This window comes from Cryphonectria parasitica, assembly GCF_011745365.1.
Source record: "Cryphonectria parasitica EP155 unplaced genomic scaffold M406scaffold_2, whole genome shotgun sequence".
In the NCBI taxonomy this organism is placed as follows: Eukaryota; Fungi; Ascomycota; class Sordariomycetes; order Diaporthales; family Cryphonectriaceae; genus Cryphonectria; species Cryphonectria parasitica.
This window is the reverse complement of record NW_024468910.1, coordinates 3,519,332-3,998,417: the sequence shown is the minus strand read 5'-3', so window position 1 is coordinate 3,998,417 and position 479,086 is coordinate 3,519,332. Positions and strand designations below refer to the sequence as shown.

At 53.9% G+C, this 479,086-nt stretch overlaps 133 protein-coding genes across 133 annotated transcripts; 69 read left to right on the top strand and 64 right to left on the bottom strand.

Moving 5' to 3' along the window:
* Positions 1–11,858: 11,858 nt before the first annotated feature.
* M406DRAFT_98856 (uncharacterized protein) lies at positions 11,859–14,302 on the bottom strand (the record flags this gene model as incomplete). Its single annotated transcript, XM_040926429.1, has 8 exons — positions 14,088–14,302; positions 13,638–13,723; positions 13,140–13,504; positions 12,939–13,005; positions 12,589–12,735; positions 12,469–12,534; positions 12,205–12,294; positions 11,859–12,165 (listed from the first exon to the last, which is right to left on the bottom strand). Exons 1-8 carry the CDS (start codon positions 14,145–14,147, stop codon positions 11,859–11,861), a joined length of 1,188 nt encoding a protein of 395 aa, XP_040779989.1. The 5' UTR covers positions 14,148–14,302.
* A 574-nt stretch (positions 14,303–14,876) lies between these two features.
* On the bottom strand, positions 14,877–16,812 carry M406DRAFT_107680 (uncharacterized protein; the record flags this gene model as incomplete). The annotated part of the gene is made up of 2 exons (XM_040915259.1): positions 14,877–16,541; positions 16,631–16,812. 2 exons carry the CDS (start codon positions 16,810–16,812, stop codon positions 15,017–15,019), a joined length of 1,707 nt encoding a protein of 568 aa, XP_040779988.1. The 3' UTR covers positions 14,877–15,016.
* A 1,065-nt stretch (positions 16,813–17,877) lies between these two features.
* On the top strand, positions 17,878–19,832 carry M406DRAFT_327433 (cytochrome P450; the record flags this gene model as incomplete). Its single annotated transcript, XM_040920207.1, has 3 exons — positions 17,878–17,917; positions 18,065–18,174; positions 18,282–19,832. The coding sequence occupies 3 exons, from the start codon at positions 17,878–17,880 to the stop codon at positions 19,830–19,832; spliced, it is 1,701 nt and encodes a 566-aa protein (XP_040779987.1).
* Positions 19,833–20,355: 523 nt separating this feature from the next.
* On the top strand, positions 20,356–24,413 carry M406DRAFT_273584 (DNA repair protein). Its single transcript, XM_040918191.1, has 3 exons — positions 20,356–21,175; positions 21,383–22,918; positions 22,970–24,413. The coding sequence occupies exons 1-3, from the start codon at positions 20,500–20,502 to the stop codon at positions 24,112–24,114; spliced, it is 3,357 nt and encodes a 1,118-aa protein (XP_040779986.1). The 5' UTR covers positions 20,356–20,499; the 3' UTR covers positions 24,115–24,413.
* A 222-nt stretch (positions 24,414–24,635) lies between these two features.
* On the top strand, positions 24,636–26,227 carry M406DRAFT_71980 (uncharacterized protein; the record flags this gene model as incomplete). Its single annotated transcript, XM_040925512.1, has 2 exons — positions 24,636–25,250; positions 25,712–26,227. 2 exons carry the CDS (start codon positions 24,636–24,638, stop codon positions 26,225–26,227), a joined length of 1,131 nt encoding a protein of 376 aa, XP_040779985.1.
* Positions 26,228–28,038: 1,811 nt separating this feature from the next.
* M406DRAFT_228315 (uncharacterized protein) lies at positions 28,039–30,382 on the bottom strand (the record flags this gene model as incomplete). The annotated part of the gene is made up of 4 exons (XM_040915790.1): positions 28,039–28,213; positions 28,312–28,781; positions 28,860–29,706; positions 30,261–30,382. Coding segments are annotated over 4 exons (1,614 nt in total), but the record flags the coding sequence as incomplete, so codon positions are not given.
* Positions 30,383–34,630: 4,248 nt separating this feature from the next.
* Positions 34,631–35,686, top strand: M406DRAFT_45191 (uncharacterized protein; the record flags this gene model as incomplete). The annotated part of the gene is made up of 1 exon (XM_040924267.1): positions 34,631–35,686. The coding sequence occupies one exon, from the start codon at positions 34,631–34,633 to the stop codon at positions 35,684–35,686; it is 1,056 nt and encodes a 351-aa protein (XP_040779983.1).
* A 107-nt stretch (positions 35,687–35,793) lies between these two features.
* M406DRAFT_344916 (cytochrome P450) lies at positions 35,794–38,536 on the bottom strand (the record flags this gene model as incomplete). The annotated part of the gene is made up of 8 exons (XM_040922021.1): positions 35,794–36,226; positions 36,387–36,488; positions 36,568–36,884; positions 37,042–37,166; positions 37,301–37,384; positions 37,464–37,590; positions 37,660–37,744; positions 37,954–38,536. The coding sequence occupies 8 exons, from the start codon at positions 38,534–38,536 to the stop codon at positions 36,039–36,041; spliced, it is 1,611 nt and encodes a 536-aa protein (XP_040779982.1). The 3' UTR covers positions 35,794–36,038.
* A 4,648-nt stretch (positions 38,537–43,184) lies between these two features.
* Positions 43,185–45,109, top strand: M406DRAFT_327427 (uncharacterized protein; the record flags this gene model as incomplete). The annotated part of the gene is made up of 6 exons (XM_040920206.1): positions 43,185–43,334; positions 43,457–43,601; positions 43,715–43,936; positions 44,042–44,109; positions 44,179–44,495; positions 44,608–45,109. 6 exons carry the CDS (start codon positions 43,185–43,187, stop codon positions 45,107–45,109), a joined length of 1,404 nt encoding a protein of 467 aa, XP_040779981.1.
* A 1,329-nt stretch (positions 45,110–46,438) lies between these two features.
* M406DRAFT_327426 (uncharacterized protein) lies at positions 46,439–47,028 on the top strand (the record flags this gene model as incomplete). The annotated part of the gene is made up of 2 exons (XM_040920205.1): positions 46,439–46,596; positions 46,680–47,028. 2 exons carry the CDS (start codon positions 46,439–46,441, stop codon positions 47,026–47,028), a joined length of 507 nt encoding a protein of 168 aa, XP_040779980.1.
* A 253-nt stretch (positions 47,029–47,281) lies between these two features.
* M406DRAFT_273578 (uncharacterized protein) lies at positions 47,282–49,821 on the bottom strand. The gene is made up of 2 exons (XM_040918190.1): positions 49,063–49,821; positions 47,282–48,957 (listed from the first exon to the last, which is right to left on the bottom strand). Exons 1-2 carry the CDS (start codon positions 49,726–49,728, stop codon positions 47,860–47,862), a joined length of 1,764 nt encoding a protein of 587 aa, XP_040779979.1. The 5' UTR covers positions 49,729–49,821; the 3' UTR covers positions 47,282–47,859.
* Positions 49,822–57,853: 8,032 nt separating this feature from the next.
* M406DRAFT_337322 (uncharacterized protein) lies at positions 57,854–62,145 on the bottom strand (the record flags this gene model as incomplete). The annotated part of the gene is made up of 3 exons (XM_040921242.1): positions 57,854–58,116; positions 58,150–61,710; positions 61,779–62,145. 3 exons carry the CDS (start codon positions 62,143–62,145, stop codon positions 57,854–57,856), a joined length of 4,191 nt encoding a protein of 1,396 aa, XP_040779978.1.
* Positions 62,146–63,609: 1,464 nt separating this feature from the next.
* On the top strand, positions 63,610–63,831 carry M406DRAFT_62998 (uncharacterized protein; the record flags this gene model as incomplete). The annotated part of the gene is made up of 1 exon (XM_040924811.1): positions 63,610–63,831. One exon carries the CDS (start codon positions 63,610–63,612, stop codon positions 63,829–63,831), a length of 222 nt encoding a protein of 73 aa, XP_040779977.1.
* A 452-nt stretch (positions 63,832–64,283) lies between these two features.
* On the bottom strand, positions 64,284–64,914 carry M406DRAFT_222985 (DUF862-domain-containing protein; the record flags this gene model as incomplete). Its single annotated transcript, XM_040915635.1, has 2 exons — positions 64,284–64,769; positions 64,831–64,914. Coding segments are annotated over 2 exons (570 nt in total), but the record flags the coding sequence as incomplete, so codon positions are not given.
* Positions 64,915–66,106: 1,192 nt separating this feature from the next.
* Positions 66,107–68,010, top strand: M406DRAFT_344913 (putative GTP-binding protein). Its single transcript, XM_040922020.1, has 4 exons — positions 66,107–66,355; positions 66,436–66,993; positions 67,254–67,771; positions 67,841–68,010. The coding sequence occupies exons 1-4, from the start codon at positions 66,281–66,283 to the stop codon at positions 67,872–67,874; spliced, it is 1,185 nt and encodes a 394-aa protein (XP_040779975.1). The 5' UTR covers positions 66,107–66,280; the 3' UTR covers positions 67,875–68,010.
* Positions 68,011–68,886: 876 nt separating this feature from the next.
* On the top strand, positions 68,887–71,093 carry M406DRAFT_250309 (uncharacterized protein; the record flags this gene model as incomplete). Its single annotated transcript, XM_040916687.1, has 5 exons — positions 68,887–69,075; positions 69,130–69,198; positions 69,271–70,221; positions 70,301–70,572; positions 70,655–71,093. 5 exons carry the CDS (start codon positions 68,887–68,889, stop codon positions 71,091–71,093), a joined length of 1,920 nt encoding a protein of 639 aa, XP_040779974.1.
* Positions 71,094–71,862: 769 nt separating this feature from the next.
* M406DRAFT_287078 (alpha/beta-hydrolase) lies at positions 71,863–73,971 on the top strand (the record flags this gene model as incomplete). Its single annotated transcript, XM_040918711.1, has 2 exons — positions 71,863–73,747; positions 73,799–73,971. 2 exons carry the CDS (start codon positions 71,863–71,865, stop codon positions 73,864–73,866), a joined length of 1,953 nt encoding a protein of 650 aa, XP_040779973.1. The 3' UTR covers positions 73,867–73,971.
* A 742-nt stretch (positions 73,972–74,713) lies between these two features.
* M406DRAFT_321113 (uncharacterized protein) lies at positions 74,714–75,404 on the top strand. Its single transcript, XM_040919475.1, has 2 exons — positions 74,714–74,893; positions 75,056–75,404. Exons 1-2 carry the CDS (start codon positions 74,816–74,818, stop codon positions 75,158–75,160), a joined length of 183 nt encoding a protein of 60 aa, XP_040779972.1. The 5' UTR covers positions 74,714–74,815; the 3' UTR covers positions 75,161–75,404.
* A 1,458-nt stretch (positions 75,405–76,862) lies between these two features.
* On the bottom strand, positions 76,863–78,172 carry M406DRAFT_62995 (family 105 glycoside hydrolase; the record flags this gene model as incomplete). Its single annotated transcript, XM_040924810.1, has 3 exons — positions 76,863–76,949; positions 77,043–77,842; positions 77,995–78,172. The coding sequence occupies 3 exons, from the start codon at positions 78,170–78,172 to the stop codon at positions 76,863–76,865; spliced, it is 1,065 nt and encodes a 354-aa protein (XP_040779971.1).
* Positions 78,173–80,287: 2,115 nt separating this feature from the next.
* M406DRAFT_241252 (uncharacterized protein) lies at positions 80,288–80,815 on the top strand (the record flags this gene model as incomplete). Its single annotated transcript, XM_040916143.1, has 1 exon — positions 80,288–80,815. A coding segment is annotated over one exon (528 nt), but the record flags the coding sequence as incomplete, so codon positions are not given.
* A 12,457-nt stretch (positions 80,816–93,272) lies between these two features.
* M406DRAFT_287077 (uncharacterized protein) lies at positions 93,273–94,103 on the bottom strand (the record flags this gene model as incomplete). The annotated part of the gene is made up of 2 exons (XM_040918710.1): positions 93,428–94,103; positions 93,273–93,314 (listed from the first exon to the last, which is right to left on the bottom strand). Coding segments are annotated over exons 1-2 (543 nt in total), but the record flags the coding sequence as incomplete, so codon positions are not given.
* A 764-nt stretch (positions 94,104–94,867) lies between these two features.
* M406DRAFT_44515 (uncharacterized protein) lies at positions 94,868–96,127 on the bottom strand (the record flags this gene model as incomplete). The annotated part of the gene is made up of 1 exon (XM_040924253.1): positions 94,868–96,127. The coding sequence occupies one exon, from the start codon at positions 96,125–96,127 to the stop codon at positions 94,868–94,870; it is 1,260 nt and encodes a 419-aa protein (XP_040779968.1).
* Positions 96,128–97,111: 984 nt separating this feature from the next.
* M406DRAFT_321111 (uncharacterized protein) lies at positions 97,112–97,685 on the bottom strand. Its single transcript, XM_040919474.1, has 2 exons — positions 97,324–97,685; positions 97,112–97,221 (listed from the first exon to the last, which is right to left on the bottom strand). Exon 1 carries the CDS (start codon positions 97,617–97,619, stop codon positions 97,461–97,463), a length of 159 nt encoding a protein of 52 aa, XP_040779967.1. The 5' UTR covers positions 97,620–97,685; the 3' UTR covers positions 97,112–97,221; positions 97,324–97,460.
* Positions 97,686–98,128: 443 nt separating this feature from the next.
* M406DRAFT_327414 (uncharacterized protein) lies at positions 98,129–98,556 on the bottom strand (the record flags this gene model as incomplete). The annotated part of the gene is made up of 2 exons (XM_040920204.1): positions 98,129–98,240; positions 98,339–98,556. The coding sequence occupies 2 exons, from the start codon at positions 98,554–98,556 to the stop codon at positions 98,129–98,131; spliced, it is 330 nt and encodes a 109-aa protein (XP_040779966.1).
* A 3,116-nt stretch (positions 98,557–101,672) lies between these two features.
* Positions 101,673–102,804, top strand: M406DRAFT_327413 (mitochondrial thiamine pyrophosphate carrier 1; the record flags this gene model as incomplete). The annotated part of the gene is made up of 3 exons (XM_040920203.1): positions 101,673–101,705; positions 101,763–101,815; positions 101,901–102,804. 3 exons carry the CDS (start codon positions 101,673–101,675, stop codon positions 102,802–102,804), a joined length of 990 nt encoding a protein of 329 aa, XP_040779965.1.
* Positions 102,805–103,192: 388 nt separating this feature from the next.
* On the bottom strand, positions 103,193–103,879 carry M406DRAFT_355123 (acyl-CoA N-acyltransferase; the record flags this gene model as incomplete). The annotated part of the gene is made up of 1 exon (XM_040923087.1): positions 103,193–103,879. A coding segment is annotated over exon 1 (516 nt), but the record flags the coding sequence as incomplete, so codon positions are not given.
* Positions 103,880–104,805: 926 nt separating this feature from the next.
* M406DRAFT_287070 (DUF1692-domain-containing protein) lies at positions 104,806–106,758 on the top strand. Its single transcript, XM_040918709.1, has 3 exons — positions 104,806–105,198; positions 105,298–106,247; positions 106,320–106,758. The coding sequence occupies exons 1-3, from the start codon at positions 105,006–105,008 to the stop codon at positions 106,491–106,493; spliced, it is 1,317 nt and encodes a 438-aa protein (XP_040779963.1). The 5' UTR covers positions 104,806–105,005; the 3' UTR covers positions 106,494–106,758.
* A 3,859-nt stretch (positions 106,759–110,617) lies between these two features.
* On the top strand, positions 110,618–112,957 carry M406DRAFT_337308 (uncharacterized protein; the record flags this gene model as incomplete). The annotated part of the gene is made up of 4 exons (XM_040921240.1): positions 110,618–111,801; positions 111,847–112,517; positions 112,603–112,741; positions 112,816–112,957. 4 exons carry the CDS (start codon positions 110,618–110,620, stop codon positions 112,955–112,957), a joined length of 2,136 nt encoding a protein of 711 aa, XP_040779962.1.
* Positions 112,958–116,027: 3,070 nt separating this feature from the next.
* On the top strand, positions 116,028–117,201 carry M406DRAFT_219311 (diacylglycerol acyltransferase; the record flags this gene model as incomplete). Its single annotated transcript, XM_040915541.1, has 2 exons — positions 116,028–116,250; positions 116,330–117,201. Coding segments are annotated over 2 exons (1,095 nt in total), but the record flags the coding sequence as incomplete, so codon positions are not given.
* Positions 117,202–117,874: 673 nt separating this feature from the next.
* Positions 117,875–119,311, bottom strand: M406DRAFT_273553 (uncharacterized protein). Its single transcript, XM_040918189.1, has 3 exons — positions 119,203–119,311; positions 118,860–119,118; positions 117,875–118,757 (listed from the first exon to the last, which is right to left on the bottom strand). Exons 1-3 carry the CDS (start codon positions 119,264–119,266, stop codon positions 117,932–117,934), a joined length of 1,149 nt encoding a protein of 382 aa, XP_040779960.1. The 5' UTR covers positions 119,267–119,311; the 3' UTR covers positions 117,875–117,931.
* Positions 119,312–120,937: 1,626 nt separating this feature from the next.
* On the top strand, positions 120,938–122,005 carry M406DRAFT_44072 (family 17 glycosyltransferase; the record flags this gene model as incomplete). Its single annotated transcript, XM_040924237.1, has 1 exon — positions 120,938–122,005. The coding sequence occupies one exon, from the start codon at positions 120,938–120,940 to the stop codon at positions 122,003–122,005; it is 1,068 nt and encodes a 355-aa protein (XP_040780354.1).
* Positions 122,006–122,170: 165 nt separating this feature from the next.
* On the bottom strand, positions 122,171–122,907 carry M406DRAFT_355121 (uncharacterized protein). The gene has a single exon (XM_040923086.1). It carries the CDS (start codon positions 122,858–122,860, stop codon positions 122,501–122,503), a length of 360 nt encoding a protein of 119 aa, XP_040779959.1. The 5' UTR covers positions 122,861–122,907; the 3' UTR covers positions 122,171–122,500.
* A 359-nt stretch (positions 122,908–123,266) lies between these two features.
* M406DRAFT_98846 (uncharacterized protein) lies at positions 123,267–124,529 on the bottom strand. Its single transcript, XM_040926428.1, has 2 exons — positions 124,412–124,529; positions 123,267–123,956 (listed from the first exon to the last, which is right to left on the bottom strand). The coding sequence occupies exon 2, from the start codon at positions 123,854–123,856 to the stop codon at positions 123,662–123,664; it is 195 nt and encodes a 64-aa protein (XP_040779958.1). The 5' UTR covers positions 123,857–123,956; positions 124,412–124,529; the 3' UTR covers positions 123,267–123,661.
* Positions 124,530–125,605: 1,076 nt separating this feature from the next.
* Positions 125,606–126,547, top strand: M406DRAFT_43866 (uncharacterized protein; the record flags this gene model as incomplete). Its single annotated transcript, XM_040924234.1, has 3 exons — positions 125,606–125,662; positions 125,769–126,215; positions 126,308–126,547. 3 exons carry the CDS (start codon positions 125,606–125,608, stop codon positions 126,545–126,547), a joined length of 744 nt encoding a protein of 247 aa, XP_040779957.1.
* An 814-nt stretch (positions 126,548–127,361) lies between these two features.
* Positions 127,362–128,606, bottom strand: M406DRAFT_327404 (uncharacterized protein; the record flags this gene model as incomplete). Its single annotated transcript, XM_040920202.1, has 2 exons — positions 127,362–127,716; positions 127,783–128,606. The coding sequence occupies 2 exons, from the start codon at positions 128,604–128,606 to the stop codon at positions 127,362–127,364; spliced, it is 1,179 nt and encodes a 392-aa protein (XP_040779956.1).
* A 2,177-nt stretch (positions 128,607–130,783) lies between these two features.
* On the bottom strand, positions 130,784–133,279 carry M406DRAFT_250287 (uncharacterized protein; the record flags this gene model as incomplete). Its single annotated transcript, XM_040916685.1, has 2 exons — positions 130,784–132,703; positions 132,812–133,279. 2 exons carry the CDS (start codon positions 133,277–133,279, stop codon positions 130,784–130,786), a joined length of 2,388 nt encoding a protein of 795 aa, XP_040779955.1.
* Positions 133,280–137,624: 4,345 nt separating this feature from the next.
* Positions 137,625–138,198, bottom strand: M406DRAFT_321106 (uncharacterized protein). The gene has a single exon (XM_040919473.1). It carries the CDS (start codon positions 138,022–138,024, stop codon positions 137,692–137,694), a length of 333 nt encoding a protein of 110 aa, XP_040779954.1. The 5' UTR covers positions 138,025–138,198; the 3' UTR covers positions 137,625–137,691.
* Positions 138,199–138,318: 120 nt separating this feature from the next.
* Positions 138,319–140,531, bottom strand: M406DRAFT_287060 (uncharacterized protein; the record flags this gene model as incomplete). The annotated part of the gene is made up of 2 exons (XM_040918708.1): positions 138,319–140,007; positions 140,073–140,531. Coding segments are annotated over 2 exons (2,148 nt in total), but the record flags the coding sequence as incomplete, so codon positions are not given.
* Positions 140,532–146,235: 5,704 nt separating this feature from the next.
* On the top strand, positions 146,236–149,606 carry M406DRAFT_349996 (uncharacterized protein). Its single transcript, XM_040922519.1, has 5 exons — positions 146,236–147,033; positions 147,265–147,315; positions 147,389–148,294; positions 148,452–148,649; positions 148,966–149,606. Exons 1-5 carry the CDS (start codon positions 146,487–146,489, stop codon positions 149,097–149,099), a joined length of 1,836 nt encoding a protein of 611 aa, XP_040779952.1. The 5' UTR covers positions 146,236–146,486; the 3' UTR covers positions 149,100–149,606.
* Positions 149,607–149,643: 37 nt separating this feature from the next.
* On the bottom strand, positions 149,644–150,921 carry M406DRAFT_62983 (uncharacterized protein; the record flags this gene model as incomplete). The annotated part of the gene is made up of 4 exons (XM_040924809.1): positions 149,644–149,704; positions 149,798–150,560; positions 150,665–150,713; positions 150,793–150,921. 4 exons carry the CDS (start codon positions 150,919–150,921, stop codon positions 149,644–149,646), a joined length of 1,002 nt encoding a protein of 333 aa, XP_040779951.1.
* Positions 150,922–157,154: 6,233 nt separating this feature from the next.
* M406DRAFT_327398 (uncharacterized protein) lies at positions 157,155–158,480 on the top strand (the record flags this gene model as incomplete). Its single annotated transcript, XM_040920201.1, has 6 exons — positions 157,155–157,166; positions 157,468–157,500; positions 157,791–157,797; positions 157,926–158,001; positions 158,205–158,278; positions 158,314–158,480. The coding sequence occupies 6 exons, from the start codon at positions 157,155–157,157 to the stop codon at positions 158,478–158,480; spliced, it is 369 nt and encodes a 122-aa protein (XP_040779950.1).
* A 1,714-nt stretch (positions 158,481–160,194) lies between these two features.
* Positions 160,195–161,701, top strand: M406DRAFT_239083 (uncharacterized protein; the record flags this gene model as incomplete). Its single annotated transcript, XM_040916084.1, has 3 exons — positions 160,195–160,421; positions 160,494–160,866; positions 161,030–161,701. Coding segments are annotated over 3 exons (1,272 nt in total), but the record flags the coding sequence as incomplete, so codon positions are not given.
* A 5,789-nt stretch (positions 161,702–167,490) lies between these two features.
* On the top strand, positions 167,491–168,792 carry M406DRAFT_355117 (N-terminal nucleophile aminohydrolase). The gene is made up of 2 exons (XM_040923085.1): positions 167,491–167,776; positions 167,934–168,792. Exons 1-2 carry the CDS (start codon positions 167,651–167,653, stop codon positions 168,621–168,623), a joined length of 816 nt encoding a protein of 271 aa, XP_040779948.1. The 5' UTR covers positions 167,491–167,650; the 3' UTR covers positions 168,624–168,792.
* A 339-nt stretch (positions 168,793–169,131) lies between these two features.
* On the bottom strand, positions 169,132–171,660 carry M406DRAFT_327394 (HET-domain-containing protein; the record flags this gene model as incomplete). The annotated part of the gene is made up of 6 exons (XM_040920200.1): positions 169,132–169,163; positions 169,309–170,590; positions 170,687–170,801; positions 170,852–170,918; positions 171,014–171,334; positions 171,621–171,660. The coding sequence occupies 6 exons, from the start codon at positions 171,658–171,660 to the stop codon at positions 169,132–169,134; spliced, it is 1,857 nt and encodes a 618-aa protein (XP_040779947.1).
* A 414-nt stretch (positions 171,661–172,074) lies between these two features.
* Positions 172,075–173,743, bottom strand: M406DRAFT_355116 (uncharacterized protein). Its single transcript, XM_040923084.1, has 3 exons — positions 173,472–173,743; positions 173,167–173,355; positions 172,075–173,106 (listed from the first exon to the last, which is right to left on the bottom strand). Exons 1-3 carry the CDS (start codon positions 173,704–173,706, stop codon positions 172,754–172,756), a joined length of 777 nt encoding a protein of 258 aa, XP_040779946.1. The 5' UTR covers positions 173,707–173,743; the 3' UTR covers positions 172,075–172,753.
* Positions 173,744–176,894: 3,151 nt separating this feature from the next.
* On the top strand, positions 176,895–178,034 carry M406DRAFT_327392 (uncharacterized protein; the record flags this gene model as incomplete). The annotated part of the gene is made up of 6 exons (XM_040920199.1): positions 176,895–177,019; positions 177,268–177,288; positions 177,443–177,448; positions 177,640–177,685; positions 177,782–177,795; positions 177,911–178,034. 6 exons carry the CDS (start codon positions 176,895–176,897, stop codon positions 178,032–178,034), a joined length of 336 nt encoding a protein of 111 aa, XP_040779945.1.
* Positions 178,035–179,026: 992 nt separating this feature from the next.
* M406DRAFT_45201 (family 53 glycoside hydrolase) lies at positions 179,027–180,171 on the bottom strand (the record flags this gene model as incomplete). Its single annotated transcript, XM_040924269.1, has 2 exons — positions 179,027–179,712; positions 179,799–180,171. 2 exons carry the CDS (start codon positions 180,169–180,171, stop codon positions 179,027–179,029), a joined length of 1,059 nt encoding a protein of 352 aa, XP_040780356.1.
* Positions 180,172–181,878: 1,707 nt separating this feature from the next.
* On the bottom strand, positions 181,879–183,150 carry M406DRAFT_71941 (uncharacterized protein; the record flags this gene model as incomplete). Its single annotated transcript, XM_040925511.1, has 2 exons — positions 181,879–182,916; positions 183,049–183,150. 2 exons carry the CDS (start codon positions 183,148–183,150, stop codon positions 181,879–181,881), a joined length of 1,140 nt encoding a protein of 379 aa, XP_040779944.1.
* Positions 183,151–184,005: 855 nt separating this feature from the next.
* M406DRAFT_321100 (glutaredoxin) lies at positions 184,006–185,469 on the bottom strand. The gene is made up of 3 exons (XM_040919472.1): positions 184,656–185,469; positions 184,285–184,602; positions 184,006–184,221 (listed from the first exon to the last, which is right to left on the bottom strand). Exons 1-2 carry the CDS (start codon positions 185,134–185,136, stop codon positions 184,286–184,288), a joined length of 798 nt encoding a protein of 265 aa, XP_040779943.1. The 5' UTR covers positions 185,137–185,469; the 3' UTR covers positions 184,006–184,221; position 184,285.
* A 1,233-nt stretch (positions 185,470–186,702) lies between these two features.
* Positions 186,703–188,538, bottom strand: M406DRAFT_337295 (MFS general substrate transporter; the record flags this gene model as incomplete). Its single annotated transcript, XM_040921239.1, has 5 exons — positions 186,703–186,936; positions 187,001–187,376; positions 187,473–188,091; positions 188,155–188,302; positions 188,410–188,538. 5 exons carry the CDS (start codon positions 188,536–188,538, stop codon positions 186,703–186,705), a joined length of 1,506 nt encoding a protein of 501 aa, XP_040779942.1.
* A 688-nt stretch (positions 188,539–189,226) lies between these two features.
* On the top strand, positions 189,227–190,403 carry M406DRAFT_321099 (amidohydrolase 2). The gene has a single exon (XM_040919471.1). It carries the CDS (start codon positions 189,371–189,373, stop codon positions 190,364–190,366), a length of 996 nt encoding a protein of 331 aa, XP_040779941.1. The 5' UTR covers positions 189,227–189,370; the 3' UTR covers positions 190,367–190,403.
* A 176-nt stretch (positions 190,404–190,579) lies between these two features.
* On the bottom strand, positions 190,580–190,968 carry M406DRAFT_243966 (uncharacterized protein; the record flags this gene model as incomplete). Its single annotated transcript, XM_040916240.1, has 2 exons — positions 190,580–190,614; positions 190,638–190,968. Coding segments are annotated over 2 exons (366 nt in total), but the record flags the coding sequence as incomplete, so codon positions are not given.
* Positions 190,969–193,543: 2,575 nt separating this feature from the next.
* Positions 193,544–195,236, bottom strand: M406DRAFT_327386 (uncharacterized protein; the record flags this gene model as incomplete). Its single annotated transcript, XM_040920198.1, has 6 exons — positions 193,544–194,051; positions 194,159–194,554; positions 194,685–194,784; positions 194,847–194,883; positions 194,959–195,054; positions 195,129–195,236. 6 exons carry the CDS (start codon positions 195,234–195,236, stop codon positions 193,544–193,546), a joined length of 1,245 nt encoding a protein of 414 aa, XP_040779939.1.
* Positions 195,237–197,929: 2,693 nt separating this feature from the next.
* On the top strand, positions 197,930–199,602 carry M406DRAFT_287043 (FMN-linked oxidoreductase; the record flags this gene model as incomplete). Its single annotated transcript, XM_040918707.1, has 2 exons — positions 197,930–198,646; positions 198,764–199,602. 2 exons carry the CDS (start codon positions 197,930–197,932, stop codon positions 199,385–199,387), a joined length of 1,341 nt encoding a protein of 446 aa, XP_040779938.1. The 3' UTR covers positions 199,388–199,602.
* A 325-nt stretch (positions 199,603–199,927) lies between these two features.
* Positions 199,928–201,327, bottom strand: M406DRAFT_71935 (uncharacterized protein; the record flags this gene model as incomplete). The annotated part of the gene is made up of 2 exons (XM_040925510.1): positions 199,928–200,792; positions 200,981–201,327. 2 exons carry the CDS (start codon positions 201,325–201,327, stop codon positions 199,928–199,930), a joined length of 1,212 nt encoding a protein of 403 aa, XP_040779937.1.
* A 1,221-nt stretch (positions 201,328–202,548) lies between these two features.
* M406DRAFT_250254 (GINS complex, Sld5 component) lies at positions 202,549–203,442 on the top strand (the record flags this gene model as incomplete). The annotated part of the gene is made up of 3 exons (XM_040916684.1): positions 202,549–202,673; positions 202,771–202,951; positions 203,083–203,442. The coding sequence occupies 3 exons, from the start codon at positions 202,549–202,551 to the stop codon at positions 203,440–203,442; spliced, it is 666 nt and encodes a 221-aa protein (XP_040779936.1).
* Positions 203,443–204,220: 778 nt separating this feature from the next.
* Positions 204,221–205,320, top strand: M406DRAFT_321097 (NAD(P)-binding protein). Its single transcript, XM_040919470.1, has 2 exons — positions 204,221–204,887; positions 204,996–205,320. The coding sequence occupies exons 1-2, from the start codon at positions 204,266–204,268 to the stop codon at positions 205,115–205,117; spliced, it is 744 nt and encodes a 247-aa protein (XP_040779935.1). The 5' UTR covers positions 204,221–204,265; the 3' UTR covers positions 205,118–205,320.
* Positions 205,321–209,086: 3,766 nt separating this feature from the next.
* M406DRAFT_251351 (Methylthioribulose-1-phosphate dehydratase) lies at positions 209,087–210,084 on the bottom strand (the record flags this gene model as incomplete). Its single annotated transcript, XM_040916762.1, has 3 exons — positions 209,087–209,189; positions 209,270–209,839; positions 209,948–210,084. 3 exons carry the CDS (start codon positions 210,082–210,084, stop codon positions 209,087–209,089), a joined length of 810 nt encoding a protein of 269 aa, XP_040779934.1.
* Positions 210,085–211,860: 1,776 nt separating this feature from the next.
* On the top strand, positions 211,861–213,529 carry M406DRAFT_250911 (Calreticulin-domain-containing protein; the record flags this gene model as incomplete). Its single annotated transcript, XM_040916728.1, has 2 exons — positions 211,861–212,152; positions 212,235–213,529. Coding segments are annotated over 2 exons (1,587 nt in total), but the record flags the coding sequence as incomplete, so codon positions are not given.
* A 1,238-nt stretch (positions 213,530–214,767) lies between these two features.
* On the top strand, positions 214,768–216,517 carry M406DRAFT_250848 (Methylmalonate-semialdehyde dehydrogenase; the record flags this gene model as incomplete). Its single annotated transcript, XM_040916725.1, has 2 exons — positions 214,768–215,338; positions 215,463–216,517. 2 exons carry the CDS (start codon positions 214,768–214,770, stop codon positions 216,515–216,517), a joined length of 1,626 nt encoding a protein of 541 aa, XP_040779932.1.
* Positions 216,518–217,201: 684 nt separating this feature from the next.
* On the top strand, positions 217,202–219,484 carry M406DRAFT_250138 (uncharacterized protein; the record flags this gene model as incomplete). The annotated part of the gene is made up of 3 exons (XM_040916676.1): positions 217,202–218,637; positions 218,704–219,015; positions 219,277–219,484. The coding sequence occupies 3 exons, from the start codon at positions 217,202–217,204 to the stop codon at positions 219,482–219,484; spliced, it is 1,956 nt and encodes a 651-aa protein (XP_040779931.1).
* Positions 219,485–221,155: 1,671 nt separating this feature from the next.
* M406DRAFT_349984 (uncharacterized protein) lies at positions 221,156–225,529 on the bottom strand (the record flags this gene model as incomplete). The annotated part of the gene is made up of 3 exons (XM_040922518.1): positions 221,156–221,244; positions 221,374–223,827; positions 223,927–225,529. The coding sequence occupies 3 exons, from the start codon at positions 225,527–225,529 to the stop codon at positions 221,156–221,158; spliced, it is 4,146 nt and encodes a 1,381-aa protein (XP_040779930.1).
* A 3,946-nt stretch (positions 225,530–229,475) lies between these two features.
* M406DRAFT_355107 (uncharacterized protein) lies at positions 229,476–230,226 on the bottom strand (the record flags this gene model as incomplete). Its single annotated transcript, XM_040923083.1, has 2 exons — positions 230,207–230,226; positions 229,476–230,085 (listed from the first exon to the last, which is right to left on the bottom strand). A coding segment is annotated over exon 2 (324 nt), but the record flags the coding sequence as incomplete, so codon positions are not given.
* A 2,025-nt stretch (positions 230,227–232,251) lies between these two features.
* M406DRAFT_287030 (uncharacterized protein) lies at positions 232,252–235,053 on the bottom strand (the record flags this gene model as incomplete). Its single annotated transcript, XM_040918706.1, has 1 exon — positions 232,252–235,053. The coding sequence occupies one exon, from the start codon at positions 235,051–235,053 to the stop codon at positions 233,209–233,211; it is 1,845 nt and encodes a 614-aa protein (XP_040779928.1). The 3' UTR covers positions 232,252–233,208.
* Positions 235,054–235,610: 557 nt separating this feature from the next.
* M406DRAFT_233672 (uncharacterized protein) lies at positions 235,611–236,421 on the bottom strand (the record flags this gene model as incomplete). The annotated part of the gene is made up of 3 exons (XM_040915947.1): positions 235,611–235,687; positions 235,721–236,230; positions 236,337–236,421. Coding segments are annotated over 3 exons (672 nt in total), but the record flags the coding sequence as incomplete, so codon positions are not given.
* A 988-nt stretch (positions 236,422–237,409) lies between these two features.
* On the top strand, positions 237,410–240,485 carry M406DRAFT_287023 (uncharacterized protein). The gene is made up of 4 exons (XM_040918705.1): positions 237,410–238,133; positions 238,196–238,864; positions 239,000–239,277; positions 239,356–240,485. Exons 1-4 carry the CDS (start codon positions 237,720–237,722, stop codon positions 240,329–240,331), a joined length of 2,337 nt encoding a protein of 778 aa, XP_040779926.1. The 5' UTR covers positions 237,410–237,719; the 3' UTR covers positions 240,332–240,485.
* Positions 240,486–241,107: 622 nt separating this feature from the next.
* On the top strand, positions 241,108–242,578 carry M406DRAFT_249973 (NAD(P)-binding protein; the record flags this gene model as incomplete). The annotated part of the gene is made up of 3 exons (XM_040916658.1): positions 241,108–241,456; positions 241,683–241,967; positions 242,127–242,578. 3 exons carry the CDS (start codon positions 241,108–241,110, stop codon positions 242,576–242,578), a joined length of 1,086 nt encoding a protein of 361 aa, XP_040779925.1.
* A 1,536-nt stretch (positions 242,579–244,114) lies between these two features.
* M406DRAFT_349979 (uncharacterized protein) lies at positions 244,115–245,686 on the top strand (the record flags this gene model as incomplete). Its single annotated transcript, XM_040922517.1, has 2 exons — positions 244,115–244,442; positions 244,526–245,686. The coding sequence occupies 2 exons, from the start codon at positions 244,115–244,117 to the stop codon at positions 245,569–245,571; spliced, it is 1,374 nt and encodes a 457-aa protein (XP_040779924.1). The 3' UTR covers positions 245,572–245,686.
* A 507-nt stretch (positions 245,687–246,193) lies between these two features.
* M406DRAFT_71919 (uncharacterized protein) lies at positions 246,194–246,783 on the top strand (the record flags this gene model as incomplete). Its single annotated transcript, XM_040925509.1, has 3 exons — positions 246,194–246,259; positions 246,363–246,475; positions 246,630–246,783. The coding sequence occupies 3 exons, from the start codon at positions 246,194–246,196 to the stop codon at positions 246,781–246,783; spliced, it is 333 nt and encodes a 110-aa protein (XP_040779923.1).
* A 4,669-nt stretch (positions 246,784–251,452) lies between these two features.
* Positions 251,453–253,780, top strand: M406DRAFT_337277 (uncharacterized protein; the record flags this gene model as incomplete). The annotated part of the gene is made up of 4 exons (XM_040921238.1): positions 251,453–251,712; positions 251,811–252,205; positions 252,273–253,307; positions 253,383–253,780. The coding sequence occupies 4 exons, from the start codon at positions 251,453–251,455 to the stop codon at positions 253,778–253,780; spliced, it is 2,088 nt and encodes a 695-aa protein (XP_040779922.1).
* An 838-nt stretch (positions 253,781–254,618) lies between these two features.
* On the bottom strand, positions 254,619–255,840 carry M406DRAFT_239590 (uncharacterized protein; the record flags this gene model as incomplete). Its single annotated transcript, XM_040916092.1, has 2 exons — positions 254,619–255,396; positions 255,518–255,840. Coding segments are annotated over 2 exons (1,101 nt in total), but the record flags the coding sequence as incomplete, so codon positions are not given.
* A 515-nt stretch (positions 255,841–256,355) lies between these two features.
* Positions 256,356–256,791, top strand: M406DRAFT_249398 (putative ribosomal protein YmL44, mitochondrial; the record flags this gene model as incomplete). Its single annotated transcript, XM_040916609.1, has 2 exons — positions 256,356–256,536; positions 256,676–256,791. The coding sequence occupies 2 exons, from the start codon at positions 256,356–256,358 to the stop codon at positions 256,789–256,791; spliced, it is 297 nt and encodes a 98-aa protein (XP_040779920.1).
* A 567-nt stretch (positions 256,792–257,358) lies between these two features.
* On the bottom strand, positions 257,359–258,967 carry M406DRAFT_355099 (pyrophosphatase-domain-containing protein). Its single transcript, XM_040923082.1, has 4 exons — positions 258,629–258,967; positions 258,362–258,481; positions 257,838–258,265; positions 257,359–257,761 (listed from the first exon to the last, which is right to left on the bottom strand). Exons 1-4 carry the CDS (start codon positions 258,803–258,805, stop codon positions 257,620–257,622), a joined length of 867 nt encoding a protein of 288 aa, XP_040779919.1. The 5' UTR covers positions 258,806–258,967; the 3' UTR covers positions 257,359–257,619.
* Positions 258,968–259,596: 629 nt separating this feature from the next.
* Positions 259,597–264,839, bottom strand: M406DRAFT_98829 (uncharacterized protein; the record flags this gene model as incomplete). Its single annotated transcript, XM_040926427.1, has 5 exons — positions 259,597–259,987; positions 260,027–260,901; positions 260,970–261,551; positions 261,609–264,138; positions 264,778–264,839. 5 exons carry the CDS (start codon positions 264,837–264,839, stop codon positions 259,969–259,971), a joined length of 4,068 nt encoding a protein of 1,355 aa, XP_040779918.1. The 3' UTR covers positions 259,597–259,968.
* A 1,160-nt stretch (positions 264,840–265,999) lies between these two features.
* Positions 266,000–266,550, top strand: M406DRAFT_56348 (uncharacterized protein). The gene has a single exon (XM_040924573.1). It carries the CDS (start codon positions 266,174–266,176, stop codon positions 266,429–266,431), a length of 258 nt encoding a protein of 85 aa, XP_040779917.1. The 5' UTR covers positions 266,000–266,173; the 3' UTR covers positions 266,432–266,550.
* A 1,694-nt stretch (positions 266,551–268,244) lies between these two features.
* M406DRAFT_92278 (uncharacterized protein) lies at positions 268,245–271,949 on the top strand (the record flags this gene model as incomplete). The annotated part of the gene is made up of 7 exons (XM_040926221.1): positions 268,245–268,308; positions 268,374–268,507; positions 268,622–268,984; positions 269,041–269,107; positions 269,159–270,371; positions 270,432–270,524; positions 270,593–271,949. 7 exons carry the CDS (start codon positions 268,245–268,247, stop codon positions 271,947–271,949), a joined length of 3,291 nt encoding a protein of 1,096 aa, XP_040779916.1.
* Positions 271,950–272,892: 943 nt separating this feature from the next.
* Positions 272,893–275,929, bottom strand: PRD-4 (regulation of circadian rhythm). The gene is made up of 5 exons (XM_040926027.1): positions 275,730–275,929; positions 275,044–275,617; positions 274,399–274,991; positions 273,967–274,336; positions 272,893–273,899 (listed from the first exon to the last, which is right to left on the bottom strand). Exons 1-5 carry the CDS (start codon positions 275,769–275,771, stop codon positions 273,397–273,399), a joined length of 2,082 nt encoding a protein of 693 aa, XP_040779915.1. The 5' UTR covers positions 275,772–275,929; the 3' UTR covers positions 272,893–273,396.
* A 1,338-nt stretch (positions 275,930–277,267) lies between these two features.
* On the top strand, positions 277,268–279,051 carry M406DRAFT_355096 (PCI-domain-containing protein). The gene has a single exon (XM_040923081.1). The coding sequence runs from the start codon at positions 277,458–277,460 to the stop codon at positions 278,733–278,735; it is 1,278 nt and encodes a 425-aa protein (XP_040779914.1). The 5' UTR covers positions 277,268–277,457; the 3' UTR covers positions 278,736–279,051.
* A 144-nt stretch (positions 279,052–279,195) lies between these two features.
* Positions 279,196–279,957, bottom strand: M406DRAFT_71911 (uncharacterized protein; the record flags this gene model as incomplete). Its single annotated transcript, XM_040925508.1, has 2 exons — positions 279,196–279,776; positions 279,936–279,957. The coding sequence occupies 2 exons, from the start codon at positions 279,955–279,957 to the stop codon at positions 279,196–279,198; spliced, it is 603 nt and encodes a 200-aa protein (XP_040779913.1).
* A 1,199-nt stretch (positions 279,958–281,156) lies between these two features.
* On the bottom strand, positions 281,157–283,376 carry M406DRAFT_355095 (uncharacterized protein). Its single transcript, XM_040923080.1, has 3 exons — positions 282,783–283,376; positions 282,243–282,710; positions 281,157–282,148 (listed from the first exon to the last, which is right to left on the bottom strand). Exons 1-3 carry the CDS (start codon positions 283,176–283,178, stop codon positions 281,468–281,470), a joined length of 1,545 nt encoding a protein of 514 aa, XP_040779912.1. The 5' UTR covers positions 283,179–283,376; the 3' UTR covers positions 281,157–281,467.
* A 3,387-nt stretch (positions 283,377–286,763) lies between these two features.
* M406DRAFT_355094 (uncharacterized protein) lies at positions 286,764–287,215 on the bottom strand. Its single transcript, XM_040923079.1, has one exon. The coding sequence runs from the start codon at positions 286,972–286,974 to the stop codon at positions 286,783–286,785; it is 192 nt and encodes a 63-aa protein (XP_040779911.1). The 5' UTR covers positions 286,975–287,215; the 3' UTR covers positions 286,764–286,782.
* Positions 287,216–288,126: 911 nt separating this feature from the next.
* On the top strand, positions 288,127–289,394 carry M406DRAFT_355093 (translation initiation factor 2 gamma). Its single transcript, XM_040923078.1, has 2 exons — positions 288,127–288,153; positions 288,227–289,394. The coding sequence occupies exon 2, from the start codon at positions 288,258–288,260 to the stop codon at positions 289,242–289,244; it is 987 nt and encodes a 328-aa protein (XP_040779910.1). The 5' UTR covers positions 288,127–288,153; positions 288,227–288,257; the 3' UTR covers positions 289,245–289,394.
* On the bottom strand, positions 289,378–291,371 carry M406DRAFT_273487 (uncharacterized protein; the record flags this gene model as incomplete). Its single annotated transcript, XM_040918188.1, has 4 exons — positions 289,378–290,458; positions 290,527–290,771; positions 290,834–291,223; positions 291,299–291,371. The coding sequence occupies 4 exons, from the start codon at positions 291,369–291,371 to the stop codon at positions 289,769–289,771; spliced, it is 1,398 nt and encodes a 465-aa protein (XP_040779909.1). The 3' UTR covers positions 289,378–289,768.
* Positions 291,372–293,016: 1,645 nt separating this feature from the next.
* On the bottom strand, positions 293,017–293,791 carry M406DRAFT_321077 (uncharacterized protein). The gene has a single exon (XM_040919469.1). The coding sequence runs from the start codon at positions 293,773–293,775 to the stop codon at positions 293,200–293,202; it is 576 nt and encodes a 191-aa protein (XP_040779908.1). The 5' UTR covers positions 293,776–293,791; the 3' UTR covers positions 293,017–293,199.
* Positions 293,792–293,993: 202 nt separating this feature from the next.
* M406DRAFT_355091 (uncharacterized protein) lies at positions 293,994–294,991 on the top strand (the record flags this gene model as incomplete). The annotated part of the gene is made up of 3 exons (XM_040923077.1): positions 293,994–294,073; positions 294,109–294,271; positions 294,348–294,991. The coding sequence occupies 3 exons, from the start codon at positions 293,994–293,996 to the stop codon at positions 294,534–294,536; spliced, it is 432 nt and encodes a 143-aa protein (XP_040779907.1). The 3' UTR covers positions 294,537–294,991.
* A 226-nt stretch (positions 294,992–295,217) lies between these two features.
* M406DRAFT_337263 (uncharacterized protein) lies at positions 295,218–295,975 on the bottom strand (the record flags this gene model as incomplete). The annotated part of the gene is made up of 3 exons (XM_040921237.1): positions 295,218–295,257; positions 295,391–295,522; positions 295,851–295,975. The coding sequence occupies 3 exons, from the start codon at positions 295,973–295,975 to the stop codon at positions 295,218–295,220; spliced, it is 297 nt and encodes a 98-aa protein (XP_040779906.1).
* Positions 295,976–297,486: 1,511 nt separating this feature from the next.
* On the top strand, positions 297,487–299,667 carry M406DRAFT_355089 (uncharacterized protein). The gene is made up of 6 exons (XM_040923076.1): positions 297,487–297,591; positions 298,129–298,206; positions 298,283–298,589; positions 298,661–298,902; positions 298,986–299,056; positions 299,124–299,667. The coding sequence occupies exons 2-6, from the start codon at positions 298,146–298,148 to the stop codon at positions 299,253–299,255; spliced, it is 813 nt and encodes a 270-aa protein (XP_040779905.1). The 5' UTR covers positions 297,487–297,591; positions 298,129–298,145; the 3' UTR covers positions 299,256–299,667.
* Positions 299,668–299,763: 96 nt separating this feature from the next.
* M406DRAFT_355088 (uncharacterized protein) lies at positions 299,764–300,455 on the bottom strand. Its single transcript, XM_040923075.1, has one exon. The coding sequence runs from the start codon at positions 300,427–300,429 to the stop codon at positions 299,848–299,850; it is 582 nt and encodes a 193-aa protein (XP_040779904.1). The 5' UTR covers positions 300,430–300,455; the 3' UTR covers positions 299,764–299,847.
* Positions 300,456–300,980: 525 nt separating this feature from the next.
* M406DRAFT_251390 (uncharacterized protein) lies at positions 300,981–301,619 on the bottom strand (the record flags this gene model as incomplete). The annotated part of the gene is made up of 3 exons (XM_040916764.1): positions 300,981–301,016; positions 301,073–301,133; positions 301,216–301,619. 3 exons carry the CDS (start codon positions 301,617–301,619, stop codon positions 300,981–300,983), a joined length of 501 nt encoding a protein of 166 aa, XP_040779903.1.
* A 464-nt stretch (positions 301,620–302,083) lies between these two features.
* Positions 302,084–304,268, top strand: M406DRAFT_98819 (uncharacterized protein; the record flags this gene model as incomplete). The annotated part of the gene is made up of 3 exons (XM_040926426.1): positions 302,084–302,369; positions 302,404–302,417; positions 302,492–304,268. 3 exons carry the CDS (start codon positions 302,084–302,086, stop codon positions 304,199–304,201), a joined length of 2,010 nt encoding a protein of 669 aa, XP_040779902.1. The 3' UTR covers positions 304,202–304,268.
* A 1,033-nt stretch (positions 304,269–305,301) lies between these two features.
* M406DRAFT_273474 (uncharacterized protein) lies at positions 305,302–307,154 on the top strand. Its single transcript, XM_040918187.1, has 2 exons — positions 305,302–305,421; positions 305,489–307,154. The coding sequence occupies exons 1-2, from the start codon at positions 305,389–305,391 to the stop codon at positions 306,383–306,385; spliced, it is 930 nt and encodes a 309-aa protein (XP_040779901.1). The 5' UTR covers positions 305,302–305,388; the 3' UTR covers positions 306,386–307,154.
* Positions 307,155–308,749: 1,595 nt separating this feature from the next.
* On the top strand, positions 308,750–311,943 carry M406DRAFT_107638 (uncharacterized protein; the record flags this gene model as incomplete). The annotated part of the gene is made up of 3 exons (XM_040915258.1): positions 308,750–308,861; positions 309,021–311,050; positions 311,113–311,943. 3 exons carry the CDS (start codon positions 308,750–308,752, stop codon positions 311,665–311,667), a joined length of 2,697 nt encoding a protein of 898 aa, XP_040779900.1. The 3' UTR covers positions 311,668–311,943.
* A 160-nt stretch (positions 311,944–312,103) lies between these two features.
* M406DRAFT_349961 (T-complex protein 1) lies at positions 312,104–313,945 on the bottom strand (the record flags this gene model as incomplete). The annotated part of the gene is made up of 3 exons (XM_040922516.1): positions 312,104–313,718; positions 313,785–313,836; positions 313,892–313,945. 3 exons carry the CDS (start codon positions 313,943–313,945, stop codon positions 312,220–312,222), a joined length of 1,605 nt encoding a protein of 534 aa, XP_040779899.1. The 3' UTR covers positions 312,104–312,219.
* A 462-nt stretch (positions 313,946–314,407) lies between these two features.
* Positions 314,408–316,041, top strand: RPT-1 (nucleotide binding/reproduction; the record flags this gene model as incomplete). The annotated part of the gene is made up of 4 exons (XM_040926220.1): positions 314,408–314,537; positions 314,603–314,694; positions 314,755–314,869; positions 314,932–316,041. The coding sequence occupies exons 1-4, from the start codon at positions 314,535–314,537 to the stop codon at positions 316,039–316,041; spliced, it is 1,320 nt and encodes a 439-aa protein (XP_040779898.1). The 5' UTR covers positions 314,408–314,534.
* A 136-nt stretch (positions 316,042–316,177) lies between these two features.
* M406DRAFT_102912 (uncharacterized protein) lies at positions 316,178–316,926 on the bottom strand. Its single transcript, XM_040915035.1, has one exon. It carries the CDS (start codon positions 316,634–316,636, stop codon positions 316,454–316,456), a length of 183 nt encoding a protein of 60 aa, XP_040779897.1. The 5' UTR covers positions 316,637–316,926; the 3' UTR covers positions 316,178–316,453.
* Positions 316,927–316,934: 8 nt separating this feature from the next.
* Positions 316,935–317,782, bottom strand: M406DRAFT_344868 (uncharacterized protein; the record flags this gene model as incomplete). The annotated part of the gene is made up of 3 exons (XM_040922019.1): positions 317,481–317,782; positions 317,041–317,417; positions 316,935–316,969 (listed from the first exon to the last, which is right to left on the bottom strand). The coding sequence occupies exons 1-3, from the start codon at positions 317,558–317,560 to the stop codon at positions 316,935–316,937; spliced, it is 492 nt and encodes a 163-aa protein (XP_040779896.1). The 5' UTR covers positions 317,561–317,782.
* A 1,077-nt stretch (positions 317,783–318,859) lies between these two features.
* On the top strand, positions 318,860–320,524 carry M406DRAFT_355084 (alpha/beta-hydrolase). The gene is made up of 4 exons (XM_040923074.1): positions 318,860–319,028; positions 319,089–319,156; positions 319,236–319,556; positions 319,718–320,524. Exons 1-4 carry the CDS (start codon positions 318,958–318,960, stop codon positions 320,446–320,448), a joined length of 1,191 nt encoding a protein of 396 aa, XP_040779895.1. The 5' UTR covers positions 318,860–318,957; the 3' UTR covers positions 320,449–320,524.
* Positions 320,525–320,703: 179 nt separating this feature from the next.
* M406DRAFT_355083 (uncharacterized protein) lies at positions 320,704–322,237 on the top strand. The gene is made up of 5 exons (XM_040923073.1): positions 320,704–320,869; positions 321,061–321,084; positions 321,153–321,209; positions 321,271–321,398; positions 321,471–322,237. Exons 1-5 carry the CDS (start codon positions 320,832–320,834, stop codon positions 321,569–321,571), a joined length of 348 nt encoding a protein of 115 aa, XP_040779894.1. The 5' UTR covers positions 320,704–320,831; the 3' UTR covers positions 321,572–322,237.
* Positions 322,238–323,650: 1,413 nt separating this feature from the next.
* Positions 323,651–324,797, top strand: M406DRAFT_240717 (uncharacterized protein; the record flags this gene model as incomplete). Its single annotated transcript, XM_040916133.1, has 2 exons — positions 323,651–324,049; positions 324,138–324,797. Coding segments are annotated over 2 exons (1,059 nt in total), but the record flags the coding sequence as incomplete, so codon positions are not given.
* Positions 324,798–329,972: 5,175 nt separating this feature from the next.
* M406DRAFT_250084 (uncharacterized protein) lies at positions 329,973–332,660 on the top strand (the record flags this gene model as incomplete). The annotated part of the gene is made up of 3 exons (XM_040916671.1): positions 329,973–330,094; positions 330,230–331,304; positions 331,377–332,660. The coding sequence occupies 3 exons, from the start codon at positions 329,973–329,975 to the stop codon at positions 332,658–332,660; spliced, it is 2,481 nt and encodes an 826-aa protein (XP_040779892.1).
* A 1,471-nt stretch (positions 332,661–334,131) lies between these two features.
* Positions 334,132–336,516, bottom strand: M406DRAFT_44322 (glycoside hydrolase family 13 /Carbohydrate-binding module family 20; the record flags this gene model as incomplete). Its single annotated transcript, XM_040924243.1, has 4 exons — positions 334,132–334,375; positions 334,504–334,662; positions 334,929–336,115; positions 336,211–336,516. The coding sequence occupies 4 exons, from the start codon at positions 336,514–336,516 to the stop codon at positions 334,132–334,134; spliced, it is 1,896 nt and encodes a 631-aa protein (XP_040779891.1).
* Positions 336,517–342,571: 6,055 nt separating this feature from the next.
* On the top strand, positions 342,572–344,636 carry M406DRAFT_236214 (kinase-like protein; the record flags this gene model as incomplete). The annotated part of the gene is made up of 4 exons (XM_040916033.1): positions 342,572–342,870; positions 342,936–343,608; positions 343,677–344,092; positions 344,186–344,636. Coding segments are annotated over 4 exons (1,839 nt in total), but the record flags the coding sequence as incomplete, so codon positions are not given.
* Positions 344,637–345,074: 438 nt separating this feature from the next.
* M406DRAFT_273442 (DNase I-like protein) lies at positions 345,075–347,506 on the bottom strand. Its single transcript, XM_040918186.1, has 4 exons — positions 347,061–347,506; positions 346,200–346,908; positions 345,696–346,142; positions 345,075–345,578 (listed from the first exon to the last, which is right to left on the bottom strand). Exons 1-4 carry the CDS (start codon positions 347,251–347,253, stop codon positions 345,200–345,202), a joined length of 1,728 nt encoding a protein of 575 aa, XP_040779889.1. The 5' UTR covers positions 347,254–347,506; the 3' UTR covers positions 345,075–345,199.
* Positions 347,507–348,790: 1,284 nt separating this feature from the next.
* Positions 348,791–350,185, top strand: M406DRAFT_230314 (WD40 repeat-like protein; the record flags this gene model as incomplete). Its single annotated transcript, XM_040915830.1, has 4 exons — positions 348,791–349,261; positions 349,367–349,581; positions 349,675–349,905; positions 350,002–350,185. Coding segments are annotated over 4 exons (1,101 nt in total), but the record flags the coding sequence as incomplete, so codon positions are not given.
* A 1,347-nt stretch (positions 350,186–351,532) lies between these two features.
* On the bottom strand, positions 351,533–358,136 carry M406DRAFT_337244 (uncharacterized protein; the record flags this gene model as incomplete). Its single annotated transcript, XM_040921236.1, has 4 exons — positions 351,533–351,800; positions 351,925–352,841; positions 352,887–356,898; positions 357,007–358,136. The coding sequence occupies 4 exons, from the start codon at positions 358,134–358,136 to the stop codon at positions 351,533–351,535; spliced, it is 6,327 nt and encodes a 2,108-aa protein (XP_040779887.1).
* Positions 358,137–360,016: 1,880 nt separating this feature from the next.
* Positions 360,017–360,664, top strand: M406DRAFT_337243 (uncharacterized protein; the record flags this gene model as incomplete). Its single annotated transcript, XM_040921235.1, has 2 exons — positions 360,017–360,359; positions 360,420–360,664. The coding sequence occupies 2 exons, from the start codon at positions 360,017–360,019 to the stop codon at positions 360,662–360,664; spliced, it is 588 nt and encodes a 195-aa protein (XP_040779886.1).
* A 1,232-nt stretch (positions 360,665–361,896) lies between these two features.
* Positions 361,897–363,621, bottom strand: M406DRAFT_62927 (uncharacterized protein; the record flags this gene model as incomplete). The annotated part of the gene is made up of 3 exons (XM_040924808.1): positions 361,897–362,572; positions 362,645–363,208; positions 363,281–363,621. 3 exons carry the CDS (start codon positions 363,619–363,621, stop codon positions 361,897–361,899), a joined length of 1,581 nt encoding a protein of 526 aa, XP_040779885.1.
* Positions 363,622–364,389: 768 nt separating this feature from the next.
* M406DRAFT_242913 (translational machinery component) lies at positions 364,390–364,800 on the top strand (the record flags this gene model as incomplete). Its single annotated transcript, XM_040916193.1, has 1 exon — positions 364,390–364,800. A coding segment is annotated over one exon (411 nt), but the record flags the coding sequence as incomplete, so codon positions are not given.
* A 605-nt stretch (positions 364,801–365,405) lies between these two features.
* On the top strand, positions 365,406–366,746 carry M406DRAFT_43915 (uncharacterized protein; the record flags this gene model as incomplete). The annotated part of the gene is made up of 1 exon (XM_040924235.1): positions 365,406–366,746. One exon carries the CDS (start codon positions 365,406–365,408, stop codon positions 366,744–366,746), a length of 1,341 nt encoding a protein of 446 aa, XP_040779883.1.
* A 748-nt stretch (positions 366,747–367,494) lies between these two features.
* Positions 367,495–368,364, top strand: M406DRAFT_231778 (uncharacterized protein; the record flags this gene model as incomplete). The annotated part of the gene is made up of 1 exon (XM_040915884.1): positions 367,495–368,364. A coding segment is annotated over one exon (870 nt), but the record flags the coding sequence as incomplete, so codon positions are not given.
* A 2,561-nt stretch (positions 368,365–370,925) lies between these two features.
* Positions 370,926–374,980, top strand: M406DRAFT_82137 (uncharacterized protein; the record flags this gene model as incomplete). Its single annotated transcript, XM_040926026.1, has 2 exons — positions 370,926–371,739; positions 371,819–374,980. The coding sequence occupies 2 exons, from the start codon at positions 370,926–370,928 to the stop codon at positions 374,845–374,847; spliced, it is 3,843 nt and encodes a 1,280-aa protein (XP_040779881.1). The 3' UTR covers positions 374,848–374,980.
* Positions 374,981–375,470: 490 nt separating this feature from the next.
* M406DRAFT_349948 (NAD(P)-binding protein) lies at positions 375,471–376,975 on the top strand (the record flags this gene model as incomplete). The annotated part of the gene is made up of 4 exons (XM_040922515.1): positions 375,471–375,623; positions 375,825–376,105; positions 376,236–376,514; positions 376,606–376,975. 4 exons carry the CDS (start codon positions 375,471–375,473, stop codon positions 376,871–376,873), a joined length of 981 nt encoding a protein of 326 aa, XP_040779880.1. The 3' UTR covers positions 376,874–376,975.
* A 13,200-nt stretch (positions 376,976–390,175) lies between these two features.
* On the top strand, positions 390,176–391,905 carry M406DRAFT_44940 (uncharacterized protein; the record flags this gene model as incomplete). The annotated part of the gene is made up of 3 exons (XM_040924260.1): positions 390,176–391,195; positions 391,330–391,523; positions 391,578–391,905. Coding segments are annotated over 3 exons (1,542 nt in total), but the record flags the coding sequence as incomplete, so codon positions are not given.
* Positions 391,906–394,106: 2,201 nt separating this feature from the next.
* Positions 394,107–395,336, top strand: M406DRAFT_327328 (family 5 glycoside hydrolase; the record flags this gene model as incomplete). The annotated part of the gene is made up of 1 exon (XM_040920196.1): positions 394,107–395,336. The coding sequence occupies one exon, from the start codon at positions 394,107–394,109 to the stop codon at positions 395,334–395,336; it is 1,230 nt and encodes a 409-aa protein (XP_040779878.1).
* Positions 395,337–396,834: 1,498 nt separating this feature from the next.
* Positions 396,835–400,072, top strand: M406DRAFT_327327 (uncharacterized protein; the record flags this gene model as incomplete). Its single annotated transcript, XM_040920195.1, has 2 exons — positions 396,835–397,130; positions 397,366–400,072. 2 exons carry the CDS (start codon positions 396,835–396,837, stop codon positions 400,070–400,072), a joined length of 3,003 nt encoding a protein of 1,000 aa, XP_040779877.1.
* Positions 400,073–406,247: 6,175 nt separating this feature from the next.
* On the bottom strand, positions 406,248–407,710 carry M406DRAFT_327326 (Clavaminate synthase-like protein; the record flags this gene model as incomplete). Its single annotated transcript, XM_040920194.1, has 4 exons — positions 406,248–406,853; positions 406,921–406,979; positions 407,053–407,283; positions 407,494–407,710. The coding sequence occupies 4 exons, from the start codon at positions 407,708–407,710 to the stop codon at positions 406,248–406,250; spliced, it is 1,113 nt and encodes a 370-aa protein (XP_040779876.1).
* A 4,464-nt stretch (positions 407,711–412,174) lies between these two features.
* Positions 412,175–413,129, top strand: M406DRAFT_355075 (uncharacterized protein). Its single transcript, XM_040923072.1, has one exon. It carries the CDS (start codon positions 412,866–412,868, stop codon positions 413,121–413,123), a length of 258 nt encoding a protein of 85 aa, XP_040779875.1. The 5' UTR covers positions 412,175–412,865; the 3' UTR covers positions 413,124–413,129.
* On the bottom strand, positions 413,086–414,899 carry M406DRAFT_237711 (uncharacterized protein; the record flags this gene model as incomplete). Its single annotated transcript, XM_040916067.1, has 6 exons — positions 413,086–413,231; positions 413,417–413,572; positions 413,667–413,718; positions 413,814–414,013; positions 414,078–414,741; positions 414,798–414,899. Coding segments are annotated over 6 exons (1,320 nt in total), but the record flags the coding sequence as incomplete, so codon positions are not given.
* A 5,965-nt stretch (positions 414,900–420,864) lies between these two features.
* Positions 420,865–422,090, top strand: M406DRAFT_327324 (uncharacterized protein; the record flags this gene model as incomplete). Its single annotated transcript, XM_040920193.1, has 5 exons — positions 420,865–421,152; positions 421,510–421,557; positions 421,672–421,743; positions 421,861–421,863; positions 421,935–422,090. 5 exons carry the CDS (start codon positions 420,865–420,867, stop codon positions 422,088–422,090), a joined length of 567 nt encoding a protein of 188 aa, XP_040779873.1.
* Positions 422,091–424,574: 2,484 nt separating this feature from the next.
* Positions 424,575–425,541, bottom strand: M406DRAFT_327323 (uncharacterized protein; the record flags this gene model as incomplete). Its single annotated transcript, XM_040920192.1, has 3 exons — positions 424,575–424,670; positions 425,214–425,394; positions 425,435–425,541. 3 exons carry the CDS (start codon positions 425,539–425,541, stop codon positions 424,575–424,577), a joined length of 384 nt encoding a protein of 127 aa, XP_040779872.1.
* A 655-nt stretch (positions 425,542–426,196) lies between these two features.
* On the top strand, positions 426,197–428,017 carry M406DRAFT_286933 (uncharacterized protein; the record flags this gene model as incomplete). Its single annotated transcript, XM_040918704.1, has 1 exon — positions 426,197–428,017. One exon carries the CDS (start codon positions 426,197–426,199, stop codon positions 428,015–428,017), a length of 1,821 nt encoding a protein of 606 aa, XP_040779871.1.
* Positions 428,018–429,582: 1,565 nt separating this feature from the next.
* Positions 429,583–431,103, bottom strand: M406DRAFT_44074 (uncharacterized protein; the record flags this gene model as incomplete). The annotated part of the gene is made up of 2 exons (XM_040924238.1): positions 429,583–429,930; positions 430,030–431,103. 2 exons carry the CDS (start codon positions 431,101–431,103, stop codon positions 429,583–429,585), a joined length of 1,422 nt encoding a protein of 473 aa, XP_040779870.1.
* Positions 431,104–435,435: 4,332 nt separating this feature from the next.
* On the bottom strand, positions 435,436–438,952 carry M406DRAFT_286930 (uncharacterized protein). The gene is made up of 3 exons (XM_040918703.1): positions 438,386–438,952; positions 437,771–438,088; positions 435,436–437,642 (listed from the first exon to the last, which is right to left on the bottom strand). The coding sequence occupies exons 1-3, from the start codon at positions 438,435–438,437 to the stop codon at positions 436,090–436,092; spliced, it is 1,923 nt and encodes a 640-aa protein (XP_040779869.1). The 5' UTR covers positions 438,438–438,952; the 3' UTR covers positions 435,436–436,089.
* Positions 438,953–440,617: 1,665 nt separating this feature from the next.
* On the top strand, positions 440,618–441,064 carry M406DRAFT_250465 (transcription factor Pcc1; the record flags this gene model as incomplete). Its single annotated transcript, XM_040916696.1, has 2 exons — positions 440,618–440,701; positions 440,864–441,064. Coding segments are annotated over 2 exons (285 nt in total), but the record flags the coding sequence as incomplete, so codon positions are not given.
* Positions 441,065–441,163: 99 nt separating this feature from the next.
* M406DRAFT_355074 (DUF427-domain-containing protein) lies at positions 441,164–442,146 on the bottom strand. The gene is made up of 3 exons (XM_040923071.1): positions 441,917–442,146; positions 441,701–441,781; positions 441,164–441,582 (listed from the first exon to the last, which is right to left on the bottom strand). The coding sequence occupies exons 1-3, from the start codon at positions 442,104–442,106 to the stop codon at positions 441,551–441,553; spliced, it is 303 nt and encodes a 100-aa protein (XP_040779867.1). The 5' UTR covers positions 442,107–442,146; the 3' UTR covers positions 441,164–441,550.
* Positions 442,147–443,144: 998 nt separating this feature from the next.
* On the bottom strand, positions 443,145–444,902 carry M406DRAFT_62916 (uncharacterized protein; the record flags this gene model as incomplete). Its single annotated transcript, XM_040924807.1, has 4 exons — positions 443,145–443,761; positions 443,829–443,901; positions 443,983–444,845; positions 444,887–444,902. The coding sequence occupies 4 exons, from the start codon at positions 444,900–444,902 to the stop codon at positions 443,145–443,147; spliced, it is 1,569 nt and encodes a 522-aa protein (XP_040779866.1).
* A 4,247-nt stretch (positions 444,903–449,149) lies between these two features.
* Positions 449,150–451,489, top strand: M406DRAFT_355073 (ammonium transporter). The gene is made up of 3 exons (XM_040923070.1): positions 449,150–449,498; positions 449,602–450,858; positions 450,965–451,489. Exons 1-3 carry the CDS (start codon positions 449,429–449,431, stop codon positions 451,177–451,179), a joined length of 1,542 nt encoding a protein of 513 aa, XP_040779865.1. The 5' UTR covers positions 449,150–449,428; the 3' UTR covers positions 451,180–451,489.
* Positions 451,490–453,214: 1,725 nt separating this feature from the next.
* On the bottom strand, positions 453,215–454,540 carry M406DRAFT_355072 (uncharacterized protein). The gene is made up of 3 exons (XM_040923069.1): positions 454,392–454,540; positions 454,053–454,299; positions 453,215–453,964 (listed from the first exon to the last, which is right to left on the bottom strand). Exons 1-3 carry the CDS (start codon positions 454,523–454,525, stop codon positions 453,923–453,925), a joined length of 423 nt encoding a protein of 140 aa, XP_040779864.1. The 5' UTR covers positions 454,526–454,540; the 3' UTR covers positions 453,215–453,922.
* Positions 454,541–456,042: 1,502 nt separating this feature from the next.
* M406DRAFT_92217 (uncharacterized protein) lies at positions 456,043–457,927 on the top strand (the record flags this gene model as incomplete). The annotated part of the gene is made up of 2 exons (XM_040926219.1): positions 456,043–456,508; positions 456,608–457,927. Exons 1-2 carry the CDS (start codon positions 456,311–456,313, stop codon positions 457,925–457,927), a joined length of 1,518 nt encoding a protein of 505 aa, XP_040779863.1. The 5' UTR covers positions 456,043–456,310.
* Positions 457,928–458,342: 415 nt separating this feature from the next.
* On the bottom strand, positions 458,343–459,479 carry M406DRAFT_355070 (uncharacterized protein). The gene is made up of 2 exons (XM_040923068.1): positions 458,798–459,479; positions 458,343–458,667 (listed from the first exon to the last, which is right to left on the bottom strand). The coding sequence occupies exons 1-2, from the start codon at positions 459,038–459,040 to the stop codon at positions 458,353–458,355; spliced, it is 558 nt and encodes a 185-aa protein (XP_040779862.1). The 5' UTR covers positions 459,041–459,479; the 3' UTR covers positions 458,343–458,352.
* A 2,547-nt stretch (positions 459,480–462,026) lies between these two features.
* Positions 462,027–464,300, bottom strand: M406DRAFT_273402 (TBC-domain-containing protein). The gene is made up of 3 exons (XM_040918185.1): positions 463,665–464,300; positions 462,677–463,464; positions 462,027–462,567 (listed from the first exon to the last, which is right to left on the bottom strand). The coding sequence occupies exons 1-3, from the start codon at positions 463,839–463,841 to the stop codon at positions 462,444–462,446; spliced, it is 1,089 nt and encodes a 362-aa protein (XP_040779861.1). The 5' UTR covers positions 463,842–464,300; the 3' UTR covers positions 462,027–462,443.
* A 4,264-nt stretch (positions 464,301–468,564) lies between these two features.
* Positions 468,565–471,389, top strand: M406DRAFT_327312 (putative sulfate transporter; the record flags this gene model as incomplete). Its single annotated transcript, XM_040920191.1, has 4 exons — positions 468,565–468,838; positions 468,913–469,058; positions 469,153–469,702; positions 469,786–471,389. 4 exons carry the CDS (start codon positions 468,565–468,567, stop codon positions 471,387–471,389), a joined length of 2,574 nt encoding a protein of 857 aa, XP_040779860.1.
* Positions 471,390–474,190: 2,801 nt separating this feature from the next.
* M406DRAFT_62910 (family 12 glycoside hydrolase) lies at positions 474,191–475,052 on the top strand (the record flags this gene model as incomplete). The annotated part of the gene is made up of 2 exons (XM_040924806.1): positions 474,191–474,546; positions 474,653–475,052. The coding sequence occupies 2 exons, from the start codon at positions 474,191–474,193 to the stop codon at positions 475,050–475,052; spliced, it is 756 nt and encodes a 251-aa protein (XP_040779859.1).
* Between the last annotated feature and the right edge of the window lie 4,034 nt (positions 475,053–479,086).

The window sequence follows — 479,086 nt, the reverse complement described above, 5'->3', positions numbered from 1 at the left end:
CACGCACTTTGCCTGTCTATCCAAGGCACGCCAAGGTCTCGAAACACGCCTCAAGGTTCTGCTTGGTTGGGCATATCGTCAAGCGCGGCAGACGATCTGCTGTTTTTGGGCATCTTCTGAGCGGCGACCATGGCAGGAGTTGGTTAGCTGGAGCGGCATATGTCTCTGCAGAGCATGGCGCGAGAGGGGAGAGAATCGTCGAACCCTGCTGTTTCCAAGGAGCGACTACCATAGTATAGGGTTGGCCCCAGCAGCACTGATAGTACAGCAGTATGAATCTCTGACGACACAGCTAGCGTGTCGTCATCTACATCACACAGTAGATGCGACTTTTGAGCTGGACAGGCATCGTGAGTGATGCCGCCCGCATTGCTAGACCCTGCTCGTGGCTGTACACATGCGACGAATAGGTGTTCCAAGACGCAGTTCGCCTCTTGAGCCGCAGCAAGAAGATGAACGATGATGTGTGTAGCCAGCCTTGTTTGTGGAGTAATGGTGACGATGGTGGTCCACTTCCCTTTGAGGCCTCTGACGCTCCTCGTCTTCTGATCTTGACCTGGCTGGAAATAGTATTGTACTGTACTTGCTCTCTAGTACGGTGATCGACGCCAGCCAATCCGAAACACTGGCATGGCTCTGGCGTCAAACAAACAATGGAGATTCGACAAGTTTTTGGTAGGTGACATGCGTGACGAGATGCAGTGCAGTCACGCCCGAGAGGCCAACCAGAGGCCTTCAGTAGCACACTGGCTGCATGCCGAGGCGGGCCGGCGTGCTGCAAGCACTTAGACATTGGTGCCCGTCGGCGGCCAGTCAGAAGGCCAGGGCTCCGTCTGCAGCAGCAGTCTCGTGGGTGGGATGGCGCTCTGGGAAAGCTCGTGATAGCCCGACGTGCCACTCGGTAGCACTTGTTGGCTATTGCCTCCCACGTCTTGCCGCCGTCGCAGCGGCTCGCCTGATCCCGTGATGGCTTGTGATGTGCGATGGCTCTCGTGGTAATTCTGATTGTTCAGGTTTTTGAAAGGGTGTTGCAACTTGCCGATCAGCCGTCGTCAGCCCTGGGCTTAGCACATCCGACCAGGTCAATCGGATGATTGACACCATGATAGGACAGTCTCGTATATGCGCGCAGGGGCCGTGTGTGCATACTCTTGATCTCTTGTCTTTTGTTTGAGTTCTTTTGGTGTGGCGTGCGTGTGTGCTTGCTGTTTTACTGTTCCTTAGGGTTGACGACCCTGAGGGCTTCATCGCTTGGGCGACTGATTGCTTGGTTTACGTGGTACCGATGTCCGTCCTGCCGTAGTTGCCAGTATTACGGTTCTCTATTGGTACATGGTACAGTAATACATACATGCAATCGTACTATGTCTGTAATCGGCAGTGTGGTAGACACTACTAATTACTACATGGCACCTACTTTGGTACAGAAGGACCCAGTCGTAGTTGCCTCTCCTGGCCAAGCTGCTGCCTATCATTTTCTTCATCTGGAAGCAACAACCCAGGAGAATGCAGAACATTGGAAGGAACCATATCCTCATTCTTACTCCTGAAAAGAAACAAAAAAAATTTCGCTCCTGATTCGTTGTCCCGCCACTGCACGCTTGCATCTGCTCGTGACCATCCTTCGTACTTTTGGGAAAGAAGAAGAAAAGCGCCTATTTGGTGTATTCTTTGGTTCTTTCTTCCTGCCCTGCATGTGGTTAACTTGGAGAAACCGTCAACTCGAAACTTCGGTCAGCCATTTCGAGATCAAATCACAACACCAGTAGATCCTACACTGGCCCACCGGATGCTACAACAACTATAGTACTAAGCGTATAGTACCTCGTCGGTGCTCCTGCTCGTTCATGGCGTTGGGCGCTGTCGGGCAACTTATCTTGGGTGATCTACCTTTTCGATCGGCATCTTGAAATGAAACAGCCCTCCCTCCTCCTCGTCTATTCGTCCTGCTATGTACAGTAGCGGATCTACTCGAGAGAAAAGGCCAGCGACGGCCCACAGGCGATTCAGGGACGACAATCATGTGAAAGACACTGGCGCGCACACCCACACCCACCCACCTACACAGGCTGCTGGCAAGGAAATCTTCAACGCAACCATTCCCTATTCGCCCATATTGCCGCTGTTTCACCTGCCAGGCATTGTCGCATTGCAGCACCATGCCGCGGACCGACGACGTTTGCCACCACTATCGTCACCTACATATTTGATATACTATGGTTCTGGGGAATTTGGAGATCAAGTCTCCCCATACCCCATGGCAATAGTGCCATTTGCCCGAAGACCACTCAACTGGCCCGTGACTTGGACGTGCACGCGCCATGCCGGCGGTCTGCTCTGCACCAACCCCTCCTGGATATGCATGCATGCCTACTGTACGGTGAACCGTCTCACAGTCTGCAGCATGCAGCTCGCACCTCTCACCACCGCCTCTAGGTGCATGAATTCCATGTGAGAGGGCGGCCCACTATCTCTTTCTGGAAGCCTGTCAGTGCTGCACAATCAGGCACATTCGATCCATCGCATTTCAATTCTCGACAGTGTCCCACTCGTCGAGCTATCACAGTAACCCTGCTACGGCTCACCAGCCGTGGAGGGGCTGCTGGGGCATCTTCCAAACTTATCCCTGTCGCCCTGGGCCCCCAACAAGGACTTCCTCGCCTTCACCGGTCTTCTCTCTCTAGTCACTTCGCCTTGGGGGGGGGGGGTGTTGGAGGAGGGAGTTACTGGGTACCTTCGTATGGGCCCAGAGGCAGCTCGTACTATGGTAACTGTGGTACCTCGGGTACACAAGTCGTACCTTGCAGGACAGCCCTGCACTTCTGCAGGAACGAGACAGCCACAGCCAACTGAGCAGCGCGACAGTACGGAAAATTTTGGGTCTCCCACCTGGCTCGACTTGCGGATCCTCTCTCAACGGCCAGGGAGTAGAAGCCCAGAGAAACACCCTCCTTGACCAAAACCCCTCCCACCTCCGCCGGGGGTTGATAAGAGCACCCCGTCCTCTGGTAGTTTGTCGGGACGAAGGATTTGCTAACGAGATCTTGGTTCCTGAGATCTGGAGCACGGGCGGCGGGCGAAAGACACCATGCCGAGGTAGACCGCGTCTACGCACCGGGTCTCGTCGGGGCGCCTGACCTGCTGTCTTCCCAGGTCCACGGCCCTCCCCTACTATGTAGCTTGTGCGCTGTCTTCATGGACACACAGTGCTCAATGCAGCCGAGAATCAGTCGATGGATAGCTGGCGTTTCTGGGGCCGTTCAGACCGTCTTTTGGGCCACCCCCGTCGGACTGCGTACTGTGGCAGATGGGCTGTGGGTTTACCCGTCAGGGCCGGCAAAAGTCGTCCTTCATCTAGAGCAACCGGGTCGCAGGCTACAGATTCCGGGCCCGATAAAAGACAGAGCTTGCAGGAGGGGCCGACCCTTCGCTCCTAGGCTCGAGCCAACCGGAAGGCCACAGGAAAAGGCCCTAGAAGATGGGCCCAGAAGATTCTTGTCTGTGCACTCACGGACAGGCTTTGGTATCAATCCTTGGCAGATGGACCGCTCACTAGCGGTTCATAGTGTTGCTGTTGCGGATAAGCGCGATTTCTTTTGGTCATCAGATTTGCCTGCACAAGCGATCTCGCCACCAGACTGCTGGGTCCCCCAAAAGATATGAAGCCAGACTTGGAGTCATACCCAAAAGATCCGACCGCTGGCTCATTGCGGTACAAGGGCCCTCTCGTGATTTCGATCTTCACGGGAGCTGAGGTTTGGTTCACCTTGGCGCGCGGACCTGAAGACGACGGTCTTTGTCAGGCATTCAAATATCCTGACTTGTGAAATATCACTATCATCGGTAACAAATCACCACGGCAGGCAGGGGCTCGCCGGCGTTCAGGCTCGCCTGTGAACCGCTGCGAGATCAGACCAAGATGGTCTGCCAGGCACGTGTCATGCGACGATTCCCCACAAGGTGAAAACCTCTCCCCCCGCAGGTCAGCGGCCTTGAACCTCTGTCAGGCCTCTGGCCCTTCCTCCCCTTCTCTTTCTGTCTCTGTGTCTTCCCTTCAGTGGCAAGAATGGGTGCTGATCTCGGGCGGGACTTCCGCGCAGACAGCGGTCCGTACCCGATGGTCAGGCTGGAGACCATCTCACAAAAGTATGGTATGGGTGGGTGGACGCTTGAAAGCAGACAAGGGCTGTCGGCCGCGGTCGACCGCAGAGGTGTGCAGCTTCTGTGCTGGTCGATAGCACCACTCACCACCCCGGCCCAGCAGTCGCTGCCCCGGATTTGCACAGTGAGCCGCATCAAGCAGACAAGGGGCCCCTACATCTCACGACACGTCGAGCCATAATGGTACTCGGTGAGAAGCCTATGAAATAATACCTTGGGGGCAGAAGCCTCTGCTTCGATACCCCTCTGCTCGGGGAACCGTGGAACGTCTTCGCGAAACCTTTAGCATGGCACTTATTCTCGACTTGGCTTACTATGGTACAACTGCTGCAGGGTTACAATGAGGTTGCCATGCCGCTCTTACCTTCTTGTATCGTTTCCTCATGGCATCTTCTGAATTGACTGGATGCCTGGACAAGTTACTGGGCTCGAATGTTACAGATGCGGACCTTTCACTGGATTCGATACCGCACATTGCCAGAGATGGTCGGCTCTACGCACTCCATGCCAGTTATGCAACGTGTTAAGGACAGGGTTATCAAAGACCTCAATGCGAACAGGTGCTCACCGCCCTCTTCTTTGCAGTAGCAACTGGGGACGGCTTCGTGGCAATCTGTTTACTATGTGGTGCCTTCCAATACAAAAGCGTTAGCGGACTTTTCTTGTTGGCGTGTCAGCCGATTTCCACAATTGACTGAGTGGTGAACACCGCCAATTCTGCAGCGCACGGGCTCAACCATGGAGTTTTTGTGCATTATCCTCACCACTCATGCTTCAAGCGACGGGCTGCCGGACCCATTTCGGAGCTTCATGCTAGTCAAAGACCCATCGACATGGGGCTGCGAGCCAATTGGCATATCCCCGGGTGCAGCCTGGCAGTCTTCTCGAAGCGAGTGTCGAAGGTTTCAGGGTCCATACGAGATCCTTCGAACGGCCTCTTGTGGGGCGGCATGGGGTCATCAACGATTCGACGGGTCCTAATTTTGCCCTGCGACGTTGCCCGTCGTGCCAGTGCCACCGGCTGGCTTCACCTGTCGCAGGCGTTCATCGACGCCGACCACTTTGATACACCCAATCTCGGCCATGCTGTATTCATGATTGCGATCCACAGCAACCCACGCCGGTAGTAAGCGACACTAGGAGACAACTATTGAGCTGTCAAAAGTGGCCGAATGCTACTATGCACCGCAAAGGCGCGGCCACACCGATAGAAGAAAGAAAGAGAGAGGGAGATGGAGAGAATGGATGAAGAATCTTCCGTCACATCGTCTTGTTGTCCTCGTGTGGGCCTCCTGAGCCTGCTGGCTCTTCGGAGCTCTTTGACCCTGCCAGTTTGTACCATTCACCGCGTCCTCGCCGCCTGTTGGGCCAAGAAGGATGGTGCCTTATCAGATTGCCCAGACAGGAAGGGAATGCGTTGGTCTGATGGCTCTGCTTCGGCACGCCAGCTCTCTAAACACCCTCGGTGCTGGTTCGGTTTTCATGGATGAGAATCCATCGCGGATTCGCGTTCGGAAAGTTGTGAACATGCCCGCACGCATTCTAGAAGGCACATTCACTATGTACACCGGCGCGGCCGCATTCCCTATCTTGTACTGAAAAAGTGCGGGGACGACCAAGCTTTCGCTTCCATCGCCTCTGGTGACCAGCGGCCCTGATCTCTATGCAGTTAGAAGGCTCATCGTAGAGTTGCGTACTCATTGGAACGCTGTCTTTCCCAGGTACCAAGTTTCCGCCTGGCCCTGTCTCAGGCGGCACGAGCCGTAGTGGTAACGGCTCATCGCGACATCATTCTTCCTTCACCTGAGTATGAAAGAGAGAGAGAGAGAAAGAGCATCTTCCGCCACTTTATTTCTTCCAACAGTTCACGCCCACAGCAGAGAAGGCAACAAACTACAAAGACGCCGTCCACATTGTCATACATGCACAGGAGCATATATGGGTATTTCGGTACACCGGTGATGGTGCACGGAGAGTATTCGACGTGCAGAAAATCGAACAGTGGACGTCGGAGCCTTGCTGCGTATCGGAGGCACAGACCGGCGCCAACTTCCCCGCACCTGAAAAGAGATCAAGATGTGACGCTCTCGGGCATACACGCAAGGTTTTGATCGGAGCCATGCACAAGCATGCAGATCGCATGGTCTCCTGAAGAAAGAAGTTTGTTCTGAACGAGAGTGGACGGCCCGAGGTTGAAACTAGCAAGAAGGCAGACCATATACGCCGGGACACACGGCTCATCTGAAACAACCGCTGTGCGTAGCTCTCGACGCCGGGCTGCTTGGCGACAGCACTACTGCAGGGCCGGCCAACTGATCATGGTCAAATGGTCAATACCAGCTGCACGAGTGGCATGCAGGGGTGGTGCGAGTTACATTCATCTGCGTGCCAGACTGCTGGAACCGCAGCATTTCGCTCGGCCACTATAAGAGTCCGTTCTGTGACGGAATCTCTACAATACATATGTCGATCCATTGCGCTGTCGAACGTACGGCACCCCGGCACGCACACACTTGCACAACTAAAGACGGAGGAAGAGATTAAATGAGGGTTGACTTCTGGTCTGTCTGTGGTTGATTGATCCTGCGTCTGCAGACTTCATGCAGAAACCCCACACACATTGCAAATTTTGGCCAACTTCAGCCTAGTTGCAGACACGAATTTCTCTGCCTCTCTCGGCCAATTTTCGACATGGGGACTCGCAGCGCAACATGGCGCCTGGGTTCGAAGGATCGCGGGGCCTCGTCGGGGTGTGTTCGTGGTGTGCTGCTTATTGCCACAGCCGTCCTGCAAGAGATATTGGGGTCAGACCTGCCAGGGTCGGTCTTTACTCGGCCGCCCGCTCTGCAACGTTCTTTGGAGATCTTTCAAAACTTGCCCGCTAGTTCGTTCACATTGTGAGGGCTCGGACTGGGACACGGACTCGGCAGATGTTATCCCAAGTTGGGGGCATGAAAAATATGCTCTCGCCAAGCTGACTCGATTCTGCAAGGCATTTTTTTGGGAGAGCTATGCGACCCAACAAGCAGCATTGACAGGACCAGCCGCGCCATCCACGGAACCTCGGACGGCTGCATGTGATGATTGTCTTTCGAGCATTATCTACCAAGACAGAGCGACCGAGGCGCAGTGCATCATTTGTTTCGACCAAGAGGCCTCGCAGTACGAGACTGCGGCGTCAGTCGCTCGCTCTCCTCTACTTCATGATCAACAAATGATTGGGCGCACTATCTGATGATATGAATCCATTATGACATGGACAGCCCTCGGTGTACTTCTGTTTAGAAGGGAAGCCTGACTACTCTGGTTCCTTTCCCCTCTTTCTCGAGAGCCTATTGCCACGATCAAGCGTTGTGTCAGCTTTTGGAGGAAAAGGAATTATTGGCCCCCAAAGCACTCGGGAGGAGGCTGGATCAGCAGGTGCTACGTAGTAGTTCTGTCGCACAGAAAAGAAAATCGTAAGTGCAACAGCAACAACAACGTCGGTGGCTACAAAGAATATGAGCGCAGGATCTTGCCTGTCGGACAAGGGTGGGCTGTCTCATTGAAGGGCTCCAGGAAACGGGGATAGGCGGAGGGGCCTCCGTTTCTCTATCGCAGTTACGTCCACGTTGTCATGAGGCTGAGAAGATCAGCCACCGGGCTGGTATCAGAGAAAGGTTGACGCGTGGACACACCGCGGGTAACCTCGCCTTCCTCGGGTTCCCTGGCCCAGCACGTACTTGCGAAAAAAGCTCCTTATCGTCGACATTACAGACTGGGACCATGTATGCTACGTAGTAGCAGTAGTAGTATGTCTGACCTTTTCTTTCTTTTTTTCTTTTTTGCCTGTCGTTCAACCCCAATGGCAGCACTCAGTCAGTGCCTTGGCAACTTGGTTGTCTTGGCCCCCTCGGCTGTTTCACTGCTATTTTGGACAAGCACAGCCTGCAAAGCACCCTTGTTCCCTGTTTAGTATTACTATGCGTACCTCAAGATCCTAGAGTACACCGAGAAAAAAAGGCGGGGGGGAGGGAAAGAGAGGGCGCACAAGACGATGGAACGACGAAAGACCTTTACGTTTTAGGAAGTCAAAGCCGTTGAGAACGGTTTGGTGATGATGATGGACGGGCCCCAAAATGACGCTGCTGGAGACCTTTTCCCCCCTTGGGGACGGCCCGGTGCCTGGGCTCGACTGGGGAGTGGGCCATGTGCGTCCCGTCAGTCCACGCATGGCATGATGAGGTGGGTTTTATCTTCAGACGGAAACTGGTTCAGTGTTGCTATTTTCTATCTGTTTTTTTCATTATCATTTTATACGATCTGTTTCCCATGGCCGACGTTCTTCCGGTGGGAGGGTTAAGGAAAATTCCCGCAACGCTCTCGTCTAGGATGGCATGGTCTTGGGCTGTTAGGGTACCGGGAGGTTGGGGGTGGTGATCCGAGGGAGGGGGATGGAGGAACGCTCGAAAAGGCCCCCAAATGCACCGGTGATGTCAAATCTGGCGGGGGGGGGGGGGGTTGGTCATGCTGCCTTGCTCTTCGTGCCTGGGCATTTTGATGCCATCCATCTCCGCAACTTGTCAACAGGACGGCGCCCATTGGTATCATCCATTGGAGGAGCCAGACCCGGCCGCGCAGCATCTCACGCACGGCCAAAAACGTTGTGATCGTACCTTTCACACCTTGGGTGTTTGGCAGCATATTGTTTTGCCACTCGGAGGATGAGAGCAGTCAGCAGTCAATGCCTCACACTTGGGATCCTTGGGGGGGGGGGGAGGTTTTGTCTTCATCTATTTTTCTTACTCCCTCTTCTCTTTCTTTACTTCACCATAGGTTCCGCTCGATAGGTGGACACCACAACAGAGAGATCATCGATGAGTTTGGTTGCTTCTGGTTTGTGGATGGCTATCATAGTGCCGGCCGAAGATGCCTGTCTTTGGGGTTCTACTCACAGCATACACAAGGGGGGGGGCGTTGGCACGGTCGATGCAAAGGACACGCCATATTGTGCAGGCATGTTCATGTTTCTTTGGGGCCTACTTTCACACTGTACGTGCTTCCTACTCATTGCTAATCGGTAACATGGGCGCACATGGATCTCTCTGCAAGGCAGAAGTTTTTTTATGTCATAAATGTCTGGAACAACACCCCCCCCCCCTCCCTTCTCTCTGTCTGCTGAGGCCGCCGAGTCGTCGTTCTGCTTGTGGACCGCCACCCTAAGCCTGTCAGTTTACCTCTTCATGCGCATTGAGATTTACGACGAGAAGCCTATAATTACCGCACGTATGCCTGTTCATATAGAACGGGAAGCTTAAACTTTCGAGAAGATCTTATCATAGTATGTCTTAGCATGGCCGCACGCCCAGCCGGTGCCCAGTTCTAAGTAGGCTTAGGTGGGTTTCTGCTGAGCAAGGCTTTTAGATGCAACGCACGTGTTTGTGCCGCCCATGCTGTCTTATCAAAACCAGACATTTGGGTTACGGGACGAAGACGATAATTTAGAAATGAGGTTACTATGTATAAGTTGGCCAGGCCTTTTCGTGTGTCATCTGATCAGGTGGTATCGTCTGATGATTTTAATTTGTGGATAGTTGCGTTGTCCCAGTTATTCCTTCGTCCCTTTCATGTTCAAGCGCAAGACAACAGGCGTGGGCAGCTGCGCACCGAGTTTGATTCGCGATTGGATTATCTCTTTCCAAGCCTCAACACCAACCAACCCTTTACTTTATGCAAAGTGGGGAAAGAAGAAGGGAGAGGGGAAAAGAAGAAAAAAATACTCATGATGCGCGGTTTCGTGTTGATTGTATCATGTGTAATTACTATGTACTTCCCTGTCACGACGACACATGGACATACATACAAACACGTTATCAAGGGGGTCGCGGTCTGCTGGGGCCAAGAGATTGAAAATGCAGCTAGAGTCTGGCAGAGACGTCATGCTTTTTCCCAGGACGCTGGTCTTCTCAAGGGTTGCCTGTCGAGGAGCCGAGGATAGCTTGCGTGGACCTCCCCCTCCCGGGTACAAGGGCATTTTCTCCCCCAGTGTCAGTGGTGTTGGCGTTGGTGTTGGTGTTGGTGGTTTTTTGTGGTCTAGGGTCTTTTCCTCCTCTCTTTCCATCTCAACAGGCTGGGAATGCGAATCCGATCCAGTAGTGGAGGTGAATTTGATAGACAAGACGGGACCAGTGACATTTGTGGAGAGTTTTTTTTTTTTTTTGTCAAAGTGATTGATGCCCAAAGGGAACCTAAAAAGAATGAAGAAAAAAAAAAAAAGGAAAAAAGGGTCGGATGCTGACCGGCCGTCGATCTCTCTGTCTGTCTCTTTTCTCTTCTTTTCCTTTCTTGCCCTCATCCTCTCTCTATCTCTCTTGTCATGAGGTGAAAATCGACTTCTCATCATAATCAATCACGGCCCACCCAATAGTTCCGGCCATCAGTCGAACCGAACGCCTCAACCCAGGGAGGAAAGGATAGAATATCCTGAAGGGGGAAAGACGGGCAGAGGTTCCCGCTAAGTGGAGGCCTTGTTCTCCCCTTCTTTCCCTTTCCTTCTCTCAAGCGCTCTGTGTACTATGTGTGTGTGTGTGTGCATCTAGTTTCTATCTGGGTATCTTCTCACATACATACATACATACATACACACAAAGAGAGGAGGTAAATAAAAAAAATAAAAAATAAAAAAAAACCCTTGGGAAGAAAAAGCCTAAGCTTTGAAAGATCGTCCATGGCCGCCACAATGCGCCTAGAAAACGAGTCAGCAGCACCCTCTTCCCACTAAACCTCCCCAAGCCCAAGGCCGGGCCGACATGGGATTAGAGAAAGAGATGGAGGAGGTATTGGGTGATTGATAGGCTTGCGTGCTACCCCGGGGAGAAGCGGACGGCATGGGCTTGGCCCTTTAATTGGCGCGCCACTGGGGGGGGGGGGGGGGTTCGAGATTCTCGTCGCTCGCCAGGGTCGCTATGGTGACATTCATAGTATACTTGCCGGTGCCGGGGAAGTGGGAAACCAGGGGGAGGAGGGGAGAGGAGGATAAGTTGAAGTGAACCCAAGGAAGAGGGACCCCTACGAACTATTTAGATAGTAGTAGTAGTAGTAGTAGTAGTAGTTTAGATGGGCTTGTCGGTGGAAAAGGGAATTTCCTGTGGGGGCGGGCATCCAAAAAGGGTCCATCTGGCTGGAGGAAAAACCCCCTTAGGTTGTGATGGCGTCGCCGAGGAGGGAGAAGCTTCCTGTCTGTGCGGAATGCTAGTTACATCGACTATGAGGACGACTAAAGCATCATCGAGAGAGACGGATCACCGCCCCTCGTACCGTGTATGGTAAGTTCGTTCAAGGCACTCTCACCATGGCAGAAAGGAAAAATTATGGTACAACAGATGCCAGAAACGATACGATGTAACCTCTTTTTGTCTCTCTTCTCTCTTGAAAAATTGCCGTCTGTGCTTTTCTTTTGTCTAGCTGGCTGAAATATGCTCCACGGGAACTACAGTTGCCGTGGACCATGGCACGTTCTAGCCTAAATCTCTGTACTAATTAGGTATATGTTTGTGCGTAAAGTTTCTATTCAGGTGCCCCCCCCCCCCAAGGAGATGTCCGAAAACGAGAAAAAGGAAGAAAAGGTCCTGAAAGCCGGTGTGGCCCTGAGTAAGTAAAAGTAGATGAAGACAAACAGAGACCAACCATTTGGCCAAGCGCCCCCCCCCCCCCCGCCTTCACTTCCTGGCATCAGCAGCTGCTGCAGCAGCAGCAGCCGCCGCCGCCTCCTCATTCGCCTGGTCCGCCCGCTGGACACACTCCTCCAGCACCCTCCAGAACATGGGAATATCCAGGCCCCTCGGGATCTTGACTCCGTCCTGGCCGGCAGGCAGTGGCGTGGCGATCGTCCGGCCCAGCTGCGAGCTCGAGCCCGTGCGCTGCGCTTCCTCGTGCGTGCCCTCGGTGACGACCTTGACGTCGAAGCGCTCGTGCGGGTTGGGGGGTGTGGAGGAGGAGGAGGCGAAGGAGGAGGAGGCGGGGTCGCTGGTGTTGGTGTTGGTGTTCACGGCTTGGTAGTCATACAAGGGGATCTCCCATGGTGTTCCGGTGAGGACGGCGGCGACGGCCAGAGGGTCGTGGAGGGGTGGGCCCTCGATGATGCCGAACATGTCCCTGTTGTTGTTGTTATTGTTGTTTTCATGGTCAGCCAGAGGAAGAGTGGTTATACAAAACAAAAACCATTGTCCTCCTCCGCCCCTCCCCTCATGGCGGGTGTGAGAAAGAGAGGAGAAGAAAGAAAGAAAGAAAGAAAGAAAGAAAGGAAAAAAAAAAGCAAAGCAGACTTACTTGTACGTCTTGGCAAAGAACATCAGCAGCTCGACGAGCATCGTTCTCAGCGTCGTCTTGCCTTTCCTCTGCCCTGTCGTCTCGACGGATTCCACCTTGGTGCTGTCCAGGCCGCCTGACTTGTCCGGCCCGTAGAGGAGGAGCTCCTGGACGTCCTGTCGGGCCAGGACGAGGTGGGTTACGTCCAGGGGGAAGATGGTCGTCTTGGCGGCGAGGGCCTTGTTGTCGAAGATGAAGGCTGCCGCTTCGGGGTCGATGATGATGTTGCTGTGTGTGTATTCTCGTCAGTTGGTGGTTCAGATGTGTTTCTTGTGTGTGATGTTAAATACAAGCATATAGTCGTGTAGTCCACACTCTTTTCTCCGTGAATCTTTCAAGCAGCCAGACAGACAGCTTTGAAGTATGGCTTCCTCACACGAGGGAAGATGTGATCCAGCAGAACGTATGAGAAGAAGAAGAAGCACACTCACAATTCTGCCCAGGGCGTCCAGTTCCCAACTCTTGCCTTGCCATCCACAATGCCATACACCGCGCTTGCTATCAACCAAAGATCATCAGTAACGTACATGATGTTTTCACTCCAGAAAAAAAGACGACCTCAAGGCTGAAAAAAAAAAAAAAAAAAAGAAAAAAAAAAAAAAAAAGGGAACTGAAACAGGATTTACACATACTATGTCCGTCCCCAATCGCACCTCCCATGATACTCAGCCCCTTCACATGTCGCACCAGGTCAGGATACGTTTGAAAAAGCGCAGCAGCATTCGTCATGCTCCCCGTAGCCACCACCCACGCGGTGCCGGGCTCACAAGACCGCAGCGCCGCGGCGGCGGCCTCGATGGCGGACTGGTCGGTGCGTGCGGGCACGAGGGGCTCCGGCAGCAGGCTGGTGCCGTCGAGGCCGGATTCGCCATGGATGTCCTCGGCGTTGGTGGCCAGGAGGGGTCTCTGGGACGGGGAAGAGGCACCTGGGTAGACGGGGACCTGGTTGTGCTTGGAGATGGCTGTGAGGACGCTTGTTGCGTTCCAGGTTGTCTTTCTGGAGGAGGGGCGTGGACGGGTCAGCTCATTTGAAGGATGTTGGTTTCTAAGGAAAAGACAGAAGAGACCGGCGGGGTTGAGGATGAGAGAGTGAGAGTGAGATCCCTGGATGGATGGACAGATGGACGTACTCTAGAGGAGCATTGCCAAAGACCGTCGAGATTCCAAGGAGCCTGATGCCAGGATGGTAGGCTGCGAGGAGAATGGCAAAGACGTCCTGAAGAGTAAAAGGCTTTGGTCAGCGTATGCGGTTCACTCACTGCAATAATCACAGCGGCTGAGACATGCAGATCAGAAAAAGGAAGGGAGAGAGGAGGAAGATAGTTGCCCAGACGTTGTACAGCGGTGGACCACATCCCCTGGTCCGGTTGCCACATGGTCGTACAAGTAAAAACCACTTGATATGACATGTTATGATGTGCAGCAGCAGCAGCAGCAGCACGCCTTTGCCATGCACGCGGGTACTCGAGAGCCGCCGCCCTCTCTCAGTGTGACAGAGGGAACCGGAACGTCTTCTTTGTATGTGAACGGTGTAAGAAGTACTTGTGAAAGAAAAGGCGGAAACAATCATCCAAACTTACATCATGTCCCGGGTCACAATCGAGCCACACTGGAACAGGCTCATGTGTGGTAGTAGCCATGGTCTCAGAACCAAATAGAGCAGCGACCAAAGATATCTTGCAGGCGCAAGCTTTACTAAAGAAGAAAAGCGAAGTCTACCGTGTCCTGTAAGATGAAGCAAATGAGCTGGCGACGCTGGAATAACTAGGGACGAAAGAGGAAAGAGAAGAAATCCCATCCAAATAAGTAAGATCCTTCGCCAAAAGAGGTGAGATTTCGTGTGTCTGCGTCGCGTAAGATTCCAAGGGATAACGTGTACTGTCAAGACGGTCGGAGATATGAAAGCCTTCCTTTTTTTTTTTTTTTTTTTTTTTCCCTCTCACTCACTTTCGGTGCGGAGCGGCCGAGCGGGTTTTCGATGCCTGGCGATTTGACCGGGAGCGGAGGGGAGGTTTGGAGGGGAAGCCCACAATTATTTTTGCGGCATGTGAGCCGATTCTCTGCCGGCGGAGGGAATTGCTGCGCTTTCCCAAACCCTCCGGCTACTTATAGACGACGACGTTTTCGGACGAGGGGGGTTATGGATAATTAAGTACGTAATTAAGCAAAGAGGTCGCTTGCTATGGTGAGTCATTTTTCTTTGTGCATGTGTGGGCGGGTGAGAGACAGACTGAGGTCTCTCAGCTGTGTCCGTTGCAAGATGAGAGAGGTTAGGGTATAAAAAACGCCGATAGGTCGAAAGAGTGTGAGTGCAGATCGTGATGAGTGGTCGCACTCTCCGAAGAACTACACGACTATACGAGAGGGAGGGTATCACAGGTTTTTGGCATTTCATGACCGTGTCATGTCTAATTAACGTCTCCTTCCTTAACCCCAAGTCATTCTAAGGCCGCCACCGGCATACGCGAAAGGACAGGAAAGAGGACAGAGACAGACAGACCGACCGACCTTAGGATTCAGTCGTCTTCCTCTTCTCAAGAACCTTCATCACGTCGGCAAAATTGTTGCCGTCGCCCTTTCTCTTCTTGGGGCCTCTCTTCCGCTTGGTTTTCCCTCCGCCGCGCCCTCCTTCCTCACCGTCATCATCGTCTCCTCCCCATGCAGACAGTTTGACCTTGCCGTCATCCTCGAGATCCTCTTCGTCCTCCAGACGGTTTGTTCCGAAGCCCATGTCGAGGTCGTCGGCGTCCCTGTCCGCGCTGGCCAGCTTTTTCTTGAGCCTCTCCTGCTGCTCTGCCGCCTTTTGCTCTTCCTCGGATCTGGCAGCTGCATTCAGTGTCTTTGCCTTCTTGAGGGCAGCCAGTACCGACGGGTCATTCAGTGCGGGGCCGTTGGTCTGCTGTTCTGATATCAGGTTGGTCTTGAAGTAGCTGCGAGGGTGCTGTGTCGGTGGTGCCTGCGCAGACACCTTGGCCTGCGGTGGGCTCTGTGCGTCGTCGACCTCGCCCTCGCTCCTCGGTGAGCGGCCTCCAGGGCTGGTTTTCTGTTTCGTCTCGTCCTTGGACGCATCGCTGTCGTCAGAGTCTGACTCCAGGCCTTGTAGAGGATCGTAGTCTGACTCCACATCCGAGAACATCTTGATGTCCTCCTCCTCTGCCTGCTGCTGCTGCTCCTGTAACTTCTTCTGGTAGTATTCCGGGACGTCCATACCCAGAACTTGGGCGTTCGGGTCCACCTTGAATGCCTCGCGCTCCCTTTCAACCTCAGCTGCGACCTTCCTGACCTTTCGTCTCTCGTTTCCGTCCTCGTCCACGATAATGAGCACCTCCCTGCCCTTTGCATCGCGCTCTATCCTTGAGCCGGGCTCCTTCTTGGCACCAATCTTCTTGAACCTCGAGCCTAATGCAGACTCTTCCTGTTTCGCCTTGGCTGCCTCCCGGGCTGCCTTCATCGCCGCCAGGATCTGGTCTCTCGACCGTTTCTGCCCTGGCACCAGCGACGTTATCGCCAGCTGGCCCTTCTTCTTGGTCTTCTCCTTGACTACAGCCGTGACCTCCTTGTCTTCAAACTGTTCAAACGCGTCGTCCACGTCCCCCGCAGGATCCTCCGCCGCCGCCGCCGCCGCCTCTCCCTCTCTCTCTGCCTCCTCGTCCTGGTTTGCAGGAGGCGGTTTCCCTTCAAAGACGTCCTCGCCCTTCCTGACCCTCTCGAGTAGCTTAAAGTCCAGCCCTTTGATCAGGTGTGTGCTCGACAGGTCCCCGCCCGCAATCTCGTCCCGCAGCTTCTCAAACGTCGCCTGGTCGATCTCCTCTTTCTTCAGCGACTCCTCCAGTGCTCTGATCCGCGCCGCCTTCTCGTCTTCCTCTTGTTGCTCCTGTGCAGTCTGCCTCGCCTTTGCACGGTCGACGTATCCCTCGCCAAACTTGCTGCCCTTGGGCGCGGACGTGCGGATCCTCTTTTGTGGTCGGTCCTGGTTGTTGCGCTCGGCGAGCTGGCGGGCGAAATCGACCCGGCCTGCTCCTGCGACGGATCGCCTGTTACCAAAGAATATGATCAGCTTAGGAGGCACTTTGTCTTCCCCGCCGCCGCTTGTAGGTTGCCGGACAGAAAAGAAATCACCTACGGTGTCATGGGGATGCTGGACCTCTGACGCGAGCCGAGTGCACCAGCAGGAGCAGAAGACCCAGCGGCGCTGCCAAAGCGCCCTGGGGATGAGGAAGACGCGCCATTCTGCTCGCCACCTGCCTCTGCTGCTGCCTTGGCCGAATTGGCATGGATTAGCCTTCGAAACTGCTCGTTGTTCATCGTGCGAGAAGCTCAAGAGCAGCTCTCTCGTGCTGAACATGCATGGTGGTGGTTCGTTTTGACGACGAGGGGGTGGGAAAGTGCTGGGGACTTTGCCATGCTACCATAGTCGTGCTAATGTCACTAAGCGCGTAGGGGGTCCACAGCCTCTGCTTATTCATCATTACAGCACTGCACCCTGCTAAACCTTGGCCCCCCCCCCCCAACTACAGGAGCTCAGAACTGCATACCTTCTTCTGTTTACTCTATAAATTCTATTTTCATCTATAGTGTGTTGGAACCGTCGTTGGTAATTATGTGGTGACTTACTTTGACTCCCTTATTGCAATTGAAGTTCTTTATGAGCTGAGCAAAAACTTCAATTGCAGTAAGGGAGTCAATTATGCATAATAGCCTGTACTTTAATAACACCGTGCAACAATCAAGTAGGTAATACGACGCCTTTGTAAGGGTAAGTCAGCTAATCCCGCACGATGCTGCGTTGCTGCGCCGTACGAACCTGCAGCACCTCATCAAGTAAGCACTGCAGATGGCCATCAGGTGGTACGCCGATATTTTCTTCGACTAACGCGCCGAGTATGGAATCCTTGGTGTGTAGTGCCCTTTGACCATGCCGTGGGCATATGCAGCGTGATTGTTTAAGGATGACATGCCTTGCCCTGTTCTTCACATAAAGCATGATACAGATTTCAACAGAATACGCGTATGTCTAGGTGACTTACGGTATCACGGTGTCGATCTTGGACCTTGTTGACTCTGTGAAATCATCTCGGTTGCGACTCGCAGAAGTAGGAAGGGAAATACTTATATTTGCAACCTTCAATCTTCCGAAGCCTTCACTCAGCCCCTTGCCTCTTGCTGCATTGGCTTACATTCTCTACACACAAGTCCGTCTGGTTACTCAGTATCAGCGATCTCGGAAACAGGTGGGCATCATGGGTGCCATCTTCTCATCACCCGGGGGCACTTTGGCCGTGGGCATCGCTCTGGTTGTTCTGTAGGGAAACCCCCCTTTCATACTGCATCAAAAATGGCTTCCTATTGCCGTTGATCAAAAACGACATCATGCATCATGAGATCCATTCTGGGTCGATTCTGGGCCTATGTCAGCTCTTGCATATGGCCCTATCGACACAGATTATGTTTCTCAAATATCCTTCCGAGGGACATTACAACTCCTAAAAGGGAATCCACCCTCTTTCAGAAGACTTGCTAATACAGAACTGGGATAGATACGCTCTCTACCATGCAGCTCTTCCCAAACCGCTCGCGGGCATCCCGTACAACAGAGATGCTGCTCAGAAGCTATTTGGCGACGTGCCTGAGATGATGGGATATGTCATCAAGACCAAACGCATTTTCGTAAGTGGTTTCCCTGGCTACTTGGGTACGCGACCCCGCGAGCCAAGTAGCGCCTAGCCGTATAGTAATGATTGCAACGTCCTGTGGCTGACAGTTGACAATATTAGTGCTGGCTGACGTCGCTCACCACTCGGCACCAAAGCCCCATTATCCAGGCTTTCATCAAGCCCTTCTCACTGCCATGGGTAGTCGTCACGGATCCCTTCGAAAGCCAAGATATCCTGCTGCGGCGGACCAAGGAATTTGACCGATCTGGTTTCTTTGGCGACCTGATCAACGGGATCCTGCCGGAGCAGCACATCCAGTTTCTCTCGTCCGACGACCGCTTCAAGAAGAACCGAAACCTGATCAACCACCTGATGGCGCCCACATTCATCTCGCAGGTCTCGGCCCCCGAGGTCTACAAGGCCTCAACCACCATGATCAAAGTATGGCACCTCAAGTGCGATCTGGCGCAGGGACGGCCGTTTGCTGCACATGGCGACATCACCTCGCTCGCGCTCGATAGCATCTTTGCCAGCTCGTTCGGCCTGCCAGAGGCCGAGAGTAACACCTACCAGCGGCTGGAGATGATACAGCGGTGGAAGCCCGACCCGTCGCCGCCCGAGAAGAGCAACGTAGATACTCCCGTGCAGTTCCCAGAGAACGCCAGCGTGCCTGAGATCTTCTCGGCGGTCCTGATGCTGGCCAACTCGGTCACGGATACTCAGCTGTCGCCCGTGCCACGCCTGACATCTTGGGTGATCCGCAAGTTCCCTTATATGCGCAAGGCAACGGCAATCAAGGACAACTATATCCGTGGCAAGACGGAAGAATGCATTGCGCTCATTGAAGCGGGCCAGACGCAACCGCGCAGCGCGCTACACAGCGTATTGCTCCGCGAGCGCGATATCGCCGGCAAGGAGGGTCGGCCACCAGCATATCGACGACGCGGCATTGCAGACGAGTTCTTCGGCTTCATGACGGCAGGGCATGATACCAGCGCGACGACAGTTGCGTGGGGTGTGAAACTACTGGCTGACCATCCCGAGTCCCAGGACAAGCTGCGCAGGGAGCTCCGCGCCGCGCTGCCTGGTGCTGCGAGGGAGAAGCGCACCCCGACGTATGCAGAGCTGGCGACCACGCACGTCCCGTTTCTGGATGCGGTGGTCGAGGAGGTTTTGCGGCATGCCAACACGATCGCGTTCGTGGTGAGGCGCGCCCTGACTGATACGACCGTGCTGGGGCGGCGCATATCTGAGGGTACTGACGTCTTCCTCATGGCGAACGGTGCGGGGTATCTCGAGCCGAATATGAAGATTTCCGACTCGGAACGGAGCCCTGGGGCTCGGCGGGCTGAGGCCAAGGCTCTCACGGGCGCATGGGAGGATGGAGATACTGGGGTGTTCCGGCCAGAGCGGTGGCTCAAGACGGACGAGGACTCGGGTGCAGCAGTGTTTGACTCGATGGCGGGCCCTACGCTTGCCTTTGGACTGGGCCCCAGGGGCTGTTTTGGCAAGAAGCTGGCGATCCAGTCGCTGAAGCTGCAGTTTACGTTGCTGATCTGGAACTTCAACCTGCTGAAGTGCCCCGAGGCTCTGAGTGGATACAATGCTATCCAGAGATTTGCCAGAGAGCCGACTGACTGCTATGTCCGTCTGTCGAGTGCTGCTTTTTGAGGGTCTATCAGGTAGAAGAGGCTGGGTGGGCGACCGTCATCGTTCATCATGGTGTGTATACCAGTTGCAGGTGCCATCTCGTATCTGGAACAGCATCTTTTCATTTGTATCACCGAAGACATTGAAACAAGAGGGACAGTATTCTGGGAGTAGGTCCTCCAAATCCCATCAGAACTGGACTGAACATGTGATGAGAGACATACATGGCGGCGGGTGAAATGAAGGAGGAAAAAGGATGCAATGGGGATGGCAAAGGCAAGAGTGACAGACCATCGATCCCTTAACCCTCGCAGCTCCAAGGCTAGCAAAGTTGATTACATAAGCTCGCTCGACGCAACGGCTGGGGGATCTGGACCCTAACCCCAAAATGGTTATTCCTACCCAATGCGACATCTAGAGTGGAGGCGTTCAAACGCGCTTCACGTCACCCGAGTTCACGCACGTCGTTCAACATCCCATCGACACCCACCCTCATAGATACTCAGCATGACTTTCACTCAGCAAATTACCTTGGGCTTCATCTCCAGTATGCATGCCACTTTATTCTAACCTGTCTTTGAATTTCAAGTTTGGCACGACCATGAAGGTCAGATCAGTGACTTTTCAGTCTGGCTCGTTTGATCCGCTGCTGCCGTGATACGAGGACGCTGCCTCAGCCGTCGTCGCCATGGGCAGTCGACTAGACAAGAACTCCAGCGCTGTGCGCAAGCGCATCGAGGGCCACACATTCTCTGACGAGGGAGGCGAGGAATATGAGGCGAGCTCCTTTGGTGGTTTTGGCGACTACATGAGGCGGAAGAAGATCAAGCTGCAGAACCTCGACGCCGAGCTCAGGGATGCCAGCGGCAAGCCTCAGATCTTCAAGGGCATCGTTGCCCACGTCTCTGGATACACCCAGCCGCCCCTGCACATCCTCCACAGGGACCTCGTAGCACATGGTGCCGGGTTCCTGCAGTACCTCGACGGCAAGACCTCGGCAACGCACATCATCGCTTCGTCGCTGACGCCAAAGAAGGCCGTCGAGTTCAAGGACTACCGCATCGTCAAGCCGGCTTGGGTGGTTGACTCGATCGCCGCGGGTCGTATACTGCCGTGGTCCGACTACCGCGTGCTCGACGAGGGCCCGCGGCAGAAGCTCATCAGCTTCGACGGTGGCAAGCTCTCCTCACAGGCCAACACGCCGCAGAGGGGCTACAACGACCAAATCCAAAAGGGTTACTATGCCAGCCAGTTTAGGAACTCGGCGAGCTCGGCTACAAGGTTGGATAGTCGTAGTCCGTCCTCTGCGTCTCAGAATCCTACGTCATCCAAGTTCACACCATCGAAGCTGCGGCCGGCCGAAAGTATCGACGATGGCGATGATGATGATGATCAGGTTCATGATGGACTTGGGGGCTCTGACTTGGGTAACTTGGCCCCTGTCTCGGTGCCATCATCAAAACAGGACACCCACGCCGACGACCACCAGATAGCGGAGCCTATGCAAATTGATAATGACCTAGATCCAGGGGACCTCGGGCTGGTCCCAGATCAGGAAGACATACCCAGAGATCCTGATATACCTCCAGACAATGTGGGAAAGGGAATGCCTGGAAACACCCACGAGAAGCCCATGACGTCTGAGGAGCATAATGCCTGGCTGCTATCCGATCCAAGATTGAGAAAGTCGTCCACTGCAAACCCCGGCTTCCTTCAGCAATACTATGACCAAAGCCGTCTGCACCACCTCTCGACATGGAAGGCGGAGCTGAAGTCGAGGATGCAGAGACTTGCCAACGAGAAGAGTGCAGGGTCGCGCAAGGCTATCAAACGCCGCCCCGGAGCACGACGGTACATCATGCATGTCGACTTTGACAGCTTCTTCTGTGCCGTCTCCTTGAAAAATGCTCCCGAGTACATCGACAAACCCGCTGTGGTGGCGCATAGCACTGGTACCGGCTCGGAAATTGCCTCGTGCAATTACCCAGCGCGGAAATTTGGTGTCAAGAATGGCATGTGGATGAAGAGAGCACTGGAATTATGTGCGGATCTCAAGGTTCTACCGTACGACTTTCCGGCGTACGAGGAAGCCAGCAGACTTTTCTATGAGGCGATACTAGAGGTCGGTGGCATCGTGCAGAGCGTCAGTATTGACGAGGCACTGATCGACATTACTTCGCTCGTGCTGAGCGCTTCAGGATCAGACGGGCATGGTGTTTCTGAAGGGAGCATCTGGAGAGAGCAGGAGATTGCCAACAATATTGCTACAGACTTGCGGGCAAGGATCAAGGACAAGACGGGCTGCAACGTATCCGTTGGTATCGGAGGCAATATTCTGCTGGCCAAAGTTGCTCTCCGCCGGGCGAAACCAGCTGGACAATACCACATCATGCAAGAGGAGGTCCTGGACTTCCTAGGCGGGCTGAAGGTGGAAGACCTGCCTGGCGTCGCCTACAGCATCGGTGGGAAGCTAGAAGAAGTCGGCATCAGACTTGTCAAAGACATCCGCGAAGCTTCCAAAGAACGCCTCGTCTCTCTCCTGGGGCCGAAGACGGGCGAAAAGCTCTGGGAGTACTCCAGAGGCATCGATCGCGCCGAAGTAGGGGACCAGCCGGTACGAAAATCCGTCTCTGCAGAGATTAACTGGGGGATCCGCTTCATCAACCAGCCAGAGGCCGAAGAGTTTGTCATGAACTTGTGCAAGGAGCTTGAAAGACGGCTCCTGAACGAGGGCGTCAAAGGCACGCATCTCACCATGAAGATCATGCGCAGGTCTCTCGACGCACCCTTGGACCCTCCGAAGCATCTAGGCCATGGGAAATGTGACACGTTCAACAAGAGCGCCGTCTTTGGAGTGGCCACACATAACGCGGTGACTATTGGCAAGGAGGCTGTCTCCATCCTACGGTCCTTTAGATTCAGCCCGGGCGACTTGCGAGGCTTGGGTGTGCAGCTTCAGAAACTGGAACCGATCAAGGCGTCTGCGGCGCCTGATGGGAGCCAGAAGAGGCTGACATTCGGCGCCTTCGTCGCTGCTTCAGTCAATCCCGCAACAAAGAAAGCAGAAGCTTGTCCGACTAAGGGTATTGACGAGATATCAGAATTTGGTAGCCCTGAGCAGTCGAAAACGATCAATCATCACCAGGCACGGCGGAAAGATCCTTCTGATGACCCCATCGCGGAGGATCCTGTGACGCCTCAGAAACCAAAACACCCTGCAGTACACCCGGCTCTGGCCCTCGCGAGAGCTAACGAGGCGGATGAGAAAGCCAGCACGCCATTGAATATGATGGGGACACAGTTCATTATGCCGACCAATCCGGATGCTGCTGTCATAGCGGACCTGCCCCAGGACATTCGCAGCCGGCTGATGGCCCAATCAAAGCCACGTGGGTCTGGGGCTGGCCTGTCCAGGGACCAGTCCCCTGCAGGCATGGATGATGAGATCCCGTCTGATATCGATCCTGAGGTGTTCAGCGCCCTCCCAAAAGACGTGCAGATGGAGGTGTTGGCGTCGTATGGTGAAAGACGTGGGCAGCCTAACCCAGCGCAGCCACAGACCCCCCAGGCAGACGGGACGGGTGCCCGTCAGCAGATCAGGAAGAGCCCTGCCCAGCAACGGGGCCGAGGTGGGATACGGGGCATGCTGAGCCGGACTCGCGAGAGACAGCATGATGCCACTGCCGGGCGGGTACAGACCAACTTTGTCACCATGAATAATAACAGGAGAGCAGCAATGGAGACTGTCGTCGACGAGATCATCGAAGAGCTTGACCCGGCCTTCCTGGCCGAGCTGCCCGAGGAGGTTCGAAGAGATATTGTGGCAGATCACCGCAGGCAGAAGCTGGCTCAACAGGCCGGACTCGGCCTGAGTCTGCCAGGTCCAGCACGGCGCAGTGCTGCTGGTCGTGCCAGGGAACTGACGAGCGGTGGACAGACCAAGATCAACTTCCCGAAACAACCGGCAAAGGTTCCATTTGCAGCAACATCGCTGTCGTCGGTCCAGGAGGTGAAGGACATGCTGAGCGCATGGCACCGCGAGACGAAGGACGAGGGTCCGCACCATGCTGACGTGCAAGTGCTCGAGACATATCTCGCGCGTGTTGTCACCGAGGAGAGAGACATGGAGAAGGCGAGGAAGCTGGTCAGGTGGCTCGATTGGATTATCGAAGAGGAGGATGACGAAGAAGGAGCTGCTGCACCTAGTCGGGGGAGACAGCGCTGGAGAGAAGCTCTGGCCGGCATCAAGAGTTCAGTGCAGGGTGCTCTGTGCGAGAGAGGCCTGGGCCCCATGACATTTTGAGTTACTTCAAAAGCGAGGACATTTGGACAATGGGTCGTTCAGTTTTGGTCTGATGACGACTGATGATAATGACAACGACGACGATTACGACACGTCAGGGTGAAGCGCGTCCTTGTCGAGTTTTGACGGACATGAAATGAATGGCATGGCCACGTTGGTGGTATCTGAACAACAGGCCGAGTCGAATTATCACACTTTGCCGACCCGGATTTATACAGGGTTTGATAAAAAGGTTATCCGTGTTTTCCCTCTCCTTGTCGCTTGGCTCTTAATAGGCTGCTGACTGCGGGAGAGCCCACCCAATCATGAGAAAGTGAATGGAAAAGAGGAGAATGTCTCGGTCCCCAATGCCGAAGCGAGTCCATACATAGTAGATGACTATGCAGCGGGGGAGGAATTGCATATGTGTGAGATCGACCTCCCCGCATGCACGACGGATACACCGATCCGTCTACGCCTCCGCTCCTCACCCCACCCCCAACTCAGATATACATACATATACACATATATACACATGCACCATGTCTGACGCCGAGCAGCAGCAGCAGCAGCAGCAGCACAAGGATCCCCAACCCCCAAAGCAGCCTCCAGGCCTGCGAACCATCGACTTCTCCACAAGCCAGCCCCTCCGCCAGATGACAACCACCCTCCGCCGCGTCTGGCTCCTCGACCCATCGCTGTCCCGCGAAGAGCTCGCGGACCCCGCCACCGTGCAGGAGCGCTTCCGCTCCCTCTGCGAGGCCGTCTCCGGGGAGATCACCTCTGACAACGACGACGACGATGAGGCACGGTGGGACCACGCCCGCTGGCTCGGCCGCACCAAGCTGCCGCTCCTGGGCGCGCCCGTCGTGCAGGTCTGGGTGGACCCGCCGCCCCCGCACAGCGCCGAGTCGCCGTTCCGGGAGGGTGTGTATGACAGCTACCGGCACGTATTTGCGGACCTCTGGCGGGTGTTGCAGGCGGAGGAGCAGGAGCAGGAGGAGGAGGAGGAGGAGGCAGGAGGAGGAAGAAAAGGAAAAATGCTGGACCGGTTCGACGCGGCGGACGGGTCGGCTGTGTCGCTCGGGGTGCTGAGGACCCCGTTCGCCAAGGGCGAGGAGCTGCTGGCGTACCCGACGGACACGTTCCTGTGTCCTGTCTGGATCCGCCCTCGGGCACGCGTCACGTTCTCTGTCGGGGGCCGGGGCCATTCCTGGTCTGCGGGGATGGGCCAGGAGGAGAAGGGGACGTGGGCGACGGGGATCTGGGTGCAGGGCGAGGCCGAGGTTACCTTGTCGACTGAGGTAGAGGACCCGAGCGAGGATGGACTTACGATTACGGCTGTGTTTGTGGCGGGACACTGTCGGAGGAGGGATGGGGAGGGGGAGGGGGAGGGAGGAGAAGGGGATGATGAAAGATGACGACGACGACGAGGCTCCGGCGGGGGGGAGAGGAGCCTTGCCATTTATCACCGAGGGATATGATTTGTTTTTTTGTCTTGCTGCACGAGTCCTCTTGGTGGCTAGACTGCGATAGAAACGTGGTGGTCACATAGTACGTCTGACGGAAATGAGACTTTCTTCTTCTCTTTTTCTCTTCTTTCTTCTGCCCGGAAAAGGAAAAGAAGAAGAAGAAGAGGTATGAGCACCCAAACCACCTCACCTCCCACCTCCACAAGCCCACCCTCCATCATTCTCCCCCCGTCTTCCCACCGCCCCCCTCCACCCGATCCACCCACTCCCTCCCCCGCCCCATCAAGACAAAAGCCTCATCCGCCGTCTTCTTACTATCCAAAAACTCCACACACCGCCTAACCCTACCCCCACCCTCCTCCATCTCCAAAATAAACACATACTCCCCCTCATACGTCCACATGTCTTCCTCCTTCACTTCCCCCCTCTCCTTACCACCACCGTCCTCCTCCCGGAGGACCCCCCTGACAACCTCCTCCCGAAACAGCGCAGAAGACGTAGCCCACACCACCACACTGTTCGAGCCCTCGCTCTCCCAGACTTGCGTGGGCGTGATGGGGATCCCGGCCAGGACCTTGCGCAGGTCGCCGATGAACGCGAGGAGGCTGGCGCGGTTGTGGGCCGGGAGGTGGAGGGACGCCGGGGCCATGATGTGCTCGTAGTCCGGGGTGATGAGGGAGTCGAGGAGGACTAGGTCTAGGGTGGCGAAGTGGGCAAGGTAGGATCTGGCCGTCTGCATGCGGGTCGACTCTTCTTGGGTCATGGTGGTTTTTTGGTTTTTTTTGGGGGGGTAACAGTGTTGATGAGATGGAAATTGTGGAAAGGGTGCTTGAGTGAGCGGGTGAACGCTTGATCAGTCGATGTGTGTGTGTGTTTGTATGTGTGTTTGTATGTGTGTTTGTATGTGTGTGTTTGGTATCTCGTGGAGAGGCTGATAGTAAGAAGGCTTCAACTCAAAGAAGCAGAGCTGGTAAATAATATATTCCTCCTTGTCTGTGACGGAGATTGCGTACTTACCAATCTAAGTCCGTTTTGAACATCATCGCCTTATAACAAAAGACAAGAGATAGGCGGGGTTTAGAAGACGATATTTCCGATTAGGTGAATACATCATCATATGCGACCTTGCATAATATAAGCCCAGACGACGGTCAGCATCCCTTTGGGTAGGAGTGACCAGATGGATGCCCACATCCACATCTCCTCTTGCGCCCCTCTTGCAGATATTTATCTGCCTTCAGCTGGTTTTGGTCTTCCAAGATAAATTGTAATCAGACCGCGATATCAAAAGTAGCCTCGAAAACCTCCCAAGTCACAATCTCCTCCTCCCTTTATGCCCAGAAACTCCCCATGCGCCTGTAGAATCGGTATCTACATCGAGTCCCTCAGAGATCTCTCGCAGCCGAACAGAAGAATGAACGGGAAATAAAGAAAGAAGGCAACCAAAGGAAGAAGAAAAATTATTGTGGCTGACAGGTCCTTAGGTTGAACTGTTGACTGCCCATAAATGAGACCACTGCTACTCCCCGCCTGCGGTGAACGGTCGCTCACTCACTTTCGGCCCGGAACAATGGCTCCAACTACCGAATAGGTAAGACAGTACAACTTAGTTGAGCTCAGTAAAGAGATCGCTCATAAAAACGACAGGACGGGATGCATCCTATTGCCCTGCAATGGGAAGTATCCACAAATTGATGTGTTTCAAACAATGTTCCCCAGACATAGTGACAATCGTGCTTACCCCTGGGCTGGGGTTGACTGCAGAGACATACACCAAAACTCGAAAGAGGGGCGCGCAGGAGCATCAAGTGATGGCTTGGCGTTGAAGCAATAGCATCAAGCGACTGCCAAACCTCGATCGAAATTTCTCGAGCTTTTGATCGACTGAATGTGTTACTGAGATGCCCAATGGTGCCTGACCACTGGCCTTTTCCCCCCGCGTACGGTCATTCATGTATTCGAAAACAACATTGCACGAGTGATGTCGACCTCATTGAGTGAGGGCGTTGAGCTCGGACAAAAGAGGTGACGATGCGCCTTCCCTAGTGTCGAAGATGAATGGCGCTGCTCACTGGCCGTACCAAGCTCTTTGAGCATCCGGGTGAGCACCTTCAGCAGCACCTTCAGCTCCCAGAAAGTCCATCCACGCATCGTCCATAAACTGGTCTGCCGCTTCGAAGGGGGGCACATTAGGCCACATCATGGGATACACACTTTCCATCTGCGTCTGTGGGCTTTCGTCAACGGCCAACATCATCTCGTCCATGTGCTGCTGGTGGTATGGGCCCTGGTGGTGTGATGATTCATGCTGCTGCTGCTGCTGCTGCTGGTGCTGCATGTGGGCATGTGGGCCTCCGTTGCCATGATGGGGGCTGTTCATCATGTGACTCGATATCGACGGAATGTTATCCGCCGGGTTCATGCTTGGTGAGGCCTGCGGGAACGGCGGTGGGACATGATCCAGATAGCGTCCACACAGCTCAGCAATGACGCCGTAGCACCGTGCCGCGCTGACGTTGACAGGTGCGAGAGAGGCGACTGTCTGCAAGGCGGTGGTGATCTGACGGCGCCAGTCGGCAGCCTGGTCCGACAGAGGCAGGTTTCGAAGACAGATACAGGGAATCAGCGCAGCTTGGAAGATGAAATACCTAGGTGTGGATGCCTCAGATTAGATGGACTGGTTCTGATTGATGGGGGTCGTTGCAAGGGGAGGAAGAAAGAATGATGAGGGCTCTGCATGACTTACAAAGCATACCAGGCGCCCATTCGCGTATTTTCGTTGGAGGACCAATAAGTGCTGATAGAGGTAATGGTGTACTTGGCATCGGCCAGACAGCTGTTGTAGGCATGCAGGCTGGCAGGCGAGTCATCATCCGGACGACCGTCGCGGGCCCGGAAAGCCTTGCGGATCACAAAGGGGCGGTACATGATGATGCGGAAATTCCGGTACCGCCAGCTCAGGCCCACATGGGCAAATGTGTACTGCGGCGGGACAGTGGCTGACTCGGCGAAACAGGGCGGGATTTGCTTCAGCCAGGGCTCGATGCGCTCCTTGTCGAGCTCCACAAGCTCTTCGGCGCCTGGCAGGGGCTTGCCGATCACTCTGGTATAGATGTAATTTGTGGCGAGGTGGAAGGATGCCTGTATCCGAACAGCGGTGTAGGGTGTAATGTCAGAGGTCTCGGCAGGATAGCTGAGCGAATTTGGTGTGAGTTCCTATAAAATAATGGGTCAGTGCGTGCTGTCGTCGGATCAAGTGTGAGTCGCTTGACAAGGCGGAGTGGAGATACCGACCCGATCGTGAACGTTTCTCGGCAGAGACACCTCGACGCCGTCAAAGGGCCAGGTAAGCGGTCTGCTGAAGGTGATGGTGGCACCACAGTCGAAGACGCAGAGCGACCACCAAACCCTGCGCCGGATCTCCATGTTGAGGGGTGAGATGTTCCAGCCCTGGAATTCCTTGTGCAGCCCCAGCCCCATGGCCATCCTCACTGCAAGACCCAGGTAGTTGTATGCCGAGTTCGGCCTGTCCCGTTTCTGCTGATAGTTGGACGTGAGGGTCAGCGCCTGGACCAGGGTCAGGTTGCCGAGCTCCAGGAAGTTGAAGGTCAGGATGGACCGGGCCTGTGCGAAGAGCTGGAGGTCGAGGTTTTCTGGGGAGTTGGCAGAGCTCCAGACACCGATAGCAGCCACGACGTAGGCGAGAACAAGCCACGAGTCGCCATGGGGGCGGGGGATGACCTCAGAGAACTGGGCCCTGAACGTCGGCTCGTGGAGGATGGGATAGCTGAGGTGGAAGAGCTTGAAGTAGGCGTCGATCATGATGTCGGCGATCTGTCGGTTGGGGTTGGGCTGCTGGATCATGGACGGGTAGGAGCTCATAGACGGCCTCGACCTCGTCTGGGAGGTCCGCCTCTTCATGTTGGGCTCCAGCAGCCGGATGAAGGCCGCACCCGAGGCCACGCCAAGATAGCCGCCCTCCTTCTCGCCAACCGAGAGCGAGGCCATGCCATCCAGAGCTGTGTCGTCTGGGTCGTTCGGGTTAGGCGACAGTGCGGCGGCCAGGCTCGCCATGTCGTCCTGCTCATCCCATTCAAAGTCATCGGTGGCAGGGGGCGTCTCCAGGATGGTAGACATGCCCCTCTGAGGCACACGGAATGGGGCCAGCCGTCCGTTCTCAGCACGCTGGGGTTGATACTCAGCAGGAGGTTTGAGATCGGCGGCGCCGGCGTGGGCCGGTGTCAAGCCTCGGCTGCCCATAGCTGGCTCATTGTCGTGAGGCGCATCGTCGGAAGGCTCGGGCTTCACCTGAGACGGGGTCTTGATGGTGCTGGAGGAGCCTGATGCCGAGCCTGGCTGGTCAAGCTTACTAAAGTCGAAGGATGACTCGCTTGATGTCGTGTTTGGCCTCTGCGAGGGAGAAGCGCTCGATGCAGATGCACCGCCCTTCTGTGGTAGGAGATGAGGCGGCAGGAGGGCGCGCATCTGGCGGACCAGTGCCTCGGCCCTCTCCAGCCTCTCCTCTACCTCGGTCAGGTGTCTGTGTGCATTGGTTAGTGCTGGAACGACAACACAGTAGACGTTAAGTGTGAAGAGATAGGAAGGGGAGGGGGCGGAAGTGGTGGTGGTGGTGGTGGTGATGATGGTGGAGGAGGTCCTTAAGTAGAGAGCGAGATGCAGGAATCAAAGACCCACTTTCTGGTCAACGGGGTACGTGAGTGTTTCTCATAGAGACAGTGTCTCCTGTACTTGACACAGAGGTTACATGTTGGTATTGCCTTGTTGCATTTGGACTTGCGACGTCGACATTCTTTGCAGGCCTGGTCAGCAAAGCCGAGCGGGATGTCGAGGTCTCCGAGTCCGGCGCCAAGGTTCAGAGCCAGATCTGAAGTTCCTGACCCGAGGCCGGAATGGCCCTCTGAAAGGCTGGTGGCGTCTGCTGATGGCGAGCTGTCGTCCATTTTTCTCTGTGCGTCCTTTTGTCGGGAGCCAGGTTTCTGCTCGAGAAGGAGGAGAGAAGGAGGAGGAGGAGCAGGTGTTGGTGGTGATCGAGTTTTGTGATGAAGAAGGAGGGTTGTGGGAAAGGATGAGCGTGAGCCCGACACGGGCTGCGGCAAGAGCGAGTTGGCGGTTCAGGTTCAGGTACAAGTCCTGTTCTTTAGTTGGTCACGCCTGGACTCACGATGTTTTACGGCGGCCTGTCCACCTGTCTGACTGGCCCGTCCTCGCTGGCCCAGTGGAGGCTCCAGCCCGCAAGCCCCACGCTAAACCCGCTGGAAACTCTCAAACGTCACTGGCCCGAGATGCACTCCAGCCACTATGGGGGTTGGTTACTCAGCAGAGGCACTAACAGCAGAGCATTTTTCGCCCCAAAGGTTGTGTGGAGATGGGGGAAGGCCGGGTTGTGGAGGGTTTTTTCTTCTTCTTGTTTTTCTAAAGAAAAAAGTAATAATGGCGGATCCACCCTTTCTTTTTGTTTTGGCAGCTTCTTATGACCATGTACCATCTTCGTCTTCCAGCAGCTGTCACAGATTTCTTGACATATTTCATGTTCTCATTCAGCTAAAGAAGACAAAATTAGTTGACACATGAACCATCCCCACATAACAAACAGCATTCCTGGTGTTCAAGCTCTGTATTCTCGTTGACCTTGGTGAGCGAGAGAGATGTGATGCTGTATGCTGCTGAGCTGTAGCTCACTGCAGTTCTCAAACTCAACATCCATCAGTGCAGCTGGCTTCAGATTCATCAACGCTAACCTACAACAATAGACTCTACCACTAGGCACATAAAAATATGATGATGTTGATGACATTGGACAGTGATATTTCATATGAGAAACTGTCAAACCATACTTTTAGCAGACAAGAGCTACTGGCCTGGACTGCCATATAGTGAGAACCATTGAGCAGTTTTGAAGTTATATACCTGAAAACAAAAGGTCAAGGAATCTGTCTAACTGATCAAGCTTGTGCATTGGGGCATAGTCGCCTTTAACATTAGTAGCCTTGTACCCTACTTAGACACAAACATCAAGATCCTATGCAATGGCTGCTGATGCAGTTGAAATCTTTAGCAGAAAGCCCCATTCCAAACCAGCTGGGAATCATCAGACGTCACTAGCCGCATTGCACTCAAGGGCTGGTTACTCAGTAGCAGCAGCAGCAGCAGCAGCAGCACTAGCACTAACAGCAAAACACTCCCCGCTTTTATAACCCCCAAAAGGTGTGGACAGGGGAAGGCTTGGGGGTTATTAAAAAAAAAAATCCACATGCTGTTTCTTGTGCTGCTTCTTTTGTAATCTTCCTCTTCCGGAAGCTGGTACGCGCCTCAACCAACTGTTCCAAAAGTCATCGTCGACACAGAAGTCCTCCATATGGTATAGCCCAGCTCCCTTGCCATTTTAATATAACCACCTGGCCACGATATCAACACAATTTCCTTGGCCCATTGATTACGTACCTCATCCTTTCGAGGACCCTGAATCAATCTGACTGCCTCCTTACGGTGCATAATACTAACTGTAGCACGTACATGACAGCCACGCTAGTGCAGTCAAATGACCTGAAGGTAGGGCTCCTTCGGGTGTGGCGATTCAGGGTCCTCTCGGTCCCCCCTTAAAATAGCCCCCTTGGGTTTTCAAGTCAGGCACACACAAGCCACCCGGTAGCCCTTCCCATTGGCAAACACTTCATCAGCCCCTCTCTGGACAAAAGAGAGTTCAGGGGGGGGGGGAGGGCCAACTGACTTCCATCCAGGTCCCAGCATGACGAGGTATCTTGTCAAGGTCTGGAACGTTGTGCATCAATGCCTATACTGTCTCTTTCACGACCTGGTGGCTCATGTCAAAGGCAACAACAATACAACAACATGTTTCAACCACTACTGCCTGTGACAACTAAGTAGGTAGAGACAACGCAGTGCAGGCCTGCGATCCACCTCCACACCGACGGCTCGTGCTCCGCAGTCCCCGGACCCTGGACGAACTGCTCCCAAAGCCCTAGCCCCCCCCCCCCCTTCCATCCTCGGTTGACCCCTCCGAACCGGCAAGCTGCCTCGATGAACTCGGCCGGGGGTGTGTTGTGCCCACAGTTGCCCGTCGACCAGCCTCGCTCTGTCCTGAAGGGAGCGGGCGACATTCGAGGCCATCTTGACACGGCCCAACCGGCCCTGTCGTCTTCTCCTGTCCACCTGGCCTCCTTTGCTGACTCCATATGGCTTTGTTTACTTTCTAGGATCTGACTCGTTACAACTATGTATACATCCCATCTCAGATTTGTCAAAGTGTTCAGCTGTGGCCTCCTCCTCCTGCCGCTGGAATGTCACGACACGATTCCCGATCTGCCGATGTCGGCATGATTCGCCATGTATTTTATACGAGGGAGACGGGTTTAGCGACTGGACAACCTCGTACCGGGGCGCTTCATGAGATTTGAGTCTACGGCATGTAAATCAGATCTGGTTGAGGTCGATAAGGTCCACTTCCATCTGACCTCCCCCGAGCCCCGAGTCATGCAAGTTTTGCACGCCCATTATGAACATGCCTTATAAATCCCAAGACGACAATATCTAGCACGTACGACCATACCTAGTGGAGAACTTGGGATCCCGTCTGCTCTCCCCTAAATAAGCCACTAAGGGCCGGATTAGTAGTTAAGTGGGTGACCATTAGCGAATACCCGGTATTGTACGTTTTGATACTTTTTTTTTCTTTCTCTCTCCTTCTGGACATGGCCCCCTCATCTTTGGAAGAATAATGGTTTCCTCCCCTTCTTGACAGTAAATGACATTCAGAGAATCATTGAAATGATCAAAGCATTTGGGAGTATATACAGCCATCTAATTAATTTCTAATCCGTTGAGGCCTTAGCACTTTTGTTCCTTTGAAAGTCGTCCAAGCCCTGCTCTCTCTCTCACACTCACTCTCATACCACGCACAGCATCATTATAGTATGCTGCCCAAGAGTGATATGTATCGTTCATTCTTGTAAGTGGAAGGAATTGCTTTGGGCTTTTGTTGGTGAACAAGCTTATTTGGTGCAGCAAATCTCTAGGACTAACATGGGCGTAGATGCGATGTGCAAACAGAAGATGTTTACCATCATTTTCTTCGGATTCAATGCACAACAAGTCAGTGAGCACTTGGTTTGCTCTTGGGTGTGTGCAAAGATGCACTGTCAACTTCCCAACTGCATTTATACTACCGTGGAGGGATTCCCGTACAACGTGATACTACAGGCAGAATATAGTAAAGACAGCACTACCAATGATCAGTATAACACAATTTTCTGGGTAGTTATTTCTTTACTTGTCCTACTAGTACCCTAGGCAAGGCAGTGGCCATTATTACTAATTCTGACTGTGATTTGTGTCTTCTTTTCTTTTTATCATGGCTAATAATTGTCTTGGGGCAATAGAAAGCCAATTAAGCCACACAAGATATCACAACTCTTCGCACAATTTCTTGTATTGCTCTCAAGATTTCTGGATTGACAACCCAGCCATGCGAAAATCAGCTGCTTCAACTTCCATAGTCGACAACTTGCTCAGAGCAAGGTGGTCGTTGAGTGGATGGACAACCAAGGACCATTCACAGTACATAATTGATCGTGAACTACCAATGAGCTACTCCGTGTGCTGAACATGCTGACAGTGACATGATCAACAGTTTTCTCCAAATTCTTGTCCAGTCAAACAATGACACATTGGTCTGGTCATACAAGAAACCTGTAACCCCCCAGTACTAAAGTTGGCATCCCTGGACACTGTGACGGGATTGTGCAGGTGGGGGGGGGGGGGCTATCTCATGTAACTAAGGACTTCCCGGACGAAAGCTCCGTGAGTCACTTATCAATTAAAATAAAACCCAAGACCTCTACACCCTCAACCAAAAATGATAAACCAACTTGGGACGGATTTTTTTTCTTCTTTCCTTTTTCAATGTTACTGCTTGGTGCAACATTAATAATCCCCTTTCTTCTCCCCTCTCAATACTTGGCACATATAGGTAGCAAGCAGCGTGACCGTCCTTGAAGACCCAGCCTCAACCCCATCCATTCCTTATCATGCACTTCGTGACCGTCGACGTCTTCACAGACACTCCCTTCCGAGGGAACCCGCTCGCCATCGTCATAGTCGAGGACAAAGAGCGAGCCTCGCTGGAGGCGAGCTCAGAAGACAGTCCCAACAACAACACTAAGCAGCTCATCGCTAAGGAGTTCAACCTCTCCGAGACGGTATTCCTCTTCCTCCGCCCAGGCGAGACCCTCGCCTCGCCCGACCGCTCTTCGCCCGAGCGCGAGATGGGCATCTTCACCACCGAGACAGAGCTCCCCTTTGCCGGCCACCCGACCATCGGCACCGCCTATTTCGTCCTGCACCACCTGGGCTGGGACTTTGTTACTACTCTCCTGCCACGCGCAGGACCCATTGCCATCTCTCGTTCCTCCTCCTCCTCCTCCTCCTCCTCCTCCTCCTCGCCCACAGCAGAGGGCGTGACGGCTCGCATCCCGCACGACGTGCACCTGCACTCGCGCACCCTCCGCTCCCTCTACGAGCTGGGCGACGCCGGCGTCACGGCCCACATCCACCCTGCCCTGCACCCTGACCCCGAGGTGCGCACCGCCGAGCTCGACGCCCCCATCTTCAGCATCGTGCGCGGCATGACCTTCCTGCTCGTCCGCCTGTCCAGCCTCGAGCAGCTCGCCAGCGTCACCGCCGCGGGCCATCTGGACCTGGGCAACTATATCAGCCTGCTGGACGCCGGGTCCTGGGGCCATGGCTTTGTGTCGCGGTACTATTACTATGTCGACCCAACAAAGAGCGGCGGCCAAGGTGATGTGAGGACTGAGGCGGTGAGGACGCGCATGGTGGAGTTGGCGTTTGAGGATCCTGCCACGGGGAGCGCGGCTTCGTCTCTGGCTTGTTACTTGACCCTGCAGGGCGATGCGGAGAAGATGAAGTATCTGGTCACGCAGGGGGTTGAGATTGGGAGGAAGAGCGATATCGTGGTGGAGGTCGATGCGGCTTATGTTGCTGGGAGGGGTGGGACAAAAGAGATCAGGGAGGTAAGGCTGGGTGGGACTGCGAGGATGGTCATGAGTGGCGAGATTAATGTCTGAGGAGGAAGTGAAGGACGATAAACTGTTTTCTCTGGCTGGAAGGAAGGGTGTAATGATCACCTTGCACGATCACAATGAATATGGTCTTCTTGCACTATTTTTTTTTTGGCCGGAATTATGTTGATCAGACTACCAGACACGACACCTATTCCCCTCAAAAAGCATTGAACAATCTCCAGAAAGCATCAGAAATGGGCACACTCGTATGAAGAAAAAATACACTCACATAATACTCCCAGATGGCTGCCGACCATATTTTTGTCCCCTTTACCCTCCCTTTCCACCATCAGACCCTTACATGTATTCATAAGCCACTTTTCCTCTCACACGGGAAACCACAGCGATACCATTCTCAGATCCTCTGTGAAAACACCAGGTCCAACTTGGGAGTAGCCAAGGTGAAGTTATCCCTCAACCCAGCCAAAAAGTCCTCCTTGGTCTGGCCCGGTGCAAAAGCCACATCGTAGCGACGGGCGATGAGGGTCGTGACCCTGCGCACCTCCATCAGGGCCAGCTGCTTGCCCACGCACGAGAATCGTCCTGGCCGTGGAGGAATTTGAATATTCATTAGTTCTTAAGTTCTACTCCTTCCAATTACTGCTTATTGGAGAAGAAGTGGAGAGAGACAGAGAAGAAGAAGAAGAAGAAGAAAAAAGACACGACATTGCCACGGCTTTCGACACGACAAGACTAGACGTACCGACAGAGAATGGGGCGTAGGCAGTGGCATCCTTGACCAGCTCGGGCTTCGTAGTCCACCGCTCAGGGATGAACTCATCACCATGTGTAAACGTCCTCGGGTCTGTAAAGAAACGCTCTCATTAGTCTTTGTTCTTGCTTCAAGGAAAAGCGAGTAAAGGGGGAAATTTTTAGTAACTGACCTCGATAGATAGTATAAGCAGGCGTCATGACGATCGTGTTCCCGGGGATAAACGTCTCCCCGACCTGGACTCCCTGCGGCGGCGTCTGCCTCTGCAGCCCCGACGGCACGGGCGGGAACAGGCGGAGGGACTCGTCGATGCACGCCTGCAGGTACTCGAGCTTGCCCAGGGAGCTGGAGTCGAAGTCACCCTGGGTATTACTCGTACCATCCTTGGCGGTGAAGAAGGCGTCCACCTCCGCCTGGAGTTTCTTGTAGACGTCAGGGTGGGTTGCTAGGTTGTAAAACAGGCCGGTGAGGGTTGCTGCCGTTGTGTCACTGCAGAAAAGACAACAAAAAAGGTTAGTGTGAGCCGTCAAGTCAGCGTTGGTGGGGTTCTCCGTAGGTAGAAAGAGAAGAAAATAAAGAGGGGAGGGGGGGTTAATAGAGTCGTAAGTAATGTATGTAAGGGGTACGTTTGACGAAGTTTACTTGCCTCCCTGCAACTACGATGAGGGCACAATCACCATAGAGATTCTGCAACTCCTGCCATGTCGGCTTGGGTTTCTGGTTGAATTCTTTCAGGATCCAGTGGAAGACGTCAGGGACTGCTGGCTCATTCTGACAAGTAGGAATCAACACCCCCTCTTGTCAGCATGACTGTGCAAATTATCAAATAAGAAGCCTCCCAAGGGAAAGGGAGGTCGGGGATTGGCCCAGGACAACAATAAACTTGCCTCCCTACGTCGCGCGACGACTCCCTTGACAAATCGCTGAAATTTTTGATACTCCCAACGACCAAGAGTTGCCTTGAAAATGGGAAACAGCCAGGTCATGCGCTGTTGTCGAGAGAATAGTGTGTCAGCTCGGCATTTCTCGAAATGATGGAGATGAAAAAAAAGGATGCAGCAGGCTCACACTGAACAGCCCGATCAGGAACATATTCGTATGCGTGGTCTTGTAAAAGTACTGGTCAACGCCCGTCTTCATCAGGTCAAAACTCCTTCCGAAGGCCAGATCGCCCATGATATCGAACGAGTAATAACTATAATTTTTGTCAAGTCAGCACATATATGAATGAGCTTTTCCTGTCAAGGTTGTTGGCAAGACGCACTTGAACCACGTCGAGGCATTGAGTCTCTTTCCCTTTTCCCGGTCAAAGACCCCAAGCAGCTCGTCAGTGTAGCCAGCAACTCTTGCTTCATAGTCTCGTAATGCTGTAATAAAACAGAGGGAAGGGGGACCCTCAGAATGTGTCAGTGAGGTTTGATGTGTAAGGAACCGAACCAGGTCTTTGTCTCTCTCTCTCTCTCTCTCTCTCTCTCTCTCTCTCTCTCTCTCTCTCTCTCTCTCTAGATGTGTCTTTCTCTCTAGAGCAGTAGCAGCAGTAGCAGCAGTCTTTACTCACCCTTGTTACTGAAAGCTCGATCCCAGGCCTTCCTGCGCTGAGCATGCTCTCTCCTGTCACGCACCATCTGCAGCGAAATGGTGGGGTTCAGAACGTTATACCACGGCCCTCTCTCGCACTGCGAGGTAGCCGAGTGGACCACGGCGAACGCAGCCGGGTCGGCGATGGACAGCTCTGTCGGCCCAACCCGGACAAAGTCGCCGTACTTTGTGTGGAGCCGGCGCACGTCCTGGTACACCTGGCCGCGCCGGAAGCTGGTCCAGGTCATGTAAAAGGTCGATAGGCGAGCGGTAAAAGGACCAGGGAACCTGCCCAGCCGATGGAAGAAGGCCCTGTACACCAGGATGCTTGCATACAGACCTGCAAGGGCGGCGCCAGCCCAGTACAGGCCATGCTGCAGGGCATCGACCGCGGGCTCGGAGAAAAGCTCGTGGGCGAAGAAGCTGAGGACCAGCTGGAGGGCTGCGCCGACCTCGAGTAGGGTGAAGCTGTGTGCGTCCCACTCGCCCGAGCGGAAGACCGCGAGGTGGAGAAAGACACCTGCTGCGAAGCTGGCCGCCAGTTCTTCTTTGGTCGCTTGCATGTTGGTCATTCTTCTCATCACTCACACACGAATTATGATTTTTTTTTTTTGCCACTTTCCTTCCTTAAAACATTGCTGGTCTGTGTGGATGCTTGTTTGCGTGGGGTTCTTTTTTGTCAAAAGTCCGGGTCCGCTCAACGTTGCAGTGTCGTTTTTGTGCACTGATGATTATAGCCAACCTAGATATACACGATAAATAACACTGTGATTATAGTTTGCGACCTAGTGATAATTACCCGAGGTGTTTTGTACTCCGCACCGTGGCAAGCACAGCTCTCTGGAGGCGAATCCTTCTCCGCCGACAGAAGAAATACCCGCGGCATTGATAGAAGACCCCAAAGCTTGCCCAGCTAATGCCAGCTCACCGACAAGGTGTGCTGGGACGTCCTTTTGGCGTGCATTGTCGAACCCTGACAGCCCATGTTTGAGCGTGTCGGCTCGTCGGCGGCCCAAGCCGAGGACTTACTAAGAAAAAGGGAGGCAAGGGGGTTCTTGACCCCTCTCGTGAGAAGCCATTGAGAAGGAGAGATGAATAGTAAGCTGCATATTACCGTACCGTGGTAATTAGATAGTTACGAGAAATTGGACCATAGGCCACTTCTCTGGTCGTTCGTTACTCCATTTTTCTTGATCGCAATCGTCTTCGATGCATACTACGAATACTACATAGTATGTATGAACCATATAGCACAGGGAAATGTGGTAAGGAATGAGTGCATAGTAATTCCGTACCAAAGTTCTTGTTGCCTGAATCTGGCACAGGACCCGGTCTCCACATCAATGCTCGACACTAAACGGCTTTGACAGCCTAGATTGTGCACGTGCACCACGAACTGAGCCATGGATGCACAAGATTCATCATTTCTCCTACCGAGCACAACGATCAGCTCGCGAGAACCCGTCTTTGCCTCCTTTTCCTCAAGAACATAAGGAAGAGAGTTTGACCCTTGATCCAAGTCTTCCAATTCTTCTCCTTCTTCTTCTTCTTCTCTGTCTCCCTTGCTCTCGCTTTTTCTTCCTCTTTTGGTTTCTCCCCATTTTTCTTTCTTTCTTTCTTTCTACAACCTCTGTAACTTCTTCCATTCTATCCAAGTTAAATATCTTTGGCTCCAATTCAGAGATACCAAGATACCAAGAAATCCCCTCTAGCTAGCGTAAGCAGCTTCGCACTCGCGTCGACTGTGTACCCCTGGGAACTTCAAATTACTGTCGATCTTTCGCGCAGGGCCCACCACTGCGAAACGTGCCTTGCCTAAGCGGAGAGAGGTGATGCCCTCTTCCAGTAAAGCTGTACTACCTATGGATCTATCTGATCTCTCTAGAGAACGAGTTTGCCAACAGCTGAAGTGCTCAACAATTCTCACCACCCCAAATGCGGACCTCGCATAACCAAATGCCAATTTACCACCAAAAAAGAGCCTCCTTTCTTGTCGGAACCGGTGTGATGGATGATGACTCGGGCGATAGCTGTCTTGCGGAGAATATCCAGCTGTCACTGGAGATTATACTTCCCGCTTATTACCAAGTGACAGCTTGCCCTCCGCTCAAAATGGAGTGTTCAATCTCGCGGATTTCTCCGCCTGCTCGAACCAGCTCAAGACCCAGCCCGAATCTTGTCATGATGGTGAGGTTCCGACAGGGGTAGATGGGAAACGAGGTTTGTCTTCTTAGCGAGAAACCCCCCTCCCCCCCCCACAAGGCCGTTTCTCGGTGGTGGTCCAGAACCTTGGTGGTTTTACTTGCCTTTCTTGTTTTCCCCTCTCTCGTCTCATGAGTATCGTTACAGTAATCAACACGCAGATCAGTAACGGCGATCGTCAAGGCTCGCCTGGCCCAACGGTACGAACCGCGATGTCCAGGTGTCTGTGAAAATCGCAATGCTGTTGTTCATGGGCCAGCTTTGTGCCAGACGGCTGGGTCGCAGGCAGTGCTGTTGATCGGTGGAGCGAGGATCAGAGAGCGATCCCAGTGTATACAGCCGTATAGAGGATGACCAACCCTCAACACTACAAAATTAGCTTGGTGATGGCGAGGATGGTGTCGTCAGTGGCCTGGTGCGCTCTTCACTCTTTCTTTCTTGTCAACTATCAAACATAATACACATATAACACGGCCCAATCAGGTGTTGCGTCCGCCACGAGACCACGTATCTCGCAGACCAGCGGGCTCGGCCATTCTCGTAAATTCGTCAAACAGGGCCTCCTTGACAATGGAAATTTGGTGCGACACTTTGGGATGTAACCTCCATGCAGACGCGGTAGCCGGGAAAGACTGCGCACCTCGCTTATGGACAAGTGCCGCAGCTGCAATTCCGTACGGGGGTTTGTTTTAGGGGAGGCAAACACAATCACACCACGAACCCCCTCTCCCCGGTCCGGGCGTGTTCCCTTCCTGGATTCTGGGCCGGCTGTAGTGGGAGGGTATAGGAAAGGAAGCCGGCTGGCCTAACCATGATCATATCCTTACTATCTACATTCACAGACAGCAGGACCTGCATACGGATTTTTACGACAATTCACTCATGTCGGGAGATTGTTCTGGAGTTGCAGCAACGTGCCACACAGAGAACCATGGTGTAGCACACACACACACACACCTCGAGACGAAGAGCCGCCCCACCCACGACAAGCCACAGCGTGTATCTCGCAAAGCTAATCATTTTTGAGTATACTGGGATTTAGACTTCCGTTTCGAGCCCAAAAAAAGAAAAAGCAAAAGGTAATAAAAGGAAAGCGCAAAGTTTATAAAGCTGACAAGTCCATGGGGATGAAAGAAAGAATTACGGTTCACCATATTTTAAGGGTACTTCCGATCGCTTTTGCTGACGATCATTGCAGTGATCGATCCCGCCTGGAGTCTAGACACGTCGGGCCCATATTTCTCAGGAACACAAGATCGATTCAAAAAGTGGGCGAACGTCTATCAGAGCACTGACAGTGGGACTCTGCAACTCGATTGCTTCTTGGATCTTGTGATTTACATGGGACTAAATTGATACGTAGAAACAAGCATAGTACTATGGTAGTAAACCAGAGATACCATGGTAGGAATGATCTGCACGGCCCAGCCCCTTTGGCTTGCACCATTATGCTATCCTGTGTACCAGAGGACTGCAGTAGTATCGCTCGATGCAAGGTTTCAACTACCTTGCAAACCAACAATGAGAAAGGAAAAAAAGGTCATCCCAGCCCTGCATTGTTTATATGATCTACCTGATATACCTTTTTCGTCTCATGCCTGTTCTTGATTTTAAATCATTGGCGTCGCATTGTCTGTGCTTTCGTCACGGGCGTGCCCTGGTCTTTTCCTTCACTTGGCCTACTCTCGCCTCCTAAATATTGGCCCGCCCCAGCAGCACCCAGAAAAACCCCTGAATTCAATACCAAGCTCGGCCCCGAAGAACAACCGCGGGAAGGAGGAGGAGCAGGAGGGGCCCCGACCCATCCTAGATGATTTGGCCAGCCCCCCAAAATCAAGCTCTACTACTGATTTTCCCATAGCAAGACTTCCCATTTTTTCCCGCGAGTCAGCCTGACCCGACTATGCCGCAGTGATTGAACTGCGTACTATGTACTATTATACCATACTACGCAGTATGCAACCTATAGTTCTTGTTAGAGCTGACATGTTCCCCCGGAGCGTAGCGAAAGTGCGGCAGCACCGAGGGGACGACCCCTCGCAGCTAGTAATCATTCGTACAGTAGAGCACCAAGAAAAGCGAAAGCGCCCCCAGACTTTGACCCGAAGGAACTAAAGCTGCGGTCCGGGCCTAGGAAGACAGTTTAGACGGGACTACCGTAGTGGCTTGGAGGGGTGGTCAGAAAAAATGGCCTGGCTGGAGAAGGCAAAAGAAAAAAAAACGGGCATACTACTATAGCATACTACCATAATATGTAACTAATGATCCTTCTTCCACTTGCCGTGGTTCACTTTAGTGCAGCCAAGGAGAAATTCGCTTGGTTCAACCACACCGGTCCGGCATCGTACATCGGAAGCACAGACAGTGAGCGAGAAAGAGAGAGAGAGAGCGAGAGAGGGAGAGGGTGAATTTGCGGGTCTAGTCTTACTTGAGAACATAAATTCGTTCGGAGTAGGGGGGTAAATAGAAGGGGAAAGAAAAAAAAAACACCCCTCCCTCGACGACCGTTTTGAGTCCCTGGCAGAGGTCCCGCTCCTGGTCCACCTGATATCCGGGTTCGAAATTCCTTTTCCCTGGCGCAGGCGAGCTGTAAACCATGCAGCCGAGTGAGCAGCCACATACGCGCGCACTCAAGGGGGGTCTTGTCTCTGCATCGTAACGAGAACAAAACTATGACAGGTTCCGCCGCCACGTGCCGAGTGGTTCCCCAGATCTACCTCTCCTACCTCTCTCTTTTCTCTCACACTTAGCCACTCGCTCTCTTGTTTTCATACAAGTTGTTTGCCTGGCTGCATACGGACTTGCAAAGCCCTCGGGTGTGTGCTCTTTTCTTCCATGATCCTCGACAACGCTATTCGGACTTGACGGCACCACCACCTTTCTAAGTTGTGACGGTCTATGCTTTGACGGACGAGTCAAGAGTTGTGTGTGTGTGTGTGTGTGTGTGTGTGTGTGTGTGTGTGTGCACGCGCGCGTGTGTGTCTGTGTATGTGCGGGGGACCGACAACCATGTATCTCCTCACCTCACGAGCAACGAGGCTCGTCGTCTCGCTAGTGGCCTGCGTATTCGTCTCCTCGGCGGTCGTTGCAGCACAGCCTACTAGCAGGAGTATACAAGCAACATACTCGGAACTGGTCGTCAGTCTGCCCGAGTGCGAGGTAGGTCATGATGCACTTTGCTCTCCCTGGGAGTGTCTTTTTGTTTGGGGGGGGGGGGGGGGTTTACTCTCTGGCAGCAGTGCATTGGAGGCGCTGACATGGGCCATTCTCGCATTTCTTAGGCAACATGCTTCACCGCGGCCGTGGCCAACTCGACCTGCACGACGTCCGATATGACATGCATATGCTCCAGCACCAACCAAGCTGCTATTATCGACTACATGAGGGAGTGCGGCAATCCGAATTGCACAGTGGATGAGAGCCTACGTGAGTCCCAGTCGAGAGGAATGCCAGAGGAGCAGCGAGGGGAAACGGAGTGGGCTTTTATGAATTGGAAAGTCGCAATGGGGCTGACATGATCTTTCACTCTGTGTGTGTAGGAGGGGAACAATACGTCAAAGTGGCATGCGGAGCCACGCAACACGATGAGGCGAGTCACCTGCGGTCCATCTCTTGGACCCTCTACGCCGTCGCCCTCGCGTGCTTTGGAAGTCGTATGATCGCACGAACGTCACGATTTGGCGGCATATTCTGGTATGATGATTGGTTCATCGTCGCCTCCTTCGCCGTTCTTACTGCTGTGTCCATTGGCGCCGAGCTCAGTAAGTCTCAACATGATCTTTTGTTTCTCATTATCATTGGAGAGCATATCCATACACGGGCCAAGACCTTTTCACTAATGATGGGTGATTTTACCAAATAAATAGTGTTTGACTTTGGCATGGGCCGAGATATCTGGCAACTCGACAGCACTCGTGTCACCATCGTGCTGATTGTAAGTCTGATAATACTATATAACCTTGTCTACCCAAGTAGGGAGCAGCGCTGACAAAAGTCACAATAGCTTTTCTACGTCGCCGAATTCGCCTACGTTATCGAGAGCGCCCTTACCAAGACGTCGATTGTGGTTCTATACCTGCGCATCTTTCCATCCAGAGGGTTTCGGGTGGCATGTCTCTCCATGCTGGCCTTTATCGTCTGTTTCGCACTCGCGTTTATCATCACGCTCTTGACCTACTGCGTGCCATTCACCTATGTCTGGACAATGTGGGACCACAGGCACAGCGGAACATGCATCAACATGACCGCTCAAACATATGTCTGTGCCTCCCTGAACATCATCATGGACGTGACTATCTTCCTCATGCCCATTCCTAAATTGTGAGTATCCCTCCCCCAACTGGCCACGGCCACTCTCTCTGAAGCAGGGGAAAAGATATCCCAAAACAGAAAAAGGACATGCAATGGCTGATATCCTTCCTCCCTCAAACAGAATCAAACTCGAAACCGACTGGAAGACCAAGATCGGCGTCATCTTCACCTTCCTCCTCGGCCTCTTCGTCACCGTCTGCTCCATCATCCGCCTCAAGTACCTCGCCGGCTGGGCCTCCTCGACCAACCAGACCTACGACTACGCGGCCCTGGCCCTCTGGTCCCTCATCGAGCTCAACGCAGGCGTCATCTGCGCCTGTCTGCCGGGCATGGCCTCCCTCTTCCGCCGGATCAAGAAGTCCCACGACGACAAGAAAAGGAGCCAGTCCTACGGCAATTCGTACGGCAACAACAGCAGCGCCAGCAAGGGCGGCTCGCGCATGCTCAACAGCGGACTCAGGACCTACGGCGGGAGCGGCGGCGGCGGCCCGGGCGACATCATGAAGACGACGAGCGTGAGCGTGCAGTACAAGCAGAGGGCTGACGATGAGCTCAGTGACGAGGTGGAGCTGATGGACCAGGGCGTGCCGGATGCGCTGAGGATGAACAGGATTGACAGGTGACAAAGGGTGAGGAGGTCTGGCCAGGAGTTTTACATGGGGAAAAGGGGGTGTTGACTTTAAAAAAAAAAAAAAATCCGTATGCTATACATACGAACACCGTCGCTACCTCTTCACATCCCATCCTTGAGCAGAAAGAAAAGGAAGGAAGAAAGGAAGAGAAAAAAATAGAAAAAGAGAAACAAGAAAAGTCCTAGCAGTTTTAATTAGTTTAGCGATCCTCACCTGCTTGCATACATGATCCGATGTTTGCACAAGGCATCTTCATTCTGGCTAGCTCCAAGTTGACCATTCTATCTTACTCAACGCTTGTGTTCCTTGAGAACCTATGGTTCTGCATGGCAACTCTCATTAAACAGAGAGAAGTACTGATAAGAGGATCTTTCACATGAGACTTTTTCACAAACGTTTCTAGAAGCTTGTCGTTCAGTCCTAGATCTTGCAAATTGGACCGGCAATGGTATAAGCACTATTTGACCAGACTACGATTTAGATCTTGTCCTGTCCTGCGCATGAGATTTGTTGAGAGCTCAGTCAGATCTCTTGGAAGTATTTGAAAGTTCCATCATCCTCATTGAAGACCGTCACTATCGCCAGCGAATCTGGACATCAGGAGCAGTATGTATTGGACTGTGGAATCTTCATCTTCTGGGTTTTGCTGAGGTAATTAGGTGAGGTACGATTCATTATAAGCAATGCAATCCGGCTTAAAATTTTCCTCCGTCGGAAACCATAGACCACGCGTGATAAGAAAAGTTCCTCTCGCAATTATTCGACAGGAAAAGAAGGTCTTGGCTATACTCCAAATCTTGGCATCATGAACGAGCAGATACTCAACATCAGTAAGCGCAAGAGACATCCGACCCTAAAGCGCGTCTTGTATAGTAATCAGCTACTTCATCCAGCAATCAATAGCCTTGGAAATGCGTCCCAAAGTTGCCACTTGTGGCCAAGATCTTATCTGGCGGGTATTCCGCTCTTGAGACAGAACGTGATCTGCTAACTGGCATGATTTGGCGGTAGTTGGTCGTAATACGAGGTTGCTCAGTAAGTGCCTATGTGCTACAAAGGGCCACACCGACAATTTGTGAAGACATGGATACAAATAAAATACATATGATCTGGGTTGCTGAACAAGCAAATTACCTCGTGTGGACAATAGCGTGCTCTGACTTTTGTATAAAGATGATTATCACAGCAGCCATAGAGATGAAGAGGGTTGAGAGCATTGTACAAATTGGAAAACAACAAACATCATCCTTCTTGCAGGACTTTCAAAACGTGGTTCTCATCTCGATTTTCACCTCTCAATCCAGTTGATAATAATTCACCATGCAACTCATATCCAACCTGGTGCTACTCACCACCCTCGCCGTGGGCCTCCTCGCCCCGGCAGCCTCCGCAACCCCAATCGAGAAACGTATCATCGCAGAACAATTCGACGTCTCCGACTTCTACGCCGGCTGTGAACCTCACGGAACCCTATGCTCGTAAGCCTCAACCTCCCTTTCCCAAGCCAAAGAATAAAAAATAAAAAAAAAGACCCCTCCCCCAATTACAATATCAATCAAAGCGGTGCTGAGAGAAAAACCCGGACACCCTCCCGCCCCAACAAAAGCTTCTCCTTCCAAGTAGCCACCAACCAAGACCCCTTCCCCACAACCTGCAACGCCTCCTTCATCACCGCCTACACCCTCCCCGACGTCCCCTTCACGGCCTGCCAGGACCCCTCGTACATCTGGTCGTTCCAGGCCGTGGCGGTCTCGGGCACGTCGCCGGCAAACTATACCCTCCTCCTGGCGGACGCGAGCGAGGCGCTGGCGGCGGCCAAGTTCTGGGATGCGGTCGAGTTTCCTGTTCTTGTGGATGGCGCGGCTTCTTACCAGGAGTATACTGGGCCGACCCTTTTCGTGGTTGAGTGAATTCGAGGTAGTAGGGGGGTTCATCTGAGGAGGTTTCTATGTTGGAAAATGGAGAAGAGTGGGAGAAGGGAGTGAGTGATACTGGATGATGGTGGTGGTGGTGGTTTTGATAGTTCAAAGTTGGGTATGAATCTTGGAAAGTATGCACGTCTAGGTGAACGAACAGCACTGAAGACTTCATGCGACGTTCAATTGATCGTCATCCTCATCATCATAATCATCACTTTCAAGACAAAGTTCGGAACAGTTCGTTGTGTGTATGGGTACTCATGACATTCAATTATCATTAAAACCCAATTCCATCAAAGTTATCATGCATCATATCATAAGACCAGGTCTCATCCAAGAGCCTGTCTGTTGTGTTGTGGCGTGTGCCGTTTTTATCCCAAATGTCCCTCCTTTCCTTCTTTCCCTCATTATCTGAAATAAGGTTAAAACTTGAATGTCTTTGTCTTTTTCATCATCAATGACCGAAAGGGAAACCAGTCCCCCAGGTCTTGCCCTCCAGGCCTGGGGGAAGGCGAAAAAAGGGGAAAGAAGGAAGAGATCTTTGTAGTTCATGCCCCCATCCCGAAAAGTCATCTGCACAGCAGAAAACAATCAAGAATGGAAAAATGAACAAGTGTTGAACAAGAATCTCATGGAAAACCTTCACCCCTTTTAACACCCTTTCCCAGAACCCATGGCCCGTTGTCATGTACAAGTCCCCCCAAACCATCATCATCCTCCCGATAAAATAAAAATAGAAGAAAAAAATTCCATTAACCATTCATCATCTTCATGTCATTGTGCTCAGGTGCAGACCAGAGTGTTTGGAAACAGGGAGCCCGCTCAGCAAGCACCGTACCGAACACCCCTCTTCCCAAGCTCCTTGCGACCGACAGGGTCCTCAGGCCAGACCCAGCCACGGCTCCTCTTGGCCTCGCGCTTCTCGGCCAGCTGCGGCTGCGGCATCCAGCTGTCCCGAGGCAGAGCCTTCCTGCGGGTGCCCTCAGCAGGCGCACCAATCTCGGCGCGCCAGGCAGCGTGGCCCTGCGGGAGAGGCTCGTCCGAGGCGAGCATGCACAGGCCCCAGAGGGCAAGGCAGGCCGTCATGGGGACGGACTCGGCGTCCAGCTCACCGTCGGCAGAGACGGCGGCGGTGGTGGCATTGCCGGTGGCAGCAAGCTGGCAGCTGGTGACCTCGACGAAGCCGAAGTGAGGAGTGCCCTCGAGGCCGTTGCGCACGACAACGAGCTCGATCTCGGTGAGGATGAACCCATACCGACACCCGTGCTCGCGCATGACGTGGTGCAGGTGGGCCAGGCCCCGCAGGTACTCGACGCGCTTGACGTTGCCCTCGACGCGCATGCCGGTGTTGAAGCGGTCAAAGGACTTGACGAGGCCGACAACACGGGCAGAGGGCTTGCCACCAAAGATGGCAGCCGCGCTCGAGGCATCACCTGGGACGGTGGCCACGATGGTCTGCTCGCTGTCGCGGGTGGCGTGGGGGCCAGTCCTGGGGGCGACGGCCAGCTGCAGGGGCCGGTTGGACGAGAGGGCCAGGGCAGCGTTCAGGCGGGGCAGGTACCAGGACGCGTAGATGGCGGCCAGGGCGGACTCGGTCTCTGGGTGGCGCTGGGTGGGGGCAGCAGGCGAGGGGAGGTAGGTGGAGGGGAGAGGGCAGGTAAGGAGAGAGGCGGCAGCGCCGTTGGACAGAGAGAGCACCGTCGAGGTGTTGAACGAGGTCCAGGGGCGGATCTGGCGCACATCCCACCAGAAGTGCTTGGTGTGAGGATCGCGCAGGGGGAAGGAGATGGTGTGGACCAGGCTGGGCGCAGGGTTGGCCGCCGTCAGGTAGTTGAGGATGGTGGTGTTGCTGGCGGCGTTGCTGACGGTGGGCTGAAGCTGCTGGACTGGCTCCGGAGCGGCCACAGGCGAGACGTCACGCTGCTGGGTGTAGACCTGCTGGTGCTGGTGCTGCTGGTGGGCGTAGGGCTGGAAGTACGAGCTGGGCGCAGGCATAGCGGTCATGTCCGACTGCGAGGACGAGACGCGCATCATGGCTGGGGCGGCAGGTGACTCCTGTCTCACGACACCGCAGGATCCAGCCTGGGCAGCAGCAGGGTTGGGCCCCACAACGTAGGACGGCATCTGACGGTAGGTCGGGAAGCCGAACTTCTCGACGGTGACGTCGTCCAGGTTGCAGGACGAGGCACGCTGCGAGCGGGTGGTGTCGACGACAGGGGCCGAGGGGTGCTGGACGGCAAAGCTGTTGGCAGGGAAGAGGACGGGAGAGCCTATCAGTGTGGTAGGGCTGCCCTCCTGGCTCATGGGCGGCGAGTAGGCGACGGGCACGGGGTTGGGGTTGTAGATGTTCTCCGGGTTGGTCATGCTGCGAGAGTGGCCGCGGTAGCTGCTGGTGGCACTCCTCATGGACGACGGGGCAGGCGAGGTCCTGGCGCGCTTAGAGGGCCTGGACGACGACTGGCACTGTGCGATGGGGACCATGTTGGGCACGATGTTCTGGTCCTGGCTTCTGATCTTGGGCAGCAGGAGGGGGCCATGTGTCCTGACCACAGGCGACCGGGAGGGGGTGGTCCTCCTGGTGCTGGTGGTGGCGATGGAGTGTGATGGTGACGAGTCCAGAGAGTAGGCTGTGGACGCGGTGGACGAGGCACGGGAGTGACCGTGGCTGCTGTTGTTGTGTACAGCAGGCATCTCCAGTAATGGGGCGTCAAAGCTGTACTGAGGAGGGGTTGCTGGGTCACAAGGGAATGTGAAGTCGAATGTGATATCCCCCGAGAGACTGTTGTCCCAAAAGAATTAGTAAATCAATTTTTTATTTATTTATTACACCCCCAGAGATAGAAGGCGAGGGACAAGAAAGGCAAAGAAGAAGATAAAACTCACGTGGTCATTTTGTCAGTTCTGCTGGGCACGAGGACGCAGCAGGATTATATTTGTGGGAATTATAAGTCTCTGGTGGTGTTTGACAAGAGCGAATCTGACAGGAGTCCTGCTCCGATGACAATTGATGAGGTGATTTGAAAGATGAACAAGCGTAAAAAGGTCTCGTATCAAACGGCCCGGCCCTTTTCTTCAAGCCCTTGTGTATATTGTCTCTTTAACAAAAAAAGTGTGGGTTTGTTTTGTTAAAGTGATAATGGATGACAAGGTCAAAAAGAGTAGAAAGGGAAGAAAAAGGATGTAAGCGTGATATGAATCGAAGAGGGAAGGATGATGATGATGATGATGAATAGAGAGGAAAAAGACCAAAACAAGAAGCGTGATTGTAAAAGGGACATAAGAAGGTGGGAAGAGACAGAGCGAGGTCGAGGGGGGGAGGTTGCTCATGTTTAAATCCTCGTCACAGGTCAGGACGGATGAGCGGTCGACATGGCGGTTACCATCATCCAAGCCAGGCCTGGATGGAGAGCCATGGATTGAGTATATCCCGGGAAGCCTAAGCCGACCGCAGCTCTGTGGTCTCCAAAAAAAAAAAGACCAGGGTACCGCGATTTTGTTGTAGACGCGCCCCATCAGGCCCGGGTCCATGGGGCGTGGCGTGTAAGCCGCGGTAGGAGAACGACAAGGAGGGTAGGGGACGGAAGAGAGTGGATATCTTTCTTTTTAGTCTATAGTACGTAGTTAGCTGCAGCTCAAGGTACCATGCAAGCCAGAGAGTATACTTCCATAGTAGCTACCATAGTATAGTACAATGGTACATAGTTACCTCTCCTCTTCACTTGTCTTCTTTATACCTCTCTCCTCTTTTGGTACAAGCCTGGGGCTGGGTGGTCTGGATCGTACGCGGCCAGAATAAACCCTGGCGTTACCCAAAAGAGAGAGACATATACTGACAGAGAAAGAAAAAGAGAGCGAGAGAGAGAGAGAGAAAATGGCCCCAAGTCCCCCACCCCCAATCGGGAACAGGGTTCGAGGGTGGGCAGCGCGGTTGCGTAGTTCGGTAGCCATGTCTGAAACGTGCTGAACGAAGGTGACCTGTTCTTGTCTCTGCCGCTGGTCTATTTCAACATTTCACATTTGACATTTGACAATTGACATTGAACATTTGACGTTTGTCACAAGGACACACGTTGTATGCGTGTAAGTGATTCTAGACAGCGCCCCAGATGTGAGATGTCTCCTGCTTCTGCTCCTGCTACTGCTGCTGGGTCATTACGGCCACGAGACCTGCAGGTGAATGTCGACCCAAAAGAGCAGGGGGACACAGAGAGAGATGATCGAAATCTCAGGAAGCATGAAGCCTGAGAAACTGCGAGGGTACTTGGATTTCGCAGAGACCGGCGGTCTGTCGCGGATGTATCTCGGAAGAACCAGGTTTTGTCGAGGTCTTGTCCTGCTGCTGGGGGAGTGAGCGACTGACTGAGTGAACTGACATGGGGGCTACCCAACAGAACCCATGAAAGAGAGAAAAGAAAAAAGGTACATACAAACTGTACATGGTATTATGGGGCCACCGCCCCCTCCCCCAGCAGGCTGGGCCTCGTGAGACCAATCTCGAAGATGCATGGCGATGGAGCCTCTTCTCTTCACGCGAGGCGAGGCAGGACGTGGAGAGAAGACGCGATAGGCGATGCGGTGGACATGCGTGGATCGTGTGTTTTTCCCTCAACTAGGTTCGTCTTGGTCATCTTCTTCTCCTTTTCCTCCCCAAGGCGAAAAGTGATCCCTGCCTCGGGTACTGAGTTAGCTGCAGAGACAAGAAAGCTACTGCAGTACATGAGCACTACTGCTGCAGGCCAAGAAAAAGAAAAAAAGAGAGGAAGAAGAGAAGAGGCTTTTCCGGATGGGAAGGCAGGACCCCACAGACGAAGCTGGACGAAAAAGCCTGGAAGCTGCATCTTGGTTCCCGAAAGGGGTTAGAGAGAACGTTGACCGCCAGTAGAGGTCCATGGATTAGGATGGGACACTAAGAGACGGGGAGTTGCGCTGTGCTATGGTAAATTCAGCATGCTGGACTGTGAGTGGCCACTGCGTTGTGGGGTGAGAGCAGGGGGGGGGTGGGAAGGGGCCGCCATGGGGTGCTGCAGCTGCATTGGCGCTATCCTTTGAGTCATACTGTGACGATCTTTGATCTACTTGGTGCGTGGTAGGCGAGTGAGTGGTAGTACAGTGTAGTGTGTGGTTGTACAGCATATGCTACTAACTCAGTACTCAGTATAGTCGTATTAGTGCTCGTGGTTGAGGAGGGCAACGCTGAGGCAACGCTGTGGAAGCAAAGAGAAAGAGTCAAGAAAGCCCAGATGGCAGATCAGACCTGACTCTTAGTTCCTTCCTCTGCATGAATGGCGTGAAAATACCATAGTACTAAGCAGGTCGTGCATGCCTAGCGGTGGGTCAACCCTTTCCCCCAACCCCCCAGCATTCCTCCGTCGTTCTGGTAGACGATGCAAAGAAAGATGGAAGATGTTGATTGATGCTGCAAGATGTGATAATCACAATGACGAATGAGGTCACCTCCATACCCCTTCTCCATTCTATGCCTCACCTGATACACACCACCCAAAACACCCCTCCAGAGTGCGGGATTAAGGCCGCATATGCAGACGGCAGCTGTTGCAGCACGAACACGTTATGTTGGGCAGCGCCGCGGGGACGGACGCGCCTCGCCTCTCCGAACCCGACGAGAAGACGAGGAACGCGGCGGGGCGTGTATGTGTGTGAGTTGGTTTCTGATAACATCATCGTGACCTGCATTCGTGTTCCTCTCTCGACAGTGACACGTCAGGTCGAGGTATGAAAAAAGTCACCGGGCATGAACCTCTGACGGCACTGAACCCACAAACCCCATCCCCTTGCCTTGCCTTGCCTTTGTCTATTGTCTTTTGCTTCGTTGGCAGTACTAGTACATACACTACTCAGGTACTGTGCTAGAGTTTTTGAGGAGCAAGAGAGGAGTCGGGCAGCTTCCGATTGTCTCCGGATCTGATCTTGGTCTGCAGATCCTGGATCCTCCGGGTGCAATACTAGTATGGTACATGCGTGGGTGCCCTATTTTGCTAGGGGCCTGGGCCTGTTGGTCGGTCCCCTTGTCCCTTTGTTGCGCTGTATGCCTGCCCAAATCCACCTGACCGTACAACCCAACCTCATGATCTCTCTGCTGCTGCTGAAGGAAGCCCCTCTTAGTTTTGACAGCTGGCAGACGCTGAGTGACTGAAGATAACAGAGCAACAGCTCATCGGAACCCACCACCCGCATTAATCTGATTGTGTGATCAGTCAGCAGGGCAGGTGATCATGAGTTGCCAGCACAGAGCAGTATCATGCATGTATTTCATCGCTCCATCCTTGAGACCCAGGGGTGACATTAGTCTAAGGCCTGACTGTGCTGCGACCCAACGTATCCTCTGTGTAGTCAGAGCCCCAGGAAGAGAGAGAGAAAGATTGAAAAGTGAGGCTTAGCATTCTGACGCTGGCCTGGTTCCCTGGCCCCAGGGCGGTTGAGGCAGGCGCCCCCCCCTCCTTCTGGTCAGCTGTAGCAGATCAGGCCTAGCCAGAACGGACCAATGAAATGCTACTTCGTATAGTCGGTCACTGCTCCCAGTGCTTCAAAATTGGTGCATGCGCATCTCGACAGCCTCGAAAGGCGACGGACAACATAGACTGCCTTTATTTTGGATGGGGTGGGGGGCGGCCAGCGCACTGTCTAGGCCAGAAGCAGCATGCATGATCATATCGATCCCCCAAACCATGTAGCCTCAAACCATCCATCATCTGAACTTTGCCATGTGCTGCTTTGCTGGCTTTGCTGCCGCTTGCTGAGTTGGTGGGTGTAACCCAAAACAGCACAAGTACACAGCCTTTGCAGTAACCATCTGCTCAATCTCTGGCCCAGATCTGTCATTTTTTCCCTTGGTTCTCACAAAAAAAAGAGAAGATGGCATTATGCACACGCGGCAGAACAAAAGTGCACTTTTCGGCAAAAGGGGAAAGGGTGGGATTCTGGCGCTTGGGGGCTGAGTTGGTGGGTTGGTAGATAATTTGGTGGTGGTGGCCCCTGTAAGCGGGCGGCTACGACTCTGTCTACTCTCTGTATCTCTTTTGATTCCCGACCTTGGCCCTTCCCCCCCCCCCCCCTTTTCGTAGGCTGCCTGGCGCTTAAGGAAAGAGACATACGCAAAAATACTTCCCGCGTCCTTGAGCAGCTGGACCTGATCTGATACAATGGCGAAGGGGCGGCGCGGCCCTTTAGCGAGATAAAGTAGATCAACCACAAGCGCGCGGCGTGTAGGCCATCCGGGACCGCGGCTGTGCATTGAAGAAACAAAAAGTGAGCATATTAAATTAAACATCTCGCTTTTTGCTTTTCTGGTTCTTCGGCGGATGGCCTTTACGATGCCTCATTGGACAACCCACCTGGGCGGCTGTTTGAGATTTCGATGGTGGTGGTAGCACCAGAGTCGTACGTAGTAGTAGTGGCTTGATTGTTCATGAAAGAGACCGCATCGTTTATCCCGCGTCTACGTACTAAAAAAAAAAAAAAAATGAACGATGCAACGATGAAATGCGATGGATTACAACATGACAAGGGGACGAATCGGATGATTTCTTTCTCTCTTCCCTATCATGCTGTCCTTGCCTTGATGGCCTGCCTGCACAGCCTCAATTCTGGACTTCATACTATAGTATTAACAGACCTCCCATATCGCCCACCAGCCGCCCTGGTCTGCACAAATCAGGCACGAGAAGAGGGTTCTCGCTACAATAGTACAAGCAAACCCAGGCCACCCAACCCTTACAGAAGACCACTCGGGCCAAAAAAGCTCGAGCCCCCAAATCCTACCTGACCAGGAGAGAAGACCCGCCTGTCAATCTTTCCCGGATGGGTCGATCTTAAGTTACTATAGTAGTAAGTGAAAAAAAAAAAAGAGGAAGAAAGATGGGAGAGAGGGGAAAGAGAGTCCACAAAGACGGAGAGGAGAACATGCAAGCCACCGCAGGAAGAAACAAAACATAAAGTGGGGACCTCCAAGGGGTTCCGCTCACCCTCCACGGCGCGAACCAGACCTCGTCTGCACACCCCCTTCTCCCGGCACTCGACCGTCATTGGTTCGTTCGTCGGCCAGGAACCACGCAAAAAGTTGACCACTCACGTTGAAGCAGGTCGCGTCAACGATGACCGCGAAGAAGAAAAGACGGGTTTTGAGCGTTGAACCTCTCTCCTTCTCTTCTTCATTTTCTCGCGTACATTTAGTGTTGGGAGGGAGCACCACACCTTCGCAACCTCCCCCCCCTTTGCAACACCATGCATCCAGTGGCTTGTTTCCGATTATGACTCTTACAATTCCTTGTCTTTCTCTTTCTTCTCATTCTCTCTTTTCGTTCGATCTGCAAATTGGTCTCGTACACTAAGGTGTGATGTATCTTAGTGTGCGCATGTTGTACCATCTTCAGTTGTGTATGCGTTGTGTGTGTGTGTGTGTGTGTGTGTGTGTGAGATGGGCCTCTTGCTCTCTTCCCAGCCATCCTTTTTCTCTCTTACTTTTCCTGCTACATCCTCGTGATCTACTCTACGCACTATGATACAATGCATCTGTCAACATCGGCACCTCGCCTCTTTCGTATTTTCTCTCAAGGCTACTGCGGTATCCTCGCTCGGTTTCCTTGCGGGGAGACGGGAAAAAGGAACGTTGCCATATCCACTTTTCCCATGAGTTACTTACTACTATGTAGCATGCAAATACCCATAGTCGTGCATAGTGTCGTAGTACTATGTAGTATGGACGCTATACTATCAAGTCCAACTCCGAAGTAAACATCCCCCCCCCCCGGTCCAGGAATCGACAGCTCACCGCCAACGAACACCTGCATCCAAAGACCCTCCCACCCACCCCCCCCCACTACCACCAACCCAATCCCAAAGCACGAATGACTCACAAGATGACCCCCCCTCAAAGAGCCACACTCCCATCACATGTTTTCCCCCGAACGACGATGAAACATCTTCAAAACCTGAAACAAAGAGTGGGGTGCCGATGGTGTTCCCCGACAAAAGACAGAAGAGAAAGAGAAAAAGAGGAGAGAGAGGGGGGGAGGACACCCGACGCCTCGGTCGGTTTTTCCCGATCGAAGATTTCGGAGGACCCGCCTGCCATGCCCATCGCCAATCTGTCCTGGTAGGGGCGGCGCCCGGATCCTTTGTCGCCCTGACCGGCGGTGAGGTTTATTGCAGGTTCATGCATCCCATCTTCTTGCTCTGCTTTTCCTTGAATTTTACTTTGGCACTTGGTAGAGGAGAAAAAGGGACCAAGTGAAGTTCCTGACTCTTTAGGTTGTGTGCGAGATCGAGGCTGGTTCGAGATTCAGCTCGAAGACGATCGGAGACACCTCGCCCCCCTTTTCTGTGTCTCTCTTCTTCTTCTTCTTCTTCTTCTTCTTCTTCTTCTTCTTCTCTTTCTTCTCTCTCTCTCTCTCTTTTGACACTAAAGCCCACCACGAGAAAATCCATGAGGAACTCGTACGACTACAGTAAATACAAACCAACACGAGAGAACACTTCCATCGCGTTCTTCTGCAGTCGAGTGGATTTTCTTTCCTTCCTCCCTTGCTCTCTTTTTTCCTTGCCCCTACCATAGTTCTACTGCAAGTTCGTTCTAGGATCAGGGCATGGTAAAGGGTTCTTTCTGTCAAAAACCCCCCCCAGTAGACAAGGGCAACACCGCTCTTTCGCAATCTTGCCCTACCCATGCGCTCTGATCCCCCCGGGAAAAAAGTTCTAGAATGACAAGGAAGAAAGAATTTGACTTGACCCTGGCAAAGGAAAAAAGGAGGGAAAAGAGAAGAGACGGAGAGAAAATCAAGAATCCGATTCAACATCCCGCCCATGTAACTAGTATATTGCCCTAGTCATAGCTTGCTTACCCTTCCCCCTCCTTTATCGGTGGTGTCCTTCCTTTGTGTAGAGAAGAAGAGGGGGGCAAACAAGAAAGAGGCTCTCCGCGAGTGGGGTCCTTTGGGTCGGGTATGTTTCAGGTGACTCGAACGGGGCCAGAAAGTAAGGCGACCAGTTGGCCATTCAGAATCTCCTGAAGTGAAGAGTAAAAACCTTGTTCGGACTTTATCTTTGATGGTGGTGTTGATGACGAAGTAGGCACATCATACCATCATACCACAATAACTCCATTGGTCATGTAACAGATAGTAGACCTTGTTTTGTTGAGGCAGATTTGGCGGCTGTGTGATGGTCCGTTCAACCCCTTCCGAGCACACACCACTCCCCATCATCCCGATCCCCATTCCCACATCTCCTCCCCCCCCCCTTTCCCTTCTCCCGATTTGGGGTCTGAATCGAAGTCGTCATCTGAAGTCGGATCGTGAAGCCATCTCATCCACTCGATCTGGGTGGTTCCGCCCCTCTCCTACGCCATCCCGAGATGGGGACTGTCCCGTTCCTTTGGGTTCAATGTTCCTTGGTGGCCTCGTCTGTCCAGTCTGTCGACGGTCGTCCTTGTGTGTTCACTTTTTCACCAAGCCACCCAGGCAGAAAGGCAGGCAGGCAGGCAGTGTCCCAACTTCAATACGAGATTTGAGGGAAGGAAAGAAAAAGAAAAGAAAAAAGGGGTATCCATTGGCCAAAGTATCAACACCTGCGAATCTACATGCGTGGGGGGGGGGGGGGGAAGAGCCTCTCCTCCCTCCGCTCTCTATGATCACATTTTGCTTGTACTGCCATGCGCCCCATGTCGTTGTCGTCGTCCGTCCAAAATAACGCCCCCACCTTTCCCGTCTGCCTGCTTTGCCAGACCCGTCGTCCAGCCACGTGTGTGAATAGTAGACCCAGTACCCTTTTTGGACCAGCTATGCCATGTCTGTCGGTCACCTTACCTGCTAGCACTGCCCCTTTCCTCCTCGCCAGGGAGCTCGTCATCAAATAATGGTCGGTGGACCTGACCTGAGCTGGAGGATCCCGTAGGGCTCGGACCTGCTGAATCCTCCGCGTCCAGCTTCATGATCTCCTTGGGAATTGGCGTCCTGGCAGCGTCTGACTGCACAGGTAGGCCTGCGTCAACCTCGGCCTCTTGCTTTGGGGCCATGTTGAGCCCAGCCAGCGCGACAGGCGGGGTCAGGCTGGAAAACCCAGGGGCTCCATCACCGCCGCCGTCTCCAGTACTGCCACGTCGCAGGGGCTCAGCGCCACCTGCGCCGCCGAACTCTTTCAGCTTCCTCAGGGCTCGCCTCATTCCCTCCAGCCGCATCTTCTCGACCACGACCATGCCTCTTGCGAGCTCCCGTATCGCTCTGCGTCCCATCTTCTCGTGCATGTCCTGCCACCCTGCGAGCTCCGCCGCCACTGTCTGCTGGGTGTACCTTAGCTCGCGGGAGAGATTGTCCACCTCAGCCTGGCCGGCACGAACCCTCTCCTCACGCTCCTCGTTGAGCCGCTGGCGGGCGTCGTCGAGAAGTCCTAGCGGCCATCGGGTGGAGCGTGAGAGGGACGAGTAGTTGCGTTCTACAGTGCGGCGTAAGGCATTGATCTGGTTGATAAGCCGGGGCGGGCGCGTGAGTGCTGTCAAGATGGCGTCGATGGTGGATTGCAAGGCAAGCTGCGAGGAATGAAATGCCGCGTAGGGATGAGCTGATGTAGGTGAGAGGGCCCGTACGTAGGTCTCGAGGGCGGTGAGATGCGCCGGCGGGAGGAAAGGTAGGGTAGACACAGCACGATGCAGGAGCACCGACGAATCGTATAGATCCAGGGCAGCATTGCCAACCACGTTTGTCCTTCGCGCGACGCTCTTTGTCGAGTGGTTGACGCTGCGGACGTTTTCGCGGGCATGATCGACAAACTGTTCAACCTCGCGCACATCCTCTAGAGGCTCGAGCTCCTCGCGGACCTTTTCCACACGGGTGTCGGCTTTGAGCTTGGTGCGCTGCTCCATCATGTCAGGCTGTAGATCCGGTACTAGGAAGAACTCCCACAGCATCTCGTGGGTCGCAAACGTCGGGTGAGCCAGCAAGATGCGCAGGAACCAGTCCATCCTGATCTGCAGGTCCTTGAGGACCGCCCTGCTAGGCTTGACGGGGATCTGGAACGGTGATCGCAAGCCGGCCAGAGACGGTATCCACGAGGCTGGGTTCTCCATGCACAAAAGCTTCGCGAGGTGCTCAAAGTCCGTCAGCGATCGCCTACAGGTCGTCACGGCATAACTGTGCTTGTCCACCGGCGCGCCAGATTTCAGCACGAAGCGAATGCTGGCATCCTCAACAAAATAGGACCGCACCACGGCCGTCGTGCGAGACTCGTTTCCTGGAGGCGCACCGAAAAGGACAAGGTCGTCAATCTTGTTGCGAACATCGTCATCTTTGGCGAGGTCCACAGCCGTCAACCCGCGAAGTTCCTTGGCCGTGATATCAACCCTGGCATCACCAAAGAAGGCTCGAACCACATCGAAGCGGCCATATTTGCTGGCCACCATCAGGGGAGTGAACTTTCGATCATTGACTGCGTTGACGTCTGCGTCGCATTTCTGCAGCACCCTCAGGCAGAGCTGCGCATCGTTGATGATGTGGAGCAGGGTGTTGCCCTTCGCATCGATATGCTCGTCGAGATGAAGGGGCTGCCCGTCGCCTTGACACTCGGTCGCGATCTCGAGGGCTTGCTGCACCATCGCGTGGTACAGCGTATGGTCGTAGGAGCGGCATATTGCGAAGAGCGGTGTCTGCCCGTTCTTATCCTGAAGGGTCCACGGCATCATCCTCCCATAGTTGATAATTAGAAAAGGCGCATGGAACATGTAGTGAGCCACGCTGCGACCCCATACATCCTGTTTAGCGAAATACAACCTCATCTTGTCTTCCGTAATGCCGGGCTCATTGTTCATGAAGTCCAACAAGATTCGAATCACCCTCTCGTCGCCAAGCTGAACAGCGGCGCTGAAGAGGGTCGTTTCTTCATTATTGCTGTCCTCAAGGACGACGTCCGGCGGGTAGTAGGACTTGAGGCCGAGCAGATATGTCAGGGCCTCTGGACGTCCATTTTGCACGGCCATCATGAGAATAGACTCGCCAAACGAGTCTTGCGTCTGGGATAGTCGCTCGATCGATGTGTCACCCTCGATTCCGCTTCCAATGGTCCCAATACTCCCAGATCGGGAGTGGAATGAGATCTCCGATCCGCTCGAGAGGCTTCGCACATCCATGGCCACCTTTTTAATGCGTTTCAAGGGTGGGAACATGGATTCTGTTGTACTATCCAGGTCTTCATGTCTGTTGAAAGGAAAGACGTGACTGAGGTCGGATCCCATCGAGAAGCGCTCAGAGTTCGTCAAGACGGTGGAGGATCTCCTTGATGATCCGTTTATGAAACTCCAGTGACTGCTGCTCATGGATGCCCGCCGACTCGATCGAGCCGACGACAGAGCAGCAGCTTCCTCCTCATTGACCGCGTCGTCTACAGCATTTCCACTGGGTTCCATGATCTTTTGCAAAATTTCGAGGTCGCCCTGAGCTGTCGCATCCCAGAGAACCTTGTTCCGATGGCTCGCCCTGCGCAGGCCTGTCGAATCGCGATCAAGGTAAACGAGCACAGCTTCAAATGTGCTCAAGGCATATCCCATCTCGCCGCTGTCGACGTCTTCCACGAAGATGAAATGGCGCATGTATAAGAATCGCGCCTGCAGATGCTTAATCTGTGCCCTGATCACAACAAAGAGAAGGAGTGACACCAACGTATCCGCATTGATGGTGAGGATCGTCTTTTCTGCAGAAGGCGTCACGGGACGGTTGTCCGGTATTGGAGGCGCATCTCCGAGCTGCGTCAGAGACTTCATGGTCGATAGTAGAATATCCATCATCTCCTGTGGGCTTCCAGCATTTGTGATCTTTTTGAACTCGTCAATAGCCCTCGCCAGCCTGGAGATGAGCTCCTGCTTTCCTCGATGGCCGCCCTCGATAAAAATACCCAGCTGCGACACATCAATGAAATCCATCTGTCGGATCTTGGCCTCGAGCTCCAGATCCTCGGGCCTCTTGAGGGCAGCCAGCCTAGGGAACAGCATGTTGTGCACATTCTCCGTGACATAGCGCTCGATCAGCCGCTCCACCACCGGCCCCGTCAGCTCAGTCGTCGCACCTAGAAGTGATAGCTGCTGTTTGTCGACACTCTGGAAGAGATCGATCGCATTCGTCACGGCCGTCTCTAGCGAGACTCGGAAAACCTCTTCGTCATCTTCGGCATAGAACGGCTCCAGAAATTTCTGCGCCCTCTGGCCGTTAGACGGCAATTTTGAAACCTGTGACATGCTGTTCGACCTGGCGTTCCTCGTGGCTGTAGTGATGGGTCCCTCCGGTGTAGGGTCTGGAATATGTGATGCTGATGGAGGCGGTGGTAATGGACGCTCTATGACCAATGTGAACTCGCGGAACAGCTTCTCGAGCCCGGTCTGCATCTGCCTCGCGATGATGGGAAAGTGGTTGAGCAGGTCGTGGAAGCTCTTAATCTCCTTCTTTTTGGGTACCATGGAGGCGTCGCTGGTCTCCGACTGTGGTGATGCACCATTCTGTTGTAGTGCCCCGGCCCTCCTCGTCCCCTCGACGAGCACTGCGGGCGTGATCTTGATCTCCTCCCATGATCCCACCAGCGGTCGCGAGATGTAGTAGACTAGCCACCCCCTAGGCTCTAGTGTGTCTGAGTACCAGATCGCGTCCCCGAGGAGGTTGGCAGAGGCCAACGTCTTGAAGCCTGGCGCACGCTGGCGTTAGCTCGGGATATCAAACCACCCAACACGACACCCTTGTAGATGAACCTACCTTTGTTCGTATACACCACGTTGTCCTTGATTACGACATTCCTCCCATTAATCGTATTATACTGCTTCGCCTTGCCCCTCATCTCGCGCAGGTTCGGCATCGAGTCCTTCCCTCCACCGGCCGGGCCATTCCCGTTGGTGCCTCCCACCGGCCTGGTCGGGTCTGGGATGCGCAGAACATGGCTGGCGAGGAAGTCGTCTGTAGAAACGGTCTCGGCAATGCTGGAGCCGGGAGTGGCCTCGGCCTCACGCGAGGTGAGGAGGACATCGGTGGTGGGAACCAGGAGGACGTGGTACTGGACCGGGCTGCACTGCGACGGGATGGGGCTCTTGAAGAAGGCAGCGAGGAAGGGGTTTAGGGGTTGCATTCATTCGACTGGTGACCTGCGACAGCCTGTCGGCCGCCCCCTCTTTGCATCAATGGGTGGGCTGGGTTGAGTGAGCTGATGCGCACGCTGGGGGGTGGTGGTACCGATAAGGTTGGGTTTTGAGCTGATGTCACCAGCAGATGGTGCTGCAACTGCTGTGCATGGGCTGGGAGTACAAAGCTGCTTGCTTTCTGGGTAGAGAGGGGGAGAAAATGATTGTTGAGTACAATACAGTATGCTCAGTAGCTGAAAAGGTAGTAAGAAGGTGGAGAAAGGTAGTTGACAACGTTGTGATGAGGAAAGAAATGTGTGCAGAAGGGATGGGCTGAAGTCCTCCCAGGTGGCAGGTCAAGCTGATAGATTGTCTTAGCACACTCAGGAGAGCTCAGCACCATCCGTCTAGTCAGGTGTGACTTCATCCAATCAGTGGGCCTGACCAACCCCCTCCCCCCCTGCCCCCCTACAGTGGCCCAGCCTTGAGCTGGGGCAGCTAGGGCCCTGTGGGGAATGCCGCAGGACGGCCCATGGGTCCAGATCCATCTGTGTCTGCCTTTCACATGCTTCTCCGGTACTTTACCTTCAACCTTTATCTTTTTCTTTGTTCTACTGATGAACAGTATGCATAGTCCCTCATGCGGAATCAGTAGATTTGACATGGAACAGATGCATCTCCATTTAGGCTATAGCCATGGCAACCAAAGATTTCCCCAATCCTGAGTCATTCAGACAGACCATCCTTGGCAACATTCATCCCACCAACAAATCAGAAAGCATCTTTCGAATGAAACATCTCATCCGATCGTGATGTCAGTCTACATACTTACCCTGAGATGCTGTGTGCTGTACTTCTCTTAATATATATATTTAGACTATAACATGACATATTACGGTATGGCTGCTTCCTAATAGACTCCCAGATGGACCAGGCATCCTTCCCATCTTCGCAAGAAGATGTTGTTTGTAGAATAGCAGCATACACATGACGTACAATATTAATTTGCAGGCCAGTATACCTGAAATCCTATAGACGTGAAAGTAGATCATGTATATGAAGAGAATCTGGACAGTAGCAAGACCTGATGACTTCACAAATAATGCTATGACAACCGAGTCTACCTCGCAGGTCAGCTTTGAGCACCCTGTATCATGTTCTAGTAGACGTGATGCTGGCGCTGAGGGCCCAGTGAACATACTAGGAGTCAACATCATTATTTGCAGAAAACCCGTGAGATGCAAGGACAAGGACTCATTACCGCCTGTCTTATGAAGGAGAGCATAGCAAGAGTGCCATATTGTTATAATACTGCGGTGCAATGGCTGTTGTTGAATACTAGAGTAACTTGTAGACTGTCGCCATGTGCTCAAATCAAACAATATCAAAGCTGTTTGTACAGCCTCACCTCATTCACTCTCGTCTGACTACAGGCATGTCATGTTCTTGCGGCCCACACTACGAAAGACCAGATGAAAATCCGCCTGAGGGAATACAATAACTCAAACTCCCTACCCCTTCTCCGGGAACAGAAAAACATTAAAGAAAAGGGAAGAAATAACAAATACATTGGTGATATCATGAACAATGCTCAAACACTCCAGACTCCAGTGACCTTGAAAACCAACCCAGTTACACAGTTCCATGTCAAAAAACCTCCCGCCTCTGAGCATCGACGCAGGATGGATCAATAGCCATCACACAACTTGATGGCCACTGAGTCGCATTCAACATCCCATGTCATACATCAGTACCCAACGATCCGCACAAGCTTGTCTGAATCTGCAGTGAGAAAAAAAGCACTGGCTGCTTCGTGAAAACTGAGTCGGGATACCGGGACAGCCCGAAAGAACTCGCAAAACCCCTCCCGGCTTTTACATAGAGCGAGGCCAACAGTCAAAAGCAATAACGCATGCCCAAATAATACTGCTATCGCCATGATGTTTCGGCATGGCGACATAATGTGCATCGTCGGTCCTTGTTTATACCACGGATACGAGGTCCAGAAAATGTCCATGCGTGACGTGAAAACCACCATATTCTATCGTTGGTGTTCCCCATGGGGTTCGCCGCGGGAATTGCTGTCGTCAGCTCTCAAGGCGGGATCGCCATCTTTATTCTGGAGTTCAACCAGTCGAGGCCCTTCCCTAGACTCCCGGAGCATCCTGGACCTCTCATCCGAATCGCTCTCCTCGTCTAGCAGGTCGCCGCCCTGCGTGTCGAACTCTGGCGGCTCGATCCAATCCCTCGGCACGATACAAGGGAGAGCCACCCCGATGCTTGCGGCCCTGTTCAGCCACCCAGGCCCACTCCGGCCCGTCAATTTTTGGCAGAGGTACGCCGTAAAGTGGTTGCAGTTCTTTGTCAAAAGATTGTACGACGTGCCCTGGAACTCGTTCGAGACGTCGTGGATGATCGCATCGATCTCGTTCTGTGGAGACAGCGTGAAGCCATGTAATATCTCTTGCTTGAAGGTGGCGCCGGGCGGGAGGGTCCTGGGCCTCGTCCAGTACACGCCTGTCACCCCAGGCTTGTCGTGCCCACCGTATGCGTATTCTCTGCCGTTGATGACGACACCGGAGTGGAGGAGGGACGATCCTACGGTCCATAGTAGCGAAGCGAATCTGCCGGGCTATAAGGCGTTAGCTAGAGTTAGGAAGCGTGTGCTGATGATGGGAGTTCAGACTGCATACTGGCATGAGATCATATACATTGATGATGATCTCGGTCTTTTGTAGAGACATGGTCGACCTGTGGGACCTGGCCGACTTCGACGATGCCTTCTTTGGTGCCATGGTCGGTGCTCTGTGGAGAACAACTGTCTCGTCAGGGCGATGTGGTTTGTGGAAGTTGGGAAGGAGGTCCCAAGAGGACGGAGGAGGGTCGGAAGTTCAGGTCCAAAGGCGCATGTGTGGGTGATATCGATTTCCGTCACCAGCCTCAGCTTGTCACTTGGCCGTGCAAAGTCGCACGCGCTAGGACAGCGAGAATGGAAGGAAAGGAGGTCTTGGGAAGAGGTAGCTGAAACAATTGAGAGGTTTCTATGAGACTGAAACAAAGCCCCTCACTCGAAACTTGCGACCACATACGCAAGCCAGGCGTGGTCGTCAGTGAGGTGTGGTGGGTTGGTCGAGATGGCGGCCAACTTGCAAGCCTCTAAGGGAAGGGAAGCGAGAGGGGGAAAACGGATTGTGGATTGGACTCAACCTCGACGTTGGCACTTCCCATTCCGGTGCTCCTAGCATGCTGGGTTGGGTCCTTTTGCTTGAGCGAGCGAGCGAGCGAGCGAGCGTTGGCCGTGGGTGACTTGGCCGAGCTTATCAGCCATGCTCACAGAGATGACCCCTGCTTGCTGACATCCAGTGCATCCCCAAATGAGGCGTTGACCCAAGGCGTCACCACGGGGCGTCATCCAGGGCTTTTGGCTCCTAAGGCTGACTGCCTTTGGGGGAGTCGGACAAGGACCCCTGGAATCTCCTTGGGTCTATCCCCCACTTGTTTCATGCGGGGAAGGCACTCTGGTACACCGGAGGCTTAGTTTATCCTGTTCCCGTTAGACTGTCACTATGGCACTACAGCATGATGGTGCGCTGTAGTACTAGTTGGTAATATGCTGTACCGTGGTGTGGTTGCGTGGGTGCGTCCTGGCCCGTGCCTCCTCGCTTGGTAGAGCTGCGGCTCCGTCATTCCAGTTGCTGGTCTGCCCCACGCTACCACCTTGGAAGCAAGCTGCAAAATTTTAGAGCTTGGTGGGAGGAGGCTTTTCACACCTTCTCTCCCCAATCCAACCCAAAACCTAACGCAACCCCGCCATCCCATTTTCACATTTTCCTCTTTCCCACGCGAGACGAGGGCATTTTCGTAAGGAATCAAACACATATTCCAGCGACACTCTCGACGACCAATCGCGGAGTTTCTCGTCAGCTACAATTTCGCAGTCGAAACAAAGCTGACGTTGGGCTGGAAACAGCCCTTCAAAAGGTCGCGACCACGTCCTCGCTTCTGCATCCCCCGCTCTACTTCTCTTCTTCTGTCTCTCGCGCCTTTTCTTCACCTGCAGCTAGCTCTGCATTTCAATCACATCGCGTGCTTAGCTGCACGTTTCTCTGCCTCTCCACTCGTCCCTATTCCAAGAAGAAGAAAATGCCTCCCAAGAAGCAGGTAGAGCAGGAGAAGATTCTCCTGGGCCGTCCCGGCAACAGTCTGAAGAGTGGAATCGTAAGCTTCTCGAAACCCTTGTCGGCCCCAAACACCCGACCACACGCATGTACAGGCCGCCCTCTGACTCTCTCTTTCAGGTCGGCCTTGCAAACGTCGGAAAATCCACCCTCTTCCAGGCGATTACCAAGTGCCACTTGGGCAACCCGGCCAACTTCCCCTACGCCACAATTGACCCCGAAGAGGCCCGCGTTATCGTTCCCGACGAGCGGTATGACTGGTTGTGTGACAAGTTCAAGCCCAAGTCTCGAGTTCCCGCCAACTTGACCGTCTACGATATTGCAGGTCTGACCCGCGGTGCCTCTACTGGTGCCGGTCTGGGCAACGCCTTCTTGTCCCACATTCGTGCTGTCGATGCCGTCTTCCAGGTCGTGCGCTGCTTCGACGATGCCGAGATCATCCACGTCGAGGGTGATGTGAACCCCACTCGTGACTTGGATATCATCGCCGAGGAGTTGAGGCTCAAGGATATTGAGTTCGTGGAGAAGGCCCTTGAGAACCAGAAGAAGAAGACCCGACAGGGTGGCCAGAGTCTGGAGCAGAAGAAGGCAAGAGAGGAGGAGGCGACGATAGAACGAATTCTCCAGTGGCTCAAGGACGGCAAGGACGTCAGGCACGGCAACTGGAGCCCCAAGGAGGTAAGCCGACCTTTCGTGTTTCCATCCTCAATCTTTTCCTGCAATCGCTTCTCATGTGTAATCGGTGATCCCGAACACAATCAATCTTCATGATGACAAAAGGCCATAGTGCCTGATCTAATCCCAGCTCGTCGAATGCCTCACCAAACAACGCAGAGTGCATACTGAGATAAAACTTCGTCTGAACTTCCAACAAACAATTTCTTGTTATATTTTCGGCCTCACTGCTCTTGGGCAAGGTTTGCTAACATTCTCATCAGGTCGAGGTCATCAACCCCCTTTTCCTGCTTACTGCCAAGCCCGTCGTCTTCCTCGTCAACCTGTCGGAGAAGGACTACATCCGAAAGAAGAATAAGCACCTGCCCAAGATCGCCGAGTGGTGCAAGGAGCACGCACCTGGCGACCCGATCATCCCCATCTCAGTGTGTCTCGAGGAGCGCTTGTCTCAATTTGAGAATGATGACCAGGTGAAGGAGGAGTGCAAGAACATTGGCGCCGACTCGGCACTACCAAAGGTTATCGTCCAGATGCGAAAGGTTCTCAACCTGGGCAGCTTCTTCACAGTCGGCCCTGATGAGGTGCGGCAATGGACCATCCGCAACGGCACAAAAGCCCCTCAAGCAGCTGGTGTCATCCACGGTGACTTTGAGAAGACCTTCATCCAGGCCATCGTTTACAATTTCACGACCCTGAAGGAGGTTGGTGACGAGGCAGAGGTGAAGGCGAAGGGTAAGATGATGACCAAGGGCAAGGACTACGTCGTACAAGACGGGGATATGTGAGTGATGAGATGTCCCCAAGACCTGGCGGTCTTCCAAAAGAGTGATTGCTGACGATTGTGCTATAGCTTGCTTATCAAAGCTGGTGCTGCCAAGGGCTAGAGTGGCGGCGAGAGCGATATATCTGAAAGATGATCCAGTGGTCGTCAATCTTGACCTGGTCATAGTAGCCGCAATAGAAAAAGCGCTGACCTTGTCTGGGCTCTCGATCCTTCATGAGCCATATTTCGGCTCCAACTCCCTGTGACTTCCTCGTGCCCTACGTGCGTAGTGAAACATCTTAGTGGGCTAACTACCTGTTCATACATGAAGACATGAAGCGAAGCGGTGCCCGCTTCGACGAACCATCTCGGACTACACATACGTCGGAAACGAAACCAGGACACTGAACAGAAGGCCAGTAGCACATCAGCCAGACCCAGTGACGAATGAATCTAAATAGATCAAGATGTTCTGTATGACACCAGCTCACTGTTGTTCTTCCCTATTTGTGTTTCTTTTCCAGCGTGATTCACACTCGGTGCCTCTTTTCTTCCACAACCAAACCAGACATAGGCTGCTTTTATGGTCATTGGAAGCTGCTGCTGCCTCTGTCCTCAGCCAGGGAGTCCAGTGCCTAACCTTCAACAACTTTCAGCTTATTAATCACAAAAGAAAGAGAAACAGATGCCAGGTGGTAGCGGGAGGTCATCTCCGTGCAGGAGGCATCACGAGGCGCTGCCTAGCTCCTTCGACAACAGTACAGTACAATACAGTACATAAAAAATCAGACGAAAAAAGAGGAAGGAAAAGAAGAGAAAAAAAATTGCGCCGCTCGCACGCGTCTACAGGAAGTAGGCCCGTCCGTCTCTCACCTCTCACTGTTCCCCCTTCGCGTTTTGTCCCAACACGCCTGCGTCAACCAAATCTCAAGCAACCTACGTAACTCCCTCATCTGCACTCCTCTCAGCCAGACGTCTAGTAAACGACTCAACCCTTTTCTTCTTTCCTTGTAACCTATCCTCTTAAGAAAATGTTGAACGAATCTCCCAAATACGCAGGCATGGGCCTGCCCATCCGACACAGGGCCTCATACGGGCAATGGCCTTGCGCACCCCCGTCACACCCGATCACTATGGACATCAGCTCACCTCCATCGTTTTCGAAGGTGCTCCCCGTGCGCGAGGTGGCCATGATGGCGATCATGGACCAACTGACGGACAAGCCCGAGTGGCACCATGAAGTCTTTGACAGGTCCATCGTGGACAAGTGGCGGGAGGAGGCGCTGGCCGTCCCGGACAGCGAGTGGATGAAGATTGCCGCTGTGCCAGGGAGCAAATGGGGTCCTCCCATAATCGGGGTGAGCGAGGCCTCGGAGGAGCGGCGCGAGGATGGCCCAGGTGGTGTTAATGGGTGGGAGATTGTTGACGCCAAGACTTTCGATTTGGTGAGGCCCGCCCCTTCCTCCCTGATAAAGGGTTACTTGAACATGAGCAGCTGCTAACCGACCTGTGCGCAGTGCATAGAGGAGCTGCAAACCAAGGCGCTTTACTATGAGAAGACGGGCTTGATCCCGACTCTGGATGCCTCTGCTGCGGTTGTCAAGTCGGACGTTGCCATCACAGAGAACCTCCGTGATGCCCTCAGGAAGGCCTTCGAGAAGCTCAAACGTGATCAGGCAGACAGCCCAGCGCGGCATCCCAATTTGGGACATATGGTCCAAGACCTCGTTCACCCATCCATGCACCCACTCGTTTATGGTCAGACCAAGGTGTTCGAAGATGAAGTTGTCGGTGTCTTTGACGCGATCGACAAATGGGCTGGGAAAGGCAACGTCCTCGACGAGGAGCAGCCGCAGCCAGACAGAGAACCGTTTCCCAATTTTGGACCCAACAGATACTGGTCTGCGACATATCAATGGCTCCCGTCCAATGTCATCTTCCAGGATGACGGCAGCGTTAAGTTGACGAGCTACATCAACAATCTGCACCCGACGAAGTATCCAGAGATTTACGTCGCGATTGAGCAGATGATCAATACAGCGATTCCTGCGTGGGATCAGTGTCTGCTGACATATCAAGACAACACACTTCAGGGTCCCGGGCTCAGAAAATCACGCTTCACGCCCCTGCGTGACCTCTTCAGCCGTGAAAGGAGATCGCTCTGGTCTCCGTCTCACCCGGCCAAGGTAGCCGATGCAGAACTTGATCTCAGTACGGTAGGTGACTTGTACGGCTGGGTCAAGGACGAGGCTGAGCGCAAATGGATGATTCTGCGGAAGCCGGTACTTTATGGGCCGTGTTGGGGCTGTGATGCTCATTACGACTCATACATCACAAGAGCAGGTGTGGAAAAGACTGAGGGTCGCTTGTTCAGGAAGTTCAAGGCCTCGGGCCTGCAGATTATCGTTAAAATGACCTCGATCGAGCTTACACCCGACAAGCCTGAGTCTCCGCTGGAAGACTGGCATGTGAGTCAAGACGAGGATGTCTCGCGTTGTGTGGCCTGGACCATGGTGTTAATCAAGGATGTTGGACTTCTAGGTCGAGGGCTTGATGAACGAGAAAATCTGCGCCACCGCTCTGTTTTGTCTGGACAGCGAGAACATCACCGAATGCAGTCTTAACTTCCGCATGCAGATGTGCGACCAACAGGATGTTCTTGAGACATATATCGAAGGGGACTATATCTACGAGGGCGTTCGACATTGGTTGGAGTGTGTATACGGATTCAATTCCGCGGACGAAGAGAGCATCTGCATTCAAAATTACGGCCACGTCGAGATCCGCGAGGGACGCCTGCTTGCCTTTCCAGGCGTCTTGTGAGTATTCCCACAACCGAGGTCTCCCGAATGTACTGTCACCCAGACAACTCCCGCTGACCTCATCTCAATTTTCTTCCAGCCAACACCGCGTCTCCCCTTTCAAGCTCGTTGACCCGACCAAACCCGGCCACCGACGCTTCATTGCTCTCTGGCTCGTAGACCCGCACGAGCGCATCATCTCGACGGCGAACGTGCCGCCCCAGCAGAGAGACTGGTGGGTCGAGTCTGCATTTGGCGAGTCTTCGCAGGCGCAGAGGGAAGCGACAAGAAAAATCCCCTTTGAGCTGCTGCAACTTCTCTACGAGAATGGCGTCGAGCTGGACTTTAGCGGCAGCTACATGGCGCCCAAACTGCCGCTGGAGATACTGGACCTGGTGCGCCAGGACTTTGAACTGGACATGATGAGCCCAGAGGAGGCGCTTGAGCACCAGCGCAAGCTCATGGAAGAGAGAGCAGTGTGGCTCAAGGTAGCGCAGGACGATTGGAATTATCTCACAACCCTCGTTGTGTCGAATTAAAGGAGGCGAGCTGAGTGGTGCGGCTGTGTACTTGTTGTCTCCTGTTGTTCTCGCTGGTGGCTGGAGGAGGGGTCTGTCTTGGGTGTTAGATGGCGAGTGGTGAGTTGTTACTTACCCTAGACCTGAGTTGTGGAAATCATTGCGTAACTGAATTTAGGTTGCCACAGGTCAACAGAAAAGACAAGCAGCGCCCACGACACTGGAAGCCGCGAGCCCATGCAGATGACGCGGCCAGAACAAGGCCTGCTGCATGTGATAGTCCAATACAAGTCCATCTCAAGTAATTGTCGATTTCTCAGAGGCCGGTACTGACTCTACATTGTACAACATGGAGTCTCAAGGTCGTACTGCGCAGCCACTTCAACCAACAATCAACCACACAACTGACGACGCCGCGCAAGCCCACTCCTTGCTCATACTCCAAGCGGGGTTGCCTACCCCAGCAAATTGTTAGTAGAACAGGCCCATCATTTCAGCCGTCTTACACAGCACACCTTAACAAGTACCCTGAACGAGCAAGGGCTTATTCTCCTCCAATATGACTTCTATTCTTCTATTACCATATATTTATTGACTTCTACATTCCTCATATTGATGTCGTCCTGCACCTATACTCAACCCACAATCAGCACCCTCCACTTATCTACTCTTGTGGGCTTGAAAAAATTCACTTGTTGCTATGGACGAGAAGACGCCCCTCACAACAGCGACGCCTCGTGTGTTGCATCCCACGTCACGGCCGAGAAGACCACCGTCGCCGCTGGTCATCATGCTGGGCATTGCAGGCTTGGCAAGTCTGTACCATTTGATCAGTAACCTGAGTCTGCAAGGCCAGCACGGTGGCCATCACCATCCGCATCATGGTCACCATCACCACCACCACCACCACCATCACCCTGGACCAGGATCCCCTTATGGGACATTTCCTCAGCCAGACGATCCATTCAGATTTTTGCCCTGTACCAACAAGACCTTGCCTCCTGCCCTGGAGGACAAGGATCACGAGGCATCCTGGGCGGGGCTGTTTGATCCCGAGCCTGACCACTGGAGCTGGGCTGAGAAAAACCCGGCGTCTATGGGAGATAGCAGTAGTATAAGGCCTAAGGATCCCTACGCTGGCCGTGGCATCTTCCTCTGTGGGTATCTCGACGTGCCGCTGGATTACCTCAACGCCACAGAAACTCGCACCGTCAGGATTGCAGTCACAAAGCTGCAGGTCTCAGGGCTATCCCGCCTCGACAGATCTTCACCGCCAGGCTCTGGCGTCAAGAGCAAGAGGACGCTGTTGATTGAGCCTGGTGGCCCTGGTGGCAGTGGCACGGAATACACCTGGAGGACAGCCCAGGACAGGACGCTCAAATACACCAATGGCACCTTTGACGTGCTGGGCTGGGATCCCCGCGGGGTGAACACGTCGCAGCCTGCCATCTCCTGCTACCCATACGACGCCGACAGAGACCGTTGGCACATGCTCACCGACCTGTACCGAGAGGAGTCGGCGGATCCAGACACATTACTGCGGTGGGCTGACACGATGAACAATGCAACTTTTCATGCCTGTTGGAAGAAGTTTGGAGACCTCGGCCGCTTCATGACGACGGCGCTCGTGGCAAGAGATCTCGACGAGATCAGGAAGGCCCTGGGCGAGGAGCAGCTGGACGGGTACTTTGTCAGCTACGGTACAGGGATCGGGCAGACATATGCGAATATGTTCCCTGACCGTGTTGGTCGGCTCATCCTCGACGGTACCGAGTATGTCCGTGATCACCGCCTGTTGGGCGGTTTTGGCTGGACAGCTCTTGACAACGTGACGAACGCCTGGCACGATGGCTTCCTTGGGGAGTGCGTCCATGCCGGGCCAGAGCACTGCTGGCTAGCAAAGCCACATGGTGGCGAGCCAGTCACTCTCGAGAGCCTCGACCTCCGCATGCGGACGCTGATAGACTCGCTCATCACCCAGCCCGTGCCTGGATACCATGAGGAGAGCGGCCCCTCTCTGGTCACATACCGTGGCCTGGTGCACACCATCTACGCGGCTCTCTACAACCCCGTCACCTGGCCCACGCTGGCCCAGACGCTCTACGAGCTCGAGCAGGGGAACTCCACCCTCGCTACGAGCCTCATCGAGAAGAACGACTGGGAATACGACCCGACGCGCTTCCAGCCGCCCTCCCCGCGGCCGTCAAGCGATGAGCTCTCGCTCATGGTCATCTGCGCAGACAGCTACGACGCCCCCCTGCCGCCCGAGGGCCTCGCCTGGTGGTCCTCCCTCTGGGCCAACATGACGACCAAGTCCTGGATCTCGGGCAATGACCGCTTCTACGCCGTCCTACCTTGCCGCCATTTCACCACCTACTGGCCCGATGTGGCCGAGGTCTACCGCGGCGATCTGAATCACACCCTCGCCCACCCGGTCCTGCTCATCGCCGAGGTCTATGACCCAGCGACGCCGCTGCGCAACGGGCGGAGGCTGCTGCATGAGATGGGCGAGAATGCGCGGCTGATTGTTCATCATGGCTATGGGCACTCGACGAGGGACTTGTCTACTTGTACGGATTCGCTGGCGAGGGCGTATATCCTCAATGGGACGGTGCCGACCGAGCGGGAGACGGCTTGTTTTGCGGATCGAAAGCCGTATCTTCCGGCGCCTGGGAGTAATTCTACTAGCAGCAGCAGCAGCGTTGCTGTGGCAGGTGAGGAGCAAGGGCAAGGGGTAGATCCCGTGGAGGTTTGGAGGGAGCATGTTGAGAGTTTGGCGGGGTGGGCTCCTTGATTGTTAGGTTGGTGGAGGTGTGGTTATGGTTGTTGTTGTTGTTGTTGTTGTTGTTGTTCTACCTAGATATCCAAACTCAGCAATTGTAGGATTTTGAGATATGAGATTGTTGAGTAAATTGTCTTTTTCGATGCTGGTCAATAAGCCCCTGTGTTTTGCAGACATGATGTAAGAACAAAAGTCCCCTTCGTCATAGGAGCAAGGTCACATCCCAACCGAGCCTGGCACGCAGAGAACCAACCATCCATCCAGGAACAAAAAGCCGGCGGTTAAACAGTTTAGTATGCCGAAGACTCATTAATTATAGCATATAATTACGAAAGCCTGGATCAATAGCAACTCTAACAGAACCGGAAGAACACAAGAAGAAGGCCAGAGCGCGCCCCCCCCCCCCCCCCACCCGGTCTGAGAGGGATTACTACTCAATTGGTTAATACCAGGTTCTGGGAATCGGTCGACCAAGGTTTCATGTCCACGCCCTGATGAGCCTGTAAGATGATGCGACAGAACAGCAACGCGCTTCCCCCCTCCCCAGCCCGACCACGGGGTCAAGCTTCATTGGGTTGCGCCAGGGATGTCTTCGCTTAACTTACCAGACCCTGCTGGAGGGAGGGTATAGGTCCCCAAAAAAAAAAAAGACAAAGGGCAATTCCCGCTGGGGTTGGTTGGGAAACTTGGAAATGGACAACACCAGCAGCGCGACGTCATATTGCAGTAGGTAAAGTAGTAGGGCTCCCAATACCGCTTGTTTGCTTTCATATATAAAAGAACGAGGTTCGCTTCTCGGGCTGGTTCCCTATGTTGGTTTGTCTTTTCTTTTGCTTTTTGTTCTCTCATCGTTCAGCATCTTCCCACTCTTCAATATCGAACGTGACAACTTCTTTTTTATTTCAATCGCACCTCCAAGCCAACGGTCTTTTGCACCACCACCACCATCACACATTTCAAAATGCCCGAGGTCAGCGCCGTCCAGCAGCAGCAGCCCATGGAGATCCCCATGGAGTCTGGCGTCGTCACGCAGCAGCCCGTACGTTAAACAGCTATAGTCTCCTCTCTCCCTTTTTTCCCCTACATTTCCTGTTTCTTCCTCTCTCCCTCTCTCTCTCTCTCTCTCTCTTCACTTCGTCACAACAAATAGACTTTGCGTGTGTGCGTTCTTTATGATTTGCTTATCTGACGAGGTCTGCAGTCGGCTGGTGCTGAGCCCCCAATGGACTCGGAAGTGAGCATGCGAGGTGGATGCGGCGAGTCTATCGACTGCTGCGGAATCACTGAGGGCTGTGGCTGCTGTTAATCTATTGGGATGAGGCTCTCTTGCTCTCTCCACTTGGGCCAGAGAAGGGATAAGATGAGCGAAGACGGGCGGTATCTCTCCTGGAAGCTTTGGGGGCAAATGGCTCGACCATGTCTAGAGAAGGCTTGAAGGTATTTGGAGTTTTATTGTTATTTTTATCGTGTTCTCAGTGCAGCGAGAAGGGGTGTATATCATTTGAATAATGAATGATTGAGTACATGAGTACTATCGTCCTGTTGCTATGAAATCGGTGTCACCAACATGACGACGTCCACATGCTCTGATACAATCAAGACGACGTTTTGAGTGCTACAAAGTATAGAGAACAAGGCTCTTCACTAGTGACTAGTTCAGACCTTAGGTTTGTCGATCTCCCTTTTACGCGCGTCTTGCATAAGTACTTCAGTAGGCTTGGCAAAAGCTTGTCATGTATATTACGTCGTAAGGCTGACTTTTCATCAGTCACGGGCACGCCTTGCTCATATCATATCGACTCCGAGGAGCACATTCTGCCAAACATGCACAGATTTCCCATCCATTATGGCAAACTCCATCTACGGAAAATGAGAGCATGATATTTTTTCTCTTTTCTTTCCTTTCCCTCTAACAAATTTTCACATTGTCAGACTTTTGATATCTGACCTCTCCCATGGTACATCCGAGACTCAAACTCTGGCCCGGCTGAAAAAAGTGTGGCTTATATTGAATACGAAGCCGCAGTTTCATCCCCTCAAGCCCTTTTTTTTTTTTTTATTACAAAAAAAACACAATCCCGAGGCAGACCCCAGAATCAATTTCCTTTTTTCTCTGCGCACCACGAGTAAAACACACAAGCTCACAAGCTCATCTGAGTCAGGCCCAGAAGAATATGATAAATCTTCTTCCGTTGGGGACACAGGGGTCGGTCGGCTACAGCCTCGCGGGGAGACCGTTCAAGCAAGTCTGAGTGAGAGGCGAGGGGCGTTTACTTCAGTGCTCATTCCAGGATCACAAGAGCCAGCCGACCAATAAAGATCTCCCTTAAGATCTTCAGATACACGCAACCATCCCCCTTTGGTCATGACGCAGTCTAGAACCAAGCCTTCGCATTCGTTGCCTTGATTGACCAGCGGGGCGCATGGACAGGACACTGCGAGGCCAGATTGTACGCCTCGCCCAACCAGGGATCACCGGGCACTCACTAGTGCAGCCACGTGGCAGAAGCCAGAGGCGCATCACAAGGAAAGGCCAGGGTCGGCAGTCATCTGGAATGACAAAAAAGAAACAAGAACCAAAGTGCAGAAACGCGCTCCCCGCCATAAGCCGGAGTGTTTGTTTGGTTGATGACAAGGTGGCCAAGACAACGTGGAGAGAAAGATCCAGAGACAGCCGTGCTGGGAGGGATCCTCGCCACGAAAACGTCGCAGATGAAAGAAAGACGGGGGAATTGGAATACCATGGCTTGATGGACATCGCACGTCGAGACGAGGGCTCTTCCTCTTTGCCTTGTTGTATTGTCGCTGTGTCTATGTTGAAGGGATGCGGGGCCGCAACGAGGCTGATGCCATTTATGGGGACCTCCCTGCTCACAGATGTAAGAGCTGAATTCCGGATCATTCAATACATCGAAGAAAGCTATGGCGCAATTTTATTCACACAGAGAAATGGTGTCTGTATAGGAAGAGGCTTGTGTCAAATTCATATCTCTTCCCCACTCCATCATCTACAAGAGTTCATATTCATAGCTCGCCCACATGAACGGACCAATCCCCTTGTAATCATTCTCATCTGTTGGTTCCGAAGTGTAGTACTAGTATCATTGCTTATTAGAACTGAAACCACCAAAGAAGAAGAAACAGCAAAAAAGGGAGACATGTATGAGAAGAATGTCCCACGGGCTTACCTGAAAACTAGCGTTGCTGCCCAGGCTCCCAACCTCGACAGTGTCTTCCCAGTTCAGCGTGCCATCGTCCGCGTCCTCCACAACCCATTTCGCCACCATCATCTCGTACGCTTTCTCTGCGGCGCCAAGGTAGACGTCTGCGTCCAGAAACCCAAGCCTGACGCCCTGCAAGAGCCCGCTGGCAAACATGGCGGTGGCGCTGGACTCGATGTAGTTACCCGCCGCGCCGACGTACTCCTCGTCCATGACCAGCCACCAGCCTCGAGTCGAGGGATCCTGTGCCCGCCGGAGCCCCTCCGCGAGACTCTGGACATGGCCAGCCAGCCTTGCGAAGCCAGGGTGGGCCCGCGGCATCACCTCGAGGGTCTCGACCAGAGAGGTCAGGAACCACCCGTCCGCGCGGGCCCAGACCAGCGGCGAGGCCCCCGTGACCGGGTCTGCCCACACGGCTACCTTGCTCTCGTCATAGCCGTGCTTGAGCAGCCTCGAGGTGGCGTTGCGGCCGCAGTGTCTCTGGTACAGGTCGTACTGGAGTGTGATGTCATCCCAGGCTGACGTGTTGTCCCTTTGGAAGAGGGAGGTGTGTCTCGCGTAGAACGAGTCCCCCATAAAGATGCCGTCGCCCCACATCTGGTCTGGATAGGTCGGGCTGCGGTGCCAGAACCCTCCTTCCAGGTTGCGCGGGTGCGTGTGGAGCATGGCTCGGATGCCATCAGCTGCGAGTTTGTATTTTTCCTCGCCTGTCCTTTCGTACCAGTAGAGAAGGTTCATGCCGAAACGGTATTGGTCCAGTGAATAGTCTGGTGATGATCAATGATGTATCAGAAACCGCCAAGTCGCTCTATGAAGTTACATTCAATCCGTAGGAGTAAGTTTTGATTAAAGACGAAGGAGAGGAATAAAGAGAAGAGAACGAAGAAGAAGAAAGTGGGGGAAAAGGGCTACTTGCAACTATAGTTGTATCCTGTAATAGTGCCGTTGTCCTGAACAATAGACATCTGACCTTCGTAGAAGTCCACAAGCGTCTGATTCTTGGTGAGTGAAATAGCCCTCTCCAGACCTTTGTAAACGACGGCAGTTCCGTAGTTGAAGCCTTTGGACACGCCATGTTTGATCTGAGAGTCCGCCATCCAGGCAAGGTATGAAGTGGATGTTGAATTGGCATCCCGGCGATATAGCCTCGTTCCCTCAACTGTAGCAGTCACAACACCAAACCCCAAAGTCAGAATGTTGGTGAGATGTCTCATGTTGAATGGTGATTGCGACGTGGAACAAAAGACAGGATTCACTGAGAGGGCCGCAACGGAACCAGCAGAGAGACAGTAGATCCTAGAGCAAGAGGCGAATTGCTGATCTATATAAGGTGGAGCAAAGTGCAGATCCGACATCACAGGTTAGTCGATTATGCATCTGTTGGAGATCAAGACATGCCGATGGATGTCCCAAGCGTCGAATAAGTGGTACGGGCCCTCCCGTTGGCCTCCAAATGACCTTGATGTGTTCTTTGCTGCAGGTTCGGGTACAAGTTCTCCAAATGACTGCATATCGGACAAACTACTATTGTCCCATTTCCATCAATAGAAGAAGACTACGCTGTCTCCTCGCCGAGTCATTATAATGATAAACAAGGGACGAGGTTGCAATCACTGTTGAGCTTACTGCTGCCGTCACAATCGCGTTGCTCGACGAGATTATGTGAAAACAGCAAAAGGCAGTAGATAAAGTAGCAAATGATTTCCTGCTCATCATGACGAGCCTGCATGCTTAGTTGAATAGCCACGGCGTCTATAGCCCAGCAACACATGTACAAAGAGGCACAAACACTCGGCACAACTACTACTCGGTAGGAACTTGTCACGTTTCATCGCAAGATATAATCAATGGATGAGCCGAACATGATCACTTTAATCATCGCCAATTTTCACAGCAGTCATAGAGTCGACCGACATAATGAGGACACGCGTAACCATTGCAACAAGCTTTTAATTATTTACAAAGCGTCCGAGGTAAGAAAAAGCAGGGCCTCCCATCACCAGGTCTCAACAAACCGTTAGCCCGAAAGAAAGGGAAGAAGAAAAAAAATCAAATACCATGACATGCTCTGAGCTCGGGAATGAGTCAAACAGAGGAAGAAAAACGCGATGGCAAGTTCCGACATCAATCACACTGCCTAGTCGCAATTAAACCTACTCATTCACGTCGGAAAAGGGGTGTTCTTCGAGAAGTATGTATCAGCTTGTACAAGCCTCGGCAGAAGCGGCTATGGGATTGCCACACCGGCAGTCATGCCAGCAATGAGTGCCCTGGCCAATGTAATACCGCGGGGGCGGCTTTTCTTTTTCCTTTTATTGTTCTTGGAGGCGCAGAAGCCGGCGCAGAAGGGAGGAGCCTCGTTGTCTACAAGGCAGTCCTCTGCAGCTCTGCGCCTCCAAGATAGTGTAACTCTGGGTCACCGAGGTGGAATATTCTTCTTGTCTTCTTCTTCTTCCTGCGCCTTCTTTGGTGGGATACAATGTACATACATATTTAGTCATTTTCTTTTAGGCAGCCAAATGGCTTGCCACAAAAAATAAATAAAAAAATAAAAAGAGCTGTCTCAGCCTACGCATGGCTGGAGGAAATGTCCGAAGGATCAGCTTGCGGTGGTGCCGGCACATGGCTGAGCGGATCCGTCATGATGGACCCTTCACATGACACACTTGCCTCTCGCGTTGTTTCTGATGGGGTGGAAGAAGAAAAAGGAAGAGGCAAAGAAAAAGGAAAAATTGATTATTGTGTCTCCCTCTGATGTCATGTATGTGTGCCTGCCGGAAGTGAGGCGCCGTGAGGCTTCGTCGACCTCTGGGATATAAAACAGATGTTCACCGTGGTTCAATCATGTCGTCTGGTTTATTGTTGTGCTGGCTGATAAGCGCTGCATAAAGCTGTTCTATCATTTGGACTCTTTCTTTCCTATCAATCCCTCCCCAAGTCCATGAATCTGAGACAAACGACACAAGAAAACAAATCTTAGTTGAATACAGGATATGCAACCGCTTGTAACAAGCTCGCAGCCTTGTACACCCATCAACGAAGGGACCCGTCTACTGAGACGCCCACCACTGGCCCGAAGAGCTGCTACAGGGTCCGTCATCATGTCGCCCCCAGAAGCCGGAGGAGGACGCTCCGCAGACTACAATACGGAATACAGGTCCGGCGACCGACAAATCGCAACCCCCTTGACACACCCGCTCGGCCCGGTCACGACAGACTACTCGTGGACGCCGCCCGCAGGCCTGCCGATGCGCAACGTCGACCACGAGTACCTGCTCATCTTCCGGCGCGCGGTCGGCATCAACAGCGACCGCGGCCTGGCCTGCGAGAGCACCGACAACCTGGAGAGCGGCCGGCTGCGCGCCGTGGGCATCTACCGCTCCATCATCCGCAACCAGCGCCGCCGGCGGTTCGCGCACCACGTCTTCGGCGTCATGCTGTACGCCTGCCATTTCCTGCAGATCATCCTCGCCGCCATCCTCACCGCCATGGGGCCCAACGCCAAGGAGCACGAGATCGCCATCACCATCCTGGGCGCCACCAACACCGTCACGGCCGGCGTCTTGGCTGTGCTGAAGGGGTCGGGCGCCATCGAGCGCCTGGCCAAGGACGAGGTCGAGTTCAAGAAGCTGCAGGACTGGATCGAGGAGACGGAGTCGCTGGTGTCTGTCGGGATTATTGGGAGAGATAGGAAGGAGGTCGGCGTCCTGGTCGAGGTGGCCTTCAAGAAGTACAACGCCTGCTTCGGTCGAGCTTATGAGCTCATGTCGTCGTCTGATATTGTTGGGAGTCCGAGTACCATAGCCAAGAACCCGAAGCTAGGAGGACGGTGAGGGATTGATTTCGAGGTTTGGACTTAGAGGTTTTTTGGTTTTTTCCTTTTTTTTTTTCTTGCTTTCTTTCTTCTTCATCCTTTTTGGTTATGAGATATCCTTTGAGCAAGTCTTGTCCTTGAGTTTGCTTTTTTTTCTTCTTTTCTTTCCTTGGCTAAGAATAAGATCTTTTGGGGGGGGAGCAATCTCCGTGTTCATATAGAGCTAAGCCACGATGCAGGTCTTTTTTCGTTAAGCTTAAGTATATTCTCTGTACATCAGGATAGAAATTTATAGTACATATTATAGTCTTTGGTTATGTATTGCTCCATTCTGACGCCTTTTATTACGATTTATTTGATTAGGTAAGCAGAATAAAATTATCACGAGCTTCATGGCTGCCCCCTCCCCCTTCCGATCCCCAACTAATAAAGAATTAACCCTGCATATCCGACCAATTGTCTTACACCAATTCTCAACGAACCCGCTTTTTATGCATAGAACAGAAGTCCTGACTCTCTCCACCTTCTATTGGCCTGCCCCTTTCATTGCCCAAATAATGCGCGGTGAAGCTGGCGAGAAGTAAAGAGAACCGAGTCCAGTCGGACCACGATCGCTTTATGGTTCTCATTCTCTTCTCCTTTATTCCTCGGAAGACAGTGATCGTATCCCTTAGACAAGTGTCACCGACACTCTACCTTGATCATGTGTCTTCCAGCACTTCTAGAGCTTGAGATTTGACATGCTATACCGTGGATTATCCGACCTGTCCCCCTTTGCGACGGCGTATGGCACGTTAAGATCCCGCAAAGAAGTAAGCAGTGAGTCCACTCTGTCCCATCAGCAACACGCTCTCTCCAATGCTCAAACATCCTCAAAACACATGAAAGTGATGAATGGAGCCAAGAAAAAGGAATGTATATTTCCAAGAGTGTAAACGGCGACCAGCCGTGCAGCCGACAGAGAGAAGCGTAGAGAGGTGTGGATAAATTCACACCCATCAAATAGTAAGTAATACACTATGTGCAGAAAGCCTGGAAAGTACAAGTGCAAGGCTCAGCCCGAGGCTGCCCAAAGGAATATCAGATAGCCAACCCATCCGCCGCGCTCAAAGTTCATTCAAACAAATGCTTTCTTTGCCTCCCCTATCCTGTCTTGAACAAAGAAAAAGATAATACCAACCAACCGCCCAAAATCATCCCCTTCTCTCCTTCGTTTTCCACACACAAAGTAAATAGGACAAAAAGAAACAAGAGGAAGAAAAACACCACATTCCTAGGCCAAGAAAAGCGAACACGAACGCTAATGAAGTCGCTGAATAATGATCATAGCATATAAGACGATCATGATGGTGGTGGATGTGTATAATCTTTCGAAGAAAGGAATAAAACATCGATGCACGAACGGTAGGGATAATCTGGGGGTATCGTCGTTGCCTTTCAAACTTTGAGAAATCAATGCTGGACGGAGACCATGTAAAGGAGATTTTCGAAGCAGACCCACGGCGCGCTCTCAGCGCTCTTCGTTTTCTGTCTTTCGTGTACTGTACCCTCGAAGCTGGTGATGGTGGGCGTAGAGTAGCATCGAGGGGAAAGGAGGTGGTGTAGTCCATATGCGAAAGTTAGAGAGAGCTGATCATATCCTCGTCGGCAATCCCGTTCCCATCGTCAGCTGGCTCAAACTCAAAACCCGCGCCGCCTTTTTCCTCTCCTCCTCCATTCTGCTATCCGCACCGTCCTCCTCGTCATGGTAGCCAGCAGCAGCCCCGAACTCATCCCCAAAGGCGGAATACTGGTGACCTCCCACCCCGGGCGTAGGCAGCTCACGCGGTGTCTGAAACGCCTCGGAGAAATCGTCCTCGCCGACCTCCCTCGAGGGCGAGCTGGCGATGCTGCTTCCGATGCCGAGCCCCGCGCTGTCCTTGCCGAAGATACTCTGGGCCTTGCTGGAGGGGGCGAGGGCGTTGGTGGTTGTGGCTGTGGCGGGGACAGGGGGTGTCCTGCCCTGGCTGGTGTTGACGGAGATGGGGGTGAGGTGGGCGCTGGTGTTGTGAGTGCCGCTGCTGGGCGTCATCGAGCCCGAGGTCTGTGGGCGCAGTCTCTCCGAGGACTTGGACTTGGCCGGGTCGCGCACCATGGCAAACATGGTCGTAGACAAGTTATTCATGCGCTCCGACAACTTGCGCACCTGATCTTCGAGGAGCTGCCTCGCCGCACGCTCTGCATCTAGCTGCGTGATGAGGATGGCCGTGTTGGAGGAGCGGTCCTCCCCTCCGTTGCTGCTACCACCGCCCTGCGACCCTCCGAGCGAGGGCATGCTGGTCGCGGGCCGCACCGTGGACTCGGAGGTCGGACGGAGCAGGCCTGGCACGGGGGGTACAGAGGTTGCTGCTGTGGAGGCCGCCTGTGTGGCGGAGGAGGACGGTGGGTGGAGGGAGTCCATGTAGGCATTGTTCGGGTCGCCGCCAACAAAGGATTCGTGGGAGGAAGCCGTTGTTGTGTTGTCGTCCTCTTCGGATCGGCGGGGTTCTTCGTAGTGGGAAGAGGATATTGCAGTTCCTACCGGCGGCAGGCCAAGGTCGTCTGGTTCGCTCTGGTAGATGGAGGGAATCATGGGGGACATGGCGTTGCTGTAGGCGTATGTTGGGTGGTTGACCTGGACATGCTGGGTAGAAAACCCAGAAGATCTCGTAGTCCCAGCCCCCGTGCCTGCTGATCCATGGCGCCCTCGTCGGACGGCTGAGACCGGCACTGAGCCTGGTGTTGCCGGCGCTGGACCTGGACCCGGCGTGGTCTGCACCTCCATGAATGGGCCCTTGAAGCCGGGAACAGAGTGGCACAGCTGGTTGACCACGCGCTCCAGCTTGTTCATCCGGACCTCGAGGAAATTAAACCTCTCCTCGAGGGTGACGGCCTGTGTAATCTTCATGCCGGCCAGCTCGCTCATCGAGGCCACCGTGCCAAAGTTGAAGGGCTGTGGCGGCGTGTTGGGGATCCTCTCATTATGAGCATGAGCACCATGAGCAGTAGCAGCAGCAGCAGCAGCAGCAGCAGCAGATGCGTCCACAGCGGTGATAGATGGACGACCGGCTGTATCTGGGTTGTTCTCCAACATTCCATCATCATCCGGGCCAGAGGACAGCGGTGATGTCGGCCCCTGCGGGACATCATAACTCTGCCTCCAGTATCGGATCTCATCACTCCTTCTCCTCCCACCGCCCTGCTCGAGCGCCACCTCGTTCAGCTGCGACAGGGAACGCGATCTCCTCTTGTGCCCCATATCACCCCCATTACTGTCGCTGGTAATAGCCCTCCCGATCGCATCCGGGTTGTCATTCTCCTCCTCTTCCAGCCTGCTCGCAGCCCGTCCATGCGTGCTCGCAGGCCGAGGCGAGAGACCAGCCCACTCTTCTCCCCTACTGCGTGGTATCATGACCCCGGAGAATGATCTCCCGCCCCCCTGCTGCAGCAGGGCAGCCGCAGCCACCCTCTGCCTGCTGAAGAGCGGCGACGATGAGCCGAGCGCATCAACTGAGTTGCGCGCACTCTCGATGGCTGTAATGTCGTTGGGCCCAATGGAGTGGGATCGCAAGGCACGGTCGAACTCGCTGACGGGAAGCGAGGTGACGCGCTTTTGTTGTTGAATGTCTGAGCCTGGTAGGCCGGCGGTTCTTATGGCTGGTGGGACCTGTTGATTTTTGGGTTTCACCGAGGATACTTGTCAGCCACTGCACATGTCTCAGCCAGAAAGGAGAAGAAGAAAAAACGCCAGACTTACACTTCGATGTTGTGGCTGCTGCTGTCCCAACTGTTGTTGTTGGTATTGTCTTCCTCCTTGTTTTATCAAATCGTGCCCAGCAACAGCAACCTGTCTCTCCGACTCGCTCACAGAACTAAGGCTCCCACCCTCCTTCTTCCTGCGCCGCAGCAACTTCCCGATCGCGGAACGAAGCGTCGACTTCTTGCGCTGCGGAGGACTGTGGCGCCCAACACCACCAGCATCTCCGCCGCCTATCGACCCACCCGTCCTGGCCGACCCAGCGCTCAAGGTCGAGTACCGTGCCGCGGCGCTGCTGCTGCTGGCCGGAGGGCCAGCAGGCTTAGCTGAGCTGCGGGCGGCACCCGATGTGGTGGTAGTACTGCTGGAGACACCGCCGTCGGGGCTCGGACCAGATGGTGGCATTTGTGCGGCGCTAACGACACCAGTAGAGGAGGGGTGGATGGTGTTGTTCGTGGGTGTTGCGGGGTGTTCTGGTACGGTCTGTGGAACGTCGATGATGTCTGGTCGCACCATGCCCACTGTTGGGAATGTCTGTGCGACTGTCGGCTGGGGCGGTGCTTGTGATGGTTGTGGTAGTGGTAATGGTGGTTGTGGCGGCGGCGGCGGCGGCGGTTGTGGGGGGACGACATAGGAGGATGCCATCACGGGGCCAGCAGAGGACGGGTCGGATGGTGCCGTTGGAGGCATAACAGGTTCTGTAATGGGCGTCGAGCTCGCGATGCCAGTCCCTGGTCTCCTCATGGGGAACTCGTCGTCATCGACGGCAGGATTTGGTATGGGAATAGGGCCTGAGATGCGGCCTCTGACGGACTGGTAGCCGCTTTTGGGTCGAGGCAGCGCCGAAGTCGTCGTCGGTGAGGCTGGTGCGCTCCCACCAAAGATCTTGGCCTTCTTCATGGTGTTATTGCCGTTGGCGATAGTAGTAGTAGTAGTAGTAGTTGTTGTTGTTGTAGCTATAGGCGCAGGTTGCGCGGGTGGCTGGTTGTTGTTGTTCTTGTGGTTTGGTTTCCGGGCCAAGAGGGGGAAGCTGCGCGCTGGCACTGGTGGCGCTGGTGGTGATGGTGATGACGACGATGTTGGCCTGTCAGTGGCAGCGTGATGGAGGGGTTGGAGGAGGATTGTTGAGGTTGGCATTGGTGGCGTCGGTCTGGACAGTCCATCGGGCATTCCGGCTCATGATAGGGCGGCCAAGGAGGAGAACATAAAAAAAGAAGAAAGAAATATTAGGGCCTGGCTGGGAACTGGTCCTGGGTTATTCCTTTTTTTTTTTTTTTTTTTTTGTCTCCTGGATTCGAGGATAGATCCAGCTGATTGGTAACGATCGATAGATGCGGTGAGGAGGAGGAGGAGGAAGACTTGTGTCGTGCATGGATGAACTATTCCTCTTCAGCCTCGCCTCCCGCAGCTGGTCCACATGGCCGTCACACGCGTCTCAATATCCAGAGCAATGCGGCCTGGCACCTAGCACACAACTCCCACGCTCACTACTCGCACCCGTTCGGCTGACAGGTGGGCTGTGTGCGAGCCCAAGAGTGAGCGAGCGAGTGAGTGGATAACTGAAGGTTTGGTGGCGTCGGCCCCTCAGGCTGAAGACAGGATGGTGAGACCTCAAGTAAGAGGAAGAAAAAGCGCAGGAGAGACTAAGCACTGGCCGCAGCGAGGACGGACGACAAGAGCATGACCACAGATCCCGGACTGTGCATATTATTGTTCTTGTGCTGCTCGTACTGGAACCAACTCGGCGTGGGCGTGTAGGAGATTTCGGCCTGCGAAGAAGAAGAAGGGGGGCCCTGAAGGATGATAGTCTCGTCTCTCCCTTGGCGGCACAGCTGCACAACACAAGCAGGAGAAAATGTGTGCAAGTGTGTATAAGTGAAGGTACGTGACAAGATGGATGGGCGGAAAAGCTCACGAGGAGGCCCGCGCGCGCGAAAATAGGCTGCCGGATGCTGGTGGGCGTATCAAGATGATATGTACTATGTATGTACTATGTAATGAGGAGGAGCTCCAAAATGGACCGGCCCCCCCTTCCTTGGAAGGAATGCCATGCAGTCCAGTGAAACGAGGACAGCCGTCCTCGATTCATACTATGGTAGTTGTAAAAAAGAAGTGGAAACGCCACGCAGGCTGGGGGGCCCCTGGTAGCTTTTACTGCATGGGCTGCAGGGATTAAAAAAAGATGGGGGCTGCCCGGGTTCAAGCAAGGAGTACAGATTGCCAACAGGCTTCAAGCACTGGCTGTGGACCTGGAGAGGGTGGGCAGGTGTGTATATGTCTACTATATACAAAGTGTGAGAGGAGGGCAAATCGAGTACTATTATGATATAATCAAGAGTAGTAGTAGTAGTAGTAGTAGTAGTAGTAGTTGTTGTTGTTGTTGTATTATGCATTGTAATGCATAAAAGGAAAAAGTGAGATCTAATAAAGCCTTTCTCTGAGGGAAGGGGCTAGGCAGGATAGAAGCTCAGGGGCCCCTTCACCAACGCACTTTCCTCTTTCTCTCTTATCCACTCTCGCAGGTGAAAAAGAGTAGGAAGGACTGGGCAAACAAACACACAACAATGGACTGACTGACATAGTATGTAGCTTAGCACAATCTCTGGGGACGTACCCGAGTCCACGGGGTCAATAAATTACGCCGATCAGATACTGTGGTACCGCGGCGGAGATCAACACTTGTCTAAATTTCTTGCCGAGATGTTCATCGTTAGTAAGAGGAGATGACGGAGCTTTCCGGGTTCATCTGGGGTTTCCGTCAAACATATTATGGTATTACATTTTATGTACACTAGAGGAAATATTCTGTTCAACGATCATCGCAGGCCTCTGCCTCTCTCTCCCCCTCTCTGTCTCTCACACATACGCACACATTGGCCAGACATCGGCCTGCTGTTGAGCCGCAGACCAGCTGTCCGAGTGTCAAGACGACAGCCTGTTGGCTCCAGCTGGTCATGCATAATCCATACGCACACGCATCCTTCCCTCGCCCAACTCGCCCATTCTCGGTTGAGAAAAAAGAACCCTGAGAGACCAACCCTTGAGCACAGACGTCGATGAATCCGCTTAGCCACAGCATATGGCCCCACGGGGCGGAACCAGTGAGACAGCATTCTGGCCTAGCCACTCCAGAATAAGTGGCGTGGTGGGTGGGTGGGTATGGTGGGCGCCAGTGCCAGTTGTGTGCGCTCCCCTTCCAAACCCCCCCCCCCCTGGGCTATGCAGGAGTAGCGGCGAAGCAGCAAAAAAGCCAAGCTTCTCCTACCTCGTACGTGGCTTGCATAAGTCACAGTAGTAGCTGATATGAGACGAACCATTTCTGCATCAAGGAGTAAGTACTTTAAGCAAGTTAGTTTGTAAATACGGGGTCCAAGATTCATCCCGAAAAGGATAGTAATGGGACGGAGGACGGAGGAGGATGAAGAAGAAGGAGAAGAACGAAGGATAAGAGAAAAGACAACGGGAAGATGATGTTCCCCTCTTGCAGCAGTGAGGTCAATACTGCTTCATCTTCTGGTAGCGATATCCAACGTCAACCACCGCTGACCCCAAGACTCGCAACTACAACGTCGCCTCGATAGTCCTATATCGGGTGACTGTGGCCGTCATTGACTAGGCTGATTAGGTGCACACCACCCGCTTCGGAGGAATGACTGCCGCAGGTTTGCACCCTGGCCCGGATAACACCCTCTGGTGTGAAGGATGGGAAAAAGAGAAGTCGCGGCTCTTGTTCCCCTCGAGATCTGCAGGATGATCGCGGCCAAAACCGCGAATAGGGAGGCCCGATGTGGTGACCTCCCCTCTCCCCCCTCGATGACAAAAATTGTAGTACGCTTGCAACACAAGGTCACATCCGCCGGCGCCATCGTCGTCAGAATAACCCGCATTGATAGGTGCGCAGATTGCGCAGTCGCGGATATGGCGGTAATTTGTCAAGGGAGAGAGAGGGAGAAGCGAGGAGGAAGAGGACGACGATGAGGAAGGGGTATGGCCACAATGCAATGCACACGCATAGTGATGCTCGCTTCCATGCAGCATGCATCTTTTTGCATGTTGACTGGCTGGCTGGCTGGAACACCGGCAAGCATTATACTGTTTAGCCGAACTACAATGTTGATTTGATTCTGATTGACCACCGAGCTCGTCTATAAGCAACACGAGACTTGCAAAGAGTTTCGCTTATAAGTACGAGTATTACTAGCGAGAGCCGGAGTTGGAAGAGTCCAAACATGGCTCGTTTCCCTGTCCAACCTCTTTTGTCTTCTTCGAAGAAGACGACAGCCTAGATTAAGTTGAGCTTTGCCAGAGATCAAGGGAGTCCCCATCTCGCTAAGCCTAGGCGAGGACTGAGCCGGTAAATCAACAAATCATGGTACTTTACATTATTGTTTACAGTTCCTCAGGCTCTCGTAGGCTTCCCCAAGCGATGACCTTTTTGAAGATCCTCTTTTTGTTTTTGGCGCGGCAAGGGAGGCGGGGGGACAGAAAGCGGGTGTCCACACACATTTACACCACATGACACCTGCTGACGCAGTATGGCGCGAAGAGGGTGCCAATGCACAATGCAGGTGCGACAGGGACGCGCCGTGCAGAGATAAATGAACTGCAGCAGTGTGATCCGTGGATCGCGACTTCCCAATTGATTGAATGTGAAGAAGAGGGAGGGAAGGCCCTTGCTCCTGTGTGAGCCGGCATGGTGCAGTGTCAGTGTCGATCAGTGGAAATAGAGGAGGACAACTCGCTGTCCTTTCTCTCCATTCTTCCCTTCCCGCCACACTTCAACCCCCAGTCGAGAACCGATTTTCGCCAACACTTACTCTTTCCGTTTCATTTATTTATTGCAGCATTGTTCCCGTCAAAGGCCCAAGCAAAAACAAAACCTTAATCGCCTCTTCCTCCCCCCCCCCCCTTCTCTTCCCCAGATCTATAACACGGTCAAGTAAGGGCCTGGGGGTTTTGACCATGTATTGGTTGCCTCGTGGTGAGCTTCGGCGGCGGCAAGGCTATCTGGACGACCAACAGATATCTCCTTCCCTAAATGTGGTGATCCATACCCCATCGTGCCGTAGTATGTGTGCAAGCAACATACGTCCCGCGCTAAAGCCAAGCCATACAAAGTACGACTGTTCGATGAAACCGTCTCCTGCAGGTGGGCAGGCAGGACCAAAAACGAGCCCTCGACCGAAGGAACACTTTGAATACGAACTTTTATTTTGGCTGTCCAAGGTTCGCATTCGGCAACTGTGACCGACGGGATGGAACACAGCACAAAACACAGAACAGACTGACTGCACTGCAAATCAGCGCAACCTGCATCCCCTACTCGTGCTTCTTTTCTTGGCCCCAGGGGGATGGAGAGCCCCGTCTAGCCAGCCACAGCTCGTTTGTCGCCAAGATGGGGGTTACTAGGTGGGTAATTGTGCTTAGACCTGCCCTAGACGAGACTGATCCTGTCTCTACGCGAGTCACCGGATGAAAAAAAAAAAAACCACAATGGGTAATTCGCGCCAGAGTGCTTAGGGTGGCTTGCAGTAGCCGATGGAGCCGCAAGGACCTCTTGCTGTCACAATACTCGTTTAGGCAGGGTCTCTTCAACTTATTTCTTTTTGTGCCTAAAAAGCTGCAGTTGATGACTTGCTGCAGGGTGTACCATAATACACACCACGGCACAGCGGATCTATGGTTTTGAGGAGGGGTCTTGGTCTTGTCGCAATCTGCATGGTTGGGGCCACAACTTTCTAGATTTAGAACAACATCATTCACTTCTTCTTTTTCCTCCTCCTCCTCCTCTATAGAAACTTACGACGCGCATCCATCGTCATCACGACGAGTTTGCGTCGCAATGGTTTCTTAATATGCCTCGAGAAAATACAACTTGAAGCCCTCGCTTGCGACGGTGAACCACCCCGCCCGGCCCCCCGTCCCCCTATGGAGTCCTCAGACTCGGGTTCATTGTCGTCACAGGGGTTTCTGAAACCGCTCATAAGACTAGGAGGCCAGGGAGGGGGCTTGTTGTCCTCGAAAATATTCCGAGAGGAATAAGATGCACGTGGCATGTCCCGAGATTTTATTTTATTTCCCTCTTTTCCAAAAGCTACCTGGGCCTGGTTCTGGTCACATCGTTCAAAAGGTTCAAAGGGCCGGCTGGGGAGGGGAGGTCCCACTTCCTTTGATTTCAACACAACCAGATTCGACTTTGCAGCAAGCCTCCGTTGATAAGTAAGATTTGGCCGTTCCGAGTACTTCCTGTCTGTTCCCCACCGTGCACCTCGGCGTCCCAGCTCTCTGGACAATGTTGTTTAGCCTGATCCAGGGCCGCTCAGGACGTGCGCTCGCTCTCTTATCTTGTTCCGAGACCCCGAAATGGATGTCGTCGTCCCCTCAAACGGTCTCTATAACCAAGGGGTCCAACACCTCAAACGTCTTGTCCCCGGGAGGTTGGGGGGAGGGGGTCCCAAAAGGATTGCATCATCTTGGGTGACACGCAATCTGGGGTGTAGTGTGAGCACGTCTACAACGGGTCTACTATGACGCGGAAATAGAATGGAAGACATGCAACAAAACCTTGCCTTGTTCCTCGGTAGCCGGAAGTTTTACCGTCCGATCAATTGTTGACCCCCTCGTTGCTTCCTCAACGAGATGCCATCACTTCGGCAAGGTCTGGGTATCGCAGGTCGGCATGTTCCTCGAGAAAGTCCATCCATCGCTTCAGAAACTTGCTGCCTCTGTAATGAATCACGACAAAAAGAAGATTGATCAGCCGGTGTCTTGTCCCGAAGAGTTTGTGGGACCGTCGCAAGAGGTGGCTGGATCCGTGCGTCATCTCCGATGCGCCCATTTCCCAGGTGGGGGAGGAGATATGGGATATCTTCACTGAAACGGCGCAAAAAGTCACTCACCTCTTGACCGTCTCCGAGTCGCCGATGACGGTTAGAGATCGTTTGGGCCGTGTCATGGCAACTTGGAAGGGAGGAAAAGGGTGTCAGCATCACGATGTCGGCACTGGAAGAGCAAATCTCCTCTGGTTTTGTCTGGACGGACCGTTTAGTCGTCTCTTCTCCCCAAGGAAGCCAACCTCGCCCTCGGGATTGCTCCTGACGAGGCTCACCACCACAGCTTCCTTCTCGCGGCCTTGGAACCCGTCGACGCTGCCTAGCTCGATACCTGGAAAAGCTTCCTTTAGGGGCGCAAGTAGGGCGAGCTGAATTACAGTTCATGGGCAGTTCCCCATTCCATGTTAGTGATCTACATGTGCGTGAGTTATAGCAACCGCGACTTAATGCCGTAGAGAACAGCCGCAAAATTTATATAAAAGAGCAAGGCTTTGCATTGCAAAGAAGGGTGCCGGGGTAAGGGAGGGTACGGTACCTGTGCATTGTAAGGAGTTACGACAGCAATATCTTGGGCCATGACACCGGCATCGACGAGGCTGCGGACATGCTGTCTAACCAGTGCGGCTTCCATCTCGTTACTCTTGCTCTCGCCGTGCAAAGAGGCCTTGACATTCTTGGACGTATCCTCCTCTTCCGCCTTCTCAGGAAAATCCCCGCCCTGCGTGTCAATGAAGATTAGTGGCTCGGACGTCTCATCGTTGGCCTCTACCTCGTAGGGTAGATCCTTAAGCAGTCGGTCCCTGACCGCATCCGCTGCGAGCAGTTTCGATTCGTAGAGCTCGTCTGAGGGGAAGCGCATGATCTTCTCGTGCATGCGGTACTGAGTCGTCAGCATTCTCTTGATCGAGGGTCCATGGAGAGACAAGAGCCTGTCGAACAAGGTCGTCTCTAGGGTGGCTCCCTTGCGCAGCTTCTCGGCGCCGTCCTCCGCCTTTATCGGCTTCGTCTTGGAGTTAAGCGACTTGATGGTGGGCGGCAGCTGGAGGTGATCGCCCGCGCAGACGGCCTTCTTGGCCGACAGCAGCGGGACCCAGCACTGCGCCTCGAGGGCCTGGCTCGCCTCATCAATGATTACCACATCAAAGTCCTCGTTCCGAAGCTGATACCCGCCGGCGCCGTGCAGCGTGGCAAGAACCACCTTGCTTCCCCTGACCAGGCTGGTGATGCAGCCTCTCTCCCGCTCACGGTACTCCTTGCGCAGCTCCTTGAGGTCGGCGTAGATAGCCTTGCGCTCCCTGCCGCTCTTTGTCTTTTTGATTGACGCTTGCTTTGCGTCCATCTCGCTGCGAACATCCCTGACGATCTGGCCAGCCTCGGAGGTCCGCGTCAGGACGTCTAGGGAGAGGTTCAGGACGGACGGGAGGAGGCGTGCCGGGTGGCCGAGGCGGACGATGGGCACCTTGTGCGGCGCCAAGCGCTCGACGATGTTATCCACGGATATGTTAGAGGGGCCGCAGACCAGAACGCGTAGGCCTCGCCTGGTCATCTGGAGGATCAGTTCGATGAGCGTGTGCGTCTTGCCGGTGCCGGGCGGCCCATGGATCAGCGCAATCTCTCTGGAGGCGAGGGCGAACCTAATGGCGTCCTTTTGCGAGTCGTTCAGCGTAGGGTCGATCCAGTCCAGCTGGCCGACATCAGGATCGGAAGAGAGGTCCTCTGGGACGGGTGATGGACTTGACAGGCCAAATAGTGTCCTCATGAACAGTGAGTGCTCCGACTCGCCCATGGCCTGCAGTTTCTCCATCGTCTGGTTCATCCTGTCACCAACTCCTGATTAGTGGAGAGCCTTCCTCGTCCTCCTCCTCGCATCTTCATAATGGCCCATGCTCTGGTTTTCTTCTTCTCTCCTCTTCCTGTCTCTCCCACTCACCTCTTAAAGGTAACATCATCAGCCACCTTGACACACCAGACCCTCCCCCCCAGTCCACCACCCTCGTCTCCTTCCCCATCCAGCGCGACCCCAATATCCTCCCTCCTCACCCTAGTGACAACCCCCTTGGCCCCTTTCCTCTCCAGCTCCTTCACCTCACGCTTCTTGGCGCTGCCCGCCGGCTGCTCGCTGACCAGAACAATGTCACCCGTCCTGATCCCGTGCTCAGGCAGCTCGAAGCCTCCGCCACCACCTGAGGAGGGGGACGAAGACACAGCTGGGTCCGGTGCGAGCTCGATGACAGTCTTACCACCGAGGCCGGTGCGGCGCGAGGACACGACTAGGTTGGTGAGGGCGACGCCGGCACGCTGGAGCGAGGACGGGGCGTGGGCTGAGATGAGGGTCGACGTCTCCGCGATCTCGGAGGCCTGCTCGGCAGCAAGGAGGGCGAGCTGCGTGGCGGCGAAGGAGGGGATGTCGACGGCATCGAGCTTGTGTGCCATCGTTTCTTTGATGAGGAAGTAGCCGGGGTGTTTGCGTCTGAAGTCGGCTGGAGAAAAAAAAGAACTTGTGAAAGTGTCGCCGAATGAACCAGTCTAGAAAGGTTAATTCAGTGCCATGAAGGAGGTATGTTAGTCCTCAGTGGTTGTTGTCATGAATTGTGTAAGTGAGTGAGTCAAGTTCACAATCTTGATGTGTGCAATGCGTGTGTGCGTAGCGAGGATACTGAAGCAAGCCTGGGCAAAAAAAAAAAAGAAGAAAAATAGAGGGGTAGTTTGGTTCATGACAAGCTTGACAAGAAGTACAATCTACCAAGGGTGCACCACATGTACACAATTACAGTCACACAAATTTTGCGTAGAATTATAGTTGGCGAATCTGAGATATGAGAAGCCTCCCTTGACCAAATTCCAACATAGTTTCCTGTATAAGATGAAAGGCAAACAAACATAAGGTTAAAGTGGCATCGCCAGGCTTGTAAGATGACGCAACTCGGCGCCTCTTTTCTAGTCCAAATACGCTGGCCCCTCCACGGTATTGCCTCTTCGGAGAATTGATCAAGCTGCTATACAATGTAAATCACTGCAGCTTGCTCGACTCGCTAATATTTTAAAAGATTTTCTTTTTTTTTCTTTTCTTTTCACATACGTAATTTGACTGAACTGCGCAACTGCAAAACTATGAACGATGTAGTCATCCAATGTCCGTCCATGATATCTCCAAGGGAAAGACAAAACAAGATACAAAAGAAATAAAAACATATACCGCGTCATGAACCCAGCAATGCTCCGACCAGGCGCCATGATAGCCAATGTCCGCTACACCGAAACAGACTGATGAATCGCTAAAGCCTCTTGACAATGCAGAGATGAGGGAACCAAGAAACATCTACACAACTTATGCTCAATCAAACAACCACAATCCGGTCGAGTGACCGAGCTACATATCATTCTCGACCATACCCAATACATCCAGCTCCGTCTTCACCATCCGCTCAAACTCGTCACGGTCGATGCCCGCCGTCCGTGACAGTAGGAACAGGCTTCGGATGCTCCTCGACACGTGCTGCTTGACGCCAAACTCGTTCTGCTCCTGCCGCCCGGCTTCCTGCTCCAGCTTGAGCACAGTATCGCTCCCCTTGGAGCTAGCACTGGATGCGGGACGCGGGTGTGCGAGTGCCGCCGTGCGCTCCTCATCCTCCTGCGAACGGGCGCTGGGCGTGGGGGCGAGCGTCCATCCGCCATTGGACCCGTCTGTCTCCTCGCCGCCTGCGGCCGAACCTGAGGAGTGGTCGGCGGGGTGCTGGAGGCCAAGCGGCGGTGCGGGGGCGGCGGTCGAGACCCTGTGCTGTTCTGCCATGTGGGCCTCGTCTGGATCGTGGCTGTCCATTGCAGGCTGCACGCTGTCGTACTGAGAGTAATATGCGTCGTCCTCCTCATCGTCTGGGACACTCTTGCGGGTCGCTTCCGGCTGATACTGCTGACCTGATGAGACAGGCGCAGGAGACCGCCCGACCTGTGGTGTTCGTGCCGGTGTGGCGTCGTATCGAGCCCAGTAGTCATCGTCATCATCATCGTCGTCGTCGTAGCTGTTATTCTTGTTGCTGCTGCCTTCTGCGATTTGCGGTGCAGGGTGGGCATCCGTGTTGGGCGCCTGCAGTGTAGATATCTTGTCTGTATTGGATCCTCTCTCCTGAAACGCCCTCTCCGCCTCGGGGATGCTCGGCTGCCCCTGGAAAGAGGCAAACGGGCTCGACTTCTCCGGCACGCTGACCTCACCAACCCTCCAGCCGTCACCGCCGCCAGCCTCGTCGTTGACGCACCAGACAAGCCTGAACAGCAGGTCAAATTCCTCCATCACGACCAGGGCCTGCAGCGTCTCCTCGTCTAGCCGCCTGTACTGCGTCCGCGCGTCGTATTCCCAGTCGACCTCGACCTCGCCCGAAACGGGGTGCGGCTCGAGGCGGTCGCTCCGAGCTACCTCGGCCAGGCGCGACTCGGCGCCCTTGTCGTAGGTCAGGAGCCGCAGCCATGGCTCGTTGCTTGTCGAGGAGAGGAGCTGCACGCGCTGGCGCAGGATGGGCGATAGGAGGCGGAGGATGGCGGGTGCGGGCTGCGAGGAAAGGGAAGCTGTAGGTAGGGAGGGGAGGAGGGGCGTGAGGATGTCCCTTAAGTTGGGCGGCCAGATAGTAGAGGACATTTTGTCGCTGTTGTTATGGGGTTGTTGTCGTCTCAGGGCTTTTGGTAGCCTTCGTACTTGAGGTAGGAAGAAGGAAGGAAAGCAGGCTTGCTTGGGGTTTGGCTGCTCGAGTGTTATGTGCCAGTGCAAGTTGTCACATGCCAGTGATGACAAGACAGAATGAAATACCAGAAAATTCCTCGTCTCGACTCAGGTCAAGAACAAGAGAACGACTTGTATAGTTCGACTGAGAAGGATGAAGGCAGCAAGAAGAAAAGAGAGGGAGAAGAGAGAGAAAAAGAAGGTAAGGTAAGGGCGAGTATCACGAGCTCATGAAGTGTGTCAAGCGATACGGTTAAGTCAACCACTGGGTAGCCTCAAACTCGCAGCCTGGGCTGCGACGGAGAAATGGAAGAAGGCACTGCATCAGATGCGCTTGTAACCCTAGGACAACATGCTATGGGAGTTCTCGCCCTGGCCCCCAGGCCCTGACCTCATCTATCCATGCTGTAAATGTTCCACATTGGATACTTCTATCGTTCAATTGGCTCGGACAGATGGAACTAGCGGGTAGCAGGGGGGCTATCCCTGTAGGATACCCCCCGCTACGCTAGTACCGTAGCACCTGCCACCGCACTATGGTACCTCTGCTTTGTCAACTCCTTGATGAACGTCGAAGGAGGAGGCTGATGGATTATCCCCCGAGATTTTGTCCACTTTTCCTCAACCTCACGAAACCCGAATTCCCACTTGTGCGGCACCGAAGACATACTATGTATGCTTAGATGGTGAGGGATATCAAGACGGCCCTCCTGTGCCCCACGGCCAGCACGGACGTTCCTCTCGCTATCATTTGGAGGCTGTGGCCGGAGGACAGGTCTACTCGGTGACTTTCCTGGGCCCCCTTTTCAAGCCCGGGAATCCGTCGACCAGGCTGCCTCTCGAGACATCTATCTATCCGACTGGATTGTTGAAACTTAAACGATGCGTTACGATCCGAACACACCGCGCGCGCACATATCCTGGGTTTTAAAAATGAAAGGATCCCTAAGATGGGATCTCCAGGACACAGCGCCCTCGTTGTTTTGCATCAGTCAGCCACTGAAGAAATCCTTGTCCGTATCCCAAAGCAGTAATAATGCGATGGTGACCTGCGATGCAACCAGAACCAGTCGAGCTTGGCTGATCCGCCCCTTGGGTCTTCCTCCAAAAGGCAGGTGGCCTTGGGACCCAGATCGTTCGAGAAGATGACCCGGCGGCTTTGCGAAGAAAGAAAAGCAAGAGTCGTGTGTTCCTGCGGGGTCCGCGAGCTCATGATGGTCACTCTGCTCGGCGCACTGCCGAATAACCTGTGTTACTGACCCTCCTTCTGGGAGGGCGAGGTAGGGTGACACTGCAGCCGGCTCCCGGCGGTTCGAGAGGCTCTCGAAAAAATCTTCGGAAATGCGATGACCACGAATTGGGCAACTGCGTACCCGATAATGTGGCTCAGCGGGAGATGTTCGTCGTGCATATCTCACCGAAGCTTATCTAATAGATGATATTCAGCGTTCATTCCTAACAGAGATCCTCGGGCTTTATTTTGATGTCCCCATTATTGCAATGCCTTTGAATAATATTCCTGCATGACACGGTGCTGAAATCAACAAATCATAGCAGGTGTACCTATCATGACCGGCAAATTGCAGAATGCCCATCCGGAAGCTTAGGTATGTTTGAAAGTGTCAGGCCCAACGGCTCCTGGAACTCGGCAACGACCCTTGAGAGCAGAAGAGGGCGCAGTAGAGGAGATGCCCATGTCATAGCCAAAACCAATGTAGTAGTATTGATGTGAACGGACCATAGCCGGTACCAAAAGTACCTCCGGAGCGGCATCCAGGCTGCTCACTCGTATCCCGAACGCCTCCCTATTGGGAAAAAACCAAACACCACACATTTCCATTCCCTTCACCGCAGAACTCCTTTACCCGATTTCCCATATTCCCAGTGCTGACCAATCGTGTACTTTCATGTGCTCTTGACCTAGCACTTGATCGAGACGGCAGAGAACTCCAGACTATTGCAGTCGTTGTTGCTGACCTTGTACGACTTGCCAGTGCAGTCGCTGTTGGCCCACAGCTTGGCGGTACAGCCGCTATCAAGAGGTCTTAGCATATGCGCCAGAGAAACGTTGAAGTCTGGATGGTGGGGGGGGGGGGGGGACGGGGGGAGAAGGCAGAGGAAAAGGCATACTTGTTGATGGAGATGTAAGAGCCAATGTCGGTGACAGGCCAGCACTGAGATGTGGTGCCGCTACCCTGCCAGTTGAAGGTCTGTACCACTCCGCCCTGGCAGGTCGTGCCGGTGTAAACCTCGACCTGGCCCTCATTCTCGCCGCGAGTGTCGACGGCAGCGGGAGAAGCAGCGGCGAGGGCGCCGAGGGCAAGGACGACGAGAGTCTTGCCAAACATTTTGAATATGATTTTGTGTTACGGCGGTGTAAAGAGACGATGATGCGAGGAACTGATGCTGACGTTGGTGGGTAAAAGTATTTGTTTATGTGCGGTCTGATACTGATTGCGGATTGTAAATTAGTTGGTTGTTGTTGAGAATGTTGACGATGATGCAGACGAGAAAGACTTGGACAAGAAGCTCAGAGGACGCTTTATATACATGTCTTTAATTTTGCCCATGCAGAATGTTAACTTGGTTGCTTGACTTCCTACCATACTTGCTCAGCCTCGTTACTTTACCTCTAATAATAAGGATAGGAATCATGTTTTCGACCTCATATGCAACCTCATGCCGTTCCCGACCTGGGTAAGCCGTTGTTGGTATGAAGAAGCGACCTACTGGCCATCCTCCAATCACGCAAAGAACGAAGGGAAACACTCAACAACACCCTGCTTTCATAGCCTTTCGACCGACTTTCACGGCCATGGCTCCACCAAACTCTGGCGGCGCGGCCGGCCCTTGTCAACTCTTCATGGAAAGAAGGGCAAGGGTGCCGACACGCGTCTGCATCGAATCAATGTTTGCACAGACATTTCCAGTTGTATTCCCTTTGTATGTTCCGAAATAGCTGCCTTTGGGGGTGATGGTGATGACGATGATGACGATGATACGGGCCGTTCCAGAGCCGAACAGTTGGTCGTAATTATATGCTATGTTAATAGGTGAATGTCATGATTCGGCCCAGCTTCCCGTGGCATAGGATTTAGGCTTGCATGCTGTAATTTATTTGGTCGGGCTGCCACAATCCAAGACGCTGTGCTAATTCTCGATTGGTGACCCTCTCCTTCCTACTGCTGCTTCTCGATAACTGACGTGGAGTGGACTGACATACGTCCCAAGTTGAGCCTTTCTCACCAACCCAACATCGCCAGTATCGACTTGAATCACTTGCGCAGGCACACAAAAGCTGGTCGATGCTTGAGCTGTTGGAAAACGAAAGAAATTTCCTTAACGACATTGTTCATCCTAGATTGACGCGGCCCACCGGCCAGTTCCGAGATCACTATTATTATGTAGTCCGTTGGTGGATGAATGGATCATAACCCATGCACCAACGTGCAGTTATGAAGTTAGACATGCGTAACATCGTGATTCGGCCGCGATCTCATTGCGGGCCTAAAGGACCCATTATTCGGACTTGAAACAATCCCGCTTATTGATAAGCGAACCTAAAAGAAAATATTACATGGACAATAGGTTGTCGAGGGGACATGCTGATAGTGAAGGTTGACGCAGACCCCAAATTGTTGATGATATGTGACTCAATATTAGCCTTACTCAGGAGATGAAACTGAGTGTTCGTATTTAGACACCTATGATAGATCCCTTCTGTTCTCTTTACTTGCAAGCGAAAAAGTATCACAGGAAGTCTGCCATGTAGAATGATAGGAATGAATAATTACGACAGGAACTCAGTGCTGATTATGAAAGGGCTATTACTCGCATAAGCTTCATCTTTCTGACATGAAGCAGCACAGTAACGAGACTCTTTCCAAAATACCTGAGAGATGACAAGCCAAAGACTGCGTACGGCCTTGAAGATGCCCATCTTATCAGATAGATCATGAATGCACTAATTTATAGTCTTGGGGCCGGCCACCCTCGGATATTGAAACCACAAGACAAGCATTTCACAACGCTGATGTCTATAATAGCTTTGAAATTAAGTAAAGCATCAGGACTGCTGTGGTGTTCACCATGTTCCTGCTCCGTCTCTTGGATAAGCTCTTAAAAAGCCTATTCATTTTCTATGATCTATACTGGACAGCCCTTGCCATTCCTTTTGCAGACCCCAGGGATCATCAAAGGAGTATTCAAAGATTGTAAACGAGTTGGGAGCACGGGCGGCCCCGAATCTAAACGTCGCCAGCCTTATATTCTGGATTTGTCACCAGGACAGACGACCTGAGAGTTACACGAACTGCTGAGAGCTGTCTTCAAGGGCGAATCAATACAATATGAGGATGGTCGAGAGACAAGTGCTTTCATTTTAAAATTCCTGGTGCTGACAGACTGGAAAAGGGCATGGCTCTATCAAACTCAGCTACGACAAAGGCGTCTTCGAAGTGGTCATGGAGACCTGATGTTGGTGGTGCTTTTGAGTGGCGATGGATATGGCCGCCAAGGTGTTCAGGCTTGATCCTCAGCAGAAGTCAGGCTTTTGGTGAACCCTCAGACTTGCCAGGGAAATCGAAAGACGCAAGTCGTCGGCTTTGTATAGTTCGACACAGCAGACAATGCACGAGACACCCTGCCTAAAAGGGTTTGACGAAAAACGTCGCCTCAGAGAACTCGATGGAGAGTGGCTTCGGAAGGGTAGAGCCATCCAGCCACAATAGTTCCATGTCAGGGCTTCTCTTTGGGCATCTTGGGAATATGTGTCCTTGAGGCTATCAATAGAATATTCTTGCAGAAGGATGTTTCTTTTCACAGAATGGCTTACGTTTTGCAGAGTCGTGCGTGTTATAAGAAAGTTCCGACCGCCTCTCACCAACGTGTCTACATCGTAGGTCAGGCAGGGAGAATGACAATGGTGCGCTGGAGGGCCCGGGACTTGGAAAGCAGAACTACTCATAGTCAGAAGTAGCCATGATTTCAATTTCATATTTAGTACCCAAGAACTTTGTTTCGACTAGATAATACAGAACCGAGTATTATATTTCAGCTGCTCTATGACATGTGGTCTTGTTTTTGTCCCCAATGAGCATCGGTACATTGCACAGTAGTATTCGGATTGCGTTGATCAGGTGCAGGGGTGAGGCATTCTACTGATGTCACTCGCGATAAGCCGCGATAAGATTTTCGGTCAACGACTTCCTCCTGAAGGGACTAAAGCAATCGATGTTCCCAACCACTTCTTTCGAGAATTGCTACGCATGTCACTACTGTCTTTGATAAAACAGCATGGCATGAATAATTGCTTCAAAAGACTGTCTGCCGTCTCTACTCTGCGCCTCTCTTTATCCACAGCCTGATCTGCTTTCGTGACCAAAGGACGTCGAGAACATCGCTCCCTTGGCCTTTGCGCCGGAATTTGCCAAGGTCTCAAAACACATTGTGTTGACTTAGGTGCATGTCTCCCAAAGGAGAGCAGCTCAAAGATGAGGTATACTACGTGGAACAACTTTCGCGACGATGAAATTGTGCTAAAATTTGGCGGCAGGGTTCTCGGCTTCAGGTTGTCGTGGCTGGAGCAACGGCCGGCATGATCTCGCGGTGAGCCATCCCCTTCTGATGCACATATTCTGCCACCTTCTGATATCAAGACCAAGCTATTCTGACAAGGCGTATTTTGATCCAGTTTCATCATTGCCCCCCTCGATGTCGTCAAGATTCGCCTCCAACTGCAATCCCACTCCCTCTCGGACCCGCTCTCCCACCCCTACGCTCGCGGCGGGCCCATCTACAAAGGCACCATCCCAACCATAAAGACCATCCTCGCGACAGAGGGCCTCACTGGCCTGTGGAAGGGCAATGTCCCCGCCGAGCTGATGTACATCTCCTACTCGGCGATCCAGTTCACCACCTACCGCTCGACGACCCAGCTCCTTCAGCACCTCCAGGAGCAGCACGGCGTCAAGATTCCCGGCGCCGCAGAGACGTTCATCGCCGGTGCGTCGGCTGGCGCGGTCGGCACTGCCGCCACGTACCCGCTCGACCTCCTCCGGACGCGCTTCGCGGCGCAGGGCAATGATGACAGGGTCTACACCTCGCTGCGGCGCGCCATCGCGACGATACGGCGCGACGAGGGCGCGAGGGGCTTCTTTCGGGGTCTCAGCCCTGCGCTGAGCCAAATAGTGCCCTTCATGGGGGCCTTCTTCTCCGTGTACGAGGCATTGCGCACCCCTCTGTCACAGCTCAGCCTGCCTTTTGCCGGCGGCGAGGCGGTGGCGGGGACCCTGGCCAGCATCATTGCAAAAACAGGCGTGTTCCCGCTGGATACGGTGCGCAAGAGAATCCAAGTGCAAGGACCGACGAGGAGCAGATACGTGCACAAAAACATACCCGACTATAGCCGATTAGGGACTGTCGGGACCATACGAACGATACTGAGGACAGAGGGCATGAGAGGTCTGTACAGAGGCCTGACGGTCAGTCTCTTCAAGGCGGCGCCGGCGAGTGCCATCACCGTCTGGACTTATGAGCGGGTGCTCAAGGCGCTGATTAGCCTGGAGGGGACAAACAACGACAAAAAGGTCTTGTGAGTTATGCATACATGGCGTTGTTAAAAAGCGCACGGGCATTGCGCACTACCATCATAGATTTTAGAATTTAAGACAAGCAATGAGGTTCCGCATGACTACTTAGACTTCGAACGTTATAGCGATCAAAGTGTGTAATGTGAGAGTGTAAATATTAAACCCCCCTCCCTCCTCTCGGGAGCGTAGAGAAAGAAAGTCAGGTGTGAAAGAATTATTGGGATTATCCCAACCATGAGACGTGATGGGTGATGAGAATAGTCAGCTTTAATCCTCTCCTCTTTTCTATTCGGCCAACTGAGAGCACTCTTCTCTCAGCATGCCAAAAGAAATCTGATCCAGGCTCTTCCCATTTTTCCAGACTGCCTTCCTCCTCACACCCTCCTGCGTGAACCCAGCCTTCGCCAACACCTTGGTACTTCCCACATTGCCCTCAAATGCACTGGCCTCGAGCCTCAGCGTCTCGGGAAACGTCTGAAAGGCCCACGCCACAAACCCCTTCAAGGCCTCCGTCATGTAGCCCTGGCCCCGGTGCTCCTTGCCAAGCCAGTAGCCGATCTCCATGGTGCGGGCCTCGACGTCCGCGAACGGCTTGAGTCCGATGCCGCCAATGAAGTGGCCATCGGAGCGCCGGCAGAGGGCGTAGTTAATGAGGACGTTGGTGGGCGGATCTGTACGCGTGGACGGCTTGGTGGCCTTCAGGCCTATGTTGGTGATGAAGGACTCGCCGTCGGCTAGCGAGTAAGGGGAGGGGAAGGTGTTGCGCATCCATCTCGCGATTTCTAGATCATTGGCTTGGCGTGATGACTCCGGGCAGTCAGAGAGGTGATAGGGCCGGATGAGGACCCTGGAGAGGGAAACGATGGGCGCAGGGATGGGTGTGTCAGGCGTTTCTGTGGTTGTTGCCGCCATTTTTGTGGTGTGAGAGTCAATAACCTTGCCTCAGGTTCTGGGAGGCTTCTGTCTAGGGGGTTGTCTTGTCTATTCTTTCTATTCTTTCTTTTCTTTTTTAGTTTTGATAGTAGGAATGGAAGGAAATTTCAAGTTCAGTGACGAGGTATTGCACACAAGTCAGAAAAAGGTGCTGTTGATATTTATCACATAGGTGAAGGGAAACTACTGAAGTCGAGGTGAGTCACTCCGGGTACTTTGCTCAGTAAGCATCCAAGGTACCCAGCCCCTCGGGAATCCTTCAGAATACATCAGGCCATGCAGTGTATTGGTACTTTAAACTTTGCTGCATGCGCCATTGAGCATGAAGTTCAATGTTCCAGCAGGCACCAAAAGAAAGCTCAAGAAGCACAATAGATATCAGAAGTCCTGCTTCGTGTGGTCTTGACAGCTCATGATCAAAATAAGGAGCGTGGGCAATATATATTCATGATGGATTCCATCCTCTATTAGTAGATACTATTTGACAGCACCCACGCTGACTTTCCGTTGCCTTTTCCTCCACCCCTCTCTCAAAAGACTTTCTTGAGTCGTGGATCAACAGACAATACTTACGTGATTGCTCTTCTAATACATACACAGATAAATGTATATGAAATTTTTCATGTCAGTTCATGTGCATACAAGTATTTGACCATAGACATCGTGTTGGAAGAATCAAGATGATTTGTAAAGTTGAGTGACTTGACCTGCAACTGGGGCTACAGTAGCATCTGGAGGTGAGGACCCCTGGAGCCACTACAATAATACTACGTACAGCATGTAACATAGTACAACTGTACAGTAGCACGAGTAGGGACAATGAATTGGAGGCCCTGTAGCTCCCCCCCAGCACAGTGGGTCGTCTGTTTCAATTCCTCCCCTTCATTGGAGCGCTCAAAATAATCCTTGCTATTTTGAGAGCTACTCGGTCGGTGCCGCGCAACTGGCAGGGAAAATGTGTCGTGGCCTCAAGTCAGTCAGCCTCACGCGCATCAAACATTTACTGGATATTACCATCTCTTACAATTTTCCTTTTTCTTTTTTTCTTTCTTGCTTCTGCTTTCCAACCGAGTCCAAACATTGACTGGCTCGCTGCTTTTGGGTGGTGTATCTTTATCTTCAGGATACAATTTCCGTTCCGTTCCTTGCCACTGTTCTGCTGTCGAACCCCGAGACCGCAGTGCAACCTATCCTAACGGGTGACCCTGCGCAAACTATCCGGCCTATCGTCTGCAGCTGCGCTTCTCTGCCGACAACATCCTATCTTCCTCAAGATGCCAGCCAAGTCTCGTTTCACGAGGCTTGATGCCTTCACAAAGACTGTCGAGGATGCTCGTGTCAGGACAACGTCGGGTGGCATCGTGACCATTGTCTCCTTGATCGTCGTGTTGTACCTGGCATGGGGCGAGTGGGCAGACTACAGGCGGACAGTGATACATCCCGAGCTGATAGTAGACAAGGGAAGAGGTATGACTTCTCCTGTTTAGAGGACTCCGATGCCATCCCTCCTTGCCACAAAGGCCTGCTGCCGGAGTGCTAACGGATTGTGCGAACGAATTCCTACAGGCGAGCGAATGGAGATCCACCTCAACGTGACCTTTCCCAAGATACCTTGCGAGCTCTTGACCCTCGACGTGATGGACGTGTCCGGCGAGCAGCAACACGGCGTGCAGCATGGCGTGAGCAAGGTGCGCCTCCGGCCCGAGTCGGAGGGCGGCGGCGTCATCGACATCAAGGCCCTGACGCTCCACGACGACGGCGAGTCGGCCAAGCACCTAGACCCGGACTACTGCGGCGAGTGCTACGGCGCGAAGGCCCCCAACAACGCCGAGAAGCCCGGGTGCTGCAACACGTGCGACGAGGTGCGCGAGGCGTACGCGCAGGCGTCCTGGGCGTTTGGCCGCGGCGAGAACGTCGAGCAGTGCACGCGCGAGCACTACGCCGAGCGGCTGGACGAGCAGCGCCACGAGGGGTGCCGCATCGAGGGCAGCCTGCGCGTGAACAAGGTGGTGGGCAACTTCCACCTCGCCCCGGGCAGGAGCTTCAGCAACGGCAACATGCACGTCCACGACCTCAAGAACTACTGGGACACGCCCGTCGCCGGCGGCCACTCCTTCTCCCACATCGTCCACCACCTGAGCTTCGGGCCCCAGCTGCCCGAGGAGCTCGGCAGGAAGCTCGGCACCAAGACCATGCCCTGGAACAGCCACCACATGAACCCCCTCGACGGCACCGAGCAGAAGACGGACGACCCCAACTACAACTACATGTACTTTGTCAAGATCGTGCCTACATCCTACTTGCCGCTCGGCTGGGAGAAGAAGTACCGCGATATGGTTGCCGACCACAATGCCGCCCTGGGCACTTTCGGACAGGGTGAGGATGGTAGCATCGAGACGCATCAGTACTCCGTGACGAGCCACAAGCGGAGCTTGTCCGGCGGTGATGATTCTGCCGAGGGCCACGCTGAACGTCTCCATTCCAAAGGCGGCATCCCGGGCGTGTTCTTCTCATACGTAAGTGGTTTTCTTCTTTTTTTCTTTGGAACTCGTGAATGTCATTGAATCTCGAGCTAACAGCCCTTGCAGGACATCTCCCCAATGAAGGTTATCAACCGCGAAGAGCCGGCCAAGTCGTTTGCCGGCTTCCTAACGGGTCTCTGTGCCGTGCTTGGCGGTACGCTCACTGTTGCTGCGGCGGTGGATCGATTCATGTTCGAGGGCGCCACGAGGTTGAAAAAGATGAGGTCGAAGGACCTGTAGAGATGGGAAGGGGAAGGGGAAGGGAAAATAAGATGAGGTTGTGAAACATGGGCTGGTGATACTAGAGTACCTCCTTTGTTGTCCCTCTGAATCCCTCTCTATCTCTCTTTCTATTTCTGTGTGTGTCTCTCTGTCTTTTCCTCTCTTTCTTTTTTTGCATGGTCTAGGGAGTTCCGGAAAGGTCGTTTCTGGAAGATAAATATTTTCCAATCTTTTGCTTCGAAACGAGCTGCAAGATAGAGCAGCTTGGGAACACTATCCTATATTCCTTCTTCACTGATGTGCATGTGTCCTGTGCGTGGTGGTGCAACGTCTCTCGGACACGCGGTCACGTTGCGCGAGCTGTTGTGAAAGGGGCATACTAATAGTCTATTCCGGCAAGAACAACAATCTCTTTGCATCCTGGACGAGAGGACATGAAGCTTGCGTGTTATATGACGGCGTCTCACGAGCCTTGGCCTGGCTATAGCGCCCAATGTTGTACTGGGGGCATCCTCCCGGCCTTCACCGAGAGGAAGAACAGATCTGCCGAGTCCAGAGTGGATATTGTGGCATACAACCCCCCCCCCCCACCCCTCCTCTCATTATCGCCCACAAGACCGGGTTGACGGACGCCCGCCCGCGACCACCTAGGAGAGAAAATCTGCGAGCGCCCTGAGCCCCCCTTACTCAAGTACCTTTTAGAATGCCCATAGCCTCACTTACACAAGAAAGAAAGAAAAGGCCTTGAACAAAAAAGTCATGGTAAGAGAGCAAGGAGACTGCTTCATTCAAAGTCCGAAGCCTTGTCTGCGATGGCTCTTCCCTTTCCAGGCTTGGGTTGTCGTGTGTGCATGATTGTATGCAGGAGGAACAAACACTACGTACTTTCATGATCACACGCGAGAAAAATTGCCCTCGTTGGGCAAAGTGCGAATCGCCCTCATTTAAGCCTAATTTCCGCGTGGGGATGTCGGCCCCGGGCCGGGTGTCGTGCTTGTGGGCGGGTCTCAGTTTTTGTCTCTGAAAGCCCAACAACTCTCTCTCCCTCTTTTCTTCCCTCTTGCTTTCTTTGCGCGTCACCGTGTTGTGAAATCTCCGGACCCGGGAGATGAATGCCTCTTTCGGATGGAGTCAGCGCTGGGCATTGGAATCAGTTACGTGAGCGAATGAAGGGATGAATGTATGAATGAATGAATGGGTGAGTGACTGGTATTCAAGGGTTCTCGCGATACCTGGACAATAGTAGATGAAAACTGGATTTGTGTGATACAGAGGATAACAAAGCCAAGAACTGTTTTAATATCGCATCGCATACCTTTGCAAGTCGTCGGCTCCTAATAATATGAACTCCACGTTGCTCGTTCAACGCAGATGGAATTTACCGCAACCGAGGCCCTCGCGAGGCTGACACAGCAGCAAGTCTCTCACTCTCTTTTCGCGTTTCTTTTTTTCTTCCTTTCCCTCTTCTGTATCATCTTTTCTTTCTTCTTGAGACCGTTGAGTAAAAGCGGGGGTGATCTGCCGGGTTGTAACTTGTGAAGTTCTTGCTGGGCGGAAATGGAACATGGAATCTGGGTCCAGAGCTACCAGACTTATTAGCCCTGGATCCTCGAACGGAGATCGCGGGCCCGCCAGGCCTTTCCAAACCTGTCTTTTGAAGATAGTCGCGCCGTGTTTCTTCTTTCCTTCTTCCTTGGGATAAGACGAATGGAGTGCGGAGTACAGGAGGAACAGAATGCATGAACATGATGCATATGCGAGATCTCAGGGTTGCTTGGGAGGCCTTCGATCCAGCCTCTTGTAGGCCTGGCCAGGAAGGCGATCTCAATACGGCGGCCCTGGGAGAACCTGACGCGGGCCGTGGGATTTTCTCACTCACTCAAGGCCAAAGCCCTTGCCTTTGGAGCTAGTCAGTGACGTGACAAACCAGTCGATCCGACGTTCTAGGTTCTAGAACATCTAGTTCGGACGCTGGCGCGAGTCGTAGGCAGCGCACCGATTGGCGATCGCTTGCCCATCAGCGGCCAAGTGGGCAGACCTCGTATCACGTTGGACGGACGAGACGACGACTGACCTTGTTGGAGGTTTGTTGTTGAAAAGGTCTGGATGCACCTTTGTTCATGCGGATAGGCAGCACCGTTGGCCTCGAGAATAACCTTTGTTTGAAATTCCAGTGCTCGTAATGCAATGCACTTATGATCGATCTCCTCAAGAGGAGATAACCTTTTTTGATTTTTGGTCGCATCGTGTGCTCATTTCGCGGCGGGGGGGGGGGACGAAGGAGCATGCCTGTGCGTGTCCCGATCCTGCGCCATTAATCTGGGGAAATGCACTTAGGTAGGTCCACCTGGGGCAGGCCTGGTGTGTGTGTGTGTTCATCATTGGAGGCGTGAAAAACGTTTCTTTTTTGTATGTGGTATGTGGCTGAATGTCTTTGGTAATCGTGCAACATCGATTGGAATTGCCCTCGTGAACGATTTGGCTCACTGTGACCCGCCTCTCCCCCCCAGGTTCTGTGGCACCATGGTTGGATTGCGTACATACATAATAATACTTTGTAGTTACAAGAGAAAGGGGGCAGACCACATGGAGAAACTTTGTAGCCTTGATCCCTGCTTCACAGTCCTCGTAGCGAAGGGGACCCCTTGCAAAATATTCCATTTTTATGCTGTCGCCCCTGTGACCAGGCCTCCTTTAGTCTAGCTCGTGCAGGCTGGGCGCCGATCCGCTCACGGTACAACGTCCCCAGAGCTTCAGGGGGGGGGGGGGAAGGAGGTACACGAGCTTGGCCTCGTGACACAGCAGAAAGTCAGGTATCCCCTACTCCTTGCACCCTGTCAAGACAGGGCACTTCTATAGTACACTCTTCTGCTCTGTGGTTTGTAGTACATGGTTAGTCCTGTAGGGTCCTCTTCTCTCAATTGACCCCAAATTGATTGATTCGTCTCCTGGTTTTCCTTATGCTTCCTACCAGCAGCGCCATCCTTTCCCGGCCTTTTTCTTTTTTGTTCTTCTTCTTCCTCCTCCTCCTCCTCCTTCCCTCCCTCTTACTCACCTACCTGCCATCCAGCTGTGTGCGGTCCTGAGCTGGTAGGCGTGAGTTGGAGCTCCAGCGTCCCAGTCCCCCAACCCCTCGTCCCTTCAGAAGCCGGCCTGCAAGCTGACGGACAGACAATTGTTTCGGGTTGACTCTTGTCATCACGGTGGTACGGGGTTCCTGCTGAGATTAAGTGGCCACGGAGGTGGCATCATCGCCAAGTCAAAACGTCAATCGACGTCTCAAAACGTTTGCTCCACGGCCTGGGGCAATTCCTCCGTTCATTTTCTTGACGTCCATCCTTCCAACGGAGTCCCCTTCTCTCTCAGGGTCACACTCGTTTCTCCTCCTTTCTGAAGCAACAGTTTACGGAAATACTGGACCCTTGCATTCATTTTAGGCAGGATTCTACGGCCGACCCCAACCTCTCTCCCGTATGACGACTGCGACAGGCGGGGAAACACTCCAACCCAAAAAAAGCCCTCCGCTCGCTGTTACTACTGTTCCAGGGTTTCAATCAAGGAAGCCGTCAAACCCGTTGCATATCCCCTCTAGACGTCAATAGCCACACACGATCACCGACCGAATTCACTCGTCCATTCAATCGTCCAGACATTGACCAAAGACGCCAATAACGAAACGAACCGGAATAGTCACACCCATTTCTCTCTCGTTTCCTGTGTCGAGCGAAAAACATCTCCCGCTCCTCCCCATCGTTTCCTGTTTATTCACGACGGTCCCTACCGCACGCGAGGGGTTTACGAACGTTGTTCATGCGCCACCCGTTCTCCCTCCTCGACGACTTTCTGTTACATTGCGATTCGTCATCTTCTTTGAGAAGCTGATCCGCCGACGTCTTTTTCCAGAGTCTCAGCTGTCTTCTGACCATCGAATACGCTTCGCGCCGAGCCTAGGCTGTTAGCCGTCCCGACTTCTGGAACATTTCCTTTCCAAGACAACTTTCTTGCGCATTCATTCCTCGAGAGCGGCATACCCGCCGACGACGTCATCTGCGCGTGTCGTCGACCAATCTACGCGAGAGTTTCGCGTCATCGACTAAAGTGGTTTCGAAGAGAACGATCGTCGATGAATTAAGCTGGTCATCATGGCGGCTCCAACACGACCCCCCCTCCTCGAGCTGCGCACCGACTCGCAGGCATCGATACCGCGCCCGATGAAGTCGCCACGGCTACACGTGGCGGGCGAAATCCCGCCAGAGCTGTCGCCCCTCGATGCGTTCGCCCTGCAGAGCCGGCTGCTGGCCAAGAAGCTGGAGGAGAGCGCCAAAGCTGGAAAGAGGATGAGCCGGCTGCCTCCGCTGACGACGGAGAGCCCACTTATTGTACAGGGTAGGTCAGAATATTTTCGGTCCATGTCGCAGGAGTCCGCATCTGAGGCCGGGGAGCAGCACTCGGCTGGACCCGCGATGAGACCAGAGGTGGAGGAGTCGCCCATCCGACCACAGTCCATGCACCCTCGAATGAGCCACATCCCCCCTACGCCAGACGCTTCGCTCCCACCCTTACCGACGCCCAACTCTTTTGAGCAGATGAGAGGTCGGACCCTGGCCCCCCTGAGCGACAGGAGCAGCTATTTTGGAGCACGACGGGAGCACTCGCCTTCGTCCCTTAGCAGCGTTAGCATCGATGCGAAGCTGGCTGAAGATGATGCGCAGTCGGTCAAGTCGGTACGGCAGGAGCTCCTTGACACGCCGTCAATACCTTCAGGCCAGGCCCTTACCAGCCCAAGAAATCGGAGATCCCAGGAGTCGCTCGCCCCGCCGACAACCGTCTTTCCCAAGAGGACCTCCAGCATCATGTCACAGCCGGTGAACTCTGCGGCGGCTGCTGTAGATGATTCCCTCGGCTCGTCGTTTCACTCCTCGCAAGGGTCGCGAAAGATGTCTACGAGCAGCGCGGGTGTCTTTTCGCCTCACCAGCAACGATCTCCCTCCGTCAGCTCCAACATTTCCGAACTGCCCCGTCCAGCTTTCAACTTCTCGAGGCCGATGAGCCGAGCAGGAACGCCAGGTCCAGCAACCCCAGGACTGGAGGCACGATTCGACCCACCAGTCCGACAACCATCATCGGACAGCCATTCTTCTCTCTTTGCCGCCGACGATGTTCACACGCCGATCAGCATGAACAGCGAGGGCTTTCCCGACCTGCTGGAGGAAGCTCGAGCAGGCGCCCCCGCCCCCTCTTATATATACTCCAAGTATTCTCTACCACGAGGCAAGATGCTCTCGCGACACTCGATAGAACGGGGCCAGCCAGGTGCAACGCTGATGTGGGATCATACCCACCCAAACAATACCCAGCCTACTCCTTTTAGCGGTCAGGCGCCACCATCTCCTCCAACACGACCGTCGAGTTCTGGAGGACGACAGACAGAAGAGCCGGGAAGGCCCTCTGGTGAATCGAGCTTAAGTGTGCCACGTCCGAGCACGCAGCCATCGCCTGGCAGCAGCCAACCACCAGCGGGCGAAGACCGAGCCTCTGAGGACGCCACGAGGGGCCGCAGCAGCCAAGAACGGCCTGCGACGGCGACTACGAGCGATGCTAGTACTATTAAGGCCCGATCTCAGCACTCTACGGCTGCTACCATGGCTGAGATGTCCGCGGATGAACACGTGGACAAAGCTGTAGCTCTGCACGAGGACGGCAAGTTTAACGAATCAACATACCACCTGCGCTATGCTGCCAAGCAAGGCCACCCTACCGGCATGCTGCTGTACGCACTCGCCTGTCGACACGGTTGGGGTATGCGGCCCAACCAAGAAGAGGGTGTGCGGTGGCTGCGCATGGCCGCCGACTCTGCGGGTACCGAGATCGCGGAGGATGAGGACAAGGCCAAGCAGGGGCAACATGTCGACAAGCCTGAGCAAAAGAAGCGAAAGGCCCAGTTGGCCTTGAGCATCTATGAGCTGGGCGCGAGCTACATGAATGGGTGGGGAATTGAGCAAGACAAACCACTTGCTCTGCGGTGCTATGAGATCGCCGGAAGTGAGTTGAAGATCTTTTTCTTTTCTTCTTCCTTCTCCTGATCATGTCTGGGTATAAGAACTTGAGGCTAATCAACGTTGTGCAGGCTGGGGCGATGTGGACGCGCTCGCTGAGGCTGGGTTCTGCTACGCCAAGGGCGTTGGCTGTAAGAAGAATCTCAAGAAGTCGGCCAAACTGTACCGAATGGCTGAGGCCAAGGGAATGAACATGATCGGTCAAAGCTGGTGAGTTCAATCTGCCATCCAAAGTGTCTGCTGTGGATCTTGAGCTATGGTGTTAACGGACATGTCATGTGCAGGATCCACAAGGCAAAATACGACGACAGTGACGACGATGACAAGAAGAGCACTAAGAGCTCCAAGTCCGTACGGTCTAAGTCGAAATCTCGGCATTTCCTGGGACTGAACAAGACCCGATCCAACACCGCCGCCAGTTCATAACCACCTTTTTCTTTTACTATGTCTACTTCTTCCTGATACCTCTTTTCCTTTGGATCCTCCAACCCTTCACGATGACGACTACCTTTTTTTTTTCCTCTTCCATTACCCGGGGTTGGGAGTTTTCTTTTGAATCAGTCTTTGTTTGGGCTTTTCGGTGAAGAACCAGCATTTATTTCTTCTTCGGTTTCTTCTCCTCGCTCATGAGCATTACGAATCATCTTCTACCGCAGCATTTGCATTTTCAGCCAAAATTTGGCTCACAACCCGTTTTGAAGATACCGCAACGGCATAGCGGGGCCTGCCCGATTTACTTCGATCGTTCATCTTTCTTTCCTTTCTTTTTCCCTTCCTCGTTGTTGGACTTTAGTTCAGACGGCAGGTCAACGATGAACTGTTTCTAGGGGATCGCATTTTGTTTTTTGATCATTCAAATCTTCTTCTGAGCCGTATCCTTCCTGAGGGATGGATATCGAGCTGTCTTGGGCAACTTTGCGCGTTGAGGAAAACCTGAGGAATTGTTCCGATTTCAGAAGGCGCGATAGGAAAGTTTGGGGGAAAGGGAGGAAAGGTATGGGAAGATGGACAGCTTTATGCTGGCATTCAGGAGGAAAGAGAAGAAAAAAAGAGCTACAATATTGTACATAAAATCTTCAGCATTTTGCCTTTGGTCCTCCTTCTCTCGTGGGGCCCCAGGATGTCACAGCTTCTCTGTTTGCTGTTTTCTTTCTCTTCTTTTTTTTATTTTGTTTTATATTCCCCAACGAAGCTTCGAAAGCGAATTAATTTCTGATCTGCAAAAAGGCTGATCATTTATCAACAAGAGGGCCTTATCCATGTATCCAGGCGTGACTAGGTTGTGAGTGTAGCTGTGTGTCTGTCGTGGAGAGCACAGATTGAGAGGGTGTTTGAAAGCTGGTAGATGCTGGGCCAGCTGCAGCTAAGAGCGCTCTGAGTGTTATCCATTGTGGAGGAGAGGGGGAATTCTCTGACTTTATTCTATCCCTCCGTCTTCTTTTCCTTCTGCATGACATATGTGCGCCCGAACAATGATCCAAAGGCTCATGAACTCAATCTCTCTGCTGGTGAAGCTTTGCCCAGCTGTCGTATCACCATGACCACTGACCACAGGCATGTGAAAGTGGAGTCTGCTTATTGATTTAGCCCAAGCCGCACCACACCAAGGCTGAGGTAAAATAAAAAACGGGGGTTCGGGGCGGGAAGAACCCCTGGTGGTGCACACTGCATCACGCAACGTCATACCATGACCAACCAAACCCATCTCAATTAATCTCCTTGTGCCCAGGAGCAGCAGGCTCTCTCCTCTGCAGCTTTTGAGCAGCCCAGGGAAGCTTTTGCTGTGTATTTTTGTTTCAACTTTTTAGCGCATTCCGCGCGATTTATTACGACACCCCTTTCGTCAATTCTCTGCCAGCTTATTTACCTTGTCTGCCCGTCTGTTATACCCTTGGCTGCTGATTTCCAGGGTCGTCGTCACTGCTCGTCACTGTTGCTTTGCTTTCAGCTATTCATCCTGTTCCTCAAAGCCCATCTGTTTCAATCCAGGAACACAAGCACGAAGAGAACAGCGCGGTTCCACCGAACCATATTCCACTGTTACCACCACAGAGCTCTTAACTTGCTTCTCTGGTCCAAAAGGTGTTTTTTTGCACCACCGGGAACACGGCTCGCTCGCTCCCTCCCTCCCGGACACTACGCTAGCTCCTTAGAAGCATCTTGTTTTCCCGTCGCTCCTCTTCGTCATTCATTCCCCTCGTCGCATCTCTCCTGTTTCTCCCACACAACCTCATGCAACCAGTCAGCCGGGAGCAGCTCAACCGCAACCGCTACCTCCGCGCCACTTCTTTTGAGGGCAAGTCAGAGCTGGGAGACAGCTTCCGGACCGCTGTGGGCGACAGCTTCCCGTCGCGCAGCAGCAGCAACAGCAGCAGCAGCCGCCGAAGGGAAAAGGAGGACAGCAACAACAACCACAACAGCGATAATATAGACACCATGGCGGACCCCGCCGGCCATGACATCGACAGTACAGGTGAGACATTTTCTTCTTCGCCCAGGACGGCCATCGCGGACACCCCTCAAACCGAGCCAGACGCGGATGGGTGCTCAAGCTCCAGCAGCCCGCCCACGCACCCGGCCTTCTTCTCCCCGCCCAAAGCTGCCGTGGCGACGATGTTGTTGTCGTCATCATCATCATCGGCAACGGGTGGGACGGCAGGTTGGGGTGGACGAGGTGGTGGTGGAAGGAAACGAGAGAAAAGAAGCCAGGGCAAGGAGAACGTCTGCCTTAACCCCATGGCAGCGTCGTTCTCGCCTTTGAGCTGCCCGCGTGCCGTGTTGTCATTACCACAGAAGTCGCCGGCTGCACAGCAGACTGGTGGGTCTGTGATGCTGGGCAGCTTCGTTGGCGACGGCTGTGCTGATGGCGCCCGCGGTGACGATTGTCGTGGTAGGGAGATGGAGAAGGAAGTGCTGGGAAATGTTGACACCAATTTTGTAGCTGTGCCTCCGAGTGAGAAAATCAATGGGGAGGATCAGGTGGTACGTTTTTTTCCAGCGCTGAATATTTGATTACAGATAGTCCAACAGGCTGTCGTATTATTATCCTTGACTGACCTTTTGCGCGGTACAGAGCATCGCCAGTATTCCGAAATCGCTCCCCACGAGTAAGAAAAATAACATGCGCAAGTCGAAGAAGGCAAATGGTCTGAATGGTGGTGAGATCAATGGACATGCAGGCGAAAAGGCTCCGGCTGAACCAATCTCGTACGCTGAGGCTGTCAAGGAGGATCCGGCGGATGTCGAGAAGAGAGAGGATATAGAGGCCGAAAGGGGGCAGCAGGAGGAAACGGCTCCTTCAGCACCACAGGGCTCAGAAGAGGAGAACGGGGCCGCCCCAGGCACAGCTGCTGGAGACAAGACGTTCGCGGACGCGCTGAAAGAAGAACCCCCAGAGCACACATCTGGCGGATCGAAAGAAAAGAGCAAGTCCCAGGAGAACAGCTCTGGCAGACATACTTCGGACCGGTCTCCCAGCCAGGCTTCTACCTCTGTGGAATATCCCGACATCGGACCGGACGCAGATGACGGAGAGGCAGCGCAGCGGCAGAAAGACAAGGAGGCCGCACCTGAGGTCTTTGGCACACGGTGGGCGCCGCTCAAGGTACCCATTAAGCGACGGTTCCAGACGGCAGCCGTACTGATGCACTGCCTGTGCATTGGTCTGTCATTATCCATCTTCTTCGGCTTGTGTGCGAATCCTTTTCTGTGGCCTATCAGTAAGTTGACTGAAGAACATTCCCAGTAACTTTTCTCGTTATTTGATGTCATACTGAGAATATTTGGTTTGCGACGCAGTCATCATCTATCTCGTCTCGATGCTGTTCGCGACCGATGCCACCGACGGCAGGCTGAGGAAGCGCAGGGAATGGGTCCGCAGGCTTCCTCTCTGGACGTACTTTGCCGAGTATTTCCCCGCAAAGTTGCACAAGACGCATGATCTCCAGCCAACTCGCAAATATATCCTAGGCTACCATCCTCACGGGATCATCTCGCACGGCGCCTGGGCGGCGTTCGCGACGGACGCCCTAGGGTTCTCCGATAAGTTCCCTGGCATCACCAACAGCCTGTGCACGCTCGACTCCAACTTCAACCTGCCCCTGTACCGCGAGTACGTCTTCGCCATGGGCCTGTCTTCCGTCAGCAAGGAGTCTATCAAGAACCTCCTCACCCACGGCGGGCCTAACAACGAGGGCATGGGCCGTGCCGTCACCATCGTCGTCGGCGGGGCACGCGAGTCCCTCGAGGCTCAGCCCAACACCATGCGTCTCATCATCAACGAGCGCAAGGGCTTCATCAAGATCGCCCTGCAGACCGGCGCGGACCTGGTCCCTGTGCTCGCTTTTGGCGAGAACGACCTTTACGACCAGCTGGACCCGCACAAGCACCCCTGGCTGCACGGCCTGCAGCGCTACTTCCTCAAGGCCTGGAAGTTCACCGTCCCTCTGCTCCACGGCCGCGGCATCTTCAACTACGACGTCGGCCTGATGCCCTACCGGCGGCCCATGAACATCGTCGTTGGCAAGCCCATCCCCGTCATGCAACAGGCCAACCCGGACAACAGCGAGGTCAACCGCCTGCACGATCTCTATACCGAGGAGCTCCAGACGATCTGGGAGCGCTACAAGGATGAGTTTGCCAGCCATCGTAAGGAGGAGATGCAGTTCGTCGGTTAAGGTCACCGTCCACCCCCTCACCAGCCTCCTCTTCAAGGGACGGAGCACCCAGATGTCGCATGAGAGTGCTGCAATGAGGGAAAGGGGTTGGGTCAAACCTAGTCATTCTGGCTCGAAGCCAAGTTGAGGAGAGGAAAGAAGGAAGTTCGGAAAAGGGGGAAGAAAAAAAGAAAAAAACAGAAGGAAAGAAGGTCAGTGTGATCTTGAAGGGGGGGAGTAAGGGGTGCCTGAAGTGAGCAGGAAAGGCTCAAGCTTGTGCATTCTAGAAATAAGCGACAGCCAACTTGTGTTTCTACTACATTTGTATGCGGTTGGCCGGAGGTCTATTATTTGTTTATTTTCTTCTCTTTTCTTTCTCTCTTCATCCTTTTGGGAGGTTTATTCGCTGCGCATATTCATCAGCAGAGAGGATTGGCTTGATTGGCTTCCAACAGTAGACTGGCATATTTCTTGGGAGGGTGGGGGCTAGAGTGTTTTGAAATTACTATATAAGATGCTTGTTTAGACGCCAGGAAAACATTCTTTGCACCGTACTCAATAAGACAATGAATGTACCATGTTGTCTCCTCTATTGTGTCCAAAATTGGGCAGCCAGCCACAATCTAAGACCCGCCCCCCTCCCCTTCCTCCCAAGCAACCTCCACAATTCCAAAGACACACGTCCCGTAAATATGATTCAATCTAATTAGAAGTCTATCTTGCATGCGTTCTAATTGATTACTGACTACTTATATAGTGGCTTTGATCCGCTGGCGCCGCCACCACCACCCTCTCCAGTCTTACCCTTCTCCTCAAAGATCGTCTTGAAAATCTTGTCCAGCTTCGGCATCACGACCTCGCGGTTCTGATAAATCTGGTAATGGCACACGATCCGCCCGCTGTCGAGGTACAGGCCCTGCTCCTGGCCCAGCTCGGTTATCCGGTCGTCCGTACACCGGGCATCCTTGAGGTCGAGCCAGACCATGTTGGTGTGCACGGGGTAGACCACCTTCCCGCCCAGGTCGGTCCACATCTTCTGGACTGTCTGGGCCGCCTCGTGGCTCTTCTTGAGAAGGCCGCCCTCGCCGCTGGGGCCCGCGCCGAAGGTCTCGTCGACGGCGACGCGGGCTGCGGCTGAGATGACGCCGGCCTGGCGCAGGCCGCCGCCGAGGGACTTGCGCACCCACCTGGCGCGCTGGATGACGTCCTTGGCGCCGACCAGGATACTCCCGATCGGGGCGCCCAGGCCTTTGGAGAAGCACAGGGTCACCGTGTCGAAGCAGGCCGAAAAGTCCTGCAGGCTGCCCGCGCCCGAGGCGGCAGCCTCCCACAGCCGGGCGCCGTCGCAGTGCATCAGGACGCCGTGCTCACGCGCCCAGGCGGAGATGCGCTGCACCTCGGACAGGGGCATCAGCATGCCGTTGAGCGTGTTCTCGAGGGAGATGACGCGGGTGGGGCAGTAGTGCACGTTGTCGACGATGTGGGCGTGCTCCTGGATCTCCTCCAAGGTCAGGTAGACGCCATTCGAGGGGCGGACGCACTCGAGCTGCGCGCCAGAGAGGGATGCGACACTGTGCGTGTTGCTGTGCGTCAGTTTTGCTGCCCTGGTTGGTGGGATTCTCCTCCGTTCTGTCTCTCTCTCACACTTCACTCTGTCTCGGATGGGGACTTACCCTCCGGCTTCATATTTCACAATGTGAGAACGGTAGTCACACAGCACACCATGAGGCGGCTGGGCCAGCAGGGCCCTCAGGGCAACCTGGTTGCCCATTGTACCCGAGAGCATGAGGAGACCTGCCTCCTTGCCCGTGAGTGAGGCGCAGTGGGCCTCGAGGTCGAGGGTGGTCTGGTCCTCCTCGCGCACATCGTCCAGCAGGGTAGTGTTGATGATGGCATTCAGCATAGACTGCGTCGGCGTCGTCTGCGTATCACCTGAGGAAAAGGCATATCATATCAGCGGCTTTGGTCGTCGATCATTCTCGTTTGGAGGAGGGAGGAGAGCAAAGGGCAACTCACTCCTCAGGTCGACGCCAGCTGCGCCTTGGTAACCGATCCATGCATTCTCCTTTGCGGCTGGCATCTTGACACTATGGGCTCCGGCGGCAGATGAGGTGGCAGCAGACGAGGAGTAACAGGAGAGCGAAGTGGCAGGCCAATATATCCTCTGCGACAAGGCATGATGAGGCCCAGCGACCTTTGTGATCTCCCTGCAGAGATAGCGTGCCGTTGTCGGACCAGGCATCGGCATGCAGCGGGATAAAGAAACCATGACCGACACTCGTCCAGATTCTGACCCCTTTCGCAGACCTTGGATGTCACCCGCCGTGGTACTCAAACGTAACAATTTTCCAATCGTCTCGGGAGAGGAGACGAAGGATCTTGCTTGGCCTCTGGAATCAACCACCACCACACGCACGTACTGGTCTCAGGGTTAGGACATTCATTCTCTTGCTGTGAGTGCTTTGTCATCGTTAGGAAGCCAACCTCACAAACAACGCACGTCCATGGCGAGATGTCTGACTTTCGTTCGCTTAGGAACGGATCTTTGTCTCTATTAAGACCAAAAGGACACGAGCCAGACACGTCAGAGTGATCAGCCTGCCTGTCCTAGGTCCTCCCCATCATCAATGCAGCCGGTTGCGCCTCCTGTCATCCGCGCCCTATCTCTTCTTCCCTTTTGTGAATACAAGACCCGGTCCGAGCGTCAATACTATACAGCGGGCGCATTTCAACTCTCAAAATTCCGTGGTGTATGCCTGGCCGGTCTCGTGGGCGAATCGCAGCAGGAGGCGATCCGACCGGGCCGGGTGGCCGGAAGCTTGCCTCGAGTTCGACACCTGCTCAGCCGTATACGCACAGCACACCAATATGCTTATCGAGAGAATACGCCTGTCCAGAGCATCGTGTGCTCGCAAGTCGAGGCGCTGTTGTATAATGATACAGTGCCGGAGCAGGTATCATCTCGTGGCCACTGTGGATCGATGGCAACGTCACGTCACGATGGTTGAGAGCTTCAGGATCCGAACCGGATCTCTGGGCAAGTCCAAAGCCAAACCTGAAATGTATGTGTCCGTGCTGTAAATATTAAGACCTTTACTGGTCCAGGGACCTGAAAAGTTGAGACTTGTTCAGAATTATTTGCAAGTCGACCACGCCTGTGGTGCTTCCGCTGCAGGGGCAGACATTTGAACACTGAGTTCAGTGGAACGGTCCGTTGGTCGTTGACTTGCTCCTTCCTCAGATGGTAAATCTAGTGTGACGCATCAAAGAGTATCAATGTCATAAGGAAAGACCCAGTGCTCTCTTTCCGCTTCCCTTACAAGGGAAGGAAGCCACTAAGACGGTGTCATGCATGTCGTCGAGGCCTCATTCCAAAGCTGGAACTCTACGGCTCCCTCTGGTGAGACCAGGTCAGCAAGGCAGGCTCGGTGATGCAGTTAACAACATCTCACTGGCTGCCATTTCGTCATCCATCAATCATTTTGTTGATACTGTCCGAATGAGCAAGTCGCTCGAACCTCGGTCTCACTTGGCTATTCCCTTCTGTCACCTTCCAGTCATTTGATTCTCCTCTGAGCTACTGCAAATCAATGCTAGACCGACTACTAGGTTTTCTGGAGTCATGGGAATGAGACTGCGTCCCCGAGTCCTCGAGGTCAGCCGGGCAGCCAAGCTATTGACTGTACCCTTGACACTCCTCTTCCTTCTCCTGCTCCTTGGTCACCGACGCCACAGCAGGCCCACTCACAAGATGTCCATATCCGCTTCTTCAGTAGCCACAGAACTCGCCGCTGCAATCTCCTCAACGAAACGGCTGTGCTCTACCGACATCTCGCAGCCTCAATTCGCCACGGCGGTGTGTCGAGAGCACGGCTTGGAGGTCTTTGACAGGAAGCCAGTGCCGAAGCCGGGGCTGGGCAGCGGCAAGCGGAAGATATACGATTTGTTTATCGTGAACAACGAATTCGACTGGCTGGAAATCCACCTCAATACCACTTACGACTTCGTGGATTACTTCGTGGTCGCCGAGAGCCCCAGGACAGCAACGGGCCTGGACAAGTCTTTGCTTGTGAGGGACAGCTGGGACAAGCTTAAGCCCTATCACGACAAGATCATCTACCATAAGCTCGAGGACCCGCCGGTCTTCGACCCGAGACTGTCGTTGGGGGAGGACCTCGAGGGCGTCCAGCGCGACGCCTTGTTCACACGGGTCTTTCCCCGCCTCACCGGCGCCCAGGCACCGACAGAAGGCGACATCCTGCTCGCGTCGGACGTCGACGAGATCGTGCGCCCGGAGGCGCTCATTGTCCTGCGTGCTTGCACGGTACCCCAGCGCCTAACGCTGCGGTGCGCGTCCTACTTCTATAGCTTTCAGTTTCGACACCGCGATGTCCACTGGCCCCACCCGCAGGCAACTACGTTTCAAGGATTCGACGGCACGATCTTGCCCCGCGATCTACGATCCGGTGAGGGTACTAGGTGGAGATTCCTAGCCTCCCTGCGGCGGTCGCCTGTGGAGGGAGACCTGTGGAATGCCGGGTGGCACTGCTCGTCATGCTTCTCAACGGTGGATGCGCTGCTCAGGGACATGGACTCGTTGACACATATGCGCCTGGATGACCCTGAGTACCGCGACCGGGAAAGGATCATCGATCGGGTGAGAAAAGGCCAGGACCTTTGGGATCGCAGGGAAAAGGTCTTTGATAGGATTGAGAACAACACAGACGTGCCGGCGTCGTTGTTGGGCGCTGACAGGCGGCGTTGGCGGTATTTAGTAGATAGAAATGGGGAGTCGGCTGGATTTATGGATTTCCCCTGATGGTGATGGATACATATACCCATTCTGATTGATATGGTCTGGTATCAAGGCCATTGTCTTCTTCTTCATTATTCTTTTTCTTCCTTTTAATTCATCAATTCTACTTGGACTTGTGGCTTCTTACAATGGAGAACAAAACAGGTCACCAGGCATGATACAAGTCATCTATTACTCGTGAGGTTGATAATGAGAGTCAGCGTGCAGAAGACGATGAGAAAGCACCAGAATAGCGCACGAGACAGAAGACACACTGTGCACCTGCCGGGAAACATCTAGCGATTCTGACAAGCTCTTCATAGAGTATACCTTTTTCATAAACACGGTAACACACTCTCTTCCTCCCGCTCCTCCTCCATGAAGCAGTATTCTTGACAAACGACTGACTGAAGCTCTGGAAATTTCAAGTCCCCCTTCTCAAAACAATCTGCATCCTTCTTCCTCGCACCCTGCTTTATCAACCTCAAGTTCTCCTCAGAATACCCCAGGCTCGCTCCTTTAGCAATCAGCGAGCAGATAGACACCGGCATCCTTCTCCTTCTCCGCCAGGAAGCTCACGCTTGCATCACGAGAGTCGGTGCCGGGGATCTCGAACAGAAATTCGAGGCTGTTGCTGGACAAAGTTGGACACGCTTCCGAGTTGATAGTGATGCCGTACTCCCCAGGGTTGACAGCGACAGTGCTAAAGTATGTCAACTTGGCATTGACTGCGCTCACGCCCTTGTCCTGGTCCTGCTCACGATCCGCCTTGACAGATAGCAAATTTCCGCCAATCCTCAACGCACCCATCATGCTGGCCCACGTAGCGAAGGGGCCGTCATTGGGGGTTCCGATCTTGGCACCCTCGGGCTGCGTCATGGATGCATAGGCGCTGGCGTTGTAGCTGGCGGCGTAGACGTCGAGGCTGAGGGAAGACGTCGCCGAGCTTCCCTCGCGCGACGAAACGCCAACGCTCATGTTGCCACGGGAGACATCCGGCCATGACACCATCAGCTGGCAGTCCCAAGAGCTGGGCTTGATGGCGTCGAAGACCACGTACTGCTGGATGCGGTTGTACTTGGTTCCGTCGGACATGGAGACGGACTGGGCAACGTGGAAAGCCTTTGTGGTGCCGGCCGTGTTTTCTTGCATGACATCCGGGACAGCCTCAAGGAGCTGCCTCAGCACGGTGGGATAGTACGTTGTACAGGTGGAGGGCGCCGTGTGTGTGGGCGCGACAATTTTGGTTGTTGTGGCCGCGGTGAGGGATGAAATGACGCTGGCTAAGTCTGTGTTGCTGTCTGCTCTGGCCTTCAGCACCTCATTGGGAGTTGGAGCGGCATTGGCAAGGCCCAAGAACAGTAGGTTGAGGATGATGAGTAGAGCGTTACAATGCATCTTGAGTGATGGTAGAGAATGATGCTGTAGTTACTCGAAGGGGTTGTGCCGGTTTGCGTCCTGTCGAGAATTGAATGATGATGAGGATGAGGATGATGAATTCAGTGCCGTCTCTCTGAGCTGTGCAGTTGATGTTGATGATGTTGTTTTGTTGAGAAGACTGACCTCCAGGAGAAGCACCACCTGCGCCCTTTTCTACTTGCACAAGAGCTCATGTTGATAGCCACTTCCCTTCAAGGGCAAGAACGACTTGACCTTTTGAACGGAATGGCCAGTCTGCATCTAATGTGCCTTCCCGATAGACATTGTCACCCTGCAGGAGTAGATGAAGGTAGTTGAGACCCGACTCTTTGGAAGAGGTCTGAGACATACCTGCCAGGGACGTGAGCTGCCGAAGGTGGACTTTTTTGAGCTGAGGAAATCACGATATGCCTCCTCAATAGCATATGAAACCATTTGGTATGATGACACCATCATCAGACTTTGCAACCAAGAAAACCTACCGATGGCTGCTGGAGGTGGTGCTTCGCCAATCTGGAGTGTCACCTAGCCCCATTACACTTGCAGGCTACTGTGACTTTCCAAAGGTAAGCCTGCTTGCCTTGCACGGTCTAACAATGAATGGTCTTGTATGTTGGACCAGATATGCGCATTCCCATCCTTGGGATGCAAAAATACGGTCACCACGTTGCCTTTAGCAACGATCTGTAGCGAAACTGAGTTTCACTCATACGGACCTCTGTGCTCGCAGATATGGAAGCCCATTGGCCGCATGACCTAGGGAGTGTCCCACCATAACACAGATCGTCAAAGAGACAAAGGGGAGAAGAGAAACCCTCACATGGTTTCGTGAGACTGGTGTTGAAATGTCTTGAACTTCAAGAACAGGGCAGGGCAAAGCACCGCTGTCTGCCGTCGGAGATCGCCGGACATCATCAAAGTTGAAGATGCACACATGCTAACACCATGTTTGCCCATAGTCATGAAGAGTATGAGATGACAGACCAGGGGGAAAATGGGAGGGTCACGAACTGTTACCAGTGCAGTTGCACGTCTAAGTCAACACCAGTGTTCAACGAGAGAAGAGGGGGCTGCAACACCTTGAACAATGTGTAATCCGAAGCTGGGGGCCATCCGTGAAACCTTCCAGATGATCTGAGAGGAAGGGTTACATCCATGGCATGGCGAATCTGTACAATACACGAGAGAAAAGAGGAGGGGCGGCTCAGTGGAAAAGCCCGGCCCCACCCGGGTCCAGGGCCTTGCTCCTGAACCCTGTCTCTTTCCTCGCCCCCCCCCCCCCTTTCCTAGCTAATCCAGGCTGTTGCTTCCGTCCATCGATTTGCCGGCAAAATGGCCTTCGAATAACTGCGTCCCCCTGCAAAGGCGCTGGAGAAAGAGGAGGAGGGGGACAAGCGGGGTTCCGCTGTAGTACTGTAGGTGTGCTACCGCAGTAGATGGGGCCTTCCAGAAGCGTTGCACAGAGTTGTGATTTGCTCGATACAGGGAAGATGGAGGAAGTCGTGCAACGCTGCAGGGTCCGTTGGTGCTTGCTGCACTCGATGCTGATTAGACGAGAGGGGAGTACCACGGCTGGCCGGTTTCTCCTCTTCTTGTGGTGCTGTGCTGTGCTGGCCATCCTGTTGTCCGTCCATCCCTCCCACACTTGAGTAATGTCTCGTCTCGTGCGAGTTTTCGCCCGCGTTTGTGGTCCCGGGTTGGTCTGGCCCTGTACTTTAGCTCCGCGGCATGCCGTGGCGTATCTGAATGCGGGGAGGAGCGGACCTTGGGGACGGACTTGCCACAACAGCTTGCTTCCTCGGATTGATCAAATGGACGGAACCGCCTACTTTGCTTATATGACCATTCTATAATCCTTATCGACGACGACGACGACGGTCTATCCTCATCACGCGCCCTGTCTGTTAGTGTCTGTGTGTCTGTTTTGTCTGTCTCTTCCATTCCCAACTGAACTCATCTCTCTCAGTCCTCCTATCGTCGAGGACAGACAACCTACCCGTTGCCGGTTGTGAGTAGATAGGTCAATTGTGCTGGTATGTCAATTTCCCTCTCATACATATATGTCACTTGCTAACGACCTCAGCTTGTCACAGTCAGATCCAGGATATATACATTTACGTATATATAAGCCGCAGACTCGGCAATTTATCGCAGGCTTTACTACTATCCTTGCCAACATCCACGCCCAACTAAACGAGCGACATCATGGGTTCTCTAGACAAGTCTCAGGACGAATTCATCGTCCTGGTGACCGGCTTTGGTGTACGTTCAGAACCTCTCCCCCCCCCCCCCCCTCTCTCTCTCACTCTCTCTCACACACACACACACATCTACAGTGCCCTCCACTAACCCTCAGCCTTCTATTTAGCCCTTTAAGAACGACTTTCCACGCAACCCGAGCTGGGATATCGCTTCCTCGCTCCCCTCTTTCCTCCCTATCCTGAACGCTAAGAGCCCTCACTCTGTTCGCGACGCCGCCTCCGACCTCCCGCCTGTGCGCATCGTGGTCTACCCGGAGCCGGTGCGCGTCACGTACAGCGCCGTTCGGGCATTGATCCCCAGGCTCTGGAGGCCCGAGTTCACCGGTGTGCCGCGCATCGACTTCGTCTTGCACATAGGTATGGCCTCCATCAGGCCCCAGTACGTCCTGGAGTCCCTAGGCCACAGGGATGGCTACAGGCTGGCGGACCTCGACAACAGGCTCCCCATACAGGACCCCGCCCGGGACGACTGGCCGTGGCAGGGGATTCCGAGCCAGCTTGTCACGGAGCTGGATGTGGATGGTGTGATGGACAGGTGGGAGAAGCATCTGCCGGTGAGTCGCTGGTGGCCACGCGCACACGAGGGAGACAGGCGCAAAAGATCAATGAGAATGAGTGAGGTTGCTGACCTGACATGACGCTGCAGAACAACGAGATCCCGCTCAAGGTGTCCACTAATGCGGGCCGTTTTCTGTGCGATTACATTTACTTCAACAGTCTCGCACAGTGTTTCAAGAACAGCGAGCGGAGAAGAGTCGCGTTTCTGCATGTGCCCGCCGCGAAACCTGACCCGGCTCCCGAGTATGAAGAGCATATTGCGACGGGGAGGGAGATTGCGATACAGCTCATCAGGTCGATTGTGGAGAGCGAGCTGGCCAGAGCCTAAACCCCCCTAAGTTGACGGATTGGAGACGGAGTGCCTGATTATACAATCGCCTTCTGGCTGTATGATCTTATGTCCTTGGCAATGAGGCGGTCTTGGCATAGCATGATTAACTAGGAGATTGAAATAGTGGAGGAGCATTCGGAAAGCAGGCATGTTTTAGCATTCGGTACCAGGTCTTATATCCCTTCTAGAACTCAAGCGTCCCTTGGTGGATTATTTTGATTCCACTTGTTGCGTTGAGCGGCCACAATGTAGCCACCCCAACAAGACGGACTCATGATATTGCAATGCCTAGAACCCCAGAAGAGTGTGATCACTTGAAGTGATTGGTGCATGGGTCAGATGGGCGAGGCTATATCGCCCAGGGGGGCCGATCCAAAAAGCGCCAGCCAAACTTACCAACGGGAGGTCTGGTCTGATGGTCCATTTCCTGTCAAAGCATCGCCCTGCTTCGAAAATCCCCCCCCAAAAAAAAAACTCTTCTGCTCCCGCTCGCCGCACAAGTGTCGTGCGGGCTCAGCCACAACAACACACAACTGATCAAGACGCCGGCTGTGACCAGACACGTACGTCTCAATCGACCTCGCCCCCTAGCCCCTCGCCCCTCAGAATAACCACGTAGGCAACCGTTCCAAAAGATCAAAAACAACGCACGCGAATTATTCAGACGAAAGTTCAGTGTCGGAAGACTTTCTCATCATGGTATGGACCATATAGGCGCCTGGGGGGGGGGGTGGGGGGGAGGACCTTACGTGCAACCCCAGCGTCGACCACGCATCGAGCACTCGCCGATCACATGCCGCCACCCACGGCCTCAGAAGAATTCTTTGATGCGACTAAAGTCAGCCATCTGCTGACGCGTGGGCGACCGCAAGTAGATGGACTCGAGGCTCTCCTGACCCGGGATGCGTTGCAGAACGAAGCAGACAAACAGACCGCCCTTGGCATTCTTCTGCGGCGCCAGGCGCCGGGAGACGACGTACAGGCCGTCGTAGCGGATGCCCACGGAGGGGGCAACAGATATAGCGCCCCTCGAGCTGCGCAGGACACGGACGGGGCGGCCTGAGTTCAGGGACGTCTGGAGAGCCTGGGCGGAGCCTTTGGGGAGCTCGTCGGGGTCGGTGTTGTCCTGGCTGCCAGGACCGGAGTAGATGATGGTGTCACCGCGACTAGAAATATCGGATGAGAATCGGTAAGAGTTTCGGATGGATTAATAATAAAGGGGAATTACTTACTCCTCGTCGACGTTCTTGTAGAGGCCAGAGACCACCACGCTGTAGGCACCCGTGTGAATGTTGCCTGTGATGCCACTGATGCGGGAGCCGTGGGCGCCGTGGAAAAGGGCTACCAGCTGGTTGGGGAACCAGTCGCCAGGGGTTAGGCCGTTGTGGCCAAAGACTTTGGCCGAGCGTTTCTCGCGGAGGTAACGTCGGTCGAGCTGCGTGGTGGCATTTTTGCCGCCGTGCTTGGGAACCACACCGTGCATGATACCATTCACGCCCCAAATGGGATGGTTGGCGGGAGGTTGGCGGATGGACGCTATGGTAGGATTGGCATTGGCAGCATGTGCGGCTACCATGTTTTGAGAGTTGGACAGAACTTCGTCGTCACCGCCTTCCTCGGGGTCAACGTCGTCACTATCGACGTCGTCAGGGCCACGCTGGCCCCAGTTCTGAGCCTCATATTCCTCATAGAGAGCCTTGGCGCGTCGCTTCAAGGGCTCGGGGAAATGGAAGTCCTCTCTGTCGTAAATCATCTTCAGCAGAACGTCGATCTGAGCCTCGGTCTTATACCGCGGAGAGATCTCAAAATCGTGCTCCAAAAATGACAGAAGACGCTCGGTTCGTTGAATCCATACGTCGGTCTGGATATTGGATTCGAGGATTCTATTCAGTCTCCGGCTTTTCTGGGCGTAACGTTGGACAGCGTCCTGCCGCTCATTTTTGATCCAGTTCTTGCGCATTTCGAAGATCCTCGAGACATTGGGAATGACAATATCACCTCCAGTGTTCTCAACAGCGTTCCCATTGGAGGAGGATGGGACTGCGGATGAAGACATCTTGAAAATTGGCCAGGTAGCCTGATCAGAGAACCTGTATGTTTACTGCATACCTAAGCTTAGTTAGCTAAATAGATTTGCTTTGAGTATCGCGCGACCCTTGAGAGTGATACTCACAGCTTGTGTAAATGTCTGGCGATTCCTTGAAATTGTTATGACCCGGAATGTTTGACCCAAGGTTGAGCCTTGGTAGAGGCTGCTTACTTCCTGCGAGTCAAAGACGTAGCTGCAACCCTTGTATTGGTCGACTTGCATCAGTCTTGTCTTTGGACAAGTGCAGGGTGAGAGATACACTTGGTATGGGGCTGAGCAGAGCAGTCTGCTACTGCCCACTTTCTGAGGGCGTAATGTGTAGCTAAAACTTTGTGTTAGAAGAATATGTAGATTTCGGAAATGGGTATGTATCTTTTCGATGGATTTGTGTATCCTGTGATACAACCATTGCTGTAGGGCTGAGTGTTGCTGGATCACTGCTCACGTGTTGAGGGTGTGGTGCGTGGCTGTAGCCTATTGTTAGAAAAAAATGCATCGGTACAAGGGAATCTCCTTGAAGACATACCTTAGAATGTAAGTTGCGCAGTCAAACTAGGCCTGCTCGTATCAAGGTGTGAATTTCCTGCAGTCGCGACACGTAGTTTCACTGTGAAGTTATGACAAACACGGCTGGGTATGGTTGCATCAGGGTGCAGCTGCATCGAGGGGGGATGATGTTATTGTTTTCGACAGCCCTTGGATGAGATGGCAGTCGAGGATGATGGTTATTTAGTGTGAAAACAGGATATGTGCGCGATGATGAGTAGGGAAAAATCATGTGCACGGGTGGGTGGAATGTTCTAGCAAGAGGGCCGGTTGTTTTGGTGTGCGAGAACCGTTCCCGGTCGATGCGGGATGTGGTGTGCCTGTAGCCTGTAGCGGATAAGGTTTTGGTCAGTAGCCTTTGGCTGATGGATGGGGTGAGCTCAGCAGTCCACTGCCACAAACAGCAGGTGCTGCCCTCGGGTTTTCAAGTAGATGAGAAGGAAGGCCAACAATGTAGATGAGGAGGAGGACTCTGGAGAGGTTGTTTAAAAAAAAAAAAAAATTGAGGATGAGAGCTTTCACATGCTCTGGGGTTCAATAGCGTTGGATGGAGTGCTGATAGCTTGAATGCGGGGGTAGTTTGGGCAGAGAAGGAGGAGGACGGGGGTTGTGGTTTTCCAAAAGAGAAAGAACACAACTCCCAATCTCTAGTGTAGGAAGAAGTTGGTTTTGATCTTCTGTAATGCAGCTTCCTGAAGCTAGCAGCTTGTACACCTTAAAGAGGAACTGATAGCAAGACTCGAGGGGAGGAGGCTGGTAAGCTTTGTTGAAACAAAAGCCAGCTCATCCTCAGCAGGCAGAATACTAATATTGATGGCTCAACTGGTCTGCTGAGCATTTTTTGGTAACGAGGTCTGGTCTGTTATTACATAGGATCGTCCAGTAAAAAATAATGGTGGTGTAGGACAGAGCATAGAAAGCAAGCAGATAGGGAGGCTTTGGGAAGCTGTTGTTCGAAGCTGATATCATACAGCTCACCCAACAAGACACATTGCAAACCCTGGCAGCATTCAAGATGATGAGTACCATGCTTTCGTGGTTGTTTGTAAGAAATCTCAAAATTGTTGTTTCATTACCAGGAAGTGGTTAATACAACATAAAAGAATCTACATATTCAATTCTCGGAAACACTCCTATATCGAAAGATCGCGGGTAATCTTATCAAGCTAATACTTCCTCGACACTGCGTCATCCATGCGTACGTGATCTTTGCGTTGGTACATGTTGGGCTGGTACATGTAATCAGTAATCTGCTGAGTAACTTCTGGTTAACCTTCCCAGCAGATAATCACATAGTTTGGAAAGCATATAAATGATTGGCATGGAGGGTGTCAGCCTTATGTATATACAATCGAGCTTATTTCCCCCGATATCTACGCCTCGCTATCTTCTGTTCCTATCCTGTATTGCCTGTGTTATGCCCGTATAGATGCACCCAGATACAAGGGAAATTTGGTAGAACATATGTTCGCGACACAAGTTTGGTCGCTCAGAAAATTCATCTCTCATATCCACAAATCTCCACCACTTGCCCAGGTGAAGAAAAAAAAAAAAATTCTATCTCAAATCACCGCCAGCCAAGTCAACACCAATTTCAATTACCGCTGGTAAGCAGGTAACGGCTCCGTGGGCGGGACAGGAGGCCGCGAAGACGAGCCCGCAGCATCATTGTACGTGAACTGCGGGCCGTACTCGTCCTCCTCTGTGAGTGTCGGGGCAGATGGCTCATCTCCGTCGTCAACGGCTGCAGACAGCGGCGCACTGGGTCCCGCTGCCGTGCTGCTCCCCACGCCTGCATCGTAATCTCTCGGGAACTCAGGTGGCGCGCTCGCTTCAGCTAATAACCTCTGCCTCTCTAGCTCCTGTTTGTCGTCCATCGGGGTCGCACCTGGGGTGAGAGAGTCTGCCGCAAGGTCGTCGAGTGTCGGCGCGGAGGGCCCAGCGGCGTCACCATGCAGCGGCGGCAGGGAAGATGCGGCTAGAGTGGACGGGCCAGCACCGTCGGCATCGACTGGAAGAGCAGGGCCAGCGGTCGGTGTGGGTGGCTGCTGGTGCGGCTGGCTTGGGAGAAGCCTCTGCTCGGCCCGACGTATCCTCTCCTTTTCTGAAAGGGCACTTTCGTCTGGTAATTCTGGAGGAGGTATATAGTGCGGTGCGGACGGTTGTGGCGGTTCCCGATGTCCACCAGTCCAGTAAGGGTACTGCGTGACGGGTTCAGGCGGATATGGCGGATATTCGTGGTGATATACGTCTTCGGCGCCGTGATTTTCGTCTTCCTGGCCCCCTGCCCACTGTCCGTTTTCTGCATAGGCCCCGCTATCGTAATATTTTGTATGTGTCGTTGGTGCTGGTCCCACTGCCTTACCTCGCCTGCTGCTGTCTGTCGTTCCAACGACAACCTCAAACGAGTCAAAAATGACGCCCTTTTCGCGCTTCACAGTATCCGTGTTGACTAGGCTGCCATCGAAGGATGCAACACCCGCGTTCAGGTCTCTTGTTGATGCCGAGAGTCCACCCCCTGCGCCGACCCTCGTATGCTGTCCGATCTGTATCGCGTTCGACAACTTGCCACCGAGATCCACAATCACCTCTAATCGATACTTGAAACTAATCATCTCCCCTGGGACGCCTTTGATCGAAGGAAAAGCATTCTCGGGCACCCGAACGGACGTGTTGATGCTTGTGGTGAAAGTACCCGGATCCACGATCAATGGGCTAAACGACTGAGACAGATCTTTCCGAAACACACTGCACGACCCAGCTGATGTCAGTGAGAGACCACCCAGCCCCGTCTTTGACTTGGGATAGTATTCCTCCTTTTCTAACTTGCGCATCTCCTCTTTGGACAAATGCTTGAAAAGCGACGCGGGCGGCGCTGAGTCCACTCGCCCTTGCCGATATAAGGTGACAATGACGCCGTGCATGCTCCTGATGGGTTTCGTATGCTGGATATTGACCCTGATGGGCAGTGTGTCGCCCGGCAAACAACCTCCCTTCATGAGCTCGATGGTCGCCACGATCGTCTTCTCACCAGACGCGGCCTTCCTGCCCCCGTTCGCCGGAACGGTGCCCAAGCTGGCCACCTGGCTCAGCTCTGCCCCTCTGGAACCGTTGCTCACGGCACTGTCCCCGCTGACCTCGCTCCTCAGGTCGCTGTGTACCGGACTTCTGGGATTCTGTTGAACATCCTGACTTGCTTCCTCCGCCCCATTAGACCCGTCTGTTGATGATTCTACCGCACGCGTGGAGTCGAGATCCGAAGAGGTCTCGGCGGGGCCATTTTCGTACCCGGGGTTATTCTGTTGTCTTTCGGACACTGTAGAAGCGGTGGGTTTCTTCCTCTTGGCCTTCTTCGAGATGGGTTCGAGGTAGATGGTTCGCGGCTGAGGAGGAAGGAGAGGGCCCACGTCCACCTGTTGCACCAGGTCCACCTTTCGCTCACAGGTTGCAGTCGGACTCATAGCATTAGGCCTGGTGAGGGTAGCTGTGATGTTGTACGCTATCGTCCCTCGCTCGAACTACATACCAAGGTTATATCACGGTCAGCCCTGGACGAGCACTCACCTGCAGTTGCACAGACAGGATCGGGGATATGTTACACGAGGCAAGAAAGCAGGCTCGCCTACCTCTATGCTGCTAGGCAGCCCGTGGTCCGGAAAGACCAGCTCGAATCCAAACTCGTACTTTCCAGCGGGTAATGATCCATCTGCGCAGAGGACCTGTTCGTCCTGGAATAGTGAGGCATAGCCATTGCCGAGGAATCTGAACTGGGAAACGCCATCTGAGGCGAGATCGACGTTGCTGACGGGCTCGTTGGCAGCATTCGCGTTTTTGTAGACACGAACGGAGCCGCGCAGAGCGACGGTGAGATGAGTGACGTCGATGGCCTTGACGACAGCCAGGATAACGGCGCCCCTCACAGCATCGCCTGCACTATATTTCCGATGGGGTTCGGCGGGTCGGATGTAAAATTCGACAATGTTGCGCGTGTTTCTCGACCGGATGGGGAGGGCAAATCGGGAGAAGAACGATCGAGAGGATGGCTGGTCCTCGAGAGCGATCCGGGGGTCACCGTTGCCAGGGAGGGGGACCATCTGGCCAGCGATGTTGTTGCACACGGGGAGCCTCGCAACGAGTCAGCCTCGTCGTCCCCGCTGCCGTATTTTTTTTTCTTTTTCGAAATGCGTCTTGGTAGCTGTCCACACGGCGACCTGGGTGGTCTCGGATACCGGCCTGGGTTTGTTGTCGTCGATGAGTGTTTCTCGTGCCGAATTCCGAGACTCCCTCGAGGATGTGGGTGGCCTCCGGCTGTGACGGCAACTTATTTTGTCTGTCTTCTGAGGCAGATCGTAAAAGCTCTCACCAGAGAGAACCGAATGGGCAGCACCACCTTTGCCCACCACCCCTCCACAGGCTTCTTGGCTGCGTCCACAGCCACCCTAGGGAGACGCGACCAGGACCCAAACCAAGACCACGTCTGCGCCAGGAGCCAGGCGAGGAGGCTCCCAGATGGAGGCGCAACAGCAGATGGGCGTCGCCTTGAGAAGAGCAGCCCGCCGAGCCGGTCACTTCCTAACACCTCGGGCTCGGGGGCCGTGCTGGACGAGAAGACGGGGGTCGCTAGTAGATATCTGTCTCTCGAGTCCTGACGAGGAGGACGACTGACGGTCGGTGATCGGGAATGGAGATGGTTTGCGCGATTGCATGTGCCAAGGACAAGTTGGGGGGGAGGGGGGGGGGAGGTGGCTTGGCTTGCCAAGAAGGGATCAGAAAGACGACGGGAAGAGACGTCGCGGGTTGAGGTAGCAGCAGGGAGATAGAGAATGAATCAGGAAGCGTGGCGTATTAAGGTGGGTGTGAAACGCGCGGGTCGTCTCTTAGGGGAGTAAAGTAGTATGGCTGGCTTGCATATGAGAAGGGATAGAGGGGAGGAGGGGTCGAAACTGGGAGCGATGATGGAATGAAACACGCAATCTTGCGAGAAGAGATTAGGCCTGACCAGAGACACTAAAAAAATTGCTGTAGTATAGTAATATGAAGTTTGGCATTAGAATGATATCTTAATCCCAGACCCAGAGGTTAAGAGATGCTGTAGTGCAGAAAAGCAAGGCAAGAAGGCAGACAAGAGGCAAGAAAATAGGCTCGGGCAGACGGAGAGGTAAACCGTTGAGGAGACTTTCTTTAGGCTGGTGGCGGGCTGCTTGAACCCGTTCATAGTTAGTTACTCAGTAGCCATGTGCTCAGACATGACTGTGGTGCTGCAAGTACACACTGCTACCACGGGCTGCCGAGGAGCGCGCCTTCCCCAGAAGGATAAACTTGGCCTTAGTGTGTGGGGTATGTTTCGACACCCTTTGTGCCTTCTTATCTATGGCCCTTTTCCGTTGCCCTTTCCTGTTCACTCTCTCCAAGTTGAATTCTCATTATCTCGACACCCAACCCTCAGGACAAGATGCCTGTGTTATCAAGAGTTCCATTTCTCTCAGGCTTCTTGTATGATGATGATTCCACACCCACAAACCTCGTCACTCCAAGGGATGGTGTCATATTCTCGCTCCCCCTTCACGAGTAAGCCTAATAAATTTAGCTTCCTCCTCTCTCACCTGTGCTGGCTGGCAGGCTGACATAAGTATCACAAAGTGTGACGGGCCCCGATTTTTCCAGCCTCGTCTACAGTGGTGAGCACCTGGTTGCTAGCCTCGCTCAAAAAGACCAGTCCCCCCCATTCCCGTAGGGCTGGGGCCACTAGACGGTTGCAGCCTTGGCAAATTGCTATTTTTGTCCGTCGCGGCTCCTGACACCGTCGACGCCCACGTGTTTCCAGAGCCTTGGTATAGATTGGGTTTCACCGGCCTGGATCTCTTCACCAGCTCGGTGGCTAGAAGTGTGGTAGCTGACAGTACAGGCCCACACACAGACACATTATGGCCACCCGTCTGGGGAGTAATGCCCCACCAGATCTGCGCGGTTCACATCAGCTGATGTTTGATATCTGTATCAGCGTCTGGCTTGCTAACACTTGTTTCTGGGCCAACACAGTTGCAGGCATGTGTCACATCGACGGAATCCTGGATCTTGAAGAATATTCCTAGTGGCTGATCTTCTGACTGCTGGGGATCAATTTGGTAGTAAGGAAGGTGGGGGAAGGCGGGTTGTCATGGACGAACCATAGACTTGTAGGCGCATCCCGGAGGGCAGGCCTCGCTGTGAGAGCGCTGCTGCGGTTGCTTGTCTCTTGCGATACCATCATGCAAGGCTATGAGTGGACTGAGGGTTTGCCCTTCACCTATTTGCGAGATGCATTTTGACCCGCGGGGCTCTGGACTGTTACGGTGCGGCCGCCTAAAGTTCCTTAGTATTCTTGGGCCGTTCACTACTTGACGATGGCGGATGACGATGACGATCTGGGTGGATTTTATCTTGGACTTTCGATGAGAGGATTGGCAAGTGCCTCACCCCATGGCTCTTCTTTGTCCCTCTCGTACAGTCACCTCGTCTCAACGTGACTGACCAGCGGACAGACCAAGATGCTTCTGAATAGAGGACCGGTCAAGGTCAGTAGCATCTGCCATGGGAGGACAGAAGCATTCAATTCTCGTCGCCGTACTTTATTAAGCCGCGAATCTTGAACTAGCTGAGCCGGTCCTCTACACACCCTATTCCACTCAAAACAACAAATTCAGAGGAGTGTAAACCGTTAGACAGGCGACAGCAGACAGACATACATCCAAACACACGCTAATCTACTGCCGAGAGACCACGGAAGGAACAAGAAACCTACCGTGAACACTTCGACCCCCGAGGACAGCAGCCCACGATGTGTTTTGTCTATTACAAGGTCCACTTCTGCACCTATTGCCGGATGCAGATCTTCGAAGAGCCCAATCCCGACCGTTACGTGGCCTGCGCCAGCGCTCAAGCCACCGGCTCGGGCAAGCTCGGGGACTGTGCCGAGCAGGACATCCAGCGCATCAATATCAGGCTCTACGACGCCTGCTGCGTGACTTGTAACGCGGAAGAGCTTGGGGACCAGGACCACCACGAGGAGGGCGGAGGCGGGGGGAGTGAGGTAAGTACTTATAGTCAGGCAAGGAGGAGGAGGAGAAGGAGGAGAAGGGGGTGGGGGGACTAAGGCCTAGAGATATTTTCAAGCTGACAAGTACGAAGCGCAGGGGAAAAGGTAAGAAGAAAGACAAGGGGGGCAAGAAACACAAGCGAAAGGGCGGCAGTGCGTGCCTTGTTTCGTGATGCTCTGCGGAGATGCCGGAAATGGATATGTTGGTAAGTCGATGAACGGCACAGTCCATGGAATTGCCTTGTGTGGGCCAGCGGCGACAATAATGGTGATCAACACCATCACCAGCATCTCCATACCCGGGGGGGTAGGCACAAAGTAAAACCTTAGTAAAGAAAATTAGCCAGCGGTAGGCTGAAGTGGTAAGATCAAGTAAGCACAGTGCCAGATATCCTCAAGGAAGAGTCTATTACTGTTTGTCAAAATTCCCTTCATCGCGTGCACGGAAGAGTCCACAGATCCACCGAGATGGAGTCTAATTGGTGACGATCGCCCATGTCGCGAGACACGGATATGTGTTGCGTACGCAGCCAGCGGATCGCCGCACAGCACATTAGGGATGCCCTCTGGTCAATTGCGAGTAAATTCGGGGAAGCGCCTCAGTTGAAGATCACCCAGCAGAGGGCAGTCTTTTATCCTCCCGGCTATGCCATAATCTTCACTGCATGGAATGCATATTCATAAAATTTAGGAAAGACGGTACAAAATCTTTTCGTTTAATGCACACATTCTTTTCATGTTCATACTTTGATTGCTCGCTCTTTCTCTGTTCAGTATCCAGACAATCTTCTACTTGGCTCGTCCGTCTCATGATCATGCCACTATGTATTACGATCTAGTATTGCTGCGCGCCATGTCTGTCTGGCGTGTATCTTTTAAATATGCGCCTTCTCTGCTGATCGTCGCTCTCATAGTTTTTTTTTCTTCTTTTTTTCCCCTCATGTTTCTTTTATTTTGAGGTCCATGAAATCCACGCTGCCGGCCTGTCCCATAGTTTCACAACCTATCCAGTCCCAAAATTACCCAAAACCCTGTCCTGGTCATGCACGCTATTGTCGAGATGCTGTGCTACTTTTTTTTCCCTTTGAAACAAACGAGTAAAAGCAAAAAGAAATCTGGACCAAGTGAAGCCCAATCCTGGCGACCACAAACGCGGGCAGCGAGTGGAATGTGTGCATGGTCAATGCCCTCTCCTACTTGCTACTACTCGTGGGTAGTCCTTCACGAGGCGCGGCGCGTCTCCTCCCGCGTTTCTCGCCAGCTGAGTCTGCTCTCGCTGAAACTCCTCAAGTGCAGCGGGCGCTTGGGTGGCAGCCTTCTTCCATCCACGCTCTCAGCCCTTTCGTGCTCGTTTTCTTTATTTTCCTTGTCCACTCGGCAACCAGAGCTGAACGCAGCCTCGCCAACCTCGGAAAGAGACTCCAGGCCCCCCTAGAGCCCGAACTTCTTCTTAGGTGCCTTCTTGCTTCCGTCCTTCTGGTTGCTCATATCCTTGAGGATATCGTCAAAGGTGCTGCTTGCGTTCCGGGTATGGCTCGCACTGTTGGGCGTGGCGCTCTGCGGAGTGGGTGGGCCCCGAATCGGACTCTCATTTCTCATGTGGTTCGAGCTGCGCACGCTCCGGAGGCTGCCGGGCCCGGAGGCGCCACCACCCCCTGCACTCTGTGGTCGTGGTGTGAGGGAGTCGGAGCGCGCGTGCATCTGCGAACCATACACGCGGCTGGAGCGTCTGTCGACAGGCGTGTGTGCTGGGCTGGGAAGCATTTCCAGCCCAACAACGCCAGCGAAGCTGGAACGGTATTGCGAGCCCGTGCTTCGTCCCTGGGCAAGGCCGCTACCGGGAGCGGGAACCCGCCTCAGTGGCCCTGATGCAGGTGATCCGGGCGTAGAGCTGGCGGGTGACGCGCCGTTGCTGCTGTGGTAGCCGACTGGATCCATGTCCTCAAACACGGCGCCAGGAGGCTGGAGTGGTGAGAGGGGCGGCTCTCCTCCCGAAAAATGACCATTTGGTGGGGGTGGAAGGCCAAGCAGATCGGCATTCTCACCGTTCATCTTGGCCTCGTCCCAGAGCTTCGCGACTTCCCAGCAGTGGGACCGCTCGTACGTGCCCTCGACGGAGAACATGACCACGTCCGCAGAAAGCTCGACCTTGACAGAGCTGCCGGGGATCTGGTACCAGGCCTTCCGTGTCGCACCAGCATCTTCGATCCACGGGGCGTTGCCCATTGGTGGCTGGCAGAGGAAGTACTCGACACCCTCGGTGAACTGCAGGTCGGGTGCATCGATGACCAGGAGGGGGAGAGATTGGATCACCACATATAGGAAGAGCCAGATGCCCATGCGGTTGTCAGCCATCTCGCTCGAGTTCTTGCCTCGGGCCATATCGAAATCGAAATCCTTGAATTGTTCGAGGAAAGATGTGGCAACGCTGTCCGTATCGAAATTGTACGACTTGTGCAGGACAAGTTGAACTTCGTGCTCCTTGATCTTGCGATCGAACTTGGCACGGTCCTTCTCCTTCATCTCGTCGTACTTTGCCAACACGGATTTCATGGTTGGTACCTTGGGAATGTCGAAAGGAATTGGCGGTAGAACAGGCGGAGATGATTGGTCGAACTCTGACAACATCTTTCTCAAAGCCTTGATGTTCTGGTCGCCTTCCTTGTCGGGCACTTCTTCTGGCGCCTGGTCGATGACGCGTGGGGTCAGAGAGTCGCGGTCCACCAACAGGTCATACAAAGAACACAAGTCCGCGTACAACGCCTTTAGCACCAATCTGTTGAGGCCATTCTCCGAGAAGGGGTTCTTCTTGCTCCTAGCCTTGGGCGGCCAGCTCCCGAACAGACCCTTGTAGTAATCCTGAGTAAAGCTCTTCATCCGCGTGAAGGCGGCCTTCCACCTATTGAAACGAACGTCTCTGAACTCCGAAGAGCCCGCCACGCCAGCGAAGAGCGCCGGAAATTCGAACTCTTCTAGTCTCGAGTTCACGCTATCCTGCCGGTTGCGCAGATCTAGGTTGGCCCGCTCGAGGCGTCGCCGGACCTCTGGAGAGATGTACTGCGTCCATGGCGAGTTCAGAGAGACGATGGCCTGCCATTTGCCGACCGCGTGGGTGTATGCCTCATTGTACAGCTCCCAGCACTTCATCCGCTCGCCCAAGATGATAGCTTCGACCGTCTTCTCGCGACTATGGCGCACGTCGGCGAGGGCCAGCTGGGCCATGTAGAAACCAAAGCTCATATCAACCGCCTCGCCCCAGGTCGTCCCGTCCATGCTCATGAAGTCGAATTCCTTCAGCAGTGACGATATCTGCAGGAATGCGGAAAAGATGGTCGGGTGTGCCTTGGTCCCAACAAGCGGCTGGCCAGTCAGGAAGGCAAAGAGATTCCGCACTGCTATCAGGCGCTGCAGATCGGGCTGGCCCGCGTCACCCTGGTTGTGCGCGCGTTCATGGTGCGGCATGGGAGGCGGGATGTACAGACGGACCTCGCCTGACATGAGCTCTGGCATGGCGGGATTCTGGGGCAGACGGGTGGCGTCCTCCGCCATCAGGCTGTCGCGGCCAGTGAAGCTTGTGCTTCTTGTACGTTGATGTCTGCTGCTGTCCAATTCTCCCTGGATCAGCTCGTGGAACACTATCGAAGCTTCTATCGACTGTGCAGGAATTTTGAAGGAGGGTCCTCTTCCGCTGCCTTTAGGATAAAGATGAACAAGGATGCGTCCGTTCTCATTCCAGAGCTCGGGAACCTATACATTATCAGCACGCTTTCCAAGGATACACCGCAGACGCTCGAGAATCTCATGTTATTTACCTTGTCGCCGTTGAGTAGAAAAGAGGTGTTATAATCTGCATGGCTGTCGGCCGCCATAATCCATGCCTTGGTTGGCGACATCTTCTTCAGATCTTTCGAGACGGAACCAGACCTCGACCTCCCCCCGGGCATCCAGGTCCGCCTCAGCCTTCCGCGGCCGTCACCATCATTGGAGTTCCTTGATACTGGCCTGGGCTCCACGGGCGAGGATACAGCTCGAGAGCTGTCGAATGTCGAGGACCGAGTTGTAGGCGGGTGCGCCGAGCTGCTCCTTACACGCGGTAGTTGGGCTGGTGGTGAAGGACGCCTCTTGCCTAGCTTGGCGCGTCCGTCTTGTTGGCTGCCGGATGGCGGAGGATGGGCAGAGCTGCTCCTCCTCTCGCTGCCTCTCGACTTGGGTGGCGGTGCAGAATAAGTTGGTGATGCGTTTGGGCGAGCATATTCAAGCCCTTGGGGCATGGGTATTATGGGAGGGAGGCGGGATGGCTGTTGAGGAGCGCCACCCGCAGAGGACTGATTCCTCTGGTGCTTTTGGACGACGGCCGGCATGTTGTGGTCGTTGTCGTTATTGTTGTTGTTGTTGTTGTTGTTGTTGTAGTAGTAGTTGCCGTCTTGTTGTTGTGTCCGATGGCCGCCCGTGGCGTCAGCGGCTTCGGGGGACTCTGTGCGCTGGAAGCCAAAGTCGAAGTCGGAGACCTGTGTTGCTGGTGTGGGGGTGTTTAGTCCGAAGACTTCTGAAGAGTGGTCGCCGGCAGTGGAGAGCGAGTCGTGGGGGTTAGAGGATGTATTAGGGCTCTCTTCGAAGGAGGGCTGCTTGTGGGTCTCGATCGCCGAGGCCACAGGTTTCCTGGCAACAGGCTTCTCTCTGACTTGCACCCGAGATGTTGTTTCGTCAGCGGTCTTTGGGCGCAGACGGTCGGTCGCCGCGGCCGTGGACTTCTTCAGCGAGCCAGAAGAGCTTGTGGGCGAGAACAATGATGTTAGCACGTTCAGCTTAGACTTTCTCCTCCGTGGTCTCGTGGTGGCCTCGTCCTCCTTCACCATGCTCACAGGGTCCGACACCTTCACCGGCTGCCCCAGAGATGACTCGATGTGCTCTCTGTCCCGGAGTGAACCGGTGGCAAGCAAGTTGGTGACGGACCTGGAGGGCTTGGCAAGGACAGAGCCCTTGCTGCCCTTGGAGGAGCGGGACGACTTGCTCGACAGCATATTGAGCAGGCAAGAATCGAGGCTCAGGGCTCACTCATGAGGCAAGTTAAGGATATGTGACGACGAAGGGGAGAGAGAGGAGGATGGCCAGCTTGCCTAGTGAGCTCACTCAGTGAGAGAGAAAGGAAAAAGAGACAACAAACTAACCCAGTGGTCTGAAAGCAGAAGGCGAGAGCCCACACTGCCAGGTACTATGTATAATGGGGCCAAAATGGCACAGCACGCCCTGGCCAACTGGAGGTCAGGATGGCACTGTACGGTGACTGTTGACTGTTGGTTGTGACCCCCCTGGATCAGTCCCTGTGGGTGTGAACGTGTGAACACAAGGGACTATGCCTGATGTTGGTGGAGGAGGGGTCACTCGGTGAGACTTTGGGGCTCCAAGGTTGTGCGTATCTGGTACTCAAGCCGGGTAAACGGATTTGTGAGAAGGGGGGGGGGGGGCGCAACTCAGAATCAGTCAGGAGGCTGGAACGTGTGGTCAGGCTCGGGTTGCTCAAGAGGACCTTCAGGTGGAGAAATCATATGTGTAACAGAAAAGCGAGAAGGGCTTGAACGGACCCTTGCAAGGTATCGTGATGGGTACTGTGGTACAGTGAACGCATAGAACAGGCCGCTGCAGAGCAGGAGAAGAAGGAGGGAGGAGGAGGGAGGAGGGGGCGTCGATGTCGTCTTGTGCAGGGCTGTGGGGTTGGGAAGGATGCTGGGCCTGGTTTGCGGGAGGGGGGTCGAAGAACTGGGAGAACATCCAGAAAACTGATGTTGATCCGATCCACTCTTTCGAAAGGGCAGGAAAAGAAAAAAAGAAAAAAACAGGGCCCACTCGGATTCCACAGCAGCTGGACAGGGATGGATGGAGGCGACAAGACAAGTTCGATCAAGGCGTGCAAGGGTCAGGGCGAGTTGCAAAATAGCTCAAGAGGTAGGCAGAGAGATTTGATGGTTGAAGGTCTCGGTGGTGGATGCGCCATGGAGGACCTTGATGGGGTTTGTTTTAATGCTTCTCGGTGGATCGATCGCCTTTCGCAAATGCTATGGTATTCTGGCCTGCCCTGCTCTGCTGTCTTGGCTGAAGAACAGACGTCATATATCAGCATCAGCGTCAGAAAACTCAGATTGCGCATCAGCCTCAGCCTCAACAGAAACAAATTAGCATGAACATTAGTAGCCGCTCTAAGCCGCTCCAAGCCTGTTGATGTCTTGGTGCTGCGTGCGTGCGCGGCTGCGTGTTTATGTGGAGAGAAGAAGAAAGAAAGAGAGTGTCAAGTGCGGTGGCGGACTTTTGATTTGTGATGTGACCTGAACATGTTCTCTTTCAGGGTTCAGGCGCTGCGGCCCGTATTCGGCCAGTCGCCCAAAATCTGCTGCACGATGATGGAAGGGTACAGAGTTGACAAGCACGTTACCAGATCTGCCCCAGGACCAGCAAGGTAACTTGGCGTTGCGTGTATACTCCATTCTGTGGGGGAGCACAGCCCTGCCAAGCCCTGCATCGTGGAGCCGAGTCGGGTAGCAGGTCATAGTATAGTAGGGCAGCAGGTTGTTTGTCTGTCTGTCGGTCTTCCTGTCTTGTCATGTTGGGTTCAGTTGAAGTGAGGTGAGATGAGCGAGGTTGGTAGGTTGGTAGGCTGCGGAAATTGTCATAATTACTGAAGATCCTGTGCACTGGGACAGTACATAAGAAGATTCTCATGTCAACATGCGAAGAACTTTTGATGACGACTTTCTAGGGTCATTGTCCGCTATGGATGCGCTAGGAGAGAGGTACCGTGCGGGTAGCTACTCTAGTACCTACCCGCTAGGGGTCCAATGAGGGAATGAGATGTGGTTGCACCTGAAAGAAAGAGAAGAAGAAAATAACCTAACTTTAGGCTTACCTTTCCTTCCAGCTGGCAGGTACTATGTACCCAAAGTACCATCATGGGAAAGAGCACTTGAATTACATTTCAGGATTGGGAGGCTTTCTCTCCCTTTCTCTCCATCTTGACCCCCCTCCCACCCCCGCCCCGGGCCTCCTTTGCATCAATCCGTGAGCGGCTTCGCAAACATACATGGTATGTAGTCTCTCGTGTGCTCGTGTCGGGCCGCCTCTTGTTTCTGATTTCGAGACTTTGATACGCATCCAAGCCTTTTTTCATGCTAGCTCCGTTTTAGCAGCCCCAAAGTGCCGGTACCCACCTTGCCGCCCTACTGTCGGTTCTACCAATTGCTCAACGTTGTGCTAAAACCTAAAGGCCACGCCACCCACATGGTCTACTACAACATGGTACTATAACTTACATGGTACTGCTACTATGGCAATGTATTACTGTACTAACTCTGGACAGCAACCAACAAGAGGTGAGCTGTAGGAGGGATCATGGATGGGTCCCAGCCATTTGGGGATTTGGCTTTTGATGATGCCCCATGTTCATGCCCGTCAGCATCATCTCCACACAACCACAGGTGGTGGCGCTAATGTGTGTGCCTCAAGGACCCATTTTCCAGCCCTCTTCTACTATCTGCCTCCCAGAGGCTGTATACGAGGTCGTCGAGGTGGGTGGTGAGACAGCTCACGTCTCCGTTTTACGCAACCAGAAGCGCAAGGCCCGCGGGACGCTCGGAGGGACTACCTAGTTGCTACGGTAGGTACCTGCTAAGAATTTTTACTAATATGTTCTTCAGTGGTCCCCCGTCCTGTTCCGACTACTGAGACAGGCCAACGCTAATTATAGCATCATCCAGGCACCAGACCCATGACTCGTCCTCTCTGCAGACCCCTCTGCAAGTCATTCTACTCTTCCCGTTCCTCCGACCTCCTTTTGTGTCTCCATCGTGCCCTGAAGGGAGGACCATGTACAGACTTTACAAGCACCAACTCGAATTGCATATCGCAAATCTCGAAGGGAAAACGCGGGATAAGTTTCCCGCATCCCGTGCATCCACAAGACGCCTCCCTATATGCTGCATACGGCATCCTATACCGTGTTACCTCCCCAATACTACCTTTGCTGCAACCCCCAGTTCAGGTCGACCATCCTGCACCGGGATACACCACCATGGATGGCGTCGTCTGCACCTCGACGTGCCACATTGCAAGGTACACTACTACATTGCTACAGTATTTCCAAGCCATGCTTGGCTGATACGTACGGCGCCGTGCGCGCTCATCCTGTCTCCTGGATGATTCCGGATCCAGGTGGATAGAATCCCCACCCGAATCGGCAGATCGGAATGGGCCTGGGGAGTGTGACTTGCAGAGCACACTCTTCTCCTCGCAGCATCACCTCCTTTCCCAGCGTCATTTTTGTTTCCCTCCATCTCGCGCCGCCCGTCTCATCACCCATGTAAGGAGACCACCTTGAAAGCACAGCCAATCTTCTCGGCACGTTCGCCGAACCCTGCCAGCCCTGCCCGCGACTTACCGAAATAAACGTCGTGGGAGTTCAATTTGGCCACTTGCAGGCGTGGAGGATTCCACCGTCGTCCGGGAATCTATTCCTCCCACTTCCAAATGGCCCCGGCGAACTCGGACACATATCTCAAAAAAGACCTCTTGGCTATCTAGGGTTCTGTCCAACGTCAAGTCGATCTAAAGCAGGGGCCTCGGCGATTCTGCAAGCCACATAAGCAGGTCGGAACTTTCTTTCAGTGCGAGCGGCGTCTTCTGCTGTCCACTCCTGCGAGGCCAGCCTGGCCGGGCAAGACAAAACCCTCTCTGGTTCGTGCATGTCGCAGGGCCGGCCCGATGGCCTCGTATGTGTTGAGACAGACACCCTCATGGATGATTTAGCAGAGACCCAGATATGTATTGGCTGTCAAATCGTTTCCTGGCTCCCTGGTCCGCAGCCCTGACCTGGGTCACCCCTTCGTTGCGGTCTCTCTGCCAAACCACGTCCGACACGCGCCTCTTGGTCGAGTACATGCCCTCGCAAGCTCCTCGTCGTCTTCAGGACCTCGTCTTCCTGAGTGCGTGTTGCTTGTATATCCTCATTCGAGCTGAGGCGGTGTTTTTGGTTCTTTGATTCTCACCTGTTCGGTTAACACACATCCGATTCTACACAATGACAATTCCATGGCAACGCACAGTCACTTTAGGGCACCAGGTGACGAGAACCAAAAAAATTTACGTGATCCGCCTAGACGCAGCAGAGGGGACGGGCCCCTGCTTTCAACAAAGCCAGAGAATGCTGCTGAATCACTTGCTACTTGCTCATGCCCAGAGTGCCCGAGATCTATTGACTGTTAGCTGCTTGGGATCGGCTGCAAGGAATGAAATTCTGCGAGGCGAGCAGACTTGAAGCTAGCCCCAGAGAGTCGGCAGAGTCAGCATTTGCTCTGCCACCACAGACTGAAATCACATAGCAGCAGACGGGCGCACTCTGCGGCTGACGGGAAAGATGAGCGACCTTTCTCTTACCGTGGACGCTGACATGTGCAGCTCGCCACTAACGCAATTCACCCCAATGGCCGACGCTTTTCTCTGACGCGGCAGACATGAGCAGAAGTCTGGCGCTGCAGACATTAGCAGAGTACGACAGCAGTACCTCACGCAGAGCCTGGTGGGACTCTCCGATCTCTTATGACATCTTTCTGCGGCCGACGACCCTCGCACCCATCGTCGCGGGGTAGCTGTCGTGTCCCGTGCGAATTATGTATGCGTTGTCCATGCAGGGCAACTGTCGCTGCTTGCTAAGCCTGAGCTCAGCCTCCATCTAGTGTGCTCTGCTCGAAGTCGTGCCGCCCAGGCGGAGCTGCGTGGAGTGTCTTTATACGCAGCCGGCCACAGCAGCTCCGTCTAATAGCAACGAGCCTCGAGGATGATCGGCGAGGAATGTGCAAGTTTTGTTCCGCTGCGACGCAAGGCGGACCTGCATGCGAGGGGCACACACACGTGATGAAAACATTGTTGCACATTTTCTCGGTGTAGGAGGCTCTGCGCAGCCTTCGAGTCCTACAGGGCTTTCCAACGAATAAAAACAGCACAACTCGAGCTTCTCAGGATCGCAAGACAATGGCTCCGCCCATTCAGACTGTTGCTTCGACCTCCTTCTAAAGACCAGGAAGCCCTTCTCTACTGATCAACACGAACCATTTCCTCTTCTCTTTCAAGAATACGAGTAACAAGCACACCCTCAACACACCTATTTCAGCATCACCTACTCTCACAGGCCCTCGTGTTTTAGACTTCTGAAATCGGCCGCCCCGCAGCCTTATCTCGCCACCATGGATTCCGTAATCGATGAGATCGACCGCATCATCGGAGAGCTGGATAGCACCACTAACAGTATCCTGTTGAGCCGGAACGCTTTCAGCTCGGGGTCTCTGCCCACATATCTCGGGCCCCCGACTGCAGACGACTACAACGAATCCATCTCCGAGAACCATGAGCCAGCCCTGACTCTGTCCACGACCGATGTGTCTTCCTGGGATTCTGGGCTACACCAGCATGGCTCCGATGCGACGCAGCCCAAGACCAATTTTAAGGCCTTGAGAGCGCCACAAGTCGATCTGCAATACATCGGAGAGGCACCTGAGATCTTTGTCGAAGGACCGCCGGCACGCCCGCCTGATCTTACTCAGGAGGCCGATCTACCAGGTGGTACCGCCGCACGTCACGGTCATCGGGTATCTCGCCCCGCAAACCCGTCCGTCGATGTATCGCTGCCCATGCTTTCAGCCCTCGGCGGCGCTTCGGCTGTGGGCAACACTGCCGATATCCCGCTCTCTGCAACCCCCATGACGAGAGACGGAAGCAAGAGAAGCGGGCGAAGTCATCCTCTCCCGGAACATCAGCGCTCTAAAGTGGCTGGGATGCGAAAGACAGGCGCCTGTCATCGGTGCCGGATTCTCAAAAGAGAGGTGAGAACTCTCCAGCTACCCTTATGATCATCTGAAACAAGCCAAGCTAACGCCATGTCTTTATTTTCTTCTCTGTATCTTCAGTGTGATCAAAGCTCGCCCTGCGCGCTTTGCGACAGAGATATACCTGGCTATCCGGAAGTATGTGACCGCGGGAGGATGGCCGAGCTACTGCCGGGTGAAGGTCAACCAAGTAAGGCACATTGAGGGATCTCAATGCACTCCCAGATGCACTTTGAACAAGCCTCTGACAATTCCCTCAACAGGTGTCTGGCAGGCAGATTTGGCCGAGACGATGCTGCCCGTGGACAACTGTCCGACAAGTAATGCGCCGATATACATCAGCGTCGGCTTCGAGCCAGATCCTGGTGACTCATCCGATTTGACCCTCTCCCTCCAATCCAGTCTTGGCACGAGCTCGTTCTCACCTGCCAGCTGGAGTTTTGAGCAGTACTACCGACCGCCCTCGACGATTTTTCCTGCCGTGCCTTTGACAACAGCAGGAAACTGGCCCGGGATTTTACCAAGTGCTCGGTCACTGCAGGCCGCTGCGCCGTTCGGCACGCAGCCGCTGTGGATGGGCGGCAGCTGGCCGGGTGGCTACTCCTCACCCGAACTATACTACCGGCTCTGTCCTCACGAACTACCCTCCGCCAACGCACTTCTTGCCTGGGCCGAGAAACAGGTCAGGCAGGAGCTCGCACGGCACTCGACATTCGAGGCCGCCATCGGTACCTTGATTTTTACACTGCTAGACCGCCCACTATCGGTACCTCCTCCACCCGAGAGGGCCGGCAGGAACAAGAACAAACCCACACCGCTCTCGTCTCGGGTTCTGTTGCGCAATGTATGCGATATGATGAGCTGGCTCCAAATTCTGCGGGCTCAGACGCTCTACGTGCGCCAATGGCCCAGTCTAGGACCATACGGAAGTGCCGGAGGGGCCGCCAGCAGCTCGTACTTGATGGAGGGTGTGCTCTCGGAGCTCAAGTGGCTGGCGGTCGCCGAGCTCGTCGCTGCCGAGAGGAGCGCGGTAGAAAACCTGGACCTTCTTCTCAACAAGGGCATCAAGGGCGTCGAGGTACAGGTTCTGGCGTGTCTCTGGCAGATGATATTAATCTATCGGCAGCAGATTGCGGTCTTTACCACCTTGGCCAGTATGCATGCTGCCAGTAAGGTCTTTCCTTGATCTCGAAACTCCTTGTACTTGCTGCTGCTGTTGTTGTCGTTGTTGCCTATCTGGTTGTCTGCTGTTCGAATGCAATACAACGCGCGTGCATCTTCTCATATCGAACCACGGGCTTGCTTGCTAATTGACTTGGTTTTCAGTTCGCATAACCGTCGAGCCCGCCCTAGCCATCCTCTACCAGCTCCAACGTACCCTCCTCGTCAAGTACGGGGCCTGTTTCCGCTCCTCGTCGCCATTCTACCCACGGCGCGGCCAGCCATCCACGACGGACCGTCTTCAGGGCGACGCTCGGCTCAAGGGGGCGTGGCAAAACGTACTGACGAGTCGGCAAGACTTTGGTAGGTGTCGGTTCAAACTTCTCGTCTTGTTATTTCCCCCTCTTTTTTCTCTCTTCTTCTTTTGCGTTCTTCTCTTCCCCTTTCTTCTTCCTCTCGATTATCTATAAGTGTGGATGTGCGAGAAAAGACGTACTTCGCTTTTCGCTCTTTCAAAGCAGGAACAGCCTTCTCCCCAGGTTCTTAGGAGGAGAGTGGATGTGGGAAGGCATAAAGGGAAAGAAAGAGTCGGAGAAAAGAGGACAGAGACAGGAAAAATGTGTGTGTGTGTGTGTGTGTGTGTGTGTAAAGTTGGCTGCTAATCATGTGACACTGTCAGACCGAGAGATCTCTGCGTCCATGGCGCCCTCGGATGTACTGCTCAAGGTACTGGTCACGGAAGTCGAAAATGACCTAAGGCGTCGGCGTTTGCAGAAGAGGGCCCCGGCACGCAGGCCCCCGCCAGCATCATGAGAAGTAGTAGGTCACGTCAAGTCACGCCGCTGCGCTCGTCCTTCCTTCGCCCCCCTACTCCGCTGCCGGAGCTAGGCAACTTCTCGGTATCCTCGCCGCGCATGTCATTCGCAGATAGGGCTTTTGGGGTGTTTCACACAAGGGGCGTTCTTCAACAGTTCGCCCCCGCGTGGGATATCATCGGCACTATCTATGATACATCGTTAGGGATATCTTACACGACCACGTCTCGGCGGCCCCCCTTTCCCCCCCCCCCCCTCTCTTCTCTTTTTCTTCGTTTTCTCCTCATTGGTGACTAAAGTGGGTGAGTAGTAAAGGGGCGACTTCTCATGGGGAGGCACGGCGTGCTGTATTATATCTCATTCTTGACTCTTTCATAATGGCTAGAAACTAGGGAAGAACAGGGTATCGATTATGGAGGAATAGGAAGCATCTATCTTTCCAAAAAAAAATCTAGCCACTGAGCACGTCCTCCTCTTATTGATCATGGATTATGCGTTCTCATATAAACCGCGCGCGGCACTTGGAAGTATTGCCGTGACTCTTATGCCTTGAACCGCTCGATGCTCCCGGCCATGTCGTCCTGCGCGTCCTTGACCAGGAAACTATTCCACCGTGTCAGCACATAGGACATATATCTGACCTCCCATCCCTGTCGCCGCTGGCAGGGAGGGAGTAGGAGACAAGGAAAAACTCACTTGTACAGCAAAACGGTAGGTCCCACAGTGCCCAGGTGCCACAAGCAGTGCGCATCGACGCTCCCACCAAGAACGGGCGGAAAATCAAACAGCTCCAGGCTCATGGCCAGGACGACCCAGGCCACGCACAGGCCGGGCCACGTGGCCCAGCTGCGGCGGGAGCTCCTGTATTTGACCCAGCTGTAGCGCGTCCACAGGGCGTTGGACACGAGGCCGCAGGCGACGTTGGCGGCCATGTTGTAGGTGTAGTCCCAGCGCCAGAGCAGGAGGTAGGCGGCGTGGGCGAGGTAGGCGGCCGCGCAGAGGAGGGTCCAGGCGTGCAGCAGGGACGAGGCGGGGCGGCGGCGGCGGTCGAGGCGGAAGTGGTGGATGGTGGTGTAGTACAGGCCGTAGAGGACGCTGGCGCCGGCGCCGAGGTAGTCGAGGGACTCGGTCAGCGGGAGGTCGCGGGTGTGGAACAGGCAGCTGAGGAGCCAGCTCGCGATGCCGACGCGGGCGAGGCCGACGTAGTAGGGTCGCAGGGTGTACGAGGCCGGCACGGCGGCGCGAATCTTGTGGAGGCCGTCGAGGTGGGCCCACAGGTTGGCCGCCGAGAAGAGCACCGAGAGCGGCTCCTGCACGCCCAGGACGCGGGTGAAGGGCCACTTGCCGTGGAACTGGACCACGGGCTGCGAGGCCGCGATGCGCTGGGATGTGATGATGGTCTGGCAGGTGTGGTCGCACTCGGAGGGGCAGTCCCAGAGGAGGAGGCGGTGGTGGAGGGCTGGGTAGTTTTGGAATTGGGTCTGGTCAGCAACTATAACTGGAGGAGGAAGGGGGTGGGGAAGAAGAAAAGGAAGATAGAAAAAGGTAAAGAAGTCTACTCACGTATGGGTGTTTGCGATTTCCCAGGACTACAGTTCTCCCGCTCGCAGACCTAAATTCCCACCTCCCAATCAGTCGCCTGCGCTTCTTCTTTCTTTTGCCAGAAACAAGAACGACAAACAACCACGAACCTCGACACATTCCTTGAACTCAGGCAGCCTATCCCCCACAGACGCCTCGACCACAGCGCCCAACAGCAGCGGCAGCAGCACGAGGACACAGAGTGTAAAGGCGCGCAGCCGGGCCTGGATCGTCGTCATCCCGCCCGATGCGCTGGCGATCATCGTATCCTCATTTAATCCAGCGGTTCGTGCGGAGAGAAGGAATGAGAGGGAGGGGGCTGGGAAGGAGGGAAGAGAAAGTAAAGGTCGCAGAGGAAGAGAAGGTGGGAGGGTGGTGAAGGACGTTTGGGGGGGGGGGAGGAGAGCCGTAAAAAAGATAAGATGATATTGACGTTGAGGAGGGGGAGCTTCCTCCTCTCCCTACAGGGGGGTGGGGGCGCGGGCTTAGAAGCTTGGTCAGTGTGCCCATGTCATGTCACTTACTATAAGTACAGGCATGTAACCCTGTACTGTTAGGGGCGCACCGGCCTGGGTCCCACAACAATTACGGGCCGCCGGGCAGATCGTTGCGGGCGCGTCCGCTGCTAAGATCGACAAGTCCATAGGTAAAAAGTTAAATTTCAAGGAGCATAGAGATGGAGAAGAGGGAGAAGAAGGGCTTGTGAGAAGTTCGTTCAAGACTTCGGTGTCAACATGAAGAGAAAGTGAGTGTGTCTCGGAGCCAGTCTGCTTTCTCAACAAGAATTTCAAAATTGAGAAGTAGCCTTGCTTGGTCTTGTTCCCTCCCTCCCCTTGCTCCGCCATATGCAACCCGTCACGTCTCACGCACACCAGCATTAACATCGTCTTCCGAGTATAAATTTGGTCAAGTATGATTCTCATTTGTTCTTGCTGCTCCTTACTTGAGCAGAAGGATTAACGTGCCCCCCTCATTTCATCATCACCACCCAACAAAATAACCTGGCATTAGGACCTGTCCCGTTCATATGTACTCCAGCACCTTGAGGTTCCTTGCAATATATAGAGGTGAGAAGAGAATAATTTTGTCTCTCGCAGCACATCTGCGCCCTCTCTACCTGCCCAGATCTCTTCTCCCCTCTCCCAGCAAAATCCATCTCGGTCGTTGCATCCCGCCGAGCCCAGGCTGCAAGTCCTGTGTGTATGCCAACGAAACCTTCATAATCCAAAACAATTGTAGGTAGGGTGATTAGGTTCCAACCTCATATCATCTCGTAATCATCGTCAAGCCCAAATCACCGGGAGTGTATCCACACAGTGGAAGAGAAGCCCCTACAGGACCGTGATTCCTTAGAACGCCTTAGTAACCAGGTTCAGGGATCACCCAAGGGGAGTTGCCGTCCGGTCGTCCAAGCGACCTATATTTCGCCGAAAAGATAAAAACAGACGCCGTTACCTCATAATACGGAGGTTGTCGTATGCAAGAATGATCTATGTCGAGAGTTTGTTGTGTGTGTGTGTGTGTGTGTGTGAAGGCACCTATTCAGCTGTCGAGCTGCGTTGTCCACCGCACCGAGCTGGTATCATTTCGTGGCGCGCCGTCATTTCATGATGTCGTGAGAAGGAGATAAATACGTGGGTCCGCGTTGCGTGGTGCGCGGGCAATGTGGTAAATTCCCCAGGAAAGTAGTTCACGAGGGAGACTCGGACCTCTAGGGGCTGTTGAAATCCTTCAGGCGTTGGTCAATGTAAGCCAGCTTCGAGGCCAGGTTGACACTGGCAGGCTCGTTGGGATGAGAGCCACCGGAAGGATGTACGGTCGAGAAGCGACGCCCGAACATGGCAACATCGAGGAAGCTAGGTTGGCTGAATCTGTTGGGCACGCTGAAGCTTGAGCCAGCGACCGAGAACGGCGAGCCAAGCCGCCGCGGAACGTCCACGGGGACTGTAGGCTGCTGCTGCTGCTGCTGCGGCTGCGGCTGCTGGCTCGTCACCTGAGCCGTGTCAATGTAGAGCTGCGGCTGAGACCGAGAGGCAAAGATATTGTCCTCGCCGTAGCTCAGGCTGAAGCTCTTCTTGTGGGCGAGATGGTGGTCGCCGCGGCCGGCGGCCAAACTCGGGTCAAGCCAGAAGTCAGTGGACAAGCTAGGTCGCTTGCGTGCCTCGTGGGCCTGCCCAGTTTTCCTCTTCTGGGTCGATGATCGGCTGAGGCGTACCGGAGACTGGAGTCTCGGCCGAGGCCCGCTCACAGTGCGTGTCTGCCGCTGGCAGGCATCTGCAGGGACACCGAATATATCATCAGCTAATGAGAAGGAGGAGCTGGGTCCATAACTCCTCGCGTTAATGGGGGAGCCAAGGCGCCGCCGCTGCTCGGCTGAGGGCTCCGCATCGACGTTGGGAGGTGGGATATGGTCCAGGCTCTCAGGAGGGGTCATAGCTAGCGAGTCGGACGTGGTAGTGGAGTTGGTCAGCTGTGCGAGCGGTCCCTCTGGATCCATAGCATCCGAAGTGGTGACTGCTAGGGACGTAGACATGGTCTGGGTCTCAAAGGTTGAGGAGGTAGCGCCAGGAGTCGATCTTGGGGCCCATCGAGTGGTAGTAGTATTGGTGAAGGGAGTTGGGCTTCGGGAGAAGTAGGAGAAGCGCATCTGTCCGCCGTCAGGGCCTCGAGCCTTCTGCCTACACAGCACCCTCAGGTGTGCGCGCGTAGCCGCACCAGTATGCGGCCATCGAATGAAAGCCCCGGATGGCTCTGCTGTGGGGGTCGAGCTGCCGCTCTTCGCATCGGCAGCAACGGTGGACTTCGCGACCGCCTTGGATCCCTTCCAGCTCCGGGCGGCTTCGCGCGCGACTCTCTTACAGACGCCCTCTGGCGGGACACCACTCTTGCCAATCTGGAACGGTGTGACGCGGGGGTCGGACAAATACATGTTGTATGTCGCCCACAGGTGTGCGCCCATCGCCCTGGTCCAAGGAGCCTTCCTTTGCGTCCTGCTGTTCGCACCACTCTGTGGGTGGAGCATGTCTGGCCGAGGCTCTTCCAGCTTGTTGTGGAAGCACAGGAACTTCTCAGAGGTCGCTACACCCGGGCTGAACTGTATCTCTTCGTCCGAAAAACAGGAAGACAGCTGACTGAAGGAGGATCTACTCGTGCGCGTTGATCGTGAAGTGGACGGTCGCGACTCAGGCTCTGGGCTGGACTCGCAACTGCTCATCCAGTCGATGGACCAGTTTGGGTATCGTGACGGGGTAAGAGACGGAGGGTCTTCGGTCGCAGGTGTCTTGGGCGGGGTAGTCAATGGTCCGCGAACAAGAGGAGGGTGAAGCAATCCGTTGTCGCCGCCGACCATCTGGTCGTCCATGCGCTCGGGATCACTCCAAGGAGGGAACGCTTCGGGTTCGAGATCGGCGATGGTGGGTTCCTCGATGCTCGGGATGGGTACGTCGGCGGCAGCGACAGAGGCGAGGAACTGCTGGGTGGGTGCGACGAGGTGCAAAGGCTCGTGTCTTCGTTTTATCCTGAAGCGCGGCCGCGGGGTGCAGGGCGTCTGGCACTCGACTTCTTGACGGGATTCAGGCGTTCTCGGCGCGGCGAGGCGGCCTTGTGCGAACAAGACCGCTGGATTCTGGTCTGCACTCATGGCGTATCAATCCGATGCGCAGTCGAGCGCGGTCATCAAACTCGGAAGCGACAAGAAGGGTACGAATGCGAAACTGCTGAGGGCTGTTGAAGAGCGACGTCGAGCGGCGTTGCGACGATGTGTTATGGTATGCGCGCAAATAGAATCCGGCTCCAAAAGACTTCAGACGAGTTCAAGGAGATTGCGCGATTGGCTATGGAAAAGAGGATGTGTGTCGCAAAGGAATAAGGCGCAGACAAATGAGAAGAAAATGGGTATCGTAGGTGTCGTAGTCTCGAATTTTGCGGTGGCTGGATTCACCGTCTTCGTTTCGATGAGAGCGTCACGTTGCTTTCTTGTGTCTCTCTGATGGGGAGGAGGAAGAAGAAGAAGAGGAGGAGGAAGTGGACGAATTGACTAATGTCCAATTATTAATAAAAATTCGAGCGAAACGATCGGTGATAGTATGGAGGAGGAGGAGGAGGAGGAGGAGGAGGCGAGCGCCGTTGGTGGTCGGGAAGAGGGGGGCTAAAGAGAGGAAATCGTTGTCGTCAAGAGTTCGTAGGGCAAAGAAAAGAAGAGATAGGCGACGACGGGATTGTTTTTGCGACCGAATCGTGGGAGAGAAGGGTCATAACAAGAGAATGGAACGATCGTTGGTGAAATGTGAATGGGGTGGGGGAGGGGGGGTGTCAGGGTGGCGACGAGGCGGGAGTATGGATATTATGTAGGAACGACGCATGCCCTGGGGTTCCCTGGTCGTGGGTGGCTCTTTGGGATGGGCATAAGAGAAAAGAGGGCAGGGTGGGAGAGATGGGATGGGATGGGATGGGATTGCGGGTGGTGAAGAGGTACCGTAGCAGCAGCAGCGGCAGCAGCAGCAGCAGCGGCAGCAGTAGTAGTAGCAGTGGAGTCCTCGACGGGGGAGGCGGGCTGCAGGCGTTGCAGCGATCACTTTCTTTAGCCCGATCAAGGTCCCAGGTTCCTTGTCCCTTCTCCCTCCTGTACCGGCGTACTCTTCAGTGTACCACTGTACGTATCGGGTCACCTGCGTACCACCGCACCAAACGTACCTTGGTGGCCCTAGTCAGGCCTTTCTTGGCTTCTGCTCTCACCCCCTGCAGAATCGATGAACAGAGGAGAGAAAAAAATAAAAAAAAATAAAAAATACAAGAGAGGATGAGGCAGACTGCTCGTGAAGAATCCCCTGATGGACCGATTCAGTCTGCTGCATCATGTATGTATGATGTATGTGCAGGTCATGTCTGCAAGTACCCAAGGGGTGGATTGGGACCTTCTCCTCGACGTGCGCAGCGCCTACTGCAGGTGGTGGTTGGGGTGTGGATACCCATGCCCTGCCTAGGCGAGACATCTCGCGATAATGAAGAGGGAAGGGGCCAACTAAGCGGGCGGTTCAGAAGCAATGCAGTCTGGGCCACTGAGCAAGCAACACACAACCCCAAGTGCAGCGGCCAGCGCTTCGCTTTCCCGTTCCTAGACGCCGTATGCGTGTATTTTTCTCTCTCTCTCGCGTTTCTGTTCTCATTAGACAGTGGAGAGGTAAAGCGGCGACGATCTCTTTCTCTTTCTTACTTTTCTATTTCTTTCCCTTCTTCTATTTTCTGCCCTTTCCCCCCTTGTTTGCTCTTTTCTTTCTGTTTTCTATCCCAGACAGTGGCACAGACTATAGACAAGGTCACTGCGGCAGGTTGCGAGATTAGGTTCTGAGGGCACGGACAGTTGACCAGCGCCCCGCCAGATTCCAATTTGGCATCTGCTGAGGCTTACAGATGAAAGCAGGTACTGTATGTAAGTAATGCAGGTAATCGGCCGGAGATAAAAAGCTGAGAGTGGGTGGTGGAATGGATGGGTGGATTGGTGGACGGGTGGTAACGTGAGCGAGGCTGTTCTGGTGGATACAGGCCCGCCGTGGGTCCCAGCTTTCGCTACCCGAAGGGTCTTTTGAGTGAGGTCTCGACTGGCGAGCCGCTGGGTGGGTGTGTAGACGCTGTCGAGGATAAATCGAGGCTGGGGTGGTAGGACTGACGGGCTGACAGTCAGGACAGGGTGGAGGGGGGTTTCTGAACGTTGCAGCAGGTGGAGTCAGTCGAAGTGTGTGTGCGTGCCTGCGTGCGTGTGTGTGTGTGTGTGTGTAAGTGAGACAGGACCGCCAGATGGGCACTTGTCAGTTGCTGATCAAGAGCCAAAACCGGTATTCAGGATTGAAATGTTGATAATGACAATGCTTTGTTTGGTCCATGTGGGATGGGATGGATGCCTTGTCTACATCTTCCTCCCCAGGGCCCGGGCCCAGAACAACCAAGGACCCGTGCGCTGGACAGGCGGGTTCTGTCTACATTTGGTGGGGACCCCTCCTCCCGGTCTCGATCTTGTTGGAAGCCAAAAAAAGACCAGAGAAGAAACAAAACAAGAGAGGCTGGAGGACGGTGTGTCGAAAGTATTCCCAGGATGGCAGGGAAGTTAAATTACCCAAGATGTAGATGATAGAATCCTGACACAAAGGGAACGAGCACGAAAGGCTGGGGCAGGGGTTGGGAATCGGCAACCCGAATTATCCTTTTCTGAATGTTGCGCACATGGAACAGAAAAAAGAAGCAAGAAAGTATACGGTGCGTGAAGGACAGATCTGGCAGACACACGAATGGACGAACGAACTATTTGATGTGGCACATGTGATGTGCATTGCAGTGCAGTATGCAGTATAGTACATCTTGCTGCAGGTCGAGACGTATGAGGCATCGTGCATGGAAGGATTAATGGTGAACAAGGAGGGGGCTGAGCGAAGGTACACATGGTAGTAGTACGGAAGTATTGCACCACGCGCAGAGTACTATGTTAGAGAGAGTACGTACTATGTACCCTGAGAGCCATCAATCAGGAAGTAGCGAGACCGCGTTTTTTGGCGTCTGTCACGCGTTGCCCAGACGCGTCTTCCCCACTTTTGTCCCTCTTCTCGCACTTGCTCTTCTATCCTCGTCCGCTCTCTCTCCTCTTTTCTTCAAGGGGCGGCCCACTTTCACCGCCTCTGCGATCAGATCTCTTGTCGGGAATTGTCGTCCTGCACTACACCAGCCATGTTGTTTTCTAAATCACGAGTTTCTCATCATGGGGATGATCACTAAAACCCGACTCTGTCCATGTTCAGGTGATATCGTTCCCCATCGGCCCGTGGAGCTGGGTATGTAGAACTTACTGGGTGGGGACTCTCGGGTGTAAACTTAGAAACCCGCGTCTTATTTTATGGAGCGCACTCCTTCGTCGCTTGTTGGGTCAGGATAAGCAACCGAGCATTTCTCCTCCGACAGGCGTCAGCACGGGACATGGACATGAAAAGCACAAGAAAGAAAAAAGGAAAAACAAAGGAGTGGGGAGGGGAGGAAAGAGGAAACGTCTCACAACAGAGCTTCATCTGGTAGGGGTTCTACGTCCTAGATTCCTACTGACTACTTGGACGTACCAGTGTGGTAGTACTATAGTGCGTCGGCCAGTTGCATGGAAGGATTCAGCACATCACATCCCCTCTTTTTGTTTTTCCCTTTCTTCTCTTTCTGCTGCACCGTTCATCCGTTCTCATTCGGTCTCCTTTCTTTGTGGCCTACACAGTGGCTAGCAGCAGCAGCAGCAGCAGCAAAAGCAGCAGCAAAAGCAGCAAAAGCAGTAGGCGCAGGAGCAGGATAGAGTGAGTAGGCTCGGCCCCTGCAAACCATAATGCGAGGGGCGTGCAATGCTGCGTGCCACATCCGTATCTACAAGATGATAGTGAACCCATTTAGGTGGAATGGCGTCTGACCACCGTCCATGGCATCTGCAGTTCTGCCTGCGATGTCACGTAGGGCAGCTGCAGCCGAAAGCCGAGGGTGGGGAACCCTCCTCACTGCACAGGTCTCGTCAACTGGTTCACAAGAAGGAGACAGAGGAGGACTATTTGATCATGCTGGCCACGGTTGCCATTACGTGTGTGTTTACGTGCGATACTACCATCGCCTTCAAGATCATGCCACGGCTCTTCCTCGGAACTGGGATCAACAAAAGGCTTGCTCTGCTCCGTCCATGCCTCGTGTTGCAGAGCGCATGGTCAAGGAGATGAAGGCGAGGGGTTTTCTGGTCCGCTGGCTGTCACTGGCCGGAAGCTGTTCCGATCGAGGACTTGTGGTGTAGTCTCTGCCGATGATGTATCCTATACCATGCACCTGCTATTATATTACCCTGCAAGACACCCTCATCTCCTGGGCCAGCCAGCCAGCAGCATTGAAGAGCCAATTATCTTGTTTTACGAGGTGGCTTTCGATCTGAAACCACCCAACCCAAACGGCGCATGATGCGCAGCCTCAGAACGTCCGCCAGGTGTTCCTGACATGGGCCGAAGCTGGGCGTGCGTTGGCGCCACGAGAAACGCAATCAACATTCAATAGGGAAGGCGTTCAGCCGTTTCGAGGGCCTTTGTGGAGGATGTACGTACGATACTACAGATGGACCCGCGGCGGGTGTGGTTGTTGAACCTGCGCTCCACTCTCACATGGTTGACCTGCGGCTGCTGTGGCTCGCGGTCGACGGCGTGATAAAAGTAAGTTGACAGCGGCACGGACAGTGGACCACATTCTGTGCCTGAAGATCAGCCGACCTGCAGTGGACTCTCCATGTCATTCTGGACCCCAATGGGGGATGGATGGGGTCTGGCAAACATTTTGGGCCAGTGGGCGAATCAATTGGTGACCCTAGGCGGCGTCCAGATCACCATGGAACTGGCTCAACCTGGCCGGGGTCATATGCATTCAAGACATGAACAAACGCGACGGCCAGCGGGCTTGTGCACCTGCAGCCGGCCCAGGCCCAGTCTGTCTCCTTGTGTCGTCGATTCTTGGCCCTCTCAACGAGCTGGCGGGGGCAGTAGGAGATCAAGCGCCGTCGCACAGAGTCGCACAGCAATTTCGAAGCTTGCTCAGGAGCACACAATGCAGGTGAGCATCGAAGGGGGCAGGCCCAGGGGTGATAGACCGACCGACCCCTCGTGCTTTCATTCGGGCATTGGTCCATCGGCAGGGGTTTGTTCGGAAGGAACCACACTAACAGCTGAAGGCTACTTGGTAATGTATGTATGGGCCTGTGCTTGATCTACAGTAAACCATACATTCAAGTATGGGTTACAGCCCCACCCAGACGAAGCCATTGTATTGCTGACAAGCCGGGGAGCGGTGTTCAGGGCCCGGGACTTGGTCGGGCCCGCCGCCGGAGGGAGACCGGCCTCCCGCTCCGAGTTGGACAGAGTGAGTGACATACACTTCTTGTGTGAGTGTGTTTATCCTTTCAGTGTGGCACATGAAAGATGAAGCATGAAAATCTTGTCGGGTTTAACATGCCAAGACAATCTACTGGCTCTGGGGGCCTCTAGCGAGGAGGGTCGTCGACTGACTAGTCCGGTCCAGCTGAGAACCAGTTGGGCGCCACCCGCTTCTAGAACGAAGACGGATCCAGCTTTGCTTCATTCCAAGCAAGGGAGCACGAGCATTTTTTGGGAGGGACTTTTTCCTCCCCGATTTGCTCCTCCTCTCTTCTGCTATTGCTGCTGAACATACGCCATCTGTCTTCCTTTTCCATGATGCAGTTCATCTGCTCACTATGATGATCGGACTTTTGTCCTGCCCTACATCGTAGGCTCGTCTCTTCTTTTCCCCCTTCTCCCTTCCTCCCTTCTCTCTCTTTCTCTCTTGCTACGATTTCACCTTCATCTCTCGGTATACTCGTCTCCCCCAAGATGCCGTCCTCGCCTCGGCTCTTCAGGTACCTCCTGATCGCGGCTCTCTTCCTCCTCTTCACAGTCCCTTACCTCCGCAACCACTCGCCCAGCGCCCGCAACACCTACAGCGAGATCCTCCGCAGTTTTCAGGACGAGAAGAAGCTCTTCGTTGGCGACTTTCTGGAGAGTGGCGAGGTGGGCGGCGATCTGGACGGCTCCGAGCTGGCGAGCTTGTGCGCGAGCAAACATTGGTATCCTGAGGAGAAGGCCGTGATTGTGTCGTGTGAGCCTGTGCCGGGCGGGCTGGCGTCGGTCAAGAATGGGGCGTTGAACTGTGTTCGCTTTGCCATCGAGATTGGAGGTGCGTAATACTTCCCTTCCCCTTCCCCTTCCGCAGCAACTCTTCGTTTGTGTATGTGTGTATGTATATTGATCAGTTCCACAGCCCAACTCATCCTCCCCCGAATAGCCCTGCGCTCCGTCTCGGACATCAGCAACCTCCATGGCGCCCAGCAGAATAAAGGCGCCGGCCTAGACTACATGTTCTCCGTGCCCCAGATCCGCTCCGCCCTCCAGGCTCACTGTCCGCAGCTCAAAGTCCACGACTCTCTCGACGCCCTCTACGATAGACCCTCCCTCCTCAAGCCCTTGGACCTCGGCCTCTCCCAGCTCACGAGAGAGTTCATCAGCTATGAGGACATTCCGACCACCATCCTCGCGCAACCCCAGAACCTGTCGTCTTTCTTTCAGGATTATTTGGACTCGAATCTGCCGCCTGAGAAGCGCCATTATCCCGTGCGCGTGCACCTGGTAGGTCGATCTGCTATTCATCATTTCCTCGTCCTCGTCCTCCTCCTCTTCTTCTTCTCCTGGCAGAGTGCGAACCCAACCAGGGGGCTCTTTGTGGGAGCTGGACCAGTACAGTATGTTGTGAGAAATACATTACTAACAAACACCGTCATTGGCTACTTAGGCAAATACACTCTTTGCCTGGCCCGCCCACGAGGCAGGCACCTCTAGCCTGAGGTCAGACTTTGGAAAACTCCTCCGCACCCGTGACGACGTCAAGGCCCTCGCCGCCTCTGCCCTGTACAACCTCGCCAAAGTGTACTCCCTCCCCCTCCCCTCACCGCGCAGCGACAGAAGCGCCGCGCAGACCGCCGAAAGCCTCGTGGGCATGCACCTGCGCACCGAAAAGGACGCCCGCGACTCGTGGTCCTTCTTCCCCGGCTACGACGACCAGACGGCCTACTTCTTCGCCCACCTCGAGAGCCTCCCCACCCTGCCCCCGCCCCCTGGCGCACCGCCCGGCAAAAAGGGCCGGAAGCTGGCATACCTGGCCACAGGCCTGACCGCCACCGACAGCGACGTGGTGCGCTTCCGCGCCCGCGCCGCCGAGCTCGACACCACCGTCCTGCTGAAGCGCGACCTCCTCGACGAGACCGAGGTCGCCGCCCTCAACAGGCTCACGTGGGACCAGCGCGCCCTCGTCGACTACGAGATCCTGCTGCGCGCCGGCACCGTGCTGGGCATCGTCGAGAGCAGCTTCGCCTGGGACGTGGCGCTGCGCAGGGCCATGGCCTATACGAGTTCCGCACAGCAGCAGGACATCAGCAACTCGTTTACGGCGAGACCCGGTACTGTTGCGCGGCCGTCGTCGTTGTTGCCACAGGATGGAGGAAAGGATGGAGTGGTGGAGGATGGGGAGGAGGGAGAGGCGGTGTCGATGGCTATGTGGTTGGACAAGTGGTCGACGCTGTTTGGCAAGGTGGACAGGGCCGTGTCATTCTATTTAGGCACTTGGCCTTGAAAGGGGAAACAAGGGAAAAAAGACTTGGCCATGACTTGTGTGTGAGTGAGAGAGACTGAGAGAAGTCTTCAATCAATGTATAGGACCGGATGTCATCTTTGGGAGGGGGCGTTTTGGGGGAGGGGGGTGTGGGGTCGGTGTTTTGGCTACAAGTAAGCGTGGGACTGCATTTTGGATTAGACTTTTATCTTTTTCTCTTCAATATGGTCTAGAAATCATGGTAATTATTAACATGCTTGTATGAACTTAAAAGTTGCTCGTCTGTACTGGGTGAGAACGATGATGAGGAACTATGTGCAAGTTCTGTGCATTCGCATCTATCAATCAGGGATTTCCTGTCAACCCTCGTCATATCTCGGCCATGCATGCAGTGGGAAGCATACTGCCTCAAGTGAAAAGATGGCTGTGTGCTCTCCGTCCTTCCCCTCTTGTAGATGTATTACTCCCATGAGTGGAGCACAGAAGCATACGATTTCTGATGCAGTTATCGCACAACTTTGCCCCCCGGACAGATTCATAACGCTGTCATTGTCTTGAAAGACAATCAAGAACTTTAATTCCTCCCGAACAGACACTCCTTGCATTCTCTCACAACACCCGTCAGGTCACCGCTGATCAGAGCCTCCCGTCTCATATATCATTCATCTTGGACATTTTTGGTCCGTTCTCGACCAGCTTGACCCGCAGTCTATCGAGCACAGCCTGACGTCTCTGCATCTTGTCTCGAATGGCCGTCTTCTCATCTGCTGTGAACCCGCTCATCTTCTTTCGCGGCGACGGTCCGCCCCGGCCACCAGTACTGCCATTGAGCGAACGAAGCGGTGATGGTGAATGTGTGTTGCCACTGGCCGCAGTAAGACGCCGATTGGGTGGCGGCGTCCTGAAGACTTCAGGTGTGCCCTCGCGGCTCAGGGGACCTAGGCTGCCACTCATACGGAGCTTACGCATCTGAGACTCGAGAATATCAATCTCCCCGCTGCGCTTCTCGAAGGCCGAGGTCATCTTTGCAATGGTGCGCATGATGGCGTCGACAGTGGGCACAGCATTGGGCTTTCCGGTGAGGGTGGCCAGCTTCGTCTTGAGCATGGTAAGTGCGCTCTCGGCGTCGGCCATCATCTTGGTCACCCGGGCGTACGACTGGCGAAGCTCATTTTGTTGCGCAGCCTGCTCGGTATTGAGGGGCATGATGCGAGCCGTCGCGGCTTGGTCAGGGTCAAGGATATTGTCAAGCACGCGCTTGAGATCTTGCTTCCTGGCACGAAGCTTTTGTGTCTCCCGCTCCAGGTCCTGACATGTATCCCAGGTATCCTGGTAGTCCTGAACACGCCCGTTTTCGAGGTTTCGCGCCAATTCGTCGTCTAAAATGTGGTTGAGATCTTCCGCCTCGCAGAGAACCCAGTCATCTAGGTTCTCAAGGTCGTCCTGAGTCTTCTTCTGGTTAGGTTCACTCCCTTGGTGTCCCTGAATGAAGCCCGCAAGCGCCCGAGCGTTCAGGCCCAGTGTCACAAGCATGCCGTTCATGTCGCGATATAGAGCCTCCACTTGAGCGGCAATTGTCGAGGCATGAGCGTCTGCGGTAACACTGATAAATGCATTGAACTCGCCGATATCCAACGTGGCATCGACCGGGCTCTCGAGGAGTGCCTGGACCCTCTCATACTCATCATCTTCCAGGCTGTGCTGCTCTTGTTCAGCCTGCTTCTTCTGCGCCTCCTTCTGCAGGGCGACGTTGGGATCTTCCCGAGGTGGCACGCGGCTGGATATGGTCTTGCTGAAACCAGAGCTCTGGGTTCGGGGCCCGACGCCTGGGGCACTGACCGAGCGAGATCCCTCACCGGGCAGCATTCTTGGGGGTAGAGCATGGCGGATCGGACTTGGCGAGCGTGGGCTAGTAGGACCTGGCGCGGGAAACACGGGAGCACTTGAGCCGAACATGGACGGCCGAGAAGGTTGTTGCGCAACATCTGGTCGCGAGACGAGGGAGAAGGAGCTCCCGGTCATCCCTCCAAAGGAGCTCTGAGGGGTCATGCCGGGAGTCTGGCGGACAACGGTCGAGCTCGGGCTGATGTCCTTGGCAACATCGACGCCACTTCCTTCGCTGCCGCCATCTTCAGCTTCCTCTTCACCAAATTCATCCTCGCCGCCGTCTTGGTCGTCGCCATCAAAATCCTCAGTAAGATCGCTTTCGGAGCTCTCAGGAATGCTGGGAGCCGCCGAAGGCTCTACCGAGGTCAGCTTTTGGTCGGATTTCGGTTTGGTGACGAAATCTGGCGGCAAAGGCGCTTCCTCGGGAACCGAAGGCTCTTCTTTGGGCAAAGGAGGCGGCATGGCCTCAGCATCTGCCTTTGCCTTGCTCTTCGGGGCAAGGAAGTCCGGTGGCAGAGGAGCGTCGTCGACAGACTCGGTGGGCTTCTTGTGGTCTTCTGTTGTTTTAGTGGAGGCTATGGAAGACGAGGAGCTTTCGCCAAATGGGTAAGCGGCCTTACTCGTTGCATCTGGTGGCAATGGAGGGTCAGACGTATCGTCTGCAGCCTCCGGCGTGCTCGTGGCTTGGGTCGGAGCGAATGGGTTAGACTTGTTGATGCCAAACGAACTGCCGAATGGGCCAGGGCTTGGCGTGGGCTGGTTCGCACTGGTCTGAGTGAATGGATTGGCCTTGGACACGTTCGGTTGTGATGCTCTAGACCCGAATAAACTACTAGTCGATGCAGGCCCGCCGAAAGGATTTGGCTTGGGATTCGCGGTGTCGGTCGAAGAGAAATACCTGGACGGAACAGGCGTGGACGTTGGCGTCGTAGATTCCTGAGGCGTACCGAAGAGAGACTTTGGTTTCTCTTGCTCGACCGAACTTGCTCCAGACATGGCATCGTCCTTCGGCTCTGCAGGAGTTGATTTAGGAGCAGAATCATCTAATGACAAGCCAAATCCTCCGAGGCTGAGGCCGCCCTTGCCACTTGGTTTCTCGTTGTCATTGGCAGTAGCAGGGTCTGCTTTGAACGTCGTTCCGAGGACGAATGGAGACGCGCCAAAGGCAGTAGATCCACCTTTATCTGCTGTGCTCTGAGCTGGAAATGCCGTGCCTTTGTCCATGGATGTGTTTTGCGATCCAAACGCGGCAGAACCAAACGGCTTACCAGTACCAAAGCTGCTCTGGTTCCCTCCGCCAAACGAGCTCTGGTTTCCTCCACCGAATGCATTCTGTCCTGTGCTCGCTGCACCGAAGGGGCTGGCTGATGAAGACGTTTTCGAGAAGAGACTCTGGCCAATGTTGTTGCCTCCAAGACTTGCAAACCCGCTCTGTCCTGCAAGTGATGCGAAACCACCACCCGTTGCGGAACCACTGGAGGCTGCACCGCCACCAAACACCTTGCCGCCTGTGGAACCTCCGACAGCAGGGCCTGCGGAGCTCGAAAAACCATGGGAGCCGAAAGCAGGGGATGCATTCGTAGATGCCGTGGCCCACGGTGAAGACCTCGATCCGAGTCCGCCAGCCTGGCCAAATGCCGGCGCCGCAGGCTTGCCTCCGAGACCGGGAGTTCCAAAAGATGGCGCGCCAAAGGCAGGTGCTGCTGCTGTCGTAGAACCTGCTCCGAAGGAGTTTGATGGTGCTGAAGAGGGTGTCAAGGCTGACGCTGTACTACCGAAAGCAGATGAGCCTCCGAAGGCAGAACTCGTGGGTTGTGAGGCAAAGGGTGCCTTGGTGGTAGTAGGTGCGGCAGGTTGTGGAGCAGGCTCGCCCTGGAGCGCTGTCAAGCCTGGATACGTGATGTTTTCTTTCACAGCATCGTAGTACACCATCCACCAACCGGCAAGAACTCCGTCCTTGTTCAGTGCACATACGGCAGGTAGGGGGCCTGGTGAATACTCGATCTCCTCATCAGCCGGCACAGGCTTGTAAACCTTGTCTCTGCTGGACAGGTCCAACGCGAATCCGACGGGGTAGGTGTCAGTTAAATCCTCGTCTGTAGGCAGAGTCGCCCTCCTTGAGTCATCAGTGAACTCGGTGGTGATAAGAACGTTGGTGATCGAGTCTGCGGGCAGGTCGGTAGCTAGCGGAGCTTTGGATTTTGTGACCAGCCCCAAGTCTCCTGTCGCTGAGGATGCCACGATCAACAGCTCATGGATAGCAGGCGGGTGGTCTCGAAGGCGCAGGATTGTAGGATGAGGAGCTGCGTCCTCGAAAGAAGGAACGGGGTTAACCAGCTTTCGGAACTCGAAAGATGGTGTCTGACCTGCAGGCGCGTGCCGCGTGATAGCCAGAAACTCGGAATTCGGTGGCGATCCAGTGTTCTCGTTGAAGACGGCCAGGAAAAGATGATTCTCCAGCCAAGCAATGGATGCCACATGGTAGTTCTCCAAGAATGCTGGCTTGGGTATCTGTGCTTTCTCAACGCCATCCGGTGTCATCTGGACGATATCGCCACTGGCTAGGCCGGCAACCAGCTGCTTGCCTTTGGTGCTCCAGCCAGCAGACGTGACTCCGCTGCGGATGACGGGACCATTTGATCCATTGACAAGTGACTTCTGCTTGAAGTTGGCCATCAAAAGGTTGCCATTGTTTGTCACGACAGCACAGAACTCTGCCAGCTCAGACATAGGATTGGGCACCAACGTCTTGACAGCTTCACCACTGGTACTGATCTCGAAAGCCGCCTGCCCGTTCCCCTGGAACAGCGTCTGTGTCTCATAAACAGCCAGGCCACCGCCCTGCTCGGCAGACACGATCAAGTATTGCTCGTCGGGTGTGAAGGCCAAGTGTGATATCCGTATGGACATTGGTATCTTCGTCTGGGCGTCGAAGGGTCTGACTTCGGTGTCCCCATTTTTGTCGTTGTCGAATGCCTTCCGCACCGAGTCCGTCGGGGCGATGTAGATACCATCTGGACCAGCTGCAGCGACTATGCCTTTGCGTGATGCAATGGCGAGGAGCGAGGCTGTCGGTGCAGGCGGTGGGGACCACTTGGGCGTGAGCTGGACTTTCGCATCTCCAGCAAAGGGTGCGAATCCGAGGCTCTGTTTTGCAAGGAGCGCGTCAGTCAGTGATTGGCGTACTCCGCATTGAGGATATTCTAGGACTCTACCTCGGTCTGTATTGCATCACTATCGGTGACCTCAACATTTTGGCCACCTCCCTGCGTGGCGTCCATGGTTTCGCGCCTCGTTTGCCGTCTGGACTCAGGCTGGCGCTCCGTGGCCAGTGCAAACGGTTCGCGCTTTAGGTTCTGATCATGGACAGATCAAATCGTTGCGCGCGCAGAGAAGTTCCTCTCTGTTCCTCTCGATTCAGGGTGACAAATTAAGTAAAGACTTCAAAGATGCCTCTGGTTCCACGATCAAGATGCAATACGGGAAAAGCTTGGTCGTAGAAAGCAGCAAGGAAGTGTGTGTTGTCGAGGTTAAAAGAAATGTGAATGCTGCCAATGCACTGAAAGATCGCGCTTCAGTTGCAGTTGGACAGCCTGCCCAGAGAGACCCCTGCATTCTAGGAGCTTGGACCAGGCGCAGGGATCATGGATCAGCTCTCAGGCCTCTGCTGGAAGGCAGACACGGCAGGCCTGCAGCCTCGTCATCCCAGCTTGCCTGTTGAGCTCTCTCTCACGCTGGCTGGCAACCGACCTCACCTCTCGACAACCAGCCAAACGCCCCAAGCCCGCAACCTTTCTTTATTACCATCAGCCCTCCACCTCAAATCCCTTCCAACTCTCTCGATACCAAGTGATTGAATTGTATCTACCTCATTTTGAGAGGGAATTCCCACTGCTCGACAACACAACTGTCGCCACGATGCCCGGTTTCGACTTCTCGAACTACAACCGCAACGCTGCGCTGCACGCGCGAGGCGTCCCACTTCCGAAAGCCACCAGCACAGGAACCACCATCGTGGGATGCATATTCGATGGCGGCGTGGTGGTCAGTACAAAATTCCTCCTTCTTCGAGAACCCCTCCCCGTCACGCCTCCAGTGCCACCCTTGGTCACAGATGCACATTAACAACCACGTCGACGAGCTTCTCGGTCCCTGGGAAACAATAGCCCTAGCTAACCTGCACTTCTCACCGTACATATAGATCGCGGCTGATACGCGCGCTACATCGGGTCCCATCGTTGCCGACAAGAACTGCGAGAAGTTGCACTACATCGCACCCCAGATCTGGTGCGCAGGCGCCGGTACCGCCGCCGACACCGAATTCACGACGGCCCTCATCTCCTCCAACCTGGAGCTGCACTCCTTATCGACCGGCCGCAAACCCCGCGTGGTAACTTGTATGACCCTCTTGAAACAGCACCTGTTCCGACACCAGGGCCACATCGGCGCATACCTCGTCGTGGCGGGCGTCGACCCTACTGGCACGCACCTGTTTACGGTGCACGCACACGGCAGCACGGACAAGCTGCCGTACGTGACGATGGGCTCTGGCTCGCTCGCGGCCATGAGCGTGTTCGAGTCGAGTTGGAAGGCGGAGCTCACCAAGGAGGAGGCGATGGAACTGTGCAGCCAGGCCATCCAGGCAGGTATCTTCAACGACCTGGGCTCGGGAAGCAACGTGGACGTGGCGGTCATCACAGCAGACAAGACGACGCTTCACAGAGGCTACGTCAAGCCTAACGAGAGGAGCCAGAAACTCAAGAGCTACAAGTTCCCCAAGGGTACGACGGCGGTGCTGAACGAGAAGGTCATCAAGAAGGACGAAATCATGAAGTTTGTGAGCGTGCACGAGCTGCCGGCTGAGGGTGAGAAGATGGACGTCGACACATAGGCAAGGGGACAGAAGCGGTGATGATGACAGCCACGGGTGGACGGATGTGACCACGAACAGATCAGGTGGGATGCATCAATGGAAGGATTGCTTCCCACGGCCAAACCCTTTTGTAAAACAACGTTTTGACAATGAAATAGAGCCCTGCTATTTGACGATTATTATAGAGCTCCCATCCCATGATGTGATACAGACATGGTCATTTCGAGTCGCTCGTGCGCCCCCCGCCCCCCAAACTCACACTCATCTATGAACTATCCACCGTCTGGTATAGTGCTAGTTGGACCGATGCATGCATGCTTTTTTGATGGTTACAACACAGTCTTATGTGTTGTACATTCAGCAATACCTACGACTCACATTCTCTCAAAGCGATGGTGAAAGACTACTCCTCTGCCCCCCCCCCCCCCCAACATTGTTCCATGCTATACTAAGGTAATTGATTGCCAGCAAGTCTCGTCCTGGACAAGCCTGCTCGCTTCACCGTGTACATCCATCCAGCCCACTCTTATTTTTTGTTCCTCTCCCAGCCGCTCATTTCTGACCGTCCGTATGGCCAGGCCTCTCACTCGCCACCAATCCCTCTGGCTCCTGGGTGACTGATCTTTCTTCTCCTTCTCTTCTCCCCCGTTGACCCGCGGAGAAAGGTACCCACCCAGAAAGACAACATCCAATTCCCACTCACGCCACACCCCCTTCCTCGCGCTGTCGTCATCATCCAAGTACAAATCAACCAGTCCCGTTGTGAACCCAGCAGACTGTGACGACAGGTGAACCCTCATCGGAGGCGTCAGGCCCAGCTGCACCCTGTCCCGCCCGTACTGCGTCAGCTCCCCAGCCTCCTCAGGCCGCAACTTTGCCACGGGCGCCCAGAGACGCAGCCACGCTTCGGTCAGCGCGCCGTACGGGTTGGCCAGGTTCCGCAGCGAGACGCGCCAGTCCTCGACGCGGGCGATGGGTGTCCAGTTTGCCTCGACGCTTGTCGTGGGCACACCGTCGAAGCTGGCCCAGCTCCAGCTCGGACCGACGTACACGTTGTCATCGTCGTCGTCGTCATCGCCGCCGCCGCCGCCGCCGCCCCTGCCTGCGTATGGCCGCCTCCCGCCGTCCAGACCGGTCCATGTGAGGCCTTCTATGAGCACATGGCTCCATAGGCCTGCGATGTAGGTAGACCCCATCATCTGCTCAAACAGCTGCGCCAGCCCGCTCATGGCCGGCAGCTTGTCTGTGCGCTTGGTGAGCTTTCGGCGGCCGTAGGCCCAGAGCAGGTCGTTCCACCTCTTCAGGAGTATCTTTCTCCTCTGTTGCTCCGATGCTGGTGACAACTCGGAATTAGGTGGCGGTTGCTGCTGCTGCTGCTGCTGCTGCTGCTGCTGCTGCTGCGAAGGAAACGCCATCCGCAGATCACAGTACCGCTCGCCCTCGCGACACCCATCCTCGCCGACGATACCAGCGCTGCACTCAAAGTACATCTGCCTGCTGCTGAAATGCAAGGTGCGGCTGGCCAAGACACGTTCCTGCAGACACCACCCTCGCTGCCCGAGAGGCTCATCGGCAAACGACCGGCCGCGGTCCTCGGACCACTCTGGGGCCTCGAGGCTGGGGTACAACAGCGTCGCGTAGACCACGGCCTCGGGAGTGTCTCCATACCGGCGCAGCGTGACCCGAGCGTAGGGGCGGCCCGCCCGGCTGTGGAAACAGCCCTCTGAGCTATCTCTGGCGTGGCTCGCCGCGATCACCAGGTGCGCGTTGGAGTACACGCTCGCCATGCGGGAAGACTCGAGCGCCCAGTCGTTGTGGTCGTTCTGGCAGATGCAGAGGCTGTCGATCCAGAGATAGGGGATCTCGTGACGGCGGCAAATGGCCACGGCATCGGCAAACGTCTTGGGGAGGTCGGAGAGACGGATGCCGCTGCGGCGCGCCTGTATGGTCTCGCGTGTTGTAGTCAGGGACGCCGAAGAGCCCCACTAGAGTGAGAACCAATCGTTTGTCAAACATGCAAAAGGTTCCCAAGGCAGGATAGGGAGGGCCACCGATTTGGAACAGGGTTCGACAGAACTTACACAGTGGGACAAGCAAGCGTATTTCCCAGACAGGTCCTCCTCGCACTCTACAAGTCTGACATCCTCTGCACCTCGGACATCAAGCACCCGTGACGGCAGTGATTGGTTCCTCGGCCTACAGGCGTCATGATGTTCAACACATTCTCTCAACCACCTAGATGTGACCTCAAAGCTGCCTTGAGACCCAGAATCCACATCCAAAGGCCGCTGAGGGATGGCATATGCCAAGGGGCTGGCTTAACGGTCTCAAAAGAGTCAGCAGGAGGGAGACTCCGCGCACCAAGCCCACGAGAGTAGCGACAAGGGTGCCTGGACAGACTGACGTACAGGCCTCGACACTTATCCCAACACCGGTGAGCAGATGCGCCCTCTGCTTGATATTCGGGTCTCGGGCCAAGACAATGAACCCTTCAGCCCCGCCAACGCGTCTCGTAAGCCAGAGTCTCTCCCACGCCGGTATCGTCTCCGTCGCAGCGCGCTCGCGCCGGTACCACTGCCACAAATCACTTGCTTCTGTCCGGCGGTAGTTTGCGACCCATTCCTGCACGCCCGCGTGGACAACGGCGCAGAGACCACACGATGCAGCCGATCTCGACAGGGCTCTGAAATGAGCATGGTATGGGAACCCTAGAGGCGCGTCATCGCGCGCTGCTGGGCCCCAAGAATAGAATGGACTGAATGAGGGGAGTTCCGTGTCATTAGCTAAGCGAATCGTATGGATCTCGGGCGTTGCGGGCAAAGATTCAAAAGGAATGCCCTGGCAAGTTGTACAGAGCGCCATGAGAAGAAACTGGTAAAACTGGTTGGCATAACCAGGAAACCATCATCTTGAGTGCACAAAGGGTGGGTCAGGCGTCGACGAAAGGTGGAAGTCGACGAAAGCGCCAACTGCTCCGTGGTGGTAAAACAGGGCCCACTCACATGGACTACTTACTGTGGTACATGGTACTATGGTACAGTGCTGTACCAGACATAGTACGTAGTAATAGTAATCAACTTGGTGACGGACCCCCATGTCTGTCCCCCATCCACTGTCGTAATCCAAAATAGAAACACCATAAGCGACCGCACATGCAGAACACGGGTTGAAATCAGTTTGCTCTTGAGCAGCTCCCTTACTGAAAGACTGATTGAAGGTTTGTCTCCCTATAATTGATGGATCAATAATGAATTGACTTTGGGCTGTAAGCTTGGGAGGTATAGGGCACACTCACTTTATCAGGGGCTGCTTTCCCTAAAATGCTGCTGCTGTGATGTGGGCGCATTGTACTTGGGAGGCCTCAAGCGAAGAATGTAATGCAAGATGAAGGACACTGAAAACCGGAGTCAAGAGTACCTGACAGCATTGAACAAGCAATGGCACAGTTTCCAACGCTCATTGCCATGATGGATCCATAATTCTATTCCCCATTTATTAAGTCTCAACTGAGCTTGATCCCGTTTGCGTATCGCAAACACCACCGTCTTGTGGGCCAAACCAGCACCAAAGTACCAGGCAAAGGAAACGAAAGAAAACAAAAAGATTGGGAATTAACGACCGTCGAGTTCAAAATACCATGAAAACCCAAGACATCCTCCAGTACCGTTGATAGGACGAAATCTGACCACAATTTTGACGCCTGTATCCCCTTTCTCATACCTACGCCGTTTTCCCCTGTAACAGTTGGACCTCGTCCCAGAATTTCAAAAAGCCTGCCGTCAAAGATGAGAGAAAAGAAGCACAAATCAAGAATGTTGGGCGTAGCGAGGGAGGAGAGAACAATAATGCGGCAGACGCAAAACGATATGGATATTGGCGGAGGCGACCAACGATTTTTGGATATGAATGCTGTGAATTCAAAAAGTGCAAGGAGTCCGGTAGTGAATGATCCATCATAACTCCACGCCAGTAATATGCTTGATACGCGTTGAACAAAAAAAAATTAGGTGGAATCAATAAGGGGGGAGAGAGAGGGAGAAGGGAGAGAGAGGGAGGGGGAGAAAGAGGGTTGAGACGGGATTCTATGATTTCGAGGCAATAGGCTCCAAGTTTGCCGTCATGGCACAGATGGCGGGATGGCAAGCCCCCTAGGCTGTCTGAGCCACACCATCGTTGTGCGGACGGCTCTCAGCCAGTGCCTTTCGTAAACCGGCGATCTCGAGTTCCATGAAGCCGATCTTGGAGTCTCGTTGGGTGAGAGTGCTCTCTACAGAGGTGAGCCGCGCCTCTCGTGCGTTTGAGACATTTTCGACGGACGCAAGCCGCTCGCTGAGGTCCTTGACCCTCTCCTCGAGCTGCTGCAAGTAGGTCCACACAGCCTGATCGCCTTGCGCGAAAAGATTGGCCGAAGACTCGCCGCTGTTGCCGTGGTTGACGGGCCCATTAGACAGCCTGGTGTGCGTCGGAGCGTTGGCTGCCAGCCCTGAAGGGTGCGATTGACCTTGTAAGCTGTTAGTTGGCTGATGAAGGCGTATGACGTGGACAAGAGGGTCTATTGTACTGTGTGGTGGTGGCAGCGGTGGCAAAGGATGTATGTCTCGTTCAGATGGGCGTCGAGCATACTGCTGCTGCTGCTGCTGCTGCTGCTGTTGCTGCTGCTGGTGTTGGTATTGGGAAGCCAGCCCTGGCGAGCGCTGTCGTGCCTGGTCGTGCACTGCAGGGCTCAATGGCTTGGGGCTCTCGGTGATGCCTTGATGATGCGATGGTGAGCCTCCAGTATCGTTGCTGACACGTGCACGAGGGAGAATGGAGGAACGGGGATGGAAGAGCTTGCAGAGGGATGAGAAGGGAGAGAGGGGAGCTTACCAGTGATATTGCTCGCCAGGCTTGAAGGGCCAGCAGCGCTGCTATTGTTGGGCGGGTAGAGGACGCTTGGAGCTCCTGCGCGCAGGCTACCAGCGGGCGGGTAGGTGCGAGAATTCGGACCAACAGCTTCTGGACCCAGGGCATGAGGGGCCTTGATGGCGGGTAGACTCTGCCTGCGACGCTCTTCCTCGGTCATGTCCACGTCGCCATTGTCGTCGTAACTCACTCCACCCATGGATTCATCACCGTCATTCCGAGAGGCACCGTCATACTCACCCTGGTCGCCGTAACTTCCCATGGAGGCGCGCCGGCCGGCACAACCACCAGCGCCTTTACTGTGACGGGCTAACGCATCACCTCGTGCGAACTTGCGACCACACTTTGAGCACTCGTGATTCTTCTCGCCAGTGTGCAGCTTGCCATGACGCTTCAGGTCGTGGAGGCGTCGGAACCTCAAGTTACAATCCTTGCACAGGTATGGCTTCTCCTGGCTGTGGGTGAGGAGGTGGCTCTTCAGATTGTGATGGCGCGTAAACTCCGTGTCGCAGTATGGGCACTTGTGCTTCTTGGACGAGATTGGCATCGGCTCAGCACCGTGGGGGAGGCTGGCTGGTCGAGGTGGAGGCCCGGGTGACTGCGCGGTACCGCTGGGCGGCAGGACGCCCGGATAGGACAGAGAGGTGGCCGCCTTCTCTGCCATCTGCACGTCAGGCTGAGACGCAAAACTCTGCCTGTCGCTGCGCTGGTCGACATCCATGGGACCCGGACTGTTCATCAAGGCATGGCTATCGGCGGCGGCGGCGCCTCCTCCTGTGCTCGACGCACTGTGCGGGGGGCTGATGTCTGTCCTGGCATCCGAGACGTTAGGCTGCGGTATCGTGACAGGACCGAGGGCTTTCGTGGCCTCGGCGGCCAGTGCGATCTCGTCCATTGCTGCTGGCGCGTCCTGTGGACGGCTGACTGTCATGGTGGATCCGGACATGAGGTCGCTCAGAGCCTTGTGGTTGGGGTTCTCGCTGACCCCAGGCGGGTTGCGCCTCTGTTCCTCTTCCCTCCGTCGCCGCTCCTCCGCGACCGCGGCGGCACCGGTGAGCTGAAATGGGGGGGACAACTGCGCTGTCAGGCCGAGACGAGCAACTTTGGACGGAGAGTAGTCGCGGTTAAACTGGGCGGCGGAGGTATTGGAGGTCGGCGAGATCGGGGACTCTTCACGAGGCCTCTTGTTATTGGTATGGCCAGACGGCTGTATGGGCGAATCTGTAGCGACAGGCGGTGGTAGAGGAGGAGGAGACGGAATAGAGGTTGTTGGAGGCAGGGCTGAGGTGGACGGTGCGACGGCCGTCGCGTGGGTGGCCGTGGCGAGGGGTGGATCTGGTGCTGTTGGTGCAGCGTCGGATGCCATGAGGCGGGGATGACGAGGATGCTGAGGGTTGCGATCGCTGGTGTCGTGTTTCGTGTGTGTGGCGGGAATCAATTGCCGCAGGATCCAAATATTTGGTCGTCGTCGGGCCTGCACATGCCTAGAAATTATTCCTCACTTGTCGCGTCCCTGGGGGCATTCTCCCAGGCTGGGGAGCGGACTTGGCGCGAGTGACGAAATGTCGAGGCTGTGTGGTTGTGGCGCTGGCGAGGATGGATCGTGGCGCGAGCTTTGGGTGGTGGTTTCGATTTCGTTAAGGCAGTTGAGGCGAAGGAGACCGACCCGCGCGCAGCGACCTTTTTGTTTCGACCGTGCACTCGTCCAGACCAATGTGGGCCCGTAAGTGTCTTGAAGATGAGTTCAACTCAGCCCCCAGGTGCGTTGGGAAATCTGAAATGCTATGCGTGTGTGTGTTTTGTACGAGGGTGGCGCACAGCTGAAATCAAAAGGTTAAAGAGTTTGCCCAAACAACTGAGTGGAAATTATGTCTAGAGAGTAATTGAATCCTGGTTCTGGGAAGAGTGGGGGGGGGGGGGTGTGATTAAGCGGAGGCGAGAAAGGGACTTGGAGGGACAGGGACGAAGATCGGAAAATGTTGGATGATTCAGCTTGGGGTCGAGTTACTATAGCAGGTTGACGGGAAAAGATGAACGAGGGGCGAGTTGAGGCTCGGAATGACAAACCAGGTTTTCTTGGGGGCAAAGGCGGCGGGGGAATTGAGATTGAGATTGAGAAGAGGGAAGAATAATCCACACCTCCCAAAAAGAACAATTTGAAAATGGCTAATTGTCATTGATTGTGACTTGGGCCCGACCAGCTGGATTCGATCTGGCAAGAGGAAGAGAGGGAGGGGGAGGGCTCGGACGGGGGGGCCAAGCATGTGTTGTGTGGGTTGGTGGAATAAGCAGACCTGAAGGCGGATGAACGATGTGGGACGGGACGATCAAGATCACAAGCAATACAACCACGCAACTACCGGTGCGCAGCGTGTTCTGTTCTTAGTGGGCAGACAGCAGGGCAGTGATGATGCAGGTGAGTTGATGGCTTAGTAGAAGCGCCTCGTCGAAGGTACCTATGTCTATGTATGGGACAGTACAAAGTACAGGTGAGCGTGGCTGCAAGTGGTCCAAATCACTATGGTGGCAGACAGTCTACATGATCGGTGAGGGCCATGACCTCCAGGTGGGTCCTGGCCCTGGAAAAGCAGGACTCAGACGGGTTCTAGCATACCATACTTACTTAGTACTCTGTCCTAAAAGTCCCGTAGTATCCGTTTGAAGGAAGTACCTGCAGGTGGCATGCGAGGGAGGGTGGGATGAGGAGGAGGAGGAGGCTTGTGGCCGGGTCAAAGCCCACCACTCTCGTGAGGCGCTGCCTACTTTTTTTCCCTTGTGCCACTCTATTCCCACAGGGGGGAGCCACACCTACTAGGGGCTATTCTACGGTAATACTATGGTAGTACTCCGCGCATAGTATACTCGGTAGTACCTGGATTACGGTACCCCTGGTATCTACAGGCCCTCCTGGGCTGACCCTGAACCAGGCCCTGAACCAGGCAACCCAGGGTACCACCGCAAAAGTCGTAATCCCATGGCGCAGCAGGGGAAAAGGCCAAAGAGAAAGGCAGCAAGGAAAAAAAAGACGTAAGGCTGTCTGTGCTTTTGTTTCTCAACACCCACACCTCACCTACACCAGATTGTTCCAGACAATTTGTCTATCATGTCGATCATTTGAGTCACAATGGTTTAAGATTTTTCCCTCTCCCCATACGAGGGCTTGTGTCACAGTGATAGCACATCACAATATCCATCCTCATAACCTGCAAGGTTGGTTTTGGGTTTGGCGTGTCTTGCTGGCGGCCAATCCTGGACTGACAGGACGGCACAGGCTAAACCACCTCGAGCCACAGGCTGCCCACCGCTGTAACCCTGTACTGACAGGAAGGGGAAGTGAGGGGTCCACGCCAAGGCGCAATAGGCAAGCACACTTGTACTGTTCAGGCCATGCAGCCATCATGCGCCCTCCTCTTGGGTTTAGTGGCGTCCTGCTCTCCGCCGTGGACTGACACGCGCATGCCCCAACCCCCGGGAACAGCAAAGGAAAAACGTGATGACGAGGATAATGATAGGTAAGGGCCCCACACTCAGCGGTAAGCAGGGCAAAAGGGAAGAGCACTCGGGCACCCTGTCATCACATGTGGGAAGGAAGCGGAACAATGGGGGATTGGTACACAGTAGTCCGTAGCGTTGTGTTTTCTTCTCCCTTCTCTTCGCTTTTTTTTTTTTTTTTTTTTTTTTTTTTTTTTTTTTTCCCCCTTTCTTTCTTCAGCAGCGATCTTCACACGAACAAGGACATGTCTTACTACACATGTACTAGTACTATGCACTATGCACGGCAGTGAGCGAGACCGGGATTTGATCCACATCGGCGTCTGCTCAGTCAGCCTACCCATCTGCTCACGATAACTACTGCTACTGCTACAACTACTACGATCGTATTACTTGGTAGTACTCGAAAGGAGGAAGGTTGAACTTTTTCACAATGACTACAGTGCCAGGTGAGTGCCACTCATCTTAATCCCCTACAGTGAGTGGTACATAGTTACAAACCCTCGAGTAACTAACTAACTAATTCATCGTCGTTGCTAGAGCAGATTACCGTAATTCCACGCCCTTCTCATTCATTCTTACGAATTGGCTAGTCACAATGCCATGATTACTTGTTTACTAACTGTACCTGCTAATTCAGTTGTAAGTACGAGCGCCTCATTCCGCCCCTAAAAGAGTCAGCGCAGGTAAACAGTACACATACTAGCGCTCAGCAGCAGCCTCTATTAATACAACAAATCAGGCCCAGTCAGCCCCGTCTACTTGCATACTATACACTGCAGATTTCTCACCATCTGTATGTGTGGCCTTGTCGGCTCTCAGTTGCCTTGAGCAGCTCCCATCGTGGGCAGCCGTATTGAGGGCAGTTCTGCCCCCCCCCCCCTCTCCCCTTTGACCTGAAGGAGCACCAGTCAGCAGCAGCCACAGAATTGCCGGCGGCTGTCGAAAGACAAGTTTCTCGGCAAACCCGAGTTGCGCTGCGACGTTTTGAAACTGCTTAGAGACATTGAGCCGCACGGAGTTGCCGGACCTTGATACCCATTCACGGTGCACACCCCCCTCTCTGTCGTTGATCAGGAAGGAACAAAGGAATAGAAAAAAGAAGAAGAAACGAAAGTGAACATTTGAAAAGTTGGTGGCTGACGTGGCTCTGTGCGGCCTTGTCCATTCTGGTGATCAATTCCCTCTCGGATTGGTCGCCTTTTGGTCTCAGCTGTCATCTGTGGCGATCCGATCGGAGATGCCATCGAGTACTCCGAAATTCTCATTTCCTTACACCTCTCACCAAGGCTTGGCATCTCATATTTGACGGTGTGGACTGACCAAGATCTCAAAAACCTTGAGGAAAAGAGGGAAAGAAAGAGCCGTACGATGTTGCTAGGTGGCCAAGGTGAGACCGGTCGTCCCACCTGCCTGGGAAAACGGGTGTACAACCTCCATAACCAGGCTGCCTGATGAGGCATTGCAACGGGCGAGCGCCGTGAAACTCGATCCTCTGAGCGCCTGACATTCCTGCTCAGTTTTGTTGCTCAGGAAGAGATTCACGTGCTGGGTACGCAACTTTGGACCCTTTGGATATTCCTTTCCTTGCGTTGCACGAAAGCAAGCACGCAGGCTTCCTTAGCTTCATCCTGCACGGTTGAAACATTCCTTGCCTATCCTGCACTGCTTCCCTTTTCTCTCTCTCTCTCCCTCTCTTGATATTTCTGCTTGTTCTGCCGAGTACAACGTCACATCTTGGGATGCATATTCGAGCACTACAGGTGCATCAAACTCCTCCGCCATGTGGTCCAGGCAGGCAAAGGTGGGTGGGGAAGTTAAAACATGGCTAAGCCATGAATCCATTTATAACATCTTATGTGTTTATGCTACCGCGGAAGAGAAAAACATGTATGTACAGAGAAACACGCCTCACGGCAGGGGTCAATGAAAGCCCGCGAGCAAACACCAACAATAAAGATCATCATCACCAACCATGGACACCCGACCGGAGATGATTTTTCTTCTTCTTTTCTTTTCCTTTTTCTTTACAGGGACCCGAAGGTGGCCACGCTGGACAGGGCCTCACCCGAGGACGAGAACATGCAGTTGTCAGCACAGCTGCTGCCCAGGTTGGCGTTGTCAATCCAGGCAGGCTCCCAGTAGAACAGGCCCGAACCGCCCGAGACGTCCTCGACGACGGCGGTGACGTCCTTGAGCCAGGTGGACTGGCCGGCGGCAGAGAAGGGGATGCTGGTGGTGTCGGAAGGAAACGAGTACTCCGGGTCTGGGCACGAGGTGGGCCAGTTGGTCTCGGCGATGATGAGGTCCTTGCCCCAGGCGCTGTACATGTTCTCGAGGGTGGTCTGCAGGGCGGACAGGGTGGCTTCGTCCGAGTAGAAAGGATAGTACGAGACGCCCATGACGTCGAAGTCGGTGGAGGCCAGGGGTCCGGCGGCAAGGAGGCCCTCATAGAACCACTCCTGCAGGGACCAGTCCCAGCCGTTGGCCAGGTGAATCATGATCTGGGGCTGGGTGGTCAGGTCTGAGTCCTTGATACCCCAGGCCGCGCTATGCAGCAGGGTGGCCACGTTGTCGAAGCCTGCGGTCGACGCCTCGCCCGTGGGGAACAACAAGCCGTTGCTGATCTCGTTGCCGATGGAGATGATCTGCGGTGAAATGCCTGCCTCGGCGAAGGCATTGGACACGTCCAGGGTGTAGTTGTAGAGCTCCCCTAGAGACACAAAGAGAGTCAGTCAAGACAAATACTTGAGGGAAGAAGATAAGAGAGGGTGTTGAAAAGGGGACGAGTTAACGCACAAGACAGGTCAGCAATGGCTGTAGGCCAGCCACTGGGGATAGCCTGGTCACTCGGGTCCGCCCAGGTGTCGCTGAAATGCAGGTCAAGGTAGATACCCAAGCCGGCAGCCTTAGCACGCTTGGCCAGGGCCAGGTTGTAGTCAAGATCATAGCTGCCGTCGGACGGGTTGACCCAGATACGCTGGCGGACGGTGGTGACGCCCGCGCCGGCGAGGATGGTCTCAAGAGCCTCCGTGGTGCCCGAGGCAGTCTTGTAGCTGACGCCCGAAGCCTCCTCGACGGCCACGCTGGACCAGTCGACGCCGACGTAGGTCAGAGCCGCGGAGGCCATGGAGGCCCCGGCCAGGAGGGGTAGGACGGAGTTGGAAAGCATCGTTCTTTTCTCCTTGGTTGGTGGTGGTGGTTTTGTATATATGTGTGTGTGTGATATAGGAAAGAAAATAAGATATCTCCTTATAGTGAGTGAAGATGTTCAGACGAGAGAAACGAAAGACGGACCAGCCAGGATACTTGGCAGCTAAACCAATGAGAAGAATGAAGGAGAGTATCGAGAAAGGCAACAACAAAAACAATTCTTTCTCACAAACGCTTCCCCCTCGGGATGACAGCCGAAGGAGGGAGACGATGCTGGTTTTATCTATCCCAGAAAATAAAGTCCAGCCCAGCAAAGACCAATGCTTGTCACACCAAACACAAACAAACCCACCCTTCCCTCCTCCTCCCCTTGACTAGCAGCACAATCAAAACAACTTGGAGAAATCAACTTCCGTACGATATCCACACCACGATGAACGACATGGTCATGTCCGCTGTCCGTCATCCCGAAACCCCCCCCCCCCTGCGGGCGCCCCCCAGCCCTTCTCACCCCTCCCCTCAGCCTAACTACGGTACCACTAGTACGGTTCACATATTCATTATTATGATGCATACTCGTACCTACGGTGCAGCACCCCCTAGGAAAGTCGTAACTACAAGTACCATTCATAGAAATCCACAGTTACGAAATGGGGCATTGTTCCTTTTTTTTTTTTTTTTTTTTTTTTTTCCTTCTTTTAAACGAGAAATCGAACCCCCCATGCGACCAAACAAGAAACATCCCAAGCTCCCCTTCATTAACCCTAGGCGGGGCGCGCCTACCAAAAGGCGCAAGTGGAGAGGGAGCACGCCCGCCGGTTCGTCGAGGGTATAGCCGCGTCTACCCCAGATCCTCAGGGGGACGAGGCTCTGTTTGAAACGCCGATCCTTGGCCCTGCTGGGTGAACGGCCCCTGAATTTCCGTCCTGATGGGATCTCTCCGACAAGACATTTGTTTTTTTGTCTTCGTTTTTTCTTCTATTCTGAATTTCATAATATCATACATAATATTTACCGAGGCCTACGGAGCATGATCACCGAATATGACAGACAGACAGGCATACCATAGTACAGAGATGCGCGGCCCGATTTTATACTTTCGTCTCTTCTTTTTTCTTCCTTATATTCAAGAAAAATCAGGTTGATCATGTGTTTTAATTCATACTTCCCAAAGAGAGAGAAAGAGAGAAATACTGTCAAGCCATCGTCCTCCTCCTTGAGCCTCCATCCCCTGCCAGGCCCAGGTCGATCAATGTCATCATGAACTGTCAGAACATGATCGATCAGATGATGAGCCTGGTTCGGCGCGATCCGGGATGTCTGTGCCCAACTAACCCTTGTCATACTTGCCAGCTACCGCAGCCTTCCAGAAAACGACAGAAGCTCCTACCGCCTGAAGCCCCTTTCCTTTCCACGAGTAATCATACTTGTGAACGCAGGGGGGGGGGGGGGATAGGAAGAGAATGCTCAGACATAACCGGCCCAGAAAACCGCACCGTCTCGCCCTGACCGTTGACTGGCCTGTATGCTTCAACTTCGACCGTTTGATCGCAAACCGAATGCTCAAAATACAACGCTGTGCCGTGATGATATGCCGCTCTTTATGTTGGGTAAGGGCTTAAGGGAAAACCGAGACCGACCAAGAAGACTGCAATCCAACCAACGTACTGTGCATGTCTGTGTGTGTTCAAGGTGACGCCTCGACGCTGATCGAGGCAAGAGAAGCTCAGCCCTTGATGTCGTGCTCGACAGCAGCATAACCCTTCCAGCTCTTGCACTCAACCTCCTCACCCACAATGCGGTGCACTTCCTCCAGTGTATCGTTGGCGCCCCAGGTCGTCTCATCCCATTCCTCCTCCCCGTTCCTATTCTTGTTCTCTGCTATCTGCTCCCTCTTGGCCTCGACAAATCGCTGTCTCAGCTCATCCATGATGGTCATGTGCAGACCATCTGGTGCCCTGGCCTCATCTTCCCCCACAGCACCCCATCCCCATCCGCCACTCCACTCAAAGAACATGACCTCTTCTGTGCAGGCCCAGATCGCCGCCTTGACAAAGGAGTGCAGAGGGCCCCTGCCCCTCAGGAAGCCCCACAGGATGAACCCGCCGCCACGCAACAGCACCTCCTTAAAGGCCATCACGCGGGCGTGTCCCATGCCCGGGTCGCTCTCGAGGAGCCGCATGCAGTACCGTGCATAGCCCTTGGACCCCCCTGCCGCAAGCGTCAGCAGCCAGCAGAGAAGCCGCGTGGGGAGCGAGCGCAGCAGATCGATCTGGAGCTGGCGGAGCTGGCGCATCTTGCGGAAGTGCAACGCAAGCCTGGCGTTGTAGGCACTGAGCGTGTTAACTCCGGTGCTGCGGACGTCCGTCGTGCTGTCGCTCATCGTGTGCCAAGCCCGGGCTTTCACATCGCTCACGCCTCCGGCTTGGTCCAGTGATGGGTGGGCTGCGAGATCAGCAATCTGGTCCGTGATGTACAGCGCGTCTCGCAAGCCGGCCTTGAACTTTTCGAGCGACGCAAGGGAACCCAGACCCAGGGTATCAGGGCGGTCGGTGAGCATAAACCCGCCGCGGTCCAGGATCGAATCCACACGGTCCTCGCGGCGCTGGAGCTCCCGGACGGTATGGAGGGAGTTGCGCAGGGGAATAACGCATCGCTTCTCGTCCCTGGAGGTAAGCACAAGGCCGGTAGGAGGACTTATGTAGGTGGCGATCTTGGCCTTGGCAATGCTCTGCTTGTAGGAGTTGATGATCAGGTAGACGTGCTAAACAGTGTCCTGGTCAGTATACCTGTCGGCATCACACCGAAATTGGCCCCAGAAGAGGCTCTCTCCCATGACAAGACACCAAGCCATGAGTTACATGTGCTTTCGCCATCAGAGGGATTCCTGACTTACTTTGCATGTCTGCATCAGACTCGACAGCGTCTTCAAGTCGCAGTGCTCAGCAATTTCAAGAAGCAGGTCCTGACTGACCCGGTGACCTGCGGTATGTGCCATGGCGACAATAACAGTGTAAATCCTTCAAAGGAATACAGAGTATCAATGAAGAGGGGGCTGACAAGGTGATGGATGCTCTATTTAGCCCAAGAAGGTGATGATGGCTATGATTGGCGGTGGTGGTGGTGATGGTGGCGGGAGCAATGGCTGGTTGCTATTGGTGTGTTGGAATAACACTGAATGTAGTATATATTTGTTGTTGTAGTTGGGGTGCCATACCATATAGTCAGAGGAGGGCCCCTTGGCCAGGAAGTGGCCAGTGAATCACAGGTTAACTGTATTGAGCACCTTGATGGCTCCTTCACTGCTAACTGTGAGCGGTGGGCCTCTTCAGAATCATAGCTTGGCCTTGAAGAACTAGAGACTGAATCACTGCAGATATAGATGATGATTTTTTCAGTGGAAAAAGAGGGGACCTTGATGGTACTCAGTCAGCGTAATTCCCTGAATTTGCCATTGTGCTGAATGCTAATAACAGGCCGTTCACAGAAAGAGGGTGAGTCAATCGACAGCCTGTAAGGTGAGCCGCTGGTGAGAGTAATCTAGATGGTTCCTTGTACAGACCCAAAGTACCCACGTGTATAATAGCATTGTTTTTATGACTCTCTGTCCCCCTCTCTTTTTTTCTTCTTTTCTTTCTTTTTTTCTTCTCTTTCTGGTATAGCATGGAGGGGGTGATGGTCCAGCGAGTGCTGGTCACTTCCTGGGTCTCGTGCCTAGACTGTTGTCATGTGCTTGCTGAGACAAAACTGCATTTTCAGCTCGGGTTGAGGCTAGGTTTTGACTAGTCAATCTGGTCACCAGCCAGAATCGTCGAACACACTGGAAAGGGGAAGAGAAAAAAAAAAGACGAGTCTGAGGATTCTTGTTCGTATTGCAGAGGCATTGATAAATGCCATTAAACGATAGAAAGAGAAGACTGTGATTCGGACAGGGTTGTTTGCAATCATGAGAAACCCGGAGCCACAACAACAAAATTGACCAGAAATGATTGCAGGAGTGCATGTTGTGAGGACAAACATTGAAGCAGTGTAGAGACTTTTTGTGTGTTGCGTTTCGCCTTCTTGACTACTTATGCAAGATTAATGGTCACCAAACAAGGATCCTATTTGTCCACAGGTGGCTGTTGATTACCTCATATTTCCTTAACGCGGTCTTTGACCTCAAGACTCTTTCCTCCTACAGACCCAAGTGTTCGGATCTTGTCCACAAGCTCATCCTTCTGGTCCATGGCGAGGATGTCATCAGAGCCGCCGATGCTTATGCCATTGATGATGATGTTCGGTACGGTTGTCCGGCTGGTCATTTTGCCCAGCTTCTCTTGTATCTGCTTGCCCAGGGGGTGTATGTCGAGCTCAACAACGTAGGGCTCAGGGGTGATGTTGTATTTGTCAAGCAATACAGCCTTGGCCCTCTTGGAGTATTGACAATATGTCTTGGAGAAGATGATCACTGTACACCTCGTCAGTATACAGTCTCGACTGTATGTGGCCAGACGGTCTCACCAGGAGACTTCTTGAGGATCTCGTTGAGGGTCGTCTCGACCTGATGATCCTCCTCCGTCTCCTTGTTCCCAGCGCTATCCCCACCAGCCTTGTCGCCAGACAGCTTCTTCTGGCCACCTGCTGAGCTGCCCACCCCAATGACCTGCTCTGGCTTCTCAGGCTTCATCACCTTGGCATTGGCTGAGTCCTTTGCCTTCTGCTCAGCAGCCTCCAGGCGTGCCCGCATGTCCTTGGCCAGCTGCGCGTCGTCCTCCTCCTCACTTTTGGAGCTGCCTGTACCCTTGTTTGTATTGGACACTGCCTGGGCTGCACCCTCACCATGTGCTTTGTCGAGGCCCTCTCTTGTCTTCTTCCAGAAGTCGTTGAATGTCCTGCTGTCTACCTCTTCTGATGCTCTAAGCTGGGATGTATAGACAAGGGTTATGACAACTGCAGCAATGACACCTATAAAGAGCAGCCGCAGCCGCCTTGTGGAAGGCATGGTGGGCTGTTTTCCCGGGGGGGGGGGGGGGGTTGACGCGCAGTGGCGGCTAAGGGTGGATGAGTTCGCCGTGGGACCAGTCGTTTGTCGGGGTCGCACAGGACGAGATGGAGGAGAAAGAATGTCGAGGCGATCTGGGGAGCACCTTGCGCAATGTCTGCGGGGTACGCCGTCACACTGAAGGGAGTGTCGGCTGTGCTGTGTGCCTTTCTCTCTCTCTCTCTCTCTCTCTCTCTCTGAGCTGCCGTTGAATACAAAGAAAAAGGAATGGGGCGGCGAGTGCTCCCTCGGTAGCTTGCAAGGGAAGTTTCGTAAGCCTGGAATGAAGCCCGCAGCGAAGTGATTGGGTTGGTCGCAATCAAATAGTTGGGGGCAGTTGTCAAGGGTCCAACCAGTGGGCAAATAGGTGTAACTTCGATGTTTCTTCGATCGCAATGTCGTAAAGGCTGGGTATTATCGGTCGTGTGTCGTCGCGAAAACGGCAAAGAGTCCGGTTGCGAAGGGTCTAATTGAAGAGGGGAACGGGGAGAAAGAATTCTGATCCAGTTGCGTGTAATAATCGGCAGACGTTTTCTGCGTGTATCCTTCGGGTATGCTCTGGTGCGGTTCTGGTGGAAGTTGGTGATGTGAAGCTCGTCCAGAATGTTTTAAGGGCAGAAAAGAAGGGAGAGCTTTAAGCTACACAGCAGACGGAGCGCTTGCTGCATATCGCGTACAGTGCAAGTGCAGCGCAGTGTTAGCGCCCCCTTCGAGTAGCCCCATGCAGTTTGGCGGCGTCGTGTGGGGCAGAGCCGATGAGGTCAACCCACTCAACAAGCTGCGACCCGCGACGTCCACGCACTATCGTTTTGGAAAGCATCACTGTAGCATGTGGCGTGTCAGACGATCCGAACATTGACAAAACGCCCCATCAAAATTCAGCCCTGCAGCGCACCATACAGTCAGAGCGCAGACACCGACATTTCCCTCCCACAGCTGTCTGTCAGTCGATGATTCACCGCAGGTTCGGATTTACAGCAAAACACTGTAGTCTTAGTTGTTGCAGTGGTCGTCGATCACAATTGCCGCTTCCGCCGCATTGCGTGGCCCACAGCGTCACAGCAGTCCTCTCCCGGGTTTGTTTTGTTTGGCAATTTGCTTGCTACCAGCTGACGTATCTTGGTCTGGATGACAGCTTTCTCGTGCAGACCCTCCTTCACATTGTGGCTGCGTGGCTACTGATGAAGATTAATGGGATTCGAAAAAGAGTGAAGCAAGCTCGGGCTCGCTCTTCCTGGAACGTCTCTACTGCGGATGCAACAATAGCTGTTGACTCCAAACTGCCCGTTTGGCGGGGAGAACAAATCATCGATATGGCATACAGGGAAGTCCTAGCCCTTCAATGAACCAGACAGAACAAGGCCCACAAGACCAGAATTCTCAAGACAGGCACATCCAGTGGCAGGGCCGATGATGTTCCTGAAATAAAGGGCAAGACGCATGCAGGAGTGGGTTTCTGCACGGACAGAGAGGGCTGAACAATGCACGACAGACAGGTAGCTTGATTTTTGAAGCTGGACGTCCGCATCAGTGAAACGCAACGCTCGCCATGGGCCCAAAGCGCCCCGTGAAGGCTCTGATCCTCCTCCCGAAGACAAACAGCACCAGAGAAAGTGACAAGATGATATATGCGACCCCGACGAGCTCTCCAAAAGCGTGTCTCACACCTTGCTGCTTGATCCACACGGAGATGTAGGTCGATATCAAACAGCCAATCACATTGCGAACAATGAAAACGATGACGATTGTCTCGCCCGCAATCTGTTTGTGTAGGGACAGTCAGCACATGCTCCGACAACACCACGAAAGCACAGGAAAGGCTCACAGGTCGGTATGCATCGACGGCATAGGTAATAATGATGTTGGCAGCGGCCGTCGCGCCGAAGCCTTCCATGCCATACCCGACAGCAGCTCCACCCCAGCTGTCCTGGGCCGCAATGACCAGCCCATACAGCAACATGCCCATGGGACCCACGACTGCTGGGATGATCATAGCTGGCAGTCGAAACTCAGGCTCAGGATGCTCGCTTCGTCGTGCCGTCATCCGCGTGGCTATCAGGTCGATAAGTCGACCGCCGGCGAAGAAGGAGAGGAGAGACCCGATAAAGCCAGAGATGGCCAGCAGCCCGACACTGTGCAGGGTCCAGTTCCATGGTGCAGCTGTAAAGGTCTGCGAGGCCACGAGCTGCACAGCGATGTTACTATCCGTTGAGAGTCAGCGTGCACAGCAACAGTGAGAAGCATAGAAGAAGGGCAGAGAGGTGGGGGAAGGAGAATGCGGACAGCAGCAAACTTACCATCCAATAAAAAGGCCACATATAAGGCCAGCAATCAGGACCGGTGGATATGCGACCAACAGCACAGTTCGTGCAACCCAGCCGAAGAAAGAGGCGTGCTGATTGTAGCCAATTGTGAAGCCCAGGGAGGCAAGCCAGCTTCTCCTTGGCGCATATGCAGACGCAGGAGCCTCGAGGTCTCGGCCCTCTGGCCCTACGACATATGCAGTCTCCTTGAGGAGAAACAACGCCACAAAGAATGTCGCTCCCGAGACGATAGCCATTACACCGCACATCCACTTCCAGCCAAGGTACTGTGTGATGTACGCATTGAACAAGGGCCCTAGAAAGGCACCACAGGAGAGGGCCAGGGAGAAAAACATCATCCCATGGCCTCGCTCGTGAAAGAAGAACAGCTCAGCAACGACACTAGGAACTGGTGCATCTGCAGCTGCCGTGAGAAACCCGCCGACAATGCGCGAGGCAAGGAGGCTCCCATATGTCGTGGAGTAAAAACCCCATACGTTGGTCACGCAGAGGAAGACCAGGCTAGCGAGGTAGCCTGGCCTCTTCCCGATAATACGGATCAGGGGCATCCAGACCAAGGCGCCAAAACCCATGAAGAGCACCTGCAATGATGCTTTTGCCTTGTCATCAGCAAGTGACAAGCCAGGGAACGGGTGGAGGGAGTCCAGGGCCTTACTCAAGTAACTCGCCTCAGTCGAGCTCTTCTTGAATTGCTTGATGATCGCCTGTACGGCCACCGTGAACGCGGACGAGTTCATGAACGCCAGAAATGTGAACCAGCAGATCACCAGGTATGTTGTGTACTTGTCCCATTGCGACCAGTTCTGTCATAATCGTAAGGTTTTTCTGAGCAACCAGCGTGCACACACACACACACACACACACACACACAAGGTCCAGGCGAGTGCCAAGCCCGGGGGGGGGGGCTTACCAGCGGCTCGTTTGGATCATTCGAGGGCTGTGGTCGCAGTATGATGCCCTTGCTGTTCTTTTTCCCCGTAACGATATCCTCTTCAGCGACTTCTCGCTGGACGGTCTTCGGTTTCTGAGATTCATCCATGGCGGTGGTTATGACCGCGCGGTCTAGATTCACGGCGCTCCGTTCTGCAGAAGACAGACCAGGACGGCGTTTGCGAGAAGCGCCAACAGTCTCGGACCGCTGAAATGTCGTGCAGTCCACCATGTACTACTGTTATTACTTTCAAGTCAAGACTGGCAAGGTCAGCTGGAAAGATCCTTTTCCTATTGGAGGTCACATGAATTTCTCTCTGCTCTCTTTATTCTTTCTCTCCCCTCTCCTGACGGAAATAAAGCAACCCCAATCTTCTTCCCCGCGACCTATCAAGGCACAGGCTCTCGTGGCCAATGACGAAAAGCTTGGAAGTTATCGGCCAGGTTCTCCTCACTGCTGTGCCGTACCCCCGAGATTGGTTCGGGCCAGTCAGGAGTGTGGGCGATGCAGGGACTTTGGAGCAGATGCGACCACAGACAGTACTTTAACCATTGTATTAACTACAGTAGTGGATCCTTGTTGTACGGCTGGCTGTAATCCCGGTCGGCCTTCGCCATCCGTATCTTGAGCTGTCTCGGCGGCTCTGCTGGCGCCGATAACCTGCCGAGAACGTTCCGAGGGCAAGCCGTGAAAACTGTCAGGTTAATTGCTTGTACGCAACCCACCTTGAGTATGTGTATTGCTTGTTATGAAGAGGTGATGGAATATAACAAGGAACGAGGCGGACGGTAATGATGGAGGCCACTCTGGTCATCTAATCTTGAACACTCACACTCTCTCGATCGTCGTTGATCGCTAACAGATAGCAATACGAACCATCATCTGCTTCCCTCTGTCGCACCAGCTTTTCGCCCGCACTTCTCTCGAAAGCAAAAAGAAAATGTTACCACCCTTCATCTCTCTCGAGGAGCACTTTGCCCGCGTTACGTCCTATACCAAGGAAGCATCCGGCATAGGGGAGAACTTCTTCGCCGATGCCCTCCGTCGCCTCCCGGATGTCGGCCCCCTCCGGCTGCAAAGTATGGACGACAACAACGTCGTGCGGCAGGTCGTCTCTCACGTCCCCATGGTCCTCACGCTGCAGCAGGCCAGCGCCGTCAACGACCAGCTCGCCGAGGCGTGCAGGGCACACCCAGATCGCTTCTCGGGCTTCGCCACCCTGCCGATGGCCACGCCCGAGGCCATCGCCGCCGAGCTGACGCGGTGTGTGCAGGAACTGGAATTCGTCGGGACTCTGGTTGGAAACCACGCCTACGGCACCTTCTACGACGGCCCCGCGTACGATCAACTCTGGGCCGCGGCCGAGGCACTCGACGTCCCCGTCTACCTGCACCCGGCGGAGCCGAGTCAGGCCATGAAAGACGTCCTATACACAGGCAGCTTCTCGGCTACAGACAGCACCCTGCTGGGGACGTTCGCATACGGCTGGCACGCCGAGGTCGCGACGCACGTCCTGCGCCTCTTCGCCGCGGGGGTGTTTGACAGGTTCCCGCGGCTCAAGGTGATCGTGGGCCACTTTGGCTCGTCCCTGCCCATGTTTGTCGACCGTGTGGCCTGGAGCGAGACGCTGGGTGGCTTCAAGGACCGGCAGAGGAACTTCAAGGCCGTGTATGCTGAGAATATCTGGATTACTACGAGTGGCGTCTGGAGTCTGGACCCATTGGCGACCATCTTGAGGAATACCAAGATTGATCACATACTGTATAGTGTGGATTACCCCTTCACCTCGAACGAGAAGGGCTTGGCTTTTATGCGGAGCCTGCAGGAGAGTGGGCTGGTGGACGAAGAGCAATTTGCCATGATTGCGTATAAGAATGCGCAGAAGTTGCTCAAAGTTGAGTATAAAGGAGGTGCTCCTTTCTTCAGGCTCGAGTAGAACATAATTACTTGAAATGGTGATGCTGTTCATACAGGTGCCAGCAGTTGACTTTAAATTGTCTTGCAAAGAAACAAAAGCTTGCGATAGCGTTTTCTGGTGATCTCATCTGATCTCCCTCTCCCATCGGCTCGAGTATTTGCTCCACAATCTGTTCTTCAAGCTGTGCGACCTGATTGTATAGAATAAACACATCACCACCCCTCAGTCGTAGCAACACTCATAGGTCTTTCCGCCAGGGCAATAACCTGAACAAGTTTGCTGTCAGAACATGAAAATAATGACTTTCTGGTGTGTATTGGGGGGGGGGGTGGGGGGGCCATCTGACCAGGTTTATAAGTCCCAGCACAGCCAAGATTATTCCAGGAGCAGTAGGAGGAGCCGCCACAAGGATCAGTTGACGCTGATTTCTCAAGGCCGACCACACAGCACTTGATATTGTTCGGGTCATTGGGACAGCCCCCAGTGATATAGGAGCCGCCGTAGTCACTGCAGGTGGCTGTGGAGATGCATATTCCGTACTCGAGGTACTCGCCCGTCGCTGTGCCGGAACAGTGGCCGTCGATCGTGGCCAAGGTCGTGAGAGGGAGCAAGGAGAGAATGAGGTAGGAGGAGTGCATTTTGTGCTAGTGTGGTGTTGCTTTTTTGGAAGAGAGGTTGGAAATTGTCTCCGTCTGGACGAAGGTCCTGGGCTGGATTTCGGGTTACACCTTCTCTACACTTGAGGTGGGACGGGTCCATGGTTTATATGTAAGTTTGGGTCAAGCTCTGGGGCTGCTTTTGCACAGAACGTAGCCCATGAATACTTTTCTGTTTTCATTACCTCACAATATCACAATCTCAATCCTTGCGCTCTGTATAAAGTGAGCTATTGAATGTTGTAGACCAACGAGATCTCATAGGATGCTTGTATGCTGCCCACCTCAATTTCGGACCGGTGTGCACCTCAAAGGGTTCGTGGCTAGCCTCATGGGATATGAATTGGACTACAGCCCTAGTCCTATGTACGTCTTACGCGTGATAGTATCAAAACGGCCTGAAAATTCTCCCGGGAGTCGGTCATTGTCGCTCTGCTTCAATGTGTTGATGCCGATAACTTGCATGGCCCTGCTCCTCTTTGCTTTATAGAGCATGGTCGGAAGGATCAACGTGACTTGGTTTTTCCCTAGAATTCTTTCACGATGATGAGGTCAACAGGTGATGCTCAGTCCCAGAAGACAAGCTAGGCCCTATGAGTGTTTCCCAGAAATATCGAAGTGGAATCTCCAGGATCACAAGCGAAGGTATCATCACTCCGACACGTATTGTACGTTTTGCGTAAAATTGTATACTTAAGCAAGCTGTGTGCACAATTTCCCTTAAAGTCGTACTTTCCTTGTATGATTTCTTCCACCGAAAGCTCATAGATACATCACAGATTCGTAAAATCACTTCGAGTGACTAGTAAAACCCTTGCCCGACACAACTAGTCCCGGAAGTCGGCCTTCCTTCGTCGGCCATAGGCTACATTTGGTACACAAAACGGAGAATCATCACGTGTGGTCAGAGTCTTTTCATTTTCATTGGTCTAGCGATGGCTTCTCCGCGTTTCTCAGCCTCATGCACAGAGGCGGTTCCTCGTACTTTGCCCTCGCGTCGTAGCTGCCCTGTCAAACAACAACCTTAATTTCTCACCTGCAGAAAATGTGAACGACAGAAAGCCAAGGCCGCGCTACTCATCTTACGTGACTGAATCATGCACTATCACATATTTGAAGCAGTTCAAGCTAACTCATTGCATGAAGAAGGTGCCTGGAGGCAACACCTTGAGCCCCAGTGGCATTCGGGCTCATGTGCTGCCAAGGAAAGGTTCGGAGCCAAGATGAGGCTGGAACCGACCCTTCGACTGGTCTCTTTTGATTGACTCCCCCCCCCCCCGGTGCTAATGACATTGCGCAGTCTTATTACTGACCAATAAACAGCAAACTAGTTTGCAGTGGGGTGCTATGCTGCTTACCATCCTGACATACGCCTCCTCCTCCACCCCCCATATCGCGGATCTAGCATCATGCCTGTGGTCTTCAACAAGAGCCTAAGCAACCTAATGACATGTACAAATCGCTATAATAAACATCTACTCGCTGTATGTTGGTAATAGCTGCCCATGTCGGACTTCGCTTAGCCTTGCTGGTGTGTTCGTTGTTGGCTATGCCTGGTCTGGGCCTCGGTCAGGGTGCGGTTCTTGGCAGATGAGTGGCTGACATTTGGAGCGCCAACTGCGCAGTTGAGCATATGTGCTAGTAGTCCTATGCGGGGTCAAGTGAGCGTCTTTCTCGTCAATCAATTCGAAGACCCTGGTACAGATTTGTCTGGCCGTCGTAATTGTTACGTGCTGAGAATGAGCTCTTTTTCAACATCTCAGCTTGGTAGTCCACGATCAGGGAATGTATGCGACAGCTAAAAGGAGTGACCACTCCCAACTGACTGGAAATGGCTGTGGCCTATGTAGCTGCGTAGGTCGGACTCACACAGGATGTACCTAGGTACGACACCAGGGCGACAGTAGACTGACGCGTCACATCCAGCCTGTATGTAATCCCTCCAATATTTTTCTGGCGATACCATTCTATTTGTCTCGCAGAAGGCTCCTCTCACTATTGTGTTGAGACCCCGCCCGTTGTCAGGTCGGGATGGACCAATGGACTTATACGCCTGGACCCACAGTAGCCCGATTGGGCAATGCTCTAGTATCCCACATAGTTCGGCATAATTGCTAAATCTTCAATAGAATCGTGCACGTTCTACCTAAATGAATAAAAAGCAGACTGCGAGCTCAGGAAGCCGGTATCCAGTTGCAGTTGACTCGGAAGAGGCTGCACCTTCACTGTGATGCAATAGCGTGTCTTGTAAACCAGCAGACACGGTCTTGATCTTTCTGATTCGGCGAAGAGGATAATTGCTCAAGAAGGCCATCGGCAGTACACAGATTGGCTATTACACAGTACTTTTGTATGTAGAGACTAGCGATACAATCGAGGAAAACACTTGACACTGAGTCTGCGTCTCATCGCTCCTAATTTTATTTTAGCCCTGATTTGAACGGGCCAGCCATAGCATGCTCGAGGATGAGCATGACCATTGCGCGTCCCTGCCACATAGCAAACAGCGGTACACCGTACAACGAAGGAAAATAAAAGGTCAATGCTTCTGTATGAGAATTTCCTTGCTCATACTGGACACGCTGAGAGAGCTCTTGAGCCTAGTATGAGACTTGCTGTTGGTTGCTCCGCCTTTTGATCCACTGATGTTGAAATCGCCCTGATCATTGTCTGTACCCTGACCACCGCTTTTGTTCGACTTGAGAGTCCCCAACGCAACCACTTCTGTCGTGGCCGAGGGGGTCTTGGTGAAATTCGTCGGCCACTGGGACTTGCGCTTCGAGGTTCCGTTGTCGTTGTAGAGCTGGTCAAAGCCCGAGCCGCTGGTCACCCTGATTTCCACCTCCCGTGTGATGAGAATCTTGTCGAGGTTCTCCCGCAGGTGCGGCCAGAAGACCGGCAGGGCCGCCACGATCGTCGCGACGTTGATTTCGATGATGGATAGGCCGATCGATGTGGCTCCGTAAAAGCTCGGGTCGAACTCGGGTTTCGTGGAGGCTCTGTTGTTGACAACGACGCCAAAACGGACGATGGAGCATGCCAGGACTCTGGAAGACCTTGTCAGCAAATATATTTAGGCCCCCCGTCTTCCTCTGAGTGGAAGTGAGGGAAAGAAAGAAGACTTGTCAGTGGCGTTGGATAAGTGACAACTTACACTGCTCCCACCACATAGAGCCCGATAAGTGCCACGCGCGATTTCTTGTCCACTCCTTCCTCCTTCCCCATTCCCCATGTGGACAAGGGAATAGAGAGCACAGCAATGTCCAGAGTCATGTTCAGAGTTGCATGCGAGATGTACGTTCCCACAAACACATCGATGTCTTGTGACCCATATGCATACCGCACGGCAGTCTCGGTTGAGTTCCAGAGGCCCGAGATGGGAATGCATGGCACCCAGGCCAGGAAACTGTAGGTAAGTCCCCAGAGCGCGGCCGCTATGATGAGTCCGATGGTGAGATGCCTACGTCTGTCCATCAGCGCCAGATGAGCGTGCTCTTGGAACAGCCGGAGGTATTGTGTAAGCAGAGACAGTTTGACGAATGTGAGAGCCCTGTTTTGTTGTTGGTCAGCACAAGCGACAGGTCCCATATCCACTAAGACTAGATGCTGATCGAATGATGTATCGAGAATGGGGATACTTGAATGTGCCGTTAATGCACGAGTACGAGGACAGGACTGACATGTTGTATGTGCCATTTGCCCACCAGAACACCTGGCTAAATCTTACGATACCATCGTCGCCGAGAAGCACGAGATGTTTGCCCAGTCCGGCATTCACCACTTCAGTAGCAGTCAGTAAATATTGCGCAGAAGGCCAGAAACCATGCGCGACAGAAACTTACAAACAAGCGAGCCAACCGTCGCCACCCATGTTGATAGCTGTTCATCTTGGTTAGCAAGCCGCAGATGCTGAGTTGATGTGCCCGCCAGAGCACATGCGACCATTTGACATACAAAAAGCATGATGATGAAAGCGTCATCAATACCAGGACAGCATGTCACGAAGAATCTGACATATAACCGAAGGCCCGTACAGATTGTCATGAGTGCCTATAAGGTTGGTCAGCATTGCCGCCACGCCGAAACCTGGGTCCAAGAAGTGGAATAAATAAAACAAAACATACCAAACATCCAATAGCGACCCCATACATGGCCGCCGGATGGTTGAAAAACGGCGTCGGAGCATCGAGGTTGTCGACGGTCCCTATGGACGCAAACAGAGATCCAGTCATAATTGCCAGATGTGATGTTTTCACTCCCGTCTTCTGGATTATCGTAATGGAAATTCGTCGGCTGAGAACTGGAATGGCGTCCACGCCCAAAGAAAGAAGCCTGAGGCTGAGGAATATAACTTGGAACCGGCCTGCTCACCAGACGGAACGTCTCTGTAAAGGGGGATTTGGGTTCAAAAACGCATCCTGGCCAGCAAGTGCACATTCAAAGGTTCATGATAGCCTTACGTAGAACTACGAAACAGACATCCCTCCCGTCAGGGAGAGCTGGGCCATCAGATCTTTTGTTTCTCGAACCGATGTGTTGAGCCCCACCCTGCAACCGTTGCAATGAATGATCCAGGAGGTGACCCAGCAGGCGGGCATCTGCGCTGAGGGGGCTTTAGCTCTCGTCAAAGAAGATGGATCGTCGAGGCTCATATCCACAAGGGCACCAGGTCTTCAACCAGGTTGAAGCGATAGGAAGCAGGGGCGGTTGGTCCGATTTAGGTATAAAGCAAGCTTCGAGATCTCTTTTTCTCTCCCATCTGCTGCTCCACCGGTTTAGTTCCCGACCACATGGCGGAGTCTTTTGCAAATCCCATCGTTTCAATCCTCGCTTATAATCCGCTTTATCCATGTCGCCAAAGAAATCTTATTTTCCAATAAACCGTCATATCGCGACTCGTTTCCGTTCTAGGGTTTTGTGCTACTGGGGTCCGCTATTATCAGGGCACTTGAAACGGGGGGGAAATGCAGCTCCGCGCGCTGCCAACAGGAAAAAAAAGTCCGGTGTACCCCCTGAGGAGGCTGACTGGAAAGTGGGGTGAGCTTGCGAAGAGATATCGGCAGAGGCTCGAACAGCACTGAAAAGATTATACATGGGAAATCTTTATAGAGTGAGGTCCTTGACTCCATTTTGTTCTAGCTGTCACTGGGTGGCGAAGACTTAAGTGCATAGTGGGGTCATCTGTGTTTACCTACATAGTATTATGATACAGTTTATATAGTATAGTCTATAGTACATTTTATTGTACAGTTTATTGTACAATGTACTATGGTTTCGTACTGAAAAAACTAGTCGCGTACTTTGTGGCCGTGCGTCTTGAGTGCACTTGTACCTCCTCGATGGTATCTTGTCACTCAAATACTAGTAGGTCGCTGCGAAAGAAGCTCTACAGAACCTGCCTGGGATGACCAATATTACCCATCTAACCATAGTAATGCTACAGTGCATCTGAGGGAAGATCATTGGAGTTGCGTCGCAGGCCGAAACGCATGATCAATCATCGCGGAGAAGTGGATTTGGTTCCTTCGGGTAAAAGTATATCACCCACTGCCTGTCTTAGGTCCGTGTTCTATAAACCCCAGTCAGTCCTTGCAACGAGCACAGCCAACGGGAGATTAACAAAAGCCTGAGCACGACTCAGGAACTAGTTCACCGCCCGTATATGACAGCATGTTAAATTCACCAACTGTTATGTACCATGGTATGAATGTGTCCGGCAGTTGCTCTTTCAGCATAGCTCGAGAATGCTGGGCCCTGTCCTTGAAATAGGTTTGATGTGCCATGTCCAGAGCGGATGTTCATAAAAAGAATAAACATGCATGACCCTGCGTCTTGAAAACTACACTGTCAGCCGTCCATCCGAGGAGTCTCTCTCTTGAGACTGTGCAAAAGTGATTACGCAGGCTGATAAACTGCAGTCTTTGTTGCTTATGGCATTTGGGGTTTTTCGATAACGGTCTCACAATGAACAATCCTCAATGCTGAGGCGCGAGGACCAATCGTCATACACAACGCGGTCTTGACGAGTGTTTTCATGCCCCCTCTCGTACTGACTCCCCTGCGCAATTCCAGCCCCCAATCCATGCCTGCGTAATTGCTGCTAACGCGTTCTCCAGCCGAGCCACGGAAATTGTGGGCTGCAATGACATTAATAAGATAAAGGGAGATAAACTGTGAGACCCATCTTGTTGATTCTTGATAGAAATCCAAAGGTTCCACTAGGTTGTTTAGAGCTTTCATATAAAGAAAAGTGAAGGGGTGGGCGCCTTGACTGGCAATCAAACATGATGCGTCTTGGCGATGAGAAGTATGCATAGTGAGTAATTCCCCCAAATGTAATATCAAGAGAGAGAGAGAGAGAGAGAGAGAGAGAGAGAGAGAGAGAGAGAAACAGAAAAAGATGCTAAAAACACGAAGCAGGTAATTACTTAGTCATAGGCTCTAAACAATCTAATCAAACTGTGTGTCGTCTCGAGCAAGCTTAGTCAACAAGACCTACTTTTGTTGCATTGAATATTCCCTCAGATGGCATCTTGAACGACATTGGGAAGTCGGAATATGATTGACAGCGACGACCAACAGCAGACGTCTCAACACAACAGGAGCGGGAAAACCTCCCGCCTACCCGCTCACTAATACAAGCAGCGATGCGGCTTAATGCATGCAGTGCATAGTCATTACTAAGCTCCCAGTTACATTGCAGACATCATGACGAAGTAAGTGCCTCTGTGAGGCGATCTCCGCATTGTCTAGACATGGTCAACAATCTTATAAAAGGACGTCTGGGGAGTGAGTGAACACCTGAACCTAACGAGCATGCACCGGTCTTCTACTACCAAGTGATTCATTCAGTATTATTCACCAAAAGACCATTTATGATTTCCAACAAGTTTACTATTATCATTCTTCCCCCAGCGTCACCAAGATGAGTACTCCTCTCACCAAACCAACGGCAAGCAAGCCTGCGCAGGGCGTCCCCTTCTACACACCCGCTCAGGAGCCTCCCGCGGGAACAGCCACGGCGCTGGACCCACAAGATCCGCACAAGATCCCCACCCTCTTCCAGCCTCTCACCATCCGCAGCGTCACCCTCGCCAACCGCTTCGTGGTGTCGCCCATGTGCCAGTACTCGGCCGATGACGGCCACCTGACCGACTGGCACCTCGTGCACCTGGGCACCCTCAGCGCACGCGGCGCCGCCCTCACCATTGTCGAGGCCACGGCGGTCCTGCCGAACGGGCGCATCTCGCCCGAGGACTCGGGCCTGTGGAAGGACAGCCAGATTGCACCGCTGCGGCGCATCACGGATTTTATCCACTCGCAGGGCCACAAGGCCGGCATCCAGCTGAGCCATGCAGGGCGCAAGGCGAGCACGCTGGCGCCGTGGCATGGCCAGAGGGGCAAGCCTCACGTCGCGGGTGAGGACGTGGGCGGCTGGCCTGACAATGTGTGGGGGCCCAGCGCGATTCCCTTCTCGCACACGTATCCGCAGGTGAAGGAGATGACGGTCGAGCAGATCCGGGAGACGGTGGAGGCGTTTGGCGCTGCGGCTAAGAGGGCTGTGGAGGCAGGTTTTGATGTGATTGAGATCCATGGGGCGCATGGCTATCTTCAGACTGCCTTCATGTCGCCTCTTAGTAATGTGAGTACTTTCAACTTCGTTTTCTATTCTTCTTTTTTTTTTTTTTTTTTGGTTCACTTTGATGCTATAATCAGTTTGAGAGATTCTGTCTGCTAATAAAATCCTTACTTGTTCCAGCAACGGACCGATGAGTACGGCGGCAGCTTTGAGAACCGCATTCGTTTCTTGATCGAGGTCATCAAGGCCGTCCGGGCTGCTATCCCAGACACCATGCCCCTTTTTGTCCGAATCTCAGCCACCGAGTGGATGGAGTGGAGCGGAAAGGAGACCTGGGACCTGCCCCAGAGCATCCAGCTGGCCCACGTGCTCCCCGACCTGGGCGTCGACCTCCTAGACGTCTCGTCTGGCGGAAACGCCGTCGACCAGAAGATCCAGATCCACCCGTATTACCAGGTCAACCTGGCCGGCGAGATCCGAGCCAGCCTCAAGAAGGCCGGCAAGGACAAGATGCTCATTGGTGCCGTGGGCATGATCACCGACGCCGAGATGGCCCGGGACATCGTGCAGAATACCTGCTCGTATGTTGTTGGCGAGGACCCGGAAATGGGTGATTGCAAGCACTCGCTGGGCACCTCGGCCGAGGTGCATGAGGACAATGCCAAGGCGGACGTGGTCATCATCGCGAGGCAGTTCCTCAGGGAGCCTGAGTTTGTGTTGAGGGCGGCTCGGCACCTCGGGGTCCAGGTCAAGTGGCCTAACCAGTACATGCGCGGAGAGTGGCCAGACTCGCAGAGGATTTGATCCAGCACAGAAGTGGATGATAAGGTGCTCACATGCAAGAATAGATATAGAGGTATACAAGACGGCATGATTTCACCTTGTTTCGACATGTCTGCAGCAGATGAGTACGCGTGGAAGTTGTGCTTTCATACGAAACAAGATAATTATGTACTTTATTCTTTCTCATGAATGACTAGAGCATCGTTGCTTGGCAGACAATATTCCAAGCGTACTTGAATAAGCATCACGGCATGTTTCCATCCGAGAACCACAAATCATGCTATGTCAATAACCTCGTGACGCTCTTCACAATGCCAATACCTCTCTGCTTTTTGAAACTCGAATATCGACATCTCGACCATTTGAACACCAGAACAGTACGATGCCAAACCCACCCGATCTTAATTGCCCGAAACTTCATAATAATTATGTACAGTAATGCAAGGCATATAATGACGAACCAACTGTACCCAAGAGAATGCAAATCCACCCACCCACACCTCAAGATGGAAGAAAAACTTACAGCCCTTTCATGGCTATAATGCTCAACGACTTGACTACCTAGACTCGGACTGGTCGACGCTGCGCCGACGATCGACCGCCAATGTTGACAATCACAGCAGACATGGCGTTCCTCCTGACAGCCATCACCGCGGACGCAGGCGCGACATCGGTCAGCGAGCTGATGCTGCCCGCATACTCGGACGAGTCCCAGGGGCGCGAAGACAACCCGTCGCTGTTCTCGACGATGGTAGCGTCTGGGCCTTCGGAGTGCAGCTCGGCGCCGTCTTCTTGTTGTTGTTCTGTGGTGGAGATGGCGGCGACCAGAGACGTGGAACTCCGACTCTGCGGTGTGCTGCTGGAGACCCGTGGTACATAGCTGCAGACGTACTGCCGAATGCTCTTGAAGCGCCTCAGGCTGGCGCCTCCTTCCAGGCTGCCATGGTCAGATGGCGTGGGGGACCGTGGAGGATTTGCTTGAGCCGCAACGTGTTCCCCGAGTTCCTCTGTCGCTCGGTGAAACAGGTTCACGGCCGCGTTGAGCCGGAGTTGGTTCCTTGCTCCGATGAAGAGGTCATAGCCTCTGTTTCCGCCGGCGGGCTGGGGCTGGGGCTGGGGCTGGGGCTGCTCATTCTGCTGCACCTGGTCGATCGCCTCGCCAGAGTAAAAGCCCACGTCGGCGTGCTGATTCTGGCTCATCTGCGTCTGAACGTGGTCGACACCGGCGCCCGAGTAGAAGCCGATATCGACGACTTGTCGCTGGCGCCGGGCAGGCTGGACGGTAATGACAGGTGTTTTGCGGTGCTCTCCATTCGCACCCCACGGGAGAAGCGCCCTAGATGACTGCCCTAGGCGCCGGGGCTCAGAGATGGGGAGGTCAGCCCACATTCTGGGTCTTCTCTGGTTCTGGCTCCGGCTGAAAGGTCTGAAGGGCCTAGTCCACATGGTTGGGTTTTGAGGCCCGTCTGGAACTTGTATTCGACGAGAGCGGCGGCGGATGAAGACCCAAAAGATTATCAGGAAGATCGCAACTCTTGAAAAGGCAGAATTGACATATGGTCAGTTGAATTTCAAGAAAAGAGAGGTTGAAGATAATGTAGTAGGACTACTTACATGACCACAAAACCTGAAGTCGCGCCTATCCAGATAATCTCCATCTTGCTGAGCTTCGGTCCAGGCTGCTGCTGAGCGACTGCCGTTGTGGTATCTTGGGCTGGCATCGGACTGGAGCTCGGAAGGGGCATGGTCGCCAGAGAAGAAGACGACGAAGAAAGGGGAGAGGAGGCAAAGGAGAGACTTGACATGGAAGAGGTGGAAGAGACTGAGGTTGGGGATGGCGACGAGGTCAAGCCGATGGTGGTCCAGGACGAAGCCGCGGGGACTGGGGTCCTCGTGGGCTCTGTATAATAAACAGTGGTCAGGTATGGCCACCAGATGATCGATGTGGACGTTGAACCCATGGTGAGTATGGTGAATTTGTCTTAGACACAGATGTATGGTCTTCGAATCCAAGAGAGTAATTACTGTAACAAAAGATTCTGTGCTGTCATTAAAGATTCTCAGAGTCTGATCTGCGCCGCAAAGAAAAAGTCGGACGTGGATTCTCTTGAGAGGAGAAACTCGATTAATGCAGGGTGATATTTATACAAAATTAGTATACACTATATGTCTCGTCTTGTTTTTAGTTTCTTCTCAATTTCTTCTCTTTCTTGACACAAGATCAAGTCTAGTGCCACGTAGTTGGCTGTGGGTCGGAAGACAACCAGCTTAGACCGATCAAAGCATCTTGAAACTATGTACGCATTACTGTAGAAGTAAAAGAAACGATGACTCAATATATTTTCGTGTACTAGCTAAGGGGGGAATGTAAGTGCTCAGACTAGGGCAAATAACCCATGTTCAATGAGCTCGGGTCTTGATCTAATCAACTCCCAAGTTAATTACGAGATGTACAGTGCAAGATAGGCCGGACGGATGGCTGTGTTCCAGTGCTGATGCCACTCATGGATCCCACACTTCTGATGCTGCTGTAGAGAGAGACCCCATTTACAAACGTCCTCAGGGGTTTTAATTACAAGAGATGTAATCACGAACACATGGTCAATGGGGGCAGTAAGTCCTCCTGGTTTATTACGTAGTAATGATCCTGCGATCCTGAGTCTAGGCTAGAGCACATCATAGCACAAGTGAACCGCTGAGCAGTGGAGGGAGTCTTCAATGTTACACTAGAAAATAGTCACAGTTATTGTACAGGCTGTAAGTATACTGACACATTGGAGAAACTGAATAGTATGAAGGCGCAGCACCACAGCAAAATTTACTTGAGTGTTCAAAAGCTATTTGTGCAACTACTCAAGTTGCCTAGGAGTAATATATGTAAGCCGTCAATTACAAGCACGCTCTAATAGAACATGCTAGTAGTAATACATGTACTACTGGATTAGTATGATGTACATAGTACCCCGGTGCCAGTGTCAGCTTGCCAGGGCAGCCCCCTGCTCAGAGACAAGGCCCCACAACCCCTCACTACGGCTTTCGTCGTGGTAGTCGCGACGCGCCAAAACTTCATTTTTGGAATTCAGACGGAAACAGGAATCTCGCCTCTCTTCAATTGTCATCGCTACACGGCTGTATAGGCATAGGAAAGCCCTGACTGTTCAACTTTAGAAACAGCAGTCGCCATGGATATCGATGACATCCTTCGTGAGGTCGACCCCAGCTTCGACACGGTACCCCACGAGATCCGCGACTTGCAGGCCCTCACGCGTGCTTGGGTTGCTGAGCGATGCGCTCCGGAGCTTCTAGAGTGCGCATCTTCCTCCTCCCCCTGCTGCTTTTATTGCCGTCAAAATCTGCACGAGACTAGCGTAGAGGCTGACTGAACGCTTGGAGGATTCCCGTAGGTGGCCAGCAGATGGACTATTCGAGCGTATCAACCAGCGCATTAAGGCCCAGATCGAGAAGGTGGAGGACATGACCGGCGACATGGACCCAAAGACCAACTTTGCCTTGATCGTGATCCAGACCGAACTGGAGCGATACAAATACATTGTGCGCAGCTATGTGCGCGCGAGGATAGCAAAGGTATGTCTGAAATCTTGCCTCTGCGGTTCGAGGCCGGCCGGCCACCTCTTGACTTGAGAGAGAGTGCACAAGAGGCTGGACAGCCCGGTGTCTGTGTTAGGGCGAGGCTGACCTTCATGTCACAACCACAGATTGACAAGCATACACTGCACTACCTCTCCACGCCCACATTGCGCGCGCGCCTCTCCGAGACGGAGCTTGCCTACGCGACCCGCCACCAGGCTATGCTCCATAACCACTATCTCTCCTCGTTCTTATCCTCGTTCCCACCGAACCTGCAGAACCTCAATGACACCGCCGGCAATATTAGCATGATCGATGCGCCAGATCTCGATACGGCGGTGTTCATCCGCCTACTGAGGGACTGTCTGGTCGTGGGGAAAGGCACAGACGAGGACGGCAGCTTAAATGGAAAGAATGGAGACATCCTCATCTTGAGATGGTCCGACGCGAAAGCTCTGGTCGACGCTGGTAACGCCGAGTTGGTGTGAGCTTATGAGCATGTCGGCCCAGACCAGATCATACCGCCCGAGAGCAGCAGTCTTACAATACAGCGGGAGAGGGAGGTGGCTCCAGATGAGGCACCTCATGCAGAGGTTGGCTTGTCCGTGCCGACGATGCTGCATCCTTCGGACAACGTGCGGACTGCGAAGTTTCATCAGCCTTGAGCAAAGTCCAGCATGCCCGCACTGGGAGCCTCTGCTTCTTTCGGACAACGGAGTAATTTGGCATCCAGTTAGGCACCCGTTTTTGGTGTTCTATGGACGACATATATTGCAACGACTCACGGATTTATCAGCACAAAGTAGCGAATGGTCGTTATGTCATAAGAGCGAGCGTGCAATTGTCGGCACTTGTTGGGAAGCCACAAGACCCACTGCGAAGGAGCTTCCTCCAACCAGGGTTCTCCAACGGCTAGCGCATCAAGGCCACCCACTGTACTATGATAGCGCATTGGCGTCCCTCGGAGCTAAGGCCTAAACGCCTTAAATTCCTACGGTCCACGAGACAGACCAAATACTGCTTTCGGCTGGGAGGTCATGTCTCGAGGTAGTTTTGAAGACGGATATACCATACTTCGTCTGGTAGCTATGTCCCTGTCTGTTTTGTTTCGGTCTTTGCCCTAACAAACCCGGCCATTGACGCGAGGTTGATGGGAACCATGACGAGCCCATGAGGCTCAGGTGTATAAGTATAGCTGGATGAGTCCGTCTTGAGAACGACTTCTACACCCAACACGAAATCACTACCGCTCACTACATTTTTCCCCCCATCTGCAAGCCGCATTGACCAATTGTGAAGAGACAATTCAAAATGACTGGCAAGACCATCGTGCTCATTACCGGTGCCAACCAGGGCCTGGGTTTTGAGATTTCCAAGAAACTTGCCACGGACCAGAAGGACTACCACATCATCATGGCCGGACGCAGGAAGGAGGCGATTGAAGAGGCAGCCCAGAAGCTTGCGTCCCAGGGCCTGTCTGTCGAGCCCCTCATACTGGACGTGAACTCGGATGAGTCCATCGAAGCGGCGGCCCAGACGGTGAGCGGGAAACACGGGCATATCGACGTCCTCATCAACAATGCCGGTATATCGAGCGCGCCCAAGGCAGCCGACGGCAAGCCCAATAGTGTCCGCGCAGAGTACCTCGACATCTACAACACAAACGTCGCCGGCACTCAGGTTGTCACGGAGAACTTTATCCCGCTGCTTGAGAAATCCACCCTCACGAAACGCATCATATTCATGTCCTCCAGCATTGGTTCCCTAACCTTCAAAGCCACCAACGAGCAGAGCAGAAAGCTTCCGTGGTGGCCCTACACCCTCTCCAAGACGGCTATGACCATGCTGGGGTTGTTCTACTCAGCAAAGTTCGACGGGAAGGACGACTGGAAGATCAACATCTGCTGCCCCGGTCATTGTGCGACAAACCTGAGTACGTCCAACCCGTCAATCGCATTTCACCCCTCTTCCGGCACATGATGCCTCTTGTCTGGAGATGTCACTACAAGAGTAAATGCTAAACAATCCTCCCTGTGCTTAGATTCTTACGCGGGTTCGTTGCCGGCGGAGCATGGCGCAATAAATGCGTGTCGGCTGGCGACCTTGGGACCGGACGGAGAGACGAATACCTTTACTGATGTTGACGGGACGGTGCCATGGTAGATGTGGTTAGGGCGTCGCGGTATCTGAAAATGGTGATGCTGTGAAGTGACACAGACCTGGATGGTGCTGTACCGCCCATGGACTGTTGCATAGTAGCCTGGCCTTGTTCCTAGGACCCATTCTGTATGTTATTGCGAGATATCATAAGCAGATTTGGGAGAGAGTGAGGGAGAGAGAGCAATCGAAAACATCTTTCCTTTGGGAATAACAAGCAGAGCTGTCGTGACACCGACATAAAGGCCTGCAGGTCCTTTGTCTTCCTCGGCGTTGATGCTACGTCAGGACTGTGAAATTGACGCACCAGCACCTCGCCGATCTGATTCACACAATAGCAGAGAAGAATCGAGAAGATTACGATATACTGAGCGCCAGCCCTAGACAGACCGTATAAAACAGCGGCAGGTGGCAGGCAGCAGCTGGAAGAGAGAAACAAAAATCCCACGTGACCCTCTCTCGTGTTTTTGGTTTCTCGTACTTCACCAGCGCCAATGCAAGCACCCGCCCGAACTGCACCAACCGGATTTGATTGTAGGATCTTGGCTAGAATTTGTGCATGAGACACACACACACACATTATGTAAAGAGAAGGAGAGAAAGGAGAGGGAGAGAGAGAGTGTGTGTGTGTGGGTGTGGGTGTGTACATAGTATATGCCTGCCTGCAGGTTGCCTGCAGGTGTGGTCACAATTTTAGCAGCAGTCAATCAAGGGCGCGTCCATCCGCTCTATGCCCCGAGACCCCCCTCCATTCCAAGCCCCTGAAGAGAAAGAAGGGGGGGGGGTGTGAATCAGTCCAAGTCACCTTTCTAGTACAAATTCTCATGTACCCTTCGTATCCGCAAGGAGAGGGCGCAAAACACACACTCCCATGACATTCAAAGGAGAGTCATGGCCACACGCCCCCCTCTTCTAAAGTCGGTCAATGTCTCTTCCTTTTTGCCTTTCTTCTGCAGCTGGGGGAACCTGCTTCCTATAATACATACGTGGCAGGCGGGTTCTGGCTAGGATCGCACGACGGAAGGGGAGGGAGGACAAGGGACAAGTGGCCAGTGGAGAGAAGCCGAAGCGAGGGACAAGTGCAGTGAACACATCATCGTCACAGTGGATCCGGGGGAAACAAGTCTGGGGGAATGGATGGGATGGACCGCCAGGAAGTGGTCCGAGATTTTGTGGGTGATGAGTTGATGCCATGGTGTTGAAGAAGATGGGAAAAAAAGAGGGTCGTTTGGGGGGGGGGGGGGCAGAAAAGGTGCATCGGAGCCGACGAGGATTGGGCCTCAACTGACCTCTCTCATGATTGTCTCTTCCTTTCCACTCTACCCCTTAATATCTTCAGTGTGTCGTGGAATAAACGCCCAGTAAGCAGTAACAGACACCCAATCTGGCTTCTTCTTCTTTGTCTCTTTTTGATTATTTGATTACTACCACATCTCAATATTGGGAAGGGTAGGTAAGCACTGACTGCGCTGGACGGCAGGACGGAGATTGGACCACCCAGGTTTCTTCTGGGGGCAAGCTTGGCCGACACCTACCAAAAGTGGCGCCCTGACCAGTGCCCATCGGCCCAGCATATCACTAATTTTAAGGTTACCCCTATGATCGACAAGGTCAATACAGTGGGAATTTGTGTCTGCCCGCCTTGGAACAAGGGGCGGCGAGCCGAGCTGACTGGCTGGCTGGGCATATGAGATTTCTACTGGTACTGTGTAGTATTGAAATTTAATCCTCCTCCCGGATTTTCCAATGCAGATCCTTTTCTCTGGGTCCACCTCTGGGGAAGAGAAGGAATTGAAAGAAAGGAAAAATCCCCACAGAGAATCCAGTGCTTCCTTGAATCTTTCTCAAATGATCATGCTGCCCAATGAGGTCATGCCCGAAAGAAAGAAAGAAAGAAGAAAAAAAGAGGGAAAAAGAAGCCTCCGGTCTGTGTACTATGTATGGTAGAAGGGACTCGTTACGACACAGTAGAGCCCGCGTGACATTCACAATACAATGGATTGAAGGGAGGTGCATGCATACTATGACAAAAGATCCCGTCGAACACGAGCCTCACAGCTCTACTTGTGTAGGCTTCTGCATGAGCCGCCACCCGTCCACAAGCTCTGGTTGGCCGAGGGCCCGATGACCATACCAGAAACGGTTCTAGAGCCTTCTCGGGGCTACGGTGCCACTGGGCTTGTAACGTCTAAACGAGATCCGCCCGGGCTGGAAGGCGGGGGGGAGGGGGAGCCAAGGAAAATAAAAAGAAATAGACCAGGGGGGGGGGGAGGCAAGAATGGAGGAGGATGAATAGATGGCGTTTTTCCTTGTCTCTTGGCTCCTGATCCCAGATGGCAGGGAACGGTGCTGTAAAGAAGAAAAGGGTCAAGGTAGTAAGAGGGTTCATAATATACTTCAGAGAGGGAAAAGGGGGACAAGGAAGGGGGGTGGGAAGGGGAAGGGAACAGGAGGAATCTGGCGTTGAAAGAGACAGAAGAAGAGAGGCAATAGAGTGAGTGACCTCTCACAATAGACATGCAGTGGCGCGTGTGGATCCTCCCCAGACCGACCCCCCTTGGGCTTTCATTTATTCATTATAGTACCATAGTAGTATGTACTAATGAAGAGGAGGACGCAGCGGGAACCCAGCCATGTGAGATCCATGCGTGATCCAACACCCATTTAAAAGAGGCCGACCCTTCCTGCCTCTCACGCTCGTTTACTTCTTGTCTTGTTTTTTTCCTTTTCTTCTTGACCTGTCTTCTCTCTCTGCTAAGTAAACCCTCTCGTTTACTTTATCTAGTGTATTAATTGTTGTGTACGAGGCTTGTTCTCTTTCATCTACACTCGCTTAACACCCTTATTTGTCTTCCTCGCAAGGAATATTTCTCCTCCTCTTATAATTACACCTTCGAAAAAACAACACCATTCAAGATGCGTTTCGCTACCTTCCTCGTTGGCGCCTTTGCCATCCTCGCCAGTGCCCAGAGCTCGGACAGCAGCACCGCCGCCACCACCACCACTGTTTCCTCTGCAACCAGCTCGACCTCCCTCACCGCCGCCCAGTCTTCCGAGGCTGCCTGCCTTAAGGCCTGTGATGCTGGCGATGTGACCTGCCAGGCCAAGTGCATTGCTGTAAGTGAACAGAGACCGTCAAACCCCCTCAAAACAGCCTACAAAGTCGCTAACCCAATCCCCCCCCTCCCCCGGTGCAGGTCCCTTCCCCCTCGGGCTCGCAGGTGAACGCCACCACCGAGTGCGTCGCCAACTGCAACCAAGGCAACGGCACCGCCGCCGACAACACTGCCTACGGCGAATGCGTCCAGGACTGCATCAACGATAACTACTTCACCTCTACCGGCACCCTGGCCGGTGCGACTGGCACCTCTGGCTCTACCGGCACTGCCGCCTCTGCCTCCGCCACGGGTACCGCATCTGGCACCTCGGACAGCGGCTCCTCCGCTTCTGGCACCAGCACCGCCACCTCTTCCTCGTCTTCGTCCTCCTCCACAAGCAGCGCTGCCGATGCCATCCGCGTTGGTGTCACCGGTGCAAGCCTCTTTGGCCTGCTGGCTGCCTTCATGGCCTTGTAGATGCGTTGAGAAGGTGCTTCCCTCTCCTAGGGATTTGGGTATTTGATAATGATGAAGCAAATTTGGGACGGAACGGGGTATTGGGTATCGGTTATGAGAAATTGGTACAAAAGTACCGGTAATTAACGCAATGAGAATAGCATCGGAGAGCGAAAAAAAATTATACATATACCCAAACGTCTTGGAATTAATGAGACCAATGTTTGGTCTCATAAATCTTCTACAATCAGTCCCGCTTGAGACTTTCGGTGCACGTATAACTCCAGGAAGCAGGGCTTACCAAGGAGGACGAATGCTTGTATCAATCTTTCGTTCTCCCCCTCTCTACATCGGAAGGCCGAGGCTGGGCAGCGGGGTTGGTGCAAGCATACCACACAATAAACACAGTCTAGAAATTTTCTCATTCCTTTATCGACTTTGTAGGCAGCGTCGGCTCGATGTCTGAGATCCACGGGATGCCGAGCTTCTTCATCTCGACCGCAAGCTGGAAAAGGTAGTCCAAACTGTAGCACAATCAAGTCAGCACATGATCCACATCCTCGACGTCGTCCGTGCCAAGGGGTGAGGACAGCAGTCCACATACCTCTCACACTGCGTCTTGGCATGCTCAACACTGTTTCCCCAGACATAGACCCCATGCCTCCTCACCAGCACGGCATAGGCATCCGGATACCGGTCCATGGCCTCCTCCATGAACTCGGTCAGGTCCTCCTCGTGCGCCGTGTTCTCTATCACTGGGATTCGCAGCGTGTCGTGGTATCCCAGGTTCCCGACCTCGCGGTGCGGATAACCCCGTGCGAAGCCCTTGATCTGCTCGATGTTGTTGATGCTGAACTCCTTGCCGCCACCGCCGCCGCCGCCCTGCTGCTCGAGGATGAGGGTGACGAGCACCGCGTATGGGCTGTGGGTGTGGATGCAGCACCGGGCGCCGCGGCGGGTGAAGGCGCTGAGGAAGAGCGGGGTGCACTGCGAGGGCTTGAAGGCCGGTGGGGAGCGCAGGTAGACGCGGGAGCCTGGGCGGATGGGGCCGTCGCCCTCGGAGGAGGAGGAGGCCTTGTGCTTCTCGAGGGTCTGCGGTAGCGAGAGGACGTAGAGGTCCGAGGGCTTCATGAGCTCCTTCTGCACGCCTGACGGGGCTATGTAGACGAGGTCCCTGGGGAGGAGGAGGACGAGTGTCAGCCCTACGGAGCAGGTTTGGCAGGGCCAGGAGGGAAGGAAAAAAGGACGACGACAACGAGGACGGAGGAGGGGTTGGCCCTACTCATCACGTATCGAGGCGCCGCCGCCTGTGCCCGTCACCCAACCCAAGGTCCAGAACTTTGCGCATAGAGAGGGGATGAGGTTGGCGGGGTGGTCCAGGTCGTTGGACCGGATGAGCTCGTCGTTGTTGCTGCCCATTGCGTCTCGGCAAAAACTTTCGCCACGCCTTGTTTGATGTTCAGACTGAAGGAATCTTGTCGGGGTCTGTTGCACCCGGGCATTTAGTTTCGCGGTCGTGGGAGGGGCAGAATAGCTGCAACACTATGAAACTGTCCCTGCGGATAGAAGAATTGACTCGTCACCCTTGCACTACATGAATATTATGGGGATAGGAGCCGCTCCTGACCGGACCACGTCACTATGGCCAGTGTCAACCCCTCCATTCCTCTCCACTGTAGGAGAAACAATGTCTCGGCAGGCAGCTTGGCAGAGACGTTGTTCATAACACGTGGGCATGTTGTCATTGCCGGTTGGATTTTTCTTCTTCTTCTTCTCCTTTCTTTCGTGCATAATACTATGTTTGCAGAATATGTATCATTCTGTTCTTTCCCCTCCTTAGATCTCACTGGTAGCCTGTCTCGTCTATCTGCATCTGAAGACATGACATCTTGTGTCTGTGGACGGAAAGGAAACAGCTTCAGTTCATTGGGTACTACAGTGTATGGTCAAGGATGTCTCCAATTAGCTGCAGAAAGGATAGTGTACTGAATCTATCGGATCACTCATCTCTCCAAAAGCACGTGAAGTCTGCAGCCATTGTGCTATAATACACTCTCTACCCCATTGACTCGGAGATGATCTGAAACAGCCAGTATGCCAGTAAGTATGGTGAGGCATGTGAACGAGTCGTAGGTCACCAATGTTTGAGGACAGATTTCACAGATGCAGGATAAAATAAATCTGTTTATCCTTGCTGGGCAAACTCTCCCTTCAGGCTGTGATAGTTACATTGAAGCTTGACCCGAAATTACTGTGCTACAGAAATGTACATAGTATGCGTCGAACTTTCCAAGAAGTTCTCTCCAGGTGGGTCCACAGGGTGTTTGGGTGCATTGGTGGCCCTGGTGAAGGGGTCTCGTACGCTGAAGAGGCTGTACACTTTTCACTGGCTACCCTTCAATTAGGGACCTGCTAGGCTAGGGGACTCCCGATCGATCCCCGCACTCAATAATGCAGTGGCCACCCAAGTGTCCGTGACCACCCTGTTCATAGCATCATGATCCCTGCTCCTCGGCCGGAGGGGGGAAGGTTGGAGCTGTTGTAGCATTGAATTTTTGGGGAGCTTCAACCGCCAGCGTGTCCTTTTTTCTACCCGCGACGCCTTGAACCCCGAGGATAAATCCAGTCCAACTTCATTCTCCAGCACTTTGTTGTTGATTGACTCCTCACACCCGTCTCTACTTCTCCCCTCCTCAAGCTCTGGGAGCAGCATCCTTTTTCTTTATTCCTTCCTCAGCCAATTTCCTTCCACACCTGTCTCTTGTCCAGGACAGGTCTTCTTGTCTGCACACAAAGGAGGGAAACTTTCTTGTCTGATCAAAATCACCTATTGATTAGCGCACCCGACAAGACTTCCTACCACAACGTCAACAGCAGCCATCATCACCATGAGGTTCACACCTTTCATTGCTGCGGCCGTCCTGGCCTATGGCGCTGCTGCTGATGAGGCGCAGAAGCCACTTGGCGACGAGAGCTCCTCTTCTGCTGCTGAGTCTTCCACTGTTGATGCCTCTCTGCCCACCTTCACAGTAAGCAAAGACCTCCAATGTCCAACCCCCTTCAGAACTGCCTCATCCCACAACCAGCGCGCAAATGGCGCTGTGACCCTCTACACTACAGCGGGCGAGCAGCCAGACAGATCGACCAACAGTGTAGGCCAGACAGAAAGCTGACCGTGTAACTTGTATCATCTAGCCCACTACCATCAAAGCACCCTTCCTTGAGCAGTTCACCGATGACTGGGACCAGCGATGGAAGCCTTCCCACGCCAAGAAGGACATGAAGGACACTGGCAAGGATGAGGAGGAGTGGGCCTATGTGGGCGAGTGGGCTGTTGAAGAGCCTACTGTCTTCAAGGGCATGGAGGGTGACAAGGGCCTTGTCGTCAAGAACCCTGCTGCTCACCACGCCATCTCTGCCAAGTTCCCCGAGAAGATTGATCCCAAGGATCAGACTCTTGTTGTTCAGTACGAGGTGAAGCTCCAGAGTATGTTTCTGACCCAAATGATCCCATGCCCTGCCAGCTTTAACATTTGGCCTGATGCTGACTTGAAACCCCTCTTCGACAGATGGCCTGGAGTGCGGTGGTGCCTACATGAAGCTCCTGCGCGAGAATGAGGCTCTCCACCAGGACGAGTTCTCCAACACCACCCCCTATGTGATCATGTTTGGCCCTGACAAGTGTGGTCACAACAACAAGGTCCACTTCATCTTCAACCACAAGAACCCCAAGACTGGCGAGTACGAGGAGAAGCATGTCAAGTCTCCCAACGCTGCCCGCATTGTCAAGACCAGCGAGCTCTACACCCTCATTGTTCACCCCAACAACACCTTCATCATCGAGCTCAACGGTGAGCAGGTCAAGACGGGCAGCCTCCTCGAGGACTTTGTTCCCTCTGTCAACCCCCCTGAGGAGATTGACGATGCTGAGGACAAGAAGCCTGAGGACTGGGTCGACGAGGCCCGCATCGCAGACCCCGAGGCTACCAAGCCCGAGGACTGGGACGAGGATGCCCCCTTCGAGATTGTGGACGAGGAGGCTGAGATGCCCGAGGACTGGCTCGTCGATGAGCCCCTCACCATCGCCGACCCCGAGGCCCAGAAGCCCGAGGATTGGGACGATGAGGAGGACGGTGACTGGATCGCCCCCACCGTGGCCAACCCCAAGTGTTCTGAGGTCTCGGGCTGTGGCCCCTGGACCAAGCCCATGAAGAAGAACCCCGACTACAAGGGCAAGTGGACCGCCCCCTTCATTGACAACCCCGCCTACAAGGGTGTCTGGGCCCCGCGTAAGATCAAGAACCCCGACTTCTTCAACGATACCAAGCCCGCCAACTTCGAGCCCATCGGAGCTATTGGCTTCGAGATCTGGACCATGCAGAGCGACATCCTGTTTGACAACATCTACATTGGACACTCGGTCGAGGACGCCCACAAGCTCGCCGACGAGACCTTCCACCTGAAGCACCCTGTCGAGCAGCTGGCGGAGCTGGCCACGGTCCCCAAGAAGGACGACAAGCCCAAGTCGCCCAACGACCTCAAGTTCCTGGACGACCCCGTCCTGTTCATCAAGGAGAAGACGGATCTCTTCCTGACTATCGCCCAGAGGGACCCCATCGAGGCCATCAAGTTCGTCCCTGAGGTCGCTGGCGGTATTGGTGCCGTCCTTGTCACGGTCATTGCCGTCATTGTTGGTGTTGTCAGCAGCCTGGGTGGCTCTGCCGCTCCTGCTGTCAAGAAGGCGGCCGCTGACGCCAAGGACAAGGCGGCTGAGGTCAAGGACAAGGTCGCCGCCGCGGCTTCCTCTGGTGCTGAGGCCGTCAAGGACACCACCACCAAGCGCACCACCCGAAGTCAGTCGTAGGTTGACAAGGTGAAGCCGGGAAGGCTTGGGAGGGATTGATGGATCATTGGAGGGGGAATACTGTCGAAGGAGACTAAAGATAAGGCGGTGCTTATACCTCTGAAGGTCTTGACAAATTGGGAAAGCACAACAGTAAAGCAGCAAAAAAACGGGATACTTTTCTTTCGCACAGGGCAGGGTCTGAGCACGGCGTAGCAGGTGTGTATTTTTTAGGTATCGCAGGAAATACGGACTCTTTTTCCAAACTTTGTACGCGTGTGTCCTCCGTAGTTGTTTGTCGCGAGGAATTGAGCCGAGTCTCTACTGCTACTTGAGACCTCTGATGATGATGATGATGATGATGATGGATGAATGTACGGCTAAGCCTGCGCCCGACGTGAGGCACACTAGGCAGCGCAATCGCAGTACTCGACCGTGGCCATACGCACATACCATGTGCATTAGTATGGCCATATTCGGAAAGTACATCCAGACATACATTTTCACTATCTTGCTCCGGTCTTCCTAGCCTCATTAAATTCCCCGTGCTTCACTCCCGGCAGCAGAGACCACGATTGGACTGGCTCAAGAGCCCCAGCCATGTCCATATGTGCCAGCATGTCTCATTTATTGTCAATGTCATTACGCAACTGAACTGATAGGAGAATTCTGTTCATTTTCTTTTCTTCTTCTTGGGCATGTATATCCGGGGCAGACCCTAAACCGGCAATTGGCGGCACAGGACTGGCTCATGTGCGGCCGGGATATGTGGGGTAAGTCGTCGAGTTTCCCCTTGTCTCCCCGCATAATTTGGAGATGGGAAGGAAAGAGGGAGGGGTGCTTCGCTGCTGCGGTTGTTGCCACGATCGACGACCCGCACTTGCTCTGTCCTTCTCGTGGACCTTTCTTAGCCAGCACATTGTGTTTAATCTTCGTTCTCTACTCGCTGTCCTCTCACTTGTTGACCTTTTCTGGTTCAGCCTCTACTGCTTCGACATTGTGAAGCAAATCGAGAGGGAACCTGTTGTCGATATTGTGCCCTTTGGTTGATTTACCCCTCATCTTTACCCTCCTTCTATCCCGTCCTGCTTTTCTCATCACGGAGGTTGGACCCAATGCGCCGTTTATTATCCAGCAGCGTTTCTGCCAGCGCAGCTCGCTCCTCCCAGGCAGCAACGGCAGGCCGTAGCAGGTCAGGTCTCCCTCTCCTCTCCTCGTGGTCCTCTCCTGCGGCTCCGTCCGTCTACAGCGCCAGCAGAATGACGCCCTCGTCGTCGTCGTCCTCGGGCGCCGTGAGGAGAATACACGCCACAGCGGCACACCTCAACCCTGCCCTCGCATCCACGGCCACGTCCTACCCTACGACCCATGAGAAGATCGCCGAGGTGACCAACACGCCTTACTTCCTGAACAACGAGTTCCGGCCGTCGGCTGCGGACCAGCACATCACGCTGTACGACCCAGCCACCAACAACCTGGTGACCCGGGTGCCGCAGATGACAGATGCCGAGCTCGAGGCCGCCGTCTCGAGCGCGGAGAAGGCGTTCCCCGCCTGGCGGAACATGAGCGTCCTCGCGCGGCAGCAGATCATGTTCAAGTTTGTCGCTCTCATCCGCGAGAACTGGGACCGCCTGGCCGCGAGCATCACGCTGGAGCAGGGCAAGACCTTTGCTGATGCCAGGGGTGATGTGCTGCGGGGGCTGCAGGTTGCCGAGGCGGCGTGTGGCGCTCCTGAGCTGCTGAAGGGGGAGCTGCTGGAGGTTGCCAAGGACATGGAGACGAGAACGTACCGGGAGCCGCTGGGTGTCACGGCCGCCATCTGCCCTTTTAGTGAGTCTTTTAATCCCTCTGAGAGAAGAACCCAAAGGGGAGAGACAGACAGACAGACAGACACACACACACAGAGAGAGAAAGAGAGAGTACTGACCAGTGGTATCCTTTGGATGATCAAAAGATTTCCCTGCCATGATTCCCCTCTGGTGCATTCCCATCGCCACAGTCACGGGCAACACGCTCGTGCTCAAGCCCTCGGAGCGCGACCCTGGCGCGGCCATGATCCTCGCGGAGCTGACGCAAAAGGCCGGGTTCCCGCCCGGTGTGATCAACATTGTGCACGGGGCCCACCGCACCGTCAACTTCCTCCTCGACCACCCTGCCATCAAGGCCATCTCGTTTGTGGGCGGCAACAAGGCCGGCGAGTACATCTTCTCCCGAGGCTCGGCCAACGGGAAGCGCGTGCAGGCCAACCTGGGCGCCAAGAACCACGCCGCTGTCCTGCCCGACTGCAACAAGAACCAGTTCCTCAACGCCGTGGTGGGGGCTGCCTTCGGCGCGGCGGGCCAGCGGTGCATGGCGCTGTCAACGCTGGTCATGGTGGGCGAGACCAAGGAGTGGCTGCCGGAACTGGCGGAGCGGGCCAAGGCCCTCAACGTGAACGGTGGATTTGAGGAGGGCGCCGACCTGGGCCCCGTCATCTCGCCCGAGAGCAAGGCGCGCATCGAAGCGCTGATTGCCTCGGCCGAGGAGGAGGGCGCCACGGTGTTGCTGGACGGGCGCGGTTTCAAGCCCGCCAAGTACCCTGACGGCAACTGGGTTGCGCCGACCATCATCACCAACGTCACCAAGGACATGAAGTGCTACCGCGAGGAGATCTTCGGCCCTGTGCTGGTGTGCCTCAACGTGGAGACGCTGGACGACGCGGTGGACCTGATCAACGCCAACGAGTACGGCAACGGCGTGGCCATCTTCACGCGCAGCGGCCCCACGGCCGAGACGTTCCGGCGCAACATCGAGGCGGGCCAGGTTGGTATCAACGTGCCCATTCCCGTGCCGCTGCCCATGTTTTCTTTTACTGGTAACAAGAAGAGCATTGCGGGTGGTGGCGCCAGTACTTTCTATGGCAAGCCCGGTATCAATTTTTATACGCAGCTAAAGACGGTCACGGCTCTCTGGAGCGCGGCTGATGCTATTAGCCAGAAGGCTGACGTGGCCATGCCTACGCACAGCTAAGATTTCTTGGGAATGTGAGAAGATTGGCTGTATGTAAATTCGTCCATGAAGCAGGATTGTCGAGACTTGTTTTGAGTTTGTATGAGTGTGTTCAAAACGGTATTGAGTGTCAATTTGAGGGGGCATCATGCATTGAATAAAGTGGGTAGTGCTGCTTCGCCTTTGGCCTCACATAATTTTTCTTTTGTGTGTAGAGCAGCAGGTCTTTGCTATTCCAATCCATCATACATATTAGTGAGGCTACAAAAGATTCAATGTATCTTGATATAGAAGATGACTGGTTCAGCTTGCACCCATCTATCTGTCTGTATCCTGTTTCAAATCAAGGTGAAATGTGCATGTGGGCAACTTGTTGTCGAAAGGTATTTCTTGATAGGGGCGGGGGGGGGGGGCGTCGGATATAAGTAAACCACCGTCTCCGGGTCTCTCTCTCAACGACAACTCCTCCCATGACTCTTGATACACCAGACAGCGTATCAGAGAGCTGTCATTTATTACTGACTGTACCAACCCATAACATTGTAAACTCAAGGCCCAATCCATCATTCATCCTCTCACCTTGGCAAGAACTCCTAGGGTAACAATAGATACCGCTAGGGCATGACGACATTACGACTACATCAAGGGTCGTTACCTTGCTTGCCTCACAATTGAGGAGGAGGGGCCGAGTGGTGGTGGGGCACCATGGAGATCATCGACCTGCCCAATGACCTGTTCCTGCTCATCACGGCGCACCTGTCCGCCAGGACCTTGATCCTGTGCCGAAGGGTCTCGCAGAGGTGGCATGCTGCCTTCACAGACCAGGCCCTCAACCTGCACCTCCTCAAGTGGCATTTCCCGAGGTGCCGAGAGTTGCGGAAGGCCTATGTCGCAAGGGGTGGCGAGCTCCCGACCACAGCCACAGGAGGTCTTTTGGAGGCTAATCAGGCTCAGGGCTGCCGTCGTTGTCGAGGACCACCATCACCAGACTGGACAGGAACCTTCGCCCTCGTGGCCAGCAGGTATCACCACTTGCGCACAGCAACAGCCCGCTCCATCGAGAAGATCCGCCTTGGCAGTACTACGGGACCAGACTACAACAGAGATGTTTTCTACCCTGTCGCTCCATGGGACCGCTATCTCCGCCTCGACAACAAGACGGCGCCCTTCCACTACCCTGACCCGAGCTGGTGCTACGGCCAAGATGAAGATGGTGACGACGACGATGAGGATGGCGGCGCCGCAGCAGTGCTGGTCTACCGCATTCACCCTGCCGATGTGGTCGACGAGGTCCGCGAGCACATCTATCCATGGCGTCTCCTGGACCTGGACACCAGCGAGGCCGTCGAGATTCCCTTTCCCTGCGACCAGGACAGGATCGTGCGGCGGGTGAGGTTGGCAGAGGGCGTGCTGGTCTTTGAGTGGTGCGAGAGACTTCCCTACCACCAGCTCAACGACCGCGAGGAGTGTCACCGGCACTACGTCTCAGCTTTTGACATAAAAAGGACGAGGAGGAGGCATAACGATGACGACGATGACCATCACCACCACCACCACCTCCTCCTCCTCCTCCAGTGGGACATCACCCCTCGTGCCGATTTCAAGCTCCACTTCCTGGGCCTCCCCCTCAACACCCACGACCGCTTCCTCTCCGCCCACACAGCCACCCACTACGCTGTCTACGTCTGGCAGCCCAACCGCTCCCCCTGGGGCGAGGATGACCCGATCGAGTCCGTCGTCGTGTGGGACATGTCGTCGTCGTCCACAGAGGCCAAAGTCGTCAGGCGCATGACCTGGTCCGCACTCGCGTTCTACGGGGTTCGTCAGAGGTCGGCGCCCAGGCTGTCCGGGCTGGGCTTGGATGGACGGAATCTGTATTTTGTGGAGGAGGAGCATCGGTGGGCGCAGGGGGCGCACAGCAGCTTGAGTGCGCCGCGGGTGCATCTTGTCCGGAGCACAGGGGTGCCCGTGATCCCTGGCCCTCGCAGCGTGGACGGTCCTGCTGCTGCTGCGGAGGAGGAGGAAGGCAGAGGAGAACAGGAGGAGCAGGTCGTCCAGGGGCCTGCGTGGCTCGACCAGTGCGGCGCAAACGGCGACGTCAACCTGTCCTTTTGCTCACGGCTCCACGCCGCCGCCAGCCCGTCCGCCCACCGAGGCCCTCTCTGGGGCAGTGGTAAACACCAGCACCGCCACCACAAGAACAGCAGTGACGCCATCACGTCCCCAGGCATCTGGAACGGATCCATCCCTTCCTCCTTGTCCTCCGTGCACCACCACCAGCAGCAGCACCACCGCCGCCGCCACATGCCGACGACCTTGTCCCAGGAGCTTGAGTCCTCCCTGCGCACCTCCCCGACCCGCTGGTCTGGCTGGGCCCCTTGCTGGCGCCACGAGGAGTTTCCTTACCTCACCGTCAGCGAGGCGGTGGACTTTCGGGCCGGTGTCAGGATCACGGCTCGCCACTGTTTCATGCTCGAGACTTTGAGTGTGCATGTGCGGCCTTTGCTGTCTGTGAGGGGGTTGCGCGGGGCCGGTGGTGTGGTTTCTTCTACTTGTTCTTCTTCCTCTTCGTCGTCGTCGTCGTCGTCGTCGGCGGCGGCGTTGTCATCGTCTTTGTCTTCACCTCCAGCGAACCCACGCGCTGCTGTCAGGAATGATCACCGGGCTATAGGGTCTGGGAGCGTCAACACTCGCATGAACGGCGAGCTGGAGGCCATGGACGATACTCGGAAGAGACGACGGGCTGAATCTGCATACAGAGGCAGTGGTGCTGGCAGTAGTGGTAATAGCGGTGGAGGAGGAGAAGGTAGTAGTAATAGAAAGGCCGGGAGGCAGGAGAGGAGGGATGGGGACGGTGAGGGAATCGAGGAGGTACAGTTCGCGGATGAGATGTGGGACGAGCTGCTGGGGAAGGGGTTCATCTGTGGGGACGAGAGGTGGCTTGTTGGGGAAGATATGCAGGGGCAGATCACGATTGTGAGGTTTTGAGGCGAGAGGACCCGAGGAACCTTGGGCAGAGACGGATTGAGGACTTGGTGGGGGTTGTCCTTGGGGGGTGGGGGGTCCTCCCCGATGGAATCATACCCTTCATGGCCTTCGGTACTGTCAATTTCTTTACTTTTCAACTTCAGGTCTCGTAGCGATTCTACATGTTGGCTTTCTCGGCATATTATATGGGCCCGCCTCAAAAAAAACAAAAACTTGAAAGATTGCACGGTTCGAAAGACTATCAAGGTGTCCAAGCACAATTATCTCCAGGTACAGTTTCTTCGTAACACTATCTCAGTGCATTGATCCTGGAAAGAGAAGTTGTGAGACTGTCTTGTATCAATAGAACTCATCACGAGGTTCGCAAACCTACCGTAGCACCTCATTATTACTAGAATCTCAACATAACACTCCAAGGTTTATCCTGCTCATGAGCTAAGTGATGCATTTTAATAGCTGTAGCTAGTATCTCTTAAGATTTCCAATATCAAGAACCAGTCCAGACTATTATCAACACTCTATAAATTCAGTAATCAAGAAAATTATCGGAATCCTGGATACGCTTCCCGCATCCTCCTCTGCACCACGACACTCTGAAAAAAAGCAAAGAAAAGAAAGAAAAGGCCATGAGAAAATCTAAACCTCACTCCACAACCCACCTTCAAACAATCACCCACAAGCTCCACAAAAGAAAGCCAAAAAGCCATAGGAATAAACAAAGCAAAAACAAAACCGACCATTCCCTCCCCCCCCCAAGGCCAGACCTTGCCCTCTCGTTCGGCCAAGCGCCCAGCCGGGGAAGGATCCCCGAGCTAATGAATTCATTAACAAGGGAAAAGAAAGATGGAAAAGTCCCCCATCCCCCCCTCTGAACCCATCACACCGACGGACCCGAGAACCAGTACCTCGTCCCCGAGCCGGACAGCAGATCGCTTCCGTCGTCGTCCTAATCATCATCAAGCAGTTCTGGAAGGGGAGAGGAGCTGTCGCAGTGATCATTATCTGCGGTGCGTGCTCCCAGGCTTGACATGGTAAACTGAATCAAGGTTTCTATTCCTCCTCTTTCTTTCTCGTCCCGCTTTTATAATACATGGTCAGGATGCTGTTTGGACATCAAGGATCCGCTTCTCACTAAGAACAGAAATCGAAACACGTATGCAAGGTAAAGATTTGATCACATGTTCCTCAAGAAGAAGAGGGAAAACCCGTGGTGTGAAAGAAAAGTACTCTGGGGTTTGAAACGATGGATGGAATGAACCATCAACCTCTGCCCTTTGCCCCGACTTCTCGCTGATGATGGTGGGAATGCGAGCGAGAAAGGAGCCCTCACCCTCAAATAACATCATGTCTTTAAGAAGTTCCGAGGAATCATGTCTGTAGAAGTTTTGCCAGAGGGACGGATTGGTAAAGCTCTCCTTGTACTATCCACAAACAACAGCGCATATTCACATACTCATTTATTTGCTTCATCTTCAATTTTTTTTTGATTGATTGATTTTCTCCTGAGGTCCTTCTGAAGACATGACAGAGAGCAAACTAGAAAAAGAAAATGCCATGCACGGCAAGTGGCTAAGTGTGATCATTCTCGTCACAAGCAAGTAAGTGAGCATGCCAATGATGCCATCCATGCCCACATGCATAATTCCTACTCCTTCGCCCGCTCGATGCGTTTCAGACCAGACTCTCGTAGTGATAATTTGACACTTTGAGCATACAAGGAAGCCATGCAGTCTTCCTCCTCCACCACCACCGGCGTAATTCTTTAATAAAAGTATATGTTGTATAAACAATACTAAGCAACCTTCTTCAAGAGTGACTCCGACCCACAACAGAAGAGGCAATAGCCAGCCCAGCAAAAAGCATCATGGCTGCCGGAAACCGAGACGCACCCATCTCCTCCTCCTCACCACCATCTGCCACAGCAATCTCTCCAACATCCCCATCGTCGGCCGCTGGCATGCTCTTATTGGGTTGCTCCTCCTTCCGTTTCTGCTCTTGCTTCTTTTTCGTCTTCTTCATCGTCGTCAGCTGCCTGTCCTCCTTCTTGCTCGACCTGTGTGTCTTCGTCGCGGGCATCATGGAGCTACTACTCTTTTTGTGCTTCACGAGGATGATCTTCCGCAGCGATGAGGAGGAGGGACTCTCGGTTGCCTCTGCGCGGGCCCCTTGCGCACAGGTATTTGCGGCTGCTGCTGCCTGTTTAGACTTGGTGTTCTTGATGATGATGCTGTGCTCGTGTTCTTCGGGCACAGCACCCACATCAACCTCGGTTGTTGTGGACGGCAGATCAAAGGCGTGCGTACCCGTCAGCGCGGTGCGGATACCGAGTTCCGCCCATCGAGACTCGTGGAGGCCAAGAAGACCCGCGGTAGGGGCACCAAGGTGCTTGGCAGAGGGCAGTCCATCATCATTGGCGTCGTCGGCCGCAGGAGAGGGCGTGATTGTATCGACAGAGTCAGTTGACTGTCGCCCGTTAGAGACGTAGTCCTCCCATGACGAGGAGGAAGATGAAAAGCTGGCCCTGCTAGGGCTTTGGCCAGCGGTATTGGCGGTAGCAGCAAGGCTGGTGAAGAGAGGCAGCGGAGGTAGGAGCTGCTGGACATTGTTCCCCATGCCGACATGTGTTGCGTAGGAGGGGTTTTGGTTGGATACTGATGTGGCGTTCCTGGCGGTCGGTGCCGAGAGTCGAGTTTTGGATACATCCACGGGCTTCCGATCTTCTGTCGGGACCGGGCTCGCGTGAATGTTTGCGAATTCGGGCTCCTGGGAAGACTCCTCGGTGCCTACGATATCCGTTCGAGCAAGGTCATTGGTGAGGGCTGCACTGGATGTGCATGTGGTGTCCGGCGGCTCCGGGTCTGTTCCCCGTGCCGGCCCACGTAGCGCAGCACTGGTGTCCAAGACAGGTGGTTCAACCTTATCAAAACCAAAGTCGAAGGCAGCATGTTCACCAATCTCGGAGGTGAGGATCTCGCTCGTATCCGAATCTGTCCGGGCATCCAGTCCCGCGTCCGAGAAGGGTATCTCCTGTTCAGTCTCGGGCCCATCGGACATCCCCACGGGCTGATCTGGCGCCATGGACACGGCCCCGTCCCCGATCGGGCCCGAGTGCTGAAATGTTGCAGGATTTTTGGTTTCACGGTCTTTGTCTTGCGTAGGAAAAGCAAAGTTGAACAGTGACAGCTTATGCCTAGTGGCTTCGTCCAGCGACTCTTGCTCCGTCATCATCGGCTTGTTTAAGGTCGCCGCCGCCAATGGGTCGACATCAGTAGCAGCGGTAACACTTGCGCCAATCATGATGTCTTCTTCATGGCTCTTGTGCGTCTCCTCCTTCTCCTCCTCCTCCTCCTCATCGCCAAGATCGTCCGTAGCCTCTACGCAATGGAGCAGCCAGCCTTCAGCAGGGAGGTCTTGTGGAGGCGGTCTCACTACACTATTGGCCCCGACTTGTCCTGCTGTCACTGGCTTCGGGCAGTCGGGCGCGACACCCTCATGCTCGCCTGAACTGGGTCCCAGTGGTGCAACCAATACCCGAGGAGAAGGCGGAGTGAGTTCTGGGGAGCTAAGCTCGCGTGGGGCCGCAGGGCCTTGAGGGAGCTCGGACTCGGTGGGTCCCCGCCGCATCATCTGGCGGTGAGCAAGAGGAGTCTCTTCGTCTCCGCTCGGCGACATGAGCGCTCTTGGGGTGTCCACCGGAGCCGAGTTCTTCGCCGTGGCACCGCTGGGTGTCACAGGTCGGGTGCTCGGAATCTCGTCGGATCGAGGCACAGCAGGTTTCACTTCCGTGAAGCGCTCGACCTCCGGGAAAGTTGTGCTACTCGGGGCCGAGGTTTCCACCACCATCCACGGTGCAGAGAGCTGAGAAGCGTTCGAGCCGCTTCTGAAGGGGATAATCCCATGAGCGAGAATGGGTGGAGAGCCTCGCCCAATATTTGGTGTAATGAGCATGCTCTGGCCTGGCGAGGACGTGTCACTTTCGGTGAGCGCTGGCATGGAAGAGTGTGTCGAGTTCGAGTCTGTATCACAATCCGACCTCGCTGACACTGAATAGACCTCAGCAGCAGGCTTCAGACCACCAACTACATGGCGGCCAGAGACTTCGTCGTCGTCGTGGTGCGCGCCAGCCTCATGTATGATAGTCGGTAACCTCAAGTGGATCGCCGACCCTAACTTCACGATGCCACGACGAGCCTGCTCCCGACTGTCGAAATTCTGCCGATCATTGGCAGCTGGATCCTGACTCGTGACGACAACAGCCGTGGCACGCTCACCACATTGTTCTTTCTCCTTGTATCTAGCAGGTACAAGCGGAAAGACTCTCGAAGACTTCCTGAGGGAAACTTCTGGAGGGGTTGTTGGGCAGGTTGCAGAGTGGGTCAGAGTTCCGGTTGAGGTCTGGTAAGAAAAATATGGCCCAGTGGGACGAGGAGTATATGGTTGACCCGGCGAGTAGCGAGGGCGCGTGTGGCGAGGTGGCTGTTCCGGTGTATACGGCCCGTTGGACATATTGTCGAGATCGCACGTGTCCTTGCAGATCACGTCCATGTCTCGTTGGATGCGTGTTTTCAGCCTCGCAATCAGCACGTGCTGCTGGTCCTGCTCCAAGGTGAGGCTCTCCGGCACGGGTGTCTGCTTGTGATCACGAGCGATGAGTGCTTTGTCCACGACGAGATGGCCGCGTGTATATGCGACCATTCGAACCGCAACATCATGCCCTCGAAGAACGTCTCTCACTCCCGTGCGTAAACGATCCAGCAGAGCCTCGATACTGTGCCGACTGTGCCTCTGCGTACCATCGACGGTGAAACGGGCGCAGTTCTTCGCATGCCAGCCATGACCTATCAGCTCGGCGATCCGGAAGTCGACATCAGGGAGCTTGTCCACCAGCTTGTCGGTCCTGTCTCTGGACTGTGCAAAGCAGTCCGAGATCTTGCTGACGAACTCATCACAGTCCTGGCCGTCTGGACATGTGAACAGTCTCAGTCGGCTCTTGATACCGCGATGCAGATGCTCATACATGGGTCCAAGGTTGTTGAACACACGAAGCTCGACGTCTAGGGCATTCTCGTCAAAGTGCTGACAGCCACTGTCCTGGAGGCTGTCGAATCTGTCGCAGTTCACATGTTGGACGTCGAAAGCGCTCTTCTTCTGGTCGAAAACACCCTGAACGGATTGATACGCCTGCCACAGCAGATCCTCGCTCAGGCCGAGGTTGAGGGGTGAGGGCTGCATGCTATCCACCTTCAACCTTCGTGCGATCTCGGGTTGGTGCCGTGCTGGGTTGTTGCTCTCGAGGGTGAGCTCCACCGAGTAGCCGGGCGGGAGCTCCCATGTCTGTGAGCGCTCCATGAAGAGTCCTCGCGGGATGCACCTGAGATCAAGTGGACCTGTGGGGGAAGGCCTGAAGGTTTCTGGTTTTCTAGGAGGAGGAGAATACTCGTCGTGAGCAGGCTCGTCTGGCCATTGAAACCCCTCGTCGTGGCGTCTCAGAAACAGGGCGATAATGCTATGAGTCGAGCGCGCCACGTCCATAGCTGAGGCGCTGGTGAGAGCATGCTTCTGGTAAGACTGGAACACCCTCTTAGCCCAGGTGCCAGAGTGTCCCAGCCGTTGAATGGTGAAGGTCAGCTCGAAGCGTGGTGACCTCGGTCCTCTATGAAGGCACTGTGTAGGGTTGAGGGCGTTTGGGTCCCTGCGGGTGATCAGCTCTTCGCTGCAGTGCTGAATCCTCCGCAGCAGGCCTCGACATATTCGATCCGTAGGGGTGAATGACTGCGAGCTGTAATAGGTTCTGTTGTAGACGGATTTGACGGCTGGGTCGTGAAAGTCGATGTGGACATGTATGGCAAGTGGTGCATCCCAAGCAATGCCAGCCTTTTCTTCTCGGACGGGCGACAACATGGCATCTGTGTCTGGTTTCATGTCGAGTATGTTGGACTGGATGAACAAGTTGCCAATATCGACCTCGTCAACGTAGCGAAACTGTCGACCCAAGGCTTGAGGCAGCGAGTCCGCGCCACGATGATGGAGGTCCCAGGCGGCCATCTTGGAATAATAGATGGATGGTATATGCTGGCACTTTGTCTTCTGAAACACCTTGGCCTCTCTTCGCGTTCAGACGAGCTGTGCCCTTGCTCCTTGTGTTTGGGGCGCCCCAAATTCATGCGACTACCTGCCACAGCAAAAGAAGGAGGGTGGGACAAGATCCAGGTTGGGCAACCAGATGAACGACGAGCCACTCATGGGCAATGACTTGAGGTGAACCAAAGAATTGCCATTTGCTCGATAAGTGAGAGGAGGGCAGGGCTGAAGGACGAAACAGTGAGTGGATAAACTCGCACAAATGAGGGTGCGAGAACGACGAGAGTGGTTTGTTATTGGACTGATGGAGGCGGCAGTGGGTGGGTGGGTGGATGGATGGAAGTACTGCGTAGTAGTAGTAATAGTAGTATTGGGAAGGCTGGTTGGTGTACACAGTAAATACGTCTGGTAAGTAAACAATACCCAAAACTAGGTATTCGATGCTGGTTGGAGGGGCGGGTGGTGGTGAGTTAAACCAAGACAGGGCAGGTCAGATTGTCTACTCTAGACGAGAGAGCTAACAAGCATCCCTGGAGGACATATAGAGAGAGGAGGGAAAAGAAAAAGAAAAGAAATAAATTTTTAAAAGGAGGTGATTGGAATGGAACAAGAAGTAAGGAACGACTGAGCCATATTGCAAGGCCTCGGCCAGGTCTTCTCTCTTTTTTTGCCTCACCTTGAGCAAACTGTCCAAGCTCCCCCGGCTACGCCTTCCACTTCAACCTGCAGCAGCCCTCCTCTTTTTTTTCTATTCTTCCAACTCTGCGCCTCATAGGATCAACCTGGGGAACATCATACGTGGGGCCCATCCAGGCGTTCGGGACAGGTCGGAAAAGCGAAAACTGGAGCTACAAGAGGCCCACGTCCTCGTACCCATCTTGAGAAGGGGTTGGATGAAGGAAAAGGTGGGATGACGGACGGCCCGCGCAGAAACCATTCCTGCGGCCTGTCGGAGGGCGCTTCGTGGCATGACACGCACCAATCTAAGCCTTGGGATCGATCTTGCTTCGGACCTCACGAAAGTGGAAGAAAAAAAAACAGGGAATCCCCAAGCATGCATGGTCTGCAGTAACCAGCAAAGCAGAGCAACAAGTCGACGAGAGCGAGAGAGAGATAACGAGAGAGAGAGAGAGAGAAAGAGGACTAACCGGATTGGGTACTGCTGCTTCAGGGCCGGAGCTCTCTCGTCGCCCACCGGGCCACGTTGTTCACCTTGAAGTCCACAATTCTCTTTCCAATCCGGCTTCTCCCCTTCGACAAGCCGTCTCTGCTGGCTCCAACGACCTGCGTCACAGTGGGGAGCCGCAGCTGCAGGCACTGACTGACTGTTCTCGACCCAGAAGTGCTATAGATAGGCTCCACCTCGGTTCGCGCTGCAGATGCCAGCGAGGACGCCGTGCGCCGTGTCACCATGGCAGTGGCAGATGAGAAAGCTCCTGCTTTGCATATTGCATGGGGTTGTGTGTGTTTGGCACGCATAGTCTCGGGTCTTGAAGGGGAAACATCCCAGGCGCGTATGTCTAGCGGCACCTGGCACGCTTAGGTATTATGCCAATGGTACTTCTTCCCCTCCCTGAGACACACACACACACACACACACGGCTTGTTGGCCGGGAGAGCTGATCTTCGTGCCCCCAACGTTGCTTGACCAACTGGACAGACCCGTCTGGACCCTGTTACGGCCTGGCAACCTTACATACGCGCCGTATCCTACATGCAGTCAAGACCACTCATTTAGGGGCGAGCAGACCGGTTTGCTGGCATTTGGCTGTTCGAGCCCGACCAGCAAACTTGTCCACTGGTCATCCATATCTGCCCTCGCTGCAACGACACCCAAATGGTCTTTCTTTCTTTAGGTCCCTTAGCAATGTGGGGGGAAAAGAGAGAGCAAGGACGAGGGGTCCTCATTACTGGCCGGGAATCCGGGGGCGGGTCTCAAGAATTCCGCCAAGGGACGACCCCCAAGCCTTGTGAAAAACACACCACTTGGGATTACTTTGGGCTGACCTCTTCAGGGTCGGTTGCCATTCCTGTCCCCAGTGGAGTGATCACCATCTCGCGATCGAGAATTGGAAATCTCGGGGTGCCGGAAAACAGGAAGAGGAGAAAACAAAAAACCCCTCATTTCAGGCTGCGTTTCCTGCTCTCTGTGCTCATTTGCCCATGGATCCCAATTGTCAGGCCATCGCCATGTTTTTTATCCTGTTCTTTTCTTAGCTTCGTCCCCGGCCGATGCAGGCCATCTCCCAGTCCCTCCCAGATCGGGGGCAAGATCTCGTAAAAGCAAAAGATGGGACGATTCGGCGACTAATCACAGCGCCACATGCGATGATCAACCTCCAGCTGCTGACGCTTTATGTTTCTGAACGACTCATTCTGTCGAACTAAAAGAAGGAAGGGGGGAAACAAAATTCAACCGCCGAGAAGTCAGGGTCAGTCCTGGGTCAGCGCTTCTCGCTTGTGCCTTGGTCTATGCCGACCTCGGTGTGCGCCTGGATAATCATCTGACGACTTGAGCATGTAGTGACTCTGATTTGTGGTACGACGTGATATTGCGTGTAAGCCTCCTCCTGCTTCCAACAATGTCAGGTTTAGGAATGAGAGTTTCGTATGTAAAGCTTGTAATAATTCTGCCCGAGGTACAACAGCCTGGTTGCTGGGGCGATCGAAGTGTCTTGCACTATGAATGAATTGAACCCGATCGCCTTCCTGGCACGCTGCCGTAATTGAGTCCTTGGCTGATGCAGTAGATACGAGCATGGCCATTGCTTTAACACATTATCTACGTGGATTCTTGCATTTTGATATCCCAGGACTAATGTGTATAATCATGATTATGAAGTCTTGGCTCAAGTACGTTCCGACTCAATGCCTACATTCTCCGGTATGCTCAACTGCGTAAGTACGCGTATGCATAGTAGAAATCACAGCCGCAACCTTTCAATCTCATCCTCTCACCAAATTTTTCAAATTGAAATCGTGGATCTTGAGCTGGGGGCTTTCTTCCACTGATTTACGCCGATCTTGGTAAGGAATCTGGTGGATTTCTGATGAACCCGAGGAAAGGGAACTCTTGCAGAGTGGATATCGATACATATATAATATACGTAAATATACATATACACTCCACACGCTACGCAGCCGCCTTGCTCCTGACGAGACGCAAGAAGATGAAAGCACCATCTCGTCATGATCATAATCGTGGCCACCACCTAGCGAGGTTGAACATCTCGAAGTATGCACCGCTGTCCTGGTTATGGAACATACTGATAGCATGCCTAGGACAGGCTCAGAAGGTTGATTCAGCTGTGGACTGCGCTTTACTCCATTCAATCACACGCGGATGAGCCACGACCTTTCGAGCATCGAAACCGAGCACCTGGAGCCCGCTTAAGGTGGCCGCACGAGACAGCGCGACATAGCTCTGACCTGTTTGACGTTGTGAATAAAAAGGAAGAAAAATGTTGGTTCGAGCCAGAACTTTTTATCTTTTGATGTATGAGGCAGGGGTTCAGGGAGGACGTACCTTTCTCAAAAACCTTGTTGAGGTCGACTTTTACACGCTGGATGGTCTGGCCTTGGGCTTTGTGGATGGACATGGCCCAGGCTAAGACGAGAGGGATCTGAAATCGCATGTAATGAGAAGTCGTGTTCCGTCGAAAGAGAGAAGCCCTTTCGGGGAGAGGATGTGTTCACTCACCTGCACACGTCTTGCAAGCAGATTGCCATCCGCATTCTCTGTTCGAAACTCCTCCCGGCCCACCAACAATGTCTCTCTCCCCTTGAACGTCTCAAACTCGACAAGAGGCAACAATTCCTGGTCACCACTCCTGTCGTCATCGTTGTTGCTGTAATTCTTCTTCTTGCCCTGCGAGGTCGCAGCCGGGTCCCCACAGAATCCCACCACCCTCCCCACCGTCCCATTCACAAGCGTCTCGCTGACGTTCTTCACAAGCATCACCTGCGCATCGCGCTTCACCTCCAGCACCGCCACGGCCGTCATACTATCCAGCAGCCTCCGCCGCTTCTCCGGCGCCGCCTGGCCCGCGTCCCGGGCCGTGAACCTGAACACGGGCCCAGCCAGGTGCGCCATGCGCGCGGCGTTGGCGCGGTCCACCTCGGCGCGCAGCGGGAAGAGCTCCGTGGGCTGGAGCTGGCCATCGGCTTGAGAGAGGGGCCGGGAGAGGGACTTGAGGGTGTTTGCGGCGGTGGGGTGGATTTCGCCCCTGCGCATGGCGTTGAGGAGGGTGATGAAGTCTGCGTGTGGGTTTTTGGTTTAGCGATGCGCCCACCGTTCATGACTTGTCCAGACATAAGTATAGCAGAGGGGAAAAGGGGGATAGAAGGAAAAGTTCATTGTCAACAATGTTCTTACCGCTGTCTTTCTGACGAAAGACCTGGGTCAGGGTTATGGTCCGCTCGATACACTCTTTCCACGCCGAGCTCTGAAAGGCGAAACAGACTTCTTTGCCGGCCGGTGTGACTGGAGGAAGCTGGAAGAAGTCGCCCGTGACGACAAGCTATTATTTCATTACGTAGCCATTTAGCAAAGCTGTCTTTCTGCACAAAACAGCAATTAAAAGGAACAAGATGAAGAGCGTTCATGGTGAATGGGCCTGATATTTTGTCATCACAACTTACCTGGATGCCTCCAAACGGCTGACTTGACTTGCGCAGCTCCTTCGCAAGGGCAGCCAAGGTATCCAACAACTGTCCGTCCACCATGGACACTGATGATCAGGGGAACTTGTCAGACAATACATATATAGATCATCTGGCAGAGAAATCACCACAGGTCATCACTCCTCAACGGGGGAGCCGCGCGAACATTCGGACCTACCTTCATCAATGACAAGCACCCTAACAGCCTTCCAGCGCCGATGAGCCGGCCTACACGTCTTGATGAAGCTGATGAGCTTGCCGATATCATGCATGCCAGGTGTGACGGCGCCCCAGGCATGGATAGTAGTCCCTTTTGACAATATGGGGGGGGGAAAAGTAAGCCCACCATGTCTGAGCAAAAGGTTGCAGGACACCCAAGGGTTTTGCTCCTCGGCCCCCTCCCCTCCTTTGAACATACCTCCGATGTTCTGCGCCGCAATTCCAGTGCTCGCGCATACAGCCAGGCACTCTGGCCTCCTGGCATACTTGTTTCTAAGAGCGCAAACGATAGCCCTCAAGAGTAGCGATTTGCCTGTGCCTGCATGTTTTGGTCTCTCAACACACATATCCCCCTTCTCTCTTTCTCCCACATGTATAAAAAATAATAATAATGAAAAATAGGTCATCAAAAACGCACCAGCCGAGCCAGTAAAGAAGACACACCTGCCCTCGTCCACGACCATCTCTAGGACCGCCCTCTGCTCATGGCTGAGCGAAGGATCCAAGGCTGCGTCACGCGCATAATTCTGACCAGCCAGCACTTTCCTTCCAGTCACCAGTGAGGAAACCGAGGACGAGGTCACGTCGTTGTTGGAGGCAGCCCTGTTGGTGGCCGCATCTAGTTGGCCTAGCGCTGGTGGGCCGGACCGCGCCTCGTCTGGCTGGGTTCCCCGTCGTCTCGGCGCAAAGAACGCGTCCAGGCGAGGCTGTTTGGTTGGTGGTTGTGTGTGCTTGGCTCCGGTCTGCGTTGACGCCTTGCGCTTGATCGTTGTGGTCATTGTGAGGAGAGAAAAGGTGAGGGGTCTGCAAGTGGGAACAAAGAGACTCCAAGCCACAAAAAGGAGGGAGGTTGGAAGGGGTCGTGTTTACGAGAGGCCCACTGGAGGAGCCTCTCTCATCTGAAGAGCGTGTCGTCCCAACACTGGGAGTGGAGCCCACAGCACAAGGGTTAGGGTGTCCACCGTTGAGGAACAAGTGGAAAAAGGACAAGGACAAAGGCAAAGGAAGAGAAAGAGAGGGGAAAATACGAGAGAGGGATAAAAAACAATGCTGGAAGCCGCAGCAAGGCAAGCAAGCATGTAGTAAAAATGCTGAAACATGTGAAAAGAAAGAAATGTACGGAGGCTTATGTCTGTCTACTCCCAAGATACCAGGGTATGTATGCTCACATGCAGTACCACTCCTCACAATGCTACAAAGGCTCTCTCTCTCTCTCTCTCTGTATAGACTCGCGAGGCCTCAGAGAGCATAATCTGGGGGCTATGAAGGTGTGAAACATCGTTGAATCGTCTGATAATCTTAGGAGTCCTTCCAATGAGCAAAAGTCCCAAACATTTAGTATCTATCCCCTTCAGAATTGGAAAATTGTGGCCCTGAGTCTTGTCTGCCCTGCCTGCTGGTAAGCGCCGGCCCCCCCGCCTTTCCTCCCCACCCTGGCACGTTGTTGGCGATGGCTTGGTTGATGGGTGCCTGCAGCATCTTGTGTTCAATGCAGTATGTGCTTCTTGTTGACCTCTTCCAGGGCTTGCACTGCCCATCTAGAGACAAGGGGGGATAATGCAGCTTTGAGAGGGGTTGTTCCCTCTTCGGTGCGTAACGTGGATGTCTTCGCCTCTTCCAACTTCCTTGTCCAGCGCCGTAATACGGCCGTTCAGAGTGGTCAATGTCTGGAAACTCATATTTTCGGTTGGTCTTGGTTTCTTTAGGCAGGATTTTGCCTCTTTTCTTTTCTTATATATCCTCGGGTGCCTGCAATAGCGAAAATTGAGTTTTGATGCATTAACCACTCTGAACGACCATACCATGAATAGTAATGAAATCTCCACAAAGCAGGCTGGAGATATTTGAGATTTAAATTATCGATTTCCCTTCCGCTGTTGCCCTCTGATTGAACGGATCTTCATCACTACCCCTATCCCCCTCCCCCAAGCTTTCATCAAACACAGGACCAGAACAAGTGCAACCATGCCGCGCCGTCGAAACGCAGAGCCTCACAGCAACAACGCCGCCAAGACCAAAGGCAAGGCCAAGAAGAAAGCCATCGTCAAGGACTGGGAGGTCTATATCATCGACGACACACTCGAGTCAAACTGGGAGCGGTTCCTTCACGACCTTGGCCTGGGTGACTTCAAGAGCAAGACGCAGTGCAAAAAGGTGAGTGGCTTTGTGGTACACCCGGATTCTCAAACAGAGAGGAAAAGGACAGCTTTTCGAGGCCGATGCTGACCCGTTCCTTATTTTTTTTTTCCAATCATGTGAAATAGGCCCTCAAGAAAGTATGGGTTAACATACACGATTTTCTGGCGGCCGTCAAGCAGCGTAATGCTGTAGCCGAGTTGATGACCGACGAGCAGGCGCGCGAGGCAGTGTTGGCGGAGCCCGTGAACGTGGAATTCTTTAGGACTCAACGGGCACTGGCGGAGTACACGGTGAGAACCAAGAAGGTCTTTCCACGCCAGCATATCACGGACGAGAGTCCTCTCAAGTTGCTGCTAGCGAGGATCCTGTAATCTTGAAAGGAGGCAAGGCCGAGGGAGTTGCAAGTGAAGAGTTGAACGGCGGTTTCGCATCCTGTGGAGATTGGTGTGGGAAGACGGGTCCATGGATGAATGAGAGGGCGCAACGATGATGAGATGGAGAGATAATAGAAGGGTATCCGTGTAGTTTTTGTAAGAGATATGTTGCATTTCCTTCTTGACGACCGCGCATGTCCTGCCACACGGCAAATGATAAAGGAAAAGACCTCACGATTCCTCCGTCTCTTAGGGCCTGATCTCCCATAACCGCACCTTGCCAATATCATTGCCCACCGAAAGCATCATCTCCGCTTCCCTCCCGCTTCCAAAAGCCACAGCCGTCACGCGCCCCAGCGGTGTCTTCTCCGTCGGCCAGTTCCTGTACACCGTGCAGCTCGGCAGGTGTACAAGCTTGAGTGCGTCCTTCTTGTGCTGGCTCGCGAACGCGAGCAGCTGGCCATCGCCGCTGAAGGTCGTCGTGGTGATGGGTGTTGTAAGCTGCTCACAGCGGCGGGTGGGCTCGGGCAGCGCCTTGATCTCGAGACTGCCATCGTCGTTGGTCTTTTCGACAAGGTCATTCCGGTCGTAAATATTCAGCACACCACTGCTCGAGCCCATCGCCACCCAGCGGTCCCCACCCAGGCCCTCCGGCCCGCCTCTCCCGCCTAGAGCCATCGCGGTCCCGCCCACGGATCCCTCATCCCTCCAGAGTCCGACGGTCCGCTTTGTCGCCAGCGACCATTCTGCGACCTGACCATCACGCCCCAGAATTGTGATCCCTTCCCCATTTCTCCACCAGGAGAAATCCGCTATGCCGCCCCTGCTGTCGAGCCTCGCCTGTGCGACCCACTGCATACTACTGACGGACACGATGTTCAGCATGCCGCCACCCTTGCGGCTCGTCGCGATGAGCGCCATGTGCCGCCCATCAGGCGCAAGCCGGAAGCGCTCCATGGTGCGCTGCTCGTGCTGGTGACCCTGAATCTTGGTGACCTTCTTGACCAGACCGGTAGACAGATTCCAGCTGTGGAAGAAGCGCCGCCGCCCCGCAAAAATAATCTCCTCGCCGTTAGGGTGCAGGAAGGCGGACCGCCGAACAGGCACAGACTTGACCTGCACCGAGGTGAGTTGCGGGTTGGGCGTGGGGTGCGCCCCGGGGCTGACATGGTGGAGGTACAGGATGGATGCAGTAGAGCTGGAGAGGAGCACAGGGTGTTGAGGGTGGAAGGACAGCGACTCCACGGGCCCGCGATGGGTGTCGGGGATGTCGCGCGTTCGCTGGATGTCGAGGACCTCTGGGCGGAGCTTGCGCTTCTTGCGGCGCCCGCCACTGCCATCGAGGGCGCTAGCATCGCGAAGGAATCTCTCCAGCGGCAGGGCAGACATGTTGTCGTCGTCGGCATCATCCCCGCTGAGTTCCGAGCCGCTGGCAGATCCGGAAGCGGACGAGGCAGCCGAGGACCGTCTCCTCCGCTTCTTCTTGCCGTCTGCAGCTGCTTCTCTGGCCCAGGCTGGAAGCGGGTTAAGTCGAAGGTACTGCTGCCGCAGCCGCCTGGTGTACTCGGCCCCACTGACAAGATCGTCCGCCTCGGTCTCGCGCAGCTTCCGCAGCTGCTTCACGCCGGCAAGCGACACGGTCAGTCTTTCGTCGTCACTGTCTGCCCACGCTGGCTGAGGACCAGCCCTCTTCTTCTCGTCCTCGTCGCCGTGCGGGACAGGAGCTGCTGTAAGCTGCTTTTCACCAGTACTTCCCGAGCCAACATCCAGCATGAACAGGGCGGAGTCGTCGAGGTCCTCCAGACTAGGTGCCCCCGTGACCGCAAGAGCGCCATCATCGAGTCGCAGATTTCTCAACCCATCCTCCTCATCCGAGTCCGTGGTGTCTTTGAACAGATTGGCGCGAAACCCGGCCTTGTTGCCGAGTACCAGCCGCTCGAGCTCTTCTTCATCTGAGTCCTTCTCGTCAACGTTCATGCGACTTGCGCCTCTCGCCTGCGCATGCTCCTCTTCATTTTCGGCCTCTGAGAACTCATGATCACTTTCATCTGAAGAAGTGTCGTCAGACAGTGGCTTTTGAGCTTTTCGCGACATTATGAAGATCCAATGTCTTCTTAATGTTGTTGTGTTTGTTGCTAGAAAGTAGGGAGAGGATTGGGCAGGGCGGACATGTCGAAAAGAGAATTGATATGAGATTTTCCAGGGTTCAGAAATTTTAGACCTGGTCGCGCCTACTTACACAGCAGCCTTGTAGTAATTAGTGGGGAAAGGTTCAGGGAGCGCGCTATTGGGTTTGGTGGCCCCACATTTATGTACTGACTGAGATGCGACTGTACTTGGCATAGCCCGCGCCTTTCGGAATCTCTTCACTACCTGCCACAGAGAATTTGCTGTTTTCTTTATTGTAAGCTTGCTTATGATCTTGACCGTGGTGTAGTCAAACTGATCATGCTGCTTTAACAACTATCGGTTGCCAATATCCAAAAGATGAAGATCTGAGAGAACCGTACTTTGAAGATTAAAAAGTATTGTTGGGCCAATTATCAAAACTTCAATGCCACCACCTCAACCGTTGTACATAAATCGAGTTGACTACCGGGTATCGCACACATACATGTATATCTCTGGGCCAAAAGAGCTGGCTCAACAGGCTACAGTATTAGAGCCATGACAAGAGCAAGCGCGCATAGCCACTGCGCACCGCTCTTCCAGGTCACCATGCCCGCACCTCCTAGGCCCTGCCCACTCGAACCTGTCGTACTGTTGAGCTTGACCTGCACAATCTGCGAGTCTCCTGGGGCAAACAAGATGCCCACGCTGTTGGCAGCCGAGGCGTTGATCTGGTCGGGCGTCATGAGTGGATTGTTCAGCGAGTCGCAGTCCGGGCGCGCCGTCGAGTTGTCGATGCTGTTGGTCACGGAGATGGGCAGGTCAAAGACAGTGTAATGGTCGGTACCGTTGAGACGGAAGTTTTGCCGGATAGAGATGTTGTAGATGCCGCGGTCACTGTCGGTCGAGGTGGGCTGGCCATCGCCAGCGAGACACGAGGGCCATGTCCACTGCACGTGCTTGACAGTGCTGCCGGGCTCAGACGGCATGATGGGCGGGTAGGTCCCGTTCGCGAGGGTCCCGTTGGACACGGTAAAGTTCCGGCCTGTGTCGTAGCTGAACATGAAGATTGTGATGTTATGGATCAGGCTGGGACTGTCTGGTGCTGTGTCCAGAGGCAGGACGCCGTCGGCGCTCACATCGAGAGCTACCTCGATGGTTGCTGGGGAGTTGATGTCAGCCAAGTGGGTGGTCTGTGTGAGACCTCAAAACCAGTGGGTAGCGTCAAATTCTGGAAGAGAGGAGAGAAAAAAGAGAGAAAGACATACATCCTCCCTCTGGCGTGCCCGGTTGAGGGGAGTCCACGATGGCGAAGCCCGGTGTGTAGATTTGTCCATTGGACTCTGTGAAGTTCTGGCCCAGGCCCTGGCTAATCAAGAGAGGCAGCAACGCCGTGGAGAACAACCGTGACATCATCATCCCGGTCGGTGAAGATGATGATCAAGATGATGGGGTGAGAGCAACACAGATGAAGGGCAGGCCGGAGTTGCCAGCTATTTCAGACCGAACGTTGCCAAGAAACGAAACGTAACTACTATGAGGTTACTGAAAACGTGCTGGAGGGCAAGAGGATCTGGTCTGATGAGATCTTAAAAGACATCAGGCTGGAGATGAGACGAAAGCAAAATAACTCTGACAGCACTCGAGAATTCTCCCGAGACGGGGGGGCCCTTCTAGAATTAATGAGGAAAGCCCAACGACACACACTATCTGTCTCTCCCTCTCTGGACGAACGAACAAGCTTAAAATTTCCGTTGCAGGGGTATTCATCTGCGACATGATCCATCGTCTTATGGGCTCAAGTCAAGGACTGCTCAAGTCGACTGAACCCTGGCTCGGATATCACTGAGAGGCGATCCCGTGCACCACCAATCAATCTTGTCACCCTTCAACGGGACGACGTAAACCGGGTGGAAAAACATGGTTGAGTAAGTGAAGCCAGTTGATCATAACAGTAAGCATCGGTAATTGTTACTACAATGGTTAGACACATCTTTCGCATTGTAGGACCAACGTCATCGTGCGCACCAACACCCTTCACGTGGGGGGAGGAGGGAGGTGGTGGGGGGAGAGGATGAGGAGGCATGTCAGGAGCAGAATAAGTTGATGCACACCAGCATATTAGTATGAGAGATCCTGAAACACACTGAAGGAAATGGCGACCAAGCAGGGGTCTCGCTCACAGTGATTGGTGGCCGTTGGCGCAGGGGACCCGTAAGCTAGTTCAAGCCCGGAACGGCGTCCCGACCAAGATAGGGACGCAAGGAAAGGTACAGGAAGTAAGCTTCGGTTGCCTCCGATAATCGATCAATAGCAACTTCGACCCTCTTGGGCACGATATCAGCAACACTGCTCCACAAAGGATATTCTGGATTGTGCTGGCAATCAGTCATTCCTTGATTGCTGTGGCCTGTGATTGTGATTGTGATCATCTATGGTAATTAAGTACAGTAACTTGCTTACATGCAGGATACTTACTCTCTTGCAGAGCAATGAGAGCAGCTGCAGCACGACCCAGGACGTGGCTCACAGCGCTGTATTGACGCAGAAATAAGCCAAGACAGACGGCCAGCCAGCCTTATCGTTGATCAGCCCTAGGTTCTCCTCCTCCTCCTTGTTGGATACGGCAGAGTTCGTAGACACAACGGGCAATGGCCCTCTTCTGTCGCGCCACACGCCATGTGCGTCGTTGGCCTGCCCACAAGAGTTGTCTCTTTGCTCCTTCACCACTATATGCTCCTACCATTGGCCGAAAATACCATGCAAGATCCGGCAGCGGCGGCTTGAGCGACCTCATCCACGTCTCACCAGAGGTCAGAGACGCCATCGCCACCAACAGGCCAGTGGTGGCTCTCGAATCCACAATCTACACCCACGGAGCTCTGGGGAAAGACCTTCCTAGCATACTCGACTCTGTCGTGCGTGAGCATGGCGCTGTGCCGGCCACCATCGGCGTGCTAGACGGCATGCCCAAGGTCGGGCTGAGTCCCGAAGAGATTGGACGAATGGTCGAAGAGGGTGCGAGGAAGATCTCGAGACGGGACTTTGCCCACATCGTCGGAGCGGTATGCACCATGCGCTTTTGCTGTGTTATGTTGTGCTGTGGCTAAGCTCGACAACACCACAGGGACTGAATGGCCACAAACTGCACGGCGGCACTACTATCGCTGGCACAATGATCCTGGCACGGGCGGCTGGCATCCGCATTTTTGGCACTGGTGGGCTGGGAGGCGTCCACCGCGGCGGCGAGGACTCGATGGACATCTCGGCAGACCTCACCGAGCTCGGACGGACCAGGGTAGCCGTCATCAGCAGCGGGCCCAAGGGTTTTCTCGACATCCCGCGCACCCTGGAGTACCTCGAGACCCAGGGCGTGCTGGTCGCCACCTTCGCCGACGGGAGGGAGGGGGATGTCGACCTGCCTGCCTTCTGGGCGCGTGAGAGCGGAACCAAGAGCCCCTTTGTTGTCCGCGACGAGAGGCAGGCGGCTGCTGCCATACTGGCACAGGAAAAGCTGGGCATCGAGAGTGGCCTGGTCTTTGCGAATCCCATCCCCAAGGAGCATGAGATCCCGCGGGAGGTCATGGACCAAATCATCAATACCGCCGTGCGCGAGGCTGCTGAGCAGGGCTTCTCTGGGAATGCCAACACACCGTACATCCTGAGGAGGATCAGGGAGCTGAGCGAGGGCCGCAGTGCGCCTGCAAACCTACACTTGGTGCTATCGAATGTGGCTCGCGCGGCCAAGGTTGCTGTCGAGCTGCGCAGCCTCGAGAGTGAATCGGAGGGAAGGACTGTAGACCGTCACCAGTAAGGGCTGACCTCTTAGCTGACATGCATCATATGATTTCTTTTTCCTTCTTTCTCTCCTTTAAAACTGACGCAATGGCTTTGGTTCAGACCACATTTGCCGATAAACTCCATTGGACAGAAGACCGGGCCAAATCCATCGACCAAGGTGCAGCAGGAGACTTCGTCCCCCTCGAGAGCCGATATTCTGGTTGCTGGTTCAGTGGCACTCGATCTCAACTGCAATTTCCACAATGACAGACACGAGGACCCAAAACCTCTCACGCCTGTCCTTCACACATCCAACCCAGCAGGTATCACACAGTCCATCGGTGGCGTCGGTCACAACGTGGCCCTCGCAGCGCAGAGTATCCACCGGAGCCTGAAGGTCAAGCTCTGCAGCATTATTGGGAGCGACATGTGAGTCCTCGCAGCCCTACACACACACCGCGAGAGGGTGCGATTGTACGCTTACACCATACTGTATGCACCACACAGTGCCGGCGCGACGATTTTGACCAGCATGGAAAAGAACGGTCTTGACACCAGCTACATCCGTCAGCTGGGACCGGAATATCCCTCAGCACGCACAGCGCAGTACGTCGCCGTCAACGACGCTGAAAAGAACTTGATGCTCGCCATGGCAGACATGGCCATACTCACATCACACTCCTTTCCCACCTACTGGACGTCCATCATCCAGGCTACCAAGCCCAAGTGGCTCGTCGTGGACGGCAACTGGACGCCCAAGGACATCCACAACTGGATCAAGACGGGCGGCATGAACGGTGCGCAGATCGCCTTCGAGCCCGTCTCAACCATCAAGGCGGCCGGGCTCTTCCCCAAAGGCCACAACCTCCCCCTGTTTCCCAAAGTCGCAGTAGCCCTTGCCACGCCCAACCAGTACGAGCTCGGGGCCATGTACCACGCCGCCAAGGAGAACGGCTACATGGACAGCATGCCGTGGTTCGAGGTTATCGACGCTTTTGGGATGCACGGCGGGGCACGGGACCGCTTCGTGCGCCTGGCGTCGGCCGAGATGACGGATGCCGGGATACCCGTGCAGAGCGTCCAGCTGCTGCCGTACATCCCGACCATCCTGACCAAGATGGGCGACAAGGGCGCGCTGCTCACGACGATCTTACGGCCGGACGACCCAAGGCTCCTGGATCCGGAGCACGAGAGGTACATCCTCACTCGGGCGGCACCGGGCCACCCGCACGTCGGAGGGATCTACATGCGCATGTACCCGGCCATCGAGAGGGTTGGGACGCCTGTGTCGGTGAACGGGATGGGGGATACTTTTCTGGGCACGCTGGTGGCGGGCCTGGCGCTGGGAGGGCGGACAGAGGACCTGGTGGATGTGGCGCAGAATGCAGCTGTAATGACGCTCAAGAGCCATTTGAGCGTGAGCCCAGATCTAGGCGCCCTGGGGAGAAAGCTGTTGGCTGCTTGTGGGAGGGCGGAGCAGTAACGGCAGTCCTTACATGTAGGGTGGGTGCAGTATGTTGTATTGATTGACAGGGGATCTCACAGGTTGTCCTCTTCATTGTCATCCCATACTAAGGAGGCTTGCAAACAAGTCAGCCTATTTATACAGTATAATCCTGTATTATACATGCATACTCAAGCAGAGCCCCTACCCAAAACAACCAAGATATTCTCCAAGAATACTTACTATAAAGCGATCAAAGCCCAATTCATTGATTGTACTACTTACTGAAAAAGGTTTCAATTTATCTACCTCTTTCCCTCACAGAATCAATGCACGCCACCACCGCCGCCGCCGCCGCCATCGATCTATTTCAACACCCTTGTCCTCCTCATGTGCCCCGCATTCTTATATACCCGGGCCTCGGTTGCACACGTGAGGCAAGTACCCAAGGTGTACCACTACCACTGTATGTAGAAAAGGGACTTGTCACTTCTCCAATAAATCAAAAAGGCTTGAACCAAGTGAGCTTAAACCAATACATGGACTCGCTTTGATGATCGGCTCCTATTGATGCCGACCAGGAGGGAGTGAATCCAACAAAACGCTCTCTCTTTCTCACACTCTCTCTCTCTCCACCAAGACAAGAGCTTATATCCATCTCCATCATCCAGCTGCTCTGCTTTGTTTTGTCTCTTTCTCTCTCACACTCTCTCACATCAGACAAGCAGTCGCCTCATCCTCAACAAATCAAAACAGCAGGTCGATAGTGAATAGTGTTCCCCACACCCCACACCCCGCGCCCTGACACCAACACCATGCCGATGCACAACGGTCTCCTCCCCCGCGAGGGCCTCAAGGCCGACGTCTTTGCGCGCCTCCTCTCCAACACAGCCTTCAACCCCCTCGTCACCCTACCCCTGCTCCTCCTGGCCCGCTTCACCCGGCGCGGCCAGGACCTCGGCATCCTCCACCACACCGCCCTGTCCCGCGTGCGCGCCCTCTTCTACATCGGCGTCGCCCGCTGGCTGAGCAGCTGGTACTCGGCCAAGGTCCTCAACAACTGGACTACCGACCAGTATGACTGGCGGGGGCGTGAGATCGTGCTCATTACCGGCGGCAGCGGCGGGATCGGGGCGCATGTGGTGCGGTTTCTGAGCGAGAAGGGTGTCAAGGTTGTGGTGCTGGATCTTCAGCCTCTGACGTTTAGGGGTGAGTGTATTTTTTCTCTAATAAATCAAACGAGTTCTTATTCTTATTCTTCCCCCCACCCCCCAACCGTACTACTCTCATTACCTTAGCTGGTTTCATGTGTATAAATAAAAATTTCATGAAAAATAAAATAAAATAAAAAGCGAGAGCTGACGGTGTGAATTCTCTCTTGTATGTACAGCTTCAACCGTGCACTACTTCAAGTGCGACATCACCAGCCCCAAGGAGATCGCCGCCGTGGCCAAGGAGATCCGGGCTCAGGTCGGCGACCCGACCGTGCTGATCAACAATGCCGGCGTCGCGAGGGGCAAGTCCATCCTCGACTCCACCGAGAGGGATGTGCGTTTTACCATGGACGTTAATACGCTTTCACATTACTGGATGGTTCAAGAGTTCCTGCCCAGCATGATCGAGAACAACCACGGCATGGTCGTCACCGTCGCTAGCATCGCATCGTGGGTTACTGGTAAGTACTAATTCTACATCATTATAAATCATTCACCAGACGTATTTATGAAGAGAAAGTATTAACAAAAAAAATGTCACAACCAAAAACACTCCTTTTTTCTTTTCTTTCTCTCTTCTAAAAGATAAAAAAAATAAATAATTTAACAACCACATCCAGTCCCCAACATGGTCGACTACGCCGCCTCCAAAGCCGCCGCCCTCTCCTTCCACGAGGGCCTCACCGCCGAGCTGTCGACCCGCTACGGCGCCCCCAAGGTGCGCACCGTGGTCGTCAACCAGGGCTACACCAAGACCCCGCTCTTCGAGGGCTACAACAACAGCAAGGGCTTTCTGCTGCCGACCCTCGAGCCCGAGACCGTCGCCGAGGCCATCGTGCGCCAGGTCCTCAGCGGCCAGAGCGGCCAGGTCATCTGCCCCACGCTCGCGAGCGCCCTGACCGGCCTGGCCGCCATGCCGCACTGGTACCAGTACAACATGCGCAAGGACGGCGCCGAGATCATGCCCACGTGGAGGGGCCGGCAGGTCGTGCAGGATCTGGATAAGTTCTATGAAGCTAAGGAGAAGGATGTCGAGGGGAGCACGGTGCTTGTGCCGGAGGAGTCCAAGTGAGTGTGGAGAGAGGAGGGGGGGGGGGGGTTGTTGGATGAGAGAGAATGGACGGACGCTTTTCAAGTGATTCTTGGGGTCCTATGGAAAAATTGGGAGGAAGGGAAGGGGAGGGGAAGACTGGTATTAATTTGAGTAAATCTGACCGAAGAGACTGCGATTCCTTTCGTGATTTGGGTCCTATTTCAGTCAAGAGGCACCTGGGAAAGAGAGCTCGTTTCAGGGAGCTTCCGACTGGATTCATAATTGTTGAAGGTGGCCGTTTTTACAGAGGAGAAAAGACTCTTGGCTAATACTCGTACGTCACTACCGAATAGGATTTTCAAGTCCACCAAGACTGTCACTATGACTACAATTACTTTCCAGTTGATGTCTCACATTTCCTTGCTTGCCAGGCCACACCAGACGTTCTGCCGCCACAATAATGGTCTAGTGAGGACGAAGGAATAACCTGTTTGCTCTAGAGACGTCCGATCTTCCTCCCCACTCTCTCTGTCTTCTGTATCTGCATCCATACACTAAATAACCAATACATAATGACAATTGTCACTGTTGCAGCCACTGCCATCATTCATTTATTTCAACGCTCTCCAAAATAATTCACGGAGATGACAAACCCTCTCGTATGTTCATTTTAGAGGCCTTCAGCCAGGCACCACAGCTCAGATCACCCAAGTTAAATCAGGCAAATTATTTTGTAGGCAAGGGCCAGGCAGCCACTGGTTGTCATTGGGGGGCGACGTGGGCGAGATTATCACCATTGTCCCAAGCCCCATATCTTAGTAAGTACTTAAGTGCTTGCTTACTGAAGGAGGCAGACGTAGGTCAGGTAAGGCTGTGGAAGACTTTTCGCAACGAAAGTATGATGGTTTTTGAACCCTTTGTAGTACTATTGGCTTGTAGGTTTTGGCTGCGAAGAATGTGATTAAAATTGTAAATATCGTCGGGGAAATAGTTGCCATATTCTAGAGTTCTGCAGACACTATTGCACCCACGCCTCACTCAGTTGTAATATTGTCACGGGAAGCAACGAAGTGTTTCCTCCGTGTCGAGAAACCATCCATCACATCAAGCTGAAGTACTCGGTACTTCTCATTACCACCAAAACTTCTGCCTGGCCCGCCGATTGGTCTTAAGTCTTGAGGATGCAGTATTATCTTCAGCTATGCAACGCGAGGGTACAGCCTGCCCTTCTGTAATCTTCAGCTTGCTCGCTTAGAGATGGGTTTAGCTTACCATACATGCAACTACAAGTGCAATTCCATCAACATGTTGATGTAACTACATCATCTTTCGAAAACCAATACAATAACCCGCCCGAAGACACGGCCCCCAACCTTTACCGATCCAGCGTCGACCTCGGTGTAGCCAGTAAGTCTGACGACAGAGACTTCACCCTTGGAGTCTCCGCAATATCAACAGAATAAAACCACAGTGTGGTCTGTTCTGGGAATCTAATCCTACTTTGAACCTTGGCAACCCTCGCCTTGCTCTCTCTATTCCCGCACATACTTTGGTTAAGAATAGACAGTGACAAAGATGGTCAATATGGTGGGCTTTCAATGGGGCCCGAACAGCAGAGGGACCATGGATATCATATGGAGCTGCTTCCTCGTGCTGGTCCCGGCGCTGTGGACCGTCGTGCACACCAACGTCCCAGCGGCCGGCGAGACCTTTTGGAGCTTGATGCTGCGGCGGCTCCGCTGGGCATGCATGTGCATCTTCATCCCCTCCATGCTCACGATGGTGGCCGGGGCGCAGTGGGACTCGGCATGCAAGTCTGTCAGGAAGATGCAAAAGCTGCCGCAGTTGCGTGGCCAGCCGGCTAAGTGGCGCATAGCCCACGCCTTCTATGCCAACAGTGGAGGTTCGCATCTCCAAATTTACGCCCCAATGAACCCTCCGCCCCCCTCCGAGAAGTTGCTTCACGCTGAACCACCAGCTGCCTAGGCTTCCTCCTGCAGTGCCCCGACTGCGAACCCTTCCCCGTCAACGCGGCATCGATCTATTACCTCGTCTCACGGGGCTACATCAGCCTCCCTGAGTTGTCTACAGATATGATCAGGGACAAGTCCAAAGCCGGACACTTCGCCAAGGCCTTTGCTATTTCCCAGGGCCTTTGGCTTGTGCTGCAGAGCATCGCTCGTGCGGTCCAAGGTCTGCCCATCACTCAGATCGAGTTGTTCACCCTCGGCTCCGCTGTGTCGACCGTCATGCCGTATTGCTTTTGGTGGCAGAAGCCACAGGATGTCAGCACCGCAATGACAATTTCTTGTTTGTACAGTGTGGCGAAGATTAGAAAGGACGCTGGGCTCCCATCAGAGGAATGGCAGCGGACCCCGCTAGACTGGGTTGAGGAGGAGGGCTGTATGTGGACGAGGCGAGAGGTATTCAGCCAGTTCGGTCTGGGGAGGGTAGGGGCTGCTGAGAAAGACGAGGAGGCTCATCCGAGGAAGCGGGACGGCGGGACCCAGGATAGTTTCCTCTCCAAGAGTCGACAGCGTCCTCTCCAGCGCATCCCCAACGACGCAATCCTCGCTCCAGCCGATCCGCCGAACAAGGTTCTTGTCGCCATCGCCCTCTCGTCTGCGGTACACTGGTGCATCCACCTCATGGGCTGGAACCTGGCTTTTCCCACCATCGCGGAACGACAGCTTTGGCGTGCATCGGCTGTGGTGCAGGCAGCCACGACGACCCTGACTATCGTCACGACGCGGGTGGTGGGCGCTGCGGGATATTCAGGGAGGTTCAGCCTTGCCTTGATCTGGGTGAATGCATCCAAATCTCAACCTCAAGCTGGGCCTGACAAGAAGGGGAACAAAAAACGGTGTTGGTCGGGCCCCACCACACTCCCGGATGTTGTGGTAACGCTGGCCACGGTGATAGGTGTGCTCGCAAAATTGCTCCTCATGATAGAGGTCGTCATCAGCTTCAGGTCGCTGCCGGAAGGGGTCTATGACTCGGTAAACTGGCTCACCTTCATACCACATGTGTGAGCCCGGGGTTCATGCCACACTTCTTTCTTAGTTCTTCCCTCTCAATTCGTAAAACCAAACGTGCGAAGATGTATTGAACCGAACTTCCTGGTTGTAACAAGGGATCGGTGAGCAAGTCTACTATTCATCAGAGCATCGCAAGTTCACTGTGTTCCTCAACAGATTCTTATAAGAATAGATGCGGGAGGATGTCATTGCCAACAACAACCCCCCCCCCCCACCCCCCACCCCACAATGATAGTAGGTTTGATCACGAAAGTAAGGTCTCCATCTCTGGGAGAGAAAGAAAAATACGATGCATGGACAATCCTAATTGATGTTGTTAAGTTACAGTTCTTAGTGCAAGCTAGCCCTGAAAGAATTGCCTTGTAAGCATTGTAAACCCTGTAGATTGTTCCTTCCTGCACACATCACCACTGAGGGAAGCTCACGCCGTTAGTACTGAGTCATTCCGCTGTTGCCTGGCACTAGAAGTAGTAGTGAACGGAGCTGCAACAGGATGACAGAAGTACTCCGCTTGTTTATATTGATATCTATAACCATCCCGATCGCGGTCCGTTGCGAAGGGACAGCACTCTACTCAGCGCATTAACTTGACTTACCTTTCCTTCTCGTTGCAACAATGGCTGATACAGCGGCTTACTATTCCGTCTCGACACTGGCGGTCAAACCGGAGAATCAGGCCAAGGTGCGTATGCCAGACATTCAACGTTTTTCACAATGCCGCCTTCCTCAAGCGCCCAGCTCCTCATCAAGCTGACTGCTGACTGACTTGTTTCTCATACCTCTAGGTGGTTGAGTTCTTCACCAAGGTAGCAGAAGCCACTGAGAAAGCGGAGCAAGCTGCTCAAATTTACCGATGGTACAAGGTCGAGGGGAAGGATGAATTTGTGTGGATTGAGAAGTGAGTACTCCATTTCTCTCTCTCGTTCTCTCATTCCATTCTTTCCGGGCATATAGACACCACTGGAAAGTCCAAATCCCACACTCCGAGAGCGAATGTCACGACAGATTTTTGGCGGGGATCTTCCAACGCTGATGGAATATCCTTGAACTAGATTTGCGAGTGAAAAGGATTACCGGGCGCATCAGCAATCATCGCATGTTCAGGGACTTTACAAGGAGTATCTTCAGTACATCACGGAACCATTTGTTTTCTTCCCTGTAGACACTTCCGAGGATCAGCTTGTAGGGGGTTTTGAGAGGGCTTGAATGGCCTGGAGAGGGGATTTGGGTTTACCGGATGACATCTTTGAGAGCTCAATCCGACCACTGTAGCACCTGCAAAGGTAGCAGAGAATCAATTATCGTGTGTGTGTAAAGTCATAGAAACCTCTCACCAGCACCATATTAGATTATTCATATCAAGTGCACTGCTTGTTCTGGTCTTTCTGCTTCGAAAATTATGTCAACTTATGACGCTCGAGAACGAGCATCATGAGCACCGCCAACTTCTGCATTGCCAGCTCGACCTGCACTCTCAGAGGCCTGCGGTCACGACTTGGTTGTCAATTTCCTTCGAAGATATGAATATAGTCGTACATATTGGTGTAGTCACAGAACATGTCTAATTGACATTTTTCATATTTCTGCTGCTGTTCGTATCCTCCTCCTGGATGAGATTTTCTTCCATTCATATCACCATGTTCAACACGCGGCTCCTTCCAATTTCTGACCCTCAAATTCCAACCTCGGACAGAGAGGTTCACTTGAGTACATCAATACCCAGGATAAAGACTACGCTTTAGGCCTATCTTTATCAATACTCACATGGACGAGCAGATTGAGTCCGGGGAGTGTAATCTTCCCAGTAGCCGAGTGGTCTAATAGGTTCTGTGCGACAGCTAAAAGGAGTGACTACTCCCAGCTGACTGAAAATGACTATGGCCTATATAGCTGCGTAGACGGTCGGACGCACACAGGTTCCTTCTACCCTGACGCCCGAGGTCTTTTGCGTAGAAGCTTACAAAAACAAATTGTGTCCAGTAGATACGGACTGGGCCCCGTCTCAGGGATGACATGTAACCATACTAGGTAAGCTGCGACGATTACACCTTACTGCGGCTTCATTCAAGAAACTTGCTAGTTTAATAGATGGCCCGCAGTGCTTTGGCTGCCCAGTGTAGTCCGGTTTGGTGCACTGAGACCCCGAACGTGGAAACCTTAACGCTTACAGAAAATGCAGTGCTTCGTTGTGGGCTTCGTTGATAACCGCATCAGCCGGCAAACAGAGCTGTGGAGTCCGCTGTGGCGTAAAAAGTACCATTAACACATGTACGAGAACAGTGATGAAGCCCGTCTTGTTTTTCTAGGGACTTAAGTCCGCCATGTCTTGGAGCAATGTCTCCTGTTCAAATTCTTTTCAAGCGAGTACTCGCCTCTGTACGGAAGGTTGATGACATAGAAATAACTAATTAGGTATTTCAAAGCGAGAAATTGCATGAGACTTAATGGGTCGTGTTGGCAGGGGCCACAATATTCAGGTGCTGCGAGTCACTTCAACGGGTCAAGGCAAACACAGCCTCGTGTTTGAGCATGGCTGGCACTGGGTCTGGAACCTTGAAGTATCCATCTTGGGCTTGCTGCTGCCAAGCTGTGAGGAAGCGAAAGAGAGACAAGCGATAGTAAAAAAAATTAAAAAAAAAAAATGCATCCAGTTTGCAATGTGACAAAGAATAGACTCGGGCTACTCCCTGCGCATAAGACCCTGCGAATCACACCTAGTTAGGAACAGAGTATACAGAGCTATTCTTTGCAAATCTGAGACCATGGCACAGGGTAGCCTTCAAGACATATCATGGTTCTATTAGACACTGCCCAGGATAGTCTGAAGCGCCTAATGATCACTGTAGCAGTTGTTCGTAGTTCAGATGACTTTCACACTCCTGAATGCTTGAAGTGGTAATTTGGAGGACAAATGAGCTGTCAAAGGCCGGGAAGGCAGATTTCGGCAAGTCACAAGTACCTAGGCAGCATGCCGATGGGCCGCCGCGAAGGGAAACAGGTTGCCTTTTCAAGATGGGCACAACTCGAGAAGATATTGGCAACATGTGCCTGATTTGTCAAACACTCGGCACTGCTACCTCTTGCCCGATTGAATACCCGCTCCGAAAGCGAGTTTGGCCTTTTGGCTATCTTCGTTTTTTCCCCCTCTGCATCTTTCATCTTTTCAATGGCGGCATTGTCACCCTTAGCTGAGTATGACCAAAGGAGTCTACAACACACGCATAACTGCGGAGGTTCAGGGCGTATGAGCACAATGGGACCCGCGTGAAGGAACTGAGCGAGCCGCGAGGTAGCTTCGGCCATATTTGACACATGAATCTACCTGGCCTGGCCTGAGCAATGGCTTATTAGTATCCAATAGCTCTTCATGTTGTGATCTCAAGAGGACAACGGCCCTGCCCCGTAGCGAAGAGTTTACCCTAGGGGCGCTTTGGACACACATTCAGCATCCTAAGACATAAAGACATCATCGTCCGTGAGGGTCCGTTGTCTCTGGACTCCAACCTTTCGATTTTTGGCTGTGGCTTTCCGTTGCTGATGCCGGCTGAGCCGCAAATCCCGGCCACGTACCATCAAGCAGGATTCAAAAGCCTGCACAGGCTCCCAAGCTGAGTGGTGAACACGCTCGTCGTAGAGTAGGGCATGTTGCCATCAGCCGACTGACTGCCTTGAACGGTCAGCTGCCGAAAGATCTACTCAAGTCCGACTAGTAAGCTCACTCATCAGAACAATAACAGGAGAGGGTCAGACCACATTATGTATATAGTCAGTCAACGTTGTTCGGCACCATCCCGATCTAGCACCGGTAGAGATGATCGCTTAAACTCTATCGACTGTGTGAGAGCCTTGTCATTTGTGATAAGAGAGGTTGAAAAGGGATCGTGGAGAATGATTAGTGAGACGAATTGCCCTCTGGGTTGTTCGTCGGAAAGGGAGGGAGTGTGTGGATCGTTTGTTGGAGACAGGGACGATTGCACACCGAATTTTCTCCTTGTATTTAGACCAGAGTCTAACAGATCGACATAAGGGAACCTCCTGGCCAAGTATGTTGGGCCAGGAGGTTCCCCATGTGCCATGCTATCTTTGCCAGTATCTTAGATGCTGTTACCAAAGTAAGTTGGTGCATAAAGTAGTTAGGTAAGTAGACGTCTAATGTCTGCTGGCCGTAGTCCTCCAGTGAGCAATGCCAGACCGTTCAGGGTTACAATAGTACCTAACCAGCTAGAGTAAGGACCCGGAGATTTCCTGTCAAACATCAGCAAAGACCCTTAAGAAAAGGTAGCGGGCCGCGGTCTGTCGAGCGGGCTGACGGGGTGGGCTGATCTTCGCTACTCCAGACTTGGCGCGATGTGTGCAGGGGCCATTAGCCAGTTCCATTTGATGGGCCTCGGCAGGGCTGGCAGCTTTGCACCATCAGCACTGTTCAGGACAGTTTTAGGGGCGTGGGGTCTCTGGAGGGTTGCAGGGTTACAGGTCTGACAGGGAGGGGGGGGGGGAGCACTAAGGGGCTTCAGGGCTGCGGCAGCGCTGTGGCGAGTTGGTTACAGTGCTGCAGGTCTCAGTTTTTTGTACCATAGTAGGTGCCGTACCCACCCGCGGGGGTTTCCACCCTGGGAGAAATAATCGAACCACTTGTCGTACGTTCTGACAAGCTCTGGACTCGAACCATCCCCGTCCTGCTCCCACTCACGTCCCACGTCCCACGTTCATGTCCACGCGCGCGCGCTGGCACCATTTGCGCAATTCGGAAAGAGAGAGAAAAGAGAAGAAAGGGAAGAGAAGGGAAAACAGAGAAGACGGATTTCTCTGGAAAGTTTGGGATGGACAGGTCACCACAGAACTAGAGGGGTCAAGGAGATGCATGCATGTATCGGCTTCTTCTGGCAGTCACAACACCAACAACTGCTCCCCTTCAACCCCTCCCTCCAAGCCACGTTGTGTTACATTTTGCTGCAGCGAAGGCATCTTGATTAAGTTTTTCCCTCTTCTTCTTACCATCCGTCTACCGAACTTGACGCTTCCCTGCAGCTGATTCAATCCATATTGTTCTGATCCAACCCAACCGAATCACTACCACGTTTGAATCTCGTGTGTGTGCCGCCTCCTGGTCCAGGTCCCGCCGGTTTCAGTGCAACATACCTGAGGCTCACTCCCTGTCTTCCTGGATATTTTTCTATTTGTCTGCTCCAGACGACTTGTCTCTCAAAAGCAAGACCACACACACGCGCACAACACCTTGGTTGCAGCCCCAAAATCGGACCCCCTCCTTTTCCACCACGCTGGGTCCTGAATCGCCTTCCTCGTCCCGTGACATCTGCCGTTACCGCTCTGCTGGATCTGATGCGAACGGGTCTATCCCATACCTTGCATCTGCCATCTGCGGTCCACACGACCTGGACTGACTCGACCCCAGTCACCACAAGTTCAACCCTTCGTTGCCACAACGCAAGAAAGACGTCGAATCACCACACAACCTCCTGCCTGACTTGTGTTTTGAGGTGCTCAGAACTCCTAACATCTCACTTGCGGAGCCCCGAAATTCTCGTTGAGCGGCGCCCGCGAGAAAGAGCGGCCATCTAGCATCGTTACACCTACTCTTACTGGTCCGTGTACCGCGCCTATAGGCGACCTGCGTTTCCGGATTATCCGACTTCCTGTGCTTCTCGAGACGACTCCGGCGGCACACAGATTATACCTACCCTCCTCCGACCCCGAGCCGGCGCCCTGTGTCTCTCCATCAACGACTCGATACAAACCGTAGGCGCCGGTTCCATCGCTCACCCGAGGCACATCGTTGTATTCCCACTCTGATCAGACAAGGCAAGGCAGGGCTCCCAGGTTGTGTGTGTGTGTGTGTGTTCATATGTTTGCGACCATGGCACCAGGCATCCTCGAGACGGCCTCGGAAAATACGAGAAGCCATGACGGCAATGTGGAAACTACAGAGGGCGTCATCGGCGCCAACTGCGTTGACCGCGTCACCCTGCTGCGGAGCATGCCCGAGGCGCCCTCACAATGCCAGGTCTGCATCGTCGGCGCCGGCCCGGCTGGGCTGATGCTTGGGGCGAACCTGGCGCGGATGGGCATCAAGGCACAGGTCATAGACGATAGGGCGGACCCTACCCCGGTGGGAAGGTATGCATATATGACTGCCCCAATATGTGATGATGAGGAACAACAAGAGGAGAGTAGTTTGGGTTATTTGTTCAATTGAGTCTGACATGGGTTCACAGGGCTGATGGCTTGCAGCCAAAGACGATCGAGACATTTCGACAGATGCGGTTAGCAGATTCGTTGTTGCAAAGAGGCGTTCGTGTCTATGACATCTCCTTCTGGCGAGGAACAGCAGACGAACCTTTGCGCCGGCTGGGGCGCGAGGTGCATTACCCCCCGGTGATCGATGTCCTGGACCCCTATATCCTGCTGGTGCACCAGGGCATGGTGGAGAGCCTCTTCATCGACGACATGAAGAAGCGTGGCGTCGAGGTGAAGAGGAACTGTGCCTTTGAGTCCTACAGTGCCTGCGACTCTTTGATGTCGAAGAAGGTCGGCGCCGCATTGCAGATCAACACCAGGGTAAATGTGACGCAGGACAAGAGGACGATCCTGGCACAGTATCTTGTCGGATGTGAGTGTAGACCACCACCCGAGATGACGCTGTCGATGTGGCTCGGCTGATCAAACAATCCCCCTAGGCGATGGAGCACACTCCAAAGTGCGCAAGAGCATTCCGGAGGCAAAGCCTGTGGGCATGTCTCAACCTGTGGTTTGGGGTGTACTCGATGGAGAGATTGAGACCGACTTTCCAGACATTTGGTCCAAGACTCTGGTGTACTCACAGGAGTATGGTTCTATACTTATCATTCCTAGGGAACGCAACATGACGAGATTCTACATTGAGCTGAAGAGCGGGATGAAAGAGGATCGGAAGACTCTTGGCCAGGAGTATATCATGGCCCGGGCTAAAGAGATCATGAAGCCCTTCACCGTCAACTGGAAGTACATTGAGTGGTTCGGCCGGTACCAGATCGGCCAGCGGGTGGCCAGCCGCTTCTGCGATTCTCACCACAGGGCGTTCCTGGCAGGCGACGCAAGTCACACACACTCGCCAAAGGCATCGCAGGGAATGAACACGTCGATGCACGACGCTTGGAACATAGCGTGGAAGCTGAACTACGCGGTCCGGGGATTGGCCAAACCGGCGCTGCTGGAAAGCTACGAGGACGAGAGGAGGAAGATCGCGCTGGATCTGGTCAACTTTGACTACGAGCATGCGAATCAGATCGCCGGAGGTGACGCTGTTACCTTGGCTGAGAACTTCAAGACAAACGTGCGCTTTATTTCTGGCATTGGCGCAGAGTACGGAGAAAATGCTCTGAACATGATGGAGAGCCAGACATGGCTCCTGGGCGAGGCAAAGCCTGGTTGTTTACTTCCTCCGGCCAAGGTGACCCGGTACCTGGACTCCAACCCTGTTGACATCCAGCTCGATATACCTATGCTGGGCCAGTTCAGGATATACTTGTTGATGTGGGACGTTCACCAATCGAAGATGTTCCTCGAGAACTTCTGCGATGCTCTTGCTGCGGACTCATCACTCATTCGGCAACTGTCGGTGGCCGCCAGTCTCTCCTACGCGGCACAGCCAAGACTGCCTGCGCCAGAGGATATCTACGTCAGACCGGAGAGGTATACGGCGGTCAGCCATCTCTTCACCTTTGGACTAATTAGTAAGTGTCGTCCTCCCCTGCGCCTTTGCGGCTCCAGGGTCAAACAGGAGAACATGGAATACTAACAAGCTCTAGCAACAATGCCTAAATCTGATATTGAATTGTCCGACCTACCGCCTCTGCTACAAGATAGCAAGTGGACATTTTACCTCGATGACATCCCCGAGCAGGATACGCGCGGTTCGCTCTGCACCAATAAATGGCTGGGTAGCCTGGGCCCCGGGGAGATCGCCATCGTCAACGTCCGCCCCGATGGATACGTTGGCAGCATTGGCAGGTGGGATTCGAGCGTCGACGACGCAGGCGAGGATGCGGCCAGGTGGCTCGACTCGTACTTTGACCGATTCTTGGAAGTCCCCGAGATATTGAAGAGAAGCCCCGTTCCGACTGCCGCCACTACTGCTACTGCTACGCCTGCTGCTACTACTGCGGCTAATGGTGCTGCTAATGGAAGTGTGAATGGAAGTGCCTAGAAAGCGGATTTTCCTGCACGAAGTGGCGGTTGTGAGACACTGTTTGTCCAATAAGGATGGATAAACATGCTTTGTCGGTCATTCTTGTCTTCCTGCAGATCGACAGCATGGAGGGGTCCTAACAAGAGACTGGCGAAAGGCCGCTGCCAGGACGGTTATAAAGAGGTGGCCAGCTAGGAATAAACGGTGTAGAGAAAGAAGACCGCCTTGTACTAACTAACGACAACACAACTCTCAAAACCCACGAGGTGCGAAGACAAGGGATAATGAGGCCGCTTGAGTGTATATAAGCCGGAGGGCGGTCGACACGAGGCGTTACGAGAGCGTGGTAGCATCTTCCCTGGTGTTTTGGACACGGGGGAACTGACCTTCTCAATGATGAATCTGAAACTTACAATTTTCATGGCCACTCGCATTGATTCCGTGCAAATAACACCCGAGCAAGACCTATATCCGTCTTCTCTTTCTAGAACCTTGCGAGGATGGTGCTGGGGTTGTTCAAAGGCCGTCCGTATCCCATACGGTCGGTTGGTACACCTTAACCATGCTTTGATGATTGGCCTTTTCGATGAGATAGAAGAGAAATAGACTGGTTGGTTTCCTTGGGAAGAATTCGTCTTCTAACTGTGGAAGTGGAGGTGAGATAGCAGGTCATCTGATCCATTAACGTGCAAAGAGAGGAGGGGTATTTGTTGTGAAGCCGTATGCAAGAAATCCTCCCAATCTCTTTTATACCTTTTTCCACCTACAACTCATCCCTCACCCGCGCTGCCTCACTATCTGAAACCGGCACGACCACCTCTGCCTCGACACCCTCCTCCCCGCCCGCATCAACACCATCAACAATCCGGCCAACCTGTTCGACCATACTATCCGGGTCCGCCCCCTTATCCACCTTTCTTCCCTCGCCGCCGCCGCCAACGCTCACGGTGGGCACGGTCCCCTCGACGCCCATCTCGACATCCACCCTCCTGCCGCCGCCATCCACAACCTCCATCCTCGCGCCCGAGCTGGGGCCGGAGCCGGAGCGGACCATGCCCACCGCACCCGAGCCTGTCTTGAAGACGAGGCGGAGGGGCAGCCAGACCAGCCACCAGAGCGGACCGTACAGCCAGCGGCGGAAGATGAGCCAGCCCAGGGTGGCGGCGAGCATGTAGAAGGTGGTCTCGAGGTACCACGTGTCGCTCTTGGTGCTCTTCATCAGGGTGCCGAGCAGGTCCCTGCTGGACGCCAGCATGTCCTCCATGCGCCCGTACGTCCCGCCGAGCTGCCGCAGCTGGACGGTCGACTCGTGCAGCGACTCGTGCAGCGTCACGGAGCGCGCGAGCTCGTCCTGCACCAGCTGGCGCGCGCGGTGCAGCGACCGCGTCAGCTCCGACGAGGCCGCCGCCGCCGGGTCGTCTGGGTCCCGGTTGCCGGCGCCTCTTTGCGTGTGTCTGCGGCGGGGGCCCAGCGCGGCCTGTGGTTGCGGCGCTGGGGAGTTGGCGCCGCTCCGGGACGGGGTCGAGGCCGCCTTGGTGGCGTAGGACTGTAGTAGGATCTGGCGCTCGAGTCGGCGGGCAGCGTCGAGAGAGCGGCGGGCTGTGAGCTGCGCTTTGTGGAAGTCGATCCGGGCGCTTGTTGCATGACGTGCATAAGTCAGCCGTGTTTTTGTTTTCCTCCATGATAGATTTGGTGCAAGCGCAGCGGGTTTTCGAGGGGGGAACTGGGCTGGGCAGAGCATCATAGCTAGCTCACCTCTTCAAGGCTCCCTCCAGTCTCGTCAGCCCTTCTCGTAGCCTTTCCTTCCGCCTTGCGGACTCGCTCCCCTCTTTACCACCCCTCAGGTCTGTGATCTCCTCGGCCAGCAGCTCCAGATCCTCCTCCTCCTCGCGCAGGATCTGGTTGATCTCGCCGCTCAGCTCGGTCGCGACGTTTTCGTCGTCATCGTCGCCGCCATGTGGTGGGAGCGGCACAGATCCTGGCTGGAAGTCGAGTTTCGAGAGTCGGTCGATGAGGTCCCTGACCTGTGTAGTTGTCTCCTGGAGCGCGGTAAGACGCTCCTGAATGGCGTCAAAGGACATTATCACTTCTCTGTTGGATCCAACCGCCCCTCTTTTTCTGTCCTCGAAACTCGCTTCCCCAAGACAAGAGTCTCTAAAGTGTATAAGGAGGTGTTTTGGGCTGAGGATCAGGAGAGGGTGTAAAGAAGACCAAGCAGGAGGAAGCGCCATCAATGTAAGCTGGCTACTTTACTTTTTGGATGTTGGAATGTCCAGGGGGAGCCTAGGTTGGCGCTTTTGCCTGCCCGACGTCACCCTCGTTGGGGGGGGGGGGGGAGGGAAGGGGGGCCGCGCCAAGGGGTTGACGTTCTGGAAGCTTTCAGGGCTGACACCACTGAGGAGACCTGCTAGCGTGGATCCGAGCTCCCGCGGCTCGGGGACAGCTCGCTGCGGAAAAAACGTCCCGCGAATTTTCGAATGGTCTGGCGCTGGGGTAGTGATGGTGGTGATATTAATGATTGCCTCGCCAAAACAGCCATTGAGGCAGCAACAATAACGTTTCCTCACACTGCCCATCCCCCTTTTCGCTCAAGATGATTACCCGCTTCATCACCGAGGTGACCACCAAAATTAATCCCTTCTCGGTCAAGTCCAGATCCGCGCGCCTCTTCCTCACGGTCCTGCCCCCGTCGGCGAGGAGCCAGGGCATGACGATCAACACGAAGCTGCTGCCCAAGACCGCAGCGGAGAAGACCTCTCTGCAGGTGAAGTTCAGTACGCTCCTCCGCACCCTTCGCTTTCTCTATGGTTTCCTTCTTACTGGCTCTGGTGTGGCCTACGAGAAGGGGTGTCTCCCTAGACGACGCCAAGATGAACTTCCCCAAAGCTAATCATCCGATCCATCGGGTTACAGAGGACGGCAAGCTACTAGACCTCGACTGCGAGAGCATGGGAATCAAGGGCCTCATCGAAGAGTGCGACCGTCACTCGCGTTTGCTGCAGAAGCAGGCTGCCTTGGCGGATGCATAATTTTGGTCTCCGCGCCGCGCCCGGCTTTTTTACTTCTTACTGCGTGCAGGGCATCACTACGGCGTTACTTATATCTGGTCCGGCGTTCGTTTTGAGAAGAGCAAAAATGAGAACAACAAGAACAACGAAAAGAATATGAAAGGAGGGAACTATCTTTCTCTTTTGCAACCTCGCTGGGTCTGGGCTAAACATGGGCTGCGCTGCCGGAGACTGGGTAGAGTCTTTAGCAAGTTCTCATCTATACACAATAGTTGGATCGTTATAATAAAGGTCTTCAGTGCCGTTGGAGAGCGAGTGTATGGTGGTCGGGGACAGACCGCGCAACGCGAAGAGGATATGGAGAGGCGAAAGAGCTTGTCGCAATAGCCGTGATAGGAAGGGTAGTGTACAGATGGCCCAGTCAAGAAGATTACACCCGGGTCAGGTTTAGAGGGTCGCTTTACAAGCCAGAGCGTCGAGGGAAGGAGTTGAACATGTTACGATAGAAGACATCCACAGGGCCAGCATGGGCATCTCCCCTAGAAGATACCATGACGGAATAGGCAGTTAGACCAAAGAAGAACCTTTCTACAAGAAGCTCAAAGCACGTTACTTTTTTATCTTTTTTTCGTGACCATTCTAATTATATTGGTGTCCACTTTGCACGCTACCAACCTGGAACGACAAAAAATGTAACACCCGAAGAGGCCAGTGACACCAAGTCTGTGGGCTCACGGTGCTGCAGGAAAACCCCCAAGATTTTCGAGCTTCTTCAACCTACCGGCTGAACGCCTGCAAGTTCAGATTGAGCTGCGACAGAGCCTCGTATCAAGAGTGCCGCCAGGCAATTTATGCGGAGGCACCGCTGATGAAGAACCACTTGTCTATCGAAGCATCGATCTTCTCGGCGGGAAGGTTCTCGTTGGCGGGGATGGGGGGCAGCTGGCTGGGGTCGATGCGGCTGGGGGAGTGGGCCACGGTGACGTTGGTGCTAGAAAGGGGATGTCAGTAATCCCGAGTCACGCAGGAATATACAGGTTGGAAGGGTTTAAGCCGAGAGAACATACGTAGAAACGGCACCAGGCTGGGTCTTGCCGGTGATGAGCTTGTCCCAGGCCTCAGCACACTCACGGATGACATCCATGGCGTACTTCTTGTTCTTGCACTCGCCGGTGAAGGCGAACTGGTTCTCGGGCTTGCCATCGGGGATCTTGTAGATGCGGAACCACTCGTTGGTGGCGCGCAGCAGGCCCGGCAGGTGGCGCTCAACATCCTCGACGTCGTTGAGCTTGGAGGCCAGAGGGTCGTTGATGTCAATAACGATCACCTTCCAGTCGGTCTCCTCCTCGTCGAGGAGAGCCATAACACCGAGGACCTTGACCTGCTTGACCTGGCCAGTGTAGCCGACCAGCTCGCCAATCTCACAGACGTCAAGAGGGTCATTGTCACCCTTGGCCTTGGTCTCGGGGTGAACGACGTTGGGGTCCTCCCAGGTCTGGTGTGACAACTGTCAGCTGCTGTCTCTGTAGCCCAATATTTCTCCAATTGAGAGAAGAAGAGAAGAGATTGGATTGAGGTCTGGTTGTCATACCTGGGGGAAGGCACCATAGTTCCACAGGTAGCCCTTGTGGGGGAAGCAGTTGCGGACATATCGAAGCTTGCCCTTCTTGGTGTCCTGCTTGATGGGGTTGAGGAGCTCCTCCTTGGAGATCTACAAGCATCACAAAAAATTGTCAGTCAGGTGAGAGCCCTATGATGATCAGAGAACTCCGCAGAGCGGCTCGGGGGTTGATTTGTGGTGGCAAAAATCGGTTCCCGGTGCAGGGTTCGACAGAAAAGACAGCACAGCAGAACTCACCTCAAGCTTGGCATTGGTCCAGCGAGGGATCTCGACGACCATGTTCAGGATGGTCTGCTCTTGGTTGGCAAACAGAGGGATGTCATGGAAAGGGGAGACGGGGACGCCATCCTTCTCAACGTACACCCTGTGCTCAAAGGTGTAGGGAGCAGCAACCTTGCGGGTGGTGTAAGCCATCTTGCTGTCAGGGACGATTGATGTCGACGACGAGGGAGATGAGGAACCCGAGAGGTGTCGGGCGATCTGGGCTGTGCGGGAGGACGAAATGTTGGGTAGATTGGTCCTCGTCGAGGAGAGCAGTGCTGGTGGTGGTGGGAGGAGGGTGGTGGAATATGAACGGTGAAGAGTGGTGCGAAGAAGTCCAGTTGGCCAGCTTCTTCTAGTCCACCAGAGATGATGTGGAGGGGTCCGGCTCGGTGGAGGGGTAACAGCCGAATCACGGGCCACAGCGCCTGGTCGCAATAGTGGGGCAGCCTGAGCGAGATTTCGTCGTAGTTGCGGTGACCCGAACAGGGGGGGCGAAGGCAGCTTGGACCTGCTGCACCCGGACTTGGCCTTGGATGTGGCCTGGTGGTACGTGGACGTGCTGGCGGGCCAGCTCAGCACCGCTCTCCTTCCAAGCTGCTGCATGGGGACAAAGGAAAATAGATTGATAGTCCAAAGACGAGGGACTCTTAAGACGGTCAGAGACTCTACAGTTGATTATTACCCTTTTGGCAAACAAACTTCAGAGCGTAAGAAGTAGAGTGGCCGAGGGCAAGACTTGTCTTGTTGAGCCAAAGGGTTTGAATGAGGAAGCTGGAAAAGAGAGTAGGCCAACCGAAAATTCAATCACAGATTATCCTCGTCGCCCTCATAACCCCTGCTGCAACATTACTGTCCGAACCTTGACCACACCAACATTGCACTCGACACAATACAGTAAATATAGCACATCATTTGGATGATTTTTATTTATTTATTTTTTTGAGAGAGAAAAAGACGATGAATTGAAATGAAATGAACAAAACCCATAAAACCAAAACCTTGAATATAGCTACCGAATGCAAAAATCTACCATATCATAGTTATGTTCATCGTCGTTCGCCTCTTAACCCCCCAGGCTTCCTCCTCTTAAGTCAAGGGTATCCGCTACCGGCCTAAGCAGAGACATCAAATCATCTTCTGCTTTGTCATTACGATTCCATACTTGCTAGCCGTGATAGGAGAGAGAGAAAGAGAGACAAATTCGATCAAAAGAATACCAGCCACGAATGGAAACCAACAATGACACGCCCGCTTGCACTCACTCATGACATCAACAAACCTGGACGTTCCCACACAGGAGCAAGCTGGCTTTCCTACCGCCTCGGCAGGTTCCCATACGCTCCTCGTCCAAACGCACCGCCAGGAGCATTCCCGTACGCACCCGTACTGAACCCCTGGTGAATACTCTGCCTCACAATTGCCGCTGCCGCCTGGCTCGCCGCCATGCGCTCCTTTTGCCTGTGTCTGTCCCTCAGGTAGCCGGCAGCCTCAGGCCGCATGCGCAAGATCCGGAGGATCATATCGTCCGATGGATCCGCCTGAGCTTCCTTGCGCTTCTCCTCCTTTGCCCGCCGCATCGTTCCCAGGTTGCGACTCATCATGATGCTCTTGCCACGCCGAATCGTCCCCATGCTGCCGAATGCTGCACTGTTGAAGGTTGGGCCCAGGGCGGCGGGTGCAGACTGCCGCGACGCTTGCTGCGCCTGCTGCTGGGCGCGCTGCTGGGTTGCTGCTACCATCCGCTCCGACGTGCGGATCAGGGAATCAGTCGAGTCGAAGTACCAGAAGTTGAGCGACGCCAATTCGTGCCACTTAGGCGACTTCAGGACCTCTGCTGGGACACCTAGTACCTCTCCGTCTTCGTCCTTGGCGTTGAAGAACTCAAATAGCAGCTCAAGCCACTTGTAAACCACGTCCAGCTCGACTTGCGTCAGTGGCTTCTGAGTTGAAGGCTTGTCTGAGAGCGGGGGCACAAGTAGGTTCTCGATGGCCATCAGCACTTCCTTCCACAGTCTCGTCATGACAGCCACCATGGTCGCATCTGTAAGTGTCTGCTTCATGATGGCAAAGTTCTCGTCAAAGTAGTCGAACAGCGACCGCAGCGCATTCTCAATGTCCTGCTGTGTGACTGGCGGAGCAGCCGTCTTCCGCGTCTTCCACATGTTGCCGATAGATGCCGCAATGCCACGGCTAAGCAAACCCTTCAGTGCCTCGTGAGAAAGCGAGGCATTGATGACAGTTGAGAGCTAATGAGCGTGTGAGTCATTCATTCATTGTCATCAGGAGGGGAAAGTAGCAGCGAGGACCGACTTACCTTGTCAGTAATTTTTCGCACCATGTCTCGCTCCGTCCGCTTCAAGTGTCTGAAGGCCTTTCCGAAGTGAAATTGGATATCATCCTTCTCGCCCTCCATGCTGACTCTTATCAATAGTCGACCCTGAGTGTCAAGGTCCAGCCAAAACTCCCTGGGTAGGTAGTCGCTGAAGTGAACCGGGTCGAGTTTTAGAGAAGTCCGACCCACAAAGTCATGGTCTCCGAATGTATCGTAGTCCCATATTGTAGCGATCACGTTGACGGCGCCAGTGACGGTAACATCAACAGACTCGTCCCACCGAGGGTTAAGTGTTCGCGACACAACACGAGTCTTGGCCAGACGCTTCTGATATTCGTCCACCAAAACGACGTACGGATCGCTATATCCATTGGGGTCGCAGGCTTTGATGTCTTCAGCTTCGACAACCTTGACGGTGAAGACATACTTGTCTGGCTTGCGCAGCCGGTCTCTGGGCCCTTCCTTCGCTCTCAGCAGCTCAGCGCATGCATCGACGTTCATCGTATGCTCTAATTTGTCAAGCGACTGCATGGCGTACTCTATGTTGTTCAATTTGACGAATGACTAGGCTAGCGTTAGCTTAGAATCATCGAGGGACCTTGGACTTGTTGGTTTGCTTACCTCTGAGTAGAACTGGAACGGTTCTATCTTCTCCTTCTGGTTCCAGGCATCCTTCGCCATCTGTATCATGCGCTCCTGGGCAGTCCGCTGCGCTGCTGCCAGATCCGCTGCACTCTGGCGGTCCATCTCCTTGGCAAACTTGCCCTCGACAATCTCACAGTACCGACCTATGCCTGCAGCAAAGGCCTTGGCTAGGGATGTCATGAATTTGGCATGGTGGACATCATTGTCCCAGTTCAACTGGAAAATCTGGTCCGCTGTCTGATTGAACAGCTGGAATACGTCGATGATGGAGACACTGTGCCGCTGCGTATCCGTTGGAATGTCGTCAGGGTGTGCCGTCCGGACCTGAAACTGATCCTGCTTGATGGCTTCTTCGACAAACGACGTCATCCTGCTCTCGGCGTCGTTGATCCATCGCCAGACGAACTCTTCTAGTTGGCCCTCGATGTCGAAGGCAAAGGGCTGGTCAGGTATGTATTGGACGTGCGTCTTACGGATCTCGACCAACTCCTTGTACAAGTCAAACCCGTCCTGGACATTGACCTCCAGCCCGGCTTCCTTAGCTGCCACGACAATGGTCTCAATTAGCGCCTTTGCGTCCTCTTCAAAACTAGGGAAGATCGCCTGCACCAGGACTGCGAAAGGAGATACGCCCATGATTTCCGGGTTCTTGGTATATCTCTTCTTGATCCTCTGGCACAACTTCGTGACTGCACTCCCTAGGTTCACCACATGACTGAAATTCCAGTCCTCCTTGGCCGCAGGTACCTCCGTTTCAAGAAAACCATGGTAGACTTGATCGGCCTGCGCCTTGAGCCCTTCCGCTAGCTGCCTAGAGAACCGGTCTAAGTCTTCCTCTTTTTTGACAAAGCTAGGATCGGGGTAGATTTGGTTTAGTAGAAGATGCATCACCACACCAGCACTGGGAGCCTTGGGTTGGTAGCAGTACATCATCACATCATAGAGATCCCGCAGAAGTGCGTCATGGAGGGCGCCGAGGATTTGCTGGTACAGGGAGTAGTCTACCAACGTCCATCGGCTCGGGTCGATCTCGGGCAAGGTGGCCGTGTAGAGTTGTATGCGCGGAAGCTTCTTAGGCTCTGGCTGTGGGTTCTTGACAAACTCAAAGCACTCGTCCAGATCCTCGCCCTTGATCTCCTGGTCTAGGAACTTGCGCACAGCAACCTCGAGAAAGGCAATGTGTCTGGTGAATTGCGGCAGGCGCCACCAGCCAGACAGATCATTCAGCAGCTCCAGTGATTGTTGAGACAACGGTGTGAAGGTCTCGAACTCGGGGTGGGCCTGGTCATAGGTCATGGCATGCTGTAGGACTGTCCGGTAATAAGACCTCGGGTCAGGGGGAATGAAGGTGTAGCTGGCTTCGTCGACACTTCGAATGCTGGCGGAGTCGTCCAGAGAGAGGTTGCTCAAGCCAAAGCTGGGTTCACCCCCGGGACCAGTGGCTGATTCGTTGTTCAGCATCTTTGCCAGATCCGCGTATGCCTGGTCCTCTCCGTAGATGGACGTCGGCCGCACAGGGAGAGGTTTGTCGAAGCTTGTGACGGTCTTAGCGAGATCCGGGCGGACTCTCAGTATGTCCAACATCATCGATGTAAGATGATCGCGCTCACCCTTCTTCCACTCCTCGAAAGATTCGTTGACATCAAAGTCTTGTCTTCGAAGTGCTCCGTCCATGTTCGAGTCTAGGCGATGCTGGTAGGCCTTGAGGTCCTTGAGGGCCGCTTCTTCTGTCCATATATTTTTGTTCAGGTCGACATCTGACTGCAGTTGAGTAGTCTCCCGGCCAAATATCCTGCCCACAATTTGGACCATATGCATATCCTTGATTTCATAGCTGTGGGGAATCTCGACCTCGATTGTCTTGTGCTCCTTGTCCTGGCCGGTGTCGATGAACAGGTCTTGGTCGTTCCGCAGCAGCTTCTGTTCCAACGTCTGCAGGCGAGCCATGAGTTCCCTATCCTTCTCAGTCCCATGCTTCCTGAAGATGCTCATCATGAGCCTGACAAAGAGAGCGAGGTGCCTGTCGACGAGGATCTTCCACGAATGGTCGTCAGGTGCCCTTCCCTGACTCATTGCTTTGACAGCAGCAGCATAAAACTTGAGGATCAAAGGCTCCAGTGTACGATCCCTGTCGATCGTCTTGCGGAAGTCTTGCTCGGTAAAGTTTGTGTAGGCTTCCGCAAAGGTTCGTTTTACGTTCGGGTCTGTGTAACCCGGTTGGTCAAAGGTGCCCTTGACCACACGCTCCATGCGCTTCTCCAGAGAGGCACGAAAGTCCCGTGGGAGTTTGACTGTGCTCCCACCCGTGGGTATGAACTCCTTGAGTAGGTCCCCAATGTTGTGCGTGTAAGACTGGACCCTATTGGGCGCCTTGGGCACCGTGATGTACTCCTTCTTCTTCTTTTTGGGCTGCAGCAAGTAGTGCAGCAGAGCAATGCTCAAGGCATAGTTGTACGCATCCTCGTAGCTGACTTGGCCCTGGAAGGCTCGCGAGCCGGCCCTCGACCTCCTCCGCCCGGCGCCATCCTGCTGCTGGATCCTGTTGATGCTCCTGTTGAGGCTCCTGCTGTTGTGCTTCCCCGAGTAGCTCGAGCCCGTCGACATCTTCAGCGTCTCTTTGGGGGAGGGGAGGGAAGAGCAGTTGTTCGCGAGGTCGAGAGCTCGAGAGGGGATGGTGGTTGGTCGGTCGGTCGATCGATCGATCTCGTAATGTTTCTCGTTATGTTTACCAAGTGTGATCACTCTCAGAAGGGGCGGGGTGTGCCGTGGTGGGAGTGAGACGTCCGCCCCCTTAGCCTCGTAGCACCATGCCTCGAAGCACTGTTCTCGTGTCCTGGATACGGGATCCAGGAGATTTCTGGTGTTCGAAGAAAGGGCTCGCAGGTCTAGTAGAATGCGGTGAAGCGAAAGTTTGGGCAAACAAAGTCCCACCCTTCAGGGATTCACGCGACAGGTATGACGCCCTGGTGTGCCCAGACCACTCATCAAGGTTATGTGTGCTCGTCTTTCCCGCTGCCTCGGCGGGTGGAGGGCGATAGGGCAGTGGAAGGGAGACCCTAAGCTTGTGTTCAGGAGGTTAGGTGGGTGGGTTCAATCAAGGTTTAGATGGTTTTGCCTCCAAGTGCCGCCGCAAGTCCTAAGGTACCCAGGTACTTTGAATACCACTGTTATAGAGGAGCCTGGCGTCCTGCCCAGGCGCAACGTCATCTGCCAACGTGCAGCTCAAGCGCAGTGCCTTTTTGCAGGGGTCGCGGGCGCCAACGACTTGGTGAGCTTGGTATTTAATGCGCCTGCGGGAGGAGCCCGGCGCAGCCCCTTACTATACCAAATCCCCTTTATAATGTTCCACTTAGATAGCGCCTATATAAATAGACATTTTCAGAACAAGACGGTCTTCGTCTTTCCCGCGTGTGACGAGATCCATGAACTCCTCATGACCGCAAAGGTTCCATGGTAAGGAAATGCAATGTCTCACAAAAAGGCACTTAAGTCTTTTGTTTCAAGAAGAAGAAGGAAAGAGAAGAAACCCTAAGGAGCATGAATTTCCCACCAAGGCAGAAGTTGATATGACCCAGAACTTGGGCAGGGCGAAATGAAACATAATGTTTCGTACCGGGATAATCCAGTGGCATGAGATTGGAAAGCACATCGAACCAAACAATATGGCCTCGAATACGAATTTTCTTATCCCTTGGCTCTTTTCATACTCAGTAATCATATACTTCAACATTGCACGATGTTGATAAGGCTGAAATATTGCACTAATAGATCGTAGATTTGTGTAGTAGGCATCCAGGGGTGGCCAGTCAAGCCCTACTAACGCCTCTTTGGCGTACATTTCCACTTTCAGAAAATTGTCTCAAGAGGAAGCACAAGACCTCGACGGCTCCATCCGTCCTTGCAGAACGAGACTTGAGATTCGGATATCATAGCTCATCTCTGGTTTACCATGCACCATGACCCTCTTTCTCACATTGATCTCTGAAACACCGTGGCTAAGTTTCCTTATCCTCGCTGTCCGATTCACACCTGCGGCCGTACGCCTGCTGAAGTATTATACCTCGTACACCATCACCCTGACAGTTGCGCAAACATAACGAAGGCGTTGGCGATATTCCTCTGTGAAGACTGATTAAATCTGACCCGGCTACAGGTTGTCCAGATTATCCTGCTGGTCAAGCAACTGAGCCATTCCAGGAAGATACATGAACTTACTTGACATCGAACCATTCAAGCAGACACCCAGTCCAGATAAAGACGCAACATTCTGCAGTGATTATGCATGGCGTTCAGTCGCGAAAATTGTCATCTCATTCGCTGCTTCTTTGCTTGCACGAAACTCACCGAAATGCTTGCTAGGTCATAGTTTCTGTCGAATCATCACTATCTGACAAGAGCCTCAGCAATACGGAATGGAGCAAGTCAATGAGCTCACCCAAGACGTGCTGCAAGATCATGATCAGGCTTCCAAGAGACTCCCCAGAGCTGGCAAAACGCCACATATCATATTTCCCCCTCACACAGTTGCCCACAGCTTGCCCATGATGGTCATTAAAGTCTGTTGGTCATTGCATCAGAGTGACCTGGAGCATCGCACCTCCGTCGACGCGACATGCACTTGTCAAGTTGATTATCAGTCTTGGCCAGAAGATGGGGCCAATGCATCAAAATGCGTAGCTCTTGAAAGAAATGGTCTCCACCTGGGAACGCTCGTTGTGACAGCGGTCACACACCCCAGCCTCCATCTCTCAGTCAGCCAGGTTCCCAGTGGCTCCTTAACTCCCATAAATAGCCTGTGAATGGTTACTAAAAATCTCCACTTTGACATTTGCACAACAACAAGCTGAAGAGGCAGAGCAGCAATGACTTTGTACGAGAGTAGACGGCGCAATCTTGCCGTTCGTATTCAATAAACCATCAATGTGGCAGAACCTCTCCGCAGAGGCTTGGGGCGTCGTAATTCCGAGTCGAGATTTGGCCAGGCGCATGATTGCGATTAAGACGAGTGACACGACGGTTGAAGTTATTAAGCCACCTTCAGGTGGACCCAGTGCCGAGACTGATAAGATGCTGACGGTACGAGCAGGGTGATTGAACGCGTGGCTGTTTTCTTCCTCTTCTTTGTGACCACAAGACCACACAGAAACGACGGATCCACGTCGTTGCGAGCTGGTGAGACGGCGAGATGCGAAGGGTAGAATCTTTTTGATTTTTGAGCAAATCGCTGTGTGATAATTGCTACAGTATATACGATGTATATGTAGTATGCAGTTCGGTAGTAAAATAAAGTCCCCTGCATCTGCGGCTAGTGGACCAGGCGGCTCGCTTCAAGGTTGCTGTTGCGGTGGTCCCTGGAACAAGCCCCAAGGTCGCCGAGGATGATTATCAGATGAAATCCTGCAGCAGATCAAGGTCACCCACCAATATATAATTTTCAACAAAACTGCTTGAGAAGAAGACGAGGCTGTGTAGATTTCCTATACCGGCATGACTTCTCTTAGTAGGGCTGAAAGGTAGCCATGTGGTCGGAACCTGTCGTCCTGCCGCTTTAGATCTCGTGTCACGCTGTGGTCAAGAGACCTTAGTTGGCTGTTCAAGTCATCAAGTCACAAGCTGATAGAGGTACATGTACAGGCGTATAAATACCCCTCTCTCTCCCAAGCTATTCTTAGCGCGCAGGGGAGCGCCATGGTGCCATACTACGCACTACGGCAATAGTGACACCGTTGCAGTACCTGGGTACTGTAGTATGTAGTACTGTACTGCGCAGTAATGGGACGACGGGGCCAGCCCCCTGGGTCAATTCAAGGCGCTTTCCAGTCGCGCCCCCGGCGCGGCGCACTCTCAATTCCAGCTACTGTAGGACAATGAACGTACTAGCCAAGTTCATACTTATCCATGACCATGTCGACAATCCCCTGGTCAAAGCCCAAAAGCCTGACGAACTGACGGACTGATGTTGTTGATCTTGCAGTGCGTTAAAAACGCCCGCCAGGTTGTGTCCCCCCAAGGATGAAAGCACTTGGGGTTGCAGTCGAAGCTTATTTTCTTCAGGGCTTACTGCTCTTTCACATTTTAATTGCGGGAGATCGCAGATCCACTTCATCCGCATTCGAACCTCTCTGGCCCTCACCTGCAGTCAGCAGCAGGCACAAACACGCCAACCCCGCGGCGGCCAGACCGTAGGCTTTCTACCTGGTCCAGGACCCCTTGATCAACTAAGTCTGCCTGCTGCTGCTACTGCTTGCTACTACTGCTGATGCTGCTACTACCACTGCCACGACAACTACCACCACTATTGTTATTACTACTACCACCACCACTACCACTCTTCCTCTCACAATAATTACACGATCAAACCCCTTCGACAACGAATTTCGTCGAGCCCTCCACTACGGTCTCTGACCCCCTTACTGATTATTGCTCGGCTCAAAGCAGTTCCTACCGCTCGGCGCTGCGCTGCTGTCATCAAACGGAGAGGAGCCCTCCCAAAATATAACTTGACTGCGACCGGCGCCTTGGATCGACGAACGACAACAGCCACCGTACCACCCTGTGCCTTTCGGCTGCTCTCCCAACTTTGGGACCAGCGCTTGACCCTGATCTAGCATCATGGGGAATGTCTCGAGCAGGCCTGAAGAGGGCGCTGCCCTCTATCTCAGGGACCAGACTCGCCGTAAGTTTGAGACCCTTCCCACGACATGTCTCCAGGAATGCGACGCTGACCGAGTAATCCTCCAGTGTCCATCGCATCGCTCGTCATAAGCAACAGTCGCAAGCGCACATCTATTCAGATCACTCCCAACGCGTTCCCCGCCACAAGAGTCTCTGCGTCGCGGCCAGCCGGAGACAGCACTCCGATCGAGTTCGTCCAGGTCAGTCGAGGCCCCCCCGCCCCCCCCCCCCCGGGGCTGGTGCTGCTGCTGCATGCTTCTCAGACAGTGGCAAAGGATCTGCCGGGAGACTGACTTCCTGCTGGTGATCTATAGGACCCCGACTCCACACCAGGCGCGCCCACCTTCATACTCAAACTGAGCAGCGAGGACGAGCTCATGTTCACATTCACATTTAACGTTCGCCAGACCTCTCTGAGCGCAGGAGCGGACAGCACACCCGTGGACACGCAGATTAATGGTCTCACACATGTCTACGCTGCTACGCCTCGAGAAGTCGAGACGCTTGTGACGAGAGAGTTCCACGCCGACCCGAACCTACACAAGAACTCCAACGTCGAGCTGATTGGAGACTTTACGACTGGAGGCAATGCCAGCGTCACTTTCGACTGGTCTTGGAAGTGGAAGCCACCAAAGACTGCGGAGGACCCTGGTGGTGGTTGGAGGAATACCTGTAGCGTATGTCAATATAGTGCTCCTGTGGAGGTTTTGCGCGTGGCTGACAAATGGACCAGTTTGTACAATACGACCAGCGCGCACACGAGCTACAGACACTGGCTAGCTTCTCATTCTGGGTTCAGAGTAGGTATCCGCCAGTCTCTGCGATTAGTGTCGGTGTCTAACAGGTCGCAGATGTATCGCCCTATGCCGCCCAACCAAGCTCACCCCCTCCCTTCCTACTGACCGTTCCGCCGAGGACACGAGGGCCCTCGTCGCATTCTGTCGAGTCAAGAATCAGCAACATCGACATGGACGAGCCTGTGTCACCCCCCGCTGCGTCGACCGAGGTCAAGAACCCACTGTCACCAACCAACACCAACAGCCTCACATCTGTCGTGCCTCTGGCGAATCCAGAGCCTGTCAAAGTTGACGTTTCCTGCTCGCGACCCAGCGATGATGTCTCACAAACAGATGATGGCCCCGTGTTTCGGGCGACGATGAAGGCTCTAGAGCAAAAGACTGGCAACATGCGGATGCAGATGAAAAGGATGATCAAGAAGGCGGAGGCTGCTCACAATGCGCAACTGGAAGCGAACGACTCCTTTGTGAGCTTCGTGGAAGCGCTGAAGGAAGCTTCTTCCACAAACGCAAATGCTGTACAGCCAGCCATTGAACACTACTTTGACAAGATTGCGCGCGAGATTTTGTCCTACGAGAGAATGAACGCTCTCAACCTGCAGAGGATCGTGATAGAGCCACTCAACAAGGTGTATACCATGGATATCAAACAGGCCGAGGCGAAGAAGCGCGACTTCGAAGAAGAAAGCAAGGACTTTTATGCGTACGTCGGCCGGTATCTCGGCCAGCGACAGGATTCTATCAAGGCCAAGCACAGCGATACCAAGTATCAAACCAAGCGTCGAAACTTCGAGCTGAAGCGTTTCGATTACTCGTCTTTCATGCAGGACCTGTCCGGAGGTCGAAAGGAGCAAGAAGTGCTCTCTCACCTCACCAGATATGCGGATGCCCAGGCGAGAACGTTCCTCGAGGCTGCTAAGCGGGTCGAGAACCTGCTTCCGCAACTACAGGCATTGTCCAGCGAGGTTCAAGTCGCGGACAAGGAATACCAGTTCCAACGAAGAGAGCGAGAAGAGAAGCGAAGGCTTCTCGAGAAGAGCAACGTGAATTATGGTGAGCCCGAACCAGTACCATCCACCAGCACGGGCATCGCGAACGGAAATGGCGCTGTTTCAGACAGCGAGATGAGCCGGGCAGACAGCACCGGCTCACAACTGAGAGCGATCGCGATCGGCAACTCAAACTCCTCGGCCAGTAATACTGGTGACCTCTCCAGATCGCCAGGAAGCCTTGGTCACGCTATGATGGCTGCCAGCCCATCGCAAAAGTTCAAGGGGATCCGCGATCTTGAGGAACGCGATGCCGCACTCGCAGAGCTTGCCGACAGGGAGTCGCAGAGGAAAGAAGGGCTTCTCTGGGCTCTGAACCGGCCTGGCGGACATGTCGACCCTCGAAACCTGAACAAGCAGGGTTGGCACAAGTACGTTCTCAGAATTGCTGTTTCTTCTTTCCTTTTTAAGAGACCACTTGGCTAACTCTGTCTCACAGATTCTGGATTGTCTTGGACCAGGGTAAGCTCTCCGAGTACAGCAACTGGAAGCAAAAGCTTGACCTGCACATGGATCCCATCGACTTGCGCATGGCATCCGTAAGAGAGGCAAGAAACGCAGAGCGACGTTTCTGTTTCGAGGTCATCACTCCACAGTACAAACGTGTTTACCAGGCGACTTCCGAAGACGACATGAACAATTGGATCACTGCGATAAACAATGCGCTCCAGAGCGCTGTCGAAGGCCGTGTGAAGGAAAAGCCGATACAGAGCATCTCTCCGTCGATCGAGTCTGGTGGTTCCTTTAGAAGAGACATCGGCTCTATCTTGACTGGCAAAAGTCCGTCTCTCGGCCATGCACAAGCACATCCACCATCCATATTACCGGGCCGGCGAACGACCGTCGGTGCACGACCGTCGACAGCACGCTCTCCGAGCAGTACTTACGACGAACACCCTGATAAGCTCCTTCAAGCGCTTCGAGACAATGATCAAGGCAATTGTTGGTGCGCAGACTGCGGGTCCGGTTCCAAGGTTGAATGGGTTTCAATCAACCTCGCCATCATCCTGTGTATCGAGTGCAGTGGCATACATCGGTCGCTGGGTACGCACATCAGCAAAGTCCGATCTCTCACTCTCGATATCACATCATTCACGCCCGATATTGTCGAGCTTTTACTCTTGGTGGGTAACCGGGTCGCGAACATGGTCTGGGAGTGTCGGCTCGACCCAGGCCTGAAGCCAGGACCACAAGCGACCCGCGAGCAGAGGTTAAGATTCATCACCATGAAGTACGTGGATCGGTCGTTCGTCGAGCCTATCTCGTCTACCCTTTCTCGGTACCCCTCACCCGACGAGACGCTCCTCGCCGCTATCAAGAAGAACGAGATTCAGCAGATCATTTACTCCCTTGCCCTCCGCGCAAACCCCAATGTTCTCGATAAATCTCGTGGCACCCACGCCGTCTTCCTCGCCCTCGCCGCAGCTGACCCAGCCTCCCCTGGCGGGTTGCCCCAGTCCACAACATCACAGCCTGACGGAAAACCGGTGCCTTTCCCCATCGCAGAGATGCTCCTGCAAAACGGTGCAGAGCTGCCACAAGGCATGCCTGCGTTTCCGCTCAGCCGCAGTGCACAATTATGGCTCGACCAGAAGCGAGGCCGGTCGAACGGGCCGTCGATGACCGGCTCATCATCGGCTTCGAACTATCTCGACACTGTGGGCTCGACACCTGGAGGCACCAGTCCGCAGCTGGCGACCAAGGAGAAGGGCGGCGACAGAGATAGGGAGCATCGGGTCGCGAAGCGTGCGAGCGCCGGCGGCCGCCTGGCCAAGTCGCCTATTCCCGAGAGGTAGGGCTGCTCTGTACCGTTGATCTTTTGGCCGATTCACCGCGCCGGCAAGCACAAGGTCGAGAGCGAGGCTCACGGGAGGAATGTGGTGCTGAGGCTCTCCTCTTCATCTTGAAGAAGTAATCACCGTGCATTCTAGTTCGTCTGATCGTGAGATGTCAACGGCATCTTCGTCGTGACAGACATAGCATATACTGCCTGTCCGTGCTGGTATTGGGGTCTAAACTCTGCACAGGCGTCACAGAGTCTAGCCGTGTGGGCCTGCTCCTTCTCTCGCTCTCACATTGGTCGCCATTACGCTATAGGGTTCAGCTTATCTGTTTGCTTTGAGACGCTGGTGATATCATTGTCATTATCATTGCCATTACACCATTCACCCATATGCCTCAAGGGGAGGTATTCATGGCTATATATACACATATATGTTTACCCACACAAACAATCACATACTCACGGAGAAGAAGGAGGAATGGGGAGAAAGGGGGGAGGGAGATGAGGGAGGGGCAAAACGCATGCAGCTTGGTTTTCTTGGAAAGTTTCGAAATGGGGGATTCCAGTCTAAGAGACCGGTCCGATGTATGATTATGAACGAAAGATGATGGCCGATGAAGGACGGACGGACGGACGGACGGACGGATGGACGGACGGCTTGGTACTACAAGGAAACTGGCATGGCATGGCGTGGGCGCCGAAGTTTTGTGGACAACTTAAGGTCAGGTTAGGTCTCACTAGGTCTAATAGTAATATGGAAATTGATCGAGGCAATCGTCATGTCCGGCCAAGTGCGGGTGCTGGATTCGAGCAAGAGTTCCTCGAGTGTTGCTCCAGATACCAACTACTACACGGTCTAGAAGATAAACGAAAAAAAAATGATGGTTTCCCTCGGAAGGAGGGACACAAACAAGCAAGGGGTGCAGGGCGATAGAACAGGGACAAGATTTTCTTTTCGAAGTGCCATGTATTAGCACTTCACGCCATGTCTATGGAATCTGCCTTGCTGAGGTAAACTCTGCCGCGATCCATTAGATGGCAATCGACACCCTAACGCCCGTGCTTTTCTGCCATACAAATGAACAATGGCGGTCCATAACACAAAATAAGACATGCACAGCTCTGTACCTAACACCCTTTCCGCACCTTGTCTGTCTCCTATCAGAAACAGTAATCCTTCAAGCATCTTGGAATGATTTCCCACCAAAACATTGCGCGAAACTCTTAACGCATATCCCTCGCGCAAAGACTTGAAATCAGCTTTGTGACAAATGCAATAATGAAAACACAGTATCGTTTCCGTGAAGACGTCGGCCGCAACAATAAATCGTACCTCGCGAACAAAGTTCCGCAATCACCACAATTTGTGGACGACGCATACGTCAAAACTCCATTTCAAACGAGTCCCCGAGCGAAGCCTGTCGGAAGCGCGCCGTCAGAGTAGTCGGAACGTTGCCATACTAAGGCTTACTTCCCTTGGTCTTTCCCTTGTTTGCCTTCGACTTGGCTGCATGGTTGCCAAATCCGTTAGGCGCCGACGCCGTTGCAGGCCCGGAAGTCGACTGTCCAGGAATGTCATTCTTGCTGTAATGGCTCCTCTCGTTGTCGTAGAGCTGCTGATCGCCTTTGCCACCCATGGCCACAAACTCCTCCGGATTTCTATCGTCGAAGGGCCGAGCCTCTATGGGATGTGTGTGAGGGTTCTTCTTGTATACTTCGACAGAATCTTTCCCATTTGTGCCAGGTATCTGGGTGACTTGGATAGAGTTGATACTGGAAAGAAGAGTGCGCTCGCGAACGACACCACGTCGGTTCACTTCGAGCCCGGCAAGACCGCCCACAAGGCCGTCCGTGCTGTCGTTGACCCCAGGATTGGAAATGGTCATCCAAGGGTGAGCCAGGCACTGATCCACCGTGTAGCGCTTTTCAGCATCGACGACAAGCATACAGTCAATGAGCTCAACTAGGGAGGAAGTTAGCAGAAGACGCGATTTTTTTTGGGGGGGGCGGCGCTCGTGAAGACGACTTACGAGCAGAATCGCTGACTGGGTCCCAGTACGGAGACGGATAGTCAAATCTACCCCCTCTGATCTGTTGCGAAAGCGAGTATGGAAACTCTTTCGAGTACAGCTCGTCCGAGAATGGTGGGAAACCGCACAGACAGATATACATCACTACACCAAGCGACCAGACGTCAACAGCCTTGGTGTACTTTCGATGTTTGCCATCAGCCAGAATCTCCGGCGCCACGTAGCTCGGAGTACCACAGAGCGTAGTGGTGAACGACTCCTCGCCAATGATCTTGGCGAGGCCGAAGTCAGCGAGCTTGACATGGAGCTCATCGTCTACCATCAAAATGTTCTCCGGTTTGATGTCTCGGTGAACAATGTTTCGATCATGCTGTTCGAGAGGTCAGCACATCAGACATTTCAGTGCAAGTGAATGGGCTCTCGCTGACTTACCAGGTACTTGATGCCCTGGAAGAGTTGAGTGAACAGCTTCCTTGTCTCGTCCTCGGAAAGTTTCTGCTTCAAGACGATGAAGTTGAACAGCTCACCCTTTGGCGCGAGCTCGAGCACAAGGAAGACGGCGTGCTTCTCATCGAAGGTATCTTTCAGACACAGTACGTTGGGGTGACTAACGCCCATCAACACAGCAATTTCTTGTTGGAGCCCATCCGTCTTCGACCGCTCCTCCATCCCGGGCGTCTTGGTGAAGATCTTGACCGCATATCTCTGACCCGTGGCTTTCTCGACGCAGAGGAACACCTCAGCAAAGTGGCCCTTGCCAAGCTGCCCCAGTAAGGTGTAATGCTGAAGAAACTGGCTGGTCTGTCGGGATTTGGGGTACTTGAAAATGAAGCGGGCCTTATCGAGCACTGCAACCTCGTCGTTCTCCTTCAACTCTCTCCGCTGGTTTCGTCCGATGATGGCCTCGTTCACGAACGTGCCGTTGCTAGACAGATCCTCTACAATGGTAACAGGGCCGTGGGACTTGTTCTCTGTGAAGATTAAGCAGTGACGGTTGGAGACGCTAGGGTCATCCACAACGATGTCTGTCCAGCGTCAGCATTGCGCTCGAGAACAACTAGTCGAGGGTACACTTACCACACTCGGGATGACGTCCTATCAGGTAGCCTCCTGATGGAACACCTTTGACCTTCTTCTCCTCGTAATCGATTTCCTCCTTCTTCAGGGCCTTCTTGCCTCTCCTCTTTGGTACGGCATCTTCCACCGATTCCGGCAGCGGACAGGCAGCTCTCTTCTTCATGACCACACACTTGCCGCCATACCTGGTGTTCAAGGGGAATAGGTATCCCCAGACGCCCTCTTTGGTCTCATCCTTGACTTCTTTCGAATATGGCTCGTTCGGGTCGACCACCTGCGAGGGAAACGCTTGTGTATCCTGCGGCGGTGAGGAGAAGCCCTGCGAGAAGGCCTGCAGTTGGGAGTAAGCCTCCTCTCCTCGGGGAAGAACCTGGCTCTGTCGACCTTCAGGCGGCGTCGCGGTGCCCTCCTTAAAGAGCGTACTGGAGTCGTCCGCGGAGAGGTGCGTGACTGGCGAGGGAAGCTGCTGCTTGGTATCGACGGGGGTCTTCTTGTGATCCTTGTGCTGTGATGACAGTCGCTCGGATCGGCGCACTCTCTTGGACGAGTCAATCTCGTTCTCGGCAGGTGAGCCCTAGAAAGGCAGCAAATAAGTTAGCAGCCGACTGGATAATGCAATCCATACCTGTGCAGGCACATGGCATGCACGGTCTGCGATCGTCCATAGTAGTGGGGGTGGGACGTACGGCAGCCCGCTTCAATTGGCTCTGCTCATGTCGAGGGGCCATGGTGGCGGTATTAGGCAGTAACTGAGGAATCTCACAACAAAATGGATGGGCTAGGTGGGCGATGGAGCAATTCACGGTGCAGCCCGAGAGTGGAGGGAAACGAGGACTGGCTGAAATGGGGGGTGTGAGGTCCGTGAGGTAAGGTAATTAAGGAATCGCGTGGGAAGCTCAGGGTGTGGAGTTTTAGCGAGGGGACTGATGTCAGTTCAAGGGACCTCATCAGAATCTGAACGGCGATCGAAGTCCAGGGCCTCCAGGGCTGAATAATACTGCTGGGTAGGCAGACTCAGGTGGTCAGACCCCCAGTGGTCACTTAACTTTTTCTCTTCTCCTCGACACGGGCGTGCGCAGGTGCAGCAGGGATAGACGAGGGCCCAGGCTCAGGGGTGTGGATGGGCCGGATGACTCGATTGACATCACCTGCAGGGTTCCTCACAACCAGGACACTCGAATCGAGGAACTCTTGAGGATCTGGAAAAGAATAACACGATCAGTTCCACCTGACGGCTGCTTGCGATTTATTGTCTCTTCTGAGACAAGTGTGACTTGCTAAAGCCTAACCACGAGTTGTCTGCGCCCTGGTGCGTAATCATTGACCGTTTTCTGCTACTTAGAGACTTCCGCTGCAAGACATGGCAGCCTTGTCTGATCCTCATGATAGGATAAGGTGACTGTTGTCGGTGAACCATACCGGTCAACAAATGAGAGATGACTCTTTTAGAACATCTCCACTTCTATTCAATCAGAGGCTGGTTCCTTCCTTCTCCAATACTACTGTGCGCATCAGCGACGCCGTGGTTCAAGATTTCAGTGTTATGCCCAAGTGGCTTGGGAGCATGGAGAAACTGTAGTCCTGCTTTCACATTGTTTCTGGCAAACCCTATCTCCTGCGAGATACGTCATGGAAGTAACCCAAGGCACTTTTTTTTCTTCTTCTCCCTCTGTAATCTTCTTCTTTTCAATCTGCGATGCGCCTTAAGCATCCCTCTTTAAAAGCAGGTTATTCAAGAGTGGTTGATTCAAGAGTGGTGGTGCGGTGCCAAGTGCAACCACATCAATGCATACCATTGGTACATATGCTCGGCGAGGCTGCAGGATTGTTCTAGGTAGTCTCAGATTTCGGCCGGAAGATACTTAAGCAAAAAAGATGAAAATCTTGTGCTTTAGACGAGAAAGTGTCATATGTGTGAGTATTGTAATATTCTTTTCCTACGGTCGAAGGAGAGAACCTTGCTTGCTGCAACCAGTTGGTCCATCGCACAGGCGTTGTTGCATTGGTGAAAATGATGGCTGTAAGGGGGTCCAGTTGCAGCTCCAGCTACCACAGCACATCTGGACTCTGGAGAGAGGGTGGTGCGCCACAGGTGGTTCCACCTAATCCCTGGCTAGCGCAGTACCCAGCCACACCTCCCCGCGCCCACCAACTGAGAAATTTCAGTGAGGGCGCGACCCAAAGTTGAGTGCGTGCCAGTTTAGCCATCAAAGACTGGCAGCACGAGCGTTTTGGTGGGGTCTGTTGAATCGGAGGGTCAAAGAACCTTTCCTCTGCAACCACCCACTCCAAGGACCGACAAACAATATCAACGGGTTGGCCTTGTACCTTCTCCTTCCTCCGCCGCCCTCCCTTCCCATTCAGAACCGACGTCAGATTCGAGACTCAGCTTCGCACAATCACCTCTTCCCAACATGGCGCCTCGTGGTCTGGTTTTCGTCGATGGCAGCACCAACGACATCCTGCAAGAGATCGCCGACTACGTGAAGGCCGGCGATGAGATCCGGCCGCTGATTGAGAAGGGTCAGACCGAAGATGCGCTTGCCGCCATCGTCAAGGCCTCACCGGTCTTGAACTCTGCACCAGAGAAGGAGATTGGCCCTGCGTACAACCTGCTCATCTTCGCCGTCATCAACTATTCCAAAGACCCCAAGAAGCACCTGCAGCCCATCTGCTCCAACCTCACAAAGCCCATCACCTCCTCGCCCGTCAACGGCCGCGATCTCGCCCTCGGCAGCCTGTCGACCGTCTTCAACCTCCTCAGCAAGGACGACCCAGTACGGTTCAACGTCTTCCTGCAGATTGTTCGCTTTGTGAAGATGAACAACATGTTCGACACCATCAAGCCTGCCCTGAAGAACGTGCCCGGCTGGCTGGAGGCATGGGGCACTGAGGAGGAGGGCAGGCAGAGACTATACGTGGAGATCGCCGACGCAGCAGAGGCCGCCGACGAGAACAAGATAGCATACGAGCATCTCCTGGAAGCGCTCCGGACCTTCGACGCCGACGACAGCTCCTCGGAGGAGGCCCAGAAGCTCTCCCTGCGCGCGCTCAAGATGATACTCATCATTGAGCGCCCGTGGGCCTACGACTTCCAGGGCCTGCGGGCCCTCGCGCCTGTCCAGTCACTTATGGACACCCACCCCGTCTACGCGCAGCTGCTTGATATCTTCGCGGAGCAGGACCTGGAGGACTTCAAGGACTTCAAGCTCGAGCACGAGGGCTTCCTGGAGAAGGAGAAGCTGGACGACAAGACCCTGGAGACCAAGATGCGGCTGCTGACGTTCGCCAGCCTGGCCGCGTCACACCAGGACCGCGAGATCCCCTACGACGTGATCGCAAAGGGCCTGCAGGTCCCTGCGGAGGAGGTCGAGCTCTGGATCATCGATGTGATCCGTGCACAGCTGGTCGAGGGCCGCATGTCGCAACGGGATCGAGTGTTCAAGGTCCACAAGACCATCTACCGCGTCTTCAGCGACAAGCAGTGGCGTGAACTGCAATCGCGCATTGACGTGTGGAAGACTACGATAGGCCACGTCCACACGGTGCTCAGGGTTCAGCAGGTCGAGGCGGAGAAGGCAAAGGAGAGGCAGCAGCAGGAGCTGGAGAAGAAGCTTACGAGTGCGGGGATCAGCGACGGCCCCCCTCATGGACGTGGTGGGCGCAGGCCGAGGAACGACAATGACGACTAGAGAGCGAGAGACAGGGACTAGAGAGGAAGCAGAGCGTACAGCAGGCAGGAATCGTCAAGCCAGAGGCAGAGGTATCTCCGGTAGATTGGACCATCACGAAGTGATCACCCGGAGCAGAGCAGGTTCTGGGTCCTGGCGTTGGGAGGATAGAGCAAGGGGTAAAAAATGCTTCGGAATAAAAACTTGCATTTGCGAACAGAATCATTCATGTCTGACGCTCTATCGAATATCCCAATGTATGTATGTTTGTTTATTTCGTGGCAGGACTCCCCCAACAAAGAAAATCATGACCGTGGCAACAATAGCCTTCTAGGTGTAACTTTGTTCATCTTCCCCTTTCCCCTTTTGTTATGCGCAGCATGGTCGATCTACCACCCACCAAGCCTAGTATGTCCATGTTCCTCCTCTTCCACCTCTTCACTCACGAAACGTATTCCCCCCCCCCCCCCACCGGCCCCTCCTAGAATCCCTCACCGAGCCTGGCCGTCAGCGCCTCTCTCGTCTTAGCCTCGACCTCTTCCGGCTCGGGGGTCGCATCAATCTTGGCGACGCGGCCCTGCTTCTCGTAGTACTCGACAACAGGCATGCTGGTCTCGATAAAGGTCTTAAAGCGCTTGCGGATGGACTCCTCGTTATCGTCGGCGCGGCCGCTCGTCTTGCCGCGCTCGAGCAGGCGGGACTCCATGGTGGCCTCGGGGCAGTCGTAGAAGAGGACGAACTCGGCGGCGCACACGGACTCCTCGAACTTGAGGGCCTGGTCCAGCTTGCGCGGGAAGCCGTCGATGAGGAAGCGGCGCTTGGCGCCGGGGGCGCCGGCGGCGTCCTTCATGGCGTTCTCCAGCAGCGCGATGGTCACCTCCATCGGCACGATCTTGCCGTCCTTGATGTAGTCCTTGATCAGCTGGCCGTACTGCGAGCCGGGCCGCTCCTGCTCGGCGCGTAGGAGGTCGCCGGCGGAGAGGTGCGTGAAGCCGTAGCGCGAGACGAGGCGGGAGCATTGCGTGCCCTTGCCGGCGCCGGGGCCGCCGAGGACGAAGATTACTAGAGAGAGGGAGAGAGGAGAGAGAGGGACGACTGGTCAGCCTGGAGGACTCGAAGATAGACGACATGGTTGAATTATGGGCTCCATGGACCGAAGGGGGCGGAGGACGAGGAGGGCTTGAAGCTGGCTTGAATTGGAGGGGAGGACGACGAGCTTACCTGTGGCGTCTGAGATGGGCATTTTGTTTGTAGGTGGTAGAAAATCAGGTGGTAGTTTCTCCTATTCAAGTATATATCACAGCACAGTCTACGGACTGGGAAGAGAAGGTTGAAAGGAAGTCGTAAAGAGTTGAGAGGCTGGAGTATAAATACCTTGGGGACCCTGAATCCGGTGAAGGCCAGCTTGGAAGTCGTGTCGAGCGGTGACGTTGGTGGGGCGTCGTCAGGGGCCTGGACCAATTCACAGCGGTCTGCCGGGCCCCTCCGTTAGAAGTACTCTTGAGTGGTTTGCATGGAGTCGTTTGATTCTGATGTTGTCAACATCTTTTTTTGATGAGAAAATCTGTTCCTAATAAGTCTTGTAATACCTTCATTCTACTATGATATCATATCAAAATTAAGGTAGATTGGCAGTGCAGTGCTAAGTCGGAAGAGTGACACAGATGGCTGTCTCCAAGGTGCGACCTACACTATGGCTTTCTTAGCCACAGCTCGCCCTTGACATATCAGGTACTTCAAGAACGCGAAGTACTTGCTTCTGCTAATGATTGACCTTGTGGGTTGAGTTTAAAGGCGTCTAGCAGCAATGCATTCCTCGTATCCTATAATTGTTAATTGCTGTGTGCTGTCCTGTGCTGTCTTGGGGACATGGACATTTTTCATCTCCCTCCAAAATCATCGAGGTAGCACAGTTCCACAAACTTTAGACAAGCAATCGAGGTGGGTATCCCCACCAGACCTTGCAGCGCCTCTGCCATAATTCTACCTTGAGAGATCATAAGACTCAAAGGGATTTTGTTTCCATGGCACTTTGATTGATTCCTACTTGCACGTTCTCAGACCAAAATAAACTAAAGTAGAGCAATATGCAGAGTCTTACGAATTCATAAACATGCGATCACTCTCCTCACTCTGTAATCAGACACTTAATTACACCCACCTCGACCACAAAAAAAAGGGGAGGAGGGTGGTTGCGATCTCGAACCAGTCTCATGTGTGTCTACCACTGCGAACTAAATGAGACATCAACCAAAAACTTGTGCTCCTTGTTAATTTCCTAGCACCCGGATCAGGTGGAAAGACCATAAACAGGGAACGGGTCTCGAAAGGGCGCAAACCCCCCCCCCCCCCCCCACCCAAAAAAAAAAACCTGGCAGTCTTCGTTTCCTTCTTTTGTTGGTAAAGACATCTTCACAATTGCGATGTGATCGAAAGTGTAGTAGAGGACAAGCTTTTGATTGTTGTCATTCTCTAACTGAATTTCCTCCACTGTACATACAATACGGGACTGGGTTTTACCAGCCCGCCTCACCCTTTGAATCGAAAATTACTAAAGTGAACGGTAGATACATCGTTCTTGCAATGTCCCTTGTAGATATAAAAAAGAAAATCGGTATAACGTTCTCGTCAAAATTTGTCCCTCCCCAACGCCCAATGGTATAGTTCCACCCAGTTTCATCCAGCATAGCTGTGGTCACGAGGACAAAAGACAAAAAGAAAAAGGTCGTCTGCGAGTCGCATGGAAGCCCTCTCTACCTCCCGTGGAAGCTTGTCTGGGCTGGAGGCGGGCTCTTGATCGCCTGGCCGGCGTACGCGCCCGGGATGGGCACGGCGTCGTACACTGGCTCCTCAGCCGCGACGGGGCCGTGGCCGTGCTCGTTGACGGTGATGGACGGAACCTCAGGCTGTTGCTGTGGCCTCTGTAGCGGCGAGAACCTCTCGATAGGCGACGCCTCGACGGGCGACAGGCCGGGCTTCCTTGTGGCAGAGGGCGCCTTGGATGGCGGCGCCTGCAGCTTGAAAGGCGCGGCAGCGCCCCTGGCGGTGGCCATCGAGGCGAAGCTGCTCTGCGGCTCAGGGATGTGCTTTCCGCCGGGGGTGAAGGGCGAGGCGCCGGTCTCCTCGATGTCGCCGAGGGAGCGGTAGGCGGTCGGTGGGAAGCGAGGAGACAGGGCCTGCTGCGAGTACCCACCAGGCGACTTAGGGCCGTACACAGAGGAGAAGGACGGGGACTTGGGGCCGAAGCCGGGCGTGTTGGGTGCGGACTGCGTCCGGAGCTGGGCGAGGTAGAGGTCGGAGCGGGCCTTGTCGCGCATGTCCATCGACTTCATGAGGCGGCGCTTGCTGTAGTACCGGTAGAAGACGACCGAGTAGAGGGTGATGGAGATGGCCTCGATGACGACCTCAATGATCATGCAGACGAGGGACCAGTTCTGTTATTTGTGCCTTAGCATTCTGTTCACACCAGCGGGAGACAGCCTCGAGTGCACCGCTTTGTCTCTGTGTATGCGTGTGAAAGAGTCTTACCTGAAGTCTGCACACAAGCGCATAGTCCACCTGGTTGTTGAACAGCTCGTGGCGGATGTTGTTGTTGCATGACCACCCCCACAGATCCTTGTTATCGCTGCTGACCTTGGCGTGCTGCAGGATGATGATGCTGGTGACCCAGATGGCCATGCTGAAGATGAACCAGCCACAGGCGAAGAGCGTGTAGTAGACGCCGACCTTCTCTGCTCTCTTGTGGCCTCCACGCGTGTATCCGATGAAGACGAGGATGCAGAGGAAGAGAGAGATACATGAGGAGACGAGGGTCAGGATCTGAGGCGTGATATTGGTATTCGCAGCCCATGCCGGGAGGCCGTTCTTGGCTGTGAGTTCCTTGGTGGCATTGAAGATGCTAAAGGTTGACGACAGCATAGCAAGCACGATAAGACTGCAACTGAAGTTCACGCCGCGGAGTGCAAACTTAGCCATTCGTACTCTGGTTTTGACTTTCTGTAATTCAGGTCAGTAGCTGCTCCACAACTATCTCGGGGGGTGATCTGCTTCATTCAAGGTGGGTCATACCAGATCCTTTGCCTGCTCGACGTCGGTCAATGCCTCTCTCTTCTCCAGAACCTGCTCTTCCCTGAATGTCGGGCTAAGCGGGTTGAATCCACGTCCTGGTGTTCCCGGCACCTTCAGGGCACTCTTGAGCGGTGACCTCGGGCTCATTGGCATTGTGACGGATTCAGGGTTGCTGTTGATGTATCCGAAGCCGATATCCCCTGGCTGTGACTGTGGGAAGACGTTCTTCTCCCCTTGTGCCTCGATTGGTGAGTGGATGCTGGTGGCCTCGGCAAACCGCGGTGTCCTTGGCGGCTTGCCCAGTGATGATGTGGAAGATGTGGAATCTGATGAGTCTTTGCGGCGAGTCTCGAGGTTCAAGGCGGCAGGTCGCCTCTTATCGTCGTTGATCGCCATGGCGTTGATGTGGTATGACGAGAGGTCGTTATGCGAAATTGGAAAAGGGGAAAAAAAAGGAAGAAGACCCGATGACTTGGGAGGTTAAGCAATGTGATGTGCTCGTCGACTCTTGAGAAAGCAGTCTGGTGAAAGATGATGAAGACGACGAGGCAAGCAACCAAGAAGAAGAAAAAATAAAGAAATTGAGATCGTGAGAGGCCAGCTATCGAGAAGAGAGAAGAGTTCCAAAGTCCCGCTGCGTGGGGAGGACAATGGTTTTCAGTTACAAGTAGTAGACGAAGAGGGGTATTCTCATTCGACGACGCTCGTGGGTGGGAGTGCCGATATGGCGCCTTGCATGGGGGAGGGTGACACGGGCGGGAGCAGCCAAGGTTCCATACGCAGGACTGGGGTCCACGGCGGCAGCTGGTACTCGAAGAGCTGATAGGGTGACCACCTCGAGTGTGCCAATGTAAGCCGGCGATTCCTGAAGAAAAATAGACGCCCAATGCGTGTGATCCAGGTGGCGCCAGCCAGGCGGGAAGCAAGTCTCTTGTATTAGATGGGGTTGCTCCGGCGTGGTAGCTCGTCCAGCTAAAACAATCTCGGAGAAAAGATCAGACTATGTTGCAGACCACAAGGGCTTCAAATTTGACGATCTCAAAAGAGAGGGGCGAAACGCAGAGGGCCACGCATGTGCAAAAAGATATGCAGTGTATGGATCGCAAGAAAGGCGCTCGGTCATCCATATGACATGGACTCGTTGGATCGAGGAAAGAGGAACAATAGCATTGACGTTCAATGTGACATGATATGGAGGGGAAAGAGACGACGAAGGCTGGAAAGACTCATATTCGCCCTCGTCCTCGCTCGACCTGGATACAAGCTCCGAGGCGGCCCAGACAGCAACACTTTTTGGCGCCATAGAGGCCCTTGTCATTACAGTCCCGAACTTCCATGTTGAGCGTGGGAGAAGAGGTGATTGGGCCGACAAGATGGAGTTCCGAGCCTGTTCTAGCCATGGCAGCAAGGCCCCCCTCCTAGGAAGAGACAGGCCTCGTCAAGAGCTCTGGTTGGTGACCCTCGGCGGCTATTCTGAGGGCCACGATGGGACGTCGTGGGTGGAGAAGTAGCTTGAGACCTTGTCGAGGACCCCGGCTTCCTTGTCCCGTCCGGGACTAAGGTGTGCTTACCCCCCGGTCGCCCTCGCTGGATATCACACGCATCTCATCTCTGATTGGCTGCTGCCAGCACATACGCGCCCAATCATCCTGCAGATGTGCGTGATCCCCTCTGGGCGCATCTGCAGCTTGCAGGTGCGTACTCATCCCCCAGCGGCCCATTGCCACCCGAAAATAAGACACCACACCCCTCTTTTCTTCGTTCTCGCTTCGTCGCTTCGTGCCACGCCTCGTTGCTGCTGGCGAACCAGGTGTTCTCCGGGCAAGCAGAGGCAAGCCAGACACGCTGCAATACGCCAGTCTGGTCTCCTTGAGGCTGTTGGCAAACCATTCCCCAGGGCCTGTCGTTGTTGAGGTAATCATGGCTGCATACCATTGTACCAAATGAGTTACTGTGGTAAGTACACAAGCACAGGAAAAAGAGCTTTGAGTCGCACTGCGGGACCCCAACGCCTCCACTCGCTGCTGCACGATCCTTGAGCTGTGGCTGCAGACCAAAGTCTCTAGTCCCTCACACCCGTCAAGCCGTCGATAACGTCTGTATTTGTCGGTGCATCGCCGGCTACGGGCGTGGCGAGAAGCAAGTGTTCAAGAAAGGCTGTCCGGTGATGATGACAAGCATGACGCACTCAGCATTTCGCGCCCCAAGAAGGGGACAGCGATGTCCTCTGTGCCCCTAAAATAGGAAATCGCGACAGCGGTCTATTGGTTTTAACCTACCTTCCAATATCGTGGGTGGTATTGCATCTATAGCGCCGTTCAGGCCATGTTGTGCACCGTGACACTGGCCGGTTGAAGCTAGTGTTCTGCTAGTCATGACCACCACGCTGCAGTGGTAAGCTTGTCCTCGTGGAGACCAGTTATTAATAGCAAAGCCTGCCTTTTGCCTTTGGCGATTCCACCGGACATGATGGGTCTTGACGAGCGGTTGACTTTGCATGAAGTGCGAGTCATCCGATAGGCTTCATAAAGTGTCGAACAATTTTGCTTAGCAGTGCCAGCAATTTCCCGCAAACCCAGAGGAGGCCCTGGCACTTTTCACTCCATTGTTGAGCCAGATGCAACTGCTTATTCCATCTTGGCCCCCATGATAGAGCCTGTAGGTCTCTCCACATTATCGAACTACGCCGTGACGCTGAAGCTCTCCAAACAAAGGAGTCGATACTTCATCATCCCTACATTGAACATGCAGTAGGGATGATGATTGGATGTCATGCCGGCAAGGGAGACGCTAGCCCATACCACGGCTGGCACGAAAACCGCAGGCCCTCGTGGGAGAGATCATCGATAACGTGCCTTTCGAGACTATGGCCAGAATCATCTCATAATTGGCAGGGTCATCTTTTCGCAAGCATCTTCAGGATGATCTGTGAGCATTTACTGAGCATGTCTGTCTTGAAGATCATTGCCCCAGGGTCCAACCCATGGTGTCGGTTGATACTCTGTGACACTGCGTTCGCTATGCGTGCCTCTGCTTCGAGCATCTTGCTGACCAACACATTCTTGGAGCATGAGACCTGGCGGGCTGCTTGAGTAGGCAAGAAAGGCGAAGGAGGACTGGGGAATTACGACCAGGAAATTTTCGGCCTGCAGCTGGGCTCAAACCCGATCGAGACCTCGAAAATTCCATAATGGAGACGGCACATTCCACGGCACTACATGCTCCATGTGCACTCGGTATATTCGGGCATGCCGTGGTAATCCTATCACCGTTAATATAACGAGGGTGTCGTAGCCCTTGAGGAGAGTATGAGTCCTGGAGAGGACGGGTAAGCCGATTATGTGTGCAGGCAATGAAATCTGTTAGTGATGACAGTGCGGGAGTTGGGCGCTGTCCGACCTGCCTTCCTTTCACTTCCCCAGATCCGAGTACATGACATATCAACGTCCTCAGTCCACTTGAAGACGACACCTTTCACTATGGATCATATGAGATGGTTAGTCAGCTGGCACGACGCAATACACCGTACCATGATCTCGAGATCAGCATCTAAGCAATCTTTGAAAATTACAAAAGATCCCCCTTCGTTGCTGGACACTTCTCCCGCCCAGAGGTGCCAGTTATCAAGACTGATATGGAGTTATCTGGCCACCGGACAGTCCTCATCGTCGGGGCCAGATTGTTCCTTGAGAAGGGCTACAAAGGTCGAGGCTCGGTCTGCAGCATGTCTCAGCAATTAAGTTGAAGAGCTTGTTCCCACAATATACCTCGCAACTATCGACGACCCTCGTGTAAGACACGACGAGGGCCGAGAGCTACCAACATGTCCTAGACGGTTCTATTACTGGTACGCATATTGGATTATCTTTAGGATAGCCGGGCACTAATTGCCAGCAGCAGGTCAAGGATGGTGCTGTGTGTAATTCTTTCGTTGTGAGAGAGGCTGAGAAGGTCTTGGAGATCAAGTTGAGATTTTTGTTTCAATGTATGAGATCCTGATCTAGGGTTTGTTGAAGGGGCAAAGATCTCGAAAGGGCCTTGAGGCCATCACTGTTGCCTGCTTTGCTGTACGATCTCCCCAGATCATAAGTGAGACCTGCTTTGCACTCACAAAACCGTTTGGCGATTCAAAGTTGAGTAGTTGAGGCTTGATGGCCTTGTCTCTGGAATCCATGGTCAGGATAGACAACATAGGATTTGGGATTTGAGTTCAGCCCCTTGCGAATTGGCAGCAAATTCTTGGTGTGCATGGGAGCGGATTATGCCAAATTTGACCTCAAAGATAATATGATAGTAGTAGTGTGCTGCAGCAGACCACGGATTACGGAAATTGAACCCGCCTAGAAAGGAAACGAGAAAAAGTAGTAGTAGCAAGAAAGAAAAGAAAAAGCATGGCTTCAAGAAGATCAATATATTACAATATCATACAATTCAATAAAACTGCGTAGGCCCAGAGCCACAGCCAGTTTATATCAACACCGCTGTTGTGAATAGGACAGACCCTGACACCAGCCCCAGCCACTGTGGCGCAGCCCAAGGATGCTTGGTGGGGCTTGGAGGGGTAGGTAGCGCAGCATGTACCCAAGTACCGGTGTCAGTGCTAAGGAAATCTTCTGCAGTGACTCAATCTTGAAAGAGGCAAGAGGCTACCTACCCACCAAACGCAACAGCAGCGTCCAAAGCATTGTCTGCCTCAAAACAATCACCCCCCCCCCCCCCAAACGATCCGCTTCCCCACCCGAATACCCTCATTTCGGAGTCCTCTTTCGCTGTTGCGATCGATCCCTGTGACGAACAGTCTGCACATTGAGTGCTGCTCCCTTCCCACCTTGGACTTAACACCTACTACCATCACGATGGCGGAGAATGGCGAGACGGATAAGTTGGGCAACGACATCAATGCGTCCGACAGCGAGGCCTCTGAGGTTGGGCTGTCGGACCACGAGGTTGAGGAGGAAAAGCCCCTGAAGCCTGCCATGAAGAAGGCTGCCCCCGCGCCCGTCGTGCAGCGCCCAACTCTGCCTCCCCAGACCGAGCCAAAGGACCTCGACGTGTCGACTCTGTCCCCTCTCACCCCCGAGATTATCGCTAGGCAGGCGACCATCAACATCGGCACCATCGGCCATGTAGCTCACGGAAAGTCGACGGTCGTGAAGGCCATCTCGGGCGTCCAGACCGTTCGTTTCAAGAACGAGTTGATAAGAAACATCACCATCAAGCTTGGTTACGCCAATGCCAAGATCTACCAGTGCGACAACAAGGAGTGCCCAAGACCTGGGTGCTTTCGGAGTTATAAGAGCGACAAGGAGGTCGACCCTCCTTGCGAGCGTGAGGGATGCGGTGGCACATACAGATTGTTGAGACACGTCTCGTAAGTAGTCTCGTCTGCGCGTGATTTGTAGTATGTTCGTGGATGTTTGTGGCTAACCCACGTCTTATTTCAGCTTCGTTGACTGCCCTGGTCACGACATTCTCATGAGCACCATGTTGTCAGGAGCTGCGGTCATGGACGCCGCGCTGCTGCTGGTCGCCGGAAACGAGACCTGCCCGCAGCCTCAGACCTCCGAGCACTTGGCTGCTATCGAGATCATGAAGCTGGACAAGATCATCATTCTGCAGAACAAGGTCGATCTGATGCGGGAAGAGGCCGCCCTGGCACACTATCAGTCCATTTTGAAGTTCATCCGTGGCACTGTCGCCGGCAAGTCGCCTGTGATCCCCATCTCTGCCCAGCTGAAGTTCAACATCGACGCTGTGAATGAGGCTATTGTCAACACCATCCCTGTGCCTCCCAGAGATTTCAGCATGGACCCTCAGATGATCGTCATTCGGTCTTTCGACGTCAACAAGCCCGGTGCGGAGATCGACGAGCTGAAGGGTGGTGTCGCCGGTGGCTCTATCCTGCACGGTGTGCTCAAGCTCGGCGACGAGATCGAGATCCGGCCAGGTATCGTCACTCGTGATGACAAGGGTGACTTGAAGTGCACGCCCATCTTTTCCCGCATTGTCTCCCTCAACTCTGAGTCGAACGACCTCAAGTACGCCGTCCCCGGTGGTCTCATTGGTGTCGGCACCCGCATCGACCCTACTCTCTGCCGTGCCGATCGTCTTGTCGGCTTCGTTCTCGGACTCAAGGGCCGCCTGCCTGAGATTTACTCTGAGATTGAGGTCAACTTCTACCTGCTCCGTCGTCTGCTCGGTGTCCGTACTGCGGACGGCAAGCAGGCCAAGGTCGAGAAGCTGGCCAAGAACGAGGTCATTATGGTCAACATTGGTTCTACCTCAGCAGGTGCAAAGGTGGCGGCTATCAAGAAGGATGCTGCGAAGCTTATCCTGACCAACCCCGCCTGCACAAACATTGGTGAAAAGGTTGCGCTGTCTCGACGTATCGAGAAGCACTGGCGTCTCATTGGCTGGGCTACGATTGCTGCCGGAAATACTCTGCAGCCCAGCACTAACTAAGTTGATGACTATTGTGAGAGCGGCGGTAGTGATCATGGAAGGGAGAGTGGGAATCTGTCTCTATTGTGGATACGCCCTGGCTGCCATGGCTATGGCTGTATCTAGAGAGCATTAGGAATACAAAAAAGTCAGTTCAGTCACAGTACAAAATTTCCGCTTCGCCGACGTGTTTCCGTGGTGAGCACATTTTGTGTGAGACAAGAGTGTTTGGTCGTGGTATAGGCCATTTCTGTCATGGATTCGGGTTCCTTGTAAAGTCAGGACATGTGCACACTAAGTTTCCTTCCACAACGTTGATTGAGAGGAAGGCAGAGTCCTCATGTTTATCCTACCGATGATGTACCACTACGTAGACGCGGGGAGGACGGTAGACTTTGGTGATCGGCTTCCAAGATTCATTGTGGTAAGCTAGCTAGCAATTTCTGTGCACGAGGCGCAAGGCTCTCCCAATATTCATGGTCCTTCCGAGCTTGGGGCCTCTTTACTTGTCAAAGGAGGCCCTCTGAGCGTCTACAATCTTATTTTCACTTCCTCGTCTTCCGCGCGTGTTTGACCAGGTTCTCGATGACACCCTCGAATGCCTCTCTTTCCTTGATCTGCTCATCGGTCCTATCCTTCCAGTACTCCAGCACCGCCATGGCGGTGCCCTCCAGCCCCTCCAGCCGGCCGATGTGCTCCTTCAGCTCACCGTCCGTCATGCCGTCTAGCGCCTCATCTGTGGTCGTGCACAGCTGCCGCGCGGCGACGAGGTCAAACTCGGGTGGGGGTGGCGGGCCTCTCGGTTTGGACGATACCGGCCCGTCCGGAACACTCTCCTGTCCCGGCTGCGGCGATTTCAACCGCGAGGGGGCGCGTGAGCCAGATCGTCGGGAGTCGGTGGACGTGCGCGGGGAGTTCATGGACGGGAGCACGAGTTTCTTCTGCTTTGATGCGGGCAGAATCTCGTCTAGGTCGACGGGCACGCCAAGGGAAACGAGGAAGAGCCGGCGGATGCGAGAACGGATCCAGTCCGGCGGCTGGAGGGGCGGTGGGGCGACCAGTTGAGACCAGAGCGAGGCGGAGCGCTGGGTGAGGAATATGGGATTGTCTTTTGAAGATACTGTGGGTGTTGGTGGCATGTCATCGCCTGCTGTGGTGGGGAAGAGAGCGTCGAGATAGGGCTCCGTCGTTCTGACAATATCGTCCGGGTCCAGCCCATCGAAGTCGGGTATTGACTAAAGTGGCATCAAGATCAGTATGGGAAATACAAGACCAAAGTCATACACGTAAAGGGACAACATACAAATGATAATGGCTGTATAGCCGGCGCTGATGATGGGACAGGGGCAGCGGGTGTCACGGGCTCTTGGAACCCATCGTCGAAGTCATCGAACTCCGCCTCCTCGTCACCCTCCTCGAAATCGTCGAAATCATCCCCAAACTCATCGTCACCATCATCAGCGCCTTCCACCTCCTTCTTGGCAATAGAGGATTTTCGTCTTGATCGAACAGATTGCGGCGAGGACAACGCGGGTGATATTGGCTCAACTACAATAGAGAATTCTCAGTACCTTGGGAGGTTAAAGAAGGGTCCTGCTACATTTTCGTACCAGTGCCTTCCTGCTCGACCGGCGACTTGATCAGTACATCCGGTGATGCGTCTCCCTTGTGTTTGACTTCAGGGTGGGACTGTGCCACTGAGTTGCCAGAGCTCTCCTCCACCACTGTCTTGGGGATTGGGTGACCGCCAGGAGTCGCGGGCGACTTGATGTCCCCTGCCTCATCCTCGCCGTCGGATGACTTCTTCTCTTCGGGCACAACAGCAATCTCGTCTGGCTCTGCGTCCTCCTCTCTCATCTTATACGCCTCGGTACCCGGAACTTCGCCATAGGACGGCTCATGGCTGACCTTCTCGACCCGGAGCTTAGGTATGGGAGAGGCGCTAGGGCTGCGAGGAACGGACTGTGCATCAGAGAAGTGATCATCAGATTCGGATGAATCTGCGGACAGCTACTGTCAGTACGATATCCCAAGGTCGGGTAAACCATAACTTCAGGGGTAATAGCAGCACTTACCCAGCTCATGGGCTCCGGGATCTTTGGTCCCGCTCCTCTCGGGAGGCGTCAGGCTGTCTCTCCTGCCAGACATGGCCGTTCGTTGGGGTTGACCGGAGAAGATCGAAGAACAGAGAGAAGGGTTGGGTCGAAACGGTTACTCGAGAAGGTTGTTGATGATATGGAATGAAGACACGTGCGATGGTAGAATGGAGAATAAGGAGGGGCAATGAAGAGAAGGTGGAGGGGTCTCAAGCCTGACAATTATACAGCGGAAGGGCACCCATGGAGACAGGTGTATATGCAGGCAGGGAGGTTGCTCATAAAAAGTTCCACGCGGAATGGACAAGCTGAGGAGTGTAACGCTCAGTGCTAGCCCAGTCGATCGACCTCTTCCAAGGAACCTTGACGTCTGGTAGATAGTCAATGGTCCGGTCCAGACCTCTCGTGGGAAGCAAGATAGTGGGGCGACACGGGCTGGGCGGTGATTTACCGGGGGTGTCCACCCCCCCCCTCCACCCGCACTGTCTACTGCTTGTGACCCTTCACTGGCCGAAGCACTGTGACTCGGCAGAAGTCAAAGCTGCAACTTTGCACAGCACCCCTGCCCCAAATTTCCAACTCCCGGCTGGCAACAACTAGCTTGGCGCGCTTTGGATCTGTTTTGTACGAGCTATCGCGACAGCAACTTCAGCTTGCTAAATGAACATTTGCAGGAAGCAGACAGTCTCATCTCCACACCAACTGACAAGAGGTGCAGTCTTTGACATTTCTGCTGAGACCTGTCATCTTTTCAATCACTGAGTTCTTGGGGAGAGCACTCCATCACCGGTGCCTCTTGTCTGGGAAAAGCCATTACTGTTTGTCTGTTCAGTCAGCGGGCACATTCCATTCTCTACTGAAGTCAGGCTTCACAGCGACTCAATCCTGACTTGGCCCTTCTCGACTTTCCTCCGACACGCCTTCCCACCTCTTGCCTCTTCGAACTGCAACCATCTCCTCCCAAGACAATCAACAAAGCAAGTCATCTCGCCCGCCATGTCATTCAACTTTGGCAGTGGCACTCCAGGCACTTCTGCGCCAGCCTCCTCCTCTACCGCTGCCCCTTCCTCCATTTTTGGTGGCGCTGCATCATCCTCAACTCCTGCCGGCAGCTTCAGCTTCGGAAATGCTACAAGCAACAATACACCTGCTGGTGGCCAGTCAAGTGGTGGAAGTATGTTCAGTGGTCTAGGGTCGACCAACAATAATGCCCAAAAGCCTGCAGGATCTCTGTTTGGTGGTGCTGGTGGAGCGAGTACACCCTCTTCTGGTGGTGGCCTGTTTGGAGGTGCTGGATCGACAGGTTCAACTCCCGCAGCAGGCGGTGGTGGTCTTTTTGGAGGGGCTAGCAAGCCGGCATCGTCCAACCTTTTTGGCAACAACTCTACCACCCCCACTACATCAACTCCAGCAGCCGGAGGCACGACGACCACTGGCACCGCTGGTGGAAATCTGTTTGGTGGAGCAAACAAGACTTCAACAAATCTCTTTGGTGCAAGTACAGGAAATGCTCCTGGCTCTGGTCCCGGAGCTGCTACGTCTGCCGCCCCTAGTGCAGGCTCTTTGTTCAGCTCGCCCACTCCTGCCGGCCAGGCCACGCCTGCGAAGCCTCTCTTCAACAACCTGGGCTCTACCACTCCAGCCGGCGCCCCTCCAGCCGACCCTTCGAAGTCTTCAGCTGCACTCTTTGGTCAATCAGCGCCAGCACCCGGTCAGACTTCGCAGGCGCCTGCTTCCAAGTCCCTGTTCGGAGGGACAGACAAGCCGAGCACCGGTCTTTTTGGTGCTGGATCGAACACGACCCCATCCTCGCAGCCTGCCGCAGGCGGCTCGGCGTCAAACCTCTTTGGCGGTGCTTCTGCATCGGCCTCAGCAGCAGCTCAGAAGCCTGCCGGCAGCCTGTTCGGAGCTTCCACCGGTGGTACTTCGTCCAGTTCAAATCTCTTCGGCGGCACCGCATCGGCTGCCAAGCCTGCAGAGCCAACAGCCAGTACAAGCACACCACCCCTCTTTGGTACTAAGCCCGCTGCGACGATGGCGCCGGCCACCAGCACGGCGGCGAGCACGGCCCCGTCCTCCTCAACTCTGTTTCCTACACTGGGCTCCACCCCGGCCAGCGGTAGCTCTGCCCCAGCCTCAAAGCCCTCCCTGTTCTCAGCTACCACGCCTGCGGCTGCAGCTTCATCTGCACCCGCTACCAGTGCTCCTACCAGCACGGCTGCCGCGCCAAGTTTGTTCGGCGCCAAGCCAGCCACGTCGACCACACCAGCAACGACATCTGCCACTGCGCCGTCTACTCTGTTCAGCGGAGCAGCAACCTCTGCGCCGGCGTCCACGTCCACAGCTGCACCTGCGGGTACCACCACTACCTCTGGCACTCCCGGTGCTACATCGACGGCGGCCACTGGCCTCGGCAGCACTACCAACGCAGCAGTCGATGCATCAAAGGCAGCCATGGGCAACTCGACTGCCGGACCGCCTGCCTCGCTGCCGCGGCTGAAGAACAAGACGATGGATGAGATCATCACCCGATGGGCTTCTGACCTCCAGAAGTACCAAAAGGAGTTCAAGGGCCAGGCCGAGAAGGTTGCGAAGTGGGATCGTCTTCTGATAGAGAATGGCGAAAAGATCCAGAAGCTATTCCTGAGTACTCACGAGGCAGAGAAAGCCACCAATGAGATTGACCGGCAGCTGCAATCTGTTGAGAGCCACCAGAGCGAGCTCGAAGCCTGGCTTGACCAGTACGAAAAGCAGGTGGACGAGCAGTTCGAGAAGCAGGTCGGCTCCAGCGATCAGCTTGGCGGACCGGACCAGGAGCGCGAGCGGACCTACAAGCTGGCCGAAAACGTGACCGATCGGTTGGAGGATATGGGCAAGGACCTGGGCAAGATGATCTCTGAGATCAACGACATCTCGGGCTCGCTCAACAAGGGCAACAAGCCTGACGATCCGGTAAGTAGCCCTCATCTGAAGTGACTCAATTTTTTCTCTTCGTATGGAATGAGTACTGATCAAAGTGTCGAAACAGCTCAGCCAGGTTGTCCGTGTCCTGAACGGGCATCTCCACCAGCTCAAGTGGATCGACGACAATGCTGCGGCGTTGGAGGCTAAAGTCAAGGCTGCGCAGAAGGCGACCAACAATATGGGCACCAACTACGGTAACCAGGCGAATGATGCAGTGGCTGGCTTTGGCCGATCGTATCTGGGCCGGCGGTAAGGTGATGTTCTGAACCCTAGAGGCGGGAATCTTCAAGGAGATACATCTGTCCATAGCCCCAAAAAATGGAAGAGGGGGGGGGGGGGGCTCTCTCGCCGGGAATGCGCACATCCCTGGTTTCCTATCTATTGACGAGCGAGGAGTCCGACCTTCACGAAGCAGAGCAATCTGCCTAACAGGCCGTTCATAACCATGGGTGTTTCGAGAGTCATGAATCATTAGGCCACGAGGAGATAATACCATCGTCCAGGAGGACATTTTTTACCAGCACGGCAGGGTCCTGTGTTATATGATCATGGAACCCAAGATAAAGGAGAGGCATGACGGAGCAAGAAACGTTGAGCACGAATACTCCATAGTCTTGAGCCCCTTCTTGGGGGAGATCGTCCATAGAAGTGCAGAGCAGTGTGCGACGCACTTTACCAGAACCACAGAATTGATGCGATTTTATGTACAATTGTGCGATTTATGAGGTACGCAGGAGACGAGATTCGATCATAATGAGAACTAATTGGCAGTATGTGTGCCCATGTCCCCAGCAGTCCCATGAACGACCCCATCGTTATAGCCACAGTTTCGCCCTCGTTGATTGTCGCGCAAACCTTCTCCCAATCAAGATAGCTTCCAGTCCTACACGGTATGGACGTGGTTCCCGGGTACCCATAAACATACGTCGTCGCTTTAGTTGTGCTCGCCGCCCTGGTCCTTAGTGATCTCGTTACTGCGGAAATGGCCCAGTCAGTCTCGCGCTCACGAAGACCCAGCCAGCCAGCCGGGTAAAGAAGAAGGAAGAGGGAAGGGGGGGGGGGGGAGATAACAAGGCCGGGGAGAAGGTATGGTGGATTTGCACGTACATGTGGGCCTCGAGCTGCTTCAGGTGAGCCTGCTGCTCAGCCAGCTTCTTCTTGAGCTCCAGGAGCTTCTCCTTCTCGCGCTGGCGGATTGCGTAGTCCTCGTTGGCCTTCTCGCGCTTCTGGAAGGCATCACTGTTTATTCCGGGAGCGAGGGTGTTAGCAGCATGACCTTCTCCATGTTTCGTGGTCGAGGCCGGCCGGATCACTCCGCGCCCTCTTGTCTTTTTTCCCTTCCCAAGGGAGAACAAGAAAAGAAGACAAAGAGCAGTTTGTAACCACTCTCGCGCCTGCAGACAGCCCAGCCCGGCCAGGCTTTTTGACCACCGTGCCGAATACTCGAGACCCGGAACGCCGGGGGAAGAACGGCGCGGAAGCCCCGGGTAGCTCCATAGCTGAGAGCGCCCAATGGCCCTGGTGGAGGAGAGGGTAGGAGAGCTGGAACAGGGGATGGAAGACTTACGCCTGGCCCAGACCCTTGGGGGGCGCACCGGTGTCGCCTGCGGCCATGACACGGGCGGACACGGAGAATGCTCGCGACGAGGAGACGGCCGGGCGGGTGAGGTTGGTGAGGGATTGACGGAGCATTTTGGATGGTATGCGAAAATCAAGTCCAGAGAAGGAAGAGAGAGAAGGAAAAAAGGTTGGATAGCGTCTAGACTATGGACGTCCTGTTAGCTGGCACAGGCCGTGGGAAGTGAGGAGTTGGTAGGTATGACGTGGGGGTTCATACGCAGCTTTCAAACCTCAATTGGCACCTGATGTGGGAATGTGGTGTGAGACCTTACAAAGCTTGTCCGAGCTCCAAACGGGTGGAGGGAAGGAGGGATAGGTGCGGCAGTGGACCAATGACGGAATATCTCGGCAGCCTTGAAAGGCAGAGAGGGTAGATTGGTGCCCCATCCGTCAGGCCCTGTGGGAAGCGGCACGGCGAGTCTGGCACGTCCGGGACTTGTTTGGGTGGTAACAGGGGCCCAAGATGGGGTCTCGAGATGGGGCAGCCAATCATTCTACATGAATACCTGGAAGAAGAGACGGGCTTCAGGGGAATTGAGGTCATGCCTCTGGCCCTGTATCTCTCTCTTTCTTACAATGGGAGGACATGGCTGTAACCCTTTCTCCATGATCATCGTCAGCTCAAGGGTTCTCAGCGTATGGATGTGTACCCATCTCCAGGGCTGTGCCCCCCATCTGTTGGATTCCATCTCTGAAGGGAGAGAGGTTAAGCCGGGACGGGTGTACGATACACCACCGACTTCATCAAGCCGCCCCTCTACCGCTCATAGGTAGACCAATCAATGAAAGAAAAGAAGAGAAGAGGAAAAGAATAAAAAGGAAGGAAGCAAAGTCATAGGATCAACATGTGAAGTTCTGTTGCGGTCGGTTAACGGCAGAAAACAAGGCGGGCTGGTCCCACAGATGCTGCTGGAATAGCACTTTTGGCCGGCTAACATTGGTGGTTCGTGCAGGGCAGTGCAGACAGCCAAAATGGCTAGCCGAGCCGCTTTTCAGATGGGGCAACAGAGAACAAGCGCCTTGCTTGCGAGGACCCTTTGCAGGAACCCATAGTAAGCTCAGGCAAATGGGCAACTAAAAGGCTGCATGAATGTGAACAGGAAACATGGTGTGATGCGCCTAAATCACCTTTGAAGCAGACGGGTGCCCCTTAGCCTTGGGGCCGGGTGGATAGCAGGGCAGATCTGTTCTTCCGCCTCTGCAATCTATCCTAGAAAAGAAGGAATAGTATAAACTTCAATCAAGATTACAAGCAGGAAGTTTATTTTACCCTTGCAAGGCATGATTGACCATCACATGCGGACCGCTGAGGACTCGCATGGGCTGCTGCTCAGGCGCGTATATCTTTTTTTGGAGTGTAGGAGGGGTGGGCACCACTGGCTGGTGCTGGTTTGTGGTGCATGAGATCACAGCAAGCCTTTCCGCCGCCAATTTCCTGCACCACCCTGTCTCTGCCCGCGTGCCACTAGGCACTTAGGTACCCTTTCCCATCCGCCTGCCTTGGACACACCCCTCGCTGAATCCCCCCCCCCCAAACAACCTCGACACTCCACTTTCTAACGTGCGATACTTTTCTTTCCTCAAAACCACAACAAACGCAATTTACATTGTGATCTTCTTCACTTCACAGCACGCAGCCTTTTCACATTAAACAAACCAGTTCAACATTCGTCTTTCTTGTCAATCAGGTCAGTCTAGCCCATCATTAACCGCGAACCCTCCCTCCCTAGAGCACCTGAAGCCCCCCACTCAGCTTGTCGCAATATGAGAGATACCTTGATGTACTGCTGCTGCTGCTGCTGCGACCGTCGTCATCATGATCCTCATCGACAATTCCCTAGCCCTGTTCCCTTCAACACACGTTGAGTTCTCTTCAGACTATGCGCAAGGCTACTCCAGTTCACACATCACCCACATGTTGGGTGACCAGGCTGCCTCAGCCTGAGGCCGGCACCTGGGATCACTGTGCTCGCCCACGCGCGAACCCCACTGTTGGGCGGGGAGCCTCCTTTTAGTCATGAAGTCAGCGAGGCGCAACAACACTGCAGCCTCCATCCCTTCGATAACGTGTTCAAGCCATTGATCCCATCCCGTCACCATCACTGATCCCTCCACCACCGTTTACCGTTTCACCAGCGTACATCTCTTTTCGCGAGCTCGCTCCCTGCATCCTACTTTCTCCCTTCGCCTTGAGCTAATCCAATCCGCCCGCCCCCCTTTACTAGACTTCCAATCCGTCAAAATGGGTCACGAAGACGCCGTCTACCTGGCCAAGCTCGCTGAGCAGGCCGAGCGCTACGAAGGTACGTGCCTGCAATCCTATCGCGACTCGAGGACGGCCGCGCTGATATTTGTTTGTTTTGTTTCTCCCGCATACAGAGATGGTGGAGAACATGAAGATTGTCGCCTCCGAGGACCGTGACCTGACCGTCGAGGAGCGCAACCTCCTGTCCGTCGCCTACAAGAACGTCATCGGTGCCCGCCGTGCCTCTTGGCGCATTGTCACCTCGATCGAGCAGAAGGAGGAGTCCAAGGGCAACAGCACCCAGGTCGGCCTGATCAAGGAGTACCGTCAGAAGATCGAGGCCGAGCTTGCCAAGATCTGCGAGGACATCCTCGAGGTTCTCGACCAGCACCTGATCCCCTCCGCCAAGACCGGCGAGTCCAAGGTCTTCTACCACAAGATGTAAGATAGCTCCGCGCGAGAACGATGACACATAACGGAGGACACGAACACTGACCACCCCTGGTTAACAGGAAGGGTGACTACCACCGCTACCTGGCCGAGTTCGCCATCGGCGACAAGCGCAAGGACTCGGCCGACAAATCCCTCGACGCCTACAAGGCCGCCACCGAGGTTGCCCAGACCGAGCTGCCTCCTACTCACCCCATCCGCCTGGGTCTCGCCCTGAACTTCTCTGTCTTCTACTACGAGATCCTGAACGCTCCTGACCAGGCATGCCACCTTGCCAAGCAGGCATTCGACGATGCTATTGCTGGTGAGTTTTGGGTTCTTGACGGGTCCCTTGATATAGCGCTTTTGTGTATGGAGACTGGATACTGACAGGATTTCCACCTGCAGAACTCGATACCCTCTCGGAGGAGAGCTACAAGGACTCTACCCTCATCATGCAGCTCCTGCGTGACAACCTGGTGCGTGACCACTGACCATATCCCCGTCCATGTACGAAGTAGCGTCTTCTAACAGATTCTTCCCCAGACTCTCTGGACCTCGTCTGATGCTGAGGCTGCTCCTGCATCGAATGCTGCCGAGGCTAGCTCTACTACCGCCACCGCGGGTGCTGAGGAGAAGGCTGCAGAGCCTGCTGCTGAGGAGCCCAAGGCCGAGTAAGGCGATGCAGTTTCCGCTTCTTCTGTCGTGACCGGACTGGTTTACAATGGTTGATCCCCCCGGGAGGAGTCATCGGAGTGCGGTTTCGGAGAAATCAATAGCAATGAGGCATGGGTTACTCGAGCAAATACAAAGACGGACGGACGATTTTCAGATCATCCACAACAGGGCTAAAAGGCATTTTGGAGTTGTTTCTCTACAAATTGCTCTAATTTAGACTCTAATGAGGAGGGGACTGGTCATCGTCTGGACAATAAACTGAACTACTGACTTTACTCGGATTTCCATGTTTATGGTTCTGTTTTCTGTTCTTTATTTCATTTTTTTCATGACTTCTCTCATGCCACTCAGACTACTACTTTAGGCAGTCTCAGTTAGTTCATGGGGAAATGGGTATCTCTTATGTGTGTGCAATCTTGATCTCCGCCGTAATGCCTTTTGAGAGAACGGCTGTGGATACACACTCTCGCCTTGGACTCTTACACCGTCACCACCTGGCCTCGGTTTTGAAGTAGTACCATCCAGTATAAGATGCATGACCTCGCTGTAATCTATGCTCTCTCCCACGCTCTCTGGCCGGCAGCATCCCCCGTTACCCTGGCCCGTCCTGGCCGTCCTCCCCTTCCTCAACAACAGCAAAGCAAACCCTCAGCCAGAGGCTACAATCCTGACATCCCACAATCAATTCGCCCAGATCCCCCGCCTCCTCCAGATCAGCCTCCCCAAACAGGTAGCCCCGCTCGTTGCCACACCTGCACGGCCTGAACCACTCCACGTCCCCGGTGCGCTCCGAGGTGGTGGAGCTGAGGTCGTCGAGGTCGATGGTCTCGATGCCCGTCTGGAAGGTCGACCGGGACTGGTGGCTCCTGCTGGCTGCGGTCCTGAGGTGGGCGTCGTACTTGGACCGGAGCGCTGGTGAGGAGAGGATTGCGTAGGCGGTGGTGATCTGGTCGACCGTGTAGGTTGGCTGGTGCTGGTGGGGTGAAGACGCCAGGGATGGATTGGCGGGTTTCTTGGTGCTCCGTGCGGCTGCTGGGGCCTTGTCCGGGTGGTGCTGTAGGAGGGCCCGGTGGTAGGCTTGTTTGATTACGGGGAGGACCTGTTCGCGGGACGAGTCATCCAGGACGGTCTGGGGGAGAGACAGGACCTCATAATGCGTTGGCTCTGTCGTCATATTTGCTGGAGATGATGGTGATGGTGGCAGCACATGGTGTTGCGTTGTGTGGTGTCGGCGGCGGCAGTGTTGGTGATGGTAGGGGAAGCCGGGCAGGTTTGAACATGGAGAATTTTCTACGGCAATGTACACAAGGGCGGCCGGTGAGTTGGGTACTTGATGAGTCACGTGCTAGTCTGGTCTTTGTGAGAGAGGACCATCGAGTACATACAAACCGTTCTAATCAGATAGCCTCCATGTTGAAAGAGATGATCTGAGCAAAGGTGCGGGACGAGGTGGTGGCTGTTGAGTAAGACACGCTTTATGGGTGGTGGACGCATAACACTGCGGTACATAAGATGGCCCTGATGGCTCCGGTAGCTAACGCGCAGTACCTACGAGCTTCCATACTCGCCTTGGCAAGCTTCCGGACGGCTATGTCTCCTAGAATTCGGGTTTGATACCCATTGTAAAGGGACTTCATAACGACATATAGTTGTTAATGTATTGATTTCGATTTTTGTATACAGATTTGTACAGATAGAAGTAGCCCATCGTGATGGTGTAGCGGCTTATTTGGGCCACCTGGTCCAGTTCTTCCGACCAACCTGTAAAGGTGATTAGCACAGCGCACAACCGCACAGAATGATACACTTGGACTTACCGCTTTCCATTCTCTGATGAGCGCTGGCATCTTGAGCATAGCCTCTCTCCTCTTGTCCATCCTGTACAATCACACACGGTCAGCACAAGCCCGGCACGTAACCCTCTCTCCCACAAGCAACAATCTCAAAGAAAGCAACATACTTGGCAGCCAACTGTCTCTCGTGGATATGTCCCTTGACCTTCTGTCCCACACCCGTTCCCTTGCCCCTCCAGCCGTACTCGACCCTCTTGGCCAGCCTAGCCTCGGTCATCTTGCTCGTCTGCGGCAGAAGCTCCTCGACACCGTGCTCGCGTGCCATCTTGACCAGGTTCGCCTGCCGTCGCAGCGAGTACACAGGGTTGTGGAGGAGTCCTGTCGCCGGATGCCTCTGTGACTGGAACGGATTCGCCGTGTCGAGCTGATAACCCGTCTGCGGCCGGCCCCTCTGGCGAGGATGCAGCATGGCATCCGACGGGTAGCGGGCCAGGAAACGCTGGAGCGGAGCCGGGAGCGTCTTGGCCAGGGAAATGTACTTCTCCCTTAAAGGATTCGCTAGGGAGGCCATCTTGAAGGTGAGTGTGCCGGCCTCCTACCTCTTTGGCAATTGTCTGGCAAGGTCGTGGGGGAGGGTGGAAGAGGCGGGGGCTTTTTTGGACCGAGATGGGTCGTGATTACTGTGATGGCGGCTCTCAAAATTCGAAGGGCAAGAATAGCAATTGGCGGCAGGCAACGATAGGCGCACGGACCAAAAGCCGATAAGAAACCTGGCGACTGCGTGCATGTACTCTGCCTGGGATTACTATGGTACATAGATACTTACTTCATAGTCGCTTCGAGTCGATAAAGTACTTCCATCACCATCCTCAGATTTCCAGCTCCGCTTGTTCTCCAACAACACTTTCCACAACCAAATACCGCCTGATCATCTTTACCTTCAAGGAGTCTCCTTCAGACGCATTTCGCTTGCCGGAAGATCAAAAGGCCCCCTCTCCCCTCAAAACGAGTCCTTCCCACCTACGAACACTCGCCATGAATGGTACCACCAAAAAGAGACCTCTGGATCTAGAGGAACTGATCCGGAAGAAGAAGGAGGCTGATGCGGCGGCGGCAAAACCCAAGTTTTTAACCAAAGCGATGAGGGAGAAGCTGGCGGCACAGAAAGCAGCAGAAGACAAGGCCAAAGATGAAGAGCAGGAGCGCAAGAGACGACAAGATCTGGAGAGAGCCAACAGAGACTTCACTTCTCGACTATATCAAAGAGATGCCCCGTCCAGGTCCAGCATACCGACAGGCCCGAAGGCTATGCGCCAAAACGGTGCACCGAACGGTGCCCAGGTGAACGGAGACAGGGGCGGCAGGGAAGGTGGCTCGAAGAAGAGCGTCAACGGCAACGGGAAGAGAAACTTGGAGGATGACGAGGCCGAGCTCCTCAAGCAGCGGTACCTGGGACCAGAAGTCAACAAGAGCACATTCTCGGCGCAGAAGAAGAGGCGGCGGACGACAGAGAAGAAGTTCAACTTCGACTGGGATGCGTCTGAAGACACAAGCAAAGATTACGACCCTATATATGCCCAGCAGGCATCTGCAATCATCGGTGCAGGCCGGCTGGCTGGCTTCGGCGAGGAGGCGGAAGAGGAGGCAGCTAAGCGGTATGCTCGTGGTATGGAGGTGCGGGACCCGGTCAACGGGAGGCAGCGGGCCAGGGAGTACCTGGAGCAATTCTATCGTGGGCAAGAAGCACGAGCCAAGAGGAATACTCTTGGGAAGCACTGGTCCGACAAGAGCCTCGAGGAGATGCGTGAAAGGGACTGGCGAATCTTCAAAGAGGACTTTGGAATTGCGACAAAGGGTGGCTTGATACCGAATCCCATGCGGAACTGGGATGAGTCCAACCTTCCCGCGCGATTGATGGACGTGGTACATTCAGTGGGCTACAATGAGCCGACACCGATTCAGAGAGCCGCCATCCCCATTGCCCTGCAAGCGCGTGACCTGATCGGTGTGGCCGTCACAGGTTCCGGAAAGACAGCGGCATTCCTCCTGCCGCTATTGGTGTACATCTCTGGCCTACCAATGTTGGATGAGTACAACAAGGCAGATGGTCCGTACGCTCTGATCCTGGCGCCAACACGTGAACTGGCCCAGCAGATTGAGAGCGAGGCGAAGAAGTTTGCGACACCACTGGGCTTTACTTGCGTTAGTATCGTCGGTGGTCATTCTCTTGAAGAGCAAGCTTTCAACCTCAGAAACGGTGCCGAAATCATCGTGGCGACTCCAGGACGTCTCGTTGACTGTATCGAGCGGCGTCTCTTGGTCCTGCAGCAGTGCTGCTATATCATTATGGATGAAGCAGATCGGATGATCGACCTCGGTTTCGAGGATTCCCTGAACAAAATTCTCGAAGCTCTTCCCGTTTCAAACGAGAAGCCGGACACGGAGGAAGCAGAGAATGCTCAGCTTATGAGCAAATATCTGGGCAGCAAAGACCGGTACAGACAGACAATGATGTACACGGCCACGATGCCGCCTCTGGTCGAGAAGATCGCCAAGAAATATTTACGGCGACCGGCTATTGTGACGATTGGAAACGCAGGCGAGGCCGTCGACACGGTTGAGCAGCGAGTCGAGCTCATCAACGGGGAGGACAAGCGCAAGAAGCGGTTGGCGGAAATTCTCCAGTCGAACCAGTACGCGCCGCCCATCATCGTTTTTGTCAATATCAAGCGGAACTGCGACACTGTGGCGCGCGACATCAAGCGGCTCGGGTTCAGCGTCGTCACGCTTCATGGCAGCAAAGACCAGAAGCAGAGAGAGGCCGCACTCGCATCCCTGCGCAGCGGCGAGACAGATATTTTGGTGGCTACAGATCTTGCCGGTCGTGGTATCGATGTCCCCGACGTGTCGCTTGTCATCAACTTCAACATGGCGCACAGCATCGAGTCGTATACCCACCGTGTCGGTCGTACGGGTCGTGCCGGCAAGAGCGGTGTGGCTATTACTTTCTTGGGCAGCGAGGACGCGGATGTCATGTATGACCTGAAGCAGATGATTGCCAAGTCGAGCATCTCGAAGGTGCCGGAGGAACTTAGAAGGCATGAAGCGGCGCAGTCCAAGCCTGTCAAGGGGAGGAAGACGATAACGAATTAGGAGTCGCTTGGCTCACATTCACCAGATTGTCCCACAGCAGGAAGCATAGCGAATAATAAGAATAAAATTCAGAAATTGCTCACAAAGTTAAGCGGAGAACGATGCGGGATCGAATAGAACCCCGTAGGATCGATGAAATAGCAGCACTTCATTTGCTCATATCCAGTGAGAAACAACATGGTATCTAGGGATATTCCTTTACCCTCGTATTGTCCTTTCCTTTTACTCTCTTTCCTTTTCTTCCTTCCCTCCTGCACCAAAGATAAATCATCACCACCGCCACTCTATTTCTTCAAGAGACGTAGAGGCATTGGCCTGTGCTCAAAGGGCTCATCGTATGCTATCTACATAATTAGCTGCCCTGCAATAAGAGACTGGACTCTCTTGCGACCATGTCAGACCCCGCAGGCTTCGGATCTGATAACTTTAAAGATTTTGCTTTATCAGATCCGAAATTTTTCCTGCACTAGCGAGAGGGGCCCCCCTTCAAATCCACATAGCTCCGACCCCCAAGCATCATGATCAAGCTGTTGACAGGCGGCTTGGCCCTTCTTTTCTCGGATTTATGTGTCGTAACAACCTGTGCCCCGCCTGGTTCTCGGTTGTAATCTCGAGCGGCATTCATTAGCGACGGCCGGTGACCCGCGCCAAGCACTCTGGACCTTGTCAACTGGCGCGGCCTGTGATCAGAACTACCCCTCCTAACCTGTCTTTCATTACAACTCCCCAAAACGCCTCGGTCGCCCACAATTCTTACACCGTCTCGATTCCTCTTTTTTGACTTTATTTCGCACCCTCATATAAGCCTTCTCCCTGATCTAAAGCGCATGCGGCAAGCAGGGCTGGGTGCTATCACCCAGCTCCTAAAAGCTCTGCCTCCCTTGGTCATAAACGGCCTTTGAGTTTCTTCCCTGCGGCCTCCAGGTGCGCATCCGCGCAACCACTTTACCGGACCTGTAATTTGACTCAGCGTCCACTGGAAAAGCTATTGCTACTGTCCCCTCGTCCAGCAGACTGTGCCCTCTCTTATCTTGCCTGTTGGCTTAGAGCCATCACATTGCCAGTCTTGCGACAGGCTTGCGACGTCACTTTTCACAATGGCCTCATTGTCTTCAGACATAGCCATTAGCACATCCCACCCAACGTCTCTGGAGGGGTCTCTGGATGTGAGACGGCGAACTGCAGTCATGGAGTCCCTCGAGGACATTCTCTACGGTTCCGTGCGTCGCTGCCCAACCCCCACCCTCTCCCAATTTGGACAGCTCCGCTAACCACTCCAGCGCGCAGATCGCCGGCATCGTCGGCAAGTACATCGAGTACCCCTTCGACACAGTCAAGGTCCGGCTCCAGTCACAACCTGACCATCTTCCCTTGCAATACAAAGGACCACTGGACTGCTTCCGCCAGTCCATACGAGCCGACGGCTTCCTGGGCCTATACCGCGGCATCAGCGCACCCCTCGTGGGCGCCGCCCTGGAGAACAGCAGTCTGTTCTTCTTTGAGCGCATAGGCAGGGAGACACTCTTCAAGTTCCGGTTCTGCGCCCGCGACCAGCCGATGCCCCTGCCTGCACTGTGGTTCACGGGCGCCTTCTCGGGCTTGTTCACGTCGTTTGTGCTCACGCCCGTCGAACTCGTCAAGTGCAAGATTCAGGTGCCCGAGGAGGTGGCTGTTGGTGCTGCCAGGAAGGCACCGCTCAAGCCGTTGGCAGTGATCAAGGACATCTTCCGGCACGATGGCCTCAGGGGTTTCTGGCACGGGCAGATGGGCACGCTGATCAGAGAGGCTGGCGGATGCGCGGCGTGGTTCGGGTCCAAGGAGACGACGTCCAAGTTCTTCATGCAGCGCAATCTGAACAAGGCAAAGTCACAGGCCGAGAGAGATGTGATCTCGGCAAGCCCTCTGCCGTTGTGGCAGCAGGCCGTGGCGGGCGCGTCCGCGGGCGTGTCATACAATTTCTTGTTCTTCCCTGCAGACACAATCAAGTCACGGATGCAGACGAGCCCGCTTGGAGGAGCGTTGGCGAAGAAGACGTTTGTCGGGGAGGCGGTGGCGCTGTGGAGACAGGCCGGCCTCAAGGGGTTCTACAGAGGTTGCGGCATCACCTGCCTGCGGTCCGCGCCCAGCTCGGCTTTCATTTTTATGGTTTATGATGGGCTTAAGAAGTATGTGCCGCTTTCATAACTGGGATACCCTGATACATTATCGTCATCATTACGGATTTAGATCTAGACAGCTCGGAAGGCAGAGAGAGGGAAAGAAGGTGACTGGAATAGGCATGAGACATGATCTGATTTGGACGAGAGGAATACGAATGCACATATATGGGACGGGGTTATAGAAGGAAGGACGCATAGAGGAATGAATTACTGCCGATCGATACAAGTGGACTTAGACAAAAAGATATACTGGCATGTCATCGGCACTCGGTTCTGGATTATTTAGAGAGAAAAAGGTGTACTCTCACTATCTAGGCTAGATTGTGAATGGGGAACTGCTCGTCATTCTTGTACAAGCTTTGTAAGTTCTGCATAAACCAATAACCCTATGAATCCATTATCGTCCGAAATCATCATCCTCAAAACCCTATGAAGATAGTGAGTGTCCTGCATTCAGAGTACCACATTTGAACCACTCCTGCTGTCGATCAATCACCAGCAAAAACAAGAAAGCAAAGCCAGAGGTACGCAACTTGACATCGTATTGAAACTCACACGCGGAAGACACTGATCGATACAATCTGGTGATGATGTTCAGCTCCATCAGGCTAACTGGAGAATCACTCAGCCTTGCTCCTCAGGTCCTTGCCCTTGAAATCCCACTCATTCAAGTATCCCGCGCCGACACAGAGATACGTCGCGAAGCTCAACCACCCAAGATATGGCAGCATCAGATACGAGGCCGTCCTGTCGATGCCCCACCACAACTTGGTGAGATAGACGTTCACACCCAGCAGAGTGACGATGTCGGCGGTGGCCGCAACGGGCCGCTTGAGGCCAAAGAATAGCGGCATCCAGGCCATGTTCAGGCCTAGCTGGATGGTGTATAGAGTCGCCGAGTGCTTGGTGGTGCGGATCAGCTCAGGAGTGGATGTGACGGCGTTCAGACCGGCGGTGATGGCGCGGTGCGAGGCGTAGCCCATGAGGCCGTACAGGACCGTCCATGCCGGCCCAAAGACCCAGGGCGGAGGATGCAGAGGTGGCTGTTTGATAGAGGTCGGCTCATTGGTCGCTCCCTTCTTGGCTATGAGTTGGTCAGTACATCGTAATTATTTTTCTTGGGAAGACCAAAAAAAAATTTTTATACTAAGATTACAAAGAACTTACGTCTGGTACTATAGCCTATGGCCGCTCCGAGACCGACGGGAAGCAGGATAGACGCTGCCGAATTGGCAAAGACGCCGTACGGGATTGTGAGCGCAGGTAGGAAGGTCGTCATCTCGATGCGCTCAGTGATTCCTTGCAAAATAATCTCAAAGTTTGTTTCTTTCTTCTTTTTTCTACGATGTAGAAGCTTTCAGGCTGCTCAAGGTTGGTGCTGTGGATGAGGAGAGGAGAAGTCAGGCAATTTTATATGACGACACGCTTGATACAAAACACATGTGATGCCAGAGGCCTCTACTGGCGTGATTGTAGCTGCCGAAAGTCTCGTGTTTTTTCAGACGGCAATCAACGTGCTCTGCACGTCATCAGCTCCGAAGATCTGATACATGGATTATGCGGAACCATGCTTATTATTCTTTCCCGATTTGAATTATTGGTTTCGTTCACCAAGAACAGTAAAGAGCCAACACAGAAACGGTTCTTTGTTGCGACCCCTGTCAGTTCATTGCTTACGTAAGTAGATCTCAAAGCGCCAGCCGTGCGTTCCCCACCAGATTTCGATACCTTCTTCCCCTGTGCCGCGGCGCGCAGTCCACCTCTTTGCATTCCAACCACCTCTCCTCATCCTCAAACCAGCTCCGCCTGAGTGGGATACCGCCAGTCTGGCGACCACATCATCACATCAACTTGCACATTCGATGGAGCAGTTGTGTCTTCTCTAATTGTTCGTTCTACCTTTCCCGTTGAGTTTTGTAATCGTCTCGGACGTCCTTTCTCCTCTCGCTTTCCCCCCTTCTCTCTCTCAAAACCGTCGACCAGACGTCTCTACCGACACCCATTGTCGCGTTATCATTTGTTCCTGTGTCATCGCCTCCCTCCTCAGCCTCACGAGCACCTTTTTCCGTTCTCTTATCACCTTCATCGTTTGCTATAGACGGAATCTGTGTTGCTACTCTCAATTGCTACGCCCTCCTCCTGCCACCTCAGACCGCTCTCATCCTTCTTTTTTCTTTCTTTTTTCTTTCCAAATTGCTCAGCTCAGAATGTTTTCTCTAACGGCAATCATGTCGCCAAACATTAGGCTCTTATTCTTTCAGTATCCGTGCCCACAAGCGCATGATATAACCTGAGCAGAAACTACCTGCGACACTGCCAGTCGTACCTGTCCTTGCCCCAGTTCTTCCTCTCAACCAACGTTCAAGCCGAAACAGATCGAACAGTCGTCATGGACTACTACAGGGACACAGCACGCTCGCCTGTTGAAAGGGGTTGGGGTCGTGAGGAACCCAGAGGCAAGATGGAGAGAGATGATCCTTTCTACAGAGGCAGGTCTCCCGGTGCGTTCTTATTACTCAGTTGCCCTCTGGCCTTGACTCCTTGACCACAGTGTTCGGCTCGGAGTTTTCCGAGACATCCTTCCCGAAGCTTGATACAGCTTCTTCTCAATCGTCGTGTGCAGTTGCCTGTATTTACTTATACTTACAATGATTCTATAGGGCATGAACGACGACGCAACCGCTCTCGATCGCCCATACAAGTCGATCGCTACGAGCCTAGGCGTGCTAGAGATGACTACGCCCCTCGGGAGAGAGGCGATCGTGGAGACAGGGACGACAGGCGTGGCCGCATCCCCTCGCCTCCGGCTAATATTGATCGATATGTCCCCGGACAGCAGGATGCTGCTCCACCGCCGCAGCCTCTGACGAACCCCATCCCTCACCCAATGACGCTCAACTATCAGGTTGGGTTCTCTTATTTCGGCGAATGGTGGAGAGCCAACGAGAGGATTAAGGAAGAGAAGGAACGCCAGCGCACTGGTCGTCGACGGGAGCCTGAGCGCCCCCGTGCTCCTCGTGAGGTGCAGGAGGAGCGAGAAAAGGAGAAGGTCAAGATCCAGGCCTCGTACGACTCATACAAGGAGGAGCTGCAGGCCAAGATGGCCAAGACATTTGTCTCCCAGCATAAAGAGGAACAGTGGTTCCGCGAGCGCTATGTTCCAGACGTTCGAGATCCAATCCGCGCGCAGCTTAATGAGTTTCGCCGTGGCCAGTACACCCAGTGGGAGGAAGACCTTGAGTCCGGTACCTTTGACGACTTTACCTTGGAAGGCATCCCCAAAAGCGAGTCCAACGGCGCGGGTGGTGTCATCGAGAAGGAGGAGGGCGAGGCAACCGCCGCCAACGAAGTGCTTGGGGTGGGAGACTTGGTACCGGCCTCCAACTCCGACATCCGGGATGAGAATCTCTTCCAGCCGACCCTTCTCATTAAGACGATTGCTCCTAGTGTGAGCCGTCAGAATCTGGAGGCGTTTTGCAAAGAACATCTCGGAGAGGAGGAGGGAGGCTTCAAGTGGCTTTCGCTCAGCGACCCAAATCCGTCCAAACGGTACCACCGAATCGGTTGGATCATGCTCCACCCGGGTGCTGATACTGGGGCGATCACTGACCGTGGCGATGCCAAGGACGAGGATGATGATGGGGATATCAAAGTCAAGAGTCCCGGTGCTGTCGCTCCCTCGACTGCAGAGAAGGCTCTTGAGGCCATCAACAGCAAGACTGTCAAAGATGAGGTTCGCGGCGATTTCGTATGCCACGTCGGTGTGCATAACCCACCAAGCAATCCCAGGAAGAAGGCACTGTGGGATCTGTTCTCAGCACCAGAGCGGATTGATAAAGACCTTACTCTTGTCAACCAGCTCGTCAACAAATTTGAAAGCGATTTCGGCTCGGACTTCAATGCTGTTCTAAAGGTCGAGGAGAAGGTAGACGAGCTCAGAAACTCTGGACTTCTACAGCCCGCAGTCACTTCTCCGACAGTTAAGAAGGAGAAAGTCAAGAAACAGCGAGCCATCAACCTGGACGAGGCTATGGACGAAGGCGAGGAGCCGGAGATGGAAGATGACGATGATGACGAAGATGAGGGAGCCATCGATGACGATGAAGTTGACGATGAAGACATCTTAGTCAAGAAGAAGCAGCTCGATCTTCTCATCGAGTACCTCCGACGCGTCTTCAACTTCTGTTTCTTCTGCGTCTTCGAGAGCGACTCGGTGCATGAGTTGACTCGTAAATGCCCAGGAGGTCACCTTCGCCGCCCCAGAAGCACGCTCTCGTCTTCAGCCAAGGCTGTCGCCCGGGCAAGTGCTCTGGGTGAGCCATTCCCGCACAAGAAGCGGGCTGACACTGCAGAACTGGAGGAGGGCGAGACTACCGAGCCTGATCGCAAGTTCCGCAACCCGTTATCGAAGACTGAACAGCAACTTCAGCGCGCCTACAACTGGGTCAGGACATTTGAAGACAAGATCAAGCAGATTTTGGAACCTGAAGCGGTTGACATTCGTAAGCTAGGCGGTAAGCCTATCGATGATGCTACGAACGAGGAATTAGCCAAGTTTGTCAAACAGGAGGATGAACACAAGTATCGATGCAAGGTCCCTGACTGCGCCAAGCTGTTCAAAGAGGATCACTTCTGGCGCAAGCATGTGGAGAAGCGTCACCCCGAGTGGCTTGAGGAGCTGAAGAAGGAGGTATGACTCACTCGTTACCATCTCTGTCCTATTCACAGAAAGTTGGCACTGACACTCCGCAGTTCGAGCTTATCAACGCATACGTTATAGACCCCGCTCACATCGCCCCTTCGCGAACGGATGCCAATAGCAATGGTCATTTCCCTCCAGCTACTGGTCAGGCGCCGAGCGGCACGCCTCGTGGCTTCAACCTGCAACAATTTGCCATGAACAGCATGATCCCAATGGGCTTCCCTAACATGGCGAACTTCTCGCAGATGTTCGCAGCGGGAGCCATGCCAAACAGTGGGAGCTGGAATGCGACTCCTGGTGGAGACGAACGTGCCGGCGGCGCTGGTCCTATCCGGCGTGGGGGAGGTTTCGGCAATGCTGGTGGACGGGGTTACAACAACCGCTCCGGTCCCTATGATCGTCCTCGCAACCCCCGTTGGACCCAGGACAACGGCATGGGCGGTAACACGATGGGTGGGGGACGTCAGCGTGGTGGTCGCTGGGGAGACGGTGCTGGCGGCGGCGCGGCTGTGGGCCCTCGTGAGGCTATCCAGGGACGCACAATCAAGAGCTACGAGGACCTGGATCAGGTCAGCGGCAGCGGTGGCGGCGAGCTAAACTACTAAGTCGACTCTTCCTGGGCAGTGCGTAGAAAGCCTCATCGATAGGCTAGCAAGTCTGTCTTCTTCACGATGCAATTCCAGACGACTAGAACGCAACATGGAGAAGGAGACTGGGCGCACATTGAGTATCTGTTCATTGGAGGCCGGCGCGAAAGAGGTCGTATCCATGCGTGCTGTACAATAGAGAACGACTATGATAGTTTTTTTTTCTGGGCAAGGAATGTGGTTTTCTAGTTTTTGACAGGACTTTAGCTGAGGAAAATGATGCATTCTTTTAAGAAAATCTTTTTGGACCATGTCTTGTGAACGTGAGGCCTCAAATTCATGACCCAGTCTGCCACAGCACAATCACAATCACTGATGATGTCTCCCTTGCTGTATCTCTTCTCTCACGGGAGTCGAGTCTCATCATCTTAGTCAAATAGAAGGCTACCTTGTTGGTCAGATGATTGTCAATGTCTATTATGTGTACAATCCATGGAGGGTTTTTTTGTTGTTCTCATAAAGCCTGTATCTAACCATTTCCGCCACACTGGCCCCTTGCTGCGTCACTGTCTACCTGCTCAGCGCAATATCATCTATCCTCAGGATCATCTTGACAGTTTCAGCCGCCAGTTCGATGGCGCTCGTGCTCACCAGCAGCGGTTGCAGTACGTTCTCCTTGGCGATGTTGGAGTTGACGCCACCGCTCTTGATACTCACGCCTGCGTTTCTCTCGCCCAGCTCGTGCCGATGCCGCAGGTCCGTCACCACCCGGATCGGGTTCAGCCCTGCGTTCTCGGCCAGAGTCGTCGGGATCACCTCCATAGCATCCGCGAACGCCTTCCAGCAGATTGCTTCAGTGCCAGTCAGCTGGCGTGCCTGCTTGGAGAGCTGGGCGGCGATCTCAATCTCGGGGGCGCCGCCACCTGCGATCAAGGCCTTCTTCTTGACCAGGCATCGCACCACGCATAACGCGTCATGCAGGGAGCGCTCGGCCTCGTCCAGGATTAGGGAGTTGGCGCCGCGGACGACGACGGAAATGGTCTTGCCTGCGGATCTTGTGCCGAGCACCTTCACCATACGAGAGCCAGATGACGAAACCTCCTCGACGATGTCTGCGCTGCCCAGCTTGGCTTCATCAAAGGAGTCGATGTCTGCAATGGGCTTGCATCCGGTGCTCTTGCAGATGAACTCGACCTCGTCACGCTCGATGTCCTTGACAACCAGGATGTTGAGCTTGGCGAGGAAGTGCAGGGACAGATCGTTGACGGCGTCGCGGAGGATAGACTTCTGGATGAGGAGGACATTGCACTTGGCCTTCTTGATCTTTTTGGCCATGTTCAGCAGGTACATGCGCTCCTCCTTGACGATTTTGTCCATTTGTCGGTAGTCATTAACGGAGATGGTGTTCTCCATATCCGGCTTGGGTGGTGACAGCTGGAATTGAATCAGACCGATCTTGGCCTTCTCCATCCGTACTGGGCCGCCGGCATTCTTGATCACGGGCTGGGTGAGCACGAGACCCTCGACGAGCTCGCTGTCCTCAATTGTACCGCCGACCTTCTTGACTGTCCGGATGTTCTTCAGATCCACGTTGTCCGCCGTCTTGATGTCTATCGTCTTGGTAACACTGTTGACTGCCATGGGGCCCAGCAGGTTTGCATACTGTGACACGATTTTGGAGGACAGCGAGGTGTTGGCCGCCTGCAGCAGCGCTGAGGTGTCTGAAAGCGAGATCGGTTGTGACATGTCGTGGAGGACCGCAACTGCGGCGGCGGCGGCTCGTTGGAACGACTCGGATATGACAGATGGGTGGATGCCTTTCGACAGCAGGCGGTCCGCGGCACCCAGAAGCGCACCGCAGATGACAACCACGGAGGTGGTGCCGTCACCGGCTTCGACGTCTTGTGCATTGGACAAGTTGACCAACATCTTGGCTGTGGGATGAAGCACGGACATACTCTGCAGCATGGTGCTGCCATCGTTGGTGATTATGGTCTCGCCCTTCCCGCTCCTGATCATCTTGTCCATGCCTCGAGGGCCCAAGGAGGTTCTGATCGCGTCGGCAACGGCTGTTCCATATGGTTAGAGGTTCAGTTCGCATATTCGAGAGGGTTATACAACGAAAGTACGCGTACCTCTTGCTGCAACAATGTTGGACGACCTGACAGCCATGGGCTTCTCCTTATTCTGTAACCAATATCAGATGCCAGCTCACCAAGCTTCGCGCAGCTCTGCAGCTTACCTTGAAGGCACCTCCTCCATTTCCACTGCTTGTGAAAGCCTCGGCTGTTGCCATCTTGACTGTGTGGCTGTCTGGATATCTCGCGTGGTCGGAAGAGGGGGTGGAGTGAAAGCCTAAGGAAGGACGTGGATGTTCAGGCTCTTGTGGTTTATAATTTGGTAAAGCTTCCCAGGCGCAGACGCTCTGCCCCTCTGCAAGCGCGACCCCAGGGGAATTTTTCGAGCGTTGCTCTGCCTGCCCGCCATTCTTAACGTGGGGCCGCCAGCACCTTAGTACGTACTCCGGTACCCCAACCAAAAACTCACTGCACTACCAAAGTGAGGTAGCTTGGCCCCCCTAACTTAGGCTAGACCCAGTCAGCCTCCAAGTAGGCAGGGGTCTGGAGTCTTGTTCAGAAGCTCCAGCAGGCAACTTCTGATTACGATACCAGACAGCCGCCTTTCCGCTAACTAGACCTCCGTCACCAGCATTCAAACACCTTGCCCTCTCAACCCAACAACACGACATCCCACAAATCTCGCAACCCCAAGGCCTCCCTCATTCCACTATTGTCTTCTCGAACTGCAACTTCCCCTCACCCCCTCAAAACCATCTTTTTCACAGCCCACCTCGGGGCCGTTGAGGATCCCCGACCTCAGTCAACATGGTCAGTACCCGCTTCTGTTGCTGGTCCGCGGTCGACGGCAAATGCTCGTGCTGACAGACAACCAGCCTTCTGCCACAGGTTCCAGCTGGGAGAAGTACCAAAAGAATTACGCGGACGATGAGATAGAAGAGAAAAAGATTACTCCCCTTACCGATGAGTCTGTACCCAAAATGTACAATACGAAAGCATGACAGCATCATGTTGACAGTGGCTATAGGGATATCCAGGTCCTCAAGACCTACGGCGCTGCGCCGTATGGTGCCGCCATCAAGAAACTGGAGCAACAAATAAAAGAGCGGCAACAAAGCGTGGACGAGAAGATCGGAGTCAAAGTATGGGGATCTCCTTTTCCTTGGCCAAGCTCAACCCTGACTGAGCTGACTTTCGTGTCTAGGAATCAGATACTGGTCTTGCACCACCACACCTCTGGGACGTACCAGCCGATCGCCAACGAATGTCGGAAGAGCAACCGCTTCAAGTAGCGCGGTGCACGAAGATCATTCCGGACGAGAAGGATGACTCCAAGAGCAAGTACGTGATCAATGTCAAGCAGATCGCCAAGTTCGTTGTACAGCTTGGCGAGCGCGTGTCCCCCACCGACATTGAAGAGGGCATGCGCGTTGGCGTCGACCGCAACAAGTACCAGATCATGCTCCCCCTGCCGCCCAAGATCGACGCCTCGGTAACGATGATGACGGTCGAGGAGAAGCCAGATGTCACCTATGGTGATGTGGGCGGTTGCAAAGAGCAGGTCGAGAAGTTGCGTGAGGTCGTCGAGATGCCCCTTCTCTCTCCAGAGCGCTTCGTCAGTCTCGGAATCGACCCGCCCAAGGGAGCGCTGCTGTACGGACCTCCCGGTACCGGCAAGACGCTCTGTGCTCGTGCCGTTGCCAATCGGACGGATGCTACGTTCATTCGTGTCATCGGTTCCGAGCTGGTGCAGAAGTACGTTGGTGAAGGTGCACGCATGGTACGTGAGCTCTTCGAGATGGCACGTACCAAGAAGGCCTGCATCATCTTCTTCGATGAAATCGACGCTATCGGTGGCGCGCGTTTCGACGACGGTGCCGGTGGTGACAACGAGGTGCAGCGGACAATGCTGGAGCTCATCACCCAGCTGGACGGCTTCGACGCCAGAGGCAATATCAAGGTCATGTTTGCAACCAACAGACCGTCTACGCTCGACCCAGCGCTGATGCGTCCTGGACGTATCGATCGTAAGATCGAATTCTCGCTTCCGGATCTCGACGGCCGTGCCAATATTCTGCGCATCCACGCCAAGAGCATGTCAGTCGAGCGGGATATCCGGTGGGAGCTCATCTCCCGACTGTGCCCGAACGCCACAGGTGCCGAGCTGCGCAGTGTGTGCACGGAGGCTGGTATGTTCGCCATCCGCGCGAGAAGGAAGGTGGCAACGGAGAAGGACTTCCTGAGTGCGGTGGAGAAGGTCATCAAGGGGAACCTCAAGTTCAATTCGACTGCTTCGTACATGCAGTATAACTAGATGGTTTGTGTTAATTTCCGAGGCAATGGAGCAAGAAGCGGCGGGGAATGCTCTGTATGTACAAGTATGGGTTACGGAGTTGCTAGACAGCTTGACATTGGACGGCATAAGGACGTTTCTGCTATCTGACGACTTTGACAAACTTGATTCTTTAAAAGGTCTTCCTCCGGACCTAGTCCATTCTTCAGTGCAAAGTACCATTCCTTAAAAAGAGCTTCTGGTAAATATGCTCATATCTAATCTCGGCCTCAAACCAGCTATCTCGGGGAGTTTAAATACAGTACATGCTAGGAGACAATCCCTTTAGATGATGACCTTTCGTAATATGATATACGCGTAGTAAATAGGGTATTGATAATGCTATGCCTGCTGTCTTGCTCATGATAATGCCTTTGAGGTATGATTCATCGATTTATCTCATACTCATCCCTGGCCAACCAAAACGAACGCCATGAATGCCTTTCGCCATGTAAATAAATGCTGTCCCAAAAACCCTCTTATGAACGACCCCTTTGTCGTTATCCCCCAGATATGATCCACCGCGGGGGATACCTTTATTACCTTCCACGACAGCAAAGACGTAGCAATAGTCCATGGTTGTTTTCTCTAAAGAGGATCTTTGGAATGAGCCGGAGTTGTCGTGGCTCGCCACCTTGGAATCCCGTCCTTATGTCCCGAGACAACCCAGGCAGATGACTTCCCCCTCGAGTCCTTCCTCTACGCAGCACTGGCTGCAGATCCTCCCACGATGGCCTCTCCCTCCGGCTTGTCCCCAGGTTCTGACCCGTTTTGTCCGATGCTGCGGCGCATCGGGGTACATACCTCCTGTCGAGGGGGCATCTTCCATAGTAAAGGACCGGTCAACCCCGCCCTGGTCATTATCCTCCTCAGCATCAGCTCTGCCCTCCTCGTGACCGTCCTTCATGAGCTTGTCATCGTTCTCGTCATGTGGTGTTGTTGTTTCCGTTGCCGTGGTGGGCGTTAGCAGGGCGGAAGCACCCCTCCATCCCAGACACTCCCGGATGCAGACGTAGCATGTACGCTCGCCGCAACCCTCGCAGTCGGCAAATGAGTCGAGCTCCGTCTTCTTTGTGGGCCTGCGGTGGCAGATGTGGCAGGGGCTGAGGTTGGTGGGCGCAGAAGCCTTGGGAGGAGAGTGTTTGGTCGAGGCAGCGGATAGGGAGCGGTGTTGACGGCAGCTTGGCGTCGGGAGTGCCTGCCGTTGATCCTCGTCGGTCTGCCACTCGCTGGTGGATGCCGTCGTCATGCGGATCTTCTTGGAGAGGGGACTCAGGAGTGAGGTCGGCTTCTTGGGCGAGGACCCATGGTGCTGGTGCTGGCAGTCGTGCGGGTAGCGGTCGTGGAAGCCCTGCGAGCTAAGGAGGGTGTCAGCTGGTGGGGTCATGAAAATGGCGACGGCAGGAGCCTCTTCGACGTACATGGTGAGATGGAGGTCTTCCTCGATGTCGGACTCGTCCCGCCGTCTCTTCCGCGGAAAAGACTGGGTGAGGGAAGGCATCGTGGTGGCGGCTCGGGGCTGTTTACCGCACGGCTGCTGGGGTCGAGCGCTTAGGGCTCTTGAGTCTGTCCCAGAGTAGGTTCAGTCCCCCCCCCCCCAATGCGATGGCAAGCGGAAAATTTCTTAAGATGTGGCCCGGCCAAACGTTGCCTACAGTAAAGATAGGCGTGAGATGTCGAGTGAACTGGTTTAATGCCCCAAGGACATCGTATGTAGTCGAAGGATTGGCCGGGTTGTAGAAGCAAGCGAGTGAAGGGAGGCGAGAGGAGGCACGAGCTGAGGTTGGGCGCAGATTACTACTGCTGGACCTGGGGGCAAATCGTTATAGTGCATACAGCTTATCGCTGATACTATGGGCCGGTACTAGACCTGCACCTAGCACCACTAACGACCACAAGTGCTCAGAGTCTACTACTGCAACCTATTTCCACTCAAAGACACCTCACAGGTCCCAATTCACCTTGTTCACTAATTTTCTCTGTTTCGATCGCACCCACGGGATAGCCAATATTTGCCTGCGAGGGTCGTGTTCTCCTCAAAGGCATTAGCCTGTCACATCTCAGTTCGAAGCAGCAGTTAACAACGGTCAAATATTTGGACGGTGCAATGAACCACAGACAATTTCCCGGCTACACCTGCTGCAAGGCTCAGGGGCCGGCGGCCCGGCGCCGTTCTATTTCCTTGCACTGCTATTGTGTACCTGCTTGATGTGACGAGGACAAGAAATGTATAGCATTGTGACCAGCTGCTAGTATCTGACAAATTTCCCTGTTACCAACTTACCGCTGCGTGGATAATCGATCCGCCGTGCCTGCTCGAATATCCTACACGAGGTGTGGCCCCCTCGATATCTTCGTTCCTAACACGGCGAGATGCATTGCGTTGCACTCTGTGATCGACGATTCGCGGACGAGGCAATATGTATGTGTGTTGCATGGAATTTCCGCGGCACATCCGGGGGCTCAACGCTGGTTGAGACAATACATTGCGAAACCCACCCCCCACGGACCATCCGCGGCCATGATGATCACGATCGTCTGCGTCATGCGGGTGATGTGCCGATTTCCGTGGTACTTGTTTACTCAGCGTTCAACGTCTCGATATCACGAGCCTCTTGCGATCAAGTACATGTGAGAGCCTCGCGGCCCGAGTTTGGAGCGAGAGAATGGTTGAAGACGTTTCAGCTTCAGCAAGGCTTCTAAAGCCTTCACTCAAGATGTCGAAGCAATATAAAGTCGGAAGTTTCCTCGAGCAAGATGTCTCCAAACGACTCTTGGTCTCATTTCCTTCAGGACACAAGACGACATAGCCCGTCGACATCAAATAGTTGCGCCAGATCCAAATACTTCACTCTATTCTCAGCTTGATCCATCTTAGGTGCTTTACTCTCAAGTACCATGTCTTTCCAATTCAGCACGGACGAATCGTTCCACTTTGAGGTCATCCGCGCCCTTGGCCTAAGTGCATAGTGAGTTCACCTGCCCAGGTAGACCTTGTGCTACCAACGGTCGACTAACAAGTCTCCCAGTGGTGGCAGTGATGTGAGCGAGGTGCTCTACACCATTCCTCAGATCAAGACTGGGGACTTTGAATCCTGTGAGTGGCCAATTTTGGCGAGCATAAGCCTTGATATTGAAGCACCAGGATCAGACTTTTGGCTGATATGACTCCAAAGGGGTGGCTGCCTGGTCCAAGAGGGCAGAGAGAACTCTTGAGAACGCCCGCAAGGCCAAGAATCCTGTTTCGATCCGGGACCATCTCTTTCGAGCCGCGACCTATTTTCGCACGGCCGAGTTCTACCTCCACGGCAACTGGGAGGATCCTCGCATCAACGAGCTTTGGAACAAGAATGTTGACTGCTTTTCCAAAGCCATCACCTACCTCCCGGTTCCTGGAGAGAAGAAGGTGCTGTCGGCAGATGGCTTCCAGGTCCCCATCTATTGGTTTAGGCCGAGCCCTGATGACAGCGTGAAGAGGCCTACGCTCATGCTCTTCAGTATGTAAATCTATCTCTTCTACCTCACCTTGACACACAAATAAATAAAAGAGAAGAAGAGAAGAGAAAGGGTCTTTCCTCTCAAGAATTCTGCTCCGAGAAGCTCTCGGTTGAGTGAGAGGCCTCTGGAAGAATACCTACTGACACTTGTCTTCCAATAGTCGGCTTTGATTCCGGTCCAGAGGAGATGATCCATATGCACGGCTTCCCAGCCCTGGAACGCGGCTACAACGTCGTCTGTCTGGAAGGGCCGGGCCAGGGCTCCGTCCGACGTGGGCAGGGCCTGGGCTTTACTCACGAATGGGAGAAGGTCGTCACACCGGTGGTCGACTTTCTTGAGACGCAGCCCAGCGTAGACAAGACCAAGATTGCCCTTTGCGGCTTGTCCATGGGCGGGTTCCTCAGTGCGAGGGCGGCTGCCTTCGAACACCGCATCGCGGCGCTGATCTGCGATGACGCCGTCCACGATTTTGACGACTTCAGCGAGTCGTCCTACCTTGAGAAATTCAACATCAAGGACGATCCGGAGAGCATCCAGGCTTTCATCAATGATAACAGCCAGCCTATGGGTCCTCGTTGGTTGCTCGCTCATGGGATGTGGTCCTATAAAGTCAAGACTCTGGCGGAGCTAGGGAAGGGATGGGCCAAGATGTCCATGGCTGGTTTGACAGACAAGATTCAGTGTCCCGTGTTCCTTGGAGACGCTGTTGGCGATTTGTTCTTCAAGGACGGTGGTCATGCTCAGAAAATGGCAGAGGGCCTCGGAGACAAGGCTACCGTGTACAAGTTCACCGCCGAAGATGGGGCCGACTTGCACTGTCAGGAAGGAGCCCTTAGGTTTGCGAACCAGGTGATGTTTGACTGGCTTGACGAGAAGCTGGGAGTGAACTGAGAGAGAGAGGGTTTTTTATAAGTAGCCAAGAAAGGCAGCGAAGAATACCATGGTCCTAGCCATATTGATAAGCATCAAAAAGATCCATCAACGCAACTGCCGTAATAAGGGTTAGGGGTCGAGATATGGTTCCCCACCCGGTAGTGAAGCCTGCCTGATGGTGCAATAGCCCCACTCTCTTAGTAAGCCTGCCTGCCTGTCACGTCTTAGGAAACGCATGCGAATCCACTCAATCCGTCCGCTTCATCCTCTTCCGAACCAAGCCGTCCACCTGGACAACCAGTCCTCTTTCAGCCACCTGCACCCCGATACCACCACCAGCAAACGCGCCCAAGCTACGATCATTCGATTGTGGACAATTCAGCGAGCATCGACATCAAGATATGAGTCGCGCCGCCAAACTCGCCCCGGAGGTTAACCGGTACGTAATTTCACTGTGATGCTGCAGGCCACATGCGCATGGGCTTGCTATCATGCATCGACCCCCACCCTTCCTTATCACCAGGTTGCGATGCCGTCTCACTGCTACCTGCCATCGACGATGTCAAAGACCATAGACACCATCATGTCTGTGTTGGGAGAACGCCGCTGACCTAGTTTGTTCCATCATAGAGCTTTATTCGTCAAGAATCTAAGGTCCGTGATTGATTCGGTACCCTCCCAATCTAGACAACCTCTACCTCGACGCTGACAGATCTCGACAGCTACAACGTGACGCCTGAGGAGCTCTTCGAGCTCTTCGGCAAGTACGGGCCTATCCGGTACGGCGCCCCCGAGACACTGCCCCGATCAAATCTCAAGTGGATACTGACGCCCTCCCAGCCAGGTCCGCCAGGGCATTGCCTCGAACACCAAGGGAACTGCTTTCGTTGTCTATGACGACGTCATGGATGCGAAGCAGGCCTGTGACAAGCTGAACGGCTTCAACTTCCAGGGCCGTTACCTTGTCGGTATGTTGCCTCTACACGCACTTTTCCTCTCCCTTAGTTTGACAAATGACGTGCTGACCCTCTTTTGTCCAGTCCTGTACCACCAGCCAGAGAAGATGGCCAAGTCAAAAGAGGACCTCGAGGCACGCAAGGAGAATTTAGCGCAGCTCAAGAAACAGCATGGTATCGATTGACAATTCGACGGGCCTCAGGGCCGGCCCCTTCAGACGCAGAAGCGACGCTCTGAAGGCCCGTCGTCTCCTACCAAATCCTCCACCAAGAGTTCGACCTCGCGACCGATTCCTATTCCGACCAAGAAGGACAAGGCGAGGCCCGACACCATGAAGACTGGAGGATCCAGGAATTCATTCTCCGGCTTCATTCGCGGCCTCCTCCCGACTGTCCCCGAGTGTGCCTGATGTTTGGACGCTAAACGAACGAAATTTCGAGAGGCGTTCAGGATCAGGCAGAAGGTCTCGGGAGGAGGCAACGTGTGGTGACATCGATACTGGCTTTTCTGCTTTGACGGCCTTGCCATGTGTGCGCGGCATGGCGCTCCTATCTTTTTTTTAGGGGGAGCTTTATTACCTTTTTTTATGTTACGAATGACAGATTTCGTGTTCGGGCTGTGCATCATCAAATTGACATGACGAGAATTCTGGACGAAGTTCATTTTCTTCTTTGCGTGGGCAGTGGCGGAACATACAGCTTATCCTCACCGTGTCGAGATGATCTCCTCTTGACCTGTAAGGGGGTGATGAGATAATGAATATTGGGACTGATGCCGTTGCGGGTTCTGAGGCATCCTAACAGCACTGCCTCTACCTACTTGAATTGTGCCTCAAACGGCCTTCCGCGAACCTCATGATAAGTGTCAATCGCCATGTGAGCAGCATAGCATTGTCTATTACTGTTAGATTTCTTGTAGGCTATTGCCTCCCCTGGTCTGTTATCAAGGGGCTTTTGTGTGGGTCGTCCTTGTTGCCTGTGACCTGAGAGTCGGCCGACGTAAAGACCCAGGCGTTTCGTTTCCTGACCTGGATTATGTACAACTGCAAACCGAGATGAGACAGACGGTGAGCGTGTACGAGCCCCGTAAATGTTTGTGCGTTTGTGCCCGGCTTGTCGATGGATACCGTACAGCAACATTTTTATGTATGCATGTACTTCCAAAGACTGTTAAAGCTATCCGAGCTTCTATATAATATCGGTTCGCCCGGTTAGGCGCTGAGGCTTTTGATTGTTGTACTAGTAAACGCACTGGACAGAGGCATCGATCGGGTCATCTCAGCGGAGTTTAGGCCCCAGGTCATGCTTAATCCTTTAGCGGCTACAGGCAGTGTGGAGTGGCTGTCTCAGGTTTCATAAAAAAAAATACTGCGTTCGTAGCGGGGCCACATGGGTTATTTAGCGGTGCTGTTGCCTCCGTGCTTGATCCCCTAACCTGGGCCTAGCAGGTAGCAGCAGCTCACGCGCCCAGCAGCGCAGGGCCGCAACCTTGTTCCGCCCGCCTCCACAGACTCGTGACGGATGTGAGTCGCGCTCCCCATCCCACCCCCTCTCCCACCCTCTTTTCCTCTGCCACTCTGCCTTAACCGGTCGTATTGTTAATCTCAGTTGGGTATTGTTCTACTGCCATCGACATATATCTCTCTACATCGTGCCAGTCGATCAAGAAGGCTAGCCCTTCTTGTTCAAGCGGTGCAGCCACTCTGGGCTGTGCAGATCCATCCGGCTTATTTATCGATCCTCCTGCTTCTCTGACGTCGACGGAATCACCGCCCCGGTATTGGTAGCGTACACCTAGGGTAGACAACGCCCGTCCACAGCTTTAACTTTCCAGCCTTCTAGACGAACGTCTCGTGGCTGTTCAATTTGTCCTTCCCTCATTTTGTCTCTCTTTCACCCACGTACACACACACACACACTCTCTCTCTCTCTCTCTCTCGGCTTGAGACAACATAGGACATCATCTCGCATCGAAGGGGTGACAGTATCAACAACCTATGTACATGTCTGCGCTAGTATACGCCGCATTAGTCAACATTCTTCTCCTCTCCAGCGCCCACGCACAGTGGGTGGACCGCGCCTTCATATCTGCTACCTCTACGATATCCGCCGACTTTTCAATCGCCACCGCGCCGAATGACCCTGCCGTCAATATGGAAGGCGCCGTCTACGATGCCTTTCCCGCCAAGACGACCTCTGCAATAGCAGCAGCGCTCGCCACGGGGACGGCGAAAGCAGCATCCGCCACAGCAGCAGCAGTCATAGCCGCCGGCTCGCCCAAGGAGGAAGGAGACGACCAGGCCGAGTGCAAGCTCCTCGGGTCCTTCGCCATCTTCGTCCAACTCGCCCTCGGCGGGCTGGCGCTGCTCAGCCTGGTGTACAAGAGGTGGCGGGAGCGACCACAGAGGCCCGTCAAGATATGGTTTTTCGATGTGTCGAAGCAGGTCTTTGGATCCGTGCTGGTACACATGGCCAATGTCTTCATGTCGATGCTGACGAGCGGGCGGATCTCGGTCCAGGTTGAGCCCGCGGCCGTGTCGGCTGCTGTTGCGGCGTCGGCAGTGTTGAGGCGGTTTGCAGATGCAGGAGGTCCTGGTGGTGGTGACGATGGACCATATGTGCCGAACCCGTGCTCTTTCTATTTGCTGAACCTTGCTATTGACGTAAGTCTTTTACCGGCGCAGAGGCTCGTGTGTAAACCACGCTGCGGGTGTGGTGTTGAAACAGAAATGCTGACATTCCCTTAACCAGACGACGCTCGGCATACCAATACTCATCTTTCTCCTGCGCATCTTCACAGCGCTGGTCTCGTATACACCCCTCGGCCAGCCCCCAGAGTCGATCCAGTCCGGTCACTACGGCAATCCGCCCAAAGCCTGGTGGTGGCTGAAGCAGTCACTCATCTACTTCCTGGGCCTCTTCGGGATGAAGTTTTGCGTGCTCGTCATCTTCCTCATGTTCCCGTGGATCTCGCGCGTCGGCGACTGGGCGCTGCGGTGGACCGAGGGCAACGAGAAGATCCAGATCATCTTCGTGATGATGCTGTTCCCGCTCATTATGAATGCGCTGCAGTATTACATCATCGACAGCTTTATCAAGAAGGCAGCCACCAAGGAGGACACCGACGGCCACAGCGCGGCCGGCTCAGAGGGCGAAGGTTACCAGAGAGTGCGCACGGATGAGGACCATGTCGAGGGCCATGGCCCCCAGAGAGGACCGTCGGCGGCGGCGGAGGAGGAGGCTGATGAGGATAAAAAGGGTGGCATACGGTCACAGGCTAAGATAACTACGAGTCCCGCCCATGAGGAGTACGACCCAGAGGTGGACGGCGACAGGACGGCGGCCACAGGTGGTAGTTCGTCTACCACGGCAGAAGGCACGGTGTCATCGGAGTTGTATCCCAAGGAATAAGACTATGGGAGGTGGGAATGGGCTTTTACTGCCTTTGCTTGTTTTGATGTTCAATAGAGGGAGAAACAATGGGACAATATACACTTTTTGGGAACATACTTTCGAAGAAAACATACATCAACGGGACCCTTTTCCTAACATGTGTTCGTAGAGGGATCAACGCAGTGAAGTCATGCTCAGGCCAGGAACCACTGCATTCTCCTTGACAAAGTCTTGTCACTCATTCTACCGTCGTTCTTGGTGCACAGCAGGTGAGGCGAGCCCCCAGCCTCCTTTGTCCCACTTGCATTTTGGCCCATCACCATTCTCCTTGGAGGTCTAGTATGCGACAGCTAAAAGGAGGAACCACTCCCAACTGACTGGAAACGGCTGTGACCTATATAGCTGCATAGGGTCGGACCCACACATCTAGTCTTTTGAGACGAAATGCTTTGTATTCGAATGCATTGTCACGAGCAAGTCTTCTGTATAAGCTAATGTACACAAGACCTTCGCAAGTATTGGTTATTCATTTCTATCGCACTCACTCCGTTCAAGTGAGAAAAGCAGATGATGATTTATAAAATATTCTTGCAGCTGCTGAGCATATGATGATTTCATCTTTCACTTCGATTCCCCCCGCGCCTTACTCAGCGCGCCCTCGCAAGGGACTCATTATTCATTAATCATACATCCCTCGGATGCAGACCAAAATCTCTCTGTGATGGAACCCCCTGTTGAACCCCTCTCCCTAGGTTTCAATCTGCACAGCGGCATTGTTCGCAACACCCACCAGCTCACGCACATCCCACTTCAACCCATGCTTCGCAAGCCACGCCGGATCATGAACATCAATTAACTTGTCCCCACCGCTCCCGCCGCTGCTCTCCTCCGCTTTCACTCTCTTCGCGGCGGGGAAATAGTTGGCCCCGCCCCTCGGTCTCGGCCGTGGCCGGTTCATCACGGACATGGCTGCCGCTACCGGGTTGGTGGTTTTGACCTCCCAGTTCCGTGCGGAGACGTCGCTGAACCTCGGTGAGGAGGGGTTGGTAGCGTTCCGCAGCGGAGACCGTTGCGGCACGGGTGGGCTAGGTAGTTCGAGCGGTGATCCTGACGAGGGTTCGGAGGGCTCTGCGGGGGAGTTGGACGCGGCTGGCGTAGCAGAGGCGGAGGTGCTGAGCGTCGTGGTGGCGGTGGCATCACTAGGCGTGCGCTCGAGCTTGCTGGTTGGGGCGGGGGGGTCTATGATCAGCCGGGACGGGGCCTTGGAGCTCCACAAGCCTTGACGTAAGGTGGTGATGAGAGGAGGTGTGCTGAAGGGGTGATGCTGATGGTGGTCCGGCGGATGAGGTGCCGTGGACGGAAGGGAAGGGAGGGGTGCCGTGGGCGGGGGCTTTGATGAACTCTCCTCAAGAGAGGAGGAGATGGAGGTGGGCGTCCTGGGTGTCGTGGGGTTCCCACTTGTCCTGGTGGACGCCTTGGTCATGGGCGAGAGGTCTTTGAGGTCTGTGTTCTCGGACAGGGCGGCGTCGGTGTCGAGCCACGGGGGGGTTGGCTGTTCATCTGGCACTTCTGGGATGCGCAGGGAGAGTTGAGGCTACACGGTCTTGATGTCAGCAGAGTGCTTTTGCGAGTACCAAAGAGAGGGACGCTCCATAAGTCCGTATACCTTTTGAGGAATTGGCGATAACATCTCGGGTTGTCTCTGAGCCTGTCCCTGCCACTCTTGTGCCTCCTGCTGTTGTCGAAGCCCGTCCATAATCGCCCCGATGCAGACTGCCTTAGAAGATTCATTGCTGATCGACCTCCTCATATTTCCTGGCAAAGCAGGCGAATTTCCCCTGTTCTTCTGCTGTAAAGACACAGGCGTATTCCACAAAGATGTCACAGAAGGCGCAGGGGATCCAGCCGCCAGGTGTACATTGTCGACCACCGAATGTATAGACCCCGCCGGCGTCCTTGTTCTGGTAGATTCAGAAGAGCCGCGAAGGCTCGACGCCCTCTTGCTGCTTCGCCTCCGCGCAATCCCCAGATTATCAACGTGGAGCCGGCATGCGTGGCAGTATGCTGTGAGCTGCGTCTCGACGCTGTCTATGGCGCCATGCTGGGCGCAGCGTCTGGGGCACTCTGTTCGTGATCGGATTGTGTGGTTACAGAGTATGTGCCAGCGTACTTCTTGGTAGCACATGGTTTTGGAGAAGAAAAAAGGAAGTTCCCGTAGGTATTGGAGAATTGGGTATGAAGTTTGTATGTACGTTCTCGTCGTCGGAGTCAAATCAGCAGACGAGGCGAACACATGGTGACTTATACGCAAATCATTTCTTCCCGGCACACCGGATATGCACCAGATATAGAATGAGCAGCGCATGACCGCCACTTGGCAGATCTCATCCCCGTTACATCAGACATAGTTCTCTCTATCAATTCATGCCCCGCTTGAGGTGTTCTGAAACCGCTTCGGTATAAGCTTCGATGTCAAAGTCGGCGCCCATCTTTTGAAAAAGATACGGACATGCAGCCATGAAAATGGGTCGCTGGCTTCGCGCATGACAGCTCGTCCAGCCCGTTGTGGGTGACATTCGGTACAAGGGCTAAGTCGTCTCGCGAACCCTATAGGCCAGGTGCAGGCTTGCATTGTGCCAGCTGCCGAATTCGGCAACTGTGAGCGCAGGCAAAGGAGGCTAGGGGCCGCGTATGTACAGTGATTTGAGAAAGTGATGATCACCATCATTATCATGATAGGTGCTGCATGGAGTCCGTACTTGGCCAAGCACGTGTCCCCGAGAAGAGGCGAAGAGCGCTGTCTCGAACCCACTCTGTCTCATTCATGTTCTCAAGTCCCAGTCGTAGTGATAGAAGCCAAAGGCTGGAAAAGGAAAAGGCTTTGATTACCTCCGTCCGCAAGCAATGATGGCGCGGCTAAACCTTGTGTGCTGCAGAGGGCACATACGGTGTCACGCCATGTCTGTCTGTGGTACAGTGAGGGTGCGGCGTGTGGTAGAAGTCCATAGGCGAATCTCATGCGTTCCATCTTGGGTCATGGCTGCTGCTCTTCTCCATGGTGACGTCCACTTGGAGTAACTGCTACGGCACATGTTGATAGTACGACCCTGACGTCTCTCGCCTCAGCTCCGTCCTCAGGGCCGTCCCGTCGTACCAATGTGGGTTTTCGTTTGGGGAGCCAGCTGCAAAGTCGGCGATTCTGTAGTATGGTGCCGAGGGTTAGTAATCTTCTGCTGTGTGTGTCCTCGAAGAGGCTTTAAGACTGATTATTTGACCGACTAGTCAGATATGGGATCGCGTGGTGGGCTTTCTTGCGTTTGGTGTCTTAGCAGGTCCAGACATGAAACGAAAAGTAAGAGAGAGAGGCTTGTCCGACGATCGACGCTCCGTCTGAAAGTCTTCAGCGGCGGGAGAGGTTCCAGCTTCTTTAGTGTGTAGCTGTTGTTGAGCCTCACAGCGTACCAGAATGTCGTTCGAACATCCTGTAGATGGATGGCATCTGCTGAAAATGGACCTCGGGCTCGAGAGGACGATTTGGCGTGTGCAGTATGCGATACATCGCTATAGGCTCGAGACGTGAACAACCTCGAGGCCATCAATCGCGGGGCATCCTCCCCTCGCGAGTCTTGTTCAGTCCATCGATGAAGCCTGAGCCCTTTTCTATGGTAGATACCATGTGGTATGTATGACAAAGGCAGTAAGCAAAATACAGCGTAACGTTCTCCTTTCGTTATGACTCACATGGCGAGCTGAACGAGGTGGGCAGAAGGTGGGCAGGAGACATGCCGGCACTGGCTGGACTGTGCAGCAAGAGGAGCAAGCATAAGCATCCTTGTGGTGGGGTTGGAGAAGGCCCCGGGGGGGGGGTCCTGGAAAAAGGAAGATGTGTTTAAGGGCAGACCCAGGAGCATCCAAGACCATCTGCCGCTTGTACCGTCCCAAATTCTCATGACGTACGTCGTCAGCTCTGGTGCCTGCTGCGCCGGATCTGTCCAATCCTCTCTTTCTTTGGCCTGGCCTGGCGTACTTGCGATCTTCAACAAAATAGTGACGTTGGGCTTTTCGTACGTGGTAGATCTCTTCACTGCTCGATGTCGCTTAGCATGTGTCATGCGTCTTGTGTGTGTGTGTGTGTGGGAGGACCACAATCAGACCAGTGAGCTCGTAATGGAGGAACGACCTGCGATCATTCTTGTGGAGGTACCAGAATGGTAGAAAGAGAGGATGGGTTAGATTCCGTTAATCTGCTCAGGGTCCAAAGACCATACCTATTCACCCATATCTGTTGTATGCTTATACTACGACACGCAAGGTTAGGCCTGCGGGCTGAAGGGGCTGCATCAATCTAAGTCCGCTATTACCGATGCGTTGCTTCCCTCACAAGCTGCCGCTCCTTCGACGTGACTTCTTTCAAGAGCATGCGTCGATGATTAGATGCAGTCTATCAATGCTATCTCATCCCTGAGAATATCAACCAAACAGAGCCCCCTCACTCTCTCTTGTGGGCGCCCGCACGGTATATAAGCCTGGCGCCGACTAGCCCATTTTCCTTCCGGGTTCTCTGCTTATTCTGTTTGCGACCTCGAGTCTGCTCGTGCGTGGTCTTGAGGTGCATGTCGAGAGCTGCCCCGCGTTGACACGTTTTCGTTTCAATTAAACAGCTTCACACGCGACTCCCTGAGCGTTCCGCTTGCCTCCTCAATATAGTCTGTGAGTTACTGCGCTCGTTTCGACCATCGCGCTCATCTTCTCAGGCTCGCGCCTCATTGCTAGGGCGCCTCACCAAGCCAGGGCCTTTGCTGCGCGGGGCAAGCTGCTATTCATAAGCAAGGAGGGAAGAGGAGAACAGGGCAAACACAGCTGACAGATGAGGTGGCTGGGCAGTGTCCAACATCCCTTCTCTTGGGTCCCCACTCGAACGACCAGCTCGTGTGACGACGGCGACATCAACAGCTTTGGCCCTTCTCACAGTTGACTGGGACAGAACGTCTGCGACACGGCCAAGCAGCTTCCAGGACAATCGCGAGCCAACAGCAATACATAGTTGCCCTCCGAATCCTACAAGCAGCCTTTTGAGACAAGATCCGCCCCACAAATCTCCATCTTGGGCACGATCATCTTGGTCGAGCAGTTTCCCCGAACCCTCACCAATATTCTGATCAGCCTGTAACCGCCTCGTCAACAGCTTCCGCCATGACACCGTCGCCCGCATCGAATACCCCGTCTTCAGGGGCGGGGCGCTCTCCTGACCAGCATCGGGTGGTCAGGAAGCGGAACAGAGTTCCTCTGAGCTGTTACCCATGCCGATCAAGAAAGTGAGGGGCATCGCTCCATTGCCCTCTTCCGTTTCTCATTGCTGACAATGCGAGCAGATTGTATGAGGGGCCCCTCCCGGAAGCGAGCATGTATGCAGGCGCCGGCAGCCTGGACTGAGGCTGACAACCTCACAGGAAATGCGACAGAAGCCATCCATGCAGCAACTGCGTGAAGCGAGAGGGTGCTGACACTCTATCCTGCTCCTACGCGACGCCTGCTAATCGCAAAAGGAACCAGACCCAGGGATCGAATGCCCCCGATGACATGCAAAACCGAATCGACCGCTTAGAAGGTCTAGTGCTGTCTCTGATGCACGGCGGCGCCAACATCTCCCCGTCAGATGCTGCGGCAGCCGCCGCCGCCGTTGCCGCCAGCTCCAGCTCTGGGCCCGGCGCCGCCAACTCAGATACCCCGGCCTCTTCCTCTGCCAGGATGGACGAAGATGGAAATCTTGTTGACGACGGTGAAGAGGACAGCGACATCGACGACGGTCTCGCCAACTCGCTAGGCGTGCTCAAGGTGGACACTGACCGGGGCAAGTCCATGTATATTGGGCAAGAGCATTGGCATACCATTCTCGCCGACATTTCAGAAGTCAAAAACTACTTCATCAGCCACAAGAAGGAGCTGGAGAAGAGCTACGAAAAGGTCCTCCTGAGCAAGCCAGAGACGGCTCGGGACGGCCCGACTTTTCTCATGGGAGCGACCGCTGCATCGGACGTTGAGCTCAGGGCGGAGTTGCCTCCAAAGTCACACGTGTTGACGCTGTGTGGCCGGTATTTCAACTCAATGGACAATGCCGTCAATATCGTCCACGCGCCCACCTTTCACCAACAGTTGCGCGCGCACTGGCAAGACCCATCAAGAACGCCCATCATGTGGCTGGGCTTGCTCTACTCTGTGCTGTGCCTGGCCATGCTAAGTTATCACAAAGTTGGAGACGAGCCCCCGGAGTGGAAGGGTCGAACTCTCGAGCTGGCTGCTGAGTACAGGCTGCGGACGGTGCAGTGCCTCATTGCTGCTGATTACACGAAACCCGGAGAGTATACCGTTGAGACTATGTTGCTCTACATCTTTGGGGAGTTCTCATCGAGATGGGATGCGGATCTGTCACTGTACCTGATCAACTCAGTTGTGACGCGGGTAGCTTTCCGGATGGGCTATCACAGAGACGCCAAATGGTTTCCATCGCTCACTCCGTTTCAAGCTGTAAGCCGAGATCACATTCAAGTTGCCATCAGATTGTGCTGCGCTGACATGATTCAACCCCTATTGCAGGAGATGAGACGACGGACATGGGCTCTGTTGCGGATGTCTGATGTCGTGTTCTCACATCAAGTCTCATTGCCAAGCATGATCTACGACCATGACTGTGACACGCAGCTTCCGAACAACATTTTCGATGAGGAATTCGGCCCGGACACCAAGGTTCTGCCTCCCTCACGACCAGATTCCGAGCCTACACCCATCAGCTACATGATCGCGAAGGTCAAGCTGTGTCTGGAGTTAGGAAATATCCTGCAAGCTACCAGTCGTGTGGGGAAGCAGGTGCCGTATGACGATATCCTACGGTTCGACGCAAAACTGCGTGAACTCCGGGAAGAACTCCCTCCCCACTTGAAGATGCAACCCCTCGAAGGCTCGCACGAACCCTTGACGCTAATCGTAGCACGCTTCAACGTGGATATTCTCTACCTTAAAATCATGTGTCTACTCCACCGGAAATATCTCGCGCGGTCTCGGCACAACCCACGGTATGCCCATTCCCGGCGGTCCGCCATCGAGGCAGCGCTGGAGATGCTGTCACATCTGAAGGTGCTGCATCGCGAGTCACAACCCAACGGTCGACTGCGCTCGATCAAGTGGTACGTGGCGTCGATCGCTACGAAGGAGTTCCTGTTGCCCTCGATGCTGATCACCCTCGACCTGCACTTCGACAAGCAGGTGGAACGCACCAATCAGCGGCAGGACTCGCAATCGCTGTTCTTCTGGACGCCAGAACAGCGACTGGAGATGATTCGTAGTCTCGAGGCGGCACGGGACATCTGGGAGGGTTTGGCTGACGGCTCCATGGAGGCTGTCAAGGCTCATAACATTGTCAAAATCATGCTTGACAAAATCAACAGCCCTGCGGCAGCAGAAAGTGCAAGCGGTGGGCCCACGCCTGCGATGGCACCGCCTACAGTACCGATGAAGGACGATATGTTTGCCAGCTTGGACGATGTCAATATGCAGCCCGAGCACAATGCCGCCATGACGCTGGGCATGATGTCCTCTGGCGGTCTAACGCCCAACACAGCAGCTGCATTTGGCACCAGTGTGCAGAGTCCTGGTGGCACGACATATCCTGCCATGGATCTCTCGGTGCCACCGGCTGAGAGGACAGGTATGACGCCCGATTTCTCGGGAGACCTGGGAATGAACCCCGGGTCACCGTTCTCATCAATGTTCAATGCCATGGGCAACGGGATGGAAATGGGCCAGAACTTCGATTGGGTGAGTTTGGTCTTGGCATTCCTAAAATGGGGGATCTGTAGATTCTCAAAGAGAATACCATCATACTGACATTTTTTTTTTTTTTAGGATGCTCTCCAAAATTATACCGAGAACACTACCTGGGGAACAGACGGTCAGTTCCAGACCTTCTTGACTGGGGATCAACCGGCGCCCCAAGCCGGCGACCCATCACCGAGCTCTGGCGAGAGCTACTCGTTCAGCACACCGGGGAGCAGCTCAAAATGATTGGGGCTTTGCGGATGCCGTCTTATGGCCATGATCATGTTACCTACGCTTACTCATTATTCTGTGCGGCTCGTGGCCGCGCGTTGGCTGGTGGTCAAAATGGACAAAAGGACTGGCTGGCTGGAATTTTTGGAATGAGTTGATACAAAAAAAAATCCACAAACCCATCTCCCTATCCGTCTCTATGATGACCACGGACTGCAAATTCAGCTCACGGAGGACTGATCGATGTCCTAATGCGCCGGTGCAGTCCAACAACTCCAGCCTGCCTGTGTTCGTGATAGTTAGCTGGCCTGAATAGTAGTCAATCATGTCGGACCTGTTCTCTCACCTCGCAATGGCCTTGGCTCGTGCTGCGGGAATTCACACAACAATGTAGACTACCTATAGAGATACCCTCAGCGAAAGGTTCTTCTACTTTAGTGGTGGCGTTTCGTCGCATTATGGGGGCAACAGAGGTTGGTCGCTGATATTTGTCCGCTGAGGTCTAAGCAGCTGGACTTCTCAAGTCGAACATGCCCATTTCCTTAAACAAAGATTTGCCCTATCTTACTTTTTTGTCGCAAGATATTCTCTGCGCCACTTGTCGCGTCAGACGAGATGCTTCGCTGCCGATTGAGAAACGGTCCAGTTCATTGAAGTGATTTTGGTGCAGACGTTGCCCTCGAATTGGAACATTATACGCGTTCACAGGTTAAGAATGTTGACATCATCTGCTACAGTTATGAAAAGTGTTTTCTTCTTCTCTTACTTCTTTTCCTTCTTATTGTTCTCCTTCCACAAGAACATCTGGGTTTCTTCATCCTGCTCGTGACACAAAGCCACCGGCCTTACCACTTCACTCATTACTGATATTTGAGCTGATTTTTTTCTCATGTTTACAAAGTGAGCTCCTCTTGAGGGGCTAGTCTTGAGACAATCACCGAGACTCGGCCATCCCCATTTAGAAAGCACCGCATATATATATATGATGGGCAAAATATATACTTGTTTCATATCCAAATGAAAGGATTTAGTGAACCGCAGGATCGGGCATCGTGGATCGTGCTTCATTCCCGCTGCAATTTCAACAACCTCCTTTAGGAAGTATCTTCATGTGCTACTGAGTATCCTCCACCTTCAAATTGTATGTATGGACAAATTTTATGCATAGACAAGGGGTGATAAAAATAGGTACATCCAGAAATCCATGCCAGCCAGGCAACACCTACTATCATGACCCAGTTCTAGAAAATTGGACCAAGGTGGCGGCCAGCTCTCGCCACCCTCCTCCGCCTGTTGGTTCTTCTGAATCCTACGTCTGCCAGCTCGCCGACACCGTCGTTGCCGAACACGGTACGGTCAGCGTGTGGTTCGGGTCGGCCTCCCACGTCACGTCGCCGGAGCTGTCGACGCTGATGAACTTGTACTCGACGACGGCACCAGGGGTCAGGTCCACGGTGAGATCCCACAGCGGATCGCTGGAGGTGTACTGGGAGGCGCTGAGGGCCAGGGCGTCACTGGTGTCCCAGTCGCCGAGGGTGGATATGTCTCCGGAGCTATTGAAGGAGGCGAAGGAGGGGTCCAGGTTAGTTTCCAGGAGGAAACAGGGGAATATGGGGAAGGGTGTGGGAGTAACAGCAGCAGCAGGAGGAGGAGGAAGAAGAAGAAGATAGAGAGTGCTTACATCTTGATGGTAGTTCCATAAGTAGTAGAAACGATCTCGTCAAAAGTGATAGCGACAGAGCTGGAAGTGCAGTTCCCAGTCGTTGTAGTTGAGGATCCACCCCCTAAGCCTGTCTTAGAGAAATTGTTTCGATGCATGGATCTCGAGCAGCAGTTACCTCTGAGGAGAGAGGAGAGAAGAGGAGGGAAAGAAAAAGCAGCAAAAAAAGAATGAAATATTTGCTTGAACATCTTTGTCCATGAAAGCCACTTCTGCCATGGTACAGATTCCACGCCAAGATCACCTTCCTTTCTTCCCCTTTCTATCTGGTACAGACCATGCTCATTTAACAATGCAATACACACTTTGGTGTGACAGAAGACAAAGAAAGAAAAGAAAGAGAAAAAAAGTCCATTCGCCAGACATAGGACTAAATAACCTCTCACTCACCACATAACGAACATCCGCTGAGCGCCGCAGTCGGGTAGAAGATGCGCGGCACACCCTCACTGATGGAGACGCTGAGATCACCACTGGAGTCGGCGGTGAAGGCGGTGCAGCTCATGACATCGATCAGGGCCTGGCCAGCGGTGAAGCCCGTGTTGGCAGCCTCGAGGGTGATCGTGGTCGACCCGCTGGAGCCAACGTTGCTGTACACCCCGACGATCTGCTTGCCAGCGTTGCCCTTGCGCATGCCGATGGTGTGGGTGTCGGAGTAGATGGGCCAGGTCTGGTACGTGACCCATGTCGAGTCCTGGTAGATGGCCCAGTTGCGGATGGCGTTGAGGCTGGCGATCCAGGTGTAGAGCTCGGCGGTGGTGTCGTAGCCGGACAGCCAGATGGCCTCGCGGTTGTCAGGGACACTGCTGCCGTTGCAGTGCTGCTCCTGGCCCTGGTAGATGATGGGGATGCCATCTGCCAGCATGGTAAAGGCGATGGCCGTCTTGGCGAGGCTGTAGTCGCTGGTCAGGGAGGGGAAGCGCGGCTGGTCTTGGTTCTCGAGGAACGAGCCGTAGAGCGTGGTGTCCGTGTCGGCCTTCATCTCGTTGATGCCCGCCACCAGGTTGGAGATGCTGCCCGACGAGGACTCAAAGGCCTGCGTGATCCAGTAGAAGGCCGGGTAGTTGAGCACGCCGCTCATGTACTGCTGGTACGGCGTGACCACAGTCGGATCCCCATCGGCCACCTCGCCGACGAGGTACACGCCTGCGGCGTCCTCGAACCCGGGAGTGAAGTTGTAGTTGAGCTCGTACGCGCTGTCGAGGCGGATGCCGTCAATGCCGTACGTGCTTACGACGTCGGCGATCCAATCGTACCAGACCGAGTACACGTCCTCGTTCTCGGTGGCCAGGTCCGGCAGCGGCACGATCGTGTCGCCCTCCCAGCAGTCCTGGATCGATGTGATGACGTCGTAGTCGATCTCGCAGTACGAGTGGAAGTGCGAGCTCGAGTTGAAGGGGCTGAACATGCTGTAGTCAACGTCCTCGGGAGACCCGTCATAAGCAAAGTGGTTGGTGACGACGTCCATCATGAGATACATGCCCCGATCATGGAGAGCGGTGGACAGGGCCTTCAGGTCCGAGGCTGAGCCGAAGTTTGAGTTGACAGAATAAATGTCTTGAGCCCAATAGCCCTATGTTTTACCTTTGAGTTAGTATCAAGACTAGTGTAGGTTTGTTTCTCTTTTCCTTTCGGGAGATGATAAACAAGAAGAGGCCTTGAGCTCACATGGTACGACTCGCCGTCGGTTGTATCGCCCTCCATTTGTGCCACAAAAGGGGACACCCACACGGCCGTGAATCCCATGTCTTGAATGTAGTCCAACTTGCTGATCAAGCCTTCCCAAGTGCCACCACAGTAGATGCCGTCAGACGCATCACAAGTTGCGGTGGTGGAAAGGTCCGTCCGGGCAAAGCGGTCTGTCATGACCTGATAGATGCTCTGAGAACGCCATTCTGCAGGACTCAGGCATACCACTGGGGCAGCAAGCACTGCTGCCACGAGCAAAGACAGGAGATGACGCTCAGAAGACATAATCCTCCAGTATACCGCAGTTTAAGGACAGAGAAGAGGAAGAGGAAGAAGTAGATACAGACAAATCGCCAACATCGCCTTCGAGCAACACAACGAAACAGTGACAGACCTCAAGTGCATCGTCAAGGACCTTTTATACATAAAGATATATCCACACCACATGTTTCGGCTCTGCAGTGTTCCCAGTCTGATTTTGATATGGTAAGGACTGCAGGATCTCTGGCCGCCTCAACCGTAGGAAACTTGGGCAGGGAGCACCATCCCCAAGGATGTGTGCTTCTTTGTGCGCCCCCCCCCCCCTTCTTCCTCCTCCTACCCTCTCATCCCCCCTCTCTCCGACACAATTCCCCTCCGCCCCACCACACAACCCATATACTCCTTGCATTGTTTGTGTATCCTACTTGCCGACGGCACAGAAAAGACACGTAAGTAAGCCGTCATTGAATGAAACCCGAGCATGTGATGGCCTCGTGAGGAAAACTGTCGGTCAAAGTCCAGATCGCGTGTGTGTGTGTGTGTGCCGGTAATCCCCGGCCAAACTGCGGCGGGAAGCAGGCTGACCACGATACCATCTGACCCCGTCAGGGGACCCATGACGGATGTGGCAGGTGAGAGAAAGAGGAAAGAGGCGCTGTCTTAAAACAGAAGACCACAAAAAGCGACAACAATTCGAAATGGAAGAAGAAGAGTGGCGGAAAAGAAATTGTAAGAGGACGTCGTAGGGCCGTGAACGGGCCGAGCCCCAGGACGTGCACCCATGGTAAGGACCTATCAAGAGGCCGAGAACAGCTGCAAGTTGGTCAGCTGCGGTGTTACACTAGGGGGTGTGCCTGGGCATTTTTGGGGGAGAGAGCCAAGTTTCGGTTAACCATAAGCATGCTTTGCCGCCATACACTCCCCCCACGCACAATGTGAAGTTTTCGACCTATAAAATTAAAGCTGGGTGAGATGACTGCCGAGCGAATCCCTAGCACAAGCTATCATGAGGCATAGCGCGCATTACCCCAGATTTTCTGACGCTTTGTCATGTTTTCGAGTCAAGGCTAACGCGTGGTCAGGTCATCAACTTGATGACCTTCAGACCGTGATTGGTTAGAAGCCTCAGCCGACTTGGATCATTCTTGGGTGGGCAGTCCCCTGATCTGATTGACATGTATTTCTCTCGTAGTCGACAAAAAAAGAAAGAAAACATATCGAAAGAGACGTTTTGTGACGGACGCGCAACCCGAAGACCCGAAAAACATGAGGAATAATAGCCGACTGGAAGGCCGCTGGGCCCAGCGTCTTGTCGACGTCTGCCCGGACCATGGACATACCGATCCAAAAGATCTCTTGCCCACTGGTGAGACTATCACCGTCCAGTATCTCGCCGACGTCTCTCCGTGCTGGGGACACACTGCTCGAAGAGGTCTCGCCGACGTCTGCCCGGGGTTCTGGGCATCTCGACCAGGGGACATGACCGGCATCGACTCCCGGATGTAGTTGGTCGCCCCGCGGGGATGCTGCGACTCAGGAAGGAGGGCCCATGTTGGTCACGACTGGCAAGGTGTCCACTGAGCGATGATGCCATGACGAAGCAGCTCTCTCTCTCTGTCTTCCGAAGAAGGTCCATCGGAAACCTCTCCCGTGCGCTCTTGCTACCGTTTGTATGAGTCTGAGCATCTCTGCTTTTGACTTCAGCTTACTCCATGAAGCAACAGGCCAGATATTGTGCACGCGCCTCATGCTGAGAAAATTGTGTCCAGGGTGACAGTGAGTGGCCTTGCAACAAATACTTGCCTGGTCTTTGTACTGCTTCAGATGGTGGATCATACAGGGCCGACTGAGCTCGTGCACAACACAACTAGACCAACAATAGTATGAAGGTGAGGAAAGCCAGGAGGAGATGGGAAGAGAGATTGTGATTCGAGATATTGCCACCTAATCAAGCTGTGGAAGTTCCCAAGTGCAATAATCTCCTGCAGAGTTCATCTTATCAAAGCCATCAACTCAATCACAGGTGACACACAACGCTGTTGCTGCCTGAGGGTCTGGACCGGAAATGCTGTAGCTTGGTCCAGGTGCTTGTGAGTATTTGTCAAAGCTGAAGTGTTGGCCTTGTTCAGAGTTGCAAGCAATACTGCGATAGAAGTGCCAAGGTTAGCGTCTGCTACATTGATTGGCTGTGCAGGTTTCAAAGTGGAGTGAGGCTTATCTTATCAGTGCAGCCTAACTTTTTCAAAATTTCGAGGCAGGATCGCCTTGGCTTTGTGACGGGTGTGGTCTCCCTCTATTCTGCCTTTTTTTCTCCTTCGACTGTTTCTAGAGGTGGACGAATTTTCATCTTCTCTCCCAGCTGGTTTTTTTTGTACAAGAAAACCCTTCCTCCAATCGATCACTACCCTCTCGATTGGACCAGTCTGTTCTTTACTCAGATTCTCAACGCAATCTGTCACAATGGCACCGATGCAACCTGTTGCCCTCTATGGGCTCGAGGTTCCTCCTGGCGACATCTTGGTCCCAGTTACCCAGTCTGGTCAAGTTACTGTGAGTATTTCAACACTTGAACTCTCTTGTCAGAACAATTGCTTCCCCCTTCCCTTGTTGTTACCACAGCACACTGCTGCCTGCTGTCTAACCTGCAAGTGTAACTTTCGCGATGGCTGACAATACCAGATTCGTCTGACCATGGCTGCCATTGACCCCACCGAGGAGGTCGAGGACGATGACCAGCCCCCTCGTCGCCCCCGCTCCACTCTCAAGCTCATTAAGCAGTCCTTTGACGACACTCAACTTGATGACGACTCTGAGGATGAGGATGAGTATTTGCGCCAGCTCCTTGCTGGCGGTGACCTTTCTGATGAGGACTCCGAGGACGACGAAGACGATGAGGCAAACGGAGGCCCCAGCGACCCCGCCAAGTCCAAGAAGGCTCTCCAGGCCGCCGCCCTGAAGGAGCTTCTCGAGGCCACCAAGGACGACGAGTCGGACGAGGAGATGCTTGATGACGAATCCGACAAGAAGAACAAGAAGGCCAAGAAGGCGAACGGCTCCAAGGCTGCCGCAAACGGCAAGGGCAAGGCCAAGGCCACAGAAGACGACGAGGATCTTGATGAGGACGAGGAGGACGAGGAGGACAGTGACGAGGAGGATGAACTGCAAGATCTCGACCTGCAGCAGTTCACCATCTGCACCCTCGACACCGAGGCTGTGAGTACACAACCCCAGGTGCCCAATAAGTGGCCGAGCTAACTCAAGAATGTCAAAAGCACTGCCAGCAACCCCTCGACCTGACCGTCGGCGAGGGTGAGAAGGCTTTCTTTGTCAACACTGGAACCCACACTATCTACGTCACCGGCAACTACGTCTTCGATGAGGACAGCGCCTCCGTGAGCGACGAGGACTCGGATGATGATGAGTACGACCTCCCTCCGGGTATGGACGAGTTGATTGGCGACGAGTCCGAGGACGAGCTCGACGACATCGATGGCGTCGACCGTGTCGAGGAGGTTGATACCGACGAGGAAGAGGCACCGAAGCTGGTCGAGACCAAGAAGGGCAAGAACAAGCGCACTGCTGACGACGGCGCCGACGGCCTTGATGACCTTATTGCCAAGGAGGAGCCCAAGCTCAGCAAGAAGCAGGCCAAGAAGCTCAAGAACAACGAGGGCAAGGCTGTCGCCGCCGAGAAGGACACTCTCAAGTCCGAGAAGAAGGTCCAATTCGCCAAGAATCTTGAGCAGGGCCCTACTGGCTCTCCTGCGGAGAAGGCCAAGCAGGGTGACAAGGCCAAGAAGCCTGCCACCAGTGTCCGTGTCGAGAAGGGCGTGACCATTGACGACCGCAAGGTCGGCACTGGCCGAACCGCCAAGGCTGGCGACAAGGTTGGCATGCGCTACATTGGCAAGCTCGAGAACGGCAAGATCTTTGACGGTAAGGTTCCCTCCGTGATGACCACTATGTTGTACCAAGGCGCTAATGTCTCTCTCCCATAACAGCCAACAAGAAGGGCCCTCCCTTTTCATTCAAGCTCGGAAAGGGCGAGGTCATCGAGGGCTGGGATATTGGCGTCAAGGGCATGGCCATTGGTGGCGAACGACGCCTGACGATCCCAGCCAGCAAGGCTTATGGCAGCAAGAGCCTGCCGGGCATCCCGGGCAACAGCACCCTGATCTTCGACATCAAGCTGTTGGAAATCAAGTAGAGGGGAGGTCAGCCAATCTGCCGTGGCTCTTACGAGGACAGTAATAACGAGGAAGTTGGATCATAGTCTAGTCACTTTGGTTAAGTACACAGACTGATGATCCCTCCAAGTGTCAGAGGGTTGTTGAGCATGATTTTCATTGTACCGTTTCTGCCGTGTACCCAACCCTTAGGTTGGCTATGGGCTTGTGAGTTTCAGCAACGGAGTCCTCTGACCTGTATGCAGCCTGCGAGGATCCAGTCACCACAGACACGGGAAGCAGACTCTGTCAGAGGGGATGACGAGGTCTACATTGCATCTGGATGGCGTACAAAAATCGGGGGTTCCGCTTGGGTTCTTGTTAAGTCTGTCGAATTTCTGTTTGCTGTCCGATCACACCTGATCTGCTGAAGATAATCCGGACAAGTCAGCGCTCTTAAATCAAAATTAATTTCATCAACAACCTCAGGTCTACTGGTGTGCGTCATGATCAATGTGTGACATGAATGGAATGAGCTATACGGGTATGCCAAGGTTCGTGAGGAAGGTACCATGGTTCCTGGGCAACGTTAGCTAATTGTTTCCAAGGTTCCTCTCTTCCAAGTAGCCTGGTCTGGTGTGTCGTGGGTAGGAGCAGTTCATCCAAACGTCAAGTGCGATATACAAAGGAGTTGTTGATTTTGGATCTTTTCAACTCCGTGCCTCCGTTCCAACACTTCCTCTCGTTCAAGTCTTCTTGGTGCAGTGTCTCCAGTCTCTTATTTTGGGGAAGAAGCCCTTGTCTTGGGCATCTGTTCTTTAGTTTTCTTCTTCTCTTACCCCTCTCACTATTTCACTCTCTCTGTCTCTCTGTCTCTCTTTTCTTGGCTTGTTTGAGACTACTGATGACTGTCTTATGTCATAACTCCAAATGGCCTCCTATTGAACAAGATGAAGAGGAAGCATTCTCAAGACCAGGGCCAACCGGCATCATCGATCATTGCTGTGAAGCCAAATTCCTCTACACCAGAAGCTAGGCTACCACCCTCTGCAAAGCCTTCCAGACTTCGTCGTCAGAGCTCCAGATTAGTCTCGGCTCTGAGGTCACTAGCAAGTCGTAGTCACAGTCAGTACCACTGTGCATTTCCCCAGCCAGACCTCGCGGGGCGATCAAGGCGAAGCCTTCTGGACTGACTGACTCCAGCCTCTGCAATTTCTGGGACTGTTGAGGCCCACACAACTTTCAGTACATCACACGAAAGCTCACAATCCAGGGGCCAGCCACAACACCAGGAGTATTCTGGGCTCTTATCCAGACCAGACCTTAACCTCAAGAGGATGGCAACTACTCTCTTTCGAACCCCCATTGAGCCCACTGTCATTTGGCGACCTGCCGCTAAGGAACGGCCTTCAGTTCAGTCCTAGGAGGCTGCATCTGCAAAACACCCTTCACCACCTTCACCGCTAACTCAGGCGGGGATGGAGTCGTCTACTTCCGCATCCAAGTCGAGCCCGACCTCCAGTGTGTATACCGTCAAACAGTCCGACTCCACCAGCAAAACGTCTGTCGAGTCCAAAACGTTTTCCAGCAAGGATCGATCTTCTGAGAAGAGAAGCCCTCTGGGGAAGTGGAAGAATCAGCAGCATCCTCAGCTGATCATCCCCGAAACCACAAATGGCAACCTCGACACCATTCAGGAGAGAGAGGGCGAACGAGAGATCACGCCGACCGTCGTTACCGTGGAGAAGGCTGCTGCGGCCAAGATTTTCCTCGAAACATACTACAATGATTTGCTGAACAGGCCAAGCCAGCGTGAGGCGCGTCTCCACGCTTTGGAAGGTGAGCTGTGGCACATGGGCGAGGCGGTGTCTGATGCAGGCAAGGAACAGCTGCGGGCCCAATTCTTTTGCAACGAGACGCGTCACCTACGGCAGACGCGGGTCATGCGAGCCCGGACGATGAGATCGTTGACCGAGGGCAGAGGCGCAGTTTCTTCCTGCTGTAGTGACTACCAGCCTGTCAAGGCACTCGGAAAAGGGAGCTTTGGTATGGTGAGGCTTGTCCGAGAGAAACTACAGCCGGGCGACGACCATTCTCAGAAGAGGGTATTTGCAATGAAAGTCATTCGAAAATCTGCCATGCTTCGCACCAGCCAGGAGGGCCATCTCAGAGCCGAGCGCGACTTTCTTGTTGCTTCTGAGGGGTCCAATTGGTACGTTGCATCATCGTGGCCTCGCTGAAACCATTCACTTCGATACTGACGACTACACCCGACAGGATTGTTCCTCTGATATCCAGTTTCCAAGACTATTCCAATCTTTACTTGGTCATGGACTACATGCCAGGTGGAGACTTTCTTGGTCTGCTCATCCGAGAGAACATCCTCAGCGAGCCTGTTGCGCGCTTCTACATCGCAGAGATGATCGTGTGTGTCGAGGAGGCTCATGCACTCCGCTGCATTCATCGCGATATCAAGCCCGATAACTTTCTCGTGTCGGCATCAGGGCATCTGAAAATCTCGGACTTTGGCCTAGCTTTTGATGGTCACTGGTCGCATGACACCTCCTACTACCATGCCAGCCGCTACTCGATCGTCCAGAAGTTAAACCTCAAAGTCGAGGGCGATAAGCAGGACAGACAAGATGCGCAAACCCCCTCACACAGTGGCAAATGGGGTTCCAATGTCATGGTGGGCCTTCACAAACACGAGAAGCAGAACCTGTGGGACGGAGAGCCCCTCTTGCAGTGGCGGAACCGCTGTGGGATGAGAGGGTCGGCCAGGTCGGTCGTGGGAACAAGCCAATACATGGCCCCAGAGGTGATTAAGGGCACCGCATATGACGGTCGCTGCGACTGGTGGAGCATCGGCGTCATCCTCTACGAATGCCTCTACGGACACACGCCCTTTCTGTCAGACGAAGGCAGGCAGAAAACAAAGCAAAATATCTTGGTGAGCTCTGCTGTATGGACCTGTTGGGCGCCCGAAGATACAGCGAAACTGACTTCGAGCCTACGCAGAATCACCAGTCAGCCTTTTCGTTTCCGAGTCGACCCTTCGTCTCCAACCGGTGCCAGCACCTCATTGCCAGCCTTATCCAAGCCAAGGAGACACGACTATGCAGTCGACGATACCAGTTCAAGGATATGCAACAGCGCTCCCAGCAATACTCAAGCGGCAGCGGAAGCAAAGGCAGCCAGACGGACTTCACTGGACGTTTCGTGTTTCCTTATGATGCTAAGGATATCAAAGCACACAAATGGTTCAAAAATGTGCCTTGGGACAGGCTTCACGAGCTCGCGCCACCATTCGTGCCAATGATTCGGTCCCCGGATGACACTCAGTACTTTAACGAGGATGAGCCCATCACGGACCTATCTGACACTGACGACGACGATGATGACGACGAGGACGAGGATGACAATAAAACCCAGCCGTTGACGCAGCTCGAAGCGTCGAAACAGGTCGCCAGTTTGGAAAATGCAGCTGGTCGGGATGGAGCTGTTGACAATGTCACGACAGCACCTAGCCAAGATCTGTCGTCGGCGTCAACTGTCAACCATACACAACAACAACCAACCCCACCACCCTCGAAACCCTCCTCACCCATCCGACATGGGGCCCAAGCATCCACTACACCGCACGATACACCTGCAGCTACAGCTATATCCAAGCGTGCTCAACGCGAAGCCAACCTTGCTGCGGCTCTTTCCGCTTTTGACAGAAGCATACAGCATGCAGTACGATCGTGGCTGGCCGTTCCGTACGACACCCTACGTCTGCGTAACTTCGAGCTACAGGTGGATACAGAGCCGCGTCTGCGAAAGCCGGAACAGGAAGCTCTGAAGGCTCTCGTACGGATGTACGGCCGGAAAGAGAGGAAGAGACCACGAGATCAGCTGCTGCGTGACCCTCTCACTCGAAAGACCGTGATGGAGGAACGAAAGAAGACGGCGTTCATGGGCTATGATTGGCAGCGGAACCAGGCACCATCTGTGTCTGCAATTATGATGGCGATGATGATGGAGGAGTCATTGAGTCCGACGCAAGGTACGCATGATAGTCTGCGAGCGCCTCCCGAGCTGCAGACGATGGTGACCCCAAACGACCTCAAGATGATGAGTAGAGCGCCAGCGCCTGGTTCCCGTGCAGGCGGGGCTGGCTGGCCGTGGGCCCAAGCTGGTCACGAGCATCTGGGGGCCATGAAGGCACTGCACAGTGGCCGGTTGAGCATGAACTGAAGTGCGTGGTCTTGTTTCTGTCTCGATTTTTGGGGTTGTTTTCGACGTTATATTATTCATCATTGGGAGAATTAACAGGGCAGAAAAGAAGGGGTTGAGTCGCAGGGCGGGCGGACATCCCAAGAAGATGATACAGGCAACGGGAAAGGAAACAAAACAAATCATTGAGGTGGCATTAGTGGAAAGTATCAGTAGCTGGCATTTGTTTTAGAGCCTAGAATTAAACATTATGTGTTTTTCCAGCTTGGTATTGCTTTATCAGATTATGAGCATGACGGCTGCTGCGGTGGGTGATTTTACACCTAGTATTTCGCCACAGTGATGTCCCCAATTCCATCGCCAATCTCGCCCAGAGCCAGAGCTTTTGCATTTTTGACCTCCCACCTGAACTCGTCCAGAGCCCGCTTCTCACTTCCCCTGAAGAACAAGAGCGCCATCAAGCCGTCAAGCACGCCAGCGACCAGCCCAAGACTACTCAGGAGCAGTAGGGCGAAGTTGACGGCGTGATTCTGGACACTGCTCAGTGTGTCGCTATGCGCTGGAATGAACCACACGGCAACATAGCACGCCACCGTGACACAGACCCAAAAGAAAAAGTGATAGGTCCGCCACCGCGTCTGGAGGGTCTCGCGCGACATATACGCCTGGATCTCGGAGAGGAGAGCGTTGTAGTCCTGCGGACTGCTGAAGGAGGAGGAGACGACGTCGCCGGCGAGGCCAGCAGCGGACAAGGGGGCGACGGACGAGAGGAGCTGGGTGTCGAAGTCGGCGGCGGCAGCGGCAGCAGCAGCATCCAACTGGTGTTGGTGGGTCTGGTTGGCGGAGAGTGAGTGCCGGCTGGTCGAGGGGGTTGGGGACTGTAGCGAGAGAAAGGCGCCTGCGGCGGGGGAGCGGAAATCTTCTGGGTCGACGCCAGCCTCCTCCCCCTCGCCTGTTCCAGTGGCAGTGGCGGCGGCGGCGGTGGTGGTAGTAGCCTGGTCCGGCTGAAGCAGCTTAGTTGTGGACCGGCGAAAGGCGCTGAGGCTCGAGAGGCGGCCTGGGGGGAGGGGCCAGTTGCTGCTGATGCTTGGGGTTGCAGTCCCACCACCGCCGCCGCCGCGGCCTCCGTCGCCCTCGGGTGCGGTTGTGTGGAATACGAGGGTGGCCTCGACCGAGAAGTGGTCGGAGAGGCTGCACCCCAGCTCTGGGTGCCGCTGGGTCATGCCCACGCGGGCCTCACGAACCACCCAGCCGCCTATCTCGCGCCTGTTGTCATTGTCGTCGTCGTTGTCGTCGTCGTCCTCCTTGTCGGCAGTAGGGGACGAAATCTCACGCGCAGCGACGGAAGCGAAAATGTAGTCCAGGCGCTTGGCATGGGGGTCGAGAGTGTCGAGGGCGGGCTCACGCAGGGGCTGGCCAGGGCCAAGCTTCCTCTGGGCGGAGCGGGGCCAGCGCCAGGTGTTGAGGACGCTGTTGGAGGTGGCGCCGTTGGCGAAGATGGTGGCCTCAGCGGTGGGAACAGGACGGCGCCTGGCACGCTCGACAGGATCATGCGCGGCGCCGAGACTGCTGTCTGGGTGCAGGACGCGCCAGACATCGCGCACGGGACTGTGGGAGGTGAGGATGGCGTGCTCGGCGGACAATGGGGTCATGTTGAAATCGCCAGCAGCGAGGACGAGGTGGCCCTGATCGGCGGCGGCACGGAGCAGCTTGGCGAGCTGCCAGGCCTGGGCCTCGCGGTGGACACGGTAGCTGTCGCCCTGGTCCGAGGCATAGGGCGCGTGAGTGTGGGTGTTGAAGACGTCGGCGACGTCGGTAGTTGGGTCAGGCCCGAAGCGCAGGCGGGCGTGGGCGATACCTTTTCCTACGTACCAGTCACCACGCCAGAAGGCCGTGGGTCGGCCATTGAGGGTGTAAGGGGTGAAGGTGGCCTCCTCGATGGGCCAGCGGGAGAGGATGGCAAGTCCTGCGCCAAAGGCTCCTGCATAGTAGAATTTACCGTGGGGAAGGAGGGCACGGAGGTGGCGGCGGACTTTGGGTTTTTGTTTTGTTCAATGGTCAGCCGGCTGTTATGGGATCAGGGAAACAGGGCAGACAATATTAAGATGGAAGAAGGGGGGGGGGGGAGGAGGAGGAGGAGGAGGAGGAGGAGGAGGAGGAGGAGGAGGAGAGAGGCTGGCTCACTGGCGAGGTAGTCATCGTGAGCCCAGACTTCCTGCAGGCAGACGATGCTGGGCTGTGGGTGCGTCTGGGCGAGCTGGCGTCCTATCTCGTCCAGTCGGGGTTGGCGGAGTTTAGAGATATTGAACTTGAGGCCCCAGCAGTTGAGAGTGATGATGTTGATCTCTGGAGGAAGCGAGGCCGAAGACGAGGCCATCTTCAGATGTTGTTGTGTGGGTGGAGAGGCTTTGGGGAAAGAAACAGATTCCAGGACAAAATTACATGAGTGATGTCAGAGGAGAGATTTGCCTTGTTCACTGTTCCTTTTTAGAATGAAATTTGCTTATAATGTAGATTGGCATTGTTGAGTAAATATAAGAGTCCTCCTCTCATTACTTCTCATAGCTTCTGGGCATTGACTGAGCCCAAAATAGACACAAAGAGAAGAGATGAGATGAATCAGAGTGTTGGGGGAGAGGAGAGGAAAAATAGATGAAGAAAGGTAAGGACGAAAGAAAAAAGGAAAGCGCGAAGGAAGGGAAAAGGGAGTAAAAAGTCACATAGGCACTGCTGCTGGCTCATTCATGTACCGTGGTATTTACTGCTGATCGCATAAAGGTAATAAAAATATCATCATCATCAGTGGATGTCACCGCGTCAACTCTATTCAGCCTCTTGACGAAAGCAAGGCCAAGAAGGGAAGAAATAAAGAAAGAAAAAAGAAGAAGGCAGCAACACTGGGGCTGTTTAAGGAATCGGCCCAGCGTAGGAGAGAGGATTCATTGGGTGTTTCTCGAGGCAGATGGCAGTGCAGTAGTATTCCGTCATGGGGGGCCGTTCCTCATCTCGCTACTGCATTGGGGGCGCACCTACCGGGATCTTGAAGTCCCAGAAGAACATGCCATCACTAGGAATAATTTAGGTACCGTGGTGGTGGATGCTACAGTAATCATGGGCGCCCCCCAACCCCACGACACACCCTAGACCAGGCTGACCCAGGGCACCTACAGTGAGGGGTTAGGCCTGCCGGGAGGGCCCGGAACTTTTTGCTTTGGCGTCCCTTGCTTGCCTGCCGCTCATGGTAAGCATATCCCTGGAAGGCCATTGAATTTCTGAGAGCTCTCCATTTCCTTGCTTCATTCACATGCTCACATGTGCAGATGCCCACCTTCTCTTCTTCCTCACTTCTTCTCTTTTCTTTTCTATTTTTCTTCTCCCTTCTTTGCAGCCTTTGAATGGGTTCTCTTTCAAGCTTCATTAGCAAATAGCCCTTCAATTACAACTAATTTGATCCAGGACAATCTGCATCTGCAAACGAAGAACGTGACAAAAAGGAGCACGTTTTCACAGGGCAGCCTGAACCTGAGCCTGCCCTTGTCATTGTCGTCCCCGTCCTCCCTCACAGCTGTGCAGTTGCTTCGCTCTTTGAAGTGTAGACGACGATGGCTGATCCAGAATCCGACATTGGAGAATCATCATCTTCAAAACGGCGGAAACGGAATGACGGCACCGCAGAACACACCTCCTCCGAGGAACGCGACCCATCCCCCGCGCCCAACAACGAGGATGAGGTCCACGAACTCTCTATACGAGCCGGCCGCCCAGCTTCACGGTCACGGAGCAGGAGCGCAGGCAGCGGTGGTGCAGAAACGCGAGACAAGGGCTATGACACCTCGCGTTCACAGTCGCAGTTGCGATCCCCCTCCAGATTGAGGTCCAAATCCAGATCCAGGTCCAGGTCCAGAGATGGATCACGCTCGAGCTCCGGATCACGCACACCACGTTCCCGCTCGAGATCCCGCTCGAGATCCCGATCGCGCTCACGGTCCGACTCCCGCTCCAGGTCGCGCTCTCGCTCGTCCACCTCCTCCTCCCGCCGCACCCCCCACCGCTCAACCTCCACCTCCCGCGACCGTGCCCATGCCGCCCAGGAGCGCAGGCCCTTCCGTCCCGAGTTCAAGGCCCACCTCGAGCTGCGCGGTCATGCGAAACCTATATCCCAGGTGCGCGTCTCCCCCGACGGCCGCTGGATCGCCTCTGCCTCCGCCGACGGGACCGCCATGATCTGGGACGCCACGACTGGTGCACACATAGACACGCTCGTTGGCCACATGGCCGGCGTCTCTTGCCTGGCGTGGAGCCCAGACTCCGAGACTATCGCCACGGGCAGCGACGACAAGGCCATCCGGCTCTGGAACCGCACCACGGGAGACCCCGCGCACGCCGTGGGCGCCGACGAGAACCTGCCCCCGGGCGAGAGAATAGCCACCTCGGCCAGGGGCATCGGCGGCAGGACAGACCGCGGGGTACGAGGCAGTGGGGGGAGAAAGCCGCTGCTTGGCCACCACAGCTATGTGTACTGCTTGAAGTTCTCGCCAAAGGGGAATATGCTCGCCAGCGGGAGCTACGACGAGGCCGTGTTCCTGTGGGATGTCCGTGCAGGGCGCCTTATGAGGAGCCTGCCGGCCCATAGCGATCCCGTCAGCGGCATTGACTTCTGTATGGACGGCACACTGGTGGCTAGCTGTTCTACGGATGGGTTGATGTGAGTAGCTGTACTGTTCTGTACTGGTACAGCCCACAGAGAGTCCTTTCAGGCATGAAGAGCTGACCTATTGTCTTCTTTGTTATCACATAGTCGCATCTGGGATACCGCCACCGGCCAGTGCCTCCGCACCCTCGTCTACGTAGACAACCCCGCCGCATCCTCCGTCTGTTTCTCTCCTAACGGCCGCTTCGTCCTCGCCAGCTACACTGACTCCTGCATGCGGCTCTGGGACTTCATCAACATGCCCTGCACCGTGAAAAAGACCTACCAGGGCCACGTGAACAAGAACTTTTCCGTCGGCGGCTGCTTCGGCCTCCTGCGGTCCATGCGCAAGGTCTTGGTCCCGGCTGCGAACAACGATGAAGACGACGGCGTCGAGAACGACTTTGCCGAAGAGCAGTGGGAGGAGGCAGACAGCGTCGCCTTTGTCGCGAGCGCCAGCGAGGATGGAGACATTGTACTGTGGGACGTCAAGAGCAAGGAAATCCTGCAGCGCGTCGAGCGTGCCCACCAAGGCGTGTGCTTCTGGGTCGACGTCCACGGCGAAACGGGCACCATGGTCAGCTGTGGCCAGGATGGGCGCATCGTGGTGTTCAGGCACCGGCCTCCTGAGACGAACAACGGCGGCAGCGGCGATGGTAGTCGCGACGAAAAGAAGAACAGCTTGGTAGTCAACGGCCACACCAAGCGCGGAGACGATGGAGATCAGTATCCGGAGGAGAGCGAGAATCGCACAGGGAAAGAGGAGGAGGAGAAGGAGGAGGAGGATGAGACAATGCGCGACGCTGCGCCTGGGCCAGAGACCAATGCTGAGCCTGACGTCGAGCCTGCGTCGGGGTTGGAGCCTGTGCAGGCTAACGGCCATGCATATGACGAGGGAGAGACCCAGGCAGGAGAAGAAAAAGGCCCGGAACCTGGCCCTGTGGAGGGCGGCATTGCAATGGACGAGCCGATTTCCTCTGCTGATTGAACCCTCATTCTAGCATAACGAAAGGCTTCATTCAGCCAGTCAGGTCTGGAAGCACCCGCGGGCGATTCCTTGAAGGATGAAGAGGAAATATAAATCTAAGTCAAGGAGAGTGGTATCACAAACATCCTGCGCTCTCCCTCTGTCTCCCTCTGTAAGTGTACGTGGTGTGCGTGTGTGTTTGTGTGTGTAGTCGGGGGCCTAATTTATCAATTTGTCTCCTCCAAAACTTTAATCACCTGTGAAACCCCTTGTCCAATTCTGCCCATGCCTCATCAATCATGAAGAACAATGACCGTATGCAACTAACAAAAGAACGCCTCTACCGAGACCCCGTCGCGTCTTCCCAGTCTCTCAGACTGCACACAGTTACTACCCACGCCATGCCCCAAGCAGCAATCACTGTTGAGAAGAATCTTCTGCCAACTCTGCACACAGTCGACCGGGTGGCGTCCACCCCCCCTCCCCCCCCCACATTCACTGATATCGAGCCTCTCAATCATCCGGCTCATCCTCCTATTCTTCTACGCCCTCGCCTTCATCAAACACCTCCTCATGCTCCCCGGCCTCCTCGTCCTCATCGTCAATCTCGTCTTCTCCATCTCCATCTTGCTCTTCCTGGTCTTCCTCGTCATCCTCATCACCAATCTCCTCTTCAGCCTCCCAGTAGTCGGTTATGTTCGCAGCCAACTGCTCGAGCAGATCCATCTCCTCATCCTCGTCCACATCATTCTCTTCTTCATCGTCTTCTTCTTCGTCCTCTGCCTCGTCATCAAGCCGGCGAGCAGCCTCATGGAACCACGTTGCCATGATCCCCATGGGATCCCGAAAGAAGTCGTCTAGCTCCTCGAGATCGGGGTCCAACTCCTCGAGATCAAGGTCCATATCGTCTTCTTCCTCCTCCTCCTCCTCCTCCTCCTCCTCCGTATCGTCGGGTGTGGTGTCTATGTCTTCATTGCGGCCGACGTTCCAACCATTTAGTCATATGGTCTCCCAGCCGCCAGTATTAATGTCCGACTCGAGTCTGCGCGAGATGAAGGAGGGAATGCCGCCAGTGAGCCATACAGTGCGGAGCAGTGAGTCGTAACGTTTCTGGGACAGGAAGAGCTGTCGATAGTGCCGAAGGCCCATGTCCGTCTCGCCGTACGCGTCGATGTAGGGGGCGTGGCTGAAGGATCCGGAGTTACGGTGCAGATAGAAGGCCGCGCATTTGCGGATGCTGATAAAGATGCCGACGCTGCCTTGGCATCTGTTTTTTGTTAGGCACATGACTGTCAGCTTTCCATTTCTTTTTCTCGTCACACAAGTAGTTTCTTCCTTCCCTTCTCCTTTTCTTCTTCTGGGGATATCTGGGTTATATCTGCTTCACTTACTTCCGCATGTGCTGCTGCGCACCACCAATTCTGTTGGCAGACCCACGACGCCTCACCGCCACCGGGTCCAGAGCAGAGCAACAAACACTCTGCCCGCAGAACACTTCACCACAGAGCAGGCAGATCATCGGGTCTGAGACGTCTTTGCCGCTTCTGGGACACCGCCGCTTCGTACATTCCTCTATCAGCGTATCGTAGTTCATTGGTAGACCGATGAGCTCGAAGATGCCCGGGTGGCTGAGGAGCTGCTCTGCGGCCTGGTATTCCTGGGCCATGGGGCTTGGCTTGGTCGAGTACGGGCTGCTCCACCAGGCATTGTCATGTTGGATCCAACCGCGCACGAGCTGGTCGCAGAGCGCACTAGGCCAGCCGACGTGGATGCCGAGAGGGGTGAGGGCTGCACACATGCTGTCGAAATCGGGCAGGCGGAGAGCCTCGGTGAGGCGAACAAGCTCGTCTTGCTCTGGTTGGGGGGAGATATGGCTGTTGAAGTCGACGCCGTACTTGACGTAGAGGAGAATGACGCACTTGCGAAGGAAGCACTGGGCATACTTCTTGGTGAAGGCGTAGTAGTCTGCGATGGACGTGAAGCAATCTTGGTCGAAGCCACTCGACGCAGGCGCCTCGGGCGTCACGGCGTCGCTGCCAGCATCATCGCTGCATGTGAAGTCAAGGTTCATCTTGTAGATGGTCTTGCAGAATTCGGCAAAGTTGACGAGATTCCTGTCTTCAATGTTCTCGCAAGCCATCCACTCCGGGCCTCGCTTGACCTTGCAGATGCGCTGGACTACCTTGACGATCTCAGCGAGGTAGTAGACACGGAGGAGATACGAAACCTCAAACCCATGAGCTGCGGCAACGCCGAAGATACTCTCACAGAGCAAGATAAAAGGGTCCGACGCAAGCACCGGCGTCAGCTGCAGGTACTTGTCGTCCAGAGGGGTACCTCCAGTGTCATGTACGAACAGCTGCATGTGCTGTTTGGTGGTCATGGCTTGGAACTCGGTGACGACCCTGTTCATACCACCGAATTTCTGCCCACCAATGGCAATGTACGACGTGACTGTCTCCGTGAAGGTACGAAGGTGGGTGAGAGTCGACTCGGAGATTCTCTCTAGTAACAAGGAGCCGTACTCAGCATCCAGGCCTCTGTGCTGGATCTCGACAGATGAGATGGAATAGCCGACGGCGGCAGCCAAGACGTCAATGTTGCTCAGATCCGCGGGGTTCCTAGCTTTGTCATAGTTGATAAGTGGGTTTGGCGGCAAGGCGAGAGCGTTGATCTTGATTGTATCTCGAAGACGACGGTATACCCGCACAAGTTCGGTCATGGGAGTGTTGGTTTCGGCCATGCCGCTGGGGTCAGGGGCGTCGCTGCGAAAGGGTTCTCCGAATGGCACGCCTACAGGCGTCTGCTGCGTACCCGACTCCCATGCATCAAGCACGAGGTGCGAAGATACGTCGGCCAGTCTGGGCAGCAGAGAGCCTTTCGTGTAGTGGGAAAACATATTGACGGACTGTGTCGGAGACTGCGTAGACGGGAATGCGGGTCCCGACGACAGATTCTCCTTGAGGAACATGGCGAAAGATTCCGAGGAGACCTGGACGTCGGTAGATGTTTGGAGCGCACCGGGATAGGACTCCTCCTGGCCCTTCCAGATGATAGGCAAGAACACGTTGCCGAGGGCCTTGCAGAGTGGACAGACAAACTCTAGGCGCGTGGGGTTCTCAGGATGATGCCGTGCAATCTGCTGCCTATGTCTCTGCTGGGTCGCGTCGAAATACACCTCAAAACAGCTGTAGTGCATCATGTGACCACATCCGGTGGAAAGTGGTCCTCTTCGCACAGCTGCGGAAGGAAAGCCCTTGCCGATGACCTGGCGCTCGGTCGTGAAGATCTCGCCCTTCTGGTTGACCTTCTCCACCTGAATGCGGTTTTCATGGCTCACGCCAAACGGTCGGATATCCTCGGCGGATCTGTCAAGGTTTTTGGGGACCTTGGTTACTTCTCGCACAAAATCGGGGTTGGAAAGATCTGTCTGCCGCATAATTGCGCTCTCTCTGAGAAAAGCGAATGTCCCGTACAGCCGACGATCATCCGTGTCCTCCTGGCACAGAATGCACGTTCCCGATGGATATTTCCAGAAGTTTTTCTCTTCCACAGGCTCTGGGAGTTCATCCTCTAGGTCATCCACATCGCCCCAGTCGATATCCTGCTGCTGGGCCATGAAGTTCTTCTGCTGCTGCTGGAACTGAGCCATCACTTTGGCCTGACGGTCCAGGGCAGCCTTTTTCTTGCGTTCGCGCTCCTCTTCCGCATTCACATTGACGGCTGGCGAGGCAGTGCTGATTCTGTCGACAGGCACGCCAAGACGCACATAGGCTGCCTCAAAATCCTGTGGTCGCTTCTGACGCATCCGTCGCAGGATGACCCCAATCCTGGTATGGCAGGCCTTGAGCTCCTGCTTGGTCGACATGAGGTCCAGGAGAGAAACAATTGTTCTCGCTGCAGGGGCATCCGGCATCAGGCTACCCAGAGAGGTTTTGGTGAGGGCATTGTGTATGAAGGAAGGCCGTGAATGGTCCCCCTCGGCACCCTGGTCTTCGGTGACGGCGATGAAAACGAGGTGCAACACAAGGTGCAGGTAGATCTCGAGCCTTGAGGATGGCACAGTTGGTGTCAACTTTGGGCTGAGAAGAGCGTACAGCAGGCTGTAGTATATGACCTGGGCGAACATGCCCGTGCTGGTAACCTCGGACAGTCCTGCAAAGACACCGTCTTCTATCGGCCGCAGCTTCGGCTCGTACACCAGGTCCTCGACCGGCTTGCCTGTCTTCTTGGCCATGAATTTACGCCACGCATTCTCTGATTCTTCGCGCTGGTTCTTGGTGTAAATTGCGGTGAATGGATCGATCTCCTCGACACACTCTTCCTTCAGCTGAAAGGTTCCGACGTCCGAGATACCTTCTGGTGCTTTGTAGTTTGTGACCTCCGCGAGAACTTGAGTGAATTCCTCCTGCTCTTGATACCTCTCAGGTAGTCTGCCACCAATCTCGGTGAATGTAAGGGGCTTGAAGCACAGCATATGAATGAGGTCTCGGCGCATGAACCTGACGCGGCTATCCCGCCCATCATCGAATCGACACAGAGAGGTGCGGTCTGACAATAATATTACGACCAGATGCAGCATGTCTTCGGCGACCTCGATATGCTGAACATCATCTTGGCCCAGTGACTTCTGCTCATAAAGGCCTTTTACCCACTTGTCCATGCCGAAGCGATCGACGATAGAGGCAAGCACGCGGCTGGGGTTGCAGATCACGAGGGCAGTCTGCAGCAGGAAGATGTCCCGGTGGTGGCCCATCTCCCTCTGGGCGATCCCGCGATATGTACCAGACTGGTGGCGCAAGCTCATGCCATTGCGAACCCACATGCTTGATCTCATTTGTGACAGCCATGCACACACCCGCAGAGAGTAATCGACAGCGGCCATCAGGAAATCTTCCGGTTCGTACTCGCGTCTCGGCATCATCCGCTTGCCCATCAGACGAGGCTGCGCTCTCAGGTCTTGAGTCTTAAAGCTTAGAAGTGCTCGCATCTGCTCAACCGGCATCGACCTGGCACATTCGATGAGCCATGTAAGCGTGTAGTGGAGCGCGTGGTGAAAACTGATGGGTTGTTCTTCGACAACAAATTTGACCACTTCATACTTGGTCGGCTCGGAGTCAAACTCGAAGTCAGAAAGGACCTTGAAGCGAACTTCATCTTTGATTTCGGCCTGACTGAACCGGCCACGCTCCGCACCGATCGAATTGATGATGACTGCCTTGGCTGCCAGGCGGATGGCCCAAGATAATTGGGCAGGCTCGGCCTTTTCGAAAGCCCTGCTGAAGAGACGACACAGTCGGTTGATCTCTCTGGTGATCAGAGACGCACTGATCCACGTATCGGTTTCGTATTCAACGTGCTCTCCCACGGCCCTAGTGTTTGGGCAGATCCCCTGATGTAGCTTGACCAGATCGAGGAATTGCATCATGTACCTCTCATCGGTCCGCAGACGATTTTGCACATGTGGGGACAAAAACAGATATTTGAGGTCCGCGAAAAAGTGGTACATGCGTCTGTTAGTAACAGACCCGGAATCAAACGCCAACACCGCGGTGTCAGACACATTCCAGGGGTGTGCAACTTGTCGCGTAGTCAAAAAGGTATACAGGATGGCTATCAAGCTGGTGAGAAAGTTGCCGCGCTCCACGACCTCGGCAGTAATGGAGGGGGTCGTCAGCATCTGTAGGGAAAGGTTGATGATGGAGTGGTCTGGCTCCCGATCTGCAATGAGATAGAGCTGGGCCAAGGTGGTGTACAGTCCAGCAAAGCGCAGTCCGAGGACTCGCTTGAACTCGGGTATCGTCACAACTGTGGAGATGTAGAGCGAGCGCAAGTCGTTACGGACCTTCTTCCACATTCTCAAGTCAAAGAGAATCATCCAATCTAGGCGGACTCGCTGGAAGACATTTTCAGCGGGCGGGACGTTGCTGGTGTCCATGTACGCAGCAGGCGCGAGCAGCCAGTACCAACCAGATTTTGGTGGTGCTGGGTTTCGCCGAGTGTTTCCTGGCGTCTTCGGAATCTCGAGGCTGTTTTTGGCGTAAATAGTCGACGGTATGAGAGGCTCCGCAACATCAGAATCAGAAGGTGTCATGTCTCCTTCCCTGGTGGTTCGGCGGGACACACCCGGCGCTGGAGGCGGTGGCGGTGGCGGGTAGCCTGCCATTGTCGCCTCGTCGGCCTCGAGCGCCTCATCGGCGCGCCAATCCGACATGTTGACGTCTTCAGAGGCTCCAGGAGCTGTGTCCAACATCACCAAGTCCTCCTCATCATCCTCGTCCTCATCCATAGCGTCGCGGGAAGACGTCGGTGTGTTGTCGCCCTCAGCGTCGCCGTCGCCGTCGCCATCGCTGTCGTCATCGTCGCTCGCAGGTGGTAGGGTAGCAAGATGTCGTGTGACCACCACACGTGCCTCTTCCATATCGGTCGCACCCAAGAACCTAAACTGTTCATAAGGGAACACAACCATAGACCGCTCAGCGGCTTCGGTTTCCTCATCATCAATACCACTCTTTCCCACCGATCTGTGAGTGGCGAGGCTGCCCATCCTCCATGGTTTGAGAAACTCTTCGCAGACGATGGTCCGCAGCACAGAATGGTCGTCGCCCACGGAACAGCCAGAAATATCCTTCAGCCACTCAATGATGGTGCCGCACATCTGTTCGCGGAAGGTGTCGCGCGAGGAGCGAATCGTGACCGTAACACGAATATGCTCCAGCGTTGTGGCGATGCCCAAGAGCTTGTCGATGTCGTCACCATATGTGAGGATGCTCCGGCCGATGAGGTCGGTCTCGTAGGCCTTTTCCACACCAGTCCTGAGCGTTGTTCCGCATGCCCTTGCCACCTGGTCTCTGACATCGTCAACGGTGTGCTTCTCGTCGTTCCATAATATGACGGCGTATTCGCTCGCCGGTTCCACATCTCCGCCATAGTACGTCGACTGCAATCTAGATGTCCTCTCGTCGTGCCTGATCGAGTCTTTGGTCTTTGTCTGACGCAGCTGCTCGGGCGAACAAGATATCACATCACACAAATAGTCAATCACCCGACCGATGACCATCCTAATGCTGAAGAGCAAGTCGTCTGGCAGCGGCGCTGCTTCCCTCTCTTTGCCCTTAGGCTGTGCATGCTCCCACATGGAATGTATCGTACAGAACATGGGCGTACGCCATGCCTCATGGTCGCCACAGTCACAACATCCGCTATTGCCGGGCGAAACACTGATCCGCACCATGTGTCCAGTGTGGTCGGTCGCATCGAAGCACTTGGCGCAGAGGCAGCAAGTGTCGTCGACGCCGCACGTCTTGCAGCCATATGATGCCTCGCCCGCCTTGAATATGTGTCCGCATGCCTTTCCGCGAGCGGCCTCCGTGTACTCAGACCCCTCGACAGCGCCTTGGGCGTCCCTGAGCTTCTGAAGCCTGCCGTCGACGAGTATGTTGCCGTTTGGGAAGAAGAGTCGCAAGTAGTCGTCGTTGCCACAGGTCATGAGCCGAAAAAGGTTCTCTAGGAGTAAATCCGCAGCTTCCCCGTTGTATCGATATTGTTTGAGAGCTGGCAGCTCCATCAGAAACTGACAGAGCTGCTGCTCCTGCGTCGACATCGAGATTGGTCTCTCCATCGTTGCGTATTCAGGTCATTCTTGATTGGGAGAGGGAGGTTCGATGCAACACAATAGCGTGCGGGGAACGGATAATCGGGAGGTTGTATAGTTTTGTAACCGCAAACTCTATGGATGGATGTTTTTCTGGTGTCGTTGGGAAAGTGGAGGGTATGGCTTCGATAAATGGGTTGTTGAGCTGGTTGGGAAGGTCAGTTTGTTTATGTTCTCGATAGGGACCCCTCTAAATCGCAGGGTACGTAGTGCATCACAGTGGGGTGGACCCGGGGGGGGGGTTCTAAAGTGGCAACTGGAGAATAAGACGACCGCTGAAGCTGCACCTACATGGAGAGTTACGGGCGTAATAAGCCTCAACAATAGCGGAGGAAGGGAAAAAGGGAGAAGGATAGAAGTAAGACACAAGCTTGAGCTTGGGTCGCAGGGAATTAAGCTGTGACGTGTTTTCTTTGTTGTTGATGTCTGTCTCAGGGAAAGTTGATGGTTGGGCTCTGCGGTAGGATGGGACATGGGCGTCTATACGGTCCACCCAGCAGCATCGACTAGCAGCCGTGCGCTCCGCAGCTTGTTGAGCGGCTCCTCTTCTCTTGCTTTGAACCCTTCACTGTCTCGATCCGCACCCAACTGTTTTCTTGAGACATTCATCTTCACATATCCATCCTGAGAAAACTCCTAGTGTGCAGTAATTGGCCCAGAGCAGCGTTGAATGTGGGCCTCTAGCTTGTTGTCATATTCATCAATTTTGCGATTCCATCTATGCAGACCTCTAAAGCCGTAGAAGTACACCATTGCCAAGTCTGTCCCGGTTTGCTCCTTTAATTCCAAAGAACTGCAGCATCTATTCCGGTTCCCTCCTCTTCTCCTGGCTTTACTCCTCGTCCTCGTCGCCGCCCTCGATGTACTTGGACTTGATGTCCTTCCATTGACGCTGTAACCTAGTCAGCTTCGCCACTCGTACGTGATGTCCAAGGAATTCATGTGTCCCTTACCCCCCGGTTCATCTTGTCCCACAGGCTCTGCGAGCCAACATCGAAAGACCTGCCGTCCTCATATCAGAAAAAGGGGCCCAGAAGCCGTGATGAGTAGCATCGGATGGAGACGTACATCTGGAGGCCGAAGGCGGTGGCGAACACTGCGCCCAGCATGACGAAGTTGTTTCGGAAGAGGACGCTGTGGCTAACGGTTAGAATTTCGAGTCTATCATCATCGGTCGTGCGTGGGTGACTTGCTTGTAGATGGTGGTCTGGCCGGCCTGATGATTGATGCGCGATTAGCTCATGATGGTCCAGTGGGAGCGCCTGGGTGCCGAGTAACATACCATTTTGTCTAAACAGCAGTGCTTCTGGTTGGGGAGGGGGTTGGTCTGGCAGCAAGTGCTCTTTGGGTTGGCAATTCGTCGTTGAGGATGCGTCGATTTGGGGACTGGGAGGCTTCAAAAGATGGATTCAAAATTGGCGATGACTTTCCGGCCATTCCCTAGCCACGAAACGGCCCACTTCTGATTGGCCAAAGCTTCCCCAGACCACCCCACCCGCCTGTGAGGTACCTTGTACATACTGAACTAAGTAGGGACCTGCAGCAGTATTCAACCATACACGCACCCCCACCACAACCTTTGGTCAACGTCCTCACAGACGGCTTCGTCGCAATTCTCAGTGCTGGTGCTGTTGTCTTGCTGTCCATATCATCCCTTCAAAGATTCAATCTTGTTGCCGCTACCTCGAATTTCCCATCAGCAATTCCTCCATCTCTGGTATACTGCTGAAAGCCTAACGGCCTACCCTGCGGAATCTGAGTCCGATCATCGCTCATCCGCCTCGAATCTTCCCCTACCCGCGCGTCTTCTTGCCTCGTGCGAAGTCAAGATGTCCGCCCAACCAAGCAACTCTGGCATCGTGACCAACTCCACCGGCGAGCGCCACATACCTGAGTCGACCCGCGCGGACGGCTCCGTACGGAAGGCCATCAAAATCCGTCCTGGCTACAAGCCTCCCGAGGACGCCGAGATCTACAAGAACCGAACCGCCGAGACCTTTCGCAACCGCTACAAGGGCGGCGTGATCGGCGCTGAAGCCGCCACGTCAGGTTCCACCGCCAACGGTACACTTGCAACTTCGTCAGCGGCTGCGAACAAGAATGCCAAGCGGCGCGAGGCGCGCAAAAAGGCCAAGGCTGCCGGTGAGGCCGGCGGCGAAGAGGAGGAGGACGGTGAAGGCAAGAGCAAGGACAAGAATGCTCAGCCACCCAAGACTGGTGAAGGGGACGAAGCTGCTGTTGATCCTGATGTCGAGCGCAAGAAGAAGGCTAGGAACCTCACCAAGAAGCTGAAGCAAGCCAAGGAGCTGAAGAGCAAGAAGGACGATGGGCAGTCTCTGCTCCCTGAGCAGTTCGCCAAGGTGATCAAGATCAATGAGCTCGTCCGTGAGCTAGCTGCCCTTGGCTTTGACAGTGAGGGTGAATCTGTCGAGGAGGATGCCAAGGGTCAGGACAAAAAGGAAGAGGCCCCTGCCTGAACAGGATATGGAAATGGAAGACCTTTTGGTTCACAAATCATGTCTGGGTGTTCCAGTCGGAATCCCTCCCTCCCCTCCTCTGCCACAGCTATCATCACTCTGATTGATGACAAGCTATACCCGAGCATCGAGCTGTCCACAGACTTCACCGAAATCAGCAATGATCACTTCCCTCAGAACAACAGCCTGCGACTTGGGCTGGTAGTTAAGGACTTGAGAGGCTATGGACAGCAGTCAATACTGCGGATCATGCAAACAGCCTGCAACATGTTTGGCTGCTCTGAGCAGCCCGCTCAGTTGAGATCAAGAGCACTCGACACTTGAAAGACTATCCTGCCTTGGACATGATGTCTCCAATATTCCACTGGAAGACATGACGAGGAAGAGGCTGAAGGGGACTAATGGTTGAGAGAGCACAATGATGGTACCAGGTGGAATTATGAAAGGGTGGAACATCACAGACCAAGCTGGCGGCTCAGGGGAAAGACCAGGGACAATAAATATTATTAAGGGAGGGAATTCTAAAAAGAGTCTTGTCCTCTTCAATCTCATATGACTTGCATGATGGGATGCCTTTTGCTTTCGCCTGCGTAACAGCGATAATGCTACTAACAAGCCAAAGCCATGATTTCCAGCAATTGCTCTCATATAAGTAAAGCCAAACATACGTCAAACAGAGCACATACAGTAACGCAGTAGTGGTGATGCGTAGTACATCAAATGCAGAGACACCACCGATTTGACAAAAATCATGCGTCTGAAAGGAAGAAAACACATCAGAGGAGCAGGCCCGTCCAAGGGGGCTTTCGAGACTGGCAATTCAATATGCTCAAGCTCTTTGATCATCATCAATATACATTGGAGGGATGAGTGGTCATCATGCCCTTTTGGAGTGGTGTTTCAGATGCCAACGCCGTCCTAAATCACTTTTCCTTGCCCGAAGAAACTCTTTCAAATCTTCCCGAGTTTGCAACCCCCGAAAACCCAATCAGCCCAAGATATTTGTACAGAGGTTCTATATGTTCAGACGGCTAGACACGCCGGCAAAAAGTGGCGTGCGGGGTTACAATAGCCCAGACATGAACGCGCGACCGGCGTTAAAAGAGAGAGCAAAGAAGCGGATAATTAGTGCCCCGGGTTGAACAGATGTTGCAGGAAACAGGGAGGACAGCTTGTCGCTGCAGCCATCTTGAGAGAGAGAGAGAGAGAGCAGGGTGTCGGTGACGAAGTACTCAAATATACTCCCGTGCGCTCTTCTGCATCTCAATCAACCGCCAACCTCTTGTCTCAGGGTTGTTGACATCATCCGGCGTCCTTGTAATACCAATGGCGTACGTGACCAACTGAACCTTGTCCTCCATTCCAGCAGCAAGCTGATTCGTCTTCGCGTTGCGGTAAACATGCACCTCCTGTGTCCTGGCGGTGATGATGAAGACAGGGATCTCGCCGGGTTCCAGCATCCTAGCCTTGAGTATATCGACGTGTCTGATGTCGAGGATGCGGCCATCCGATTTAAGTCCGGCTTGCAGGTATTGCTTCGTGAGGGCCTCGTAGACAGAGTATTGCGCCTCGGAGAGCCAGAGCTTCAGGGTCTCCACATCGCCCTTCACGTAGGCGTCGAGAACTTCGGGTAGTATGTACTCGCGTAGCTCGCGCAGGAATGGCTCGACCTGGAAAGCAGGGTCCATGGACCGGAACTTCTTGATAACCATCGCAGTCTCGTTCTCGGCGAAGAACCCAGCCACACGGTCGGTGATGCTGCGGGCGGTGAGGATGAGGGGGTTTTCAGACTCGTTGTACACGTCCTTCATGCCGAAGACGCCCTGTACGAACTTGTTGGAGTCCTTGAAGTTTTTCCACGCCTCCTTCCATTGGGCGTCCTTGTGGACGGTGATGTTGGTGCCAGCGCTGTGCACAGCAAAGATTAGACATTAGGACTGAGCTCAACTGAGGAACAGTGGTAATGAATGTCCAACATACTTGGGGTCCTCCTCGATCACCTCGGGCTTGCGGCCCCCGTCCAGCTGCTCACGAAGCTCCCTCTGCTTCCTCCGCTCCTCTTTGTCCACCCAACCGCCATACCGCGAGCTGCTCCCGTCGTCTATGACGCTTTTCACACTCTTGAAGGCCTCGGTGTCCCGAATCGGCTTGGTGGTCTTGTCGATGACCTCGCCTGTAGCATTCGCCGCCTTGCGAACCCCCTTGACGACTGAGGTGTCCCACGTCCACGCCGCACCCTTGCCCACCGCACCGGCTGTGTTCTTCAGCACTTTTCCGGCAGTCGAGGACATGGCGCCGGTGGTCTTCTCGTATGCCTCGCGTGCTCGTCGGACAGACTCGCTCTCCACAAAATCGGTTGCGCCCTGTGCCAATTGCTTTGTCGAGTCGTTCCATTCTTTAGACGCCTTGAACTCGGTCTGCATGGTCTCCATGAACACCTGCCATGGAGTCTTGTCACCGTGGGGAGGTGGCGGTGGTAAATCTTCCTTCTTTTCCTCTTTTTTGTCGCTTTCACCCTCTTCGCCCTCGGCCTTCTTCTCGCTGCTGGACTCTTCTTGAGGCTCGTCCTGTTTTTGGGTTTGATCCTGCTCTGCAGCGGCTTCTGCCTTGGCCGACTCCGTTTGCGCTTTGTTTTCGTGCTTGGTTTCGGGCTTCACATCTTGCCGGCTTGGGGGGGTCATGTGAAAAGCACGAGACTGAGGCGCGATGGTTGTCCGTATCGCAGAAGGGAGGAATTGAGAGCGTAGAAGGGGTATCTGCGCAGGTGTAGTGTAAAAATAAAGCGATGCTATAGATGATTCATTGCTCTGCGACACCAAACGACCCGATAATAACCTCCGGAAAGCTGGCGATCTGCCATACGGGTGTGCGGATGCATTCAGCGCAGAAACCCTGGAGGCTGAGGAAGAGGAGGAGGAGAGAGGAAGTGTCCTCGAGACGGATCTTAAGGAACTCATGATGGAATAGGATAAAGAGGCGCACCACCCGGAGAAGGGTAAAACTCCTAGAGTAGGTGGCGGAAGGGTAGGTGGTGATGATGAAGATGATGATGATGGGAGAAGCAGGAACAAGAGGCACTTCGAAAATTTGGGAGGCGTGACGGAAGTTTTGCTGGGGTCTGCCGCGGGCCAGAATCGGAGCTTTTGGGGGCAGGCAAAAGCGGGAGCCCTGGGCAGCGGCAGGCGACAGGTGCCCTGCATGCGCTACCACTTGCAGTGGACTTGAGCTCTCAATCGGTCGGCCTTGAAAGTCTCCCGAAATTTTCCAGGCTCGTCGCCGGACGAACGACACGACGACGACGACACAGCCCACCAACTCTCAAGATGAGTCGGTCAACAACAAGCCGCCAATTGGCGAAAACATTATTCTCAGCAACATCACAGTCCTCGTCAACACAGATACGATGCGCAGCCGCAGCCCCGCTCACGCGGCCCTTCTCGAGCTCCAGCACCCGACGAGACGACGGCGGAAAACTGAAGCGCGAGAGCATTCTTTCAGGTGTCATGGGGAACATACGCAACAGTCCGACCGCGAATAATGACAGACAATCCCCATTCTCTTCTCCTCCCTTCGGATCAGGGCGCTCTGCACCCGTCAAGTCCGAGAACATGTGGAAGCTCTCGCAAAGATTACCCTCAGCCAACCTAGCGTTAGGGCGTGCCACCAACGACACGCGGTTCGTGGACTCGTCACTCCTGGATCGTGACCCGTCGGGTGGTCTTGATGATCTGTCAAGCGGCGCTATGATGGCTGATCAGCCCACGGAACCATACCACTTCCACATCTACAGCCACAAGCACAACTGCCACGTGACAGTTACCAAGCCCAACCGCGACGCCATTGTATCGCTGTCTTGCGGCAATCTAGGGTTCAGAAAGAGTCAGAGGAAGACCTACGACTCGGCATATCAGCTGGGCGCCTATGTCATCGATAAACTTCAGCAGGCTGGCTGGCACAACAAAATTGACAAGATGGAGGTGTCATTGAGAGGATTCGGACCGGGGAGGGAGGCGGTAACAAAGGTCTTGCTGGGTACTGAGGGAAAACTGCTGAGAGACAAGATCGTGAAGGTATCCGACTCAACCAGGCTGAAATTTGGCGGTACGAGGAGTAAGCGGCCAAGGCGTCTGGGTTAAGGTCTATAAGGAGATAGCGGAGAGAAACTTTGCAACCATTGAAAAAGTGTGCCCCGCTGAAGCGACGACCGCAATGGCAAAGGCGCCAGAAACCCAGTGGTTGTACATGGAGAGTCTAACAGGCGGGGTTGGGAACTGTATGATGGATATCTCTAGTCTTTCACAGAGCACCGGCTGTATGACCATGATCCTGATCTAATCACTTGAGGAGGCATGCCAACCCAGTGTGTGTATGTGTGTGTCGCCTACTGTATATGAGCACTACTAAAAAGGAGAGAACCATTTGAGATGAGCTCGAGAACACGGTCTTGAAGTATATCATGAAGTGTACTATGTATAATGAAACTTTGATGTGTCCGGGGGGGGGGGGGAGCAAGCATCTCTTACAAAAGAGTGGGCAGTCGTTTACTCTAGCAATTCAGACCCCCACCAAGAATTCTGCAGGGGTCTTGTTTTCTTTAGCTTGCAGTCATCTGAAAGCCAACTTTTTGTCTCGGACTTCTTTTCCTTTATTCTTCTTCTTCTTCTTTTTTTCTTTCTTATCAACCTCCCATGCGACGACGTAGGTGCCTATGGATCCCGCCGCGCAACCCAAGTCCTCTCTTATGGACCTAAACTTCAACGCGGTCCTCGAATCTCCCGTTTTCGCCGGCGGCGTAGGCCTCGCCGCTCTCGGCAGCGTCGCAGCCCTCGCGCGCCGCGGTGCGATCCGTTATGCACAGCTCCTCCGCCGCCAGCTCCTCATCAACGTCGAGATCTCCAAGACCGACCCGTCCTATCCCTGGGTACTGGGATACCTCTCGCGCCCCCGTGAGAGCCCTGGCCTGCTCGCCTCCCGCCTGACGCGCATCCGTCAGCTCTCAGTGAAGACTACGACCCGCTCTGCAGCGCCGGGCAGGAGTGCGAGCAATGTCGGGCCTACGCACGCGCACTTTGCGCTCGTCCCGGGATATGGCACACATCTAATACGTCATGCGCCGGGTGTCTACGTGATGGTACAGAGGGAGAAATCGTCGACCGCCGAGATGTCTACCGGCGAGCCGCACGAGACCATGACGCTGACGGCGCTCTGGGCGCATCGTCATGTGTTTGAGGAGATCTTTGGGGATGCGCACGCCATGATGGCCAAGGCCACAGAGGGAAAGACGGTGGTGTATACGGTCCGTGGGTTCGACTGGGTCCAGCTGGGCGAGCCGAGGCGCAAGAGGCCACTGGGGAGTGTGGTGCTAGATGAAGGCGTTAAGGAGGGCATCGTGGCGGACGTGAAGGATTTTATTGCCAGGCAGGAATGGTATGCTGAGCGGGGCATACCGTACCGGAGAGGCTATCTGCTCTTTGGACCACCAGGTGGGGGGAAGTCAAGCTTTATACATGCCCTGGCCGGGGAGCTGAATTTTGCTATTGCAACTATCAACCTGAGCGAGCGGGGTATGGCGGATGACAAGCTGGCCATGATGATGCAGAAGCTGCCAGCACGAACCATCGTCCTGCTGGAGGATGCAGACGCCGCTTTCGTCAACAGAAAACAAAAGGACTCAGATGGCTACAGCGGATCCACAGTCACATTTTCCGGTCTCCTCAACGCGCTGGACGGCCTGTCGGCTGGAGAAGAGAGGATAGCATTCCTCACCACAAACCACATCGACAGGCTAGATCCAGCGCTCATCCGGCCAGGACGGGTGGACATGATTGTCCGGGTGGGCGAGGCGACGAGGTACCAGGCAGGTGAGCTGTTCGACCGCTTCTATGGCGACGTCGACAGGGACGGAAGCGGAAAGCAACGCTTCCTGCAGAAGCTGGATGATATGGGCCTGTTCGATGAGAAGACTCCGAGGCGCACGAGTGCAGCAGCCATCCAGGGAATCTTCCTCTTCAACAAGAACGATATGGAGGGTGCCATCGCCATGGCCGAAGTACTCGGTCAGGCAACACCGACGGACAGCTGATCCACCGCCTTCAGACTGGTTTCATAAACCACACTGACGTATGATCAATTCAAAATGGTCAAAGTGATAGACTACTACTGTAAAATAATCTGTGTTGTAGTTTTTGCAAACGAAATGATACCCCTTTCTCCATAATGTATGAGGCCAGGAAATCTTTACAGCTCCTAAGATTGTACAAAGAAATTACCACCCAATTCAACAAGTAAAAGAAAAGGAAGGGGAAATTTTGATACATGCAGCTATTACAACAGCATTGAGCAGCTCCAAAGCTTGTTTGGTCGAAACAGTCAGTGCGTAAAGGAGCGGGTCTGCGCTAAGTAAGTAGATATTACCAGGCAGCGACCGCGCCACCATTCGCAGACCTAGTCGCGCCTTCTTCGAACATAATTTTATATTACGCGACTTACGGTGATCGTCGAGATGTTACGGTAACAACAAGAACTTTCGGTAGAACGGTCTCGGCCTGGATCAAGCTTTCTGGGTCTCATCTGAAGTGCATCCCGCGTACATCTTGCAATATAACTCTTTCGTCGTCACTTCTACAACAACCAGCCAGATTGATTAGACAAATTTCAGACGGAGGAACTCGACACACAACAGACAAGACAACTACCACACAGGTATGTCTGAGGGTACTCAAAGGCATTCACCCTGGGCAAGGAGAGGGCGTTCTACCTGGCGTGGTGGACGAGGCAGGGGACGAGGCGGATTCTTTGGCCGCGGCCAGCCCTCAGCCGCTCGACAAGCCCTGGTGCACGTCGCCAACGAGACCAGATCTGTGCTGCCCTTCATCCTGAAGGACCTTCCAGGCTTCAAAGCCGAAAAGTCTGAGATTATATCGCTAGACACGAACCCGCCTTTGAAGCAACAAGACTGTCCGCAACACGACAAGGCCACCGTCAAAGTGATCAATGAGGACTCCTTCAACGCAGCTATCATGATGATGGACACAACATCTGCTGTATCCGCGCCCCCTGGCGCCAGTACCGTCACCAAATCTCCTATGACATACTCCAGACCCGCTGTCCTCAATCTCGCATCCGATAAGTCCCCCGGCGGCGGCTGGTTAAATGGCGCCATGGCCCAAGAAGAAGCGCTCTGCTACCGCTCGTCTCTTTCTCTTAGCCTACACAAGCACTATTATCCCTGGGATGCTGACCAGGGTGTCTATACACATGATGTGGTTATCATCCGGAGCTCCGCGTCTGAGGATCACAAGCTTCTGGCGCCCGACATCCCAGCTGCCGACCTCCCCGTGGTGAGCGTGGTCAGCATCGCGGCCGTTCGTTGCCCGAAGGTCTCCGAAGTACAGTCTCTGGCGGGCGACAAGAGGAAGGTCTTCGCCGACAGTGAGGACAGGGATTTGACCAAGAGGAAGATGAGGCTAGGGCTACGGGTGGCGGCGGCGAAAGGCCACGATTGTCTCGTACTTGGTGCGCTAGGATGCGGGGCTTTCAGGAATCCTGTAGAGGAAGTAGCAGATGCCTGGAAGGAAGTACTGGAGGAGACGGAGTTTGCGGGCGGTTGGTGGAGGGAGATTTGGTTTGCTGTGTTCGATCAGAAAAACGAAGGCAATTATGAGGTCTTCGAAAAAGTGCTCGGTGGGCTGCAGGTATAGTTGAGGCATAAGGTTACGAGGACGAACACAGCACAAAAAGCATATCACTCCCAGTTTGTCAAGGCAACTGCAATCATTCAGCCAGATACCCAACGCCATTCAGACGCGAATTACTACTGATTCCAAGTCGTTCTTTCGACAACGTGGTTCCCGGGTAGCGTAAGCATATTCGATGTCGAAGGAGTGACACCTCATGCAGCCCTATATCACGACATAAACATGGCTGTTGATGCCACGCCCCTTGCCTGATGCTGCTATTCGGCAGCCTCAGGATGGAACCCTGCTCAGTCAAGACGCCCAAACGCAAATTTTAACGGTCATACCGTGTGAGACGTAGAATAAGGGTACAGAGATGACTGTTTTGTTGTTGTGTGTGTCTCTCGAGTTCAAGGCCAGAGGAATCGGGTGGGTTAAAGCCGACTTTTAGTAAAGAAAAGCGTATGGAGCAACAAGCTGGAAATGGGGATCAAGCTTTGGTGATTCAGATGTGCTTTTGCTCTGATCATTCTGAGAGATTTTGAAAGTCGACATCTTCTGGCTTTGTTGCTTTCTATTATTTTCTTTTCTCAATGCCTGGGGTGAAGAAATTCACCTGCATGGCATCTGATTGCATAGCATAAAAACAGGGTCCCTAAAAACCAAGACCTGCATTCGTGACCGACCACCTAGAACCTTCTTTCACATTCTCTGAACAGGAAAAATCTCTATCATATCCAGAATAGACTTTTTTGGATGCAGAAGTGTCCCACCGTATGGATTTTTGGACTTCCCTCGAACGTACAGCCAGTAGGCGTCCGTTGAACCACTGTGCTCGCCCAGCAAACTTGTATTGAAGCAACCCCAGGGCTGCCCAAGAACTGCTGCTGTATAGCACGAAGAAATTACACAGCTGCCGTGGGGAGCAGGCCGTCCATCGCTCGCATTCTTCCTTCCTCTGTTCACCCTCACCGTCTCCAAGAATTCCCTTGCCCTCGTCGAGGCTCGTCTTCTGACCCTTAGAAACTGAGTCGTCACTTTCTCGTCCTCTCTTTTTTTTGCCAGCCGCCCGTATCACTTCAGGCCTCCAGCCCATCACCGATATCCCCCAGCCGCGATTACCGTTAGGAGCCTCAGCAAGCTCCCCGGGTGGCCCAGCATGCCCAGATCACCCAATAACTCCCCCAAAAAGGCATAAAGCCAATGACGCCATTCTGGCTAACGAACAAGGTGCAAATGTCGTCCCTCGCGGCAAGGTCCGCTGGACCAGGGCTGATGACCCGACGATTGGGTAGAGATTAGGTGTCTTATGTCTCACACAACCCGCGGGCGTGATCCAATATCGTGCATCGGAGGGACCTTTTTGGTCGAGAGAGTTGAGAAAGAGGGTGCCAAGGGCTCGTCAGGACTGAACCGCCCGTGACGCTGTCAAATAGCTGGACTCAAGGTTTGTCGTTTCTCTTTATCTGCCACGAACTCGAATGAAGAAGACTCTCGTCTTTCGAGGACAGAAAGGTAAGCCAGGCACACGGGAGTATCCTCAGACGCGGGATTCTCCATCAAGGCGAAAAAGACATTAATCCAAACCGGTCAGGCCTGGTATATCGCCATCCTGGCCCCGGAGCCATTGCCCCTGGCGTCAGCATCCAGAACGCAGTCTTGTGGCGTGGATAAACAAGACGGCTCGGGTTGGCATCGCAAACTCCCCAGCCAATGTCGTCCCTTGCAGGCCTAGATATCATCGTGAAGAGCGGCAGTCGGGCGGCCATGAAGCAGCTCGATCCCTCGTGCCTGGCCGAATGCCACTGGCGCCCTCCACGCCCCGTCCTCCCCCCCCACAGAACTCGGCGGGTCTCGGCGGGAACAGACTCGACGGGGCTCGATGGGCTCGGTGGGCTAGACCTATTCCAACGAGACTTGACATGGTTTCATTTACTAATCGGATGGCGGAGCCGATATCGTCGCTGGGATTGTGCTTGGTTGATGTGACGTAGAGATAGGAAATGTTGAGGAACACGAGCATGTGAAATCGTATATATTCAATGGGTGGCCATACCTGTGTCTCTGTTGGCTTGAGCCTTCTGATTTTCACCTGAATTCTATTTTGGAAGGAGATTTGATCCTGATTCAACTCATCCAACTTTTTCAAGAGAGCACGTGTCCCTTTCTTTGGAGCATTTTGCATATCTGATCGTGGTTTCCCTCTCTGGAACTCTAAATCCTCACCCACCTCGATTCAATTTCGGCAGCCGGCAGGGGTGAAGAAACGTGTTCTTGGCCCTCGCTCGGTTACTCGGTTCTTTTTTAGAGCCCTAGAGCTCACGATCAAGCTCACTCTTCATTCATATCTTTTACCTTTTCGTCCTAGTATTTTAGCAGAGACCAGTGCTCTGGCGAGTCAATGATCCTCAACGTCCCGTAAACTTTTCTCAATTGCCCGTCTACTGTCTCATCCTCCATTGTCTTCGAGCGTCTAAGATACCACTGTCATTCCATTTGCATATCTGCACAACCTGCTCATCAGTTCTATCTACCTATATTATATTCAAGTTTCTCTGAAGAAGAAAAAATAAGCATCACACAAGATGACCATCCTCGACATCGACAGGGATCTGGCAGCGAGCTTCCGGCAACAGGCCATTGCAACACCTGATGCAATTGCCCTGGAAGACAAGTCGCACACCTACACTTATGCCGAGCTGGACGAGGTCACGTCAAAGCTCGCCAGCTCGTTACGGAATCATGGAGTTGGCCGAGATGACCCAGTCGGCGTCCTGATGGGGAGGAGTGCCGACTATGTCATCGCATGCCTGGCAGCTCTCCGAGCGGGCGGGGCGTTTCTCGTCCTAGAGCTCGCCTACCCTCCGGCGATGCTCTCGGGTGTCATAGACGACGCCCGGCCCAGAGTCATTGTGACAAAACGAGAACATGTCGGCAGAATTGAAGCTGATGTCCCATTGATCGTCATGGACGAGCAGGGAGTCGGCAGCAATGAGTCGAACTCCAGCAGCAACAACTCCATAGACGAGAACGATCTCGAGAAATTAGCCTTCATATCCTACTCGTCAGGCACTACGGGAAAACCCAAGGGCATCGCAAATCCACACAGAGGTGCTGTCCGGTCGTATGATTTGAGATTCAAACTCAGCGACCTGAAGCAGGGCGATCGAGTTGCTTGCAACGTCTTCTTCGTCTGGGAGATACTACGCCCTCTGCTTCGGGGAGCCACCACTTTCTGCATACCGGACGAGGCGAGTTATGATCCTGTCGCCTTGGTGGACTTGCTCTCTTCGAAAAACATCACCGAGACCTTGATGACTCCAACCTTGCTTGCAACTGTTCTGTCTCGACATGCGAGGCTGGGAGAACGGTTGCCTGACCTGAAGACTCTCTGGTTAAGTACGTTACCTTATCACGCCCGCCACATTACCATCATTCCTCCGTTGGTGTCCATGGCAGAGACTAACCTCGACTCCAGATGGCGAGGTCGTTACCACTGACCTGATACTCCGGGCCATGAAAGCTCTTCCTAATACGCGCCTGCTGAATTGCTACAGCGCAAGTGAGACGCATGAGATCGCCTGTGGCGACATCAAGGAGATGTTGAACGCTGAGCAGCCGTATTGCCCCGTCGGACCGCCTCTAGACCCAAAGCACACCTACGTCTTGGACGAGAACAAGAACCCGGTCAACGTTGGGGTTTCTGGAGAATTGTTCATTGGAGGCGGTCTGCTGGCCCGTGGATATCTGAATTTACCCGAGACAACGGCGAAGGCCTTCCTGCCAGACCCGTTCGATGATACCCCCGGAGCTCGCATGTACGCAACCGGCGATATGGCCAAGATTCTTCCTTCTGGCCTTATGGAGATCACCGGTCGTGTCGGTGCCATGATCAAGCTCCGTGGCTACAGCGTGGTTCCTGGCACCGTCGAGAACGCCATTGTGAAGAACCTGGCCGTGAAGCAGTGTGCCGTTGTGCCTCGAGGCGACGGAGTGGAACGTCAACTGGTCGCCTATATTGTGCACGATAAGGAGGCAAATGACGACCGAGATCATGTGTCGATCGACGAGGCCGGCTACTGCCCCAAGGGCCGCCGAGCGCTTGCTGAGCACCTGGCACATTATATGATACCGGCTCTTTGGGTGGAGCTTGATGTGCTTCCGACACACGAAGTATCTGGCAAGGTGGACCTTAAGAGCCTGCCGCCGCCCCCAGAGCCAGGCGCCCCTTCGCCACAAGTCAAGGCCAAAGCCGAAACCAACACGAAGATCAGGGCCGAACAGATCGCGGAGCTGTGGGCTGCCTGCTTGAACATACCGCCGAGCGCTATCACCAAGGAGCACAGCTTCTTCGATCTTGGTGGCCACTCCCTCACCCTCGCAGATCTCTCCAACCGCCTGACTAAAACGTTCGGTTTTCGTGTGCCCCTTGGATCCCTGGCCGGCGACCCAACCATTAAGGGTCATGTTGAGGCCGTTACCGCAGCTCGCGACGGCCACACAGCAGCTGTTCAGGCTGATCTGCCCGCGGTCTTGCGCGCTGATTCTGTTCTGGCTGCTGACATCCAGCCCAAGAATGCAAGAACACTCCCTCTCAGCCAGGCAAAGACTGTTCTGTTGACAGGCGTGACTGGCTTCCTGGGTGCTTTCCTGTTGAGCTCACTCATCGAAAGCACCGAGGCAGACATTGTCTGTATCGTGCGTTTCAATGACCCTATCGACGACCAGACCTCTGCCGGGATGGCACGGCTGCGGAAGAACCTCACAGAGTTAGGCCTGTGGGACGACTCTATTATCGACCGCGTTGAGATCCTCCCGGCCAACCTGTCCAGGAAACGCTTGGGACTGGCACCTGACCAGTTTGAGGAACTGGCTTCCCGTATTGATGTTGTGATCCACGCAGCGGCAACTGTAAACCTCGTGTACCCGTATGCCGCATTGCGTGCGCCGAATGTGGGCGGCACCCGCGAGATATTACGTCTGGCCTGTCTCGCTGGAGCACCTGTTCATCACGTCTCGACCAATGGTGTCTTGCCGCCTTCCCGAGAGGGCTGGTCGGAAGATACTATCATCGACGTTGACGAGGTCCCAGTGCGCTTGCACGATGGCTACAGCCAAACCAAGTGGGTTGCAGAGCAGCTGGTCATCGAAGCCAACCGCAGAGGTCTGCCCACTCGAATCTACCGTCCAGGGACCATCAGCGGCCACAGCAAGTCCGGCGCTACCAATGCGTGGGATCTCTTGACAGCCATGATTGTTGAGTCTATGCAGATTGGGTATGCTCCAGACATTGAGGACTGGCTCGTGGAGATGACTCCTGTAGACTTCGTAAGCAAGGCCATCACGACGCTGGCGGATCACCAAGACATGACGCAGCGCATCTTCCACCTGGGAGATCCCGCGCCTATCTGTGCCAATGACGTATTTAGCTATCTCGACCAATTAGGCTTCGGCACGGAGAAGCTTGCCTTTGAAAAGTGGGCTGCGCTGTGGAAGCAGAAGAGGGGCTCCGGGCGCTGGGGCGAGGGATCTTTCACGGTCGACATCCTGCGCTCTGGCATGCCCACCGCCGATTACGTCCGGGAGGTCACAGTTCTGAACGATTCCAAGACCAGGCCTATCCTGGAAGACGTGTTTGGCGTCCAGCGGCCCAAGATCGACGACAAACTACTTCGGACGTACACGAGACACTTCTACGCCCGCGGCTGGCTTCCCCGTCCCCCTCGCAAGGCAGACAAGATGGCCACACAAGTCAAACCCCGCGGACCCCTAGCCGGCAAGGTCGCCGTCATCACGGGTGCGTCTTCTGGTATCGGCGCCGCAGTGGCTACTGCATTGGCCGCAGAGGGTGCAGACGTTGCCATCGCAGCAAGGCGGGTGCAGGCTCTGGACTCTCTCAAGTCCAAGATCACCTCAACATCAGGCGTGAAGGTCCTGGCCCAGGCAACGGACGTCACAGACCGAAGTCAAGTCGAGGCTCTCATCAGGACCACCGAGGAGGCGCTTGGTCCCGTCGACATACTGGTAGCATGTGCGGGTGTCATGTACTTCACCCTCATGAAGAACGTTCATGTCGACGAGTGGGAGCGCACAGTCGACGTGAACTGCAAGGGCCTCCTCCACAGCCTCTCGTCCACGGTCCCGTCGATGCTGGCCCGCGGCAAGGGTCACATTGTCGCCATCAGCTCGGACGCAGGACGCAAGGTCTTCCCCGGCCTGGGGATATACTCTGCGTCCAAGTTCTTCGTCGAGGGCACGCTGCAGGCACTGCGTGTCGAGACCGCCGGCACAGGGCTGAGGGTCACCAGCGTCCAGCCGGGCAATGTCGCCACGGAGCTGCTGAGCATGTCGACGGACCAGGAAGCCGTCAAGAAGTATGGCGAGCCGTCTGGGGCCAAGGTGCTGGATGCCGAGGACGTCGCCGGGGCCATCGTGTATGCTGTCACGAGGCCGGAGCATGTGGCTGTCAATGAGGTGTTGATCGAGCCGAGGGATGAGCCGATCTAATGACGGGATGAGAGACGAGGTATATGCAGACAAGACCAAAACAAAACAAGGGCAGGATTAGAGACATTAGATTGCAGATATGCAGCAGTGCATGGCACACGTGAATACATTGGTATTATTCTCTCTCTCTCCTACTAGAGCGGCTGCCTTGAAGTTCTTTCTGAGGTGGAAGTCATCCTAGACATAGCGAATGGCCATATAAGATATACACATTTTCACATTTTTCCCCTGGATCTCTAAAGTGGAGGATGACAAGTCACCAACATGTGTACATGGTATTCCGTCTCCATGAGAACAATGTCAACAGATTTCGGTATCCAAGACACATTCACACAAGTGTCATAGTGAAAAATGTCTAATCATGGAGAGAAGAATTGGTCAGCGTGGCAGGACTCCAGAGGCTAAGAAGAAAGCCCTTTTCTCTCTCTCTCTCTCTCTCTCTCTCCCAGAGCCTCGGTATCCGAACCATTATTTGAGCCCCCCCCCCCCCCGCGCACTTGGGAAGAACAACAAAACCTGTTCAGAGGCTCGCGAAGAATCGAGAGTGACAATACTCGGATATCCCCACTCCCTTCCGTCTCCCTCTCTGCAACTCGACCACCCTACTCACTTCGCCTTCCAGCATGGCATACAAAGTCCTCCTCCTGGGTGCGACGGGCTACCTTGGCGGCACGGTCCTCACAGACCTCGAACGTGCTGGCGACTTTGATGTCACCTGCGTTGTGCGGCCCGAGAGGGAGGCGTGTATGAGCGGGCGACGGACAAGGTTGCTTGTGGTAAGTTTAACAGTTTATTGGTCTCCCGAAGTATGAAGATTTATGCTTCTTTATTTTTGCTTTCCCCGTTTTCACAAATAGAGTTTCTAGGCAGGAAGAAATGGCAACACGTGAGGTCTTGTTTTTTTTTTTTTTTTGGTTCGAGATTCATTACAATTTTGATACATCTTGGCTAAACCCAAGACACAAACTCTCTTTCAGGTCTCTCACGATGAGCTGGGCAAGATAGAAGATGCCTGCGCAGAGGTGGACGTCGCCATCAACGCTGCCACTTCAGACGATCTCCATCTCACCAGGGCCATCAACCGAGGCCTGGCGAGGAGGACGGGCAGGAAGGGCGTTCTGGTTCATATCTCGGGCACGCAGCTGATCGAGTCGGCACCGACGGGCAGGCTGGAGGACGTGCCCAAGTATGACGACCTGGACGTCGAGCAGATCAAGTCTATACCTGACACTGCGCTGCACCGGCTGATTGACCTCGAGTATGCTTGCTCAGAGTCCCTTCCCCCCCCCCCCCTCTCCTCCTCCTCCTCCTCCTTTCTTATTGTATAAAACTGTGTAGACAACGAGTCTTTGTCTTCTCCTTCTTCCTACTGACTACCTTTGACCCAGGGTCAGCAGGGCCGACCTGGCAGATGAGATCACCGCATCCATCATCTGCCCAGGCGTCATCTTCGGGCGCGGGTCAGGCCCGCTCAAGACCATCTCGTCCCCGTTCCCCAACCTCGTCCGCCTGGCGCTGCGGAACAGGCGCGTCACCTACGCCGGCGAGGGCACCAACATCTGGGCACACGTCCAGGCCCAGGACGTCTCGGACTTGATCATACGGTCTATCAGGCACAACCTTGGTGCTGCTGGTGCAAAACCCGCTGGGTTCGAGAGGTTCTACTTGTATGTACTCATGCCCTCGCTTTCTTTATCTTGTCATCATCGTAAAGATTGACATATATCCACCCTCTCCCTTTTTTTTTTCCCCCTCCAGCGCTGAGAATGGCGAGCACCAGAAGCTCGACCTCTGCACCAAGATGGCCTCGGTCCTCCATGCCAACGGCGCCGCCGTCGAGGCTGCCACGCCCGTGTCGGTGTCGCCGGACAGCCCTCGGGCGCCGAGCTGGGCTAACAGAACCACGGCGCGGTGCTGGGCCAACCGGGCGAGGCGGGAGCTTGGCTGGCGGCCCGCTGTGCTTCTTGAGGATGTGCTTGAGGCCGAGGTGCTGGATATTCTATCGGCGGTGAGGGACGAGGTGTGATAACTTGTGCTTCGTATTCTTGATGGGACCCCCAATGCTGTATAAGCAAGGGAAGGGCTCGTGTACGACAATATGAAAATGTACAATGTACTATGTAAGAACAACTTCACTGTCAACAAACCGACGAGACCCTGCCTTGCACACAGACTGCACAGACTGCACAGACAAACGCGTCGTCAACCTCGCCGACCTTTTGACCCACCTCAGTACCATGATATCTCGTAAGGTTCGCTCGCCTTGGAATTCTTGCCCTTCTCCCCCCCATTTTTACGCGGCAATTCGGAGGGGCCTCACCGGAGCCCCCACCCGGCCGGGTCTTCCATGATCCATTTTTCTCTCACTCACTTACTCTCTTCCCTCCCCCCCCCCCCCTCTCTCTCTCTCTCTCTCTTGGCGAATATTTGTAATTTATCATAGTGCATGACGATATACTAGTAGAGCAGATTATAATCACTATACAAGTCTAGGGATCCACGACCATGGAGTTCTCCGTTGGGATGGAATGGAAACAGGCCCAGCCCCCCCCGGTTCACTAGACTTGTGCTATGGTAAACCTTTTTCCCGGACCCGACCTGGAGTTTCACAGACTCTCTCTCTCTGCTTGTCGACCAGGATGAACCCTTCTACTGAATCATACATACTAGGGCGGAAAGTCCAGTTTTATCCTTTGAGCTAATGCGTACTCAAGTAGAGAGTGAGTCGAAACGCAACGGTGGTGCTTCTTGTCAAAGTTGTCAAGTGAGTGGTTGAGCATGTCTGCATGGCCTGTGAAATGGGCCCCCTTCCCCCCGGGCCGAGGGAGACAGACCGGCTTTAATTCTATAAGACAGCATTATATTACCATCGAGGAGTACTAAAGGCAACCCGTGAATGTTCGAGAAGTGTGGAAGGAAGGAGAAGGAAGAAAGAAAGGAAGAAAGGAAAAATGAAAAGGTCGACCCTAGGACTCGGACATATTACCACCTACAAGAGAGCGTTGCCTTGTTTTCTTCCTTCATTCAGGAGCACGAACCTGTCGATCATCTCGAATACCAGTACAATGTACTCTTCCTCTTTCCTTTCCCCAACAAACAACTACCCAGCCTTGTCGACGAGTGCCGAGACATCCAGGCCCTTGATCGATGAACGGATAGCCTTCTCCCCGTTCGCTGGGGTCCCCCTTCCTTGTGCGTAGTTCTTGACGTTCGGAAAACCAACAGCAATCACACCGTGACCAGAACCTCTCCGCTCCCCATCCCTGTTCTCTCAATCTCCACCACTCTCGAAAGGGCCGATGTTTGAGGATCTCTCTTCCTTCCTCTTCCCCTTTCTCTCATCCCCAATCTCTTTCGGAGATGGTCACTAGGCCATAAAATGACAGCTTGGTGGAGAACTCGGGGTTACATACCAGGTACAGTACTACCATGGTTCTCAAGGTCCCTGGGGCAAGCAAGGGGCAAAAGACAAGGCTGTCTTGTCGTCGTTGCAGGTGGGGCAGCACAGTGAGAGAGAGAGATGAAGATGATGAAGAAGAAGAATGAGGGACAACGTTTCAGGAATGGCTTCATGGCCATCCCAAAGCCGAATTGTGCCTTCTTTCTCGTTCTTGTTCTCCCCTGACAGTTCAGGGAAGGGGCTCCCATTGAAGACCAACGCTAGCCCTACAAGGAAAGAGTATCGTCGTGAACCCTAATTTACGTTCTTCTCCCCTCTTCTTTCTCTTCCTCGTCTCTCTCTCTCTCTCTCTCTCTCTCTCTCTCTTTGTGTGTGTGTATTTTGACTTTCGCCTGCGCTGCCCTGGAAATGAACTCTACCATTCTGCCGGGAACGTGGAAGAACATGGCGACCACATGGCGACAGATCGGCTGGCCGGGCCTCTTGCACAGGGGTAAGGCCAGGCCCAGCCGCGGCCATGGGCGTGGCGTTTCTTTAGTGTCCTGCATATCATAATTTCTCTCTCTGCTGCTTTCAACGTGGCTTGCAGCTTATTTCCTACTACTACTACCTACACGATCCTACTCTTATGACGCGCCTTTTTTTTTCTTTTCTTCTTCTTCTTCTTTCTTTCCGTCGCAGGACATGCTGGGCGTTGCGTCGTAGCTCCGACTTGGCACACTCCTGAGAAGCGGAAACCGGTGTGACGAATTACTTGCCTCACGAGATGATAGTGCGAAAATGGAGGACGGAAAGGTCCAAAAAAGATGAAGGGGTGGCTAGACTCATGCCGTCGAAATATGCACGGGAGATCAAATAAAAGGGTTTACTTTAAGGGGAGGGGAGGGGAGGGGGGGGGCGCGGGATGCCACCATCGCACAGCAAGGCCAGACGCAAGCAAGACGATGCAGGAGGTAGTTCATTCAGACATGCTGTGTAAATGGGAGACGTGTAACAGTATGCACGTACTCACACAGTAGAGGACTTGCCTCACTAGCAAGGCTCACCCCATTTCTTACTCTCAAAAAAAAGAGAAAACGTATGTGATCGTGACGGTCCGGCTCGCCGGGTAGCCCCTGGCCCTCCCTTCTATACGTGCTATTCTATAGTACATACACAGCGCTCCCCCACCCCCCACTTCCTTGTTCTGCGGGTTCTGATTACTACTATTCTCTTCCTTTGACAGCCAGCAAAGGGTACAAACTGTGGTTCAGGATCCGGCATGGATGAGCCGCTCGCCGCCCCTCCTCCCCCATCCAGGGAACGTTCTTCCGATATTGACTGCGCGTTGTCTCACAAACACAGGCGAGACCTGCCATGCATCCATGCAACCAAACACATCACATCCATCAGCCCTACTCGAGAATAGTTCTGGGATACCTCTACTGTAACCAATCCACGGTCCTCTTTGAGCATGGGGTCGGGGGTTTCTGTTCCGTTCCGATCGATCGTTCGTTCTTTAATGATCGTGTACATTTTTCATTTCCGTTCGCTTGCTTGGCTGCGATTGTTGGCTCGGCGCCGAGACTCCCCTCTTTCTTCCCTCTGGGTAGTATCGAGATGAGGGAATGGATGTGACGATGGTCTTGTTCTTTGTCTGAGGTTCTGCAGCACGGGTGGAGTACAACCCAGCAGAGATGCAAGGCACGTATTACTCTAGCAGTCATTTCCCTGGCGACGGTCTCGACACCACCACTTGAAGCTTGAAAGTTCCGGCATCCGACATCGTATTATGCAGCAGGGGGCTTGCTGCTGCTGCTGCTGGCGCTACTGACCACTACCTAACTATTACTTTTCTACTGCAGCAGAAGCCCGGTCGAGCCTCATCCCGCTCAGGAGGTGGTGGTGGTGGTGGCCCAGTTGTCCTGCCGCACCACAGATCCAGTGTGTTGCAACCACCACCATGGTACCTACTATTGAACTAAACCACGTTCTCTAGGCTTGGTGTGTGTGTGTGTGCGCGTGTGAAATCTGACCGCAGCAGCAGCTAGTGCGAGGTAATGATCGTCGAAACATTAGTCTCGTGAATGTAACCCCCGGGGGAGGTGTTGTCCAGGGCTGGTCTCGAACTGTTGCCGTTTTCTGGATGGTGGAGTTCTCGCTTCAACGGAATCGCTCGTGAGGGTTTCAGATCGGGCAGCTTTGTGGAGGAACCCAACACATCCCCCCCCCCCCTTCTTCCCACTCTCTCTCTCTCTCTCCACTCCAAGGCTGAAGGGAATCCTGGAAGCATATCATTGGAAATTTGCAGTGTGCGTGTCTGATTGCAGTCGGAACCGTGCGGATGTTGTTCTTGCGCCGGTGTGCCGGGAAAGGGGGGGGGCCAAAGAGAGAGAGAGGGTGAAGATCTGCGCGCATAGTTTGGGTAATGGTTACCGTCTATCTAGGTTTGGACGGTTAGACAGCATGATGGATGGTGGTTCGCACTTACGTCTCGGCGGACCCGACATTCATCGGTTTTCTCGTCTCTCTTCAGCTCCTTCATGACCGTGTCTTTTTTTTTTTTTTTCCCCTGCGCGGAAGAATTATAGGGACCACGGGGCATGACGCACGAAGGATTATCAACCCTGTGTGGTGGTGTGAAATGTTGTTGATGCCCCCCTCCCCCTCGTGGGTCGTGCAAGGGGGGAACCCATGGCTGTCCGGCAAAAAGGAAAAAGGAAAAGAACAAGAGAATAGAAAAGAAAAAAAAAACGAGGCTGTCGCTCAAGGCACTCCCCAATCTAGCCAACCAACCACACCTGAACTGTGGGGAGGCTCAGCAGTGAGCACACCCACAGTTCGTGTTTGCAAAACAGTCGAGGGCATTCTCGGGTCGCCGCGGGACAGAAAGAGTGATCACGTAACTACTATGTAATTACGTACAGTAGTAGTACCCCTCGTTACACAATCCAATCCATTGATTGATTGATTATTTTGATGTCGCCCTCGCCCTCCACGAGTCTCGAGGCAAATCACACAATCTTTGAAACCCGACTATATGTACATGCATACACTATACATATACATGTATGTATAGTGCTATGCAAGTTAAGTAGGACATGACGATACCATCGGCGATATCGCAAATGGGCATTCCGTCCTGATGAATAAGGCTTGTAGCAAAAAGGGACCACCACCTGGCACCAAGACCACCCTAAGATCAGCCCCTTGCCCCATTCCCGGTCCCTGCATTGTTCTCGGAACACCTATCCCGACCCAGCTAGATCACCCGGCACGGCTTGTGGGGTGGACTTGCCCTGACGATCCAATTATTGCGGTGGTCAGAGAGAGAGAAAGTGTGAGAGAGACAGAGAGAGTTCACCTGGAGTCCGAGGACTACTCCACATCACACACAGGCACCCACAGAGGGTGTGGATCTTTCTTGTCCAGAGGGAAGGAAAAAAAAAAAGGACGAGTTGCTGAACTTGGGTCAACCACCCCCACTACCCACACCCACACCAAACGTTGCGACAGGAGATCGAGACTCACTTCTGATGGTTCGACGGAGGAAGAAAGGGAATAGAGAAACGTGGGTTGGATGAATGGCATTGCGGTTCTGGAACGGCCGGCAAGGTCTCCTCCTCCTCTGGAGCAAGACTGCAACGGTGCGTTTCGACCTTGTCAGTGTCTCAGATCTCTTGTCCCCATTCCCCCCCCCCCTCCAGCGGGGTGATACTTGAGATGGCAGGTCGGGGTCGGTCCACTCATCTACTGTACAAACATGTATGGCTTCGTGTCATGCTCGATGATCATGATAACCAAGTAGCAGCCTTCGGGCTTCAAACAAAGAAAGATATGCCATCATCCTTGGTGATTCCGTCACAAACCATTCCAGACAGACTCACGCACAAACACGCACACGCGCACACATACACACACACACACACACTCTCTCTCTCTCTCTCTCTCTCTCTCTCTCTCTCTCTCTCTCTGTCTCCCACCCTGAGCGCAATATTCGTCTACTATCGAAATGAGATTATGCGGGCTTGGGGCTTGCCGGTAACAGGGCCTCGTCAGCCTCGTCCCGCAACCCTGCCCTTGACTTAAACACCCTAGATATGAACAAAAAAAAAAAACAAAAAAAACCGTTCACTTTCCCGCTGTGAACTAAGTTTATGGTGGAATTCGCCAAGAATAAGGCTACCTGTATACGATGTAATAGTAGTAATCGTTGTATATTGTTTCCGTCCCCCAACAGAGAAGAAAAGAAAAGACAAAATCGGAGGTCATGGGTTGGGGAGGGGGAGGGCACACAAGATCTCCGAGAGAACGAACGCCTGGCAGAGCAAGGGTCTTTTTCGAAAATAGAGTGACTGATCAATAACAGCCTGGAAGCGTAGAGCCGAAGTGCTCCACTGGTGCATAGCGAATAATTTGGTACAGCTGTCAGAGGTTCGTGTTACACACTCTCGAGATCAGATCCTGTACCACAGTAGTATCAGGCCCTCTTTTTTTTTTTTTTTTCTTTCTTCTCCCCCCCCCCCCCTTCAATTTTCCTCCTTTTTCTTTCCTTTTTTTTTTTTATTTTATTTTTTTATTATTTTTTTTGGTCGGCGTCGGCAACCCAAAAGAAAGTTGTACGTATGCAAGTATGTTACTGCCTATACCACACAGTAATATGTCGCGGGTGGGGTGGGGTGGTGTGTCTCTGCTACTGCACCCTGCCCACCACACCAACCCCCGAGCATTGACGACTATTTGAAAAAGTGACGCGGCTCGTTTCTGCAACGGCAAAAAAGTATGCGTCAGCCACTACCAACCATTGATTTGTGTGCATGGGCGCTGGGAATCAGGAACCAAACTACAGTCGCACAAACCAAGAGTCCACTATTTGCGCAAGTATCCTGCAGCACGGGAACAGAAAGGGGGGGGGGAAGGGGGGGAAAAAGAGAATGAGAAGAAAAAAAAGAGAGACAGATTAATCTTGCCTGGTCAGAGATTGGACCCCCGTGTGTGAGTGTGTGTCGGCCATTGTCGGGGGAAATAGCTGCCGTGCATATCGTGGCGGGTTGTTGCAAAGCAGAGAGGAGAATAAGAGTGAGGAATGGTCGACCACCATGACGATGTGTGTGTTGTAGTCGGGGACCGTTGTGTGTGTAGGGGGGGGGGGTTCATTGGGGCTACACACTCTCTCACATATACACTGCACACAGATTCTTCTACACATTGCCATTCAGCGCAACAACCGCAGACAAACAAAAAGAGAAAAGAAGAAAAAAAAGTGTGAAGGCCATGCCATGATACCCCCAAAAGGCCAGCCAGGGAGCGGCCGCATCGTCTACTTTGTTGAGTTTCCCCTTCGGGATGCATCTGCGACCCATCTGTGGAGAATGCAGATCAAAGAATGGCCGCCATCACGCAAAAGCGATGATATGGCTCCAGATGCTGAAGGCCCCCCCCCCCTAACAAGCAGCCCTGGGGCCGATGCTGCAGGAAAGCTGCGAGATGGGGCGGGCCCTTACTCCACAAAGTCGTGTCACGTATCATCGTGTCGTGATGTTCGAATTTCTTATTTAGCGTGGGGTGGGGGAAGGCCGTCGTCCTCTTTTTTCTCTTCTCCCCTGTCCTCTTTCTGTTCAAAAGAGGATATGAAAAATATAAACCCAAATTCGGCCCCCACGCAACGCATAAGCCGGCAAGAGCTGTGGACAGAAGCTAAGCGGTAGTGGCTTTGAAACATTCATACATCACATCACTTGTTCAAGCAGCGGGCGGGCGGAGGAAGCGGCCGAAGGAGCACCGGGCTCGGTTGGGTTGGGGGGAAGTAGGATTGAGGCAAAAAGCGATACACCGACTCAAGTAAGCAGTCCCGAGGCTACGGACCGAGCCTAACAGAACAATCCCACTGCCCAGGCGTCTTCTGGAAGGTGGGTTGTTTAGCTTTCTCTGGTCATGGTTGTTGGTATTGTCATTTGCGTAACGGGGTGATCAGGTACAGTAGTAATCAAGAAGTCAGCAAGTATGAGGAAGAAGAAAAATATTTCTTTACGGAGGCAACTCGTCCGGCGCTGCCCTGTGGTCCGGGAACTTGATGAGCCTCGCCAACGAACACCTGGCATTATTAGGAGTGAGAGAGAATAAAAAAGGTTCAGGCATGAAAGCCACGCGGTATCATTTTTTCATTTTATATAACTCACGTGAGAAAGGGACGTTGCACCTTGGTGGAAGAATGAAGTCATAATTCAATTTCCAGATGGGGGTCATGATTCGTTGGTGTACGCGAAATGGATGCTGGAAAGGGCAAAAAAGGAGGGCGGGTGGCATGCTGAGCATCAGCACTTTAATTTTATCCAATGGAAAAATACTTTTGTTTGAAAGGCAAACCATTCAAATCATCACACCGTCTCTCCTGGACATTGCGTCGATGGATTGCACAACTGCGCAAACGGCACGTTTTCGGTCCCCGAGTGGGGTCGACCCCGTAGGCGGACCACACTGGTACCGGTGAGATACTACATACAGTACGTGGATCGTGAATCTGGAATGGTCCATATGCCGTGGTGTGAAGTGAGGCTGAGGGGTGAGGGTTTGAGACAGTTGCAGAAGATCCTCGGGATGAGAAAGCGAGGAAGAAGAAGAGAAAGACATTGCAGCAACTTTTGAGTCCAGCCTTGTGAGATCTAATGTCTCGGACCCAGACATCATGGCACATTAGCGGGCCGAAGAAATCAACGCAAGAGAATGCGAGGTGAACCAACCATAACCAACAACCTCTTTCTTGTTGGCTGCAGGTGCTAACGATACGCTGTGTGCCCTGTAGGCTGCAAGCTGGGTGGAGGGGGGGGGGGCTAACCTGCATGTACAAGGCCCAACCCGAAACATCCCTTGTCGCTAAGTTGAGCCAGGCTGCTCTTTTCGTCCTGTTGCGTTGCGAGGTTGCGTGCTCGAACTTGAATGTCGTGCATGCATGTAGACATTCTGCAAAAAATGTCTCTCTTTTTTTGTGTCTCTCTCTCTCTCTCTCTCTCTCTCTCGTGTCCAGCCCGCCCTCAAGCATGTACTCAGGAGGCTTACTATGGTACACACACATTACCCACCCACACCCGGGGGAGCCTGGAACCGAGATTGTGTAAGCGCCGACTCTGTGTGACGGAACCAACGAAACGGGATCTTCGATATCATCACAGCTCCAGGACGTGCCGTGATTTGCTCGGAAGAAGAAGAAAGAAAAAAGAGTTAAGATAGTTAGAAAGGACAAGAGAGGTTCCGAAGCAGCCGTCTAAGCGGAGGTGGGGGAACCTAGCGCTCGCTACCATAATCGTTCGTTTCTGTGCTATGCGATTCTCTTTTCAGTACCGCCACTCTTCCTTGGTTTGATTTTTTTGGGTCTTGACCATTCCAGCCAATTGAAACAGCACCAAGGTTTGACGATTTATGATCCGGTAGGTCCAGACGAATAAAGGTGCACGGAAGGGGGAAGGCTTAGTGAGCACAGGCCTTCACGTTGATCAAATTTCTTGGGGTTGACGGTATTGCCACCTATGTATGATGTGATTATGCTGAGATGAAGGGGGGGGGAGGGCTGGGCTGGGGCAAGAAAGAAGTGTCATCATCGGGAAGGCCCGCCCGAGAAAGAAAAGAAAAGAGCGAAAAATAAGGATTTGACAGATTTGCTATGAAGTGGGTCTTACTTTCAGGTGAGATGGCAAGTACGACGGACCATTGAAAAAAAGGAAAAGGGGGGGGGGGGGAGAAGGCGCGAGGTCAACCAGTGAGGACGCATAGGTGCTCTTTCCGTGGACGATGTGAAAGGTCAAGCAGAAGGAAAAAAAAAGAGTCCGGCGCGGGTCTTGTGTTTTTTTGGGTGGCTGTGGCTACTGTGGTACACGGCGGAAAAGCGTGTTCCCCACGAGCTGTCTAGATTCTGACCAGGGGAGCAACCTGGGTTGAGGCTCAAGTCAAGGTCCGATTCGCCAAAGAGACCATGTGGTTTGGTCTTGCGCATGGCAAGGCCATGAATGGATGTTGAACCTGGTCGAGTTCGCTGATACGGCATATTAATGACGCGCGAGTCACAGAAGGGATTTGACATGGAGCCACTGGAGGGGTGAAAGACAACAAAACGAAGACCAAGGGAAAAAAGCGTGAGCCACAGCGCAAGCTCTGCAGTGTTTATTGGTGACTGGCCATTGTAATACTCAGCCTAAGTATAAGGGCTGAAAGATGGGTCCCTGAACATGCCTGCTAGTCACTACCATGGACAAAGGAAGGCTGGCTGGGGCTGGCCAGGGCCGGCTTATCCAATTCGCAACTTTAGTATTGTGCATGTGTATTCGAAATAATTACACCACTGCTGTGTGTGCACAGTACGCCTCTTCCACGTGGCAACTCGGAGCCGATACTTTGCATGGTTCAGGGCATGGGCCATGACCAAGATGATAAATCTGGACCCCGAGAAGCCCGTTTTGACATGCGATCCTTGGGCGCAGGCCGAGCAAAAAAGTAGAGTGGGAATTTGGATGAATCAAAGCAAAGTGCAACAGCTGGAGGAGGCCTTGGGAGGCGGCCCTTGCTGAATGTGCACGTACCATAGTATAATAACGGTAGAATAGTGTTTCTGCGGTTGAAAAGTGGAACTGTAATGCATTGAGCCCAAAGGTTTCTTGGGTCTCCTCCTCCTTATCAGGGAGACCTACTGTAAAAGTTGTGGAGCGAACACGCCTGTGTAACATGCATGTTCCGACATTTATTTTTGTACGGTAGGGAGCTGCACAACTATACAATGACTACTAAAGTAATATATATACCATAGTACATAATATATTAGAATCTCTATTGATGAGCGACAGGATCGTCTTGACTTTGGTGGGTTTTTAAGGCACGGCGTGCGTAATGGCATTGTTGCTAAGGATGGTCGATCTGACCTATCAAGAATGAAGAATGAGGGTCTGAACAATACGACGTCGTTTCTTGATAGCATGATAGCCTTGGTCACACAGCCTTCACCAGGGTGGCACAGACTTTCGATGTGCATGCTACCTTACCAACCACACCTTACTGTACAGTAATAGAGGACATTGCATTATTGTTGGTATACACAGCTGATGACGTTGGGAATAGGAGCCCTCCTCAAGAGGCATAATTATCCCCGGTCAGGTGAACAAACAGGCAGCCAGGCAGACAAATAGACAGAGATAGTAATATTCACCGTCACCGAGAGGGGATTATTTTCAGTTCCAATGAGCCAGAGGCAGCAGCAGTTATTGCTGCTATAGTAGAACAGCCCCCAAATCGTTGAGATCAAATCCTGCGGCAGAGCGGCAGTTCCCTCAAAGGATTTACGCATCTCATGGAGGGGGGGTAAGAAACTTGAAGAAAGTCACTTCAGCAGCCGCGGCATCTTGGAAGGAGGCCTATATGATTCTCGATGGTGGCCAGACATGTGCGTCGCGATGAACAACCAGCCGCCGCTTCCCCATCTCCCCCTCCTCACACGACCTCGTCGAGGATGTAGAGCGAACGAGCCACTCAATTTGGGGCTGACACAATTGGACTGGGCAAGTCTGACGTTGGAGATCAGGACACACCATTTTGCAGTCCTTCCTCTTCCAGTCGGGACTACGAGATGTGCATGTTGATCCTATCCTGTCCTGGTAGGATTCGCATTGACGTACCCCACACAGAAGCTTTTCTCATCACAATACTACTTGGGAAAATCCTCTAGTAATGCCCCCCGTGTGGAGGGGCCATGCAGTTTAATCCTGATCACCCAGTGATATGTGGCCTCCGCGAAGGCAGTGGTACCTTCTGACTGTTCCCTCCTCCAGAACTCTGTCCACCCCACGGCGGGCCCGGAGTAGTCTGCTTGAGTGACCTCAACCAGCGACCATCACTGCAATCTCCCGATTTGCCGTATTCAAGTTTTCGTGCAGCACTTGTCACTATCACGCGCTGCCCCAACGACGACTCCGAGTCCGTAACTGGGTGGCCATGGCCAAAATGTAATCTCCATCCGTCACGTCGACAACAGTCCTTCATTCGTTCGTCCTTTGAATCGTATCCACTGGCAGCCAAGCAGAACCAGAACTAAAAGTGCGATCCAAGAGACGATTCATTCATTTTAAGATCACACAGAGGGAAAGAGAGTGGTGCGGAGCCCAGGCTGTTGGGGACGTGGGTGGTTAGTGGGTAGTGGTGGTCATGGTCAGGGCCTGCCTGAAGCCTGGTCCCTCGGCTCATATGCAAACCTTGCCCCTCTGGTCCAAGCTGGACAGGCCTAGTGACAGGGGGCCGGGGACGAGGGGCTTTCAGGTCCAAGGGCCCTAAGACAAGGTGGGGTGTGATGTACATACGAGGTGGTGGCAGTCGCGACTGGGGACGAGACCTGTCCAGCCCTTCCAGCCATCTCCTCCTCTCCTCTAGTGCTTGTCCTCCTCCTCCTCCTCCTCCCCTTGGCGCGCTCCATCCAATGGCTATTACCACTACCATCACCACCAACAATCCACCCAGAACGCACCCACCTGCATGGGCACACAGAAGGGTCCCCACTGTGGGAAACGCAGGCACCTTTTTAGACCAACCTGTGGGCACACACACAGACCCCATGTCCAACCACCTCCCCCTCCCCCCGGTTGCGCTTCCATGGTGCCTTCTAGTGGGACCATCTTAGCAAGGACTTACTGCTGCTGTAGCCTGCGAGCTGTGCTGCAAGTCCCTTTGGGGTTGCCATCCTGGTCTGTAATCGGGCCTTGCCCATGCCCGTTGCCTCCTCCCCCTTGTGCCCCAGAACCATGCCAGACAGGGACCATGGCCGTAACCATGGCCATCTCACCTCACTCGCTCACTCTCTTCATGGTAGGATGCATACATACTTACATACATACATACATACACCTGCCCTACCCACCCTTTTCCTCCGCCCTTCTGCTTCCTACGACGGATTCATAATTTTTTTTCCTTTATACCCAATCCGTATGTACTTTCCCATGGGCTCTTCTTTTGGTGTGCTCCTTGTTTGATATCTGCTTCAAAAACTTCAGAAAGTTTCTACCGTACCAAGTGTACACACTCACACACACTCACACACAGCCCTCCCACAATTATGCTCTCCTTATAATCGCTATCCGAAACCTTGCACTGCCAAATTGTTACGGTTGCCGACTCCCTGTCTTGGTCGAGAGATAGGAACATATAGATCCGCTGGGGCTCCATCGGTTTCTCTAGTCTCCGCCGTCGACGCGGCCAGGCCTCTCTGCTCCTCAAGGGCTCTTAAGACTGCGACGGTCCACTATGGTGAAGAGGCTACACTCTCTTCTCTAATGACTGGACGATTGCTGCAAACCAAATCTCTATCTCTAGGAGCGGGCAAAGACGAAACGTTCCTACTCCACCAGTTCGTTCAGCGCCCAGGTGGTTCTACGACAACGACGACGACGACGACAACAACAACAACAACAACAACAACAACTACTACTACTACTACTACTACTACTACTACTACTACTACTACTACGAATACAACTACGACAACTACGACGACAACAGCCTATTCAGGTTTTTTCTTTCTTTCGTGCTGAAATCATCATCCTATTATTCTAGCTTTACGGCTCCGGTTTGGGCCCCCTCTTATTTGGGGATCAGATCAACACAGCCTCTGCCGCACCAGTGCACTGGCCGCCTGTTGGGGGGAGAGAGACTCTGGACGGGACGACTTCCTCTTATATAGGAACCCTGAACAACTACGACAACAACAAAATCACCCCACTTAAACAGATACACTACAGACTCGTCACTATTCTTTCTTACTCTCTGACATATCGGTCGTGAACCTCGTACGGATCACAATGTCGACCTGCCCATCTCCGTTTCTCGACGCCTCGCAGTATAGCAATGGCGGATGTAGGCTCTCACCAAGATGAACCCTGGGAAGGCTTGTTGTGAGATGTCATAGTATGCTGACCAGAATTCTCATATACAGACACCGATGGCCGCTTGTGCCAGGCTCTCGGCGATCTCACATGTTGTCTGCCATGTCCCATGACCGACTGGACATATTCGGATGCCTTCATCAAAGTGGGCATTGCGGCACAATGGATCTCGGTGTGCAGCATGGTCTGCTGTGTATTTCTCCTGCTATCGTGGGCCGCCCTCCCCATCGACAAGACACACAGGCACTACCTTAGCATCTGCCTGGTCCTCGCCGTGTGCTTCATGAATATGGGCTTCGTCATCCCTCTGGCAGGACAGCCGGACCAGTGTTTCGACAAGATCACGCCCAACGACATGCAGACGAGCTCTGTGTGCGCCGCATCTGGGACCTTCCTCATCATCGGAGGCTGGGCCGGCGTGCTGTGGGTGTTCCTGCGGTCGCTGTCTCTCCACCTCCAAATCTGCTGGCAGGTTGTCGTAGGCAGGAATTTCATGTGGTTCTCGCAGGCAACCGGATGGGGCATTCCGGCCGTGGGCATCGTGCTGGCCCTGACGCTGAGCGGTGTCTCGTTCCGCTTCGGGACCACCTGTCACGTCAACCACCACAACAGCCTGGCGGACCTGTGGATCCCACTCCTGGTCTTTGCTGCCCTTACCATCATCATTCAGTTCGCGACGTTCGGCTACTGCATCAAGGTGTACCTCGCCTCCCTGGCCGACAACAACGCCACAACCGAGAATTCGGGCCTGCCCTCCTACTCCAACAGCATCCGAACCATGACCCCCCGCCAGGCCTATCGCCGCGTGCGCCGGGTGATCCAGCTCCAGTGGCGCGGCATCGCCATCGTGCTGATCATCATCGCTGATGTCATCTTCTTCGCCATCGTCTTCGTCTTCCAGGACAATACCGAGGAGACGGTCAAGACGGACCCGACCGTCGCAGACCCCTGGATTACCTGCCTTGCGGAAACGGCAGGAGACAAGAACGCCTGTCTGACCGAGGCCAGCAGATTTGTCGTCAACATAGCAACCATCGGGGCCGTCCTGATTCTCCTGGCGGTACGTCTGAACCCCCCCCCCCCCCTTTCTTCTCTCAACCAAAAAAAGACCCGTCTTTTACCGCCACATGTATATAATTTGTCGACATTGTAAGAAGAAAAGTATACTGACTGGAAGAACAACCCAACAAACAGATGAACGGGTTCTGGCTCGTCCTCCTTCTGGGACGCTGGTCTATGGTGACGGGATGGATAGAGCTCATCACTCGGCGGCCGATAGGCGGCAAGCGTGAGTTTGTATCGGTTGACGCGCTCGGCGGACCATACGACCTCAAGATGAACACAGATCCACGTTCGTACGAAATGCTCTCACGGGACAAGGACGGCATGTTGACACCGGTGTTGACAGTGCGCGAGGGACCCATCTACCCACCCCTCCGGAGCTACCTCGCCTCGACGGATGCGGCCTCCCCCGGCGGCGCCGGCCCCGACGACCTGACCCCCACAGCAGCATCTGCAGGTGGTGGCGGCGGCCGCCGCACCCCCGACTACTTTGGCCAGACCGCGAGGTACCAGGCGCCCACGAGGTCCTTCTCCAGCCCGAGACCACCGACGAGAGAGGGCCAGGCGTCGCAGGCCAGCTGGGAACAGGGTCACGCGGCCCACCCGAACCCTGCGCGACCGTACTCGCCCCCGACGAGCTATCAATACAGCCAGGACAGCTATGGCCAGGCGGACAGCATTAACCCCCTCCAGATGAACAGGATATGATGAGGCTTCGACGGACGAACCTATGGGATGACGAAAGAAGATAAAGACGAAGAAGACGGAAAAAGCACGAAAAGTTGGGAAAGCTTTTGACGACTTCAATACGCGAGCCGCAACAAGACGCGCTGCGTACATGAAGGTCATCCACGTCTACAAGCTACTCATCTTCACCAAAGACGAGTGTGCAGATGTGCATCGGAGGGAATCGAATGGCCTGATCCATCTATACATCCACCCACGCACACATTGATTCAAATTCTCCTTGGTTATCTAGCGCGGCGTTATCTGGTCCTTTTATGTTATATCCCTTCCGAGAGCGGTTGAAGGCCACCCCCCTCCTGTCGTTTCTGGAATGAATTTTGGGAGGCAGATTGGCAACCGAGGATTCGAAACCACGCAAGCCTTCGGAATACGCTGTGCAACCTGGACCACCTCTACCCAACAGCCTACACATGCGAGGCTGCGACCGAAAAGTGGTCAACCAGGAAGAAGTATGGTTGGTTCGGCGCCGGTGGCGAAAAAGGCGGGAAAACCAGCGCGCTTATGTGTATCTGCAGTGAGACGAGCGGACGCCGACCTGGCTGAGATGAGGATGTATGGAACCAAAAATTCCTCACCTCCTGACGAGAGAGTGGGGAGGGAGGGGACTCCGTCGCAAACGTGACGGGAAAGAAAGAAACAATGGAACCAAGAAGAAAACGGGGGACAAGGCGGAAGGAAGGGAAGAAGAGAGAGAGTTGAGGTTCCGAAGGTTCCGGGTGGTGATGAGAAATCTCGGCCGGTCCGGCTCGCGAGGTCACCCGGATCGCACCTCCAAAATGGGCACGAGGCACTACATCTCTTTTCACGCCAAGAAGTGATGATGGAAATTCTTATTATCTTTTTTATTATCTTCTTTTTTCTTTCTTTCTACTTTCTTTCTTTTCTTTGGGGGAAGATCCGTGTTTTACTTCTTGGGTGTGTGTGAGTGTGACCAAGGATGCCCATTATTTTATTGGCGTCTGTATATATACAAACATATATATATATATATATTCCAGCCGAGAACCAAACCTGGCTCTGTCGATATATTCTCATTGAGAGCGAGACCGAGACCGAGACCAAGAGCGAATTCAATTATAAATATAAAAAAATGGATCGAGAAAGAAGAGAAACGAAAGAAAAAATACAACCCCTCTGAAGTGTTTAATTTACGTGATATAATCGTAAGATGGGTCACGACAATGAAATTTCACGTATGGTCCATCATCACGTGTCCCAGTCCACTAGAATGATGGCTCTGAACAGGCTGTTCTAATACCTGTCATGCACGCTGTGATACATACATACTCGTGATACTGTAGAAAAGCGCTCAGCGGGACCCCCTGCTCAGTAAGTAAGTAGTCGCCCGGGGTCCAGGGCCCCCTTTTAGCGCCCTTCCCCCCACCACCTAAGCCAAGTACAGCTCAGCTCGACACTCGACGAATGCTCGCTCCAGTGCTCGATGCTGCTCGTTGCGTTTGGGGCTGGGAGTCTAAACTCCGCGTCTTCCAGCCTCAGGTCCGTCTCATCACGAGCTGGGCTCGGACTCTTTCGTCCCTGTTGGGCCCCTCGTTTGCAATCCCGGGGCTTCCGTCAGCAACCAGTGTTGTTTATCTGGATTATTAAGGCAGCTTCACTTTTCTTCTTCTTTCTCTTCGTCATTCTGGTACAGCTGGTTCTGCTGGTTACACAATCCACATATAAACATTCGTGCTTTTCGTCAGTTTTGGCCCTACGACCGCCACCCCCCACCTGACCCAAACTGGCCGCCTGCCCACCCTCCCACCTGCTCTGAGCTTCCCAAAACCAGAGAGCAATCCTCTCTTCTTCTTCTCCTGCTCCTCCTCCTCTCCCAGCCAGACGTGGGACTAGAAAACCGTACTGGGCTCATCAGTGTGGTGCTTTTGACACCCCATTTACGGCGTCGTCGAAGGGGCGGAACATGGCAGTCAAAGGGCACATCACAAGCCAGCCCCTGAACAGAGCGTTGTAGCTGATCCACCGCCGCCATACATCACCTACGCAAACGCTCCTCAAAATCACGAACCCCCCCCCCCTCCCTTCCGCCGCGAAAGGAAGAAGAAAACAAGCTCCCGATGAAGACGAGAAGGAGCGTCGGCCTTGACCATCACCACCACCACCCTCCTCGCCCCCCTTCTTTCTTTTCCTCCTCCTCGCGAGCAATGTACCTCTACATAGCTGTCCTCCTCGTCTGCGGCCTCGCCACCTACCTATGGCGGTCCGAATCGTCCCTGAGCGAACCCTGGGTCCCAGACGCCGGCGCCCGCCTCTTTGCGCAGCAACCTCTCCCTCCACCGCCTGCCGAGTCCTCGATAGATACCTATACCCTGCCCCTGCGGACGCGTGGTCGTGACATTGTCGACGCTACAGGCCGGCGGTTCAAGCTGGCCAGCGTCAACTGGTACGGGGCGTCAGACGAGCTCTTCGTCCCCGGCGGGCTGGACGTGCAGCACCGGCGAACCATCGCGCAGACGATCCGGCGGCTGGGGTTCAACAGCGTGCGGCTCCCGTATGCCGACGAGCTGGTCATCAGCAACCCGCACATCCTGCCGCACCTGCTGGCGGCCAACCCAGACCTGGCGGGGCTCCGCGCCCTGGACGTGTTCGAGGCGTGCGTGCAGGCGCTGACGGACGAGGGCCTGGCCGTCATCATCAACAACCACATTACACACGCGACCTGGTGCTGCGGCGCCGACCCATGCGACGCCGGTTGGGCCAACGACCACCTGGGCCCGCTGTGCCGCATCACCCAGACCGAGGAGGACTGGATCCACCACTGGGAGGCGGTCATGGCCCGGCTCGTCGACAACCCGCGCGTCATCGGCGCCGACCTCCGCAACGAGGTCCGTGGCGTCTGGGGCACCATGACCTGGGACCGCTGGGCGCGCGCCGCCGAGGCCGCGGGCAACCGCCTCCTGAACATGAACCGCGACTGGCTGATCATCGTCGGCGGCACAGAGAGCGGCAACGACCTGCGCGGGGCACGCGACCGTCCTGTCGTGCTGGATGTGGCCGACCGCCTCGTCTACTCGGCCCACGTCTACTCCTGGTCGGGCTGGGGCTCACGCGAGGGCCGCTTCGCCAAGCGGCCGTACCCGAGCTTTGTGCGCACCATGCGCGAGAACTGGGCCTACCTCGTCGAGGACGACATGGCGCCCGTGTGGATCGGCGAGTTCGGCGCGCCTCACCAGCCGGGGGCCGGCGACGCCAACTACTGGGGCAACCTGATGCGGTTCCTCAAGGCGACAGACGCCGACTTTGGCTACTGGGCCATCAACCCGCGTAAGCCCAAGGACAACGCGAGGGAGGGCTACTCGCTGGTCGAGGACGACTGGGTCACCGCCGTGCTGGACTATAGGATGAAGGACATGGGCGAGCTGATGCGGGCCTAGTGCGCCCGGGAGCCGCTGGGGTATGACGAGGCTATCGAGAAGGCTATGCGGTGAAGTTCAGACAAGGAGGAGGGAGGGTGATTATCCTACTCTCTGCTCATTTGCTTCGAGGTGTGGAGATATGAGACAAAGGTGGTGGTCAACGATTGTCGGTACGATGTCATGCTGGGCGGTTTCTTTTTCTTGCATTGGCGTTGGGCGATCCTCTTAAGTGTCCCTTTTCTCTTTCTCCCCCTTTCCTTCCCCTTTCTCTCTCTCTCTCTCTACTTGTCCTTTCGAAAGCAAAAGAAACATCTGTCATGACCGTGTGTGTGTGTATATGTGGTGAAGAGGGAGGGAAAAGAAAGAAATCCCTACAAGGGGATGATGCATCTTGTATAGAGAAATAGTGTGGAAATACCCCCATCAGCTGGTCACTTTTCAATTCCAGAATCATGCAGAAACTACTTTCTCCATCCCGCTCTCTCTCTCTCTCTCTCTCTCTCTCTCTGTCTGTCTGTCTGTCTCTCGAAAAGGGTGGGAGGTCGAGCAAGGAGAGTTCCAAAGCAAGAAATGGCATCGCTTGCCGCTGTTGCCCACAGCAGATGTGTGATGTGAAATACGATGGATGTAGGCAATGAAGATTAATTTGTTACATTTTCCTTCTTTTTTCTTTTCTTCTCTTATTTTTCTGACTTGTCAAATATCAATTCTGTTGGCAACGTCGCCACCTTCGTGTCTTTTGTGACACATCAGAAGTGCAGGGGAAGCTTTGTTTTGAGCAGGAACAATTGATTTCGGGGATCCGAGGTCCTCCCTGCCCTAAGTGACGTGGTCCTGTAGTGCTGCTGCCGCCATATGACAAGGAAGGAGTGGAGGAGAAGAGTGGATGGACGGGAACGGAGTGCGGGGCAGTTGGCCTGAGCCTTCCGTGCAAAGTGGTGAGGGGGGGGGGGGGGGTACTGACTACTGTAGTAGTACCGTGCAGTAGCACTTGGGGGACGGTAGTTGGTGGTGGTTAGTGGTCCAAGTCCACAGCAATTCCGGGTGCCCTTTTCTTTTGCCTTGTCACATGCCGCCAGGGACCTGACCTGACCTAAACTAGACCTCACCCTCACCCTCAACTTACTCAACCTACGAACGACATATAAACCATTTAGCTCCCCCCCCCCTCTCTCTCTCTTACCTCTCTCCATCTCCATCTCCTTCTCTTTTTCTAAGAATTCAAAGTAAAGAAAGGAGAAAGCACTTCATCAACATACAGCATCCAGCTTTCTTCTTCTTCCTGGCCGCCTTTTCTCAACCCATTATTCCCCGTTCCCCATCATCGCCACATCAACCGTGCGGCTTCTCAGATAATACTTCCAACGACGCCACCCCGTCACCATCACCACCTCATCTATCTTTTCAATACTACGTTGTGATCTAGATTTCAATAAAAAGAGCGAGCGGGAGAGAGAGAAAGAGAAAGAAAGAGGCGTGGTTTTGCTATGTCACCTCTCTGCGTCCAGGGCCAAATATGACCCAACCTTTTGCCAACCCTCCTCCTCCCTCTCTTCCTACCCTGCCTGGTTTCCATGTGAACTTCTCGTCTGTGCCGCGAGCACGAGTCGACAAGAAGGAAGAAGACATGAAGATACCTGAAGACACCACAAAAATACCCGACACCTCGGAGCGAGGGTTCCTGTGTCCGTACACGGTGCAGTTCGCTGGGGCGCAACGTGATCGGTTCCCTGGATGGAGGCATGATATCAGGCAGGGTATGCTCGCAGGTCATGACCTGGAGCCCTATCCCGATAACTTTACTGGCCAGTGGTAAGTCTTGCTCACCTTTTCGAAAAAGGGGGGAGAGGGGGGCTTCTCAGAGGTTGTCCAAAAGGAGAAGAGAAAGGAAGCTGAGGAAAACACGAGACGAAGAGAGGGAAAAGGAAAAGGAAAAAGAAGAAAAAAAGGGGGGGGAGGGGGGTGTGACAAAAGAAGAAGAAAAGAAGAAAGGCTTTTCTCAACATGTCCATGGCTGGGGGGACACGGCGCTGATATCCAACATCAGGGACAACTACCCTCAGGTCTCCAGGCTTCGGAAGAACCTCACGGCCATGTCTCAGTACTACAACCTCTACTTTGTCGCATATAGAGGTTGGATACATGTCTACAAGCCCAACCGCAATGCCAAGAGGGTACTAGGCCGGCCCCTCGCCATCCTGAACCCCTTCATGTCCCAGACGCCTATGGCCGATATAACACGAAACCATATCAACCCTCGCGTCACGAACGCTGTCAATGATATGCTTGTCGGCGATCTCGGCGACAAGGAGATCCTGCTGATCGCCAGGGACAACGGCGAGGTGGTGGCCTGGTACACGGCCACCATCGCCCAGGATGTCGAGGCCAGCCTGTCCGCGGGGGGAGGGGTTAGCGACGACGAGGACCATGACCCCCCGACCGGCCGTGCAGAGAGGCTGCCGTCGCCCAAGCATTTCTTCCACGACAACGTTGGCATGTCAGCATGGGGCCTGGCCATCCACAAGAAGTCCCGGCTGATTGCCGTCTCTGCCAACACCCATGAGGTCACCGTCTTCGCGTTTGCGCTGGATGGCCAAGATGCCAACGCGCAGTTCAAGGACAGGCCCTTGAGCGTGACGGAGATGTTCAACGGCACGCAAGGGTTGCGGTCCCGTCCCGTCCAGCCCGGTGTGCTACAGCAGATCTATGTGAGATTGCAAGACCAGAGCTGTGACTCAGAAGGCCACGACCATAGCAGTCCGGCCCACCGTCAGTGCCTGAAAGCCAGGAAGCATGCCATGAAACACATGAACGAGATCGGCCAGCTCGAGCGGCGGTATTGTGACCGGCGGCGTCCCTGGAGGATCATCATCCCAATGGGCCCCGAGTCTTCCAATCTCCCGAGCTTGTCCTTCTGCGAGGACCCGAGGGGTTATGCAGACCGTATCGCAGTTATCGACATCACCGGGGCCCTGTTTGTTGCCGACATCTGGTCCCTCTGCACCAGGCCTTTCAAAGTCCCCATGCACAACGTCCAGTCGCCAAACACAACAGCTAACGGCCATCGTATGTACCAGGAAGTCCAGGGCTGGAACGTGCTTGCTATCACTGATTCGCAGCTCCTTCCGACCCGGTCCGTCCGCTCAGCCATCGGGCTTGCACCGTGCAAGGCTGTCTACCGTGGGAAGACGAACCGTGGCGCGTGGCTGGACACGTCCAAGTGCATGGCTGACGTCCGACATGACTCGGCTCACGAAGCACACGCCATCCGCGTGGCCCGATACGAGGAGAACGACTTTAGCTCTGCCCACGACGGCCTGTACCGCCACGATGTGTTATTTGAGACACGCCCTCTCAACGTGTCGGACAAGGTCGCACGCCCGGATTTCAGAGACAAAGAAGGCGAGCTCCTGGCCATGACCATGGTCCCTCTTGATGGCGAGCACCGCCCCTCATTTGACGACTATGAGGAACTTGCCGACTTTGTGGGTCCCGAGTCCTCTCAGTCGCGCAGGGCCCGCCTGCCCCGCGCGCTCACGCTGGCCGAGTTCCGCGACAGCAGAGGCTACGAGCCCGAAACGGCGCATTTCCTGGCGGGCGTGAGTTTTCTACGCGCCAATAGGGAGGACGTCGAGATCCTGAGTCTGGCCGACACCAGCCAGACCTGCGGCGTCGTCTGCCACAACGTGCTCGGCGACGTGAATCCGGGACAGGGGCGTGGCCCGTGGGACATGCCATATAGTAAACGTTGCAGCATGCTCCTGACCATCCCGGAGCTTCACATGGTCATCCTGGGCTCCATGAACGGGCGTGTCGCGCTGCTCACGCTTACGAAACCAATGCCGAGCAACCCACCGCTAGGCACACCGCCCAAAAACATCCCCGAGCGCGCCTTCCGCGTGGATGCCGTGCTGCCGTTCGAAAGCGAGGACACGCGTAAGCAGCGGCCTTATGTGTGTCTCCTGGGAATTGCGGTGTCGCCTGTCCCCGAGGGTCGTGCCACTGGACTGAAACTCAGGGCGGAACGGCAACATGCGCACGGCGGGCGGCGGTGGCGGCATCGTGGTGCTGATGGAAGGAGGGCGGTGACGGCGGCGGTGGAGGCAGAGGAGGAAGAGGGGGCCGCCAGTCCGCCGAGGCGGTGGCGCCTGATCCTGCACTATATGAATCACGACATACTGCAGTATGAAATCGCCAGACGGCCGGACGGGGCCGAGGCGGAGTCGGAGTGGGAGGAGAGGGCCTGGCGAAAGGAGTGGGACATCAGCCGCCGTGCGTCGGCACTGGCCCGCCGCAACGAGGAGGACGAGGAAAAGATCCACCGGCCCCCGCAGATTCATCATTCCGAGTCTGATCTCGAGTCTGCAGTCGGGACGTCACAGGTGAACTTTGCTGGAGGGAGCAAGAGCAATTGTCCTGTCGGGGTCCACGGCGGGCCTCCTATCCAGGGTCTGGAGGGGCTTGATGGGACTGCTTCCGACGAGGACGGTTCGTTTATCTTCGAAACCCAGTCTGACGATTCTTCTGAGGGCAACGTGTTGAATGGAACTGAGCATGGCAACGGTGGGCAGGGTGGTATAACTTCTTTTGAGCCTGTGGCGGGTCAGGCGACCGAGAATACCGCCGGACAGGCCTTCGAGATGGACAATGATTTTCATTATACTTTGCAAGCCGTTCAAGGTACGGGTCCCATTGATTTTGCAGAAGGGGCTGGCGATGCTATGGAGAACGTGAATGATGACGGTGGCGGATAAGGGGTTCGAGCGAAGAATTTGAGAACAGAGAGACATGGGACGTCCATGCAATCTAATGTGAAGCAGCCCGAAGCTTCTTCTTGTGGGAAAACCCAGAATGCCTTGGCCCATGTTGGGCATGAGAAGAGCTGGGCTAAGGAGAAGGCAATTTACTATGGTCAATCTTTCTTTTTCTTCTTTGTCTGTGTGGCTCGTCTTTTAAGCTTTCTCTCCCGTTACTTGAGTCGTGGTTCATGTGTATTTGTAAGTTTGTCGTCCTCAATCGTTTGTCCTCGATGGTCATGAGGGTGGAGATATAAGACGTTGGAAACCGTCACGCAAAAAAGCGTGTTGTCTCAAGTATCTTGAACGGTAATTAGATCATCAGCCCACTGCAGACAGCCCGACACTATTACTTGCCGAGACTCAAATAAGCTTCTTTTTCTTCTTTCTGCTCCTCTTCTCTTAATTCTACTGTTGAATACATCGGCTACTCTCTCTCTCTCTCTCTCTCTCCCCCTGTCTCTCTCTCCATCAGCGAGGAACCCTCACCCACCAACAAACTTGACCGCTATGAACGGATCCTTTATGATTCATCCAGCTCCTTTTTTGAGCACAGAGACGACGTCACTGGTTTTCCATGAAAAGAACGCGAAGTTTGTGAATATAACCGCAAAGAGAGCCTGGTTCTTGACACAAGCATACAACACGCAGAAATGATTGGGGGGGGGCAGAGAAGGGGGAGGGGGGTTGTGTTTACCGGGCTCGAAAATGTAAAAAGTATGACAGTACACGCATCTGATTCTTATCAAGGACTGTCAATTTGATTTTACAATGAGGATGTGTGGGGAATAGACGCCAGATGATGAGTGAGACTGGCTCCCTGGGTCTGTTTCGGAGGGCATTTGGTGGGAGGTGAGAGCAACAACAAGGCGGACGAGGACCGCTCAGTCGAGAAGACAGTTCATTGCCTTTGATGATCTGATTTGTATATGAACAGGCCCAAAAAAAAAAAAAAAAAGAAGCAGGTAGGTACTAGGAACCCATCATAAATTACTCCGGAATTTAGATCTATCAGCACATGGGTCAGGAATTGAAAAATAGAAGCAGAAAAAAAAAATCAGTTATGCTTGGAGATAAGTGTGAGGGAAGATTACTTCAAGAGGACCCGAAGAAGAACAGGAACCATACCACTCCTCCCAAGAATGGAATATCTAAAGCAACTGATGTTCAGCCATGTGCTGATCAAAAGACCCTTCTTGCCTTGACGAGAACAGGTGTACAGAATTTTCCCTCAGTCGAGTAAATACAGAGAAAATTATGCATAGCAACGGATCCTTCTTCTGATACAGCTCTTGTCCCTCAATGCTCAACAGTGGCCAGACCATCCAGGAAGGGGGCAGAGCTATTTGCTTCAAGCCGCTCAGCAGCCTTTAGAGTCTCAGCCACTGGACAAGACAGCTTTTCAGCCTCACATGGAGAGAAGGTCTGGAGGGCCCAGCTTTTTCTACTAATTTCTGAATGAAAGTCAATACCTCCTGACACGTGCTGGGTTTGTTTTGTGAGCGAACACATCTTGTATCATTCTTCAAAGCTATATCAAACATCCTTGAATGCGCCTATAAAGAAGCCTCTACTTACCTATATAACGCGCTTACCGCTTCATATGATACATAGCCTGGTATGTCTCTAGAAAGTGTTCCATGACCCTGCATGTAATGCTGCTTTTCGTCAAATTGAAGCTTGTAGACCCAGCTAACTCTTCTCCCTTCTCTGTGGCTACATACTCATTTCCCAGCATGATCCAGGCCCGCCCACTGTTACCACTGCCCAAAAGTTATTCGGTGGCTCTAGGGCTATTGTGACAGCCTTCCTTTGTCGTTAGCTCCATTCTCGGACGTCACAGTTGGGACAAGGCTAACTCCTAAAGGGGAAAATCCGAATCTCGGCAGAAGAGTCTGGACGCGCAGCTGGGCATCCAGTACCAGATAGTCACGCTCTGACCAAAGAAGCCAAGTCCATGCAGATGGGTATCACCAATGTCACCACGCATTCCGTAATCTCTGCTGATCTCTTGGAGAGAGGGGGGGGGGGGTGGAGGGATGGCAGTGGGTTGGGAGCTCGCATCACAAGGTTCTCTGTCGAGACACGTCGTTATGGCGGAATCACGTTACCAGCTGCGAGCATCCATCACAGACGCGCGTACCCAATTGGCCTTCGACAGGGACCAAACCACCGCACCTAGGTTCGTTTGGCGACTCATGCCCGATGGCGGACAGATAGAAGGTCTATAGGTCAAACGTTGTAGCGCTGCAAGACAAGGGAATCATCATGACCTCATGGTCGACTTCTGCAGCAATCTCTCGAGATGAGCAAGGTTGTACTGCGATGTTACCTCTGGCTTTGTAGGCTGTCCTCTATATCAATTCCGTCAGTCGAGCCAACAGGGTGTCCTCGGCGCGAACCTGAGAGTGGAAATATCATCTGTGCAAAACAAACAGTGGGTGGCAAAAAAATCCAACGTGATATCAAGGCGGCTGTCACGTTCTCGAAAAGTTGCACCTGCTTGAGTGTGACTGCAAAAGTTTATCCGTGGAGCAGAAACCGAAACAGCGCTGGGCGGATCGTTCAGTCGAGACGCTATTTCTCATGCCCTTTCGCCGGTCTATTGAAAGCTATTCGGCCTTGTATCCGACGTTGAGCTAGCTCGAACTCGTGATTTGCGCGCTGTTATGAGATCAGTCAGCGAACATGCATGGCATGTCGGTCTGCATGCAATCGAGAGAAGCCAGGATCTGCTCCCGGGGCAACCGACCCACGGATCGGCAAGTTCCTGGGTTTCCCTCTCTGCACCTTGACGTGATATAGCCCCTGCTCCTGGAGAACATGTCCGTTGTCTCAACGAAACAGGAGGCGTCAGTGACCCACCTGCAAGAGGAGTACCCGTCCTCAGCGCAAAAGACCACTGAGGATGAGGACACAGAGTGCATAGATGCGTTAGGTGTTGAAGAGGCTCCTTAGGATCCGGGTACCGCAGCGGGATGGGATTTCAGGAACCTTGAGAGTCCTACCCGAATACGAATCTTCCTCGAATGAAAGGGGAAGAGAGAATGAGAAGAGAGTAGTCATCAGCGATCCGCCCATATTGAGGCCCTTGGGAAAGAAGGCAGCCCCGAATGGGTGTGCTGCAGCCCTACTCAATTTGATGAATGATGGACCGGCTGATAGCTGGGCGCTAACGGGATCGGAAAGGCATGCCTCCTGAGAGCGTCTGCAGTGAAGCCGTAAGGCTTATCGACCTTCCCCGATCCCGCCCAAGTTCTCACCACACGATCAAGACCCTCCCTTTTGCCAATACAACAAAGCTCAGGTAAGGTGGAGATCTGCGCAGCGCACCATCTCGTACCAAACTTTGGACCAGATCCACCATAAGCACGAAACAAAGCCGTCCCCTAGCTCCCGCCCGACCGCCTGGGGAAATGTGCTTTAGCACGAGCCTCCGGATTCCAACAACGGTCGTCCCTGTTCACCGCCACCGTGGAACGGCGCCAGGGCGCCAGGGTCCAAGACCGGCCCCGCTGCGGAACAAACCTTCTTTCGACTTCATGTCCTATCCTCAACCCCCGGTGGAACACAGATGGTCTTGGGAGGCTTCATGGAGGCTCATGATGTCGATGATACCTGGCCGCCGGGTACATTACATGTACACAGTGCCGGTCATCCTCACCGACGTCTCATTCTCATGTCTTGCCGTAGCTTTGCTTTGTTGGGTCTGACGAGTTGCATCGAACCGGGTGGCCGCAAGTGGTCGGCCGGGGTCGACTTGTGACTGATCCATCATCATCGACCTCCGGATGGTAGCATGATGTTAGCGGAGGTTCTTGACCGGTCCTTTAGAGAAAAGCCTATCTCGCCTTGGTCCTGGAAAGGGGTAGCCATAGAAAGCGCCAAGCGACCATCCTTGCCACCAAAGAGACCGCATGAGCAGACGCGGGCAAGGTTGCACTCTTTCTAGAGACACGCCCTCTTGAGCCAGAGGGGACGGCAACGGTACATATGAGGATCTGTGTAGATCATCTGATGTCGGATGTGATACGCGACAGGATTGGTAGCTCTGAGGCGGGCTAATCACAGCCACTGGGAGGTTGTCTGTTGCACAGCAAGGTTGCTCGTCAGAATGCTGCTCAAGCTGCTCGCTCATTGGGCTCTTGCACAGACGCCCGGCTTCCCGGTGCTTCTCACCGGTCACCTCTGTGTCGTTGTTTAGGCAGCTATATATGCGGCCAGAATTCTTTTCGATGTATGTGGCCACAGGCCCTAGGATGCAATAGACCATTTGAGAGGCCTGCATGGTCGGTCTTGTACATCGGCCGTGGTCTGGTGCCGTGACTCCCGCTCCTTGATGTAGCATCGAGCTCATCGCCTCAGTTTTGGACAAAAACCACCGTCAAGTCTTGAGGGGAATCTCATCTCTAGTCTTTCGGCCACATGAGTGAGTCCTGGTTATTTGTCAGACGCAGCCATTAACGAAAGGTCCTGCAAGCCCAATGCAGACGCACCTTGTCATGGCCTTTGAGCCCTGTGCCCTCCAAGGTAACTCAGTCTATACACAAACACAAGGGCTTCATGTCGGGCCGTCAAGCGACTAAGGCGTCTTTTTCGCAAGACATGGTGTTGAGTCCCCAAGTCGAGCCACGCTGGTCGCCCACTATGAGTGGGCAATCGATTGCCCAGCCCGGTGTATAATGCAAGAGTTGTAGGGCACGTCTCTATCGGCCGGGTGGGGATATAGGTCTTGGAGCGGAGAGGTGGGGGAGGGGAGCCGCCTGTGGGCTCATGTTTCCTGCCGGTCGCCCAAAGAAGATCGAACTGCAGCATCACTGTGCTTTCTACGGAGACTCGCTAAGGTCTCTGGCCATTCATCGAGAAGGAGAGGGTATCTCGAGGCAGCTGAAGCATGCAGATGTGCGTTGTACCGTCGGGGTTTATCGACCAACAGGGCTAGGGCAGTGCGCTGGAGATATCGAAAGGAATCGTGTCGTTTCTTCGTATGCCCTGCTCGTTCTTTGTGGACGCCGACCTTACTCCCCACCGTTTCAACGCATCGTTAGCATAGTCACTACGCCTCGACATGTGATTTGAACTGGGATTGGTACTTTGGGGGTCAAACTGCTATCCCGTCTCCTCTGCTGAATAGGTCCCCTGTGGTGTCAAGATCTAGAGCCGCCCACGTACTCTCCAAGTCTTGACCCGGGCTTTGCCGACGCAAGGTCGGGAACACAGACCATCTCCCTCGCGTCTTCCGGAAGCCCGTGGGTTGAAATCAACGTGGCATTCTATCATGCAATCGTTCCTGTTGATCTGATCAACAGGGCCGAACACGAAGGGGAGTGTGGGCTCGGTGGTGTCGGTATTCGTGATCAAGATGGACGGAAAGAGGGGGCGTGGTCGACTGCTGTCTTGTTTGGGGCACCCTTCCCCTCCTCTCTTCCCCTTTCTTCCCCTCATCCACAAAGGAGAGGGACGAAAGGTCCGTTCACGAGGTTCCTTCTCAGGTGGGGTTGAAGGACAAGTTGATAAGTACAGATTGCTGGGAAGGTGCTACTGTAACGTGTGCGCCCAGAGCCCGAGGAAGAAGAGAGTAGGTTTCTGCTCAGGTAGCACGGGCCACTGGAAACCGATCGGCCAGCCCCTGAACTTCTCTGCATAGCGCTGCCTGTATCAACTGTAAATTTTCTGACCAGTCCAGGCACTGCCAGACCTGAGAGACCTGTATCTCGAAAAGGGGGTGTATAGGTCAACCTTCCTACAAGCTTGCAAAAATTCCAACAGAACCCCATCGTTCGTTGTTTTCACGGGAGAGGAGACAGTGAGAAATAAGCTATCGGGGATAATTGTCTAATATCAAGTAAAGTCATAGCAGGCGACACTCCCAAGCATAAGAAAAATCCAGGCCATGGTGGGTATCTTCTTAACAATTCCTTTTTTGCCCACCACGCCATCCCAATGCTGTGCACATGACGCCCATCACAGACCCGCAGAACCATAGAAACGAGCGCTGAATTAGGGTTTCCGGACCAGGATTATAAGGTTTTAGCTTGCTGCCCTGGAAACCACAGACAGGCACAAGAACAATAATTGGCGGAGGCTCATCGCCTGCCTCTCTCTCTCTCTCTCTTTCCCTTGTCTCTTCCTCTCAGTTGGGGTACTTGCGAAGAGGGAAGAACTGGGAAGGCATGGGATCAAAGTGGAAGACACGATCACCAACTTCTCCAAAGGCATCGTTCCACTCACGACTCAGGGCTGGAATCTTGGCGCCGTAGGCAGAGCTGCTGAGACGAAGGCGGACCAGGTGTCGGCGCTGCCCCTGGCCATCCGTAAAGCCATCTCGACGATGGAGGACAGTCTGATTAGCAATGAAGTGAATGTCTCCTGGCTGGGTGGCGAAGGAAAACTCAGTGGCACGAGCGATGGCTTCGATAGCATCAAGGGCCTCAACCTGCTGAGCGGTCAGGGTAGGCAGGTGAGCCTTGCGGGGGTGGATGGATGATCCGAGAAGGGGAGCGCGGCCAAAATTGAAGAGGACCTTGCCACCCTGGTTGAACATGACCGGACGGCACTGGTAGCGAGGGAAGGCGAAGGGCCAATTACCGGCAGCTACGATGCGGAGCAGGTCCGGTCGAGTAGCGGCAAGGACGTTGTAGATTGTGGCCGTCGAAGAGATGACACACTTTCCGCCGTCAAGAGCAACGTTTCGCGTCAACCAAGCGATACAGTCGCCGCTCTCCTCAGTGTGAAACTTCTATCATGGGATATCAACAAGTGTACTAGTGTGGGGGTAGACCTGAGCTGGAAGGCAGGGGTCTTACAATTGGATCGGTAGAGTGGCGATGATGAGTGCCATTGGCCTTGTCGGCAATAATGTGCACTACATAATTTTTTTTTGTCAGTATTATGATCTGGATCCAACACTGAAAAGTCCTAGAGTCTCTTGCTCTTACCCAGGCAGTTTCCAGCCCTGTCTTGGCGTCCAATCTTGTCCCCAATGTAGGCACTGATGCCCATGAAGATCATCGTCAGGTCGCCAGAAGAGAAGTCTTCAGTATTGAGGCCTCGCAGGACAGCAAATCCACGGCCATTGTGGACTTCCTTGCTCAGGTCATGAAGAGTGATACCCAAGGTGGGCAGTGAGAAGGTCTTGTCTGTGATTTTTGTGGCATTGAGACCCAGCTCTGCAAAAGAACAGCTTAATTAGCGTCACTGCAACCAGCTTTATGCAAGGCTGACATCTGAGACAGGCAGCCAGGTGCGGCAAGCAAGGCTGAGATGACATGAGGGCCAGAGCAGCACCCTTGAATAAGTAATACTAAGGGTGCCCAGGAGAGGGTCCTGTCAAAGACAAAACACAAGAACAAGGAAGGAAATAGACACCTGATACATACTCTTGAAGCCATCAAGGCCCTGCTTGACCTCAGAGACCTCTGCAGCACTCAGGTGATAGATATACTCATTGTTGTTGGAGAAATTGGTGGCAGTCCAGGCAGAATCACCATGGATCATGGCGGGAAAGCCTTCAGGCAAAGCATTGCTGTTCATGTCAATGCCCTTGGCATCAGCCCAAGGGGCAGGGACAATAGTCTGAGCCTCCACTGAAGACATGATCAAGGTGAGGCTGACGACAAAGAAGGGAGGGTGTAGGTCTGATTGTTCTTGGAGGGGTCGGTAGTGAGTATGTTGACAGGAAAGCCAGAAGGAATACGTAGGAGTGTTAGGTGGTAGAGCTATAATATCAATATGGAATCAAGGAAAATTTGGAGACAGTCCAGGAAAGAAAAAGGCTGTGTGGAAGTGAAGATGTCAACGCTAGGACGAGGTGGTGAGGGATGATATGCTTGTGTGATGTTGTGGAGGCTATACTGCTGCTCCTCTTTGATGGTGGTAAATCTGGGGCTTCACAGTCTTGAGTGTGGCAGAATTGGTGATAGTATGAGGTTATTGCTTGTGTTGAGGGGTGATGGTGAAGTGTGCAGAGCTGAAGAAGTGTGTAGAGTTGAGAGGACGAGAAGAAGCCCAGGGGAATAGGTCGGGGAGGAGGCAATTAATAGGACAACAGGGTCAAAACAACATCAGGTGGCCCTCTGGTGAGAAGGATAGTATTGTGAAAGAAAAAGGGAGACATCCAAGCCCAGCCCACCTTGCCAGTCGCGCCCAACACGATGGTCAAGGAGGAGGGAGACATCTGGAAGAAGGCAAAATGTAGATTGGGGGGGGGGGGGGGCTTGCTGCTTCTGGTCTCCGGGATGGCTACCCGTCGGTGACATTGTGCAAAGCGCCTAAAGTAACTGAGGAAGGTTCCTTCTTGTCTATACACCCAACCAGACCCAGCAGATACGAGGCACACAGTGAAAATTCAAGCTGCATTGGTATGACCCCGGAGCAATAGATCAGTGTGCCTGAAACAATGATAAGTATTGAATCGTCAAGGGCCATCTTTCCATGACACTGTGCTGCATGTCCATGACCATTCACGGCGGCCTGCAGACATGCGGTAAACAACAAATACATACATATAACTGCAGGCCAGGTGCCACTAGCAACCTGCAGCTGGATTGTGGTGCCGCGGCAACCCCATTAGACGGGGCTGATCTCGTGCTGTAAGGCCTAGGCCGAACCTCAAAGAAAAACAATGATGTCGTTTGTACTGACTGGGGGTTGCACCAACATGATAGGCCTGTCCCGAGACTGTTGGAGCCAGTCCCTTGAGTGGCCATATTTTCCAAACCAGATCCTCATGGCGCACAAGCAAGTTGGCCCGGGGGGCGGGCCCCTTCTTCCCGTCCGGCTACGGCAGGCTCTCACCCCTCCTTGCAGAAGAAAAAAAAATTAATTAAATTTCAGGGTTGTAACAGCTGCAAAACTCTCCTTCAAAAGATATAATATGCCCTGAGAAGGAGGATAATATATGTGGTTGGGGAACCATGCACACCCTCGAACCCGGAAAGAGGGGGCGGGGTCGAAGTAGCCACAGACTCAAGGCACTGAACTGACATTGGTCCTAGTCAGCTGTGTTAGGGTTGTTTGGTGCCTGAGCTGCAGGAAAGAGAAACAGCCCCTCCTCTCCCACCCCCCGGCTCTCTCTGCAGAACGGGCGCTAAGCCAGACCTGAGCCGAGAGAGGCATGCGGAGACGACAGCGTCTGTCTTGTTGGGCTCCAGGCCCTTGAGGCCGATCCGTCTCGAAGAAGGAACAATAGGGTTACTTCCCATGGGATGCATAAGTTAAATTAAAAAGTCTCACAGGCTTGATTCACCGTTCTGTAAAGAAGGTAACGATCAACAAGTTGAGGGTGGAACAGTAGTTCGGAAGGGCAATGTAGACCTCAAGTCATGGTATCCTCCCGTCCTGGAGTTGGGCATGGTGTCCATTGACTTGCAGAAAAGGTCTTGGAGAAAGGTACTCAGCTGAAGACGATACTAGCGGGCAGGTTCTGTGTGCATGCACAAGAGGGCAAGGTATTTTGCTTTTCCCCCTCCTGTTTCGTCGTACATAATACTGGCAACTCGTCGCCAACGGGTGTCGTGGCAATGGATGTCGTGGCCACAACTGCGGATCGGTCGAGAAAAAGTAAGAGTGTAGTGCTCCCGTCCGCAGCAGGTAAGCCTCTCGGGCGCCTGCAGCCAATGATCTGGGCAGGCTCATCTCGGAAGCAACGAGGAACAGCGAGATGCTGTGGAACCTGATTTGTAATTCCAGGAGATCTGATCATAAATGTGATATCGATCTACCTAAGTAAGTAGAAGCTTGTTCTACACGAACCGGAAAAGCAATTTCCAATGCTTACTTACTTAGTACTGTGTACAACCCGAAGGGAAAGCACCTGCAGGAATCAGAGGAGAATAACGTCCGCTTTTCCGTGTTTCCGCCTTTCCACCTTTCTCTTTGCTTTTCCCTTCTTCTTTTCTTTTTCCTTCTTTTCTTATTCCTGTTACGCCACGAACTACTTATCCCAGTGTGAACAAAAACCCCGCTGTGCCGCGCTGGGCAGCTCCTCCTTCACCGGCATGTGTGGTAGGCGCTCGAGCCCTCGAGACGCGGTCCAAAAAGGTCCAGCGCTGAGACACACTGGGTAGCGGACGAATCTCGGGAGGTAGGTTATTTTTCTTTGGAGGGAGGGGGGGCCATCTGGCCATGGGGCGAAACAACACACACCGTAACTTGCAAAGGGTTCTTGGACAACTGGCAAAGGAGGGGGGGAAAGGCAGGCTGTGTTGTCACTGGGGGAAATACAAACTTACCTTCCCAGCGGGCTTGGGAGCTGAAAGTCAAGGCCTATACTCTATACTTTGTGTTAAGCCATGATCGTGTGCGGGTATGATTGGTCCACCCAAAATATCTGGTCTATTGCACGATCTGATATTCATCGACTTGTGTGTCTTTGGGCACCAACAGGCCCAGGTGTTCTCTACAACCCAGACCATCCAAGGAGTAGGTAAGATCTTGCACATCGTAGCTTCACTCTTCTCAGTTCTCGCTGGAGATAGTCTTATCCTTCAGTAATTTCGGCGAACATCGAAGACGGTTTAGCTGCTCTTGCCGTCCTCGGTGGACCTGGCAACTGGCACTCTGCCGGCAAGAGTGACAGGCCGACAGCCCAAGCATCTTTCTTCCCATAACACTCCGACTTCGCCGTTATATGCCATTACTTCTCTCCAAATGAAGATCACACTTCTGCACAGAGTCAATTGATGAGGCCGAACTTCCAATATTAGCTCTGGATGGTTCATTGTGAGCACTGAAATCAAATATCCCAAAGTTACCCAGATAGCATGTAGTGAAACCTTATTCTTTTCTTTTTCTGTCTCCCCTAGAAATCAAATGTTCATTTCGTCTTCGTTTCATTCCCTTGCTTGTGTCACTACAATTCGAGACCCTGCAGTCGATTCAGCTTATCCCAGTATTTTCTGTTGGGTATCCATAAATGAGATGAGGTGGCTGTTGCTTTTGCTGCCTCTCCAGAAGGAAGAGAGAAGAAATTGAGAGAAGAAGAAGAAAAAAAGAAGGGGGTAAAAAAGAGGGGAAGAACAGAAGGAAAGCGAAGGGCGAAAAGTCAAGAAAACCGAACAGGCTAAGAAACCCACAATTTCAAGCCCTCTCTCTCTGCCTACGGTAACCTCGCATGGTTCTTCATGATTGATCCAGACACTGGATTGTTTTTTTCGATCTGCGAAATAATCGTACTCCTCTCTTTTCCTCGTATTCAGAGGGATGGCAAGGACGAGGATAGAAACAGGGAAGACGTTCAACAACATTGGGGAGAAAGCAAAAGAAAAGCCCCCTCCCCTGTTGTGCTGAGAAGGTTGGAGCAAGGTAACAGCCTCAGCTATGATCCAGGTATGATTTTCTAGATCACGGCCGTATCTTGTCCACTTTCCACGATGCCCCGCCAGCCTGCCGCCCCGGATTGCCCTGAATTGCCCTCCGCACGAGAATCTTGCCATACAGCATATACCCAATTCGATTCCGGAGCAAAGTATTCTCTTGCAGCTTGACAAGGCACGTCGGCGAACATCGTCATCGCGCATAACCATCTGAAATCGAGTTCTCGATCTGCATCACACCCTTCCCTTGGCTCGCCGAATTCAACCTTCACCGCTAGATAACCACCAATGTCACCGAGACCAAGATCGTCTTCCACCAAAAACTCGGTGGCGGTAGCACATCGAGAGACATGGGGCAACAACGACCTCGGATCGCTATCATCTACACACAGACACAGACTCACACACACGACATCAACAGTTCATGATCGCACACAAAAGCCAGTGACGCCTGTGGCGGGAGGTGCAACCGATATGATTCACCATGATTGCACCGGAATCAACTTTTGCAGAGTCCAGAGCACAAAGATCCGCAATTTATCAACGCCTTCCTTCGCCGCATGTTGCTTCTGCCTTTTCTCCGACTTCAATGTGATACCTGAGAGCGGGATCTCATTTATTAAATTCGGAAATCAAGGTCTGCCTGCCCTGGCAATGTACCACAGAAGAAAAAGAGATCGGTGGGTCTCCATTGATGAGACCCTCTTATTTACCATATTACACATGTAGCATGGATGTAACAGCTGTCGTAACATCATGCGTTTATTGTTGAAGCTAATTTTCTCTGTCCAAACCGACCAGATTACCGTCCCCTACTCGGTTACAATTGCTCAAAAATCACAGAAAAAGAAATAGGCAGACTCCCTCGAGAGACAAAGATCCTACCAAAGAGAGACACTGTCCGTTGCATAAGCCCCCTGAAGGAACATAGATTAAAAGAAAGCAAAAAGTCACAATAAAAATATATAAGAAAAGGAAACACTCAACAATACCACCGCACGAGTCATGAAAGTTCCGACCCGATCCAATTACAACCCGAGATGCAGCAGACGTACTCCGTTATGCAGCTTTCATGGGCCATTGTCTCAAGGAGACGGTGGCCCAGAGAGCGCGAACGGAGTGAAAACAGCCGCCGCGACATTACGCCCGTAAAGAAACGAATTGACCTTCCCAGTGATGGCCCTTTTCTTTGCCGGCCCAAACATAAAACCCCAATTGGGAAAAGCCAAGAAGCCGGGTGAAGCCGGCTATTTACCTATTCACCGTCATCGAAGGACCAGAGATGTGCTCAGGTAGGTCCCAAAAACCCTCCGCCGATGTCCAGCTAAACATGCAACCCACGAAAGACTAAGACCACTAAGAACACCCTTTGTACTATCGTTGGTTATCGTGGCAAAGAAAGGTATCGTCGCTCGCAAACTAAAAGCAAAACAAGCATGGTGGCCGTCATTCGAGATTCAGACCGGCCGCAGACCGTTGTGTGTATGCAGCGTGATTTTGCTTGCCCCGAAAAAATGATTCCGAAGGCGGCCTTTATGAAGAGCAGCATTCCTGTACCTCTGCGCTCACTCGTTTCATCAGTCGGTCTCGTCGAGAGGTACGGCTCTCCTTGCGAACCGGACCGATTCTTCTGGTGCTCTGTCTGTCGACAATTGAGTCTCGAGGGTACCAATCTTGCTCATAGAGCTGGCTGACGAAGTAGTAGTCATCGCTGTAGGCATTCGCCAGTTCCGTGTGCTCATCGGCATTGATAGTCGATTCAGTCTGGAGGCGTATGGCCTTGAGGTACTCCCAATGGGCTCCTGTTTTCGCATGGATTAGTAACCTACCAGCCCATGCGCAGATTGCTTTGCTACAACCTCTGACGACAAGTGACAACAAAGACTGGTCGAGCCGATCTTGATATCTACACTACCGAAAGAAGAACAACCGATACCAAAAAGGAAAGAGTGATAAGAGGGGGAAAAAAAATTTGCCTTGGACTGACTATACTGGAGGAGCTCATCCCTGGCCCACATGACATACGCCCTGCCCTCTGCGTCTAACTCGGCAAGACCATCGAGATCTGAGGATTTGCAGCCGTGCGAGAAAGGTTGGATACCCTTAACGCAGTAATGAAAGTAGGCCAAAATGATGTTTGCCCCTGTTATACACCGTATGTCAGCAGCAGACTCATTATACATCCCGCACAATCTTCATCAGATCACAGCAAGAACGGGTATCGGACTAATACTCACCTAGGTGATATTCCTGGACGTTGTCCGCCCTGTGCCATACCGCTAGTGGTTTCTGTACCCAGGCAGCACGGTCAATCATCATGCAAGTAGTCTACTCACCAGGAGCCCAAGCCCGATGTTTGTTCAGTGTCCACTTACTTTATCAACATTCACACCATGCTTTTCAGCACGGTCCCTGTCATGACGCGTGATAAGTGCAACATTGTGCAGCAAGATGAAGGACACCAGATAAGTCGTCAACCACGACTGTCGTTTTTTCTGCTGCGTGATGGATTGTAAAAGATCCAAGGTCTGCCGTCGAAGCTTGAACAGGACATGGTCGAGGAGCACCTTGTCTAGCTGCTGGCCTGCACGTACCACTCCCGCGTCAGCAAATATGTCTCCGGGAGGAAAAGGGAGAGGAAGACTTACCGAAGACGGGGTGCAACAGAATTCTGCCTTTTGAGTCTGGTTTTTGCCCGAGCAAATCTTTCCCTTCCCCTGCAATGTGGAAAGACCTGGTCGTCAGGCGAACGGCAACCCAAAGCCTCAGGGTCTTAACCAGTAGGTCTCGCTCCCGGAGAGGCGTCGCGGGGTCGTCTCTTCTCTTTTGAGCCATGTGGTACGTCCTCCAGAGGAGCTTCTGCTTATCCCCGAGAAGTGTCTTGAAGATGTGCTCCTGGCTTTCTGTCAGGTACCTCTCATATTGCAGCTTTGCATCAGCAACATCGACTAGAGCAAAGGGTTTCATGTCAATCTCGTCCGTCCGTCCAGTGTCGTAGTTGAAGAACTTTCGTGTCTTTTGGTCGCCTTCCATCACTTTGAATCGGCGAACCCTGACACGAATCGTCTTTGTAAACCCGTCATCCAGGTGGATTACTCTATCGTTGGTGTCTTGCCACTTGCTGATCTCAGGCAGAGAGGTGCTGTTCTTCCAGCGATAGGTCCATTCAGCATTGCCCGATTTCGAGAGCTTCACGTCGACCAGCTTCCATCGGCGGCAAGGAATTCGAGGAATTTGAGAATTTTTCATCAGCTTCAGGCAAGCTTCACATGGAGCATCAATATCATCCGGTGTCTCTATAGCGAACTCGCACTAAGGCCTAGTTAGTGCTCGCACGGAATTTCGTGGAGCCAATCAGCTGTACTTACGCGAATGCGCTGCATCCGGCAGCGAATACAGCAACCGTACTTCCTCACCAGAGCGGTTAATTGACGTTTTCTCGGGTCTCTGAAGGGGCCCCGCTTAGTTGGCGGAGGTTTCTGATTCGTCAGGACGACCGGGAGCTCTTCATGGGTCTCAATTTGGTACAAGAAGTGCTCGTTCCTCACAGAACCCGGAGTCAGATAATACTCGGCAGCAGAAGGTTGTGGCCGGCGCTGCGATCTGCCTTTTCTTTGGGATCGGTACACCTTTGGCTGAGAGCCTGTGAGGCCAGAAGGCGAGTATTGAACCACGGAGTAGGTTGAGGCCATCTGATATTCACCGCTTTGTAGGTCTTGCTGCGGGCTCTCCAGCTTCGGTGGACCAGGAGCTACATCTGGAACGCTCTGAGGCACACCCTGGCGCTCATAAGGCCTGTGAACCTGAGCGCTGGGCTGCATGCTTGGATGGTGCATCGCCGGCTCGAGAGCAGGGTACTGAATTTGCAGCTGTCGAGTGGTGACAGAGTCTTGGGGCATTTGCATCAGAATTTGAGGCTGTTCAAGAACGGGGCCGGTGACTGTCTGGTGCTGGAGTGGCCCAGACAAACCCGGGGACCGCAGATCTGTTGAGTATGCTTGTGGCGGCGTCTCGAACATTGGCGTAGATGGAATGGGTTGATACTCTAGAAATTCTGTGTGAGCAGACGAGAATCATTGAACGAACAAGGCAACTTCCTTACCTGGTGGCGGCTGATCCTGGTAGGCCGGCATTGATGAAACCAGTCCCCCAAGGCACTCCCTAAAGGGGGCAAACGCGGACGGTGAACATTGCATAGCACCCTCATTGTGGGGATACTCTGACCCAGGCGATTTTTGCTCCTCAGCATGAGGGAGAGGAGCTTTCGAAAAGAGAGAGAATTGCATGTTCGTATCGAGCCGCTGTCTTTTCCAGGCGCCTTGCGAATATAACTGGACCTCGTTGCGATGAAGGTCTGCTTGATACTGCGAATAGTGTTGTGCTTGGCGCTGGAAGACTTGCTGGTTCTGCTGATAGTCTGTATCGTAATAGACGGGTGTTTCTTGTGTCGGGGCGCCTTCAAAAGGAAGAGACGGAGTGAGAACGACTTGCTGCCCCAGAGGGTAGGCGGGCAAGGCGGGCACGGTGTTTGGAGGAAAACCCAGGAATGGCGAAAATGATGAGGCCTCAGGTGGGTTACCCAGTGCTTGGCCTGAAAGATCTCCCACGATGCCGTGAGTACGGCGTCTGGGGGTATTGTCCTCCTGGAAAGAGTTAACTAGCGGCACAGCCAAGATGACAGCACGGGTAGAGCTTTTGGTGTACAGGCGGTAAGAGCACAAGTAAAAATGAGATGAAGCCTTGGGGGAGGAGAAAAAGTAGACGAAGAAGAAGAAGAAAGGGTAGAGAGGAGGGGAAGATGAGAAAGAAGAAAGAAAAGAGGCAGCAATGAAGCAGGACAGGTTGTTACAAGAAAGTGGTGAGGATGAGGTTGGTGGATCGATAGTATATGAATGCGGTCTACCGTTTTGTCATAGACCATGGTATGAAGAACCTTACCATAATTTCAAGATGTGTGGCGGACAGCACCACACACTGTCGACTTGAGTGTGACTTGCTCAGAAGTACCGTTCGTAAAGGCCGTAGATTTCGGGGTCCTTCGAGTCTTCAGTCAAGAGCCGAGTAGCTATCACAACAGACCACCCACACGCCGGTCAGCCAGTTCTCTTCAGGGCACTCAGTAGCAACGGTCAGCACGGTGCTAACCGAGATACCAAAGAGCAGTCAGACACTAGCACAGCTATTCCTCACGGCAAGGTAGCCTCAGGACAGGGAGCGCCTGTAACTGGAACAGTGTGCCAAACGGCAGAGGCTGGTGGCAAAAGTAGCAGTGTCTTCTGAGCAGTCTAAAGAAAAAGAATGACAGGGATCAAGAGGTAAAGAAGGGAGGGTCGCAAGCAAGGAAAACAGTCGGGAGGAAGGCGGGTGAGTGCAAAGCCCAAGGTAGTAGGAAGAGAAGGGGGGCTCCGCTGCAGAACCGGAAAGGTTACGTAGGGGCTTGATGCAATTCTGCTGCTCGACCCCTCCACACGTAGCGGGCTTTCAGAGGGGCCCTGAAGCTCTTTGACCCAGTCGGTGGGGCTGAGCGGTTATAAGCTGTGACCGGTGAGCCTCCAAATGCTGCACCAGCAATCCGGCTGGCTGAGAAAGACGAGGGGTTGAACTTCGGGCTGCTTTGCGATGCTGGTCTTTTAAGACAGCACGATACGACGCTCGATCTGGCGACTGCGAGTAAGGTCCTGACGGCCAGGGGCGTCGCAACTCGTTCAGAGCAAAGCCTTGTAGCTGGACGTAGAGGCGCGCAGGCTTTCGTCCCTGGTGCCGTCGCCACCGCGTTGTTGACTTTCACCAAGCTTCGATCTTGGGCGTTAATCGGAATGCAACAGGTCCTTAGACGTCAAGATCGTGATAAACTCCCCGCCTGGTGCACGTGCCCACGAACTCAGTCCCAAACAAGTACTGATTCGACGTGGGAACACGAGAGGAGCTGGCTGTGGAGCGAGTAACGATGGCAGCTAATTGTCAAAGGCTTTGGGGCCGGTGAAAACCAACCCTGACAGGCGCCGCTGTCTGAGTGCAACGTCAGCTATCACATCCCGGCAGCGAGTAACTCCAAGAGCTGAGGCAACAAGTATAAAGAGGGTTAGGTAGATATTGTCGGGAGTCGCTGGCAGTACTCGGTGGGAGCTGCTGGTGGTTAAGCGAGCAGCTATGAGCGCCGCGCATAATGTGCAATGCTACGCCTTCGGTAGAGCAACTGGCCGCAGTGCTTCGACCACCCCCCGCTCACCGGTCTGCCAGCCATTGCACAGGACGATCTGGGGCACGCGAGTCAGATAGGAAAGAGGGGTAGATACAGTATATGACAGCTGGGCTGCGATGGGCTCTGGCACACAAAGAACGAGACCCTCACGAGCCTCATCAAGATCTGGCACAGGCCAGAGGAGGGCGCTGAAAAGGGTGGGGACTCGAATAAATGCCCAGGTCTGGTTGCGATTCACGCCCAGGTCCGGCTAAAAGACGCCAGGTCTTCGTTCCGTGCAATCTGACTCTGGACCGGGATGTTGTCAATTCGTGAGCTCGAGTGTTGAGTTGGGTTGGGTTCACGGCCGATTTTTCTTCTTTTCCGGGGAACCTGTGCAACCCTGTATCTCTTTTTGAAGAGGGGCCTGAGAGCCCGCACCTTGGGAAGCGACGTCTCGAGTAGCGGTCAAGTGCCTGGGTGCGCGGCTGTTGCCAATGAGCCTTTCAGTCCCAGTCTCGGTCTCGGTAGCAGCCGAGAGCGTCGAGAGGGACAGAGAAGGGCAGAGGAATTGAAAGGTGCCAAGATATGAGACAATGATGTCGCTGTTTAAGTGATGGTATTCCTGCCAGCGTGGGGTCACGACAGGAAGGAGTGCTTCAAGCAGAACAGGTGACGCTGCCCCGCTGCTGCTGGTAGTTGAGTGGTGCTGGGCGGGATGCTTGTACGCTGCAGCCACCTGCAGTCATACCCGAGAAAGTCAAGGGAGCCTGAAGAAAGGCACCTTGATGATCCTGTCGAACTTTGTAGTCTTTGCCTTGGAGGTGTCGGTGGTCCAGACGAGGTTGAGGTGGCACGTACGTTCAAGGCAGAGGCGACCTTTGGAACGAGACGAATGCAGGTCAGGGTCGAAGCGTCCAGACTTGCCGTGAGTACGAGGGAACTCTGAAGAAGGGAGGAAGGGGGGCCAACCAAATCGACAAGTGATATCGCTCTGGAGGGTCCTGGTCCTTGAGGTAGGGGTGTGACAGGGCACTAGTTAGGCCACTGGCAAGGGCCCGGGGATGGAATGGCCTAGAAGGCGAGTTTTGGATGGTATAACGGGTTCTCCTATATAACGGCTGTCATCTCAGCGAGCCCGCGAGCAAGAGGAGGGAGATAATCTGACCATACGCGTCCTCCTCTCCAATCGGTCCCTTGGTCGGGATGAGGCCACAAAAGCAAAACAAGAAACCGGGAGCGATTGCAACAATACTGGACTGGACTGGACTCGAGTAGTTCCAGGTCCAATAAGGAGAGGTGGTCGACCAACGTCCAGGTTTGACTGAGGCGGTTGTCTCCGACTCGAGTACTATCTTCCTAGAGCTTTGTTGGAAAGGCGGATCGACCCTGACTCAATATTCGAGATGAGATACTCGAGATGGGGCCCTCCTGTGCCTCCTCCTTGTCCTTGGAAGGGAGGGAGGTGGGAAGGGCCTGAAGGGTCCCCCTACCCCAAAGTGTCCAGGTGCTTCACACATGGCTGTGGGAGGGTGTGGGTGAGGTGGGTGAGGTGGGGCGGCCCATTTCTTCCTGGCAAATGACAATCAAGCCAGCTGGGGTGAGGGGGTAGCTAGGGTATGCCAGCACAGGGCAGGCACAATCCTAGCTGGCTCCTTGATACCTAGTCCCTGTACCCTCCCTCAGCAAATATTAATGACTAACAAGCTCTCACAACTCAACCAACGACCCGACGGGCGTCATCTCACCCCACCTTCTTTGCTCTCAACAACACCACCGTCAACCGTCAACCGTCGTCGACACGTTGCCATGCATCTCATCACGAGACGAAGCCCTTATCATGCATCAGTCAGCGTAGGGGTGAGAATAACGGGGCCAGCATGGGTACATGGGGGGCTCGATGCTGCATCGTCAGCACGGTCTCCGCCCTTGGCACGGCACAGCTGGGCACAGGGGATCAACCTGTACTCAATCAGCAAAGGCTCTTGCTCTGGGGTGAATGGCCCGTCCATGCGTCGTGCGGAGCCCAACACAGATCAGACGACCAGTGACCGCCTCGCTTTTTAGGCCCCTGGTCGAGGAGCGACAGCCGCCTCACCTCCTCGCCAATCGGCAATAAGGACCCCGAGCAGGCACGGCAGGATATTGATTACATAGTACATAGTACGCAGTGCCACCCACTGACCGTCTAACACCCCTTGCCAACACCTCTCTGCTATGGTACCATGCCATTCGAAACCCATTCACCCAGGCCTTACTCCTGAAGATGACGCTTCTCGGAAACCTCGGATACACTGTCACTTGTTACCACCACCATCACCACCTTGCCACCTTCACCCTCAACCGCTCGTCTGGTAATGTGGCTTCACCAACTTGCATCTCCTGCTGCATGCCTGCTTCTACCAGGCCCGTCGTCGACCTTGCCATGCCGAGAGTGGCGTGCGAGCTGGGGATTTCGCAACACTTTCCAGTTCAAGTGGTGGGAGCTTGGAGATGGGGTTCTTCTGATCTTCTGGTGTGATACATCACAAAGGGTGCTCATATGGGCTAGTCGGGCTTTCCTGAAATGGGTCGTATTACCGAATATGCCCTTCAGAAGCACCGACTGTCCAGCAGAGAATTTTGTGGGACTCGCGTTTTTCCTTGCCCAGGTCCTTGGTCGAGCGTCGAACCCTTTGGATTGCATTTTACCGCCTCTTCCTAGGGCTCGAGCTCAAGCTCCTACATTGCGAGCGTCAAGCTACCCGATGCAAGATCTCCTGGGATTCTATCATGGTCCCGCGGGGGAGGGTTGTAGATGGTTGTTCGAATAATTTGCCGTGGTCAGTCACAAATATACCTCGACAATTCGAACTGACCGGACTTATCACAGGTTTTAACAGGAGAGCCCAAGCTGGCTCAGATCTTGGGAGAACCGCTATGAATTCTGGTGCTCCCCGGTCTGAAGGCTAACAATAATGAAATCTGGCCAACCATTTCACTCGATGAACATCACGCGCGGCCCTAAGGACCTTGCTTTCATGTAGCCGACCGCGCCTCCGCACCTAACTGGCCTGTGTTGATCATCACCGTTGGCGGCCCCTTGCGCATTGGTGCCCATTAATCGAGACAGTGACGGGCACTAGAGCAGGATGAGGCAATCAACGTTCCACGGCTTTGGATTCTCTACGAAAAGATCTTGGAGCGCCGCAGCATAAGCCTGGAACAGTCAGCATTACTACATATTACTATGTATGTCAGGCTCAGTGGCCACCATGCTTCTGCAATTACATCATCGAGACTACTGCGTCTCGGTCGAATCCAATGCAATGGCGCCTGAACGGCACTGCCGGCGGATCTACGTGTTTCCGAGGTCTACAGCCAGGGATGTTCTCGTACATCTCAGCTGGGTCTGGAGCCTGAGTCCGGATCGATACCGTACAGTTGACCCAAGGGACTGGCTCGCTGCAGCAAGGGTATTCGCGATTTGCTCGTGCATGCTCTCCACCTTAGCAGCTGCAGGTCCTTCTCAAGCCGATCTGTGGCATGGTATCCAAGAAATTGTGCGTCTAGGACACAAAACGCACGCACACATGTTGTACACACACCTGCGCCATCATGTTGGAATGTCCTGAGCATGGAACGATATCGTCCATTGAACCGCTGCATAAGCACTAGTACTTCGGCAGAAAAGGGGCCACATGATCAGGACTGCCCCTTGCCTCCGCCTGATAACATTTGGAGATTGTATGCGGTCCCACTGCCTATAATCACGGAGACGCTCGCCACTGCACGTGCACAAGTGCATCATGAGGCGTAATTTACTGGCAGTCTACCGGGCAATCGAGCTGCTCGCTCGGGTGCAGCGTATGGACGGGCTTCGCAGCCTCACGCTCTTAACTACACACCGCTTGGACTAGTTCTGTGAGGCTTGGGACCGTCTCCCACAGTCCGATCTCGTGATCAAGGTATATCCGACGAGCAGGGAAGCTTGAAGATCACTGCCGGACCTCATGCTAGCACTGGTGATTTGCGGCTCTGCACGATCTACCTTGGGACTACTACCTCTTCACACTTCGTAGAGCACACGAAGCAACGCCTACGGGATGGTCACATTGGTGCCTAAAACATACTTGGGCACCAAAGACCAATTTGTAAGTCGAAAGTCGCGGGACGGTTCTCTCACCCTGACATACCCTAAGTCGATTGAAGTATTCGAGCCGAGCCAAGACCGTAGTCATGTCCCTGAAAGACATGAACACGAAACACAGTCTGTAAGCAGGTACTCACGGACCCTTCAATTCATTCCCTCTTGGCATTCCATCATGACAAGGTTTTTTTTCAGCACGGCCAACCGCCTATCAGACTAGGCGACCGCTGCGAACAGTCGGGTCACGCCGCCTTATTCCCAATACCACCATCTCAGAGATCTGACGAGTCGTTCCGACGCCCGAAGTTCGAGAACTCTGGCCGACCGTGGTCTTGGGCTATGACTCTCTGAGCAGAACAAGCTAGGTTAAGATTTACTTTGTCGATGCAGCAGGGGGGGGGGGGGAGTCGTATCGTCACTCGTCTTTCGAGGACCTCCATGCGACACCATGTGGCGTCCGCCCGAGTGATATGGGCTCAACGCTCTTATCTGATGCTGATGAAATGTTATCATGCCATGGAGCGGCAGGCGAGCTACAACGCCACCCTGCATGGCAATCTCATTGTCGTCGTCGTCCGGGCAATCAGCCATTGAAGGCAGCTGTTCTGCTGTATGATCTTCGAGGCGACGAGTGACACATGCAGGCCTGATGCAGAAGCCCCCATTGGGACACACAACATTGACGTCGGCTGTTCTTCTCCAGGAACGTGGTGCAAGTCTCCATAATCATGATGCCCTTTGTTGGCAAAAACCCGGTGTATGGATTTGAGCCGGCTATTCCAACGCTCTGTGCAGACAAGTACGCATTCATTGTGTTGTGTTTTATCTCCAGGTCTTCTTGAGACCTCGCTCGCTCGACCCCTCTTCCATGTCTGGGATGATCTTGGTGGAACACATACGCATACTGGTTTCCTATACGGTATAGTATAGGACTGACATCGGACCTGCAGCCAGAGAGGCTCAAAGGGCGTCTGCCCCTACCCGCGAGCCGCGACAAGCTGCGAGATCCTAAGCCCTGTCGCCGCCGCGAACATGGTCTGTGACATGTGAAGAAGTAGTATTGAATCTAGGGATTAACCTCTTTTGGTCGAGTTCTCGCAGAGGAAACGGAGACGTTGCCATTCTCTCACGGGCAAGTCAATGGCACGTTGAATCCAACACACCAACCAGCGCAAGGTCTCTTCCGGAATTCCCGAAGATCTCAGCGCTGCCAACACATTGGTAGTGTGCCTCAACATGTTGTCGTCTTGTTGGGATTCTGTCTGGGAGAGTGCCCTGTGCCTCTCGACCTGGCAGCTGAGCGGATGCATCCATATTTATCGCACGGTCCCCTTACAATGGGCCCAAGAGAGGAGGGGAGTACACTTGTGCCTATGAGTAGGGAATCTGTGTGCAGCAGATGGCGCGTGGTGAAGCATCGAGAGACAGTCTCCAAGCAATTGTTCTTCAAGCCGACACAACAACTTTGCAGTGGGCAGTACCAAGACACTCGATTATCAACACCCGACACGCGATTATAGCCAGGGATTCCCCACATACCGGCGCAAAGGCAGGAGAAAGGTCTCACGAAGTAGCCCAATGCCAGACACGACCCACGGGTCTGCACGTAGCGAGGTCTAGTATGCCCGGCGTGTCGAGTACCTCGATAGATGACACCTCGAAGTTCCTTCTCCTGCACTGCCAACTTTTCTACTTGTTGAGGCGGTTCACAGACAGTTACAAGTGAATATTATAGTCTCTGAGTGGTCAAAGTGGAGCAGTGCCCCAGACCGGTGTGAAGTCTGACGACCTGACCGCCGAATTCCAACCATCCTCATGAACGAGAAAGACCAGTCACATCCGCTTGTTACCCACCCAGTCCGTGCCGTCAGCTCCGTATACGAAGCAAAAACTGCAATCCGATAGAAGCAAACAGGTCTTTGGTAAAAAAGCAAGTCAGGGCTTCCTGCATGGTGCAGGGGCCCATCTTTGACCGGTCAAGCACTTTGGGGGAGGGACGGCCAAGTCCCACCCTGTGGGTTGCACCACAACAACCAAGGTGACCAGACCTCCTCTACGAAGATCATGTTTCTTTGTCTTGTTCCACGTATCGGACAAATCGCCGTGCTTGTGCTCGACTGTCTGACAAATACGCACAGCGTACTGTGCGCCGTACGGAGTGTTGTCTTTTTGCTGAGTAGCAGGTACTCCAGGATCCATCGACTCATCCAAGCGGTCCGCAAGACGATGAAGACTCCCACCTCGATACCTCCCCCGCCCGACGCCACTATCCACCCCTCCCCTCCGATATGCCTCAATTAAGGCGCACAAAAAGAAGTGCTACCGCATCATGTAGGTCTATCAGACTAGCCTCCTCCTGGGCTCTCAGAATCTCTAGGCACTCTCGGCAGTTGAATGTGCATCTGTCCTTCGTCCAGGCACGAGCTGACTCCAGAGTTAGGCGCTCGCGAGTCTCGTCCTAGTTTTGGCACCACGAGCTGACCTGCCGTTGATGGCCCGTGAGCCAGCAACATAGCATCAACGCGGTCATATCGGGATATCAGAGCTGTCGGGTGTGCTGGATGCACGTGATGGACACGTCACGCACGAATAGGCTGATCCGTCGAATGTATCTCATGATCAAAAAGAAGCATGTTGTGTCGTTGCCATGCTGTTCCTTCCTTGTGTGTGGTGCGGCCGTGATGAGAGTGCCTAGATCCTCCCAGGCTGGCCTGGCTGATAGCCGACGCATTTGCCTTGTTGATGTGTTCAAGGGCAAAAACATAACATAAGCGGAAACACACATCGGCCACGGCGATAGATGATGGCGTGGCCGCGGCGGCAGAGAGGACTCGTTCATGCGTCGTAGAACTTGCTGGGGTGTTTGACCTTGTCGCGATAACATCTGTCCACCAGGCCCATCGCACTGGCCATCGCTGTCATACCACCAACCTGTACCTTCGTTATGGACAGGTCTATCCATCCGCCAAAGGACCTGGCCAGGGCGAGAGAGATACCAGAACATCTACTCTCCCCCTCATACATGTGAAGCCAATGGGTACCATCAACGCTGTGGACGTCCGAGCCAGTGTAGACGTAGCCGTTGTGTGACCAGCACCGATGAAGCACGATAGATGCTACCTTCGGGTCAATCAATGATATTGTACATGTCGTCTCGGTTCCAACCGATTATCCTGCAAAAACTTAGCACAATTGCCATACTAGGACATTTGCGGAAGGGACGAGTAGAAGCCCACCCGGGGAAGGAGGCGGGGAGGATGGTGAGGAGGGCACCTGCCTTGGTCGTTCCAAGGCCACTTAGTCACCTCTTTCAGGTCAATTTCTGTTTGGCACATCACCTTTGCGACTTCCCTCTTTCAAGGGGTCTGGCCCTTCGGGCCTCCTGTGGCTTCTCGACACCCTCCAAGCAGTCTCTGCAGTGCATACTGAGTTCTCCAGGCGCCGACGGATACCTCCATTACAGGACAAACACACATTCCTCTGTCCTTGCAGCGACATGCCTCTCTCCTCATCCTCGTCCTCGTCCTTTTCCTCCTCTCCGTCCTCCTCCTCCTGCTCGTTGTGTCGCTTGCTCCTGGTGGATTCCGCCTGCGCTGTACCAAGGCCCCATCCCAGCTGCTGTAGGTCAGTGCTGGACCGATTCCGAGAGAGCGGGCTGACCGATGCCAGCAGCCGCAGGAGCCGCTTGTGTTAACCTTTCCTTTTCGACCTCGATTTGGACATATTCTCTCGCTGGAGTCTCGTCCGGGGACGTGGGGACGAGCTGCCAGCCGCCCATGTAGCCCCTCGGCCAGTTGTGCATTCCGGGACACAAAAGGTTGCGGCTCGTTGTCATCGTACCAGGCTAGTACCTACTTGAGGCTCAAAAAGCAAGTCGCGCGCCCCCCATCTGGTGACGCAATAGACTCACCGGGAACAGCTCACGATTCGTTGTTCAAAGTCACCGGTGTTGTGGCTCGTCGCGATTCGAGGGAGTCAATTCACCTCCCCTGTCCGGTTGTCCTGCATCGCAGCCGCCTTATACTTTTAGGCAAGGCCATTGGACATGTAGTCCAGCCATGCCGGTACCCACACGCCCACGAGGACCTCCCCTGATGTGAGATGGGTTTTAGCTAGTTTCTCCGGGAAAGACTTCCCATAGGTGTCGCCCAGGGCCCACAAACGGAGCGGCCCGGGCTAGACCAACAGAGTGGACAGCGCCGGTCTGCTTCCCCGAGTGGATGTTAGTGCAGGGCTGTACGGGACTGAGAGTACTTGAGAGGTACTTCGTACAAGAATAGCACGGCCCTGACAGCAACTCTGACCAGAAGACGCTGTTTTGGAGACCCACCGGGCACAAGAGCACCGCCCACAAATGCCCTTGACCCGGCTTTGTCAGGCAGTTTTGAGACGACAGGCTGACTCCCGGCCAAGTCCTGCTGCTTCGAGGGCAAGGGCGCCTGGCTTACAGGTTCAACATGGACCTGAGCGAACGCACGATACGCGACGTTATACACCCAACAGCAATTCTTCGTCCTATCGACCACGACCACGACCATCCGGTTCGTGTCCAGGCCCAGGACACAACCCAGACTGCCGAGTCTTCGTGGGAGGTTTCGCAGTTGAATCCAAAGAATCGAATCGACAGCCTAGACCCTCCCGGATCACCACTATGGATGATCGACGGATGCACTGCCTTGGGCATGCAGTTCTATGCAGTCCCTTTATTCCTTGGGGCGATTCCACCTATACGCTGCGATGTCTGTATAGACGAGGTCGCTGCAGAGTCGCCCTTGATCCGCAAGCTGCTCGATCTGGACACCGTCTTCCACACACGCGACCGCGCCAGAATTCAACAACAGGGTGTTTGCTCTTACATCCTCAGGGCGTTGCAAATATGGTCCACACGATACGGGCTCGATAATGTCCGTGATGTCTATTACAACTCTCCTTTCGGCGCTCGAATTGTTTTCCGTGACCTCCCTCTCAACGTACGAGACGTCGACATTCGCGTTATAGGCAACGACGCGTTCGAGCTTCGCCATTGCACGGCATCAGAGCTAGCAGAAATGTGGAACATGAAAGTTGAACAGCTGCCTCCGACACTCGATATCCTCGACCTGGCATTCGTTCGGCAGTTACACGACAGTGTGTGCGTTGTTCGATACAAGAAAGACCAAGAATGCACCGGCCATCGTGAGGGCGTTCAAGAGGGGCAATGGGTGCTCAAGGCTCTAATGAATACCGTCAAGTACATGTATCATGAGCTCCGGAATCTTTTGAGCATACCATCACACCCAAGCATTGTCGCCAGACCGGCAAGGCTAGTAGTCAAGAAGCATAAGTTGAATCCGAACAGGGAGATCGTCGTGGGCTTCTTGTTGCCATTTTATCCAGGTGGCGGCCTTCGAGATGAGCTTCCGTTGCTCCGAATTAATCACCAGCTTCAGCTGAGAGACCAGGTTCGCTGGGCCCAAGACATCTGCTCAGCTATACTGCACATCCACTTTCAAGGCAACACATACTACCCAGACCTCCGTCTCGACCAGATCATCTTCCCCGCAGGCGAAAAGCGTCCAATTCTCCTGGATTTCGAGCAGAGAGGTGTGTGGGTCGAGTTCGGGCCTCCAGAAATCAACGCGATCGAGTACATACGAATCCTCGCCCTCGACGAAGAAGAGCGATCGGATGACGACCTCGGGTTCGACGGGTCCTGGCCTCCCCGCAAGCGCTTCGTCGAGATCCTCGACCGCCTCCTTCCCGAATGGAGGAGATTGACCATCGGCACCACGGACTACGACAACCCGCCAGAGGGTTACAACATCCCCTGGTTATGCCTCACACGGCGGGAACAAGAGTACGCAGAGGTCTATATGCTGGGCCGGCTACTGTGGTGCATCTTCGAGGGCATGTCCGCGCCGCAAAAGGCGGCTGTCTGGCAGTCCTACCAGAACGAGCCCGACTTCGAGTTCCCCGAGTTTAGACGCACGCCGCCTGAGCTGCGCAGCCTCATCATACAGTGCACAAGGGGCCATAGGGGTCAGTTGAGCGACCATATCATTCGTAAGAGGAGCAAGGTCGTGCTCAGGGACGACTCTGAGAGGAAAGATGGCGCTGAAGCCAAGATACGTGCTACGGCTAGGGACTTCTGGGTGAAGGAGGTGGGCTGGGCGGAAGAGTTTGTGCTGGAGAGGGAGAAAATGATAAAGGAGGGCAGGTGGGAGGAGAACGCCTTCGGCCGGCCGATACTTCAAGAGATTGCCTCGGCGCTGAGTACGTTCCAGAGAAAGGTGCTATAGACTTGGCATGGTCGGTTTGAGACAAATTCGGGCTTTCTATGAAGAGGCCGAGAGGCTGGCGCATGGTAGAATGGTTTGGGAGCGTAATATACAAGCAGGAAAGGAAAAGTGGCTTGTGCTTATAAACTGTGTATGATTTCTGGGCGAGTCCTATCTATCTGTCTATATAGATCATCATTTCCAGTCAGCTGGGAGTAGTCACTCCTTTTAGCTTTCATAATTTCCATTACTTGCAATTAGCAGCGTTTCTCTTTCTAGTACGATGTAGACAGCTAGTCACCTAGCCGGCTGGCTAGCTGGACATAAAGCATAAACAAAAGTACAGGGCATTCATCCCCACGTCCTCATCTTTTATCTGATGTGTTCCATGACTATGTCTTCTTGTTCACAACGGTAAGCAAAGCAATGGGCCAGACTCCCGAGCAGAGACATGGCATAACAGCGAGGGATTGCTATTGTATTGGCAGAAAACATATATAGTACCCTATATTATAATACTAGGCCCTGAGGATCCCAAGCCACAGTCGGCCGTGTCTTCGGAGCATCTGGCCGGTGCATAGGGAATACCTCTCATTACCTACTTACTAATTAGTGAAGCATTCATTGCGATGATTCAAGCTTGGTTTCTTCCCCTTTAGCATCCATCGTGAAGTCAGGTCTATTCAACAAACCCTATTCTGCGAGCAGTATATCCTACCTCACATCTTTCTATCTTTCTTTTGCAAGCATTCTCATCCCGAAACTGACAATGGTCAGAGGTGAAATATGGGAACACCTTAGCCATGTGCGCCAAGCTTGTCAGCTTTCGGGTGCGTATTGGGTGAGTGACTGACTACCTTGAAAGAAAAAGACTAGGGCAACAATTTTATTAGATGGCCCTGGAGCAGTAACAGTTGAGAGAACTGCCCTGGGACTAAAGGACCGTAGAGAAGCACTAAGTCAGATGGATGAGGGGGCGGCCTGGGAACACAAACATGTGCCATCGGAAATTTTGGTGGCAAAAATGTGCTCGATAGGCGCTTGATGCTGAGTACATACTGTACCATAGTATGCTCTCCTTTGACCCTAGAACTGAGCAATATTGTTGATACTCTATGAGCTATCTGGATGAGGAGTATGCCCTAGAACCCCCAAGAGATATCGAAAGTATTTAGATACAAAGAATGGAGAAAAGCAGACACCACAGCCCTAAAATCCTGGCTGCATGTCATCGAGGCCCAGCAGAGGTGGGTATGGGTGTCTGAGTTGGCATGTCTGGTCACGCAGAGCCAGGCAGCACAGTAGTTGAAGCGGGACTCATGTACTTAGTAAGTACCTTTGAAGGAAAGTGATTTCGAGACAAGAAACATAGAAGCAAAAGGAAGAAAAAGGACGGGCAGAGGAGAAAAGGTTACCATATCTAAGATCCCAGCCAAACGCTTCCTCACATCTCTTATTGTGACGACGTCTATGCTTTTAACAATCCTGCGTGTTCCTTGTGTGTATGTGTGTGTGTGTGCGTGTCATCGTTCGTGTAATGATCTTGCTAATATTCGGCAGGCTTTCTGGAGAAGGGAGTTCTGCGATCATCTTGCCCTCTTCGCTCCTCCCTGGCGTCCACTACCATCCCCACTGCTCCGCTTGCTACCCACCGAGCTTCCCCCACGAGTCGCATCTGCCCGAGAGGCCCCTTGCTTTACAAATCCTGACCGTGTAGGCGTGGCAGCCGGGCGGCTACTCCTCATCAGAGCGATAAGATCTCGCAGTCGTCTCATATATCCGGCTGGCGGTCCACACGTGGACAGCTGCGCCTCGATGTCTTCCAGCGTCTCGATCCATTGGTTCTGCTCGGGGAGCTGAGAAAGTGTGTCAAGGACGAAGGCAGAAGATGCAGCACTGGATTGTGAGCCTATGAGACGCCAATAGAGATTGTTCTGTGCCGGGTTCGCAGACTGTGGGGAGGGAGTAGGAGAGGTGGTGGTGGTGGTGGTGGTGGTGGTGGTAATAGTGGTACTGGGGTTTCCGGCGGGAACGCCAGGGGCCAGAGTTGACAGAGGAAGATCACGGTTCCAGTCAAACACGATAGTGTGTAGTATTTGGACCAGTGTTCGTGCCGCGCTGGCCCGCTCCGAAGGTGAAGGAGCGTCATCCCGATTCTGTAGAAGACCTTTGATCCTCGAGACTGCCCCTAAGACGTGTGCTGTTGCCCACGAGACATCTCGAGGGCCCTCAGCAGAGTCTGTTGTGGCTTCCTTGCCGTAGGACAGTGGCTGCTGTGAGTAGGCATCCAAGGCACCGAGCACACGATCAATGTGCTGCTGGATTTTACGGAACGGATCACGGGCTTTCGAGGACGATGGGAGGAGTTTGAGGAAGTATGCAAAGAAATCGTTGTTGGTGACAAGCATCTTGGCGACGGTCTTTGTAAGGTCATCGTATGTGATGATATCGTGATCCCGAAGATTCGAACCGCCTTTCTCGAAGACGTCGTTGCGGTAGTGTTTGATTGCCAAGTCGTCTGCGTCTGATTTTGCTACTGTTGCTAGGATCTCGCGTGTTTCTTCCAGACGTACTGGGTTGGCCTCGGTCTTGGAGTCAGGGGAGCCCACGTCGCAGTGTAGGCTGCTGGAGAGCAGATCGAGGTGGAAGTTGGAGATCCTTTCGAACGGTTGTCCCATGCCCGTCGAGGCCCCTGAGGGTCCGAGCTGCTGCACCTGCATGTCTTTGATTTGGTCTGAGCTGATCGCGTTGATCTGATCCAGGAGATAGATCAGGTGTCGACACGGCTTGTCGCTATCCTGCATACAATTACACCTCGGACTGCTGTACTTGCTACCAGGCGACCCAATCCGGATGGATCGAGGTACCATCTCGTGAAGCTGAAAGGCATAGAACTGGCTGTCCTTATTCCCCTGCTCCTGATTCAGCTGGCACCATTGTAGTACCAGAGAGGGAGGTTCGGAGGCTGGCGTCTCGCGAAAGAGCTGTCTGACTTCGGACTGGGTGTCAGGATCGAGGTTTGAGATATCGTAGTTGATCTTGGTCGCCGGTGAGAAGACGGTAGTGCTGCTGTCCTCATCCTCATCCTCATCCTCATCCTCCTCCATCGAGATATCGCTGGCCTCATCATTACCGAAGGGGTCTGTTGACTCAGTAACATGTCTCTTGGGGACCTCATCGCAGTGAGGCCTCTCACGCTGGCTGGCGGAACGTGTGACGGGACCCATGCTCTCGAGAGAAAGCCGACTAAGTTGGGATGTAGGAACGATAGAGGAAGACATCAGTATGACTCGGGGTCAGCGGAGGAGACAGGACTGCTGTACTATAGTAGATAAGGCGGTCAGATGGTCCCTATTGAAGAAGGCTGCCTGTGTACCACGCAAGTGTGAACATTAGGTAGCAACAAGTTTTTATACTGGCCAACCAACAACCCCCCTCCCCTTTCCTCCGATGACCTCAACCAAGACCACCCCTATGCTAGCCTGCGATGGGTGGCTTGAACGCAAAGGAATGTGTTGGAGGGTGGGGAGAGAACGTGTGGGTAAAAGTGAGGTCAGGATCGGGGGCCCGAGGTGGGTCTGAGGCTGATATTGTGTCCTGGGGATTTTTCTTCCACTCCTTCCGCCAGCTTATTGCTCCTGCACAAGCAGCCTGGAGTCTCCATCTTTTCTTTCTCAGAAAGCACACCACCTCCCTTGGAGGGGAAATAAAGAGAGACGAAAAAGGGGAGGGGGCGCATTCTTTGACCGTTGCGGCTCTGTCACTAGCCAGGGTTGACGTCCTGCGACTTGCGGACGGGGGCCAGATCAGGGCTCGTCATTGGAAGTTCGGTTTTTGCTTCGAAATGACAGAGACTGTCTGGGAGATGAAGATGAATCTCGCGCTTGATAAGAGATGGCAGGTGAAAGAGAGTCTACTGGGCACTTGGCCAGCGGTTGGTGCTGTGCTGGTACCCAGCGTTGTTGCGAGGAGGAGCAACTAAACAAAACCACCCACACCATACATAGAGGGTAGCAGAGATAGGATACTTGGACCCTTGAGTGACGACCAGACCTGTCAGCCACTTGGGGGGAGAGAACATAGGCGGCAGGGTCTGACACCGTCCAACATGACGCTTTCCAGAGCAGTGTTTTCTCGGGGAATGGTGGGCAATGGAGGCATCCAGCAGCCAGCAACGAGCGGGGCGGCGCAGCGCCGTCCTGAATTGGTGGCCATATGGAGGAATATGGCTCCCCTGTCAGCCCTACTGAACGTCAGTTGGTCGACAGCCTCGTGGTCCGTGGAAATGGTTGTTGCTATTCTTGCAAACCAAGGGCAAGGAGCCTCGTGCCAGCCACGGGATTGAACCGAAGAGAAGGAAGCGGCAGTGAAACAGAGATGGCGTATCGCGGGACAGACCGCTCTGAAGTCAGCATGGCGATCTCTCTGGGATGTTTTGTTGGTTGTCCCGTCCTGAATGTGGCTCATCGACCAGCTGAGGGCTCACCTGTGCTGTGAGCAACTCTAGAGGCATACGAAGATGACCATGACCACCATGTTGGGCCCGAATTTGGTCCTGTGATACTACTGCCATAGCAGCTAGACATGGAATTCGAGTTGGCAGGTATAACATCTCACAAGAGAGCGTGTGACTGACTGAAGTTTGGGAAGTGGGGGTCCGAAAACAAACACGCAAAAAAACAGTCAGACTGGGTGATGACGTCTACGTTGAGGACATCATAGGAAGGAACCTGGGGGGGGGGCGATAGAGAAAACCAGAACCTCTCTTGGGCATAAGCCACTCCCAGCAGGGTTGCTGATTGGCCAGTTGCCAGGTCTCCCCCCCTGCGCCACAGGCCTTCCCATGAAATGCATCTACTGTAATCGTTCTGCCTATTCTGTTTTTGTTTTACGAGCCGTTTTTACAGTTTCCCTTTTTTCCTTTCTTTTTCTTCTTCATCTTCTGTTTCTTTCCTTTCTTCCCTTGTTTTCTCTCTCTTTCTGTTGGACCTAACTCGTCACCGCGGGCCTATTTTCGAGTCTTACAGCGTCCTGTCGCAAATCTATATATTTCGAAAAGGATGAGGTGAGAATTCAATCTGTGCAACCATGCCTGATGAGTCTCAGCTTGATCATCTTTTCATTCTTTTGAAACCCTTCCCCTTTCTCCCTTTCAAGTCTTGGGTAACATTCTCATCATCTTCATGATCAGCATGAGAGACAGATGCCTCCAGGCCCCATACCATTTCCCCCTGTCCCTCGTCACATTGTTGGATTGGATCCTCACAAACGCAAGTTATTTCATGGGTCGTAAGCTGCCCATTCAGCTTCAGCTCATGGCCTCATTTGCCTCACACCCACAGACTTCCCCCCCTCTTCCTATTCGGCCAGGCAGACCATGCGGCCACACACAGTGACCAACCCACAACTTGATTCCTTCCGTCTTGGTCGTCTCTCGCTCGGTTTGATTCTGGGGACTTAATGGGGCATTGCAAGCATCGGACTCCGGGTGCTTCGTCGTCCCGCCAGAATGGTTTGTTTCCTTCCACAGTCCAAGACCCAGGTCTGGGTCTCCTCTCAAGTCTGCCAGCCTCGTTCTTGAAAACCCCCGAAGAGGGTGCTTTCGCGAGAGTTCGCCTCAACGTCAGCAAATGAGGTGATCTCTTCAAAGGCCGTCGAGCTCGCGTTCTCTCGCCCTTTTTCCCTCTCTCACTCGATGTTCGTGTTGATGCAAATCTGAAGGTTGTTCTGGGGCGTCTTGACGGACTGTTAGATTCATCGTCATAAATATCATACCCGGTCGGTATTACCACAACCAGGACGCCTACTCTCATAGTCCACAACCTGCGCCAAGGCCCAGTCGGCTTTCTTGCCTCCTCAGGAAACCGATAATGCCTCATAATCATCTCTTTACGCGACTCTCTGCACCATCAACTGGCAATCACTCCATGGCAGAGGTGGCCCCTTGTTAACACGTCTGCATGTGATGGGTGGCTCCCGGACTTGGCCGCCCGAGCGGATATGCGGCCACTAGGCAGCCCGGCAGCCAGGCAGGTCATGGATGCATCCATTTCTGAGAACTCCAAGGGGGAGACTGGACTTTGGGGGCCAGAGGTCTTGGCCAATAATCGAGACAGACTACTCCTGAAGTCTACATGGACCGTTAGGCCATCCTTTCTGGAACACAAAGGTCTGAAGCCGGAGTTTTGGTGCTGTGCCTCACACCGGCAGATCCCGACCCGACTCATCGTCGAGGTCTTCATTAAACCTCGGAGCACTCATTAGACCAACGGATGAGCGTCCTATCGCATGCAAGGCTTTTCAGCCTCGGTGTCTGAATTCGTCCGGCAAGACCGCCGTCTTCCCGCCACTCGGAGCCATCGTTTCTTCATGGCCGTATTTCTGCAAGTCGATTTGGCAGAACGAACGCTTCCTTCGTCAAATTATTCGTTGCATGTGTGCTGGCTGCGGCAGAATGTCTCAGCCCTACAACAACCAAAAAAGGACCAAGAAAAACCGGGTAGGTAATCTCTTGGGTAGTATTTGTGCGATTTAGTCGAATGTCTGACTGCTTGGGGGGGGGGGGGGCATCATCTTTCGGGACTTGTAGTGTGTGTGTGTGTGTGTGTGTGTGTGTGTTTAGGTGAGTGAGCTGATCTACACCATCCACTTCACCGTTCCGTTCAACTGGATGTAAGCCCTTGAGGTCTGCATGGGGCTTCTCACTGTGTCTTTTACTAAATGTGGAACATCTCGATACCCCAAAGCCCTGGTCTATCCAGACGGACGAGTCCGTTTGGTTTGGCGCCTTGCCGTGGGACGAGTCCCTTGCCAACGATTTCCTGTCTCGCTCGTCGTTCTATGCTCGCTCTGCAGGTAAATGGCCGGCGAGTTGAGCCTCACCGCCCAAGTACTTGATTCCCAGCATGGGTCTGGATAGGCTCAATATTCTTATACTATTTTTATTATTATATCTTAACACATACGAGGCAGCGTTATGCTACATATGTACTACACCACCAATGTAGAAAAAAACAAGTACCTAAGTGAGCAGCATCTCGCCTCGCCTCGCCTTGCCGTGGTGAAAAGATGATGATCGGTTGTCCTTCTGCTGTCTTCCTATGTGCCCCCCACCCCTTCTCCAATATCTTCCCATTCCGACTCTTCAGCAACTACCGTCTCAGCCCCCCCCCCCCCCCAAAACGTCTTTTCCCGCCATTCACATACTCATAGAATAAAAAGCCAGGCCCAACCGATCCTAATTGGAAAAGGTTTACAATGTACAATGTACTGCACAAGTACGCACGTATAGACAAAAATGGTGGATAGGGACAGGACGTGTGTGGGGGTTGAGTGTGTCTGGAAGTTAAATTCCTTTGTAGAGAGAAACTCAGAGCCAAAAGATCTTTACCCAGAGGAAACAAATCACCAGGGCAATGAGGCGGAACCAGTCCCAATGTCATGAAGATGCAAACATGCAAATGTATTTCCTGACAATAAATGCAAGAGAACAAGGCCAGAAGGACCAATCCCACCGGCTACCCTATGGCTCCAGAAGCGGGCCCATGTGTGAAGAATGAGACGATAATCAATGCTTGTCTGCTTGCTTGTTTCCGCCTCTCCCCAGTCGAATTGCTCAACCACAGCTTGTTGTTATCGTTTATTCCCTTGAGGCTGTTGATGTCTCCTGTTTCCTATCCGTCTCCCTTTCCTCTACCAGTCCATCATCATTCGTGTGAGACTACTGATGACACATACAATATAGAAAGCCAACCAAGAGAGTTTATACTCTCAAAACCCCAATTCAAATTCCGAAAGCAATGAAGCACTGCTTCTAGATCACCGACGACACCAAACGCCGTCGCGACTAGCATAGCCTGCTTCCCAACTCCGCTTCCCGGTAGATATTTCCACCTATTCGATATATCCCTTGATGAACGCCGTCGCGGGTATGCAAGAAGAACAGCATGTGAAGAAAAAAAAAAAGGGGGGGGGGGTTTCGTAACGATCATGAATCATCCAGATGTAAGCTCGTCCTCATCGCACTGCTCTCGGGCCGCACGATGCCCGGGAACATTGTATGGAGGGACTCGCTGTCGGGCGTGGCTTCGATTTCATATCGCACCTGAGATCTTCCGTGCTGTGTTTGCTGCGGCTGCTGTGGGGCTGGTCATGCTGCCGACACGCCCGCTGGTCTTGCGGACACCGGACGGCCCCTTACCGTCGGGACCGCGACTGCTGCCCCGGACCTTGGTGAGAACGCCACCAGCGGATGTAGAGCGCAGTGGGGGCTTTGCGCCCTTGGCCTTGCTGTTGAGCGAGCTGCCGATGTTCTCGACGTCATTGGAGGCGTCGTCGTCAATCAGGGAGGTGTAGATGCTGGTAGTCGTCGTTGTGTGGCTAACAGAACGTGACTTGCCAGAGTTGGGCGAGACGGAGGACCTCCGGCCGGTACGCACGCGCATCTGCATCTCCTCGTCTGAGTCGCCGTTGTTGGCCGAGCTGCGCTTCTTGACAGACATGATCTCGACGTCTTCCTGGACCGCGCAGCTCTCCTCCATGGCGGCACGAGGGATACCGCGGCTGCTGGGAGGATAATGGCGGGTCTTGCGTGGCTGTCCTGGTGTCGGCGCTGGAAGATAGTTCTCCTGGTCTGCAGTGATGTTTGTTCGGTCGTTTTCCACCTCGCCCAGGGGTGTCCTGTTGGAGGCGCTGCGGGAGGGGGTGGAGGTCTTGCTCGGGCTGCGGCCAATGTTGGCCTTGTGGATGGTGCGGACAGGCGTGCTCGGGTTCGCGTTGGCATTGGCGGCGGCGGCAGCAGCTGCGGCCATCTCCTTGCGGAGCCTCCTCTCAATGCGCTCCTCGACCCACCACTCCCGGAAGACGCCCTGGTTGAGGTGAAGCCAGTGCTGCTGGGGCCCGACAACCATGCCTGGCCGCATGAACCTCATGTAGCCGATGACCTCGTCGGCGGTAAAGCCATATCTGTAGATGAGGTAGGCACCAATCAGGCATCCTGTGCGGCCCAGTCCTGCCTTGCAGTGGACGGCGATGCCCCTCTTCTTAACAGTGATCATCTCATGTGCCAGGCGGATGAACTTGCGCACGGTTGGCATGGCTGGGCAGGTGCCATCCTCGAAGATCAGGTCCAGGTGCGTGATACCCAGGCCCTCAAAGTATGAAGGTGAGTACAGTTCTGAGTTGAGACGCACGACGAGGCCAATGTTGCGCTCCGAGAAGTGCTTCAGGACGTTCTTGAAGGGCTGCGGCAGCGTCGGGTGAGCATCGACGGCAGCCAGGGTCTTGGGCACCGTAGCCCAGAGCTCTGAGGTCTCGGGGATCTTGGCGACGGGCTCGTGCTGGGGCGAGGCAAAGGCCAAGAAATTTGGTGTGATCCAGTTGAAGTCTCCGTGCTCGACACGCTCAAAGCGCTCATACTCGTCGAGGTCAAAGTTCTCCAGGGCGCAGACGCCTTCTTCCTTGGCTTTCCAGACGCCGTAGACAACATCCTGGACGGTGATACCATAGTCGGCCTGACTGTATCCAGCGTCACGGAAGGGCATCAGGGGCGGATCGACCTGGGCGATGGGTGCCAGGGCAAGGTGTGGTGGCCATGACTGGATCAGGACCATGTAGCATGCCAGCAGGGTAGAGGCATTGGCGCGGCCTGTGGGTGAAGGGGAAAAATGGCAAGGTCAGCTCTCATGAAATATTCGCAGACGTATGTGCACTTTGGTTGGTTCTTTGGTGGGTTTTCTTTCATCAAATCGAGAGGGGAGGGGTTCTGCTACTCACTCCTAGGGTCGGCCCTGCTCCAGAAGACGACTGGTCTGTCCTTGTTCTTATCGGCACCGAGGATCTCATGGAACTGCAGGGCAAATCTGTACAGGTGGCCGATGTGGAATGGACCAAAGTCATGGTGAAAGTTGTTGTAGAGCAGGGTGTCATCCACGGTAAAGTAGTAGGGCTGCTTGTAGGCTGGCTTCTGGACTGCCTGAGGGCCTTGGCCGGCTCTCTGCGAACGCTTGCCAGGTGATCTTATGGAGCCATCGGGATAAGGGAAGAGGGTGTCCTCGGTGGGTGGATGTATGTAGGAGGCGAGGTACAGGCGGTCTTGAGAAAATGTTAGCAGGGATACTGGCAAAGGCTGCTGGTAATTGGAGTGCTGGTGCTGATGAAGGCAGTAAGATGGAAATGAAACGTCCATAACAGCCATGCCACAGCCAAAATTGAAACTCCCAAGAAAAGATGCAACGAGTCAAAAAGTCATTACGACCAGTGTATTCGATGCTTTCTCCCCCTGTTCTGTTTCTGGTGTGTTGTGTGTGTGTATGGCTGGGTGGTAAATGTGCACAGCTCGCCTTCAGCGGTGAAGCTTAGCAGCAGCAGGCAGATTTGATGTGTACGTACCTGGGATGTACTCGATGATCTGCCCCAAGTTAGAGCTCTTGGTAGGACCCATGGCTGTCGCTGCCGTCTATGACCTGACGACTCTTCTTTCCTCCCTTTTCTTTCTTTTTTGGGTCCTTTTCCTGTCGGGAATATGTTGTCGAGGCAGGAGAGGCAGGAGCCAATTTCCCAAAATGAAGAGAGGGGAAGCGCCGAGGCGGGTTTTGAAAAGAAAGTGTTGTTTGTACTAAAAGTGTACAAGAGTTGTAGTAGTATGCTTATGCTTATGCGGGTGACTCGGGTCCCGGCGGCAGAGGAAAGAAATATCGGTGGCTGGGAACTGGGGACTGGGGTGGTGGTTGCCGTCGCTGAAGGGGGGCGATCAGGATTGATCCAAGACAAAAACCCAAAACACATTAATTGCTAGGGCAGCTCAAAGGACCATGCGCGTGCAACCCAGATGCAGAAGCTGGATGGTAAAGTGCTCGAGAGAATGGAGTGTTTCGAGTTTGGGAAACCCAGTCGGGGAGGAGTCGATCGATTAAGGATCGGCGATGTCCTCTTTTTTTCTCTCCTGTTGCTTCAGACGTGCAGCCAATGCAACTTGTTATGTGCCCTGCAAGCAGGAGGGAGGAGCTAGTTTGGTGGTAGAGAGGATCGAGGAGTGGAGTCGCAAGGCCAGCCAAAACCTCGACGCGAACCGGTTTGTGTTTGTTGATTGTGTCTGGGTGGTAAGGTGGTTATGTGCCAGGGGGGAGGAGGCCGCGAGGGAAGGGCAATTGATGCTTGTTGAGAGGAGGGGAGGGAAACAAACAAATCTGCAACAACACGAAAAGGACGGGCTTCTTTTTAATTATGCAAAAAGAGGAATTCTTGGTCTGTATCTCTTTTTTTTTTCATTGGATGTTTTTTTATTTTAAAAAATCGTTTCCCCTGGTTGCGGTGTAGCAACGGTAGGAGAGGAGCCCTTGTTGTGAAAATGGAAGCGCCGCCAGCTCCAGTCTCGTTGCCGGAGCACTAGGTACCATGTACTAAGAATACCGTGGTAATAATAGGTGAGAGGAACATCCGGAGAAGCTCTGTGCTGGCCCTCCCTTCCAATGTTATTGCCCGACCCAATCCCTGGCGCTGCTGTGCCTGTTGCCCCAGTTCGAACACCCCGTCTGACGCCTTGACGCCCCTGTACTTCCAATCAACACCCCATGCCGTACCGTTGACGGGGCAACCACTGGGTCCTTTTTACTGGGGCGGTGCTGGGGCCTTGTATCGGCTGGGCGTGCCAGTGCTCCTGATGCTCCTCCAGGTGGCTCCTCTCAGGCGGTTCAGCTGCTGGGACCACAGCGGGGCCCATCCCTCCAAAGTTTCGCTAGCAGCTATCTACTTTTACCTAGGCAATCGCCCAGAAACGAACTGGGGAACTGCACACTTTTGGTGTCATGCCGCAGGTTCAGGTGGGCAATATCCCCAAATCCCCCCACACAAGAATCCTGTCCCATGGTCCATGCAGAGTAAACGCCCCTCTTAGCAGCCCTGTTCCAACTGCCCCAGTTCCCAGAAAACAGATCAAGACAAGAAAAGAAGGAAGGAAGAAGAGAAAGAAGGAGAAAAGACCAGCACTAGACACGTCGTCCAAGGGACGGGTCCAGACCCACGCACACACGCTCTCGATAGCCCTGGAACGGCCAAACAACCTGATAAATCTTGGAAGAGCCGCTGTGAAAAATTCATTCCTATGACGAAGGTCTTTTGTGTGCAAACATTCCCGACAAATCGAGAACAGGATCCAGGACCATCAACACACACACCCCCTTTTTTTCTTCCTGCAAGCACTTTCAACAATGTCGCGTGACGTCGACGGGGAGACCTTCCCCTGCTCATTGTAAGTTCTCACTGGGTCGCTATTCTTGGCCTTGGCCCTTGCTCTTTTCTCTTCTCTATGAGTGTGTGCGCTCTACTCTATCCCTTCTCTTTTTCCTCCTCTTGGAAGGATTTGTGGCCCTTCTCCTCCCCTTGTCTGGCCCTTGTCGACCCGCAATACCGATCGATGAAGGATGGATTGACGGAAGACGCGATGGGGAATCACGACACATAGGCCCTCTGCAGGAGGGACCACACGGCAGGAGGAGGAAGAGGAACATTTGCACACAGCCAACACCAGATACCACCAAAAAATACTACCTTGGCTACCTGCAAGCGAGCTGATCCGGCTGACAACCCCCGACCCGCGCGTCTCTCTGTTTTCGCGTTTTTAGAACACTTAATGTCCCCTTCCCCACTTCCAGGCTGTCATCCATCGCTATGAGGGCCCTGGCTGTCGACAAGGAGCTGTCACCACTCGTGCAGAGGCACTTCTCCACCGCCACCACAACCACCACTGCCACTACTGCTGGTCCAGACGCAAGGGACGCGCCCGGGTCCGGGCGCGTCGGACATGGGCATGGGCACCAGCTTGAGCTCCAAACCGAGCCCGAGCCTGAGCTTGAGCAGTACCACGGGGAGAAGAAGAGTCTAGCCAGCGGCCACAGAAGCCCGGACGCTGCTGCTGCTGCTGGTGGGTGCGTCCTCCGGGTCCACTACAAGGCCACAACGAACCGCATGCTACGTGTCGCCGTCAACTCTTTCATGGATAGCCTGGCCCTCATACTCGAGGTGATGGAAAGGCTCGATGTGGACGTTCTAGAGGCGCAACATGCAGGGTAAGCATGCGTTGCAGCCCGACCGCCTCTCTTTCTCTCTCTTTCTTCTCTTTTTCTTACCCCCTCTTAATTTATCTTTGCTTCTCTCTCGATCAATCGATTTCAAATTACGGAGGAGTCCGTGACCACGCTGGCGGTGACTCATGTCATGCAAATTGAGTTGGCGATATTTGTCCGCATGATGCCATCATTCTGATCATCAGTCTGCATCGTCATCGTCGTCATTCTCGTCACGGTCTCTTTCTTCATCTTCGCTTGAGGCGGAATGTCGGGAGTCTGGTCTTGTTGGGATCGCTGTATGAAGTGGGCCCTTGAGAGCCCTCTTACTCGCATTTGAGACTATGTATGTGTGCGTGCGTGTGTGTATGGAACCCACATCGCATAGCAAAGTAGAATCACAGCATGCAAAGATCTCGTGCTCTTGTTATTGAGTCACACCAGCAACCTCTGGTCCACCCTCCTGCTTTCCATGCCGACCTCATACGACAAATCATGACTTCGTCACGGTCACCTTGGTCTTGTCTGTGTGTGATGCAAAATCATTATCAGCTGCGGGACACCTTCTAAGACAGCATAGAGAGTAAGAGAGGGTCGGTGGGGCCGATGAGAGGGTGTGCAGAGGGAGGCCTTGTACACTTACAGAACGCTACGTGGTCGCGGATGTTCTCTGCCTTTTCCTTGGGTTGTGGATAATACCACGCCGCATTCTGGAGCTCCTGATCTGTTTGTTGTGTCAGTGGAGAGAGAAGAAAAAAGCTAGACCAAAGAAGTAAACAGTCGCATCCAGTCCTTCTTTCTTTTCGCTACCGGTGCATAGAAGAGAGACTGTGTATGTGGTGCTTCTTGTGTTTCTCACCTCCCGTTTTGATCGTATAGTAGCTCGCATCCCCCTTCCATGGGCAGTGGGTCGACAGCTCCGTCTTGGAGAGAAGCTCGGTCTTGACGGACGACGGCGGGAAGTACACGTTCCCCTCGACCTCCTCCCAGGTGTCCGTCTCCGCGACCACGGTGTCACCGACCGCGGCCTTGGCGTGACCGGTGGGCATCTTGTCCTTTTTCTTCTTTTTTTTCTCTTCTTCTTCCCTCTCGTGTTTGCTTGTATGTACGTAATTGCTACCTTCAGGTAGTCTTTGTTTCTGCGCCCACGATTTTTCTTCTTTTTCTTCTTCTTCTTCCTCTCTTTTCGGTTCTGCAGGGACACGTATCGATCAAAATGTCGGTCGGTCCGGGGGCTTTCCTCGTTGGCAAAGATGTTCAGGACAGTGGTTTGTTGGTCCGTGATGGTTTTGTTTGGAGGGGCCCAGGTGGGTGTCGAGTGGATGAGGGGAAGGAAAAGGACGAGCCCCCTTCCCTTGTCCCCGCCCTCCCCCTCAGACATACATAGTGCATGCAGGTTCCGATCCTCCCGAGATGGTGGTGGTGGTGGTTTGTAATTCACAGCAGCAAAACGCATTTGGCTCGTTTCGCCTGTATGGTTTGGTACCTACATACTTAGTACTGACGATGTGTGCCATGTACCACATACAACTGTACACTATGTAAAGTATGTAACGGTCCCCGGCTTGGCCGCTTGACACATACCGGTTTCATTGGGCGGGGTAGATACCATAGTACGACTTGTATGTATGTAGACAGATGGAGCTGATCTTGGGGAGGCTCCTTGTTGGGGAAGTTTAACGGCTGGCTTGAGCTTTGTCAGTGCGCTTCTTACTGGGATCATGGTGGAGAGGGCAAGTAGGCCAGATTGTCTCTATCTGCTTTTCGGCAGAACGAGGCTTGCTGTGACCGATGGATGTTGTACGAAGATGCCGGAAGAGCAGTAGGTCTCGATCATAGGTAAGATGTCTGCTATCATGAACGCAACTCGTATCCAGAAAACTTGATAACATCCTGCAAGTATCTCAACAGATAATGTAAAGAACGGTAGCAATCCCTGTTGCATGTCATCCATCCCACGCGTGAATCTCTCTTTCCAGTAGACGCCCATCTATGCAATTGATTTCAAACGCCATGCAGATCCAAGAACAGGTACGAAAAGGTGCTGTATATACCATGCTGAAGCATCTCGTAAGCACCCACAGCATTTAGACGACCGTCTCTAGCGTGTTGAAGTCTCCAAAGCACGTCTCCTCGAACCTGGCCAGCTCGGGCATCTTCTCCTGCACCTTCAGGAACGTCTCCAGCTCGCACCACCCGTCGACCCGGCTCGCGTCGCACTCGGCGAAGCTCCAACCTAGCGGGATCGTCCTCTGATTCAGCACAAAGTGGATGTACCGGGTCTCACCCCCGGCCGCCCCCTCCTCGTCCTCCACGTACCCGTCCCCGCCGCGATCCGCACGCACGGGCTTGGGGGCGCGGATGATTTCCATATCGAGCCGGGCAGCGAAGGGCGTCAGATGCGATACGGTGAAGTTGTGCTTGCCCGGATGGTGGCGGGAGGAGAGGGGTGGGTCGTCGCGGGTGGATGTGAGCCCGAAGGCAGCGAGGATGGAGATGATGTTAGTGTCATGGGAAAAATCGAGGTAGAGCGACTGGTTGAGGGGGAATGTATCGGTGCTGCTGTCGAGCGTTGTGTTGATCTGGCTGCCCGAGTAGCCGAGCGTATGGTTCTTGAGGCGGGCTATAACTTCTTGTTGGTAGCCTATGCCGACGGCACGGGCGGTCTTGGACTGCCAACCGGACGCGGCTGAAAAGAATAGGTCTATTGGACTTGGTCAGTACACGCACACAACATGTACGATCTGAAAAGCACAAGACCAAGTACGTACCGACCGAGTAGCCAAAGTTTTTCCACTCCTCATAGGTGAAGAGTTCACAAAAGCGGCTGAAGCCATACGCAATCTGTGTGTGGAACAGTAGCGTTAGTCTCACTAGGAACTGCTGCTTTAACAGAGAAAAGGAAGATAAGGAGAGCTAGCTCACCGTCTCATAAGGACACATGCTCTGCGCGGCATACGTATCCTCAACCGTCCAGTCGTACCCCTCCACCATACTACTTAAACGGGTCGTCGCCTCTTGCAGGTACACCTGCGCCCACTCAGCCGTGGCATTCATCCCGCCCTCCAGCTTAGAGTTGGGACAGTTTTTGTACCCGGCCAAGGAGTTGTTGAACCCGTCTGCCTCGATGATGACCTCGATGGTGGCGTTGTTGGGCCACTCCAGCCCGAAGAAGCCAGCCATGAAGTACTCGGCTGACTTGAGCATGCGGTCCTGCGTCGTGGTGCGAACGATGATCTTACTGTTGGGGTTGTACAGGCTCGAGTACATGTACGAGTGCAATATACCCGAGTCGAACAGCTCCTGGCGGCCCTTGGGCACGAGGATCTCGTAGCCCAGCTGGTACTCCCACTCGTTGAGGAACGAGAGTGGACCACTGGCCTTGAAGCCCGACCCGCCGTCCTTCTTCTCCTCCTTGGCCGCCGCGATCCTCTGCCCCAGCAACATCACATTGGAGCCCGTTCCGGACGTGGGATACCGTGATCCGTGCCGCGACAGCATCTGCAGCTGGACAATCTCCGCGCCGGGGGGTAAGGGCCACTCGTCGACGCCGAAACCGGGAGACGGTGTGTACGGCGACAGGTACCCCATCATGTGGAAAATGCTCTCGTTGGCAGCGCCCATGCCCTCGATGGGGACCGCCGTCTGCAGCGGCTGGTTCGGCACGAAGGTGGCTGTGGGGTCAAATGTCCTGGTCTGCGCGAGGAACGCCGGCGCGCCCGTCGCCGTAGGCCCAGCCCACAGCTCTGGGCTTGTCTGGAAGTGCTGCGGCACCGTGGGCGTAGACCCTGAGCAGTCGCATGTTGATTGTGAGGCTCCTGAGGATGACGAGCCTGTGTGGCCATGTTTGGGGAAGTCGGGAGCAAAAATGAGGTTGATGGCCACGAGGATGAGGAGACCTGAGATGAGCGCTATGAGGATCGTCTTGAGGTTGACATTGTGGAAGGGCCGTGGTCGGTAGTACGGCCCTGGCTGAACGGGTGTGGAGGGGTCGTCCAAGTTGTCTTCTCTGTCGTCGCCCTGCACAAGCTGGTAGCCTTGTGCCTCTTTGGGGCTCAACTTCAGCGGAGGAGGTGCCATCTTGACAAAAAAGCAAAGGGGATAGGCAGGATCGATGAGGCGGGAGAGCAAGTTGAGACAGTATGATTAGATCATCGAGTATGTACTTGATTATCGAAGAAGATGAGGAATCAGCTCAAAGTCTGAATGGTCTTGGTGGAATTTCATCCACAGCTACTTAGACCAGTAACTGCAGGCAGGAGCTTGTTGTTATCACGAACTCTGTAACTTGCAGTGTTGAGTGAGGCAGGAGCACGGGCCAGCCCATATGATAGAGACACCCCCTGGAGTGCAAAGAATAAAACTGCTCATGATGCGAAGCTCGGCTATTGACAGGTCATTTGTGAGATCTACTCTGTATTAATGGTATCAAGATTGTCTACATAGTGTCTGAACGGGTGTATATACAAATGAGCAGGGAAAGATTCGAGACTTGTGAAAAGGCGGGAGATCACAAGCGATGAGGGTGTGAGGCAGACACGGAAAGCATGCTAAGCGTGTCGTGTACACAGACGCTTTCTGCCCGCTCAAAGAGGCCTAGTGCAGCAAGTAGGGGGTAAAGCATGTATGCGATCGTCTAATAGTATCGTGCTTGTGATGGTTGTACTTGAAGAAATGTGGTGGCTGAGATCCGAGACAAATGGGCACATGAAAACGGCACGAAGATGACAGCGCATGATGATGACAACATAAGCGCGCTCTCTCTCTGTTCCTGAACAGACACAACCAACTTGACTGAATGGACTTGCCCTGTAGAGTCAGAGAGAGGGGGGGCTGTCAAGTAGTCAGGGAAAGTATTCTGTAATTACATTGAGTTGTGATTGTCTATGGCAACCGCGTTGAATGAAGGAGAAACACATTCAAGAAAGGAACAATTTCCTGTCTCCAATTGATCTACAGAGATCATACCATAGCAACGTTCCGTAATGCTTCTACTTAGTATGTATGGCACTACGCCAAGCCCAAAGTACCAATTTGCTCCAGCGGCTTGGTCTCAGTTGGTCAGCCTGCCTGGTAGCGGGAAAGCTGAAGAAAGGGTGAGGTGACGGGTGAGGTGACGTCGGGCATCACGTGCGGAGTGACCCCCCTGGAGGCTGTGACAGAATCCATTCAGAAATCTCATGCGAGCTCATTGGACCCATCAGGACGTTCTTATCTCTTGGCGGAGACCCGCCCAGGAATGCCTAGTCAGGACGGAGGGGGCGCCGCAGTTTCTCTCTCTCGACGATGACGGGGAACCATGTCAGCGCAATTCCCAGGGTTGTGCGCAAAGGGGGAGGGAATTACCACGATTGTATGATCTTGACAAATTCATATCCCGTCTTGGGTTTGGGGGTTGGAACAAATAGCAGGTCTTGAAGCCTGAATTGAGCTAACCTGCCATGCAACTATAGGTGGTGATCCCTGATCGTGCTACGACCGTGTGGTACAGCCCATGCCTTCAAAGCCTTGCCCTGCATGGTTCTCATTGAAACCCTATTGAATTGAATTGTGTTAGGACCAGCGGCTATGACGCTTGGCCGACGTCGTATCGTTTTTACAAGGAAAGGAAGGGGGTAAAGGAGCGAAAAAAGAACTCTGTACAGCTCGATCTCCGGCCAGACCGTCACCAGTCAGAAGGTTTGATGCCAGGCTGCTCAGCAGTTTCGGATCTCGGAAATTCCAGGAACCATTTGGAGAATGAAAAGGCTGGTGTTGACCGTAGTGACCGTATAGAATTACATATATCCGTCCCTGCAAGTAATCTCTCGGCATCATATGTCAAAAGATACGAAAGAGGAGGATCGACGAGATCTGGCTGAGGCGAAAAGAAGCAGTTTTTTGCTAACACAAAGGACAAACAATTTGGTAATTTATTCCCTGGATTCAGCCCTGTCCCCAGTCTGACATTTTGCGGTTCCCCACATTCTGGAGAGTGGACCCTGAAAAGGCGCGGCGGCGCTGGAACACCAAATGAAGCCGACCGAGCATACGAGAGATTTGGGCTTCTTGCCTTTTCTTTTCTTTGCAAAAAAAGAAAAGAAGAAGATTGAACACGGCATTCTGTCCTATTGGTCGGGCGGGCTGGCCAGCAAGGCCAAGCTCACGCCAGCAGAGCATGTGTGTGTCTCGTCATCCCCCTTGGCGATGGAAGAAGAAGCAGAAAATCAATGTGGTTTGGGCTGTAATGCACAAATGAGGCCACTCGAGAAGAACTGCTTGAGAAGCGATGTCGGAAGTCGGGGTCGGCGTGGGCGTGGGCGGTGTCGTCAGTTTAGCATAGCAGAGCCAGTAAGCAAAGTTTCCACATTCAACAGGCACCAGGGCGCCGCAAGTACCGAGCCGCATGTCGACAGGCGACGGGTACTCTGCGGCAGCAGGCCCAAGAGGAAGGAACGAGAGTGGCCTGCTCCTACTTCTCTTCGCCAATGCTGCTATGGTCTTTCCCCCACCTGCCACACCCATTGGCACGCATACTTACCGGGGGGATGGGGGTGGTTTGTGCACCACCAGACTCCATGCATATTTTCAGCTTCGAGCCAAGCATATTGGTGCGTCCAGCAGAAGAAGAAAAAAAGACAAGAAGAGGCACGAGGACGAACGAAAAATTAATCTTGCCTCGAGGCTGACAGGGGCCTCGGTTCACATCCACAATTCTGCCGTCACAGTCGAGTGGGCGATCCCTGTTTTTGGAAGGATGGCAGGGAGGTGGTTTCTCCGGGTCGTGGGCACCGCATGAATTCCTTTGCATTTGCAATCCATGCCTCGATTCTCCTCTGTTCAACAGTCTCTGGCGACAAGATACTGTACAAAACAGGGGTCCTCTTCTTCTTCCTTCCCTGGGGCTTTACAGCTCAAATACTCCATCAGGAGTAGTAACCAGGAGATTTTGGCCACTATGGATGATGCTAATAGGACTTGGATTTAGCCAGGCCAGCCCACATGGCGGCGCAGGTACCACAATAGTAAGTTGTACTGCAGCCCCGTAGCCACACGAAGAGGTTTCACTCGCAAAATTGGCACGCGACAGCCAGGGTTCGGTCGCCCATGACCTTATGGCTTCAGCAAATATCATACAGTAGTGCACAGTACACTCGGTGGGATCAACATCGTGGGGGAACTTCTTGCACAATGTTACCCACCACCACCATTTATTGGGCAGGCTCCGGCCACTCCTTGCATGCCTCCTGTACCGGCCTGCCGTGTGCATACCTGATTACTACTACTTTGGTATAGCGGCGGAGAGCAGAACGACAAAGTTGTTGTCCTACAGCATGTGGACTGAACGACTCCGTGAGATTGGGCGCGGTCCTTACTGGCTCCTTTGGCTCCCCTCCTTTTTAAGCACTTCGCTCCTTCTCCCCGGAGAAAATTGGGCTTTAGGCCCGTCCAGCTGGTCCAGCCACAAGCCGGTATCGTCTACCGAAACGTTTGCAACAAGGCCTGGGCGTTGACGGGTAGGACCTCTTTGACCGAGACTCGGCGCTGAAAATCGATCCGCTAGCCCGCGCCCCAACTCTCATGCCCTCTTTCTCTGTTCCGATCTCTCTTTTCTGGAGAGAATTGTCCCTGAAGCGCTTTTAGTTACTATGGTAGTCTTGGCCTGGGCACAACAGCACTGGTTGGTCCAGCAAGGAGCGGGAGGGCTTGGTTCCCAGGCTAACTTTGTCCATTGCAACATTGGCTGGCAAGGCATAGGGCAAAATCAACCCGGGGATTTCTCGACCAAGACTCCATTTACTACTCTAATGGTACAAGCTGCATCCGATCCCCATGGCCCCAGCGAACCCCCTGTATACTGGTAAGTCGCCCACGCAACCCACAGCGGGACCATCGCCTTGGCCATCCGCGAGTCTCCACCAAGATGATCACCCACTGCTCACCCCAAGAAAATACAGAGTAACAACCATGGTCCCTAACTTTGTAGCTGTTTGTACTAAACGGTATATATCCAAACTCATCTCTCTCCCTTCCAATCTCTTGGGTAGCCTTTCCCGCCTTTTCTCTTCTTTTTTTCTCCTCTCGATCCTCATTGCTTGGCCCTTCAAGTTTTTGAGTGGTCAATTGCTGTGCCTCGTCACACTTACACACCTCAAAGCCGCTTCCGGCAACTAGACATCCTCACTCCCCCAAAACAAGACGAGACCGCATTCGTCCCTCCTTCCTATATTTTTTGGGGTCTTCTTCTCTTTATTTTCAAACCCCCTACTCCGTCTTCCTCTCCTCGTCGTCGCCGCCCTACTACACATCATCGACACTACGCACTTTCCTCAACGACTTATTCTCTCCAGCTTCTTCGTGAAGCTCATCTCCTCCTCCAGCAGCAGTCACAATGTCGTACTCCTGGGTTGGAGCCCCAGCTGTCTTCAATGGCACCAACGATGAGACTGGTGGAGATTCCGGTATGTTTGTGTGCCAGAAGAGGCGACGATGTAACGCCTTGTTGGGTGAAAGACCGTGAATAGTTTGACTGATGGTTGTGTTTTTCTCTCTCTTCCCATTTAGCCACCACAAACTTGAACCAATGGTACCAGTCGGGCGACCAGGCCTTCATCATCGTGGCCTCATGTATGGTGCTCATCATGGTGCCCGGCATTTCCTTCCTCTACTCTGGACTAGCTCGACGAAAATCCGCTCTCTCGCTCATCTGGGTTACCATGATGTCCTTTTCCGTCATCGTCTTCCAGTGGTACTTTTGGGGCTACTCGTTGGCCTTCAGCTCGACCGGCACCAGCGGCTTCATCGGCGACCTGCACCACTTTGGCCTCATGAACACGCTCGCCATACCCTCGCCGGGATCGCCTCTAATTCCAGAGCTGCTGTACTCGTTCTACCAGATGCAGTTCTGTGCCGTGACGGCTGCCCTCGTTGTCGGCGCCACGGCTGAGCGTGGTCGAGTCCTCCCTGCCATGGTCTTCACCTTCTTCTGGGCCACCCTCGTCTACTGCCCCATCGCCTGCTGGGTGTGGAATGTCAACGGCTGGGGTTTCAACTACGGTGTCCTGGACTACGCTGGCGGGGGTCCTGTCGAGATCGGCTCCGGTATGTCCGCGCTGGCCTACTCGTGGGTGCTCGGCCGCCGCAACGAGAAGATGATGCTCAACTTCCGCCCTCACAACATTTCCCTGATCCTGCTTGGCACCATTCTCCTCTGGTTTGGCTGGCTCGGCTTCAACGGCGGCTCTGCCTTTGGCGCCAATCTCCGCGCCACCATGGCCTGCTGGAACTCGTGCCTGACGGCCATGTTTGCCGCCATGACCTGGTGTCTCCTCGATTTCCGCCTGGCCCGCAAGTGGTCTCTTGTCGGCTGGTGTTCTGGCACCATCTCGGGTCTCGTGTCCGCCACCCCGGCCTCCGGCTTCATCACGCCCTGGGCCTCCATTATCCTCGGCGTCGTGACTGGCATCTGCTGTAACTTCGCCACCAAGATCAAGTTCCTCGTTGGCATCGACGATTCCCTCGATGTTTTTGCTGAGCACGCCATCGGCGGCATGGTCGGCCTGATTTTCAACGCCCTGTTTGCCGCCGACTACATTATCGGTCTGGATGGCGTAAACACGGGTATTATCAACGGGGGCTGGCTCAACCACAACTACAAGCAGCTGTACATCCAGATCGCCTACATAGTGGCCTGTACTGCCTACGCATTCGTCATGTCTGCTATCATTGCTAAGATCATCGACGTCATCCCGGGCTTGCACCTCCGTGCCACCGAAGAGGCTGAGTTGTTGGGTATGGACGACGACCAGCACGGCGAGTTCGGTATGTCCCCCCCCCCTCTCTTTCTCCGTTTCCAAACATCTTCCTGCCACCCCGTTATGAATTTTTTGGCTCGTGACTGACATCTATTCTTCCTACCTTTTTACAGCCTACGACTATGTTGAAGTCCGCCGAGACTTCCTCGCTTGGACCCCTGCCCAGCAACACCAGAACACCGACAGCAACAGGCTGATACCCACACACGGCATCGAGGAGCACCAGAACATGATGCCCACCACGAGCAACATGAACGCATCGCGGGGGAGCGACGAGGCGGAGAAGCGCCCACCACCCGGGTCCTCGGATGCCTCGCAGTCGCAATAGGAACACGCGGCTGTGGGCATTCTGGCCGGGTGCGTGAAGCAGGATGGACGGATCAACCCTTCCAAGTCTTGATTACTATGTTACTTTTTCTCTCGTCTTATCTATAAGCATACAGACAAATGTGCTTTTCTTCTTACATATTGAGTACTACTGGCATAGGCATGGGTCTGCATTTTCTCTTGGCGTCGTTTTGAGCTACAAAAAAGTTGGCATAACTCAAGTGTACAATGCTTTTTCCCCTGAAAAGGTCTCAGGTCCTCTGTGCAAATTCACGAGTGAATTGTTCTTATACTATGTGTCTTTCACAACCACACACACACACACACACATGTGCACACAGTCGCACTGTGAACTTATACGCTGCAGTACTGATGTATACTTGATTGGAACCGCACTTTGGTCTTTTGCTAAAAGCTTCCCTTCTAATTAATTAATCTCTGCCTCATCATCCCCATTATCACCATCGTCTCGAGTGCAGCCCCCCTTACCTTTTTTTTTTTTTTCACGCTATTGTCGCACGTTCCTAGGGAGTTTGTTGCCTCACTCTTCTCCCGATCGATCCACAGTCGACGTCACGATCTGATCTCATGGAAAACCAAGATCTCTCCCCGTTTTAGACCGCCGAGGCTCTTCTTGAGAGAGGGGGGGGGGGGATGGAAGAAAGAAAGTCCCGTCACTGGATGAATGAAGCCGCCAAGACATTTCCTTATCTCTCTCTCTCCTCTTCATTTTGTTCAATACTACAGTATGGGTGCACAGGATCGCGATGAAGTGGGCTAGATGGGCATGGATGAGAAAGACGAGGGTTTTTTATTTTATTTTTTAGTTTTCCCCCTTACTTTCTTCTTCTTAATCTTTCGGCATGCAGCGCAGCGGGAAGAGCCAGGGTTGCGGCTCATGGGTGCGGCGTGGCTGCTACGCTTGCACACCTTGCGTCACTCTTTGCTTGACTTTCCTATCATGGTGTGTGTATCCCATTTAGGGGGGCGGGGGGGGGGGGGGCTTTGTTTCAGCTCCTGGCTTTTGTTGACGGAGGCCAAGAGAGGATAGTCATTGGGTGGCGAGATAAGTAAGTATCTGGTTGTTTCCCTCCCCTCTCTTCCTCACTCCCTCTTCCATTCTCTCAGCTAAAGAAAAAGAGGTCATGAAGATTGACATTTTGGACTCTCCCTGGGCTTGACTTGTGTAAGAAAATTGATTAATGTGTATAAGCCCCCCCCCCCCCTGCTCTCTCTCTCTCTCTCTCTCTCTCTCTCTCTTTTCCTTCTTTGGCCCCCCTATCCCGGCAAGATAAGTTCAACCCCAGGCGGGGCCCCGGATCCGAGGATCTATCTGCCGTCGTTGGCGGGGGGCCGGGAGGCCGGATATCTTCCTTTGAGATGGGGGAAAGGGGGGCTTGGCCTTTTTCGAGTTAGTTATACTACTTTAGGTATATGCATGTGTGTAATACATGATTATGTACATGTCGGACAAGCAGCAAAGAGCCCTTCTTCCCGCCTGATATATGCCTGTGTATGCTCCAGCAAACTTTCTTTGCTTAAAGTCCCAAGAACACTGGTCTTTGTCTGTTTATCTGTTCCCTTCCTCTTCCACCAGATGAAGGGCATGGTCAGTTCTCTGCTAGATAAGGTTATATGCCTTTCAGAATCGAAGTCCAGATAGACATAAGTGTCCTTATGCCCGATCAGTGTCCTATTGCAAACACTTGCTTAATTCCTGCACCCTAGGGGTGGGGGTGGTGAGGGGGCAAAGCCAGGTTCATCACTTCACCATGTATGATAACTGCTTCCTTACTGGGCCAGGACAAGGAAGGTGAATAGATTGGATGAGTGACCTCAGGATGGGATGCAAGTATTGGCTAATGTCCTATCCTTGTGACTGGTCTCTTTACGCCGAGTCAGGGAGTGGCATGAAATCATCATTGATATATTATAGATACTTTGTAAAAGCCTGACTTGACAGTCACCCAGTCCAAAGGGGGCGAGGACAGTTGGTCCCAGGACACGTCCTGTCTTGCAAAGTGGCAACTTATCATGTTGCAATACATTTCTTATTAGTGACGCAAATTTGAGACATTCTTAGACAAGGTCCTATTCAGCCTCGACCACAAAGGGCGAGTCCGGCTTGGGACTTCATGCAGTTGACCTGACACTGACTTATGACTCCGTGAACTGCTCCTCTAGCTGAGGGCTGTTTATGCCAAATGGTGCGCAGAGCATTACTAGAATTATCCGCTACCAATCTGTGCTCTCTCGTGCCTTCAATCCAGCCCTGACCCAACCTTTCCATCACTTCTCGTTCCCTTTCATCGCCAAGCCCTTGAGAAAGGGTAGGTGAGCCAGAGGCGGGATATACCCCCTCTTTGATTGATCACCTGTGCCTGGCCCTCAGATCGTACATATTTGTGCCATCATATCTCAGGCACATATCGCAGTCGCCAAGACCGGAGACTTGATGCACAAGGGCTCTTTGAAATATCTTGGGCCACATGCAAAACTTCCTCTGGTCCAAGCCGCCATGACCATAGAGCCAAGAGCGTATTCTTATCAGGAATTTTCGAGCCATGTAATCGTGCCGGACGGCCGATGACGCTGCTCTGAAAAGTCGTCAAGTGTAGACCTAGTATATGGCGGGCTTGAGCTGTCGTGTTGTCAAACTTGTTTTGTTTGTCTAGCTCGGTGTGAGAGGTTCTGTCCACTGAAATGTTTCACTGATAACAATCCAGGTGCTGTGGTTTCGCGGCTCAGACCACCTTCTCGAAAGTTTTCTGGATCGGTTTCGCGGCCTAGGATTTTGCGCACCGTCAATATGAAAACTGCCTATGGCGCCGTCAAGCCCCCACACTCCGGGGGGGGGGGGGGGGGTTCACTCACATCGATAAACTTCTCCAGGTCATTGTCCAAGTTGGCTAGATCTTCTCTGCGCTTCTTGTTCTCGGCGATGAGCTTCTGCTTCCTCTTGAGCAGCTCCTGACGCTGCTGCTCGAGGGCCTCCCGCTCGGCACGCTCGTCCTCGATGCGAGCAACCATCAGGGTGTTCTCATCGTTTTTGTCTGCATGCTCAGGATGCTTGGCAAGGAAGTCCTCGATGGGGATGAGGGGGAGCTTTTGGTACTCGTGGCTGACCCGTTTCTGTCGCGTCAGCGCCATCTTATTCTTGTATCCCGGGGACCGTCCTGTCACGTCACGAGTGCGACAACAAGACCAACGTACTCATAGCTCTCACAGGCGGCGATCTCCCCCTGGAGGTGCGCCTGCTCGTAATACAGGTTCTGCAGCTGCAGGTGCAGCACGTCCACCTCCTGTCTGGCCTCGGCGGTCTGGGTTTTTGTGTCGCGGGCGCCCATATACGCGGTGCGGTGTAGGCCGCGCAGGTAGGACAGGTTCGTGGTCAGCAACTTCTGCTCCTTGGACAGCTCGATCTGGCGCTCCGTGGTCAGGGGTGGGGCGCCGGGGCTGGAGGCGGCGGCGAGTTTGTCGGCGAGGTTGAGCGCCTGCTCGCGAGCGTTCTGGGAGGTCTGCAGGAAGGACCGCAGGGCTGGGTCGGTGACTATTGCGTCGATGGTCATCTTGATTCGTTTGAATGGTGTTTCCTTTCCTGGGAAATAGTAGCTTTGTGTTTATCTGCGTCCGTGCGTGCGTTCGTCACTGAGGGAGAGCGCTTTGCGTGGGAAAGATGATTTGGTGGTAGTGCGCCTTCTTCGCTTTCTGAGGTAAAGATGTCGGCGGCTGGCAGCGCAATCTGCAGGTCATTCAAGAAGGATCCAGGGACCCCTGTAACCCGTCCCGGGACCCCACCAGTATGGCCTAAAACGGAAGGACCCCTTCTATTGTCGTAAACCGCCCAAGTCAAGCCAAGTTCTTCTGCTGACTCCAGCACTGTTGCATTACTTGCCATGGAAGAGCATTTGTTGTTTAAAATGTTCTTGACAAATACGCTAGACTGGAATCGGGCAAGGCAGTCTGTGAAGATCTACGTATAGCACGATGAGTAGCTCGGCCGGAAACGAATGCCGTGGCACCAATGCTTGGTTCATTCATCTTCAGCCGTTGCTCAGCATGCCCAAGCGTGCCGAAATAGTCTCACATTTGCGCCATACGAAGAAGACCCGTCTCAAGGATAGACCTACCAAGTTATCAGCGATGACGACGAGAGCATGAAGAATTAGCTTGTCGTCGGCTGGGCCTCTTCCGCGTCTATTTAGAGGGGCGAAAGCCCGAGGGGCCTCCTACGGAAGCATGCCCTGCATACATGTCCATTAGGTCCCCACTGCCAGATGGGGTTTTCATTTGATCTTCGTTGCCGACTTCGTCGACATGCGTAAAGGCAGCACCACATTGATCTTCACTCTGGTCTGGGATCATGAAGTAAATAAATGAAAGAGAAGAAAAAAAGTAATCAGCTGGGTCTGGCTTGCACAGCAGCGGTAGTCGGTTACGTATTCGGGTTCAAGGCGCCCAACTACTCTAGAGGTACTAAAAAGGGATAGAGTTTGAGAAAGACGAGTTGCAAAAGAATGTAAATGGATGAGACGATAGGCAGAGTAGAGTGTAGTGAACAAGAGTTATTTTGTAATGTGTTATCATCATCATTATTGTATTAATTAAGAAATGTGAGAAATGAAAGGAAGTCAAGGTTACGACCAGTGGGGGTCTTTTGAACCCCTCAACAAACTTTCCAGAGGACCACTGTGCCTACAACGTTGAGGACCGAACCTCGGGAGGACCAGGCGCTGGGGACCCTAAAAAAAAACAGCCCCCCGCACATCCGGAGTAGCGCTGATTGCGGCGCTCTCATTTCCCTCCTCATCCTCCTCCCAGACAATGGGAGAAATGTCCTTTCAACATAGTTTGACCGAAAGGAGTTGAAAAGACTCACTCATATGATAATTCTTATCAGACAAGGCGACGTTGTCAGTGTGTGAAACGGCCAATTGATCGCTCTTCTCTCCAAGGCAGCACCGTGGTGACAGGACTACAACACATGTGAAGACGAGTTGCATTCTACAAGACGTCACCTCCTTCGGCCGTGTGCGTGCCTTGGGGTGTGAGAAACGCTGAGCTGAGCCGACACACACGCCCACGATTCTTTCTCATCCTTTTCTTCTTCTTCCTTTCTTTCTCCCATCGTCATGGAGTCGACACTGAGCATGGCTTCATGCTCCTCGCCGTGTAGCCTACGGGCTAGCGACGAGACCGAGGAGGCACAGAGTTCCAGTACCGAGCCCAGGCCGGAGATCAGAAGGAGACGACACTCCAATTTCGCTCCCCAGAGGAGGAAATCTGTAGTGGCATCTTTTATGGAGGGGGAAGAGGCAGTCATGCTGAAGGTTAGTCAATCCTATATGTATATGTTTCAGGGTGTGCATGTCAAGTTGTACCCATGAGGAGCTCTCCCGTTGACAACCCCTTCTCCTGTCCCATTCCAGGTTGACCTCTTCCTCTGTGAGCTCGAGCGCCGCCTCGACCTCCTCGAGAGTTACTCCGACCTCCACTTCGACACCACCCTCGCCCGCGCCTACAACACCCTCCAGACGGTCCGATCACGGTGCTCACAGGTCTCCGAAGAGGTCCTGGGTGAGGGCCGCCGGCGCTTCCATGTCATGGTCGAGACCCTCGAGACGCGCTACCACGACGCTCTGGCGGCTGCCGACTCGACCGTTGACAAGGCCCGCGTGTCCATCGAGCTGCTGGACGGCATGCTCTCCGACTTTGAGGCCCGCGCCGCCAAGTTCCGCGAGCGCTCTCTGGCGGGCATGGCCGACGCCGCCGAGATCGTGCGCGCCGAGGGCAGGCAGGTCATCTCGTCGGCGCGAGAGGTCATGGAGGAGGGCATCCGCGGGGCGAAGCACGCCGCCGAGGGTCTCGAGGAGACGATCCAACGCGCCGTCCAGCGGGCGCGCGAGCACGGCCTCATTCGCTACGAGGACCTGCCTGTGCCCTGGCGTATCAACCCGCACATCCTCCGGGGGTATCGCTTCCGGGAGTCGTACACAGGGTGCATCCGATCTGCCTTTGCCGTGTCCAACGAGCTGGTCAACATCTGGTCGCACGCGCTGGGGCTTGTCCTCATCCTGGCCGTCGCCTTCTACTTTTACCCAACTTCCATCAACTTCCACCTCTCCACCGGCGCCGACGTCCTCATCGCCGCCATGTTCTTCTTCGCCGCCTGCCAGTGCCTGGTCTGCAGCACCATCTGGCACACCATGAACGCCATCACCGACGTCCACCTCATCTCCACCTTCGCCTGCGTCGACTACACGGGCATCTCCCTTCTCATTGCCGCCTCCATCATGACCACTGAGTACACCGCCTTCTACTGCGAGCCCGCCAGCCGCTGGACCTACATGACGGCCACCGCCATCCTGGGCATCGCCGGCGTCATCTTGCCTTGGAACCCCACCTTCAACCGCGCCGACATGGCCTGGGCCCGTGTGGCCTTCTTCATCGGGCTTGGTGCCACAGGCTTCCTCCCCATCCTGCAGCTGAGCTTCACCCGCGGCTCCCAGTTCGTCTGGGACTTCTACTCGCCAATCGCCAAGTCGCTGTTCGTCTACATCGCCGGCGCCTTTGTCTACGCCTCCAAGATCCCCGAGAGGTGGTGCCCAGGCATGTTCGACTACTTTGGCGGTAGCCACAACCTGTGGCACATCGCCGTGCTCGGCGGCATTCTCTTCCACTACACCGCCATGCAGGAGTTCTTCTCCTTGGCCTTTCTGCGGGCTGAGGGAGGATGTCCTGCATACTGAAAGGGAAATTGGCGGTAGGTATGGAAAAAGAAAATAGTATCTTTTTTTTTATTTTTTATTCTTATACATTTTATTGTTTTTTTTTTATAAAAAAAAAAAAACCAACCAAATAGACAACCAAATCATTTAGCATTGTCTATAGCGACGACCAGAGCGATTTTGCTCCGAGTCGAGAGGGGTATCATCTATCGTCTCAAATCATATGCATCCCATCCTGTTTCCCATATACACATACCGCGGGGTATATCCTGTCTGGCAGCAGCCAGTCAACCAACGCCCAAAACACCGCACCATGGAATCCAAAGACTCTATAAAGAAAAGAAGAAGAAATAGGAGGCAGTTCCGTCCGTCAATCTGGGGGGAGGCTATACACATCTCCACCTCCGCTTTTACACACGCAACGGGTTGGTTCTCTCTCTCTCTGCTCAGCACGACATCATAAAGACCGCGACCGCAGCGATCGCAGAGCCCATCCAGATGAGTCTCCAGCTTCCCCTGCTAGCATCCGACGACGCCTTGACGACGGCCGGTGGTGGTTGTGTGGTTGCACTCGCCGACCGCGGTGCCGTCGTTGCCATAGCCTCTCCGCTGGATCCTGTCACGGTGCTGCTGCTGCTCGTCGTCGTCATCGCCGTCTGGTCCCTCGCTGTGCTGATCTGAAAGCGGATCGTCAAGGGCGCACTTGTTTCTGTATATGGCGCACTGTCTGTCGCATATAATATCGAGAGTGTCTCATTATGCTATATTGTGGAAAATGTCAGTAAAAGGGAAGAAAGAAGCAAGGAAAAGAAAAAGAAAGTCAAAGAAAGAAATGTCCTTTCTTAAGGGCGCATGTAATGGGAAAGAGAATGAGGGGGGGGGGGGCCGTACCTCGAATGCCTGCTCAGCAAGCGGCGGGCTGGGTCGATAAGCGATCGGATCGTCTACCCTCGGCACCTTGCTCAAGAGCAATGCGGACTCGCGGTTGTACCAGGTGAGCGACGAGAGCTCCTTGGAGAAGGTTTGCCCGTAGCCCGGTGGTGCATGATGGGCGCGCTTTGCTGCTATGGGGACCAGGACGATGCCGAAGATGACGAGGATGATGGTCTCGCGCAGGCACGACGTGGGTATCATGTTGATGGTGTGTGATGAATTTCCTTTGTGGGACCAAACCGCCTCTCCCAATAAAAGAAATGTTCGTTCGCTGGGGCGAGAGTTTATGCAAAGGGTTGAGGGGGGCGGATTCCTTTTTCGAGGCCTCCGCGCCTGTGGAGAATTCGTATGGTTGAGGGGGCGGAGCGCGTGCGGTCTGGTCTCCTCGGCTGTTGATGGTGAAGAAGAAGAAGAAAATGGATAGAAGCCTAGAAGCTTATTATAGCGTGTGTGGTGGCGGTTGACGATGCGTCTGCGTCTCGTGGCAGTGGAGGGTCGTCCGTAAAAAAAATAAATGTACCACCAGGTATTGATAGTAGAGAGATATTAGAAATTAGACGAAGCGGATCAGACAGACGAGAGAAAAGGGCAGTCTTTTCTCTTTTTCTTCTCTCTGCTCTGCTCTTCTCTCTGTTTTCGGAAATAAAATCAAGAATTCGGTCGAAACGAGGCTATGACAAAACCCGTTCCGTGTTTGTATCTGTCTTGGCAGGTACGTGGAAAAAAGTTTCAAAGTTCGGTTGACGTCTCTGTTCTTTTTTCGTCTTTTCTTCTTGCTTTCCGGGTAAGTGGGGGGTGGGTATAGAAGGAGATGTACAGGCCTCTCGAGAGTGCGTCCGGGTAACGAATGAAACCTGGGACTCGGGACAGGTCTGATTATCTGATTTGAAGCCACACACACACACACACACACACACAAGCACACACGGGAAGAAGAGAAGTAAATCGAGCGAGACTTCAGAAGAAGAGAGAATGGTTTGAGATGGACGGGGCCCCGACCATAAAACAAGTCGTGGATCTGGCCGTGCTTATGGCCAAAGAATGATATCGGGCCACAGCCGCAAGTTTCCTAGTTGCTGTCTGTGTCTCTTTTCTGTCTGGTAACGGTCGCGGCTATGTGTGTCACTATGTAACCAAGGCCCTGTTTCCCCCCACCCCCTCTGGCTCTCTGTCTTTTTTTGCACTTGTCTGTCTGACTGTCTCTTGTCCATCCCGGAATCCATTCCAACCCCCACACCACCTATACCCACATCAACAACTGACAGTAGGGTACAAGCCGAACCAAAAACCTTACCTGGTTGCCAAAGGCCAAGGCAGGGAACCCAGTCTCCGCCTTGGAGGGGTTGGTTTGGGGAGAACTTCGAACGCCAGTCCCAGATCGGTGGATCCTCCGTCAATCCTGAGGTGTGCAGTGCAGCAAGGCCCTGTTGTTGGATGTGGTCAGACGAAAATCATCAGCTCTTGTTCCTCCTGCCCTGCACTCCTTCTTCCTCCTCCCTCGGTTCTCTTGCAAGTCACCACCAGAGGCTTACTATGGTATTAATGCAACTATGTTATATGGTAAATGTGCATGATTACACACGAGGTTTATCAGACACAGACGCACACACAACTAGTGACGCGACCTGGAGAGACGAAGCAGGTAGAAGAAAAAGAGAACAAGAAGGGGAAAAAGCTGGAATGCTGCATGTAAAATTCGCCGGATGCGACCCCGCGACGTCATACTTGTCCAGGGTTGGTTGTTTCTGGGTGGTGATTTATTGTCGCAGCCATCGCATGGTTACAGTGATGTCGAAATCGACTGTGCGGCAGATATGATGCGCGCAGGGGGAGCTTTCCTTGTCACAGCCATGGCGTTTCCGGCCCTGATTTGATGATTTTTTTGAGTGACTTTTTTTTTTTTTTTTTGTTACTCTTTCTCGTTCCTTGCCTCCTCTCACTAGAGTTCCCCAGATAACAAGGCTGAGCCTGGGGGGTGCGGATCCACATTGTCCCCTGGTGCCTGGCGGCGTGCCTTGCCACGCTTTCTGCTGCTGGCGCGCTGGGCGCTAGGTTCGAGGCTACTTGACTTAGTTGATCTGCCCAGGCTTTTGGGGGGGGGGGTTGAGGGGGGAGACCACTCTAAATTTGGGGTTAACGTGTGGGCGCGGGCGCTCCGCTCTAGCTTGATAGAAAATTTTCTGTAGCAGCGGTAGAAGAGCAGGGCTGAGGAGGGTGTAGGGGGAGAGGGGGAGAGAATGGATGAATGATTAACAAAGGAGGAAGCGGGGCGGCATCAGCAGGCGGAGGATGAGGAGGAACAGTCTGTGAAAATGCATCGCCTGCTGCTGCTCCTCCTCCGAGCCAAGCATTGTGTGACCCAAAAAAGGACGCGGCAGTTCTCCAGGCTGCACTGCCAGAGCTGCTCAGGCAGTGCAGTCACTGATCTGCAGTGAGGAGAAGATGGCGCTAGCAGCTACTATGTACCTAAACTAAGTACTTGCCCAAGCTTAAACCTTTTTCCCCAGCTCTGGGGAGAAGAAGAAAATAGAAGAGAAAAAGAAGGCAAACCACCCAACTTCTCAAGTACAAAACGCCCAGCAAATTGTACATATAACAGATGCAGCAGCAATGAAGTGAAAATTCTATACCTATAGGTCAGTCGGCACTGGCCCGTCAGGGATGTGTTCTAGTACAGGCACGCCGCGTTTCATCAAGGGTCGAGGGGGGACGGAGCGATGGCTTCTGCTGCAAGGTGCGTGCGCGTGCATGCAAATGCAAGCCACCTGCGGGTGAGCCTCATCTTCAGCAATTTTTAGAAGCCACCATCTCTTAGGACAATCCCCCCCCCCCCAATTTGTTGGATCTCCCAATGTTTGTCTGTCCATTTCTGTGACCGACAGCATTCAGCCTACCGTACATAGGAAGCAACTGAAGAATTTCGCCTAGGTTGTTGTTATTCTGCTAAACAGAACGCATTTCCTGTTTTGTTGCCATCAACGCACATCGCACATGTTATTATTTCATCCGAGACCCGATCAATGCTGCTACAATATCTATCATACAACAACAACGATACCAATGCATTAGGTTCCATAATAATGTCCGGCTTCACAATATCCATGCTTCTCCTTTCATCTATCGTTTCCAATGTCTGTCGCCCGACAATGCAGCATATCTGGAGTAACTTTTTTTCTTCTTTTCTTTTCGAGCGAAACACGCAAACTCCTCTCGATGATAATGCATATAGCGTCCCTTTGTTGGGCTGTGTTCCCTCTTTCAAGTCGTTCATGATTCGTCAATTAGTCGTAGTATTGTAATCGTACACGTCCTCTCGTTCTCATCAAACATATCTGCTACGTCAGCTCAGTTTCCAAAAGCCATCGCCCGGTGGTGGGCTCGGTCTCCGGTACACGCCACCAACTGTTTCTCGAAGATGTTTCAGCGACGGGCTGACGTAAGATGCTCCCACTTCTTTCCCCATCCACGTCTTGGTCTCCGTCGCGGACCGTGTCGTCGTCTCGACCCTCCGGGATGGTGGTTCCCCAAAATAGCCGCCGCCGAAAGCTGAAATCTGGTCACTCCTGGCCGTGCAGGCGTGCCACGTTGATTACGACGTCGTCCGTTACATTGCATGCGACACAATTTCAGAGTATACGTCGTCCGGTAGTTTCGCCAAGAGTGCCAGCGTCATGGCCTGGACCTTCTCTGCGTTCAAGGCTGGGAAGGTTCGAAGAAAGTGACTGGGGCTGGTGAGAGGGAAAAAGAGGAAAGAGGTTGTCAGCCCAGGTCATTCATCCAGGTCATAGTGGGGCTTATTTTCTTCTTCTCTCCTTCTGTTTCAATCAGCAAACTCACTTGGGGGAGGCCATGATTTCATCTCGGTGGATGACTAGCTGAGCGGCAATGCACACGATGTTCAGGTGAGGCCCATACGCGAACAGGAAGTCCCAGAGCCTCAGCACTTCTGGCAGGGGAGGGGTGCACGCCGACAGCGTCAGGACCGACGGGAACGCGTACAGTTCTGCCGAAAGACCTTTGGAGGTAAGGTACATGCTCAGCCTCGGGTCGACAATGCCCAAGACCTTGTCGACCAGCGCCAGACCCTTGTGTACACCGTCCATGGCACCGCGGATATAGCCCGGGCACTCCTTGGTCAACAGCTGGTAGAAGCCAACAAACGCCTCGGCCTCGCTGCGTGCCGCGTACAGGAAGGGGGCAGCCAGGACGTTCATACCCTGCACGTAGATGCCAGCCTCGGGGGCCAGGCTGCTCTCAGAACCTTCGGTGGTGAGTGTCAGCGCACGTGCGCGATGCTTCGCGGCGGGACTGGTCCCGTGGGACTGGATGCCCTGTGAGCCCCTGGTGGGAGTCTCTTGGCTGGCGGGGAGGGACTGACGACTGGTTGGAGGGTGAGGAGGTCTGGCATCATGGAGCTTCCAGGCGATGGCGTTCAAAAGGCGGATGAGAGAGGCTTCGCTCACCCGGCGGCGGAACAGAGGGTCGGTGGTCAGGGTGCGGAAGGTATCGTTGCGGATCTTGGAGTAGGCGGGTGAGGCGCCGCGATGGACAAACCCGAGGTAGTCGTCGGTGCTGAGTACGGGTGCGCCGAGCATGATCAACCAGACGTAGATGCGCAGGTTAGACTGGGAGAGAGAGAAAGGAGAGAGGGAGGGAGGAGATGCCCCTCCCCTCTCCAGTTGTGTCAGCAAGGCTGGTATTGTCTTGATTCCACAACTTGCCAAGGCCCGTCGCGTAGTCGTCTAGGTAGACCCGCAAAATAATGACCACAAAAGAGAGAGAGAGAGAGAGAGAGAGAGAGAGAGAGAGAATGAGAGTCACTCACCATGCCATCGCTGTCGCTCTTGATTTCCTGCTGCAGGATCTTCATCCGGGCACACTCGAGAGCGGTTTCCCAGTCGCCGTCTGGAGGACCGTCCCGGACGAGCTTCTCGAGTGGTATGTGATCGTAGGCAGTGCGGCCGCCGAGAGCCCCACTGTTGCGCAGGGCAATGGAGGACATGGCTGCTGCAGCAGCATCCAGCTGATGGGCGATTGGAGGATTGTCGACGAGTGTGCTGGCTCGCTTGCCACGGGTCGGTGATCTGTTGTTGTTGTTGAGGGGGGGAGGACCGCCGGTGGTGCTCACATTCCTCCGTCGAGGGGAGAGGTTGCGGCGCGGGGGCAGTTGATGTGGCTGGTGATGGTGATGTTGCTGGTGGAGGCGTTGCTGGGCAATCAGGGAGGGTGGGTTCGCTATCGAGACCCTGAGGCTCGCAGCAGATCCGTGGCCCAGATTGTGAGCAGATGCCAGTTTGCGCAGGGTTCGCTGAGGACTTGCCCTGCCAGGACCAGTGCCAGTGCCAGCGCCAGGACCAGTGCCGCCACCAGCAGTAGTAGCAGCAGGTACTGGTGAGGATGGGGGGTGGAGCACTGATGGGGACTGGGTGGTTGGTGCAGATGGAGCCGACGAGGTTGTCGGCGGAGGAAGCCTGGGGATTGGCTCTCTGAGGGGACTCGGCATCTTCGAGAAGACGGTGGTGCGCTGCACGGTGCCAGTGCAGTGTAGTACAGTAACCACCTGGTACGTGCGTGCGTAGGTGCGTGCGTGCTTGCACACGTGCAGGCTGTCTGTATAGATTGCAGACGACGAAGTATTCTTCTCCTTCTGTCTTTTTTCTTCCCCTTCCCTTCTTTTCCTTCTTCCTTCTCCTTTTCCCCCTCTCTTATCGATTCTGTCGTGGGCCTTGCAGGAAGCTCTCGCCGATGTGGTGGGTTGTGATTGTAGAGGCCTGCTCAGGCAGTAAGTAGGAGGTTGTTACGAGGTTGCAGCTGCTGCTGCTGCTGCTGGGGCTGCTGCAGAGGCTGCAGGGCGATTTGCCAGGGGGTTGGAGCCACACCCACTCAGAGCATGAGTCCTCGATTCCACAAACAAAGGACAGGGGCTCGTTCTCTCTCCTTTCTTTTTCCCTCTGTATAGACAGGTCGAGCCAGGTTACATACAATTTTCATCCACAATTGACAGAGCTCACGACAAGACACATTGATGGATGAATGGATGGACTAAATTGAATCTCTAAGAGAAAGAGGGGAAGGATCAAGAAAGCTGAGGTCACAGGTCCGGAGACGCGAGGGGCTGGGAGCTGGCTGTTAGTGATGAAAGGTGGTTGGCTGGTTCGGTTGGCTAGGTTCCTCCTGCTTCAGCCCAACCGCGTTTGTGGACGCGTTTTGTCGAGCTTGGTTTTCCTTAGCCTCGCAGGCAGGCCGCTGTTTGATGTACAGTAGTCAACACTGCTATGTTTTTGTAAGAACATGGTGTGCATAGCAGTAAAAGTGCATGGATAATCTTCCTCTGAGACTCAACAACAGTAAGCTAACTCACTCCCTCCTCACTCACTCGCCCATCCACCTATCCCTCTCCTTTCTGTCCTCCTCTCTCAATCAATCTAATGTCTGAATCTATCTGCAACATTGAAGGAGGGAAAGAAGACAGAGAGAGAAAAAAGAGAGACGAAGGGGGTGGGGGCACCAAGCAATGGCTTCAACAACGTGCTTTGAGACATGCACCGTCTGACTGACGGATGCAGTTGAGAAACATCGCCGGATAAGAAGACAAGTTGACCGCAGTAGGAAACCTCCACCAGATTGCATTTCAACCTGCCTGGGAGGCCATCATAATCTCAACTTCTTGGCCTTGTCACCACCTTGCCACTTGCCTGCCAGCTCGTGTGTTCATGTTTGCATCCCATGTCTGCAGCATCGCCTCTCGCATTGGTACACACAATGATAGCAGCGTCTCAAGCACCCGCCATCTACATTGTTTCTGCTTATGTCAGCATCGCTACTGTCTGCATATTGTTCGGTGTAATACCAAAACTACGTGCGCGTACTGGCACTACTATGGACCCAAAGGAAGTTCTGGATCCCCCTTTCGAGGCGACACCCGTCGGTGACCTCACCCGGATCCACACTGCCTATTTCGATCTCCGAGGTTCAATGGGGTCAGTTCCGTCACAGACTGGATCGCATTCAACAGAGACGACGCGGTCGTGACGTTGGTGTTTGATTTCAGTGACAAATGAAGACCACAAAGACCACTAAGCACATGGAACAGGCCCCCGCCCCCCACGCAGCACAGTCTTGAATATGGAAAAGTAGAAGCTGATCATCAAACCAGAAAGAGGCCATTCTTTGCACTACGACATATCCCCACGATGCCATGCGCACCTGAGAGATACATTTCAGCTCGAGATACCATCGTGACCGCTAATAGGAATCTAGCCTCTTCCTCAGCCGCAAGAAAACATTCCAGGCGCCCGGCCATACCAAGATGGCGTCGCATGAATGGGGCTACTCTAGCGTTTCCTCGGAGGACGATGGTATCAACTGCAGGACGATCACATCATTTCCCGTGAAACCGCATGATTGGCTACTTTGCCCTCATCCCTGAAGCCGTCCCCCACAGGGCCCAGGGCTGCGGGTCTGCCGACTACTGAGGTATACTATAGTATTGCAAGACTTACAGCATCCCATAGCAGAAACGACATGTTCAGATTCTGTGTCAAGCTTGCGAGGATGGCTTTTTTTTTTTTTTTTTTTTTTTGGCCATCGTACCCAGGTCACCACCATGCCACTATGGGGGCAACGGGATGAAGGGGAAGAGTTGAGGCGCTCTCTAGCTCCTTGGCTTCCTCGTGGATACGCACGAAGCTGACTGGCAGTGTGGTCACTATTTCATACTACCAAACCTACTATTGTAGAGTAGACGACCAGAGAGTTCTCTGTCTGTCTGATGACCTGCACAGCGGTTGCCGACGGAATTCGCCCCCTCCTCCCTGGTGGTGGGAGGTGGCTTTATCAGAGTTCTCATCTCTCTGGGAGACCTTCCTCTTCCGGCCTTCTGCCTCTATGAGCCAAGCAGGAAAACCCAAAAGATAGGGTGGTCTCGGGTCTTTCCTCTCTGCTATGCAACCTCGAAACAAGTACCCAGTATCTCAGCCCTACCTGGGTCATACCCAGATCTCGAGGGGGAAAGTTTCGAAACAGCCGTCGAGCTGTTTCGGGCGTAGATATACATAGTACAACAAAATGAGCAAGTATGCGTTTTTTTTTTATTACCAAATGCAGGGAAGTTTGTCTCTGGATAATGGATATTCACTGCAACTTGTCGCGTCCCGACCCACCAAATCTCCTTACTGTAAGTGCCACGGCAGATCTGCCACTAAGTGCCCGCTGCGGTGCGGCTACCGGTGGCGGACTGACTGCGGCGAGAGTCGATCTGCCATGGGTGCGTACGCAATTCTCTATGAGGTGGATCGTTCTTCGCCGTGCTTTTCGGTATCCAATCGTCACCGTCTTTCGTCTTCCCCTGCCTGTTCCCCCCCAGAGTCCCTGTCGAGCCTTCCCACAAGCCTTTCTCAACGAGGCTTGTTTGGGCAAAGTGTGAATCACGCAATCGTAACCCATCGACTTTTTCTCCCAGGATGAGTAGCCCACTCCTTTCCTGGAGGAGCGTACTATGTACATCAGTCACTCCCAAACTAATAACCCATGCCTCCTTTTTTTTTTTTTTTCATCCCTCACGCTGGATATCGCTTAATGTCATTTATCGTCTGGGGCAAGGTTTATGTTGGCTTGTCTCTTTTCTACCTGCTGCCCCTCCCCCCCCCCGATCCCAATGATAATCTCTTTCGCCATCCACTCAATACCTTTTTGCCTTTTCTCCGCGAGTCTCGACTCTCGAGCCAAGTCCAGGACGAAGGACGAAGGATACAAGTTGGGATCCATCTCCGGGCAGTCGCCGCCGACTTTTTTTTTTTTTTTTTCCCCTTCAGCTCATCGGCCCTGCCTTCTTCCCCCTGGTGGACTAAAAAAAGACCCCACGCCACGCCACGATACCATTAGTACTATCCTACCGACTCAGCGTCAACTCTTTACTTACTAGCCTCACCAGTTCGGCCTGGATCTCTTGACTGAGACCTCTCAACCCAGCCCAACGTGCTCTTTTTCTTCTTATTTTTCTTCTTATTGGTCTATCCTATTCACCACAGACGGCTGCCAACCTTTTTTTTTTTTTTTCTTCTTCCCGCTCTTCCCTAGGCTCAGACCGAGGAGCTGAACTCTGGGCCATTGGACCTGGGCCTTATCTAGATGCAATTGCGCCATCATCCAACAATCCTCGCCATCTATTAGTTACACCCAAAGTGCTTCTGGACGCCTTCACCCGTCAGCCGGCCACCGCCACCCCCAAGGTGTGCAATTTACTTCTTAGTCCCGACCACCGATCGCACCTCTCCAGATTCAGCTGAACATCTGGTCCCAGCCGTGCGGTCCTCGAGGTTTAGCACGTGGCATTAGTATTCATCTTTAGCCTCTGTCGCCTGTTGTTGCGTGGATCCTGTGGCTTGCCCGGCGTCGAGGAACCTAAATCACAAGTCACGGACCCAGCACGGCGTATAGGGCTTGACTTTCACCGTGCCTGGCCCTTCTACGGCCCTACCTCCGCGGCCACCCTCCCCGGATTGGGCTCTTACGGCGTTTGAGACGGACCCTGCCTAAGCGAGATATATATCACGGCTGTCATCCGTTAGTCTACGGACCCTTTGTCCCACCTTCCTCCTCCTTCTTTCGTCTTGAAGGGTACCATCATCAAGCAGATATAGACCGGGCTCAGTCTTTGCTCTGCTATCTATTTCTTCTTACCTTAGCCCTCTCCTCCTTCGCACGGTGCGCCGGCCGTCAACAGCATGGCAACCACGCGCACCAAGATCGGCCATGGGCTGGCCAAGCTCTTCAACATCAAGCTCCAGGAGAATGAGCCCTATCTGGACGAGGTTTCGAGGGAAGAGCCCGAGTCCGGCACGGCGGTGTTCGTTGAACAGCCCGTGACCGTTTCTGAATACTTTCATGACATTTCGCCCACAGGCAAGGGCGTGGCAAACTATGTCAAGTCCTTGTTCCCCTTCCTGTCCTGGATTGGAAAATACAATTTTATCTGGCTCGCTGGTGATATGGTTGCTGGTGAGTTTCCTCTCGAGTCCGAGGGCTTTCGTGTATGTGCCACGCAAGGGTTACTCACCATAGAATTCCAATAGGTATCACGATCGGGGCTGTGGTTGTTCCCCAGGGTATGGGATATGCCAAACTTGCTGAGCTCCCCGTCGAGTTCGGACTGTACTCCTCCTTCATGGGCGTCTTGATCTATTGGTTCTTCGCGACCTCCAAGGATATCACTATCGGAGTAAGCATGCCCTCCCAGAGCGTTTTCCATTCCTTGTTCCTACACGCACACACACACAATACACACACAGACGATAGCTGACTGATCGCCACAGCCCGTCGCTGTCATGTCTCAACTCACGGGCAACATCGTTCTTGCGCTACAGGACCAGTTCCCGGACGTCGAGGCATACCAGATTGCATCTTGCTTGGCTATCCTGGCTGGCGCGATCGTATTTTTCATCGGCTTCATCCGCATTGGCTGGATTGTCGACATGATTCCCCTGGTCTCGCTCTCGGCCTACATGACAGGCTCGGCTATAAACATCTTGGTCGGTCAGGTGCCCACTCTGCTGGGCGAGACGTTCCCAAAGCCATGGACGACCCGCGACCCCACATACCGTGTGATGATCAACACACTCAAGTATCTTCCCACCGCCACGCTTGACTCTGCTATGGGTCTCACGGCCCTTGTCCTGCTGTATGCTATCCGGCATGCATGCCAGTGGCTGGCCAAGAAGAACCCCAAGCATCAGAAGCTACTGTTCTTCATCTCGACTCTGCGCACGGTCTTCGTTATCCTTCTGTACACTATGATCAGCTGGCTCGTCAACATGCACCACCGTTCGGATCCCAAGTTCAAGATTCTGGGAACCGTCCCGAGAGGTGAGTTCTCTTTCTCAATAGCCGGCCCCAGCTGGTTTTGTTTGTGGGAACATTCGCTAATTACTGTTATAATATAAATATAGGCTTCCAGAACGCCGGTGCTCCGCTCATGACCAAGTCTCTGGTCAGCGCCTTGGTTGAATACCTCCCATCGACAGTTATTGTCCTCTTGATCGAGCACATTGCCATTTCCAAGTCCTTCGGTCGAGTCAACAACTACACGATCAACCCGTCGCAGGAGATGGTGGCCATCGGTATTGCCAACCTTCTGGGACCCTTCCTGGGTGCATATCCTGCTACCGGTTCCTTTAGCCGCACAGCCATCAAGGCAAGGGCCGGCGTGCGGACACCTTTCGCCGGTGTTATCTCGGCCGTCGTGGTCCTGCTGGCCATCTACGCGCTGCCTGCCGTTTTCTTCTACATTCCATCGGCTTCTCTGTCCGCCGTCATTATCCACGCTGTCGGTGACTTAGTCACGCCTCCCGACACCGTCTACCAGTTCTGGCGCGTCTCGCCCTTCGAGGTCATCATCTTCTTCGCAGGTGTGCTCGTCACTGTCTTCAGCAGCATCGAGGACGGTATTTACACCACTATCTGCATATCAGCGGCCATGCTCCTGTACCGCATCCTCCGCAGCCGCGGTCGCTTCCTCGGGCGTGTCAAGGTCAACTCGGTCCAGGGCAGCTCAGTCCTCGGCAAGGACGCGGACCAGCGCCTTGGCGAGTACGGCACGTTCGGCAGCTCGAGCTCGAACCCCACCAGCCACATCGACCATCCTCTGTCGCGCAACGTCTACCTCCCCATCAACCACGGTGACGGCTCCAACCCAGCCATTGCCCTCTCGCAGCCTTACCCCGGTATCTTCATCTACCGCTTTTCCGAGGGTTTCAACTACCCCAATGCCAACCACACATTGGAATACATGGTGGAGTGCATCTTCGAGCAGACCCGCCGCACGAGCCTCAACTCGTATCCACGTCCCGGTGACCGTCCATGGAATGACCCAGGCCCGTCGAAGCGTGCCCTGAAGAAGGCTCTCCGGGGCGAGATCAACCTCAACGCGGGCCACGAGGACCTACCGACCGTGCAGGCAATTATCCTCGACTTCTCTGCCGTCAACTTTGTCGACGTGACCTCGGTGCAAGCCCTGATCGATGTCCGCAACCAGCTCGACCGGTACGCGGCTCCCGACTTTGTCGACTGGCACATCGCCTGCATCAACAACCGCTGGGCGAAACGGGCCCTCGTGGCTGCTGGCTTTGGCTATCCCAATGAGCGGCCCGACGGCCAGCACCACAGGTGGCAGAGCATCTTCAGCGTGGCTGAAATGGGCGGCGAGGACAGCCCCGCGGCGCAGGCCGAGGCCGAGCTCAACGAGAAGACCCTGCGCGAGCGTGAGCACCCGGGCAAGGTCGAGGAGGGCCTGCACAACCCGGACCACATCAACGTGGCCGAAACGGGGAGCGCGAGCGGCAGCTCGCAGGAGGACGAGATCAAGAAGACAGCGACAAGGGACCAGGGCTCGAGGCTCAGACAGCGCAGGGCGGTTGCCGTGCACAGCGCCAACAGGCCGCTCTTCCACGTGGATCTCACGAGCGCCCTGCAGAGCGCCATCGCCAACGTGGAGGCGAGGGCGTCGGCGGAGCCCAGGTCGACTGGCGAAGACGAGGACGCAAAGAATGTATAAATGATGTTCTTTGTTCGTCTCTGCGTTAATACCACGATGTTGAGGTGGAAGATGACCAAGAGTTCTACGATCTAATTGGAGGGGCAAAGGAGAAATACACACATACACGTTCACATTTATGTATTGTTGGATCTGATTAAGCAACTTGAACATAGACGGCATGAGAGCGCTGGTTGTGTGGCATGGTATAGCAGCGGATTGCATAGACGAGATGGCACGTTCGCCAGTCAGAGTCAGTAATCTCTGGCTGGATTCTACTTTTTTCTTCTATTATTGCCCCCTTCGGTTGGGATGTTCGAGGGTTTGTTGCCCCAGGATGTGGAGGGAACGGAGGAGGGATTTTTGGTACATCTTCATGATATCCCCTTGCCGCACTTTGGCTCTGTATGACTTTTCGAATATTACCTGTTGTTGTCGAACTTCGTCCCTCGTGAATTCTCTGTCCGCGCGGCCTTTGGTGCCTCTCGCTGCATTAGAACACTGATACCTGATATGATCTCCGAGAAGCATCTCGGCAGCGGAAGATTTGGCTGCTAGGAAGCAGTCATGTACCCAAGCCTACACTCGTAACTAAGCATCTCGTGGGATTTCGCCTCGGATCAAGGAGGAGCTCACAGCAAATGAGCCTTGGAAACCCGTCCTGATGGACGGCCCATTCCGGCCCCTGGAGGAACAGCTCCAAAGCAGACATCCCAGTACCACCATGGCCTGGTTCGGAATCTGGAATGTCATTACTGCATGCCCACGTGGGCGAAAAGGAGACATACATAATACGTAGTCACTACATTCTGATGTTCAATAAACCGCCAAGTTCATTCGTGGCCTTGTAGTATATCTCCCCCCCCCCCCCTCCTCGAACACACACGTGAGTCAAATCTCAAAGGGCCTGCTCCGGATGACATAGCTGCCCTGCGGTACGGTTACATACTTACTCCATCACCTGCACCCCAGCTTTTTTTTCTTTTTTTTTTTGGCGTAACCGAGGAGGGAGAAGGGGTGGAACCTCGTGTCCGGTAGACCATCCTCCGGCCTAGGATCCGAGAATGGGCACAGCATCCAGGGTGACGACGTTGCAAGGGGGAGAGCCTGTCCCGCAGAGCCTCCTCTTGCGGAAATAATGTGCGTCGATCGTGTTTCGGATTTTTGCGCCGCCGCTGGAGCAAAAAGAGAGATGGGGAGAAATAATAAGGTTTCTTATGCTACCATGTATGAAAGCGACGGAATGAGAGGATCATGTCGCTGTTCTTGAGGACTTTTATCTTTATTTTCGTGTTTTATTTGGGGTGAAAGGGAGAAGGAGGTGAAGAATATCCAAATCCATTCTCTTAAGCTCCTCTCCTTCCTCCATGTCAACTTCCGTCGCCATACAGCTAAAGGATGTTCGCGTGGACACACACAGCTTACAGCTTACTGGGGGGGGAGGGGGGAGCAACCCAAGAGGAGACAAGACGGTGGGCAGACAAGTTCTTTTTGGGAACAGCATGAATGCCTCCTCGCTCAGTCCTGTCTCGAACAAAGTATAAATTAACACCCCTCTAGGTTGTCTTAAGATTTGAGAGTTGATTCTGGACCCCGGGGCCCCCCCTTTTTCTCTTGGTCCTCTTCCCTCGTTTTCTCATTCCAAAATTTCAGACGAAGAGGGGCAGGCTAGGATGAACGATGCAGTGGTTTTTCTTATCCTGGCTGGGCACATGCTGTGCAGATCATAGTAGTGGCAGCTGGATAACCTTGGGACGTTTCCTGATCTTCATGATCGCCAAAACAAAGCAACAAGAAGTTTATGGGGAAACTGAGATCAGAAAAGACGAAACAAAAAATGTACACACAGCTACATGACGCGTGACCAAAGCGGCCTGCTTTTTTGCTGCACGGCAGATTGGCTCGGTAGTATCTGCCGAGCCGAGATTCTCTTTCAAAAGGAAGGAAGAAAAGAATAAGAGCCTCAATTCTCCTTTCTACTATGACGATGGCACGTCGGTCGTTGAACTGGTCAAGCCGCCCGGCATCGACCCATACCAATGCAGGATGGGTGTTACTTCCTTCAAAACGATGACGACGAACGCACGCCGCCTCCTCCTTTGGCTCCATCCTTGAACCTCCTTTATTTTTCGTACTCGCCTCTCGCTTCGACTCGGAGAAGTTGTGGACTACTTCGGGATTTCTTTACCTACCTTTGTTATTTTCCTTTTCCTTTTCCTCTCCCTTCCTTTTCCATTACCCAAAAATACGGGGCATTCGGCTCCGTTCAGGACGGGATTGGTGGATCATCTTTTGATTGCCATGGACTGGCTCCTTGAAACAAGATGGCCAAACATGGGATATCATCCTCGCTCGATACCCATTCCGGGGGGTCGCCTGTTGCGCCGAAGCCTCATTCATTCAGGGGGAGCAAAGAGTGGGTTCAAATTGAGCCAGGCGAAAGGAAATACTGCTACGACTACTACATTGTACATAGTATGATATGTTGTTGCTATGGTATGTGTATTGTGGAGAATTCTTGGCTGCGGTAGGAGATATATATATATATAAATGAGCTTCTCTTGGAAGACATCTTCTCTGTTCTTCTTTTTCTGCTGGTCATCCGGTATCAAAACCAGTTCTTCCCCTTCCCAGTCTTACAAATTTACATCAAGTATCTTTCATTCTTTTTCTCGCAGCCTTTGGTGCCGTCGACATTCTCTGTATTATTTCTTCTATACCCTTATTCTACACCAAGTCAACTTCCTCCTCCTTCTCTCTCACCCACACACCAAAAAAAAAAAAAAAAACACCTCCTCAGTACTCCTGATCAATCCCCCAAGATGAAGTGCACCGCTCAGATCGCCTCTCTCGTGCTGGCCGCGACCAGCGTCCTCGCCGCCCCGGCCACCTCCGCCGCCTCCCCTCTCGCCCGCCGCGACGAGAGCTGCGACTCCTTCTACGAGTGGGACGAGTCCCCATACACCATCTACCAGAACAACTGGGGCGCCGCCGAGGCCACCTCGGGCTCCCAGTGCACCACCGTCACCTCTGTCTCGGATGATGTCGCCGTCTGGTCCACCTCCTGGACCTGGGCTGGTGGTTCCTACAATGTCAAGTCGTACTCCAACGTCGGCCTGATGAGCGTCAACAAGCAGCTGAGCGCTGTCAGCTCTATCCCATCCAGCTGGACATGGAGGTACGTTTCACACAGAGAGCCCTTATATATATATATATGATATATGATTATATATATGCCCCCCCCCCCCAAAAAAAACAACAACTGAAAACTAACTCTCTCTCAGCTACACTGGCTCCGACCTCGTCGCCGACGTCTCCTACGACCTCTGGCTGGCCCCCACCTCAGGCGGCACCAACAGCTACGAGATCATGGTCTGGCTCGCGGCCCTCGGCGGCGCCGGCCCCATCTCGTCCTCCGGCTCTGCCATCGCCACCCCTGAGATCGGCGGCTACACCTGGTCCCTGTACTCGGGCCCCAACGGCGACACCACCGTCTACTCCTTCGTCGCCAGCAGCGAGATCGAGGACTGGTCCGGCGACATGATGGACTTCTTCAACTACCTGGTCGAGGACGAGGGCGTCTCGGACTCCCTGTACATCACCCAGCTGCAGGCCGGCACCGAGCCCTTCACCGGTACTGATGCCGTCTTCTCCACCTCTGCCTACTCCATCTCTGTCGAGTAAAGAGGGGATTTGTTGTTGTTGTTGGTTTTTTTGGTTTTTTTTTTTGGTCTCTTTGAGCGCTGGGAGAACAAAGTTCAAGTCCCATCTAGGGAAGGGAAGAAGGGGAAAATCTTGGTTGTGTGATGATGAGGCGAGGTTGGCCTTTGTGCAGCCTGTCTTTTGATTCGGTTGTATATATGACAGACCCGACATATAAGACTGGAAATTGTACATGTTCCTAATCGGATCATTGTTGTCTTATGAACTTGCTATGTGACTGCAGATTTCACCGTAGATCCTTTTCTTCCGCTGAGCCCTGGTTTTATGAGGTCATGTTAACGTTGAATACTTACGCAAGAGACTCTCACATTGCCGGAGTCAAGGCTTCTAGACTGACGCAGGCTGAAAAGGGTTCATGCGAAGGCCTAAATATGCATAATCGATATGGTTCAGAAATAAAGATCAAGGCTTTATCCCATATAAAGCATGCATACATGTGTATATATATATATATATATATATATGTACATGCGACAGCTGAAAGAAGTGTCCACTCTCAGCTGAATGGAAATGACTATGGCCTGTATAGCTGCGTAGATGGTCGGACTCACATGATATACACACACACACACACACACACATATATATATATATATAGATAGATAGATAGATACATCTCAGTATTCGTCAATCTGATTTGGCTGCCTAACTGTCTGGTGCAGTAACACCTGGAATCCAGCCAAACCGGAAAGAAAAGAGCAAGGAAGGGAAGGGGAGTGTTTTCTTGTCCTCTCAAAGCGAGACCACGCTCCCGCCATGGAGCAGGTTCCTATTGAAAGCGTGAATCTTCTCGAGTCTGCTCTTGACCGAGAGAGTAGAGTAATCAGACTTGGAGCAGCTCCAGTAACTCCATCACTCGGAATAGGGGCCACTCACTCAAGATTGCTCTCAAGCAGACGACCTCTTGCATCTCTGCAGCGAGGACCACAAGAATGGCCGAGATTATACTGTTCCACTGATACTTGCTGAAATGGGCATGTGGTTGGGCCATTATCAGCTGCTACGTCTCTGCTCGAGCTCCTGATTGCTTCAAACATAGAACTTAGCAGATTGTGTTGTTGAGCTGTACGAGACGATTAGGCACGGAAGCTGCGAAAGTATAGTGAGAAGTGGATGAGGCACAACCTTGACATTCAATGTGATGAGGCAGGGAGCTCGTTATCATACATTCTTTCCCTGTTGTCCCCTGCCAAGCTGATGGACTATCAACGAGGACCATTGTGCTTCCACAAGACGTGAGCCTCGAGGCCTTCAAGCAGCCGGTGAGGTTTGATCAAGCGCAAGGGCATGTCCTGGCTCTGTCCACTCCGGAGCTGTGGTGTTAAGGTACTTTCTGGGGATCTGTCGACACACAATAACGCAATCTGTCTTGTGCTTGGGGGAAGAAAGGTCTGCAATGATGCTACTTCGCCAGCAGCATGATGATGTGATATCGCAAGAGACTCGGAAGCGCCTTTATGTGTCGATGAATTACTGCACGCTTCCACTTGTGAAGAGGCTGAGCAATTCGGATACAGCATGTTCTGAATGCATGACAGCTCGTTCACACGGCCACGACAAGTGACCTTGGGCATGGACCTCAAGACCACGGTACTGTCTGGCTGCATGGAAGAACTCACGAGCCAGGCCGTCAACACTGACCAATGACCACCCCCAAGAAAGGAGGCGCAAGTAGGAGCCACTGGACCTACCACCTTCAAACCCTCATCAGTACGCTCGTCAGAGTTGGGTTCCCGTCCATGGCCTAGCCCCTGTGATACGCATCGCCCATCTTGACGACGTGAGCCCCAATTCAGAGGACTGTGTGCGTCTACGACGGTTGTTTGAGCCCCGGAACACGACCGTGGCTACGAGAGCCTTCTGACAGGTAGGCACCAAGTCCAGCCTGCCTTGCATTTGGGGGAAACATCGGGCTCAGAAGAACAGGTATCGAGATGGCGGCAGGCCACACATGGCCACCTCAGACAAGGAGGGAGTGAGGGCTCCTGAGAAGATCTGGATATTGCAGGGTGAAAGAGCACTAGCACTTGCTAGATACCATATGGCGAGCACGTGTATAGGGAGGCGACGGTGGCAGGCAAATGAGATATTGAATAGAGCAATCAAAATAAGCGTGTGGCGTAGTCCATGGCTTGTACGTCCTGAAGATTGATGGACCACTGTGGAAATTCACAAACAGTGCAATACTATCCCCGCAAGTCGGTGCCCAGCCAATGATATCCAGCAGTATGGCATTGATGGTTCAGCCTCGCCCGTCCAGCCTCGTCCAAATCAATCCAAGGCTGACGAACGGTACCGGATCGGTATGTGTTGGATCGATCCGATACAAGTGAGGAACGTTCTAAGAAGTAAAGCCCATCCACTCCGAAGGGTAGAGCAGGCAGGGTCTGTCTACACCGCTGCGAGTCGGCCTGGGCCGTTCGCTGGAGGTGGTCGCATGTTCCTCCGGTTGCCGTCAGCCCATTGATCCGCCGAGCTGAGGTCACTTCGTCGGCTGCTGTGAAGCTTTGTGGTTGTCGCGTGCTGTGTCCGTGCCCCTTAGGGGTCAGTCGACGGTCCGCTCGTAGTATCCGGTAGCCCGGATCCCAAAAAGCCTCGGCGTCTCCCATGACAATGGGTCGAGAGGGGGCTGCTATTGTAGACAAAACAATAAGCCAGGTCGAGCCAGCGCCAGGTGGATCAGTGCTGTATCTGTGCCATGGGAATGGCTTCCTCGGCTCGACGAGCAGAAGCAATTTCCAGTCTCACGATATCCTGCGGGAAATAAGGCGGCGTGGGCCCAGACAATGCGTCTGACGACGGAAAATTTTCGATGACACACTTAATCAAAACAATCCTGGCCGAGCTTATCAATGAGAGACCAAAGAGAAGGGCATGTAGCAGCAGTATAATGAATCGAAGGATGAATTGGACGCCACGGGGGGTGAGACAGGCCTAATGGGGAAAATAGGCACATGTCGCGTGTAGGTTACGAGACAATGTTGCCTCAACGCGTTGCACGCGAAGAGCAACCCAGCCGCCCATGCAGGCGACCAGGATCGTGAGAGCGATTGCAGTGGTTGACTTTGCTTGGCTCATCTGAGAAAATTGACCTCACCTTTCCTTTCTTTTCTCGTGCCCTTCCTTCGGCCATAAAAAGCCCTGAAATGAATAGATAATTGGGAGGCAAATTTGTGATCCTAGGCAGTACTACTGCAGACTTAGCTAGATTGCACTTTACTTAGCGAGGTGCCCAGTCGGGGATTTGGGGACTGGGCCAGCGACCCAAGCAGACTTCGCAGAGGGCAGACGGACGTCTGATGGCAATGCAGGTTGGCGTGACAGACGGTCGAGATCGCGCATCATGCGAAACAATAGCGCTGTCCATGGCTTGGCCCTGTGGCCAAGTCTTTTCCTTGAGCCAGAGCGGAACGGTTGCTCGCCAGCTCGGCACCGTTCTTGGAACCTTGCGTAGTGAAACCTAGTCCGCACGCAAGCGGGCCCTGATCACACCTGTGCTGACGGCGACGGGGTGATTGGTGCTCTGATTCCGCGTGGATGCTGGACTGGTGCGCTTGCGCCACTATTCACAAGATGAGATCAGCCACAAACAGCCAGACAATCAATGCCCTGTGCCGAGCTGCGCTCCTCATACCAGAAGGGCCTGCGGGCTGCCGCTCGTCATCGATATACACGGCTCACTCTGCGACCAGCTCTCCTAGGGCCGCAGAGCCACTGCCGATGCGTTGGAGGGGAGAGAGAGCGAGGCTGATCTGACAAGCCAGCCAAGCGCGAGGTTGTCGAGAGCAACATCCCGCCAGGCTTTGCACAGCCGAGATTGCGGATCGGTGTCGGCATGGCTGACCCCGGTCCCCGAGATGGGCTCATTGGCAGATCAAGAGAAAGGCGCCTGCACGGGCTCGCGCAAGGTCTTGGGAAAAGCCTTGGCTCCTCCTCCTCCTCGTCCAGCTGGGTAGGGGACATCCTGCGGTCCCACTCTTTCACACACTCTCATT

Coding starts and splice junctions, on each gene's coding strand:
- M406DRAFT_321106 (XM_040919473.1), bottom strand. CDS start 138,024: ATGCTTCCCAGCCCAGCACACACGCCTGTCGACAGACGCTCCAGCCGC.
- M406DRAFT_273584 (XM_040918191.1), top strand. CDS start 20,500: ATGGGCAGTCGACTAGACAAGAACTCCAGCGCTGTGCGCAAGCGCATC. Junction 21,176..21,382: donor GAAGCTGCGGCCGGCCGAAA/GTATCGACGATG, acceptor ACATACCCAGAG/ATCCTGATATACCTCCAGAC. Junction 22,919..22,969: donor TGACGAGATATCAGAATTTG/GTAGCCCTGAGC, acceptor CACGGCGGAAAG/ATCCTTCTGATGACCCCATC.
- M406DRAFT_321113 (XM_040919475.1), top strand. CDS start 74,816: ATGCCCGAGGTCAGCGCCGTCCAGCAGCAGCAGCCCATGGAGATCCCC. Junction 74,894..75,055: donor GCGTCGTCACGCAGCAGCCC/GTACGTTAAACA, acceptor CGAGGTCTGCAG/TCGGCTGGTGCTGAGCCCCC.
- M406DRAFT_56348 (XM_040924573.1), top strand. CDS start 266,174: ATGATGGTCATTAAAGTCTGTTGGTCATTGCATCAGAGTGACCTGGAG.
- M406DRAFT_98846 (XM_040926428.1), bottom strand. CDS start 123,856: ATGATGGTGTCATCATACCAAATGGTTTCATATGCTATTGAGGAGGCA.
- M406DRAFT_355070 (XM_040923068.1), bottom strand. CDS start 459,040: ATGATACCCACGTCGTGCCTGCGCGAGACCATCATCCTCGTCATCTTC. Junction 458,668..458,797: donor TTGCTGAGCAGGCATTCGAG/GTACGGCCCCCC, acceptor TCCACAATATAG/CATAATGAGACACTCTCGAT.
- M406DRAFT_273442 (XM_040918186.1), bottom strand. CDS start 347,253: ATGGCCTCGTCTTCGGCCTCGCTTCCTCCAGAGATCAACATCATCACT. Junction 346,909..347,060: donor TCACGATGACTACCTCGCCA/GTGAGCCAGCCT, acceptor AAAAACCCAAAG/TCCGCCGCCACCTCCGTGCC. Junction 345,579..345,695: donor AACCAGACCCACCAACACCA/GTTGGATGCTGC, acceptor CTCCTTCAGCAG/TCCGCAGGACTACAACGCTC.
- M406DRAFT_355117 (XM_040923085.1), top strand. CDS start 167,651: ATGCCCGGTTTCGACTTCTCGAACTACAACCGCAACGCTGCGCTGCAC. Junction 167,777..167,933: donor TATTCGATGGCGGCGTGGTG/GTCAGTACAAAA, acceptor CCGTACATATAG/ATCGCGGCTGATACGCGCGC.
- M406DRAFT_355093 (XM_040923078.1), top strand. CDS start 288,258: ATGAGCACCATGTTGTCAGGAGCTGCGGTCATGGACGCCGCGCTGCTG.
- M406DRAFT_355074 (XM_040923071.1), bottom strand. CDS start 442,106: ATGCCCACCGGTCACGCCAAGGCCGCGGTCGGTGACACCGTGGTCGCG. Junction 441,782..441,916: donor CTATACGATCAAAACGGGAG/GTGAGAAACACA, acceptor CACAACAAACAG/ATCAGGAGCTCCAGAATGCG. Junction 441,583..441,700: donor CCGCGACCACGTAGCGTTCT/GTAAGTGTACAA, acceptor CATCACACACAG/ACAAGACCAAGGTGACCGTG.
- M406DRAFT_355089 (XM_040923076.1), top strand. CDS start 298,146: ATGGGTCACGAAGACGCCGTCTACCTGGCCAAGCTCGCTGAGCAGGCC. Junction 298,590..298,660: donor AAGGTCTTCTACCACAAGAT/GTAAGATAGCTC, acceptor CCTGGTTAACAG/GAAGGGTGACTACCACCGCT. Junction 298,903..298,985: donor ATTCGACGATGCTATTGCTG/GTGAGTTTTGGG, acceptor TTCCACCTGCAG/AACTCGATACCCTCTCGGAG.
- M406DRAFT_355116 (XM_040923084.1), bottom strand. CDS start 173,706: ATGGGTGGAGTGAGTTACGACGACAATGGCGACGTGGACATGACCGAG. Junction 173,356..173,471: donor CCTGGCGAGCAATATCACTG/GTAAGCTCCCCT, acceptor CGCATCATCAAG/GCATCACCGAGAGCCCCAAG. Junction 173,107..173,166: donor ACCGCTGCCACCACCACACA/GTACAATAGACC, acceptor ACAGCTTACAAG/GTCAATCGCACCCTTCAGGG.
- M406DRAFT_349996 (XM_040922519.1), top strand. CDS start 146,487: ATGGATTCCGTAATCGATGAGATCGACCGCATCATCGGAGAGCTGGAT. Junction 148,295..148,451: donor GGCCAGTATGCATGCTGCCA/GTAAGGTCTTTC, acceptor CTTGGTTTTCAG/TTCGCATAACCGTCGAGCCC. Junction 148,650..148,965: donor GACGAGTCGGCAAGACTTTG/GTAGGTGTCGGT, acceptor TGACACTGTCAG/ACCGAGAGATCTCTGCGTCC.
- M406DRAFT_102912 (XM_040915035.1), bottom strand. CDS start 316,636: ATGGACTATTGCTACGTCTTTGCTGTCGTGGAAGGTAATAAAGGTATC.
- M406DRAFT_273474 (XM_040918187.1), top strand. CDS start 305,389: ATGGAGTCCCTCGAGGACATTCTCTACGGTTCC. Junction 305,422..305,488: donor AGGACATTCTCTACGGTTCC/GTGCGTCGCTGC, acceptor TCCAGCGCGCAG/ATCGCCGGCATCGTCGGCAA.
- M406DRAFT_273553 (XM_040918189.1), bottom strand. CDS start 119,266: ATGCCAGCCGCAAAGGAGAATGCATGGATCGGTTACCAAGGCGCAGCT. Junction 119,119..119,202: donor AGCTGGCGTCGACCTGAGGA/GTGAGTTGCCCT, acceptor CCTTTTCCTCAG/GTGATACGCAGACGACGCCG. Junction 118,758..118,859: donor GTGAAATATGAAGCCGGAGG/GTAAGTCCCCAT, acceptor CAACACGCACAG/TGTCGCATCCCTCTCTGGCG.
- M406DRAFT_355083 (XM_040923073.1), top strand. CDS start 320,832: ATGAGTCGCGCCGCCAAACTCGCCCCGGAGGTTAACCG. Junction 321,085..321,152: donor TTATTCGTCAAGAATCTAAG/GTCCGTGATTGA, acceptor AGATCTCGACAG/CTACAACGTGACGCCTGAGG. Junction 321,210..321,270: donor GGCAAGTACGGGCCTATCCG/GTACGGCGCCCC, acceptor ACGCCCTCCCAG/CCAGGTCCGCCAGGGCATTG.
- M406DRAFT_355073 (XM_040923070.1), top strand. CDS start 449,429: ATGTCGTACTCCTGGGTTGGAGCCCCAGCTGTCTTCAATGGCACCAAC. Junction 449,499..449,601: donor TGAGACTGGTGGAGATTCCG/GTATGTTTGTGT, acceptor CTTCCCATTTAG/CCACCACAAACTTGAACCAA. Junction 450,859..450,964: donor CGACCAGCACGGCGAGTTCG/GTATGTCCCCCC, acceptor ACCTTTTTACAG/CCTACGACTATGTTGAAGTC.
- M406DRAFT_355096 (XM_040923081.1), top strand. CDS start 277,458: ATGGCGCCTCGTGGTCTGGTTTTCGTCGATGGCAGCACCAACGACATC.
- M406DRAFT_355084 (XM_040923074.1), top strand. CDS start 318,958: ATGTCTTTCCAATTCAGCACGGACGAATCGTTCCACTTTGAGGTCATC. Junction 319,029..319,088: donor GCCCTTGGCCTAAGTGCATA/GTGAGTTCACCT, acceptor CAAGTCTCCCAG/TGGTGGCAGTGATGTGAGCG. Junction 319,557..319,717: donor GCCTACGCTCATGCTCTTCA/GTATGTAAATCT, acceptor GTCTTCCAATAG/TCGGCTTTGATTCCGGTCCA.
- M406DRAFT_355072 (XM_040923069.1), bottom strand. CDS start 454,525: ATGGGCGCCCGCGACACAAAAACCCAGACCGCCGAGGCCAGACAGGAG. Junction 454,300..454,391: donor GCCGCCTGTGAGAGCTATGA/GTACGTTGGTCT, acceptor GAAACGGGTCAG/CCACGAGTACCAAAAGCTCC. Junction 453,965..454,052: donor ACCTGGAGAAGTTTATCGAT/GTGAGTGAACCC, acceptor GCAAAATCCTAG/GCCGCGAAACCGATCCAGAA.
- M406DRAFT_321097 (XM_040919470.1), top strand. CDS start 204,266: ATGACTGGCAAGACCATCGTGCTCATTACCGGTGCCAACCAGGGCCTG. Junction 204,888..204,995: donor TCATTGTGCGACAAACCTGA/GTACGTCCAACC, acceptor CCCTGTGCTTAG/ATTCTTACGCGGGTTCGTTG.
- M406DRAFT_321099 (XM_040919471.1), top strand. CDS start 189,371: ATGTTACCACCCTTCATCTCTCTCGAGGAGCACTTTGCCCGCGTTACG.
- M406DRAFT_286930 (XM_040918703.1), bottom strand. CDS start 438,437: ATGGGTCCTACCAAGAGCTCTAACTTGGGGCAGATCATCGAGTACATC. Junction 438,089..438,385: donor GATCATCGAGTACATCCCAG/GTACGTACACAT, acceptor CATTTTCTCAAG/ACCGCCTGTACCTCGCCTCC. Junction 437,643..437,770: donor GAGCAGGGCCGACCCTAGGA/GTGAGTAGCAGA, acceptor CTTCACCCACAG/GCCGCGCCAATGCCTCTACC.
- M406DRAFT_344913 (XM_040922020.1), top strand. CDS start 66,281: ATGCCTCCCAAGAAGCAGGTAGAGCAGGAGAAGATTCTCCTGGGCCGT. Junction 66,356..66,435: donor ACAGTCTGAAGAGTGGAATC/GTAAGCTTCTCG, acceptor TCTCTCTTTCAG/GTCGGCCTTGCAAACGTCGG. Junction 66,994..67,253: donor GCAACTGGAGCCCCAAGGAG/GTAAGCCGACCT, acceptor CATTCTCATCAG/GTCGAGGTCATCAACCCCCT.
- M406DRAFT_287023 (XM_040918705.1), top strand. CDS start 237,720: ATGGCCCTCTTCTGTCGCGCCACACGCCATGTGCGTCGTTGGCCTGCC. Junction 238,134..238,195: donor TTGCCCACATCGTCGGAGCG/GTATGCACCATG, acceptor ACAACACCACAG/GGACTGAATGGCCACAAACT. Junction 239,278..239,355: donor AGCATTATTGGGAGCGACAT/GTGAGTCCTCGC, acceptor TGCACCACACAG/TGCCGGCGCGACGATTTTGA.
- M406DRAFT_355099 (XM_040923082.1), bottom strand. CDS start 258,805: ATGGCTTACACCACCCGCAAGGTTGCTGCTCCCTACACCTTTGAGCAC. Junction 258,266..258,361: donor ACTATGGTGCCTTCCCCCAG/GTATGACAACCA, acceptor TTGTCACACCAG/ACCTGGGAGGACCCCAACGT. Junction 257,762..257,837: donor CAGCCTGGTGCCGTTTCTAC/GTATGTTCTCTC, acceptor TCCCCTTTCTAG/CACCAACGTCACCGTGGCCC.
- M406DRAFT_355095 (XM_040923080.1), bottom strand. CDS start 283,178: ATGGCGATCAACGACGATAAGAGGCGACCTGCCGCCTTGAACCTCGAG. Junction 282,711..282,782: donor TCGAGCAGGCAAAGGATCTG/GTATGACCCACC, acceptor CCTGAATTACAG/AAAGTCAAAACCAGAGTACG. Junction 282,149..282,242: donor CGCTTGTGTGCAGACTTCAG/GTAAGACTCTTT, acceptor CACAAATAACAG/AACTGGTCCCTCGTCTGCAT.
- M406DRAFT_355121 (XM_040923086.1), bottom strand. CDS start 122,860: ATGACGCAGCCCGAGGGTGCCAAGATCGGAACCCCCAATGACGGCCCC.
- M406DRAFT_355094 (XM_040923079.1), bottom strand. CDS start 286,974: ATGTTGTCTATCCTGACCATGGATTCCAGAGACAAGGCCATCAAGCCT.
- M406DRAFT_321077 (XM_040919469.1), bottom strand. CDS start 293,775: ATGGCTGCCTTTGATGCATCGACTGCTGCGTTGGTAGTGCTGCCGAGG.
- M406DRAFT_273578 (XM_040918190.1), bottom strand. CDS start 49,728: ATGCCTGCTGTACACAACAACAGCAGCCACGGTCACTCCCGTGCCTCG. Junction 48,958..49,062: donor CCGCCCCAGCCATGATGCGC/GTCTCGTCCTCG, acceptor TACACCCAGCAG/CGTGACGTCTCGCCTGTGGC.
- M406DRAFT_355075 (XM_040923072.1), top strand. CDS start 412,866: ATGGTGGCCGTCATTCGAGATTCAGACCGGCCGCAGACCGTTGTGTGT.
- M406DRAFT_355088 (XM_040923075.1), bottom strand. CDS start 300,429: ATGACGACAGAGCCAACGCATTATGAGGTCCTGTCTCTCCCCCAGACC.
- M406DRAFT_321111 (XM_040919474.1), bottom strand. CDS start 97,619: ATGCACGACGAACATCTCCCGCTGAGCCACATTATCGGGTACGCAGTT.
- M406DRAFT_287070 (XM_040918709.1), top strand. CDS start 105,006: ATGCCAGCCAAGTCTCGTTTCACGAGGCTTGATGCCTTCACAAAGACT. Junction 105,199..105,297: donor GATAGTAGACAAGGGAAGAG/GTATGACTTCTC, acceptor GAATTCCTACAG/GCGAGCGAATGGAGATCCAC. Junction 106,248..106,319: donor CGGGCGTGTTCTTCTCATAC/GTAAGTGGTTTT, acceptor CAGCCCTTGCAG/GACATCTCCCCAATGAAGGT.
- M406DRAFT_273402 (XM_040918185.1), bottom strand. CDS start 463,841: ATGTCCTCCATTGCCCTGCGCAACAGTGGGGCTCTCGGCGGCCGCACT. Junction 463,465..463,664: donor AGAGCGACAGCGATGGCATG/GTGAGTGACTCT, acceptor TCTCTCTCCCAG/TCTAACCTGCGCATCTACGT. Junction 462,568..462,676: donor GAAATCATGGCCTCCCCCAA/GTGAGTTTGCTG, acceptor CCCTCTCACCAG/CCCCAGTCACTTTCTTCGAA.
- PRD-4 (XM_040926027.1), bottom strand. CDS start 275,771: ATGGCCCCTCGACATGAGCAGAGCCAATTGAAGCGGGCTGCC. Junction 275,618..275,729: donor GCCAATTGAAGCGGGCTGCC/GTACGTCCCACC, acceptor CTGCCTTTCTAG/GGCTCACCTGCCGAGAACGA. Junction 274,992..275,043: donor AGGACGTCATCCCGAGTGTG/GTAAGTGTACCC, acceptor GACGCTGGACAG/ACATCGTTGTGGATGACCCT.
- M406DRAFT_321100 (XM_040919472.1), bottom strand. CDS start 185,136: ATGCCTTCCACAAGGCGGCTGCGGCTGCTCTTTATAGGTGTCATTGCT. Junction 184,603..184,655: donor GATCCTCAAGAAGTCTCCTG/GTGAGACCGTCT, acceptor CGAGGTGTACAG/TGATCATCTTCTCCAAGACA.